This window comes from Homo sapiens, chromosome 7 (assembly GCF_000001405.40).
Source record: "Homo sapiens chromosome 7, GRCh38.p14 Primary Assembly".
In the NCBI taxonomy this organism is placed as follows: domain Eukaryota; kingdom Metazoa; phylum Chordata; class Mammalia; order Primates; family Hominidae; genus Homo; species Homo sapiens.
This window is the reverse complement of record NC_000007.14, coordinates 43,862,725-44,377,181: the sequence shown is the minus strand read 5'-3', so window position 1 is coordinate 44,377,181 and position 514,457 is coordinate 43,862,725. Positions and strand designations below refer to the sequence as shown.

The 514,457-nt window shown below is 51.0% G+C and overlaps 14 protein-coding genes, 5 long non-coding RNA genes, 3 other non-coding genes and 4 pseudogenes across 111 annotated transcripts, besides 77 other annotated features; 13 read left to right on the top strand and 13 right to left on the bottom strand.

Moving 5' to 3' along the window:
- Positions 26,970-27,470: an enhancer, noted in NCBI's record as "H3K4me1 hESC enhancer chr7:44389311-44389811 (GRCh37/hg19 assembly coordinates)". NCBI's record gives its function as "activates a minimal SCP1, AML or CMV promoter by ChIP-STARR-seq in naive H9 embryonic stem cells {active_cell/tissue: H9 hESC(naive)}" and the evidence as "EXISTENCE:reporter gene assay evidence [ECO:0000049][PMID:30033119]".
- Positions 38,274-38,343: an enhancer, noted in NCBI's record as "active region_25939". NCBI's record gives its function as "activates an Ori minimal core promoter by ATAC-STARR-seq in GM12878 lymphoblastoid cells {active_cell/tissue: GM12878}" and the evidence as "EXISTENCE:reporter gene assay evidence [ECO:0000049][PMID:35858748]".
- CAMK2B (calcium/calmodulin dependent protein kinase II beta) lies at positions 51,169-160,028 on the top strand. Of its 35 annotated transcripts, none has more exons than XM_011515559.3 (25): positions 51,169-51,247; positions 92,957-93,051; positions 114,118-114,177; positions 118,256-118,310; positions 122,575-122,640; positions 129,990-130,062; positions 133,655-133,757; positions 133,849-133,932; positions 134,528-134,622; positions 134,842-134,964; positions 135,399-135,482; positions 136,433-136,475; positions 137,519-137,593; positions 142,506-142,543; positions 142,721-142,792; positions 144,316-144,360; positions 146,128-146,176; positions 147,681-147,794; positions 148,258-148,386; positions 150,538-150,666; positions 151,291-151,419; positions 156,281-156,356; positions 156,472-156,566; positions 156,888-157,122; positions 157,660-160,028. In XM_011515559.3, the coding sequence occupies exons 6-24, from the start codon at positions 130,036-130,038 to the stop codon at positions 157,118-157,120; spliced, it is 1,743 nt and encodes a 580-aa protein (XP_011513861.1). In that variant the 5' UTR covers positions 51,169-51,247; positions 92,957-93,051; positions 114,118-114,177; positions 118,256-118,310; positions 122,575-122,640; positions 129,990-130,035; the 3' UTR covers positions 157,121-157,122; positions 157,660-160,028. The 35 variants fall into 35 exon arrangements, with proteins under 35 accessions (XP_011513861.1, XP_011513849.1, XP_011513854.1 ...); XM_011515547.2 differs by lacking the exon at positions 51,169-51,247 and adding an exon at positions 51,588-51,825; XM_011515552.2 differs by lacking the exons at positions 51,169-51,247; positions 137,519-137,593 and adding an exon at positions 51,588-51,825.
- LOC124901621 (uncharacterized) lies at positions 54,627-55,913 on the bottom strand. Of its 2 annotated transcripts, none has more exons than XR_007060297.1 (2): positions 55,795-55,913; positions 54,627-55,574 (listed from the first exon to the last, which is right to left on the bottom strand). It is a non-coding gene; the product is annotated as an uncharacterized LOC124901621 (long non-coding RNA). The 2 variants fall into 2 exon arrangements; XR_007060298.1 differs by having other exon boundaries at positions 54,627-55,465.
- Positions 67,091-67,692: an enhancer, noted in NCBI's record as "H3K27ac-H3K4me1 hESC enhancer chr7:44349089-44349690 (GRCh37/hg19 assembly coordinates)". NCBI's record gives its function as "activates a minimal SCP1, AML or CMV promoter by ChIP-STARR-seq in primed H9 embryonic stem cells {active_cell/tissue: H9 hESC(primed)}" and the evidence as "EXISTENCE:reporter gene assay evidence [ECO:0000049][PMID:30033119]".
- Positions 67,693-68,296: an enhancer, noted in NCBI's record as "H3K27ac-H3K4me1 hESC enhancer chr7:44348485-44349088 (GRCh37/hg19 assembly coordinates)". NCBI's record gives its function as "activates a minimal SCP1, AML or CMV promoter by ChIP-STARR-seq in naive H9 embryonic stem cells {active_cell/tissue: H9 hESC(naive)}" and the evidence as "EXISTENCE:reporter gene assay evidence [ECO:0000049][PMID:30033119]".
- Positions 70,892-70,941: an enhancer, noted in NCBI's record as "active region_25938". NCBI's record gives its function as "activates an Ori minimal core promoter by ATAC-STARR-seq in GM12878 lymphoblastoid cells {active_cell/tissue: GM12878}" and the evidence as "EXISTENCE:reporter gene assay evidence [ECO:0000049][PMID:35858748]".
- Positions 82,462-82,962: an enhancer, noted in NCBI's record as "H3K4me1 hESC enhancer chr7:44333819-44334319 (GRCh37/hg19 assembly coordinates)". NCBI's record gives its function as "activates a minimal SCP1, AML or CMV promoter by ChIP-STARR-seq in naive H9 embryonic stem cells {active_cell/tissue: H9 hESC(naive)}" and the evidence as "EXISTENCE:reporter gene assay evidence [ECO:0000049][PMID:30033119]".
- Positions 86,735-87,236: an enhancer, noted in NCBI's record as "H3K4me1 hESC enhancer chr7:44329545-44330046 (GRCh37/hg19 assembly coordinates)". NCBI's record gives its function as "activates a minimal SCP1, AML or CMV promoter by ChIP-STARR-seq in naive H9 embryonic stem cells {active_cell/tissue: H9 hESC(naive)}" and the evidence as "EXISTENCE:reporter gene assay evidence [ECO:0000049][PMID:30033119]".
- Positions 87,933-88,575: an enhancer, noted in NCBI's record as "H3K4me1 hESC enhancer chr7:44328206-44328848 (GRCh37/hg19 assembly coordinates)". NCBI's record gives its function as "activates a minimal SCP1, AML or CMV promoter by ChIP-STARR-seq in primed H9 embryonic stem cells {active_cell/tissue: H9 hESC(primed)}" and the evidence as "EXISTENCE:reporter gene assay evidence [ECO:0000049][PMID:30033119]".
- Positions 93,096-93,878: an enhancer, noted in NCBI's record as "H3K4me1 hESC enhancer chr7:44322903-44323685 (GRCh37/hg19 assembly coordinates)". NCBI's record gives its function as "activates a minimal SCP1, AML or CMV promoter by ChIP-STARR-seq in naive H9 embryonic stem cells {active_cell/tissue: H9 hESC(naive)}" and the evidence as "EXISTENCE:reporter gene assay evidence [ECO:0000049][PMID:30033119]".
- Positions 104,615-105,115: an enhancer, noted in NCBI's record as "H3K4me1 hESC enhancer chr7:44311666-44312166 (GRCh37/hg19 assembly coordinates)". NCBI's record gives its function as "activates a minimal SCP1, AML or CMV promoter by ChIP-STARR-seq in naive H9 embryonic stem cells {active_cell/tissue: H9 hESC(naive)}" and the evidence as "EXISTENCE:reporter gene assay evidence [ECO:0000049][PMID:30033119]".
- Positions 108,573-109,072: an enhancer, noted in NCBI's record as "H3K4me1 hESC enhancer chr7:44307709-44308208 (GRCh37/hg19 assembly coordinates)". NCBI's record gives its function as "activates a minimal SCP1, AML or CMV promoter by ChIP-STARR-seq in naive H9 embryonic stem cells {active_cell/tissue: H9 hESC(naive)}" and the evidence as "EXISTENCE:reporter gene assay evidence [ECO:0000049][PMID:30033119]".
- Positions 109,073-109,574: an enhancer, noted in NCBI's record as "H3K4me1 hESC enhancer chr7:44307207-44307708 (GRCh37/hg19 assembly coordinates)". NCBI's record gives its function as "activates a minimal SCP1, AML or CMV promoter by ChIP-STARR-seq in naive H9 embryonic stem cells {active_cell/tissue: H9 hESC(naive)}" and the evidence as "EXISTENCE:reporter gene assay evidence [ECO:0000049][PMID:30033119]".
- Positions 112,461-113,292: an enhancer, noted in NCBI's record as "H3K4me1 hESC enhancer chr7:44303489-44304320 (GRCh37/hg19 assembly coordinates)". NCBI's record gives its function as "activates a minimal SCP1, AML or CMV promoter by ChIP-STARR-seq in primed H9 embryonic stem cells {active_cell/tissue: H9 hESC(primed)}" and the evidence as "EXISTENCE:reporter gene assay evidence [ECO:0000049][PMID:30033119]".
- Positions 113,293-114,124: an enhancer, noted in NCBI's record as "H3K4me1 hESC enhancer chr7:44302657-44303488 (GRCh37/hg19 assembly coordinates)". NCBI's record gives its function as "activates a minimal SCP1, AML or CMV promoter by ChIP-STARR-seq in primed H9 embryonic stem cells {active_cell/tissue: H9 hESC(primed)}" and the evidence as "EXISTENCE:reporter gene assay evidence [ECO:0000049][PMID:30033119]".
- Positions 114,523-115,022: an enhancer, noted in NCBI's record as "H3K4me1 hESC enhancer chr7:44301759-44302258 (GRCh37/hg19 assembly coordinates)". NCBI's record gives its function as "activates a minimal SCP1, AML or CMV promoter by ChIP-STARR-seq in primed H9 embryonic stem cells {active_cell/tissue: H9 hESC(primed)}" and the evidence as "EXISTENCE:reporter gene assay evidence [ECO:0000049][PMID:30033119]".
- Positions 118,377-118,426: an enhancer, noted in NCBI's record as "active region_25937". NCBI's record gives its function as "activates an Ori minimal core promoter by ATAC-STARR-seq in GM12878 lymphoblastoid cells {active_cell/tissue: GM12878}" and the evidence as "EXISTENCE:reporter gene assay evidence [ECO:0000049][PMID:35858748]".
- Positions 119,307-119,386: an enhancer, noted in NCBI's record as "active region_25936". NCBI's record gives its function as "activates an Ori minimal core promoter by ATAC-STARR-seq in GM12878 lymphoblastoid cells {active_cell/tissue: GM12878}" and the evidence as "EXISTENCE:reporter gene assay evidence [ECO:0000049][PMID:35858748]".
- Positions 126,934-127,452: an enhancer, noted in NCBI's record as "H3K4me1 hESC enhancer chr7:44289329-44289847 (GRCh37/hg19 assembly coordinates)". NCBI's record gives its function as "activates a minimal SCP1, AML or CMV promoter by ChIP-STARR-seq in naive H9 embryonic stem cells {active_cell/tissue: H9 hESC(naive)}" and the evidence as "EXISTENCE:reporter gene assay evidence [ECO:0000049][PMID:30033119]".
- Positions 135,756-135,855: an enhancer, noted in NCBI's record as "active region_25935". NCBI's record gives its function as "activates an Ori minimal core promoter by ATAC-STARR-seq in GM12878 lymphoblastoid cells {active_cell/tissue: GM12878}" and the evidence as "EXISTENCE:reporter gene assay evidence [ECO:0000049][PMID:35858748]".
- Positions 135,876-135,945: an enhancer, noted in NCBI's record as "active region_25934". NCBI's record gives its function as "activates an Ori minimal core promoter by ATAC-STARR-seq in GM12878 lymphoblastoid cells {active_cell/tissue: GM12878}" and the evidence as "EXISTENCE:reporter gene assay evidence [ECO:0000049][PMID:35858748]".
- Positions 136,106-136,305: an enhancer, noted in NCBI's record as "active region_25933". NCBI's record gives its function as "activates an Ori minimal core promoter by ATAC-STARR-seq in GM12878 lymphoblastoid cells {active_cell/tissue: GM12878}" and the evidence as "EXISTENCE:reporter gene assay evidence [ECO:0000049][PMID:35858748]".
- Positions 140,573-141,456: an enhancer, noted in NCBI's record as "H3K4me1 hESC enhancer chr7:44275325-44276208 (GRCh37/hg19 assembly coordinates)". NCBI's record gives its function as "activates a minimal SCP1, AML or CMV promoter by ChIP-STARR-seq in naive H9 embryonic stem cells {active_cell/tissue: H9 hESC(naive)}" and the evidence as "EXISTENCE:reporter gene assay evidence [ECO:0000049][PMID:30033119]".
- Positions 155,061-155,624: an enhancer, noted in NCBI's record as "H3K4me1 hESC enhancer chr7:44261157-44261720 (GRCh37/hg19 assembly coordinates)". NCBI's record gives its function as "activates a minimal SCP1, AML or CMV promoter by ChIP-STARR-seq in naive H9 embryonic stem cells {active_cell/tissue: H9 hESC(naive)}" and the evidence as "EXISTENCE:reporter gene assay evidence [ECO:0000049][PMID:30033119]".
- Positions 155,625-156,189: an enhancer, noted in NCBI's record as "H3K4me1 hESC enhancer chr7:44260592-44261156 (GRCh37/hg19 assembly coordinates)". NCBI's record gives its function as "activates a minimal SCP1, AML or CMV promoter by ChIP-STARR-seq in naive H9 embryonic stem cells {active_cell/tissue: H9 hESC(naive)}" and the evidence as "EXISTENCE:reporter gene assay evidence [ECO:0000049][PMID:30033119]".
- Positions 158,570-158,882: a silencer, noted in NCBI's record as "fragment chr7:44257899-44258211 (GRCh37/hg19 assembly coordinates)". NCBI's record gives its function as "represses an EF-1alpha promoter that drives an FKBP-Casp9 reporter gene in an ReSE screen in HepG2 liver carcinoma cells {active_cell/tissue: HepG2}" and the evidence as "EXISTENCE:reporter gene assay evidence [ECO:0000049][PMID:32094911]".
- Positions 158,570-159,168: a biological region, named in NCBI's record as "H3K27ac-H3K4me1 hESC enhancer GRCh37_chr7:44257613-44258158".
- Positions 158,623-159,168: an enhancer, noted in NCBI's record as "H3K27ac-H3K4me1 hESC enhancer chr7:44257613-44258158 (GRCh37/hg19 assembly coordinates)". NCBI's record gives its function as "activates a minimal SCP1, AML or CMV promoter by ChIP-STARR-seq in naive H9 embryonic stem cells {active_cell/tissue: H9 hESC(naive)}" and the evidence as "EXISTENCE:reporter gene assay evidence [ECO:0000049][PMID:30033119]".
- Positions 159,169-159,716: an enhancer, noted in NCBI's record as "H3K27ac-H3K4me1 hESC enhancer chr7:44257065-44257612 (GRCh37/hg19 assembly coordinates)". NCBI's record gives its function as "activates a minimal SCP1, AML or CMV promoter by ChIP-STARR-seq in naive H9 embryonic stem cells {active_cell/tissue: H9 hESC(naive)}" and the evidence as "EXISTENCE:reporter gene assay evidence [ECO:0000049][PMID:30033119]".
- Positions 162,126-163,041: an enhancer, noted in NCBI's record as "H3K27ac-H3K4me1 hESC enhancer chr7:44253740-44254655 (GRCh37/hg19 assembly coordinates)". NCBI's record gives its function as "activates a minimal SCP1, AML or CMV promoter by ChIP-STARR-seq in naive H9 embryonic stem cells {active_cell/tissue: H9 hESC(naive)}" and the evidence as "EXISTENCE:reporter gene assay evidence [ECO:0000049][PMID:30033119]".
- On the bottom strand, positions 162,888-176,204 carry YKT6 (YKT6 vesicular SNARE protein). 4 transcript variants are annotated; one of them, NM_001410874.1, is made up of 8 exons: positions 175,943-176,204; positions 172,532-172,614; positions 170,697-170,797; positions 169,690-169,794; positions 168,984-169,049; positions 166,058-166,159; positions 165,578-165,628; positions 162,888-164,935 (listed from the first exon to the last, which is right to left on the bottom strand). In NM_001410874.1, the coding sequence occupies exons 1-7, from the start codon at positions 176,044-176,046 to the stop codon at positions 165,614-165,616; spliced, it is 576 nt and encodes a 191-aa protein (NP_001397803.1). In that variant the 5' UTR covers positions 176,047-176,204; the 3' UTR covers positions 162,888-164,935; positions 165,578-165,613. The 4 variants fall into 4 exon arrangements, with proteins under 4 accessions (NP_001397803.1, NP_006546.1, NP_001350607.1 ...); NM_006555.4 differs by lacking the exon at positions 165,578-165,628; XM_054328423.1 differs by lacking the exon at positions 162,888-164,935 and having other exon boundaries at positions 165,574-165,628.
- Positions 176,028-176,097: a silencer, noted in NCBI's record as "silent region_18143". NCBI's record gives its function as "represses an Ori minimal core promoter by ATAC-STARR-seq in GM12878 lymphoblastoid cells {active_cell/tissue: GM12878}" and the evidence as "EXISTENCE:reporter gene assay evidence [ECO:0000049][PMID:35858748]".
- Positions 187,743-233,969, top strand: GCK (glucokinase). 8 transcript variants are annotated; one of them, NM_001354800.1, is made up of 11 exons: positions 187,743-188,273; positions 223,719-223,881; positions 224,757-224,911; positions 226,107-226,226; positions 227,118-227,213; positions 227,323-227,422; positions 229,349-229,532; positions 230,564-230,719; positions 231,452-231,685; positions 231,902-232,017; positions 232,946-233,969. In NM_001354800.1, coding segments are annotated over exons 1-11 (1,371 nt in total). In that variant the 5' UTR covers positions 187,743-188,228; the 3' UTR covers positions 232,948-233,969. The 8 variants fall into 8 exon arrangements, with proteins under 8 accessions (NP_001341729.1, NP_000153.1, NP_277043.1 ...); NM_033508.3 differs by lacking the exons at positions 187,743-188,273; positions 232,946-233,969 and adding exons at positions 217,900-218,109; positions 218,986-219,109 and having other exon boundaries at positions 231,902-232,907; NM_000162.5 differs by lacking the exon at positions 232,946-233,969 and having other exon boundaries at positions 231,902-232,907.
- Positions 192,145-192,680: an enhancer, noted in NCBI's record as "H3K4me1 hESC enhancer chr7:44224101-44224636 (GRCh37/hg19 assembly coordinates)". NCBI's record gives its function as "activates a minimal SCP1, AML or CMV promoter by ChIP-STARR-seq in naive H9 embryonic stem cells {active_cell/tissue: H9 hESC(naive)}" and the evidence as "EXISTENCE:reporter gene assay evidence [ECO:0000049][PMID:30033119]".
- Positions 192,681-193,218: an enhancer, noted in NCBI's record as "H3K4me1 hESC enhancer chr7:44223563-44224100 (GRCh37/hg19 assembly coordinates)". NCBI's record gives its function as "activates a minimal SCP1, AML or CMV promoter by ChIP-STARR-seq in naive H9 embryonic stem cells {active_cell/tissue: H9 hESC(naive)}" and the evidence as "EXISTENCE:reporter gene assay evidence [ECO:0000049][PMID:30033119]".
- Positions 193,029-204,807, bottom strand: LOC105375257 (uncharacterized). 2 transcript variants are annotated; one of them, XR_927221.3, is made up of 3 exons: positions 204,727-204,807; positions 193,722-193,880; positions 193,029-193,198 (listed from the first exon to the last, which is right to left on the bottom strand). It is a non-coding gene; the product is annotated as an uncharacterized LOC105375257 (long non-coding RNA). The 2 variants fall into 2 exon arrangements; XR_927222.3 differs by lacking the exon at positions 204,727-204,807 and adding an exon at positions 195,033-195,791.
- LOC105375258 (uncharacterized) lies at positions 227,246-229,531 on the bottom strand. The gene is made up of 3 exons (XR_927223.3): positions 229,434-229,531; positions 227,891-228,011; positions 227,246-227,493 (listed from the first exon to the last, which is right to left on the bottom strand). It is a non-coding gene; the product is annotated as an uncharacterized LOC105375258 (long non-coding RNA).
- On the top strand, positions 235,850-238,318 carry MYL7 (myosin light chain 7). Of its 6 annotated transcripts, none has more exons than NM_021223.3 (7): positions 235,850-235,879; positions 236,108-236,221; positions 236,395-236,470; positions 236,755-236,859; positions 237,322-237,400; positions 237,613-237,661; positions 238,160-238,318. In NM_021223.3, the coding sequence occupies exons 1-7, from the start codon at positions 235,877-235,879 to the stop codon at positions 238,259-238,261; spliced, it is 528 nt and encodes a 175-aa protein (NP_067046.1). In that variant the 5' UTR covers positions 235,850-235,876; the 3' UTR covers positions 238,262-238,318. The 6 variants fall into 6 exon arrangements, with proteins under 6 accessions (NP_067046.1, XP_011513766.1, XP_024302619.1 ...); XM_011515464.3 differs by having other exon boundaries at positions 237,613-237,760; XM_024446851.2 differs by having other exon boundaries at positions 236,326-236,470.
- Positions 236,196-237,038: an enhancer, noted in NCBI's record as "H3K4me1 hESC enhancer chr7:44179743-44180585 (GRCh37/hg19 assembly coordinates)". NCBI's record gives its function as "activates a minimal SCP1, AML or CMV promoter by ChIP-STARR-seq in primed H9 embryonic stem cells {active_cell/tissue: H9 hESC(primed)}" and the evidence as "EXISTENCE:reporter gene assay evidence [ECO:0000049][PMID:30033119]".
- Positions 238,196-238,696: an enhancer, noted in NCBI's record as "H3K4me1 hESC enhancer chr7:44178085-44178585 (GRCh37/hg19 assembly coordinates)". NCBI's record gives its function as "activates a minimal SCP1, AML or CMV promoter by ChIP-STARR-seq in primed H9 embryonic stem cells {active_cell/tissue: H9 hESC(primed)}" and the evidence as "EXISTENCE:reporter gene assay evidence [ECO:0000049][PMID:30033119]".
- Positions 251,309-251,430, top strand: RNA5SP230 (RNA, 5S ribosomal pseudogene 230; annotated as a pseudogene).
- Positions 252,548-253,452: an enhancer, noted in NCBI's record as "H3K27ac-H3K4me1 hESC enhancer chr7:44163329-44164233 (GRCh37/hg19 assembly coordinates)". NCBI's record gives its function as "activates a minimal SCP1, AML or CMV promoter by ChIP-STARR-seq in naive H9 embryonic stem cells {active_cell/tissue: H9 hESC(naive)}" and the evidence as "EXISTENCE:reporter gene assay evidence [ECO:0000049][PMID:30033119]".
- Positions 252,548-253,948: a biological region, named in NCBI's record as "H3K27ac-H3K4me1 hESC enhancer GRCh37_chr7:44163329-44164233".
- POLD2 (DNA polymerase delta 2, accessory subunit) lies at positions 252,857-262,502 on the top strand. Of its 9 annotated transcripts, NM_001256879.2 has the most exons (12): positions 253,634-254,003; positions 254,723-254,900; positions 254,987-255,348; positions 259,118-259,239; positions 259,440-259,563; positions 259,935-260,049; positions 260,167-260,365; positions 260,672-260,752; positions 260,910-261,067; positions 261,289-261,416; positions 261,786-261,887; positions 262,237-262,502. In NM_001256879.2, the coding sequence occupies exons 3-12, from the start codon at positions 255,129-255,131 to the stop codon at positions 262,395-262,397; spliced, it is 1,410 nt and encodes a 469-aa protein (NP_001243808.1). In that variant the 5' UTR covers positions 253,634-254,003; positions 254,723-254,900; positions 254,987-255,128; the 3' UTR covers positions 262,398-262,502. The 9 variants fall into 9 exon arrangements, with proteins under 9 accessions (XP_047276456.1, XP_047276453.1, NP_001243808.1 ...); XM_047420500.1 differs by lacking the exons at positions 253,634-254,003; positions 254,723-254,900 and adding an exon at positions 252,857-252,872 and having other exon boundaries at positions 255,073-255,348; XM_047420497.1 differs by lacking the exons at positions 253,634-254,003; positions 254,723-254,900 and adding an exon at positions 252,953-253,569 and having other exon boundaries at positions 255,073-255,348.
- Positions 252,969-253,028: an enhancer, noted in NCBI's record as "active region_25932". NCBI's record gives its function as "activates an Ori minimal core promoter by ATAC-STARR-seq in GM12878 lymphoblastoid cells {active_cell/tissue: GM12878}" and the evidence as "EXISTENCE:reporter gene assay evidence [ECO:0000049][PMID:35858748]".
- Positions 253,239-253,948: a silencer, noted in NCBI's record as "silent region_18142". NCBI's record gives its function as "represses an Ori minimal core promoter by ATAC-STARR-seq in GM12878 lymphoblastoid cells {active_cell/tissue: GM12878}" and the evidence as "EXISTENCE:reporter gene assay evidence [ECO:0000049][PMID:35858748]".
- AEBP1 (AE binding protein 1) lies at positions 262,622-272,837 on the bottom strand. Of its 2 annotated transcripts, NM_001129.5 has the most exons (21): positions 272,264-272,837; positions 270,295-270,636; positions 269,672-269,743; positions 269,482-269,553; positions 269,251-269,373; positions 269,098-269,175; positions 268,206-268,283; positions 267,998-268,075; positions 267,841-267,894; positions 267,058-267,167; positions 266,836-266,975; positions 266,373-266,457; positions 266,125-266,269; positions 265,943-266,028; positions 265,552-265,675; positions 265,132-265,328; positions 264,861-265,040; positions 264,273-264,624; positions 264,052-264,191; positions 263,831-263,930; positions 262,622-263,588 (listed from the first exon to the last, which is right to left on the bottom strand). In NM_001129.5, exons 1-21 carry the CDS (start codon positions 272,514-272,516, stop codon positions 262,921-262,923), a joined length of 3,477 nt encoding a protein of 1,158 aa, NP_001120.3. In that variant the 5' UTR covers positions 272,517-272,837; the 3' UTR covers positions 262,622-262,920. The 2 variants fall into 2 exon arrangements, with proteins under 2 accessions (NP_001120.3, XP_011513464.1); XM_011515162.2 differs by lacking the exon at positions 268,206-268,283.
- On the bottom strand, positions 266,270-266,333 carry MIR4649 (microRNA 4649). Its single transcript, NR_039792.2, has one exon. It is a non-coding gene; the product is annotated as a microRNA 4649 (primary transcript).
- Positions 275,383-275,882: an enhancer, noted in NCBI's record as "H3K4me1 hESC enhancer chr7:44140899-44141398 (GRCh37/hg19 assembly coordinates)". NCBI's record gives its function as "activates a minimal SCP1, AML or CMV promoter by ChIP-STARR-seq in naive H9 embryonic stem cells {active_cell/tissue: H9 hESC(naive)}" and the evidence as "EXISTENCE:reporter gene assay evidence [ECO:0000049][PMID:30033119]".
- Positions 275,883-276,384: an enhancer, noted in NCBI's record as "H3K4me1 hESC enhancer chr7:44140397-44140898 (GRCh37/hg19 assembly coordinates)". NCBI's record gives its function as "activates a minimal SCP1, AML or CMV promoter by ChIP-STARR-seq in naive and primed H9 embryonic stem cells {active_cell/tissue: H9 hESC(naive and primed)}" and the evidence as "EXISTENCE:reporter gene assay evidence [ECO:0000049][PMID:30033119]".
- Positions 279,473-279,552: an enhancer, noted in NCBI's record as "active region_25931". NCBI's record gives its function as "activates an Ori minimal core promoter by ATAC-STARR-seq in GM12878 lymphoblastoid cells {active_cell/tissue: GM12878}" and the evidence as "EXISTENCE:reporter gene assay evidence [ECO:0000049][PMID:35858748]".
- Positions 279,753-280,042: an enhancer, noted in NCBI's record as "active region_25930". NCBI's record gives its function as "activates an Ori minimal core promoter by ATAC-STARR-seq in GM12878 lymphoblastoid cells {active_cell/tissue: GM12878}" and the evidence as "EXISTENCE:reporter gene assay evidence [ECO:0000049][PMID:35858748]".
- Positions 294,087-294,666: a silencer, noted in NCBI's record as "silent region_18141". NCBI's record gives its function as "represses an Ori minimal core promoter by ATAC-STARR-seq in GM12878 lymphoblastoid cells {active_cell/tissue: GM12878}" and the evidence as "EXISTENCE:reporter gene assay evidence [ECO:0000049][PMID:35858748]".
- Positions 294,087-294,878: a biological region, named in NCBI's record as "H3K27ac hESC enhancer GRCh37_chr7:44121903-44122403".
- Positions 294,378-294,878: an enhancer, noted in NCBI's record as "H3K27ac hESC enhancer chr7:44121903-44122403 (GRCh37/hg19 assembly coordinates)". NCBI's record gives its function as "activates a minimal SCP1, AML or CMV promoter by ChIP-STARR-seq in primed H9 embryonic stem cells {active_cell/tissue: H9 hESC(primed)}" and the evidence as "EXISTENCE:reporter gene assay evidence [ECO:0000049][PMID:30033119]".
- Positions 294,652-305,120, top strand: POLM (DNA polymerase mu). Of its 7 annotated transcripts, none has more exons than NR_104299.2 (11): positions 294,652-294,931; positions 296,266-296,449; positions 297,223-297,321; positions 297,441-297,611; positions 298,371-298,426; positions 300,553-300,673; positions 302,652-302,784; positions 302,962-303,051; positions 303,157-303,399; positions 303,474-303,557; positions 303,805-305,120. NR_104299.2 is itself a non-coding variant. In NM_013284.4 (11 exons), exons 1-11 carry the CDS (start codon positions 294,744-294,746, stop codon positions 303,889-303,891), a joined length of 1,485 nt encoding a protein of 494 aa, NP_037416.1. In that variant the 5' UTR covers positions 294,652-294,743; the 3' UTR covers positions 303,892-305,120. The 7 variants fall into 7 exon arrangements, 4 of the variants coding, with proteins under 4 accessions (NP_037416.1, NP_001349612.1, NP_001271260.1 ...); NR_156112.2 differs by having other exon boundaries at positions 298,371-298,442; positions 303,752-305,120; NM_013284.4 differs by having other exon boundaries at positions 298,371-298,442; positions 302,949-303,051.
- Positions 296,718-297,625: an enhancer, noted in NCBI's record as "H3K4me1 hESC enhancer chr7:44119156-44120063 (GRCh37/hg19 assembly coordinates)". NCBI's record gives its function as "activates a minimal SCP1, AML or CMV promoter by ChIP-STARR-seq in naive H9 embryonic stem cells {active_cell/tissue: H9 hESC(naive)}" and the evidence as "EXISTENCE:reporter gene assay evidence [ECO:0000049][PMID:30033119]".
- Positions 302,744-302,813: an enhancer, noted in NCBI's record as "active region_25929". NCBI's record gives its function as "activates an Ori minimal core promoter by ATAC-STARR-seq in GM12878 lymphoblastoid cells {active_cell/tissue: GM12878}" and the evidence as "EXISTENCE:reporter gene assay evidence [ECO:0000049][PMID:35858748]".
- Positions 302,884-303,083: an enhancer, noted in NCBI's record as "active region_25928". NCBI's record gives its function as "activates an Ori minimal core promoter by ATAC-STARR-seq in GM12878 lymphoblastoid cells {active_cell/tissue: GM12878}" and the evidence as "EXISTENCE:reporter gene assay evidence [ECO:0000049][PMID:35858748]".
- MIR6838 (microRNA 6838) lies at positions 303,749-303,804 on the top strand. The gene has a single exon (NR_106897.1). It is a non-coding gene; the product is annotated as a microRNA 6838 (primary transcript).
- Positions 307,726-332,480, bottom strand: DBNL (drebrin like). Of its 6 annotated transcripts, none has more exons than NM_001122956.2 (13): positions 332,362-332,480; positions 326,902-326,957; positions 325,240-325,352; positions 324,241-324,315; positions 320,279-320,425; positions 319,323-319,400; positions 318,902-319,053; positions 318,702-318,753; positions 318,199-318,304; positions 317,733-317,828; positions 317,524-317,639; positions 317,029-317,134; positions 307,726-316,405 (listed from the first exon to the last, which is right to left on the bottom strand). In NM_001122956.2, the coding sequence occupies exons 1-13, from the start codon at positions 332,442-332,444 to the stop codon at positions 316,266-316,268; spliced, it is 1,320 nt and encodes a 439-aa protein (NP_001116428.1). In that variant the 5' UTR covers positions 332,445-332,480; the 3' UTR covers positions 307,726-316,265. The 6 variants fall into 6 exon arrangements, with proteins under 6 accessions (NP_001116428.1, NP_054782.2, NP_001349652.1 ...); NM_014063.7 differs by having other exon boundaries at positions 318,199-318,280; NM_001362723.2 differs by having other exon boundaries at positions 318,702-318,750.
- Positions 308,929-308,998: an enhancer, noted in NCBI's record as "active region_25927". NCBI's record gives its function as "activates an Ori minimal core promoter by ATAC-STARR-seq in GM12878 lymphoblastoid cells {active_cell/tissue: GM12878}" and the evidence as "EXISTENCE:reporter gene assay evidence [ECO:0000049][PMID:35858748]".
- Positions 310,599-310,668: a silencer, noted in NCBI's record as "silent region_18140". NCBI's record gives its function as "represses an Ori minimal core promoter by ATAC-STARR-seq in GM12878 lymphoblastoid cells {active_cell/tissue: GM12878}" and the evidence as "EXISTENCE:reporter gene assay evidence [ECO:0000049][PMID:35858748]".
- On the top strand, positions 311,615-314,455 carry PGAM2 (phosphoglycerate mutase 2). Its single transcript, NM_000290.4, has 3 exons — positions 311,615-312,066; positions 312,170-312,350; positions 314,252-314,455. Exons 1-3 carry the CDS (start codon positions 311,653-311,655, stop codon positions 314,416-314,418), a joined length of 762 nt encoding a protein of 253 aa, NP_000281.2. The 5' UTR covers positions 311,615-311,652; the 3' UTR covers positions 314,419-314,455.
- Positions 311,849-311,918: an enhancer, noted in NCBI's record as "active region_25926". NCBI's record gives its function as "activates an Ori minimal core promoter by ATAC-STARR-seq in GM12878 lymphoblastoid cells {active_cell/tissue: GM12878}" and the evidence as "EXISTENCE:reporter gene assay evidence [ECO:0000049][PMID:35858748]".
- Positions 311,979-312,028: an enhancer, noted in NCBI's record as "active region_25925". NCBI's record gives its function as "activates an Ori minimal core promoter by ATAC-STARR-seq in GM12878 lymphoblastoid cells {active_cell/tissue: GM12878}" and the evidence as "EXISTENCE:reporter gene assay evidence [ECO:0000049][PMID:35858748]".
- Positions 312,219-312,278: an enhancer, noted in NCBI's record as "active region_25924". NCBI's record gives its function as "activates an Ori minimal core promoter by ATAC-STARR-seq in GM12878 lymphoblastoid cells {active_cell/tissue: GM12878}" and the evidence as "EXISTENCE:reporter gene assay evidence [ECO:0000049][PMID:35858748]".
- Positions 312,923-313,032: an enhancer, noted in NCBI's record as "active region_25923". NCBI's record gives its function as "activates an Ori minimal core promoter by ATAC-STARR-seq in GM12878 lymphoblastoid cells {active_cell/tissue: GM12878}" and the evidence as "EXISTENCE:reporter gene assay evidence [ECO:0000049][PMID:35858748]".
- Positions 316,556-317,132: an enhancer, noted in NCBI's record as "H3K4me1 hESC enhancer chr7:44099649-44100225 (GRCh37/hg19 assembly coordinates)". NCBI's record gives its function as "activates a minimal SCP1, AML or CMV promoter by ChIP-STARR-seq in primed H9 embryonic stem cells {active_cell/tissue: H9 hESC(primed)}" and the evidence as "EXISTENCE:reporter gene assay evidence [ECO:0000049][PMID:30033119]".
- Positions 317,133-317,708: an enhancer, noted in NCBI's record as "H3K4me1 hESC enhancer chr7:44099073-44099648 (GRCh37/hg19 assembly coordinates)". NCBI's record gives its function as "activates a minimal SCP1, AML or CMV promoter by ChIP-STARR-seq in primed H9 embryonic stem cells {active_cell/tissue: H9 hESC(primed)}" and the evidence as "EXISTENCE:reporter gene assay evidence [ECO:0000049][PMID:30033119]".
- Positions 317,133-317,811: a biological region, named in NCBI's record as "H3K4me1 hESC enhancer GRCh37_chr7:44099073-44099648".
- Positions 317,652-317,811: an enhancer, noted in NCBI's record as "active region_25922". NCBI's record gives its function as "activates an Ori minimal core promoter by ATAC-STARR-seq in GM12878 lymphoblastoid cells {active_cell/tissue: GM12878}" and the evidence as "EXISTENCE:reporter gene assay evidence [ECO:0000049][PMID:35858748]".
- On the bottom strand, positions 325,353-325,416 carry MIR6837 (microRNA 6837). The gene has a single exon (NR_106896.1). It is a non-coding gene; the product is annotated as a microRNA 6837 (primary transcript).
- Positions 331,782-332,282: an enhancer, noted in NCBI's record as "H3K27ac hESC enhancer chr7:44084499-44084999 (GRCh37/hg19 assembly coordinates)". NCBI's record gives its function as "activates a minimal SCP1, AML or CMV promoter by ChIP-STARR-seq in naive H9 embryonic stem cells {active_cell/tissue: H9 hESC(naive)}" and the evidence as "EXISTENCE:reporter gene assay evidence [ECO:0000049][PMID:30033119]".
- Positions 331,782-332,440: a biological region, named in NCBI's record as "H3K27ac hESC enhancer GRCh37_chr7:44084499-44084999".
- Positions 332,221-332,440: a silencer, noted in NCBI's record as "silent region_18139". NCBI's record gives its function as "represses an Ori minimal core promoter by ATAC-STARR-seq in GM12878 lymphoblastoid cells {active_cell/tissue: GM12878}" and the evidence as "EXISTENCE:reporter gene assay evidence [ECO:0000049][PMID:35858748]".
- On the bottom strand, positions 332,886-338,133 carry LINC00957 (long intergenic non-protein coding RNA 957). 3 transcript variants are annotated; one of them, NR_072981.1, is made up of 3 exons: positions 337,899-338,133; positions 336,820-337,288; positions 332,886-332,929 (listed from the first exon to the last, which is right to left on the bottom strand). It is a non-coding gene; the product is annotated as a long intergenic non-protein coding RNA 957 (long non-coding RNA). The 3 variants fall into 3 exon arrangements; NR_072982.1 differs by having other exon boundaries at positions 338,033-338,133; NR_015401.2 differs by lacking the exon at positions 332,886-332,929 and adding an exon at positions 334,699-334,967 and having other exon boundaries at positions 336,080-337,288.
- Positions 336,558-336,667: a silencer, noted in NCBI's record as "silent region_18138". NCBI's record gives its function as "represses an Ori minimal core promoter by ATAC-STARR-seq in GM12878 lymphoblastoid cells {active_cell/tissue: GM12878}" and the evidence as "EXISTENCE:reporter gene assay evidence [ECO:0000049][PMID:35858748]".
- On the top strand, positions 336,559-348,295 carry RASA4CP (RAS p21 protein activator 4C, pseudogene; annotated as a pseudogene). Its single transcript, NR_024116.2, has 9 exons — positions 336,559-336,603; positions 336,813-336,950; positions 337,519-337,663; positions 338,206-338,375; positions 340,373-340,510; positions 342,871-343,006; positions 346,281-346,401; positions 347,551-347,615; positions 347,727-348,295. The product of NR_024116.2 is annotated as an RAS p21 protein activator 4C, pseudogene (transcript).
- Positions 336,758-336,847: a silencer, noted in NCBI's record as "silent region_18137". NCBI's record gives its function as "represses an Ori minimal core promoter by ATAC-STARR-seq in GM12878 lymphoblastoid cells {active_cell/tissue: GM12878}" and the evidence as "EXISTENCE:reporter gene assay evidence [ECO:0000049][PMID:35858748]".
- Positions 340,299-340,798: an enhancer, noted in NCBI's record as "H3K4me1 hESC enhancer chr7:44075983-44076482 (GRCh37/hg19 assembly coordinates)". NCBI's record gives its function as "activates a minimal SCP1, AML or CMV promoter by ChIP-STARR-seq in naive H9 embryonic stem cells {active_cell/tissue: H9 hESC(naive)}" and the evidence as "EXISTENCE:reporter gene assay evidence [ECO:0000049][PMID:30033119]".
- Positions 345,926-346,115: a silencer, noted in NCBI's record as "fragment chr7:44070666-44070855 (GRCh37/hg19 assembly coordinates)". NCBI's record gives its function as "represses an EF-1alpha promoter that drives an FKBP-Casp9 reporter gene in an ReSE screen in K562 erythroleukemia cells {active_cell/tissue: K562}" and the evidence as "EXISTENCE:reporter gene assay evidence [ECO:0000049][PMID:32094911]".
- Positions 356,678-356,972: a silencer, noted in NCBI's record as "tiled region #7454; HepG2 Repressive non-DNase unmatched - State 8:EnhW, and K562 Repressive DNase unmatched - State 12:CtcfO". NCBI's record gives its function as "represses a minimal TATA promoter and a strong SV40 promoter by Sharpr-MPRA in HepG2 and K562 cells {active_cell/tissue: HepG2 | K562}" and the evidence as "EXISTENCE:reporter gene assay evidence [ECO:0000049][PMID:27701403]".
- On the top strand, positions 357,988-436,287 carry POLR2J4 (RNA polymerase II subunit J4 (pseudogene); annotated as a pseudogene). Its single transcript, NR_003655.3, has 16 exons — positions 357,988-358,121; positions 360,659-360,748; positions 362,399-362,576; positions 363,503-363,589; positions 388,935-389,096; positions 389,294-389,504; positions 390,505-390,581; positions 403,859-403,972; positions 404,491-404,552; positions 407,321-407,450; positions 410,787-410,918; positions 411,221-411,315; positions 415,092-415,209; positions 423,986-424,661; positions 430,858-431,048; positions 432,234-436,287. The product of NR_003655.3 is annotated as an RNA polymerase II subunit J4 (pseudogene) (transcript).
- On the bottom strand, positions 367,058-379,285 carry SPDYE1 (speedy/RINGO cell cycle regulator family member E1). Of its 5 annotated transcripts, none has more exons than NM_001378423.2 (9): positions 379,223-379,285; positions 377,073-377,654; positions 375,898-376,116; positions 374,365-374,592; positions 373,271-373,329; positions 371,955-372,040; positions 369,596-369,914; positions 369,369-369,473; positions 367,058-368,515 (listed from the first exon to the last, which is right to left on the bottom strand). In NM_001378423.2, exons 2-8 carry the CDS (start codon positions 377,230-377,232, stop codon positions 369,414-369,416), a joined length of 1,131 nt encoding a protein of 376 aa, NP_001365352.1. In that variant the 5' UTR covers positions 377,233-377,654; positions 379,223-379,285; the 3' UTR covers positions 367,058-368,515; positions 369,369-369,413. The 5 variants fall into 5 exon arrangements, with proteins under 5 accessions (NP_001365352.1, XP_016867504.1, XP_016867505.1 ...); XM_017012015.2 differs by lacking the exon at positions 379,223-379,285 and adding an exon at positions 378,726-378,759; XM_017012016.3 differs by lacking the exon at positions 377,073-377,654.
- Positions 391,170-391,219: a silencer, noted in NCBI's record as "silent region_18136". NCBI's record gives its function as "represses an Ori minimal core promoter by ATAC-STARR-seq in GM12878 lymphoblastoid cells {active_cell/tissue: GM12878}" and the evidence as "EXISTENCE:reporter gene assay evidence [ECO:0000049][PMID:35858748]".
- Positions 405,785-406,302: an enhancer, noted in NCBI's record as "H3K27ac-H3K4me1 hESC enhancer chr7:44010479-44010996 (GRCh37/hg19 assembly coordinates)". NCBI's record gives its function as "activates a minimal SCP1, AML or CMV promoter by ChIP-STARR-seq in primed H9 embryonic stem cells {active_cell/tissue: H9 hESC(primed)}" and the evidence as "EXISTENCE:reporter gene assay evidence [ECO:0000049][PMID:30033119]".
- Positions 421,046-450,746, bottom strand: UBE2D4 (ubiquitin conjugating enzyme E2 D4). 7 transcript variants are annotated; one of them, XM_006715734.4, is made up of 8 exons: positions 450,626-450,746; positions 438,688-438,751; positions 434,325-434,356; positions 434,151-434,228; positions 428,445-428,550; positions 426,490-426,583; positions 424,491-424,532; positions 421,046-424,077 (listed from the first exon to the last, which is right to left on the bottom strand). In XM_006715734.4, exons 1-8 carry the CDS (start codon positions 450,647-450,649, stop codon positions 424,002-424,004), a joined length of 516 nt encoding a protein of 171 aa, XP_006715797.1. In that variant the 5' UTR covers positions 450,650-450,746; the 3' UTR covers positions 421,046-424,001. The 7 variants fall into 7 exon arrangements, with proteins under 7 accessions (XP_006715797.1, XP_047276417.1, XP_047276418.1 ...); XM_047420461.1 differs by having other exon boundaries at positions 421,046-421,357; XM_047420462.1 differs by having other exon boundaries at positions 421,046-421,354.
- Positions 422,384-422,433: a silencer, noted in NCBI's record as "silent region_18135". NCBI's record gives its function as "represses an Ori minimal core promoter by ATAC-STARR-seq in GM12878 lymphoblastoid cells {active_cell/tissue: GM12878}" and the evidence as "EXISTENCE:reporter gene assay evidence [ECO:0000049][PMID:35858748]".
- Positions 422,474-422,543: a silencer, noted in NCBI's record as "silent region_18134". NCBI's record gives its function as "represses an Ori minimal core promoter by ATAC-STARR-seq in GM12878 lymphoblastoid cells {active_cell/tissue: GM12878}" and the evidence as "EXISTENCE:reporter gene assay evidence [ECO:0000049][PMID:35858748]".
- Positions 450,313-450,852: a silencer, noted in NCBI's record as "silent region_18133". NCBI's record gives its function as "represses an Ori minimal core promoter by ATAC-STARR-seq in GM12878 lymphoblastoid cells {active_cell/tissue: GM12878}" and the evidence as "EXISTENCE:reporter gene assay evidence [ECO:0000049][PMID:35858748]".
- URGCP (upregulator of cell proliferation) lies at positions 450,456-501,269 on the top strand. Of its 5 annotated transcripts, NM_001290076.2 has the most exons (7): positions 450,456-451,050; positions 466,330-466,451; positions 489,366-489,392; positions 489,697-489,767; positions 495,225-495,275; positions 495,485-495,523; positions 497,922-501,269. In NM_001290076.2, exons 5-7 carry the CDS (start codon positions 495,242-495,244, stop codon positions 500,513-500,515), a joined length of 2,667 nt encoding a protein of 888 aa, NP_001277005.1. In that variant the 5' UTR covers positions 450,456-451,050; positions 466,330-466,451; positions 489,366-489,392; positions 489,697-489,767; positions 495,225-495,241; the 3' UTR covers positions 500,516-501,269. The 5 variants fall into 5 exon arrangements, with proteins under 5 accessions (NP_001277005.1, NP_001071132.1, NP_001277004.1 ...); NM_001077664.3 differs by lacking the exon at positions 466,330-466,451; NM_001290075.2 differs by lacking the exons at positions 450,456-451,050; positions 466,330-466,451 and adding an exon at positions 470,586-470,620 and having other exon boundaries at positions 489,371-489,392.
- On the bottom strand, positions 456,927-458,540 carry TUBG1P (tubulin gamma 1 pseudogene; annotated as a pseudogene).
- Positions 470,161-470,320: a silencer, noted in NCBI's record as "silent region_18132". NCBI's record gives its function as "represses an Ori minimal core promoter by ATAC-STARR-seq in GM12878 lymphoblastoid cells {active_cell/tissue: GM12878}" and the evidence as "EXISTENCE:reporter gene assay evidence [ECO:0000049][PMID:35858748]".
- Positions 470,381-470,810: a silencer, noted in NCBI's record as "silent region_18131". NCBI's record gives its function as "represses an Ori minimal core promoter by ATAC-STARR-seq in GM12878 lymphoblastoid cells {active_cell/tissue: GM12878}" and the evidence as "EXISTENCE:reporter gene assay evidence [ECO:0000049][PMID:35858748]".
- On the top strand, positions 470,586-510,624 carry URGCP-MRPS24 (URGCP-MRPS24 readthrough). Its single transcript, NM_001204871.2, has 7 exons — positions 470,586-470,620; positions 489,697-489,767; positions 495,225-495,275; positions 495,485-495,523; positions 507,806-507,874; positions 508,108-508,219; positions 510,200-510,624. Exons 1-6 carry the CDS (start codon positions 470,607-470,609, stop codon positions 508,194-508,196), a joined length of 333 nt encoding a protein of 110 aa, NP_001191800.1. The 5' UTR covers positions 470,586-470,606; the 3' UTR covers positions 508,197-508,219; positions 510,200-510,624.
- Positions 505,091-505,266: a silencer, noted in NCBI's record as "fragment chr7:43911515-43911690 (GRCh37/hg19 assembly coordinates)". NCBI's record gives its function as "represses an EF-1alpha promoter that drives an FKBP-Casp9 reporter gene in an ReSE screen in HepG2 liver carcinoma cells {active_cell/tissue: HepG2}" and the evidence as "EXISTENCE:reporter gene assay evidence [ECO:0000049][PMID:32094911]".
- Positions 505,540-507,536, bottom strand: LOC124901620 (uncharacterized). The gene is made up of 2 exons (XR_007060296.1): positions 506,348-507,536; positions 505,540-506,234 (listed from the first exon to the last, which is right to left on the bottom strand). It is a non-coding gene; the product is annotated as an uncharacterized LOC124901620 (long non-coding RNA).
- Positions 507,184-507,303: an enhancer, noted in NCBI's record as "active region_25921". NCBI's record gives its function as "activates an Ori minimal core promoter by ATAC-STARR-seq in GM12878 lymphoblastoid cells {active_cell/tissue: GM12878}" and the evidence as "EXISTENCE:reporter gene assay evidence [ECO:0000049][PMID:35858748]".
- Positions 507,534-507,593: a silencer, noted in NCBI's record as "silent region_18130". NCBI's record gives its function as "represses an Ori minimal core promoter by ATAC-STARR-seq in GM12878 lymphoblastoid cells {active_cell/tissue: GM12878}" and the evidence as "EXISTENCE:reporter gene assay evidence [ECO:0000049][PMID:35858748]".
- Positions 507,665-510,624, top strand: MRPS24 (mitochondrial ribosomal protein S24). The gene is made up of 4 exons (NM_032014.3): positions 507,665-507,725; positions 507,806-507,874; positions 508,108-508,219; positions 510,200-510,624. The coding sequence occupies exons 1-4, from the start codon at positions 507,687-507,689 to the stop codon at positions 510,481-510,483; spliced, it is 504 nt and encodes a 167-aa protein (NP_114403.1). The 5' UTR covers positions 507,665-507,686; the 3' UTR covers positions 510,484-510,624.
- Positions 507,894-507,953: a silencer, noted in NCBI's record as "silent region_18129". NCBI's record gives its function as "represses an Ori minimal core promoter by ATAC-STARR-seq in GM12878 lymphoblastoid cells {active_cell/tissue: GM12878}" and the evidence as "EXISTENCE:reporter gene assay evidence [ECO:0000049][PMID:35858748]".
- Positions 510,625-514,457: the final 3,833 nt, after the last annotated feature.

Genomic DNA, 514,457 nt, shown 5'->3' with positions numbered 1-514,457 from the left:
ATCAGAGACAGGGAGGAAGAGGGACACTCAGAGAGGGACCCAGGAGGGACAAGGAGGGAGAGGGACACTCAGGGACACAGGAGGCACAAGGAGGGAGAGGGACTTAGAGATGGACACAGGAGGGACAGGGAGGGAGGGAGACACAGAGATGGACACGGGAGGGACAGGGAGGGAGGGACACAGAGGGACGTGGAAGGGACAGGGAGGGAGAGGGACACTCAGATGGACACAGGAGGGAAAGGGAGGGAGAGGGACACTCAGATGGGACAGGGAGGGAGAGGGACACTGAGGGGACAGGGAGGGAGAGGGACACTCAGATGAGGGGACAGGGAGGGAGAGGGACACTCAGAGGTGAACATGGGAGGGTCAGGGAGGGAGAGGGACACTCAGAGATGGACATGGGAGGGTCGGGGGGAGAGGGACACTCAGAGATGGACACAGGAGGGAAAGGGAGGGAGAGGGACTCAGGGTCTTAGAGATGGACACTGGAGGGACAGGGAGGGAGAGAGACTGACAGGTGCACTCGGAAAGGACATGGAGGAAGTGTACTTTGGGTGCTCAAGGCAGGCCTGCAGGGTTTCAGGGTCCTCTCTGTGTTCAAGATAAATATTCCCGTTTCTAAAGGTTAGTCATTTTTGTGTCTTGGAGAAAAAAAAAGAGCCCTAACTTAAGGCCACCGTCATGTCTGCTTTGCAGGGTTTGCTGATTCCCTGGGAATGTCACCTGCCGCTGGCACTGGAGCATGTAGCAGTGGGTTTAGTCTTCAGAGGTGGTCTCACGTTGGGGTTCCAGTGGAAGCCACCAACACCTGAGTAGATCAGAGGTGCAATTTCCCATCTTCCCCTCCCCAACAGGATCAGAACCCCTCGGGGGGGGGTTGGGGGTGGAGGCTTTGGGGGTGAGTTTGAGAAGCACTGCCCTGAACAATGCCTGAGGTGCATCCTACCCATACCCCACATGACAGCTGAGGAAACCAAGGCAGGTGGAAGGTGCCAGAACCTGAAGGTGAGCATCTCCGCAGCGCCATGTCTGACTTTTGGTTAGCGATGGGTTAGGCATTACAGAAATGTGGGCTGATGGCCCCACACATGAAAGAGGAGGCAACACCACCCACTCTCTGCGGGAAGACGCGGCCATAGGTTCACCCCAGGACACAGAGCCCTGCTGAGCGGGTAGGCAGGACAGCGTGGAGCCCATGCGATCTACACCAGGGCGGCTGGTGTGGGAGAGTCCCCGCTCCCTCAGAACAGGAGGACAAGAAGAGCTTCCTGCGGATGCACAAGCTGTTGTGATTTGGGAATTTCAGCATTAGAGACCGTGGGTTCCAGGACTAGGGTAAGGAAGGAAAAAGAGAAAAAGGACCCCCAGCCATTGGGGTTCAGTTCAAGGAGCTGTCCATCCTCCTGCCAAGAGGTGGGGTGCAGGGGTCCCTGGGGGTGTGATCAGAGACCCCCTGCCCCTGGCTTGGGAGGGCCCCCTCATGTCACTCCTCACCCCATCCCACCTCGCTCCACCTGCCATGAAGCCCTCCCAGGCCCCCACCCTTCCTTCGGGCTCAGAGCCTGGGTTCAGCTTTCCGAGAGGGACACCTGTCCAGAGGGCACCACCCAGTGGTGGGCACAGTAGTGCAGGCTCCAGACCCCAGGCCTGGTCAACAGGTCACTGTTGTTGCCAAACACAAGCCTGTGGACTTAGAGGTGGTGATGGACACTGTGTTGAACCTCTGCTAAGTGGAAGGCAGGCAGTGTGTCTGGTGGCCGGGAGGCATCGGGGCAGAAAGTGGACGGCCGCCTCTGCTTCAGCCTGGATCTACCTGCCACAGGCAGCCACTCCCGTGTTCAGGACCTTTGTGAGCAACACAGGCCACTGACACCCCACATTTCCCGTGTAGTGACAAAAGATAAAGGACTCTGCCATCATGACTCAGGGAGGACTGGGCTCTGGTGGACTCCACAGGGCCCGGGGAGCAGGCTGGGCTTAGTTTGGGTCCCTGGGAGGGTCCCCTCAGAGGGGAGAGGGCCCTGGAGACATGGATGAGAAAGGAGAGTGGGGACCCTGGGGGCTAGATCTTAAAGGCCATGGTCTGCTGTTTGGAGTTTATCCCAAATGTCTGAAGGCAGAAGAGAGAAGCAGGGCAGGAGCCAGACCCCAAGGGAGGGCACTGGGAGATAGGGATACCACAACCCTACTTGGCCCTTGAGAGTGGGGCCACCCTCAGTCCCACCACTGCAGCTCTGTGCAGACCCAGGCCACCTCTCCCCTCCCCTGACCCTAACCCCCTTCTCCCCTGCTCCTCTTCCATCTTCTTCCTTTTCTCCTTTTCATAGGCAGGTGGCTTGGCTCACCACGTGTGATCCCCAAGGATCCCCAGGCAGTATCTCGTGCTCCACACGTGAAGGCAGGTGCCAGAGGCAAGGTGGAGGCCTGGGCACAGCTGTATATGGGGTGGCAGGCCCCACAAAAGTACCCCTTGGCCACTAGATAAAGGGGCTGTGACCCCAGGAGCTAAGAAGTTCCTTACGACCTGTTCTCAAAGGGGTGCGTGTGATCCTTGCCATCCCCCGCTCATCTCGCCCAGCCCTCACTGTCACCTCCACACTGAGCAAGGTGGAGCACAGCTGGGGTCTCCCTGACTGCTTGCCCAGAGCCAAGGCTACCACAGGAAGTTTAGGGAGGGGGCCTGGTCTCCCTATGCTTCAGTTTCTTCAGCTGCAAAATGACCAACATTGAGTGGGAAGAACCCCAGCATTGAGCATCCAAAGGCACTGGCAGGCTTCCTGGGGGTCCCACCGCATGAGGGCATCAGCACCCTCGAGAGCACCACCTGTCTCTGGCCTCCAGTGAATGGCCTCCTGCCACCTGGGGCCTGCAGACCGGAGGTGAGCGACTGAACCCAGGATCACCTGCCCTCAACCCCCACCCCTCGACCACCCCCTGAGCCCACTGCTCTGCTGAATGATCACACTCTCCCTTTCCCCCACACAATGCAGCATACAGACCTGGACACACGTCAATGGCCCCTCCTTCAGGACCCCTGCTACCCATGGGCAAGACCCGGCCTGGCCCTAACCCAACCCCTGTCCTCCCCTACCCTTTCTGATCCCCTGCCCTACCCATCGTCACTGTTTACTACACTGCCCTCACCTGAGGAGGGGTGTTGGGAAACCCCCACACACTTTAAATTATTTTAAGTGTAATAAAATATACATAACATAAAATGTATCCTTTTAACAATTTCAAGTGTGCAAGCTCTGTGGCATTAAGTACATTCACATGGTTATGCAACCATCACCACCATCCAGCTCCAGAACTTTTTCATCTTCCCAAACTGAAACTCCATAGCCATTACAATTTTGAGTTGTTGCTGGCATTGAAAAAAACAAGAGATTTTATATAAAGATCTGGTTTCTGAGCTCTTTTGAAAAAGTAAAGAGTCCAGGCAGTGCTGGGTGGGATCCTTCTAGGGACAGCCTCAGCTGTAGCAGGTAGGCAGGGCTGAGCACCACAGTCCTCACCACTCCCCACTTCATACCACAGCTCCCCCGCATAGGGACATTCAGGGCAGAGGGGACCCACTGCCCTAGAGGCAGTATCCCCTGGCAGATTGGTTGTCAGCCTGGTCAGCCTGGCTGCAACACTGCACTGGGAGGAACTGGAGACCGAGCAAGGGATGCTACCAGGGTCCAGAGGGAGAATGGAGTCAGACTGCCTTGGCAGAGGGAACAGCCCAGGTAGAATTCACAAGCAGGTATGTGCATAGGGCCTTGAATGGCAAACTAAGGGGTGTGGATAGGTTTGTGGTCAGTTGAAGGTGTGGAGAGCCCTCACAGGGGAGGGCAGGTCTTGGATTTAGCACCATGGCAGAGCAAGGGGCTGGGTCAGAGGCAGAGATAGGAGATGCATTAGTAGGGAGGGCGGCCTGGGCGCTTCTCACCTTTAGCTGCTTTCTCTCATAACCCTCTTGTCCACCCAGAAAGGCTGAAGGGATGCCAGGACGAAGGAACTGTCTGAGGCCTGACTTCACAGGCCACCCAAGTTATCTTCCGCACATGAACAAACATAATCCTAGATGGATTTCTTGGATTAATTTTTAACTTCTTATTTCTCAGAAGAAATTTTAATATATAAAGTACATTTTGATGTACAAACATCATAAAAGATGAAAGAATACTGTCACACAATACTGTCCTTTTAGCAAAATGGGATGGTCCAGGATCTTGTGAAATATTGTGTGATGAAGTCCTTCATGCTGAGTGATTCACTGAATGAGAATGTCATATTTCATTTTTGAAATTAGAAATATATTGTTCATCATTAATTCTTGAGTTCAAGAAAATTTATCTGGGATGTTATCATTTGAAGACTCATTCTAAGATTTCCCTTGTACTTTCATTTTCATCATTATCATTAGAGAGTGCTGCTGTCTTTCTATGTCATCTTCTGAATTGCCTAATAATAGTGAATGTCATTCTCTGCAAATTTTCTAATCTTTGCTGATATAGGCAGCAAATGAAAAATTCTGAATCCTTAACTGTATTCAATGAAAGCTAAATGTGGCTATCAACAGTCTTCGTTTGTGTCTTCTCCTCCTCTTTGTCTTCCTCCTTCTTTTATGACTACAGAAGTTAAACTTTTTAAATCCACATAGAACATAATAATAATGTACCTAGAAAATACTAACAAATCTACCCAGTGATAATATATATATAACATAAAAACATAAAATTTACCATTACAAGCTCTGTGGCATTAAATACATCACGTGGTTGTGTAACCATAACCACCACCATCCAGCTCCAGAACTTTTTCATCTTCCCAAACTGAAACTCCATATTCATTAAAATTTTACTACTACATTAATAAGTGAATTTAGTAAGTTTGAAGAATACAAGATCAATGTACAAAATCAATTGCATTTCTGTATACTAGCAACAAACAAGTAGAAAATAAAAATTTAAATGCCATTTACCATAGCATCAAAAGTGAAAAGTACTCAGGAATTAATTTAACCAAGCATGTATAGGACCTGTATACTAAAAACCACAAAAAATACCTACTTAAGGAAATTAAATAAGACTTTTTAAAAATGGAGAGATATATTTGTGAATTGGAAGACAATATTGTTAAGCTGTCAATTCTCTCCAAATTGATATATAGATTCAATGTAATCCCAATAAAATTCTCAGCAGGGTTTTTTCCCCCTTTGATGGGAGACTTTTTTTTTTTTTTTTTAGACGGAGTCTCACTCTGTTGCCCAGGCTGGAGTGCAGTGGTGCAATCTTGGCTCACTGCAAGCTCCACCTCCCAGGTTCATGCCATTCTCCTGCCTCAGCCTCCCGCGTAGCTGGGACTACAGGAGTCCACCACCACACCTGGATAATTTTTTTGTATTTTTTACTGGAGACTGGGTTTCACCGTGTTAGCCAGGATGGTCTTGATCTCCTGACCCCATGATCCTCCCGCCTTGGCCTCCCAAAGTGCTGGGATTACAGGCGTGAACCACCGCGCCCGGCCATGGGAGACTTTTTATTACAGATTCAATCTCACTGCTCATAATTGGTTTATTCAGGTTTTCTATTTCATCTTGGGTCAATATCAGTAGGTTGTATGTGTCCAGGAATTTATCCATTTCTGCTAGGTTTTCTAATTTGTTGGCATGCAGCTGTTTGTAATAGTCTCTGATGATCCTTTGTATTTCTGTGGTATCAGTTGCAATGTCTCTTTTTTATTTCTAATTTTATTTATTTGGGTCCTTTTTTTCCTTTGATTTGTCTAGCTAATGGTTTGCCAATTTTGTTTATCTTTTCAAAAAACAAATTTTTATTTTGTTGATCTTTTATTTTTCTTAGTCTCCATTTCAGTGATTTCTGCTCTGACATTTATTGTTTCTTTTCTTGGACTAATTTGGGGTTTGGTTTGTTCTTGCTTTTCTAGTTCCTTGAGATGCATCAATAGGTTGTTTTTTGAAATCTTTCTACTTTTTTGATGTAGACATTTATTGTATAAGCTTGCCTCTTAATACTGCTTTTGCTGTGTCCCACAGGTTTTGGTATGTTGTATTTCTATTTTCATTTGTTTCAAGAACATTTTTAATTTCATTCTTAATTTCTTCATTGATCCATTGGTCATTCAGGAGCCTGTTGTTTAATTTCCATGTATTTGTACAATTTTGAAACTTCCTATTATTATTGATTTCTAGTTTTATTTTATAGTGGTCAGAAGAGATACTTGATATAATTTCAGTTCTTTTAAAATGGTTGAGACTTGTTTTGTGACCTAACATGTAGTCTGTCGTGAAGACTGTTCCATGTGCTGATGAAAAGAATGCATATTCTGCAACAGTTGGAATAAATGTTCTGTAAGTGTGAGGTTCATTTGGTCTAAAGTGCAGTTTAAATCCAGTGTTTGTTGATTTTCTGTCTAGATGATCTGTCCAGTGCTGACAGTAGGGTGTTGAAATCCCCAACTATTATTATATTGGAATATATCTCTCCCTTTAGATCTAATATTTGCTTTATATATCTGGGTGTTCTGGTGTTGAGTGTGTATATACTTAACAATTGTTATATCTTCTTGCTGAATTGATCCCTTAATCATTATATAGTGACCTTCTTTGTCACTTTTTACAGTTTTTGACTCAAAGTCTGTTTAATCTGATACAAGTATAGCTATTCCTGCTCACATTAGGTTTCCATTTGCATAGAATGTTTGTTTTTTTTCTTTCATCCCTTCACTTTCAGTCTATTTATGTCTTTACAGATGAAGTGAGTTTCTTGTTGGCAACATATAATTGACTCACTTAAAAAACCTATTCATCCGGTCTATATCTTTTAAGTAGGAAATTTAATTGTTTACATTCAAGGTTTATTATTGATAGGAGAGGACTTCTATCATTTTGTTAGTTGTTTTGTGGTTGTTTTGCATATCCTTTGTTCCTTTATTTTTTCTCTTAACTCTGTTTCATTGTGGTTTGGTGGTTTTCTGTAGTGGTAAGGTTTGATTTTTTTGTCTTTCTCCTTTGTATATCTGCTCTACCAATGAGTTTTATACTTTTGCATGTTTTCATGATAGTAGTTATTGCCTTTTTACATCCAGATGTAGAACTCCTGAGCATTTCTTGCAAGGCTGGTTTACTGGTGAATTCTTTGTTTTTACTTATCTGGGAAATACTTTATTTCTCCCTCATTTCTAAAGGGTAGCTTTTCTGGGTTAATATTCCTGGCTGGCAATTTTTTTTACTTTCAGCACTTTGAATATAACATTTTATTCTCTCCTGGCCTCTAAGTTTTCTGCAGAGAAATCACCTATTTATCTAATGGGGATTCCTCTATATGTGACTTGGTGCTTTTCTTTTACTGTTTTTAGAATTCTCTCTTTGTCTTTGACTCTTGACAGTTTGACTATAATATCCCTTGAGAAGTATCTTTTTGGGTTCAATCTATTTGGGAATATTTGAGCTTCCTGGATCTGGATGTTCATATCTCCCCCAGAATTGAGAAATTCTCAACTATTATTTCATTAATTAGGTTTTCTATACCTTTTCCCTTCTCTTCTCCTTCTGAAATTTCCATAATATAAATATGTGTTTGCTTAATGGTATTCCATAAGTCTTACAGGCTTTCTTCATTCTTATTTCTTTATTGTCCCCCTCTGACTGGGGACTTTCAAATGACCTGTCTTTAAGTTCAGTGATTCTTTCTTCTGCTTGATCAAGTCTGCTGTTGAAGCTCTCTACTGTATTTTGAATTTCATTCACTGAATTCTTTAGTTGTAGGGTTTCCATTTGGTTCTTTTTTTTTATGATTTCTATCTCTTTGTTGAATTTCTCATTCATATTGTAAATTGGTTTCCTCATTTTGTTGAATTGTCTATCTATATTTTCTTGTATTTTGTTGAGTTTCCTTAAGATCATTATTTTGAATTTGGCAATTAATTGATTTCTTTTTTATTGGGGTCTGTAGCTAGAGAGTTATTATGTACCTTTGGCGGTGTCATATTTCCTTGCTTTTTCATGTTTCTTGTGCTCCTGCACTGATGTTTGTGCATCTGTTAGGACAATAGCCACTTCCAAACTTTGTAGAGTGACTCATAGAGAAAGACTTTCACTTGCATTTGGGTTTTAGTGGGCTTGCTGGAGAGGGTGTGGTGACTCTGCTTCCAGATAGATGCAGTGATATAGTTTTCTTTGTTGAATGAAGTCTTCTTCAGCTTCATTCAATGCCAGCAGTAACTATGGACACTTCAGTGACCTAGGCTGTAGAAGTTTGTGGCAGCAGTGTAGGATGTTAATGTCCTCAGTGTCAAGGGCTTTTGAGGTCCTCCTATTCTCATTTTTTCCCCACAGTGGGGGGACCTGTCTGAGGGGTTCTCCTTTGCCATCAGGTCTGACACAGCCTACAAGCAGCTACAGTGGTGCTGATTCCAACTGCAGGTGCTCAGAGTGGCCATGGGGCTGGGATCCTAGGCTCAGCATCTGTGAACCTACTGCAGCACCTGTGCCTTGTGGTATGTGGCAGGGTTTGGTGTAGGTTGCCCACAGAGCCAATATCTGTGACTCTGTGGCAACCCCTAGCTGCTTGGGCCCAGGGGCTGGTTTATAGCTGTGATTCTACCCCTGGGGACAAAGCATAGCACTGGCCTGACTCCTGGGAAGAAGGGCTGCTTTGCAGATTTGAGCCTGAGGAGCAGAATATGGCTGCAATTCAGGAACCTGGGCCAATAGAGCTCATTGGCAACTCAGGTCCCAAAGGATGAGGCATCGTGTAGTGGTGACTCTAGACCCTGGGATGGTGGGGCTTAGCAGTATCCTAGATTCTGTGACCCCAGAATGCCAGAGCACAGCTGTCATTTGGGCCTTGGGGTGGTGGGGGACAGGAAACAAAACAGCAGTGACTCCACTCCCCAGGGAGAGGGGTGTCTCAGCAGCTCAAACTCTAGGGGGCTAGTCCAGCTCCAGGGAAGTACTTGAGTATTATGGCCTGTGGGGGGTGCGAGTGTCTCAGTTCAGCCACTGCTCTGTTTCTCTGGGACCCGGGGTACTACATAAGCTCAGCCCTGGGATGTACAACTGCTCAGCTTAGCCAGGGCACTGATTGCCCAGGGGATGGTATGCTAGTTCAGCTCAGGCCTGGGGGATATGACTATTCTGGGAGGACCAGGCACCATTTCCTGGGATGCAGGGTGCTGCTTCAACTTAGGCACCAGGAAGGTGTGATTGCTCTGAATGGCCAAGATACTGTTTTTCCAGGAGAGAGGGTAGTGCTTCAGCTCTGGCCTGGGGTAGGGAGGGGTAGGTAGAGTAGCTCCACCCTTGATCCCATGGGAAAGAGTATAACAGCTGTTTGCAGCTCAGCTTGTGGATGTTGGGCTACTAGACTGGGGTAGTTCAGTGATGACTTAGCTTCAGGGATGAAGAGGAGTTGTGGCTACTCACCCGCCGAGTAAGACACTCTAGCTGTAGTTGCAATTCCAAGATGGTGTAGCACAGTAGCTACACAGGCCACAGGGGGCGAGGCACAGTGTCAGCGTCTCCTCTGGAGGGAGCATAGGTATGTGGACTGGAGGCAGCTCCCTCAGCTGGGCTTAGTCCTTGTAAAGACTGCAGGGCACCCTACTGATGAGGTCTGTATGTGTTCGAGGTGTTGGTGGGGGTTGCTGGGATCCTCTTGCTTACCTTCTTGCTGTAGGAAGAAGTTCCTCCTGGTTCCCAGATGATCCTGGTTTGGGGATGGGGTAAGGCCCAGCATTTCTTCCTTTCTTTATTTGACTATTCCAAGTTTCTGTGCTCACCAGGGTTTCTGTTACTTCTCTGATGCACTCCAGTGCTCTCCCTGTTTTTTGTTTGTTTGATTGTTTTGTTTCATTAAAATGTTGCTATTCTGGCTTTCTTTGTGAAGGGGACAAGTGCTAGGAACTTCCAGTTGGCCATCCTGCTGATGTCACCATGTATTTTGCACTTGATCTTAGCCAAAAGGCCGAGAAGCAATCGTCACCACTTATTTTGAAACAATTATAGAGTCACCGGAAGTTGTGAAGAAATACTTCATGCACCCTTCACTCAGACTACCCCAATGGAAACATTTTATGAAGCCACAGCACAGCATCAAAACCAGAAGATTGACATCAGTACCATTTACAGAGCTTATTCTGATTCCACCAATTCTACATGCACTTGTGTGTGCGCATGTGTGCTTATAGCTGTATGCAATTTCATCACATGTAATTTTATAAAACTGCTACCACAATCAAGATACAGAACTATTTGGTAGCCAAAAGGTTCCCTCGTGCTGCCTCTTTATAGGCACGGCCCCTCATGCCCAACCCCTGGAAACCACTAATCTGATCTCCTTGGCTATAATTACATTGTTTCATGAATGTTATATAAATGGAATTATGCAATGTTTATCTTTTTGAGATTGGCTTTTTCATTCACCATAATTTCCTTGAGGTCCATTCAAGATGCTGTGTATATCATAGTTTCTTTTAATTTTTGAATAATATGCCATAGTACATGGATGAACCACAATTTGTTTAATGGCCTACCCATTGAAGGACATTTGAGTAGTTTCCAATTTTTGTCTATTACAAATAAAACTGCTGTGAATATTCATATATAGAGTTTTAAAATTGAACATAAAATTTCATTTCTTTAGGATAAATACCCAGGAGTGCAATTACTGGGTCATATGTTTAAGTATATGTTTAACTTTATAGAAAATTGTCAAACTTTTTCAGAGTGCCTCTGCCATTTTACATTCCAACCAGCAATATGTGAGCTCCAGTTTCTCTGCATCCTTGCTCACATTTGGTATTGTGATAGGCAGAAAAATGGCTCCCACAAAAGTCCACATCCTAATCCTCCAGACCTATGAAATAAGTTATGCAAGGGAGAATTTTGGTTGCAGATGGAATTAAGAGTGCTAATTAGTTGACCTTAAGAAAATATTATTCTGGATTATCTAGGTAGACCCAATATAATCACAATAATCCTTTAAATGTGGAAGAAGGAGGCAAAAGAGTGATGTGAAGTGAAAAAGACTCAACCAAGCAGCCATTGCTGGCTTTGAAGGATGATAGCCACAAGCCTCATTAAACTCATTTTGGACTTCTGACCTCCAGAACTGTAAGATAATACATCTGTGGTGTTTTAAGCCACGAAATTTGTGGTGATTTACTACAGTAACACTATGAAACTATTATAGGTACTGTCAGTATTTTTTATTTTGACTGTTCTAACAGGTGTGCGGTGATATCTTATTGTGTGATTTAATTTGCATTTTACCAATGGCTAACGATGCTGAGCATCTTGTCATGTGCTTTTTGCCATATGTATATTTTCCTTGATGAAATGTTGTGTCAAGTCTTTTGGCCATTAAATATCAAGTTTTGAGCATTCTTTATATATTTTAGATAAAAGTCCTTTGCTGGATATGTGATTTACAAATATTTTCTCCTGGTCTATAATTAGTTTGTTCATCCTTTTAACATAGTCTTTTCAGAGCAATAGCTTTTAATGTTGGTGAGGTCCAGTATATCAAATTTTCTTTTTATTCATCAAGCTTTGGTGTCAAGTCTAAAAATACCTTTGATTAGTCCTAGATCTCACAGTTTTCCTCCTATTTTTCTAGAAGTTTTATAGCTTATGTTTTACATTAAGTCTATGATCCATTTTGAGTTAATTTTTTGTATAAGGTGTGAGGTTTATTTATTTATTTATTTATTTGGCTTATGAATGTCCAGTTGTTCCAGGAGCATTTGTTGAAAAGGCTGTCATTTCTCCTCTAAACCACTTTTGCTCCTTCATCAAATATTATTTTATTATTTATTTAATTATTAATCAAATGTTTGTGTAGGTCTATTTCTGGGATCTCTGTTCTATTTCATTAATCTATGTGTCTGCTCCTCTACCAATACCACACTGTCTTTATTACCGTCGCTATATGGTAAGCCCTGACATCATGAATTTTCTTCTTTTTCATACGTTTTGGCTATTCTAGTGTCTTTCCCTTTCCATATAAATTTTAAAATAAGCTTGTCTATGTCTACAAAAAAATCTTGCTGAGATTTGGGTAAGAATTGCATTAAACCAGCTAGGCATGGTGGCTCACGGCTGTAATCACAGCACTTTGGAAGGCTGAGGCAGGAGGATTGTTTGTGGCCAGGAGTCTGAGACCATCCTGGGCAACATGGTAAAACCTTGTCTCTACAAAAAAATACAAAAAATTAGCCGGGCATAGTGGCAAGAGCCTGTAGTCCCAGCTACTCAGGAGGCTGAGGTGGGAGGATTACTTGAGCCCAGAAGGTCGAGGTCGCAGTGAGCCATGGTCGTGCCACTGCACTCCAGCCTGGGGGTGACAGAGCAAGACCCTATCTCAAAAAAAAAAAAAAAAAAAAAAAGAATTGCATTAAACCTGTAGATCAATTAGGAAGAATTTTCATCTGTACTATATTGAGTCTTCCAATCTACAACCATGGTGTATTAGATCTTTTTTGATTTGGTTCATCAGCATTCTATAATATAATTTTATTACATAGATTCAGTACAGGTTTTGTTAGATTTATACCTAAGTATTTCATGTTCTTTGGGTCAATTGTATATGTTTATATGTTTTAAATATATATTTCCTCTTGTTCATTGTCACTTTATATAAGTGAAATAGACTTGTGTGTTGATTTTGTATCCTGTGACCTTACTAAACTCATTAGCTCTAGTAATTTTTTTTTTTTAGGTTCCTCAGGATTTTATTTTCTATGTAGTTAATCATGTCACCTGCAAATAGCACAGTTTTATGTTTTCCTTTCTACTCTTGACACTGTTTATATATTTTTATTTTCTGATTGCAGTGGCTAGAACTTCCATTACTATGTTGAAAAAGAGTGGTCAGAGCAGATTCCCTTCACTTGTTCCAGAACTTAGAGGGAAAGCACTCAGTCTGTCCCCATTAGGTATAATGCTTATAGTAGGTTTTTGATAGATGCTCTTTGTGACACTGAGGAAATTAATCTCTCTTCCTAGTGTGCTGAGAGTTGTTTTTTTGTTTATTTGTTTTTGTTTTGTTTTGTTTTGAGATGGAGTCTCGTTCTGTCGCCAGGCTGGAGTGCAGTGGCGCGATCTCGGCTCACTGCAGCCTCCACCTCTCGGGTTCAAGCAATTCTCTTGCCTCAGCCTCCCAAATAGCTGGGACTACAGGCGTGTTCCAGCTAATTTTTGTATTTTTAGTAGAGACAGGGTTTCACCATGTTGGCAAGGATGGTCTTGATCTCTTGACTTCGTGATCCACCCACCTTGGTCTCCCAAAGTGTTGGGATTACAGGCGTGAGCCACTGCGCCAGGCCCGAGTTTTTTGTTTTGTATTGTTTTGTTTTGTTTTAATCATGAATAGATGCTGAATTTTGTCAAGTGTTTGTTCTGGATCAGTTTATATGATCATATGATTTTCTTCTTTTGTCTGTTGACATGGTGGATTACAATGATTGATTGACTGATTTTTTTGAGACGGAGTCTCGCTCTGTCACCCAAGCTGGGGTGCAGTGGTGCGATCTCGGCTCACTGCAACCTCTGCCTCCCAGGTTCAAGCGATTCTCCTGCCTAAGCTTCCTGAGTATCTGGGACTACCGGCACTCTGCCACGCCCGGTTAATTTTTTGTATTTTTAGTAGAGATGGGGTTTCACCATGTTAGCCAGGATGGTCTAGATCTCCTGACCTCGTGATCTGCCCACCTTGGCCTCCCAAAGTGCTGGGGTTACAGGTGTGAGTCACCACACCCAGCCCGATTTATTTTTAAATAGTGAACTAGCCTTGCTTACCTGGAAGAAATCCCATTTAGTCTACACATTGTTGTATTCAATTTGTTAGTATTTTGTTGAAGTTTTTTTTGTGTCAAAGTCCATGAGAGATTGTATAATTTCCTTTTTTTATGTTCTTTTTCTTTTGGGACAAGGTCTCACTTTGTTACCCAGACTGGAGTGCAGTGGTGCAAACATGGCTCACTGCAGCCTTGACCTCCTAGGCTCAAGTGATCCTCCCACCTCAGCGCCCCAAAGTAGCTGGGACTACAGGCACACACCACCACACCTAGCTAATTTTTGTATTTTTTGTAGAGACAGGGTTTTGCCATGTTGCCCAGGCTGGTCTTGAACTCCTGGTCTCAATCTGCCTGCCTCAACCTCCCAAAGTGCTGGGATTACAGGCATGAGTTACCATGCCCAGCCTGTGCTATCTTTTTTTTTCTTTTTGGTTTGATATCAGGGTAATCCTGGCCTCATCTGTTCTGATAGCCCCTGTTTCACTCCTGATACTGGTAATTTGTGTCTTCTCTCTTTTTATCTTCATCAGTCTTGCTCTAGGTTTATAAATTTTGTTGATTTTTTGAAGAATTTGTTTTTTTTTGTTTTATTAATTTTCCTTATAGTTTTCCTGTTTTCAATTTCATTGATTTCTGTTCTTATCATTTGTAGTTCCTTCTTTCTGTTTGCTTGGGGTTTATTTTGTTCTTCTTTTTCTAGTTTTTTGAGGCAGCAACTGAGATTATTGATTTGAGACCTTTCTTCTTTTCTAATGAAGTGCAGTGCTATGAATTTCCCTGTCAATACTGTTCTAACTGTGTCAAACAAATATGGATTTTTTCCATTCAGCACTAAGTATCTTTTAATTTTCTTTGGGATTTTCTCTTTGACCCATGGATTATCAGAAGTGTATTTTTAACTTCCAAGCAAGTGTTTGGAGGTTTTCCTGTTGTTTTTCTCTTATTGATTTCTATTTTAATTCTATTATTGTCAGAGTGCATACTATATGTGATTTCAGTTCTTTAAATTTAAGGTTTGTTTTATAATCCAGGATATGGTCTATCTTAGTGAGTGTCAAGGGACACTTAAAAAGAATATGTATTCTGCTCTTGTTAGGTGGAGAAAGTGTTCTATAAATATTAATTAGATCCTGTTGGTTAATGATGTTGTTTAGTTCTTCTGTATCCTTGTTCATTCTTTATTTATTAGTTTTATCAACTGCTGAGAGTGGAGTTCTTGAAGTCCCCAACTATAATTGTTGTTATGGTTTGCATGTTTGTGTCCCCTCCAAAATTTATGTTGGAGCTTAAACCCCAATGTGATAATATTAAGAAGAAGGGCCTTTGGGAGGTGATTGCATTATGGGGCAAATCCCTCATGAATGGAATTAGCAACTTTATAAAAGGGCCAGAGGAAACTAGATAGGCCCTTTTTGTCCTACTGCCCTTTGCCATGTGAGAACATGGCATTTGCCCCTTCTGCCATATGAGAATGCAAAAAGACACCCCTCACCAGACACCTGATGCCAGTGCTTGGATCTTGGACTTCCCAGCCTTTAGAACTGTAATAAATAGATTTCTTTTATTTATAAATTACCCAGAATGAGTTTTTATTATACCAGCACAAATGGACTAAGACAATTGTGGATTTGCTTATTTCTCCTTTCAGCTCTACTAGTTTTAATTTATGTATTTTGAAGCTCTATTATTTGGTGCATATACATATACATTTAGTATTGCTATACCTTCTTGGTGGATTGATCTTGTTATCATTAAATAACATCTATTTACCTGGTGGCCAAGATGGCTGACTAGAAGCAGCTAGTATGTGCTGCTCTTATGGAGAGGAATGGAAGGGACAAGTAAATACAACACCTTCAACTGAAACATCCAGGTACATGCATTGGGACTAATCAAGGAAACAACTCAACCCATGGATAATGGAGAAAAGCAATGCAGGATAATGGCCCACCGGGGAGTGATATGGAGTTGGGGGAACCTCCCCAACCTAGGGAAGCATTTAGTGAATATGCAACCCTGGGAACCCACACTTCTGCCATGGATCCTTCCATGGAGTCAAGGAGATCCCCTCATAAACTCACTCCACCAGGGCCTTCAGTCTGACACACAGAGCTACATGGAGTTTCAACAGAGCAGCCACTCAGGCACATGCAGAGACCCCGGAACCTTAGATACCTGGATTTTCTGGGCTCCCCGGCAAAAGCAGCTGCAACTCCAGCAAAATGGGAGGCTAGACCCCCATACATATCCCTAGGAAAGGGGCTGAATCCCGGAGGCTGAGCAGTGACAGTCTGCAGGCTCCCTTTCCATGGCACCTCACAGGATAAGACCCACTGGCTTAGAACTCCAGCCAGCCACCTGTAGCAGTGTTACACCTCCCTAAGATGGAGCTCCCAGGGGGAGGGGCAGGCCGCCATATTTGCTGTTTGGCCAACTTAGCCATTCCAGCCTTCAGACTTTGGAAGGTCCAAGGCAACTGTGGGCTAAATCAGATCCCCAGCATAGCACCGTAGCTCTATGAAAACATGCCAGACTGCTTTTTTAAAGCAGGTCCCTGATCCCATCCTCACTGGATGGGAACTCCCAAGTGGGGTCTCCAGCTATCCCCACCAGTGTCCCTTGGCTATCAGAGATTTCCAACCTCCCTGAGATGGAGTTCCCAGAGGGAGGGGCAGGTCTTCGTCTTTGCTGTTTGGGTGACTTAGCCGTTCTGCCCTTTGGGCTTTGGAGAGTGCAAGGTGACTGGGGGCTGGAGTGGATTCCCAGCACAGCACAGCTGCTGTATGAAAACATGGCCAGACTGCTTTTTAAGGCTGGTTTTTGATCCCATTCCTCCTCACTGGGTGGATTTCCCAACCAGGGTCTCCAGCCACCTCCTACAGGTGCGTTTGGGCTGGCAACAAGTCCGTACCTCTCTGAAACAGAGCTCCCAGAGGGAGGGGCAGGCTGCCATCTTTGCTGTTTCACAGCCTTCACTGTTGATACCTCCAGGTGCTGGAAAATCTGAGGTACCTAGGGACTGGAGCAGACCCCCAGCATATTGCAGCAGCCCTATGGAAAAGTGGCCAGACTGTTAGGTGGATGCTTGTTCCCACAGCTCCTCACTGGGTGGATCCTCAAGACCTGGGCCTCTAGCCACCTGCTGCTGGGGCTATCAAACCAGTGGAAGCTTTGCAACTTCCTGGACAGAGACCCTATGGGCAACTGAAAGCCTCTCTGCCACTGCCTCTGTAGTAGAACTGCCCTTGCCACCCTCAAACTAATGAAAGAGTAAAGACCATAAGTGCTTTATCCACACCTCTAACAAGGTACAGTTGACCCAAGAAGAGGAGGCCAGTCTGTCTCCCATGGGTTCCACCTCCCCATCCCCACTCATCACCAGACCAGGAACCCCCAGCTTGGGACCATAGCACAGACCCTCCATCCTGGGATGATTGCACTGAATGACTGCTGACTTACATCTCTCTGGGGCGGAGCCCCCAGGAAACAAGCAAAAGACTGTTGGCCACAACCACTACTAAGATCCCTTCCTCTGCTGCCTCCAAGGTGGGGGAGGAACATAAATCCTGAGATTGCCCCAGAACTGCAGCAGGCAGCCCAGGAGTGCCAAGCCATGATCCAGCACTCAGAGGGGAGAGGAACCCATGCTTTCAGAGCATTGAAACTGTGAGGAAACAGGGGAGCCACACAACCCAGCAAGTGTCTACCAACTGACCAATACACCAAAGCACCACCTACTGGATCACTCCAAAGCTTCAACACCAAAAATACCTCGCTAACATACCTCTTGTGAAACCAAGAACAAGAAGTCAGCTTCAAATAAAGACCCTGCACAAAGCCTTGGCCCTGTGAAAACATCCAGAAAAGAAGTTTATTGACTACTCAATCTACACTGCAGCTAAAGGAACACCCACATGCAGAGATGAGAAAGAACCAATGCAAGAACTGTGGTAACTCAAATGGCCAAAGTGTCATATGTCCTCCAAACAACCGCACCAGGTCTCCAACATGAGTTCTTAGCCAGGCTGAGCTGGCTGAAATGGCAGAAATAGAATTCAGAATATGGCTAGGAATGAAGATCATTGAGATTCAGGAGAACAGCAAAACCCAATCCAAGGAAACTAATAATCACAATAAAATGATACAGGAGCTGAAGGATGAAACAGCTAGTATAAAAAGAATGTAACAGATCTGACAGAGCTGAAAAAACACAATACAAGAATTTCACAATGCAACCCAAGTATTAATAGCAGAATAGACCAAGCTGAGGAGAGAATCTCAGAATTCAAAGAATAGCTGTCTGAAATAAGATAGACAAAAATAAAGGAAAAGGAATGAAGAGGAATGAACAAAACCTCCAAAAAGTATGGGATTATGTAAAGAGGCCAAATCTATGAATCACTGGCATCCCTGAAAGGGAGGGGGAGAAAGCAAACAACTTGGAAAACATATTTCAAGATATCACCCATGACAATGTCCCCAACCTTGATTGAAATGTCAAGAGTCAAATGCAGGAAATACAGGGAACTTGCAAGATTCTACACAAGAACATCATCCCAAGATACATAATCATCAGATTTTCCAAGGTCAAAATGAAAGAAAGAATGCTAAGGGCAGCTAGAGGGAAGGGGCAGGTCACCTACAAATGGAACCCCATCAGGCTAACAGTGGACCTCTTAGCTGAATCCCTACAAGCCAGAAGAGATTGGGGGCCTATATTCAACATTCTTAAAGAAAAATATCTTCAACCAAGAATTTTATATCCTGCCAAACTAAGCTTCCTAAGCAAACGGGAAATGAGATTCTTTCAGATAAGCAAATGTTTAAGGGATTCATTACCAGCAGACCTGCTTTATAAGAGAACTTGAAAGGAGCACCATATATAGAATGGAAAGACCACTACCAGCCAATACAAAAACACACTTAAATACACAGACTGGTGACGGTATAAAGCAACCACACAAACAAGCCAGCATAACAGCAAGCTAATAACACAATGACAGGATCAAATCCACACATATCAATACTAATCTTAAATGTAAATAGACTAAATGCCTCAATTCTCTTAAAAGGCACAGAGTGGCAAGCTGGATAAAAAAGCAAGACTCAATGGTATGCTGTCTTCAAGAGGCCTATACCACACGTAATGACTCCCATAGGCTCAAAATAAAGGGATGGAGTAAATTCTACCAAGCACATGGAAAACAGAAAAAAGCAGGGGTTGCAATCCTAATTTCAGACAAAACAGACTAAACTAACAAAGATCAAAAAAGACAAAGAAGGGCATTACATAATGATAAAGGGTTCAATTCATTAAGAAGACCTAACTATCCTAAATATATATGCACCCAACATAGGAGCACATGGATTCATGAAGCAAATTCTTAGAGACCTCTAGAGACATAGACTCCCATACAATAATAGTGGGAGACTTCAACACTCCACTGACAGTATTAGAACATCCTAAATGTATATGCACCCAACATAGGAGCACATAGAGTCATGAAGCAAATTCTTAGAGACCTCCAGAGACATAGACTCCCACACAATAATAGTGGGAGACTTTAACACTCCACTGACAGTAGTAGACACATCATCGAGGCAGAAAATTAACAAAGATATTCAGGACCTGAACTTAACATTGGACCAAATGGATCTGACAGACCTCTACAGAACTCTACACACACACAAACACACCACACCACAACAGGGCCAGGTGTGGTGGCTCACACCTGTAATCCCAGCACTTTGGGAGGCCAAGGCGGGTGGATCATGAGGTCAGGAGTTCAAGACCAGCCTGGCCAAGATGGCAAAACCCCGTCTCTACTAAAAATACTAAAATTAGCCGGGCGTGGTGTGGGTGCCTGTAATCTCAGCTACTTGGGAGGATGAGGCAGAGAATTGCTTGAACCCAGGAGGTGGAAGTTGCAGTGAGCTGAGATCACACCACTGCACTCCACCCTGGGTGACAGAGTGAGACTCCATCTCAAAAAACAAAACAAAACACACACACAACAGGATAGACATTCTCATTTCTACATGACACGTACTCTAAAATTAACCACATAATTGGACATAAAACAATCCTCAGCAAATGCAAAATAACTGAAATCATACCAAACACACCCTCAGACCACAGCACAATAAAAATAGAAGTCAAGACTAAGAAAATCTCTCAAAACCATGCAATTACATGATTACATGGAAATTAAACAATATGCTCCTGAATGAGTTTTGGGTATATAATGAAATTAAGGCAGAAATAAAGAAGTTCTTTGAAACTAATGAGAACAAAGATACAACATCCCAGAATCTCTGGGACACAGCTAACGCAGTGTTAAGAGGGAAATTTGTAGCACTAAATGCCCACATCCAAAAGTTAGAAAGATCTCAAATTAACAACCTAATATCACAACTGAAAGAATTAGAGAAGCAAAAACAAATCAACCCCAAAGCTAGCAGAAGACAAGAAATAACCAAAATCAGAGCTGAACTGAAGAAAATTGAGACACGAAAGCCATTCAAAGAGCAAAGAATCCAGGAGTTGGTTTTTCAAAAAATTAATAAGATAGGCCACTGCTAGACTAATGAAGAAAGGAAAAGAGAGCAGATCCAAATAAACACAATTAGAAATGATGAAGGGGATGTTACCACTGACCCTACAGAAATAAAAACCTTCAGAAACTACTATGAACACCTCTATGCACACAAACCAGAAAACCTAGAAGAGATAAATAAATTCCTAGACACATACACCCTCCCAAGACTGAACCAGGAAGAAGTTGATTCCCTGAACAGACCAATAACAAACTCTGAAATTGAATCAGTAATAAATAGCCTACCAACCAAAACCATCCCAAGACCAGATGAATTCACAGCTGAATTCTACCAGATGTACAAAGAAGGAAGAGTTGGTACCACTCCTACTGAAACTATTCCAAAAAATTGAGAGGGAGGGACTTCTCCCCAACTCATTCTATAAGACCAGCATCATCCTGATACCAAAATCTGGCAGAGACACAACAAAAAAAGAAAACTTCAGGCCAATATCCTTGATGAATATTGATGCAAAAGTCTTCAACAAAACACTTGGAAACCAGCCGGGCGCAGTGCCTCATGCCTGTAATCCCGGCACTTTGGAAGGCCAAGGTGGTCAGATCACCTGAGGTCAGGAGTTTGAGACCAGCCTGGCCAACATGGCAAAACCACCTCTCTACTAAAAATACAAAAATTAGCCAGGCGTGGTGGTGGGCACCTGTAATCCCAGCTACTCAGGAGGCTGAGGCAGGAGAATCACTTGAACCCGGGAGGTGGAGGTGGCAGTGAGCCAATATCGCGCCACTGTACTCCAGCCTGGGCAACAGAGCGAGATTCCGCCTCAAAAACAAAACAAAACAAAAAAACACTTGGAAACAAAATGCAGCAGCATGTCAAAAAGCTAATCTACCACAATCAAGTAGGCTTCTTTCCCAGGATGCAAGGTTGATTCAACATACACAAATCAATAAGTGTCATTCATCACATAAACAGCACTAAAGACAAAAACCACATGATTATCTCAATAGATGCAGAAAAGGCTTTTGATAAAATTCAACATCCATTCATGTTAAAAACTCTCAATAAACTAGGTATTGAAGGAACATACTTCAAAATAATAAGAACCATTTATGAGAAACCCACAGCCAACATCATACTGAATGGGCAAAAGCTGGAAGCATTCCCCTTGAAAACCGGCATAAGAGGATGCCCTCTCTCACCACTTCTATTCAACATAGTGTTGGAAGTCCTAGACAGAGTAATCAGGCAAGAGAAAGAAAGGCATCTATATAGGAAGAGAGGAAGTCAAACTATTCCTGTTTACAGATGACATGATTCTGTATCTAGAATGTGCTGCTGGATTTGGTTTGCAAGTATTTCTTTATCTAGAAAACCCCACAGTCTCAGCCCTAAAGCTCCTTCAGCTGATAAACAACCTTAGCAAAGTTTCAGTATACAAAATCAACATACAAAAATCACTAGCATTCCTATACACCAATAACAGCCAAGACAAGAGCCAAATCAGGAAGGCAACCCCATTCACAATTGCCACAAAAAGAATAAAATACCTAGGAATACAGCTGATTGGGGAGGTGAAAGATCTCTGCAATGAGAATTACAAAACACTACTCAAAGAAATCAGAGGAGATACAAACAAATGGAAAAACATCCCATGCTCATGGATAGGAAGAATCAATATAATTAAAATGGCCATACTGCCCAAAGCACTTTACAGACTCAATGCTATCTCTGTCAAACTACCAATGACATTCTTCACAGAACTAGAAAAAAAGTATTTTAGAATTCATATGGAGCCCAAAAAGAGCCTGAATAGCCAAGGCAATCTTAAGCGAAAAGAAAAAATCTGGAGACATTACTTTACCCAACTTCAAACTATACTACAGATTACTGTAACCAAAAAAGCACGGTACTGGTACAAAAACAGGTGCATAGACCAATGGATCAGAATAGAGAGCCCAGTAATAAGGCTGCACATCTAAAACCATCTGATCTTCGACAAAGCTGACAAAAACAAGCAATGGGGAAAAGACTCCTAATTCAATAAATGGTGCTGGGATAACTGGCTAGCCATATGCAAAAGATTGAAACTGGACCCCTTCCTTACACCATAGACAAAATTCAACTCAAGATGGATTAAAGACATAAATGTAAAACTCAAAACTATGAAAACCCTTGAAGACAACCTAGGCAATATCATCCTGGATATAGGAACAGGAAAAGCTTTCATGAGAAAGACAACAAAAACAATTGCAATGAAAACAAAAATTGACAAATGGGATCTAATTAAACTTAAGAGCTTCTGCAAAGCAAAGGTAATTATCAACAGAATAAACAGACAGAATGGGAGAAAATATTTGCAAACTATGCATCTGACAATGGTCTAATAACCAGCATCTGTAAGGAACATAAACAAATTTACAAGAGAAGAAAACCCCATACAAAGTGGGCAAAGGACACAAACAGACACTTTTCAAAAGAAGGAATAGATGCAGCCAATAATCATATGGAAAAAGCTCAATATTACTGATGATTAGCCAAATGCAAACCAAAACCACAACGAGATACCATCTCACACCAGACAGAATGGCTATCATAAAAACAAACAAACAAACAACAACAACAACAACAAAACCTGATGCTGGTGAGGTTGTGGAGAAAAGGGAACAGTTGAACACTGTTAGTGGGAGTGTAAATTAGTTCAACCATTGTGGAAAGCAGTGTGGTGATTCTTCAAAGAGATAAAAGCAGAACTACCATTTGACCCAGCAATTCCATTACTGGGTATATGCCCAGAAGAAAAGGAATCATTCTACCATAAATATACATGCATGCAAATGTTCACTGCAGCACTATTCATAATAGCAAAGACGTGGAATCAACCTAAATGCCCATCAATGACAGATTGGATAAAGGAAATGTGGCACATATATGCCATGGAATACTATGCAGCCATAAAAAAGAATCAGCTCATGTCTTTTGCAGGAACATGGCTGGAATTGGAGGCTATTATCCTTAGCAAAATAATGCAGGAACAGAAAACCAAATACTATGTATTCTCACTTATAAGTAGGAGCTGAATGATGAGAACTCGTGAACACAAAGAAGGGAACAAAAGACACTGGGGTCTACTTGACCCCAGGGAGGGTGGGAGGAGGGAGAGGAGCAGAAAAAGATAACTATTGGGTACGTGAGGGATGAAATAATCTCTACAACAAACCCCCATGACTTGAGTTTACCTACATAATAAACCTTCACAGGTACCCCAACCTAAAAGTTTTTTTAAAAAAACCCATCTTTGTCCCTAGTAATTTTATTTGCCATGAAGAAATTTCTACTTTCTTTCATGTTAATATAATTATTCCATCTATATTAATAAAACTTTTTAAATTGTATTTTTGATTAACAGTTTTTCAATATACTTTTTTCATTCTTTTATTAATACTTTCAGTGTATCTATTTTAAAGTAAGTTTTTGGTAGATGGCATATAGTTAGGTCATTTTTTAAAATCCATTCTGCCAATCTCTTTTAATCAGTGCATTTGACAATACACATTTAAAATAATTACTGATATGTTAGGCATTTATACTGTCATTTCAGTATTTGTTTTCTGTTTATTCCCTTTGCTTCTCAATCCTCTGTTTCTTTTTTCTCACCTTTCTGTAGATTTCTTGAATCTTTTCAAATTTTTAATTTAAATTTATTTGTAATTTTTTGGTACATTGCTTTGTATATTTTTCTTAGCAGTTGCTCTGGGTATTATTATCGTATACATATACAACTTGTCACAGTCTGCTGGTGTCAAGATTTTCTCACTTTGAGTACTGCAGAAACCTTACTTTCATTAAGGTTCCTTTATCCTTTCACATTTATTTTTTACTTTTTATTTTTTAGAGACAGAGTCTCACTCTGTTGCCCTGGCTGGAGTCAATCACAGCTCATTGTAACTTCAAACTCCTGGGCTCAAATGATCCTCCTGCCTCAGCTGCCTGAGTAGCTAGGACTACAGATGTGTGCAACCACACCCAGCTAATTTTTTAATTTTTATTTTTGTAGAGAGGAGGTCTCACTATGTTGTCCGTGCTGGTCTTGAACTCGTGGCCTCAAGTGATCCTCCTACCTCAGCCTCCCAAGGCACTAGGATTACAGGCAGAAGCCACTATACCTGGCCTATCATCTCAAAATTAGAAATATAATTATCTTAAGTATTTTCCATACATTGAGGAACCACATCAGATGGTACTAGAATTTTTGCTTTAGCCATAAAATATTAAAGAAATTGATAAAGTAAAGAATAGTCTATTATATTTACCTTTATTTTTATCCTTTTCATTGTTTACCTTTCTTTGATGAAAATTCTAGCCGCCTTCTATTATACTTTCCTTTCTGTTTGGAGAGCTTCCTTTAGCCTTCTCACCACCCCTCACAATGACCAGAACCTTTTTTTTTTTTTTTTGGAGACAGAGTCTCAGTCTGTCAACGAGGCAGTGGTGTGATCTCGGCTCACTGCAACTTCTGCCTCTCGGGTTCAAGCGATTCTCCTGCCTTAGCCTTCTGAGTAGCTGGGAGTACAGGCATGCACTGTCTAACTTTTGTATTTTTAGTAGAGACAGGGTTTTGCCATGTTGGTCAGTCTGGTCTTGAACTCCTGACCTCAAGTGATCCGCCTGCCCCGGCCTTCCAAAGTGCTGGGATTACAGGCATGAGCCACTCCACCTGGTCCCTTTAGCCATTCTTTAAGGACAGTTCAGCTAGCAACAAATTCAGTTAGTTTTTCATCAGGGAATGTCTTTATTTCCCCTGAATTCCTACAGGATAATTTCACTGGATATGGAGTTTGCTGTTGACAGGTTTTTTCTTTCAGCACATTGTGCCACTCACTTCTGACTGCGGTGGTTTCAGGGGAGAAATCTACTGTCATTTGACATAGTGTTTCTCTGTTAGTTATGTATCATTTTTCTATCTGCTTTTAAGATTTTTTTCCTTTGTCTTTAGTTTTCAGAAGTTTAATCATTATGTATCTTGGTGTAGATCAATTTGGGTTTTTCCTATTTGGGATATTCTCACCTTCTTAAATCTATAGATTTATATCTTTTATTAATATTGGGATGTTTTCAGACATTATTTCCTTGATTATTTTTTCAGCCCCACATTTCTTCTTCCCTCCTTCTGGGACTATGCTGATATGAATGTTGGATCTTCTGTTTTGTCTCATAGATCCCTGAGACTCTGTTTTTGTTTTTTTGGTTGTTTGTTTGTTTGTTTGTTTTTTTGAAACAGAGTCTTGCTCTGTCATCCAAGCTGGGGTGCAGTGGCATGATCTTGGCCCACTGCCACCTCTGCCTCCCAGGTTCAAGTGATTCTCCTGCTTCAGCCACCTGAGTTGCTAGGATTACAGGCATGTGCCACTATGCCTAGCTATATTTTATGTTTTTAGTAGAGATGGGATTTCGCCATGTTGGCCAGGCTGGTCTCAAACTCCTGGCCTCAAATGATCCACCCTACCTTGGCCTCCCAAAGTGTTGGGATTACAGGCGTAAGCCACCATGCCTGGTCAATTCTGTTTATTTTTTTCCAGTATGTTTTCTCTCTGTTGTTCAGAATTAATAAATCCTATTGATCTGTCTTCAAGTTTACTATTCTATTCTCTATCATCTCCATTCTACTATTGAATCCATTTAGCAAAGTTTTGAATTTGGCTAGTTTATTTTGAGTTCTATAATTGTCATTTGTTTATTAAAAATGAACTTGTAAATTGTAAAACTTCCTTTTTGAGATTTTCTATTTCTACATTTGTTTCAAGAGAATTTGTAATTGCTTGTTGAAACATTTTTATGATGACTGCTTTAAAATTCTTGTCAGATAATTCCAACATCTGATTCATCTTGGCATCGGCATCACTTGGTTGTTTTTCTCATTCAAATTGTGGTTTTCTTGGTTCTTGGTGTGAGGAGTAATTTTAGATTATATCCTGGACATTTTGGTTATATTAGAAGACTCTTACTGCTATTTAGGTCTTCTATTTTAGCAGGCAGTCACCCTTTTTAGATTTAGCATCTAGGTCTGGCCTACTTCTGTGGGTTGTAGTTCCAATGACAGTTTAGTTTTCATAGCCCTTGCAATACTATTCTGGTGGTTGTGCCTGTGAGGGTGGAAGATGCTTCCACTGGGGCCTGGGGCTTCTTGTGGCACTTGGTGGAGGGCAGGAGACACAGGCTCCACTGATACTGCCCTGTGGATGAATTGACCCTCACTTCAGTGTCCTGCTTGTGGAGCACAGAACCCTAGCACTGCCTCCCTTCCCTTTCCCCAGTCCTTTGGCCAGAGAGGACAGCTCTGTTTATTTGTTTTGTCAATGCCTCTTGGAAGTTCATGTTACAGGGCTCTCTGTGCCCATTATGGGGAATGTGGGAGATAAAAAGCCCAAGAGCCTACCATCATGTTGTTTTCAAGTCCCAAGGCTTCTAGCTAGTCTGCCACCTTCTTTCCAGCTTTCTTGGTCCCTTTGTAGTGTCTGTTGAATTATGTCCATGGAGGGAGGATGTGGGAAAAGTGAGTCTGTACCGTCTTGTTCTGGAACTGGAAGTCCACTTCTGGGAGATTTTACCATCATAATATTTTCTCTATAAAACCAGGCAACATCACGGCCCCTAAGATGGCAGTTTTGTTCATTGGTAGTCCACACAAAAGGTAGCAGGACTTTAGGCTACCAGAAGGTTCTCTGGTCATTGTGAGGGGTGGGGAGAAGGCAAGCAAAGAAGAGCTGGGAGGTGGAAAGAGAAACTGGAGATAACGTGAAGGAGTGGTCCAGAGGACCACATGTCTATCAAGAGCCCACTGTGTGCTTATGGGGAATAGGGAGCCCTGGCCTCACAGATCCCTCTGTCTGGTGGGCACAAAGTGCCAGGGGCTGTTGCAGCACAGCATGGAAAGTGCAAAGGCTCTCAGGTGTTGGGGACAGAGGGATGAGGAAAAGAAAACAGGATGCGGCAAGGAGAGGAGGAAAGGCTGAGTCGGGCCTCTGAGCTCCAGAATCTCATGGTTCCTATCGGACCTGGGGGCTGACGTTCCCCTCTGGAAGCTCTCAGGCCCCACACCCTCCCCCCATGGATCTGAGACCCCTGCAAGCAAGAAAGGAAGGCAGAGCCAGGCATGGGGCCAGGAGCAGCTGAGGGGGCAGGGTCCCCAGGTGGCACAGGAGGGAGTAGCGCTCCTTGTGGTAGCAGGAGGCGGCCACTCTTCTCAGCTGTTCCCATCCCAGGGATAAAAATACCAGCTTGCAAAATCAGCTGCTAATCTTGTTGCTAGGTAGAGTTCAGCTCCTGAATTGCCATTTTGTGCTAAGTTTGGCTGAACAGCTTTTCTTGGGAATCAAAGACTCTCTGCCTGCAGGCTCTGGGTCCCTGGAGGAAGCCCAGGGAGGCAGGCATTCTACTCATTGCCTTATTGGGTGAGGTGGGGGTAGCCTGGTTATTATTCCCCACCCCACCCCACCCTTCCGCCAGCCAGCCATAAAAAAACAGGCAGGCACATGTCCCGCCTGAACTGTAGAGGGGCAGGTGTGGCCCCATGGAGAAGGCCTGTGTCCCAGACTGGCCAAGCGGCCTTTGACTCTCTGGGAAAGCCATGGCAGAGGTCCACACTTCACAGAGACTCAGTGCAGACACAGCAAATGAGGTTGGGAGCTTCCTTCTGGGGAGGGACCAGGAACTGGCTGAGGTGGGCTGGGGCAGGGTGACATGGTGAACACCCTTATGTCTCTGGGGACTGCATACCCCAAGGAGTTGTGTGAGGAACCCGAGAGGGATGGGGAGGCACTGTTCTTGGGGTCAGGTCCTTAGGGGCCTTGCTGACATGGCCACAGATAGGGGCATGTTAATGACTATAATTAAAACCCCGAAGCAGGTCTGCAGCCAGTGATGGTAGCCAAATCCAGGCAAAGAGCTGCAAGTGCCTGAGATGAGGGGATGCAGGGCTTGTGGCTAGGAGGGGCTGTACGTGCTTGAGCAACCTCCTGGGGGGTCATCATCCTTTTCCTTTGTGATTTTGCAGACCTCAGGAGTCCTGCACTTTGCTCCCTTGGCCCACCCTGGTGGGGAAGCAGAAAGTCAGAGAGGTTTTGGGGCCTTGGGACCTTGGGAGAGGCCTGAGCTTTCCAGCAGCGGCCATACCAGGTCCACACAACAGTGGCATCAGTCAGACTTCCCCCAGCTTTCAGCTCCAACCCAGGGCCTCATTCACACCAAGGAGTCAGGGTGCCCCCTGGGGACCCATACGCAGATCTGCCAGCCACAATCTCCACCAGGGTCTGCTGTCTCCTCCTTTCTGGACCTTGTTATCAATGTCCCATGCCCAGGAAAGCCAACAAGATCCCCTCACCACTGCCCCCTAACTGCCTGCCAGAGAATGCTGACACCCCTGCCCCAAGCTCTTCCACCCTCCAAGTGCAGGAACATGGTAGGTTCCCTGCAGTTTTTGACATCCCAAAGCCATGCTGTTCTCTACAGAGAGAGAACTTCCAATCCTTCCACCCTTCTAATACCCCCACCACCCCGTCCATGAAGAGGCCTCTTGCAACCAGCCAATGAGATTTGGGCTCCTGAGGAGCTGTCCATGTGTCCAAATGTTCATATCCCAGTAGAAACTTAAGGTGAGCCCATCAGCAAATGGGCCCCATGCCCAGTGCTAGTCTGGTCCAACCACAGGGGAGTCCAGAGCAGGAAGTCACCTCAAGACAGCAGCTCCCCCTGTGCCAGGGGACAAGCTGAGTGCCACCACTCCCACCCTGGAGGAGACACCAGGGAGGCCCCAGGCCAAATGTTGGTTCCTCACCCAGGATTTGTTGAGCTGCCAGTGCTCCTGCCTTTTCATCAGGGCTTCCATCTACTCTCAAGAGAAGTGGGTGTAGGAAGCTGCCATCTATGACTTATTTCCCTCTTGTGATTGCTTTGCCAGGATAAAAAGCTGGCAGCAACATCTGAACCTGGGCTGAAATTGGGGAAAAGTTCATGAAAGAAGACTCTTTATTATCTAAATCTTGGCACTGGGGAGGAGAAGGAATCCTGAGCCTGGGCTACTTGTTTAATTTAGAACATGATCCTGGCAGTGCAGGGGTCTGGCCCACAGCCATGGGAAGGTCCTTTTCCTAGAAGCAGGAGGTGAGGCTGCAAGGCCTGTCCCCCATTATAGAGCCTCCAGCTATTCTTTTTGTTTGTTTCAATAGCTTTATTGAGGTGTAATTCACATAGCATAAAATTCACCTTTTTAAAGTGTACAATTTCAGCGGTTTTGGTATATTCACACAGTTATGCAGCCATCACTCTATCTAAGTTTAGGACATTTTTATCACCCCCGAAGGAAAGCTCATACCCATTAGCAGTCACTCCTCATTCCTGCTACACACCCCCAAGCCTAGTCAACCACTAATATACTTCCTGTCTTTATAAATTTGCCTATTTCATGGAACAAAGTTGGACTCCTACCTCATACCATATACAAAAATTAACTCAAAAATGGATCAAAAACTTAAACATAAGAGCTAAAATAACAAAACTCTTAGAGGAAAACATAGGGGTAAATCTTCATGATTTTGGATTTGATGATGGCTTCTTAGATATGACACCAAAGCACAAACAACAAAAGAAAAAATAAATGGACTTTATTAAAGTTAAAAACTTCAGTGCATCAAAAGACATTATCAAGAAAGTGAAAATACCACCTACAGAGTAGAAGAAAATATTTATAAATCATATATCTAAGAAAGGTTATCCAGAATACAGAAGGGGACTCCTACAACTCAACAACAAAAAGACAAACAATCCAATCAAAATATGGGCAAAGGACTCGAATAGACATTTCTCTAAAGTAGATATACAAATTTCCAATAAGCACATAAAAATATACTTTGTATCATTAGTTAATAGGAAGTGCAAAAACCACAATGAGATACACCTCACACATAGTAGAATGGCTGTACTTAGGAAAGAAAAGAATGTAAGTATTGAGGAGGCCATGGAGAAACTGGAGACCTCATACGTCACTGCTGGGAATGTAAAATGGCGCAGCTGCTATGGAAAACAGTTTGGTGGTTCCTCAGAGGTTAAACATAGAATTACCACTCCTAGGTATATCCCCCAAAGAATTGAAAACAGGATTCAAACATATACTCGTATGCCATTGTTCACTGCAGCATTATTTGCAATAGCCAAAAGTAGGAAAGAACCCCAATGTTAACCAGCTGATTGAGGAATAAACAAAATGTGATATTTACACAGACAATGGAATATCATTCAGTCTTAACAAGGCACAAAGTTCTGATACATGCTACAATATGGATGAACCTTGAAAACATTGTGCTAAGAGAAATAAGCCAGACACAAAAGGACAAATAATGTCTGATTCCACTTACCTGAAATATCTAGAATAGGCCAGTTCATAGAAACAGAAAGAAAGGGGAGTTATTACTTAATGGCTATAGATTATAGGAGATTATAGGGGAGTTATTACTTAATGGCTATAGAATCTCTGGGGTAATGAAGAAGTTTTGGAAATAGTTGGTGGTGATGATTGCACAACATTGTGTGAATGTACTTAATGCCGCTGAATTGTACACTTAAAATTTGTTAAAATCACAAATCGTGTTTTTTATATATATATACACACACACACTTCTCTGTATGTATACACACACACATATGTATACACAATTTTTTTAAAAGTCAAAATTTTTTCTATGCATTTTGCCTCCAGGGGATAAAAAGATTGATTGGACAAGTTAATTAGCCTCTTTAAGCCTCAGTTTCCACATCTGTAAAATGGGAATAGATATAGTACCTAGCCTTGCTGTAAAAGCTTGCTGTAAAAATCAAATGACATAATATATGTAGTCACATAGCACAAAGTCTGGCACATAGTAAGAGCTCAATATGGGGGAGCTGTCATAATTATTTTCATGTGTTCACTTTACTCTGTCTAGAAACACATTCAATTTGGTGCCATCTATAAAATTACCCTTCCTCGAGTTTCCATTTCCAGCTATAATGGAGTATTTGGAGCAGATCACTGACCCCACTGAGAACAACTAGAAAATCCAGATTAAAAAAACTGGTTTGAAGGCACTGGACAACTGCAGATAACCAGGGCTTAAGGAACCAAGTTTCCAAATAGAAGAGAATTGGAGAGAGATGAGCTGATATTCTGCACATCATTTACCCCTCCAGGTGATGACCAGTTCTTAGAGAGGCTAGGAATCTGAGCATAGGACTATTACTTTAAGAGGCAGAGAAGCCAGCAGATCTTTCAGCAATTTCATGGAGAAGAGAATAAAAAATTAATTATAGAGCTGACAGGATAGCCAGCACCCAAGAGGCCAGGAGCCCCAAACTCAGAGGTTTCCCTTGAAGCATTTGCCCATGTATTAAATACACATGGTGAGGAGCTAATAAGAAAGCCAGTGAAAAGATGAAGTTTTTCTATGATCTCATGGTTATGAAGAGACAAAAATGGGAGTTCAGGACCCTAGCTGGGGTCTCAGGAGGGCAACACCCTAGGGGTGGGCATGAAGCAAAGAGAGAATGAGATGTAAAAGGACTGCAATCCTGCCTCATGCTGCTTTGGATGAAGGTAGTCTGCTCACACTGTAGCTGCCCCAAGGATAAGGTGAATGGTCTCTGGAGGAAGTTAATGGAATCCAGAGCTTCTATAAATTGTTGCACACTATGTCCAACATTCAATTAAAAAGTAATAAGCATACCAAGAAAAAAAAAGGGCAAAATTCCCAGGTGATACAGATATTAGAGGTATCAGACACAGACTTTAAAACAGCTATTAATATTTTAGAGAAAACAGGTAACAAGATAGACAATTTCACTAAAGAAAAAATATATAAATCTCAGAGTTGAAAACACAGTAGCTGATATTTAGAATACAACAGATGTAAGAATGGATGGAATACAACAGGAGACAGGACTAATGGAAGTAGACTGGTAGGATTAGTAGAAGTAGAAGAGGATTAGTAGAAGACAGGACAACAGAAAATATCAAGACTGATACACAAAGAATTTTTAAAAGATGAAAAAATAGAGAAAAGAGTATAAGAGATATGTGGAACATGTTGAAAAGTTCTAATATATGTACAACTGAAGACCCAGAAGGAGAAAAGAAAGGTGATGGAGCAGAAGCAATATTAGAGTATGATCATTTTAGAAACAAATTAATGCCTTCAACCCACAAACTCAAGATACTCAGTAACCCCAAGCAGGATAAATACAAAGGCAATCTTAAATGTTAAAAGAAGCCAGAGGAAAATAGGGTAACCACAGGAGTAACAATCAGACTGATGACAGATTTTTCAAAACAAATTACTGGAGTCAGAAGGAAAGAAATAACATTTTTAAACTGCTGGAAAAAATCACTGCCAACCTGGAATTCTACAGAATTCTATAGCCAAAATATTCTTCAAAAATAAAGGTAAAATGAAGATTTTTTAGGGAAAAAAATGTTTTAATGTGTACAGGGAGTTCTTCTGGAATCTTGTCATCAAGGGTAACCACTGAAATAATAATAAAATGATGTCAATAGTAAGTAATAACATAATAGTAAATAAATGCATAACTAATAGAATGATAGGTATGGAGAATGGAATAATAAAAAATGTTTAATCCAAAGAAAGGCAAAAAAGAGGAAAAGGAATATAAAACAGGTGGGACAAAGAAAAAAATTCACATAGTAGGTATAAACTAAAATATATCAGGAAATACATTTACATGTAAATGGACTAAACACCCCAAGTAAAAGACTAAGATAGACTGAATGAAAACAAAATAAAACCAAAAAAAATTAAACTATATGTTGCTACAAGAGACACATCTTAAGTATAAGGATGCAGAAAAGTTGAAGGTAAAGGAATGAAAAAATATAACCATGTGTATGTTGTGGGGCCACTTTCTGACTTGATGATTCACTGGAAGGACTCACTGGCCTCACAAGAGCTGTTATACTCATGATCGCACAGTTTTTCTTTTTTTTTTTTTTTTTGAGGCGGAGTCTCACTCTGTCGCCCAGGCTGGAGTGCAGTGGCGCGATCTCGGATCACTGCAACCTCCGCCTCCCGGGTTCAAGCACTTCTTCTGCCTCAGCCTCCCAAGTAGCTGGGACTACAGGCATGTGCCACTACGCCTGGCTAATTTTTGTATTTTTAGCAGAGACAGAGTTTCACTATATTGGCCAGGCTGGTCTCGAACTCCTGTCTTTGTGATCTGCCCATCTGGGCCTCTCACAGTGCTGAGATTACAGGCATGAGCCACTGCACCTGGCCCACACAGTTTCTTAAAGCAGGAGGTTACAGATTAAAATCACCTAATGGAAAAGGCACATGAGCAAAGTCCAGGGGAAAGTGAGCACAAGCATCCAAATGTCCCCTCCTAGTGAAGCTGCTTGGAGTATGCTTAATTCTCCCAGCAACTATGTGCAATCACATACTAAGTACTGCCAATCGAGGAGGCTCATTTGAGCCTCGATGTCCAGAGTTTTTACGGAGTGTCAGTCACATAGGCAGGAATTGTCTGCATGACTGACCTTAGCTACTCAGCCCCTAAGAGGCCAAAGTGATACAGCATAGCCCAGGACCTCAGACACACATCACAAAAGCCACATTGTTAGCATAAGCTATCTGGTTTTACTGGTTTATAGGACTGCCACAACAAAATGCCAGAGACTGAGGGGCTTAAACAACAGGAATTTATTTTCTCACAGTTCTGGAGGCTGGAAGTCCAAGACCCAAGTGTCAGCAGGGTTGGTTCCTCCTGAGGCCTCTCTCTTGGGTTGCAGGTGGCCGTCTTCTTGCTTTGTCTGCATGTGGTCTTTGCTCTTTGTGTCTGTGTGTCCTACTCTCCTCTCTTAGAAAGGACATCTGTCAGATTGGATTAAGGCTCACCCTAGGGCCTCATTTAACTTAATTACCATTTTTTTTTTTTTTTTGAGATGGAGTCTTGCTCTGTCTCCCAGGCTGGAGTTTAATGGGGCAATCTTGGCTCATTGCAACCTCCACCTCTCAGGTTCAAGCAATTCTCCTGCCTCAGCTTCCAGAGTAGCTGGGATTACAGGTGCCCGCCACCACACCCAGCTAATTTTTGTATTTTTAGTAGAGATGGGGTTTCACCTGTTGGTCAGGCTTGTCTCGAACTCTTGATCTCAGGTGATCCACCTGCCTCGGCCTCCCAAAGTGCCGGGGTTACAGGCATGATTAATTATCTCTTTAATGGCCCTATCCCCACATACAGTCACATTCTAAGGTGCTGGGAGTTAGGGTTTCAACCTATGAGTTTTGGGGGAACAAAATTCAGTCCATAACACTGACTTAATGGATACAGCATGGCCCAAGGTCTCAGGCAAACAAAAACAAGCTTTCAAGCAGGATATTCCAAGGGTTGCCTCTCTGGAACCTACCAAGGGGAAGTCCATTCTTGGCATGTGCAGGCCCTGGACCAACCAAGCCTGATGAGTTAACCTTTTTCTGCACACCATGAAAGCACTAATCAAAAGAAAGTTAATGCAGCTGTACTATCACTAAATGAAATAGACATTAAGAAAATAGGACAACTGTAGAGGAGGGGGAACATAAAGTGATAAGGTGGACTCACCAAAAATATACAATGTAAAAATCTATATGAACTGCACATAACTTCATATTATATAAAGTAAAAACTGACAATGCTAAAAGGAGAAGGAAAAATTGGCAATCACAGTGGAAGACTTTAACCCTCCTCTTATAATAAATAAGAGAACAGCAGACAAAAAACTCAGCAAGTAGAATACCTGCCTAACGTGATGAACAAACTTGACATATTTGACAGCTGTAGAATGCCATACCCAATCATGACAGCGCACGCACGCTTTTCTGATGCATATGGAACATTACAAGAATTGATCATATGGTTGAGCCATAAGTTTCAACACATTTTCAAAAGATTAGAATTATTCAGATCATGTCCTAGGAATAGAAGGGAGCTTTCTTATTCTGTTAAAAAAGTATCTATAAAAAACCTTCTTAATGATGAAATATTTAAAACCTTCCCCCTGAGATTTGGCATGAGCTGAGGATACCCACAATACTACTCGACATTGTCCTGGAGGGCCCAGCAACCACAAAAGGCAAGGCGAGCAGACCTAAAGGGAGGAGAGGAAGAAAGAAAAGTCATTATTTACAGATGACATCATTGTGTGCATCAACTATGCAAAAGAATTTCAGGCAACTTCTTAGAATTAATATGCAAAATTGGCAAGGTTGTTGGCTATAATGTTGCTGTGGATGGAATTGTGTCCTCCCAAAATTCCTGTGTTGAAGCCTTAACCCCCAGTGTGATTCAGTTTGGAGTGGGGCCTTTAGGAAGTAATTGAGGTTAAACGAGGTCATATGGGTGCCATCCTAATCTGATAGGATTGGTGGCCTTCTAAGAAGAGGAAGAAAGATCTCTCTGTCCCCATACACAGACAATGGGTAGCCAGATGACAGCCCTCTGCAAGCCAGGAAGAGGGCCCTCACCAGAACCCAACCATGCAGGCACACTGATCCTGAACTTCCAGCCTCCAGAACTGTGGGAACACTAATCTCTGCTGTTTAAGCCACCCTGTCTGTGGTATTTTGTTATGGTAGCCTGAGCTGACTAGTACAAATGTCGATATTTTTAAAATTGTGCTTATATGTATCAGCAACAAACAATAAAAAAAGATATAAAAATTACCATTTATTAGCTGGGCATGGTGGCTCATGCCTATAATCCCAGCACTTTGGGAGGCCGAGGTGGGTGGAACACCTGAGGTCAGGAGTTTGAAACCAGCCTGGCCAACATGGTGAAATCCCGTCTCTACTAAAAATACAAAAATTAGCCAGGCATGGTGGTGGGCACCTGTAATCCCAGCTACTTGGGAGGCTGAGGCAGGAGAATCGCTTGAATCCGGGAGGCAGAGGTTGCAGTGAGCCGAGATCGCGCCACTGCACTTCAGCCTGGGCGACAGAACGAGACTCTATCTCAAAAAAAAAAAAAAATCATTTATAATAGTGTTCAAAACCAACAAATACCTAGTAGTAAATCTAACAAAAGACATGCAAAACGTTTACACAGGAAATTATTTACTGAGATAAGTACATCTAAATAAGTGGAAGGATATATCCCATATTTGTGGATTGCAAGATGCAATATTAAATAATTTTGATTCTCTGGAATCTGAGCTATAGTTTTAGTGCACACACACCCCACCCCCAAATCCTAGAAGCGTTTTGATGGTGTGTGTATGTGCACGCGCTTGTGTGCGTGTGTGTGTGTGTGTGTGTAAATGACATACTGATTCTAAAATCTACTTGAAATTGCAAAGAACCAAGAATAGGTAAGATAAATTTGAAGAAGGAGAAGGAAGAGGAGGTAGAGGAGGAGGAAGAGGACAAGGATGAGAAGGGGAGGAGGAGCAACATCAAAGCTGGAGGACTTATACTACCATGCATCTAGACTCACTGTAAAACTACAGGAATCATCCAGTGTGATCTTGGTCAAGTACAGACAAATAGAATAACGGAATGAATCAGAGTCCAGAAACACTTTATCATATAATGGGAAAATAATTTTTTATAAAATTATTCCCGGGTGAATTGAATATATATATGGAAAGAAAATCTTGATGTCTACTTTACAACACAAACACCCCCACTTAATTCATAAGGATTGTAGAACTAAATCTAAGGAACAGACAATAAAGCTGTAGGAAAATAAACCATAGGTGATCATCTTTATGACCTTGGAAGTAGATAGTAATTTCTTAAGTGGGATATAAAAAGCACAAATGCCATTGAGCAAAAAAACTGATAAATTTGCTCACATTGAAATTAAGAACTTATATTTCTCAAAAGACATCATTAATAATGTGAAACAGGGTGAAAAGACAAGCCAGAGTGGGAAAAGATATTTGCAGTGAATGTATCTGACAAAGGACTCCTATCCAGAATATATAAAGAGCTTCCACAGGTTGGGTGTGGTGGCTTATGCCTGTAATCTAGCACTTTGAGTGGCTGAGGTGGGAGGATCGCTTGAACCCAGGAGCTTGAGACCAGCCTGGGCCATAGGGTAAGACCTCGTCTCTACAAAAAAAAAAAAAAAAAAAAAATTAACCAGGAGTGGTGGTGCACACCTGTAGTCCCAGCTACTTGGGAGGCTGAGATGGGAGCATTGCTTGAGCCCAGGAGGTCGAGGCTGTAGTGAATTGTGACGGCACCACTGCACCCTAGCCTGAGTGACAGAGTGAGACCCTGTCTCAAGAAAAAGATGAAAGAAAGAAGAAAGAAAGAAAAAGAAAGAAAGAGAAAAGAAAGGAAGGAAGGAAAGAACTTCTACAAATCAATAAGGAAAAGACAATCCAATAGAAAAATATGTTAAAAACATGAACTACATTGTACAAAAAGGGATATCCAAATGGTCCAAAAACCCATGAAAAGGCACTCATCCTTAAGAGCACCTCATGAGTCTTCAGGGAAATGAAAATTAAAAACCACAATGTAATATGCCCCCCCACCCCTGACCACACTCACTATAATGACCAAAAATCTTACAATACCAGTTGTCATCTGCAAGACTATGGAGCAACCAGAACTCTCGTGTTGTGCTGTGGGAATGTAAGTCAACACACTTTGAAATCCTGTGGCAGTGTCCATTAAAAGCGAGCACCCACATACCCAGTGACCCAGAAATTCCATGCCTAGATATTTGCTGAACAGAAATGGATGCTTAAGTTCACCAGGACATGAACAAAGATGTTCGTCATAGCATTATTCGTAACAGCTCAGAACTGAAAACCACCCTGGTGTTCATTATCGGTAGAATGGGGATTTACATAATAAATGTATAAATATATGTAAATAAATTCACATGATTTAGACTAGACACATGATTTAGACTAGACGAAAAAGTTGCTATTGCTACATACAGAAACATATTTGAATATCACAAACATAACATTTGGGGGTTTTCCCAGACACAAAAGAGGAACTACTTTATAATTCTACGTATTTAAACCTCAAAACCAGGGTATACTAGTCTATGTTGGCAGAGGTTGAGATAGTAGCTACCACTATGGGAGGGGAGAGGACATAAGGTATGCAGATATTGTTCCTTTTCTTAATTGAAGTGCTGAGTGAAGGTGGAAATTTACTGAATGTTTACTTGTAATCTGTGTGCTTTTCTATTTACATTCCACCTCATTAAGAAACCATTATGGAAGTCATCTTCCTTCTGTACCCTTGCTCCATTCTGTTGCCCTCTTCCTTCTTCATGCCCTTACAGAGCTGCTGCTTTTTTGTTTGTTTTATTTTGAAGTAATCTTAAATTTACAGAAAAGTTGCAAAATAGTAAAAAGAGCTCCTATATACTATTCAACCAAATTCCCCAGTTGTTAATACTTTACTACATTTGACTTATCAGTCTTTCTCTCTATATATATACTAATGTATTTTTTTCCTGAATCATTTAATAACAAGTTGTAGATGTGATTCTTCGTCATCCCGTTAAGCCCTTGTGCAAAACAAGGGTCCTTTCCTATATGAACACAGTACAACTGTCAAAATCAGGAAATTGATCTTTATCTGATATTACCATTGAATCCACAGATCCATTCAAAGTTTGCTTATGACATTACTGCCTTAATAATTTCATCAACTATGCAGAGGCAATGCTGTGTTCTTCCTACAGCATTTATATCGGGGGCTCACAATGCTGACTTGTCCCACTCTTCTATCGCATGGTTAAGATGGTGTCTGCTGGATCTCTCCATGTAGCGCTCCTTAGTCCTTCCTGTAGATCTCAGTTTCCATCTGGTATTATTTTCCTTGCCCTGGAGGATGTCCATAGCTTTGACTGTATTACAGGTCTTCTGTCAATGAATTCTCAGTCTTGTCTAAATGTCTTCATTTCAACCTTGTTTTAAAAGGGTATTTTTGCTAGATGAGTATCTTTTTGGTTGAAGCTTTTTTCCTTTCAGCACTTTCATGATGCCATTCAATTGTTTCTGCCTCCATTGTTCCTGGTGAGAAGTTGGTAATGATTCTTATACTTGTTTCCCTGTAAGTAATGTTATACCTCCCAGCAAACCCAGCTGCTTTCAGAATTTTCTTAGGTTTTCAGAACTGTGTGTCTGAGTGTTGTTATTTTTTCTGTTTATCCTGATTTGAGTTTATTGAGACTACTGGATATGTAAATTGATGTTTTTCATCAAATTTGGGATGTTTTGGCCATTATTTCTTCACATATTTGTTCTGCCCCAATTTTACTACACCTTTTCCTTTGAGACTCTGATTACGTATGTGTTAGATTATGTGATACTATTCCACAAGGTTCGCAGGCTCTATTCACTTTCCTTCAGCCTTTTTTCCTTGTGATCTTCAGATAATGTTTATTGATCTGTCTTCATGTTTATCGACTCTTCTACTATCTCCAATCTGCTATTAAGCCTTCCAGTGAATTTTTCATTTCAATTATTATACTTTTTAGTTTTAAAATTTGTATCCAGATACCATTTTGGGGCTGAGTTTTCCTATATACTCACTGATTAAGACTATATCTTACTTTAATTATTTGGACATATTTATAATCGCCACATTACAGTCTGCTAAGCCCAACATCTGGGTCATTTTAGATTAAGTTACTGTTCTATAGTCTGCTTTATTCTTGCCTGGGCATCACATTTTCCTATTTCCTTATATACCTGGCAATTTTTTTTAAAAATTGAATACTAGATTTTGTGGCTAATATATTGTGAAACTCAAAATTGTGTTAACTTCCTCTGAAGAATGTTGATTATTGTTTTAGTAGGCAATTTAATTATTGGCAGATGACTTTGAACTTCCTTACTTAGGGTTCATGTTTTGTTACTGCAGATGCACGGAACATCCAAAATGTTTCCTAAGCCTCTCTAATTTGGCATGACTCAGTTCTTCCCTTTGTATGTGCAGCTTAGTTGTCAGTCAAGGACTTGCAGAGCTCCTGTGTGGGGTTCTGGGACCCCTGCGTGCACAGCTCCCTCTTCTCCAATGCTTGGCTCCACGCATGCCCACTGCTCCCGCTGCTCCACCTCTTCAGCTCCACATGACCCCCGTGCCCTGCCCAGACTCCGGTGCCGTGTGCCACAGTCAGAAAACTCTGTCGGGGAGCACGGAGCAATCACGGGGCTCACCTCCTAAGCGTCCCTTCCCACAGGGATCTGAGTCTTGCACTCCCTGAAAACAGCTGCCTCACGTACTTTGTCCAGATTCATGGTTATTTTTGGTGGGAGGGCTAGTCTGGTAAAACAGCTAGAAGTGGAAGTCACAAGTGATTTTGGCTGGAGAAGGTGATGCTTGTTTCCACATCCAATTTGTCCATGCCCTCCTTGACCTACTGCAACCCAGCCTCTGGCGTTTCTCTGCCTGGAGACTTCTCGACCCAGCTTCCATGACACTCTTCTCTCCTGGATTTGCCCCCGCCCCTTTACTTGCTCTTTCTTTGTCTCCTTAATCACCCCTTCCTCAAACCATCTCCTTGATGCCGCCTCCCTCAGAGACCCCTTATGAGCCCTTTTCTCTCCTCCTGTGACACTCACTAGACTGCAACTCAATCCTTCCTTCTATTGATCATTCTCCCGCCTGTGCCTTCAATTCTTCTCTTTATCTTGGCCTCTAGGCCATATTTTCACTGATACTGCAGGTAGTGGATATTTAGGAGGCCCTTAAACACTACACTCCCTAATTGGAATTTAATATCTGTACCCCATACCTGTTCCTCCTTTTCGTTTTCCCTTTATCCTGCCATTATAGAAAAATAGGAGAGATCCATGCAGCCCCAGCCCCTCCACACTCACTTCTCACTTGCAGTAGGCCACCAAGTCCTGATTCTGAAATATTATTCCAAATGGATGTCCTCTAGCCCCCCGCCAATACATGATAGCTCCTGTTAGCACTGTTAGCATGGATAGTGGCTACAAAGCTGAGGTTGCTACATATGGAGTTTCCAGGGTGTGGTAAAACAGTAGTTAGGCCTGGCCCCCTAGCAATTTCTCTCTGGGGTCAGGGGGAAGTGTTGGGGAGGGGGAAGTTGAGGAGGGGTTTAGAAGATCCCTGGGAGCTTGTGGAGGGGACCCGGACCTACCCAATTCCTGCAGAGGCCCACAGTCCTGGTAGGAGGCTCTGAGGGAGAGCCACTGGGTAGAAACCTAAGTAGGTGGGAGGCAGGAGCTGTCCATTGCCCTCCAGGCCCCAGGGGCTGTGCTAGCATGAGGGGCACCCCAGCCTGGAGGTTGAGTAGCCTGGAGGTTGAGTAGGTTGAGTAGCCCATTATCAGGGCTACTTCAGGCTCTACCTGAGTCTGCTGGCTGTCATGCAGCTGGCCCCTGTGAGGGTCTGGGCCCACTGGCCAGCCTGCTGAGACGCCAGCCGAAGTCCTCCCTCCAGGTGTGTGGCAGATGCCCCGGCCAGGCCAGAGACTGAGGGGCATTCAGAGAGGGGTCACAGAAAAAAAAGAACAAGGCCACAGCCCAACCTGGCTGTGTTCACCTGAAGGGCACCACGTGCCCATACACTTCATGGGCCATTTATTCTTTCCTCCCTGGGAGTCCCCTTTTGTGACCATTCTGTATCAGAGTCCCTAAGTCTCAGTGGCCTGCCAGGCTGGGGATGTGGAGGTGGGACATGGGGGCAGGGACTGGGAAAGGGGGCAGGAGGGCTGTGTTCATTGTGCCAAGCTTCTGTGGAGGCTACAGAGGAGGGCCAAGTGCAGGCAGGAGCCCAGCAGGGCAAACGTGCCCCCGGACTGAGGCCCTGGCAGGAGCCCGGCCAGGCTGGGGCCACTCCACGCTGGGGGCCTCAGGCTCTACCACCGTCCCCTCCTCCATCCACTGGCTTTGCCAGGGTTACCAGGACTCCAGGACCAAGGGAGCGTCCAGCAACCGAGGGATGAGTGTCAGAGTGGGAGACCCTGAACTCCAGGCAGCGGGGGTCATCTCCAAGAAAGGGCCCCAAGGGCGGCGCCTGCTTCAGAGTCAACCGAGGGGAATCCCTGAAGGACAAGAGGGAGTGCGTACGACACTCTCCAGGGGGAGAAAATGCAGCTTTAAGATGTGCTGCCTCCCACTCCATTCTACCCACACCAGTATTTCTGGTGGGGGAGGCAGTGGAACTCAGAGTGTAGGAGTCGTCTCTCTGGGAGGAAGGCCCCATGAGCTGCAAGCGCTGTTTGCATCATCTTGACCCCTGTGCAATTAGAACAAGTGGTTTATTGCCGCCCCCAGGCCTGGCCAGGACCTGGGGTAGGGGGAGGCATGCTGGCATAGAGCCGGTGATAGCAGACCTTGGATGCCAGCGGCCTCCTACCTCCTTCCCTACTGCTGTTTGTCTTCAGGCAAGTTACTTAACCATTCAGGGCCCCAGTGTCCTCATTTGCAAAGTGCTGCTGGTAATAACGTGTCTGGCATACAGGAAGCACTCAAGAAATGCTGGCTCTGACTGTAATCGCCCTGGCTATTTTCTGCTTGCTGTTGCCTGACACCTGTAAGTATGTCCATGCGTGTAGCTTTCCATAATTACGGTGGCTGTGTACAAACTGCATTATATTTGGCGTCCCCCACGCAGGAGGCTCTGTATCCACGGAGCTTCCTCCCTTCCCACTTGTCACGTGGCCCCACATCTCCATCCACTCGCTCCGTTGTTTCTGCCAGGCCAGTCCCCTGCGGGGGGCAATTTGGGTTGTTTCCAGTTTTCTTGGTTATAAATAGCACTGCTGTGCATATCTTTATTACAAATTCCTTCTTTCCTCTGAAACCCTGAATAACTGAGCCCACAGGGCATCCAGTACCCAGCGCAGGCTGTCTTACAAAACCCACAGCACTTCCTGGCCTGCTCCATTGGCATTGCATTGGGTCCTGCAGATGGGCCCCAGGGAGGGGAGAAATCAGGGTGGCCCTCGTTCTCCATTGCTCAGAGCTGCGGGGCAGCCTCAGCACTGGCCCTTCTTGAACCTGCACGGATGCTTGACATCATCTAAGTTCACAGACATGGTAAAAAACTAAGCAAAAACGAAAGAGAGAAACACCCCACCAGTGTTTCTGAACTTGCTGTGCCCTTAAATGTAAAAAGATCTCCTTGGTATCTGGGGCTGAGAGAGGCTGGGGCCCTGGCTGGCTGCAGAGCAGGCCCTGGCAGTGGAGAGGCCCAGCCTCATTTTCTTGTCAGGGTTTCCCCCTTGCCTTTTTTGTTGTTGTTGTTGAGACAGAGTCTCATTCTGTCACCCAGGCTACAGTGCAGTGGCATGATCTCAGCTTACTGCAACCTCCATCTCCCAGATTCAAATGATTCTCCTGCCTCAGCCTCCCGAGTAGCTGGGATTACAGGCTCCTACCACCATGCCCGACTAATTTTTGTATTTTTAGTAGAGATGGGGTTTCACCATGTTGGCCAGGCTGGCCTCGGACACCTGACCTCAGGCAATCCACCCACCTTGGCCTCCCAAACTGCTGGGGTTACAGGCATAAGCCACCACACCCAGTCTTTTTTTTTTTTTTAAAGTAGTACAAATATAGTAAGTGGATATGTTCTTTTTCTTTTCTTTTCTCCTGAGACAGAGTCTGGCTCTGTTGCCCAGACTGGGATACAGTGGTGCCATCACAGCTCACTGATGCAGCTTCAACTTCCTGGGCTCAATGCTCCCCACTCAGCCTCCCAAAGTGCTGGGATTACAGGTGTGAGCCACTGTGCCTGGCTGTGAATACATTCTTATTGTTCAAGGTTCACCACAGTTTTTACATATATTCTGTGATTTTTTACTGTTTTGGGGGTCAATATGAGTAATTCACATTTCCCCAGAAAAACCCCATTTCAACTACATTTTCTTTCCCTTCCTTCCTTCCTTTCTTTTCTTTTTTTTTTTTTCAGAGTCTCACTCTGTTGCCCAGGCTGGAGTGCAATGGCATGATCTTGGATCATTGCAACCTCCGCCCACCGGGTTCAGGCAGTTCTCCTGCCTCAGCCTCCCAAGTAGCTGGGACTACAGGCGCTTGCCACTATGCCCAGCTAATTTTTGTATTTTTAGTAGAGATGGGGGTTTCACCAGGTTGGCCAGGCTGGTCTCGAACTCCTGACCTCTGGTGATCCACCTGCCTTGGCCTCCCAAAGTGCTGGGATTACAAGCGTGAGCCACCGTGCCTGTCCCATTTTCTACTTATTAGCAAGATGTTGTGCAGAAAATTCTTTTATAATTCTTTCTCTCTCTCTCTCTTTCTCTCTCTCTCTCTCTTTCTTTCTGAGATGGAGTCTCACTCTTGTCGCCCAGGCTGCAGTGCAGTGGCGCGATCTCGGCTTACTGCAACCTCTGCCTCCCAGGTTCCAGTGATTCTTCTGCCTCAGACTCCTGAGTAACTGGGATTACAGGCGCTCGCCACCACGCCCAGCTAATTTTTGTACTTTTAGTAGAGACGGGGTTTCGCCATGTTGGCCAGGCTGGTCTCGAACTCCTGACCTTGGGTGATCCACCGGCCTCAGCCTCCCAAAGTGCTGGGATTACAGGCGTGAGCCACTGCGCCCAGCCAATCTTTATTTCTTTATTTTATGTTGCCTCTTTTATACCTATTTTTTGGCTTATTTTTTGTTGCTAGCCAGACTTGTCAGGTTTGTCTATTTTACTCTTTAATTTTTTTTCCCAAAGATCTAGCGTTTGTATTACTGATTAGTTGTGGTAATGATTGTTTTTCTTTCATTAATTTCTGTTTGGCATTATCACGCTCATCCTTTCACCTTTCTTGGGGTTGTTTTGCTATTCATGTCTAGCTTCTTGAGTGGTAAGCCTTAGTTTATTTTCAGTCTTGCCTGCTGTCTGATAAGGGCACGATGGCCTGTGACATCTCCTCTGATGGCTTTGGCCAGGCTTGTAACACAGAGATCACGCCACTGCATTCCAGCCTGCGCATGTTTGTTTCTAAGTTTCATTTCTGTAGTCTCCACATTCTGTCATGTAAATTTCCTGCTGAGCGGATTTATTTGGCTTTCCTTTAGTTATTTCTTTTTACTTTTATTGCAGTGATTCCTGCTTTTGTAGAATTTTTTTTTTCAATTTCCTTTGTCTCCTAGTACTTTGTCTCCTAGTACTTGTCTCCTAGTACTAGGCTCTTCCATGTGACTGAAAAAAGTATATTCTCCATATGGCATATGAACATACATTTCATGTCATTTTAAAGTTGAGGTATACTTTACATACATAATTACACGGAACTTACATGTAAATTACCTTTACATAAAACACACTGATTTTAAGGGTACAGTTTTTTCCAGGTTTTTGACAAATATATACCCTTGTGTAGCCACAGAAAATATACAGAACATTTTAATATCCCAGAAAATTCCCTTCAGCTCCTCCAAGTCAATCCCAGCACCACCCCAACCCTCTGCCGAGACAGCCACTTTTCTGATTTCTAGAACCATTGATTAGTTCTAGAATGTGTAGAATGGAATTATGTGGTGTGTATTCTTTGTGTCTGGCTTCTTTGGTTCAGCCTCATGTCTGAGCGATTCATTCATGTTGTTGAGTGTACTAGTAGTTATTCTTTTTAATTTATTTACACCAATTTGTTTACCTGCATTCCTGTTTATGGACATTAATACATTGCTTCCAGTTTCACCTACTGTGAATAAAGCTACTATAAATGCTCTTGTACAAGTTTGTTTCTTTGTTTTTCTTTTCCTTTTTTTTTTGAGACAGAGTCTCGCTCTGTCACCCAGGCTGGAGTGCAGTGGTGCAATCTTGGTTCACTGCAACCTCTGCCTCCCAGGTTCAAGCAATTCTCATGCCTCAGCCTCCTGGGTAGCTGGGATTACAGGTGTGCACCACCATGCCAGGCTAATTTTTTAATTTTTAGTTGAGACGGGGTTTCAATATGTTGGCCAGGTTGGTCTCGAACACCTGACCTCAGGCGATCTGCCCGCCTCAGCCTCCCAAAGTGTTGAGATTACAGGCATGAGCCACTGCACCCGGCCTCTCTTTTTCTTTTCCTGACATATGTTTTTACTTTTTTGGGGTAAAAGCCTAAGACGAATTGCCAGGTCATAGGGAAGGTATTTGTTTAGCTTTATAATAAACTGTCAAACAGTTCTCCAAAGTGGCTGTCCTGTATTTATGCACATTCTCTTTTATAGTGTTTTGCATCTGTCAACAATAATAATCCTAACAGCAATTAGATATTAGCTCCTATCACAAGGCAGAACCCAGAAACAGCTGCCTTGTGCTCCCTGGACTTTGGTTCCTTAGCAGCGAGGGCTGGAGAATGAGCGAGGCACTGCATGGACGAGGCGGCAAAAGCCACATTTTCCCCAGCATCCTTCTCCACTTCTTCAGTCATAGACACCCCACAACCCAGCCTCCCTTGCAGCCAAATGAAAGCACGTGATTCAGCTGTCAGCGGGGTCATGTGGCAGAAAGTTGACCAGTGCCCACCATTCCCCCTCCCTTTCTCTATCCTGCTGCTGGGAACATGGATATGACAGCTAAATCTCCATGTCAGAGCTCCAGGAAGAGGGCCAGCGCCAGATGCAGGAGCAGAAAGCTGGAGGCAGCTTGGTTCCTGAGGGCTTTGCGACCACCCCAGGTGCCACCCCTGATGCTTAGGGGAATGGCTGCCTTGTGTTAGCCCTGGCTGGTGCACACAGGCCTGTGTCCATGCTGGGAACTCCAGGCTGGTAGCCAGGCTTTCTGCTTTAGCACAGCCTTTGTGCCTGCAGTTGGAAGCTACACAGGGTGGGATGGAAGGGGCCTGAGTGCAGAGTCTTCTGACACATGCTAGGAGGCCATTTCCACGATGACAAATCCCTGGTGTCCACTACAGGGAAGGAGGATCTGGGAGCCACTTATGGGCCATCTGGGACCTGCTCCTATCAGCCTAACTACTCCTAGCTGCTAGATATACCTGCGTTGGGGGCCTGCCTGGGCTGGGACAGTGCCTGGACTTCTGGGGCCTAGGGCCTGAGGCAACTCCAGGAGGATGGAGGTGACACCAATGAGGACAGCTAAGGTGGGGTCAGTCAGGAAGGGTCCACCTCGCCTGGTAGCCAGAGAGTGCCAGGGGTGCTCCAGGGAGCCCCAGCCAGCAGAGGGGGGGGTGGCCCAGAGCCTCAGCCTGGCAGCAGACTTAGCAGGGGTTGCTCTCACTTCCCTCCCTTTGCCCAAGGGCACAGTATCTCCGGGACAGGTGCTGGTGTCCAACTTATGCTTGGATGCTTGGTGAGAAGGGAGGAAGTCTAGGGGGTTCTCACCCTATGTTCTCGGGCCAAGCCTCTGAGCCAAGCCTGTGGATGCTGCTCCCGGCCCAGGGCCATAATGGTTAGTTGGCTTTATCACTTTGCTTGTTAGTCATCAAGGTGGTTCCAAATCCCTTGGAGGACTCAGGTGACATCTGCCAATAAGCCACTGACAAAATGCCCTTGCTGGGTCTGACTGCTTCACCCTCTTCCCCACCGTCTTCATTCCCTAAACACACCAGCTAGTGCCTGCCACAGGGCCTTTGCATGGCAGCCTCTTCTGCCAACACCCTGCCCTTTGGCTCTCAAGGGTAGCCTCTCTGTTTCATTCAGACTTCAGCTTAGACATCACCTCCTCAGAAAGCTCTTCCATGGACTTCCACTCTGAAGTTGCCACCCTGTCACTCTCTAGCACACCACTTTGTTTTAAATCTACATACAACATGAGTACTAGATGCATTCTTGTTTGCTTGTTATCAAGCTCTGCAAAGGCAGAATCCTTTTCTATCTCATTCCCTGATGTGACTGAGTGCCTGGACAGAGCTGGGCACACAGTAACTGCACAAAGAAGGCTGGTGGACACCCCTAAGCAGGACACAGTGGTTAAAGGAACCAGCCACAAAGTCAGGCAGATCCAGATGCCAATACTAAACTAGCTGTCTGACCTGAGGCCAGTTAGAGTCTGTGTCTCAATTTCCTCATTTGTAAAAGGGAGGCAATGATAATGCTATGAAGTTTATTCAAAATGGTGGATGTTGGACTTTTAGAATGGTTTAGGGCAGGTGATGAGTGAATTGTAAATTGTAGCTATGGCCTTCATCATCACCATCACCATCACCACCATCATCATTGTCACCAACACCATCATTATCACCACCACCATCACCATCCCCACCACCACCACCATCAGCAGCACCACCATCACCACCACCATGACCATCACCATCATTGTCACCAACACCATCATTATCATTATTACCACCACCACCAGCACCACCATTACCATCATTATCATTATCACCACCACCACCACCATCATTACCATCATTATCGTAACCATCACCACCATAGCCACTCCATGTGCTTGCCACTGTGTCCTGTATGGGCTGCCATGTCAAGGGCCAGATGATGGGAGATGGATGGACTAGGGTCTTCCTGCTCTGGGAACCACAGCCTGCTCTCCCTGGTGGATGGCTGGGCCTGAGAGAGGAGGTGCAGTGACACCCTTCCACATGACAGCAGTCCCTGGAGGTGAGGGGGACAGGGGAGGCGTGGCTTTCTTTGGGATAATGAACCCCATGTGCAGCACTTTTGGCTCTGCAGATGTGATGCTTGTTGCCATGGTGACCGTCCTAACAATAACCTCCCAGAACTGATATTCCCCACACCCTCCCCAGCTGCCACCTGGGAGGGAGAGCCCTCCTCGCTTACGAAAGCAAGCTTGAAAGGACAAGGTGGGAGGCAGAGATGACACGGGGGTTGGGGTGGAAGTGGGCCCTTCCTGAAGGCAGGGGTGGGAAGAGGGGGAAGTCTGGGCCTCTCTGACCAGAGCCAAAGCCAGATGAGAGGGCTTCTGGAATCTGGGACCAGAGAGTCATGGCTGGAAGTCTTTCTCCCTTCTACCCATTTTCCTATGATAGGGAGAAGCCGTCTGGGTCTGAGGGTGGGGACTGGGCTGTTTTTTGAGTGTTAGTGTGGGGTCAAGCTGTCTGGGTAGGGACAGTCTGGCTGCCTCTGATAGCCCAGCCCTTCCCCACTGTCTGGTGCCCAATCATGCCAACCTTCCTGCGCTCGCCAGGGTAGCTCTGCTTCATACCTCTAATATTTCAGCTCGGAGGAGGGACTGCCTGGGGGTCCCAGGTGCTAACAGGTACAAAAGGCGGGAAGAAGTATAGGATACAATGAATCTCAAATTGCATCTCTTAGTGACCCCACATTCTTGTGTAACCCTGGTCCTGGGCAGCTTCTCAACTTTTGAAAGGTGACCTCGGCCGGGTGCAGTGGCTCATGCCTGTAATCCTAGCACTTTGGGAGGCCGAGGTGGGTGGATCACCTGAGGTCAGGAGTTTGAGACCAGCCTGGCCCACATAGCTGGGGCTGTGAGCCACTGTGAGCTTGTTACAGGCGTGAGCCACCGTGCTTGGCTTGTTATTTGTATTCTGTTGTGTGGCCCTACCTCGTCTTTCCAGAGCTCAGAAAGGGAAAATATGGATGCATCCAGCAGGTGCTGGAAGAAACTCCTGTGGGGTTAAACACAACGCCAAGAACAAACCTCAGACTTGGCCTCCAGTCCTTTCTCGAGCCCATGCCAGTCTGTCTGTTAGGATGGCCCAGGATTCTCTGAGTCCAAGTCTGACATAGACGGGGTCTCCCTTCCTGCTATGGTCCTGCTGAAGTCAAGGCCAGGATCCCTCTGCTTCCTCAGCTGGGGACTTCCCCAGGTGGCCCAGCATTTGCCTTTGGCCTGAGAATTTCTCGTCCTCTAGTGTCTTCTGGGTGCAGGTGGGTCGATGGCAGGGACTTGTTGCCGTGTGGTCTACTAATTGCCCAGCAGTCCCATGCCAAATGCATCCTGGCCCAGAAGGGCCCTGGCTGCCAGCACTCAGAATGCCTTTATCCCCTCCCTTATCCACATGACATTTATTGTGGCTTCTGGGGCTTGCCCTGGGCTGGCCACGAGGTGAGAGGGATGAGCAGGATAGGCCCAGAATTGGTCCTTGGGGAGCAGTAAGGAAGTCATATCAGGGCAGCAGCGTGACCCAAATCCAGAGCTGGCTGCTGGAAACCCCCTCCTCAGAGCCTGCCCAGGATGGACCCCGTCAGAGAAGAGTGTGGGGATGCTGGAGCCCAGTGGTCTAAAGTCCCGGTTCTGGACAGCAGCCCTGGTGCCAGGCCTCAGGGAAGGCTGTTTTGTGGGAAACCGGGTCGCCCTGCCTCCTGCCTGCCTCCCTGCACTCTCCTCCTCCTTGGCTGCTTTCAGGAGGGGGTTGGGGTGTGTGGGCCCTCCTCCTCCAGGCAAAAGCAGGGGGCAGGCAGGTGGACCGTGCTGGAAAAGGAGAGAATGTGCACCTTTACCTGATCAGGGTGGCTGTGAGCTCTCAGGCCCCCCAAATTGCTGGTGGAGCAGCCCCTGTTCCCCTGGCTCAGGGTCCGTTGGTCTGGACTCCGAATGTTGCCTCCTGGGACCTCCATTCCAGACAACCCAGCAACCAGTCTTTGGAGAAGTGAGGGGGAAGGGAGGGGCTGGGGCCAAGGGGAGGGGGCAGGCCCCACCCTTTCACTTTCTCATGCTAGTGACCCAGTGTGTACACTGCCTTCTGGGCGGTTCCTCCTGGCCAGGCAGCCTTTGGGGCATGTGTGGCTGATGGAGACTGGGCAGAAGGGATCTGGCAGCATCTCTTCCTGAGGGTGTGAGGAATGAGTCCTGTGGAGGGCAGCACATGAGCCCTCTACCTCCATGTGGGCCCCAGTCCCCTCCTGCTGTCAGGCTAGGTGGGCCTTCGAGAGAGAGAGAGGAGGCTGCGTTCATTATGTGCACTCTTCTGTGTTATGTGAGAGCGAGGGGTCGGCAGCAGCAAGTGGCCTGCGTGCGCGAGGTGCGGGCGTGGTGCGGGTAGAGGATGAAGGCGTCAGTACAGGGCGCGGGTGTGTGTGTGGGGTGCGGGGGCGGGCGGGGGCGGGCGCGCGTGTGAGTGCAGGTGCAGGTGCAGGTGCGTTGCGGGTGCGGGGCAAGGGTGTGTGTGCAGGGCGCGTGTGCAGATGCAGGGCGCCGGTGCCCTGCGGGTGCGGGTGCAGGAGCAGCGTGTGCAGGGCGCGGGGAAGGCGCGTGCAGGGGGCGGCGGGCGGGGCGGGCGCGGCGGCGGCGGCGGTGACAGCGGCGCCCGCGCCTCCCCGCGCGTAGGTGTGCGGCGCGCTCCTGGCGAGGACGGAGCGAGCAGATCTCGCGTGCGCTCGCCGCCCGGCGCAGCCCAGCCCGGCCCCCGCCTGGCGCCGCGAGCCGAGGTGTCTCCCGCGCCCGCGCCCGTGTCGCCGCCGTGCCCGCGAGCGGGAGCCGGAGTCGCCGCCGCCCGAGCGCAGCCGAGCGCACGCCGAGCCCGTCCGCCGCCGCCATGGCCACCACGGTGACCTGCACCCGCTTCACCGACGAGTACCAGCTCTACGAGGATATTGGCAAGTAAGAGCAGCGGCGCGCGCGGGCTGGGCCGGGGACCCCAGAGGGCCGGGACCTCCGGGACCCTCCGCGCCGCCGGCTCCAGGCGCACTGCGGGCCCGCGCGCCGCCGGCTTCTCTGGGCTCCGGGCCCAAGCGCACGGCCCCGCGCGGCCCCGACCCGCGAGCCCCCGGCCCCGGGCCTGGCTGCCTGACCTCAGCGCGCGCGGCCCTGCCCAGCTCTGCCCAGCGCGGCTGCCGGGCCGGGGCTCCGGGCTCGCGACTTGGCGCGGCGGGGGCGGCAGCAGGTGTCCCCGGAGCGCCCGGCAGACGTGACGCATTTGGCGGCGGGGAGGTCAGAGAGGAGGGGCGCGCGGGGGTGGCCCCCGGGCCTGGAGCGCCGGGAGGGGTCGGCTGCGGCCCCAGAGGGTCGTCCCCGACGCGGGTGCGCTGTCCCCACCCCCACCCGAGCGGCAGGCGGCGGGGGTGGCGGGACCTGCTTGCGCCTGCTCCTGCGCGTGGCCCCATCCGCGCTGGGGGTGCCGGCGTGGGAGAGCCTCTGCTGTAGGTCCCCTGGGGAATCTGGGTTCTGGAGGATTTTCCCCCAGATTCTTCTGGAAACAGGAATTTGGAGGTGTGGGGAGGACGAGGTCAGGGAGCCTGGATCAGGTCATGGGGATAGCGGGGAGAGACTAAGAGCCTGACTGGATTGCAAATTTCAGGGTCATCGAGGTGGATGGGGGCTGGATTTTGGACTGTTGGCGGGGGCGCCCTAAAGGGGAAGGGGCTTTGAAGGTTTGTTTGAAGTGGGACCTCACGGGGAACAGGTGCTGTGGCTCCCGTTCTCTCCTTGGCAGTATGAGCAGTGTAGGGCGAAGGTCTGGTTCGTGGTCCCCGGACCCGGCTTTGCCCCTGGGGTGAGATGGGGAGCGCCTCAGGGGCCTCCTGTCTGGCCTGGGGTCTCCCGTTCTGAGAATCAAGGTGGCTGCACCTGGCATCCCTAGGGCTAGCTTCAGAACTCCTGAATCTCCAGCCTGACTGGGCCAGAGCCCCATCCTCCTGCGTCCTCCCCCATCCTCCTCCGTCCCTTCAGTGCAGGCGGTGGGGGCGCTGGCGGTGCTGGCGAGATTTCCTCTTACACATCCAGCAACAGATCCTTTTTTTCCTTTACTAAATAAGTGTCTGGTGAAACCTTGTGGTGGGTGAGGGACGCTGATCATTGATAATTGTGGAGTGCGGAGCTGGAGGAGTGTGGGGGTGTGTTCATTCCCCACTTCTCCCTGCACGTGTGGAGAGAATTCTGGTAGGGGTTAGGGATGTGGAGCCCAGCCCTGCAAGAAGCCCATGCTGGATGGGTGGGGTGGGGGGCCAGGCTGGCTGGGGGACCCTTCCTTGGGTGGATCTGGAGAGCACCACAGGGCTGAGACCTCGAGGGAGAGGGCGAGCCCAGCCCCCTTCATGCGGATCCCTGAGTGGGTGGCTGGCTCCCCGGTCTTCACCCCTCAGATGCACCGATCTACCCCCGTCTGTCCTCTTGGCCTCCAGAGGTGTCCTGGCCACTGGAGGGGCAGGTGGGTGGCAGTTAATGTGCCTGGTTCTCTGAGGAAGAGAGCAACAGTGGGAAGTCAGTCTTTCCTCAGGAGCCTTCTTGTTGTCTTTTCTGCTTGCGCTCAGAAGCACAGAGGCCCTCACAGCAGGTGTCCCTGGTCTTCTCCAAAGAAGCCACTTTCAAGACCTCCCCATGTGCACCCAGTGTCCTCAGACTGCAGCTCACTCTGGCTGTTCCTTCTTCCCTTTGCTGCGAGCCTCCCTGCGTCCAGCGGCAGTGTCCGGGTGGCCAGCTCCCCGCTGAGCCTCCGATTCCAGCGCAGCTGGATGTCCTGGCCAGTGCCACCCACACTGGGGAATGGAGGTCTTTGGGGCTGCCTGGGGAAGGTTGAGAGAGGTGGCTCCAGAGGTGGAGACCAGGTGGGGCTAAGACTGCTGGGCTTCTCTGTCAAGCCAGAGAATGAGCTGCTGCTGGAAAGGAGCGAGTGTGGCCTCCTGAGCGAAAGCACTGGGAGCCATGCATTGCGAGGTGAGGAGTGGGGCCTGGCATCGAGGGGAGCCCCATGACCTGGGACAAGAGGAGATGCCCAAGCCAGGAGCAGGCAGCTCAGCCTAGTGCACCTTTGTGGAGCCCTGCTAGGCGCCGGGTCCCTGGCGACGCCAAGGGCCTACCACTGCCCTGCTGTGGCGGCTCTTGGGTAGGGAAGGGACCGATTCCTCGGGGGTGCAGCCGTGCCATAGAGGTGGGCCAGGGAGCTGGGAGGGCAGAGCAGGGCACCTAAGGGGGATGTCTGAGGCCAGGGCTCAGTTGTGGGCACTCAGCCCATTTGCAGCGCTGGGGTCCCTTGGTTGTTATGCTGGCTGGTTGTTGACAGTGCCTGCCCAGGGCACAGTTGGTGTTGCTTCCTGGCCCCAGGTGGACATGTCCAAGTTTATTTAAAGCTGCAGCCACTGGCACCCAGTCAGGTGGCGCTGAGCTCCCTGCCCAAAGGAAGGGCTTGGCCTCAGGCCCACAGCTGCTCATGTGTGACGAGGCCACTGGCCTTTCCCCTCCCTTGCCCCATCCTTTTCTGCTGTCTCTGCTCCCGAATCTTCCCCAGAGGCCTGGGCAGCAGGGTCAGCCAGCCAAGAGGGGCCGCTTTCTGGGGCCCTGCCCTGCCCAGCTCTATAGGGAGTGTGTGCCCTTCCCTGCTCAGCCTGGCAGGGCTCACAGACACTAGCCTGGTGGCCCATGTGGGAGCAGGTACAGAGCAAGGCAAGGAAGCCCTCAGCCCGGCATGGCCCAGCCAACAGTGCAGTTTTTATTTTTTTTATATTGGATAAACTTTAAAAATCCAGAAAAATCCCAGAAATAATAAAATGAACACAGTATCTCTTCTACACAGAATTGAAAATGGTTACTCTTTTGTCATTTTGGCTTTAAGTCCTTTTTTAAAAAAATTATAAGAAGTATTACAAAGAAATATTAAGTAACCCATTTCCTTCCAACTACTGCTTTTGTATTTTTCCTCCCAGGCTCTTTCGGGTACATTTACACATGGATATAAGTATCCATAACTAATATATAGGATTGTTTTGTGTGGGTGTTTTTCTTAACTTTACATAAAAAACCTGGAACTTGTACTTTTCACTCAACAGTCTTGTTGACACCTGTGCTCGTCGATGTGTTTGATCGCAGGCTGCTGCGTGGCGACCTGTAGTGTGAACACTGTCCTGCGTGCCCCCATCCCAATGGAAATCTAGGTTGTCTCCTGTGTTCCATTGTCACTCAGCACACTGTGGCCAGCACCGTCACGGCCCGGGCCCTGAATGCGTCTGGGGCGCAGGTGTGAGAGTTTCTTTAGGGTGTGTCCCTGGCAGTGGGGCTGCCGAGGAGGGTCCTCGAGTCTTCTGTCTTTGCAGGTGCCGCCACTCTCCCTGCAGTGTCCACTCACACAGCAGCGTTGGGGCCGCCCCTTTCCCTGGGTGCTGCCATTCCTCAGGTTGGCAGGTTGTCAGTGTTGATGGGTTGTCAGTGTCGACCGTTTGTTGGGTAGGAAGAGGTCTCACATTTTGTATTCAGCCTCGTGAATCTTCCATTTTTGGGGAGTTGTCTCTTTTCAAACATGGAGATCTCCCTAGAAGAAAGCATCTCCCACGAGGTTTTGGATTTCATTTCAGGGGTTCATGGGCCCCTCCTTTTTTGGCGGAGATGGCAGCTAGGGCTGGGCCATGTTGTAACAACACCTAATGTGTACATTACTTTAAATGTTTGGTTTTATTTGATTCCAATTGTCCAGAAAGGCCCTTCTCCCCAGCCCCATTTTACAGACAAAGAACCGAAGTTCAGGAAAGATTGGCAACTTGCCCAAGCCCAGGCAGCAAGAATGGCCCCTGAGCTCCAGTCTAGGGCATCTCCCACCCCTCCCATCTCTCCCACTAAACCTGAGATAGGCCCAAAACTGACCTTGATATGTCCTTGACTCCATCCAGTGGTACCCCAGTCGCCAGCAAGCGACTATATCCTGGGGTGTGTGTGGCCTGACCGCTCGCGGGGGCATCACTGTCAGCTGGCGGATGCCTTCTGCCGAGAGGCACACTGTGAACAAGCGAATGGCCTGTTAGGTAGTTAATAGATAAACTTAGGAAATTCAGAGCGAATCAATTTTTGAGTCTCCAAGCTCTGAGCCGGTTGCCAGGGAAGAGAGGAATGGAGGAGGAGGGATCATCGTATTTGCTTTCTCTCTCCCCAGAGCACACCAGGCACTCCCTGCCTCGGGGGCCTTGGCCAAGCTGCCTCTCTTCCCCTGACCCCTCACAGCTCACTCCCTTGGGCTGCTCAGCAGGCTCTCCCAGATGCCCCCTGCCCTGGCTCTCCTTTTGCCTCCCCACTGCTCCCTGCCCCTCCCCCTAGCTTGTCTTCTCCCTGGCACTTTGCCCCATCTGATGTGCTGGACAGCTTACCCACAGAGAGGCGGAGGTCCGGCTCCCTGCCATGGTTGTGTCCCCAGTGCCTGGCCCGAGGTGGGGAAGGGGTGAGTTGGGTGGGCCTCTGCCTTCCGGCCTGGCTCCCAGGAGGCCAGCAAGAGTCCTCCTGGTCTTGATTCCTTAATGTAGGGTAGTTTAAAAAGAAGTCGCACATGCTGAGATTGCTGGCAAGATGTGCATTAAGGTGATGCTAGTTTAGTTACTATTTAATGGTATTTTTATACCATAACCTACTTTGCTGAGAGCTAAGAATATATCTGCATGCTTGCTACCAGGACTTTTCTTTTCTGGTAACAGTTGCTAGCGCTTAAATGGTGCTTATTATATTAACGCGCTAGATCTGTGAAGTAGGTACTGTAATCATCCCAAGTTTACAGGAGAGGTAGCTGAGGCACAGAGAAGCCCCATTCCCCAGGAAAGGTCACACAGGGTCAGGATTTGAATCCACATTCTGCTCCTCTCAGAAGCTCATTACCCTACTCTATTCTGTGCTTTAAAAATGCTGTGACTCCACTGGCTGACTCATGGCCAGCTTGTGGTCTACTCTGACCTGAGGCTTTTGGGCACCTGTCCTTGGCCGGCTGCTCACCATGATGTATTTGTGCTTTTCCAAACCAAGGGCCCCCTACCTCTAGGTTCCCCTTTGTGAAGATGTTACTTCGTTTCGTCATCAAAGACAACCAACACTCTGACTCCATATGACACCAGCAAGACTAGAAATTTTTATTTTATTAATTAAATTACCAGGGCAATATGATCTTGTAAAACACACACAGACACATACACACACACACCAAGTAATACAGAAGTACGTGCCGTAAAATGTGACTCCTTTACACTCAAGTTCCCTCACTCTCCAGAGGTACCTGGCCTCTTAATTTTAATGTCAGTATGAGGATATGTGTGTGTGTACATATATACACATCTACATATATAGCAGATATAGATGATTTCAAAACACAGATGGAATCACCATATATGTGATTCTGCAATCTGTTTGCCCAACACTTTCATGACGACCCCCCGTGTCAGTAAGTCTTTTCTTCAGCTAAGTGCCTTCCAATTCTTAGCAGAGAAATGTGTGCATACGCGTTGGCCACATTTTTTAAACCAAAAATTGGGACCCATCCTCTAGCAAGTGTGATGGGATATATAATAGGATGCTATATTTGAAATCAGGGCCTGAAAGGTCATTAGGAGGGCCCAACTGTTGTGAAGGAAAGCTGTGTTCTCAGCACGACCAGCTGCAGGGGCTGGGCCTGTGGAGGTGGGTGCAAGTGGACTCCTGCCGCGGTCAAAGGCCACAGGACTAAGGATGTCTCAGGTCTCACTTGAAAGAACTGAAGGACCTATTCCCATCTTTCCATCCCCCTTTTCTAGGAATCCCGAAGAGCAGAGGGGAGAGATATGCAATGTTTAGGTTTTGTATCTTCTACTTAAAAATTCTAACAGGGATGTTTCCCTCATTTTTGCTCCATTGGCCTTTAAAGAGTCTATATTGAGCCACCCTAGAATTTAACAGTAATTTACTAGAAGAGACCAGGTGGAGATAAGTGTGCAATGTCTGTCCCTGGGAAGACCACTCCCATTTCCCTGTGTTCCGTGATGCCACCTCCCTCATCCAGGCAAGAGATGTGGCCTTTCTGGAGATTTTAAATATATTTTCAAAAAATTTAATTCTCTCTCTCTTCCCCCACAAAAATTGAATCTGATTTGATTATTTTTAAAGCATCTTTTACAGCTGCAAGTCACTTTGTTAGTGTAGAAACATAAAAATGCATTATGTATCAACTTGGTTTTTAAAAAATTATCATATTGGCATATTACACAGATATGTATATTTTATTCATAGAAAAACTTGAATTTATTTAAAATGAAAACATCCTTTTATGTTAGAGAAAGGTGGTGTTGCTAGCTGCCAAACTTTTGGGTGGCTTTTGTCTCCTGGGTTAGAGGGTCACTTGTTGAGGGCTCAGTTCCTGGTGGACATAGTTCTTTTTGTATTGACATAATTATCCAAAAATAACTTAAGTTATGATTCTTTGTTAAGCCAGACAGAAGCTTTTGTTGAATTCTAGAACAGATTGGCAACAACCAGGCAAAGATTTAAGAAGATTTTATGGGAGGAAGCATAATGGCACACTTGTACAGGGTGGAATTTGGGACCCACAGTCCTTGTTTCCTCACTTTGTGAGCAGCAAGAGAAGCCTGGAGGGCAGGAGCTGCTGTCGCCCTTACAATGAAGTACTGCAGGTGTTATGCCTTTTGCTGTAATGCCCTCTGGGTGTCAAGCACATCCCAGTGAGTGCCGTTTCCAGCAAGGAGCTGAGGAGCCTTGATTCTGTCACCCAACACACCCTGAATTCAAGTGCTGAGAACAGTGCCTGGCACACAGTAGGTGCTCCACAGTGACTCAGCAATGGTCTGGGTCACTCAGGCCTTGCACCTGGGACTGCTTCCCAGAGCAGTGGCACACCCACCCTGTAAAAGATGAGGGCCTTATAAGAGGTATTGGGTGGCTCTGCAGGTAGGTCTTGCGGGTATTCTGATGTCCAGTCTGGGTAGACAGTCTTGTCACCCGGTGAAATGCAGTAGCAGGGCTGTCAGCACTTATATGTCTGTCATGGAGCTTGACTCCAAGAGGCTTGCAGCTTTCAGCTAATTTCTTAATGAGGTTGTTCACATGACTTCTTGTTTGTTGAGGTGCTGCCTGATTCTCAGCGTCTGTGAGTTTGATCCAGGCCATTAGTTAGGGGCTTTCTGGGCAAAGGGTAGGAGTCTGGTTAGGAGCAGGCCCTCCCAAAGAAGATGACCATGTGGTGGTTCTCAACCCCAACCACACATGGGAAGCCCCTGAGGAGTGTTCAGGCCCCATCGCATTTAGCCAGACACTAGGGAAATGGGGTATCAGCAGTTTTTAAAAGCTCCCAGGTGATTCCAATGGGCACTGCATACCTAGACTCTGCAGAGGAGTCTGCACCTGAGGCCAGACACTCGCCTAAGCCCACACTCCTTCATATAACCCTTGGTTCTTTCAGAGCCCACCTAGGCATGAATTTGAAGTTTACCTTCATTTTCTCTACATTCACAATGACATTACTACCCCACCGCCCACCCCATCCAAGTTGTCGAGAGCTGCATTGTCCAGAAGAGATAAAATGTGATACAAAGTTGAGCCATATGTGTGATTAAAAATTTTCTAGTACGTAAAGAAAAAAAAGAAACAGGTGAAAGGAACTTTAAAAATATATTTATTTAACTTTATATCCAAAATATCATTCAGAGGCCTGGTGCGGTGGCTCGTGCCTGTAATCCCAGCACTTTGGGAGGCCAAGGTGGGTGGATCACTTGAGCCCAGGAGTTAGAGACCGTGGGCAACATGGCAAAACCCCATCTGTACAAAAATTAAAAAATCATTTCAACATGTAATCAAAACAGAAATTATTAAGCTATTTTGCATTCCTTTTTGTACTACGTCTTGAAATCTGGTGTGTATTTTACCCTTACGGCACATCTCAGTTTGGACCAGGTTCTTATGACTACATGGTGACAGTGACCACAGTATTGGACAACACAGGGCCAGAGCTTCAAAATCACCATGCTTTTTTTTTTTTTTTTCATTTTTCCTGGTTTCTTTTAAGGATAATAGTTACAGTCATAGCTGTCTTAGTCTGTTCCAGATTTCTTTTGCTCTCCTGAAGACTTATTCATTTATTCAGCAAGTCTGGTTGCCTGTACTTACCATGTGCCATAGGTGCTTGGGAAACAGTAGTGAACAAAGCAGTCAAGGATGCCTGCCCTTAGGGAGCTTATATACTGCTGGATAGAGGCAGGCAATAAACATAAATACTAAAAAAATTATATGATAGGGTAGAAGGTGATTAATACCTCTGAGAATAATTAAGAAGACTCAGGAGTGCTAGTTAGGAGGAAGGTTATTATTATAAAAAGGATGGTAAAGCCAAGAAAAAAGAAGACTCCAATTGCTAAAATCAGGAATGACACAGGGGACCTTACTGCCAACCTTACAGAAAAAAAATTATAAGGAAATAACTATGAATAATTATGTGCCCTCAAGTTAGATAACCTGGATGAAATGGACAAATACTTAGAAAGACACAAACTACTGAATCTGGCTCAAGAAGAAATAGAAAATCTGAATAGACCTATAACAAGTAGAGACTGACTTAGTAATTTAAAATTTTCCCACAAAGGAAAGCTTAGGCTCAGATAATTTCACTGGTAAATCCTACCAAACATTTAAAGAAGAATTAATACCAGTCTTTTACAAGCTCCCCCAAAAAGTAGAAGAGGAGGAAATTCTTTCCAATTCATTCTGTGAAGCCAGCAATACCCTAATACCAAAACCAAAGATATCACAAAACTACAGACTGTTATCACTTATGAATGCAGATGAAGCATCCTCAACAAAACACTAGCAAAATAAATCTAGCAACATATAAAAAGGATTATTTATACATTATGAACAAGTAGGATGTATCCCAAGAATGAAAGGTTCATTCAGCATACAAAAATCAATCTATATAATACACCACGTTGATAGAACAAACATTGAAACTATATGAACCATTTCAATAGATGCAGAAAAAGCATTTAAAAAAAAACCAATACCATTTCATGATAAAAACTCAACAAATGACAAGTAGAAAGGAACTTCCTTAACTTGATAAAATACATTTGTGAAAAATCTGCAGCTAACCTCATATTTAATGGTGGAAAACTGAATGTATCTGCTCTTTCCATTTCTAGGCAGCACGGTATAGGAGATTCTAGCCAGGGCAATTAGGCAAGAAAAAGAGATAGAAGGCTCCCAGATTGGAAATAAATAGTTATAGCTACCTCTCTTTTCAGATTACATGCTTTCGTATATAGAAAATCCTAAGGAATCCATTTAAAAAACTATTAGAACTAAAAAATGAATTTAGCAAAGTTGCAAGATGTAAGACCAATATACAAAAATCCATTGTATTTCAATGGACTAGAAGTTCAAAATAACAAAATTAGGAAAAACAATTTACAATAGCATCTAAAAAATAAAACACTTAATACTAAATTTAATAAAAGAAGTACAAGACTTGTACATTGAAAACCACAAACCACTGTTGAGAGAAATTAAAGAAGACCTAAATTAATGGAAAGACATCCCATGTTCATGGATTGGAATATTTAATATTGTTAAATAGTAGTATACTCCAAATTGACCTACATTTTTGCTATGAAAATTCCAGCTGCGTTTTTTGCAAAAATTGACAACCTGGCCCTAAAATTCACATAGGAATGCAAGAGACCCAAAATAGCTAAAACAATCTTGAAAAAGGAGAACAAAGTCAGAGGACTCACGGGTTCTGATTTCAAAACTAACTACACAGTTACAGCAATCAAGACAGTGTGGTGTTGACATAAGGATAAATACATAGATCAGTGAAATAGGATTGAGAGTGTAGAATAAATCCATACATCTATGTTCAGTTGATTTTTTACAAGGGTGCCAAGACAATTCCAGTGGAGAAGAATAACGGTCCATTCAACAAATGGACAATTGAGTATCCACATGCAGAAGAATGAAGTTGGAGCTGTACTTGACACCATATACAAAAATTATTTCAAAATAAATAATAGATCTAAATGTAGGAGCTAAAATCACAGAATTCTTAGAAGAAAACATAAGAGTAAATCTTTGCAACTTTGTATTAGGCAATGGTTTTTTAGATATGACACCACAAGCATAAACAACGAAAGAAAAATAGTTTTGCTGTTGGGCTTCATTAACAGTGAAAACTTTTGTATTCAAAGGACACCATTGAGAAAGTGGAATAGAATAGTCCATAGAATGGGAGAAAATATTTGCAAACCATCTGTCTGGTAAGGAATTTGTATTCAGAATACTTTAAGAACTTTTACTACCTAACAGTAAGAAGAAACAACCTAATTAAAAAATGGGCAAAGGACTTAGACATTTCTCTAAAATAGGTAACAAATAGCCCACAGCACATGAAAAGATTTTGGCATCATTATGGAAATGCAATTCAAAACCATCATGCGATGCCATTTCACTCTTACTAGGATGGCTACTGTCGAAAAGACAGATAATAGCAAGTGTTGGTGAGGGTGTGAAGTTGGAATGCTCATTCATTGCTGGTGAGGATGTAAAATGGCACAGCTACTATGAAAAATACTTTGGTGGGTCTTCAAAATGTTCTATTCTTAGGTATATGCCCAAGAGCTATGAAAACATATGTCCACACAAAAACTGGTTCATAGCAGCATTATCCATAATAGCCAAAAAGTAGAAACAGCCCAGATGTCCACCAGCTGATTGAATGCGTGAGAAAAATGTGTTATAGTCATACAGTGGAATATTATTCAGGCATAAAAAGGAATGAAATGCTAATAAGCACCGACACATGCTGAAATGTGGACGAACGTTCAAAACGTCATGCTCAGTGCAAGAAGCCAGTCGCAAAAGGCCATGTGTTGTTTAATCCCCTTTTTATGAAATGTCCAGAAAAGGCAAACCTGTAGGACAAAAACTGGAGCGAGAATGGATGGAAAGAGGATGGGCAGTGACTGCTAATGCGTAGAAGTTTGGTTCTGAAGTGATGAAAATGTTATAAACTTAGATTGTGGTAATGGATATACAACTCTCAATATATTTGTTGAGATATATTTATCTGAATTATATACTCTAAATGGGTGAATTGTTTGGTATATGAATTAAATCTCAATAAAGATGTCAAAGAAATAAAACCTACTCAGAAAATAAAAGCTCTCACATCTGGATCTCGACGTTCACATTGCTGAGAAGTGAGCTTAGAAATTAAAGTGACTGCCAATGCCTGGCTCAGGGTGGGCGGCCTCCCCTAATCTTCAGGACCCCAGCAGAAATGCGGCTTTGGCCAGGCCACCTTCTTTGAACCAGCCTCTGCTGCGAAGTGTCTTCGCAAACAAAAAACTGTGAGAAGAAGCCTTGTCACTGGAGCATCTGACTGGTGCCGGATGACAGCATCTCTAAACTTAGCCAGCCCTCTGGGCCTGTGCCTGATGTGAGCTCAGGCCAGAGGCACTGGGGAGGGCCAGGTTCCCACTGGCCCAGGAAGATCCAGGAACCTGTGAGCCCTCACATAAGCTGGGCCTGGGGCGGGTTCTGACCTGGAGTTCAGGGACACATGACACATTGGGTGACCCTTTCCAGAGACCAGCACAGGGGAAGATGCCGTCTGTACCACCTTACTTTCAGGGCTGTGTGACTGAGGGTTCCGCTGTGACTAGGAACCCAGTAGGTGCCCTGGCTTCCAAACTTTGCCCCCATAGCCTCACCCCACGTCTGGGCCTCACCTCACGTTCTGGGACTCTATTTTGCTTGTTTCCTGAGTGGCCCTTGGGACTGTCACATCAGAAACTCCAGGCCAGGCCTTTGTAGCAAGGCTGGGGCTGTAGCTTCCCATTACTGCAGTGTGAGGTGGGCCTCAGGGGTGCCCTCCGCCTGTGCCCTTTTTCCTTCCTCAGAGAAAGCCTGGGCCCCTAAAGTCCTTGTCAGGGCCTCATAGCAGCAGGACGACTTCCATTGCAGTGTGGGACTTCTGAGGCACAATGTGTGTGCCCTGAAAGGCAGCCCAAGGATCAGGGGAATGGGACGGAGCGAGGGAGTGCTGGCCTGTCACTCAGGACCCCAGCTAGGCAGCGGGAGGTGGGTGGAGGCTGGGCTGGGTGCTGGGATGCCAGGAGCCCATCAGGGGTGATGGGCCCAGTGGCTAGTGAGAAAGTGGTGGTCACAAGGCCGCTGCTGAGGAAGCGCACCAGCCCCGAGGGTCCTGCTGTCTCCCTGGAAATTAATGTGGCTGAGCCTGTACTCCTCCTTCGACAGAGCTGGGGACCCAGCTGTCCTGGGCCCACTGCCTACCACCACCCCATCCCCATCCTTTCATCATAACAGCCCCAGGGACTGACGGAGAACACCCCTCCCAGTCAAAAACCCTGAGAAAAGCAGTGATTTTGATGCTTTTCACAACTCCTCTGCATGCCTGAGGCCAGGTTCATTTTATTCTTACATTTTTATTCTCTGATTGACATTCACAAATTCTTATCTTGACCAATTGTCCACATGACATCCAACCCAGGACAGCCTGTCTTGCGGGAGGTGTTACTCTTTCTCTGTCTCCTCTGTCTCTCTGTTTCTCTCCCTCTCTTTTTCTCACTTCATGTTTCCACTTTTCCTCCCTCTTTTGCTTCCTGGTCTTTTCTAGGCTCTTCCTGGTGTGGTGACGATGGCCACTGGGCACCCCCCTCACTTTATGGGGCAGCCCCTCCCGGGAAGGACCTGGGGCTGTTTCTTTCTCCAGCCTCATCATCCTCCCCTCCTTCCCTCCCTCTTCCTCCCTCTCCTTTCTCCTTTCACTTAAAGGATCCTGTCTTTTGGGTGGCCCTCCTTCTCCTGCCCTCCCAGGTACTCGGTGGCTTGTCCCTAGCTCTGAAGGCCGTTCTGGGGCTTTGCAGCCCCTGAGAGTGTCACAGGCACTTCTGGGTCTCTGCCCCACCCTCCCACCACCACCCTCTCGCCACTGACACCTGGCTGAACTATTTCCCCCAGTGTGGGCTGAGGATGCTGGAATAGAGTTGTCATTTTAAATTCCACTCACCTCCACTTTCTGGCACCAAGGATGGAGGCTCTGGAGTGTGGATGGACCAGAGCACAGCCTCCCTGTGACTCCAGTGCTGTTTCTGTGGCCTCACTGCCCTGGGGTAAATGTGGGGCTCTTCCCAGCCTTGGTCACCCATGGGGGCATCACCAGCAGGAAGCACACACTGGGGCTCAGTTTCCCCCTCTGGGCTGTGGGGACAGAGATGTGGCGAGGAAAGTCTCCAGCAGGCGTGACTCCGTGGTGAGGATGGGCCTGTGCCTCATTTGGGCCCCGTTGTATGACCCTGGGCAGGAGAAGGGTCACCTCTTGGAGCGTCGTGAGGGTCAGTCCACGGTGCAGGGAGCCAGCCACGCAGTCACCCTTCCCTGCCCAGAGTGGGGGTAGGGCAGAGTCAGTCACACACCCCTTCCCCTTGTCCTGTCTGCAGGTGGGAGCAGAGACCCAGGCCTGAAGGCCTCTGGTTTCCCACTGTTGTCCCTGAGGCCCAGAGCTGGGGCGGTGGGGGTCCTGTGTGAAGGATGACACAGCTCAGAACCGCAGAGCCAGGCTGTGGTGCTCGCAGGGGCAGGACAGCCCCTCTGGGTACCCGGGGCTGGGGCTGGGAGAGCCCTGAGAGGGGTTGCAAGCACCCGGGGCCAGCCTCAGGGGCACATGCTGGGGCACAACAATCTTACCTGCCACCCCTCACAGCCACACATTGCTTTTAGTTTATGGTTTACTGTCTGGAATCCTTAGGGATTCTTTTCTCTGAGTTTTTCTTGTTTGTTACTAGAGGTTAAGAATTTGATTTGCCACATGGTGATAAAGGAGTTCTTCTTAAAACCAGATTTTGGCTGAGTGCGGTGGCTCACGCCTGTAATCCCAGCACTTTGGGAGGCCGAGATGGGCGGATCACTTGAAGTCAGGAGTTCGAGACCAGCCTGGCCAACATGGTGAAACCCCATGTCTACTAAAAATACAAAAATGTGCCAGGCGTGGTGGCATGTGCCTGTAATCCCAGCTACTCAGGAGGTTGAGGCAGGAGAATCGCTTGAACCAGGGGGTTGCAGAGGTTGCAGTGAGCCGAGATCACGCCATTGCACTCCAGCCTGGGCAATAGAATGAGACTGTCTCAAAAAAGTAAAAAAATAATAAAAATAAAAACCAGATTTTAAAGACAGCATTGCAAGTACCAGTTTCTGTCATTATTTCTTAATGATTCCTCAGAGATAACGGCTACATACCATACCAGGTATTTTATTAAGGTAAAACATACATAACAGAAAAATTTGCTGTCTTAACCGTTTTTAAGTGTACAGTTCAGTGGCAGTACGTGTATTTACATTGTTGTGCAACTGTTACCATCATCCATCTCCAGAACGTTTTTGTCTTCCCTAAGTGAAACTGTCCCCATTAAATACCGACTCCCCATTCCCTTCCCTCACCCTGGCACCCACCATTCTGCTGTCTGCCTCTATGAATTTGACAACTTTAGGGACCCCATATAAGTGGAATCAGACAGTGTTTGTCCTTGTTTCAATGAGCATAATGTCTTCAAGTTTCACCCATGTTGTAGCCTGTGTCAGCATTTCCTTCCTTTTTAAGGCTGAATAATATTCCATTGTGTGCATTTTGCTCATCTATTGACAGACGCAGGTTGCTCCTGCCTCTTGGCTGTTGTGAATAATGCTGCTATGAATGCGGGTGTACAAAGGACATTTTTAAAGGACATGATACATGGCCCCCTCCCACCGCGCATGACATAGCCACTGGGTTGTGTGGCCTTGGGCTGCCACGTAACTCTCTGGGTTTCAGCCTCCCCACTTACGAACCAGGAGGGTTGGGTCAAATGACTCTCTCCAGTCCCTTCCGGCCCCAGGAAGTGGTTCTGTGGAAGCCCCATTTCTTTCTTCTGAGACTTGCCCCAAAGCTCATCTCTCCCACATGCAGGTGACCCACAGTCTGATTACGTGGACATTTCTAAGCTTCCAAAATCCTTTTGCATTCCTTGAGAATAAAACTTTCGAAGGATGAAATCTGATTGATCTGAAACCAAACAAAAACCCGAGTACTTTAATTGATGCGCAGCTTGCAGGAAAAAAGCAGCAAGCGGGCACAAAGCGTATCCTAACTCCCAAAGCGCCCCCGCCCCCGCCCGGTCTCGGCCACCGTGCGGTTCCGCGCGTGGCTTGGTGAGCCTGGGGTCCCTGGCGGTGGCGCCCACGGCTCAGCCGGCGGAAAGGCTCTTCCCGCGTGTCCTTCGCGAGCCGCGCGGCCTCGGCCTGGTTCTGGCTGCTCAGGCGCGGTGACTACCCGCGGGCCGCCGCTCCAGGAGGGGCGTGACCGGCTCTTAAGCGCCGCCTTTGAAGGTCGCTGCAAGGCTGCGCGGACGGACGCCGAGTGCGGCCCCTACGGTGCTGGCGTCGGAATCTCTCTCGTCCCCAGTTTCTTCCGATGGGCTGGTGTCTCTGGCTTTTGGATCCACTCAGGTCCCACTGCTAGGGTGAGGGACTGACTGGTCCCCCGCGGGCGCTCCTGCCCGGGCGAGGAGGCTGTGTCCTTTCCACAGCTGGGACGCCGCGGGCGCAGAGTCCCGACCCCACCGCACTCCAGCCCACACCCGCACCCTGGGGTCAGAGGACTCCTCGGATGGGGACCGCTTCTGCCTGTCCTTCCCGAGGGCCCTCCCCATGCCCTGTGCTTAGGGGCGCGACGGAGCTGGGGACCTGATGTGGTCCAGGGCAGCCCCTGGACGTGCAGGAGGGAGATGGGGGCGCAGCAAGGGTGGGCCCCGGGGCTGGAGGCGCAGCCCAGCCCTCCTGCTCCTGCTGGCTCAGAGCTCGGGTACTCGGGCCGTCCTGAGAGCTCAGTGGCCTTAAACCCTCCGTCTGTGTCCCTTCTCCCGTCAGGCCAGGAGCGCAGATGGCCTGGGCCCCAGGTGGGTGGGCTGACCCCTGCCCCAGAGCCCGGCTTCAGCTGGGCAGCTGTGAACTGCCCCTTGTCCCAGCCCCCTGCAGGGAGGAGCACCAGCCTGGCTGTGGTGAGACCACTCTCTCCTCTCTGGGGCCTGGCCTGGTGCCCGCCCACTCCTCTGGGACAGTGCACAGCACAGTCGCAGTGGTTTGTGGAATCCGCGTTGGTGGTAGGAGCCTACTAGGCCAGGCGGGCAGTGCTGGGCAGGGCTCTGGGGTCCGTTTCAGCCTAGCCAGACCTGAGGACACAACCCCCCTGACAGGGCTAAGCCAAGCCAGGCTGGTCACCGCAGCTCAGTTCCCTCAGTGCCTTTGCTGGACCCTTCTGGGCCTTCCGGCTGGCAGGCAGTAAAGGGCAGGCTGGCCATGGACAGAGGCCCCGGGGAGGGATGGTCTGCTCAGCCCCTGGTCTCTTGTGAGGAGAGACGAGGGGCTCGCACACCGCCTGATGTGCAAGGCCTGCTGCTGGGCAAAGTGCCTTCTCTGTGCCTCATGGCCAGTCTTGGGGCTAGTGGTCTGCATTCCCTGAGTAGGACGGGGCCTTGCCCTCCGGACAAGGTGGGATATGGGGGGCCCGCACCTCCCTCTCTCTGTAATGTCACTCCTGCCTTCATCTTCCCAAAGTAGACACGTTGGTGGAACCTTGTCCTGCCCTCCGGGTGTCCCTGTGGATCCAGCTCAGAGAGGGCAGCAGTGTGGTTCTGAAGGGGATGACCAAGGAAGTGGGGGGATGCACAGGAGGAGGGCCAGCAGCTCCCAATCAGGGAAGGCAAGCTGTGAGGAGAGGAGGGGGACATGGGATGCGAGCCGGGGGCAGGGGGATGGGGACCCAGGAGCAGGACACCATGCTGGGCGCCACCACACACAGGCATGGGGCAGGCCCTGTCTCTCTTCCCCCAGCCACCTGGGCCTTCCTATCTGGCATCCTGGCTCCACCTACCATGGGCACTTCTTTCATCCCACAGCTCAGCTTGTCCCTGGAATTTCTCAGGTGAGAGTCAGGATGGCAGCTCCGGCAATTAGCCATCTGCACATCTGGATTTTAGGGGCAAAGAGGAGAAGAGACGTGCCTTGTGCTTAAAGTGTTCACATTCCTGTTAGGGAACAGAACAAGAACGTGCCTGCCCCATGCCTCCTGGGCACATCCCGTGTGGGTGAGGCCACAGCAGGCCCTCCCAGCATTTGGGCTACATGAGGTGAATGGGTGGTTTCCCTCATATGGAAAGAGCTCCTATAGGTCAAAAAGGCCTGGAATCCCAGCGCTTTGGGAGGCCCAGGTGGGAGGATCACTTAGGCTAGGAGATCAAGGCTGCAGTGAGCTGCAGTCACACCACTGCACTCCAGCCTGGGTGACAGAATGAGGCCCCCCAGTTAAAAAAAAATGGCCAAAACCCCAGTTGAAGTACGGATGACAGCAGCAACAGCTCACAGAAAAATAAATGAAAGCTTTCAGTGGGTAAAAACAGGAAAACAAATTCAACAAGGGTCAGCTCTCAGCGTTCCCCTCAGAGTTCCCACAGGCTCCTTCCAGGTGGCCCTAGGCTAATGGGCCACCTCCACCAGACTCTGGCTAAGCGCATCTCATGAGGCCAGGACCAAGGCCCTAGGACACAGGCACCGTAGCCTTGTCCCAGGGAGTAGGTTGGCCCCTGATGTGCGTGACAGCCTCTCCATGTGGGCAGGGGAGGAATTCCAAAGATGCAGTGAGCCCTGGCAGACCATTCCCAGTGCCAGGGGCCAGATGGCGCCAATGACACAGGAGGCCCCAGGCTGAGCCTCCTGAAACCCTCCTCTTCACACACCCTCCCCTGCTCACACCCTCCTCCCCCTGATCACACCCTCCTCCTTCTGCTTACCCCCTCTTCTCCCTGCTCACACCCTCCTCCCCCTGCTGACAACTTCCTCCCCCTGCTGACAACTTCCTCCCCCTTCTCACACCCTCCTCCGCCTGCTCACACCCTCTTCCCTCTGCTCACACCCTCCTCCCCTTGCTCACACCCTCTTCCCTCTGCTCACACCCTCCTCCCCTTGCTCATACCCTCCTCCTGTTCACACCCTCCTCTCTCTGCTCACACCCTCCTCCCTCTGCTCACACCCTCCTCCCTCTGCTCACACCCTCCTCCCCCTGCTCACACCCTCCTCCTGCTCACACCCTCCATCCCCTGCTCAGACCCTCCTCCCCCTGCTCAGACCCTCCTCCCCCTGCTCACCGCCTCCTCTCCCTGCTCACACCCTCTTCTTCCTGCTCACACCCTCCTCCTCCTGCTCACACCCTCCTCCCCTTTCTCACATCCTCCTCCCCCTACTCACCCCCTTCTCTTCCTGCTCACACCCTCTTCCCCCTGCTCACACCGTCTTCCTGCTCACACCCTCCTCCTCCTGCTCACACCTTCCTTCCCCTGCTCACACCCTCCTCATTCTACTCACACTCTCCTACCCCTGCCCTTACCCTCCTCCCCTGCCCACACCCTCCTCCCCTGCTCGCATCCTCCTCCCCCTGCCCACACCCTCCTCCTCCTGCCCACACCCTCCTCCTGCTCACTGGTTTCAGCATGGCCAGATTGAGTGACAGTTCTCCAGCAACCCCTGTGCATTATCTGCATAATCCACCACATGCTTCAAGGCTGGGTCCAGGGCTAAGAGACAGGCTGGACCTCTCCACCCTAGAGGCTAGGCCTGACCTGCAGGCCTCCCCTAGTCTGTTGGAAGAGCATGGGCACAGTGGGCTACAGGTGTTCCTGGGTGGTCCTCCCTCCTGTCTTCATCTCTGTATTTATTTTGCTCTTTGCTTAATGCAGACCTCCCCACTGGGGTCATGGCCATTGTTCTGGGGCACAGCTCCTGTGGGGTTGCTAAAGGAAGACATTTGTTGCTGAAGATTTCTGGAGGATATGGTTCACCTGAGAGAACGGAGAAGTGAAAGAGAAAGATGGATGCTGATACAGAATGAGCAGAAGTCCCAGACCCTCCCTGGAAGGGGGAACTTCCCACCGAGGCTGCACAGGACAGGCTGGATTTACGGGGATCCCAGCCCAGCCCACCGTGGCTTTCAGAACCCCCAGTCAGACTGGCTCCCCTGTGAGCCCTCTCCTCAGGAAGAGTGCTCACCCCCTCTCCTCTCTCACTCCCATGGGGAGCATGTAATTTCAGCCCCTAGGTGGTTTCTGGCCTGTCAGGTTCTCCTCCCTCCTGACCCTCAACCCCCCTCCCTCTGGGTATTTGGGGTATGTAGAGGGAGGCCACATCATCCCCCCTTGCAGTCCCCTCTCAAGTGGTGCCTGGTCAATGTTTAACAGAGGGGTGGGGTCCCTGGTGGGTGGTGTTTGCCCATTTCTGTGGTATGAAGATGCCCACCGTGGCCAATGTCAAGCTAACAACATGACATCAGCTGGCTCGCAAGAATCCAGAAAATGTGAAAGTCTGTTCTCTAGCTGGAAGAGCTGTCTCTGACACCCACTGCCTCTGCCTTGGCCCAGCCAGCGTGACCGAGTGATGGAGTGAGCCAAGACGGCACCCAAGGCCTCTCGCCCCTGTCTTGGTCCTGCTGCCAACTCCCGGCCCTGCTTCTTCCCACTCTCAGGGCTCTACTTGGCTCAAGTCCTGTGATTCATTTTCCTCTTGCTCCCACCTCCCCCACCTCACAGGGGTGCCCCGTCCATCTCCCCAGGAGACTGTTTTTGAGCCAGTGCAGGGCACCTCAGGGGACCTGTGCAGGGCGGCAAGAGGTTGATTGGGGGGCTTGGGGATTTTTTGTTTCATTTTGTTTTGTTTTTGAGACTGGGGCTTGCTCTGCCACCCAGTCTGGGGTGCAGAGGTGCATCATAACTCACTGTAACCTTGAACTCCTGGGCTCAAGCAATCCTCCCACCTTGGCCTCCCAAAGTGCTGGGATTATAGGCATGAGCCACTGTGCCTGGCTAGGGGAGAGGGGTCTGGTTTGATCCCACCTCCACATCCATGCTGCCATGGTCTCAGCAGAGCATTCAGTGCCTGTCCCTTCCTGTGACATGGGGAGCATAGCCCCATCTTTCACTGTGGCCTGAGAGCCCTGAAGGGAACCCTTATACACTGAGAGGGCCATGCGTAGGTGGGTATTACAGTCAGGATGTCTCCCGGGGTGATGACAGCTCCAGGGGAAGACTTTAGAGTCCCTGAAACACCTTTTCCTAATGTTGTTCAGGGCCTCAGGTCACAGTGAAGTTTTAAATTTCACTATATGGCAAATATATAGGCATTTTCCTTGTGATACATGCTTTTCTGCCTATGGTTTTAAAAAGTCCTTCTCTATCCTGGTGTTTTAAAGATACAATTTTTTTCTCTTTACAATGAAAAAGAAATTAATGGGCTTCATTTTTAGAGCAGTTTTGTCTGTATGGAAAAATTGGATTGAAAGTATAAAGTTCCCATATTCCCCTTCACCATTCCCCACCCCTGTTGTTAACATCTGGCATTAGTTTGGCATATTTGTTACAATGATGGACCAATATTAATATATTATTAACTAAAGCCCATAGCTTACATTAGGGTTTGCTCTTGCTGTTGTAGATTATATGAGCTTGGACAAATGTAGAATGACATGTATCTGTCATTACAGTGTCACACAGAGTAGTTTCACCTGCCCCAGAATTTCTCTGTGCTCCACCTATTTGTCTCTCCCTCCACCCAACCCCTGCCAGTCACTGGTCTTTTGACTCTCTTCTGCCTTTTCCAGCATGTCATACCATTGGACTCACACAGTATGTGGCCTTCTCAGACTGGCTTCTTTTATTCAGCAGTGGCCACTTAAGTTTCCTCCTTAAGTGGGAGGAGGAACCTGTCTTTGTGTAGCTTGATAGTTCATTTCTTTTTAGCTGAATAATATTCCATTGTCTGGATGTACCACAGTTTGTTCATTTGCTTGCTGAAGGACATCTTGGTTCCTTCCAAGTTTTCACAGTCATGAATAAAGGTGCAATAAACATCCGTTTGCGGGTATTTTGTGGACATAAGTTTTCAATGTATTTGGGAGATACCAAGAAGTGTGATTGCTGGAGTGTAAGGTAAAGAATATTTTTAGTTTTGCAAGAAACTACCATACTCTCTTCCAAAGCAGGTGTACCATTTTGCATTCCTACCAACAATGAATGAGAATTCCTGTTGCTCCACATTCTTACCATCATTTGGTGGTGTCAGAATTCTAGATTTTGGCCATTCTAATAGGTGTATAGTGATAGCTCTTTTTTGTCTTATTTGCAATTCCCTAATGACTTACGATGTCGAGCATATTTTCATATGCTTATTTTCCATCCATATATCTTCTTCGGTGAGGTATCTGTTCAGATCTTTTGCCCATTTTTAAACTGGTTGTTTCTATATTGTTGAATTTTAAGGGTTCATTGTATATTTTGAAAACCAGTCTTATCAGATAGGTGTTTTGTAGATATTTTCTCCAAGTCTGTGGTTGTTTCCCTTTTAATTCTCATAAGTGTCTTCCACAGAACAGAACTTTTTACTTTTAATTAAGTCCAATTCATCAATTTTTTCTTTCATGAATTGTGCTTTTGGCACTGTATCTAAGAAATCATCACCAAACCCAAAGTCATCCAGATTTTCTATGTTATTTTTTAGAAGTTTTAAAGTTTTGCATTTTACATTTAGGTCTATGACCCATTTTAAGTTAATCATTATGAAAGGTGTAAGATCTGTGTCTAGATTCATTTTTTTCATCTGAATATCCAGTTGTTCTGGCACCATTGTTGAAAAGGCTATCCTTTCTCTATCTGGTATTCACAAACCTCAGACTTTGCTCTTCTCCTTCAATATTGTGTTGGTTATTGTATTATGTATCTTTTGACTCTCCATATAAACTTTAGAATCAGTTTGTTGATATACACAAAATAACTTGCCGGTATTTGATTGTGAGTGCATTGAATGTGTAAATTAATTTGGGAAAAACTGACATTGGACAATATTGCATCTTCCTATTAATGAACATGGGATGCCTCTGCATTTATTTAGTTCTTCTTTGATATTTTTTCATCAGAGTTTTGTAAATGTCCTCATATAGATCTTGTACATATTTTGTTAGATTTATACCTAAGTATTTCACTTTGGGGGATGAAATGTAAATGGTATTGTGTTTTAAAATTCCAATTCCAATCATTCATTGCTGATATGTAAGAAAACAATTGACTTTTATATATTAACCTGGTATCCTGCAACCTTGCTATAATCATTTATTAGTTCCAGGAATTTTTTTGTTGATTCTTTGGGGTTTTCTATATAGGCATATCATTTATGAACAAAGACAGTTTTATTTCTTCCTTTCCAATAAGTGTATCTTTTATTTCCTTTTCTTGCCTTATTATGTTAGCTAGGACTTCCAGTAAGATGTCGAATAGCAGTGGTGAAAGGGAACATACTTGCTTTGTTCCTGATCTTAGTGGAAAGTATCCAGTTTCTCACCATGAAGTATGGTGTAAACTGTAGGTCTTTTCTAGATTTTTTAAAAATCAAATTTAGGAAGCTCCACTGTATTCATAGTTTGCTGAGAGTTTTTAATCATGAAACAGTGTTGGATTTTTGTCAGATTCTTTTTTTGCATGTATTGATATAGTTGTGTGATTTTTCCTCTTTACCTTGTTGACGCATTGGATTATAATAATTAATTTTTGAATATTGAACAAGACTTGCATACCTGGGATAAATCCCGCATGATCATGATATATAATTCTTTTTATACATTGTTGGATTCAATTTGGTAATATTTTGTTGAGAATTTTTGCATCTGTGTTCATGTGAGATTTTGGTCTGTATATTTCTTTTCTTTAAATAATGTCCTTGTCTGGTTTTAGTATTAGGGTAATGCTAGCCTCATAGAATGAGTTAGGAAGTATTCTTGCTGCTTCTATTTTCTAAAAGAGATTTTAGAGAATTGATATGATTTCTTCTTTACATGTTTGGTAGAATTCACCAATGAACCAATCTGGGCCTGGTGCTTTCTGTTTTGGAAAATTATTATTCATTCAATTTCTTTTAGAGATACAGTCCTGTTTATATTACATTATCTATATTTCATTGTGTGAGTTTTAGAGGATTGTGTCTTTCAAGGAGTTGGTTCATATTATCTAGGCTATCAAATTTATGGCCATAGAGTTTTTCATAGTATTTCTTTATTAGTCTTTTAATATCCGTGGGATCTGTATTGGTGGCCCCACTTTTATTTCTGGTATTAGTAATTTGCCTCTTTTCTCTTTTTTCCTTAGTTAACCTGATTAGCAGTTTTCCAATTTTATTGATCTTCTCAAAGAACTAGCTGTTGGCTTTGTTGATTTTCTGTATCAGTTTCTTGTTTGCACAATTCATTGATTTACACTCTAGTTTTTATTCTTTTTTTCTGCTTACTTTGGATTTAATTTGCTTTTCTTTTTCTAGTTTCTTAAGGTGGAAGCTTAAATTACTGATTTTAGATTTCTATTTTCTTCTTTTCTTTTTTTTTTCTGAGATGGAGTCTTGCTCTGTCACCAGGCTGGAGTGCAGTGGCGCGATCTCGGCTTACTGCAACCTCCGACTTCCTGGTTCAAGTGATTCTCCTGCCTCAGTCTCCCAAGTAGCTGAGATTACAGGCATGCGCCACCATGCCCGGCTAGATTTTGTATTTTTGGTAGAGACAGGGTTTCACCATGTTGGCCAGGCTGGTCTCAAACTCCTGACCTCAGGTGATCCGCTCACCTCGGCCTCCCAAAGTGCTGGTATTACAGGCGTGAGCCACTGTGCCCGGCCTCTTCTTTTCAAAATGTAGGCACTTGATGCTATAAATTTTCCTCTAAAGATTACTTTTGGCCAGGTGCAATGGCTGACACCTGTAATCCCAGTGCTTTGGGAGGACAGGGTGGGAGAACCACTTGAGGACAGGAGTTCAAGACTGACCTGGGAAACATAGCAAGATCCTGTTTCTAAAAACAAACAAACAAACAAAAAACATCACAGGGCATGGTGGTGCATGCCTGTAGTCTTTTCTACTCAAGAGGCTGAGGCGGGAGGATCATTTGAGCCTAGGAGTTCAAGGCTGCGGTGGGCTATGATTGTGTCACTGCACTCCAGCCTGCATGACAGAGTGAGACCTTGTCCCTAAAAAATAAATAAATAATAAAGACTGCCTTTGCTGCATTCCATAAATTTTGATAAGTTGTATTTTCATTTAGTTCAAAATATTTTAAAATTTCCCTTGACATTTTTTCTTTTGTCTGTGTGTCATTTAGAAGTGTGGTGTTTCCATGTATTTTGGGCTTTTCCAGCTATCTTTCTGTTATTGATTTCTAATTTAATTCCATTGCAGTCTGAGAGCGTACTTTATATGATTACTGTATTTTAAATGTATCAGGGTGTTTTTATGGCCCAAAATGTGGTCTGTCTTGGTGATTGTTCCATGTGAGCTTGAGAAGAAAATGTATTCTGCCGTTGTTGGATGAAGTAGTCTATAGATGTCTGTTAGAGCCAGTTGATTGATGAAGCTGTTGAGTTCAATCATGTCCTTACTGATTTTCTGCCTGCTGCATCTGTCCATTTCTGGTAGAGTTGTGTTGAAGTCACCAACAATGATAGTGGAGTCATCTTTTTATCCTTACAGTTCCATCAGTTTTTGCTTCACATATTTTGATGCTCTGTGTTAGGTATGTACATGTTTAGGACTGCATGTCATCTTAGAAAACTGACCCTTTTATTATTATGTAATGCTCTTCTTTATTCCTGATAATTTCCCTGGTTGTAAAATCTGTTTTGTTTTTTTTTTTCTGATATCAATATAGTTACTCCTGGGTGGGTGCAGTGGCTCCCACATGTAATCACAGCACTTCAGGAGGCCCAGGTGGGAGAATCACTTGAGCCTAGGAGTTCAAGACCAGCTTGGGCACCATAGCAACACCGTGTCTCTACTATATATAGCTGGGCATGGTGGCTTACACCTGTAATTCCAGCACCTTAGGAGGCTGAAGTGGGAGGAATGCTTGAATCTAGGAGTTTGAGACCAGCCTAGGGAGCATACCAAGACCCCATCTCTACAAAAAATTAAAAAAATTAGCCAGCCATGGTGGCACATGCCTGTAGTCCCATCTACTTGGGAGACTGAGCCTGGAATGTAGAGGCTGCAGTGAGCCATGATTGTGCTACTGCATTCCAGCCTGGGTGACAGAGTGAGTCCCTGTCTGAACAACTACATACACACACACACACACACACACACACACACACACACACAGACACATACACATATACATACATATATACATATAGTTACTCCAGCTTTATTTTAATTATTGTTAGCATGGTACATCTTTCTCCATCCATTTACTTTTTTAAATTATGGTAAAACAAAATTATATGTAACATATAATTTGCCATTAAAGAATCCATTCTTTATCCATGAAAGAAATAATCATGGCTAACATTTATTGAGCATTTTACTATGCACTAGACTATGCATTGTTTTTTGACTTTTCCAAAAGCTCTAAGAGATACTATTATCATCTCCATTTACAGATGAGGAGTTTTCTCAGGATCACACAATTAATAAATAGTAGAGTCCAGAAATGGACAAAGAATGGTCAATTGCAAATTATTGATCCTAAAATGATTGTTTTCTCTAATTAATGTAGACAGTTCACTTATATGTATTTTGATTTGGCTAATCAAAATTATTCTTTTTATTTATTTTTAATTTTTAAATTGTGTCATATATACATAAAAATTTTACTATTTTAACCATTTCTAAGGATACAATTCAGTAACATTATGTATATTCACATTGTTGTGCTACCATCACCACCATCATTGTCCGAAATTTTTTCATCTTCCCCAACTGAAACTCTGTACCCACTAAAAACTGACTTCCCCTTCTCTCCTTATTCCAGCAACCTCTGTTCTACTTTCTCTCTATGAATTTGTCTATTCTAGGTATCCCATATAAGGGGAATCATGTGGTATTTGTGTCTTTTGTGACTGGCTTATTTCACTTAGCGTAATGTCCTCAAGATATGTCTATGTTGTAGACATGATTTCCTTCCTTTTCAAGGCTGAATAATATTCATTGTATATATAGACCACACTTTATTTATCCATTCTTCTGTCAATGGCCATTTGAGTTGCTTCTACTTTTGACTATTGTGAATAATGCTGCTATGAATATTGTATACAAGTATCTGTTTGAGTCCCTGCTTTACATTTTTTTTGGATCCACCTTGGAGTGGAATTGCTGGATCATATGGTAATTCTATGTTTAACTTTCTGAGGAGCTGCCAAACTGTTTTTCACAGTGGCTGCAACATTTTACATTCCCACCAGCAATGCACAAGGGTTCCAAGTCCTCTACACCCTCACCAACACTTGTTATTTTCAGGCTTTTTTCAATTAAAAAAAATTTATAATAGTCATCTTAATGGATGTGAAGTGGTATCTCATTATGGTTTTGATTTGATTTCTCTCATGGCTAGTGATGTTGAACATATTTTCAACATCTCTTGTTTTCCATTTGCATATCTTCTTTGGAGAAATGTCTATTCAAGTTCTTTGCTCATTTTTTGAATTGGCTTGTTTGTTTCTTTGTTATTGACGTTTAGTAGTTCTCCTATATTTATCCGTCATCAGATAGGTGAATTGCAAATATTTTATCCAATTCTGTGGGTTGTCTTTTCATTCTCTTGATAGTGTCCTTTGATGCACAAAAATTTTGTATTTTGGTAAGCCCAATTAATTTTTTCTTTTGTTGCCTGCACTTTTGGTGTCATATCCAAGAAATCATTGCCAAATCCAATGTTATGAAGATTTCCACCTATGTTTTCTTCTAAGTGTTTTGTAATTTTAGCCTTAAATTTAGGTCTTTGATTCATTTTGAGTTATTGTTTGTATGTTGTGTAAGATAAGGATCCAACTTCATTGTTTTGCATGTGGGTATCCCAGTTTCCCCAGCACCACTTGTTGAAAAGACTGTCCTTTCTTCATTGAATAACCCTTGACACGTTTGTTGAAAATCAATATATGGGAGAATTTATTTCTGGGCACTCTATTTTATTCCATTAGTCTCTGTGTCTGTCCTTATGCCGGTGTCAGACCATTTTGATTATTGTTTTGTATTGGGTTTTTTGTTTTGTTTTGTTTTTGAGATGGAGTCTCACTCTGTCACCCCGGCTGGAATGCAGTGGCATGATCTCAGCTCACTGCAACCTCCACCTTCCGGGTTCAAGTGATTCTCCTGCCTCAGCCTCCTGAGTAGCTGGGATTACAGGTGTGCACCACCAAGCCTGGCTAATTTTTGTATTTTTAATAGAGACAGGGTTTGGCCATGTTGGCCAGGCTGGTCTTGAACTCCTGACCTCAAGTGACCCACCCTCCATGGCCTCCCAAAGTGCTGGGATTACAGACGTGAGGCACTGCATCCGGCCAGTTTTATATTAAATTTTGAAATCAGGAAATGTGAGTCCCCCAACTTTGTTTTTCTTTTTCAAGATTATTTTGACCATTTTTTTGTCCCTGGAGATTCCATATCAATTTTAAGATGGTTTTTTTTTCCCTGCAAAAAAGCCATTGGAATTTTGATAGGGATTTCACTTGAATCTGTAGATAACTTTGAGTAGTATCCATGCCTTTACTCTTCACTTATTTGTGTCTTCATGTTTAAATAGGTTTCTTGTAGATGACATATAGTTTGGTCTTGTTTTTTGATCCAATAAGATAATCTCTGTCTTTTAATTTGTGTATATAGAGCCATTGACATTTAAAGTGATTATTGATATAGTTGGATTGATAGCTACCATATTTGTTTCTGTTTTTTATTTTTCCCTATTTTCTTTGTTTCTTTTTCTGTCTTCCACTCTTTTTCTGCTTTCTGTGGTTTAATTGAGCATTTTATATAATTCCATTTTCTCTCCTTTCTTGCTTCTCTTAGCATTCCTCCTCCTCTTCCACTTCTTCTTCTTTTCCCTCTCTTTCTCTTTCTCTTCTGTGGTTGTCCTAGAGTTTGCCATATACCTATATACATTTACAACTAACCCAAGCCCACTCTCAAATAACACTACACCATTTCGCATGTAGTGAAGTAATGCAAATACCTTATAGGTTATAGCAGAGTATTTCTAATTCCTCTCTCCTATCCCTGATAATGTTGCTTTCTTTCACTTATCCATAAGTGATAATTACCCAAAACACTGTTAGTATCATTATTTTGAACAAATTGTTATCTATTAGATCAATGAATAATTAGAAAAAAGATTTCATATTACCTTCACTTATTTCTTCTCTAAGTCTCTTCCTTTCTTTATGTAGATCCAAGTTTCTGAACTATGTCATTTTCCTTCTTTCTGAATAATTTCTTTTAACATTTCTTATAAGGCAGGTATGCTGGTGACCAATTGCCTCAATTTTTGTTTGAGAACATCTTTGTTTCTTATTTTTGATGGATAATTTCTCTGGATACAGAATTCTAGGTTGGTGGTTCATTTCTTCCAACACTTTAGATATTTTACTCCACTCTCCTCTTGTGAGCTTGAGAAGTCTGATGTAATGCTTTTTTGCCCCTTGACAGGTGAAGTGTTTTTTGCTTCTGGGTTATTTCAAGATTTTCTCTTTGATTTTCTGCAGTTTGAATGTGATACGACCCGATATACACTTTGGGGTATTTCTTCTGCTTGGAATTCTCTGAGCATCCTGGATTTGTGGTTTGGTGCCTGGCTTCAATTTTGGAAAGACTCAGTCAACATTACTTCAAATATTTCTTCTGCTTTTCCCCTTTCTTCTCCTTCTGATATTTCCATTACATGTGTTTATATCTTTTGTAATTTTTCTATAGTTCTTGGATTATTTTGTTTTGTCTTTTTCATTCTTTTTTGTCTTTGCATTTTAGTTTTAGAAGTTCCTATTGATATGTTTTCAAACTCACTGGTTGGTTTTTTAGCTGTGTCTAGTCTGCATCAAAGACATTCTTTATTTCTGTTACAGCATTTTTGATTTCTAGCATTGTAACTTCCATCTCTTTACTTACATCACCCGCCTGTTCTTGTATGTTGTCCACTTCTCCCATTAGAGCCTTTAGCATGGGAATTACAGTTGTTTTAAATTTCCAGTTTGATAGTTCCCAAAAGCCATGCCATATCTGAGTCTGGTTCTGGTGCATGCTCTGTATCTTCAGACTATTTTTTTCTGCCTTTTTATATGCCTTGTAGTTTTTTTATTGAAAGCTGGACATGATGTACCGGGTAAAAGCGATGTGGTGAACTGGCCTTCAGTAATGTGACAGCAGGATGTTGAGGGAGAGGAAGCATTCTGTACTCCTATAATTAGGCCTCAGTATTTTAGCGAGCCTGTGCCTGCCCCTGTGCTGTGACCTTCACAAGTGCTTCTCAGTCTCTCTCTTCCATCCGCTTATGTACTACATACAGGATGGCTGGAGGGGGCTGGAGTTGGGTATTTTCCTTCCCCAAGGTAGGTTTGGCTCTGATAAAGCCCCAGCAGGTTGGGCTGTAGTAAGATAATTTCTCCTGAGGGCAGGGTTTTAAGAAGAACAGAACGCCGTGGCATATTTCAAAATGAATATTTTTCTCCTCCCCCTGCCAGAAGCCCTGGGGAGTTTTCCTCCAGTCTTCGCTGTGAGAATCTGGTAGGGCTCCTGGAGGTAGAACTTACAAAAGTGTGGGTGCACGCTGCTAAGGCTAGGCACCCTGGAATTCTTAATTCTCAGACTTGTCCACACTGAGCATCTGGCAATTCGGCAATTACAGTTTAGGTTTCCCTACCCCAGCACTGGTTCCATGGAGGTTTCTGCTCTGGTAAGTTGTGATTCTGCACACTTGATTTTAACCAAAGGCTGAGAAGTGATGGCAAGTTGTAATTCTCTCTATCTGCCAATTTTGGAGGCAGAAGTTTTCCTGCAACCTCAGTTCTCTGATGGATCTAAGAAGAGTTGTTGATTTTCAGTTTGTTTAGCTTTTTGTCTGTAAGGACAGGAGTGATGACTTCCAAGCTTCTCACATGCTAGACCAATGTTTTAAGCTTTGCTTTTTACATTTTGTAGGTTTTTCTTTTCACATTTTAGGTATTTTTAAAAAATCTACCCAGAAGTTATTTTTCAGTGTGATTTGAGGTAGGCACCTGTTATTCTAACACATCAACCCTGTGTAATATGTATCATCAAATCCATTTTGCAGACCAGCGCTAAGTTATAAGTCCAGAATTCACCCCAGGTCTTCCTGATTCAAACCTCCCATCTTTCTAATCTCTACTTGGCTTTTCTGAGTCCAGAATTGTGGGCCTTGATTGTCTTCCCTTGACTTTCCACATCCCAGGTGGGACAGAAAGTGCAGTGCCTGCTGGGAAGGATACACCATCAGCATCTGCCAATCCCCATGTGTATCTGACTCAGCTGTTTGCTGGGACCCAGCTGACCTTTTGTTGGGAGGGGTGGGTGCACTGCTTTAGTGTCCTGGGAGGGTTCTGTTTGATCTTAGAGAGGCCAGCACCCCCATAGAATTGCCATACAAACATACACCAGCCTATATATGGCCAAGCCATGGCCAGGGCACCAAAGTGGTGAAGGGTGCTGGCCTGGGTGCACTTTGGGGAGATGAGGAGCAGAGGGCCAGGAGATGGGACTTGTACAAATCAGGAGGGACTGATCCAGGGCCAGGAGGTAGCCTGTTGACTCATAGATCTTTCTAAATCACAAATAGAGATCTCATAATAAGCATCTGCAGTCTCCTTCTGGTGCTCAGTGCAGACATTGCCAATCAATCACAGGGCACATGCAGCCAAGCCCCAGCACTCCCACCATCCCTGGGCAAGCACTGCCCAGTGCCTTCTGCATGCCTGTTCTGGGCTGGTCGCTGGGACAGAGAGGGAGCAATCAGTGCCTGGGGACCAACTGTCTGTTCCGTAGCCCTTTTGCTACCTGTGTGTGCCACCTCTGAGGCCACCCATCAGCAGCATGCATCCCAGGATGCCTGTGTCCTTGTCCTGCCTCCTGTTGCACCCCTTCCGTTGGTCCTGTGATACACAGACAGGGGCATCTGATGTGGTCCCTTGGGGTTGGGGACTTTGGCGAGGGCAGGGAGGACCCAAGAAGAGAGGCAGAGACTGGGGTTTTCCTTCCTTGGAGGGGGGTCAGCCAGGTGTGTGGGATGCTGGGCGGGAAGAGGGAGAAGTAGCTTTCCTGGGGATGTGTGGTGCCTTGGGAGCCAGTCGGACCCCACCCGACCTCAGATTGCTGCCCACTGCCTTGCTGCCGTTGGCATTCTTGCCTTGAGCTCTCCGGCATGACCCAGAGGGTCCCGGCTGTAGCAGTTCCTGGCAGTGGGTCTGGGCAGTGTGAGATGTGAGGTCCCTGAGGCTGAAATTGAACACGGTGTCACAGAAACATGTCAAAAATCACACTGTTCTCCTATCCTATACAGCTGGGTTCCTCAACCCTCAGGCCACGGACCAGTACTATTAGGAACTGGGCTACACAGCAGGAGACGAGCCATGGGCAAGCCAGCATTACAGCCTGAGCTCCGCCTCCTGTCAGATCAGCGGAGGTGTCAGATTCTCATAGGAGCACGAACCCTATTGTGAACTGTGCAAGCGAGGGATCTAGGTTGCGCGCTCCTTAAGATAATCTAACTAATGCCTGATAATCTTAGGTGAAACAGTTTCATTCTGTTCAAACTATTTTCCCCTAGCCCTTGCCCCAGTCTGTGGAAAAATTGCCTTCCATAAAACCAGTCCCTGGTGCCAAAAAGGCTGGGGACCACTGCTATACAGGATTGTCAACATATGGGAGGAAAACCTGTACAAACTCGATCTGGCTGTCTAGAAGTGACGACGACCACGTTAACCCATGTGAAAATGTGGAAGCGCTCCCATGCATCACCATTCACCTGTGAACCTCACCAGGGCATATGGGGGAATTTGTCATGAGCTTATTTGGTTAAGAAATGGCCTGTGCTCTGCTCATAGCATTGTCAAAAATGTGAAGAAAATGGTATCTCTGAATATACTTTCCTGGCTTGACCAGAGGATGAGCCGGCGCTCAGTATCTGGGAGGAAATTTAGCAGAACGGTGACTGGGGACCTGGCAGGTTTGAGACTTTGATGCACTGAAGCGAGTGGCTTCCTGCACAGGTGGGTGGGAAGGGCGCTGCCCCTGGGAGAGGGGCTCTGATGGGAGGGGCACGTGGTCCCCAGGAGACCAAAGGGGGCAGCCACACCACTCTGCTGAGAGGGGCAGAAAGCAGAGGGTGCTCTGCTGGGTTTTCTCGTTCTGAGATGCACCCACAAAGACCCCAGGGCAGTGGCTGCTGCTGTGGGCTGGAGCCGTCAAGTTTGGGTGTATCCTTGGATGAGCTTGTGGACATCAGGTGGATGGACAGGAGAGGTTTCTGCCTGGCTCTTGCCAAGTGTTTCTTTGTTAATGTGTTCATTTCATCAGAAGCATCTCTTGTGGCTTCAGTGGATCACACAGGGTTTCAGAAAGGGGCCAGTGTTGAGTCCTAAGAATAGAAGTCCCTTCTCCTTACACTCCTGGCCCTCCAGAGCCTTTTTGAATAAAGATTTCTATGGTCAAATAGGTTAAGAAAAGGATGCACCTCATACTCCCTTCTTGGAGGTTCACAGTACAGATGATCCCATTCAAGGCCCTGAGAAGTCCTGCAGTTAAAGAAAGGAAGGAAGGAAACACTGTCTAACCTACTGGTTCCCAAACTTCTTTTCTCACAGAACCCCTTTTGCACCTATCATCTGTTAACGTCCTATGAAGCTTATGTTTGAGGAGTGTGATTTGGGAAGTGTTTGCCTGCTGCAGCTGCACACAGTGGCAGATTCCACCAGGCAGACCTGGACTCAGCATACATCCTGGGCTGAACTGCATCCCCCAGAATTCATGTATGTGGAAGCCCAGTCCTCAAAATGTGACTGTATTTGGAAACAGGATAGTAGCAGATGTAATTAGTCAAGTTAGGATGAGGTCATATTGGAGATATGACTGTCGTTCTTGTAAAACGGGTGTTCTTGGACACAGAGACACAAGCAGAGAGAATGCCATGTAACTGTGAAGGCAGAGATTGGGGTGATGCATCTAGAAGCCAACTAGCACCAAGGATTGCAGGCAGCACCGGAATCCAGGAGAGAGGTATGGAACAGATTCTCCCTCCCAGCCCTAGGAAGGAACCAGCCCTAATCTCTGCCTTCTGGCCACCAGAACTGTAAGAAAATAAATATCTGTTGTTTAAACCGCTTGGTTGGTGGTACTTTGTTTCAGCAGCCCGAGCAGGCTCATAAAGCATGGATAAGTTAAGACTTTAGCTCTTGTTGGGCTCCGAAGCTCAGGTTAGGGAGCCCTTGGGCCAAAGCAGGAAAGAGCTTTGGGAACTCTCTCTAGGGTTGTATGAGCCACCCAGATTCCAAGTTTGGAAGAATGGTTTTCCATTGCTGCTGACGTGAATTGTGCTTTTGGAAGTGAACGCAATGAAATGACTGAAACAGTCATGGCAGGCCATTTTCGAGAAGGGAAGTTGGAGACCTCCTAAACGCTTGCTAATGGAGGAAGCACCCAGCTATCAGTGGTGCGTCAACTTGAGGGAATGTTCTTTCCTATAAGTGAGTATATGATCTCAGTCAAAATGTGGGGTTCGTGTGTGAAGTGATGTTAAATACAAAAGTCAAACACAAAACAGGAACTCCCGTGCTGATAAGGCACATGCTTGGATGCCGGCCCAGGCTGTGGCCGAGTTTGGGTGCTCACGAGGAGAAGTGAGTGTGTCCAGCTGCTTGTCTCCAGTAGGGTCACCTCAGACCTAGTTTTTAGAACCCAGGATGCCTGGGCCCTGGGCAGGAGTGGACGACACAGCCCTGGGAGCTCGGCTTGCACCTACCTGGGGGACGTCTTGCCAGTGGGGCGGTAGGATGGCCACCCGCCTCCCTGTGGGATGTTACTCTGGGCCTGGGGACTCCAGCTCCTGCCTGGCGGGGCACCTGCTTGTCCGAAACTCCTCAGGAGCCCAAACACTCTCCCCCCTTGGCGGAACCCCAACACTCTCCCCACTTGGCGGAACCCCAGGGCCAGAGAGGCTGGGGAGGAGTAAATACCAAGCAGGCATCCACAGGACAGTATCCATGAGCAAAGAAGTATGCAACTGTCAGATCACACTGTTGAGGCTTCATTAACAGCGCGGGGGACATAGTGAGAGGAGAAAGTGGAAAGTGGCAACAAGAGCCCCCTAATTGTGTAAGAAGACACCTCCTCATGGTGCAGAGCTGCACACTTGCACACATCCAAACATCAATGGGCCCTACTGACCGTGTTGTGGGTTATGGAGGCAACGTCAACGCATTCTGTAGACCCTCTTGTTTACTCCATAGCAAACATTGTAAACGTAACAATAATACAAACATACATTCCATCTACTGTGAACGTGAGTTTTGTTTTTGTATTATCATAAGCAGAAAAATACACAAAAGAAAAAACCCACAACAACCTCAGCACTCTGTTCATATAAAAGTTACTGTTTCCACCAAATTGCTTAGGTCAAGATTAGAATATAAAAGACCTCCCCCTCTGGCACTCCCAAGAGCTCATTTTAATCAAAGTTGGGAACTGTGTTTTTAAGCCAACACACAAATAAATACCAATTTGGTTTAGTTTCACCCACACAAGAAAAACACAAAGGTCCGCATGAGGTCAGCGGACTTGTGCCTGCTGGGGTGTCCCCAGCCCCTAGCCCAGGCCTCCTCATGGAGCCCACCTGGGGCCAGCCAGGCAAGAAAGGACGTAGGTGGCCTGAGGCTGGTTTCAGAACAACCCTTTATTAATTTACAGCAGGAAATAAAGCTGTCGGCCTGAGAGTGCTTCTGTGGCCGGCCCAGACTCTTCCAGAAGGACCTGCTCTGGAGGACCTGAGCGGGGAGGGGGCTGTGCTTGCTACTAGGGAGACAGCGCCTGGCCCGCGTGGGGAGCGTCAGACGCAAAAACTGGATGGGAAATTTCGATTTACAAAACAGGTCAGCCAGGCTTGGATCTTTTGCTTTTACTCAGGGCTCCTCAGCTTCTTTCTAAAATTCTAAAATTTAAGAACTTCCTGGAATTGCGTGTGGCCTTGCTGTGGATTGAAGGGGTCCCATGGCCCTTGGCTGTCACTGTTGTTGGGAATCTGAGGGGGCGTTTCCAGCCTATTCTGCAACATCTGAGTGAGGAGAGTGCACATGTGTGTGTGCGCATGCCTGTGAACTGCAACCGACCGGTGAGGCTCAGGACTGATGCAGGCAGCCCTGGCTGGGGTGGCACAGGCCCCAGCACTTGGGGAGGAAACTGGATGGTGTGGACATGGGCTGCGGGAGGCAGAGAGAGGAACAGGGAGAGAAGCTGCTGCCTCTGAAATTTCCACTAAGGGAACGGAATCCAAGCGTTGAGTGGGCCGACTCAGAGGCCGCTTTGATCCTGCGTGGCCCAGCGCTGCCCTGCGGGAGCTCAGCAGCCTGTCATGGGGATCACATGCACGATCACTCCAGGCGCCTGGGTCCCTGCCTATGCTGTCCTGGGAGCAGAATCACACTGCCGGCTCTTTCTGGATGCCGGATACTGTGTTGTGGCTGGTACCTGTGTCACCTCATTCTGTGTAGGGGGACAATCACTGCCCCCTTACTGATGGAAGTCACCAGCCCTTGTGAGGTGGCTGGGGAGGGCACCTGAGCAAGGTCTGCGTGACCACACGGGATAGGCTGTGGGGACGCAGGGTCCGACCTTCCCTCCCTGGTGTCGTTACCAAGTGTCTTAACTGGCACCCCAAGAGCCGGTAATCTTGGTAACCCCCAGTCTTCACCAGTGAAGGTGAGGCATGAGAGGGCCCTAGAGGGGCTGTTGTGTGGTCCTGCTGGGGGCAAGGCGAAATTTCCTTCCTGCTCTCTGGGCCCTCCCACAAACTCCAGCCATGCTGCTCAGGGACACACCTCCTCCCAGCTCTCCGGGGAGAGGTGCGGGCAGCTGGCGAGGGCCGCAGTGCGACCAGCATGACTTAGTGGAGAGTGGGGCAGGCCACAGAGCCACCTGCGGTGGGGAGCTCCGTGGGGGTTGGTGGGAGCCACGGATAGTCAGCAACTGGTGGCCGGTTGCAAGTGGGGACTGGAGGGAAGAGGCAGGCACGAGGGTTGGGGGGGCAGCTCAGAGCTGGGAAAGCCTGGGCCTGCACCAGCAGTCTGTTGTGGAGCCAGAGGAGCCATAGACTGGATGCGAGGAGGAGACAGAGGCGGATGGGGCATCCTGCAGACAATGACGCTTCCTGCTGCCTCTGCCTGTGAAGCCCCGAGAGCCCACAGGATGCCTGTGAAACACCGACTGCCCTGGGTGGCTGCAGTCAGGGGAGGTACACTCAGCACCTCTCCTCGCAGGTGGCCTTCACCCCATTATCGCGCGAGAAGCCTGAGCCCCCCTGCAATGAAGGAGGTGCCCGAGCAGGTGCAGTCGTAGAAACAGGCCATGTAGTTCCGGGCCTCCATTCCCACCCAGAACTAATTCTTCCCCTTCTCTCTCAGGACAGGTTTCCCTGGTACTGTTGATCCCACTGTAAATGAGACAGGGTTCAGAGCCTTCCACAAAGCAAGGACTCAAAGAGTATTTTCTTGTTTTAATTAGCTTTATTTGATTTTAAAAGCCCCATAATATGCTTGGTGCCCGGGGGCCTCATGATCTGAACAGGTTATTCAAAATCGCTTTCAGCCTGGCTCAGTAGCATTCGTCCCATGCAGGCCATCATGCGGGCAACCTTGATGTCTAGATGCAATTCGCAGCCCACAGGAACAGCGACCTGGGATCCCGTAGGAGCACCTCTTCCGGCTTTTTCCTGCCTTTGCCCCAACCCGCTGTGCCCTTACAGCTGCCTGGGATGGTCCACACCCTAGAGGCAGGCGTGTGATCAGCCTATGCACCTGCAGTGTCATCCAAGGCATTCTTTGCTGAGCCCAAGGACCATGCTGCCGCCTGCTAGGCCCGCCCGTGCTTCCAGATAAGAAGACCGGGCTTCGAGCCTCTGTGCGCTGGTGGAGAGGCGGGGAGCCTAAGCCCCAGGCCTTATTTACTTGGGGTACCCCCTGGCTCTGACCAGGGCCTTGTGGCCTCAGTGTAGCACAGACCCATCTACCCACAGGCCCTGGAAGCCTTGGTGGGTCTCCCCTCCTGCTGGGACACTCTAGGGGCCGCTCTTCCTGTACTGCTGGGCTGGACAAGCCCTGAGGCCCAGCAACTCCATGCTCCACAGCCCACTGTGTTGCTTGTAGGTCAGTTCTGGCTCCTATATCACAGCCCAGGCACTGTGCCTGATACCTAGGTCCAGAGTATAGGGCACTCTGCCCATAGAGAGCCATTGGAAGGGGGAGTGGCAAAAGTGAACAGGTAGATAATTAAGTAAACTAACCTAAGGAACGTGGGAGGTGCAATATCTAAAGACCAAGCTGACTTTCTGTGTGAGCTGGGAAAGCGGGGAGCTGTTTGCATTGGATCTTGAAGGACGCATAGGAGTTTGCCCTTGGCAGCAGGGACAGGCTTATGATACAGATCCAGGCTCTTTGTCGGTGTTGTCTCTCAATGTTTATAAACACTGGCGGGCAAGCACTGAGTCGCAAGGGAGTATGGTGATGGTGCTGGCTTCTTTGCTCTTGGAGAAGTCAGAGATGTTGGGCCCCCAGCCATGGCCTGCATGGCTCATGCTAAACATGTTTGTGGCCACTTCTCAAGAGGGCTGACACTTCCAAGGGGGCTTCCCGTGACAGATTGCCGTCTGGCAAGTGGCAGAACCACCAGGAAGGGGAGGAGACAGAGGTGGATCTGCAGCTGCCAGCCCAAGTTCCCCGGGGAGATGGCAGGATGGGTGCGGGTGGACAGCCATTATGGGGAGGAGCACCTTTCAGGGTGCTCTTTAGGGGAAGTGGTGGGTAAAGCGGGCAAATAACTGGGGTGGGAGACTTAAGCATACATTCCTTAAGTCCCCCAGAGGAGAGAGGAGAGGGAGAAAATTGGGGGGCGGCGATGACATTGGGACTCAGAGAAGGTTTGGGGCTTCAGTGAGGGACAGAAGGCGTGGGAGAGGCAGAGCCCAGGAGCGGGGCGCAGGGAGCAGTGGTGTCCTTGGGAGCCAGCCCTCCTGCGCCTTCCCCCAGCTGGCCACCTTCTCCCTCTGGGGGCATCCAAGTCGCTGGGAAAGGGGACCCTGTCTTCTATTCTTGAGGGTGCCCTCCACCCTACCTGCAGGCCTGTGTCCAAGAGCAGGGCCTTCTTCACCCCCGGGCCCTGCACCCCTGGTCCCTGCACCCCTGGTCCCTTCCTGCTGAGTGTCTGCTGGGTGCCTGGCACTGTGCCTGCCACATCCTATGTCACTACAGCTGTGCGGCCTGGTGCTCCCACTCCACACTCATCCCGAGGCCCCCAGCCATGCCTTCCTCCTTCCTCAGCGGCGCTGCCTGGCCTTGGCCCCCTGGCTCTGGCAGTCTTACCTGTGTTCCCTGCCCCCGCCTTCCCCGATTGCTGACTGCTCCGACCTAGGCTGATGGTGCAGGGGCGGCTCTGGAGCCTTCTGCAGAGGAGAAAGGGGCTGCCTGACCCAGGGAGGGGAGAGGGATCAACTGGAGGAAGCCCTTGTCCCACCCACCTGCGGTCAGGCTCTTGGTGATATGGTGCATGGATGTCGTGTGCTGAGGAACAGCTGTGGCTTGCCGCCCTCTGCTCCGGTACCTGTCTGAGTCTGGCCAGCAGCTGGGAGCCTGCTGTGCTGGTGGGAAGCTGCGCTTGGGTCTCCTCCCTGCTCCGGGGACGGGCTCGACACAGCGGTGCCATACGGGCATCATCAGCTTGGCATAGATGTGCAGTCTGTTGAACTTCCTACTGAGGGTCAACCCTGCAGTGTGTGGTTGCGTTCTGGCGCACGGAGGCCCAGACTCCCTGCTCCCTTCAGGGCCTGGTCCAGAACACTCAGTGGAGGCCTGCCACGTCAGCCCTGTGGCCGCTGAGCCCTCTAGGGGTCAGAGCGTGACAGATGGTAGCTCAGGACTGGTTTCGGGAAGCTCTTACCTCTCCTGAGCAAGAAGTCCGGCAAACAGCCACACAGTGGCCCCGGAAGGCTCTTCTGCTCAGTCATATGGATGGGGAAACTGAGGCTCAGAGAGCTGTGTCACCCCGTCTAACCAGGATTGAAGCCAGACCAGGCAAAAAGCCCATGGTCTTTGCCCTCACCTCAGTCTCCCAAGTTAATGTCATATGTTAAAAATAATAATCCTTTCTTTATATTTTTCTTTAAAAACATTATGAGAACGTAACTGATGCACATGGTGAAAAAATCAAGCAGAGCAAGAGAATGCGGAGTGAACAGTGAACACCTCACCGTGCCCCCCCGCCGCGCCCCCCCGCCGCGCCCCCCACGCCGTGTCCCCCCCACACCGCGCCCCCTCCGCCGCGCCTCCCCCCCGCCGCATCTCCCACCGCTGGGTCTCCCCCCACATCTCCTGAGGCAGCCCCTGTCCCTGTTCACTGGTTGACTTTAAAAAGCGAAGACGCAGCTCAGTGGCCGCCCAAGCACAGTGACTGCTCTTGAGACCTGAGTCGTTAAGAAAATGTTCAATTAGATTTAGTGTAATTATTTATCTTTCCAAGGAATTGAACAGTACTCTTTTACAAAGATTTATCTCCACAAAGGACTGTAGATAAAACGGTGTTCGTATGTAAGACGCTCCTCTTCCACCACGCAGAGCCCTTGGCCTGGACTCCCATGTGGGTTTCTCAGGCTGTCCAGGCCGAAGAAGCTTTCTGGGAGGGGAGGCTGTTCCTGTAGGGGGGAGGCTGGGCACTTTGCAGGTGCAAACACAGGAGGGCCCTGCGTGCTCGGGTTTGCACGGGTGGGTGCCCACCTGGTGGTGGGCTTCCTCCAAGCCCCCCTTTCTCCCAGCCCCAGCCTGAGAGCATCCGCTGGCCCTTTTGTCTGGACTCAGACCCTTCATGTGACATTTCTTGACCAGGCCCCTTGCCTCACGTGTGCTGTTCTTAGAAAATGATCTGAAATCAAATTAAATCAACCGTGGTGACTAGTCAGATTCTGCGGGGCCTCCTGGTGGGCACCGGCCCCCTCCCCTCCTGCCTCATAGACTCTGTGGCTCCCATTGGGTGGCACTGACTCCCTCAGGGCGCCCTGAAGCCAGGGCAGGAGCTCCTCTGCAGGCCAGGCTTTGTGGGGTACGTTCATGGCCTCTTCTCGATGGCCTCAGCAGCCTTAACCCGATTCCTTCCTTGTGTCTCTTGGGCTCTGGACTGTGGTTGATGCTGGTCAGCTCCCTCTGTCCCCCGTCCCTCCTCCCCTCTCCCTACCCCCAGGCTGTCAGTTTGTGAATGTCCCTTCGCCCTTACTCTGGGCCTCCATGGCCTCTGCGTTGACACCTGGACAGTGGAGGCTCTCAGGACCCTCTCCTCCAGCTTTTCAGTTTAAGGATGTGATGTTTCTCTCTCCCTACAAAACCTTCCATGAGTCCCCATGTCTGACTGCACAAATCCCAATATAACTGCCCTCTGGAGCTGGGCCTTCCAGACAAGGCCAGCTTTATTTGCCTCTGGGGAAGACTCAGCAGGGCCTCATGGACGTGGTACAGAGCCCCCGAGGATGCCTGCTGAGAGGCCTGTGGACATGGACTCTTGGTCCAGCCGACCCACAAGGATACAGGCCTGTAGGTCACACAGGAGCTGAACGGGGCCCCTCCGCCACCCTCCCGAGGGCCTGACTGATCCTTCTTCTCTGCACAGCCCCCCAGGGCGTGCCATCTGCCAGGGCTCTGCCAGCCGTCGGGAAGCCGGCCTCTGTTCTGCTGGTGTTGAGTGGGGCCAGCTGAGAGTGGCTTGTGAGGGGCACCCACTTCCTCACAGTTTCTGACTCACAGCCATCTGCCCGAGGCCGGGCCGGTGGCTGAATGCTTAATGGGGAGTGTTTATGGGGAGATTAATCGGCTCTCTCTCTTTCTCCTTGTCTGTCTCTGTCTCTGTCTCTCGCTCCCCCATTTTCCTCCCCAGGGGGGCTTTCTCTGTGGTCCGACGCTGTGTCAAGCTCTGCACCGGCCATGAGTATGCAGCCAAGATCATCAACACCAAGAAGCTGTCAGCCAGAGGTAGGGCATGGGGAGTGTCCTGCGCAGCTGCTGTCAGGCTGGGGCAGGGGCTTTGGAGGCCGTGCCCTGTGGACTGGGCAGCAGGCCCCTCCCAGTCTTGGCCAGCACTTGGCCCACCCTGCCTGTGGCTCCATGCACAGATGCAGTGGGGTTCCTGGAGTGGAGGCTGTGGCAGAGGGAGGCACAGGAGTGTTGGGGACTTGAGGGCACCTCTGGCCTGGTGGGGCCCAGGCTGGTGGGGGTGCCAAGGGACCCTCAGACCCTTGGATGCACCTTTGTGCTCTGGTTAGGTTGTTCTCAGGGCCCACTTTCACCTCCCCATCCCGTGTATGGGGGTCTCTGCCCCCAGAGCTGGAGGGGAAGAGGTTCAAGGTGGCCAGGCCGCCATGGTGGTTGGGTGGTGTCATCTGCCCTGAGAGCCGTGGGCCAGATGAGAGCTCAGTGACAAAGTTTCAGGTGACCGGGCAGTGCTGCGGTTGGCCATCTGCCTTCTGACAGCAGAGTCCTGGCGTCATGGCCTACTGGGAGGTGACCTGGCAGTTTCCTAACTAACAGAGCCCAAGTCTTCTACATAGTGGCAGGGCACTCCGCCTGTCCTGGGAGGGCTTCTCAGACGTGCAGGGTGTGTGCGAGGAAGGGCCTTGAGTGGTGCTGGCCCCAAGTGGCCCTCAGCATGTGGATATGCCCCATCACGGGCCTCCAGAGCCCTGCTGGCAATGATCAGCTCTGGGCACTGCAGGCAGTGATGGAGCAGACAGGCTCCTGCCCTCACGGGGTCTCCCTGCCCTCACGGGGTCTCCCTGCCCTTGTGGGGTCTCCCTGTCCTTGTGCTGTCCTTGTCCTGTGGGGCAGGTCGAGGACAAACAAAACCCAAAATCAGCACACAGCAAATCTGATGATGATGGGCAGAGGCCTCCCGGGGCAGCTGCTGTGGTTGGAGCACAGATCTGAGGAGGTGGTGGGGAGGGACTATGGCAGGGGTCCTGCTGGAGCCCCAAGGTGGGGTGTGCCAGAGCGCCAGGTGGGGCTGTGGAGGTGGGTGCAGGAAGGGTGGGCTGCCTCACTGAGGTGGCAGCCCCATGTCACTGCCCCGTATGGTGGGGTTCCATGGAGGAGGGGCTGGCCGGATGATGCCCTGGTAGAGGGAGCCAAGCGAAGCCCCTGTCTGCCTCTCTGAGCCCCTCCCCTCCCAGGGCACCACCAGCAGCCTTGATTAGCATCCAGGCACAAATCTGAGCTAATTGGGAGCTGGAGAGGCCCTGACCCATCTGGCCAGGCTGCCAGATGCTGAGGGCCTAATGTGGGCAGAGACGGGCCTCCTCTGGGTTGGTGGGAGAGCTGCCTACTGTCTGTGGCCTGCAGTTTACAGTGATCCAGCCACCTGTGGGGGCGGGCCTGTGCCATTTGTGGAGCGATGTGTCGGCGTTGTTTGAGCGACTGCTGTGTATTAGGCCATCAGTGTTTCCCCTTCTTGGGAGCATTCCCTGACACCAGGCTGTGGGGAGGTCCTTTAGGCTGCAGTGGGACCTGCTCCTGTCCCAGCCCTTGTCTGCCTCCTCGTCACTGAGCCACGAAGGGGCTTGGCGGTGCCCAGGGCTGGGTCAGTCCCCATGTGTGTGTCCCAGCCCACGAGGGGCCATGGGAGGGTGACACTGCAGAGGGTTCAGCAGGGACACTGAGGAGTGGGCTGGGGCAGCTCCAGAGGCATGCGCTCCCAACCATTCTCCACACATTGCGGGGGCCTGGGTGTCCCTTCTGCCCTGTGACTGCACAGCTGGAAGTGGGCCGCCTGCTGGTCAGCTCTTTTGGCCCCCTGGGGCCCAGCCCGTGGTGGGGTGGGTGGGCCAGGCTGTGTTCCAGGACCTAGGGCAGTCAGCTTGTTTTTTCTTGATCAAGACAGAGAACTGGTCATAAGTGGGCGGTGCTCAGTTGTGCCTGTGGCCAGTTCCTGTGGGTCTCTGGGTGACATCCCTGAGGCCTGGACACTCCCTGCCTGTCACAGGGTGCCATGGAGAGGAGGTCTATGTGTGCGTGAGCGTACCTGTGCATGTTCACACACGTGTCTACGTGCACATGCATGTGTAGGTGCATGTGTGGAGCATGGTAGAGCCTCTGGAATGGGACTGTCTGGCCCTCCGGCAGTTAGGCTGGGACCAGCCCAGGATGAGCTGGGAGAATGAGAGGTCCTTCTGGTTCCTGCTTGGGAAGATGCTTCAGGTTCCCAAGGGGCCTGGAGTGAGGCAGGTGGGGGTCCTGGAGGTGGCCCCTGGCCGGGAGAGCAGTGGGCAGAGCTGAAGGCCACTTGCTCCAAGGGTCAGCTTCGATGAGCTCTGGGGTGTTTGGACAAGCAGGTGGGAGGAGGAGGGAGTGGCCTCTGTAACCAGGATTTCAGTCCAGACTCAGGAGGGATGTCCAGTAAGGCTCCAGAGACTGAGCCGTGTGGTTGAGAGCCTGAGTGTGTCATTATGGGTGTGACCAAGGGTGATTGGGGTGCTGGGGGGCAGATGTCGCCGGGAGCAGAGGGCAGGAAGCTGCTGATGCCGAGAGGCCTGGCCAGGGTCCTGGGGTGTCTGCTGAGTGCACAGACCCTGAGTGGGCTGCCATACCGGGACCACAGGATCCGAGCTGCCTCTGCTGTCCTGCAAAGCTGTGCCGCTGGGAGTCGTGGGTCAGTGTGGTCATCTGCGGTGGCCAGATTTTCTCCGTGACCACCCAGGGACTGCTGCTGGCTTGAGCCCAGGCACGGGGATGATCAAGTGTGGGCCACAGCCTGCTGTCCTCCTGGCCCCAGGGAGCAGCTCATATGTCCCGTGGCTGCCCCATCATGGATGAAGACCCACAAGTGTCTGGTGGCCCCGCTGGACCCTGAGTCCTGGCACTGCCCAGTGCAGCCTTTCTCTAGCAGGCTTGAAACTGAGACCTGAAGAGATGCCAGGCCCAGCTCAGGTCCCACGGCCACCCTGCGATGACAGCAGTCATGTTAAAGCCAGCGCCTCCCGCGTGGTTGCTGTGTGCACGGCTTGGTGAGCCCAGGAGGCTTCTGTGTTCCCTGACGTTCTGTGGCTGGCACTGGTGGAGGCACTAGAGTGAAATGTTCTGGGGGTGGGGGGAGTATCACCCAGCACAAAGGTGGGGTCCCTAAGCCAGGAAGAGCAGGAACCTCAAACACTTCATGTTGGAGCCTTCCAGGCACCCCCTTCCCCTCATCCCTCTCCTGGTTTTATGCTCATCCCTGCCTCGTTTCTCTGTTGTTTTGCCACATGGGCGTTTCACCTGCTTGTGTCTGAGCCTGAAAGTGGAGTTGCGCTGCCGCTGTGACCTGTCTTGTGCTCGGGTGATGTTCTGGGGTGTGTCTGTGGGATGGATCCCTTCCCACTGCTGTGTGATGTTCTGTTGAACGAAGGCTGCTACTTTTCTGGCTGTAGCTAATTCCTGATGACGTTGGCAGAGCCACTGAGACCCCACACTCAGGAGAAGCTCCGTGACATGTGTCAGTGAATTGAGTTTGGCAAAAATGTTGCTTGCTGGTCAACTTGGTGTTTTAAAAGCCTGTGCAAATTTATTAGCTTAGGAAACCAGAATCCATAGCTGGCTGTCTCCCTCCTGCTTTTCCATCTGTCCGTGAAGGTCAGCAGCCACCCCCACCCACCTCGGGCCCTTCCTTATCAGGGGCCTCCAAAGCCTTGTCCACCTAGACCCACAGCTCTGACATGCACTTCCCAGGGCCATACGTGTGAGGTAGCACCACCTCGTGCCCTGTGGCCTGGTGACATATGTGTGTAGTGTGGCCCCTCTCTCCACAGATTGAGACCCGTGGGGCCTTCCCTCCCTCCTGGATACCAGGCCCACACCTGTGGGCCCATGCAGGGCAGCACAGTGCTGCCAGCCTCTCCTTTGGGATCACTTTGTCTCTGCCTGCTTCTCCTCGGCCAGGGACCATGGGGCATGTCAGACCCAGGGCTTCCTGGCCCCTCTGCACATTCTGTCTCGTTCCTCAATTGTGCGAGACCTCGGGAGGAGGAGAGAGGAACCCCTTTAGACACACCCTAGACATAGACTCTCACTCATGTAACAGGTTTACACGGAGGACACAGAGATGAGCAGATACACCCTGAAACCAGCAGCTACGACGCTGTGTGCTGGGTGGGGCCTGGGAGAGGCAGTCCTGAGGCAGTCCTAAAAGTGGAGTTGCGCTGCCACTGACCTGTCTTGTGCTCGTTCACTCCAAAAGTTGTGTTGCATGGGCGTTGAGGGATGAGTAGGAGTTTGTTAGGGTCAAGCAGAAAACTACCCGAGTATGTTTTTGTGGAATTACATAGCTCCTCTAAATTAACCTCACAACCCCTATTTATATTCTCAAAGTGCTCTATGAGTCAGAAGGATTTAGGGTAGTGGGAATCTGAGTGAGAGGATGGCTGCGCCCTGGAGACCCTGCTGACCACACAAGCTGCAGAGCTGAGCTGCTTTGTGTTGCCCTGTGGCTCATCACAGGCCTTGCTCCCAGGTGCTTGTGCCTCTCAAGCTGTATGCCTAGCCTGTTTACTCATTCGATGCAAGCTGGGTAGGGTGGTGGGAGGAAGGGGTAGCCAGCCAGGGGGCTGCCTGGCATTCTCAGCAGCCAGCTCCCTGCTGTGACCTTCCCGCAGGATGCCTCTCTGGGCAGGGGCAGGGATACCCAGCCGTGTGTGGCTCCAGAGGGCAGGCCGACCCCTTTCTGCTTTGCCTCGAGTTGTACACAGGCCCTCCGCCCAGGGCTGCACAGCCTCACCCTGCCATTTTCTTGGGCATTTTTTTCCTATTTAACTTTTTATGGTGGAAAATTTCAAACACTCCCAAATACAGAGAAAATGATAGAACGAACCCAGCTTCAACAGTTATCAATTCTTAGCCAGTCTTGTTCCATCTGGGCCCCAGACCCTGGGATGTTTACCATTCAGTGCATAAATATCTCAGCATGCATCCCTAGCAGAAAAGGGTTCCAAAAACAGCCACAGGAGCTTTATCATTCTGAAAAATGGACAGTAATTCCTTGATACCATCTCATATGCAGCCTGTGTTTGTGTTTCTAATGATTCAGAGGTTTCCTCAGAATTGAACCTTTGGGTCACACGGCCCTGCACAATTGGGTTGTCTGCCCTTGGTGCTTGAGTCCTGCTCCTGGGTAGCATCCCTGAGGTGTGCAGTTCACACCCCGGGGGCCCCGCTGTAGCCACACAGCATAGATCACAGTGGAGCCTCAGAACTCTTGATGAGGGAGCTGGCCCTACCACCCCGGCTTTGAGGGAACCTCATCCCCTTGGAGTTGAAATCTGGGTCTCCAGAAAATGACCCAGACAGAGCTGGCCTTGCCCAGATGCTGTGGGTGTTGCTTTGGTGTCCCCTCTCCTGCCCCCAGCCTGCCTCTTGGGGTGGGCGGTGACAGCGCTGGACGGTCTGCTGAGACCGTAGAGGAAGGATGCTTGGCACTTCCTCCTGGCCCTCTTCTGCAGGCAGAATCCTGCACTCACCACCCATCTCAGTCTGGGTGCTCTGTCCTGTGGCCTCTGCTGCCCTGGGCTGCCTCCCCCATGCGGGGACCTGAGGTTCCCCAACCCTCCCAGGCCCTTTGGGCTTTCCTAGCTGAGGAGGAATGGGGGAGGTGAGGGATGGGGTCTTGGATGGAGCCCCAGAGCTTCACTGTGGGACACGCACCTCCAGGTGAATGTCCTGCTTCAACCCTGACTGCCCAGCTGTCTGACCGTGGCCAGGTTACTCAGTCATCCTAGACCTCAGTTTCCCCAGCTGTAAAGTATCTACCTCACAGGGATGTTGCAAAGCTCTGAGACCATCCCTCTCCACATCGCTGCCTCCCTTCCTGGCCAGACCCTCTGCGTCCTGCTGCGGAGGACCCCTCGTGAATACCCAGTAGCTTTCTGGTGTCGTCTGGCCCACCCAACCTGCAGGCCCCAGGGCCCCCTCCTCCATGAAGCTGTCCTGGATCGTCCCACGGGCAGCCTGCCACCCTGCCTGGAACTCCCCAGGCCCCATGGCAGGCGCCCCTGGCTGTTTCTCAACTGACCATGTGCTCCTTGAGGGCAGATGCAGCTGGTTCATCTGATGGCCTCCTGGCTCCCAGCCCAGAGCCTGTGAAAACGTGGGAGAGCATAACACCCTTCCTAACCAGGGGCTGGGCCCAGGCTCTGCCTGGGTGTCTGGCTCTCTCCTTCCCATCGTGGTGGGGCAGGGGCTTCCCCAAAATGGCCTTCCCCACTGCTATTCAGGGAGGTAGAGGATGGAGAGGGGACCCAGAGAGCAATGGCCTTCCCCCCTGCTATTCAGGGAGGTGGGGGATGGAGAGGGGACCCAGAGAGCAATGGCCTTCCCCCCTGCTATTCAGGGAGGTGGGGGATGGGGAGGGGACCCAGAGAGCAAGGGTTGGTGGGGGAGAAGGATTCTGGGCCCTTGGGCCTTGTGGGGGAGGCTCCAGCAGCCTCCCCGGCTGCATTTCACCCCTGATTTGGGTCTAGCGCCAGTGGAGGGGCCTCGCTCACTCCTTGAGAGTCACTAGGAGTGCTGTGTCCCCACACTCACTCATGTCCGGGCCCGAGCAGGGCGGCCTTGGTCCTTCAAGGCTCCTGGTGATGAGAAGCGGCTGGTAGCATGCAGCTCCAGGAAGGAGGATGCCACTCCAGAAACACTCAGGCCCCCACTTACCGAAATACTCGGCCACGCGGACACTGCAGAACTGCACCAGCTGGTGCCAAAGCTGTAACAGTTCGATTTTTTAATATTTAATACTTAATTAAATGGAGGATTGTGAGACATTCAAAGTTGGTGAATGTACTGAATAATGAGAGATTATTAAACTACTGTTAACAAAAGCAGTTAGAGGAAATTAATTGACGGGGGTAAAGAGATCATTAGGCACACAAGTCTTAAAACATGTCTTGTTGTTATCTACCCCCTACCCCAACCCCCCGCCCGCTTGCCCAGCCCCTGCTGCTCATTGTCCACAATGAACGGCTGTTCTTTTGGGGACAGTTTTGTTGTGCCTTGTTGGACGCCCTGTGTAGAGGGAAGCGTGCGTAGGAAGCAGTGCAGCGGGGTGACCCTGGTTAGCGGCCCATGCTGTGGAGAGCCTGGTGCAGGGTCCGTGCCCTGGAATGGCCCTTCAGCTCAGGGTGGAGCTCCTGGCATCATCGACGCTGTCTCATGTCCTCCCACCCTCTGAGCTGAGCGTGGGCTCCCCTTTCACATGGGGGGAAAGCTGAGTCCCGAAGAAGCTGAGAGGTGGACGGGGTCCCCTAGCTGGTGGTTAGCAGAGCCGGGATGTGGAGGACTCTAGATTTCACCCAGCTGAGGCAGGCCGAGGGTTCGGCCAGCGTGGGGCTCCCAGGTGGGGCTGACCTCACAAGTGGGGCTCACCTCCCAGGCCCGAGGCTCACCCCACAGAGAGATCAGTATCACCACTGTCCTCTTCCTGCCTGCAGGCCCATGCGCAGCTCACCCCAGCTCCCTTTCTGGGGCACCTGGTCTCCCCAGGGACCCTTCTGTCTTGGGGGGACACTCCCTGCCCAAAGGCATGATGGACAGGGACCATCTTGAGGTCTCTGATCATTGGGGCTGGGGCTGAGCCCGCACCCCAGGGAAGCCTGCACGCCCCCCCTTTCCCCAGCCAGAAGCCTGCCTGCCTGGGACCCCTTTGTGCAGTGGGTGGCGGGGGGGTGCTGCCTCCGGGGCTTTCCTACTGCAGCCGGTACTGCAGTTTTCTTGTGGCTCCCGCGCAATCCACAGCCAGAAAACGACCCCTGCTCAGGGGGATAATGAGTGCCTGGTCGGCAGAATCCGCGGAACTGGGTTAATAGAGGACAAGGCGCCGCATTGCAGGGACAGCTGAGCATGCGCCTGTGGCAGCAGCACCCCTCCCAGCCCAGGGACCCTCCCCTCCCAGCCTGGAGACCCGCCCCTTTCCCTCCTCCCCGGCTCAGGGGCCCTGCCCTCCTCTCTTCTCCCCTCCCCCTGCCCCTCTTTCCCCTCTGGCTTCTCTCCCCACCTCCTCCCTGCTGGGAGACCTCCTCTGCTTCCCTACCCTAACCTCCCTGGGTGGCTTCCAGCCTGAGGGAACAGCTTTAGAGCTTGGACCCCCACCGAACTCTTGGCCCACTCTGCCTTTAAGTTTGCTCTCTAGGGATTTGGAGGGTGGCCAGGAATTGGGGGAATCCCTGGGAAACGCCCCCTCCCCTGCCCCAGGGTCAGCCTTCAACAGGATGGGGATGGTCCCTGAATTGGGATTATGGGGAAGGGACCCTGCATCCAGGTACAGAAGGAGTTAGGGGAGCTGGGAGGCAGGCCTTCTGGGGGCTCAGTGGGGGCACCGCATGCCTGCCCCTCCCAGGGGGAGGGCCACCTAGGAGCAATGAAGGAACGAGGCTAGGCTGCTGGATTTAGCAGTTAAGTATGATTTACAATCAAAAGATGTAAAATAAGCACTGTGTGTCCCAAATTGCGTGGGACACACTTACTTAAACTAAAAATTATTTGTTGTGTATCTGAAATTGAGACAAACTTATACCGAAAACAAATTTTGTCCTTTGTCATTTAACTGGGCACCCTGTGTTTTATCTGGCAATGCTCAGCCAGACTGTTAAGAGACAGGACTTTGTCATTACTTTGGAAACTGAATTGGTTTAATCGAAGGCTTCTAGAAAGCGGCCCTGAAGAGGACCAGGAGAACAGGGAGCCGGGCTGCGCGGAGGGTGCTGGCCCTTGCTGGCCCCATCTGTCAGGTGGAGAAAGGGTGGGCAGCATCATGACCTCCTGCTCTCTGGTTCTGGGTGTGGCCCTGTGTAGACACCGAGTCCCAAAACCTGCCGGTCAGGGTCCAATGCCAGGTTCCTGAGCCTCCATGACCCCTGGGGAAGACAAATGCATCCTGAACTGGATGCAGGAGCAGGGCCCACCCTGTTGGCATTTGGAGGGGGTGAGGGAGGAACCCCTGAGCCAGGGAAGGGAGGGAGGGGAGGGGAGGAGTTGTCACGGAGGACCCCTTTGCGTCCTTCCGCATTTCCAGCCACTCATCTTGCAGGGTCAGGGGCTTGTCAGTGGCAGAAAAGGCTCCCGGCAGAGGGGAGACCTGGGAGCTGGGTTCTGGCCCCTAAAGACCATCGCCTCCCTGCCTCACTCCTCTTTTCTGTAAAATAGATGGAGGGTTGCCCTCCATGCTGCCTGGCTTTTCTAGCACTGACAGTTCCCACATCTGGTGGGATCCTTACTTCCAGGCTCTGCCGGTTCCAGGAGGTGAGTGAGGATTGGGGAGATGGCTGAACCCACAGCCTGTGGGCCCAAGGTTTGAAGACCTGGTTCTGCCAGTGTGGGCACAGCCCCCTCCCCTGGTCCTTCCTGCTCACCGCCCCTTGCTCCCTCCAGGCCACCCGCCAGCAGACTGTAGGCCCAGCAAGGGCAGGCCTCCTGCTTTGCACATAGTACCTCCTTAATAAACAGAGTTGAACAGGTGGGAGGAGAAGAGTGTTTTGAAGATTCCACTTAAGGACTGAGCTGGTTGGGGAGTGGTAGTGACCACCGATGGAAGGAGAAGGGGATTCGGAGTGCCCAGGTGCCCGGGACGACTTGGGCAGGAGCGGGGAAGCCCGAAAGGTGCGGGTTTGAGGCCTGGGTGGGAACCGAGCTTGGGAATGGCAGAGCTTTGGTCTCTGTTGTGCTGGTCTGGCTGCTGATGGGAAAGTCTGGAGAGCTGGAGATCCAGGGCAAAGCTCGAGGGGGAACAGCTGCAGGGAGCCCTGGAAGGTCCTGGGGGCCCTGGTTGTGTGTCTCCCCTGTGGGCAGCCACGGTCCTCTGTCCCCAGGGCCAGAAGCTGCAGTCCTGTGACAGGTCTGCACAGCGGCTCTGAGGTCACGATGTTTCCATTGTCTGCATGTCACCTGGGGGAGCCCCGACTCCAGCTCGGTGTGGAGTGATTAGCCTACAGAAGGTCATGGAGGGTTTATTGAGGTTATTGGGGGTTAGAAGAGCCCCGTGGGTGAATGTGAGGGCCTCAGCCTCTCCTGCTGGGGAGGGCGGATGTGTGCAGATGCTCTCATCCGGAGGTGGTAGGGGGCATTCTGGAAAGGGCCTGATAGCAGTGTGCGGGACTGCTGGCCACTTGCTTCTGTTGCACAGTCCTCTCTGTTCTTTCTCCTCAATACCTTAAAAAATGTGGCAGTGCTTGCCCCGGACTGTGCTCCCTGGCCTCGGGCTGTGCTCCCTGGCCTTGGGCCTCGGGCTGGGTTGGGTCCCCAGGCATCTGCTCAGGGATGAGTGGGAACCTCCGGGCAGCTGTCCACTCTCTGAAAAGGACAAAAAGGACATGGACAGAGTTGGGGGCAGAGGATGAGGCTGGACATAAGGCCACAGTGGTCAAGAGTGCAGCCCTGGAGTCTGGGCCTTATTTTTGAGAGTAGGACCCTGACAGGGTGGGTCCTGCACCCCCAGGGGCTGGCCTGAGCCAGTGTCCCGGCTGTCTCCGGAGGAAGCCAAGCTGGTGTCTATGGAGAGATGGGCTTTGGTGGGACGTGTATGTGTCGGGGGTGGGGGGACCCCAGGTGGAGGACCCATCGCACCAGGGCTGGGAGGGATGGCCTAGCAAGCCCCTCCTGTCACTGTGCCTGCCCTGTGGGGGGCCACCGTTGTTTTCCTAGACTGGAGAGTCTAGGCACCTTGGTTTAAATCTCCTCCTACTCACCCGATTTGTGAGCACGGGAGTCCTGTCCTGGGGTTACGGGGATGACTGAACACAAGACACCCAGCACTGGATGGATGAGTGGATGACATTTTATTGTCACATATACTCAGAGCCCAGAGAGGAGGATACTGCACTCAGGACACAGTGAACAGGCAGGGGCTGGGGAGGCAGGCTTTGGAGTAACAACGAGGTGAGGTGGCCCCTGGTTCCCACCAGAGGCAGTTTCGGCTGGTTTGAATAATTCCATGGGTTGGCAGAGAGCTGCATCTCACTACTCAGGCATAAGCAGGAGCTGTGCCCAGTCCTTGTGGGGAGGACGCTTGCCTGGGTGGGTACTTAGCCACAGCAGCAGAGTCCGGTGGGGGACATGAAGCTAGGCTGTTCAGGGCCTTCCTGGTTTCACTGGGTGTCAAGGTAGCACGTAATGTTGTTGGCTTTAACTTTAGGCCTTAAACCATAGCCCTGCACAAAATGCCACAGCATGGCAGTGACAGGGAAGGAATTCCAAGCCACACCTCCGTTTCAAAGCTGAGCTGCACCCCGCAAGCTGGAGGATGGTTCTGATCCTGAAAAGGGCACTGGGAATGGGGCCCCAGCTGAAAGGCCAAGTGGACCCCATGGAGGGAAGATGCTGTGGACCCCCCAGTGTGTAGCCTGGAAGTGGCCCTACTGCAGCCACTGGCCTGGCCTGGGCTCCCAGAATGGCTATGTTCATCCCCATATGGCTGGCAAATAGTGACGAGGCCCTCGGCTCCAGCTCCGTCATGCATGTTCATGCAGAGGGGCAGGGTGCTGCCGACATGGTTGCCAGGGTCCCTGGGAGCCCTGACCTTGAGGCAGCAGGCAGCTGCAGGATGTGTCCACAGGTGCTTCTTGCGGGTGGTGGAGCTGCTGGCGGGTTAATTGCTGGTTGTCGTGTTGCCTTTTAAAAACAAAACATGCACAGAAAGCCACAGCAAGAGCCGCCCTCTTGCATCTTCATCACAGGGCTCAGCCTCCCGGGGCTGCCCAGGCCTGACTGGATCACTTGGGACCCCAAGAGGTGCTGGGTGCCCAGGAGGAGAGGGGTGTCTGCCTCCACCGCCTACCCCCTTCGACACCACCTCACCTTTTCTGGTAGACTTGTGCTGCCCTCAGAGGATCCTGACCTGGCCCCCAGACCTTGGGCCGGGGTTATTCCTGCCTCAGACCTACCACTGGGCTCCCCAAGTCCTCGCTGCCCACCCCCCCAATTCCCCGCCCCAGATCTCCAGAGGGAGAGCAGGCTTGTCCAGCCCACTATGGCAGCATCTGAAGGGCTCCGAGAAGTCCCGCCGGAAAGAAAATGAAGAGGGGGCTGCTCCCGAGGCTCCAAGTGGGGCCTCCTGTGACGGGGTCCAGCTCCACTTCTACCCAGTCTCCTTGCTCCCATGCCCCCATCTGAAAGCTGGGGTGACGCAGCAACAGCCCTGTTTCATGGGTGCCATGAGCAGCTCACAGGCCTGCCCAGAGCCAGTCCTCAGCACACAGAAGTCACTACCCTGAAGGGACTCATAGGGTCATTCTCAAGGAGCAGTTTTCCTTTTAGGAGGAATGGCCGGGACCTGCCCATGGCCTCCTTTCAGCCCCTAAACCGGCCTGCACCCTGAGACTGGATGGGCAGTCCCTGCCGCATGGCCCAAGCTGACTTTGGGGTCAGGACTGGTTCTACTTCACATTTACCAGCCAGGGAGGAGAGTCAGAGGAGAGGGGCTGCTGGAAGCCACTCCTTCGTCCCCACCCAGCTGCCCAATCTGGTCTCAAATAAATCCAAGGTCAGTGCTACCAAGGGACTTGCTGGCAGCCCAGGTTGGCAAGTGCTGGCCCCAAGATGTGAGCTGGCCTCTGCCTGCCCCACCCCACAGCCAATGCCCACTTTTCTGTCACCAGAGTCTGTAGGAGCCAGCCAGGTCATGGCCAAACAGAATTAAAGACCAGACCCCACTGGCCTGGTGTCAAGGCCCAGGATGTCCTATCAGGTTCTGGCCGAGCTGCTCAGTGCCACACAGGGCTGCGCTTGGCTCCCAAGTACTCTGTCACTAGTGTGCGAGCGCAGTCAAGTTTAGCCTTGAAGTGAATTGGGACGCTTGAGTTAAGTGTGTTGGTACCAGGCAGGGTGCAGAGTGTGCCTGGCTGGTGTTTGATGTGGATGTTGGCGAGCTGTTTAAGAGTCTAGAGGGCCAGATGGTGGCTCATGCCTGTAATCCCAGCACTTTGGGAGGCTGAGGTGGGCGGATCAACTGAGGTCAGGAGTTCAAGACCAGCCTGGCCGACATGGTGAAACCCTGTCTCTACTAAAAATACAAAAATTAGCCAGGTGTGATGGCGCATACCTGTAATCCCAGCTACTGGAGAGGCTGACATGGGAGAATCACTTGAACCCGGGAGGTGGAGTTTGCAGTGAACCAAGATCATGCCCCTGTACTCTAGCCTGGGTGACAGAGAGAGACTCCATCAAAAAAAAGAAAAGAAAAGAAAAAGTCTAGAAAGTTCTCTCATGCCTGTGATGGTGCAGGTCGCTGAGACAGGTGTGCAGGTCACCTGGGGCTGATGGGTCTTGCCAATGTACTGACAGTGCAGGGAGGGGCTGCTGACCCCACCAAGGTCCAGAGTATTGGACAGATGTGTGCCCAGCTCTGTGGGGATGGGGGGTGGCTTTGGGGGCCCCTCTGTGCTGTGGCCCTCAAAGTGTCCTCTGGACAGGAACAGCGCTACTTGACAGGGCATCTCCTGAATCCATTTCATGGGAGGAAACTGAGGCCCCCGAGTGGGATTTGGATGCAGCCAGTTTCCTGGCCCAGGCCTTGGTGGCGTGCCACATCCCATAGCAGGCCCCTGCGTAGGGCCTGAGTTCTGGAGCATGGCGCTGACATCACAGCACCTTCAGCCAGACAGCCTCAGGCTTGGGTCAGAGCCCTGAGTCTGGTGTCCTTGCCACCCTAGTCCAGCGCACAGGTGGACCACCTGTCTTGATGTTGGTCTGTGGATTAGCCTGGAGGAGCAGAGCCCCAGGTAGCCCCAGCCCTGAGGAACCAGACGCTGGCACAGTACACAGCTTCTGGCCCATCCCTCCCCAGCCACTGCTTCCAGGCCAGGGCAGCTGGAGCAGAGCCCTTCTGCCATGTGCACCATCCCAGTGCCCTCCCCAGCTGGGCTGTGTGGTGGACAAGCAGAAGGGATTGTCCTTGAGGATCTCCTCCCAGGCATGAGGAAATGGGTGGAGAGCGCTGGTGCTAGTGGGGGGCCCCCAGTGATGGGCCCATGGGGGGTCTGGCAACCTCCCTCGGGGTGAGGCAGAGCTGCCTGGAATGGGGGGGGGGTACGTTCTTGAGCACCCACCCTGTGTCAGGCCCGTGTGGATTTCCACACACGATTCCATTTTCAGTCCAGCACAGTCCTGGGGCCAGATACCATTATTACAGCCATCTTCCAGATGAGGCCCAGGGAAGTGCCATCCCTTGTCCCAGGCCACGTGGTGGGCAGGACTCATGGCACCTAGGGAGCCCCACCCCTCAGCCCTCAGACCCTGGTGGCAGTGGTCCCAGGTGGCCCCAGCTGCATCCCCCAGCCAGCACAGAGCTTACCCGTTGGGCCTCCTCTCGGTCTCTGGGTCTGACAACTCCAGAGGCCCTTGGGCGAGAGGGGGAGGCAGCCCCTCCTGACACAGGTGGGCCTTGTGCCTCCCCCTCCTGCCCCTCCGCCGCCCCCGCCCAGTGCCCTGCAGTGTCCTCCTGGAGGTGCCAGCTCTGCTGTTTCTCCTGGTGGCTGGCGGGGGGCCCGGTGCCCACCCACGCCCTCCTGTTCCCCTTATCCCTGGTTCCTCTCACTCACCACCCCCCACCCCCTGCTGTGAGTCACCCACTGCCAGGGAGGAGGAGGGGCTGGGAGGGTGGAGGATGGCATAGGGGGCCTGGGTGGGCAGAGAAGCCTCTGCCAGCTCCATCCCGGACCCCTTCTTGGCTCTGGAGAAAGAAAGAGGAAATTATGGGAGCGAACATCAACGATTTACCAAACCATGTAACCTTAACTTGTCCTGTAAGACCCTCCTTCCCCCGCGGGGGGCACTGGTCGCACCATGGCCTCTGGGTGCTGTCCACTTGGGACACGAGGGGTCCCCGGAGCCATGCACAAGTGCGCCTTTGGGATGTTGAAGGCTACCCTGCCCCCACCAGGCCCCCAGCCTTGCCCTTTCAGCCCTGGCAGCTTTGAGCTCCTCTCTGTGCCTCAGTTTCCTCATCTTTGCCCTGTGCCTCACCCTGCAGATGCAGCAGGGTTGGTGTGAATGTCCTTCCCGTCAGCTCCATCTCTTCCATCGCCCTCAGCTGGCTTCTCTTTGTTCTTAGCTCAGGGGACCCTACAGCTCCCATGCTGATGAGGGTGGCGTGGCAGGAGGGGAGGAGCTCCCTCCACACCAGGAGAGGTTTGCAGTCTCTCCCCCACCACTCCTGGTCTTTCCGGGCATTTTTGGAATGAAATAGGTTAATGCCTGTAATGTGCCCAGAACAGACGGTGCCTGGCATGTGGCAGGTGCTCCAGGATGGGTCACGTGGCTGTGCCCATGTCCCGGTCCTGTCTCTTCCTGCACTTGGCTGTGGGCACCTTGAGGTGGCCCCTGCCCTGTCACCTTCATGGTGGTGGGTGCCAGCTGCCAACCCACCAGCACAGTAACAGCTTGGAGGAGCCCCCACTCCCCTACCCCATCCCTCAGAGCTCCATGCCAAGGCTTCGGGGGTCCTGTGGATCTGGGAATGGCTGCTGGTGGAGGACCTGTGGTCCCTGCTCCTGAGAGGCTGGACATCTAGGCAAGCATAACCCGACCTTGTCTTTCCCCATGAGCATGAGTGGTTTGCTTTGTTTGGGCCTCTGCAGGCAGGTAACCCAGACCAGCTGGGCTCTCAGTGTTTTGGAGAAGGCTGTGGGGTGAGGGAGGAGGGGAACCTTGTCACCTGGGCCCTTGAGCCCCTCCTGGTACTGGCGTGGCGTTGTCTCCCCTTCCTCTGTGATGTCGGCCTTGCTGCCCCCACAGCCAGCATCTGCAGGCTGTAAATATCAGATTCTGCATTGAGCAGAGGCTGCAGCCACCAGGCAGGCACCACCCACCAGCTCAGAGAGCAGCAGGGAAGGCAGACCAAATGGCATATCACAGAGAGCCCCTGCGCTTCAGCGAGAGGCCTTGGCTTTGGGTCCCAGCCCAGCAGCCTGCCCTGCGCAGTCCAGGGCGTCTTCGGCGTCCTGGGATGTGTGCGGGAGCGGGTGAGAAGCCTGCTGTAAGATGAGCTCAGCGTGGCTGTGCAGGGCTCGGCTGGGGGTGCTTCTCTTCCCTGTCTTTCAGTGGCCCCCAGCCTGCCTGTGCCTCAGCACTTGGCCCTACCTGTTGTGCGGACCTCGGGGGACACCCAGGTGCAGGTTTGGCAGGATGAATGGCCGGCAGGCCAGGGCTCTGTGCAGAGATTGTAGCCAAATCACCTAGAAAAGCTCCCAGGGCTCGGCATTCCCCGAGGGCTGGAATCTGAGGATGTCGCACTATCATTAGAATTAAGCAGGCAGGCGGATAATTGCAGGCTCCGGTTTAGCCTGATCTTTTTGAGGGCAATTGTTTATGGGGTTTTTTGTTGTTGTTGTTTTGGGGGTTTTTTGATAAATGCTTTTATGGGGGTATAAATGAATGCTGTATTTGATCTGTGGGATGTTTCTCTGGTAGAAGAAATAAATAGCAATGCTTTTGCCAGCGTCTCTCTTAGCCACCCCCTTGGGGAGCAGGTGTGTAAATGTGTACACACGTGTGCGCATGTGTAGAATTGCATCCACACTGAATGGGCCAGTCACCTTCTGGCTTAAATACAGGCCCACACACATACGCCCTTGCCTCCGTTTAGGGTGCAGATTTGCAAGATGCCCAAGCATTTAGGAGCTGGTTGAACTCATGAGTTCCCTCTCCAAGCTTCACATCAGAGCGGGTGTGAGAACCAAGTCTTTTTCCAGCATGAGTAGGCAAACTCCTACTCATCCTCTAAAACCCCACTGAAGCATCACCTCTTGAGTCTCCACAGGCAGAATCAGGGCCTGAGAGCACTCTGCTCATCACTCTGCTGTAACAAGGGGCACAGGCACTGCTGTCATTGGCTTTTTGTGCCCCAGGGACTGTCTGCCCTGGAACCCCAAGACCTTGGCCAGGGGTCTTGGGGTGGGAGAAGAAGAGGGAGGGCAAGAGGGCAGAGGGGTCTCCTCTTGATGGGGTGAGGTCCCCTGGAGGTCGGGAGGGGCTCAGCCTGCGTCCTCACTCCCCAGCTCCTGCCTTCTGTCCCACGGTCTATTTCAGAGGTTGTTCTTAGACTCCTTTAGGAAAACTCAGCATCACAGGGAACTGCAGTTCCCGGAGCCAGTGTGCACGTAGAGGTGCCGTGAGCCTGAGCCTGAGCCTGACATTGGCCGACGGGGAGAGGGGATTCAGCACCTTCTGAGGAGTTGACCAGGCACCGGCTGTTGGATGGGGTGGGTTCTTGGGGTTTCTTTGTCATTGGATTCACAACCTGCAGAGGTGTGGCACCTCTTCTGTGACTTCTGTGACACTGCCTGGCCCTGACAAGGACATCACCGTAGTGGGCATAGCCAGGGCTGGCCACTCAGGAGGCCTCTTGGGACCTCCTTCAGGAAGGGGTGCCCCGCGGGGGTCCTGGGGGCATTGATGGGGCCCTGGGCAGGTAGGGAGCCGCTGTTGGCAGACTTCCGGCTGTGTTCTCGCCACAGGCCTGCTGGCCTCGGGACCTGCTCAGTGGCCACTGCTCTGGTCTCCTGAGTTCAGCAGGTTCCCTGGGGACCAGAACCCCCCAGAATGAGGCTGGCAGGGAGGGATGAGCAAGATATGGTTGCTCCACTGTCTGGGGCAGGGAATAAGACCGAGCTGGAGGTTCCTCCAGATTCCGCTGTACTGTTTAGGGCCAGGGCACATTTCTTATGCACTGGATTGGGTTCAATTTAACTTACTTAACCTTGTCCATGACAAGGGGTTTACGGTGTTAATGTGGAAGCCAAGAATAATGTCCCTGGTTTTGTGGAAAGAAAATCATAGTATGTCCACAGAGTTAGGAAGCTGGATTCTGGCCTGCCCTGAGATGGGGCTGTCTGAGCCAGGTGGAGAGAGAACGCCTCTTCCTTGTGCCCCCTCCTTCTTGTGGCTTCTCAGTCCTATCCAGAGTCACATTATATCTGCTTAGATTTATTTTTTGCCCGAATTTTTAAAATTTAAGAGCAAATGCTACCATAGCAGATTTTATGAAACATCCTTGTCATATTGAATCAGTAGCTTGGTCACTGGAGACAGGATCAAAATCTTTTTTAAAAACAATGCTTTGCTAAATTATGGAAGTAACGCATGATCACTGTCAAAACTGGGGGAGGGGAAGTTAACGAATAAAACAACATTAGCCATAATCCTGCCACCGAGAGTGAAGCACTCGATACGACGTGTGTGTTTGTGTGTTACCAGCTTAGATCTTGTGTCATGGTTTATGGTTTCCAAGCGGCTCTCTGAGCTCTAACTTACTGCAGCTGCTGGGAGGAGGTGGTCGAGGTGCTGTTGTGGGTGTTACAGAAAGAGGACCAGTCAGCAACCTGTATGGCCACCATGAGTGGACACCTGGTGCCAGGACTGGACAGCCAGGTGCCCTTTCTTTACCCCACACAAATAATTATCTCCCTAAACACATGCTCAGGAATAGGTATCATTTTTGGGCTGGGGCTCAGCTCTTGGCGATGTTTCAGTAATGAAACACAGGCATATAAATTATCTGTGTCCCAGGAGAATGCGTTCATAATTGCATCTTTCTCCTGATTTGGATTTATGATTTTATTGATTTAACTCTAATCAGGCAATTTTTCAAAAGGAAACTACGTGCCCTGGTTCCACCGCATCTCCCTCCTAGGTCCTCCTTTCCCTCAGCCTGGCTCTGGCCCACACGTCCCGTGGCGATGTGTGGTCCTGGGCTTGGATCCTGTCCTGGGGAAAGATTAGCCATCAACTTTATTGGGACAAGTTGGAAAGGTGGAACGTGGATTGTAGCTTAGAGACATGAGTGTCATATCTGCATTCGATTTACTGAATCTGGGACCTGCACTGAGATTATGGAAGGGACACCCTCTCCTTATGAGACGCACCTGAGTGCTGCCTGGTGTTACACACGCGTCAGAAGAAGCGAGTGTGTTATATGGAAGCAGGGGCGGGGCAGGGAGATTGTACAGAAGTGCTGTACACGATTGCTCTGTACTGTTGTTGCAGTTTTTCTCTAAGTCTGAAAAATGTTCACAATCAGTTTAAGAAAGATACTAGGAAAGAAAACAATAACCCCGTGAACTCACCGTCCTGCACCCTGAGAGCCTCCCTCCTCCCACCCCAGAGGGATGGGGGTCAGGGGTGTTGCAAGAGTTGGTGCCCTGCTTTCCACTGGAGCCAGGCCTTGTGCATGGACCCCTCCCCTCCCCAGGTATGTCCAGTGTTGCTGGGTTTTGAGCTCCATGCAGATAGGGAAACGGAGCCCACACCATGTGTATTCTATTGTGACTATGTTTGATTTTTCCATTCTGATGCTGACAGACACTTGGGCTGGTTCCAGTTCCGCCATCACAAATCCCTGAGGCTCCTGGCACCTCAGCTCCCACTTCAGTGGGAGGGGAGAGGGGAGGGAGGGGGAGCAGGGACTGGAGTATTCTGGAAGACCGTGCAGTGCTTGCTGAGTTGGGTGTGCAGGTGGGAGAGGGAGCAGGTATGCCCTGGGCTTCCAGCAAAACAGCGGGATGGGGTCTGACTCCCTCCATGCCACCTGGAGGCTCTGCCAGATCCCTCTGAATCCCTCTCGTGGGATGCCAGGCGGCTGGGCTTGAAGCAGATGGCAGCCAGGTGGCCAGGGCAGGGAGACGAATGCCTGTCCTGGGAGGGGGGAGCCAGGGGATGCCGCTCCCAGAGACCTTCCCATCTGTAGGCGTGGCTTTCTCACTCAAGACATATGCGTGTTTGCAGGCATATCCTGTACCCCCAGGCTGCCACCACCACACCTGCTCCAGGGGAATTAACCCCAGACATGACTCAGCCAGTCCTCCCTTCCTGCAGGTGGACAAGTTTCTGCCAAGCACGGGGATCAGAGGTTTTAATGCTTCCCAAGGATGATTGTGAAGTTGCAGCCTCATTCTTTCCCTGCTCCTGGGTGCTACTGGGCATTCCTGGCGAAGGAGGCATCCCCGAGGTCTTGTCTTGTGTATTAATTATGTGCCCCCAGGCCCTGCTCACCTTTCCCATGGTGGGACTCAGCACTGGGCAGGTAGAGGGGGCTCCAGACACTGATGCCCCCTCCCCAGTCACGTCCTGAACTCTGAAATGCACTGGCCTTTCCTCGCAGCTCCCCACATGCGGCTGTGCCCACCGACTGCCTAGTTTCGACCTTTGTGTAAATAAGAGCACACTGTGGGTCCTCCTTTGCTGCTCGTTCCCTCCACACTATTCGGATGTGGGTGCTACCCGCACGTGGGGGTTGGCAGAGGGCTTTGATGCATTGCAGTATGGGACCCTGTGTGACTGCAGCGCATGGAGTCCTCCCTCTGTCAGTGGAAGTGTGGGGTTTTGGGTTTTGCTATTACAATCTCCATCAGTTTTTAAAAGCCTCCTGCCTCTATTTGAAATGTAAAATTTCTGGCAGATAAGTTGCTCCATCCTTTGGGGGCCAGTGGAGGGGCCACCCAAGGGGCACCAGTCACCTCCACGCCTCCGGTGTCCGGGGATCTGGGCCCCGCACCTTGTGGGGTGGGAGGAGAGCGGCCAGGGCAGGAGGGGCCACCTCCTGCTTCACCACCAGTTTACTCCTATCTCCCAGGCGAGGCCTCTCTGAGGCTTTCCCCTCCTCCTCCTGCCAGCCGGGCTCTGGGGCACACCCTCAACCCCCTCCCGGCCCCATTCTGACAGCCCCTCCCCTGCCTCGGAAGAACAAATTTGGCTTCAGCCAAAAGCTCCAAAGAGTATGGAATTAGGACAAATAAGTGGAGGACTAAATCAGTGCACCGCTGACTTAGAATCATCCAGGGAAACTTTTAGCCCCGAGTTAGCAGCGCTCACTACCCGAATGGGCCTCTCCACCCATCCCAAACACAAGCCGGCTGGTCCCTGCCCCAGCCTTGCCACCAGTGGCCCAGGGGGTGCCACGAAGGGTGTTCCCTTGGTGGGGGCACAACCACTCCTCTCGTCAGAGGCCCTGGCACACCCTTGTGGGCCTCTCCTGACATGGACGATCCCTGGGCCACCAGTTGCTGGCGCAGGAGGTGACGCCTTGTTTTTCCTGTCCCCCAGATCACCAGAAGCTGGAGAGAGAGGCTCGGATCTGCCGCCTTCTGAAGCATTCCAACATCGGTGAGCAGCCTGGGGTAGGGAGCGGGGATGGGTCCCCACCTTCTCCCGGACAGCAGCCCATTCCGGTTTCTCTATCAGACTTTCAAAGAGATGCAGAAAGACTTCCTTTTCTTCTCTGTTGAAATATCCCACCAGAAGCCCCTGAGGACGCCCCCTCTTCTCCCCTGACCTTGAGGACTTTGTCGTATGTGACATGATTCCCGGGGGTGCTCAGAGCCGGGGCAGCCCCAAGGTGGGGCTCTGGGTGCCCAGCTCCACCCGACTGGACAGGTCCCTTTCCCATCCCACTCTGTCCTTTGGGTCTTGTCGGTGGCATTGGTGCAGAGGAAGGTAAAGGACACATTCCTCACAGAGCCCTCTGCTGAGCCAGTGCCCAGCATGTGACCCCCATAACTCTGAGCCGCCATTCTGCTGAGAACACACAGGGGCCCCAACATTCTGTGGCCTCAAGAAAAGCCACAAGATGGCCCAATTACAAGGAAAAGAAAGACTGACCAAAGACCCCAGCACATGCTGTTCTCGGGCTGAGAGCCCCTGACTGTTTTCTTGCGCTGGCCCAGGGCTTCTGGAACTACAGTCTGGGGTCAGGTGACCCTGGCCCAGAGTCAGCTGCTCCACAGGGGTATCTGGAGCCTGGAGCCCAGGCCTTGCCTTTGTCGGGGAGCAGCCAGGAAACGCCCTAGGGACGGCAGCCGCTCTTGGCCTCGGAGGCACCTGGGGAGCTGTCAGGTGGATTTGGGGCCCTTTCCTCCAAAGCTCTGATTCACTTATGCCAGGAGGAGCCCAGGCATGCTTGTTCCAAAGGAACAGCTGGGGACCGGGAGCCTGTTTAGGAGCCTGGGGCATCCACACACTCACCTGGGCCTGGCTCCGAAGGTCGCTGAACCCTCATCACCTGGTTTAGGGGGCTGGAACCACCTCGCCTCATCTGATGCTTCACCAATGAGCTGGGCAGAGGGGCAGGTGCCCCATTGGACCCAGCAGGACCCCAGCATGGAAAGCGGCAGCCCCAACTCCAGGGCCCGGGGCCAGGCTGCAGCCCCAGGTGGGCTCTCAGGGGCCTGCTACTGCAGCTTAGCCCCTGACGAGATTTGCCGCTGCCCACCAACCCACTGCATCCAGACTGGACTCTTCACCCTGGTTCCTCTTAGTAACCCAGGACTTTATTTGTTTGCCACCTCTGTATGCTGCCCACAGTGTTATTTGCTTACTGTTTTTATTTAAATAGATTTCCTGACAATTCACTTTTTTACTTAGCCCTGTCTGTGAATTTGCCGTCTGATGTGCCAGTTAGGTTTTCTTTTAAACCATTAAATAAGTATATAACTATTTTTAAAAAGTTAAAAATGTTTTTTTTTAAAGTGTCCACATGCATACGGCCCAGACTCCCCACACAGACCCCCAGTGCTCCATCTGGCCTGAGCAACCTGCTTCCTGCCGAGGAGGTGGGATTTCCCCCACCAGCTGCCACCCCGGAGCCCATCTGCCTCTGCCCCACCCCACCAGGCCTGCATGGGGAGGTGGGTGCCTGAGGGCAGGGGCAGCCCCCACCATGAGATCAGCCCTGCAGCGCCCCCAGGGAGCAGTGAGGTACCTTCATAGATGACAGGGCCTCCCTTGGAGCTGCCCATGGGGGTTCTGCGGGGGGCATCTCCTCCATGGCCCCTGGGACCACCTCTGCTCTGAGTGTGTGATTTTCATGAAGCATGTCCCAGGTGGGGCAGCTCAGAGGGGCCAGCCTGCTGGGCCCCCAACTGGGCTTATTGGGCAGCCCCCACTGGAAAGGAGTGGGGAGGGGTGAGCTTTTTAACTCCAGAGATTTCACAGGCAAGTCCTAGAAGCAGGACGTTGGTGGGCCTCCCATGTCTTAGGGACGCAGAGGCCAGCCTGGGTAGAATGGGAGCCTAGGAGTGAAGAGAGGGTCCAGGGGACCTAGTGAGAGGGCATCCTTGCTCTTGGGACAGAAGCCAGCCAGAGAGGGGTGAGAGGGAAAGGGGACATTGGTTTCAGATGAGTGCCTTAGCTGGTGGAGTCCCTGCTTGGCAGAGGCCAGCGTCGGCTCACAGACAGCCCCGGTGGGTAAGAGTTGCCCTCCGCCCAGGGTGCTGACCCAGGACATGGTCTGGGGAATACCTTGCTCTTTGAGAATGGGGCTTGGTGGGGGCAGAGAGGAGAAGGCTGGGCTGCTGGGCCTGAGGCAGAGAAGTGGAGCAGGTCTTTCTGCACTGGGCTTGAAAAAACCCCAGGACTCTTAAGTGGGCCCCAGACCCTGGTGCTGAGTGTTGGTCACCTGGGATTCTTCACACTCAGGTGATGATGGTGACAGTGATGGTCACAGAACTGTGGTTTACCTAGTGCTCACTGTCTCAGAGCACCACAAAGGTTACATAATTGATCTTCACGGCCACCCTGTGAAGAGGTGCTATTTATCCTATTTCATAGAGGGGCAGATTGAGGCTTAGATGGGCTGAGCAACCTGCCCCAGGTCACACAGCCAGTGCAAGTGGCAGGGGCTGGGCTTGCCCTATATTTTCTGATTCTGTGGAGGCTTCTGGGGCCTGGCCTGCCCTTGGTGGAGGGCATTTTGCCTGAGGTTTAGGAGCTAAGGAGGGCCATTGGTATGGGGCTGCTGGAGTCCAGGAATCTGCAAGGTGAGGCCTAGGCCCCAGAAGCCACATGGAGTTCCTGGATGTAAGGACGCTATCAGGCTGGGCCCCTGGGAGAACCAGAGCCAGAGGAGGGAGGGCACTGGCAGCCAGTTAGAAACTGGGACAGCGCCGGAGCATGCAAGGAAGGGGGGCTGCTTGTGCCTGAGGCCCAGGGACCTGCGAACCTAGGAGAAGGTGGCTACGTCTTACTGTCTTACCCATTCAGCGTCTGTGGCCCAGTCTCAAGTGGTAGAGGAGAGCCACACCTCAGAGGTTCATCTCTCCAAGACTTGAGGACTGGAGGGAATAAGGCTGGTGCAGTGCAGGCCCTCAAGCCAGACTGCCCGCTGAGTCCACAGCCCTATTCTGCCTTTTGTGAGCTGTGTGACTATCAGCTGCTTACCTAACCTCCCTGTGCTTCAGCTTCCTCATCTGTAACTTCTCGGGGTGGTTGGGAAGGTTAAATGAAATAACACACACAAAGTGCTTAGAACAGCCCTAGCGTGTTGGCTGTCGTCGTCCTCGTTGTTCTAGCAATCATCAGAACCGGCACGTGGGAGAGTGTCCAAAATGAGTCATTCCTAGAAAATATTTGCTGCTTAGTACAGGGCACATCTCCAGCTCAAGGAAAAGCAGGCCTTGAGGTTGCTTGCTTTGTGCTGAAATCACTCACTGTTCCCTCGCCTCTTCATCCGCTTGTTCATTCATCACATCCTGACCAGCTCCTGCCCTGCGCCAGGCAGAGTTCCAGGGCCAGGCACGCTTCACATAGATTGTCATGGGAAGTTGTGCAAGGAGGAAGGAGGGAATGATGGTGGTCCATCCTGCTGACCATGCCAGCTCTGGAATTGGAGCTCAGGGCCCAAAATTTTGGATGATGTTGCATCAGGCAGGGACCCTGCCACCAGCCTGTGCTGGCAGGACACAGCGGAGACACAGAGCCTGAAGGCAGAAGGCAGCCCTGGGAAGACCCAGGGTGAATAATGAGTGGTTTTTGTCCCAGCTTCTCCTCATGTGGAGCTGCACGGCAGCTCCTTTCTGGGGTTTGGAGGTGTGAGCTCCTCCTGTTGATCTCCGTGGTGTTTGGGAGCAGCTGAGGCCCAGGCTGGGACCAAAAGGACCTGGTCTCTCTCTGGCAGAAGGAGACAGGTGACCAGACTGGCAGCGGAGGGTGAGGCACTGGCAGCTGAGGGCAGTGGCACTGCCCTGAGGCCCTGTGGGTGCTCGCTGGGTGGCCAGCTGGCCCGCAGGGCCCAAAGCACTCTGCTCAGCCCTGCCCTCTGGCCTGCCCACCCGGGCCCTACCCAGCCCGATCCTCTGGGCAGCCCTAGGGCTTACACCGCTGGTGGTGTGCCTGGACAGGTACGGAGGCAGGCAGGAGGTGTGTCCTGGGCTATTGCCAGCCCCTCATGGCTTCTCTGTCCCCACAGTGCGTCTCCACGACAGCATCTCCGAGGAGGGCTTCCACTACCTGGTCTTCGATCTGTAAGTTCCAGAGCTGGGGACTCTCGCTGCACTCACTCCCAGCCTTGGCTCAGGGTGGGATCTGCAGCCTCCCCAGCCCCAGGGAATAGTCCCTACCCGTGGGCTGGCCACTCCCTTGAGTGTGCTTCTGCTGCTGGTCCCCTTGCTCCAAGCTGTGCCCAGCCTAGCTTCCCTCGCCTCCCCTCATTTGCTTTGCACTAGGGTTACTGAGGCCCACAGAGGCAGGGCTGACATCCTGGACTCCCCCTCTCCTCCACACAGAACAGGGCACACTGGAGGCAGCGGGTGGGTGGACCCCAGAGGAATAGTCAGTCAGCAGCTGCATTCACCTTCCTTTCCTTGGTGCCCTCATCCCAGCTGGACTGGGGCACCACTGGCTGGCGTGAGTGCACATGTGTGTGTTTATGAGTGTGGCTGTGAAATGTGAGCACGTGCACCTGTATGTATGTGTGTGGGTGTTTGCACGTGGGGGCGCGTGAGCACATGAAATCAGGGTCCATATGGGTGGGGATGTGCATACATGTGCATGTGTATTGTGTGAATGTATGAGTGAGCGTGTGGAGGTGTGTGCATGTGGGTACGCTGGCACAAGTGTATGCATGCACGTTTGCATGTGTGTGCATGCATGTGTATGTGTGTGTTTGCATGAATGTGCATGTGTGAGTGTTTCATGAGTGCGTGTGCAGTAGCTCAGTGAGAAGGTGTCTGGGGCCGCTGCCGCCTCTCACTTCCTGCCGGATTTAGAAGCAGTGATCTCATCTCCCTCACTTTTGACAGTTCCTGCTAAGCAGCGCTATATTTAGCTGTCTGTGAGTCAGTGCTGTTCCAGGACCCTGACCTGGGCAAGGGCCCATAGGCCTTAGCCTGCCCCTGTGGCCTCCAGGCGGCCACACAGCCAGAGAAGCCCAGCCTTGGTGCTATTGCCATGGTTACCCCAGGCCCTCCCCATGGCTGCTGTGAGCGTGCAGGCCGAGCAGAGACAGGACACGCCTGCGTGGGGGCTGCCCTCTCAGCTCCTCCTTCCTCAAGTGACAGACGTCAGGCCATGGCACATGTAGGCCTGAGGAGGCCTCTGTCCATGTGAGGTTCTCTGGCCTAGAGAAGCTGAGACTGTCCCTGCAGGGGCTTGGCCACCTCTCAGGTTCCCCTGCATGTTCCACAAGACACCAACTCAAATCACCAGCCAGGTGACTGGGGCTGACCCAGGACACAGTTGCCACTGCCTGGCTGAGGCTGTGTCCTGAAACGTCTGTCCTGTGGCCCTGGGGAGCTGGCAGGCTTGCTGCCACACCTGTGTGCCCCAGCACACCTCCACCAGCCTCTTTTCCCAGGAAATGGAGACTGTGGGGTGGGGGGTGGTCCGATCCAGGGCCCTTGGTGGCCAACAGATGGCTGCATGTGTTACAGGAGCCGAGGAGGAGAAAGGGTGGTGTGTTCGTGCATGTGTGTGTGCCCATTTGAGAGACTCTCATGTCTCCCGCCTTGCCAAGCACATGCCAGGCAGGTGTCATTGGAGGCCCTGAGGCAGGCTGGGAAGAGGAGATTGGCTGGCGAGTCAGGAAGGACCCTCCATGTCTTCCCCACCAACCTCCATGGCCCCTGTGCCTCAGCCAGCCTCCAGGCCAGCAGAGGGCCGGGACAGCAGTTTCTGGAGTTGGCTGGCATTGCCCTCAGGAGGCCCTGAGGCCCCATAGTAGTTTGGGAACTCTGTGGATTCTGGGGGATTGACAGATATCCCCACTCCCCTTGCTTGGGAATGTCACAGGGCTTGAGAACCAGGCCTGGGAGTAGAGGGTCTCACACACACCTGCACGCCCAGAGGACAGAAGCTCCCATAGGCGCCATGGCTGAAGCCAAGAATCAGCCATGTGTCCCCCACAGCCTAAGGAAAGGGGGCCATGGAGTCATATGTGTGCCTTCCCGGACTGTGTCCCTCCTGGGCCAGCACTGAGTTTCCCAAACTCCCCACAGCAACCAACGTGGGTGGAGGAGCAAACTCCCTTCCCTGAAACTGAACCACTAGATGGCCCTGGCCAGGGAGTCCCAGGTGCCCACCAGCCCAAACTACAGCTTCCTGAGCACACAGAGCACACCAGAGGGCCTGCATCAGCCCTAGTGAGGCACCCCTTGGAGCGACTCTGGGCTGCAGCCCTGGCTCAAGACCGTAAGGCCTTTTAGCCACTGTTCTGTGCCTGGACTCGGCGTCTGCAGAGCCTAATCTGTGTTCAGTGTGTGCCAAGACCTAAACAGTTATAGCACAACACTGGGGCATGCCAGGCCCTTGCCTGGGCTAGATGTGGGTTTTGATCCTCCTGCCCAATGCACATGTATACACAAGCACACATATGTACAAACATGCACACATGTGTGCGCATGAACAAACTGCTCTACAAGTGCACAAGGGCACACACAGGCACACAGTTGTACACACATGCACACAGGCACACATGCAAAACAATATACATGAACATGAGTGCACGCATGGGCACACATAGGTACAGACACACAGACACACATGCACATGTGCTCACATGCACAAGCCAGTATACATGTACACAAGGGCACACACAGGCATCCACACATGTGAACACGTGCACACACACACCCTCACACGGACAGGCCAAGCTCAGGAGCCCGGCCAGATGACCCTGGGAAGGGCCCCGTCAACACTGTTTTGTTTCCTTGTGGTCGGTGTGGTGGTTGATTGGCTGTAGAAATGTGCTGGCCCATGAGGAGTGAGAGGAGAGGCAGGCAGAGGAGTGAGCGAGGGTGAGCAGAGCTCCAGGTCACATGCCAGGTGCTGGTCGGGGACACAGAACAGCAGAACCAGTCAGGCAACAGAGGCAGAGCCCCTGCCCCCAGCCCCAGCCTGGACAGAAAAATGGGGAAAGGAAAGGGAACACCCAGTCCTTTAATGCCCTGCTAGGTGCCAGGGACTTGGGTGTCTTCCCAGTGCATTTCACCCTCACATTGCTCGAAGGATTTTGAGGGGATTCAATGGGATCATCAGGGCATGCGTTTAGCTGGAGCAGGGGTGAGCCGACATTCAACACATGCTCACTTTTCTTTTTCTCCAGTGCTGAGAGAGCACCCACATGTGCCAAGGTCACATGTTCAACAGATCCACTCCCTGGGTCTTCCCTGCCATGGACCAGCCCAGCCCCAAGTGCTGGGCCCAAAAATGAGGAAGACCTAAGCCCTACATTCCAGAACCAATGGGGAAAACTGCCAGGCAGATAGAGAAGCCACAGCACCTGGGCAGTGCAGTGGAGCAGGCGGGGGGATGGGGAAGAGGGTGCGGAGGCAGAGGAGGGGCTTGGACCCCACAGGCCTGCCCCACACATAGGGTCACAGGAAGTGGTGTGGGAGCAGTGACCCTAACCTTCTCAGGGGTGACAGCTTCTAGGGGAGTCTACCAGCAGACTCAAGCAGGCTAAGTGTGTGAGGGGCTTGGGCAGACCTGCAGAGGGCTCCGTCCTACTCCCCTGCCGTGCATCCAGCCCCTCCACCTTTTTGTTCCATGCCCACATTACCCGGCTCCCAGAGGCCCTTCAGATTGTGGCTTCTGCTCACAGGGTCTATCCTGACCATAGGGCCCAATGACTACTCACTGGGTGGAGACACAGGGCAGGAGAGTGGGCAGAGACCTCCCTTCTGCCTGTCATCTCTGTTCTCTTCCTAGAGATGGGACCTCGAACACCTCAAGACCCTGCGCCACCAAGGAGACCAGATTTAGGCACCGTGTCTTTAGGCTCTGATCCTGTGCGAGGGCCACCACTCTGGCCCTAAGTGGGGGTGGGAGAGTATTGAGGAGGGGAAACCAGATCTTCTCAGACTTGGAATTTGAGTCACAAGGCCTGGGTGTAACAATGCAGACCCTGAGACAAAGCTCCTGTGCTGCCCACTCTGGGCAAGTCACCAAATCTTTGAAATTTGTTTTCTCATCCATAAAAATGGAGTATAATCGTGGCCAAAGTCACAGAGTGGTTGTGAGGACTGAAATGTTAAATGTCATTATAGATAAGTAAGCACTAGTAAGCTGTCAGTCCCAAGTGATGGTAATACGGTGGAGGTGGTGGTGCTGGTGATGGTGGTAGTTGGTGGTGGTGATGATTGTGATGATGCTGGTGATGGATGGTGACATTAGTGATGATGGGAGTGATGGTGATGATAGTGGTGATGGTGGTGGTGGTAGTAATGGAGGTGACAGTGCAGTGTGACAGGGGTCTCCAGAATCTGTGACCCCTTCATGCTTCTCCCATAGGGTCACTGGTGGGGAGCTCTTTGAAGACATTGTGGCGAGAGAGTACTACAGCGAGGCTGATGCCAGGTGGGTGCAGAGCCCTCACGCTGTCCTGTCCCTCTTCCTTTATACCCTCACCATCCCTCCTTCACCCACTCCTGCTGCTCTTTCTAACCCACGTCTGGTGCTGAGCATCCCTGCTCACCCACACCCCAGAGCGATGGGCATGAAGCCAAAGGAAACTTGTAACCTCAGCGCAGAGCCAAGAGGCCACCTCCCCTCCACGCCCAAGGCCAGGTTCAGAGGGCTTGGCCCTGGGTCTGTGGGCCTCCCAGTGTGAGGATGGAATGGAGGAACTTGGGCTCTATCCAGGTGGGGCTTCCCGTGGACCCTCAGGCAGCCCTTCCCACAAGGCTGACCCTCCCCGGGGGGATGAAGAGGGACAGATGGTCTCAGAGATGACTGTTTGTGGCCCGGCTGCTGGAGACCAGATTGAGGGATGGCAGATGTCAGCTGGGGAGGTGACAGGGCCCTGTCCCTGGAAGCATAGGCCACTGGTAGCCTGCTGTGGCCCAGGCCAGATGCCACCCTGACACCTGACAAGGATGTCTCTCGTAACAGTACATCTCACCTCAGGGACAGCTGACAGCATTACTCCCTGCCCACTGGGCTCTGCCCACCCTGCTCTGCCACAGAGATGTGTATTTAAAAAAAAAAAAAAAAAAAACTGAGGCCAGGCATGGTAGCTCACACCTGTAATCCTAACATTTTGGGAGGCCAAGACAGGAGGATTGCTTGAGGCTAGGAGTTTGAGACTAGCCTGGGCAATATAATGAGACCCCCTCTCTACCAAAAACTTAAAAAAAAGTAGCCAGGCATGGTGGCACACATGCACATCAGCCACTTGGGAAGCTGAGATGGGAGGATGGTTTGAGCCCAGGAGTTCAAAGTTGCAGTGAGCCGAGATTGTGCCACTGCACTCCAGCCTGGGTGACAGAGCAAGACCCTGTCTCCAAAAAATAAATACATAAATAAGGCTAACGGAGGACCTCGCTAGGTGGTGAAATTGTGGATGATTTTAAATTTGTATCTTTGTCTATTTAAAAACTCTTTTTAGGCCGTGCGTGGTGGCTCACACGTGTAATTCCAACACTTTGGGAGGCCGAGGTGGGCGGATCACCTGAGGTCGGGAGTTCCAGGCCAACCTGACCAACATGGAGAAACCCCGTCTCTACTAAAAATACAAAATTAGCCGGGCGTGGTGGCGCATGCCTGTAATCCCAGCTACTCGGGAGGCTGAGGCAGGAGAATTGCTTGAACCCAGGAGGCGGAGTTTGCAGTGAGCTGAGATTGCGCCATTGCACTCCAGCCTGGGTGGGCAACAAGAGCAAAACTCTGTCTCAAAAAAAAAAACCAAAAAAAAAAAACTCTTTTTAAAATGAGTATGTATTACTTTTCTGATCCAGAAAAATGAATTTTTTTTTAAGTAGCAGAAGTAGTTTGATGTGACTTGCCTCTGCACCAGTAGGAAACTGCCCATCGTGACATGGCCCGCATCCCTGATGGGCAGTGTGAGCAGCTCTGGTGCCACTGGGCCTCCCCTAGAGCTGGGCAGGGAGAGGGACAAAGCTGGTGAGTCTCTTGGCCCCAGACTTCTGTGGGGTTCGGGACACTGGCTTCTTTTCTAAGGATCCTTGAGGAGGGAATTTGTAGTTTGCAGAACAGCCTGGAGAGGCCTGTGCCCTTGGAGTGGAGGAAGACGAGGTTTTCCTTTATATTCTACTTAGAAGACAAGTAGAAAGTGGAACGGAGCCCTGTCCCCCTGCTCTGAGCTTCTGGGGTGAGATATGTCACAGAGCCTGCTGCTGCCTGCCTGCTGGCCAGGTGGACTCGAGGGTCCCTGGTGGCCCATCCAGACACCTGCTGGGGCAGGTGGGATCCTGGGATGGGTGGAGTGCCCTGAGGGGTGGACAGATGCTGGGCAAGGGTGGGGGCATGTGGCCTCCTAGAGCCTCCCATCAGCAGATCGGATCCCACAGCTAGGGTTCAGGAGTGCCTTAGACCACAGCCCCACCCTCCCCCACCCCCACCCCCTGCCCGTGCCCCATCACAGGCCCCTCACTCCCACCCTCCTGCTCACCTGCTGCCTCCAGCCCTCTCCCCTGCCCCTCTGTGCTGCACCCTCTCCTATGCTCCCTCTGCCTCCTTATTGATGTCCTGCAGCCCCCCAGAGCCCCCTCTGCTCCTGTGGATCCCTCTTGGCCCCCTGTGTGGTTTAGGAGTCTTTGTGTTCATCAGGTTTGGGGAAGGAGACACAACCTGTTATCCCCCACTCTGGGGGTCAGCTTGAGAGTCAGCCTGCCCAGAATGCTGCACCCCTCACCGCCCCAGGTGGAGGCTGGAATGGGGCAACTCCAGCCATGGGGGTGAAGGGTCACATGTGGCTTCCTCATCACACCAGGCCAGTTCCCTCCAGAGCGCCAACCCCTCCGCCCAATCCACAGGCGCGGCCTTGACTTCTTGCTCAGCATCTCCCTCCTCAGTCTGAGTCTCGGATGGACACACAGCACCCCACACACACCCACAGCCCCTCCCCGTGGCGGGCCCTGGGGTGCCTGGCCTGGCAGCAGGAGTCCCATCTGCTTGAACCCCAGATTTTCTGCTGTGGGCCGGGGGACCGCAGAGCTGGCCTGGCGAGGTCTGGAGCAGCCTCAGGGTAGGCTCGGGAGGGGAGAAGTGAGGGATTTCTAGGGTCCTCAGGAAATGCTCGGGCTGTTCAGGTTCCAGAAACCTTTGCCAGAGCAAACTGTAGTGTTCCCGGCTCTGACCCAGGTCTCCCCATCTCCTCTCACAGGACTCCCGATGCGGAGGGCACCCCTGGTGTATGGGGTCCTTGGAACCAGCCAGAAGAGATGTTCTCTTAGAAACTCCACTGCCTCCATTGAGGGTTTGGAGCTCAAATGGAGGGCATTCCATAGCCAGACTGTGGGGAGCGAGGGGGCACACGGCCTGTGTGCTGTAGAGGGTGCCAGGATCCGGGCAGTGATTTTGGAGGCTGAGTGGGAGAGGGGACATGGAGAGGGAAGGAGCCTCCTGGAGAGCCCCTCCTGGGTTGGCCCTGCTGGTGCGACAGCCTCAGCATGGGGCCCCTCCTCGGGCTTCAGCAGCCTTGGGCTCCTTTCTTTCTGGGTGAGCCTCGTGCCCTGCCTGGGGCCACGGTGGCTTTGCTCTCTGTGCGTGAGCTTCAGCCTTCAAGCAGTGGAGCTCGGTGGAGAGTCTGACAGAGGCACCCGTGGGCCCCTACCCAACAAGCATAGCCACAAACTCAGGGCAGGACTATAGCAAAGGAGGGAGCTTGACTTACCCCCAGGCAGAGCCCCATGTCTGAACAGTCAGGGTTGTGCTGAGACAGAGGTAAAGGACAGGCGCGGGACAGGATGGGCCGAGGCCTCCTGGCCAGACCCAGGCAGGGAGGTGCTTTCCGAACCACACAGACGCAGCCAGGGCAAGTGTACTAATGCCCTGCCTGGTACCTGCCAAGGGCCAGGAGCTGCTGCCGTGGAGCAGCTCACAGATTTCTGGATGAGCCCCATCTAAGGAACAAGAAGAAACAGGACAGTCATTGCTTTTCTGAACTCATTTCTAACCAACAAAGCTGGAAATTCCTCTTAGGAGGAAGCAGGGTCTTATTTTGGAGTTGATGGGGAAACTGAAGGGTGTCCATGTCTTCTTCAAACAGGGAAAGCAAAGTACAAAACATTTAGAACCCATTTTTAAAAAAACCTTAAAAAGCAATGTGGTGGCCAGGCACGGTGGCTCACGCCTGTAATCCCAGCACTCTGGGAGGCCGAGGCGGGCGGATCACAAGGTCAGGAGATCGAAAACATCTTGGCCAACATGGTGAAACCCCGTCTCTATTAAAAATATAAAAATTAGCCTGGTGTGGTGGCGCATGCCTGTAATCCCAGCTACTCTGGAGGTTGAGGCAGGAGAATCGCTTGAACCCGGGAGGCGGAGGTTGCAGTGAGCCGAGTTCGCGCCACTGCACTCCAGCCTGGGTGACAGAGCGAGACTCCATCTCAAAAAAAAAAAAAAAAAAAAGCAATGTCACTACTGAAAGATGGCTGAAGGGACCTGGTGCAATGCTGACTGTCTGCGGAGGGGGAGGACATCAGAGCCCAGGCTGAGAATAACGTCCCAAATGCTGCTTGGGAACAATTCTAATCACAAAAGTGACATCTTAAACTGTTCAAAACATGAAAAAACAAAAACAAACCTAGAGGGGATCGGCCCTTCCTAGAGAAGACATCGATGTTAACAGAAAGTGACGGCAGACAAGATGGTGTGACTGTGAGTCTCACATCCTCCAAGGCCGTGGTCTCAGATTGCACCAGGACAAGGGCAATATGAGGACAGGTCCCTAAAGTGCAGGGGACTGCCCTGAATGGGCTGTCCCAGGCCAGGTGGTTGTCCCATCCCACCTACCCTGCTGGGTGCAGCCTGGCCCAGCGTTGTCTTGGGGACCCCTGGCTTGCTCAGCCAACTCAATCCTGAGCATGCGTTTGCAGGGCCTGGAGGCTGCGTGACAATGGATGGGGCGGACTTGATCTCAGCAACACGTGCCAAGTCCCCGTCATACCCTTAAGGACACCATGGAGAGGTGCAGAACCAATGCTGTCCCCATAGTCCCCGTCTCTGGCATTGGTTTGGGAGGGGAGGGGAGCCTCCTCAGCAGGGGAGGCTGAGGAGGACTGGGCGAGCCAACTGTGGAGTCAGGGGGTGATGACAGCTGGGGAGGAAGGAGGATACAGGGCGTGGCCAGAGCTGCGGCCAGGACTCAGTAAGTCTGAGGCTGAAAGAAGGTCGATGAGGAAGGTTCAACTCTCGCCCTCAGCAGTAGTCTGTGAGGTGCATGCGGTGCAGGCCGAGTCCCTGTTGGTGTCCCGGGAGGTGGCACTTCCTGGTGACCACAAGCTCTGCACATATCACTCCACCTGGAGAGTGCCCAAGGGCAGAGGAAAGTCCAGCCCTCAGGGAGGTGATGGACCACAGGGATGGGCTGGGGGAAAGTGCACACAGTTGGACAGGAGGAGCCCAAGATCTATGCCCTTCCCAGGACAAACCAGGGCCAAGACTGACCACAGGATCTGGTCAGCACTGCTACCGTCCACACCACGCAGCAGTGCATGAAGGAGCTGGCTGGCCCTTGGGAGGGCCCCTGGGAGGGCCACACTGAGCTCACTCTGCATCTGGACCCATCTGGATGGCTGTGGATATCTGACCCCACAGCCTCACCCCCGACTTCCCAGGCTTCCCGTCTTGCAGGGAGGCTGAGTCTGCCCACCAGAGGGAAGCCCCCACCCCAGCCAGCCAGCCAGCCATGCTTAGGCTCACAGGCCTTGGCAGGACACAGTTGGCCATTCAAAGGAACAGATGCTGGGCCCCTTCAGGAACAAGGAGGAGGGGCTGGTCCAGGCAGATGAGGGCAGCATGGGAAGTAGATGCTCCTCATAGTGGCTTGTCATGGGCTGACTTCAGGGACACAGCCCTCTACAGGAGTTGCAGGAGCAGAAGAGAGGCCAGGAAGTCTCTAGATGTAGGCCAGGGAGAAGGGAGGATGTTTCAACAAATGGGCAGGACACCCCAGGGCACATGGGGAGGAGGGAAGGCAGGACACCCCAGGGCATATGGAGCAAGGAGATAGGATTGTGGCTCCCACTCTTGGTGACATTGAAGTGACACCACCAAGGGGCTGTCTCCCATGAGTTTGGGCCTGGCTTCTTCTGACCCCACACACCTCAGGAGTCCATCACCCATTAGGACTCTGAGGGCTGGATTTCTTCAGGAGGAAACTCAGATTCACTTTTTAATGCAATGGCTGACGCTGTACAGATGGGACCAAGACGGGTGGGAGCTATTTGAGGAAGAAGGCTGACCTCTCGTGTCTTCTCTGAATTTGCTGTTAGGAAAACAAAGCCCACTCATCTTGCTGACCCTGGTCACCCTCCTGTCCCCAAGGATCTGGCTGGGATAGAAGGGTCTTGAGGGGGTCTTCCTGTCCCTCCCTTGACCGTGCCCAGTGGGGCGGTGACTGAGACCCCAGGCAGGTGGGCATCGGCAGCCTGTGGCAAATGCCTCCAGGCCCAGCAGGGCAGCCTCGGAGGTGGTGGCTGCTATCACCCTGCATTGTGGAGCTGTCCCTGGGGAAGGGCTTGTGTTGGGCTCCAGGGGCACCTGGGCAGAAGCAGATTCAAGCCACGGGCTCTCGGTGTGTGCAGGGGCTCCGTGGCCCTGGGTCTGATGTGCTCTAGGACAGGTGTCAGGGAGGTGGCCTGAGAGCAGCTTGGACCTCTCCTCCCAGCCAGTCATGGCCTGGAAGGGCCCTGGACTTCTGCCAACAGCCCTCCCTGACTATGAGAGGAAGGGTTGAAGGGGAAGCTCCGTGTGCTCAGTGCTGTGCACACACAGCCCCCTGCCCAGCCCCTCAGATCCCTGGGAGCTGAACTAGATGCCCCTAGTGCTGCTGGAACTGAGCCACCCAACACGGCAGCCACCAGCCAATGTGGCAGCTTGGGTTTCACTTTTTATTTTTTTCTTTTTGAGATGGACTCTCCCTCTGTCACCCAGGCTGGAGTGCAGTGGTGCCATCTTGGCTCACTGCAACCTCCACCTCCTGGGTTCAAGCAATTCTCCCTTCCTTAGCCTCCTGAGTAGCTGGGATTACAGCCGCCCACCACCACACCCAGCTAATTTTTGTATTTTTAGTAGAGACGGGGTTTCGCCATGTTGGCCAGGCTGGTCTTGAACTCCTGACCTCAGGTGATCCGCCCACCTTGGCCTCCCAAAGTGCTGGGATTACAGGTATGAACCACCGCGCCCAGGCAGGTTTCACTTTTTATTAAAATGAAATAACATGTGCCCGAGCACATTATTTCTGCTCCAGCACAGAGCAGGGTCCTGGTGCCTGGGGCTTTCTCACACACCAGGGCAGCCCCCTGCCCCCACCCCCAGCCGCCTTGACCCTTCCCTGCCTTGGTTTTCTAGCCCGCTCGCCCGGCCTGCTCACCTCAGCCTGCCTTACAGGGTACAGACTCAGCCTGGCCTCCCTCCTGAGGGTGCCCAGCTTAGGGTCAAGCTTGGCCAACAGGAGCCTGGGGACAGGGGTGTTTCCTTTGAAAGTCACTTCTGTGTGCCTAGCCATGCCCTCTGAACAGATATGGGCCCAGAGGGGAAGGCAGGGCCAGGGCCAGAGTTGCTGGCCTTGGAGGTGAGGAAGAAGCCCCAGAGGCCCCTCCTGGCCAGCATCTCCTCTCACCTTGACTTGCTTTGTCCCCCTGGTCCCCCCAGGCCACACAGCACCATTGCCCCTGCCCCCAGTGCCTCCTCTTGCTGCTCCCCAGGGCCACTCGCACTAACCCACCTGCTGTTTGCCACAGTCACTGTATCCAGCAGATCCTGGAGGCCGTTCTCCATTGTCACCAAATGGGGGTCGTCCACAGAGACCTCAAGGTGAGTCCCCACCCCACTCTGTGCCAGGTGTCTGTTGTCTGTACCTGCATGCTGTGTACAAGGAAGTGTGAGGGGCTGGACAGTGTGTGGCACTGTGGAGCTTGGAGGGGTGAGGTGTATGTGTGTGTGTGTCCTTGTGTGCATGCATGGAGGAGTGTGTGCATGCATGTGCATGTGTATGTGTGTGCATGTCCTGTGTGGATGGTGTGCATATGTGCGTGCATGTGTGGAGGCATGTGTGCATGCTTATGTGTGTGCACCTGTATGTAAATGTGCATGTGTCATGTGCATAGAAGTATGTGTGTGCATGTGCATACGTGTGTACATGGAGGTTCGTGTGTACATATGTGCATGCCTGGGTGGAGGCATTGTGTGAGTGTGTGTGCACATGTGTGTATACATGCTTGTGTGTGCATCTTGCACCTGTGCAGGGATGTGCATGTATGTGCACACTTAGAGGTGTGAGTGCATATGTCTGCATGAGTGGTGGCGTGTCTGTGTGCCTGTGTGCATGTGTGTATACATATGGCATGTGTGCATGCACGTGTGTGGGGACTGTGCATGCATGAGTATGCAAGTGTGTACAAGTGTGTACATGTGTGGGCATGTTCATGCGCATGCATATGTGAATGTGTACATGTGGGTACATGTGTGCGTGTATGCATGTGTGTGTGTGTCTGTGTGGGCATGTGTGTACATGTGCATGTGTGTGCACTTGTGTGTTGGAGGGGTGTCTGCACATGGCCCTCCCTACCCCTCCGGACCTCCAGGGCTGGGAGGGGTTAGTCTTCAGAAATCAGCCTATTACACCGCACTCCAGCCTGGGCAATAGAGAAATCAGCTAGTAACAAATGTCCACTCAGGGTCTAACTGTGAGCCCCCACCAAGACTCCACTGTGGCAGATGAGGACACAGGTGACAGGGCTGACGCCGCTGGGAGCAGAGTGGTGAGAGCAGGACTCGCCAGGGTCTGCCAAGTCCTCCCAGCCCTTTCCTCAAGTCTCTGCTGCCCCCAGCTCAGGTCTGGGCAAAGCAGTTCTAGGCTGTGTTCGGAAGAAGGTTGGTCACCCCCCAGGGCACAGGGTGGCCTCTCAGAAGCTTAGCTGTCTCTCTGCTCCTTCCTCTCTCCCTTCCTTCCTCCCTTTCCTTCCTTCCAATCTCCTTTCCTCCTTCTTCAACCCCACCTTCCCCAAGGCTTGGTTCAGCCTGCTGCTTCTCTGTAGACAGGCAAGCAGTGCAGACCCTGGGGCCATCACCCTGATGGCATTTTTAAGACCAACCTCCCCATTGGTTTTCATGCTGAATGGGGGTCACACCTTTCCTTAGGCCATCGATGATCTTTGTGCTGCTCTGGGGAGAGTGTCACACCAAGAGCAGATCCGGGACCCTCTCCTATACCCTTTACACGCCACCGTACCCCCTGTTCCCTCTCATCTCTGCATCCCAAGCATGTCCTGCTTTGTCTCACCTGAGTCAGCCTCACTCAGGCGCCTCTGGGAGGAGGGGGCCCCCAGGTGCTCCCCTCGGGGCCACGTGGGTTGGTGCTAGGACTCAGTGGCTCTCCTGTGAGGGGCCACAGACATTGTGTTACCAGACCCCATGATTTATCTGGTTAACTCTGGAGCCAAGGCATAGAAGTAGAGGTCAGTGGTACCTCCTCCCCAATTTGGGGGACAAACAGAATTCTTGCTGTCTCAACCTCCTGTTGAGGGGGACAGGATGTCCTTTTCTCCTGGACAGAAATCCACCATCTTGATCGTGACAGCCCAGGAAGCAGCAGAGTAGTGGGGTTGCTCTCACCCCACTGGGGAGGGTGGTAGAGAGCAGAGGGCAGTTGATGTCATCCCAGGGAACTGCAAAAGAGCCAGGGTGGGGGCATCACTGGGTGGCCTAGCAGGGGTGGGCACAGCCTGAGAGCTACCCTGGAGCCTCCAGGCCTTCTTGCCCAGTGCTTCCTACGGTCCATGTTCACTTAACGCTCCTTCTCTTCGGAAGAACTGCTGGTCTGTTTCCTCTGGGGAGGGGGGACATGCAGCAAGTCTGCTCTGGGCTGGGTGGAGAAATGCAGCCCCTGACCCCTCCTCTGTCCAACTTCTCCATGTAGCTGCACGGGGAGCTTGGGGCCTCCACCCACTCACGTTGGCAAAATCACCATGTCCAGTGGCCTGTGGATTGGTGCTCGGTGGACACGGATGCGTGTGCCCCAGCAGGCTGGGACCCCCAAGGTGACGAGGAGGTGGAGGTGGGGGACAGAAGCCCCCAATGCTGCCTTGTCAAGGGGGCACACGGCCTCATCCCGCCTGCTCAGTAGGGCGTGGCTGGAGCTTTCGAGGAAGCTCTGGGTTTCTGCTGAGGGGCGCTCACAGCTCGGGGCTGTGGCAGTCTTTCCACATGGGGATAGCATATGTCATTCATTCTGGGGGTCACTTTTTCACATTTCAAGATCTCTGAGGTTTACAACCAGTGTTAAAAGTGGGTGGAGTGGTCTGTTTTGTCTCTTTGGGCGGCTCATCAAGCGGCAGTGTGATCCCGAGGGTAGTGCATCAGATGGAAGCAGTGCCAGGACAGCGGGGTACTCACCAGGGCAAAGGGGTGGCCTGGGAGGCTGGCCAAGGGACCCGAGGGCCCCAGGGAGCCCCCTGCTGGTCAGGGACAAGGAAGGCCTGCAGCCAAGAGACCCCACCGCTGGGAGATGGTGAGGCTGATGGGTAGGCCAGAGCCCGATGGGGTTTGAAAGCTGGGACAGGAAGGTCCCATGGGATGCAGTGGCCCTGGGACCCCCTCAGGCCCTCAGTGCCAAGTGCCCCCAGGCCTCCTTGGCCGCTGCTGCAAGATAGGGAGCAGATGTCCTTCTGGCTTGAGCAAGGGCACTGCTCTCTGTGTCAGGGCCTGAGTAACCCCCCAACCTGTGGATACCCAGCGGGCAGGGGGTCATTGCAGGGGCCTCCTTCCTGCCCCATGTAGTGGGGATGACCAGAGCCAGGGGGACTTGGTGGGTGGATGTCCTGGGCTGCCCCTAGTGCTGAGGGCCCTGGGCGTTTCTCCTTGCCCTTTGGGGGTCACCATCTCAGCAGGAAATACCTGAACTTCCCCTCAAGCAGCCCCCAACATCCCAGGTCTCTGAGGAGTGAGAAACAGGGAGGGAAGGGAGGGCCATTGCAGCCTCTCAGCCAGTGGGAGTCCGAGGGCCATGGGAGCCCCCAGCCACTGCACAGTCTGCCCCAGGGCTGTGGGGAACATTTAGTTTGCTTGTAAGGATGAGCTTGAGGTTTTGGTCCAACTAGCCCCCAGGTCGCCCTTCCAGGTTATGGGGATCCAAGCTCAGGCTGAGAGCCAAGTTTCCTCTGAAAGGCCAGAGCTGCTGTGTCTCTGTCCCCAGGGGCAGAGGGGCTGTGGGGTTGCAGGCTCAGCGTCTGGGACTCTGGGGTGAAGGCTCAGCCATGCCCTGCAGACACCATGGGGCAGGGCTCAGACCTGTGCACCTGTCTCTTGCAAACCACTGTTTTCTCTGTTTTGTAACCCCCCACCCAACCCCACATAACACCTCTGGGTTTAAACAACATGCACCCTTGTGCCGGTCACCTCCCTGCAGCCGGAGAACCTGCTTCTGGCCAGCAAGTGCAAAGGGGCTGCAGTGAAGCTGGCAGACTTCGGCCTAGCTATCGAGGTGCAGGGGGACCAGCAGGCATGGTTTGGTGAGTGCCAGGGGCAGGGTGTGTTGGCTGGCAGTTGGCAGGGCAGGAGGTGATGCTGACAGCCCCTTGTGGCCTCTTCCCCTCTCTCTAGGTTTCGCTGGCACACCAGGCTACCTGTCCCCTGAGGTCCTTCGCAAAGAGGCGTATGGCAAGCCTGTGGACATCTGGGCATGTGGTGAGGCCTGGCCTGAGTTGGTGCGGGGCAGGGCCTCGGGTGTTTCAGGACTTCCCACCTACATCCTGGAGTGTGCAGTGGCCAGCACGTCTTGCTCTCATCTGGGTTTATCTGTGTCAGACCTGCCCTTGAGCTGCCCTGGCAGGGGTCTGCCCACACAGCCAAGAGCCCCCTTTCCACCCAGATTAGAATTGCTCACATGAACCTGGCGCACCCCAGTGCTCGCCTGCGCTCAGCAGAGGTCTGGTCCAGAAGTGTGGTGGGTGGATGGGAGTGGAGAAGAGAGGTCAGGGGCTGTTGGGCCATGGGCAGGGCCACCTCCTTGGGTAGGGGTCTCCTCCCACAGAGGTGGGGAGCAGCAGAGGGGCTTGACATCACCCTCATCCCTGTGATAGTGTGGGTGTGGGGCAGAGGTCAGGGGGCCGGCTGTGCCCTTCTACCCCAGTGTCTGCTGCACAGGTGGGGGCAAAGGAATGCTGAGGACCCCAATGCCCTCCCAGGGCCACAGGAGCTAGGCAGTGAGGGTGCAGGGCATGGGCTTCATGGACGGTGGCACCCTGCAAGTGGCTGCGGTGCTCACAGGCCCCATCCGCAGGGGTGATCCTGTACATCCTGCTCGTGGGCTACCCACCCTTCTGGGACGAGGACCAGCACAAGCTGTACCAGCAGATCAAGGCTGGTGCCTATGACGTGAGTGCACCAGCCCCTCTCTGATGAGCTCCCTTCCTCCAGGTGTGGCCGGGTGAGGGCAGCGTGGGAAGAGGCTAGGAGTGGGGTGAAGCCACCTGTGGCCAGGTCCTGGGTCCTGCTCTCCCAGATTCGTGGCTGGAGATGAAGCCCCTTGGAGAATTCTTGCCCCTGCCTGAGAGGGAGCTTCAGGCCCGGCCGGGGCGCTGTTTCCTTCTGCAGTTCCCGTCCCCTGAGTGGGACACCGTCACTCCTGAAGCCAAAAACCTCATCAACCAGATGCTGACCATCAACCCTGCCAAGCGCATCACAGCCCATGAGGCCCTGAAGCACCCGTGGGTCTGCGTGAGTCGCCCTTGGTGCCCATGGTGGGGAGGGGGCTCCTGGTGGAGATGGCCTCAGACCACTCCCCTGGCAAGGACCCCAAGAGGGTCCTGTTCCTGACATCCAAGAGCTCCCTTGGGTCCCCTGGGTGCTCCTTGTGGCCTCTGGCTTGGGACATACCAGCACGTTTGTGAGGCCTGGGGCTTGGAAGGCATTAGAGGGTAGAGGTGATCCCTTCCTCCCAACTGCAGTCCTGTCTGTGAGGGGCAGAGTGGACGAGGCAAGGGAGAGACGAGTCTTGAAGTCCCAGGCGGGTGGGGACAGACAACCCTTGCCGCAATGGTGGCCGGTGGCTCTTGGCAAGTGGGGACCCCAGGGTGCCACAAGCCTTGCCACCCTGGCCTCTCCCCTGTGCCTCGGGCTCGGCTGCCATATGACCACCCATTTCCCCACAGCAACGCTCCACGGTAGCATCCATGATGCACAGACAGGAGACTGTGGAGTGTCTGAAAAAGTTCAATGCCAGGAGAAAGCTCAAGGTGAGGCCCTGGCCCCTAGTCCCAGGCACGGCCATGCTTCTCTGTGTCCCTCTGGGCTGGAGCAGGGGGGCCTTGGGGGGTCTGGGCAGACCTAGGGGTTACTGCTGCCCCCAAGACTGACTGTTAGCAAGTCCCAGACTGGATGCATCAGGTGAACTCAGGCCAGCTTGGGAATGAGTCCAGAGGGGCCCTGGGCCAGGTGTGGCTCCTCCTAGTTGTCTGTGCCACCTCCTAGCAGCCCTTGGAGGAGCTGTCCTGAAGCGCTCGCTGTGGGCTCCTCACCCGGGCTCTGCAGGCAGCACTCACCCTCTGGCAGTCACACTGTTTAGTACAAGCAAGTCCGAAGCTTCCGGCTCAGACAGGTTTGGTAAGGAGAGCAGAGCCACACACACTGGTCTTGGGTGGGCTGGGGGAGTTCTGGGAGGGAGGTGGGTCCCAGTAGGGTATCCAACCTGCCTGCTTTGGTCAGGGCTGGCTCCGGTGACCGCACACTGGCAGTCCCTCTACTTGTGGGTTCCGGGATGGGGACTTGTTGCCTGACTGCCCTCTGCTGGTCTCTGAGCAGTTCTCCCCGGAAGCCCCAGGACTGTTGCCCTGTCTGAGCCTGTCAGGAAAAGAAGGGGCTGTCAGGGAGCTGGACCCCAGAGGAGCTGCCGTGGTGACCAGCTGTTCTGGTGACCCCTGAGGCTTGAGGGGTCTTGAAGCAGCTAGAAGCTGTAGTTGGTCAACAGGTTTAGGCCCAGGGTGTGTGTAGTTCTGGAAATAGGTGATCTGTCTCAGTGCGGCTGCTGGCTTCCTGGAGCTCTTGCCTCTCTGGAAGGCTGAGGTCATGTCAGCCTCATGACAATGAGGCTGAGCATCTGGGCAGGAGGACAGGGGTCTTATCCTGGCCAGAAGCCAGCAGGGAACACTGATGGGATAGCCCCGGTTTTATCTGTGTCTCTCCCCAGGGAGCCATCCTCACCACCATGCTGGCCACACGGAATTTCTCAGGTGAGCCTTTCTTCTCCAGGGAGACAGGCGCTGCCCCCTCCCTGCTGGCCCACGCAGGAGAGCGCCTCCTTCCTCACCAGCCTCTCCACTCCTCCTCTGCGGCAGGCCTGCCCTCGGCGTCTGCCCTCAGCTCTGAGACCCACTGCCCACCTGGCCCCGCTGGGCTCCCACCTTGGGTGATACCACAGGGTCCAGCCCCCCGAGGCCATCACCTTCGTGCTGGGTCTGTGTCCCTCCACCCCCTGAACACGAGCGTCTGTGCTGCCCCACTGGGGCTCACAGCATCGTGTGTGTCTGTCCAGGCGTTTGTCGGGCATCTATGTGGCCTCCTTGTCATTTTGAGTGCTCTGAACATTGTGTTTTGTGCGGGAGGTGGGCAGAAGGGATGCGGGGTGATGCGGGAGGCTCGGGGGCCTCCTTCCAAGTTCTGGATGAGCTGCAGCCTCCTGTCCCGGCTGCTCAGGGTGGGTGGTTGGGAAGCAAGTTCTCTTGGCAGGGGGGTGGGGTCTGTTATAGACCCCTGAGGCCCAGGGCGCTGGCAGACCCATCGGGCATGATGTTAGCCCCGGAGTGGAGCCGGCAGCCCAGGTCTGGACAAGCTGTACCTGTGGCTTCTCCGTCGTCCGACACTCCGTGTGCGAGCGTCTGTGATCCGTCTCTCTCGTTGTCCGTTTGCATCTGGTGCCCCCCACCCGCCATCCTGTTACTTTTGCTGTGATGCTGTAATGCCGGGAACGCGTGCACACGGTCACACCAACACTAATAGGACTGTCCTGTCTGCTGTGTGCTCACCACACCCTTTGGGCATGAGAAGCCCCCACTGGGGTTTTCTAAGGAGAAAGGAGGCAAATGCTTTTCCGTGTCAATCAGTCCAATCTTGTTTTCACTCTCTTGAGCAAAGGATTCTGGAACCATCTGTCACCTAAACTTTAACTCTAATCTTCTTCTGCTTCCTTTGTCTCTTTTCTTCCCTTACCTCGCCCACCCCTCGTCTGTGTCCGCCCACCCCTCCCTTCCCCTCGTCTCTAACCCGGTGCTAACAGTGGGCAGACAGACCACCGCTCCGGCCACAATGTCCACCGCGGCCTCCGGCACCACCATGGGGCTGGTGGAACAAGGTAGATGTGTCTCGACCAGCGTCCCGCCCGCTCCCGCCCGTCCCTCCTGCCAGCATGCAGCCCCCTGCTGCACGCAGCCGCTGGCCGGGCTCCAGAGCCGCCCCAGAGGCCGCCAGGCCCCCGGGAGCCCCTGCTCCCGTGTGGTCACATCCCAGCAGAGCCCACCACAAGGGCAGGGAGGCAGCCCCCAAGGCTCCTCGCCTGTAAGAGGAGGGGCTGGGCTAGGTGGCCCCTGGGCTACACCAAGCCCTTCTGGTCCTGGCCCCCGAGGTCTGGGGGTCCGGAGACCCCCATTAAGAATGGCCTGGGCCCACAGGGAGCCACTGGGCCTGCTGCTGGGGGGTCTGAATCCTGAAAGGAGAGCCTTGAGGAGCAGAGCCAGAGAGGCAGAGGCCCTTGGGGCAGACACACACCCTGCCCCTCTGGGGCCGCATGGAGACGGTGGTCTGTGCTGCTGAGTCCTACACATGCATGTCTGCCCTGAGCATCCCCCCAGGACAAGCCGCTCTGGAGTGGGTGAGGGTTTTATGCACCCTGAGGAGACTTTCAAGGCTTCCTCTTGGGTTGTTTCTGCAAAGTCCTCCTCCCCTGGCCTCAAACCCTGTGAGGGAAAAGGCCGGCACTGGCCACCTGCTCCTCTGGGCTGTGCGGGGCCAGAGCCAGAGGCCCAAGTTGGCTTCTGCCCACCTGCTGGCTTGTGACCATGGGCAGACCCCATGAGGGCTAGGCGACCCCAAGACCTCCTTGCAGCTCCAGCCTGAGCTGAAGGCTGGTGAGAGCTTAGGGCAGGCCAAGCTGACAACGCCTGGCCACAGAACACAGAGGGCTACAGGGGTGACCCCAGATCCTCCCTGGGCTGAGCTGCTGAGTTCCCTGTCGGTGCCTCCAACGTGGGCTGGGGACCCGGCAGAGGTTCCAGGGTGCTGGAGACTGCCTTCCCCAGGCCTCCTCATGACCCACAGGGTGAGCAGCCTGGCCTTCCCAGCCAGAGAACCCTCCTTCTGGGGAGGCCCAGGGCGTCCTCGGGGAGGGCAGTCTATTCTCCTCCCATGAGCCCAGTGGACGTGTCTAGCAGGCAGCACCCCGGGAGAGCCCTCCCACGTCTTCTCCATTTGACAGGCCTTTCCAGAGCGCAGGCGGGAGGGGGCTGTGATTAGAAAAGAGTGAGGCTAGTGGCTTCTGGGGAGGCACTGCTGCCCAGGGGACAGTGCTGAGAGACAGCTGCCTCTACGCTGCCCTGTGCCCGGGGCTCCCGCTGCAATGCCCGCCTGTCTGCAAGTGAACGTGGGGCGACGGTGCATGAGGCCCTGCATGTGTGGCTCCACCCTGGGCGCCGAGAGCAGCTCTGTCCTGGAGGGTGGTCAGTGCATGTGGACAGAGCCCAGCATGGCTGTCCTGGGTGACCAGCTAAGGGGACAAGGCAGAGGCAGGGCTGAGAGGACCACCCATCCTGCTAGGTCAGCCCAGCTCAGCCATATCACACGGCAGTGAGCATGGAGCTCAGTTCTCTGCCAATGGCAGCTGAGTCTAGTACCATCCAGTCAGAGTCTGGTACCAGCCCATGTGGCATAGCCCCCTCGGCCCGCAGAGAGACCCCGTCTGTCGAGTGTGCTTCAGTTTGGCCTCTGTGGTCTCTCCTGCATTGATCAGGTGTAAGGGCATAGGAGACCCAGTGTCCGGCCAGCTGCAGGGTGGCAGCAGTTGCCCCGGCCTGGAGACCCGGGAATGGGCAGTGCCTTCCCAGGATGGAGGGCAGAGGGTCTCTCCTTGTCCCACAGAGGCCTGCAGAACCCCCAACCCAGGTGTCTGAGATGCCTGTGACTGCTCCGCCTACCCTGGGCTCCTGCGGCACCTAACGCATGCTTTGAACTTGAGACACAGAAAGGAAGTTCCCGTGCCCTTGAATGCTAGTGTAGATGGGCATCGACAGGACTCTGGCCACGGTGAATCTGGAGTTAGTCCCAGGCAGAGATGTGAAATGAGCAGCCCCCCAAAAAATGGTTGGCCGGGAGCCATGCACTCAGGAGGGCCGGGCCCATGCACCCCACACTGCGCCCAAGGCGTGCACAAGCGATTGTTTTAAAAGCGGGTTCACAAGGAAGGATGTTTGGGAACTGACTGAGACAACAGGGACGTCTGCTGCAGGGCTTCCCAGAGCTCTGATGGCAGCGTCGGCCTGAGTCCTTCGAGGAGGGCTGGTTTGTACGTGGCATTTGCTGCCCACTGGACTGTGAACTTCTGTCTTTTTATTTCCCACTGCTGCTGTGGTACATCTCCAGTAGCATAGTTTGGAAATGCAGGTTTTGATAGACTCAAGGATCTAAATAGAACCCTCTTAGTACCAAGGACTGTCCGGGGTCTCTGCCAGCCCCGCCGATGGGCCTAACTGTGGTGCCTCCTTTCCTGTGAGAATCTTCTGAGGACATGCCCGGGGAAAGAGCTCAGTTCTGCTGCTGCCTAGGGTGCCATGCTGGCCCCGGTTCCAATGCAGAGCCTGGCTGGAAGTACCGCTGGGTTGGCGGAGGCTACGTGCCTGACTGTCCCCTCGGGGGTGGGGTGGAACTAGCCTTCTGAAACCGCCTGCTTCAGTTGGCCACAGCTTTTTGAAATGTGTGTTTCTGGAAGGGACTGGGTCCCTTCCTTGCCTGTTCAGCTCCCCACGACAAATGTCCTCAAGGCGAGGCTGGATGCTTCCTTCCTCAGGCTCCTAGGAGGAGCCCGTCCCCCAGCTGTGTCGGGCAGCTGGTCACCAGCAAGGACAGGATCCCTCAGCTGCAGCCTCAGGCTGGCTGGCACTGGGCGGGTGTTTCTGGGATGAGTTGTGTGTACTGGAGATGGGAGGGGAGCTGAGAGGGTGGGATGCACAGACAGGAGAGGGGACTGTGGGGGTCCTGGAACCCTGAGTTCCAAGTCTTCAGGACTCTCCCTCCATAGCAAGTTACAGGGAAGCAGATTTGAGCCACAGGGAAGCAGATTTGAGCTGCAGCGAGGGGGAGGGTTTTCAGTCTGTGCTATAGGGAAGTGGGCAGTCGGCATTTCTGGTCCTGGGAACTCACTGGGCAGGGCTGCCTTGGGACATCAGGGAGGTGGCGCTGTGCTCAGCTTCACCAGGAGGGGCCTTAGGCCTGGGGACGGAGAGTGATGCCTGAGGCCCCTCTACTTCTCCATGGATCCTGGGAGGGACTCCTGGGCTGGATACAAAATTGTTGAGAGTTAAGAGATCTGTGAGGAAGGGGAGGCTGGGAATAGAAAGTGTGTGCCCACTGCACATGGGGTCCGCAGGGCCACGTGCAGCCACTGCGCAGGCACAACCCCAGTCCCCACAGAGCCCAGGAGGGGCCAGAGCCATGGAGGAGGCAGCACTGGGCATTTGGACAGGGAGGGGGTGGTCAGCAGGCAGCAGGCCCAGGCCTGTCTATGCCCTGCGGGGTGCAGCCTCCTGATCTCCACGGCAACCTGGAGCACCCAGCGTCAGAACCACCGGGAGGGCTTATGGAACAGATGTCCAGCCCTGCAGAAGTTCTGGCTCAGGAGGGCGGGGTGGGCCTGGGAATTTGCATTTCTGACTGTACAGGGCGATTCTGCTGCTGCTGCTGCTGCTGGGGTTGGGGGAGGATCCCATTTGAGAAGCGCTGCAGTCCTAGGTTGAAACGTGCCTGTCTGTCCCCACCCAGGCCTGCATGGGCAGCACGGGATCCCCAGGCAGGAGGACCCAATTTCATGGCCTGGCCAGCCAGGGTCCTGGAGCCAGGCGGTGGGGGAGGGATGGGGGATTGCTGTGCCACCTTCCTTCCCGGCTTGGCCCGGGGGCAAGCATCCTCACACTTCCCATGTCGTCATCCCCTTGGCTCCAGCCTGGCTGCCTCTCTAACCCTGCTGTACCGGCTGGCCGCATGGCCCTGGCTCTTTTTGGTGAGCGTGGTCCAGGACTGGTGACCTGTGAGTCCTGGGCCCGCAGTCTTGCGCCCCTGCCCGAACCAACACAAATCTTGTTTTCTCTCTCTCTCTTCCTTCCTCACTCCCTCCCCTTCTCACCTTTCCTTTTCTGTAAGGTAAGCTGACTTCCTCTTTTGGTTTTTTATTTATTTTTATTTTTTAGTTCTGTAATTAAAATCCTAACAGCCATGGAGGGTGTGGGCACCGGGGGCTGGGGCCAGGCCCCTCTGACCTCTGAGGGGGAATGCTGGGTGAGGCAGGGGCCCCGCTGCTGGGACCAAGTATCCTCAGGGGCTTGTGGGCAGAAAGGCCTGTGCTGGCCCCAGTCAGTGCACAGAAGCGGCCCCAAGGCCAGGGCTGCTGGGCAGCTCGGAATGAGGGCGAGCAGGGCTGCCCTTGGTGCCTGAGCCAAGGAGCCAATGGGACAGACCTCTGAGGCCTGGGTGCCAAGGTATGAGGTCTGAGAGCAGGGTGAGCGCCTGGGCTGGGACAAGGCCCTCTGAGTGGGCGGCCAGCTGCAGCCCACCCACCCCTACCCCAGGAAGGCAGGGCCCGGGAGGGCATGACCTCTGGGGTGCTGGCTCAGCTGCCCCCACCCCAACCTGACACAGCTAGTCCTGAGTTCCCATCAGGGAGGAAGCAGCATCCTGCCTTCCTCTAGGAAGAGCTTGCATGTGGCCCAGAAGCCAAGGGGGCTCCCCAGCACCCACGGGCATCTCTGGGTCTGGTCAGAGGAGAAATCTGGATGCTTGCAGGAGCCCCAGGGTCATGGAGGAGGCTGGAGACAGGGCTGTCCTGGGGTGATGGGATGGCCCCCCCACCTGCTCAGAGCCAGCCTGGGTGCTGGAACCACACTTGCCTCAGGACCCTGGGCTTGCTCCTGGGGAAAGAGTGGGGTCAGGCAAAGGGGTGGGGTTGCGCTGCAGCGAGACCCAGGCCCATCACTCACCATACCTTCTTCCTCCCCATGCAGCAGCCAAGAGTTTACTCAACAAGAAAGCAGATGGAGTCAAGGTGAGGCTCCAGCCGGGCCCTGTGGTGCCGGGGAGCCCAGAGCCTGCAGCTTCACCCCCACGCCCTGGGGCTCCTGCTCTGGAGTCCCCCTCCCCCCATGCCCTGAGAGACACGGGACAGGGAATGGCGAGTGAGGGGCTTCTCCCACCTAAGAGTTCCTCTTCCCTCTCTCCACAGCCCCAGACGAATAGCACCAAAAACAGTGCAGCCGCCACCAGCCCCAAAGGGACGCTTCCTCCTGCCGCCCTGGTACTGAGCTCCTCAAATTCTGCCTCTCAGCCCCTCCTACGCCCCTGGCTGTGTGATTGCCGCTGGTCAGAGGGGGCCGGGTGAAGGTGGGGTCTGGCCCCGCCTGGCCTGTCTGACAGCACTCGCATGGCCCCCGCCCCTCATCCCTCACCGGTGGTGAAGTGGAGAGAAGAGGCCACTGTTGTGGGGGGCTCCAATTCAGACAGGTTTAGGACTGCTCTGGGGAGCCCCTGGCTGAGACCCACAGATGTTGGGGTGCAGGGGAGAGGCCCAGCCTCCCACCCATGTTGACTTGTGGATGTCTCTCCAGGAGTGTTCAGGAAGTCAGTGAGGCAGAAGATACCCTCTCCCCACCAGGACCCCACCCTCAGCTCCTCCACCATCCTCAACAGGCCGACCCACAGACCACTCCGAAGGTCTGGCTTGGTGGGGCTGGGCCAGGATCTGCAGGGGGAACAGCCCATAGTGGCACATTCCACGGCCCATGGGGAGACGGGGCCACGGTGGTGCAGTAGAGAGGTGTCTAAGCCAGTGGCAGCCAAGGGGAGGGCTTGCCGTCACCTCTGTGTTCCCTCAGTGCTGCTCTGTGGCTGCCTGAGAGGCAGGGCTTAGGGGCTCCCTGCCGGGGAGGGGAGGGGTCCCCACCATGCTCCGCTCCAACTGCGCCCCTCAGTGCCCCTTGCCCTGGGGGCTCCTACAGGTGAACCCTATAGCAGTACTCCCAAGGATGTAAAGTTGTGGCTGGTGGGTGCCGGCCTTCCTGCTGGGGCGCTGTGCTGTGTCCCCTCAGCTGTCCTAAGAGCTTTGGGGCTTGCTGGCCCGTAGGTCCCCATATTTGCTGGAAGCAGGCTTGGTGTCCCCTGAGAACCCCAGGCCAGGCTTCGGGAGCCAGCCCCAGACCGCCCACGGGAATACTGGGTTTGCCAAATGGCCACCTTGAGACCCAGGAGAGGAGAGCGGTCCTGGGAGGGGCGAGCTGCTCAGAGCAGCCAGGCCGTGGCTGGAGGGTGGCCTGGTGCAGCCTACCTAGGGCCTTCCAGTGGCCAGGGCAGCCCACGTGCCAGCCTCACAGCCAGCCCCATCTCGGACCCTGTCCATCCCATGTGCCACCGCCACCCCCATGACATCTTCAAACCTGTGCCCCCCACCACGCTGGGGCACAGGTTCAGGCAGTAAAGGGTAGGGAGAACCCCTCAAGACCGAGCCTGGCTTCTCTGGCTCCCACACACATTGTGCAGCTTGTCGGGGCCCCACACGGTCCATCTCCCACCCTGGACAGCAGCACCTCCGCCAGCCTGGACAGAGCTCCTGTCCATTCCATCCCTGCCGGCTGACCCAGGCTCCTCCCCCAGCTGCTCCACGCCGCCTCCATCCCTGTCCCCCACTCTGCTCTGCACTTCTTTCTCGCAGGCTCTGGCCACCCACACCTCCTCTGTCTCCCTGTTCCCCTCCTGGTGGTCTCCGCTTCCTCCTCTTCTCACTTTCCCTCTCTTTCCTTCCTCTGTGTCTTCCTTCTTCTGTAGGAGCCTCAAACCACCGTCATCCATAACCCAGTGGACGGGATTAAGGTACTGCCCCACTTTCCTCCTCCCGCTTTCCCCAGGCAGGAGGCTCCAGGCCAGGAGAGAGGTCTGGGGCAGCATTTGTGCCAGAGTGGAGGGCAGATGTCCCATGCCCTGGCCGCCCCTCCCCGCAGTACGGTAGGGCCCCAGTCCGTCTTCGTGGGCAACAACAGGACAGACTGGCTCAGGCCCCAGGCGCGCCCCTGGAGGTGCTTGGCACAGTTGCGCCCGGTCCCCATGTGGCCGACACTCTCAGACCAGGGCTCTGCGTGTCCCACCTACGGCAGGCAGTAGGGCTTCCTGAGGTCTGGAGCAGGGCCTGCATCTCAGGAGCTGCATCCTTGGCCCTCCTGGCTGTCCTCCACCCCACCTCCCTCACGTGGCCCCCAGTGCTTCCTGCTGAGCAGACCCTCCCTCCTCTGCTCCCCTCTCTGCTCTGGCCATCAGCTCCCATCACATTGGCATCATCACTCTGGGGCCAGGGAAGGGGCTGGCTCTCTGGGGTGGTGGGAGGGATGGGGCCAGCAGCCAAGCCATTTCCAGGACTTCCAAAACAGCGCCACTACACCCAACACGGCCCTCCAGCCCAGCTCCCACCTAGGCCTGGGCTCCTTACAGAGCCCCAGAGTGCCTCTGTGGGGACCCCCCACTTCCTTCTGGCCAGTGCCACCACCCAGCCCATCATCAGAAGACATCTTTCTCCATGGCAGGGACCAGGGGGTCCAAGGGGCACCCATGGTGCTAGGCACCAGGGCCTGGGCATTCTTCCCATCTGGCAGCTGGGGATGGGTGCCCCTGGGACCCGTGTGTGTCTGGGGTGGGTCATGCTCTCTGCAGGACTCCTAAACAACCTTCTGGGCTGTGGTGAACTCTGAGCCTGCACCTAAAGACCTGTAGTTCTGGTCTAGGGCCTCCAAGCAGTGTCCAGGCAGTGTCCAGACCAGGGGGCGGTCCCCCAGGGACCTTGTAAGATGTTTCCTCTGAGGAGCAGAGCAGGCCTCCTGGGGACCTGGGGGATGGTCTTTTGAAGGGCAGCAGCCCTGGAGCAGGGTGGGAGAGTCTGGGGCCACCTCTGCCCTCTAAGGCCACCTGAGAGGTGAGGCCGGGGCCTGACTGGACGTCCAGTCCCAGAGGGGCAGGTGCCCTGAGGGAATGTGGGCGACAGGAATGCTCTGCCTGGGGCCAGGCCAAGGTTCCTGGAGCCCTGTGCGGATCTGCAGAGCTCCTGGGAACGCCTCACCCTGTATTTTGGATGACACCGGCTGCTGCTTCATTGGAACCAGCCAGTCCCATTGTGTTTTACGTCTTGGAATTTCAAAAAGCCCATTTTCCTCTCTTGTTAAAGAGTCAGCTGAGCATACCAGTCTCTCTGCCAGGCTCATCTTGCTGGGAGAAGTGGAGCCCTCATGTGTTGGGGATGCAGGGTGGCCACAGCACTAGGGTGGCAGGGCCGGCCTCGGACTCCGTGCCAGCCTGTGCTGGCTGCCGTGAGAATGCACCCTGGTGAGGGGCGCCCTCCCAGGGACCAGCACAGAACTGGGTGTCTTCTCCGGTCACTGCCGCATGAGGTCCACAGAGCTGGGGCCCTGCAGCCGCCAGAGGGCATGTCCCCTGAGCCCCTGGCCTTTAAGCCCCGTGGAAGCAGCCGAGGCAGAGATCAGCTTCAGAGCCTGGGCTGGTCCTGACACAGGCCCAGCCCTGTCCACCTGCCCTCAGCCACGTCCCACCTATCCTTGGCCGCATCCTGACCCGCTGCCTCCCGTGTTTCCTCAGGAGTCTTCTGACAGTGCCAATACCACCATAGAGGATGAAGACGCTAAAGGTACCTGCACTTGAGTCCTTGCCCCCCCAGCGGCCTTGGCATTGCTGGGTTGCTCTTTGAGGTGGGTGGGACTTGGGCAGGGTCAACTCTCCTGCGACGCCTAGTTTATGCATGTGTTGAGGGGCTCAGGGACCCTGTAGCTGTAATCCTGCTCCAAGCCTGGGTGTCAGGCCTGCCCAGAGCGGAGAAGCATGGCAGAGATGACCGACAGCTGGGCAGTCTCGGTCACCGCATCCAAGTGAGGAAGCCACGGCTTTGCATGGAGGCAGGTTCTCCACACCAGGACCCTCACGGGGAAACAGGCCCATGGGTAGAATTTGTTCCAAGATGCTGTCCTTGTCTTAAAGCTCCTTAAGCTTGCGTTTCTGTCCAGCATGCACTTGCCAAGTGGCCGGGCAGCTGGGTGAGTGTTTCCGTGTTTGCCTTTGCTTAGCCAGGAGTGTCCTGCTGCGGTGGGTTTCTGCACCACAGATTCCAGGGCCCCCTCCCTTGCTCACCCAGGCCAATGTCTTGTGTGTTCCCCAAGAGGCCCCCAGGGCACCAGGCACTGGGGCATGCTCCATGGATTCTGCCGCCTCCAGACCACCCACATGGGGCCTCCTGACCCTCATCGCTCACACGGTCACCTAATAAGCCTTATGCTGTTCTCAGGGCTACCCTGGTGCCCAAAAAGGGTCAGCCACTCTGCCAGTTTAGGGGAGAAAACTTCTCACCTGTCCAAAGCATAGCCTTGCTCCTGCCCGGCCTACCCAGCTATGACACTGTCCCTGAGCAGAGATGAGCACAGGACTTTGGGCCCTGGATGCCGGAGAGTGGGTGTTTGTGTGATTCCCCTGCAGTCTGGAACAGGCCCCAAAGGCAACAGCATGAAGGCTGTCCAGAGGTTCTCCATCACCCTCAGCCGAGTGGGGTGCTGAGCAGTGAGGGAGGGGACCTGGGAGGGGGGCCCAGCCTGGATCCTGCAGGGGAGAAGAGAAGACAGCCAGAAGCCAGCAGCTGTGGCTCAGATCTGAGCCCGAGCAGCCTCTCGAGGTGGAGGCAGACACCCCCCACCCCACCCCGTGCAGAAAGAAGCCTTGCCAGCCTGCCCTGAGGCTGGTACAGAGTCCAGGCAGGCTCAGTGGCCATCATGCCCCTACGATGACTGTCACTCCCTCTCCGTGCGCCTGGCCTCTGCTGGCTCTGGCCAGGGGTGGTCACAGCACTAGGGTGGCAGGGTGGCCTCTGACTCTGCGCCAGCCTGCACTGGCCTGTGCTGCCCTGGCCTCTGCTGGCTCTGGCTCTGGCACCGGTCCCGTGTTGGCTCCTTCAGCCTTCACATACCTGCTGCGGCCACCACAGGCCCAGGACCCCCACAGGTGGCCACCCCACCTCCACCCCAGGAGCCCCAGGTATCCAGCTGTCACCCCCTCCCTCCCTCCTGGCCTCCCCCTGTCCTTCTCCAGTTGCCTTCTTTTCCTGCGGGCGCACCACCCACCTGCCTGCCTCACCTGTTCCGCCTCAGCCCCCAGGGTCCCCGACATCCTGAGCTCAGTGAGGAGGGGCTCGGGAGCCCCAGAAGCCGAGGGGCCCCTGCCCTGCCCATCTCCGGCTCCCTTTAGCCCCCTGCCAGCCCCATGTAAGTAGCCTGGGTCCTGCTGCTGTGGGGGTCATGTTGGAGGGCTGGCAACCCCCTAGAGGGGCCACTCCAGAGCCGAGGGCAGGCTGAGCGTGGACCCTGGCTCCAGCCTCATCACCCCACAATCCCTCACTGGGGCTTTCCAGGGTGGCCCCAGCCCATCGAGCCCCACCTCTTTGTGAGGAGGGCCCTGGACCACTTTCCTGCTCAAGGCCACTGGGCAGGATGGGAGGCCCTGGAGGCTCGGGCCTCAATTCCAGTCTTCAGGGTCGGTGCAGGCCTCACTCCACCTCAGCTTGCGGGCGGGGGGGCTCCCTGCTATTGAGGCAGGCTCTGATTCAGGGCCTGATCCCAGGGCCCAAGGGGTCTAGAACACGGGACCCCTCCCACTGGCCTCCTCCGCCTTGCCGCCGCCTCGTGTGTCTGTCTGCCTCATGTTCACGTCTCATCTGTTCCACCCCAGCCCCCAGGATCTCTGACATCCTGAACTCTGTGAGAAGGGGTTCAGGAACCCCAGAAGCCGAGGGCCCCCTCTCAGCGGGGCCCCCGCCCTGCCTGTCTCCGGCTCTCCTAGGCCCCCTGTCCTCCCCGTGTAAGTAGTGGCCCCCAGGCCTGCCGCCTCTGCTGCCGGACAGCTCCCTGCGAATGGCCGGCGCTCAGCAGCTTCCCACCTGCATGCACGGCCCAGCTACCCTGCCCCGGCGCCGCAGCCTGGAGTCCTGCCCTGGCGGGGCTTCCTGTGGGCTCCCATGCTAACCAGCAGGGCAGCTCCTGGCTTCTCCCTAAGGGGCCCAGACCCCTCCACGGCTCCTGCTCCCACTGCCACTCCCCGCTCGCTGTCCAGCCCCAGGCCCCTCTCCAAAATGTCTGTCCCAGCCCTGGGCAGCCCTGGCCCCTCCGAGGCCCCCCATGCCCCTAGGCCCTCTCTGCTGATCACTGTCCCAGCCCCACAGACTTCACACCCACCCAGGGGCCCTGCCCATGGTGCCCAGGAGCTGCACTCAGGGCCACCCTGGTTCCTGATGTGGCCCCAACCCCTGAGCACCCTCCCTCAGTCTAGGAGGCTGAGGAAGGTGCCAAAACTGGAACCCCGACCAGGGTCTCTGGAGCTCACCAACAAGGGGATAGTACGGAGAATCATAAGCCTGGCCTCTGCTGACCTGGGCTGTCCTCATGGGGCCAGGCCAGGCCTCCTCTGTAACGCCCGTGACTCCCTCCTCTCCCTGTAACCCCGTCCAGCGTTCCTCAAGGGCCACTTACCTGACAGCTTCTTGCTGGCCAGCAGCCTCTCCCTGGAGGGTGCCCTCTGCCCCCAGCAGCTTCAGCCCACGCCACCCGACAGCCAGAGCATCTGCCCTTCACTCCTGCAGCCTCCTCTCCACGCACCACGCTGTCCGCAGCAGCACCCTCTGTCCCCCTGTCTCCCTCCGTCCCCCCATATCCCCCTCGGTCAGCCTACAACCTCTCCACGTCCCCCTAAGTCCACGCTCTATCCCTACATCCCCCTCTGTCCCCCAAATTCCCCTCTTTCCCTCATTTCCATTTTCCTCCCCAAACTCTGCTCTGCCCCTCACATTCTCCCTCTGTCCCCCACACCCTCCTCTGTCCCCCAGACTCTCCCTCTGTCCCCCACACCCTCCTCTGTCCCCCATATACCCCTCTGTCCCCCACACCCACCTTGGTCCCTTCACGCCCTTTTCTGTCCCCCACACCCCCTCTGTTCCCTACACTCTCCCTCTGTCCTCCAGACCCTCCTCTGTCCCCCACACTCCCTCTGTCCCCCACACCCCCTGTCCCCCACACTCTCCCTCTGCCCCCCAGACCCTCCTCTGTCCCCTACACTCCCTCTGTCCCCCATATCCCCCTCTGTCCCCCACACCCTCCTCTGTCCTCCACCCCCTGCCCCCCATACCCCCTTCTGTCCCCCACACTTCCTCTGTCTTCCACACCCCCTCCTGTCCCCCACACCCCCTCTGTCCCCCAGACTCTCCCTCTGTCCCCCACACTCCGTCTGTCCCCCACACCTCCTGTCTTCCACACCCCCTTCTGTCCCCCACACCCCCTCTGTCCCCCATACTCTCCTCTGTCCCCCACCTCCCCCTCTGTTCCCCACACCGCCTTCTGTCCCCCACACCCCCTCTGTCTTCCACTTCCCCTCTGTCCCCCACATCCCCCTCTGTCCCCTGCACCCTCCTCTGTCCCCTGCACCCTCCTCTGTCCCCTGCACCTCTCTCTGTCCCCCACATCCCCCTCTGTCCTCCACACTCCCTCTGTCCCCCACATCCACCTTGGTCCCCTCACGCACCCCCATCCCCCATGACCCCTTCTGTCCCCCACACCCCCTCTGTCTTCCACACCCCCCTCTGTCCCCCACACCCACCTTGGTCCCCTCATGCCCCCCATCCCCTACACCCCCACTTTGTCCCCCCACATGCCCCTCTGTCCCCCACGTTCCCTTCTGTCTCCCACGTCTCCTCCATTTCCCGTTTCCCTCTCTGTCCCCCAAGCTCCCCTCCATCCCCCACATCCCCTTCTTTCCCCTATATCCCCTCTGTCGGCCCAGGTCCACCATCTTCCCCCCACACCCCCCCATTCTCCCTTCCTCCCCTCTGTCCCCTTGTGCCCCATCCCCCACATCTGCCTCTGTGCCCCTCAATCTCTGGCTTGGCTGTCTGCCCATGGTTTCTCTCCTGCGTGCCCCCCGTGCCTGCCTTGTGTTCACGTCTCGTCTGTTCCGCCCCAGCCCCCAGGATCTCTGACATCCTGAACTCTGTGAGGAGGGGCTCAGGGACCCCAGAAGCCGAGGGCCCCTCGCCAGTGGGGCCCCCGCCCTGCCCATCTCCGACTATCCCTGGCCCCCTGCCCACCCCATGTAAGTAGCACCTTGAGTGGCCGTGGCAGCGGCTGCCCGGAGGGGCTCGGGGCGTGCGAGCCTGGCAGTGGTGCTCTGGGAAGGGCCATTCTTGCGGAGGAGGGCGGGGCACAGGATCCCTCTGCTGGGTCCCAGGGAATTGCTTTGAAGCACATGAAGGTGCCACTGGGTCTCAGAAAATGGAGGTTATGGTTATGAAGTGTGTATGACATATGTGTATAGGAAGAGCGTCCGAAAGAGCAGGTTTGTTGCCGACCCCAGCATTCGCAACCCTGAGGTCCACAGCTTTCTCCTGATGGGAGGGGAATGGGTGGCAAAGGGTCTGCGCGTGTGGCAAGGGCTAGCACGCCAGGAGCTGCTGGCTTGGGTCAAGGTGGACCTGCTGGGCCGGGACAGAAAAGTGTCAGTCCCGGCCTGAGACGCTCTAGCATTAGAGCTGTCCAAGTCCAGACAGCAGGGAGCAGGTGGGGATCGGGAGGCGCGGATCTGGGGGGCAGCTGGGGCCAGGCTGAAACAGAGCGGGCGGGACAGGAAGCACAGGCTGGGCAGCCTCCCCGGCCAGGGAGGAGCCAGGCTGGGCCACCTCCCGGTCTGTCTGCCGACTACCCGCAGTATCACTTACAGGGATGGATGACATCCCAGGGCTGCTGCCACCCCCACCTGTGGGGAGACACCAGACTGGGGGTGGTGTGGAGATACTCTTAGAGAAGAGGCTGCTGGGCCACGGGCTCGGCATGGCAGGGCAGTGGCTAGGTAAGTACTTGAGGGACAGGTGGGGTCTGCTTGCCACCGTCCCCTCTGCAGGCTGGGCCTGGGGGCTGCTGCAGGCGGCCAGGGCAGAAGGGTGTGGGGAGAGTGAACCCACAGGAGCAGCGGCTCGAGGAGGGGGATGCAGGCTGCAGGCTCAAAGGGGCACTGGATCCACCCTGGGTGCCCGAGAGAGCAGGGGGCAGCCCCTGGAGGGGTACTCACCCCCAGAGCTTCTGTGGTCGGCTGAGGACCCCCAGCAGGGGTTGACTGAGGGGATCAGAGGCAAGCAGCTGAGGGGAGAGGCCAGGTTCTTGATGCTGATAGGGTCGGGGTGCCTGGGCGACCAGAACTCAAGGAGGGAGGCATGGGGAGGGGCCGCCGTGCAGCTGGGGTGGGTGCACCGCAGAGCCTCTGGGAGTGGTCAGAACCCCCGACACCTGCCACTTCTACAGCAGCTCATCTGATTTTAAGGGGCTTGCTGCCCTTGCAGAAGTGGAGGGGTGTGCCCAAAGGAGCCTGCCTGGAAGGTCACCCCATCAGGTTGGCATGACCCCAGCCCAGGACTGCAGCCTGCCCTCAAGGTCTGTGCAGTATCTGGGGTGAGTCCTCTGAGGACAGGGCCCAGGGTGGGTGTGGAGTGGCCAGCTCGGGGCTCGGTGTCCAGGCTCACCTTCAGGGGCCACAGCACAGACCTGCCCTTCCAGAGTCTTCCCTGAGCTTGGCTGGGGAGGAGGGGGCTGCAGGAAGGAGCTGTGAGCAGGGCAGGATGGAGATTCGTGTGGCCCTCCTGGGAGGGGCTGGGCAGGGCTGGGAAAGGGGTGGGTGAGATGTTCCGGAACTCAGGGAAAGGAAGAGTCTGGGTACTGCCCTGGGGGCACCTGGGCCCAGGTGGCAGGTGGCCAGCTTTCTGCCTCCTTTCCACCTCCTTTCTCCAGAAGGCACCCACCAGCTGTGTAAATAGGGCAGGTGCCCACGGCCCGCCTCAGGCCCCGTCTCCTCCCCACCCACGCTCTCTAATCGCGGATTATACACAATCCAGCCTGATCCCTGGGCAGCTGCCCTCCCTCCCGCAGCCACCTCTGGCTCTGAGAGATGGGCTTGGGGCCAGCCTGGGGTCCCAGGAGTCCAGGCCAGGATGAGAACCTGCTCTGACCCCACCTGGACGCATTAGGCCTGCCTGGACCTGTTGCCTCACCCCAAGAGAGCCACAGGCAATGCAAAGGCTCCTGTTCATGTCAGGGCACCTGGAAGGCCTGACTTGCAGAGGCTCTTGGCTCGTGCAGACCCCTCCAAGCCCAGGCCCTGCCCACCACCTCCCCTTTGTCTCTGGAACTGCCAGGACAGCTTGTCCTCAGCCAGCAGGTTTCCCGACCCGGGCACCTCTTCATGTTGGGCCCCCCTCCTTTCCCTCCATCAGGGATCATGCCCTTCTTCAGGGGCCTGGATATCAAGGACACAAAAGCTCCCATGTGCTATGTGGGGAGGCAGAGTGGGGGCTGGGTTGAGCTGGGGTCTGGGCAGCGCCATTCCGCAGGGCAGGGGCAGCCTAGGCTTCCCATCTGTGGAATGGGTGGGTGGGTCTCACAACGGACCTGCTTCCCGTACTTCAGCACGGTTACCACTCTTGATTGGAACTCTGACCATGCATCTCCTCTTCTGTTTACTTCACGCTTTCTCTTCCCATCAACTCCCATTTTAATTACAATTTGTTTAAAAGCACTGCATATTACTTCATTAAACAGAAGATTAGTTTCACTTACCATTAGTGTAAGGTGACTATAGAACCAAAGCAGACTGGAAACCAAATGACATAATGTCATTCTCTTCTCCATTCCAGCTGCCTGCTGCTGTGCGCCTGAGAACCCCTGTGGAGTGGGAGGGGCAGCTGTCTCTGTACATTAGAAAGGGAGGTTAACTAAGTGACAGGAGGTGTTTGGGACATGTGGACACCAGACTTCTCTCTTGATGCAAGGAGGGCAGAGCCAGGCAGCCTAGTGGGGGCTGGCTTGGGGGCTGCTGGAAGGACTGGCTACAGGTGGAAGAGAGGTCAGACCTGAAGCTTGGGGCCACCTCCAGGAAAGGACAGGTGAAAGTGGAGGCATGAGGCAGGGGAGAGGCAGGTGCCAGGCAGAGGGTGGAGAGGAGGCAGGAACATAGCAGCTGGGGCGGGGGCGGGCCTCAAGTGTCATATGCTACTTTCCTGGGGCCCAGGGGCAAGGACAGGAACAGCCACAGCATGTGTTGGGACAGAGCCCTGTGCCTTCCTAGAGCTGGGCAGGTGGAATGGGGCAGGAATGGGACTCGTGGTGGCTGCAGCAGGAACTGGAGGGGAAGGGGCTTCTGGATCCTGCAGCCTACCTTCCTAGAGGCCAGCTTTCCGGGGTCCACCAGGTGGGTGGGAACTGGGCTTGTGTAGCAAGACTGCCCTGAGGACCATCCATGACATGGTCTAGATGAAAGTTAGGAAAGAAAGGGAGACAAGCTGGCAGCAGAAGTACAGCTGGGTCAGGAGCAAGGGCCTTTCCAGATAGGGACAACCCAAGAGTGCACATGTGCCCACGCCACACAACACAGGCACACACGACACGTGCACGCTCATAGGCACTGCACACACACATGCACAGGTGCTCATGCATATGTATGAGCTTCATCTACACACATTCACATGCCGTCCTGCTTATGTGCATGTTTCCATACATGCACATGAATGCACAATCACGTGTACACACATGCATGTGATCACATACATGAACATGTGTGCACCCCACTCCTCAGGTGCCATCGGGCTCCTCCTGCTGTCACTGTGCAGCAGGGGACATGAGGCCCCAGAGCAGACAGGTGCAGCACAGGCGTTCCCAGGCAGTGCCCCACACACATGCATGAGCACACCCGGGCATGTGGCGCCTCCTTTGTGGACTCAGTCACCTGCCAGGTGGGCTCCCTGGTGGTGTGAGCTCCCAGAGGTCTGGCGAGAGAGATAAAGGCAACCCCACCACCAGGCGTGCTGAGAATTCCCTCTTCTGGCTGGGCACAGTGGCTCATACCTGTAATCCCAGCACTTTGGGAGGCCGAGGTGGGCAGATCACTTGAGGTTAGGAGTTTGAGACCAGCCTGGCCAATATGGTGAAACCTCATCTCCACTAAAAATATACACACACAAAAATTAGCTGGGTGTGGTGGTGTGCACCTGTAGTTCCAGCTACTCGGGAGGCTGAGGCAGGAGAATCGCTTGAACCTGGGAGTCAGAGACTGCAGTGAGCCGAGATCATGTCACTGCACTCCAGCCCGGGTGACAGAGTGAGACTCCATCTAAAAAAAAAAAAGAATTCCCTCCTCTGGGAATTTAGACCACAGACAGGTTGCATGTATGTGGCCGTTGGAGGCAGCACTCACAGCAAAGAGTGGAAACGTCACCACAGGGCCTGCCTTCTGGTGAAAATGGTGTCCTGCAGGGCGGGCAGCTGTTTGAGGGCAGGTGTCCCAGGTGCGGCCTGCAGCAGCCTGAGGGTCACAGAGCGCAGTGCTGGGAGTGCAGAGACTTCCCCCACAGGGAGAGTTCCCAGGAACCTGCTTCCGGTGCACTTCTGGGGGTTTGAGTTTTTTCCACGGACGAATTACTTTGAGAAACCACTGTTACTCGTGTGTATAGGTGAGCGTGCGTGTGCATGTGTGTTCTGTGTGTGAGTGTGCATGTATGTGCGTGCCTGCGTATATATCCTCGCAGATACGGCTAGGGACCTCACTCAGGACAGTAGTTCTGCCTGAGGAGAGTGAATGCGGCAAGATTGAGGAGAACACAGGCATCTTCAAACTACATGTGCGGTGCTTTATTTCTTTAAAAATGCGTCTAAAGCAAATAGGAAAATGTTAAGATTTGAATCCGTAGAGTGTGGGTTCTATTATTCTCTCCACATCTTCCATACGTTTAAAATCTTTTGCAATGAAAATAAGCTGTAGTTAAAGCAGCAATGCAGGCTGCCAGTGAGCGCCCCGGAGGCCAGTGAGGACCAGCATGGCTGGGTGGCCTGTTGGAATCCAAGGGGGGCGGGCAGGAGCTGCAGGCAGGCGCCCGGGAGTAGCCCGGGCATGGGGGTGCGGGGCAACAGGGATGTCTGCAGGGGTAGCATGTGGGCCCCGGACTGCAAGCAGGTGGAGCCAGCCGGATGCGGCTCCTATGAGAAAAGCGGGGAACAAGAGACCACGCTCGTTCTTCCTGCTGCGGGGACAGCCCTGGTCATCGCTCCGGGGAACCCTGCAGCCTGCGCCGCACGTGGCCGCCCCCTGCTGCTTCCTCCTCCCCGGCCTCCGGGTGGCCTTGCTGACGGCTCCTTCTCTGAGGCAGGTCTCTGCCTTCTCGCCTGGTGCCTGCACTCAGTAGCCCCCTCACCAGAGCTGCTGGGTGAAGGAAGCACTAAGAACCCAAGGCTCGGGAGGAGAGTGGGGCCGGGAAGCTGCAGGGAAGCGCAGGGCCAGGCCTGGTGGGCCCAGGGGCTGGCTCACGGGAGGGCAGGAGGGAGACTGTGGCGGACAGCACGTGGGGCCAGGAGGTGACCTCCAAGTGGATTGTGGGTGGGTTTTTTGTCCTCTTTCTGCATTTTCCAGGCATTTTGTAATGTGGATAGAATATTTCTGTTCTTCAAAAATACTTTAGTTAAGAAAAATAAGATGGAAGCTGTTGCACTTGAAAATGAGGAAGCCACTGGTGATGCAGGGGGGGCGGCGGAGAGGACCTCTTCTGCAAATAGCGGCAGGAACACGGCATGGATGCAGCTCGCGCTCCCCCAGGCCCTCCCCTGGGCTGTGTGGAGGGGTCCGGGGGGAATGGGCCAGCGCCCAGTGGTCACCTGGCCATGTCTCCCCACAGCCCGGAAGCAGGAGATCATTAAGACCACGGAGCAGCTCATCGAGGCCGTCAACAACGGTGACTTTGAGGCCTACGCGTGAGTCCCTGGGGCTGGGGGGGGGCTGTGCAGGACAAGGATGTGGGACCCTTGGGGGGGCCTGCTCAGAGTCAGGGGTCCACGGGGCCCCTCCTCACTTGGATTTGGCCCCCAGGAAAATCTGTGACCCAGGGCTGACCTCGTTTGAGCCTGAAGCACTGGGCAACCTGGTTGAAGGGATGGACTTCCACAGATTCTACTTCGAGAACCGTGAGTGAGGAAGCCCGGGTGGGCATGAGGGGGCGGTGCCCCCAGGAGAGCCTCTCGGCCCCTCCCAGGGACAGCATGGTGGCTGCCTATGGAAGCCCTGTCCCCTCTGTGCCCAGGGTTGGCCAGCCACCTCTCCCCCGCCAGAGGCCATACCCAGCCCCCAGAATCCCACTCTTGGAGGGGCCCATGCTGCTCCCAGGAGAGCCGAGCCTCCCCAATAAGGGGAGTTGAGAGAGGGAAAGGATTAGGCTGGTGGGGTGGAAGACGGGCACCAGGGCAGTCATGGTAACCCGAGACCCCCGCCCCGCCTGCTGTCCACAGTGCTGGCCAAGAACAGCAAGCCGATCCACACGACCATCCTGAACCCACACGTGCACGTCATTGGAGAGGATGCCGCCTGCATCGCTTACATCCGGCTCACGCAGTACATTGACGGGCAGGGCCGGCCCCGCACCAGCCAGTCTGAGGAGACCCGCGTGTGGCACCGCCGCGACGGCAAGTGGCAGAACGTGCACTTCCACTGCTCGGGCGCGCCTGTGGCCCCGCTGCAGTGAAGGTGAGTGTTCTGTGCTAAGTGACAGCTGGGGCAGAGGGGTGGCGGTGGTGTGAGTGGCTGCAGCCTGGGGAGGCGATGGGGAGCGGTGGGGCCTGTGCAGAGCCATGCCTGGGAAGTCCCTGAGCTTTCCTGGTGAGGCCACAGGAATGATGTCAAATTAGGGACCACGGCAGGCTGGGTGTGGCAGGCCTCCCCAGAGGACTGGGGAGCTGGTGAGGGCCTGAGCAGTCCACACTGGCCAGAGCTGGGTGGGTTGCAGGTGGATGGGCCCCGGGCAGCACAGTCCTGGGCACCATGCCCTGTTTGTGAGGACTGTTAGAGCCCCAGATGGGCGTTCCCCAGGTGGTGGGTGCAGCGGGCCCAGAGCCCAGTTTTACAGGGATAGTAGTAATTGGGTTGGGCACCTTGAACCTCTCTCCCGAGTGGGCCCTTTTCTGGACTTTAACCCTCTCTGCAGTGCCGCATGGCAGACAGCAGAGCCTGGGGGTGGATGGGAGAGGGGGCTGCTGAGGAGCTGACCCACCCGCCCCATTTCAGAGCTGCGCCCTGGTTTCGCCGGACAGAGTTGGTGTTTGGAGCCCGACTGCCCTCGGGCACACGGCCTGCCTGTCGCATGTTTGTGTCTGCCTCGTTCCCTCCCCTGGTGCCTGTGTCTGCAGAAAAACAAGACCAGATGTGATTTGTTAAAAAAAAACAAAAAAAAAAAAAAAAAAAACAAGATGACGACGACAACCACAAAAAAAATTGACATCAGATGAAATGAAAAAAAAAAAAAACAAAAAAAACTAAAGGAAGGAAAAAGCTGTAAAAATCACTGGCATTCGTGGGGCCACTCCCCACCCAAGCTCCACGTGTGTCCGTCTGTGCTCCTGGCCTCTGGGGGACCAGCTGGGACATGAACTTGTCTGCCAGGCCCCCGTCGCGTGCTGAACGGTGTTAGTTTGTAGGTAACGCACACACCCCACACCTAAGGTGTCTGCATCCTCCTGCCAACGCATGGGCTCCACGTGGTGTGCTCGCTGGCTGTCGTGACTGTCAGCTGTCTCTTGGGAGGGGCTGTGGGGGCCCGCTGGGCTGCCTCCTTTCCCGCTAGTTGTGCCTGAGAGTTGCTGTTGTTCCTGCTTTCCCTTCCCTTCCTTTCATCCCCTGAAGGGCTAGGTGTGGGTTTTCCGTGCCCGGTATCCCCACACACCCAGCACGGACAACCCTTCGGCAGAGCCCAGGCCGGCCCCTCACCCCCTGGAGTATTGAAACTGGAGTCCCGTCCCCAAGGCCTTCAGAGATGCCCCTACACACCCAGGGCTCCAGCTCTGGTCCTTCTGGGGGAGTAAAGTGCAAAGAGGGGCACAGCTTAGTTTTGGGCCTCTCGCCGAGCAAGAGACAGCACTGCTGGCTACAGCTCCAACACAGCCAGCTGTGGCAAGAGGACTCTGCCTGGGCTGGCCCCCCTCCTGTGTGAGGTGTCTGTCCCTTCTCTGCTGGCCAGCAGCAGATGCACTGGCAGCTCCCAACCCTGTTTCCGCCCCTCGGCCCTCCCCCAGCCTGTTCGGCTTCTCTGCAGCCCGCAAGGGGGAGCAGACTTTTGACAAAGGACTGCGGGCCTCGCTCAAGTCCCTGAGCCCCCAGCTGAAGCTGGGAGGGGAGGCCAGGCTTTGTGTCTGGGCATATTCGTCTGCTGATGGGGTTTGGGGAAGCCTGGGGCTTGGGGTTTGGTCGGGTGGTGCAGCTAGTGGCAGAGCGGGATCAGAGGTGGTGGCTGCCCAGCTTCTGGGCTGAGACAAGGGTCTGTGCAGGGGTTTACTGAAGTGGGAGTGCCTTTGGAATCTGGGCCGGGAGCAGAAGGGAGCAAAAGCTACAGTGGGAGCCAGCCTAGGGCACATGGGAGGCGTGAGGGCAGTGCTGCCCGTGCAGTGTCAGGTGTGCCAGTGCCTTGGCGGGCTGCAGTGCGTGTGAGGGCACCTTCTAGGTGGGCCAGGGATGCAGCTATGGAGATAAGGCGGGCTGGGGACAGAAACAGGTGGGCACAGGGCCCAGGACACCAGCGGATGGAGGGCAGGGTCTAGCCCTGTGCTCCTGAGCGTCGGCTGCCTGGGTTCGAGGCGGTGGGTCCCCGGCCCCTTGTGATGGTGTGTACCATGGGGGAGCTCGGGGACAGGGCAAGCCCGAGCATGGTGGGGCTGCAGGGTGGGTCTGAAGCCAGGTTGGGTGGGGGTGGTCACAAGCCCTGACTGCAGAGGGTCAGGGGCTCCTGCCCCAGTGCCTGCCCACTTTCAATTCACATTGTTTTCAACAAGGATTTTCTTTATCTTCCCCTACAAATCAAGCCAAGGGAGGGGCACAGAATGGGGAACAGGACACAGGATCCTAAACTCCAAGGGGACTGTCCACCGATGAACACTCAGAGTGGACACCATCTTCCGTCCACGCTGTGCCCAGGACAGCTGTCCCCATCCATGAACACAGGGTAAACATCTGCCGGGCTCCGCACCAGTGGCTCCCTGGGCCATGGGACAGCGGCAGGGCTCACCACGGACAGCACGTGGCCCAGCAGCCGGCCACCCTGGCGTCCTGGGGCCTCCTCCCCTCCTCTCCCTCTCACCTTGTCACCTCCACGGAGCTGCCTGTCTGGGATAATTTGGGGATTTTTTTTCTGGGGGATAATTCTTTTGCATGACCCCTAAAGAGCAAGCCACACCGGTCTGCTAGCTAGGTGTCCGCGGTGTGGTGGTGGCGGCCGCTGGCCAGCGCTGCAAGGGGTCGGCTGCCCACGGTGCTGGCTGGCCTCCCCTCCTCTCTCTTTTTGCTGAGTTTCATTGTCTTTTCTTTCTGAGCCTTGTAAGTGTACAAAAATTATTCTTATTTTGTTCTGTCTCGGGAAACTGCAAATAAAAGAAAAACAGGACAAACTGCTTCAAGTGCAGCTGGGTGCTTTAGCTGGAATCCTGCCGACCTCCTGCGCCAAAATACAGACTCAAGCCCGGTCCCTGGCCAAGACCCTACTTGGGCCCCTCCTCCAATGAAAGGTAGTGCTATGGGAGCCCTGAGCTGGCCCTGACAGTCCTGAGCCCCTCTAGGGTGAACGGCTCACCCCAGGTAGGGCACTAGTCATAGATCATAGCTCTACCAGCTGTCTCCACCTCTTCCTCTGGTCCTCTGAAGTCTTCTGGGCCCAGCGCTGTCCACCCTGAATGCTGGAACTGAAACTGGATCCCAGCCCCCAACACCCCTGACCTCTCCATTCACCCCCGGTGGCCGCTAAGGATGTGGCCAGGGCAGCCTCTGGGCAGGAAGGAGCCCCAGGACCAAGACCTCTGGCTGTCCTGCTGTTTCCTTCCGCCCCTGCTACATGTATTGGCTATTCTGGATGCTGAGGACACACAGTGACCACAGAGCCGGGCTCCACCCCAGTGGATTATGCAGACAGATGGCACGCAGGCCTGTGTGGACATCAGCCTCGGGCACCAGACATAGGCAAGGCGCAAGGTGATACAGTAGGCAGCCACCATGGGGGCCAGGAGGCTCCAGCAGAGGCCACACAACCAGCCCAGAATCCAGGACAGAGAGCTGGAATGGAGACAGGGAAGCCAGATACCAGGCCAGACTGGCCAGGTGCTACAGGCCTGTGGGCCAGGCCAGGCTTGGGGACTTCGTCCTGGGTGTGAAGGAGACAGGCACCCCTGAGGCCTTCCCTCTGCATCTCCAGCCCAAGCTAAGCGCAAACTCTTAGGTTGGAGTAAGGAGTAACCCCCTGCCAAGTTTCTCCTGTCCTCAGGCTCCACCCACCACCTATGCTGCCTGGCCCCATGGGGCACACGCTCAGGCCCAGCCTGGGAAAGCAACTGCACCTGCCTGTGCTATGCTGGCCCTTCTCAGCCTCAATGCCCTCCTCCCTCCCCGACGCACCCTCGTGGCCCCCGCTGGGCCCCCTGATGCACCCTCATGTCTCCATGGCAACCTGCTCAGAGTGTGGCCCTGCCCTTGGCTCCCCTCCACACCTGTGTCCCAGGCAGTGCCACGGCACTTTCCTAAACAGAAGGATGGGCTTCAAAACAGTCCCAGACACTAAACACACCTGCATTTTGGGTCCAAGTAACTTCTGACAAGACGAGTGCCCCTACACACTCTCAGTCCTATCCACTATGGGCAAGGAGCCTGAAGGATCCCCCAGAACTGGCTAAAGCCCTCAGTCTCCTCCTCCACCCTGAGCACCTTCACGCGGCAGAGTGGCCCTGGATGTCAGCTTCTTGCTCCCCATGGTCTGCACCTGGACAGGTGCTCTCAGGTGTGTGGGTGGGCAGGTGGCAGGTCCCAAGAGCCAGGTGCAAAGAATCTAGGCCAGTGCCCACGAGTGCTGCAGTGTCTGTCCCCAGCATGGTATCTAGGGCTCCACTTGCCTATCAGCTGTAATCGGAGGAGGCTTTCCAGGCCAGGCCTCCCCCAGGAAGGCTGCAGGCACTGCGGATCGTGCGCCCTCACATGCATTATTCCTGAGGCCCTTCTGCAGATGCCATCAGGGCAGCAACTCTGATGAGGTATTAGGGCACAGCACACAGGGCTAAGCCACCCTGTACTGGGCCAAGCGCTACAGGCAAAAAGGACACCACCGACGGGCATTTCATTCATCGCTTTTATTTTTATATATTTTTGAGAGGGAGCCTCACTCTGTCGCCCAGGCTGGAGTGCAGTGGCGCGATCTTGGCTCACTGCAACTTCTCCCTCCTGGGTTCAAGTGATTCTCCTGCCTCAGCCTCCCGAGTAGCTGAGATTACAGGTGCCCGCCACCATGCCCAGCTAACTTTTGTATTTTAGTAGACATGGGGTTTCACCATGTTGGTCAGGCTGGTCTCGAACTCCCGACCTCAAATGATCTGCCTACCTCAGCCTCCCAAAGTGCTGGGATTACAGGCATGAGCCACTGCACCCGGCCCATTCATCACTTTTAAATAGCACCCTCTGAACAAAGCTCCCTGGGCCACATGACCCTAAGGGTTACCCCATCCCACCCCAACCCAGGTCTGGCAGGTCCTCAGAACAGGAAAAGCTGAGCACTGCCCAAGGCTGCTTGCTGGGCCAGTCAGAGAGGTCTCTGCCTTCCAGGATCAGAAGTACAGGCTGAAAGCAGCCTTGGGCCCGCCTCCCTGGGAGGCTACAGAGGCTTCAGAGGGTTCCCTGAACTCAAAACCAGATGTGAGACTTGAATTTGACTTACCCCTGGTTCACCTCCCAACCAAAGCAGGGGTCAGCTTTGGCTCCTCCAGGAACCAGGAAGCTTCCAGGTACCCTGTGGAGCCCCCTCTGCTCCTGAAAAGTTGCCACCTGTGCTTGGTGGGATGCCAGGTGGTCTCAGATTGACCCTGGGGTCAGCGGTGAGGGACAGGAAGCCTACAGCGGGATCAGGATGGGGATGGGGCCTCCTGTCCCATGGCTCTGCAGCTATGAGGCAGCTTTCCTAGGGTGGGTCTCCTGGCTGCAGCTAAGACCAGGCAACAGGATTCAGCAATGACAGGGCTTCTTCTACTCCAGGGCTCCCTCACCTGGTTAACAGCAAAAAAGAAAATACAGTTCCTGCTAGCAAGGTCTATAGAAAGGAGGTGAAGGAGTCAGGCCTGCAGCTACCTCTCCTGGACAGGAGCTGGTCAGGATAACTTGGACCCTTGCATGCGGCAGGCCCACAGGCACACAGCATGAGGCCACTCTCTCCCCCGGGGGAAGGGCTTGGTGAAGAAAGGATTCCCCTGAAGCACAAAGAAAGCACAGGACCACTGTGAAATTTCAAGACAACTTTATCCAGACAGGCGCCTCTCAAATAGAACACAGGGAAGTTAGGCAGCAGTTACTAAAATACAGTCTCGCCAAATGATTTACAACAGAACACAACAGGAGCAGGGGATCTGTGGGTGGGGCTGGGCTGGGCCCTCTATCTCACAGGGCCTGAGTCAAGCCAGCCCGCCCTGCAAGGCAGGGGCTGACCTGCAAGCGGAGATCTCACTTCCTCTTACCCCAAATTCATACCTCCATTTTCCCCGCCCCCATCTCTCCCCAGGGTCCTCAAGTGGGAAAGGGAGAGGTAGCATCCCTCGGATCCAGGCCCACTCCACTCCGTCTCCGGCACCAGTGGGCAGGCTGAGTCTGGGCCTCAAGGGGCCCTGGGCTTAGGGTATCTATGGCAGTAGGAAAATGACATGGACAGGCTCTTCAGGGGTAGGCTAAAGTCCTCTGGCCAGCAGTACCCAGAGAAAATGGGCAGCAGCAGGTAAACCAGCCAGGAGGTGGAGTCCTCTGAACCCACAGCAGACCCCACCCTCCTGCCCAGCCCCTGCCCACATTGGGGGTCAGGACCACTGAGACTCTGGTCAGGACAGTGGGTGCTCTCAGCAGTGTGGCAAGCTCAGAGCAGAGCTCCCAAGGACCATACCACACTGGTTCAAAACCCATAGGTGACACCATCCCAGCAGAAGCTTCCATGGGTGCTGGATCCCAGGGCTGCATCCTGAGCACAGGTGGGCAGACTGGAACATAACACTAGGACCCAAGGGATCCAGAACATTTTAGGCCCATCTCCTGGGCTGCTCCAGCCTGTTGCCATGACTTGGGCAGTGAGTGGGCCTCCTGCCAGGTGGCAGGGCACAGCTTAGACCAAACCCTTGGCCTCCCCCCTCTGCAGCTACCTCTGACCAAGAAGGAACTAGCAAGCCTATGCTGGCAAGACCATAGGTGGGGTGCTGGGAATCCTCGGGGCCGGCTGGCACCCACTCCTGGTGCTCAAGGGAGAGACCCACTTGTTCAGATGCATAGGCCTCAGGCGGTTCAAGGCAGTCTTAGAGCCACAGAGTCAAATAAAAATCAATTTTGAGAGACCACAGCACCTGCTGCTTTGATCGTGATGTTCAAGGCAAGTTGCAAGTCAAGGCAAGTGTCCCAGAGGCCCTGGGCAGCTGAGTGCACCTGTGTTTGATCTTCCCCTGATGATGGACACTCCCAGCTGACCATCCAAACACCAGGAAAACATCCCCCTTTCCTGGGCTCAGTTCCTAGTCTACTTGCTGGTACGAACCCAACCCACACACTCCCCGCCCACAATGCAGCTCCTTCCAAATCCTCCCACAAGCCACCTTTGTGGGACTTGGAAGCTGCTTAGGATGGGCCCTGCCCTCTGCGGGAAGCCAATCCTAGCAGAAAGGTAAGCTAAACAACAGTCTCAGAATCTGAGACCCAGTGACTGTTCCCCCCGCCCCAGGCCTTGGGCCTGAAGTGGGGGCCTGCCTGTGGCCTCTGTGGTGGGCTCACTCCCACCCCCAACAGTGGCCCCAGGAGAGGCTTTCCCAAGAGTCTTCAAACTCCACCCACCCCAGCCCTAGCATCAGGGACTCCCCACCCCCCACTGGAGTGTTAATATCATTAATGTACAAATAAGATCCAAAGATATACCAAAGATCGAGAAACAGCTGGCTCCGACCTCCCTCCCACAGAGCCTTCCCAGGGTTAGCTGAAAAAGAGCCCTTTGGCATCTACAGAAGCCAGTCGGAGTTTATGGTTTCATTTGCCCAAAAATACACCTTTGGGGACCTCAAATTCTTTCCAAGAATCACTACCACACATATGAATTTGAACATTCGCCACCCTTCCACCATCCATTTCTCGCAGGAACTTCAAAATAAAAATGGCCAGTCTGCCCCCACTCTGGCTCCTCGTCTATGGCTGTCTCTTCTTTTCCAGGGGCTGCAGTTCTGATGTGAATGATGGTGCCATTCCAGCATTGGGCCTCTGGCAGGCTGCATCACATGATGGCACAGCATGAGTTTTGTTTCCGGGCCTTGGAAAAAAACAAAGAGGAGCTGAGAAGGAGGACTGACGAAGTAAGGGAAGCCCCAATCCTGGCAGGCGTGGCAGAGGGAGCTCCACAGGACACAGCCAGGCAGAGAAACTAGCACTAGAACAGGGTGGGGGTGGAGGCCTTGAGGGAAGCTGTCCACAAGCAATTCCCATCACCAAGCACAAGGCGGGCCCCGGCTTCCAAAACTAGTCTGGGATCCTTTTTCCTTTCTTTTCTCACACCCCATTAATGCTATCAAAAAGTGAGTAAAATTCCTACAGTTAGGCCAGGTACAAACAAAGGACCAATAATACAAATGGGATTGGCAGAATATCTTAACTTTGCCCCACTCCTGTCTTCACACAATGCTATCTGACCACCACGGTGGTGTTTCTTCCTAGAAGATGGTCCTGAGGACAACAGATGTGGTTCCCACTTGGGATGTGGTTTGTGGGGACCACTGTTGCCACCTTCTCTCTTGCTTTCTGGTCACAGACTATCTTCCTAATCCCACCTAGCCATCTCCCTCCAATGTGCACATGAAAGCAAATGTGTGTGGACAGACCAAGTAAATTTGTCCCTATGACTATCCAACCATGGGCCAACAGTGCCATCTCCACATAGGAAGACATGAGCACTGACCTGAGAGAAAGCGGCAGTCAGCAGCACCCATCCTTGTCAATTAAATATTTTCTGTCAAAGGGAAATTAAAAGCTTAAGAACCTCTTCAGGAAGGCTGAATTGCTTGCATCTTAAAGACTTATGTCTACTCAGCAGAAAGAGGAATAAGATTCAACAGTAAATCTCTGGTGATCAGAACTTGAACCAGCCTTCCTGGACTGGGAGTAGGAGTTCAGAAATCAGCCAGAGCAGCAGAGGGCAGAGCAGAGGCAGGAGTGGAACAAGGCCTCGGCCCGCATCGACTCCAACGGCGCCCAAGTGAACTGCCTCCAACCACCTGGGCCTGAGGCGCTCACCTTAGGCTCTTGCCGCACAAGGAATCATCCACCATGATTCAACAGTCTAAGAAAGACCCGTTCATAGTGGAGAGTGCCAGAAGCAGCAAGCTGCGACTGCTCTCTAGAGAGAACACCCAGGAGGCAGCAGGTGCTGGGTACTCACAGTTTTATAGAAGGCTTTAGACTGTGTTCCCAGCACCTCGGATTTGGACACCAAGTCATCTAGCTTCTCACCTCGCTCTAACAGAGACTCCATGGTGTTGTGCTGGACAAAAAAGAAAAGAGAATCCAGCTCTGTTCAGTACGTGCCCTGACATGAGCCCCTCATATTTCAGTCATGGGGGAAAGTGCCTTACCTGGGTTCCTCTCCAACACACACAAACTTCACCTCTAGGTGTCGAGACTCGGTCCAAGAATAGTTACTGTCCAAGTGGATGGAACAGAACCTGGTGACATTCCCGTGAAATCTAGAAGATCTAACTGGGATGTAGCAGACTTCCCAAAAAGCTGTCCCCAGCACAGGCTTAGATAACCAGCACTCCAGGAAAACTCATATATATATATACACACACATTTATATATACATTTGTGTGTGTGTGTGTGTGTGCACGCACATGTGCGTGTGCATGGAGCTTTGGAAAAAAGAGTAGCTGGGCACTATATGATTGTACTGGGTTGGAGAGTGACCCACACCGCACCCCCCAACCCCAACCGCATCCCAGAAATTAACATCCCCAGAATCTCTGAATGTGACCATATTTAGAAATAGGGTCTTGGCAGATGTAACTAGTTAGGAAGAGGTAATACTGGATTAGGGTGGCATCTAATTCCATGACTGATGTCCTGGTAAGAAACGGAAACACACACACAGAAGGTCACGTGACGGCAGAGGCAGAGCCTGAAGTGATGCACCTCTAATCCAAGGAATGCCAAGGATGGCCAGCAGCCACCAGAGGCTGGAGAGAGGCCTGGGACAGACACTCAGAGCCCCAAAAGACACCAGCCAGGCCCACAGAGCTATCTGTTAAAAGCAAATATTTGAGGGTTTCTGTTGACAGCAGCCACAGGAAACAAAAGGCGGTGGGAAATGGCTATTGAGCACTTGATGTGAGGCAAGTCCAAACTGAGCAGCGCTCTGAGTACAGACACACCAGATTTCAGATGCAAACTCACACATGCTTCATTAGTAAGTTTTATACTGAAAAAAAAACAAGTTTTATACCGATTACATGTTGGAAAAATTGTATTTGGATATACTGCGTTAAGTAAAATATATAATTAAATTAAATTCTACCTATTTTCCTTTTATCATTTTAAAATATGGCTCCTAGAAAATTCTAAGTTACACACATGCCCCAAATATATACCAGACAGCACTATGACAGAACATGTCCTGCCTTCTAAATGGGCTATGTCCTAAATGTCATCACTACAAACTCTGACTTAGGAAATGAAAACACTGACCCCATGGGAAGGGGTCTAGAGATGGAGACCTCACAAGAGCCAGCAGCTCTGCTGCCAGGGCCCTCAGGAAGCAGCAGCTCGCTTCTCTCCTCAGATGGCCACTGCTGCAGCAGCTAGATGCACACATGAAGCGCCATAGAACAAGGAGCCAGCAAGAATGTCCTTCATCCCTACACACAGCTGAGCGACTCAAATTTTTAACACAGAAAGTTAACTGATTCAGATATGCACACCAATCATCTAGATTTTACAACTGCAGCTAGATGAGGCTGGGTGAATAGGACTCATCCACTCCCCACCGTGGGGAGAGGAGAAACAGCGGGTGTCCCAGGTGTCATGGTACTCAGACTAGGACTTGAGCAACAGAAAGAGATGGCTTGAGGAGAAAACGGAGAAATGCCACCTAGGTGGTAAGAAAGCTCACAAGGTTTCAAAAGACACAGATACCATGAGACTTTCACATCTATCGTTCATTCCAAAGCCACGTTATTTGGAGTGCAGTCAGCACACCTGTGTTTGAAGCCCCTGGGATGCTTTTTATAAAATGCAGGTTCCCAGGCTCCATCGCAGGCCAACAACTCCAACCCCAGGAGACGCTGATGTACACACTAAAGCTATGCCTGTGTAAATGGTAAAGCTTTGTATGTGGGTTTCAATCCACTCCAGGTATCTATCAACTGCTGAGCATGGTATAAACTAGGCACTGTATCATGAGCAGGATGGAAAGATGTCCCAGTGCTCATACGCTGGTCAGGGAGACATGTAAACAAGCAGTGACAAAACTGTGACATCTGGTCAGAAAGGCCCAACCTTCAGGCGCCTGTGTGTGAGCTGGGCAAGAAAGGGTATAAGAGAGAACAGGGCCCAGTCAGGAGACTGTGAGTTAGTTTGCACTTTATCCTGGGGCGGATCTGAGAGCTGCTGAAGGGTTCTAAGTTGTGCAGATCAATGACTACTCTCTGGTGGACAGACTGGAGGTGAGCAGGAGGCAAGGGGACCACTTAGAGGCAAAGGCTGTAAGAGAAAAACCTGAGAAAAACAGATAGCTGCTTACATTCCACTTGTATGCAAAAATTTAAAAAAAAAGAGTTGAAGCAACAGTTACAAATCAGGAGATTTCAGCTCAAAATGCAGGGTTCTGGCTCTTTTCAAAGGGGCCTATGTGACAACCCTGGGCCCATATTCCAGAAGCTGCCCTGTGGTCAGTGCACGGTGCTTCAATCTGTTCACCTTCAATGCAAACGCTGCAAGGGGAGGCACCTGTGGGGTGTGGAGGCACCCGAAACCCTAACAAAGGCACCAGGGTGGGAATCCAGGTCTTCAGAAGCCAAACCCTAGGAACCCAGTAAATGGTCAGACAGGCAGTAGCCATGAGGAAGGGAGACTTGAGGGTTCCACTGGTTCCCAGCTTGGTCCCCTAGAAACAATGGGTGCCATTAACCAAGAGAAGGGTATAGGAAAGACAGTCTGATGCCCGGGGTGGGGGAAGGGGTGGGCAATCCCACTTGCTGGAGAGTGCCGTGGTTACTATTATATTAAAACGAGGATGGATCTGTGCATGCCTGGCCAGTGGAAATCGCACCCCCGCCTCAGTTCTTGGGCTTGCTCTCCATCTTCCTGCTTACCAGAATGATTTTGGTCTCATCTAGTTCGGCCTGCACTTTAGTCATGGGATCAGCTTCTCGTGGGTTCTAGGAAAGAGTGAAAAATAATAAAGTCAGGACTGGAGTGGCTACCTGCAAACAAAACCTAAAACTGAGGAAGCTGGACAAACTTTCACAGGTTAAAAACCACAGCCTGGGCCGGGCACAGTGGCTCACGCCTGTAATCCCAGCATTTTGGGAGGATGAGGCGGGTGGATCACCAGAGATCAAGAGTTCGAGACCAGCCTGACCAACATGGTGAAACCGTCTCTACTAAAAATACAAAAATTAGCCAGGCGTGGTGGCACATGCCTGTAATCCCAGCTACTCGGGAGGCTGAGGCAGGAGAATCGCTTGAACCCAGGAGGTGCAGGTTGAGTGAGCCGAGATTGCGCCACTGCACTCCAGCCTGGGAAACAGAGTGAGACTCCAACTCAAAAAACAAAAAACAAAAAAAAAAACCCACAGCCTGTTTAACATGTAACAGAAACCCAAAGCCTGCCTAGAGCTTGGGTTCCCCGGTCTGAACGTAGATTCTCTGTTTTCCAAACAGTAAGGCTTGAGAGAGGACACCAGCATCAGAAGCTGTCAGAAGTAATTAGACCAGAACTATCAGGGCAGTTGGCTTTTTCAGTTTCACATGGATTCTGGGCCACATGGTGTCTGCTGAAGCTTCCTTTAACCCTACCTGGTATCTACTGAGGTGACCATCCAGGGCTGGGTAATGGATTGTAGCAGGGGATCCTACTGGCCAGTCTATCCTGTCGACTTGCTTGGAGAATTCATCTAGTACCTGCAAGACAAAGGAGACTCAACAAGCCTCCCACTGTGCACTCACCAGTGGTCTCAATGACAGGGCTTCACCCCTGAGCACCTCACCCTGAATGAGGCTCCTTGGCCTTCACAGCCCAGGAAGGAGGAATGAGGGGGACATATAATGGCAACAGAGAAAATCTAGGCTAAAGTTCTTTCCAAATTTTTATCATTAAAACATATCCTAAATATTCTGAGAATCAAAAGTATGCCCAGCCCGAGATGAACCTCACTTGGGGAGTAATAAAGGTATTTGAATTTTAAACTACAGATTTCCAGAAAAAAGGGGCACTGGTCCTCTAATTTTCCAAAGCAATTTTTTAAAAAAGAGAATTAGGTCCCCTAGATTTAAGAAACCACCAGATTCCATGTGTTTGGAGGTATTTTGGTGCTCTGGGGTATAGGATGAAGCCTCTGACTTCAAAGAGTTAATATTAGTAATTAGCACCGTACGCAAAAAAATTTAAAGAATGCTTAGGTGCTAAGCTCTGTGGTGCAACTGACTGACATCAAGGTAGAGGGATGCAGCAACTGCAGGAGGCAATGGGGAGAGTGAAGGCATTCAAGAGGGAGACTCCTTGAGCAGAAGCACAGGGGGCGAGAACACAAGGCACAGCTGTCTCCGAGGGTCCCATCCCAGAGAATAGATGCTATGACTCAGTGGCCTAGACCCAGCTCACATGAGGGACAGCACCGGGGAGGAAACCCATACAGGGATGCCAAATTGTCTCTTGGGTTGCAGGGAAGGGGGCTGAAAAATGTGTTGACTTTGGACACATCATTTCATCCCTTATGTCTCAGGGACTGCCATCAACCCCTGTCCCAGTCCATAAATGTGCCCATTCATCATCCAAGTCCAGGAGAGGCAAATAAAAAACTCACCTTCTCCAGCAAGGTAAAGGCCACCCGGGATGGGTATTCATTGTCAGCAATGACCACACCTGCAAGACTATCATTCCGGACGTAGACGTGGCACAGATAGTCTAAGGAGACAAGAGATCAGACACATGGATGCTGACATGAGGGCTTCAGACTTCTTTTAATCCCCCCAAATCAAAGCATCCAATGTTAGGCCAAATGAAGCCACTCGGAAGCTCAATAGCTCTGGGCAAGTCTTGTGGAGAGGCTTAGCAGCACAGCCCAATGGGCCACACACAGGAGCTTGGCCCAACGCCTGCTTTAGGACCAGTAAATACCCAGAGGCCCAGTATGCAAAGCCAGGGCTTAAAGAAACAGCCAGTGGTGCAGAAAACACACCCTTGACAACATGGCCCCAGGAGCATTTCCAAGTGTATTCCTTAAGCTCGGGTCAGGCCAAGCTATATCTTAGGGATCTGGAGCCCTTGGGGCTCTGTGCTGCTCCCAAACTTAGGGAACCCTGGACAAGCCAAGAGGCCTCTGCTTTCTTAAAAAATCTTTTCAGAGCAGCCAAAAGACAGGAAATTACCCCCCAGGGCCTCAGTCTTCCATATTATAGCAACCTGCTGGGTTTGCTCCACTCTGGTGGGTGACTGGGAGTAGGGGGGTTAGTCTAGAAAAAGATTAGCTACTGCCAGCTAAGGCCTCCAGAGCACTGTGCTAAAATCCTCATATGATTGAAAGGTACAGTTGTACAGGTCTTCCGCAAAATATTCACAATCCACAGGATTGTTCATTTCCATCACTTTGAAAGGATTCAGAGTTGATACAGCTAACCATATCCCCAAGGAAAGAGAAATGTAAGGATTACAGCTTACAAATAAGAACCTTCTTGTCCTTAAGGATCTGACCCAGAAGATTCCAATGCTAAACAACAGAAAAACAAATAAAAGAGGAGGGAATGATGGTGAGCCCCTGAAATCAGAAAAGAGCAGAGATAAATGAGAACAAGAATGAGGAGGAGGAAGAGGACAGGGGGTTGTCACCAATGCTCTCCAGATTTTGTATACCATCCCCAATTAAGATTCAAACATGGGGTCAAAGTGCATACCCTCCAAAGAAACTGAGAACCTGGTCAGTGGAGGAATTGTCTTTAAGTAATAAACGTGGGAAGGGCAGGCACAGTTTGAAGAACAGAGCAAGAACACTGAAATATTTGTGATGCGATTTCACTTCTATGATGTTAATAGCACAGAGATCCCACATAAAGTGTATATAGTCAATCCTGCCTGTATCATAACTGACATTTATATCATCAATTCAGTAACTCTATGTCACGTGACTTGAGGTTAGCATAAGTGTGAGATGATCTTTGTCCCTACCTGATGAAACTCATGTAACTCTTTCCTGATCTGTCTGTATAACATACACATCTAAATAAATGCCTAAACCTGAATTATCAGAAAGAAAAAATAGTTTTTTCAGATTCCTGATCAAAAAATCTACGATGCACAGAATACATATAGTACCTCAACAGTGCTAGCTGGAAATCCTTTTTTGAGGGGTCTGCAACTCTGAAGAGGATAGGGAAGAATACGATATGAAGGCTGCTTACTGCTCCAAAAGAGTCAGACCCTAATCTTAAATGAGTCTAAGTTTGAGGGCAATTTTATCTGGGAAGCTCAGACTTCAACAGTGGGCACAGAATTCTGCATAAATAGGAAAAGGAAGAGGTGGGAAAGAGAGAACAAGCTAGAGGAGGAGTAGGGTCCCAGTAGAAAGGAGAAAGCTGGGTGCTATGTGAGGTGAGGCATGGCAGCCAGGCCAGCACACGCACAGAAGTTGGAGGGTCTTCTTACCTTGTTCTTTGACAGAAGCTCTAGTGCCTTTCGATGAGCGCTCCACAATCAGTTGACTCGTGAAGGTCATGAATTCCTGAACGCTAAGAAACACAAAATGTATTTATTGCCTACTTCTTATCACCTTGTCCCCAACACAGTGGAAAGTGACCTCTGGGCTTATACATTAAGTAGACATTGCTTCTTGGTTTCATTCCTTTCCCTCCCATCCCTAGTAACAAACACTCTATAAATGAGCACAAATACTGATAATTATGAATTATCATCACCATGAAAGCTCCATCTGTTTGCTACCTGGCTCACCAAAACAGGTGAATTTTCTGGGGGGTTTTTCCACAGGATACAGTCAATTTTACATTTTGGTGAATGCATAATTTGGAATGCAATGGAAAAACAAGAGGCAGGTCCTGCTCTCAAGGTCCCAATAACTTCCAAGAAGCAGGACATTTATAAGAACTGCACTAGAAGAATAGTGTGCAAAAACTGTCAGGCAGAAATGCACAACCATTTATGGCTGTGTCCACATGACAGACCCTCGCAATGCCACATACACCCATAGTGAGTGCTGGCTCAGGTCTGCTGGGGCTCGTCCACAGAACGAGCGCAAGACACTCTGGATGGAACAAAAGGAAAACTGCTCATCCAAGACAAAGAAGTGGGAAATGGCTCATACAAAGGGTGAAAGGGAGAAGGTCCATCATGGGCTCAACAGAGAGATCTATCCAGAACAGAACAGTCACAGGAGATGGTACAGCCAGAGGAAGAGGTGCTGACAAGGAGCCTCCAACTGAGGATGTGATATAAAGGGCAACCAGGGCCATCAAAGCAGGGTGCTCAAATGGGAGTCTGCAGCAGGCTCCAGCAGAGCCATATAGGTAACTGAAGGCCTGACTCTGGGCCTGTGTGCTGTGCCTCCACATTAAAAAAATCAAGATTTGTGCAACAGTTAAACGAGGTAATACGTGTAAAGCACTTGGAACAATGCCTGCACACACAGTATTACTTGTTAATATCTTGAGGGACTGAAGTGATCAAAATAACCCCTCAGAAAAGAAGACCTCAAACAAGGAAGGCTTTGCAGTAAACCTAGAGACAGCATTTGAGACACGGCTATAAAGAGACAAAGGAAGAACTGCATTGTGACAGCATGTATACAAAGACCAAAAAAGCTGGGAAACTACTTTTTCAACTTTGGAATCGGGTAATTATAGGGCACAAAGGACGTAAGTAAAGCGGTCTTATAAGAAAACAAGCTCAGGCCGGACGTGGTGGCTCAAGCCTGTAATCCTAGCACTTTGGGAGGCCAAGGCAGGCGGATCACTTGAGCTCAGGAGTTCGAGACCAGCCTGGCTAACATGGTAAAACCCCATCTCTACTAAAAATACAAAAATTAGCCGGGTGTGGTGGTGCGCGCCTGTAATCCCAGCTACTTGGGAGGCTGAGGCAGGAGAATCACTTGAACCCAGGAGGCGGAGGTTGCAGTGAGCTGACACTGTGCCACTGCACTCCAGCCTGGGTGACAGAGCAAGACTCCATCTAAAATAAAATAAATAAATAAATAAATCAGCTGGGACATGTGTTGTTTTAAGACATATTAGTAGAGATGTCCCTTTAGTGTTGCAGCTGTTAGTCATTGGAAACTAGTGTGGGCATCCCAAGCAGGTGAGGTATAAGTCCTACAAGTGAAATCTCTGAGAATCTTAAGTACTAATGGGAAGGAAAAAGGAAAAAGAATCAGAGCCAAGTTGGCACCAAAAGTTCCATCTGAGAAAAGCAACAACACAGAGCAGTGAATGTAGGCCATGGTAAAGACTGCAAAGACCAAGAACCCCAAGAAGGAGCTAAAAGATAATGCAGCAATTCCGCTTCTGGGTAAATACCAAAAAAATGCGAGCAGGGTCTTGAAGAGATATTTGTACATCCATGTTCATAGCAGTATCATTCACAATGGCTGAAATGTGGAAGCAACCCAGGTGTCCACTGACAGATGAACAGATAAGCAAAATGTGGTGAATAATACAATGGATTATTCAGCCTTAAAAAGGAAAGAAATTCTGATATATGCAACAAGATGCATGAGCCTTGAGGACATTATGCTACATGAAATAAGCCAGACACACAAAAACTATATGATTCCATTTATCTAAGGTCGCCAGAAAAGTCAAAATCACAGAGACAAATTAGAATGGCAGTTGCCATGGGCTGGGGGAGAAGGGAATGTGTTTAATAGACACGAATTTGATAAAAAGGAGTTCTGGAGACGATTGACAGTGATGGCTGCACAACACTATCAATCTATTTCATATCAATGCACTCACTACACGCTTAAAGATAGTGAAGATAAATTTTGTGTACCATTTTACCACAATTAAAAATATTTTTTTAAAAGAACTCAAAGAAGCAGAAAGTTTCAACAAAATAACATTTTTTTTTTTTTACATCCAGCAAGTCCTTGGCAAAGAACTCTCATCAAGAACCAGCTGCACTGAAGCAGGGAAAACAGAATCCAAACGGCAGATTCCATCAGATTTTGAGACAAGATGACCATAGATACCGACCATGTAGGGTCCTCCTTCTTTCGTGCCTGAGTCACCCCAATCCCTCCCACGAATGGTCTGGAAGTGTCTGTGTTACTTCTAACACGTTCCAGCAATTAAAGCGCCCCAGAAACAAGTAAAAGCCTGTAAGCCCTACAGATCCCATGCTTCATTTGCATCTTCCGTGTGGAATCCTTTTGTACCACTAGTGTCCAACTAAAAAGCGTTAAACCTGGCTTTCAGTTCTAGCTGGTTGTGATATAACCTCTTGGTACCTCAGTGACTTCACCCATTAAAAACAAACAAAAAAAAGTATATCACTATCTCTCATACAGAATTGTTGGGAAGCCCCGCAAGAAAATCAAAATATGGCTCTCAAGATGCGGCACCCAAGCTCCCAGAGTCAGAATCACTGGGTGGGAAGTGTTGGTCTAAAATATAAATACCGAGGCCTCAATCTACTAATTCAGAACATCTTGGCATGAAGCTTGGAAATCTGCACTACTTCACAGTCTCCTTAAAATTTTTACACGACAGAAATTTGAAAAACACTGAGTAGAGAACTATATTCTAGAATGGTATAAGCTCTTAAAGAGCTAATGTTGGTTCCTCAAAGGTAGAGTCCACGGCCAGATTCCATTATAGGAGACCAAGCCCGGACAGCAGACCCCGGGCCCTCCCCACCCCGCCCCGCCTCTGACTCGGACACCAGCCTTCTCAGACCCCGGGCACTCGGCCACCCCGCCCTGCCCCTACCCTTGGCCTCCTCCACCCTCCCCTCATCCCTCCGCCGACCCCAGGCCCACTCCGACTCGGACCCCCACCCCAGTCCTCTCCGCCCGACCGCCACGGCCCACCAGCCTGTGCCGCTCACCTGGATCTCTGGAAAAAGCTGAAGGAAGACACATCGTATGCGGCTTTGAGCAGCACCACCTTGGCCTCGCCTTTGTAGAGGACGCTGAGGCTGTACAGCTTCATGGCTCCGCGCCCTCAGGCCGCCCGCCTGCCCAGCTGCGGGACCCGTTCTCAGGGAGCAGCGCGGCCGCCGCCCCTCGGGACCGCCGCCGCCTACCGGCCTCTCAGCAGCCGGCTGCTGACGGGGCCACCGCCGGCTTCCTCCTCCTGGCTCGCAATCCACTTCCGGATCCGGTCAGCCTGGTTGAGGGTTCTCATACTCCGGATGCAGAAATGTGAGCCCGGAAGTACAATGCAGCGAGGGGCGGGATGCCACGCCTCGCGTAAGCTTGGCCCCTCCCTGCTCGCCAGGTGGAGTCGGGCGCGCGGCGGGATACCGTACTGTCTTGTGCTGGGTGGTGCTGGGCCTCCCACAGCGGCCTGAACCCTTCTTTTTTTTTTTTTTCTTTTCTTTCTTTTTTTAAAGTAAGCATTTTTTTTATTATTATACTTTAAGTTTTAGGGTACATGTGCACAACGTGCAGGTTTGTTACATATGTATACATGTGCCATGTTGGTGTGCTGCACCCATTAACTCGTCATTTAGCATTAAGTATATCTCCTAATGCTATCCCTCCCCCCTCCCCCCACCCCACAACAGTCCCCGGTGTGTGATGTTCGCCTTCCTGTGTCCATGTGTTCTTATTGTTCAATTCCCACCTATGAGTGAGAACATGCGGTGTTTGGTTTTTTGTCCTTGCAATAGTTTGCTGAGAATGATGGTTTCCAGCTTCATCCATGTCCCTACAAAGGACATGAACTCATCATTTTTTATGGCTGCATAGTATTCCATGGTGTATATGTGCCACATTTTAGGAGGAGCTTGTACCATTCCTTCTGAAACTATTCCAATCAAAAGAAAAAGAGAGAATCCTCCCTAACTCATTTTATGAGGCCAGCATCATCCTGATACCAAAGGGTGGCAGAGAGAGACACAACAAAAAAAGAATTTTAGACCAATATCCTTGATGAACATTGAAGCAAAAATCCTCAGTAAAATACTGGCAAACCGAATCCAGCAACACATCAAAAAGCTTATCCACCATGATCAAGTGGGCTTCATCCCTGGGATGCAAGGCTGGTTCAACATACGAAAATCAGTAAACGTAATCCAGCATATAAACAGAACCAAAGACAAAAACCACATGATTATCTCAATAGATGCAGAAAAGGCCTTTGACAAAATTCAACAACCCTCATGCTAAAAACTCTCAATAAATTAGGTATTGATGGGACGTATCTCAAAATAATAAGAGCTATCTATGACAAACCCACAGCCAATATCATACTGAATGGACAAAAACTGGAAGCATTCCCTTTGAAAACTGGCACAAGACTGGGATGCCCTCTCTCACCACTCCTTTTCAACATAGTGTTGGAAGTTCTGGCCAGGGCAATCAGGTAGGAGAAGGAAATAAAGGGTATTCAATTAAGAAAAGAGGAAGTCAAATTGTCCCTGTTTGCAGATGACATGATTGTATATCTAGAAAACCCCATCGTCTCAGCCCAAAATCTCCTTAAGCTGATAAGCAACTTCAGCAAAGTCTCAGGATACAAAATCAATGTGCAAAAATCACAAGCAGTCTTATACACCAATAACAGACAGAGAGCCAAATCATGAGTGAACTCCCATTCACAATTGCTTCAAAGAGAATAAAATACCTAGGAATCCAACTTACAAGGGATGTGAAGGACCTCTTCAAGGAGAACTACAAACGACTGCTCAATGAAATAAAAGAGGATACAAACAAATGGAAGAACATTCCATGCTCATGGGTAGGAAGAATCAGTATCGTGAAAATGGCCATACTGCCCAAGGTAATTTATAGATTCAATGCCATCCCTATCAAGCTACCAATGACTTTCTTCACAGAATTGGAAAAAACTAAAGTTCATATGGAACCAAAAAAGAGCCCGCATTGCCAAGTCAATCCTAAGCCAAAAGAACAAAGCTGGAGGCATCACACTACCTGACTTCTAACTATACTACAAGGCTACAGTAACCAAAACAGCATGCTACTGGTACCAAAACAGAGATATAGAGCAATGGAACAGAACAGAGCCCTCAGAAATAATGCCGCATATCTACAAGCATCTGATCTTTGACAAACCTGACAAAAACAAGCAATGGGGAAAGGATTCCCTATTTAATAAATGGTGCTGGGAAAACTGGCTAGCCATATGTAGAAAGCTGAAACTGGATCCCTTCCTTACACCTTATACAAAAATTAATTCAAGATGGATTAAAGACTTACATGTTAGACCTAAAACCATAAAAACCCTAGAAGAAAACCTAGGCAATACCATTCAGGACATAGGCATGGGCAAGGACTTCATGTCTAAAACACCAAAAGCAATGGCAACAAAAGCCAAAATTGACAAATGGGATCTAATTAAACTAAAGAGCTTCTGCACAGCAAAAGAAACTACCATCAGAGTGAACAGGCAACCTACAGAATGGGAGAAAATTTTTGCAACCTACTCATCTGACAAAGGGCTAATATCCAGAATCTACAATGAACTCAAACAAATTTACAAGAAAAAAACAAACAACCCCATCAACAAATGGGCGAAGGATATGAACAGACACTTCTCAAAAGAAGACATTTATGTAGCCAAAAAACACATGAAAAAATGCTCATCATCACTGGCCATCAGAGAAATGCAAATCAAAACCACAATGAGATACCATCTCACACCAGTTAGAATGGTGATCATTAAAAAGTCAGGAAACAACAGGTGCTGGAGAGGATGTGGAGAAATAGGAACACTTTTACACTGTTCGTGGGACTGTAAACTAGTTCAACCATTGTGGAAGTCAGTGTGGCGATTCCTCAGGGATCTAGAACTGGAAATACCATTTGACCCAGCCATCCCATTACTAGGTATATACCCAAAGGATTATAAATCATGCTGCTATAAGGACACATGCACACGTATGTTTATTGTGGCACTGTTCACAATAGCAAAGACTTGGAACCAACCCAAATGAACCCTTCTTTTTGCTTGCGTTGTTGAAAGAAGGCAAGTCTATGGATAGGAATGAGTGAGGCACAGCTCCCTGAGGATGCCATATCTTGCCCGTTTCTTGTGTATTAAGTGACATCACGTGTTACCAAACTAAACCGGCTGCATTTGCCTGCGCACAACATAAAACCAAACACCCAAGCATTGGATTTTTGTAGCAAGAAAGATGTATTGCCAAGCAGCCTTGCAAGGGGACAGAAGACGGGCTCAAATCTGTCTCCCAATACTTGCTTCGCAGCAGTAGATTTAAGGGAGAGATTTTGGAAGTGGAGTTTCGGGCTGGACGGTGATTGGCTGAAACGAAGAAGTGTTTAGAAAATCTCTTGGTCATGAGCTGTTGCTTCTTCATGCTGCTTCAAGGGTCACATGCAGATTCAGGAGGTGGTATAAAACAAGCTGTGGGAATTTGGGCTGTGACATCAAAGGGCCGCTCCTCGGGCTAGTAAGTCTATTTTGCACAGGCTCCAGTCAGCCATATTGGTTCCAACCTGTTCCAGCAAGTTGTATAAGCAGAGGGGATTATAGCAAACTGTTTCCTTATCGGCTGCCCTGCAAGACAAGCTCAAGATTTCTGTTAGTTACCAGTTTCTTTAACCCTGTCGGGCACAGTTTCACATGTAATCAGAAAGGAACTTGCAAGACACATACAACTGAAAGAAACTTGGTCTTTGGAAGTTGTCAGTAAGGTCACAAAGTTGTGATGCTAGAAGCAGCCGTATCTGAGATTATGGGAAAGAGATGATATATTGGAAAAACAACAGCATCACTTTAAACATTACTCTAAATCAAGGTTTCTCAACCTTGGCACTATTGACATTTTGGGTTAGATAGTTCTTTCTTGTTGGGAGACTGCCCTGTACATTGTGTAGGCAGCATCTCAGGCCTTTGTAGAAATGTCAGTACCAACCCACCCCCTCCCCACTGCACAATCAAAAACGTCAAAATGTCCTTTGGGAGCAGTAGTTTTGAGAAACATTGCTTTGCAGATATATATGTTTGTTTGTTTGTTTTGCTTTGTGACAGGGTCTTACTCTGTTGCCCAGGCAGAAGTGCAATGGTGTGATCCCACTCACTGCAACCTCTGCCTCCCAGGTTCAAGCGATTCTCATGCCTCAGCCTCCCGAGTAGCTGGGATTACAGGAATGCATCCATACACGCGGCTAATTTTTGTATTTTTAATAGAGATGGGATTTCACCATGTTGGCCAGGCTGGTCTGAAACTCCTGGCCTCATGTGATCCACCCACCTCGACCTCCCAAATTGCTGGGATTACAAGCTTAAGCCACTGCGCCCAGCTGAGAAACATTGCTTTAAATAATCTGTGGTGAAAGGAAGTTCCCACCACCTGCCCACTCACTCAGTACCTCTGTCACCAACCCTCTTCCCTGGGTGTTTCCAAGTACAGAGGGTGGAAAGGGCTTTTCCACATTTCCCCTGTTTTGGTAGTAAACATTAGGAACAGCCATTGGCCGTGGCTAGGCTCAGCCACCCACAGATATGGACACAGTAGTCTGACAAGCTGGGTTGCTGGGTGCTATCAGTCCAGGCTCAACTGCTTGCACTGACACCATTTCCCTATAGGAGGCAGGTGAGAGCCATTTCTGAGGAAAGTCTCTGGAGCCCCTCTTCCTTCCACTGAAAGTTGTGCAAAAAGATCAGGAAGACAGCGCTTGGATGGAATAAATTTCAGTGTATCCACTTGACACATTATAGTGGCTGTCCCAAAGTTTACCTTATGCCAAGTACTTTCCATGTGCCACATCATTTAATCCTCACAAAAACAGGGGAAAATATTATTGCCACCCTACAGACATAGAGACTGAGATTCAATTTAAGGAGATGGTTGGTAAGGGACAGAGTTGGGGTTCAGATGTCAACAGTGAAATGCTTAACAAACTGTCATGCAGCCCACTCCTGGCAACTCTTCCTGCTCCTCTCTGGCCTCACTCAGCCTCTACTGTTCCAGGAAGCCTCATTCATAGTCATGTGGTTGCAGACTTCCCAAGCTCACTGTGTTACCAAAAAGCAAGACCTGCCTTCTGCTGCATCGCCCCAGCTGTCACCCAACTTGGATTCAGTCCCAGCACTGACACATCACAAAATCACAAAAGTGAGCAAACCATTACCTCCCTGAGTCTCCTTTTGTTTTTATCTATAAAACTAGAAAAATATTCTTTCCATAGGAATGTTGTTGGAAATAATAAAACATTATATTACAAGCTCTAGTCATTGTTGATGTTTAACAGGTAACAGTGATAATTATTTGTCTTCTCATTAATGAAGAAAAGGATTATTAATCATAGAGGGTGGAAGGCATCTATGGGAAGTAGAGATTTGAAGATAGGCTAAAACCCAAGTAAGGCCTCTAGATTAGATAATAGTATTGTATCTATTTTAATTTCCTGCTTTCCATCACTGTGCCATGGTTATATAAGAGAAGTCTTTGTTTATAGGAAATATACACAAGAATTTAGAAGTAAAGGGACATTGTGTCTGCAACTTACTCTTACAGGGTGTGTGTGTGTGTGTGTGTGTGTGTGTGTGAGAGAGAGAGAGAGACAGAGAGAGAGAGAGACAGAGAGAAAGAGAATGATAAAGCAAATACAGGAATCAGGATGAAGCGTATCTGTTTGTTTGTTTTGCTTTGTGACAGGGTCTTGCTCTGTTGCCCAGGCAGGAGTGCAATGGTGTGATCCCGCTCACTGCAACCTCTGCCTCCCAGGTTCAAGCGATTCTCATGCTTGTATTGTTCTTGCACCTGTTCTGCAAGTACAACATTGTGGGAATGGAAAATGCAGGAAATGGGCAGTAAGGCTATGAACGAAGCCCGCACAGGAGTGTGGGTAGCAGAGTTCTCTAGTCCAGGCTCCCACCTGAGGTGCTGGGACCTAGAAGAAAAGCCTCTCTGCAGACAGAACTGGAGTTAACGCTGTCCACGATAAATGGCCCAGGCCCTGTTAAGTTTGCCCCATTGAGCAAAACAAGTACCCACCCGCCTTTGCAGCCTTGCCTAGCTCACATAAGGTGCCAGCCCTTGCTGTACAGCAGAACCTTTGGGGAGCTGGACAAAAGCCTATCAAGGAGCATACCCCCAGGAAGCCCAGTCCAGGTGGGGAGCCCAGCCACACAATGGCCCTTGCCCCCACACCTCCTCATTCAGTCAGCTAAGGCCATGGCAGCTGAGCTGCCTCCACAGCTCATATAGGAAAAGGGTGTGGAAAGGGGCCACCAATGTGGTCAGGCCTCCATGGCCTGAGTAGGTCACCAAGCCTCAGGTGCACAGACTTGATGTCATCAATCAGGGTCTGTCAGCACACCTAGCCCTCAGGAACACTGCTCCCCACTGCAACCCCACACCAAGGCATCCTGGGCTCCCTCTGGGTTCTCCAGGCCCCAGGGAAGACAGACAGAGTCTGCCACCAAAGGTTTGAGCTCTGCCACTGGCTACGAAGCAATAGGGGATGTCAGAGCAAGGGAGGAACAGGACAGGAGTATACGTGGGCAGGAAGGGATTACAGCCAAGGAAGACAGGAGGCAGGTGCCCTGATTTTGAGGCTGTGCCCCAGCAGGGGCTTCCCAGAAGCTGTATTTGTCCTAAGACACCCCTCTGCAGCTGAGGGGCTAGAGATGGATATGTAGCTGTGTTAGGCCATTCTTGCATTGCTATAAAGAAATACCTGAGACCAGGTAATTTATAAAGAAAAGAGGTTTCATTGGTTCACAGTTCTGCTGGCTTTGCAAGAGGCATGGTGCTGGCATCTGCTCAGCCTTTGAGGAGGCCTCAGGAAACTTACAGTCATGGCGGAAGGCAAAGGGGAAGCAGGCACATCACACAGTGGAAGCAGGAGTGAGAGAGAGAGAGGCACTGGGAGGTGCCACACTTTTAAACAACCAGATCTCGTGTGAACTCAGAGCAAGAGCTGACTCATCACCAAGGGGATGGCCCAAGCCATTCATGAGGGATCCACCCCCATGACTCAGACACCTCCCACCAGGCCCCACCTCCAATATTGGGGATTACAATTCAGATGAGATTTGGTGGGGACACATATCCAAACCATATCAGTTATCAGTAGCCATACTGGATGAATGCCAGGAACTTAGAATTAGGACACATGGTCATTTAGGCAAGTGGCTTGTCCTGTCAATGGTACCCTGATAGTCGTGGGGTTGCCCCGTACAAAAAGCGAGAGGAAGTCTACAGAGCTGTCAAAGAGGGGCAGGTGGAAAGGCCTGCAGAGGAGTCCCCTGCTCCACAACCAGGCGTGCACCTCCCACATCCTCGGGGCTGTAGGCCCCACATGAGAGCAGAAAGAAGGATGCAGAGGAAGGCCAAGAACACAAGGTGTGCCCTTGGAAAGGCTGGGCACACCAAACACAACCTAATAAACAACAGCAATGAGCACACAGGGAAAGTACTCACAGGGAAACCATCATGAACTAGAGGCTGATCCCACACCCTGCCACATGGGGCCCCAGGCCCCAGCCTATCAACCAGTGGTCCTTATTGCCACAGCGATTGGTCTTTGGATAGGCACCTGATGCAAGCTTCAGCCAATCAACAGGCCACTCAGCTGGCCATCAGTAGGCCATCCAATCAGAGCAAAGCCCAGGACTTTCTTCGACTCTTAAGAAAAGAGAAGCAAAGTAACTGGCACAGATTGGAGAGGATCAAGGAACCCCGAGCTGGATACATACAAACTTTGGGTTAACATGGATGATTAAATACATATGTTTATGTGAACCACCTCCCAAATATGCTCCACTATAATGACACAAGACAAAGGGCAGGGGGAGACCAATTGCAAGGTGGCGCAAATGAGAGATGCTACCAAGGGTGGCGGGGGAGAGAGGGGAGCAGTTGTCAAGTTAGGAGGCAACAGGCTGAGGGACAGGGACCAGCAGACGGGGAGGGAGGGGCTGAAGCAGAAGTGTCCAGTGTCTGGAGGGATGGGGCCAGAAAGGCAAGGGGCATCCTGAAGAAGCTATACCTGGGGAGGGCAGCTCTCTCCCCACCTGCTCCCCAATTCATCAGCCAGGAATGCCCCATCCACCCCACCCCAGGGAGGAGGACAGAGGACTTTCGTTTGGGAGCATTGAATGGTTCAGAGATTCTGCAACTCTGCGGTCCCCAACTAAACTGCTCATTGTTTCAAGCAGTCCCTGTTGGGTAAATGTCCCCCATTGTAACCGGACTCGGATTCCACCGCTTGAAAGCCAAATACAAGAGGAGAGGTTTGGTGGGAGGAAAAGTGGTTTTAACTAGAGCCAGCAAACCAAGAAGATGGTGAATTGTTGTTTTAAAGCATTCAATTATCTCAAATTTTAAAATTTATCATAGGATTCTGAAAGGAAAACTTGGTATGGGACATACGTGGGAGCAGTGCAGGGTACAGGGTCTATGTGTCTTGATCCAATGGCTGTCTTGAGTATCACCTATCCTGAGGTCTGGTTGGTGTTATCTTTCCTTCGGCCAGATGGTGGTGGGTGAATTGTTTCGACTCCCCCTAAGTTGGAGGATTCCGCAGGGGTTCCGTGTCTGGTTTTTGTTTCAAGATTAGCCCCTGGAATTCCCAAATAAGCATAGAGTTAGATAAGCGGGCATGGTGCAAAGGAGTGTCTAGTGGGAAAGGGAGAGAAGCAGAGTTTCAAAGTACATTTCAAGGTTACATTTTAAGACTAAAGAAAAAGCCTTAAAATGCATTTTTAAAGCTGATTTAATGCTTGGCTACACTAGGCTGTGGCCAGTGTGCAGTGTGGCTGCTCTTGGATCAGGTGATGTTTCATCAGCTGTGTCCAGGGAGGGCAGGGCCATGTGGCAGAACCTGGGACCTCTGTGTGAGGGACTACCTTGGCCCCTGTCCTTAGCAGGAAGCTATGGTAAGGAACCCTTAGGGAGACATTAAATTGGGGAGACCGTCCCTGCCAATCCTTTAACCTCCCCAGCCTCAGCGACCTCAGTTGGAAAGTGGTGGTAATAATACTACCACTGACCAGGTGTGGTGGCCAGACATTCCACACTTTGGCTTCAGCCGCTCCCTCCCCACTCTACTGTAATCCCAGCACTTTGGGAGGAAGAGGTAGGCGGAACCTGAGGTCTGGAGTTGAGACCAGCCTGGTCAACATGGTGAAACCCCATATCTACTAAAAAGAAAGTACAAAAAATTAGCCAGGTGCAGTGGCACACGTGTGTGGTCCCAGCTACTCGTGGGTCTGAGGCATGAAAATTGTTTGAGCCTGGGAGGCAGAGGTTCCATTGAGTGGAGATCGAGCCACTGCACTCCAGCCTGGGTGATAGAACGAGATTCTGTCTCAAAAAAATAAAAATAAAATAATAATAATAATACCACTGCCTGCCACACTAAGATTGTCTGATTAGATGACAGAATGAATGCAAAAGTACTTTGTGAATCATAAATGTTTTCATCAATATTAGTTATAATGACAATTGCTCCTTCTCCTAATAAATGTATTGCCTTTCTTTAGGAATAAATATAACAAGAAATGTGTAAGATATATATGAGAAAAATAATAAAATTCACCTGAAGGACATAAAAGAAGACCAAAATAAATGAAACAACACATACTTCTAGATGAGAAAACTCAATATTATAAAGAGGTTAGTTCTCTAAAATGAATCCCTAAACCCACAAAGTCAATGTATTTCCAATGAAATTGTCAACAGCATTATTTTCCGAAGTGGGATGAGTAGTGCTAAGATTTATAAGAAAGCCAACATTCCAGAGCAGTGGGGAAGGGATTGCTTCACCACCAAATAGCCATATTAGAGATTCCCTTGCACCATACCCAAACCACCATCTCCCAGGACCCGGGAGAGCAGAAAAGAGGAATGAGAAGAAAGGCGAGGATGTGAGGTGTGCCCTCATAATGGCGGTGCACGCAGCACAAGCAATTGCAGAAAGACTAAAGTACTGAACAAATAGAAAACTTGGAAAAATATTAGAAGGAAATGTGGGAGAACATTTTTGCAATTTGGGGATTGGAAACGGTTTTCTTAACAAGATATAAAAACCCCAAAACAAGAAAACAAAGGTTGAAATTCATAAAAACTAGATACTTCTGTATGATGAAAGACACGATTAATCAAGTTGTTAAGTTTAGCAATAGACTAGGGGAGATATCATAGTATATTTAACAGACAAAGGATTAATAGATACTACAGATGAAATATAAAATAGTTTCTCCAAGTCCATAGGCAGAAGATAATCCAATAGCAACATAGTTAAGTAATGTAAACAAATCATCCTTAGAAGAAGAAATGCAATCACCAAGAAACACATGAAAAGGTGTCCAGCATTTTGCAATTCAAGCAACAATGAGGTGACAGATCGGCAAAAAACTCATAAAGATTTATCATCTGAAGGATTGGCCAAGATAAAGCCAAACTTCTCGTGTTGGCAGAAGAAACTGGTGAAGCCATGTGAAGAGGCCACGTGGTCCTGCCTACCAAGATGTAAAATGTGTACAGCATTTGAACTAGCAATTCAGCCTCCAGGAGCCATCCAGAAGAAACACTGACACACACTTAGACTCCGGTGAAATTCAAGGACTTCTGCCACAGCCTGCTTCGTAATAGTGAAAATCTGAAACTGCCTCAATGACCGTCAATAGGAAGTTGATTTTAAAGTGTTACAGCACATCTGTCTGGAGAGATCGCACTGGCCACTCCTCCTCACCCCCTCTGCTGGACCTCTGAGCGTAGGTGGCCTGGAGCTGGGTCCTGAGCCCTCTTTGGTCTATACCGACACTACCCAATATGGTAGCCACCAGTCACGCTGGACACTTGAAAAGTGGCCGATCCTGACTGAGAAGGGCCACGAGTGGGAAAAACACACCAGACCTCAGTGACTTAGGCAGAAGTATGTTTTGTTCCAGACTATTGACTGAGCCCGCAGCTGAGTTGGCTCCAGCACCCTGGCCCCCTGCTCCATCCACTCACTGGGACTCCCCACTGCACAGGGCAACCTCTCCAGGGGCACTTGGGCTGCGAAGGGGAGAGTGGGTGGCATCCCAGGCTGAAGCTTCCTGAGCAGGGCCAGAGGAGGAGCCAGTCCCTGTGGGCCTCTGTTCTGACAGTGTCAACCTCAGCCAGGCTTGTGTGGGCCAGGTGTACTGTTCTGGTTCAGATTTCAAGGAGATAGTCAGGGCAGGCCGCGCCAAAGCCCTCCGATGGGCTCCCCTACTGCCTGGCAGACCTGTCCAGCTTTGGACTCTGGCCCTGCGACCTGGAAGTCAGGCTGCCAAGAGGTCCAGGCAGTGGCCTCCACTGTGGAGGGTCTCTGGAGAGTTTACAGCCCTAGATAGGGGGGTTAGGGATGTGAGATGGTCCCAGGGGCCTGCTCCTGAGCCACGCCAAGCTGCCTGCTCCCTTTCCTCTGCTTCCAGACTCACGGGATCCTCTGCTCATCAGAACAGGAGTGTGGGAGACCCTGAGACACTGCCCCAGGATCTGAACAGGTGGCAAAGGCTTAACAGGCTAGCGGTCACTGTAGTGACAAGGCGATTGAGTGGTCACCATGGTGATGGGGATGGAGGCTCTTTGCCACCAGTCCCAGTTTTATGCATGGCAGCTCTAATGACAGGATGGTCAGCCCTGCTGAGGCCACTCCTGGTCACCATGACAACCACAGGCCCTCTCAGGAGCACAGTAAGCCCTGGCAGGAGAATCCCCCACTCCACACCTGGCTGGAGCAGGAAATGCCGAGCGGCGCCTGAGCCCCAGGGAAGCAGGCTAGGATGTGAGAGACACAGTCACCTGCAGCCTAATTACTCAAAAGCTGTCCCCAGGTCACAGAAGGGAGAGGACATTTCCCACTGAATCTGTCTGAAGGACACTAAGCCCCACAGCTCAACACAACCAGGAGAGAAAGCGCTGAGGACGCCACCCAAGCGCCCAGCAATGGCCCTGCCTGGAGAACATCCAGGCTCAGTGAGGAAGGGTCCAGAAGGGAATGCTTGCCGACTCGTTGGAGAACAATGAAAAGGAGGAAACTGTGACTGAACCTCAAACCCCAAACCAGCCCGAGGAGAACCACATTCTCCCAGGGACCCAGGGCGGGCCGTGACCCCTGCGGCGGAGAAGCCTTGGATATTTCCACTTCAGAAGCCTACTGGGGAAGGCTGAGGGGTCCCAGCTCCCCACGCTGGCTGCTGTGCAGATGCTGGACGACAGAGCCAGGATGGAGGCCGCCAAGAAGGAGAAGGTATCTCGCCCTCCATTGGGCATTCTGGGAGTGTTTGCTTGCCTGTCCCCAACATTCCATGGTTTGTTTGAGCCTCAGAATCTGATTTTATGCACAGGCTCTTTGAGAAGGGTCTTGCCAGGGGTGCCTTCTGGGGCAGGAAGGCCCCTACTGCCTGGCAGACCCATCCAGCTTTGGACTCTGGTCCTGCGACCCGGAAGTCAGGCTGCCAAGAGGTCCAGGCAGTGGCCTCCACTGGGGAGGGGCTCTGGAGAGTTTAGAGCCCTAGATGTGGGGGTTAGGGACATGAGGTCTTGTGGACAAAGCCCACTACCTGATTTTGAGACAACACTCACTAGACATGGTGACAAGTCAAAGATGCCTTGCCTCCTACCAGGAATCACTTCGCAGGGAGCCCGAGGGCTGCTGTGGCCTGCTGAGGAGTGCAGGGCAGTTACTTTTTCCAAAAACAAAGAGAAATCCAGGCATGCTCTGAGCCAGCCCTGAGCCCAGCAGTGAGCAAGGAGAGAGCTGGAGACAGGGGACTTTGCTGTGAAACACTGGGGGGAATGTGCCTGCATCACCCCAGCTGGGGGCCCAGGCAGAGTGGGGGAGAAGGGGTAAGTGGGCAGAGCCAGTCACTTTGGGCATGCTTCCCTCTCGCCTCTGTGTGAAATGACCAGGTCAGCATAAACCCCGGGCTGGCTGTGCTTCTGGCAGAGCTAATGATGTTAGGAGGAAAACAACCAACCCAAGTGAGAGGGTGCGCAGCCAGACAGCTGGACCGGCCGAGGCCCCAACCAAGTCCCAGATCTGCCTGTCACTGGTGCTATGGCAGCAATTTGGATGAGAAATCCTGCCCAAAGGGCCCCTTCAGGCCACCCGGGGAGAAGGAAGCGGCTGTCTTTGGCATGACCAGAAAGATGGCTCGGAGCTAGGGAGAGGTGGACATGTGGGCTGTGGAGATCTGGCACTTTCCCCAAACAAGGAGAGAAAGCATAGTGTGCCTATGTGTGAATGTGCTATGTGTGCATGTTTGTGCCTGTGCATACCTGCATGTGTACATGCATGTGCACATATGTGTGCACAGGGAATCACTTTAATAAAGGCCACAGCAGAGCTGTCCCTGAGCCCCTTGCATTCACAGTGGCATGTGAGTGAACCACCTTCTTAGGCTGGGCATCCAGTCTCAGACTCTGGGGCTGCCCATGCCCCATCCTTTATCTGCTCCACGTGTGAGGGGTTGCTGGTCCTGACCAGGGCCAGCTGTGAACCCCAGAATCCTGGGAAGTCACTGACATTCTTGTCAGGGCCAAGAGTGGAGCAAGGCAATGCCTCGGGCACAAACTTTAAGGGGTCACCAGAAACATCAATCATCAAGATATATGCTATTTTAAATAATCAAAATGAATGCAAAAAAAATTTATGATGGACAACATACCAAATTCTAAACAAAGGCAGGATGAGTATCACTGGCTTCTGCACTTTTCTCCACCCAGTCTACCCCTCTTCTAGTGCCTGGATCGCAGGGTGCCAAGGCCTGGATGAGGGAAGCGTGGAGCTGCAATGGCCACTCCTGTCTGCCTGTTCTGGCTGCACAGAGGACTCAGTCCTTGTCTTGGGGGAACCTATCTTGGTTTTAGGGTCATCCTAAGGATCTGATGTTTTCCAAGTGAGCTGGCTGTCCAGGCCCACCCAGGTTCAGTCCAGTCCTGTGTCTCTGGGAAGTGCTGCCCCTACCCCAAGCCAGTGTTTGACCTTGGAGCAATGAGCAATGCCCTCCTTCCACTTTCAAAGTTGTCCCCAAGACGTCAGCTGTGGTTGTCTCTGTGCAGACACCGAGGAGGAACTGTCTTCTTTCTCCTTTTGGTTGCTTTGGAGGAAAGTAAAGTGTTGCTGGTTTCCCTCTTTCTACTTCTTTGATTGAGAGCAGCCGTCTTGCCGGTACCAACCTTCCAGATCTTACCTGTGGTTGCAGGAGCCTGTGGCCTCAGTCCTGTGCCCAGTGACTTCTCCATGTGGATGTCAGCTCCTTAGGGGCAAGCCTGATTCCACTGACACTACTCCCACCCCTCATAAGCCCCTTCTTACCAGCTGCAGTTGCCTGGTACCCCACCATCGCTGACTCATTCCTTTGGCATCAAGGTTCATCCCTTACTGGGCCACCACTTCTGGGTGGCCTGAAATAGGGCCCTGGGCATCCCTCTTGGGGACCTTTTGGTCTATATTTTCACTCTCACCTCACTAAGGACAGATGAGTAAATCTGGTTAACTTTGCCTGATAGATTTGGTGACCTTTTTTCAGGAAGGAGCCTGGAAAGATGAGATTCAGGTGTATTGGTCAGCTTAGACTGCCATAAGAGAATACCATCCACTGATGGCTTAGAAACAACAGAAATCTATTTCTCACTATTCTAGAGGCTGGACGTCCAAGATCAGATGCCAGCATGGTCAGGTTGCAGGGAGGGCTCTCTTCCTGACTTGCAGACCGCCACCTTCTTGCTGTGTCCTCACATCGTGGAGAGAGAGTGAAAACAAGCTCTCTGGTGTCTCTTCTTATAAGAATGCTAATCCTATGATGGGGGCTCCCCCTCCTTACCTCATCTAAACCTAATTATCTCCCAAAGGTCTCATCTCCAGATACCATCACACTGGGGTTAGGGCTTTGACATATGAATCTGGGGGGACACAATTCAATCTGTAACACCAGGAGGGCATGCCGGGAGGAACTGACCTTCCTCCCTCCAGCTGCCCTGGACACCTTTGCCCCATTGAAGGAGCAGGCTCAGAAGTGGAATGAGGATGGAATAAGGTGCACTCCATCATGCTTACCCACATCCCTGGCAGGAATTGTCCTGGGCCCCAGCAGGAGAGATGCCCCCCCATACTGCCATGGCACCTGCTCTGAGACAGGTGTGCAGAGTGCAAAGCTCCAGGTGGCCCCCAAGCAGGTGTGCTGGGAGGAGGGGCCCGTGTGGGAGGAGCAGGCAGCGCCAAGGCCTAGCGGAGCAGTGACAGGTCCCTGACTTCAGGGAATGGGCACGCTGTGGGCAGGCAGCTGGTGTGGGGGTGAGGGCTGGGGCTGCATCTGTGGGACCAGGGCTGGGCCATCCATCATATGCCGTGTCACAACCCCAGTGCCCCTGCTGTAGCCAGGACAGGAGGCTGGGCCAGGCTGGGAGGTGACAAGAGTGGGGGCTGTCCCCAGGAGAAGCACTCTGCTGCCTGTGCCCAGGCCTCTGGGGATGAGGACCCCTCAGAAGGAGTAGCTATGTCTAGGAAGCCCCAGGGCAGGAGCAAGCCAAAGGGGACATCATTAGTGAGATCCAGGGGATCAGTGGGCCACAGAAGCCCCAGCGTGAGCCCCTCTGACTGATGCAGCTAGGCCCACACCTGCACCTGCCCACAGCAAGACCCCCAGGAGGAGAGGGGACAGATGGAGAGAGGCACAAAGTGCCCCTGGCCTCTGCCTTGAAGCCACCCCAAGGCAAGAGAGATTTGAGCCCCTGTTTAGTGACCTCCAGGGGAACATTCTGGCCCATCTGATGTGGGAAGCCCCTTGTGGAGTCTGTCATTCCTCAGCTGAGCCAGGCCTTTGGAGGCAGCCCAGGCATGTCCCCTGTGTGCTCCTATCCCTGTGTTGGGACACCTGGCCCAGCCCCTCCTTCTGCCTTTCTCTTCCCTTCCCTTCTCAGGAGTGGACACTTCCTCCTTTAGCCCCCTCACAGCTGTGTGAACTTCTCTGTATCTCTCTCTTTCTGTCTCTTTCTCCCCCTCTCTCTCTGTCTCATTGTCTCTCTGTGTGTCTGTCTGTAGTATTCTCTCTCTGTCTCTGTCACTCTGTCTCTCTCTCTCTCTGTGTCTACCTTTCTGTATTTCGCTTTGTTTCTTTTTCTCTGTGTGTGTGTGTGTGTATCTGTTTTTCTCACTCTCTCTCTGTGTCTATCTTTCTGTATTTCGCTTTGTTTCTTTTTCTGTGTGTGTGTGTGTGTATATCTGTTTTTCTCACTCTCTCAATCTCTCTCTCTCTTTCTGTCTCTCTTTTGCTGGCCTGAGCAAAGAGGGAGCCCCATCCTGATGCTACATAACCGTGAACCAGCACAGACAGAATTGTAGGAAAGTCCTGCAAGTAGAAGGATAGAAGGATGAGGGAAGAAACGCCATGTGAGTCATGACAGATCCCTTTCCAGGAGCCACTGACTCACCCTGCCTCCTGCCCTCCCACTGTGACACTATTACTCACAGACAGGCCCGGATTAAACCTATGTTCCAGGTGCCCTGTGGTTCCCACAGTGTGGCTCCCTGGGTCTGGCCTCAGGCTCCACAGGTGCCCAGCCCTGCCAAAGTCTCCAGAGCAGCTGTCCAGCTGGGGAGCTGCGGGGCCCCTTCACAGAGCGCATGGGAAGAAGTTCCATCCTACACATTACATCGAGAGGGACGTGCCTGAGAAGGGGAGCTGGAGCCCGTGCAGCCCCCTGCTTGCGTGCAGAACATAGTGTACCCTGAGCATGCCATGAAAAACACAAACGCACAAAGTTGTAAAGAAAAAAGAAATGACAGGTGGCTGTAAAATCAGTTATAGCCCACGAGAGGCCCACTAATGAGTGGTGATTTCAGCTGATTACAAAGAAATGATGGTGTTTCTGTAATGAACTAAACATGCACTCGTGCGTGCACACACGCGCACGTATAGTCACATAACTGACCAGCCCTATGCATCACTTGTTAATTACTTAGTAACTGTAACAATAATAGTTTCCAATAAGTGAGCCTTAGTCTCTGCGCAAGGGTCAGTTTATTGAGCACACGGGGGCCTTGCAGTGGGGGCAGGTGATCTGCTCCTGGGAGCCGCCAGCCTCTCCTCTCCTGCTCTTCATCTTCCTCCGTGGTGGGAAATTGTCTCACTGCTTCTACACCTGAGGCTGAACATCTCCCTTTATTTCAGTCTGAAACACATGTAAAAATATACTGGAATGAATTAAGGTTGCAATTATTGATATCAGGCAGTGAGTACATCAGGGTTTATTATACTATCTCCTTTACTTACTTCGAAGTTCTCTATTACCAAAAAATTAAAAACTATAAAAGAAAGAAAAAGGAAATGAGGCTAGATTCAACACAGATTACTCTTACCAAACCCTTCGTAGTCCCAGGAGTCCCCTAACACAAGCACTTGTGACCTGGAGTGATATTCACAGCATTCCTTACCTGGCAATACCTGAGTATTAGCCCCCCCAGTGGGATCTTTGTTGTAGACAACCAGCAACTATCAGCCCAGCCAATAAACAAGTAGGAAAGGGGAGTGCTGGAGAGGCCAAGAAGTGGGATTTTCCATGCTCCTGGGCTGTGATCCAGAGGGCACGGCTGTGAGGCTGATCTCAATGAACACTCTGTCTTGGAAGTACAGGGATCCTCTGCTACCTGAAAACGTTCTGAGTATTCACTTTCATGGATTGCAAAGTCATTTACCCAAAATTCACTCTCCAAATGAAAAGTGAGTATGATGAATCAGTATTCAAGTTCCACCTGGGTCCTGGGAGAGGGCATGGACATCATATCCCAGCTGTTCCGACAGGAGGACCCAATCTGAGTCTCACTGCCTGCCTGCATCGTTTGTCTGCTGCCAGCCTGCACAGTAGGAAGGGAAAACATGATTTGTATCTGTTTTAGGTCAGGTTCCCAAGAAGTAGAGCCTGAGATTGGAATTCTTGGAAAATGGTGTTTGCGGGAGCGCTGTCAGCAGAAGCTATAAGGAAGTTGGGGGGACAGAAAACGAGAGGTAAGAAGCCAGTCAAAAAGGCAGGTCCAGCTTAAGTCCGCCTCAGTCTGGTTCCACAAGGGCTCTGATGCATGAAGAATATCACAGGGTTGTCCCTCCTGGGAGAGGGGCCAGCCTATTGTACCTGTATCAAAGCCACCAGCTGAGGGCCAGTGGGGAGGGAAGATCTTCCAGGCATTTCCAGGAAACTCTCAGGAGAAGGGTGTAGCTGTGAGCAGTCTGCAGCTGCTGCTCACTGCGGCTAAAGGCTGGGTGTGCAGGCCAGTCAGCCAGTGAGGTGCCAACAGCAGGCACTACAGTCCACCCCTTGACTGCTCAGACCTACTGCTTTCCACTTTAAGCTCTCTCCATCCAGGCACAGCTTCAGGGAAAACTTACAATTGGAGAAACAGAGGGATGAACTACAATGCCCACTTCTGCATGTGATTGTAAGACTGTCACTGATACTCACCATCATGCCCCATCCCCACCATCCATTCTAGTGTCCCCTTCCCCTTGGCTAACACTGCTGGTCTAGGTGACTTCCCTAGAGCAGGAGCCAAACCCTTATCCCTGAGGCATCTGAATCCTGGATTCCTTTATCAGGCTATTGTTGTTGTAAGTTGTCCATTCCCAATTACAACTGGACATGAGACTACCAAGAAACACCCTGGCAAATCATCTGAGTGCAAGCCATATTCTTCCTGCTCCATTATGTAGCGGTAGTCCTACCTCCTAATGACAAGGGTAAATTGCCACATTTTGCTCCTTGTGCCAGGATGGTAATACCTTTCTCTACCTGCTTGGCTACTGGCACAAGGAAGCACAGCATGACCAGGAGGCAATTGTAGCTGTACATTTAGTGAATGTGTTAATGTATCACCTGGTGGAAGGACCCCCTCTGAGAACCAGGACTTCTAGACCCACAAAACCTAAAGTTGTGAATGGCGGAAGCACAAATTTCCCAAGTGGATCATGGAGAGTGATGAAGAGTTCTTGGTTCCCAAACCCACATATTTTACCTTTCAGGAACATGGCCTCATCCCATAGCCATTAGAGTGCATATTGCATTCTGGAGGAGACTGGGCCCTCCTCATGGGTGTCATCTTCAAGATGACAGCTCCACTGTGCCTCCAAGAGGATGCTCCACCACCCTATCTGTGATTCCTTGGTTAGCAGGACAGGCTGCTGCACTGAGGGTAGGAAAGGCAAGTCCATTGATGGCTGGAATACATGTCAATCCAAGTCAAGAGAAAATGCCGCCCTTTCCAGGTTGGAAGGGGCCCGATTTAGCCAACTTGTCACCCAGTAGTGGCTGGTTGGTCTCCTCCAGGAGCAGTGTTATACCAGGAATTCAGCACCAGTCGCTATTGCTGGCAGTTCTTACATTCAACAGCAGCAAAACTAGGTCAGCCTTGATGAGAGGGAATGTATGCTTCTGGGCACAGGCATGGCTTCCTTCTCTGACTCCATGACTATCTATTTCTGAGTGCATGGTGGCCGACATTCAGCTGCCTGCCCATCCTATCCACTTGGTTATTATTGCCTCTTCCACAAGAAGTGGTTTCTGGCTGTCATTAATGTCTCATACTTTGTGCCCACTCACACAGGTTTAGCTCTACAACTTTTCCCCATGCCACCACTTTTCCACAATCTTCTAATGTTGCTCCTTCCAAGCTACTGAAGAACGAGCTAAGCTATTCACCAATGTCCATGAGTCTATATTTACCTTAGGCCACATCTCTCTCCACACAAAGTGAATAAGCAGGTGCACCCTCCAAAACTCTACTAAGAGGATTTCTTCTCCCCAGTGTCTTTCAGGGCCACCTTGAGTGGGGCTGAAGTACAGCAGAAGTCCATTTCCAGCTTGCATCAACATTCCAAACTAACCTATCCATGATCAATGCATAGATGGGTTTTTCCCTCCTCCAGCAGCTAGACAAAAGACACCCCCCACCAGGAGGCCATATTTGCATGTGGGTGAAAGAGAGGCACAGGGGCCAATATTCGTGCAACAGTGGTAGATGGCAGGTGGGTCTGGGCCACCTGTCCCTGCAGCTTATCTGTGCCATCTGGACCTGCTCAAGCCTGATTCCAGATATACCATTTCCATCTTATGATGGATGGCTTATGACCTAGTGGGTCTGACAGCACCAAACTCATAATGGGCAGTTATGGCCACATGGTCACTTAATGTCCTATGGTCAGACACTCTGCTGAGTGGCATGCCAGGAAATGCTTTACAAGTGGTGTTTGGTTCTCTGCTGCAGATGGCATGACCTTGGTCCGGAGCCCTAGGGGTTTGGACAGTGACTCCTGTTGGGGCCTAATCTCACATTCCATGCAGAGTATCATCAGATTTGCCAATCACATAGCCTAAGGGTCAGGACTGATCCAACCAGTTTTTGCAGAGATCAAACTGGAGAATGAAAGGTTGATATGATGTGACCATCATATCACGTTTTTCTCTCTTGAAAAGTATGCAGATGTCTGAAAGAGACAAGTGCCCCAGGAGAAAATGCATGCCTTCCTCAGGATCGGCCCCCACCTCCCCTCCTGGCCACAAGGAGGGTCAAATCTCAGCATGGCCCAACTTGGACCTGTCAAGGAAGAAGAAAAAAATTGTATGCCAAAGGAACTCAGTCTTTGGCTAACAAGTACTAGACATCCTTTAAGTCTTTGAGAATGGTAATAATTTCTGCCATCCCTCCAGATTTGTGTTTTTCTGTTTTGGCTGGGTGGGAATGCAGCATTTTCACTTTGCCTTTGTTATTACAAATGTTGCTTATTCTATAAATCAAGGAACCATTGTAAGGGCTCTTCTGATGGTTAAGTATATCCATTCCAATGATTTATTCGGGATCCAAGGAAATGATTTCTGGGTGAATACACAGAACTAGTGGATCCAATTTGAGACATACCTGGGCCAGAACTATATTTGTCGTCTTACCCCAATAAGCCTGCACTCTACTAGGACAGCCATGACAGCACTTTGGGACCCTAGATATAAGTGTGAATTGCTGGCTGGGCATGGTGGCTCACGCCTGTAATCCCAGCATTTTGGGAGGCTGAGGCAGGTAGATCACCTGAGGTCAGGAGTTGAAGACCAGCCTGGCCAACACGGTGAAACCCCATCTCTACTAAAAAATACAAAAATTAGCTGGGCGTGGTGGTGGGTGCCTGTAATCCCAGCTACTCGGGAGGCTGAGGCAGGGAGAATTGCTTGAACCCAGGAGGCGGAGGTTGCAGTGAGCCAAAATCACACCACTGCACTCCAGCCTGGGTGACAGAGCGAGATTCCATCTCAAAAAAAGAAAAAAAAAAGTGTGAATTGCTATGAAATCACTATCAAAAGATCTGAGTGTTACCCTTACTCAGTGTGGTCGAATATAAATAGCCATAGGTTCCTGTTATACACACTTGCTGTGGTGCTACAGAGTCTTTCCTCATGGGAACCCAGTCCCTCTTTCAGTCAATGGGTTCTGGTTCGAGAACTGGCTGAGGTTTGGAAACTGTGCCTTTCCATCATAACTTTCCACTGGGGTGACTGACCTTGGCCTTCTGTTCATCCTTTCTAGCCCCTAAGAATCCAACACTCTATTAGCCTTCTCCTTAGACCCCTATAAGCTAATCCCTTCTAGTTGTTAGTCTGACCTTGGTGCCCAATATGATAATTATTCCCACTTTGCTTCTGATATGCTTCTAAGTGCTGCCCCTGGTCTCTGCCCTTAAGTGATCTATCATCCCCACTGCCATTAGGGGGAGAAGCTCTGAAAAAGAGTTGTCTCCCATCAACTCTGGTCTACAAAGGACAGCCCTACTGAGCCTCAGCCATGTGCCCGACACCAGCAGATTCTTTACAGCCTGGGAAGCAGAGTGTCTTCCCTGCCTTTCCAGGGAACATAGCCAGCTTACAGGCTTTTTGATCTTATAGAGTAGGTCAGTTATATTTTGCCCCATTTCTTTTATCCTTTTGATCACTTCCTCTTGGCCCACCATGTAAACTCAAGCATCCCTGCTTCATTTAATCGAGCTGTTGCTTTTTCTAAGCTACCAAGAGCAACCCCAGCAATATATCAGAGCCCTCTCTTGGGACCCTTGCTAGGGTGTTAAATCCTGCATCATAGGAGAATGCCCCCACATCAGCAAAGTCCCCTTATCCTCTTGATATCCCACCTGCCCCAGTCCAGCACCTTCAGGATCTGGTCTCAATCACAGGATCCAGCACCTTTGGGACTGTTGCAAGCATAAGATCCAGCACTTTTGGGATCTAGTCTCCCACTTCCTGCTAGTACTTGTTAGCCAAAGACTGAGTTCCTTTGGCATACAATTTTTTTCTTCTTCCTTGACAGGTCCAAGTTGGGCCATGCTGAGATTTGACCCTCCTTGTGGCCAGGAGGGGAGGTAGGGGCCGATCCTGAGGAAGGCACTCATTTTCTCCTGGGGCACTTGTCTCTTTCAGACATCTGCATACTTTTCAAGAGAGAAAAGGCCTCCTTCTCACAGCAAGACTACTTCTGTAGATGCAGGTGGCTCGTGGGAATCTGGCAATTCAAAATTCTCAAGTGTACTCACTAGCACATTAGAAAACCAGTAGTACACATCTCTTTCCAAATCTTCATTCAGTGACACTATGTCAGTAGCTGGAAATGGGCCATGGTGGGTGTATTTAAACCATGAAAATCAGAAAATGCTACAAACCAGGGCATCCCGCATCTCTAGACAGCAGATTGTTGGCCATTTCCCAGCATACCATTGTGTATACTCCTTCCCATCAGGGCCGTGGCTTGCCTTGGTGGAGGACTCAGCCCTTGCTGAAGTTCTGCTACTGCTCTTACAATTGAGTCCTATGCCTGGTCTCCAGCTCTGCCTGCCTCACTACAGGAGACAAGCATCTCTTTGAACACTGCCGAGAAGACCCTCTGGCTCTCAGGCTTGGCTTTAAATCGATAGACCTGAGCCTGCCATTTTCTCTTTTCCATGCATCACTCCACTGATCCACAGGTCTCAGTGGCATAGTCCTTCGGGTTAGCATCTCCCCCACACCCTCGGTGCCAGAGACACTGAGTAAGAAAGTACCTCCCTGTCTACCCCCATCCCCGCTCCCCACAGGCAGGGCCTTGGCGATCCACTGCTGCAATGTGCCAGAGACTGTCAGTACTCCTACCACCAGTGAGGTGGCAACCAGCTGGGAAGTGATCCAACTCCAGAGTCCCGCCCTCATAGGCTGATTTCTAGGACCACCCCTGGTATACTGTGTTAGGTTCTTGAAGCAGAGCCTGAGATAAGGATTCTGGCACCTGTGATTGAGTGGGAGGGTGCTCTCAGGATGAGATGGGGTAGAAATAGGCAAAGGTACAGATTCAGCAGCAGTTGAGCCTCAGTCTGACCCAGCAGGGAGCTCTCAAATGTGAATGACATCACAGAGTTGTCCCTCTGAGGCAGGGGCCAGCCTTTGTGCTCCTACATGAGTCAGTCACTGGCTGGAGGCCCCTGGGGAAAGGCTAGGGCTGCCAGCTTTAGCAAATAAAAAATTAGGGCACTCAGTTAAATTGAATTTCAGATAAACAACAAATTATTTTTTAGTATATGTCCCAAATTGTGCATAACATAATGTGTTTTCTCCGCCAGCCCTGGGAAGGGCGTAACTTCCCAGGTATTTCTAGGTGAAGTAACTTTGTAGATCAGGAGTAAGTCCCAGGAAAGAAGTCCAGCTCTTCTCTTCAGCCCTGGGCAGCTGGGGGTAGGCACAGGGGCCCAGCAGGCACCCATAGCATCTCCTACAGCATCTGAAATGAACAGGGTCATCACGTACTACATACAAATGTACCCACTGCTGAGTTCTTCAGGGATTATATCATTAGGTACTTGGTATTTTAAATACATTACATTATGCAGAAGTCCTTTGTGGATTGCTATATTTGGAGAGTTTTGTGATATTGGGGGGATTAGATGGAGTTTTCAGATGGGCATCATACGGTTTTTCATTTAAAACCCTAGAGTATTGTAATCCTAGGGAGTGATCCTGCGATTAGTAAATTAGCTCTCCAATAGATTTTCAATGTGGTTGCAAAGGACATGCATGTGGTTCACCCTCCCAGGAAATCCAGAAGGGCAGCATTGGCCTGAGTGGCCTGAGTTTGGCTGGTTGGGCTGGTAATGCTGGACAAAGACAATGGGTGGAATGGTTTGCTTCCCTCAGTCCTTTCAGACACAGCCCAGCCCACCACGTCAAGCCAGTGGGTGCATCTGCAACCAATCCCCATGAGAACTGCAGCCTCTCAGAGGTGGGCAAGTTGGCCCGGGTGGGTCAGGAGGATCAGATGTTGAGGAAATCTTTGGATTGGAGGCAGGCAGAGCAGGGAAGCATCGGGTGATTCTATGACAGACCCAGGGCTCCAAGCTGCAGTTCAGGAGGGGCACTGGCACGGCCTCTGCTCAACTCCCCCTTGAGTGACATCAGGTGAAGTGCCGACAACACAGAAGGCAGCAAATGCTGCCAGTCAGGTCTGCTTCCCAGGACAGCCAGTTGCTAACCCTTCTCCAGCACAGCACTGGATTTTGGTCACCTGGCTGGGAGCTCCACCTCCCCAGCTGCTGCCTCACCTGCTTTTCCAAACCCCACCCTGTAAACGGTAACTACATTTTGTGCCCACTACGCCTCGTTTCCATCTCTTTGGAGCACCTCTCACGTGGAGCTGAACAGAACGACCTGTTAAGCCCACCGTGTCTGTTAGGGTTGTCTAGGCTGTATCAGATACCCAACTAAAACTGGATTCACCAACAGGTATTGTCAAAGCACATAAGAAAGAGTCCAGAGGCAGGCAGCTCTCAGCCTGGTGTCAGGCTCTGGGTCAGCTTTCCAGATTCTCTTAACCTTCCCCACATCTGCCAGATGCCGCCACAGGCACAGGAGGTACAAACAAACCCAAAAATGTTCTGGAAACAAGAAGGGAAGGGGATCCCCACCATATCTCCCCAGAGGCCTTCCTTCTCACATCTCACTGTACTGAAGCCAGCTCTAGCAGAAGACAGCAGGGTGAATTTGTCCAGGGTATTCAGCCCCCAGTGCTGGGTCCATTACTACTTGACCCCTGAATAAAACAGAGGTTCCATGAGCAAGAAGGAAGGGGAACTGGATGTTAGAGGGCAAGAATGTATCCATCCCACCCCTAGGAGCACGCATGGACAACTGCCCCATTTTTGCTCCTATTGCAGCCCAGGGGCTAGCCCAGAGACCTTGCCAGTGCTGAGTCACAAGATGCTGGGAAAGTGAGACCAGAGCCTGGTCTTGGGGAACAGCTCAAGGCCGCATTGGTCTGCAGGTCATAGAGCAGCTGCTGAGCAGTGAGAGCCCACGATGGGCCAGGCCCTGGGTCTTGGAGACCTGAATGAGATAGACTGGGTTCCTGTTCTCCTGGGCATTGCCTCTTAGAGGGCAAAGACAATTAACAATAAACAAATAGAACATGAAGTGTTTTCCGATAGTGACTGATATACTTTGGATATTTGTCCTCTCCAAATCTCATGTTGAAATGTAATTCCTTATGTTGGAGGTGGGGCCTGGAAGGAGGTGTCTGGGTCATGGGGGCAGATCCCTCATGAATGGTTTAGTGCCATCCCCTTGGTGATGAGTGAGTTCACGTGAGAGCTGGTTGTTTGAAAGAGCCTGGCCCCCTCTCATTCTCCTGCTCCCACTCTTGCATGAGACACCTGCTCCCCCTTCTCCTTCTGCCATGATTTTAAGATTCCAGGGACTTCACAAGAAGCAAATGCTAACGCCATGCTTCTTGTTCTGTCTGCAAAACTGTAAGCCAATTAAACCTCTTTTCTTTGTAATTTATCCAGTCTTGGGTATTTCTTTATAACAGCACAAGAACAGCCTAATACAGTGATGCTCTCCAAGTGACCTTTGGGCTGAGACCTGAAGAAGAAGGGGAAGCAGTTAGGTCTGATAGCTCATGCCTGTAATCCCAGCTCTTTAGGAGGCTGAAGTGGGAGGACTGCTTGAGCCTAGGAGTTGAAGACCAGCTTGGAAAACATAGCAAGACCCTGGCTCTACAAAAATATTTTTTAATTGGCCAGGTGTGGTGGTGCACACCTGTAGTCCCACCTACTTGGAAGGCTGAGGCAGGAGCATCTCTTGAGCCCAGGAGGTTGAGACTGCAGTGAGTCATGTTCACACCACTGCACTCCAGCTTGGGTGACAGAGCAAGACCTGTCTCGAAAAAGAAGAAAGAAGAAAGTAGGAAGAAGAAGAAGAAGAAGAAGAAGAAGAAGAAGAAGAAGAAGAAGAAGAAGAAGAAGAAGAAGAAGAGGAAGAGGAACAAGAACAAGAAGAAGAACAAGAAGAACAAGAAGAAGAACAAGGAGAACAAGAAGAAGAATAAGAAGAAGAAGGAGAAGAAGAAGAAGGAGAGGAAGAAGAAGAAGAGGAAGAGGAGGAAGAGGAGGAGGAGGAAGATGAGGAGGAGGAAGCAGAAGCAGAAGAAAAAGAAAGAAAAGAAAGAAAGAGAAAGAAAGAAAAGGGAAGGAGGGAAGGAAGGAAGGAAGGAAAAAGGGAAGGAAAGGGAAGGAGAGGGAGAGGGAGAAGGAAGAACAAAGAAGAAAGAAGGAGAAGCAGAGGCTTGTGCTGGATAGCCTTGCTTTTGCCAATGACCTTGCTGATTTTCAGGGGGTCCTGGTGTCTTAGTCCATTTGTGTTGCTGTAAAGGCATACCTGAGGCTGGATAATTTACAGAGAAAAGAGGTTTATTTGGCTGAGAGTTCTGCAGGCTCTACAAGAAGCATGGCACCAATGCCTACTTCTGATGAGGGCCTCAGTCTGCTTCCACTCATGGCAGAAGGTGAAGCAGAGCCTGCATGTGCAGATATCACATGGTGAGAGAGGAAGCACGAGGGGGCAGGGAGGTGCCAGCCTCTTCCTAATAGTAAGCTGTCTTGAGAACTAATAGAGTAAGAAATAACTCACACCCTGCCCCCAAGGAAGGGCATTAATCTATTCATGAAGTATCTGCCCCCATGACCCAAACATCTCCCATTAGGCCCCCCACCTCCAACATTGAGGATCAAATTTCAACATGAGGTTCCGGTGGGCAAACATCCAGCTATAATACTGGGCAATGCTGACCAGACTCTTCCCCTCTCAGGCCCAGAGCTCCTTGGCCCTGTAACAACAGAAAATTGCGTTTGAGTGTCAAGATTTTTCCTTTAGTCCCCATGCAGCTCCTTAGAATGAGGTGGCATCTTCTCCCTTTTCATAGGTGAAGAAACAGAAGCTCTGGAGGAACGAATCATTCATCCAAGGTCAGGTAGCTAGTAAGCGTCCCACCAGCTCCCCAGATCTCCTGTTTCCTGTCCCAAGTCCCACTGAGTGAGCTGGAACAATGGCTTCACTGGCACCTGCCGGGAATGGTGGCAGGTGCCTATAATCCCAGCTACTCGGGAGGCTGAGGCATGAGAATCACTTGAACCCGGGAGGCAGAGGTTGCAGCGAGCCAAGATCACACCACTGCACTCCAGCCTGGATAACAAACGGAGATTCCATTTAAAAAAATTAACATATAATATACATACAGTAACATTCACTTTTTAAGTGTACAGTTTGATGAGTTTTATCAAATGTATATGGTTATATAACCACCATCACCATTAAGGCAGAATCTTCCCATCACTCAAATAATTCCCTCAGCCCCACCTCTTGCTGTCAATCACTTCTCCCACCCTAGCCACTGGAAATCATTCATCTGTTTTCTGTCCCCTTGGTTTTGCCTTTTCTAGAATGTTCTATACATGAGACCACTGAGAATATAGTCTTCTGTGTCTGGCTTCTTTCACTTAACATAATGCCTAGCTCAGCAGTGTGTCAATCCTCCCTCCCTTGCCATTGCTGAGCAGTGAGTATTCCACTGTATGGCTGTGCTACGGTGTGTTCATCCATTTATTCATTCACCAGCTAATGGGCATTTGGATTGTTTCCAGGCTTTGGCTATGATGAGTGAAGCTGCTGTGAATGTTCAAGTACAAGTCTTTGTGTAGACAGGGGTTTTCAATTGGCGGGATAAATACCTAGGAGTAGTATCGTGTGGTTAAGCGTACGTTTAAACTTAGAAAAACTGTCAAACTGTTTTCCAATGTGGCCTGTACCATGTTGCATTTCCATCAGCAGTGTTTGAGAATTCCAATTGCTCCACATCCTCCTCCCGACACTTGGTTTCACCCATCTTTTAAATATTAGCCACTCTGGTGACTGTGTAGTGATATGTCAGTGTGGTTGTAATTTGCATTTCTATGATTGACTAATAATAATGTTGCAGATATTTCTGTATGCTTAGTGGGCATTTTTGGTGAGTTTTTAAAAATTGGGTTGTTGTCACCGTCTTATTGAGTTGGAAGAATTCTTTATATGTTCTGGATGTTTATTCATGTGTGTGTCTGCTAAGAGGTGAGACTGGTTCTACCCTGGTCCTAACAAGCACCCTGGGCCTGCATCCCTTTTTGTGTCTGTGAGCTGGGTCTGCAGCCCTCTCCTCCCACTACCTACTGCCCAGCAGTACCCCTCACCCATCACTGTGGCTCCTGCAATGACATCTCAGCCTGTCTCTCCCTCCCTCCAGCTAGCCAGAGGCAGGATGGCTCAGTGACACAGGGTGGGCCCTGAAGACAGAGTGCCAGGGTTTGGACCTTGTATTAGCAAGAGTCACAAGGGAAACTTACTTTATCTCTCCATAGCTCTGTTGTGAGGATCCAATAAATTAATCCATAGAAGAGCTTAGGACAGCACCTGGCACAAAGTATACATGAGCTATTATGATGTTATTCTTCCAACCCATTGTTTCTGTGTTGTCATAAACATGAATGCAGGACTCAGTGTCCCAGCTCTGTGTCCCTCGCATACATTCCCTAACAGCCCACAGGTCTTGCCTGTCACCGCCTCATTCAATAAGTGATGACTCTGCCTCTTCCTTGGCTGGGGCCTTGCATTGGACATTTCTGTATCCATATTTGTTTTTTAAAAACTAGCTGTTGGCCGGGCGCGGTGGCTCACATCTCTAATCCCAGCACTTGGGAGGCAGAGACAGGTGGATCATGAGGTCAGGAGTTCAAGGCCAGCCTGGCCAACATGGTGAAACCCCATCTGTACAAAAAATACGAAAATTAGCTGGGCGTGGTGGCATGCACCTGTAATCCCAGCTACTTGGGAGGCTGAAGCAGGAGAATCGCTTGAACCTGGGAGGCAGAGGTTGTAGTGAGCCAATATAGCGCCACTGCACTCCAGCCTGGGCAACACAGCAAAACTCCATCTCAAAAAAAAAAAAAACAAAAAACAACCTAGCTGGACTTGACACTCTTGTTAGAGGAAGATTTTTCCACATCTGTTAACTTTTCTTCTATTGTTATCCATCTGTGCAGGTTTTTCTGTCCTCCTGAGTCATTTTGATAATTTATATTATATTTTGAAAATCATCCATTTCCTATAGTTGTTTATTAGTGTCTTCTCTGTTATATTTGATCAGATTACCAAATCTTGCTCATTGATTGCCCATTTATTTTATTGTGTTTATTTTTTTGAGACAGGGTCTCACTCGACAGCCCAGGCTGAAGTGCAGTGGTGCAATCATGGCTCACTGCAGCCTTGACCTCCTGGGCTCAAGCAATTCTCCCACCTCAGCCTCCTGAGTAGCTGGGACCTCAGGCACACGCCACCACAGCTGGCTAATATTTTATTTATTTATTTATTTATTTATTTTTGTAGAGATGGGGTCTCACTATGTTGCCCAGGCTGGTTTCAAACTCCTTGGTTCAAGTGATCCTCCTGCCTCAGCTTCCCAAAGTACTGGGATTACAGGAGTGAGCCACCATGCCCAGCCCCTATTTACTTTATAGTAAGTGCCTTCATGGGCATAAATGTTCCTCTGAGACAGCTTTGGCTATTAGCCATACTTTTAATATTTTGTACATTCATGGTTATTCATTTATAAATGGTCTGTAATGCAATGCAGATTTCCCCTTTGGCCCAAATGCCATTTACAGCAGCACTTTTCTCTTTCTGAGCAGACAGAATATTTTGGTTTCCCCTCTGTTGTTTATTTCTCGTCTGCCTCGCCTCATTTGCTAGGTGTTCCCTTGGTGTGCCTTAAGTATGAGCCACTCAAATATTTGTGTTTCTCTAAACACCCCTGACACTGTCCTGCTGGTTTCTCTATCTGGAATATCCTTCCCTTCTTGGCCAGTTCCCCCTAGTGCATCAAAGAAATCCTGCTCTTTTGCCTTCAGAAAACAAAACAAAACGAAACCTATCAGTCTCCTTATGTCCCCAAAGACATAGCTTTGCTGGTATCTGGTTGTATTGAGCTGTTCATTTGTCTCTTCTGCTAGATGGTAAGCTCCTTGGAAACTAAAAACTAATCACTTTTCTAACTTCAGACTGAGCACAAATTAGGTTCTCAAGAAACATTGAATAATGAGTGATCCGGTATCCCCTTCCAACATATTTTTGGTCATTGATACCATCATTCTGAGTAGTTACTAGGGAACACTTCACTGCAGTAACCAATACAGCAAAACGTGAAATACAGTTACATAGTAGAATTGTATTTCTTGCCCATATAATAGTCAAGTGCAGTTCTTCATCAGCTGGGAGGTTCTCCTCCACACAGTCATTTAGGAATCCAGGGAACATAGCAGAGGTTGCTAGCTCTAGACCCAAACCCATGTCCTCTTTGTCCACAGTGAGGACAATGCCAGCAACAGCTGGCCAGCTGTTCTGTAGTTCTCAGCCTCCCTCGCAGTGAGATGTCTCCATGCAATTTCAGTGGAGCAACATATACCATTTCCATTTCCAGGTGTAGGCTCCTAAGAAGAGGGTGGCTTCTTCATGTTCTTTCTCACCTTTCCGTAGGCTAGCTGCAGATAATGATGAGGCTTTAGGGAGTGGGTGGAGCCATAAAGTAGAAGCCTGGATTCCTAAATGACGGTGTGAAGTGTTCCCTAATTTCACGTAATTGTTTCTTAATTTCCTGTTTGGGTTATTTGTTGCTAAGGTATAAAAAAACCCTGATTTTTGTGTGTTGATATTTGTGTGCTGCAACTTTGCTGAATTAGCTTATTAGCTCAATTTGATCTCAGATATTAGCTCAAATATTTTGGGAGATTATTTATGGTTATCTACATAAGATCATGTCATCTGAAATAAAGATAGTTCTATTTCCTTCTTTCTATCTTAGTCCATTTGGGCTGCTGTAACAAAATGCCATAAATTGGAGGCTGAGAAGTCCAAGATCAAGGCCCAAGCTAATTCACTGTCTGATGAAGGCCTGCTTTCTGGTTCATACATGGCACCTTCTAGCTGTGTCCTCACATGGTGGAAAAGGCAAGGTAGCTCTCTGGGATTCCTTTTTGTTTGTTTGTTTGTTTTGTTGTTTTTGTTTGATTTTTTGAGACAGAGTCTCACTCTGTCACCAGGCTGGAGTGCAGTGGCACAATCTCGGCTCATTGCAACCTCTGACTCCCTGGTTCAAACGATTCTCCTGCCTCAGCCTCCTGAGTAGCTGGGATTACAGGTACCCATCACCATGTCCAGCTACTTTTTGTATTTTTAGTAGAGACAGGGTTTCACCATGTTGGCCAGGATGGTCTCGATCTCTTGACCTCGTGATCTGCCCACCTTGGCCTCCCAAAGTGCTGGGATTACAGGCATGAGCCACCGTGCCTGTCCTCCGGTATTCTTTTTATAAGGGCTCTTTTTCTTTTTATGTGGGCTCTACCCTCATGACCTAGCACCTTCTAAGGCCCCACCTCTTAATATCATCACACAGCAGATTTAATATATGAATTTTGAGGGGACACATTCTTTCCATAGCACTTTCCAGTATGGATACCTTTTATTTATTTTTCTTCCCTAATTGCTTTGGTTAGAAATGTCTTCCCTAATTGCTCCACTACTATGTTGAAAAGAAGTGGCAAAAGTGGGTATTCTTGTCTTGCTCCTCTCTTAGGAAGAAAGTTTAAGTCTTTTGCCATTAAATATGACGTTAGCTATGGGGTTTTCATATATGACATTTATCATGTTGAGGAAATTTTCTTCTTGTTTCAATGATGACAGGGTGTTGAGTTTTGTCAGATGCTTTTTCTGCATCAATCAATATGACCATGTAGTTTCTTTGTTTTATTCCATTATTGTAGTACATTACATTAATTTTTGCATGTTGAACTATTCTTGTGTTCCTGGGATAAATTTCACTTGGTTATGGTGTATAATCCATAACCATAACCTGAAGATATGCTGAAGAGGCTAAGTGCCATGGCTCATGCCTGTAATTCCAACACTTTGGGAGGCTGGTGTGGGAGGATCACCTGAAATCAGGAGTTTTAGAAGAGCCTGGGCAAGTAAACAAGATCCCATCTCTACAAAAAATTGAAAATTACCGCTGGGCATGGTGGCTCACGCCTGTAATCCCAGCACTTTGGGTGGCCGAGGCAGGCAGATCACCTGAGGTCGGGAGTTCTAGACCAGCCTGACCAACATAGAAAAACCCCGTCTCTACTGAAAATACAGAATTAGCCAGGCGTGGTGGCACATGCCTGTAATCCCAGCTACTCAGGAGGCTGAGGCAGGAAAATCACTTGAACCTGGGAGACGGAGGTTGCAGCGAGCCAAGATCATGCCATTGCACTCCAGCCTGGGCAACAAGAGCAAATCTCCGTCTCAAAAAAAAAAAAAAGAAAAGAAAGAAAGAAAGAAAAGAAAAGAAAGAAAATTAGCTTGATGTGGTGGTTGTGCACCTTTAGTCCTAGCTACTCAGGAGGCTGAGGCAGGAGGATTGTTTGAGCCCAGGAGGTTGAGGCTGCAGTGAGCCATGATTGCACCACTGCACTCCAGCCTGAGCAACAAAGTAAGACCTCATCACTAAAAACAAATTTTTTAATACTGAAGAATTTTATTTGCTGGTATTTTGTTGAGGATTTTGCATCTATATTCACAAGAAATATTACTCTGTAGTTTTTCTTCTTGTAGTATCTTTGTCTGGTTTCAGTATCAAGGCAATGCTGGCCTCATGAGATCAATCAGGAAGTGTTACTTCCTCTTTTATTTTTTGGAAGAATTTGAGAGAATTGGTGTTAATTCTTCTTTAAATGGTTGGTAGAATTACCAGTGTAGACATCTGGTCCTGGGATTTTCTTTGTTGGGAGGTTTTTTAGTACTAATTCCATTTCCTTACTTGTTATTAGTCTAATGAGATTTTCTGTTTCTTCTTGAGCTAGTTGTAGTAGCTCATGTGTGGAATTTTTCTATTTCATCTAAGTTATCCAAGTTTACCTAAGTTAAAGTTCCATTTTATCTAACTTGGGTAAGCCAACAAACAATACTAAATTGTTCATAGTATTCTCTCATAGTCCTTTTTTTCTCTAAAGTCAGTAATAACGTTCACTCTTTCATTTTTTCATTCCTGATTTTAATAATCTGAGTTCTTTCTCTCCCCCTCCCTGCAATTGAGAGTCATTTAAAAGTGTCTTGATTAAATTTTATATATCTGTGAGTTTTCCAGTTTTCCCTCTGTTATTCTCTTCTAGTTTTATTTCATGTGATCCAAAAAGATACTTTATATGATTTCAATTTTTTTACATTTACTAAGACTTGTTTTGTGACTAAAATATCCTTGAGAATTTCCATGCACATTTGAGAAAAATGCACATTCTGCTGTTGTTGGACAGAGTGTTCTGTATATGTCTGTTAGGTCTAATTGGTTTAGAGTATTGTTCTAGTCCTCTCTTTCCTTATTGATCTTCTGTCTAGTTGTTTAATCCATTATTCAAAGTAGTGGCCGGGCACGGTGGCTCACACCTGTAATCCCAGCACTTTGGGAGGCCGAGGAGGGTGGATCACAATGTCAGGAGGTTGAGACCAGCCTGGCCAACATGGTGAAACTCCGTCTCTACTGAAAATACAAAAAATTTGCTGGACATGGTGGCACACGCCTGTAATCCCAGCTACTCAGGAGGCCAAGGCAGGAGAATCACTTGAACCCAGGAGGCAGAAGTTGCAGTGAGCTGAGATCGCACCATTGCACTGCAGCCTGGGCAACAGAGCAAGACTCTGTCTCGAGAAACAACAAAAACAAAAACAAAAAACAAAGTAGTGTACTAAAGTCTCCAACTACTATTGTAGAACTCTATTTCTCCCTTCAATGTTGCAAAATTTTGTTTCATGTATTTTGGTGTTCTGTTCTTTATAATTTTTATATCTTCTTAATGGATGAAAACTTTTATCAACATATAATGTTCTTTGTCTCTTGAGACTTTTTTTTTTAACTTAAAATCTATTTGGGCTGATAATACAGCCACCACAACTCTCATATTGGTTGTTATTTTCATAGAATATCTTCTTCCATCCTTCTACTTTAAAATTCTTCTATCTTTATATCTAAAGTGAGCCTCTTGTAGATAGCATATAGGTGGATAATGTTCTCTTTATTCACTCTGCCAATATCTGCCTTTTAACTGGAGTTTAATCTATTTATATATAAAATAATTACTGATTAGGAAGGACTTACTTCTACCACTCAGCTATTTTTTTTCTGTGTGTCTTATACATTTTTAAGTTTCTCAATTCCTCCATTACTGGATTTTTTTTTTTACTTCTTGATTTTGTGTCTGTGTTGTTACATTTTGATTATTTTCTCCTTTTGATAGCGGCAGGAGGCAGCCAAATGCCTGGCAGATAGAAGCTTGTCCCCCATGAAACCCCACCTTCAAGCCAAAAAATAGCCTGAAGGCTGAAAGACCGGACTGCTGGTCCCAGATGAAACCCATGATCCAGAGTGAGAACTTCCATTCCTGTTTGCCTGCCCTCTAAATAATCCCTTTTAACCAATCGAATGTTGCCTTTTCCAATACTACCTATGGCCTGCCCCTCCCCCATTCTGAGCCCATAAAAGCCCTGGAATCAGCCACATTGGGGGCACTTTGCCAACTTCAGGTAGGGGGACCACCTCTGTATCCCTTCTCTGCTGAAAGCTGTTTTCATCACTCAATGAAACTCTCACCTTGCTCCCTCTTTGATTGTCAGCGTATCCTCATTTTTCTTGGGTGTGGTACAAGAACTCGGGAACCAGTGCACAAGCCAGACTTGGTCTGGGCAGCACGGGTTAGTGGGCCATCTCCCACAGCAGGTAGCATGGCCAAGTGAGGCCTGGGCAGGGCATCACCAAGGTCCCTGGCTTGCAAAGTGACCAAGGAAAAAATCCTGTGTCACTTTCCTTTTCTCATATTTTTTAGTTATTTTCCTAATGATTGCCTTGAGGATGGCAATTAACATCTTACACTTATAAGAAGCTAGTTTGAATAATAGTTCCAATAGTACATGAACACTCTACTCCTATATATCTCCATCCTTCTTCCTTTATATTGTTATTCCCACAAATTATGTTTTTATACATTATATCCTCACTAACATAAACTTATTATTATTTTCTGCATTTGCCTTTTAAATCATACAGGAAAACAAGAATCACAAAGAAAAACTACATTAATATTTGCTGTTATATTTACCTATATAGTGACATTTAACAGTGTATTTTTATGTCTTCAGATGTCTTTGAATTACTACTTAGTGTCTTTTCATTTTAGCCTCAATGTTTCCCTTTAGCATTTCCTATAGGGCAGGCCTGCCGGTAATTAATTCCCTTTGGTTTTCTTTATCTGAAATGTCTAATTTCTTTTTTATTCTTGAAGAATAGTTTTGCTGGCTATAAGATTCTTAGTTAATAGTTTTTTTCCCAGCACTTCAATTATTATTAAAGTGTTATTATTATTATTATTATTATTTTGAGATGGAGTCTCCCTCTGTCACTCAGGCTGGAGTGCAGTGGCGCAATCTCTGCTCACTGCAACCTCCGCCTCCCAGGTTCAAGCAATTCTCCTGCCTCAGCCTCCCGAGTTAGCTGGGATTACAGGTGCCCGCCACCATGCCCAGCTAATTTTTGTATTTTTAGTAGAGACGGGGTTTCACCATGTTGGTCAGGCTGATCTTGAACTCCTGACCTCAAGTGATACACCCACCTTGGCCTCCCAAAGTGCTGGGATTAGAGGCATGAGCCACCATGCCTGGTCTAAAGTGTAATTATTATTACAGCTGCCATTTGGCCTCCTTGGTTTCTAATGAGAAATCATCTGTTAAACTTATTGCAAATCCTTGGTATGTATGCTATGTGTCATTTCTCTCTTGCTGCTTCCAAGATTCTCTCTCTGTCTTTGTCTTTTGACAATTTGACTATAATGTGTTTCAGTGTGAATTTCTTAGAGTTTATCCCACTTGGATTTCATTGAGCTTCTTGGATGTGTACGTTTGTCTTTCACCAAATCTGGGAAATTATTTCACCATTTCTCAAATATCTTTTTCTTCCCCTTTCCATCTCTCTTCTTCTGGAGCTCCCGTATACTTAGTTGGCATGACTGATGGTATCCTACTGGTCCCTCAGGTTCTGTTCATTTTTCTTCTTTCTTTTTTTCTGCTCTGCAGACTGGATAACTTCAATCGCCTTTTCTTCAAGTTCAATGATTATTTCTTCTGCCTGCTCAAATTGGCCATTTAACCCCTCCAGTGACTTTTTCATTTCAGTATTGTACTTTTCAGATCCAGAATTTCTATTTGGTTCCTCTTTAATAAATTCTTTTTATTGTCATTCCCCATCTGTTCATACATTGCTCTCCCAATTTCCTGTAGTTCTTTGTCCATGGTTTTCTTTAGTTAATTAAGCATATTTAAGACAGTTGACTTAATGTCTTTGACTAGTAATTCCAATGTCTAAAATTCCTTATGGATAGCTTCTTTTAAATTATTTTTGTCCTGTTAGAGAGTCATATCTTCCTCTTTATTTGCTTTGTAATACTTTGTTGAAAACTTAACATTTTGAGTAGTAAAATGTGGTAATTCTGAAGCCAGATTCTCCCCCTCCTTTGAGATTGGTTTTGTTGTTTGTTGAGGGCTGCAGTTGTCCATTTGTATAGTGACTTTTCCAAACGATTTTTGCAAAGTATGTATTCTCTCTTGTGTCTGGTCACTGACGTTTCTGTTCTGGTGCCTCTGCAGTCAGCCTATGACCTGGAAGAGCATTCCTTAAATGCATAGATTTTTTTAAAACCCAAGAAACAAAAAACCTAGCATGTATGTACCTTTTTAAAAATCTTCTGATAGATGCCACCTGGAAGGCTGCTGCTGCCTGAAGGGGCAGAAACAAAGGCAAGCTCTACTCTGAGCCCTCAGGGAACCACCAGATAAACAAAAGAAATTTGATTCTCCAAATTTCTGGAAGACAAGGTCCTTTCTGCCCACTCCTGCTCCAGCCAGCTGCTCTAGGAACACAATTACTGTCCACATGGCCACAGGAATGTTGAAGAATGCAGGATGGTAGCTGGTTTGCCCACACCACTCACTTATGAGCCATCAGCATGCCTCTCCCTTCATCGAGCACTCCCATGGTTGCTGTAAGTGTCCAATCAGGTTCCAGAATTCTGAAAGAGTTGACTCTTACAGGATTTTTTTCTTTTCTAACTTGCTGGTTGTTTAGATAGAGGAACCAATTCCTGAAGTTTCCTACGTTGCCAGCTTCATGAGGATCATTCCCTAGTAACTCTTTTCAGACAAAAAGCTTCATTGATTTACTGTAGGACTAGCATCAAAGAGTCTATGCCACCTAGTCTGTCTCCTTAAAACACAGAAATAATCAGTATGCATTGGGGTAGGAGTTTGGCATTAGATCTGCCGTAAATCAAGAGCTGGGGACAGCCCATGTCTTAAACTCTGACCCAAGGGCTAAAATATCCTTTGGTAGCAACAACAGCTACAAACTATTGAACAACTTGTATGTGCCAAGAGCCTTACCTGCATTATCCCATTGAATCCTCTCAACAGCCCTGTGAGGTAGTAGAATTGTTGCCTGCCCCTTACTGAGGCCTAGAAACATTAAGGAATTTGCCCGAGGCCCTAGAGCCAGTGAGTGGCAAAGCCAGTCTCCAGACTCAGGCTGGAGATCCTACAGTTCTGTGTTACCCCAGTGTTATCCTGCCTCTCAGCACAGAGTCTTGGATGATTCTCCTAACCCCTCCCTAGGCAATGCACAGGGCTGCTCCCTGCACCCTTACTCATGCTCTGCTCTTCAACCCCAACAGTGCTGGCCTTAGGCTTTATCCCTGACACCCAGCCCCAGGCTCCATTCCATCTGTTGACAGAGGCAAACACTGGGGCAAAACTGACCTCTGTGGATACCACTGTGTCCACCTCCACCAGCTTCAGCTGAAGCCTCTGAACATCTCCAGCATGGAAGAAGCCCCAAAGGATATTTCCTGTCCCCCAGCATATGCTTGACCCTGAAGCCCTCCCCATCTAGTCAAGAAGACCAAACTGTTAACAATCCTGGAGTCAGAGTGACCCATGGGTGAATCTTAGCCAAGTCACTCATAGCTGTTGCATCCTAGTAAATCCCTTAACTCCCATAGGCTTCAGTTTCCCTGCATATAAAATGACAGCCTTCAGCTCATCGGCCAGTTTCAATCCATCTAAAGGGTCTAGCACATCCCCTGGCATGTGGAAGCCACAGGGCACACACTAGTTGTGGTCATTTGATCCTGGCATGCTCTGCTGTCTCTCGGCTCTCCCCTTGCCTCTTTCCCTGATGTCCTGGCCATCAGCCACTGCCTAACACCCTCCCACTCACCAGGCCCTTAGCCTGCCCCTTAGCACAAGAGCACAGCCGGTCTCAAGTCTACCCTGCTGTAAGCAAACACTTGCAACATCATGCTGACCTCCAGGCCCTGTTGCATCAGCGTGCCCACACTTGGTGCCCAGCTGGTACTGAGGGTATCAGGGAACAGGCCAGTGGTGGAAGGGCGGACACTTTGGGTTCCCTGGTTTCCTGGCTCCCAATATCTTTCCCAATGGCATATGGGGTCTAGCAGCTTGGCTCATTTAACTGTGAACCTCTACCCTTTAGAATCTGGGCCTCCAGGCTTGCTTCTGTGCAAAATGGCAGATAAGGCTCAACCTTTCTTTTTTTAACTTCATTGTTAAATATTACTCCATTAATACCCATTTACTGCAGAAAAGGTAGGAAATACAGATAAGCAAAAAGGAAAATAAATTAAAATCCTCATACCACCATCATCAAGATAATTACTGTCACCATTTTGGTATATTTCCTCCCAATACATATATTATCTATATCGTATATACGACAAAAATGGATCATACTATGTTTCCTGTTCTTCCCCTGTGTTAGTCATCTATTGCTGTATAACAAACTGCCTCAAAACTTAGTGGCTTCACCTTTCCGTGTATTATGATGACAAGAATGTGGTATGACACTGTCTTATATCTGGATCATATGCTAAAAGATAGAAAATGGTTTCTAAACTTATTTGTTCTGTAATAACAAAATTTTATTTCATAAAGTGTTTTTAAAAAAAACCATAGTAGCTTGAAACAACAAACCTTTGTTATCTCACACAGTTTCTGTAGGTCAAGAATTCAGAAGCAGCTTAGCTGGGTGGTCTGGCTTGGTGTCTCTCCTGAGGTCAGGGTTTTGGCTGGGGCTGCATCACCTGAAGGCTTGACTGGGGCCAGAGGAGCTGCTTCCAAAGTGGTCCACTCACATGGCTGGCAAGTTGGAGTTGCGTATTGGCAAGAGACTTCGCTTCTTCTCAATGGATCTTCCCAGAGTTCTTGTAGGCAACCTCATAGCATAGCAGTTGGCTTCCCCCAGAGGGAACAGTCCAGGAGAGAACAAGGCAGAAACCACAGGGTCTTTTCTGGCTTAGGCTCCAAAGTCATACTCCACCATTTCTGCATTATCATATTAGTTACACAGGCTAGACCTATTCTGCATGGAAGAGACTATACCATGGGGTGAATACCAGAAGCAGGGCTAATTGAAGGCCAGCTTCAAGGGCGGCTACACATTCCCTTTCAACAGTATGTCATGAACATCTTTCCATGCCAATAGAGCAGATGAATCTTACCATTTTTAATGACTACATGTAAGTGTAGCATAATTTATTTAACCAACCTCCTGTAGTTGGGTATGTGGGTTGTGTCTCGTTTTTTGATAGTAGAATTAATCATCTTGAATATCCATCACCAAACTTGTCATATTATTTTCTTTTGATGAATGAAAAAGAAAATCAAGTCATGTCTGTCAATCAGAACCCTGAGCAACTAAGAAATGGGGGTACCACTGGGACATAGAGCAAGGTCCCTTCTGATTCTGCTCTTGTCTTTCTCTCCCCATGAAATGGGGAGTTCACTATCTACTGAGACATCCTAGCCCACAGCTGCACAGTTCTGTCTTTTTAGAAAGCTCTAAGCAGAAACAATGTTCATCCATCCTCCTCGGGACAGCCCTTGAGCTACTGAAGACTCTAAGCATGTCCTGGTCATCCTCCATGAGCCATCATCTCTGAGGCCCTCCCCTTCTTGGCCCCTCTTCTCTGGACAGGTTCTGGACAGTCTTGCCCTTCCAAAATTCCTGGAAAGCAGGAACTGTTCCTGCTACAATGACTCTCAACTCCAGTGCAGTACAGACTGTTGGTGTCACCCCTTATCCTGAAGAAGAGGCACTGAGACAGGACAAGGGTGGGTGCCCAGGAGGGCTGGCATGAGTCATGAGAATCTGGTCCCGGAGAATTAGACGGTGTGGGGAAGTAGGGGTGTTGGGCCGCTTTCTGGCCTCATGGATGCCAATGAATATCAGCAGGTGGCTCCCAGAAAGGAACTCTAGGGGATGCCTGTTGCTCTAAATAGAGGCTAGAGAGGGCACTGGCAGTTCAGTCAACCAAGAAAGGGGGCCCACTTGCCTCAGCTTCAGGCTTTGTACACATCCTCAGCCTTTCTTGAGAACTGAATTTAGATTCTCCTCCCCTGTGCTGTGTGCTTGGCCCAGAAGAAGGGCAAGTCTCGCTGGGTGGCTGCTTCTTGGCCTGGCTGAACCAGAAGGCCCCAGTGCCACTCCAAACCTGGGTGTGAGCCCTGCCCCCATGAGCAAACAGTAGCTCAGAGCTGGGGGCTGTGGGGGTCAGTGGCCTGTCACATGAGATCTGATGAGGCCATCTCTGCTCTATATTGGGAAAGGGATCAATTGTATCAAGGGCTTTCTTGGGAGTGATCACTCTGGCCATTGGCGAGAGACCTGGCATTCTGACAAGGCACCCTCCATACCCTGACCCACTTGCCAGCTCCAGCTAATTTTAGCAGGCTTTGGCAGGTGCCAGCAAGTACATAGCATGTGGATGTCACTCCCAGGTGAGCCCAAGGAGAGGCCTGGGCCAGAGCCTGGAAGTCATGGTCTATGCCCATGGAGGCACCCAAAGCAAGCCTGAGGCCTGGACTTTGCAGTCACAAAATTAAGAATGATACCCCTGTTTTTTGTTTGTTTTTGATCAGTTGGCCACCTTCCTCCACCACCCCTTCCCCAAGTTCCATACAGACCCCTGGATTGTATGAAATGCAAATCGAACCTCTCTGCAGATGAAAATCCACTGGGGATCCCCTTGCCTCCAAGAGCAAGTCCAGACCTGCACCAGCGCGGGCCAGGCCCCCTTAGGACCCCCTCCCTGTCCAAGGGCATTTCAGTAAGTGTTCTGTGGCCAAGGCAGCCTGGTGACTTTCTGCCCGCACAAGGCTGAGGAATGGAAGATGGGTAGGCTGGCTCTGCACACCCCCTCCTGCTGGGCAGCAATCCCTACCCCATGTTCACAGAGTGTGGCCGGCTGCCCCATGGCTCTGTCCCCGTGGCCCTGTCAACTGTTACCCACATGGCCTACCCTCCCTTTCTGCCCTGCCTCTGACCCCATGGCAGGGGGCAGAGTATTTGAGCAGCCGCCAGGCTGAGCCCTTTCAGTGCAGAAGCCCTGGGCTGCCAGCCTCAGGCAGCTCTCCATCCAAGCAGCCGTTGCTGCCACAGGCGGGCCTTACGCTCCAAGGCTACAGCATGTGCTAGGCCTCAGCAGGCAGGAGCATCTCTGCCTCCCAAAGCATCTACCTCTTAGCCCCTCGGAGAGATGGCGATGGATGTCACAAGGAGCCAGGCCCAGACAGCCTTGACTCTGGTAAGGGTCACACCAAAGTTAGGGACTTTGCACTGGGAGAGCAGCACCCAGGGCAGGGCCCTTGGTTTTGCAGATTACCAAAACTAAGGCTGGGGGCAGGGAAGGCGAGCAGGCTTGGGGCACCTTGGAAGGAGGCACATGGGCCTTGGGGGTCCTGGCTAGGGCAGCTGTGCCTGCCACTGGCCCTCTGCCCACCACCCCTCCTCACTGTGGCTATCCAGTGTCCAGCCTCTCGAGGGGTTCTAGGGTACTTATTCCTGGAGCTAACGGTGACCCAGGACACCAGTGTCCGGGGCCTGGCCTGGGGCTTTTATGGGGGGAGCTGGCTGGCTGCCCAGGGCTGTCTGGCTCTCTGGGGGCTCTGCATGGCATTTCCAGGGGTTGGTGGATCAGGGATTCTGTCCCTCAGGAGAATGTGGGCACTAGCCCAAGGCCACTCACTTCTGTGTACATAGCCACCTGAGGGCCCAGGAATGGAGGGGGCCAGGCTACAGCTGGACATCTGGCACTCGGATGGGCTCTGGAGCCCCCAGGCCTGCAGCATCTGCCCAGGGACTGCCCTGGCCCTTGGCCATTTCCTCAGGGACCCACAGCTCCACCAGCCGGCCCCTCCCAGTGCTGGAATAGACAGTTCCTCAGTCCACATCTGCCAAAGGCGGCACTAGAAGGCATCCTGCCTTTTTTACTGCGTTCTGGAGGTGGGGTCACAAAGCACTGCTCACTGCATAAAAGGGACAGCATCCTGCCCCTGGCAGCCCTGCCTGACCAGCTCCGCCTCTCCCACTGCTATCCAACCTGTACACCCTGGTGACCATGTCCAGGCCAGTGGCCTTAAGGACTGTCTCTGTACTGATGGCTCCACATCTACCTCTCCAGCCAGACTCTCCTCTGAACTCGGGCCTCACATGGCCAACTGCTACTTGGAACAAATCGCCCCTTGGCTGGCAGATGTGTTAACATGCCCAGACCAAGATCCCAACTCCCACAACCCAACTCCCAGGTCAGATGGAACCTCTTCTTCCCAGGCCCTTCTGTTCCTCTCCTCAGCCCCTCCCACCTCCCTTCAGAATAAGTCTAGACTCTTATCGCTTTCACCAAGCCTGCGCCCAGCATCCCTGCACAGGGATTGTTAGGACAGCCTGACGCCCTGCTTCCACCCTGCCCCAAGATGCCCCTGCTCTGCAGCCCGGCGCCTCCAGGCTTCTCACCTCCTGCTGCTCACAGCTCAGCCTCACTCCCTCCCTCCCCGCCTCTGCTCCAGCCTCAGTGCAGGTCCCCTGCTCCCATCTTCTGGCAGCAGCTGCCCGACCTGGTCCCTCTTCATCTGTCCCCATTCCTTCACCCCCCAGCCTGTCCCCAACTTGACTGAGGTTCTTTCCTGCAGATCCCCGCCCTTGAGAGGGGTTGGTCCCACTGTCAACTCTGCTTCTGTGCCCTGTGCCGCACCTGGCATTCAGTGAGCATCTGCTGAAGAGATGAGGGTCAGATGCCCTGCAGGGAGTGTGGGGGCGTCCTCAGGCAAGAAAAGTTGTACGTTTGGCTGTGGGCCCTGATTATGTGTCCTGTGACCTCTTGGGTGAGGTCAGCAAGAGAAACCTCTGCAAGCTGGCTGGGGCTGCCTCCCAGAGGCTGCCAGGGGGAGGGACAGGCTCTGTCTGTGCTCTTCTTCCGAGGCTACACCTGGGGCGCCAGGCTCTCAGGGCTCCCCAGGTACCACCACATTTCCTACACTGCTTGGGAAAGCCCTGTAAGTTTGCACAGACACCCAGCATGAGGCTCGCCAGAGAGATACTTGTAGCTGGGGTCTGGGCACCAGGAACAGCTTGGTGCTGGGCCTGAAGTCGGGCAGGATGCAGCCTGGCCAGGTGAGAGGAAAGCTTGGAGCCAGTGCCTGGGTTCAAACTCCTCTGTGGCCTATGGTTCTGTGGGCTTGGGGAAGGGTTTGTACCTCTGTGTCCAGTTTCCTCACTTATAAAAAAAGGAGATAATAAAAGTACCCATGTCCCAGGGTGGCTGTAGCAATAATAGGGAGGGGTGCCCAGAGCAGGTCTGGCACACAGGAAGTGTGCATCAGCCTCAGTCCCTGCCATTGGGCTTGTCCTGGGAGTCTGTGAAGCCAACCTCTGCTCCACAATGTGACCCCCAGGCTTGTGAGACCAAGCTGGGTCAGAGCTTCCTCCTCTGGGGTTGCACCAGGAGGGGAACTTCTGCAGGCCCAGATGCACCCTGAGGAAAGGGCTTGTTCCCACCAAGAACAAGGCTCACCTTTGGAGGATGCTCCCCACATGAGAGGTGAACCCCCAGGTCTACTGGTGACTGCAGCCTCGGAAGCTGACAGCATCTATCCTCCAACCCATGCCCACTGGGAAGTGTGTGAGGGGTCCTCATAGGCCCTGCGGTGTGGACAATGCAGAGACCCTGTAGCATCTGGCTAGGGCGGGGCCCAGATAAGAGCCCTGTGCCAGGAGAGCCTGGCCGGTTCTGCCACTGTGGGGAGACAGGCTCCCCCACCCCATGTCCCCTGCTTCCCTGCAGCCCACAGAGAATACAGACCTACTTTTACAGAAATCCAGATTTTTGTGTAAAAGTGTCTCTATTTTAAGTAGATTTTAAGTGGTGGCAGCAAATTTAAGCTTTTGAGAATATTATACAGAACAAATCAGATTCACAGGCCAGATGCAACTTTATTTACAGAAATGGGATCAGGTCCTACCTCAGGTCCCATCTCACGTTTTCACTTATGCCTATACGTCTCCTTCACGGGAAAGGCCACAAGAGGCCCTGCGGTAAGTGTCCCGGTGTTGATTTAAAGTCCCCAACAGTGAATATGAGGGTCCTCACTGTTGCAGCAAGAGGATACCCCCCTGTGTATCTTGGAAATGCCTGCAGCCCTCTTGCTGCAGAACAGATTCTTAGGAGAGAAACTGTCAGATCAAAGTTAAACTTAGAGAAACTCCAAATTGCCCTCTGAACAGACGGTATCAGTTTGACATCATCCAATACCGGGATTCCTCGGGGAGAACTTTCTGGCCTAGAAGGCAGTAGAGCCAGGACTTCACCCAGTCAGTGGCAGGGCCACACGTGGGCCTTGATACAGAGGGGGAAGACTTGAGCCTCCTCGACACCCTACAGGGCCCAGCCTCCCAACATGTGATAAGAGAAACAACAGCCAACTTGTACCTAGCTCTCCTTATTCTCCAAGGGCTGGGCCAGTTCTCCCCACAGCCCTGCAAGGGAGGATCACTCAAGGGCCCCAACTGTCTGACAATACAGCCACACTCTGATCAGCCACCTGGGCATAGGCTCCATGCCATTGTCCTCCGCCAAGACCTCAGACTGAAATGTTGGCTCCTCCCATGAAGAACCTGGGGCCAAAGGACCAGAGTCCAGGTCCGTGGCTGCCAGGATGGGCCACTTGGAGAGAGGCACAAGGGTGGTGCCAGGCAGGTGTGAGGGCTGGACCTTTGCAAGAGCAGCATCACTTTTGTTGAGAGCCCACAGGTATCTTATAATTGGGTCCTAGGACTTCCTGCCAGTAGCCATTGTGTGCATGGATTTGGGTGCTGGCCTCACCATGGTGTGCTGGCTGCCCATGCCTGCAATAATGACTTCTGTAAGCCTTTCTTCATCTGCAAGATGGGTGCTGCTGGCACCTCCTCCCCGGTGCTGTGGTGACAGGGCATAGTGTGTGAGGCTGCTATGTGAAGCACCTAATGCAGGGCCTGGCATATGGAGGAATTCAGCAAATGACAGATGCCTTCACAGTTAGTTCCTGGCATCCTCTACATTGGTGGGTGTAGGAAAGAAAGACAGAGGAGGCAAAAGTTGTAGCTGTGGGGCATTGAGGACAGCCTGGATTGTTCCACAGAGCCCTGAGGACATCTCCAGGGGTGTGCTCTGCAGGGGCAGCTGGATTGGAGGGTTAGGGGTCGGGGAGGGCGTGCACTCCCACCCATGCTCACAGCCTCGGAACAGTGCCTGCTCAGCCAACATGGGTGTTTGATTCTGTGTCTTTTGTCACAGACTTTATCAGCCCCATCCCTTTCTGACCTTGCCTCAGTTTAAATTTTACATGTGGGGCCTCATTAAGAGACATGGTTCTTAACTAAAGATCTGTATCCATTAGGAATGCTTTGGGCTGCAGGAAGACAAACACCTGACTCACTGTGGCATAAGTGGTTTGCGTCTGCTCCCATAAGCTGCACGTGGAGGGTGGATCTGGCATTACTCTCTCTTCCCTACATTTGCAGTATGCTAACAGCTTTAACCTCCAGCCTTGTTTCTTCATGGTTGCAGGGTGGCTATCACAGCGCTGGCCATCACATCCTTACACAGCTGTGTTTACAAATTTAGGGGGACATTGAAGCTCCTCCCCTGCTAAAATCAGGCTTCCCTTCACCTGTCATTGGCCAGAACTGGGTGAAATGCCCAACTCTAGACCGATCATCAGTAAGAGGAGTATAGAATTGCTGTGCCCACCTTAGATTAATCATGGCGCAATGTGCTCCCCATACCAACAAAATCTGAGTTCTAGAAACTGAGGAAGAAGAGGAAAATGGCCGTCTTGCCTCCTGGCTGGGATTCAGAGCATCTCCAACCCTCTGAGCTTATGTGTAAGACTGTGGGCAAAAGTGTGTGAGTTTTTGTGGAATGGATCCACGGCTTTTATCAGAGCATCTTTCCTTTTTCTTTTTGATTCAAGATGAAAATATTCTTATGATTATTTTTCTCACCACTGCCCAGAGATAACCAGCACATTAACATGGCCTTTTCTCCATGAATAGCACTAGGGTGCCCAGTGGACAGACACATAGCTGTCCACACACCAGCTTGCTGGGGATGCATAGGCAGAGTCACATCTGCACTCACGGCCTGTCCTCACACTGCCATGTGGAGAGCCAGCAGCCACACCATGGGCCGTCCATGCTCACGGGAGTGGCAGTATCAGATCTGAGCTTCGTGTGCCCAGGCGTCTCTCACATCAGTGCATAGGGACCCTCTTTGTTCTGTGGCCCAGTGTGCCCATGCCACAGATGGCTTCAGTCAGCAGACACCTCCTTCTAGACACTCACACTCACTCCTGGCTGGCCCTTAGCACACCTGTGCAGACAGGCCCATTTATTTTCTTGTGTAAATCCCAAGTAGGAGGACTGGGTCTCTCTGACAGCAATGCCAGCTGCCTGGCACCCTCCAGACAGGTGGCTCAAGCCCCACCTCGCCAGCTCTCCCAGTTAGCCCCTCCTTTCCCTGGCTCTGACCTGAGGGACGAAGCAGGGTGCTACAGGACGCTGTGCCACAGGGATATCGTCAGGGACAGAAGCTACTCTGCCCTCTGCTGCTCACCCCTCCAACACGCTGTGGGCTGCATTTGTTGAGTGGCTGGTACCAGACTCTGCTCTTCTGACTTTCCAGCTGGTTTTACCTGTAGTAAAGTTTGAGAAGATGGGTCATCCTGACCCCGGGGTCAGAAGACAGAAGGAGGCCCATGGCGTGTGGGGGAGATGCCCCGTGAGGCCCTCGGTGTGCAGATGCCTGGTGACAGCCCCACCCTGAGGTCCCCAGCCTACCCCCTCCCCAGCCCGACTGCTCCCATCCCCCTCCCTGTGCAGGTAGAGCAGATCCTGGCAGAGTTCCAGCTGCAGGAGGAGGACCTGAAGAAGGTGATGAGACGGATGCAGAAGGAGATGGACCGCGGCCTGAGGCTGGAGACCCATGAAGAGGCCAGTGTGAAGATGCTGCCCACCTACGTGCGCTCCACCCCAGAAGGCTCAGGTACCACATGGTAACCGGCTCCTCATCCAGAAGCAGCTGTGGGCTCAGCCCTAGCTGGGAGAAGCACCCCAGGCACTCCCAGACTCACAGCCAGCCCGAGACAGAATCTCCTGGGGAGCAATGAAGTCCTCGACTTGGGCCAGTTCTCACCCTTGGCTCCTCTGGTCCGGCCCTGGGGCACTCGGGCTCACCCTGGAGCTGGCAAACCTCAGGAAAACTGGCGTTTTAAATCTCACTCCTGGCCAGGTGCAGTGGCTCACCCCTGTAACTTCAACACTTTGGGAGGCCAAAGCAGGCGGATCTCTTGAGGCCAGGAGTTTGAGACCAGCCTGCCCAACATGGTGAAACCCCGTCTCTACTAAAAATACAAAAATTATCCAGGCATGGTGGCACATTCCTGTAGTTCCAGCTACTCGGGAGGCTGAGGCATAAGAATTGCTTGAACCCGGGAGGCCGAGGTTGCAGTGAGCCAAAATCGCGCCACTGCACTCCAGCCTGGGGTGACAGGGTGAGACACCATCTCAAAAAAAAAAAAAAAAAAAGACCTCACTGCTCCCCATGGGCACTTAGGGAACTCTCCCAGCCCAGTTCTGCAGCTGGGCCATTGCACTAGATCCTCAGTTGGTCCCTGGGCTCTCGGTGACTGTCCAGGGCAGGAGTTTCCCATTGACTTTTCCCTGGTTGACCTTTGACCCCTTCCACAGTTGACACTGGTGTCCCCAGGTGTCTGGTGGCCCCTTGTCCAGCTCCCTTAGTCCCTTGTGCCTTCCCTCCTCCTCTTTGTAATATCCGGGCTCAGTCACCTGGGGCCCACCCAGCCCAAGGCCAGCCTGTGGGTGTCCCTGAGGCTGACACACTTCTCTCTGTGCCTTTAGAAGTCGGGGACTTCCTCTCCCTGGACCTGGGTGGCACTAACTTCAGGGTGATGCTGGTGAAGGTGGGAGAAGGTGAGGAGGGGCAGTGGAGCGTGAAGACCAAACACCAGATGTACTCCATCCCCGAGGACGCCATGACCGGCACTGCTGAGATGGTGAGCAGCGCAGGGGCCGGGGCAGGGGGCCAAGGCCATGCAGGATCTCAGGGCCCAGCTAGTCCTGACGGGAGGTGCCACCTGTCTACCAGGGGTGGGGAGAGCGGGGGCTGGAGGACCACCCAGCCTCAGAGGCAGCTGGAGGCCTGGGTGAACAGGACTGGCCAACATGTCCCCAAGTCCCACAGTCACCATCTGGCCAGCATTGAGAGGGGAACGGGCTGAGGAAGAGTTAGTGGCAAGAGGAACCCCAGCCAGTCACACCTTGTCCAGTTTACCAGAGGAAAAACCAATGTGTAAGAACAGAAATGTGACCCGGCAGCCAGTGCACTGCCCCCCTCTCCAAAGGCCACCCCTCACCCTCCACCAGCATGCACAGAAAGTGGGGTGACAGCAATCACAATGTCTACCCAGGCAGCAAGGACCCCTGACCATGGGGAGGACTGGGGTGCAGGGAACATAGAAGCAGAATGAGGCCTAGGGGGAGTTGGGCAAGGCCAGAGCCCTAGCTGCAGCCAAGCACATGGCCAAGGCCAGCTCCTGGAAGGGCAGGGCTCCGAGGCAGGAGGCAGGAGGCTGCCCGTGGCTACCCGTCCTCACACCCCTGCAGCTTGCTAGTCTGTCTGTGGGCTGGGTGTGAATCAAGGCAGTGGGATGGTGTGGGGACCTCCCTGGCCCCAGCAGCCAGTGAGGAGCCTGGTCAGTCAGCAGAGCATTCAGCAGTATCCAGTTCCATGGAGAGGCCCGTGTGAGGGGAGTCGGGGCTGGTCTTCAGTAAGGATGGGTGGCCAGGGCCCCTAGAAGTAGAAAAGGAGACTCCGGGTGCTGGAGACAGAAATCAAGGATGTGCCTCCATGTGGAGCCTCAGGAATAGCTGGCCAGGCCTGAGGCTGAACCTCACAAGGTTCAGCTGGGAGGGCTAGGCTGACAGAGCACAGCCGGGCCAGGGACCAGCCTGCCCTGTGTTGCCTTGTCCCGAGGGCCACTGTCAGCAGGTCTCTGGCATGGGGGAGGCTTAGGGCCTGAGCCCAACAAGCAGCAGCGGAAGAGGAGAGGGAAACTGTGGACAGGCCTGGCATTCAGTGGCCAGGTGTTGCAGTGTCCCTGAGGAATAGCTTGGCTTGAGGCCGTGGGGAGGGCTGCCGGCCAGCGCACCCCCCCATGCCAGATGGTCACCATGGCGTGCATCTTCCAGCTCTTCGACTACATCTCTGAGTGCATCTCCGACTTCCTGGACAAGCATCAGATGAAACACAAGAAGCTGCCCCTGGGCTTCACCTTCTCCTTTCCTGTGAGGCACGAAGACATCGATAAGGTGGGCCGGGTGGAGGGGCAGAAGGCAGATGAGGGGAGGCACAGGCACCCCAGAGGAACTCTGCCTTCAAATGTAGCCCCCATACCATGTGCTCAGAAGGGAGATCTGGATTCAAATTGTGGCCATGTCACCTGCCACCTCTAATGCTGTGGAAAAGAAGCATCACATTAGCTAATTCTGGCTGTGCGCCTTGTGAGGCACCAGCTATGATCACCCCACTCCAGTGGAAAGAGCAGCTGGCAGTAGGGTGGGGCTCAAACTCAGGCAGCCGGGCTCTGGGTCACCTGCAGGCCACGGTCATGTCACACTGCCTCTAGCTGAGTCAGAAATGTGAAGGAACTGAGATTCTACCCTTCCTGCAAGCTAGCAAAGTGGCCTGCCAGTTACATCTGTGCATGCACACACACACACAGTTATATATGCACACACATAAAACACGAGACCTTTGGGTCAGGGAGAAAGCCAGATCCTCACTCACGGCAGAAGCAGCAGCCAAAGCAACATCTCATGTGGTTTTCCAAGCCCCAGTCCCTACAGAGACAGAGAGGGCCAGGTGGCACCTGTGCATGCAGCGGGGTACCTTGCAGGAGGGAAATCCTGATTTTACACAAAGCTGCTCCCCCCACGCCCTGCCTTGACTCTGGGATGACGTCTCAGAGCTGTGCAGTACAACATTCTTAAATTGGCTGGGACTCAGCCCTGCAGAAATATGATATCTTCAAGGAGAATCGTTCCCAAAACCTCTCAAAGCTATGGGGCTGCTCTGAGCCTGTTTCCTCAGCTGTAAAGTAGGGTGCATACTTTTATGGCCCTGTGCAGGAGGTAGTGACAGGCCCTAGCACCCTGCCTCCAGTATATGTTAGCAGCCACGAGGCCTATCTCTCCCCACAGGGCATCCTTCTCAACTGGACCAAGGGCTTCAAGGCCTCAGGAGCAGAAGGGAACAATGTCGTGGGGCTTCTGCGAGACGCTATCAAACGGAGAGGGGTGAGGGGGCACCTGTACCTGCCGGGGGGGCTGCCCTGGGCCACCCACCCCAGCACTGCCTGCCTTTCTCCTTGGCTTCCAGCACTGCAGCTTCTGTGCTTCTTGGCAGGACTTTGAAATGGATGTGGTGGCAATGGTGAATGACACGGTGGCCACGATGATCTCCTGCTACTACGAAGACCATCAGTGCGAGGTCGGCATGATCGTGGGTAAGGGCTCCTTGCACCCCTGCCCCTTCCAGACTGCTGAGGCTCCCTGTGTACAACAGGCTTCAAGGGCCCTGTGGGGTGAGGACCAAACTACTTAACAACCGGTGATGTCAGAGCAGAGCCTGGTGCTACAGCCTGGGTGGTCTTGGGGTATCAAGATGGAAGCACCGTGTACAGTAGGAAGCATTTCAACGCCATGATGCCACATTCCTGCATCAGATGGTATGCCAGCTGCATATCCACCTCACCCATCAGGATTATAATTAAAACACTTATCTGGTAAATTGACCAACTGGACAGATTGGTCCAAGTGGAAGAGGATAAGCAAAAGTGGTACCATCTCCACCCGAATGGTCTTTCCACGGGCCTGCCCCTGCCCCTGCCCCCACCCAAAGTGAAGGCAGGTACCAGGAAAGGGAGCAGCAGTCCGCCCCTCCCAGCAGAGGGGTCTTCCACACCAACTCGGACCTTTCTCAGAAGTTCCGGAGGTCATTATAACCAGCCTTCACTGAGGAGCAATCCAATCAGATCAGTTATCTGCTGTGCGCACAGCCGTGTGGTTCTATACTTCTCTTACTTCCATTTTCACCTTTCAGAAGGAACGTTGTCTTTAAATCCAGCATCTAAACGTGAGCCCCAGCCATCCCTGGCTGTGATCCCCCCAGCCCTTTCCACCCTATCCTCTGGAACTGCCTGGGGCTCCCCAAGACACTTCCACATGAATTCCCACCAAGCCAAGCTGCAGCTGCTGGGCCCAGGCATAACCCCTCCTGGGGCAGAGGTGGCAAGGAGTGACCCACCACTCACATCTGCCCCACATCCACTCTTGACTCTGCTCAGTGTTTAAAAACATGTTTATAACAATTACCAAGATCTGAAAATTAGGAGAATTCACATCAAAGTCTGGATTTCTGTTTGTTCATAAAAAACTAGAAGGCAGCCAGGCAAGGTGGCTCACGCCAGTAATCCCAACACTTTGGGAGGCTAAGGCAGGCGGGTCACTTGAGGTCAGGATTTGAAGACTAGCTGGCCAACAAGGTGTAACCTCGTCTCTACTAAAAATACAAAAATTAGCTGGGTGTGATGGCGCATGCCTGTAATCCCAGGTACTCAGGAGACTGAGGCAGGAGAATTGCTTAAACCCTGGAGGCAGAGGTTGCAGTGAGCCAAGATCACGCCACTGCACTCCAGCCTGGGTGATGGAGTGAGTGAGACTCTGTCTCCAAATAAATAAATAAATAAATAAAAACTGGAAGTCTAAGCATCACTGAGCCCTGATTCCTATGTGGCAGCTCGACTGACCAGCATTTGAGTTGCTGTCCCTGACAGCTTTGGGGGTGTGCAGCCCACACAGTCATGCTAGCTTGAGGCTCTGCTGTCAGCAGTTTGAAACTCTTAATAACTTGTGAACAAAAGACTCCATGTTGTCACTCTGCACAGGGGCCAGCAAATTACAAAATTCCATATCCGGAATTGTCTACAGGAGCCTCTGGGCTGCTCCCAAGGGCCCACACCATGCCTTACTCACTTTGGGTTGCCATCCAAACATGTCTCATGACAAAGAAGCTCAAACATGTGCATGGACAGTGCCAGAAAACAAGGGTCGTACATAGACAAAATAAAATGATAACGTCCCACAACCATTTCTTTGATACACACTGTTTCTCTCAGTCCTCCCAACCACCTAGGTAACAGGCAGGGAAGGTGTTACTGTTGCCTGTTAGGAAAGAGGACAGCCCTGAAAGCTGTCCCTGGCCACTGAAGCAACCCAGGTCTTCCAGCCCCAGGGAGAGCCGCCTTTCCATTGTTCCAGACAAAGCAGAGACAGGCATGGGGGAGCGGGAGAGGGACTCCTGTGGGCAGGAACCAGGCCCTACTCCGGGGCAGTGCAGCTCTCGCTGACAGTCCCCCCGACCTCCACCCCAGGCACGGGCTGCAATGCCTGCTACATGGAGGAGATGCAGAATGTGGAGCTGGTGGAGGGGGACGAGGGCCGCATGTGCGTCAATACCGAGTGGGGCGCCTTCGGGGACTCCGGCGAGCTGGACGAGTTCCTGCTGGAGTATGACCGCCTGGTGGACGAGAGCTCTGCAAACCCCGGTCAGCAGCTGTAAGGATGCCCCCCTCCCCCACAACCCAGGCCCTGGGCCGCTCTGGTGCAGCGGCAGATGGGAGCCGGGCCATTGCAGATAATGGGCTTGTTTTTAAACAACTCTGGGGAAAAGCAAACTGACAATCCGTTCGTAAGCTCCATCCCTTCTGCTCAGTCATGACCTGCCCCTGTGAGAGATGAAGGGTTAGTCCCAGTTGTGATGTGATAAGCCCAGACCTCTTTCCTTCCGACAGGTGATCGTGCATGCAGAGGAGGCTCTGAGACGCCCCCAGCAAGGTTCCTGGGTTTAACCCAACATTCCCCAAAGTATGTATTTGGCCACATTCACAGAAAGAATATTAGTCTTTTGTGGAATGCTGCGGGTTGACAGTCACAGCTTGGAAACCAACCCACAGAGAGCTCATCATTAATCATGGCTATCACTTGTTTACCACCTACTGTGCCAGGCCTATGCTAATTACTTTATTAGCGTCCTCTCTGCCGCTCGCAGGCCTCTATTATTATAGGTCAGTAGTATTCGATTTATTTAAATTAAATACGGAAGGTCATAGATTAAGCAAGAAAGTGCCAGCAACATGGTGCGTGCCTCTGACTGGGCACTAACCCTCCAAGTCTTAGTTTTCCCAACCATAACTGGCCAATGAACAGCAGCTCTGGATGCAGCTAAAGGAAGACTGAAGCTGTAGGTCCCGTGCTCGGCGCAGGGCCCCCTGCAAGGAAGGTTTCGGAGGGACTGGATGGGGTCTTTGAACTATCTGTCTTTCCCTTTACTGCAGTGGGCCCAGGGGCAGGCCAAAGTTGCTCCCGTGATTGACTTGAACGTGCACGTTCCTAATCCCTGACATTTCTAAAGCTCTGGCTCATTAACGAGGGAAAGACGTGAACCAGCTGGGGGAGTGGGGATCGCAGTGCCCCACGTGGCCGCCTCGTGACCTCAGTGGGGAGCAGTGGGGCCGGCTCCCGGCTTCCACCTGCATGAGGGGCCCTCCCTCGTGCCTGCTGATGTAATGGACCTGCCCTATGTCCAGGTATGAGAAGCTCATAGGTGGCAAGTACATGGGCGAGCTGGTGCGGCTTGTGCTGCTCAGGCTCGTGGACGAAAACCTGCTCTTCCACGGGGAGGCCTCCGAGCAGCTGCGCACACGCGGAGCCTTCGAGACGCGCTTCGTGTCGCAGGTGGAGAGGTGTGCGGAGGAGGAGGGTGGGTGCAAAGGGCAGGGGCTGGGGACGCCCGGGCACTGCAGACTTGGTCTCAGGGCGACGCTGAGTCCCAGGCCCGGGGCGCAGGGATGGGAAACTAGGGCCTGGGGCGGGATTCCGGGCGTGGGCGGGGCCCGGGGCGGGGCACAGGGGGCGGGGGAGTGGGCGGGGCCCGAGGCCGGGCGCTGGAGGCGAGGGCGGGGCAGGGACGGGTCCAAGGGCAGGAGGCTGGGACAGGACGGGGATGCAAAGGGAGGGGCGGGGCCCGAGACGGGGAGGAGGGGGAGGGCCCAAGGGGAGGAGGCGGGGTCCGGACGGGGATGCCAAGAGCAGGGATGGGAGCGAGCCTGCGTCCGGGCACTGGTCCCCATCCGTGAGTCCCCTCGGTGCTCCCTGCCCGCCGTGGCCATCCTCTCACATCACTCACAACCCCAAGGCGCGGCATGGTTGACACCCCCACGTTAGGACGGAGACCCTGGGCTTAGTTAGAGGGGGCAGTACTAACCAGTCCCTGGCGGAAACGCTTTGGCTGGGTGAGGTGAGCGGGATCGCCCCCATTTCTCCAGAGAGGGGTCCCGGCTCAGCGAGGGAAAGAGGCCGCCGCTGGGGGGACGGCTGGCCGGGGCCCCTCCCTGGAGAACGAGAGGCCGCCGCTGGAGGGGGATGGACTGTCGGAGCGACACTCAGCGACCGCCCTACCTCCTCCCGCCCCGCAGCGACACGGGCGACCGCAAGCAGATCTACAACATCCTGAGCACGCTGGGGCTGCGACCCTCGACCACCGACTGCGACATCGTGCGCCGCGCCTGCGAGAGCGTGTCTACGCGCGCTGCGCACATGTGCTCGGCGGGGCTGGCGGGCGTCATCAACCGCATGCGCGAGAGCCGCAGCGAGGACGTAATGCGCATCACTGTGGGCGTGGATGGCTCCGTGTACAAGCTGCACCCCAGGTGAGCCCGCCCCGCTCTCTCCCTGGTAAAGTGGGGCCCAAAAAGCGCGCGCTCCAAGGTTCCTTGCGGTTCCCAAGCTCCAAGATTTCGTAGTCCTCTTCTCGTCCCCCTTGGCCTAGATTTGGGGGAAGGGTCGACTGCGTGCAGGGCGCCCGGTAATGAATGTGGAGGATGAGGTGGGAGGAGGGACGGCAGCCCTGCTTCTCTTCTGCCCAGCTTCAAGGAGCGGTTCCATGCCAGCGTGCGCAGGCTGACGCCCAGCTGCGAGATCACCTTCATCGAGTCGGAGGAGGGCAGTGGCCGGGGCGCGGCCCTGGTCTCGGCGGTGGCCTGTAAGAAGGCCTGTATGCTGGGCCAGTGAGAGCAGTGGCCGCAAGCGCAGGGAGGATGCCACAGCCCCACAGCACCCAGGCTCCATGGGGAAGTGCTCCCCACACGTGCTCGCAGCCTGGCGGGGCAGGAGGCCTGGCCTTGTCAGGACCCAGGCCGCCTGCCATACCGCTGGGGAACAGAGCGGGCCTCTTCCCTCAGTTTTTCGGTGGGACAGCCCCAGGGCCCTAACGGGGGTGCGGCAGGAGCAGGAACAGAGACTCTGGAAGCCCCCCACCTTTCTCGCTGGAATCAATTTCCCAGAAGGGAGTTGCTCACTCAGGACTTTGATGCATTTCCACACTGTCAGAGCTGTTGGCCTCGCCTGGGCCCAGGCTCTGGGAAGGGGTGCCCTCTGGATCCTGCTGTGGCCTCACTTCCCTGGGAACTCATCCTGTGTGGGGAGGCAGCTCCAACAGCTTGACCAGACCTAGACCTGGGCCAAAAGGGCAGCCAGGGGCTGCTCATCACCCAGTCCTGGCCATTTTCTTGCCTGAGGCTCAAGAGGCCCAGGGAGCAATGGGAGGGGGCTCCATGGAGGAGGTGTCCCAAGCTTTGAATACCCCCAGAGACCTTTTCTCTCCCATACCATCACTGAGTGGCTTGTGATTCTGGGATGGACCCTCGCAGCAGGTGCAAGAGACAGAGCCCCCAAGCCTCTGCCCCAAGGGGCCCACAAAGGGGAGAAGGGCCAGCCCTACATCTTCAGCTCCCATAGCGCTGGCTCAGGAAGAAACCCCAAGCAGCATTCAGCACACCCCAAGGGACAACCCCATCATATGACATGCCACCCTCTCCATGCCCAACCTAAGATTGTGTGGGTTTTTTAATTAAAAATGTTAAAAGTTTTAAACATGGCCTGTCCACTGTTCTTTGACTTCTGTGCATTAGGACTGTGGGGACAATCTATAAAGAGTCTGCGTCACATGCATGAAGACACTTCAGTATCTCGGCAATGCCCTCCAGACAGCTCCTCCAGCCATCTGTGCCAAGGGGAGTGTGAGGAGTGACAGACCAGGCTGTAGGAACAGGAATGGGGTGTCATGGGGGATGGCAGAGCAGTGGACAGTACACTGCCTGGCCCGGGCCCCTGCTTGCCTGCCCATGGAATGTGTGCAGAGGGAGTGCCAGGCCAGGTGCTGCTCTGGAGAAGTGGGGGAATGAGGCTGGTCCTGCTGCAGGTCAGTCTCAGCACCGTCCTGTCCAGTCAGAGTCACTTAGGTTTGCCAGTGAGTAGGGGCCCAGATACATGTTGGATTTCTAAGGTCCCTCCAGATGCTCCTGTCAGTGGAACGCCTATTTAGAGTTAGCCAAGCGTAGGCATAATGCCATCTTTCTGCAGCATAAAATACAGTGACATAGAAACATATTTGTGTGATTTTCATGCATTCCTTTTTTGATGAGAGATATTACCCAGCTAATTAGGAACAACTGTTTTGTTTCCTTCAGATCATAACCCAAAGTTGTGATTTTGAAAAGTCATGTCCCCCTTCAGATTTCTTGTTTTCTGCTACTTCTCATGTGGAATTGCTTTGGCTCTTCTTAGTTCTCTTGAGTCTAAATTATTCCTTATAAGTTGGTGCAAGCATCTGATTATTTTGTTATCATTACTGTTATGCTCAAGCATTCACAGAGTGGAACACATTTTAATATCAATTGCTTTCTATTTCTCCTTTATATTACAGTTCAGGACATTGTATTAATTATTAAAATTCTATTCGTAGGTAGGTTATATGACTGAATTGAAATAGATAAAATGAATTTCTTTTCTAGATAACAAAGGAGGTGTCATAAAACACTTGTTATGGGCCAGTGTGATGGCTCATGCCTATAATCTCAGTGCTTTGAGAGGCTGAGGTGGAGGATTGCTTGAGGCCAGGAATTTGAGACCAGCCTGGGGCAACATAGCAAGACCCCATCTCTTAAAAAAAAAAGGGTGGGGCGGGGGGGCACTGCTGGGCGCGGTGGCTCATGCCTGTAATCCCAGCACTTTGGGAAGCCAAAGCAGGTGGATCAAAAGGTCAGGAGTTCGAGATCAGCCTGGCCAACATGGTGAAACCCCAACTCTACTAAAAATACAAAAATTAGCCGGGCATGATGGCGGGTGCTTATAATCCCAGCTACTCAGGAGGCTGAGGCAGAAGAATTGCTTGAACCCAGGAGGCGGAGGTTGCAGTGAGCAGAGATTGCACCACTGCACTCCAGCCTGGGCAACAGAGCGAAACTCTGTCTCAAAAATGAATTAATTAATTAAAAAAAGAAAAAAAAAACACTGGGCAGGGTGGTGTGCACCTGTAGTCCCAACTACTCCAGAGGCTGAGGCAGGAAGGAGCACTTGAGCCCAGGAGGTTGTCTGCAGTGAGCTCTACTCATGCCACTGCACTCCAGCCTGGGTGACAGAGCTCAGTGGCTTACACCTGTAATCCTAGCACTTTGGGAGGCTGAAGCAGGCAGATCACCTAAGATCAGGAGTTCGAGACCGGCTGGCCAACATGATAAAACCCCGTCTTTACTAAAAATAAAATAAAATAAAAAATATATATAAAAATTAGCTGGGTGTGGTGGCACATGCCTATAATCCCAGCTGCTTGGGAGGCTGAGGAACAAGAATGGCTTGAACCCGGGAGGCAGAGGTGGCAGTGAGCTGAGATCGCGCCACTGCACTCCAGCCTGTGCGAGAGTGAGACTCTGTCTCAAAAAAAAAAAAGGGAATTTAAGAAATTTAAAAGAAAACTCTTGTTATATAAAAAGGGTATTGGGTCTGACAGATAAGAGCTCCTGCACTCTACCAGCCAGCTACTGACAGACATAGGTCTGGCTCCAGTGGAGGGGCAGCAGCCAGTGAGCCCAGCCTGGGGTGGCCCACTCCTGCTGCCTCCAGGATGTCCCCTGTTTCCCCAGCCCCTCTGCTGTGCCCTCGGCCCCAGAAGCTGGCGAGACTGCTTCTCTGGAACAGCATCACGCAGGCCTGCCCATCGGCCCACTGTGCACCAGGCCTTCTGGGGATACAGATGTCAACCAGGTGGGGTGCTCAGGAGGGGCACAGAAGCCAGGAATGACAAACACATCAGCCACCAGGCAAATGGGAAATGTGCCCCAGAAGCTCCCTGCTGAGGATGTTAGGGAGAGCATTCTGAAGTAGTGTGGTTGAGATGAGGCTTGAGGAAGGCAAGGCTCCAAACAGCAGGGCAGACTGGGAGCAAGGTAGACTGCATGGGAGGGCAGCTGATGGAGCTCCTTAACCCTCTGGAATTGCCCCAAAGCCAAGCAAAGTGTTCTTCTTGGGGTCACAGCTAGCTCAGGGATGCCTTCTGCCCCTTGGTCAGAGGGGCAAAAGGTCAGAGCCTAGGGTCACCAAAACCTCTGGGAAGCCCCGGGGGTCTCAGGCCACAGACCATCCTCAGAACTACACACTGCCCTCCCATGCCTGGCGGGGGCCCTGGACTGGCCCTCACCAGCTGTCTTCTTGCACTGGCCAGGGTTCTGGCTGGACTGGCAAGGAGGGGTGGTCAGATACAGGAGTAACTGGATCCCTTCATCAGGACCTAGGGTGGTGAGAGCTTTGAGCCTGCTCTGCTCCAGGCAGACATTGTGTCTGGCCCTGCCAGGATGGATAGACAGCAGGATGTTACACGTTGAGGACATGAAGGTCATCAGGAATGTGGCTGGAATCTGTTAGGCCTCCCCCAGCCCAGGCGGGGGCTGCCAAGTTTGGGCCTATCCTCTGTTCCTCTCCTTATTTGGACCTTCAGGTGATAAGGCTGAGACATAAAGGAGGCTGGGCCCTGCCACCACGACAGCAGCCACACCTCTGCAGAGAGAATGGTGAGTGCCTGCTGGGGAAGAAAGGCTAGCGGTCTCCCAGGTGCTGGCCTTTGGGCTGGGGGAGCAGAGTTTTCTGTGCTTGTGTTGGGTTGAGGGTGGTCCCCAGGGAGAGGAAGAGGATCCTGGCCCTGGCTCTCCTGGGAATGCTCTGGGACTGTGCATGATGGGTGGGGTGGGGAGACTCTGAGGAGTTGGGGAGAGGACCCCTCCCTACTCACAGTGTTGCAGGCCAGCAGGAAGGCGGGGACCCGGGGCAAGGTGGCAGCCACCAAGCAGGCCCAACGTGGTTCTTCCAACGTCTTTTCCATGTTTGAACAAGCCCAGATACAGGAGTTCAAAGAAGTGAGTGCCCACTCCCAGTAGCCTCAGATCCCATCCTGGCCCCCCCACCCCACCCCACATACATACCCCCCTTCTACCCTGACCTTGCCTCTCACACCACCCAGGTCTCTCCCCCACCTCCCACCTTCCCTAGAGCTGGGGGCTGCTCCCACCTGAAGGCCCCCATCCCACAGGCCTTCAGCTGTATCGACCAGAATCGTGATGGCATCATCTGCAAGGCAGACCTGAGGGAGACCTACTCCCAGCTGGGTGCGTGCACCCACCTCCCACCCTGCGCACTGGGGTCCCTACTCTGAGCTGCTGGGCGGGTGGGAGTGGCTGGGGGGACAGGACTCTGCTCCCCTGCTTCCCCTCCTCCCCGTCTCCTCACACTGCCCTTCCCCCCTTGTCACGCCTTGCTTCCACTTCACCTTCCCGACCCACAGCTGCCTCTGCCCCTCCAGCCCCTGTGGCCAGGATGGAGGGAGGGCGGCCTGGGCCTTCTGGGGGACACCCAGGGTCCCTGTGTGCACCTCATGCCCCACCCCCACCAGGGAAGGTGAGTGTCCCAGAGGAGGAGCTGGACGCCATGCTGCAAGAGGGCAAGGGCCCCATCAACTTCACCGTCTTCCTCACGCTCTTTGGGGAGAAGCTCAATGGTGAGCCTGGGACAGAGCTGGGCACCCTTGGCCAGGCAGGGAGCCTGCACCCTGCCTGAACCCCACCTGAACCCTGCCTGAACCCCACCTGAACCTTACATGAACCCCACCTGAACCCTAACTGAACCCCACCTGGACCCACCTGGACTCTTCCTGGCCATGACCCATTCCAAGCACATCCTCTGCCCCAGAATCCCATGTGCACTGGTCACCCCAGTGCTGACTTGGAGCCAGGAAATGTGCCTTCAGCCCCCACCCCCAAATTCCAGTCTCCCAGCCAAGCTGCCCGCCTCAGGAGGATGACCATTCCCAGCCCCACTGATCCCCGAGAAACATTTTATGTTAGGGAATACCCCCACCTCTTCTGGGATGTGGGAGGCTCCTCATGCAGCCCAGTTCCTCCTGCGGGGGACCTGGGATGCTGGAGACATGGATGCTCACCTGGCTGCCTCGGCCTTCCAGGGACAGACCCCGAGGAAGCCATCCTGAGTGCCTTCCGCATGTTTGACCCCAGCGGCAAAGGGGTGGTGAACAAGGATGAGTAAGTATGGGCCCAGCCAGATGAGGAGCACCGTGGTGGAAGCAGAGAGCGGGGTGAGGCCCCTAGTGAGGGGGGCTGCCTGTGCTTCGGGGCCTTACACTGCTCTTTGGGGTGCAGCCAACCCTTCCCTGCGCCATGGGAGCCTCCGTACCCACCTTCCCTGTGCAGTCACTCCCCCGCAGTCTCCTGCTCAGACCCTCCTCACCCCCCAGGTTCAAGCAGCTTCTCCTGACCCAGGCAGACAAGTTCTCTCCAGCTGAGGTGAGGCTGCCCAGCCCCTTCAATACTCATCCCCAGCACCTTCTCTGGGCCTTCACCCATGACCCAGAGCCCAGTACCAGTGAGGCAGTTGCTGGAAGGGTGAGCCGAGGGCCCTTCTGGAGGAGGTGCCATCTCTGTTGAGACCTAGAGGGTAAAGATGTGGAGTCAGAAAAGAGGGCAGGGTGCGCCAGGCAGGGAGACTGTGCACAGACCTGGGGGGAAGTGGATAGGGAGAGGTTTCGTACACTCGGGGTGGGCCTGTGCCTGTGGCTGGAGGGGCGTCCTTTGCCTCTTGGCCCACATTTGCACTGACTCCTCACTCTGCCCAGAGTCAGCCAAGAGAAAAACATTAACCCAGAGTCTGGGGTCTAGGGTTGAAAAGCTAAGGCAAAAAGCACAGATGCAGGGGGCAGACAGAAAGGCCACAGGACTCAGGTGAGGTCTCTGCCGGGCTGGGCCAGGAGCCAGGGGACTGCCACTCACCAGTGTCCCCTGCAGGTGGAGCAGATGTTCGCCCTGACACCCATGGACCTGGCGGGGAACATCGACTACAAGTCACTGTGCTACATCATCACCCATGGAGACGAGAAAGAGGAATGAGGGGCAGGGCCAGGCCCACGGGGGGGCACCTCAATAAACTCTGTTGCAAAATTGGAATTGCTGTGGTGTCTTGTCTGTGACAGATGGGTTGGGGACCAGCCAAGGGGGATCCCAGGGTCTCAGTGCGCACATCACCATGATCATGGCCACCATCTACCTCCTGGGAGCTGGCCCCTCGCCAGCTCACCTTGATTCACTCCCATGATGCCAAGTGAAGTGTGAACTATGATCATGCCTAGTTTACAGATGAGGACACTGAGGCCCAGAAAGTGTGAGCATCTTACCAAGGCCAGCCCTCTAGAAGAGGAGATGGTGGGATTTACACCACCTCCACCAAGCCCAGGAATGAGCCACAAAGTGGGCACTGCCCAGCTACTTGGGGCTGTGCAGAGAAGAGGCTGCTTGCTGGGCACTCAGCAAACTCTGCCCAACAGCCCAGCGGGTGGGCAGCAGCCCTGGGACCCCCACACCCAACCACACAGCCTCCCCTGGCCCACTGCTCGCACCCCATCTCAATACACTGGCTTGGGTGCCTCCCTGCATGGGCCCTTTGTGAAAGGCAGAGAGGTACCCATTTGAAACACAACCAGCTTCTCATTGCAAATACAGGCAAGGCACTAAGACATGAGGAACATGGACACCAAAGCAGGGGCCAGGTAACATGCAAATTTCTAGAGGAAATGCCCAGAACCTGGCATCATGCCTCCTGAGCCCCTCATGCGCCGTGAGGGGTAAGAGGGTCAGACAGCTGGAGTGTAGGGAGACGACTTCTCAGGAGAGAATAGTTAGTGCTCCCGTCACCCTTCATCTGAGAACCCAAGAGCTAGAGGAGAAAGTGATCCTCATGAGTACCAGAGGAGCAGCAGGGGACATCCAAAGCACCAGAGAGAGAAACAGAGACAGAGAGACAGGCAGTGACAGCTCAAACCTCAGCCAGATCCAGAGCATACAAAGTCTCCTGCCTACAGGACAGCCCAGTAAGAGCTCTCAGCTTGCCTCCTTCCCTCCCCACAAGCCCTGCTGCAATCCCTGTACCTGGGGGTCAGTGGGAAGGAGGTGAGCGAGAAAGGAGGGGCACCCCTTCCTGAAGGCCCCAAGAGGAAAGGCGTTTTCACCCAGACAGGTGTTCAGTTTTGATTTTATCTGGCGCCTGGCAATTTAATTACTAAATTGAAACTTGAGACTTTCTGGAATTATGGCATTTTCTGTTGCTTAGAGAGATTACAAAAGTCACGAACTGCCTGAGTTTCCATCCTGAAAGCAGGCCACCAGCCCACTCCACTGACCATGCTGGAACAGTGGATGAACAAAATCAAGTACCATTAGGATTCTACCACATGAGTCTGCTTGTTCAACAAGCTGATTTCATAAAGTAAGGGATCATGTTATAATCCAAGCTCTACAGGGGTAAATTGTGAAAGACTAAAATGAACCAAAAAGATCATAGGTGTCCAGTTATCTGATTTGATGGGGTGTCTGAACCTTTTGTTATCTTTGAGCTGTTTCAAAACTCTCTAAATTATTATTATTATTTTTGAGACAGAGTCTCTCTCTGTCACCCAGGCTGGAGTGCAGTGGCATGATCTCAGCTCACTGCAACCTCCACCTCCCAGGTTCAAGTGATTCTCATGCCTCACCCTCCCAAGTAGCTAGTATTACAGATGGGCACACCTTGCCTGGCTAATTTTTGTATTTTTAATAGAGACGTGGTTTCACCATGTTAGCCAGGCTGGTCTCGAACTCCTGACCTCCGTTGATCCACCTGCCTCTGCCTCCCAAAGTGCTGGGATTACAGGGGTGAGCCACCGTGCCCTGCCACAACTCTAAATTATAACTAATAGCAAGGCAATGGTTCTTCTCTATTAACGTGCAAATAAATGTTGTCCAGTGGAAGCACAACTGATTTTTCCCTTCTCTGTGGAAGAAGCCAATTTTGCATCTATTAAGCAAATTCATCTGGGCATTCCTAACCGTCTACACATGCACCGGCTCTTTGAATTCTTCTCTGAACCAGGCCCAGGAATAAGCCACAAGATGAGCACTGCCCAGCTCCTTGGGCTGTCACATCTTATTGATTCCCACATGAATTCACAAGTAAATAAAATATTTGGCGGTTGTTCACTTAGTATGCAAGTCAATATTTTGCTTTAAAAATATTATCCTTTCACACTCCTGATATAGTTGTCTGATAAGGTTAGTCCTTCCCACACCAAAACTGCCTGTATTAGTGTTGTTTGGAATAAACTGAGGGTAGAATGTATATGGTGTGTGTATGTGGTGTGTGTGTTTGTGTGTGTGTGTGTGTGAGAGAGAGAGAGAGACAAAAGAGAGAGACAGAAGGATAGAGAGAAACAGATGGGCACAGACCCAGGACATGAGTTCAGCCTACACTGACCAATATGACAGCCACTGGCCACTTGAAATGTGGTGTGAGTTGGGATATGCCAAAAGTGTAAAATGCACACAATATTTTGAAGATTTCATACAAAAAAGAATGCAAACATCTCATTAATAACTTTTATATAGATCACATGTTGAAATGATAATGTTTTGGATATTAGATTATTACTAAAATTAATTTCACCTATTTCTTTTCACTTTTTAAATGTGGCTACTAGAATATTTAGAATTCCATAAGTGGCTTGCATTTCTGGCTTTCACTCCTGTTGGAAAGCACTGAGTTAGACTGTGTAGTACGTCTATTTAAGACTGCAGTTTCCAGGCCGAACACCGTGGCTCACGCCTATAATCCCAGCACTTTGGGAGGCCGAGGCGGGCAGATCACCTGAGGTCAGGAGTTTGAGATAAGCCTGGCTAACGTGGTGAAACCCTGTCTCTACTAAAAATACAGAAATTAGCCAGGTGTGGTAGTGCATGCCTGTAGTCCCAGCTACTAGGGAGGCTGAGGCAGGAGAATCTCTTGAACCCAGAAGGGGAGGTTGCAGTGAGCCAAGATCAAGCCACTGCACTCCAGCCTAGATGACAGAGCAAGACTCCATCTCAAAAAAAAAAAAGTAGAATAAAAATAAATAAATAAATAAAGACTGCAGTTTCTGGGAGACTCTGAGGCAGGCATTAGCCTTCTCTGCAGAGAGTACTTGCAGCAGGGAGCAGCAGTTTTGATGTCCTCAAAAGGAGCCAATTTCATTTGGGTAGGGTTGCCTCTGAGTATTCTAGCAGTACAGACAGAAAGGAGAGAAGGCTGTTTCCAGAAAGCAGAGATCATACGAATTACTTGTGAGACCAAACTTGTTCCTCAGGTGAAGCTCAGGCATCCCTTATGTGGAGTGTCTAACAGTCTACACCTGAGGATGTTGGACATAAGGGGGTGTGAGGTGGGCATGGCTGGGGAGAGCTCTGGGAGGGGGAAAACCAGCTCCATGTTGTCCACCCACTGAAAGGAAAGCTCCCTCTGGGGGAGGTAGATGCCCCCTGGCCAGGCCTGCAGGGCCCTGCTCACTGTGAGCCCTGTGTGGTCCTGGCCTGGGTCCCACCAGCCATTGCCAGGCAACAGCTCCCAGTTGGAAAACAGAGCAAGGCTCCCTCTTAGAAAAAAAAAAAAGAAAGAAAGAAAAGAAAAGAAATACAACAGGTAACTAAGCATGACGGCTCACGCCTGAAATCCCAGCTACTTGGGAGGCCAAGGCAGAGGATTGCTTGAGACTGGGAGGTTGAGGCAGCAGTGAGCCAGGATTCTGCAATTGCACTCCAGCCTGGGTGACAAAGTGAGACCCTAGTAAAAAAAAAAAAAATAGAGACAGAGAAAGAAAGACATGCAACAGGGCCAGGCGCAGTGACTCATACCTGTGATCCCAACACTTTGGGAGGCAGAGAAGGGAGGATTGCTTAAGACCAGGAGTGCAAGACCAACCTGGGCAACATGGCAAAAACCCATCTCTTCAAAAAATAAAAAAATTAGCCTGTTGTGGTGGTGCGCACCTATAGTCCCAGATATTCAGGGAGCTTGAACCAGGTCCAGGCTGCAGTAAGCCATGATCGTGCCACTGCACTCCAGCCTGGGTGACAGAGCGAGACCTTGTGAGAAAGAAAAGAAAGAAGGGAAGGAAGGAAGGAGGGAAGGAGGGAAGGAGGGAGGAAGGGAGGAAGGAAGAATATAGGACCCAAAGGCCTAAATGCCCCTACTGTGCCCCAGTTCTGCGTGACTCAGGACCAGCCTCCTCCACACTCCCACCACCACAACCCTGCACCCTACTTGTTCCTGGGGGCCCCAAGGGGAGCCTCACCAGAAGCCTCCTCATAAACCCACTGCCCCTTACCTTTCCTGTCTTTCTAGAAGCCTCAGAAGCCTTGCCACTCTAAGGACACCTCCATCTGAGCCAAGGCGCTCGCTCCAGATGTCCCAGAGCTCCTGGTCCTGGGTGTCCCTGCCACACAACCCCCCATGGAGCCCTGCTCTGGCTCAAGCCCCCTGACTGTGCATGAGCAGGCCTGTTGCCCTCACTGGGACTGTCCAGAGCCTTCCCATCTCTCTGGAGGGACTTCCATCAGTTTCTGCCCCTTCTCCTCTGCCAAGAACTCACGTTCAGTCTGATAGCAGAAGAATCATCTGGCACCCTCCTGAATGGAACCCAGAGTACCTCCTTTGTGGACCGGTCTCTGGATTTTCCCCACTCTCTCCCTTCAGCCATGCTGATGGCAGAGAAGGTAAGAACTTCCAGCCCACTTCTCTGGCGAGGGGAACTTGTCATCTGGGTCTGCAGAGAAGGTTCCACCTTATGCTCATAGTACATTATCTTTACTATGTACTAGGATATCACATTTAAAAGGACAAAAAAGGCCAGGCAGTGGCTCATGCTTGTAATCCTAGCACTTTGGGAGGCTGAGGCAGGTGGATTACCTGAGGCCAGGAGTTCAAGACCAGCCTGACCAACATGGCGAAACCCCATCTCTATTAAAAATACAAAAATTAGCTGGGTGTCGTGGCATGTGCCTACAATCCCAACTACTTGGGAGGCTGAAGCAAGAGAATCACTTGAACCCAGGAGGCAGAGGATGCAGTGAGCTGAGATCGTGCCACTGCACACCAGCCTGGGCGACAAACCGAGACTCCATCTCAAAAAATAATAATAATAAAATACAACAAAATAAAAGAACAAAAAAAAAGAAATGTAAAATACTTGAAGGGGCTTGTATAACATTAATAGGATTGACAGTATCTGCTTTCCAGGCTGAAGTGATTCATTCATTATTCTAGACGTCTTTAGTCCTTTGCAATTTGTGGTAATTAGGCTTTTCTTTTTAACATTAAAAATATACAAAAATAAAAGGCAAAAAAAGCATCATCCCATTAGTCTGACCTTCCCCTCCTCCATCCCTGCCCCAACACCCTGAAGACCCTGGATGCAAACAAAGGCCCGAGGGAGCCTCTTCCCTCGCAGTGCAGGCCTCACCTGGGGCTCAGAGTCAGAATCTGCATTTTATTCCCTAGGACAACCTCTAGTCAGGGCAGAGGCCGGCTGTGCTGCCCAAGTGCCCTAACCCTAGCTTTGAGGCACCAGAAGGGCAAATGCAAATTAAAAATGAGAATAAGTTTATTCTCCTTGGTGAAAAAAAAAAAAAAAGACTTTCCCCTCTCCTTTTTCTTTAGAAAATCTATCATTGCAAGTTCCTTCCTGGACTTTTTTTATGTAGATCTGTTCAAAAGCTAAATAAGCCTCTTTCAAGTTTCACATCCCAGGAATGTCTCCTTAAGGACCTAGGAGCCACCATTTGAAGTGTAATCACCAAGGGAGATACATCCTTATCTCCCAGTTTCCGTGGGCAAAGGGGAGCCTAACTTTAGCCCGGTGCCTAGCTCAAGTTGCAAACACACTTCCAGTCTTAAAGGAATGAATTTATTTTTTTTCCTTTAGGCAAACCCAGGTAGCCACCACAGTTACCTGGGGATTCACAGAGAACTGTGTGTGACCACTGGTGCTGTCAAGTCCTCTTACCTGAGCACCTGTGACGTTTCCCTTGAGAACGTGTACGGGATGGGTTGCACCTGGTTATATACAAGCGTGAGACTTCTTTCTGCCTTTGTAATTTATTAGCAGATTATCTGTGATGAGCATCGCAATCTGTTTAATGCCTATTCAATAATTAAATTTTTCTTTCTCTTCTTTTGTGGAAAGGTTTTCTGCATTGGCAGGAGATTTTTGTTTTCGATTATGTCCCCAACATGCCTGATGTTCCACCCCTCAAGAGCCTCAGCCTTGCCCAGGGAGGGCATGGGGGTGAGTGGCCTCTCCCACAGAGAGTGCTGGCCAAGTTGGCCCAGGTGCGCAGCAAGGGCTGCTGCCCAAAGGCTCCCTCCTGGTTGGCATGGGTCGGGACCCTGTTGTGTTGTGTTTTCGCTCTTTTTCGTAGAGTTCAAGGGGGTCCTGCTATGTTGTCCAGACTGGTCTTGAACTGACCTCAAGGGATCCTCTCGTCTCAGCCTCCCAAAGTGCTGGGATTACTGTGCCCAGCTTTGTGTTGTATTTTCTGATCTTATCCTGCAACCTCTTGAGCCCCCAACCTGGGCCCCAGTTCCTGCTGTGCCCCAGCCTGCCAGCCCTCTCTCTCTGCATATTCTTTCTTTAGCTGAGTTAACACCACTGATAAGGTTAAAGACAGGCTCTTAAATTTCTGCCCTGGCATGAGAAATATGTGACCCACATGCTTCTCCAGCTTAGCTGTCCAGTGTAACTGTCAGGGACTGATGGGCGCGTGCTGGCCCACAGCCCACCTCAGTCCTGACCCTCCCTGACAGGCTGAGAGAGGCCCCAGCCTGAACCTGGACTCCCCCATGTTCTGATATTCCTGCACAAGAGTGCAGAGGCCTGGTTAAGCTGGAGAAACATAAGGAATAGGTAGGTCTGCACACACTCACCTCTTCCTTTGCAGTGAACCTTCTAGAATCTTCTAGATGGAAAAGCTGGGGGTGTGGAGGTGTAGGGATAGGACAGCTGGGGGAGGCCTTGGCCAAGGTCAAGGAGTAGGCCCAGTCTCCCTCTCTGTGTGCCTGTCTGGGACTCGGTTTCCTGTCTGTGAAGCAGGGCTGGACGGGATATTGACAGCACCTGATGGTCATTGAGCTCCTCTGCCCCAGGCACTCAGCTGCTGGGCACAGTGCACACGTGGCAGTCCGGTGCCCTCTCACGCTCCGTGATGACTGAGTCTGTAGTTACACCCCTGGCCTCAGAATAAAGACTACACTTTCTGCCTCCCTCACTGGCAGGTATGACTAGGTGTGGTGGCAGTTTTCTCCTTAAGAGACAGATGTTTGTGCCTCCCTCCAACCCGCTGGCTAACACCTAGCTGGCACACAGCCTCCTGGGGCTATGAAGATGAGGGCCACAGCCACAGGGTGGGGGAGCCGTGAGCTGGGTCTGGCTGCGTCTCTGACATATGGGGGCATCACACATCACCTCTACCTCCCATCGAATGCTACACGAAGAGAACAAACTCCACCTGATGGAAGCTGCTGTTGTTTGAAGTCTTTCATGCTCACAACAGAACCTAACCCCAACCAATACAGTATGAGTATTGGCCCCACGTGGTTAAGCAAGCTGTCCAAGGTTACACACAGCTGGGAGGTGGTGGAGCTGGGTTTGAGCCTGTTATTGACCTTTGTGCAGACAGACCTCAGAGCAGAGCACAAGGCAGCAAGGCTGTGGGTCTGGGGCTCCCTCTCCAGGAGAATCAACTGGCTGCACACAGCCTGGAGAGCCCATGGGCAACCTGAGTCCTTGCACCTGGAAGTTTCTGTGTCCCACACATATCCAGGAGCTTAAAATGAAGATGTCTGAATTACCCAACCTCTTGATAGCACCAACCCAACCTTCCCAGCCTCCTCTTCTGAGGTCAGCCCAGAGCAAGCCCCTTGCAAAGCTGATTTAACTCAGAACCACTGGGCATACCCACAGGGCAGTGACCCTGCAGCCCTCGATCAAATGTGCAGATGGACTTGGGGGTGGGCTGGTACCCCAGATGGCCTCATTCTCCCAGGGTTGCAGAGCCCCTGAAAGCCACAGCCCTGTGTGCACACCACTGGGGAGTCATCACAGGATACTTCAAGAATTCAGTGCCAGGCAAGGTGGCTCATGGCTGTAATCCCAGCACTTCGGGAGGCTGAAGCGGGCAGATCACCTGAGGTCAGGAGCTAGAGACCACCCTGGTCAACATAGGGAAACCCCATCTCTACTAAAAATACAAAAATTATCTGGGCGTGGTGGCGGGTGCCTGTAATCCCAGCTACTCAGGAGGCTGAGACCGGAAAATCGCTTGAGCCTGGGAGGCAGAGGTTGCAGTGAGCTGAGATTGCACTGCTGCACTCCAGCTTGGGGGACAGAGTAAGACTCCATCTCAGAAAAAAGAGTTCTGTGTATCATTTAATGTGGAGATCCTCCCATCACGAGGATGAGGCTGTTTCTCTACTCCCCAGATCTGGGCTGGCCTGTGGTTTGTTGACCTCAGCCTTGTAGTTCTCACTTTCCTGGAACCTGAATGCCACCACGCGACATCCATAAGACAAAGCCCAGGATAAAAGATCACTTGGAGAGACAGGCCTGGCCTGGCACCACCCCGGCTGAGGCTGGACCCCTGGGAAGGAGACTCTGATGGACCTCCAGACCCAGTCAAATGACCACTTCCAAGGTCAGGCAAGAAGGGACAAAGAGCCACTGGCTCAGCCCACAGCATCTGAGAAATAAGAAACCGCTGCATTTTTTGAGCCAGTAAGATTTGACAGGTTTGTTTTGCAGCAATAGATGAGTGGTACCTCATCTTAGCCCATGTTCTGATGAAGACAAACAGTAGCATTGACAAAGTTTTAAGAAAAGTTAACCAAAAACTGGGATTCCTTTCTTCATTTTGACCCTTTGTTACAAGAAACAGAGGCCCACCCCACCAGACTCACTGTTCACTGGTCCCTGAGTGCCTGTGAGTCTCAGTGGGAGTTACCTTGAGACCAGCCCTTCTGAGTGGAGGGTGCTGGGTGCTGAGGTCAAGTCGAGCTCAGTCCAGGCTAAAAGGAGAGCAGCTCTGGCCAGGCTGTCAGGGCTGTGGCCTCCCCAAGAACCTCCTACCCTGGCCCCTCCAGGCTTTGCTGCTATGGTTGTGTGAGGGGAGTTGCTGTCCCAGCATTCTGGCCCCCTTGCCCCCAGCCCCTCCCTGACCTCCACGGGCTTCAGGCCTCAGTCCAGAGTCACCTCCTCTAGGAAGCCATCCCCCAGTGCAAGTCTGGGCAACATTCCTCCTTGCCTGGCCCACCTGCTCACTCTCATGCTATGGCTTTCTGTAAGCAAACACAAAGATAGGAACAACTCTGTCCCTGGCACAGAGCAGATGCTCTGGCAATATCTCATGAGTGAATGAAGGCACATGACAAACCTCCAGACCTGTGGAGACTGAAGGCTGAGAGCCTTTATAGATGCTGTGGGGCCGAGGAGTTTGCCAACTACAGCAGGTCATGCCCAGAGGTTTCTCTCTGGGTAGCAAGGTGTGTCTCCCACCAAAGGCCATTGGCATGGGGCCCGCCCTGCTGACCCGAGGCAGTGCACAGCAGAGGCCAGATGCAGTGAGAAGGAGCCTCTCCTTGGCCTGCTGTCTGCTGCCATGCCTGTGGGGGCGTGGACACAAGTGTGTGGCATAGAAGGTGGTGTGGCAGGTGAGAGGTTGGGGGTGTGTATGTAGCAGGTGTCTGTGTGTGTATGTGCATGTGGGGGTGTGTGTGCATGCATGTGTGTGTGTGCATATGCACGTGTGTGCATATGCATGTGTGTGCATGGAGAGAGAAGACCTCCTCTTTCTGGCCCCTCTCCTAGCTGCCCCCCTCCCTCCTGCTGCCAACACACTGTCAACCCTTCACTGTCTTTTTCCTTGGGACTCGTTGATCTGTCTCTACCATCCCAGGTGTCTGGAGCAGCCTCTAACCTTCCATCTGCCAAGGTACTTCAGCCCCACCCCTCCCAGCTGTGGAATGTCCCCTAGGATGTGCCACTGACACAAAGAGCCACACAGCTCCAAAATAGAATATTATCTAACCCACTGCTCCCTTTGCTGTCAGCAACACCTCCACCATGCTTCTCCCAGGACCCCCCTTGAACTCTCTGCTTCCTCCCTGAGGCCAAAGGAAAGACAGGAAAGGGGCCACCTTCCTGTCCTTGGGTCCCACAGAGATGTATCCTTGTAATGAAACCTACTTTATGCTTGAGTTGTATCCAGTTAGTTTCTGTGGCTTGCAATCAAGACCCACACCCACCTCAACCCAGGCTCTAGAGAGTAGACCCTTGTTTTTGCCTGGCTTGGGTCGACCTGGCACCTGCCAGGGTCCCAGCCTCTGAGTCAGCCCACCTTGCCCTCATCGGTGCCACCTCCAGGCGGCTGTACATAGACTCTGGCTTCTGCCCTGGCCTGGCCTCTGGGAACTGCAGCTGTCTGCTTCCATCCTATGTGGATGGTGCCTGAAAGTGAATAGGGATCAGTTACCAGCCCAGTATCTGTCCCCTTCTCAATAGCACTGATTCCTATGGGGAACTGCTTTTCTTGGACTATGTATGGGTTTGGTGGGAGGGTAGTTCCTGTAACCAACCCTACAGGGTGTAGGAACCTAGACTCTCAGCAACATAACAGGCAGCAGGCTCCCAAGCTAAGTCTGGCCAGCTGGGCCACCTCTCCCAGATTCTGTTTCATGAGAGCATCATCCAAGAGCAGTGGGAACACTGGGGACGGTCCAGCCTAGGACTGGTATGCAGATCAGAGAATCCCAGATAGAAGGTGATTGCTGTTCTTCCAGTTTCTTGGCCCTCCAGAGCAACCATACTTCCCATCTGCCCCAAAACCTGATCCTCCAAACTCCCACCATTTCTGTGCATCCCCAATATCTAATAGATCAACTGCCTTTCATTTACATTTGTCACAACCAAATGATACACCTGCCCTTCACCCACTACTGAACTGCAGCTGGGTTAGTCCAAATTCAGGGCCCACGTGTCATTTCAAGCCTGTCTTGAATAATGTACACCTTCCTGCAATGTGAGGATGGCCACCACCTTGGTCTTATACCCACGGGTGTCCTGAGCTACATTTCTCATAATCAAAAATAAACTCAACACATCACTCCAGCCTGAGCAACAGAGCAAGACACTAGCTCTAAAAATAAAAAATAAAAACAAACAAATGAAAAACCCAGCAAACTTGGGGAAAGAGGAAGCACCTGATTTCCAGAGTTTCCACATCATGAGATGCAAATGTCCAGTTTTCAACAACAACAACAACAACAAAAAAAAAATCACAAGGCATACAAAGAAATAGGAGACTAAGACCCACTCAAAGGAAAAGAATAAATAAGCAGAAGCCATACCAGAGGAAAACCAGATGGCTGACTTACTAGACAAATACTTTAAAACAACTGTCTTAAAGATGCTTGAAGAGCTAAAGGAAAATGTGAACAAAGTCAAGAAAGTGATGGAACAAATGGAAATTCCAATAAAGTGATAGAAAACTTTTTGGAGTTTTTTTTCTTGGTAGCAAAAAATTATGAAGCTGAAGAATACAATAAATTCCCTAGAGGGCTTCAAAGGCAGATGTAAGCAAACTTGGCCAGGTGCAGTGGCTCATGCTCATAATCCAGCACTTTGGAAGGCTGAGGCAGGAGGATTGCTTGAGCCCAGGAGTTTGAAACCAGCCTGGGCAACATAGAAAAACCCTATCTTTAAAAAAACTTATATAAAATTTAAAAATTATAAAATTTATTTAAAAAATCAGCAATTTGAAGACTGGACAGGGAAATTATCAAATTTGAGGAACAGAAAGGAAAAAGATGGAAGAAAAATAAACAGAGCCTAAGAGACCTGCGGGACACCATCAAGCAGACTAATACCCATTGTGGAAATTCCAGAAAGAAAAGAGAGTGAAGGACCAGAGAGATTATTAGGAGAAATAATGGCTGAAAATGTCTCAAATTTGATGAATGACATGAATATGAACATTCAAAAATCTCGACAAACTCCAAGTAGGAAAAACTCAAAGATACTCATACTGAGATTCATCATAATCAAACTGCTGAAAGCCAAAGACAAGGAGACAATATCAAAAGCTGCAAGAGAGAAGTGACTCATCACATACAAGGGATCTTCAAAAAGATTATCAGATATCTTGGCTGGGCACGGTGGCTCACACCTGTAATCTTAGCACTTTGGGAGGCCGAGGCAGGTGGATCACTTGAGGTCAGGAGTTTGAGACCAGCCTGGCCAACATGGCAAAAACCCATCTCCATTAAAAATACAAAGATTGGTGAGGCATGGTGGTGCATGCCTGTAATCCCAGCTACTCGGGAGGCTGAAGCAGGAGAATCACTTGAACCTGGGAGGCGGAGGGTGCACCAAGCCAAGATCGTGCCACCACTGCACTCCAGCCTGGGTGACAGAGTGTGACCTTGTTTCAAAAAAAAAAGAAAAAGAAAAAGAAAAAAAAGATCATCAGCTATCTCATCAGAAACCTCAGAGGCCAAAAGGCAGTAGATTGATATATTCAAAGTGCTAAAAGAAAAAAATAAATCTGTCAGCTGAGAATCCTGTATCTGTATCTCACTTAACCATTATTTTAAAATAAGGGAAAATGAAGACATTCCCAGATAAACACAAGCTGAGGGAGTTCATTATCACTAGATCTGCCCTGCAAAGAAAGCCAAAGAAAGCCTTTCAGGATGAAATGAAAGGATACTAGACAGTGACTCAAAGCTGAATAAAGAGGCCAGGCATAGTGGCTCACACCTGTAATCTCAGCACTTTGGGAGGCTGAGATGGGCGGATCACCTGAGGAGTTGGAGACCAGCCTGGCTAATATGGTGGAACCCCATCTCTACGAAAAATACAAAAATTAGCCAGGTGTGGTGGCACATGCCTGTAATCCCAGCTACTTGGGAGGCTGAGGCAAGAGAATCACCTGAACCCAGGAGGCGGAGGTTGCAGTGAGCCGAGATTGTGCCACCGCACTCCAGCCTGGGTGACAGAGTGATACCCTGTCTCAAAAAAAAAAGCCGAATAAACGAATAAAGATCTCATCTATGGCCGTACCACCCTGAATGTGTCCAATCTCAGAAGCTAAGCAGAGTTGGGCCTGGTTAGTACTTGGAGGGGAGAAATAACGGTCTATGCTAAAGGAAAATTCAGGTGCAATTAAAGTAAAATTAATTATATAAAAGAGAATACATTAAAAGCTAGTATTATTGTAACTTTGGTTTGTAATTCCACCAAGTGGAATTTGTTCCTGAAATGCTAGAATGGTTCAACATAAAAATCAATAAATGTAATAGACCACATTAACAGAAAAAAAACCCACACGGTCATCTCAATTGATGTCAAAAAAGTATTTGACAAAATTCAACACTCTTTTGAAAGAAGAAAAAGCTCAACAAACTAAGAATAGGAGGAAACTACCTCAAATAATAAAATCCATAGGCCAAATCCCCAAACTCACAGCTAGCAACATATTTAATGCTAAAGACTGAAAGCTTCCCCTTTAAGATCCGGAATAAGACAAAGATGCCCACTTTCACCACTTCTACTCAACATAGTATGGGAAGTTCTAGCCAGAGTAATCAGGTAAGAAAAAAGAAATAAAAAGCATCTGAATTGGAAAGGAAAAAGTAAAATTATTTGTTTGCCCAATACATGTACAATGTTTCAGGTGAAGGCTCAGAACAGTACAACCTTACCAGCAAGAGTCCTGCTGTCTCTGTGTGAATCCCAGCTATTACTCACTAGCTACATGATCTCTCTTGCCCTCCCTGCCTCAATTTCCTCATGTGTAAAGTGGGAGAAAAATAATAGTTCATGCTTCAAAGGTTTTTTGTTTGTTTGCTTGCTTTGAGACAGCGTCTGGCTCTGTCGCTCAGGCTGAAGTGCAGTGGTGCAATCTTAGGTCACTGCAACCTCAGCCTCCTGGGCTTAAGCGATCCTCCCACCTCGGCCTCCCAAAGTGTTGGGATACAGGCGTGAACCACTGTGTCTGACCCAAAGGATTATTTGAGGAGCAGATGAATTAATGTGTCATAACCTCAAAGCAGTTGCAAAGGCGTTTAATAATTAAAATATCACATTTTAAATTAAAATATAAGGCTGGGCGTGGTGGCTCATGCCTGTAATCCCAGCACTTTGGGAGGCTGAGGTGGGAGGATCACTTGAGCCCAGGAGTTCCACACTAGCCTGGGCACCATTGGGAGACCCTGTCTCTACACACACACGCACACACACACACACACACACAAACTTAAAGTAGCCAGGCGTGGTGCTGCGCGCCTGTTGTCCCAGCTACTCGGGAGGCTGAGGCGGGAGAATCACTGGAGCCTGGGAGTTCGAGGCTGCAGTGAGCCGAGATCGCACCACTGCACTCCAGCCTGGGCCACAGAGCAAGACGCTGCCTCAAACAAACAAACAAAAACAAAAATTAAAATATTAAGTAATAATTAACGAGTGTTAATATCCACTCGTTGTGGAGACAAGACCTGGACTTAGGAAACAGGCCCAGGGAAGTAGCAGAACAGTAGCGCTAGAGGACGCCTGGGAGAATCAGCGCGCGGCGGGAAGAGCCCGGGAAGCTTAGTGGGGAAGCGTCTCTTGATGGGGTGAGGAATTCTATAAATTAGTGGAGATGGAAAAAAAAAAAAAAAAGTATTCCCAAAGTGGGAGACAGCACTCAGAAAGACGTGGTGGTAAGAACGAGTATGAGTAACGGGGACAACGAGGACACTGGAGATTGGGGAGTGTTGGGCTGGAAGCTGGTGTGCAGCTGTGGGCAAGCTAGGGAGGACCCCGAAACCGCCAATGCGTTTCCCGGACGCAGACGCTGGCAGGACGGGAGGAACCCCGAGACCCCGCGCCATCCCTTCAGGAAGAGTTACTTCTCCCCGGCCAAGTTAGTGGGCCTTGGGCCTTCTTTCTGTTGGGATCCTCCTCGCGTGTCGCCATCGCTACAAGTGGGCAGCTCTGCGGGGAAAGCTGGGACGCTGGGGGCTTCACCAAGGAGGCTGGCGGCCGACCACTGGGAGGTCTGGCGGGGTGACGACCACTGGGAGGTTTGGGCAGGGCCTGACGGGGTGACGCGGTCAGCCCACTGGAGGCCGACACCCCCCGTCAGCCCAACCCCTGCACGCGCGGCCGCCAACCAAAGACCCGCGGCGCCGGCCTGCGAGCCCCCGCCCCGCGTTGCCCAGGAAACCGAGGGTGTGGCTCCGCGTTCTCTGGGCGTCCCAGGGACTGGGCGCACAGTGGTCGGCGGGATGAGGCGCCTGGTGACGGACGGGGCGAGGAGGGCAGCGATTGGTGAGATTAGGCGATGGGCGGGGAAGCCGCGCGGGGATTAGCGAGTTGCGGCGATGGGCGGGGCAGGCGCGCGGGGATTGGCGGGATGCGGCGCGCCGCGCGGTGAGTGGGGTCCAGGGAAACGGGGTCAGCTGGGGGTGGCAGTTCCAGGCCGCGAGGCCGGGCTCCTGGGTCGGTGGGCTGGTGTCTTGGCGGACGTCCCGCAGCTGCCGCGTGGATCCGAGCCGGGGCACCCGCCGTGACTGGGACAGCCCCCAGGGCGCTCTCGGCCCCATCCCGAGTAGCGCGGCCTGGCTGCTGCCGCCATCAAGCACGTTCGAGCCAAAAGCTCCTAACGAGTCACTCGTTAGACACGTGTGCGGAGCCTGTGTCCCAGGCCAGTGCTGTCCCGTGGAGATAGATTGCAAGCCGCTAGGGAATTTTTTAACTTTCTAGTAGGTGTACGAAAAAAGTAAAACGAAACAAATCAATTGGAGTAAATCCATAAATATATTCAAACTATTATTTCAATTGTATGTGAAAAAATTATTGGGATATTCTTTGTACTATTCTTAGAAATCCATTGTGTGTCCAACCCAAACATCACAGTTGGACTCACCACATCTCCTGTACTTCGTAGCCCTAGGTGGCTAGTGGCATAAGACACAAAAATCTCAGCTCTCCTGGAGCTTATGGTCTAGTTGGAGCAGGCAGACAATACATTTAAAATATACAGTTTGTTAGAAGGTAAATGTTGTAAACAACAATAACAGTTGAAGTACTGGGGAGAGTTGCAGTTGTAAATCAGATGGGCAGGGCACAAGGTAACATTTGAGTAAAGATGTAAGAACTTGAAGGAGATGGGCAAGTGAGCTCTATAAGTATACGGGAGAGGGGCAAGCAAGAGTTCAGAGGCCCCTTGCTGTGGGGAGGGATCCAAGGTGGAGGAGTGGGAACCAGGAGGGGAGAGGACCAGTGGAGCAGATCTCATAGGCAGTTGTAAGGACTTGGGGCCTTATTCAATGAAATGAGGACACTTTGGAGAGTTTTGAACAGAGCAGTGACTGATTTATGTTTTGGTTTTGGTTTAGTTCTATTATTATTTAATAATAGGCTTATTATTTCACAGAAGTTTTATTTAATAAGGCAGACCTCTTGTCTGGAAATGAGACAGGTGCCGGAGAGCTGGATGGAGGCAGATCGGGAATTCCATTTGGGGCAAACTGAACTTGATTGAGACCCTGGTAGTTGTCCAGATGGAACAGGACACCTGAGTCTAGGGTTCGGGAAGAACTCCAGATGGGACAAACACTCCTAGCTTTCCTTTTCTCTTTTTGGATGACCGCTACAGGGTGAGACATCGGTATCCAGGCACGATAAATTTCCAAGTGGACACAATGTCTGGTGTCAACTACAGCTGTTCTCCTTCTTTTCCCAGTATCCTTTGGGTGCAGTGAGACACCAGGAGAGCTGCTGCTTTGGGGGATGGACAGGGGCAGCAGGAATGCCTTTGTGTTTTCGCAGTGAACCTCCTTGGCCTGGGCGAAGCTGTGTGGACCAAGCAAGTCAGGAGTGTGGCCATGTTTTCTGAGCAGGCTGCCCAGAGGGCCCACACTCTACTGTCCCCACCATCAGCCAACAATGCCACCTTTGCCCGGGTGCCAGTGGCAACCTACACCAACTCCTCACAACCCTTCCGGCTAGGAGAGCGCAGCTTTAGCCGGCAGTATGCCCACATTTATGCCACCCGCCTCATCCAAATGAGACCCTTCCTGGAGAACCGGGCCCAGCAGCACTGGGGTAAGTGAGAGTTTGGGAAGGTGCTTCCCCCACAGCATCCCTGAACTTAGAAGTGTTCTGCAAGAGAATGGGAACAGTTTATCTAATTGATCCCACTTCCTGTTACCTTGGGAAAATTAACCTCTTTTTCCCTCAGTTTCTTCTTAAGATAGTAACAAGGATTAAATTAAGTAATTTGTGGGTTTGGAGTTAGTTTTAGTTCAGAGGCTGGTTGGAGATGAGGACTTAGTTCTGGCGGTGATGGCGATTACTTCACTGGCAGAGGAAAATGGTTTTCCTATCTTCAGTGCAGATTATTCAGGTATTTGCCTGTGCTGTAGCCAGAGAGCCCCTCAGTGTGGCAAGCCTGGCGCCAGGCACCAGGAGCCAAGACTGGTGAGGATGCACTCTCTGGTCTCGAGGGGACCCCCTCTGTTCACTCATGTCTGTTTGCCTCTCCTCCTGGCCCCCATATTTGCTGGCCATGAATTTTCCTGTCCCTTGGGCCCTCTGTCTTTCCTAATAAAGTGGCCTGCCCAACACAACCCTTGTTCTTTGCCCCCATTTCTTCCCTGGTGATCTCTCCTGCAGTTGGATTACTCTTGGTGGTGAAGCAGGGACCCCCATCTCCCCCTTTGAGTTTATTTGAGTTTTAGGTGCTGCTGCATTCCCCCATTCCTACCACTTACATAAGAGTGGCTTTCCAGGTAATTTTCAAATCCATCTCCTATTATATTTTTAAACTGAGGATTTAGTAGGTGAGACCAGGTCTTACTCATTTTTACTGTCCTTGGCACCAGGCAAAATGGATCTCAGCCCTAGTTGCACATTGGAATCCCCTGGGGAGCTTTGAGAAGCCCATCTCATCCCATGCCAAGCCAAGATCAATTCTCGTTATAGGCAGGCAGGAGAACCCTGGGCCTAGAAATCTAGCTAGAACCTCAAATTCATTAGGGATATGTATTAGTCCATTTTCACATTGCTATAAAAAACTACCTGAGATAGGGTAATTTATAAAGAAAAGAGGTTTAATTGACTCACAGTTCCTCATGGCTGGGGAGGCCTCAGGAAACTTAACAATCATGGCAGAAGGTGAAGGGAAAGCAAGGCTCTTTTACATGATAGCAGGAGAGAGAGAGCAAGGGGAACTGCCAACCATTTTTAAACCATCAGATCGCATGATGGCTTGATCTCACTCACCATCACAAGAACAGCATGGGGGAAATCCACCCCCACAATCCAGTCACCTCCCACCAGGTCCCTCCGTCAACACCGTGTGGATTATAATTCCAGATGAGATGTGGGTGGGGACACAGAGCCAAATCATATCAGGATGTTTTCTGTTTTGTTTACCTGAGACAAAGTGCTGTTCACCTCTCCTCTCCCACATAATCAGGGGCTCCCTCCTGCGGCTCCGGTAGCTTTTCCTCACTTTCCTTTCAGCCCTCGGGACACCTTCCTTGGCTCCTTTCAGAGCTCAGTTACTACTTGGGCCCAATGTCAATGCCACCTTCTAGATTCTTTCCGGCAGCACCTCCTCTGGTCGCACATTTCTCTTCCAGTTATTGGAGCTGTCAAAAAAGCTCCCCAGTGATGGACGATAGCGATTTCACTGTGCTCACAGACTGGTCAGGAAACCAAACAGCTGCCACAGTGAATGTGTTGATAGCAGCGGGGCAGCAGTAGCACTCGCTCACAGGCCTGGTGGTTGGTGCTGGCCCCCACCCTGAATACCTACATGTGGCTTCTCCATGTGGCCTGTGCATCCTCACTGAAGCTCAGCCTGTCTCTCCAAATTGGTCTTTCCACTCACCTGTTCCCCAAACCTGCCCAGACCTTCCTGCTGTAGGCTTTTCCCTTCACTTGGCACACTCTTTCCCTTGTCTTCCCATGGCCCCATCTAAGCCCCACTGTCAGCTGAAGTGTTATATTCTTTGAGGGGCCACCTGAAGCCACCTTGCAATGAGGGCCTCCGTTTTCTACCTCAGCTCACCATTTGTTCACAGCACTTGTCACTGTGGCGAGTTACTTGTCTATGGCCTGTTGTCGTTCTCCTGCCTAGACCCAGTGGGCTGAGTGGGGGCAAGTGTTGGCTTTTATGTCCAGTTTTGATCTTGGTGCCAGCACATTGCCTGGGTGGAAGCATGTCCTACTATCGGTTACAGGGATGTCATTCTGCCCAGTGCTCAGGGGCATACACTTGGATCCCAGTTGTGTGCCCTTGGACACATTGCTTAACCTCTCTGTGCATCAGTTGGGTGATAATATCTACTCCTGGCACATTTTCAGCGTTGGCTGAGTTACATGTACAGTGCTTAGGCCACCTGGGGGAGAGTAAGAGTGGGATACGTGAGGATGTGGAGTCTGTTGCATTTCTGTCTGCTGCTGGCATCCTTCTTGTCTTGTTTTGAGTTGCTCGCCTCTGTCTGCTCCCTAGGGCGTAGATTTGAGGAATATTCCTGGTTCTTCCCAGGCAGCAGGGGCTCAGGCTGTGCTGGAGTCAGCTAGGCTAAGGGGCTGGTCTGGCATCCGCGTTGTCCTGTCACCTCCTTGGTGTTTTCTCCAGGCCTGGATCTGTGCTGTGTGGGCACCTGTATTCCTCCCTCCTGCCCTCACTGATTCTCCATACCTTTCTTCTCGAGAGTGCCAAGCCCCTCCCATGTGTTCTTGTTCATACCTAGGATCCCGGGAAGGGGCTGGGGAAGACGGTGCCCAGGTGCCCTGGGTAAACAAAGCCACCTGACTCCACGGGAATGGAATGGGTGGAGGGGATCTGAGGTCTGCATTTTGAGTATCTCTGGTCTCAGAGGATGAAGCATTTGGTGGGGGTTGGGGGTGGGGGGTAGGGTGGAAGAATCTAAAGTCTTAAAAGAAAATGGCAGTTATTTGTGGGACAGGGCTGTGTTGAGACTTGGCATGCTTCTTTTTAAGAGTCAGTGTTGTAATTTAGGTATAAGTGAAGCAGTACTTTGTATTAGTTTCCTGTAGGCGCTGTAACAAAGCACCACAAACTGGTTGACTTAAAACAACAGACATGGCCGGGCACGGTGGCTCACGACTGTAATCCCAGCACTTTGGGAGGCCGAGGCGGGCAGATCACAAGGTCAAGAGATTGAGACCATCCTGGCTAACACGGTGAAACCCTGTCTCTACTAAAAATACAAAAAAAAAAAAATTAGCTGGGCGTGGTGGCACACGCCTGTAGTCCCAGCTACTCGGGAGGCTGAGGCAGGAGAATGGCGTGAACCCGGGAGGCGGAGCTTGCAGTGAGCTGAGATCGCGCCACTGCACTCCAGCCTGGATGACAGCGAGACTCCGCCTCAAAACAAAAACAAAAACAGAAACAACAATAACAGAAAAACACAGACATTTACTCTCTGGCAGTTCTGGAGGCCAGAAGTTGAAATCCAGATGTCAGCAGGATTGGCTCCTTCTGAAGGCCCGAGGGGAGGGTCCTTCCTGGCCTCCTCCCTGGTGTTCCTGGGCTTGTGGCCGCATCACTCCGCTCTGCCCGTCTTCACACTCCCTCTTGTCTGTGTGTCTGTCTCTCTGTTCTCATGAGGACACTTGGCATCCAGGGCCCAACCACACCCAGAGTCCCTGGTCTCCTGTGGCTGACTCACTTTTTACTGTCACCGTGAAGTCCAGGGGGTCCTTGTACTTGATGTTCTCTCCTGGCAAGGCCAGGGCCCTGTGATTGGCCTCTCATGGAGTGCTGGGCAGGGCCTCCATGGCCTCTGTCGGGCGGGGGGGCTACTTCATCTCTGAGTCTGTACCCCTCGTGTCCCAGGCAGTGGAGTGGGAGTGAAGAAGCTGTGTGAACTGCAGCCTGAGGAGAAGTGCTGTGTGGTGGGCACTCTGTTCAAGGCCATGCCGCTGCAGCCCTCCATCCTGCGGGAGGTCAGCGAGGAGGTGAGGCAGGGTGCTACACAGTGGGGCCGCCAGGCAGACCTGGCCTCCCACTAGAACACCTCCCTGGAGGTGGGGTTGTGGGGAAGCAGGTTCAGAGACAATGGACTCCAGAGGGGTGGGGGCTGCGGTGCCAGCTCACTAACACCAGAGCTTTGGTGGGCTCTGGCCCCAAGATTATACCTCCTGTCTCTGCATTCCAGCACAACCTGCTCCCCCAGCCTCCTCGGAGTAAATACATACACCCAGATGACGAGCTGGTCTTGGAAGATGAACTGCAGCGTATCAAACTAAAAGGCACCATTGACGTGTCAAAGCTGGTTACGGGTAGGGAGCCCAATGAGAGGATGTGGGTGATGCAGGTGAAGAGCCCAGCGGTGGTGTGTTAGGGATGGTGTGAGTGGGGAGCCTGGGGGGAGTGGGGGGGTGTGGCCTGGGCACACGTGTGTTCTTGAGGAGGTAGGTGAGGCTCCAGGCGGTCGGAGGCCATCAGATTGGGTGAGACCTGGCTGGGAGATGGGTCTCCCCACCTCCATCCAAGGGCAGTGACTCCAGGAAGCAGGCATGCATCCTGGAGTCCTAGGTGAGAATTCACCAATGTGGTTGTGGAGAACTGGCTTGTTTTGCCCGTTGGGGTGACTGGAAGGAGTGGTAGCACCTGGGGCTCCCTGCTCAGGCCTGATGCCACTGCTCCCCAGGGACTGTCCTGGCTGTGTTTGGCTCCGTGAGAGACGACGGGAAGTTTCTGGTGGAGGACTATTGCTTTGCTGACCTTGCTCCCCAGAAGCCCGCACCCCCACTTGACACAGATAGGTGAGCAGCAGTTCTCGGGAGCTGGAACCAGCTCATGGTCAGTGGAATCTTTGAGTTGCACCTAGGAGGGGCTGCCTCCCTTCTCGGCACCCTGGAGGACCCCACCTTCTCCCGCAGGTTTGTGCTACTGGTGTCCGGCCTGGGCCTGGGTGGCGGTGGAGGCGAGAGCCTGCTGGGCACCCAGCTGCTGGTGGATGTGGTGACGGGGCAGCTTGGGGACGAAGGGGAGCAGTGCAGCGCCGCCCACGTCTCCCGGGTTATCCTCGCTGGCAACCTCCTCAGCCACAGCACCCAGAGCAGGGATTCTATCAATAAGGTATGGAGCCCACCTGGCTGCATTCAGCCCCAGCCCAGGAGCCTGCAAGCCTGTAAGACCCTCCTTCCCCAGGGCGAGTAGGGTACCCTGTGAGGTCTCGCAGGTCGGTGGGAAGCGCCCTGCAGTGACTCTGGGGCCTCCTGCAATGGGGCTCCTCATGCCCAGGCCCTCGCTGAGGATGGTGGGAGGCTTGAAGGGAGTGAGGGTCTATGGGACAACAACTGCATCTTCCAGCTGGTGGGGCTCTACTCTCCTCTGAGCCTGGGACTCGCCTGGGCCTGATGGCCTTCTGGGCTTCTATTCCAGGCCAAATACCTCACCAAGAAAACCCAGGCAGCCAGCGTGGAGGCTGTTAAGATGCTGGATGAGATCCTCCTGCAGCTGAGCGTGAGCGAGCTGGGGGCTGGAGGGGTGATGGGGATTGCAGTCTTCAAAGCTGCCACTGGGCAACAGAAGGCAGGCAGGAGGGCAGGGGGAGTGGCCGGAGTTGGTGTAGGGGGCTCCTTCGGGGCCCTGTGAGCTCTCCCTGCCCTGTGCCTTCCAGGCCTCAGTGCCCGTGGACGTGATGCCAGGCGAGTTTGATCCCACCAATTACACGCTCCCCCAGCAGCCCCTCCACCCCTGCATGTTCCCGCTGGCCACTGCCTACTCCACGCTCCAGCTGGTCACCAACCCCTACCAGGCCACCATTGATGGAGTCAGGTAGCTGGCACAGCCACACTTCAGTCTGACCCAGCCTTTTGCCTCAGGAGGCACAAAGAAGGGAGGGGAGGGAGGGCCCAGGAAGGTGGCAGGGCTGCAGAGGCCCACCTAGCATCTGTTCCTTCTCTCTGGGGCATCCCCACAAGAGCGCCAGATGAGCTCTGGGCTGACCACTATGGGTGGCACCCAAAGCCAAGAGTCAGCTGAGCTTTGCCTTGCAGATTTTTGGGGACATCAGGACAGAACGTGAGTGACATTTTCCGATACAGCAGCATGGAGGATCACTTGGAGATCCTGGAGTGGACCCTGCGGGTCCGTCACATCAGCCCCACAGCCCCTGACACTCTAGGTAACAGGCTCAGCCATACAGGGTGGGAGCAGAGGGCCAGGAGGCCTGGCAGGACCCTGAAGTGCACAGGGTCCCCCTGTGGGTTTGCACTTGCCAGCATTGCTGAGAACTGTCTGAGGAGAAGTTCAGAGGCTTGGCACCTGCTCTGGAAGCTACTCTGGAATCTTAATTCTAAGGCCAATGGCTGCCCACCCCAACGGGCAGCAACAGCAGGGCCAAGGTCTTGTGACAATGTCTGGAGGTGCCCCTATTGTCACACTGGGGGTCTCCTACTGGCCTGCAATGGGAGGAGGGGCTGCAGCCCCACATCCTGTGCAGAGTGCTAGTGCTGAGGCGGAACCCTCCTCAGAGCTGCCCCTTCTCCTCCAGGTTGTTACCCCTTCTACAAAACTGACCCGTTCATCTTCCCAGAGTGCCCGCATGTCTACTTTTGTGGCAACACCCCCAGCTTTGGCTCCAAAATCATCCGAGGTAATTTTTGTCTTCTGGGGGCCCAGGCTGATTTGCTGATTTGCTCTCACCTGGGGACAAGGTTCACAGAGAAGAAAACCTGCATTGTGGAGTCCCCCTGGCCCTTGTGGGATGGACAGCTGAGGTCTTCTGCACAGCTGCCATTTCACTGTGGGAGCCAAGCTGCCTCGCCAGCTGGGCAGGGACTGGAACGGCTCCCAGCCTGTGTGCCTCTCAAGGCTAATCTCTGGTCTCCTATTGTCACTGCCCCACTGTGTGCCAATGGGGACTCCTGTTTATTTCTGGCAGCTTCTCTTTGAGGCAGGACTTACTTGGAACCTACAGTGGGTCCTATGTGACTTCTTTGCAGGTCCTGAGGACCAGACAGTGCTGTTGGTGACTGTCCCTGACTTCAGTGCCACGCAGACCGCCTGCCTTGTGAACCTGCGCAGCCTGGCCTGCCAGCCCATCAGCTTCTCGGGCTTCGGGGCAGAGGACGATGACCTGGGAGGCCTGGGGCTGGGCCCCTGACTCAAAAAAGTGGTTTTGACCAGAGAGGCCCAGATGGAGGCTGTTCATTCCCTGCAGTGTCGGCATTGTAAATAAAGCCTGAGCACTTGCTGATGCGAGCCTTGAGCCCTGGGCACTCTGGCTATGGGACTCCTGCAGGGGTGCCCACAGTGACCATAGCCCATGCACCCACCAGCCGGTCTCCCTCCTCCCCATCCCTGACACCTCAGAATGTGAGCAGTCCGTGCCATGAGCTTGTTTTATTGGAGTGACCTTGGCTCCCTCCCTCTGCCCCTACTCCAACACTGCAGCAACCCCATCTCTTACGAGACTGGCAGGTGGAGCAGGAGCCTCTACACAGCCTCTGGCTCTTAGGTCCCAGTCATGTTTGCACCCCCTCAAAGGGGCAGGACCAGCCCTTCCTTTCAGTGTCCATACCAGGGGCCTTCCATGTGCTGATGGGTGATGTGACTGTGGTCAGCAGGCTTGGGAAGTGCTGCTGCTGTAGCTTGAGTTGGGCTGGGGTCTTGGTAGGACGCTGATCTCAGAAGTCCCCAAAGTTCACTGTGTAGGTCTCTACTGTTGTGAAGGGGAATGCCTGGCCAGTGGCTATCTCCTCCTCTTTCTCCTCCTCCTCCTCTTCCTCAAACTCGGGTTCCAGCTGGGTCTCAAACTCAGGCTCCAACTGGGTCTCAAACTCGGGCTCCACCTTGGTCCCAAACTCGGGCTCCACCTCGGTCCCAAACTCTGTCACCACCTCTGTGTAGGTCTCAGTCTCCGACTCCTCCCAGCCAGCGGTGGTTGGCGGTATGAGGCCCCAGGGCTCTATGGTAGTGCTCAGGGTGGTGGCAGGGGCAGGGGGCAGCGTGGGAGGCACAGTGTGGGGGCCTAGGGTGGTGGTGGCGTTGAGGCGCCGCAGCCGCATCTGTGCCCGAAGCCGCAGGCGGTGTTGTAGGCGTCGCTGCTGCAGGCGTCGCTGTTGGGGGGTCATAGGGCGCGATGGGTCTATGTGTGGGATAGGCCGGTTCCCGTTCATGGCCATGATCTCCCGGATGCGCTTCCAGTTGGAGCGAGCCAGGATGAAGTTGCACTGAGTGGCCCCGATGTCATAGTCAACATTGCAGGTCTTGGCGCTCGGGGTGTAGCCCTCCGCGTGGGCTGTCACGCGGTACTCACCCGGGTTCAAGATTCGCCAGTAATCACCACCACTGGCTGCGGAGGGAGAACGATCCGGCTGCCCCAGAGCGCCCCTCCCAGGCCCCCACCCTCCCACTCAGTCCTGCCCCCAGCCCCGCCCTCCCCCTCTGAGTTCCCGCCCCCAGCACCGCCCTCCCTCTCTGAATTTCGCCCCCAGGCTCCCCAGACTCTACCTGCTCGCTGAGTTCCTCAAGCCCCCACCCTCTCTGGCGGGTCCTCCCTCAGAAAGATGGGGTAAAGGTGTGCACACTAGGTACCTGTCTTCACGCCGTGATTAATGCCACTCACAGAGATGGTGGCGTTGGCAATGGGGATGCCTTGCTCGTCCGTCACCACCCCCTTAATGCCGCGGTGCACCTAGGGAAGCAGGTGAGGGCTGCTGGTCCTCAGGAAGGTCCAATGTGGTCCGCTGCTCCCTCCCGCCCATCCAGGAGCCTGTGCAGCCTCCTCTCCCCAGGCATTGCCCTAGCCACCCCACCTGCTCCATGAAGGTGAGCAGCGCCTCCTTGTTGTTCTCCCACTCGCGGGGCAGCTCACTCTCATGAGGGAACTTGTCACAGCCCAGGTAGAAGGAGAGCTCCAGGCAGTTGGTATGCAGGTAACTGAAGTCATTGATAGCTGGCCGGGGACAGATACAGACCCAAAGTCAGCCCCTCTCCGGACCAGGCCCCGCCCACAGCCCCTCCCAGGCTGACTCACTCCCGGTCCGGGGGTTCCACTTGGCCCCGTTGACGATGCCCATGCCGCCGGTGTAGTCCTGGGCTTGGCAGCCTCCGCGGTAGGGCTCGGTCAAGGTGAGGTGTGCGGAGGCGAAGGAGATGGCAAGCCACCGGAAGATGGCGTGGTCTGGAGTCTCCTGGGCCTCGGAGACCTCGTCCTCATCCTCCCCCCGGGCTGCTGCCATGGCTGCGGCCAGCAGCTGCTCCTGGGTAGGCGTGCGGGCCATATCGTAGGGGTAGGATACTAGCCGCTCGCCGCCGTTCAGATTTGCTCCCAGCACGAAGGGGTTCTTCTCCATCCAGGCAATGATGGCCCGGACCTCCGTGGATACCTGGAGTGGCCAGCACGTGTGAGGCCAGGGCTGCAGCTCCGGCCACTATCCCCAACCTAGCCCGATCACCCTCCATGAAGCTTCACACCAGTACTCGCACGATCCCCTGTCCCCCAACCCCCAGAGCCTCAGCGTCTGGAGTTCAGGCACCGTCAGCCCCACCCCCAAGCCCAGAACACCAGGACCCCAGGGTCCAGCTGCTCCCTCCTGCCCTTTCAGCCAGGCTGTAGCCTCACCGTGGCATCTGGCGAAAGGTAGCGTTCAGGGATGGGCAAGTTATTGTTGGGGACCCGGTAGGGGACCCATTTCCTCTCCTCAGCTCCCCAGAGCACAGAGTTGAGATCCGGGAAATCTTCAAAGATGTCAAAGCCCTCCTCAGTCCACAGTCCCAGCGCCCAGTTCCCAAACTCTGAGCCCTGTGGGGAGCCAGCAGGGTAGGCATCGGCTACCCACACCCCCACAACCCCCAGCTGCCTGGACCCTGGCCAGCCTCACCCTTCAACCCACCATCTGCGCTGCCACCTCGTAGCCATCAGGGTTCAGTGAGGGCACCAGGTGGATGCGTGTGTCCTGCACCAGGCTGCGCACACGTGGGTTCCCATCGCGGTACTCTCGGCACAGGTACTGCATGAGCAGCAGCAACAGCTCTCGGCCCAGCACCTCGTTGCCATGGATCCCAGCAGTGTAGCGGAACTCGGGCTCCCCTGCAAGGGCGGGAGCCTCAGTGAGCACTCAGTCTCCCGAGGCCCAGGGCAGCTGAGGAAGGACCCAGACCCACCTCATACCCGAGGGTCTGGGGGACAGCTGGGGCTCCTAGGGCCCTGTAAGACAAGCCAGAATCCCCAGAGAGGCTCCGGAACAGGCGGGAGGCAGTGAGCTCTGCACATCAGCAGCAGAGGCCAGCTGCTGGCCCCCACAGACCCTCACCCAGTTCATGCTCCCCAGGGTTGTCTGAGATCTCCATGGCATAGATCTTGAGGCCTCGTGAGCTCTTGCCCAGGCTGTAAGTGCGGGTGATGGTGGGGCACTCCTCGTTCACCACCTTCATGAGCTGGGGCAGAGGGGGAGGACGTGGAATCAATCATGCAATCCGTCCCCCGCTGACCATGCCCCTTCCACTTCCAGGGCCTGCTCTATGGCGAGGGACGGGCATGACCCCTTCACGCAGCCCCCAGGTACTGGCCTCCTTCCTAAGGTGAGGGACAGCCAGCATCCCTGGAACCAGTAGGGACTGGGCCCAGTGACAGAAGCACCAGGCACACACTCCCGTCAGCCACAGACAGGTCCCACCCCCAGCCCCAGGATATATGCTCCCAACCTGGCGCATGTCCTTGTAGCTGTGGTGCCGGAAATCCAGGTCATCGGTGGCCACCACCTCATTCTGTGCGTAGTAGCTGTAGACAGCTGCAAGGGAGGCGGGGTTGTCTTTAGCTGGGTGCCGGCTGGCCCACCCTAGCACCCCACCTCCACTCAGAGCCCCTGCCAGCCCTCCACACTCACGGGCCACAGAGCACCCCAGCACCTCCAGGCGCATGCACAGGCTGCCATTCCAGGTGAGTGGGTAGATGCGGATGAAACGAGCCACCACCGGCTCTGGGAGCTCACTCAGCACGGGTGTGTCCTTGTCCACGTTCCCATGAAAGGTCTGGGGAGAGGCAGGCCTCAGAGCAGTACTGCCAGCCCCTCTGAGAGCCCACCCCTCGCCCAGACAATGGGAGCAGAGCCAAGAGCCTGGGCATGGTGCCCACCATTTCCTCATAGCCGTTGGTGTACATCACCCATGTCTGGCTGTCATTGCTGAAGCCCACGAAGAAGGTGGTCACAAAATCGTCACTGTGGAGTGGACAGTGGTCAGAGCAAGGGTCTTCCCCCTCCCAGGCCCTCAGGTGGCCTGAGCCTCCCTCTTCCGAGCCCCAAGAATTTAAGAGCTAGCAGGGTGGTGCTGCACGGCCCAGGTGTTGAGCCTGGGTCCTATGCCCGTCACATAGCCATGGGCAGGTGATCTGTCCCTAAACTCATGTGCTATCAGGACACAGGGGCTGACTGACCAGGCTGAGGAGTGGGGATGGGCAGGGTGAGTCCCTCACTGATCTTTTTGGCCTTCTTTGGCTGGGCCAAAGAAGGGCCCACTGGAATCTCCTTAATGGGACACAGAGCCATGCCTATGTAGCCACTCCCCTCTGCCAACTATCCATGAGCCTGGCCACGCACTGGATGCTGGAGTCTCTGCCCTGGGTGATGACGCCTGTGAACCGGGTAGTCCTCCTGGTGTCCACCTCTATCCACTGGGTCCTGGCATCGTCCTCGGCACACCACGCACCATCATAGTAGTCGTCCTCAGTGGCACCGGTCTGTCCAGGGGGCAGGGGAGGCTGAGCATGGGCGGAGGAGTCCCTTATCCCAGTTGGGAGATGGGCCCATCCCAATGCCCACCTGCATGTTGAGCCGGCCGCGCTGTGCCCCCAGGCCGTGGCGCAGCATGGAGGAGGCTCGGATCTGGTTGTCCTCAATACGGTGTGACTCCATCCCAATGGGGGGACACTCTGAGGACGCGTACCCCAGAATGGTGGCTCACTAGCTCCATCCTTCCCTCCACCAAACCCAGAACCAAGGAGCCCAGAGCCCACTCCCGGCACATCGGGGGCACAGTCAGAGGGCAGCTCTGGTCAGCTGGTGGCTCCCTGGTGCCCTGCACCAGCCCACCTGGAATCGACTCAAAGCCAGGCCAGGAGCTGTTTCCAATCCCAGCCTGTGCTTCCCCTCCCTGGGCCTCAGCTGCCCCATCTGGAGAACGGGCTGACCATGCCCAGCTCTCAGGGGACACACGTGAAATCACAGGTAGAGCTCCCCCAGGGCGCAGCCACAGATGTCATCCAGATGGGGACCGTCTGCACAATGGCCCTGCAGGGATACCTGTGAAGGTACCTGAGGTCCTCACTCCCCACCAAGGCCCCAGGTCCTCCCCCTACCACGCCCAGCCACTAGGGGCCCTGGGGAGCTGCCACCCTCCTGAAGCAGGCCAGCCTGGGGTCCAGGGCTGGGGCAGCCAAGCGAGGCTATCCTGGGCTCCCGGGGCCCCTCCCTTCTGGGTCCCAAGAATCTGAGTAGGAAAGGGTTCCGGGGACCTGGGTCCTGTTTGTGACATTGGGCCAGTCACTTGTCCCAGCACCCCCATCCTGTGGCCCCCACCCTCACCCCCTTGTGCCCCCCACTTACTGACTTTCTCCGTAGGCGTCCACTCCTCCTCCAACTCCTCGCCCTTTCGGGGCTCTAGGGACAATGAAGGGAGGACATGGCACCAAGGGCCCGGGAGGCAATCAGGAGTCCAGATGCTGCCCCACAGGGACCCAGGCCCCAAGCCCCAGCCACACACCTTTGTGGTCCTTGCCCTTCTCCACTGCCCACTTGTCGGTCTCCTCCTTGGGGCTGCTGTCCTCCTTTTTGGGTTTCTCTGGAAGGTGCAAGGTAGGAGGGGCCAGTCAGCCTGGCTCTGGGCTTTGAGGACCATGTGGGGTGGATCAGGCAGGCCCCAGGTGGCCTTCAGGGCAGGCCTGGTGTGGGAAGTCCTTGGTCCCACTCACTCAGCTCCTCCTTCTCTTCGTCTGTCTGGCGCTCAGCATCGGGCTTCTGGGGCGGAGGAGGCCCAAAGTAATAGTCCACTATGGGGAGGGAGAGCCAGCTGAGGCTGCCCTGACCCTGCTGCGGGGCCTCAGCTCCTGGGTCCACAGGAGCTCAGCAGGACAGGACCGCGCCAGAGGGGAGGAGGACGGGAGATGGGGGACAGCTGAGTTGGGAGAGGGTCTTGCAGGAGTCAGGAGCAGCCCGAGCTCAGGGGCAGCTGAGCAAGACCCTGCTGAAGTCACCAGCCCGGCCTTCCAGGAGCATCTGGCCTGGGGAAAGGACTCGAGGCCCAGGGCATGGGAAAGGCCTGGAGGGACAACTGGCACCTGTGCCTGGGGTTGCGGGCTGGGGGGTGAGATGGGGAGACATTGGAGGCACTGATGGGGACCTGGGGGCAGGGAAATGGCGATGCACGGGCTGCCACCCAGGAGGAAAGGGAACCTGAGGGCTCCAGGGACGCAGGGGCATGAGCAACAGGGAGGCAAAAGCCCTCGGGCTCCCTGAAGAGAGTGGGGCAGTGGCCACGAGCCAGCGGGAAGCCAGTTAGAGCACAGGACTGGGAGGGCTGGAACCCACATGGGTGACAGGGCAGAGTGTGTGCCTAGGGACACCCCTGTGGGGGTCACAGCCAAGCAGGAACCAGGGAAGCGGCCAAGGAAAGACCAGCCTGAGGGCAGAGGAGACAGGGCAGTGGCTGGGGTGGGCACGCAGGGACAGCAGGGACAGCGAGGTAACCACGGGCACAGGTGGGGTTGCAAGGTGGGTGAGTTGCCCCAGCTGGCTCCTGACCACACCCCAGCCCCGACCCCCACCTGCCTATGTCCCTCAGACTCTGGGGTGCTGGGTACTCACTGTCATCGTAGTTGGGGATCACGTAACCATCACCATAGTCAGGGGGCAGCGGGGGCAGCAGAGGCTTCACAGGAGGCTCTGGGGAGGCGGGGAGGTTAGGAGGGGGCCAGAGCGCCGTGGCCATGGCACCTCCTCTCCTGCCCCCCATCCTACCAATCCTCTCCTCCGGGGCTGGGGCCGGGGCCTTCTCCTCAGGGGGCTCTGGCCAGACCCGCTCGGGCCTCCTCCTTCTGCTTGGGGGTGGCCTGGGTTGCTTCTGGCGCCGAATGTACTCAACTGAGGGGGAGGCTGGCTCAGAGTGGGGCCCAAGGCTGGGATGGGCCCATTGGCACATCCCCCAGGCCAGGGGTCCGACCCAGGTGGGGCTGGCAGGACCCTACTCACAGTCCTCATAGTCCTCCCTCTCGATCTGGTCATTGTAGTCCAGTGTGGGTTGCTCGGTCTCCTCCTCCGGCTCTGAGGGGAAAGCGCTGGTAGCTGCCTGACAACCCCACCCAGGCCTACTCTGGGGAAGCCCTCAGTCCAACCAGCCAGGGCAGCTGGCCCCAAGGCCAGGCGGATGACGGCCACTCACCAGGCTGGTGCTCCCGTGCCTCCACATGGGTCTCCTCTCCTGGATTCTGCCAGTTATTTGAGAGGGGCGCCCCTGCAACACAGGAGTTCCAGAAGCAGGTGGGCGGGAGGCCTGCTCTGACCACCTTGGGAGCCTCAGGCCACCAGCCACCCATAGAGCCCACACAGAGCCTGTGGACACCCTCCTGAGGCCGAGCTCACTCCAAGGAGGCCTGAGCTCCTCTGGCCTTCAGCATCCTGCTGGCATCTCATGGGGCCAGAGAGCTGGGCCCACCTTCTGGGGAACCTACTGTGCTGCTGGAGGCCCTACCACAAAGCTGTCCCCAGCGGGAGAAGGCAGGAGGGAACTCCATGGGCTCAGAGCCCAGGGACATCTGGGCAGGGGCCTGAGGGACAGAGGTCCCACCCAAAAGGCTGCCAAGCCCTCTCCCTACCCAAAAGAGGCTACAGCACTGAGGGAGCCCACCAATCAAATTGTGAAATTTATAGCAAAAGTGAGGTTCCCATCCAGTGGGGAGCTGAAGGTCTATAGGAAGCAGGGCCCCAGAAACCTGCCTCCCACTCCCTGCCTCCACCCGAGCAGGCAGTCAGAGCCCCATCACCCCAGAGGAGCCCGGCACAAACCTCCCTCCTGGGGTAGCTCCTCGGGGCCAGGGCTGGGGGGTGGGGGCAGTGGCCACTCCAGGGTTTCTGAGGGAGCCAGAATGGGGGGCCTCTTCCCTGACGGGGGCTTCTTGGTGGCCTTGGGTGGCTTCTCTTTGGGCTTCTTGGTGGCCTTGGGTGGCTTCTCCTTGGGCTTCTTGGTGGCCTTAGGTGGCTTCTCCTTGGGCTTCTTGGTGGCCTTGGGTGGCTTCTCCTTCCCCTTCTTGGGCGGCCTGGGGGACCCCTCCAAGGACTCCTTGGGCACCTTGGGGCCTTTGTCTTTCTTGCCTTTCTTCCCTTTGTCTTTGGTCTTTTCCGGAGGCACTGTCCAAGATGCAGACTCGTGTCAAATGAACAGAGCCAGCTCTGTGCCCCCATGAGGCCCCTCTCTAGATGCCCAGAACCTGGGCACAGGGACTCTTGTCAGTTCCCAGTGCGGATCAGCAAACTGAGAGGTTAAGTCATTTGCCCAAGTGGCAAACTGGGATCCGGACCCAGATTTTCTGTCTGCAAGTCTGGGGCTGTGACCACCAATCTCAACCTCTCTAAAGACTGAGCGTAGGGTTCCCAGTTCCCAGGGGGAGGCCCTCATCCCCCCACCTGCCAAAACCTCAATAGGGGTTCCTTACTATCCACTCCTCCACTATTCTGTTCTGGGCACAGAAGGGGCAGAGAGGTGACTGAGCCATCCAGGCCTGGAGGAGCATCTGGTCATCCCTGCCAACTGCCATACAAAGGAAGGGACATGGGCCCAAGACCTTCCCCTGGTCTCCTACGGGGCAAGAAAAGCTTCAAAGAAAAGGGACACTTGGTTGAGTATTGAAGCCCAAAGAAGAGGAAGTGGTCTCCTTTCGAGAAGTAAGGGGTTTGGAATTGATTGGAAGGATAGGGAGTCCTGGGGGGTTCAGGGATCACACAGAGGACAGAAAAGACAGGTAGGGAGCTTGTGGCTGCACACTCATTTCAGAGTCTGGGAGAGGGAGCAGGGACTGGTTGTGAGGATTCCCCATGGGAATCCTCCCAGGACCCTAAGCAGGAGCTGCAAGTGCTGTTGAGAACCTGATGAGAGGTGGGGAGCATGAGGGAAGTTTGGCAGAAACACAGGAAAGCTACCAAATGCAGACAGCCAGGGGACGCAGGGCTGCTAGAGCGGTGCCCCAGAGCCAGGAGAGCAAGCCTGGAAGGAGAGCCAGAGGCAGGAGGGGCACAGGCAGCCCAGGGTGTGGGAAGCAGCCAGGAAAGATCTAGAGCTGGGGTGGCAGGGGAGGGGCTGCTGACATCAGGAATGTTGGATGGTGCCTTGGAATCTCCTGGGAGACAGGGATCACAAGACCCTCTGCCACCTTCCAGAGGGCCACGATGAAAACAGCTAAGATTTACTGACAACTGATTATGCAAGAGGCCGTGGGTTAAATGCTTCAGTGATGCATCACCTCATCTAATTTCCTGTACTAATGTAGGACCACCCATTGCTCACCACCACCTGAAGCCCTGTGCTCACCACCACCTGAAACTCTCTCACCTACGTGAGACCTCCTGGAGTAGGAGGGCAAAGGCAGGAGGGAGGGACGACGTGAAGCTGTGCCACCAACAGGGAGAGTGGTCCCATTAGTATGGCAGGGGGTGACACAGCACAGTCCCCTGTGGCTCAAGCCTAGTACCTGTCGCGTACTGGAGGAATGGGGATAAGCGACCCGTACAACCACAGCACCAACCCTAGAGCCACCGGCCCCCAAAAGCGGCCCTGCCGCCCGGGTGCTGGATGTGCCTCCACGCCAGCGCTGACCTCGGCCTAGCACAGGGTCCCTCCAGGCATCTGGGCTCGCGTGCGCATTAGTAAGCCAGCCATTCCTCCCCTAGCAGACTGGGGAGTGGCCAGACCCTACCGAATCCCCCTGTTCCCACCTGAGATGCCAGCCCCCCACACCCCCGCCCTGCCCTGGGCTCTTACCTTCTGCGGCCGTCCCTGGCCGCTTCCCTGGCTTGCCCCCCGCCTGGGCTTTTCGGACCCGCGGGGTGGGCTCGGGAGGCGGCGGGGCCTCCACGTCGTCCTCCCGGGGCTCAGGTTCTAGCTCTGACAGGAAGCCCTCGAGGAACTCCTCGATCTCGTCGTCGGTCAGCACCGTCTGCGGGCGCCCTCCAGGGCACAGGGCCAGCAACGCCAGGAGGCAGCTGAGCAGGGGCGCCCCGCGCACGGCCGCCATGGCCGCGGCACGCGCGGGGGGCTCCGGGGAGGGCGCGGGGGGTCAGGGGCTCTGGGTCTCTGGGAAAGGGCGGAGAGGGGATCGAGACGGGTGAGGGAATCCAGGAAGGGGCGGGAGAGAGGATGGGGTGAGCGAGGGAATCCGGGAAAGGGAGGGAGAGTGGATTAGGGTGGGCGAGGGGACCCGGGAAGGGGTGCTGGGGGGCTCCGAAGCCAGAGGGGCTCAGGGGTGGTCGGGGCGCTCCGAGGTCCTGGCGGCTAATAGGCGCTCCGGCCCCGCGTGGCGCACTCCCGCGCGGATAGCCGTCTCCAAAGCGCTGGCGGGGCCCGGGGCGGGGGCGCCGGGGCTTCCGGAGCCGGCTCCCCACCCCCGGGGAGGAGGAGGAGGAAGAGAAGGAGGAGCCGAGAGTGGACGGAGGGGCTGCGGGGGGGCGGGGGGCGGGGGGCGGGGGGCTAGGGGCGGGGCAGGCGGGCGGGCGCTGGCGGCGAGCGTCCCAAGCCCGGAGACTTGCGCCTAGGACAGAGGGGCAGGGGGCGGGGCGACTGGGAAGACAGAGGGCCTGAGGGAAGGAAAGGTGGTGGGGAGGGCCTGGGGTGCGGGTCTGAGGGGGCCGACATCCCTCCTCCTTCTGCCCTAGGCACCCCCCTTAAGGCGGGACCCCGAGTCCACCGGGGCTCTGAGCCCTCCGCGGGTGACCAGGAACCCTGGACGGAAAGCCGTGGTGTCAGGCCTCTGAGACCTCTCTCAATTCGGAGGGCCACAGAAAGGCCACCCCATCCTTCCCAGGCTCTGGAGCCTCTGCCCATGGGCCCTGCTGCATCCCAGCGTCAATTCATTCAGTCATCCTACCAACCTCTTCAGGTCGGTGTGGGGCCGGGCCCCGTGCTGGGCCCCAGGGAGGGACAGCACAGTGGGAACTCACTTTCCAGCCAGGAGGCAGGTGCAAAACTGCCCTCAGAGTGGCCAGCTGCCCCGCTGGGGGTAGGAGTCCCATGTAAGGGCATGCCATCCCTCCCCTCCGGGTCCCAACGTGGACAAATAGCCATTTATCACCTTCTTCTTACCAGAACTCATTTTTTAAAAAGTGTCTACCATACCTCCAGCTGCCACATGGACCCAGAGGGCCCAGAGGACCCAGAAGGCAGGTGGATTGAGTGTCAACTGATCCCAGGATCCATCAGGGATGTGCACCTTGGTGCCTGGTGTTTGCCATAAGGCTTCTCCAGGGCAAATGTTGGCTGCCCTACAACGGCCATCAACAGGCAGAGTGGTCCCATTAGTATGGCAGGGCGTGACACAGCACAGTCCCCCGTGACTCAAGCCTAGTCCCTGTCTCATACTGGAGGAATGGGGAGCTAAGGACAGAGCTCCGAGGACATTCCCCCTTAAAGGAATGAGGACACAAGAGAAAGCTCACAGGTAGTCCATGGGCCAAGTGCAGAGGCAGACAGCCCTAAGCCACGATTGTCTGCGGGGTTTGGCCCCAGTGAAGTAGTCAGGTAGGGAAGCCTAGGAGCCCCTGGGATGATTGACAGGGCAGAGTTTGGACCTGGGGTCAAAAGGAAAGAGGAAAAGTGGGTCAGGAAGCACCTGGGTCCCCAGAGCAGCCCCGAGTGAGTTGGAGCAGGCAGCAGCCGGGGAGGCCACAGTGGAGGCTGCTGGGCCTGGGATACATGCCACCCCCTGGGAGCAGGACCACAAGGAGGCCTTGCCTCCTCTCACACCTGGTCCTGCCAAGACCCTGCCTTTGCTTTCTCACTGCATCTCCTTGAAAAAGCAGTGGGACTGTGTCAGGTTCTGGCTCTACCTCCCAGGCACCACATCTCGGCAGGTAGCCTCAGTGCCGTCCACCTGTGTCCCTGTTCTCCTTGTCGTTCATACAGGATCATGCATGTGCTGTGCCTAGCACACATTCTTGGCACTCACACTGCTGCCTTTTAGCTCTCATCATTTGCCCTCAGAGATCAACCTGAGCTGTGCCCACTGGGGCGCTCAGAGCAGACCCTGAGCCCCAACACCCAGGCTCCCTGTGCACCTGAGCCTGCCTCTGCCTGCCACGTGCCCCCAGGCCAGTCCTGGTGGCAGCAAGGATCCGCAAGCTCTCCCCTTTCCTCATCCTCTGCAAAGCTCTGAATCATCTTTCTCAAAACTTGTTCTGGGAATTTGCTCCGTTGCCCCAGTTGAGCATGTCAAGCCCGGCGGCCCAAGGCTGGGGTGAAGCAGCGTGGCACGTCACTTCCCTGGGAACAACTCACACATGGATTGGATTTGGGTCCAACATCCTCTGCCAGGGAAAATAGAAGCCATAAGAAAACAAAAAAGGAACAGAAGGAGGCTTTTCTTCAGTCACAGCGAGTCACCAACAAAAACATGTGCAAAAGCTCTCATGGAGAGCTGGGCCACAAGGAGGGCCATGATGTTGGGGGCCCTCTGACACCAAGGGTGTGGGCAGGTGGATGGGAGGCAGCTGCCCTCCATGCCAGGCTGATGTGCCTCCCTTTGGGTGGTGGGGCTGGGACTCCCACTCCACTTGAAGACCTGCACCAAAAAGTCCTTTAGCCCTGTGCCCAGGCTCTGCCACGGGGCCGGTGAGGGGACTTCTCCCCTCTGCTGCCAGAGTGAAGCCAGTCAGGGGGATGGGAGGCTTGTAGCCAAGAGCACCTAGTGGCTTTCAGGGTCCCTTACCCCTGCCACTTAGCAGGGTCTGCACCTGCATCCAAGTGTTCTCCTGGGCTACAGTGGGGGGCTGGTAGACACTCTGGTGATCCACTTTCAGCTTCCCACATGGATGTGGCAGGGACTGCTTTGGCATTTCCCTACCCCAAGGGACAGCCACTGCGGCAGGACTGGGCTGGGGAGGGTGGGGCCTGCGCTGGGGAGGGTGCCCCCTGTCCCTTGCTGCTGCTGGAATGGGAAGGAGAGTTGTTGAGAGAGCCAGAACTGTCCAAGGGTGGAAGCTGGCGAAACTGACCTGCAGGGAACAGGGAGACAGGGAGCATGGCCCAGTGAGTAGGTCCTATGTAGCTCTGAGGCCATCAACCCTGCCATGAGGGCTGAGACCCCAAGAGAGAAGTTGAGGTTGGGTCAGGGGCCTGTTAGTGCCAGCTGAGGAGGGGGACAGGCCAGCCTCCTCCCACTGGGACCCAAGCTATAGCTCCTGAGCCTCCAGAGCTGCCTGGTGCCTCAACCTGGTCAGAGGTGGAAACTCACCTGCCAGCAGGCCCAGTGTGCCTGAGTTCTGACTGTGGGGATCTGCAGGGCACAGAAGGATAAGAGGTCATCAGGGCCTGGGGACAGGCAGGAGTGGCAGGGTCTGGGAGGCTGGGAGCAGACCCTCCCAACCTGCCCCATGGCCTCTGTGGCCCCCAGGACCCCCATGGCAGCAGCTCAGACACGGGTTGTGCCTCAGAAGGAAGTGAAGCTGTGTGTACCGAGATGGCCCAGCAAACCCTTTGTATGTAAACTTCCGCCACAGCCCAGCTGTCCAGCACCAGCATGTGTATCTGGGGGAGGGGGATAAATAGAAGGTCTGGGAGGCCTGGGATCTGGCCAGCAGGCTACTGGGATCACAGATGCCAGCCCCTCCATATCTCCCCTTGAGTCCTGGATCTGCCTCCTGGGACCAAAGGGGAAAGGACCAGGCTAGGCTCCTTCCTTTTTGTTCTTCCCTCTTGGGGGAGGCTCCTAGAAACTCCCCCTTCTCTGCCGCCCAAGTGCCTGGATATTACCAGTGGGGTTAGCCTGTTTGGGCCCACAAGATGGGATGGCTCCCAGAGCCATGGGACCTGAGGTCTCCCAGACAGTGTCTAGCCACCCTCACAACTGGCAGAACAATTTCCTTGGTTTTCAACAACTTGAAAAACATATGTGATTTTCCACAGTCCGGTGCTTCTCAGGCCTGGCTGCTGAGTGAGCAGAGTTCATGCTGAATTCCTTCCACTCACCACAGGGCAGACAGCAAGCCCAGCTGTGGGGACTCGGTTGGGGTGGGGGTCACCACAGCAAGGCGCGGGGAGTGGGGAGGGGGGCAGGCTTCCAGCACTGATGAGTAATTCTGCTGCCCGAAGATCTGGGAAGAGGGCATGTGACAACTTAGTGCAACAATCTGCCCAGTGTTAGGTCAGAAGGAAGGAGAGGTCGTTCAAAATGGAGTCTGGTGGAAAAAATAATGTTTGGCCCCACCTCATACCTCCCTCAAAATTAACTCCAGATTAATGAGGTAGATGTTAGAAGAGGAACCAGGGAAGGACTACAAGAAAATATGGAGTCTTTATTTACATTGTGAGGTTTTCTTTAGGTTTTGTTTGTTTTTGTTTTTGATATGGAGTCTCACTCTGTCACCCAGGCTGGAGTGCAGTGGTGCGATCCCGGCTAACTGCAACCTCCGCCTCCCAGGTTCAAGAGATTCTCCTGCCTCAGCCTCCCAAGTATCTGGGGATTACAGGCACATGCCACCATGCCCGGCTTTTTTTTTTTTTTTTTTTTTTTTGTATTTTTAGTAGAGATGGGGTTTCACCATGTTGACCAGGCAGATCTCAAACTCCTGACCTCAAGTGATCCACCCGCCTCAGCCTCCCAAAGTGCTGGGCGCCCGGCATGTGTGCCCAGCCTATATTGACATTCTTGATGGAGAAGTCTCTTAAGGAAGGACAGAGAAGTTTGGTTGCATAAAAGTTTTTACCTTCTGTACATCAAAATATACTGAAAATGAAAATAAAGAGCAAACAAAATACTGAGAAAGAATGCAGTGCTTAGAGAGCGAACATTCCTGGCCTCCTGTAGTTTTAGGAAGCAGCTGTGGCCTCAGACCCATCTGCTGTGAACCTCTACTCCATATTTATTGCACTTTCTGTCTGTGAGCGTCGGTTTCTCTCCTCTATAACAATAGGATAATAATGACACTACCATGCCTTGCAAAAATGCTACAAGGGTTCACTGAGATAAATCTGGAGAGTCATGCCTGAAAAATAGTAAGTCGTTGATAAAGGGAAGCTGCTATTAATAAATAAAGCTTTTTCTTTTTTTTTTTTTTGAGATGGAATCTCACTCTGGCGCCTAGGCTGGAGTGCAGTGATGCAATCTTGGCTCACTGCAACCTCCGCCTCCTGTGTTCAAGCAATCCTCCTACTTCAGCATCCTCAGTAGCTGGGACTACAGGTGCGCACCACCATGCCCGGCTAGTTTTTTACATTTTTAAAGCTATTAATAGGCCAGCCACAGTGGCTCATGCCTATAATCCCAGCACTTTGGGAAGCTGAGGCAGGTGGATCACCTGGGGTCAGGAGTTCAAGACCAGCCTGGCCAACATGGTGAAACCCCGCCTCTACGAAAAATACAAAAATTAGCCATGTGTGGTGGCACATGCCTGTAATCCCAGCTACTCGGGAGGCTGAGGCAGGAGAATCACTTGAACCTGGGAGGCAGAGGTTGCAGTGAGCCGAAATCATGCCATTGCACTCCAGCCTGGGCAACAAAGCAAGACTCTGTCTCAAAATAAATAAATAAATAATAAAGCTATTAATAATTTTACTTTGTTTCCACTTTTAAAAGTGAGCTGAGAGAAATAAATAGGTGATTCACAAAAGAAGATACATAAGTGGCCAATAAATAGATACAAAAATGTTTAGCTTCATTAAAAGTTATAAAAATGTAAATAAAATATACTGAGTACAACTTTTTCTATATCCGTTTCTCAAAGATTAAAAACCTTCCAGTGTAGGTGTTACTGGGAGATCACCCTCTGAAAGCAACTAGTGGCAAGGAGCTCCACACCATTCAGGCATCTCATTCAAGGTCACATGGCTGCAAAGAAGAGAAGCCCATCAAAGCAGCTGAGCCCCAGTAAGGCATCCCACCATGCATTCGTAGAAAAACCAACGGAACAATGACTAAAATAAGATAGAAATTTATTTCTTGCCAGGTGTAGTGGCTCATGTCTGTAATCCCAGCGCTTTGGGAGGCCAAGATGGGAGAATTGCTTGAGCCCAGGAGTTTGAGACCAGCCTGGGCAACATAGTGAGACTCTGTCACTACAAAAAAATTAAAAGTTAGCTGGGCATGGTGGCACACGCTTGTAGTCCTAGCTACTCAGAAGGCTGAGGCAGGAGGATCACCCGAGCCCAAGAGTTCAAGGCTGCAGTGAGCTATGATTGCAACACTCCACTCCATCCTAGACAACAGAGCAAGATCCTGTCTCTATTGTAGACAACAGAGCAAGACCCTGTCTCTAAAAATAATAATATTTTAAAGGAAATGTATTTCTTGCTCATATAAACAAAATCCAAAGGTAAGCATCTGGCTTTCCATTTTGTTGCTTACCTAGCCTCAATGTATGACTTCTATCTTGTGATACAAAATATTCACTTGAGATCCAGCCATCATTGCATCATCCTGGCCAGCAGAAAGGAGGAAAGGGAATAGTAGAACACAATCTATTCCTTTAAAAACACTTTCTAGGGCTGGGCATGGTTGCTCATGCCTGTAATCCCAGCATTTTGGGAGGCCAAGGCAGGCAGATCACTTGAGGTTAGGATTTTGAGACCAGCCTGGCCAACATGGTGAAACCCTGTCTCCACTAAAAATATAAAAATTCGCCAGGCATGGTGGCAGACGCCTGTAATCCCAGCTACTGGGGAGGCTGAGTAAGGCAGGAGAATCACTTGTTTTTATGTCTGGTAATAGTACTAAAGTATAGGAAGGTGTAAAAAAACAATCAGTGTCTGGTAAAGAGAGATGTAAAAGCTGGAAAGCAGGAAAATACAAGAATAAAAAACCAATCATGGATCATGGCATCAGCAGTATCGTGGCCAGTTTCTGTGTGAGGTATTCACGTTATTGCCTGTTTGTCTGTGGGCCCCATCAGAAGCCCAGCCAAGGAAAAGGAGAGGTGGGCAGCCAGCTGCTTGAGAGGAAGGGGCTCCCAGCAGGCACCCACACCCAGCACCCCAGCTCCTGCCATTAGAGGGAGTACCAGAATGCTCCCAAGGCCACTGTGGACCCAGAGTTTTTTGTGCTATAAAAATGTGTACCTGCCCAGTGTCTATCTCTGACCTCATCTTTAACTGCCAAGCTTCTCAAAGGAGATGTTCACATTCAAAGTTTCCACTTCCTCAGTCCCAGGCAGCTGTTTCTGCACCTGGCACTCTGACTAGGGCCCCAGGGATCACCCAAGACCAACGGGCCTTGCCAGCCACTGCAGCTCCCTTTGTGACCTCCTCCCCCTGCCAAGGTTAGGGTTAGGGTTAGAATTAGGGTTAGGGTTGCTCACACTTCCAGGCTGGCTTCTCTTCCTCCTCCCCCGCTTCCCTGGTGGGGATCCCAGGGGTGGCACCTCTCTCTTCTCACTCTTCCTTCTCTCCCTGGGAGCTGGATGAACCCCTGCTGCAGAGATCCCCACCTGCCAATGATTCCGACATCTCCACCTCTAGCCTGGACCGTGTGTAGCTGCCCTGTCGCCACAAGCATCCGCAGGCCTCCCACACACCTGGGGGTTTCGTTTCTCTTCACACCTCCAGTTCACCACCCACAGGCCACCCCTGAGGGCCTGGAGGGCTCCCTGTGTTCCTCAAGGAGGAAATCCCACCCTCTGTGTGGCCCCTAAGACCCTGCACCCTCTCCACCTTCCCCTCCTCCCTCCAGCCCTGGGGTGAGCCTGGAACCCCGAGGCTCTTACACCTCACTTCTGGGCCTTAGCAATGCTCGTTCCTTCTCACTCCGTAACATGGCTGACCCTCGCCCACAGCAGGCCTGCCCCCCTGCCCCTTCTTTAAAATCACCCACTCATAGTCCTACAGGAAAACACCTTCCCAAAGGGTGAGGAAGTCAGACTCAGTTACTGTGTCCATAAGGTTGGAGCTCACTATCTAGGACCTAAAAAGAACTTGCATTCTGGGAGATCACCGTTCCCTGTGCATCCAAGATAGGCCCTCAGCCCTCCTGGGAGGATATGGCCGTGGCCTGGGGACAGGGAAGAGGGCCATCTCCTGGTAGAAGCACTTCCTAAGGTCAACAAGCATCCAGTGCATGCATTGACCATGAGGATGCCTTGCTCAAGCAGCAAACATTCAGAGATGTGTGCAGGGAGCAGGTGCATCCCTGGAGGGCAGGCACAGACTGCACAAGGAGGGGCACACTGTGGGGGCTGGGGCCGGGCACGTGTGAGGCCTGGGAAGGTGAGCAGGGCCTTAGAGGCCACCTTGAGCTTGGGTTCCAACTTGTGGGCAGAGGGAGGAGTGGAGTGGCCTGCGCTGAGAAGAGGGTGGGACCAACTGGGGCCGATGCTGGGGCAGAGCCCACAAGACCTGGACCCCGGAGCTGAGGAAGAAGCCAGTGAGGCGTCTGGTTGGGAATGGGTGGGTGGGGATCCAAGAGAGGCCCAAAGAAGAGCAGTCACAGGAGTGAGGCGAGGTGGACCTGTTTGGGGCCTGCCTGCAACAGTTTGTCACACATTCCCCGAAACTCTGATGGGGGTGGGGTTGTGACCCCAGCCCATCCAAGTTTGATGGAAGAATCAGAGGTGAGGCAGTGCCCCCCACTTTTTCCTATCCCCACCCCTTGAGGGGCCACTGTGCCCTACCCTTATCACTCCCCATCCTCAAATGAGTTTGTGCTATTGGGACCTGCAGGGTCACAGGCACATATACCCTGTGCGCCTGCGTGGCTGCAGGTGCCCAGCACTGGGCTGGACGCCTGGTCATGCTGCTGACTTCCCTGCAGGGTCTGAATCCTGGCTGTGACCTGCCAGAGTAGGCTCTGCCAGGAGCAAAGCATTTTCCCCACTGTGGGATTCAAGCCTCACTTCTGCCTGCCTCCACTGATGGCCACACTGAGCTGCACCCCTCCAAGCTGGTGGGACCTTGGGCTCAGAATTCCCACCTAGCAGAAGCCCCTCTGTGGCCCATGCTGCTCATGGCCACTGACTGTGGGTCTGTTGACTCCTCTTCCTTTTTAAAAATTCTTTGTAGAAAAATAAGAAAACACAGGCAAAATAACAAAAACCATTATGATAAGTTCCATTAAACTCCACTGTCCCACCTCCCAGAGAGAACAATCACAGTTTGTTACATAACCTTCCAGACATTGTTTTGGAGGCACATAGACCTGGAGAAGCCTGATGGAAGCAGCCTGGGTTCACACCCCAACACTGCTGTTCACCAGCTGTGCAACCTTGGGCAAGTTGCTTGCCCCTTCTGTGTCTCCATCTCCTCCTCAGCAAGATGGGGACATCAGTGTCATCCCCTGACATGAGAGTCCTGGGCATCAAAGAGTTGACATGTGTCAAGTGCTTAGAATAGTCTGGCAGAGAGCACGGAGCAAGTCTTGGCCTCATGCATTTGCTTAAAAAACACTTTATTATGGAAAATTTCAAATATGCAAAAGCAAAAAGATGACATCCTGAGCTGCTTGCCCTGTCACCCACTCCTGCAGTTCAACTCTCAGCCCATCTTGTGTTATCTGTGTTCCACCCTTGCCTCCTCTCCAAGATAAGTTTGAAGCAAATCCCAGACATCATATGATTTCACCAGGAAATACTTTGTTGTGCATTTCTCAAAAGAGGCCTCTGTCCCTACCCGCCTCCCCTTCCCTCTCTCCCTCTCTCTTCTCTCTTAACCTACTATCACTTGTGCAAATCTCAACCATAATTCCTTAATATCCAATATCCAGAGTGCACATTTCCTTTATTGCTTCACACATTTTATTTTTTACAGTTTGTTTGTTTGTTTGAATTAGGATCCAAGAAAGGCCCAGGTGCTGTGATTGATCCATCTCTTAAATCTGTTTTAGCCTACAGGCTCTGTCTCAATCTCTCTCTCTCTCTCTCTCTCTCTCTCTCGTTCTGGCAACTTATTTATTGAAACTAGACTGTTTGTCCTTTGGAGTTTCCCGTGGTCTGGATTTTGCTGATTGCATTCTGTGCTAAATATTTTAAACTTAAATGAAATGATTATATTTTGTGTGTGTGTGTGAACTCAGTCCAAGAACTCAGAATGCCAGAAATGCAACTTACTTTTTCCTTGAGTGGTTTCATTTCCATTTTGAGCACCCCGTTCCACCACAATCATGTGGGGTTCCTTCTTCCCTTTTCCCAGGTCTTCCAGAGCACCAGGAAGGGAGATCGGGGTTGGGGCTGGAGCATCTGGTCCTGGAGGTCACCTGCATACTCAGGCACCTGGCCAGTCATCCAGATCTGACTGCAGAGCCACCATTAGTAACCAAAAGATGCCCAGGTGGTACAGAGGGTCCAATTTGGCATCTGTCAGTTCACTCTGAGTTTGCACATCCACCCTTTGCAGGAGCCTCATTATTTTTATTTTACAAATAAGGAAATTGGGGTTTGGGTTGGTGAGGTGACTTGAATAACAGATGACAGAAGCCAAGCAGCACATTCAAGAAGCTAGAAGATTGGCTGGGCGCGGTGGCTCACGCCTGTAATCCCAGCACTTTGGGAAGCTGAGGTGGGCGGATCACCTGAGGTCGGGAGTTCGAGACCAGGCTGACCAACATGGAGAAACCCCATCTCTACTAAAAATATAAAATTAGCCGGGCGTGGCAGCACATGCCTGTAACCCCAGCTACTTGGGAGGCTGAGGCAGGAGAATTGCTTGAACCCGGGAGGCGGAGGTTGCGATGAGCCGAGATCACGCCATTGCGCTCCAGCCTGGGTGGGCAACAAGAGCGAAACTCCGTCTCAAGAAAAAAAGAGAAAAAGAGGTTAGAAGGAGTGCCATGCTCCTAAGGACACCTCAAGGGCAGGAGGCTCCTTCCAGCCCCCATCTAACAGCAGAACTGTCTGGTCAAGCCTCCAGGGACCAGTCACTTCTCAGTCCTTGTCTTAGGTGACCCATCAAACATCTGATACAGTTGCTTACACCTTCCTCTTTAGAAGCCTTTCCACTTGGTCTGTAAGACTCCAACCTGACCCAGGTTTCCCCCCGCCCCTCTCAGTCTCCATCCTCTAAATTTCTGGGAGGCCCTGGGCTCAGTTCTTGCACATCCTCTGCAGGGCACCCCTCCTTTGGTGACCTCCTTGCCCCTGACAATCCCCTGTTTATAGCTGCAGTCCACACCACTCCCGTGGCGCTGGCCTCTTCTGTCAAATTGGATCCTGTGTTAGTCTGTTTTGCACTCCAATAAGGGAATATCTGAGGCTGGGTAATTTATAAAGAAAAGAGGTTTATTTGGCTCATGGTTCCACAGGCTGTACAGGAAGCAAGGAGCCAGTATCTGCTTCTGATGAGGCCTCAGGAAGCTTCCACTCGTGGCAGAAGGCAAAGGGGGAGCAGGCACATTACATGGCTAGACAGGAAGCAAGAGAGAGAGGAGGAAGTTCCAGGCTCTTAAACAAACAGATCTGTTTAGAGTGAGAGCTCATTACCCCAATGGGGAGGGCACTTCATGAGGATCCACCCCCATGACCCACACACCTCTCACCAGGCCCCACTTCCAACACTGGGGATCACATTTCAACATGAGACCTGAAGGGGACAAACATGCAAACCAGGTCGGATCCTCAACGTCTTCCCTTGATTTCTAGAGAGGTCTCGGGGTCACCTGTTTAGAGCCACACTCCTAAGCCTCCACAAAGGTGGCCCCATCTCAGAATGTGGTAACTCCAGCCTTTCCCCTGCCAGAGTCAATCCTCGCCTCTTTCTCTCTCACAGTCAGAAGCCAGCATTCCTTACCTGGTCTCATCACCGTCCACACTCACCTGAGTCAGTGCAGTAGCCTCTTAGAGGGGCTTCCCTGCCCTGGCCCTGGCCCCTACTGTTAAAGCTGATTGGGGGCTGGGCTCATGCCTGTAATCCCAGCACTTTGGGAGGCCAAGATAGGCAGATTGCTTGAGCCTGGGCACCATGGTGAAACCCCGTCTCTACAAAAAATACAAAAATTAGCTGGGTGTGGTGGCACATGCCTGTAGTCCTAGCTGTATGAGAGACTGAGGTGGGAAGATCACTTGAGCCCAGGAGTTCGAGGCTGCAGTGAGCTGAGATTGCACCACTGCACTCCAACCTGGGTGAAAAAGCCAGACCCTGTCTCAAAAATCAAAAACAAAAACTGAGTGGAATAACACCTGCCTCTGCTCAGAGCCTCCCCATCACAGTCCTTTCAGTGGCTTGTGGGGCACCCCAAGATCTGGCCCCACTTTTCAGCTGCTCAGGCTCCTTGTTCTTCCTTAAACCTGCCAGGCCCAGCCTTGGTCACTGAGGATGTTCTTTCCTTCCTCCATGAAGTCACTGCTCAAATGTCATCTTCTTGGTGAGCCCTGGGCACTCCCTCCCCTTGCCTGACTTTGGATCTACCCATGCACTTGGCCGTTCTCACCACTGTTTCAGTGATCCATGGCTGTGTAACAAACCTCCCCAAAATGGAATGGCTTCAAACAGCAGTGAGAGAGCATTCCTCACGATTCTGTGAATTGGCTGCTCCACACGGTGTCAGCTGGGGTCTCCCATGCAATGATGGTCAGCAGGGAGCTGGACTCAGTGCTGGCTGTCACCTGGGCACCTCGGTCCTCTGTCCACGTGGCCTCTCAGCACCCACAGACCAGACCAGCTTTTTCACATGGCAGTAGCTTCCAAGAGGCAAAAGTGGAAGCTGCAAGCCCTTGCAAGGTTAAGCCCACAAGTGCCAAGATGTCATTTCTGCTATATTCTGTTGGCCAAAGCAAGTCCCAGAGCCAGCCCAGAATCAAGGGGAGGCCTAACCCCATCTCTTGCTGGGGGAAGCATCAAAGTCACTCTGCGGAAGGGTCACAGATGGAAGGGACTCCTGCAGCCATGTTTGCTATAACCAACCATACCCAGCATAGGCCATGTCCTCCCTAGGGAATTGTCTGTCCTGCCCCACAGGAATGTCATGAGGCAGGGGTTTCTGTATGTCTTATCTGCTATACCTCCTGCACTTAGAAGAAAGCCAGGCACACAACACACCTTTTTGTTTGTTTGTTTGTTCTTGAGACAAAGTCCCACTCTGTCGCCCAGGCTGGAGTGCAGTGGTGTGAACTCGGCTCACTGCAACTCCGCCTCCCGGGCTCAAGCAATTCTCGTGCCTGAGCCTCCCGAGTAGCTGGGATTACAGATATGTACCACTACACCTGGCTAATTTTTGTATTTTTAGTAGAGATGGGGTTTTGCCATGTTGGCCAGGCTGGTCTCAAACTCCTGGCCTCATGTGATCAGCCCCCTTTGGCCTCCCAAAGTGCTGGGATTACAGGGGTGAGCCACCGCGCCTCAACACACTTCTGTTGGGTGAATGGTTAGGAGGATGGCTCTGTGGTCAAATATCCACTGTTGAAATCACATTTCTGCCTCTTATGCGTGTGACTACTTTGGCAACATTATTTTAGCTCAAAATCTCAGTTTCCCTATCTGTAAGATAGAAAAAAATGACAGTAGTGCCAATTCCATATAATTGGAAAAAGAACAAAAATACAGCATAAAAAATAATTAGCACAGTCCTTGGCCTATTTCTCGCCCTCCATAAATGTTAGCAGCTGTCACTTCCCATCCCTGTCTTCTACCCCAACTTCCGGTCTGGGTTCCACCCCTGACTAGGACTTTGGAGACTCCCTCCATGGCCATACTCCTGGCTTCCAACCCTCCTTCCTCCTTGACCTTCCATGTACCAGGCAGCACGTCCAGCCTCTCAGGACTCTCCATCCCAAGAAACAGCATCCATGACAGCCTTGGGGCTTCCAGCAACTTTCTAGCCCAGGGCTTCTCCTTGGTGCTAATAAATGGAACTCCCCATGTTTGGATCTATTTTATTTCAAGAATGACAGTGGCAAATGGGAAAATACTAAATAAATGACATTGGGTCTGTTTATCCAGGAATGTAATGACATTATAGTCTTCCCTTAACTTAAATGAAATAATTCATGATGGAAACAGTGGACAATTTTGTCACCTTGTGGTAGAGTTGAGGTCAGCAAACATCCCTCTTCTCATAAGCCTTCTTAGCCCCCTGGACCCTTCACCATTGCCAGCCATACCTGAACTGCTGGTTGAGCCTGGGCTGGTTAAACAGATGAACCCAAACAGCCTTCATTTTAAGGACACTTCGCTCCTCCATAAGGAATTCTGCAGCCAAATCCCCTGGCAGGGAGCTGGGAATTCTTCTCTGGACCTCTGGCCCAGTCTTCCCACTCCGAGTCCTGTCCCAGGCTTCCAACTACCCTCTCCCCACCACCCCCGCCACCACCGGTTCTTATATGGAACCCATCCAGCAAGCGGCAATGCACACACTCCTTAAAAGGCAGTAATGGTTTCTCAAAAATAAAGCGTCTCTTTTTGTTATATAACCAGCCAGGTCCCAGGCAAGCCACTAGTGCATCTACTGTCAAAAATACGAATCCCACAGCTCTGATGGATCTACACAAATAAAGAAAGGCTGGCCACTTGCCCCAGGTCACAGAGTCCAGAATTGATCCCTGGCAAAGTGGGACTCAGGCCAGCGGGTTAAAGGGTGGCCCCCCAAATTCATTTCCACCCAGAATGTCAGAATGTGACCTTATTTGGTGTAAGGGTCTTTTCAGGTGTAATTAAGATAAGAATATTGGCCAGGCACGGTGGCTCATGCCTGTAATCCCAGCACTTTGGGAGGCTGAGGTGGGTGGATCACGAGGTCAGGAGTTCAAGACCAGCCTAACCAATATGGTGAAACCCTATCTCTACTAAAAATACAAAAATTAGCCGGGCGTGGTGGCATGTGCCTGTAGTCCCAGCTACTTGGGAGGCTGAGGCAGGAGAATTGCCTGAACATGGGAGGCAGAGGTTGCAGTGAGCCAAGATCATGCTGCTGCTCTCCAGCCTGGGTGACAGAGTGAGACTCCATCTCAAAAAAAAAAAAAAAAAAAAAGAAAGAAAAGGAAAAAAAAAATAAGAATCTTGAGATGAGATCATCCTGAGTTGGGATGGTCTTTCAGGCAAGGTGGCTCATGCTTGTAATCCCAGCACTTTGGGAGGCCAAAGTGGGAGAATCACTTGAAGCCAGGAGTTTGAGACCAGCCTGGGCAACATAGTGAGACATCATCTCCACAAAAAATACAAAAATTAGCCAGGCATGGTGGCACACGCTTGTAGTCCTAGTTACTCAGGAGGCTGAGGCTGGAGATCACTTGAGCACAGGAGTATGAGGTTGCAGTGAGCTATGATTGTGCCACTGCACTCCAGCCTGGATGACAAAAAAAGAAAAAAAAAAAAGCCTAAATCCAATGACTAGTGTCTTAGTGTCTTTATAAGAAAAGGAGAAGACAGCCAGGCATGGTGACTCATGCCTGTAATCCCAGCACTTTGGGAGGCTGAGGCGGGTGGATCACTTGAACCCGGAAGTTCGAGACCAGCCTGGCCAACGTGGTGAAAATCTGTCTCTACTAAAAATACAAAAATTAGCCTGGCATGGTGGCAGGCAACTGTAATCCCAGCTACTGGTTGGGGCTGAGGCAGGAGAATCACTTGAGCCTGGGAGGCAGAGGTTGCAGTGAGCCGAGATGGCACCACTGTAATCTAGCCTGGGTGACACAGCGAGACTCCATCTCAAAAAAAAAAAAAAAAAAAAAAAGAGAGAGAGAAGGAGAAGACAGACACAGAGCAGGCCCAGAGGGAAGGAGGCCATTGCAGGCGGGGCAGAGGGTGGAGTGATGCTGCCACAAGCCAAGGAGCACCAGGAGCATCAGCAGCTTGAAGAGGCGAGGAGGGATCCCCCCTAGAGCCTTCAAGGAAGGGTGGCCCTGCTGATAGCTGGAGTTTTGGCTGTAGTTTCCAGAACTGGGAGAGAATAAATTTCTGTTGTTTTTACCCACCTAGTTTGTGATAATTTGTTATAGCGGTCATGGGATACAAATATACCAGGTTACTCTTAGCCACAGCAATGTGCAGGAATAGATCAGAGAAGGCCCAGGGCCAGCACTGCTGGGGCCAACAGCCCTCAGGAGCTCAGGGCCAGCAGCATCAGCAGTTTGGCCACACACTCTCCCAAATGCTGCTGGCAAGCAGCCCACGGGAGGGAGGAAACCAGGGCAGCAGGGGCAGGCCCCCAAGCAGGGCCACGTCCTGGTCCCCGCAGGCCTCTGGACAGAACGCACACGGGTGGAAACAGCACCAAAGGGAGCTTGGAGAGAGGTGTGCCACAGCGGGGGCGAGGTGGGGAGGGGGGTGCAAAGGTCGTGGGCACTGAGGTATCTCCCCGAGGGACGTCTAGAGCTGAAAGTGGGAACAGGAAACAGCAAGATGAGATTCATCTTGGAAAAATGCAAACTCAATCTGGGCAAAAATAATCGAAAACATAAGTAAGGGATGGGCAGGAATAGTCATGGCTCGGTGGGAGCAGGGAGGGAGGTTGCAGCCTCAGGGCAGCGGAAAGGGCCCAGCCTGGCCGGAAGGTGTCCCGCCACGAGGGTGGCTGGGCAGCCTCCTGACTTTCTGGGAGGCAGTGTCAGAGGAGGGAGCAGGAGGCTGAGGACTTGGACTTCTGGGAATCCCTAAGCCAAGTTTATTGGAACAGCTCACCCAAAACAGAGGGCTGAGGTCTCTACTTCCTGACAGCAGCCTGTGGTACCCACCCACCCAGGCCAGGGCCCTGCCCACTGCTGCCCAGGCCTGCCTTCACCCTCCCCTCTCTCACAGCATTCCCTGGGCCTGTGCTCCTAGGGGAGGCCATGGAGCAGGCTGAGCAGGCACCGTGGACATCTCCAGAGAGAACTCCGGACTCAGAGCCAGGAGGGGAGGCCGGGTGTGTGTCTTGGCTCTGCCGCTCAGACAGAGGCTCCTCGTCCACAAAATGAGAACAAAAACTTATGTTCCTTCCCTCCCTGCCTGCTTCCAAGCAATCCATGCCCTCTGCAGAAATTTTAGAAAGTACAAACAAAATGAAAAATGTTCAAATCACCCACAATTCTACTAACCACTGCAACCATTTGCTTAGCTTTGTTGCACCTCTATTTTCCATGTATGACATATATATGTGTGTTTTTACAAAAACAGCCTCACATTATACATACAGCTGTCTGCTTTCATCAGGTAACCGTGTCAAATCTTCTCATGCCACTGAATATGGCCATAAAGCACCATTTTTTTGTTGCTGTTGTTGTTGTTGTTGTTGTTTTGAGATGGAATCTCGCTCTGTCACCCAGGCTGGAGTGCAATGGCGCGATCTCGGCTCATTGCAAGCTCCGCCTCCCGGGTTCAAGCAATCTCCTGCCTCAGCCTCTCGAGTAGCTGGGATTACAGGCACCCATCATCATGGCCGGCTAATTTTTGTATTTTTAGTAGAGATACGGGTTCTCCATGTTGGCCAGGCTGGTCTTGAACTCATGACCTCACCTGATCTGCCACCCCGGCCTCCCAAAGTACTGGGATTATAGGCGTGAGCCACTGCGCCCAGCCAGCACCAGTTTTTAAAAGTCAGGCTGAGTGCGGTATAGTTGCCATACTGTAAAATTCACCCTTTTCAGTTCATAATTCTATGAATTTGACAAACACAGTCTTGTAACCTGTAACTCCCACCACAGTCAAGATAGAGGACATTCCATCACCCCCAAATGCCTTCAAACTCTTTGTAGTCGACCCCAGCTCCCAGCCTTGCCCATCACTGGTCTGTTTTCTATCCTATAGTTTTGCCTTTTCCGAGTTGTCATATAAATGGGATCAGAGCATATGTGTCTCCTGCCACTTAGCATGAGGCACTGAAGACTCACCCAAGCTGCTGCATTACCGGTTCCCTTCATCTCAATGTTCCTTAGCATTCCATGGGATGCACACACCAGTGTGTGAAGCTGTTCCCTGGGTCAAGAACATCTGGAGTGTTTACAGTTTTGGGTGATTAAGAGTAAAACTTCACAGAATCATTTTTAATGGCTGCATAATATTCCACAGTATGAACACAGCAACATTTATTCCACCAGCTCTTGGTCACTGGATATTCAGGTGGTTCTCAGCTCTCACTTTTACACGCGTAAGCTTCTTGTCAGGGTCTCCATCTCCCTGAAGGGTCCCCTCCCTCTAGAGCAGTGAATCTCAACCTTGGCCACACATCAGTCACTGGGGAACTTTAAAAATGCCAATGTCGGCCGGGTTTGGTGGCTCATGCCAGTAATCCCAGCGCTTTGGGAGACTCAGGTGGGAGGACTGCTTGAGGCCAGGAGTTTGAGACTAGCCTGGACAACATAGTGAGAGCCCCCATCTCTACAAAAAATAACTTAAAAAAATTAGCCAGGCGTGGGGGCACATGCCTGTAGTCCCAGCCACTCAGGAATCTGAGGTAGAAGTACCACTTGAGCACAAGAGCCAAGAGTGATTGTGCCACTGCACTCCAGCCTCGGTGACAGAGTGAGACCTTGTCTCTAAAAAATTAATAATAATAAATAAAATGCCAATGCCCAAGCCATATCCAGACCAATTAAACTGGATTATTTGGGGAGGGGCCTGGGCCTAAGTATTATTTGGAGCTCTTAGGTGTACCCTGCTCCACTGTACTCTGGAGAGGGGATGGTCTGGACCTGTGGGGGGTGGCCACTGCTGCCCCTGTGGCAGTCCCTCTCCCTCCCCAGACCCACTCCTCACTGCCTTCCCACAGTGACCACCACAGACAAGTACAGGGAAACCAGGCCCATTGAAGATGGAAACTCAAAGACAATTTCCAATGTGCAGGAGATAATCTAACCATCTCCTTTCAGTGGGATCTTTTCCATAGCTCAAGGGCCACCCTCTGGGAAGGGCAACTCCTTCCAAGTGCCTCTTGGACACACCCAAGTCCTAACCTGCCCTCGCGACTATGCCTCTTGTTTAAGCTGCAAAAGCTACCTCCAGTCCTGGGGATATTCTTGGCCCTAGTATGGCTCCCCACTGCGCCCCACCCCCATCTTCCAGTGGGACACCCTCCCTCACCCCTCCTCCAGCAGGTATACCTCCCACATCCTCAAGCAGGGACCCCCTCCCCAACCATCCTCCAGCAGGGACACCCCCTCACCATGTTCTCCAGTGGGGGCACTGTTGCAGCAGAGAAAGTTTTGTAATTGCAGGGCCAGACAAGCAAGGAGGATGAAAGATAATTCTCAAAACCACCTCCCCCAGAATTCAGAGGCTAGTGTTTTTAAGGGTGCTTCAGCAAGCAGGGGACTAGGGAGCTGAGACAACTGATTGGCAGTGGATGAAATCACAGAGGTATCAAAACTATCTTCAAGCAGCTGAGTCAGTTTCTTGGTGTGGGTCACAGGTCCAGGTAGTGTCTCTTGGTCTGCTAAAATTCTAAATCTAGAAAATATCTCAAAGTTCTTTAGGTTTCATAATAGTGATTTTTTTTTTTTTTTTTTGAGACGGAGTCTTGCTCTGTCTCCCAGGCTGGAGTGCAGTGGCATGATCTCAGCTCACTGCAAACTCCACCTCCCAGCTTCAAGCAATTCTCCTGCCTCAGCCTCCTGAGTAGCTGGGATTACAGGCATGTGTCACCACTCCCAGCTAATTTTTTTGTATTTTTAGGGAGATAGAGTTTCACCATGTTGGCCAGGCTGGTCTCGAACTCCTGACCTCCAGTGATCCACCCGCCTTGGCCTCCGAAAGTGCTGGAATTACAGGTGTGAGCCACTGTGCCCGGCCTCTATATGAGCAGCTGGAGAAGTTAGAAATCTTGAGATTTCCGGCTATGTGACTCCAGGGCAGTAAGCATTATAGAAAAGCAAGCCAAGTGAGAAACGGCAGGTCGCTGTTTATGCCCATTCTTTAGCAAAGTTCAGGCCCCACCACAATTCTAACCTTGTCTTATGAATGTGGTTTCAATCTCCAAACAAGGAGGGGGTCAGTTTTTCTTGCCTTTAACTATGAACTAAATTCCTCTCATAGTTATGTTGGCCTCTGCACTACAAGAAGAAGAAGAAAAAAAAAGAAATAAGAAAACCAATTTAGTCTGTGAGGTTAGATGCAAGAGGGAGGCAGTCATGTTAGATTTCTCTCATGACTTACAATTCTGCAAAGGTGGTTTCACCTCCACGGCAGGCCACCTCTCCCTGGGTATAGGGCACATCTTCGTCCTGCAGAGCAGGCAAGTCCCTCTCTCTCCCCACCTCCTCACCCCTTCTTGCCCCCACTGGCCAATCTTCATGAATCCTTCAGCCCCATGTTGTCCTAGCAGACACTTTGCAGCAACCACTCAGAGGGCCTGGCTGATTTCTAAGCTAGGCAGTTTCTTCCACTGTCATTTGGATGAGATTCCTTGCACAAACATTTTTGCACAGTTGCCCAGTGTTTTAAGTATTCAGGTCTCATAGTCTTAAAAACTGCCTCTGCCTTCCCAGGAGAGAACAAGGGCTCCAAGGGGAGCCCAGGTGCTCTGGCCAGACAGAGGACATTAAAAGGAACAGAAATGGTTTTAGACAGCTAGAGGGATCTGCTCAGGGGATATTTGGGCAGAGCCTCCTCCTTGAGAAGGGTAGGAGCCAGATCCACAGACGAAGACCCTTAGAGCCTGCCCATCCCTGCTGGCACAAGGGGAGGATGGGGAGAGAGGGACCATACGCAGGCCTCCTGGCTTCTGTATGTGGGTCCTGAGGCCCAGGAAGCTCTACAGCCCTGAAGAGGTAGATGAATTAGGAGGCTGGGAGATGGTGTAGGAGGTCAAGAGGATGCCTGGGCTGAGCCATCTCCCCCACTCCCCTCAGCCCTGTGCTCTGAGTGCAGAGATGGGGAAGAGCCAGCCCACTAAAGATGTCAGAGAGGAGCCAAAGAAAAAGGATAGGTGCTCAAGGAGTCTGGGGCTCAAGACTGAGGACGATGGGGCAGTGATGAGGAGAGGCATGTGGAAGGGGGTTGCATCTGATCTGGTGTCCCATCAGTTAGGCTGAGCAGTGCCACACTACCGTAACAGAGGTTACAAATGGAGTATATCTAAATAAGATAGACAGAAGACTTGATATTATCAAGACATCAGATTTCCCCAGCTTGATCTATAGATTCAATGCAATCCCAATCTTGGGAAAGGAATTGCTGGATCAATGTGTATTATTTTGTTTTCATTTTGTTGGATGTGGTTGCCACATTGGCTTCCACAGTCCTTCCTATGGATTGCCAATTACCTCGCACCTTCAACATGTGTGGTCAATTTTTTTGAATGTTTGATAAACCCACAACTGAAGATATTCTCATTTAGGTATTCTGTAACGACTGGACAGGTTGGGCACTCTGGTCATAAATTTATTGACCAGGATTTCTTCTAAGAATCATCTACGTGAGTTTTTTTGCTAATTTTTCTATTAAATTATTGTCTTTTTATCTATGGACAATTTGATAAGATTATCATGAGATAATCTTAATTCCAAAATATCTCACACTTTATCCCAGTTTATCTTCTGACTCTAATTTTTAATCAGATTTAAAATTTGTCTGTAGTCCAGTTTATCATTCTTTTCCTTTAGTGTTTCCAAGTTTATTGTGATATTTAGATCATAAAAACATTCACCGACTTTTTTCCAGTACGTTGTTGGTTTCCTTTTTAGATGGAAATGTTTGACCCATCTGGAATTTATTTTGGTGTTAAGGAATGAGGAAGGGCACCAACTTCTATTTTTCCAAATGGCCTGCCAGTTGTCCTAATGCCATTCGACTGAAAAATCTTCCCGCGTGTTTGAAGCGACCGCCCCACCAGCGCATTGGAAACCCGCGTGTCGGTCCTGCGCCCGCCGGCTTCCGTGTGACAGTCCCGAGCGCAGAGGGATCGGGCACAGCCCGCACGCGTCCGCCCCGAGCCGCCGGCTCAACCCTAGACCCAGCCCCGGCGCCAAGGACACAGCCCACCCCGCTCCGCCCGGGCCTAGGTCCCAGTTCACCCTCCCTAGCCGGGGACGCCCCCTTGACCCCGCCTCCTCCACCCCCTCCAACACCCTCCCCGCCCCGCTCCAGCCCAGCCTCTCCTCCCGGAGGCCAATGGGGCCGAACAGCGCTTTCCGAGACATTAATTTAAATAAAAGGCGGGTCCTCTGCCGTTATTTGCATGGAGGCGGGTCTTCCGGAGCGGCCGGGACACCCAATCCTGTAGGAGCCCGGACCCTCCCCAGCGCTCCGACTGGCCCAAGTAGCGAGCCCCACGGAGAGGCCTCATTTGCATAGGGCGGGGCCACGTCCTCTTCCAGCCGGCGGCCGCCCGCCCGCCCACCCGCTTCCGTCAGCCTCACTGGGGCTTCCTTCCGTCTCGCTCGGAGTTTCCCTCTGCGTTCGCTCCGCGCTGCTGGAGGCTGTCGTCCCAATGCTCCCCAAACGGCGGCGAGCGCGGGTCGGGTCCCCTAGCGGCGATGCCGCTTCCTCCACGCCGCCCTCGACGCGCTTCCCGGGAGTCGCCATCTACCTGGTCGAGCCTCGCATGGGTCGCAGCCGCCGGGCCTTCCTCACAGGCCTGGCGCGCTCCAAAGGCTTCCGCGTCCTTGACGCCTGCAGGTGCGGGGCGGCGCGGCGCGGCGAGGGCTTCCATGGCACTTCTGGTTTTGGATTCTAAGTTTGCAGTGGCACTTCGTGGTCTTGTGACCTTTCCCTGAGCCTCCATCTCCTCTTCTGTAAAGGGTGCTATTAATTAGGGCGAGGCGTGTTTTAAAGGATCACTGCGAGAATCAAAACCAGAGGTCAGGGGTAATTAATAAGCAGTAGGCCGGGCGCGGTGGCTCACGCCTGTAATCCCAGCACTTTGGGAGGCCGAGGCGGGCAGATCACGAGGTCAGGAGATCGAGACCATCCTGGCTAACACGGTGAAACCCCGTCTCTACTAAAAATACAAAAAATTAACCGGAGGTGGTGGCGGGCACCTGTAGTCCCAGCTACTCGGGAGGCTGAGGCAGGAGAATGGCATGAACCTGGGAGGCGGAGCTTGCAGTGAGCCGAGATCGCGCCACTGCACTCCAGCCTGGGCGACAGAGTGAGACTCTGTCTCAAAAAAAAAAAAAAAAAAAGTCGTATTTGCTAACAGCCCTTCTGCCTGGGCTATGTCCCACCTGTGAGCGAGACTGACTTCTCAAGAGGCCCGGAGCCCGCAGGCTCCTCTGTCCTCAGGCCTGAGTAAATAACACGACTGAGAAGCTCTTGTAGGAAGGGAACCAAGAGAAGAAAAAATGGCGGCTACAGAGACAACACCCAGAGTAAGGGAGCTGGGGGTGCCCCCTAGTTTGGAGGTTGAGAGAGCAAACGAACCTGGGGCTAGTATTCCCCCACAGTTGTGTTTGATTTTTTAACATTACCAGGGATCAGTAGTGCGCCAGACCCACTCAGGAGAGGATGATAGCAGCTTAGAGTGTACAAGGCACTATCTTTGTACAACAACCCCACAGGGTGGATATGTTATCTCTGCTTTACAGAAGAGGAAATCAAAGTATAGACACGTGGCTTGCCCAAGAGCCAAACAAGTATGTGGCAGGCAGAGCTGGGGTTCAGACCCAAACAGGCTCCTCCATCTCTGCTGAAACCCTTGCTCTTAGATGAAGACCACCTGGTCCTGACCCTAAGGAATTCCTTTCTTTGAGGTGAAGAGGGAGGGAGAGAGCACAAGACTGGGCTGTGCTTGTGAACATAGCCAGGGCAGAGAACTACGGTTCTGAGGGCTGAGTGGTGGAGGTGTTCATCTACCAGGAGGAGGGGCTGGGAAGGCTTTCTGGAGGAGGTGACGTTTGCAGGATGAATGGTCACTTACCATGCAGAAGGGACGGCAAGAGTGAAGGCTTGGAGCCAACCAGGACGGGCTCTGGGCCTCACCCTCCTCCTTCTCTCCCAACTCCCTCCACCAGCTCCGAAGCGACACATGTTGTGATGGAAGAGACCTCAGCAGAGGAGGCCGTCAGCTGGCAGGAGCGCAGGATGGCAGCTGCTCCCCCGGGTTGCACCCCCCCAGCTCTGCTGGACATAAGCTGGTTAACAGAGAGCCTGGGAGCTGGGCAGCCTGTACCTGTGGAGTGCCGGCACCGCCTGGAGGTGAGCTGGGTGGAAGACTAAAGTGGGGGCTACAGTGAAAGCCCCAGTGTAGGCCATTGCTCAGCTGGGACAGGTGACATGGCAGCAATGCCTCAATGTCCTTCAGAGGAGGTGGGCAGTGAAGACTCTACCCAGATCACCAGGGGCCCCCTATAAACCAGTAGAGGAACCACAGAAGGGGCTGAGGGGGCCAGGCCATCTCAGCTTCTGTTCTCACCACTGATGCAAATTCTGGGGTCTGCTTATTTTTACCTTCTTCAGGCCTTTCTTCCTCACCAAGTAGATGACACAGCAACTCCGAGCGGGATGACCCATGGGTTAGCAGGAGCCTGTCCTCTGGATGCTATAAGGCTCCCGGCCTCTGACAGGTGTGGGCTTGGGGCCAGGTTGCCTGCCTTCAAATCCTGGCCCAGCCTGTGAGCCATGGTTGTGGGGCAAGCCCCTAGCCTCCAAGGCCTCAGCATCCCCAGCCCGCTTGGTTGTGAGGATTGGGGTGATGGAGTACATGCATCATGTGCAGCAGCAGGAGAAGTGCCCACAGGGCTGGCAGATGTGATTGCTGCTACCCTGGCATGAGGAGCCCCATGCACAGCCTGTTCTGCAGGGCGGTGCCTCCCTCAGCCTCATGCCGCTGGTGTTTTGTTGCCCACCTCTGTCCCATGAGCTCCAGAGGGCCCGAGTTGGACACCCCAGGAGAAACAAAGCCTGAGTACGGCCTGGCTCTCCTGCCAGCCCTGCAGCCTCACAGTGACCTGTTTATTGCCCATCCCCAGGTGGCTGGGCCAAGGAAGGGGCCTCTGAGCCCAGCATGGATGCCTGCCTATGCCTGCCAGCGCCCTACGCCCCTCACACACCACAACACTGGCCTCTCCGTAAGCCGCTTCTATGAGCCTTGGCCAGCCCTGGGGGTTGGGGACAAGGGTACAGATGGGTGGTAGGTGGGGGATTGGAGCTGCCCACCCTGCCCCTTACCTAGGGCCCCTCCCTGCAGGAGGCTCTGGAGATACTGGCCGAGGCAGCAGGCTTTGAAGGCAGTGAGGGCCGCCTCCTCACCTTCTGCAGAGCAGCCTCGGTGCTCAAGGCCCTTCCCAGCCCTGTCACAACCCTGAGCCAGCTGCAGGGGCTTCCCCACTTTGGAGAACACTCCTCTAGGGTTGTCCAGGTAGGTGCTTACCATCCTAGCAGGGTGAGTGGGTGGGTGGGGAGGCCTTGGGGCCTGGTGAGACAGCAGAGGGTGCTGTGGGGGTGGGTGAGGACAGACAGTCGTGGGTGCTGACACTGCTCCAAGGCCTCAACAAGCCACCCTCTGCGCTCAGATTCCTCCTGTGCACACTAGCCATTTACTCCTGGGTGGCCTAGAGGACCCAGTGAATGGCGCTGTGAGGGGCCTGGCAGGGCTAGGGGTGACACTGTTGTCATTGTCATTAGTCCCAAACTGCCCTCCACAGTGGAATGAAAGAGAGCACCCTGAGTGTGAGCATCTCTTTTCAGTGCCCCAGTGTGTTTAGTTGTCCTTTAGTGCACTTTCATTGCAAGAATACACAGTGACAGAAGATGCTTTTAAATGAAGTAGTATTGAGTTCACATGTTCTGAAAAGCAATTGTTTATGTATCTTGGGACTTATTTGACTGAGAGATGATCCACGTTACCTGGCATCTCAGCTGCTGTAACTCCAGGCCCGAAGGAGCTTTGAGGCTGGAGCCCTGACCTCCCAGCTGTGTGGCAGCAACTTTGGTCACCTCCCTGGGCACAGTCTCCATTTCCAGGTCCTACTGGACCCTGACCTCACAAAGTTGTCTCTGCCGGGTGTTGGAGGGGACTGCCTCAGTCCTTGGGCCCCCAGCCCTGACCCTAACTCCCCGCCCTTCTCTTTCTTCCCACGCCCTCAGGCTTAGAGTTCTGCTTTGTTCCCTCCCCCAGGAGCTGCTGGAGCATGGAGTGTGTGAGGAGGTGGAGAGAGTTCGGCGCTCAGAGAGGTACCAGACCATGAAGGTGCGCAGGGCAGGGCTCGGACCTACCCCAGGAATGTCCTGCCCTGGGAATGACAACACAGTCCACACCATGCACGGGGAGGCAAACAGGGGCAGCTGACCCAGCCCAGGGGTCAGAGAAGGTCTTGCCGAGGAAGTGGCAGCTAAGCTGATACCTGATATGCACAAGGCAGCCAAGTGGAGACAGGCAAGGAAGAAGCTTGTTTTGAGGACAGAATTTTCTAGATCACTCAGCACCATCTGGCTTTTGGGGCTTTTTGTTTTATTTTGTTTTTGAGACAGGGTCTCGCTCTGTCGCCCAGGCTGGAGTACAGTGGTGCGATCACAGCTCACGGCAGCCTTGACTTCCTGGGCTCAAACCATCCTCCCACCTCAGTCTCTGGAGTAGCTGGGACTACAGGCATGTGCCACCACACCAGGTTAATTTTTAAATCTTTCTCGTAAAGATGGGGTCTTGGTAATGTTGCCTAAGCTGGTCTCAAACCCCTATGCTCAAATGATTCTCCTGCCTTGGTCCCCAAAATGCTGGGATTATAGGCATGAGCCACTTCGCTCTGCCTTGACTGTTTTTGATGGAATATTCTCAAGTAGATTACATGCTGTGGCATCTTAAACAGAGCACTGTGAACCAAATGTACCCTTGGGTGCTGCCACTGAGCATGCTGGGCTTGCCCTTGCCCGCCTTCTGCAGGACCTTATGTGTTATTTTCTCAGTGTTGTCAGCCTGCCTGTTTCCATGGCCACCTTCCCTCTGTTTCTGCTCACTCCTGGTCTGATAGGGAAATGCCGTCTGAGTTCTTTTGGATGCCTCGGGTGTGCCTGCTTTGACACCCTTCTGCCAACTGGCTTTGTGGCTGGAGGTGTCACAGCGGTGGCCACATGGATAACTGTCAGTGAAGTGTGGCTTCCTGGGTGGATGGGGCCTTGGGAGGTCACACAGAATGTTGTCAGGATTGACAGGGAGGGCTTCGAAGAGGAGAGACTTGAGCAGTGTGTGCAGGGCAAATGGGCTCAAATATGCAGGGAAGGGGGCAAGGGGCACTGGCAGGGACAGGGGACCAGATGAGTGGGGCCACCGTGGTGAGTGTGGGAGTGAGGGGCCTGAAGATGATGAAATCCCCTTGAAGTGGTGTGAGGTTAGTGAGTACTTTCACTGTCAGCCTCAGCCCCAGCCCTGAAGGCATCTAGGCTGGCAGAAAATTACATTAGTAATGAGAAGTTTATTAACAATATAATTGGGTTAATCTCATCATTTTTAGTCAGGATTCTTTGGGTTGCAAGTGACAGTGACCCACCCCACACCGTTGGTTCACAAAATAAAGGAAAGGAGGGCCAGCAGAGCCCAGGATGGGGAGGGCTGTGGCCGGTCTGCAGGACAACTGGGCTCAGCGACCTGGGTATCACCAGGCCACTCCTCCTCCCCTCTGCCCCTCTGCACGGTGGCTTCGCCCTCTCTTGCGACGCACCAGCTTCTTCCATCGGTTGGAAATGTGGCCACAAAAGGTGCTCGGCTGCCACAGGCTACAGCTTCTGCCACTGTGTGGGCCTGCCCTCAGTCTCAGATCCAGAATTCCTAGGGAGGGACTCTAGTGGCTGACCTGAAGCAGGTGACTTGCTTGGGCTGGGGCCCACCCTCTGTGGGAAGATATGTGAGCACCCCAGCCAGCCCTGCCAACTCTGCTCCTAAATCCACCCTTTTGATTGTTAACTCCTCATTGTTTTTTGCTGTTGGCTAAGGAGGAGAACCACAGAAATTTGTTCCACCTTCTGTTAGGTGGGAGAGGCATGGTTTTTCCAGTGACTTAGGAGCCCCTCGTGCTGATGTGTTAGGGTGACTGTTTTGATTATGTTGGAATCACAGGCTAGAGCTGTGTAAGTCCCTTTCATAGAGGAGAGGAGAGGGGTGTGCGTGGGTTTGTTCCCAGAGACGGCAGGCTGGGTAGTCAGGCTCCAGGTTTGAATCCTTGCCCTGTGGTCTACGGCAGGTTGCGAGTGGGGACGGCGCCTGCCTGGTGCATGGTGCTCCATGGGCCACACCGTCCCGGAGCGGGTGATCATCCGAGTCTAGCCATGAGAGCTCTGCCCAACCGGGCTACGCTCCTTCCCCACAGCTCTTCACCCAGATCTTCGGGGTCGGTGTGAAGACTGCTGACCGGTGGTACCGGGAAGGACTGCGAACCTTAGATGACCTCCGAGAGCAGCCCCAGAAACTAACCCAACAGCAGAAAGCGGGTGAGCCCTCCAGAGAGGCTGGGCCCTGGGCTTCCCTAAACTGCACCCTGGATCCCTCAGCATCAACTCCCTAGAGGGAAGGGAGCAGTCTGGTGCAGAGGGTTTGGTGGCAGCTTTGTGTGGTGGGCTTCCTGGGGTCTCCACCCAGTGCAGTCAGGATCTATCAAAGCCTTTTCTCAGTGGACGATGCTGACCACAGCAACTTCCATGATATGCCAGGGGCTTGTGTCTGCCTACTGGTTAGACTTTGACCAGTGACCAGGGACAGCCTGGGCCTTGGGCACACTGCCCAGTGTGGTGCTTGGTACATGGAGGCCTGCAGAGGTGGCACTGAGCAGCAGAAAGAACATCAGCTTTCAAGTTTGTTAGGCCTGGGTTTGAGTCTTATCTACCATTTGCCAGGTAGGTGACCATTGCCCAAGAAATAACCTCTCTGAGTCTGTTACATTTTCTGTAAAATGGAGAAGGAAGGCTGGGCATGGTGACTCACACCTGTAATCCCAGCACTTTGGGAGGTCAAGGTGGGTAGATCGCTTGAGCTCAGCAGTTCAAGACCAGTCTGGGCAACAGGGTGAAACCCTGTCTCTACGAGAAATACAAGAGTTAGCCAGGCGTGATGGTGGATGCCCGTAGTACCAGCTACTCATGAGGCCGAGGTACAAGGATCGCTCGAGCCCGGGAGGTCAAGCCTTGAGGCCAAGGTGGAAGTTGCAATGAGCTGAGATTGAGCCACTGCACTCCAGCCTGAGTGACAGAGCAAGACCCTATCTCAAAAAAAAAAAAAAAAAAAGGTGGGAAGGAATGAATTCGTAGGCTCCCCTGTGAGAGCCGGCAAGTGGCAGGTGTTGAGCAGATACTCTGTTCTCTCTGCATGGCCTGCCTGGCTACTCTGGCCACACCATCTGGGACCTCCCTTGGGTTGAGGGCTCTGCTGAAGCAATCCCCACAGCCCAGCAGGCACTGCCAGCTCCACTGCCTCTTCGCACATCTTCCCCCGGGCCACTGCCCAGTTCAGCTGACAGGAGGTGAGACCCGCAGAGCTGGTTCCTCTTGATCGCCTCTCCCCATGGCAAGAGTAGTCAGGAATGGTTAGCAGCGTTTACTGAGAGCTCACTGTGCCAGGTGCTGCTGTTCCTCACATTTAAACCTCTCCTTAGCTGGGTGCCATGACTCACATCTTTATGTAGTCCCAGCACTTTGAGAGGCCGAGGCGGGTGGATCACCTGAGGTTAGGAGTTCAAGACCAGCCTGGCCAACGTGGCGAAACCCTGTCTCTACTAAAAATAAAAAATTAGCTGGGTGTGGTGGCAGACACCCGTAATCTCAGCTACTCGGGAGGCTGAGGCAGGAGAATCACTTGAACCTGGGAGGTGGAGGTTGCAGTAAGCTCAGATTGCGCCACTGCCCTCCAACCTGGGCAACAAGAGCGAGACTCCATCTCAAATAAATAAATAAACCTCTCCTTAACTGCGTGTGGGAGGCTGATAGGTGAGGAAACAGAAGTAGGCCAGAGTGAGGTGTTCGTCATGGCAAAGCCATCTTCCATCCTTTTACCACCTCTTGGTCCCACTTTATGCATAAGGAAAAACAGCCATCAAAAGAGATAGCCTGTGGCATGACTGTATCAACATCAGTATCCTTATATTTGGTTGCAAAATTATAGTTTTGTAAGGGGTTAACCTTTTGGGGGAGCTGGGTAAAAGGCACATGGGATCTCCCTCTGTGCTATTTCTTTTAACTGCGAGTGAATCTACAACTGTCTCAAAATAAAAGTTTAAAATTTAAAGGGGGAGAGAAGATAGTGTCAGGCTTAGATTGGGATCTCACTCTGCTCCCTGCCCTAGCCTCACCTTCCTCGGAGGCCTCTCCTGGTCCTGCAATGACGGGGCCCCAGGTTGATCACCTCATGCTGGTGAGGGATGGGGGCTCGGTGTGGTGGGCAGGCTGGGTGAGTCAGGAGGGCCGGTGTTGCCCCCAGGGCTCCAGCACCACCAGGACCTGAGCACCCCAGTCCTGCGGTCCGATGTAGATGCCCTGCAGCAGGTGGTGGAGGAAGCTGTGGGGCAGGCCCTGCCTGGGGCCACCGTCACGCTGACCGGCGGCTTCCGCAGGTAAGAAGGCCCGACGTGCCCCTCTGGCTTGGCTTCAGACCCCTCCCCAGTGAAGGGACCTGAGTCGGGGACCCTGAAGCGGGCCCACTCGTTGGAAGGGATGTGGCCTGGGGCTGGAGTGAGCAGGCCGTGTCCCTGAGTCAGAGTCAGACTGACGCCCTCAGGGGGAAGTTGCAGGGCCATGACGTGGACTTCCTCATCACCCACCCCAAGGAGGGTCAGGAGGCGGGGCTGCTGCCTAGAGTGATGTGCCGCCTGCAGGACCAGGTGAGGGCCTCCCTGCTCCCCAAGAGCCACCGCTGGCCAATGCCACTGCCTCCTGCTCTCTCCACACCACCGGATGGTCTCAGCCACGCCCGCCTCTCCCCACAGGGCCTCATCCTGTACCACCAGCACCAGCACAGCTGCTGTGAGTCCCCTACCCGCCTGGCCCAACAGAGCCACATGGACGCTTTTGAGAGAAGTTTCTGCATTTTCCGCCTACCACAACCTCCAGGGGCTGCTGTGGGGGGATCCACGAGGCCCTGCCCATCCTGGAAGGCCGTGAGAGTGGACTTGGTAGTTGCACCCGTCAGCCAGTTCCCTTTCGCCCTGCTCGGTTGGACTGGCTCCAAGGTAGGCAGTGTGCCGCTGGGCCGCCTGGGGGTGGGGCTGGGCCAGCCCTGCTGAGGACAATCCCTTCCCTACAGCTTTTCCAGCGGGAGCTGCGCCGCTTCAGCCGGAAGGAGAAGGGCCTGTGGCTGAACAGCCATGGGCTGTTTGACCCGGAGCAGGTACATTGTTGGGGACTGGGGACAGCAAACAGCACCCATAGTCCGCTCCCTGACCCACAATCTGAAATGGCCCCAGACCCCTCCAGCCTGAAACCCATAGGACCCGAATCTGGGTCTCCACACACAGTTCCTGGCCCTCAAGAGCACACCCCACCTCGGCGCTGGGCTCTTCCCCACCCTCAGTCTTCCTGCAGGGAAGCAGCAGTGGCAAGACTCCTAGGTCACGGAAGTCCTGCTTCTGTTGCAGAAGACATTTTTCCAAGCGGCTTCAGAGGAAGACATCTTCAGACACCTGGGCCTTGAGTACCTTCCTCCAGAGCAGAGAAACGCCTGAGCCTGCCTGTGTCCCCCACTTCCACTCAGGAAATTGGGCTGCCCCCAACCTGGCCACTGAATGTCTCCAGGCAGATATGCTGCCCCCTGACCCCCACCTTCACCCCTCCCCGCCAAGGCCTGGCTCTTCCGGAGGTCAATTGTGCCTGCAGGATCAGTTGAGCCCCTGCTGGTGTGCTGCAGGGTGTGATGAGGTGGGAGCCCTCAGTGCCAGCCTCATCACTGTGTGACCCTGGGTCTGCTCTTAGCCTCCCCATGGCTCACGTTCCTGCCCTGGATGGGATGTGAGTGGGGCCCACATCGTGGAGCTGTGGTGGGGCCTGCAGTCATGAATGGCAAGTGGTCCCTGATGTGCAGTGTCTCATTAGTTGCACTGCAGTTAACTGTGGCTCCTGCAGGGCACCCTGCCCAGAATGCCCAGAAGAGAACCATGCATACCTGCACTGCATTTGAGAGCCATGAGCTGGAGGCTGTGGTTCGTGCCAGCAAGGAGCCTACTGTCTGGTGTGCTGTAGGCATCTGGAGAGGGAGAGGGCCTGGGTAGGAGCTGGGAGGAAGATAATTTTCAACTATGGGGCTTCAGTACTGCAGCGCCCCGAGCCAGGCTCTGTGCTTCTGCCTTTAAGGCCTGTTCTCAGCACAATGTCTCAAAAATAGGTCATATCCTGCCACTCCCGTCGCAGAGCCCTTTAATGGTTCCAAACCCTAAGTCCACACATAGCCCCTGGCTCTGGCATCTCTCCAGCCCCACTGGCCCCGAGCTGCTTGACTCACCGGCTTCCTATTTGATGCACCCAGGCCCCCTTGTGGCCAACTCCCTCCCCTTCTCACTGAGGCAGAAGCACTGAGGTGGGCTGGACATGGGTGCCCTCCACGTCCCTCATATCCCCAGGCACACTCTGGCCTCAGGTTTTGCCCTGGCCATGTCATCTACCTGGAGTGGGCCCTCCCCTTCTTCAGGCCTTGAATCAAAAGCCACTTTGTTAGGCGAGGATTTCCCAGACCACTCATCACATTAAAAAATATTTTGAAAACATGCAGTAAAGTTGACTCTTGGGGTGCAGTTTTTGCACACGTAGGGCACACCAGGTCCATCCCCAGAACACTTCCCATGCTGTCCTATTGTGGTCATGTGCTTCTCCACCCCCACCCACTTAGCGGTGCTACATCCCTATAGTTTTGCTTTCTCTAGAATGTCATGTAAATAGAACCAAACTATATTTAACCTTTGGACTGGCCTCTCCCCACAGCCTAATGCCTTTGACGTTCCTGCAGGTTGCTGGGTATGTTGAGTTTGTAATTTGTTCCATGCCATGGGTGTTCTACAGTTTATCCATTCAGGTGTTGAATGTCTGGGTTGTGGCCGGATGCCGTGGCTCATGCCTGTAATCCTAGCACTTTGGGAGGCTGAGACGGGTGGATCACTTGAGGCCAGGAGTTTGAGACCAGCCTGGCCACCATGGCGAAACCCCATCTCTACAAAAAATACAAAAATTTGCTGGGCATGTTGGCTCATACCTGTATTCCCAGCTACACGGGAGGCTGAGGCATAAGAATTGCTTGAACCTGGGATGCCAAGGTTGCAGTGAGCTGAGATTGTGCCACTGCACTCCAGCCTGGGCGACAGAGCAAGAGTCTGCCTAAAAAGAAAAAAAGTCTGGGTTGTTTCCAGGGTTTGGAGATGATGAATCGTACTGCTACAGACATGCATGTACAGGTTTTCGTGTAACACATGGGTCTTCATTTCTCTTGGGTAAATAGGCACAGGATTACTGGGTCATTTGGTAAGTATATGTTTATTTCATAAGAGCCAAGTTGTTGTCCCGAGTGCGTCTGTCATTTTGCAGTCCACCAGCGTTGTGAGCACCCCTGTAAGTTAAACACCACAGTAGGCAGTTGCTCTGTATCCCTGTCAGCACTTGATAGTTGCAGTATTTGTTAACTTTAGCTTTTCTAGTAGTAGGTACATAACAGTAGCTCACTGTGGTTTTATTTTCATTTCCCTAATGCCTGATAACGTTGAACATCTGTTCACTGGCTTCTATGTCCTCACTGGTGAAGTGGCTGTTCAAGTCTCATTTTTAAAAATGGAATTGTTGGCCAGGCATGGTGACTCACACCTGTAATCCCAGCACTTTGGGATGCCAAGGTGGGTGGATCACCTGAGGTCAGGAGTTCGAGACCAGCCTGGCCAACATGGCAAAACCCAAAGTGCTAGGATTACAGGCATGAGCCACCATGCCCATCTGTTACTGTTCAATCTTGAGAGTTCTTTATGTGCCACTATGGTGACTGGTAAATATTTTTTCCCAGTGTGTAGACTATCTTTCTTCTTTTAGCACTGTTTTTTTCATAGTAAATGTATTTAATTTTTGTGAAGTCCAGTTTATCAATTTATTCAGTTTACCAGTTTTTTTCTTATGTTTTTGGAGTCCTATCTCTGACCCCAAATCACAAAGATTTTCTTTGCTTTCTTTTATAGTTTGTTTCTTTGTTTTCCCCAGAAACAGGGTCTTGCTCTGTCACCCAGGCTGGAGTGCAGTAGTATGATCATAGCTCACTGCAGTCTCAAACTCCTGTGCTCAAGCAATCCTCCTGCCTCAGCCTCCCAAGTAGCTAGGACTACAGGCACAAGCCACCAAGCCCAGCTAATTTTTTTTTTTTGAGACGGAGTCTCGCTCTGTCGCCCAGGCTGGAGTGCAGTGGTGCGATCTCGGCTCACTGCAAGCTCTGCCTCCCGGGTTCACACCATTCTCCTGCCTCAGCCTCCCGAGTAGCTGGGACTGCAGGCACCCACCACCACGCCCGGCTAATTTTTTATATTTTTAGTAGAGACGGGGTTTCACCGTGTTAGCCAGGATGGTCTGGATCTCCTGACCTCGTGATCTGCCCACCTCGGCCTTCCAAAGTGCTGGGATTACAGGTGTGAGCCACAGTGCCCGGCCTTGAGTTAATTTTTATATAAGTGTAAAGTGGGGATTCATTGTTTTGCACGTGGAAATCCAGTTGTCCCAGCACCATTTGTTAAAGATACTATTCTTTACTCATTGAATTATTTTGGCACCCTTGTCAAAAATCAATTAACCATTGTGTGAAGGATTTTTCCCTGGACTCTCAATTTTTGCATATGTACTCATAAGAGGTTGGTCTGTAGTTTCCTTAGGTTGTTTGTCTGGGTTTGGTATCAGGGTAATACTGCCCTCAGAGAATGAGTTGTTACCTTTTACTTCAACCTACTTGTATCCTGTTATATTTAATGTGAGTTACTTAAAGACAGCATATAATTAGGTTTTTATAATCCAAACTGATAATATGTCGAATTGGCGTGATGAGGCCATTTATGTTTAATGCAACTATTGAAATGTTTGGCTTTAGATCTACCATTATGTTGTTTTCTGTTTGTTCCCTGTTTTCCATTGCTGTTTCTTCTTTCCTTTTTTCCTTCCCTCCTATCTCTCCTTCTCCCTATACACACACACACACACCCCCAACACACACACATAGTGGTTGTTCTAGGGGTTCTAATACACATAGTTTTTTTGTGTTTTTTTTTTTTTTTTTTTTGGAGATGGAGTTTCGCTCTTGTCGCTCAGGTTGGAGTGCAATGGCACAATCTGGCTCACTGCAACCTCCGCCTCCCGATTTCAAACAATTCTCCTGCCTCAGCCTCCCGAGTAGCTGGGATTACAGGCATGCACCACCACACCTGGCTAATTTTGTATTTTTAATAGAGACAGGGTTTTGCCATGTTGGTCAGGCTAGTCCCGAACTCCTGACTTTAGGTGATCCACCCACCTTGGCCTCCCAAAATGCTGGGATTACAGGCATGAGCCACCCTGCCCGGCCAAATACACATACTCTTACAGTCAATTTAGATTAATGTTTTGCCATTTCAAGTAGCATGTAGAAACCTCACTACCATCTAGGTCCCTTCACCCTTCTCCCCTCATGTTCTAGTTGTCTTACATCTGTATACACTGAAGCCTCCATCAGACAGTATCATGACTTAATTCAACCATCACATAACTCTTAAAGAAGTAAAGAATAGTTTCATATTTATGTGGACTTTTGCCATTTATGATGTTCTTCCTGCATTCCCAAAGTTTTGAATTGCCCCCAGTAATCTCTTCTGTCTGAAGAACTTGGTTTAACATTTTTTTAAAGCAGATTCTTTGGTTATGAATTTCCTCAGCTTGCCTTCATTTGAGAATGTCTTTATTTCATTCTTTTATTCCAGTAAAATAGAAATTTTTACTGGATATAGAATTCTTGGGTGACAGTTATTTCAAAACTAAAAATGTTCCACTTCTTTCTGGCCTCTATAGTTTCTGGTGAAGATCCAGTCTTTCAAAGAATTGTTCACCTGAATGAAATGTATCGTTTTTCTCTGGCTGATCTTATTTTTCTTGGTCTTTAGTTTTCAGAAGTTTCTTTATGATGTGTCTAAGCTTGGACTTTTGTTGTTAATTTATCCAGTTGTGTGGTTCACTGAGCTTCTTGGTTTGTAAGTTTATATCTTTTTCCAAACTATCATCTAATTTATGGACTCCATGCTTTGTCATTTCCATTCTGTTTAAGAATATTCACCAATACTTTCTGAAGGCTGGTTATAAATAGCTGCTTTGAAGTCTGTATCTGATCATTCCAATAGTTGAATCATCTCAGGATGGGCATGTATTGATCATCTTCTTTTCTCCCATGTTAAGATTTTCCTGGTTTTCATACACTGGGTTATTTTGGATAACCTGGATATTTTAAATATTATGTTGAGACTCTGGACCTTGTTTAAATCCTAAGCAGAATGTTGACTGTTTAAAGTGTTTGCACTACTAGTCATATTAGTCCTGTATCTACACCGGTCAGTCTGGGACCTGCAATGTGCATCTAGGGTCAGCCCTGTGCGCAGCTTGGCAGCAAGCCAATGACTTCACATATCACTTTATCGGATCACTCACTTCATCTCTCCCTTCTCTGTACTCTCCCTGAAACACAACAGCTCCCTGCAACATCCCTACCAAGACCTCCAGCCACAAATCTGGGGCTCTTTCCCTACCTACCCTGCTGCATACTCCCTGAAACTGCATCCAGGGCCCAGCGCAGGGGGGCAGAAAGGAGCTGCAGAAGGTGGTTGCCCCATGCTTTTGGGGCCATGGCTCCTCTAGACAGAGGGTAGCGTTACCCTCTCAGGTTTCAAGTGCGTACCCAGCTCACACTACCGTCACTGTGCCACCACTGCCACCTCCATGTTACTGCCCAGGAGCTGGGGTAGAGAAGAAAAGAAAAATTGGAGGGATTCCCCCAACTCACTGACTTCGAGGGGCTTCACATCCCACTCCTCTGATTCTTCCTGGAGCTCTTTCTGTTGGTGCACTTGAGGTTTCAAGCCGCCTGTGTGTCCAGGCTAGGCAATACTTGTTACCTCACCACTTCTCTGCGGAACTTTGAATCTGATCTCCTTTTCTTATCTGTCTACTGACAGCTGCTCCTGCATCTGTCCAGGATTGGTGGCTGTCAGTGGGAGAGACATGGGAAGATGCTCCCTCCACCTTCCTGGGACCACCTTGTTGACTCAGCAGCCTTCCTCGCCGCCCACCATGCTATGCCTTCCTGGATGGAGGCCCTGAGGGTGGCTTTTGGTTTTCCTACCCCTGTACCCCTCCAAGAAAGCTCTGGCACACTGCAGAGGCCAGCAACTACTTGTCAAATGAATCAAAGGAAAGTCAAGCCGGAGCCAAGGGTCAGAAGCAGGGGCTTGCTTCCCCGAAGTCCAGCCCTTCTTTGGGCTCCCCTTTCCTTTTTGACACCTCCTGCTTGGTTGGCAGTGAGGTCTCCCAGGTCTGGGGGATCCTTGCCACTGCTTCTGCACCCAGCCCTGGCTAAGCGGCCTTGTTCTCATCAAAGCTGCCGAGACCTGCAGGGTACTCAGCTTCTACTTCCACTCCTACACAGCTGCAAGTGACTTGAAAATATGACCATGCTTCAAAGTCTCCAGTGATTCCCACTGTGTTGGGACACAAAGCCCACCTCTCTGCCATGTGCCCCTGATGGTCGCTGCCCCAGCTTGTTTGCTTTCTGTAGGGCTTGGGTCTTTGCCAACCCCTCTACCTGAATTGCTCTCCCTGTAGGACTCATCATAGCTGAGGCCTTTGCACTCCGCTCTTTCCACTCACATGTCACCTCAGGGCTGTCCCCGGCCTCTCCTTTCCCATCTCTCCCAGTACATTATGGTCCTTCCTTCCTAGCATCTGGTGCTATCTACGGTAGGCATGTTTAGCTGCTGGTACGATCCCTCCTCCACTGAAATATGGGCTTCATGTCTGGCCCCTGTGGGACTGCCAGAGCCTGGTCCTCAGTCATGTTTAGTTGGGCTAGTGAATCAACTCTTGGTCAAAGGGACAAAAGCAGATGAGGAGATGTGGCTTCAATCAGGATCAGTGTGGAACAGTGAGACCTGCGCATGGCACTGCTAGGAGGGATGGGTTCCACCTGCCAGCCTTGGGGGTCCTGGCAGCCGACAGGACTTTGCCCACTGGGACTTGTCTGCCAACCTTTGGGTACAGAGCCTTAGCTTCACAGGCCCCAAGCCAGGAGCCCCTCCCCAGGTAGGCCAGCAGGGATGGAGGGAGGCCTGTCGAGGGTTTCTTGCACACTCAGATCCAAGTCTCAGAGTGGTGGTCCCTCTGCTGGCCTCTCACCTACCCGCTCCTGTTATCAGAAGTGTCGCAGGTGACAGTGTGGTCACTGGGGTGGGAGGAAATGGGAGGCCCTGGATGGGGCCCATGCCCAAGGGTCTGGCCATGGCCCCTTCATTAGGGCCCCAATTGTGACTTTATTGCTCATAGTCTCTTCCCTGCCTTGGTGGCTCTCATCCCCCAAACCTGAATGCAGAAGTCTTGGTCCTAGACTCAACTCCGTGCCACCCTTCAGCCTACGTTGTGGGTTCCTGCTAAGCTGAGCATTTACCTAACAATCAAGACTTCTGACAGTCCTCAGTCCTGCCCCCAAACCCCCTTGGATTTCTCTTTTTCAAGGTGGTTTCGGCTAGGAGAGTGAGCGTGGCTTGGGTGAGGGCAGATAGGGTGGGAGCATGGGGCATGTATGGATGAGACCTTGACAAAGGGACCCCGGAGGAAAGACAGGGGCCCTTTCCCCCTTTGTCCTGGAAACCCGGCTCAGCCCCAGCCCTTGCCCATTCTGCTGCTGCTGCCTGGTACCTTCCACAAGGCCAGACTCCTCTCCACAAAGCTGTGGTCTGCACCAGCTCCTCTGGCTCTCCTCCTCTGCCTGCTGAGGGCCGCCTCCTAGCCTGGCTGCCAATCACAGGAGAAAGGGGTTGGGATTTTGTTTGTGCCTCTGTCTGAGCAGAGAATGGCTGATAGGCCACTGAGCGTTGCCCTGGAGAGCCCCTCTGTCCCTGCTATCCCCATCTCCCCTGGCCCAGACTTCTGCCCTTCACGCCCATCCCTGACCAGCAGCCCCACTCAGTCTGGGCTCTGGGTGCCAGCTGGTTATAGACATGCCACCTGAACCCAGGCCAGGAGCTGGTGGATGCGTGGGGCTATTTTAAGCACAGCCTCTTGGCCTGCACACTCCCCTGGCCCCCAGCCCCCAGCAGCTCAGCTACTGGTCACCTGCCACCGCCTGGAATGCTGATTGGCAGTTGGCTGGGGTGGGTGGGGGCTGGGAAGACACTATTATAAAGCTGGGAGTGTTGGGAAGCAGCCGTCCCCGTCCAGAGTCCTCTGTGGTCCCTGCTGCCACCATGGCCACTCACCGCCTCGTGATGGTCCGGCACGGCGAGAGCACATGGAACCAGGAGAACCGTTTCTGTGGCTGGTTCGATGCAGAGCTGAGTGAAAAGGGGACCGAGGAGGCCAAGCGGGGAGCCAAGGCCATCAAGGATGCCAAGATGGAGTTTGACATCTGCTACACGTCAGTGCTGAAGCGGGCCATCCGCACCCTCTGGGCCATCCTGGACGGCACGGACCAGATGTGGCTGCCTGTGGTGCGCACTTGGCGCCTCAATGAGCGGCATTACGGGGGCCTCACAGGCCTCAACAAGGCAGAAACGGCCGCCAAGCACGGGGAGGAGCAGGTGAAGATCTGGAGGCGCTCCTTCGACATCCCGCCGCCCCCGATGGACGAGAAGCACCCCTACTACAACTCCATTAGCAAGGTGGGCTGCCTTTGCTGGGAAGGCCTCTGGGAAGCTGCAGAGTGGGGAGTCGGGTGGGGGCCCACTGGCTTGGGAGGGAAAGCAGCGTGCCTGTGTCCCCCAGGAGCGTCGGTACGCAGGCCTGAAGCCCGGGGAACTCCCCACCTGCGAGAGCCTCAAGGACACCATTGCCCGGGCCCTGCCCTTCTGGAACGAGGAGATTGTTCCCCAGATCAAGGCCGGCAAGCGAGTGCTCATTGCAGCCCACGGGAACAGCCTGCGGGGCATTGTCAAGCACCTGGAAGGTGAGGCCACCTTCAGGAGCCTGGGCAGGGTGGGTGGGCAGCAGCCCCAGCTGGCTTCTCATCTCAGCAAAGTCTCTCGCCCATGGACCAGGCTTTCTAGGCGTGGGGCTCCACATCATTCACTGAAAAAGGAGGGCTGAGAAGCCATTTTTTAGTTTTGTGAAATTTTCCCCATTTCTGTGTAACTGGGACACACTCCACAGGGGCTGACTGCACTCGAAGCTCGCTGTGTCCCGAGGTGGGGCAGGCTCCAAAGGTGGCATCTGCCAAGGGACACCCAGCTAGGAAACGGAAGGGCTGGGCTTAGAGCATCTGGCTCCAAATCCCAACTTACTGTGGGGCCCTGGACAAGCCACCTCCATCTCTGGGCCTCTCCCTTTTCCGGGGTGGTGGGGAGCTCCCCCTGGTACTGAATTCCTCTTGATGTAGGCTTGGACCCCTCGCAGGGCCCTCCCCCATCAGGTCCTCAGAATCCCTGCATGAGCTTCACCACCTATCTCCCTCTGGAGCCCCTCTCTGGGCAAAGGAAAGACCAATCAAAAGAGGGGTGCAGGACTATGGAGTGGCCAGACTCTGGGCTTGCAGCTGGGCTCCCACTGAAGAGCAAGGGCTGACAAATGGGCCCGGGATGCATGGGCGCAGTAAGGCCTCGCCCAGAGTGACTGGCACCTCCGCTCCGCCTCCCACCTTAGTATTCTGACACAAGGGCAGTCTAAATTAGCATCTGAATGACCTTAAAGCTTGTTGAGTCCTGGAAAGGCTAGAAGGGTGTGCCCCAGACCTCCTGCTCCTAGGGCCGTTGGGCAGTTGGCCAGAGCACCCAGACCGGCAGGCCCCGGAGACCCAGCCAGCCCCAAGCCTGCCCGCTCCAAACACGGACACCTGGCACCTGGCACTGGGGCCAGGCAGAGGGAAGGACCACCTGCCTCCTCTCCCTTCCGGAGACTTCATGCAGCCCCATGACCCTCCCACAGCCTGGTTTGGGGAAAGGGGACGCACTTTTGGTGGTGAATATGAGGGATTTCACTCTGACTCCCCAGAGAACATTTTCTTAAACCCTCCTGCACGGAGCAGGGGTGGAGTGGCGCGAACATCAAAGGTCGAGCTGCTATTCCCAGCTCAGGGGCTGCAGGAGGCAGGCAGGGTCAGGTTTCGACCAGGCTCGGCCTCCCTGTCCCTCCTCCAGCTCCATTCCGCACTTGCTCCTCTGTTCAGGATGTCTAGAATTTAGAGCACTTTAGAAACCAAAGGGTGCTGGGCACGGTGGCTCACTCCTGTAATCCCAGCACTTTGGGAGGCTGAGGCAGGCAGATCACCTGAGGTCAGGAGTTTGAGACCAGCCTGACCAACATGGTAAAACCCGTTTCTACTAAAAATACAAAATTAGCCGGGTGTGGTGGCGCTCACCTGTAATCCCAGCTACTTGGGAGGCTGAGGCAGAATCACTTCAACCCAGGAGATGGAGGTTGCAGTGAGCCAAGATCGTGCCACTGCACTCCAGCCTGGGCAAGAGGAGTAAAACTCCATCTCAAAAAAAAGAAAAAGAAAAAGAAAAGAAAAAAAAAAAACAAAGGGTGAGTGTCCCTTCCTGACCCTCAACTTCAGTCTGGCTGGAGTCACACTGGGCTGAGGGAACTATGGACAGCACCACCACAGATCACAGCCACTTGGGTGGGGCTGAAGTCCCCATTTTTTTCACCACTGGGCTATTTCTGTAGGCTGCTTGGTCTAACTCAGTTACTCCTTGACCTTTGGCAACATTTCTGTGGCCTCGTTCTCAGGGCTGGGAAGGAATTGGTGCCAGGGGAACTGGCTCTGTGGACCATAAAGGTCACATAGTGTCTGCTGTGTAAACAGGCTGGGGACAGAGGGGCTAAGGACACCTATTCCTTCCGGCATAGGGATGTCAGACCAGGCGATCATGGAGCTGAACCTGCCCACGGGGATCCCCATTGTGTATGAGCTGAACAAGGAGCTGAAGCCCACCAAGCCCATGCAGTTCCTGGGTGATGAGGAAACGGTGCGGAAGGCCATGGAGGCTGTGGCTGCCCAGGGCAAGGCCAAGTGAGGGGTGGGCTTGGGCAATAAAGGCACCTCCCCCAACAGCCTGGAGTCCAGCGCAGCCGTGCATGCCAGGCTCACACCGCCATCAGCTGTGGGGACTCCAGAACCAGGGGTGCAGCCACCCACCCTCCCCCACTCCATACGTGTGTCACCAGGGGCAGGAGCCTAGTACCCACACCTAGTCATCAGGACACTGAGCCAGGGCTGCAACCACTCCATGAGTTTGCAGTCAGGACAAGCCTGTGGTGACCCTGAAGCTTCAGAGCCACTTAGTAACCATGCTCCAGAATTGGCGTGCTTGGGGCCAGTTAGAAGAGGCCAAGTGACCCAGCTCTCCCCATGGGGAGCAAGGACCACAGCCCAGGACACGGCTTCCTGGACAGCTTCCTGCAGAGGGCAGGTGGTCCTCTGCTGTCCTTGCAACCCCCGGGTGGCACTTTGAGCCCTGCCTCTTGGGTTGGGACAGGCAAGCCCACAGGGGGCCTCAAAGCTGGCAACAGCCCAAACCTGGGTCTTCCATGGGAGTGGAGGGGAAGTTCCCTCTTCATGGGAGAGGCACCAGGAAGCCCTGGCGAAAAGGGGAGAGGCCTGAGCACAGGAAGGCCAGGAGCAAGGTTGGGCTCCATGCAGCCTTCACCCCAGGCACTAGCAGGTAACACCTTGAGTCAACCGCCTAGCAGTCTGCCTAGCAGCTCTGGGGCACAGGAGGGACCTAATTCCCCGGATGCTCAGTGGGTGCCAGGTACCTGACGCCACACAGTGGGCCATCCCATGTAGGCAGAGGCTCCCTGAAGCTGGGAGCAGGGCAGCCCTTGGCCTCTCCTAGAGGAACTGGAACGCAGGAAGGCTCCAACTTCAGTCCCATCTTAACATTTAGCCTCTTCCTGGTGGCTGATCATCATCAGCCACAGTCTCAGGGTGAGGGTGCTCACCCCAGACACGGAGCAGAGGCAGACACTGGGCAGGTGGTGGGGTGCTATTCCCACATGGGAGCATTCAGGCTACAGCAGGACAGGTGAGAGCTGCGAGCCTGTGTAGACCAAACTGGGAATTCGTGGTCCAAAAGCATATTTGTTCTTCAGAGACACGGATGAGCTGGGACAGAAAATAGGGGAAGACAACAGGCCAAGGCCACTCTGTGTTACTTTTCCTGAAGTCAGAATCAGTTGAGGCACACACTGGGGCCTGCAGGCATCGAGTGAGCCGCGTGGAGGAACATGTTGTGTCTGCCGTTTTTGAATACCCAGGGTGGGAGCTTGGCCATCTGCATCCCCACTTCCCATAGCCCAGGCAGAGGGACAGAGAAATGGAGTGGGGAGCACAGAGCAGGCTCCAACAAGACAAATTCCCTGCTGCCAAACCACCATGATCCACTCTGACTTTGGTCACAAACTCTGCTAAAAACAATTCTCTACGTTCACTGTTCCCAAGGGTCATTCTAAACAGTGGTGGCCACCACCCCTTAGAAGCAAGAGAAAAAGAAAAAAGGCAAATAAATGCAGAAGGCAGCCAGAGCCTCCCAGATGCCCCTGCTCAGGACCCTTCCCCGCAGCTTGGCAGTGGCCACTCAGGGCTTGGCCACAGGCAGGGCTTGGCTCAGTATCCTGTCAGGGGCAAGAGCCAAGCTGTCTGGGAGGGTCGGGGGATGCAGGAAGGATGTGTGGGAATCACCAGGCCATTGCTGCATTTGGGGTGACAGGCTGAGTCTGCCAAGCCGGAGGGAGCCCTGAGGCCTCATCCTCACTGGGGGTCCTATTCCTGGAAGAGTGCTGAATGTCAACTCCCAGGCCTCCTCTTCCAGCAATAAGGAAGCCATGTCTGAGAGGGGAAGGGCAAGATGTGCCCTCAGCCTCACTCAATGAGCTCCACGTAGTTGGCAGGGAACATGCCAAAATGGCCATCCGGCCCATAGCCACGCCACCAGCCTTCGTCGATCACCTCGATGCCCGTGATGAGGTTCTCGGGGTCAAAGGAGATCTCTGTGTCGTCGGCTGCAAAGAGGATGAGCCCAGATGCATATCAGGGGCTCCCTCCCACATCCCACCTGCTCGGGCAGCCCACGGCAGCCCCACACTGCTGCAGCACACCTCGCTGCAGCTCTGGTTCCTCCTCAGAAATATCCCTGCCACCCTGCTAAGCCTTGGCCAACACTGCACCCTGTCCCAATGCGGCTCCAGTGACCACACCCCCAGGGCATACCCTCCTACAGAGCATTCCCAAAAAAGGCTAGAGTAGACACCAGCCTGCTCCGTAGGGGGCCTCCACCCCATTCTCCAAGGCCTCCACCCAGGGACGCCTGGTGAACCAGCATCCAGGCCTGGCCCACCTCCCTGCTCAGAGTCCATGTTCTGTGACAAGGGTGGCAACTGGGATTCACATCAGCGGCCAGCAAATAGCTAATGAGGAACATGTAGGGAGGCCTGGGCTGTGCAGAACACTCTAGTGCCACAGTCACCCCCACTCCAGAGGTGCTTCTACCCCTAAACGCACCGCCCACCCTCCTGTCTTCTCTTCCTGATACCCCCTGGTGCCATCTTCCCATAAAACCCCAGACCCTCTTGTCTCCTAACCTCAGGACCCTGTGGTCTGTGCCAGCCAGGCCAGGGCACCTTACCTGCCTGGTAGTCGTACAGGGCACGGGCACAGAGCCCTTGCCCACTGAGCCCCTGGCCCTGAATGTGGTGGTCAATGTGCTCAGAGCCAGCACCTTGCTGCTGCACCTGCCCAGGGATGACAAAGGTGTTACCCCAGACTCAGCCCTTACACACAATCGCTGCTCTGCCCCACATGGCTCAGGTCAAGCTGGGAGTACGCAGAGGGCAAGCAGTCTACAGGCTCGGGGGCTGGGCTGCTGCTGTCCCCGCCCTACCAGAGTACAGAAGCCACAGGACAGTGCATAAATCCCTCAGCCATAGGCTGCAAGGTCCTCTTCCCACCCAGCACCTCCTATAGAGTGGGGCGTGCCCTGACAATTTATAACACAGGGCTGCTCCAAAAATGCATGTGCTTTAAAACCTGTTGCATGCCCCCAGAAAACTCAGGCGGCCCGTGATAAGTGTTCCTGAGTATGCAGCCCCTTCCTGGCCCCAGCCCCAGTGTAGGAACCCACCAGTGGGGGCTGCTCGTAGAAGGTCTCCTGCTCTGGAGGTTCCTCATACACAGCCTCCTCTTCTGCCTGCACCAGACATGGAGGAGTGCTGGGCGCCGGCTCCTCAGCAGGGAGATCTGCACCAGGGAACACAGCAGGTTCTCACTCCCACACATCCCCCTTCTCCACTGCTGTCCCCCAGGGTCCCCATGGGGTGACAAGCGCCTTGCCTGCCCTGGGCCTTGAGATGGCAGCAGCTGGCTCTCTGCCAAAGTGGGTCTCTGGTTGGGTGAGCTGCTTCTGCAGGAAGGGGCTCCTCAGCTTGCCTGCAAACCCGGGTAAATATATACATCACTTCAGAAACACCACCACACACCCACGCACCCCACAGCACCCTCCACCCTGGTGTGCTCGAGGCAGTCTCATGGGGCTTGCTCTTGCTAGTGCAGGAACAGAGGCCCCAGGGCCATGTGCTATGTGGTGACGTGGTAGACAGCGCAGCCCAATATCTTTTGGAGGCCAAACTGGTGACCAGTGTGGTCACTGATGAGGTCAATGGCCCCAGGTGTCCCTTCTCCTCACTCACTCACCCGTCACCGATATATCTGTCACTAGCCTTGGGGGAGCCCACATAGGACCCCAGGCTCCCCCTCAGCCTGCTGCTGCCTCATGGCCAGGCCCAAAGGGAGAGCTCACCAGGCTGAGGACTGGAGATGGAGGTGGTGGACATGGCCCTCTCCTTCTGCTTGAAAATCTCCCTCGGGTGCACGGCAGACTCCTGGAGGGAAGCACATGTTGACCCCTGCAGTGGGCAAAACCTTCACCACCTCTCCCCAGATCACAGCCCCTCCAGCTGTCGGCCCAGTAGCCCCTCAAAGGTGAGTGTGGGGCCAGGAGGCAAAACATGTTCTCAGGAGAGAAGTCATTTAAAAATAAAAAGTAACGTTAAAAAAGGAAGTAAAACACAGAAGCCAAGGGGCTCCCAGGGCCTCCCCCAGGACCAGGTGTGGTCCAAGCCCGACGCTTCCGCCTTTGGCTTTCCTCTCTACTGCCACCTCTTGAGGTGCCCAGATTCCAACCTGCCCCAGCTGACTGCAGGGCAGCCTCTGCCCAGGTCTGGGCTGGGCCCTCAATCCGAGATCAGGGACTTCTGCGTGTGGCCAGGACAGGTCCAAACAAGTAGAGCACCCCCATCTTACCTGCTCATTTCGGTTCCTTGAAACCACTTCTTGCTGCTGCTCCCACGTCCTGCTGGGAAGGGCCGGGTGGGGCACAGCTGAGGCACAGTCACAGCTTCTCATGCCACACCCCTTAGTCCTCCTCGCCTCCATGGGATGGAGCAGGTGCCCAGCAATGCCTCAGGGTGGGTCCCCCAGGCCAGCCTCCACCTCTGGCTCACCTCTGGGGGCTGGCCTCGCCACCCTGCTCCTGATAGCGCTGCTCCCGGCGTGCAGCCTCACGCAGCTCACGCTCCCGGCGCTCCTGCTCCAGCTGCCGCTGTGCCTCCTCGGCCCGCCGCTTTTCCTCCAGCCGACGGTTCTCCTCCTCCTTCTGCAGGGAGAGCCACTGCCCGCTCAGCCCTATGCTGCCACTTCAGCCTAATCCCCTGCCCAGGACTGAGTTTTAGGCACATGGCCAAAGACGGGCACCAGAGCCAGTCGATCATTAGCCTTGTGGCTTAACTTACCCGAGCCTCAGTGTGACCATCTGTAATGGGCACCAAGGAGAGTGGATGCTGCATGAGCTCACTTGTGAGGAAAGATGAGCCACAGCAAGCAGAACACTCCCACGTGCCCAGCATGCCCCGGGGCAGCACTCACCTCTGCTTTGGCCCAGAAGCTGTCTTTACCAACCCTTTTAATCTCAGACACGGCATTGGTCTTCTGGTACACAGAGCCCTGTAGGGGACAGCACTCATTAGAGACCTGGACCCAGGTGGAAGGCCAGGCCCACAGGCACCAAAGGAGAGAATACGCTAAACTTGCGACAGCACAGGTGAGTGCTGCTAGGACTGGACCCAGCAGAGGCAGCAGAGCACTGCCCAGTGACCCTCAAGGAGACACACACCAAGATGACCTGAAAGAAGCCCAGGACACTGCCCCAAGGGGGATGCTCAATCCCAGACAACACTAGAGGGGTCTCTGGTGGTCTCTCGCCCTCATGGATGGGGGCCAGGGCAAGAAAGGCCCCCATACCCCACCTGCAGACTCCTAGACATTGGGCAGTTCTGAGGCAGGCCTCTGACCAGGGGCACTCAGACAGCTGACTACCACAAGAGCATCCAAGGAATCACGTCCAACCACACGCATGCGGACGCAGCTCCCAGCCATCAGCTCCACACAGCACTGGGGCCACAGGCCCACAGGTATCTCCCGTGACTCCAAGGGGCCTGCTCTGGTTTCAGGCTCCGCCTTGATGCCTCCTTTAGTTCCTCCACGGTGGCTACCTCCAGGGGCAGCCCAAGATGTTCCAGTGCCATGACCTTGAGGGCAGCCAGACTATCATAGCCATGCATGCTGCAGAGCCTCCACTCTGACCACACAGGCTGGGCTCCAGAGGAAGGCTCCAGAACAGCTAGTCCAACCCCTAGGCAAGGTCAGAGGGCTATTCCTGCTCATCTGGTCAGTGGGCAATCACCACAGCTCAGGGGTTACCATCTGCAGAAACTAAGCAGGCATGGGCCCAGCCAGCCCGGGTGCTGGGAAGTGCATATTCCTGGCCCCCTGCCTCAGGCCCTGAGCAACAAAAGGGCTGGCGATGGGCAAGCAGCACTCACCACTGGGGCCTGGGGTCCCACGTCCTGGAAGCGGCCACTCTCCTTGTGAAAGCTGTAGTTGGCACCTGAAGCCTTGGCCACCTTCTCCATGATGCACTCAGGCTCCACATCCTCCTCGGCCCGTGCGTTGATGGTCACATGGGCCCCCTGCAGCAGGAGCAGCACTTGAAAGAAGGGCTTTGCAAGCCCAGGAGATGGGCCAAACTCCTGTCAGTCCATACAGCACGGGCCACTACTATACCACACAGGACTGGAATCAGGAAACTAGAAGGCACCTGTCTGGCTGCTGAAAACTGAGGCACGAGTTCCCCTCAAGGGCTCAAACAAACCAACTTGGAGCAAACCCCTCATTCTTGTCCCAGTTCACGTGAGACCCTTGACCTCCACTGTGCTATCCAGTGGTTCCTTCTGTAGCTGTTCCCTGCTGTGTATCAATAGACAGCCCAGGCATAATTTGCATCAAAGGCCTTCCTTCTAATCAATGAAAACTAATTTTAAATGCCATCTGGAAGCCACAAAAGACCCTGAATAGCTAAAGCAATCTGAAGCAAAAAGTACAAAGCTGGAGGCTTCATGCTACCTGATTTCAAATTAAACTACAAAACTACAGTAAGCAAAACAGCATGGTACAGGCATAAACACAGACACAACAATGGAAACTAACAGAGCACTCACACACACAGCCAACTCATTTTTAACAAAGGTGACAGGAACATACACTGGGGAAAGGACGGTCTCCTTCATAAACAGGGCTAGGAAAATTGGATATCCATATGCAGAAGAATGAAACTAAATCTTCATCTTTTACCATATTAAAAAAAAACTCAAAATGGGTTAAAAAGACTTAAATGTAAGACCTGAAACTATGAAACTACTCAAAGAAAACACTGGGTAGATGCCCCTGGACATTGATCTGGGCAAAGATTTTTTTTGGGTTAAGACCTCAAAAGCCCAGGCAACAAAAGCAAAAATCAACCAATTGGACTACATCAAGCTAAAAGGCTTCTGCACAGCAAATGAAACAATCAACAAAGTAAACAGACAACCTACAGAATGGGAGAAAATATCTTCAAACTATCCATCTGACAAGGAATTAGTGACCAGAATATATAAGGAACTCAAACAACTCAGTAGCAAAAAAATAATAATCTGATTTTAAAATGGGCAAAAGACCTTAACAGATATTTCTCGAAAGATGATATACGCATGGCTAACTACATACAAAAAAATGCTCAACATCACTAACCATCATCAGGGAAATGCAAACCAAAACCATAACGGGCTATCATCTCACCACAGTTAGAATGGCTATTATAAAAAACATAAAAAATAAATGCTAGCAAGGATGTGGAGAAAGGGAAATTCTTATACACTGTTGGTAGGAATGTAAAGTAGTACAGCCATTATAAAAACAGTATGGTTTTTTGGGTTTTTTTCTGAGACAGAGTCTTACTCTGTTGCCCAGGCTGGAGTGCAGTGGACAATCTCGGCTCACTGCAACCTCCACCTCCCAGGTTCAAGAGATTCTCTGCCTCAGCTTCCTGAGTAGCTGGGATTACAGGTGCCCGCCACCACACCTGGCTAATTGTTGTATTTTTTTAGTAGAGACGGGGTTTCACCATGTTGGCCAGGCTGGTCTTGAACTCCTGACCTCAGGTAATCTGTTCACCTTGGCCTCCCAAACTGCTGGGATTACAGGCGTGAGCCATCGCGCCTAGACAACAGTATGGTTTTTAAAACAGTATTTTAGTCCTACTAAAAGCAGAACTACCATATGATCTAGCAATCCAGCTGCTGGGGATATATCCAACTCTGAAGTTCAGCGCTATTAACAATAGCCAAGATACGGAATCAACCAAAACGTCCATCAATGGATGAAAGGGTAAAGAAAATTTAGTATATAAACATGAGGGAATATTATTCAGCCATAAAACAGAATGGCATCCTGTCATTTGCAGCAACATGGATGGAACTGGAGGTCATGATGTTAAGGGAAATAAGCCAGGCACAGAAGACAAGTATTGCATGTTCTCACTCATGTGGGAGCTAAAAAAGTGGGTATCATGGAGGGAGAGAGTAGAATGCTGGTTACCAGGGGTTGGGAAGGGCATGGGGGAGAGAAAATGAAGAGAAGTTGCTTAACAGGTACAAAAGTACAGTTAAATAGAAGGAATAAATTCTAGTATTCAATAGTACAGAAGGGAAATTATAGTTAACAATAATTTTGTGTATTTCAAATTAGCTAGAAGAGAAAAATTGTAATGTTCCCAACACAAAGAAAAGATAAATGTTTGAGGTGATGAACATGCTAATTACCCTGATTCATCGTATACATTGTATACAGGTATCAAAATATGACATGTATGCAAAAAATATGTACAACTATTATATATCAATTTATAAAAACTCTGGGCCAGGTGCGGTGGCTCTCGCCTGTAATCCCAGCACTTTGGGAAGCTGAAGAGGGCAGATCACTTGAGCTCAGGGATTCCAGACCAGCCTGGCCAACACAGGGAAACACCATCTCTACTAAAAATAGAAAACTTAGCCGGGCATGGTGGCAGGCACCTGTAATCCCAACTACTCAGGAGGCTGAGGCAGGAAAATCACTTGAACCTGGGAGGCAGAGGTTGCAGTGAGCCGAGATCGTGCCACTGCGTTCCAGCCTGGGTGACAGAGTGAGACTGTCTCAAAACAAACAAACAAACAAAAAACAAAACAATTAAAAAAAACTCTGATAAAAGAATGCCATGCATGTTTTCTACAAAAAGTAAGCCAATGATTTCTTCATAAGAAGCCAGACCCATGACGTCATTCACTGTTGCTATACAGGTTGAGCATCCCTTACCTAAAATTCCAAAATCTGAACTGCTCCAATGAACATTTCCTTTAAGCATTATGTCAGCACTCAAAAAATCTCAGATTCTGGGCTGGGCGTGGTGGTTCACGCCTGTAATCCTAGCACTTTGGGAGGCCAAGGCGGGCAAATCACGAGGTCAGGAGATCGAGACCATCCTGGCTAACACAGTGAAACCCCGTCTCTACTAAAAATACAAAAAATTAGCTGGGCGTGGTGGCGGGTGCCTGCAGTCCCAGCTAATCGGGAGGCTGAGGCAGAAGAATGGTGTGAACCCGGGAGGCGGAGCTTGCAGTGAGCCAAGATCACGCCACTGCACTCCAGCCTGGGCAACGGAGCGAGACTCAGTCTCAAAAAAAAAAAAAAAAAATTCAGATTCTGGAGAATTTCGGATTTTGGATGCTGAACTGAAAACATTCCCAAATCTGAAAAAATCCAAAACATTTCTGGTCCTAAGCATTTCAGATAAAGGATACTCAAACCTGTATATCGATAAGCTGGGAATTCTCTTATCAGCTCCTAGATGGAAACTGAGGTATAGCTGAAGAAATGTTGGCAGAACGAGAAATCAAAATTCTGAGTCTCCTTTGCCAGAGAAATGCAAAAAGTTACCTGACAAGTGACCAACAAATGCTTTTGTTACAAATAGTTTTTAAAATTTAAAAAGGTTCTATTATAGGACTGACATAACTCCATGTAGAGGGGGCTGGAAAGGAATGCATCAAAAGGGCACATGCGTGCTAAGATGGTGGGCACTCTCCCCTTCCTCCAAATCCTGACGGTATTACTAAACTGTTTAGAGGGATCATAAAACAAAACAGAACCAGGGCCCACCCTTCTCACGGCACCAGCTCCAGCATAGTCCTTTATCCTGCCCCACTGAGGCAGGCCTGTAGGTGGCCCTGGCAACATCCTGACCTCCCATGCACTCACTGACCGAGAGTGAAGCAGCCTCTGGTCATGCCCTCAAAGGCAGGCAGAGAGCATTAGCTATGAGCACACTCCCAACTCCAGTTCTGATTCCCACTTGCTCGCACCCAGGAACCTGCGAGACCTCAAGCCTGTGAGGCCTGTTCCCAGTGAAGCGGGCCTCACCTGGCCTTACCTTCAGGAAGCTGGCCATGGTGCTGACGTGGCTGGCACAGGCTCCCTTCCGCACATCGTTCACGCCCTCGCCTGTCTGCAACACAAGGATGCCCAGGTTGACCCAGGCCTCCCCCAAAGCCACTTCCCTTCCCTGGGGACCCAACATCTACCCTGTGTCCCAGAAAAGAGAAAACTGCAACCCCCAAAGCAGAACCTATTCTTCTGACTGCATCACATGGGTGAGGTAAGTTCCCATGCCTCCAAGGGGCTCATGGATTCTCCCTGGGCAGGATGGCTACCGGCTTTCGCTGTGGGGGCATTTCATGAATTTTCTTTTTTTTTTTTTTTTTGGAGATGGAGTCTTGCTCTGTGGCCCAGGCTGGAGTACAGTGGCGCAATCTTGGCTCACTGCAACTTCTGCCTCCTGGGTTCAAGCAATTCTCTTGCCTCAGCCTCCTGAGTAGCTGGGACTACAGGTGCACGCTGCCATGCCCAGCTAATTTTTTGTATTTTAGTAGAGATGGGGTTTCACCATGTTGCCCAGGCTGGTCTCAAACTCCTGAGCTCAGGCAGTCCACCCACCTCGGCCTCCCAAAGTTCTAGGATGACAGGTGTGAGCCACCCCACCCAGCCTTCAAGAGTTTTCTTGATCCCCACCAAGGGATCAAGGAGGCCCTGTCCCTGTACTCCCAGGCTCCTAAACACTCCCTCAGGCTCTCTACTCCATCAGAACAACCACCCTCAAGAGCACGGAGCAAGGACTCCCTGTGACTGCTTTTAATCCATTTTGCAGGAAGAACTCTAGGCTTGGAAGGTGAATTCTGCATAGCAAAGCCACAGTTATTCTTTGGGCCACAATGAATCTGTCAACTATTCTGCTCATTCACCAGCTCAGAGCTGTTCTATTGATCTACTAAGTCATGCCAGTAAAACACTTTGTTCCTGAAGTCAAGTCAAAACAGGAAAGAAGACAATGGGGTTTCCTGGGTCACACCTAGATGAAACAGGCTCCACATACCCAGTTGATGAGGACAAATTTGGGCAGTCCAGAGTTGGGGTCCTTCACTCTGCAGAAGGCGTACATCACCTTCCCGCTGTTGAGCTCCTCCACCATCTCCTCCAGGCCACCCTCTGCAGCAGAGTCACAGTGAAGGTCAGGGGTGGCCCTGACATTCCCTGCTGGCCCTGGTCCCACCATGAAGGGAGGCCGAGCTGCTTCTAAACCAGGGCTTCTCACCTCTACCTGTATCAGAATCTTTCTAGGGGTATGTTTAAAATCAGAGTCCTGGGCACCACCCTCACTAAACTGATTGATGAGAGCTGGGTGGGACCTAGAAGTCTGCGATTCTGACAAGTACCTCAGGTAATTTTTTTTACCCACACTCGTTTAAAAACCACTTCTCTAAACCCAGAGGTAATTCTGGAAATAAAAACAGGGTCATTTCCACGGCAAACCAGCCACCAGACTTCCAAATGGAGGATGGCTACGTCAAAATTTTATTGTTGCCACAACGTTGCAAAAGGGCCCGGAATAGCAGGGCCTGTAGAGTCACCACTGCCTGCACCTGTGTCTGCTCAAGTTCCAGGGCCACCCAGACGGCCAGACCAGATTGAACATCCTGCAGTGGCGTAACTGGCTCAGTCCTCAGACTCCAGAAGAGAGGGTGATGGGGACAGGGGGAGCACAGGAGTGGGCAGCTCTAAACAATTCTCCCTGACACTGAGGCTTAGCCCTCACAAACTTTTCCAGGTTATAAGGAGGAAGAGCTGATCAGGTATTTCATCTACAGGGCTCCGTATGAGTGGAGGCAGTCATGAGCCCCACTCTGGGGACAGCAAATTGTTGCATTTGTGGCAGAGCCCTGTCCTGTGCCACTGGGGATGACAGGAAACTCTCAAGTTGTTGATCTCTGCAACTCCCAGTCACCTGCCACACCACATGTCTACTGTTCAATGGCAATCCTTCTAGAAAGGGGACACCTCCCAGAAAGATTGTGAAAGGAAGGGGCTTTCTACCAACAACAGACATCAAACCGTGGAGAACCACTCCGAGTGTTCATTGAACAATGAAGCCATGTCCAGCTCAGGACAGAGGGAGGGGTCAGGCAACTTCTGGAGGAGGAGCAGTCACGGGTGTCAGCTGAGGGGCCCACAGGTCACACTCTGACGAAGCCTACCCTGACAACCTCTGCTCTGTGCTGGCCAAGAGCCTGTCCTTCCTGTAGAGACCTCCAGAGCCTCCCCCGTGACTATCTGCAGTGATACTGCCTCTCCCAGTGAGGATGGGGCCCCTGCAAGCACTCGGCACAAGACCAGGGCAGGACAAAGGGAGAAGAAGATATGTCTGTGGACTTTCTTTCCACCAGCACCAGTTCTGGGACTGGTGAGCTTCCCACCGCAGCTCCCAACGCAGGCTGCCCACAAGCTGGAGAGGCCTGTTTCCCTCTCAGCTCTCCCCAAGTAGACAAAGAGAAAGCACTCCCCTGCACCCAGAGGGAAGGAGAACCAAGGAGGAATGTTTTCACTTACACATATCTGAAACCTAAGGCCTGCCAGAAGTGGCCAGTGAGCACTGGAAGCCCCATGTGGCTCAGTGGACCAAGACAGCTGAGTGCGCTGACCCCTCGTCGTCACCCTCCTACCTCCTGGTGTCCCTGAGTCCATTTGGAGTCATACTCACCCCCTGTGCCAGCCACGCGGATGTCATTGCTGTTGCCTTCATAGGTAAAGAGAGCCCTGAAACGAAACACAAGTGAGCTCTGTAGCCAGCACCTTGGGTTCCATCTCTCCTCACCGTATCCACCATGACTTTCCACTACATCCCAAAGAGCTTGGGCTGACAGTAACACTGTGGGTGGGCACAGGCCCGTTCTCACTTTGCTCTGACCCACTAGGCAGGTTCTCAGTAGGCAACTGTGCAGCCTTCTCAGCTCTGCAGCTGGGAGGACACTGGCCTGACTTACCATGGGGTGGGGGTTGTGAGGGACAAAGCCATGGAGATGGGAGCACACATCTACTATGAGGAAAACATGAGCTGTGGAGTTTCCCAATGACTGCTATACATTCATGTGTCAAATACTCACCTGGCCACTAGGTATATGGATTTGAAGAGACAAAACATATCTACATATTCCTGAACCCAGAGCACCCAAAAGGAGAAGCAAGTCGGAGAAATACACACACTGGGCCCCTTGGAAGGCTGCCCACCACTCCTGTGCACGTCTGCCCTGGCTCCAGTGAAGCCTGGTGGGTAGGGCAGCAGGTCCTTCCAGGCTTGAGACTCTTTGGTAAACACAGACTACCACAGGTTGTGTTTATCAGAAACCACAAAGGAATGACACGACATGAAATCACACAGTTAAAGCCATGAACCTGCCAAGCCCCTCACGGACAGGTACCCATGAGCAAGTTTTCTATCTAGCAGAGCCTTATCTCTCCATGGGTGACATGGGGCCATGGCTTTCTTTTCCTGAAAGATTAATTATTCATAAGAACTTTGGGCTGGGCGCAGTGGCTCACGCCTGTAATCCCAGCACTCTGGGAGGCCGAGGCGGGCAGATGTGGATCACGAGGTCAGGAGATCGAGACCATTCTGGCTAACACGGTGAAATCCCATCTCTACTAAAAATACAAAAAATCAGCTGGGCGTGGCAGCAGGCACCTGTAGTCCCAGCTACTCAGGAGGTTGAGGCAGGAGAATGGCATGAACCCGGGAGGCGGGGCTTGCAGTGAGCCAAGATCGCGCCACTGCACTCCAGCCTGGGCAACAGAGTGAGACTCCATCTCAAAAAAAAGAACAGAACTCTGGGCCAGGTGGGTGGCTCGTGTCTGTAATCCCAGGACTTTGGGAGGCTGAGGCAGGAGGGTCGCTTGAGCCCAGGAGTTTGAGACCAGCCTGGGCAACATGGTGGGACCCTGTCTCTACCAAAAATACAAAAATCAGCCAGGCGTGGTGGCATATGCCCGTAGTCCCAACTACTCGGGAGGCTGAGGTGGGAGGATTGCTTAAGCCTGGGAGGTCGAGGCTACAGTGAGCCATGATGATGCCATTGTACTCCAGCCCAAACAACAGAGTGAAACCCCAACTCTTAAAAACAAAAACAAAAACAAAACTCTGGTAAAGATTCATTCTGGCTTGCTAATAGCATGAACCTTGCAGCAACTGAACATCCCCAGCAGGGCTGCTGGACATGGGCTGGAGGCACTGACCCACTGGACTATAAGTCAAAGGCAAAACCCAGTCCAGTGTGTGTCATCTCCCCAGGCTCTAAAGCACAGGCCTGCTGAGGCAGGCCAGACAGAAGCTCCAGGGATAAACAGTCGGACAGGAACCAAATCAGCTTCAACTTGGCTTCCCCAGGGCTTTGCCAGTGCCACTGGGCAGAGATACTTATGCCTCAGAAAAATGGAAGAAATTAGACCCAGGCCCAGTGGATCTGGTTGGTAGGGAGGAGACAGGCCTCCGGGAAAAGGCACTCCTTACCAGGAGGGGAGACAGAATACAGGAGAGAAACACTGAATGAGAAACACTCAGAGAAAAGGAACTAGAGAAAAGAACACAGAAAAACAAGAGAAAGATTTGGGAGGTGGCACACTGCCAGCATGAGCTGGGGGGAACTCCCTGGAGGAAAGAAGCCCATTCCTCTTGATGGCCACAAAGCCCTGGCTCCCAGAAGATAGCAAGCTGGCACAAGCAGCAGGTAACAGAAGATGGCAGCTCAACCCAGCTCTTGCAAGAAGGGACTCAACCAGCTGCGATGGCTCATGCCGGTAATCCCAGCACTTTGGGAGGCCAAGGCGGGTGGATCACCTGAGGTTAGGAGTTTGAGACCAGCCTGGCCAACATGGGAAACCCCGTCTCTACTAAAAATACAAAATTAGCTGGGTGTGGTGGTGGGTGCCTGTAATCCCAGCTACTTGGGACGCTGAGGCAGGAAAATCACTTGAACCTGGGAGGCAGAGGTTGCAGTGAGCCAAGATCGTGCCACTTCACTCCAGCCTGGGCGACAGAGCAAGACTCTTGTCTCAAAAAAAAAAAAAAAAAAAAAAAGGGACTCAGCAGCTAATATAATAAGAGCCAAGCTCAATGCCTGCCACCTATCCCTCTGACTTGATCCCTCTCTACCCCAGGCCACCTTTAAGAATGTTCCCAGCGCAGAGGCTCATTCCCAGTTCAGAGGCCTTTTGAAAGAAGGGCGAAGGAAGTTTCAAATCAACATGAAAAAACATGGTGCACTGGCCTCTGAACAGCAAGGCATATGGAGTGTCAAGCATCTTATAATTCAATAGTGCCTTTGAAAATAAGTACTGAGAGCCTACTGCTTATTAGTTACAGGAATGCAGCTATGAACAATCCCTAAAAGGTCCTGCCCATGGAACTTACTTTCTAACGGAAGAAAAAACACACACCTAACACTAACGTACTATTAGAGAGTGAAGCAGGTGCTGAAGGTGACACATGAACCAGGTGAGAACAAACCATGCCAAGATACGGAGTAAGCAGGGGCGGGAGACAGATCCAAGATGGAGAGCTGATGTCATGGTTGCTCCCCACTCTATCTGCCCTCCCCAATGCCAGCACTGTGTGTGTGAAACCTCTTATGACCCACCAAACTAGAGACCACCTCTTCTTCCTCTGATATCTCTACCACTTTTTCTGTATGACTTGGTCCATCCTTCATCTAAGCATCTGCCACATGTAACAACCGTGCCTCAAGCACCGAGGACAGAGACAGAGCCCACCCCACCCCTTCTAGTAAGAGATAAAGGTGACAAGAAAATCCATAAGGATTTCCAGCATATTTTGTGTCTGGCATGTGTCTGAAGGAAGTCAAACAGAAAGATGGGAAAAAGTGCCTACAAACAAGGAGCTAGGAATCAAGGAAGGCCTCTCTGAGAAGGCAACCTCGGGGCCAAGAAGTGAAGGCTGGGGAGCCACCTGGGACGATGTGGAAAAAGTGTGCTCCATGCAGAGGAAGCAGCAGAGCAAGGACTCTGAAGAGGAACCAGCTTGTAAGTTTGAGGAAGAGAAAGACGGCCAGAGTGGTGACAAACAGGTGTGGCCACAGTGTGGTAAATGAAAGGGGTGGTAGGTTCTGGGTCATGCAGGGCATCAGCAGGGCAAGGAGTCTAGGCTTTATTCAACATGCAACAGGAAGCCACTGTAGAGTTACAGACACGGAAGTGACATGGTCCAGATATTTTTCCGCAGTGTGCAGGAATCTGCCACATAGTATCTGCTGAGTAACTACCTTAATGGCTGTGACGATGAGGGTGGAGGTCAGTGGGTTATGCTGCTGAGTGACACAACCTGTAGTGCTGCAGGAGCCTGGAGGTAGGGAGGGAGCATAGCATGGCTGTCTGGGCAGATGAGTCCAGTGAGATGGGTGGGTTCTGACTTCATGAGGGGAAAGAGGAGGCTCCACAACCCTCATGAGGGACAGAGAGTAGATGGGGTGGGTAAGCACCGGGCCAGGAGTGGTAGCAGACAGCTCTCGTAAGCAGCCCAAGGAAAGGCTAGGAACATAGGAGGTCTGAAGAGGGAAGCCCAAACTGCCAGGTGGGCTGGGAGGCATCATCCCAAACCAGTGATGGTTCCTGAGAAGACTGATGATGAAGAGAGACCTGGAAGGGAGATAGATGAGGAGTGCCAGGAAGCTCCTAGGTAAGTCTGCCAGGGTAAACAGAGTGATCAAGAGCATGTTAAGAAGCAAAATCTTTAATTTGGCAGGGCTGAAGAGGGGCAAAGATTCTTCTGGGTTCTAAAGCCAAGTGGTATGATGTGGACATGAAAATGGGGCACTCATTGCAGAGATACTTTTGACTGGGTTTGAAGTAACAGGAGAGGTCTAAGAGAAACACGAACAGGAATAGGAGAGAGGCAAAACAGAGGGCTGACATCTAGAAACTCTCCTGAGAAAAATAACACTGACTGACGTGGGTAAATCTGAGGGATTATAAAGCAGGCAGAAAACCCCACCAAGGAAATGACGAGATATCCTTCTTTAGATGCCTCCAAAACAGAAGATGTGCTGTTTGGCATAAGTGCCATCCAGGGCACTCAGACCTGACAGGAGAGTCTACAGAGACCCCATAGAACCAAGCAACTGGTGTTCTAAAGCTCTTCCCCTAATGGCCCAGGGCTGAGGAAAAAGCAAAGCCATAACATCCTCAGGGTCACAATAGTACACTGCATAAAAGCCGCTCTGTGCTGGGCACTACGGAGAGCAGAGGAGATGAGAAAGCACTTACACAAGTGGAGATGGCCCCCACACAAGGGGAAGACAGTTGGGAGGGCCTCAGTGCTGACCACAGTGTGGCCCCACCACGACTCAGACTCCAAGGCCCAGTTTCTATTCCCCAAAGTTGGTCACCTTAGCCCACCATACTCAGCATATTTCTCAGAACTGGGATTTCTCAAAACTGGTCAGTAAAAACAATTTAAGCAAAGAGGAAAGTGAGGATATCTTGGGTGGTAGAGGGAAAATGGGACCTTTTCCCAAATAGATAGCGAGCATCCTACTTTCGTACATCTTCCCATGGCTCAGGCACAAGAAAGAGTACACTTTTTGGAGAAACGAAAGTTCTGAAGTCCACGTTCACAGACAGCCAAGAACCCAGATCCCTGAGCTCCTCGTCTGAAGCCCCCAGGGCAGGGCTCACATTCACAGCCCGGCTGCCAGGCCGCTCTCAAATGCCCATCCCCGAACACAGCGTTTGCAAAAAAACCGGGCGTGGCTTCCGCCTTCTCAGAGAGGGCTGTGCAGGAACCCCTTCTCCAGGGAAGTCCCAGGACTGGAAAGAAGAACCTGGCGAAGCTAGCAAGCACGACCAGGCCGAGGATCCAACATGGAAGCCCGCGAAGCCCACAGTGGGTGGCGAGCGACAGGGGGAGGGGCGGGGACTCACTGGGTCCCCCCAAGCCGGGTTTAACCTGTCCACGATCGGCGGGGCAAGGGGTCACGAGGGTGAGACAGCACTCCTGCTGCGGTGTGGAGGGGCAGACAGGTAAGCCCCAGGCCACCTGCCTGGGCACCGCTCCGCGCTCGCGCTCCCGCTCCCCCCGAGTCCCCCGCTCGCCCCAGACAGACCCACCCCTGAGGCAGCCCCTGGCCCGACCCTGGCCCGTCTCGCCGCCCACCAGTCGGTCGGGGACTTCTCGGTGACCACCCGCACGTAGGCCTCTTGCAGCGCTGGCCCGTTCCGGCTCAGGTTCGCCGCCATGGCCCGCCCCGCAGTCTCCGCGCCGCTGCTGTAGCTTCCGGGCCGGGCCGGGCCGCCCCTTTGACAGCCGACAAGCCTCGCCTCCGACAACCGGAAACCCCGCCCCACGGCAGGAAGCGGAAATGGTAGGGGCCAGCCGCACCCGCGGGTCCTAGCGAGCTGTCCGGCCAGCTGGTCTAGCATGCAGGTCCCGCGAATGCCGAAGGACAAGCGGGAGAAGGGAGGACCCGGCCTTCTGTTTGTCCTCAGGGAGGGATCCTGGGGCGCAGACTAGCCCGTCTTCTGGTCCCACCCAAACGGCAGCTCGACTTGGAAGCCTGGCCGCAGGGACCCAGTCCAGCCCCCGCTAGCTGCTCTCACAGCACCGTGCTTATTCTTTTCTAAATCTTGTTATGTCGATGCGCTTATTTGAACGATCTTGGGTTCACTGCAGTCTCCCTCCAGACGAGGTCTTCAGCCTGTTTGTGGACCCTCAACAGTTTGATCTGTGAAAGAAACATGCATAAATGTATGAATACACGAATAAATGAGTGCTAAGTGACGATCACACCGCTACAAACCTAACTGAAAGTGACTGTGCTTTCTCACTCTCACCTGAGTTTTTCCCTCTGCAGTTTGGTCGAGGCCAGGATAGTGGAGGCATGAAGAGAACCTGTCTTGTGCTTCACCTGCACATCTGGCTGGTCGCCCCTAGAAGGTGTCAGTAATTCCTCAATCTGCTCCCCTCCTCCTGGGAGCACCAGTTTTTCCATCCACAAATCTGCATACACTTGACTGAACTAGCTTCTTATCTGTATGATAGAGAAACATGCCAAAGCGCAAGGCAGCTCACGGCTTATTTCCTCCCATGGAGAATAACTCCCCTGCCTCCTTAAAATATAAATCCTGCCGGGCACGGTGGCTCACGCCTGTAATCCCAGCACTTTGGGAGGCCGAGGTGGACGAATCAAGGGGTCACGAGATCGACACCATCCTGGCTAATACGATGAAACCCCGTCTCTACTAAAACAAAAAATTAGCCAGGCGTGGCGGCGTGCGCCTGTAGTCCCAGCTACTCGGGAGGCTGAGGCAGGAGAATGGCGTGAACCAGGGAGGCAGAGCTTGCACTGAGCCGACATAGCGCCACTGCACTCCAGCCTGGGCTACAGGGCGGGACTCTGTCTCAAAAAAAGTATAGTATATATATACATATATACACACACATAGTATATATATGTGTATATATATACACACACACATAGTGTATATGTATATATACTATGTGTGTATATATGTATACATATATGTATATATATGCATATGTATAGGTATACATATATGTATATATGCATAGGTATAGGTATACATATATGTATATATATGCATAGATATAGGTATACATATATGTATATATATGCATAGGTATAGGTATACATATATGTATATATATGCATAGGTATAGGTATACATATATATGTATATATATGCATAGGTATAGGTATACATATATGTATATATATGCATAGGTATAGGTATACATATATGTATATATATGCATAGGTATAGGTATACATATATGTATATATATGCATAGGTATAGGTATACATATATGTATATATGCATATGTATATATGCATATGTATATATGTGCATATGTATATGTATATGTGCATATGTATATATGCATATGTATATGTATATATGCATATGTATATATATGCATATGTATATGTATACATATATTATATATGCATATGTATATGTATATATGCACATGTATATATATACACATATGTATATATATGCATATGTGTATATATATACATATAGTATATATATGTATATATCCACAATCCCTTAAGTCCAGATGTGCTTTGGAATTCAATCTAAGATTTCAGAAAAGTTATACCATGTATGTCCTGGGTAAGCCCTTATCACAGGATCTGGACAGGAACTGGTAATCAGACATGTTCATGCTTTTGCTGTGATATGTGTGAATAATCAGCTAAGTGTGTGATATGTGTGAATAATCAGCTAAGTGGAATATAAGACGACTCTAAATATCCTCATGACAATTAAGGTCAGTTTTTGCTACCAAATGAACTACCAAAATCTTAAGGTGTTTGAGTCTGGATGGTGCAGATAAGGGCTTGTGAACCTAATTTGGACAAAAACATGGTTCATTTGTTATGCCCATTTTTCTTTCTGTTCACATGATTGTTGCTTGTTGTCTTGTTTGTTTTGTGCTGCTATAACAAAGTACCACAGACTATGTAATTTACATAGAACAGAAATTTATTTTCTCACAGTTCTGGAGGCTGGGAAGTCCAAGGTCATGGCACTAGTATCTGATGAGGGGCTTCTTGCTGCATCATAACATGGTGAAAGGCAAAGAGGATGAGAGAAAGACAAAAAGGGGCCAGACTCATTCTTTTTTTTTTTTTTTTTTTTGAGATGGAATCTCACTCTGTAGCCAGGCTGGAGTGCAGTGACCACGAACTCGGCTCACTGAAACCTCTGCCTCCCAAGTTCAAGTAATTCTCCTGCCTCAGCCTCCTGAGTAGCTGGGACTACAGGCACGTGCCACCATGCCCAGATAATTTTTGTATTTTTAGTAGAGATAGGGTTTCACCATGTTGGCCAGGATGGTCTCGATCTCTTGACCTCGTGATCTGCCCACCTTGGCCTCCCAAAGTACTGGGATTACAGGTGTGAGCCACCCTGCCCGGCCCCAAACTCAGTCTTTTCTAATGAACCTGAGGCAGGAGAATAGGGGCTGGAAGCAGGCAACAGAACGCCAATGCACACTAACCTCCTAGAACCAAATCAAAAGGAAAACGCCTACTTATGACCAAGTAACAAAAGACCAACACCCTGTTCCGGAGCAACTCTCTGGCCTCAAAGTCCATGGAGTCTTTTCTGAAGGTGAGGTTGCATGCTATATTGTCCTCATCTTGCAAATGACAACACTGAGCTTCAGAGAGAGCGACAGAGGGGGCTGGGACTTCGACTCCAGTGTTCTATCTCCATATTGAGAGCCCTTTAAGGTTAAGAATGTGGCTGGGCATAGTGGCTCATGCCTGTAATTCCAGCACTTTGGGAGGCTGAGGCGGGCGGATCACTTAAGGTCAGGAGTTCGAGACCAGCCTGGCCAACATGGCGAAACCCCATCTCTACTAAAAATACAAAAATTAGCCTGGCATGGTGGTGGGCACCTGTGATCCCAGCTACTGGGGAGGCTGAGGCAGGAGACTCACTTGAACCAGAAGCCAGAGATTGTAGTGAGCTCACGCCACTGCACTCTAGCCTGGGCCCCGTGCTAGACTCCGTGCCCCGCACCCCCCCCCCCCAAAAGAATGTGTGTGTGATTAAAATTTAAGTTAGAGACAGTCTCACTATGTTGCCCAGGCTGGTCTCAAACTCCTGGCCTCAAGTGATCCTCCTGCCTCGGCCTCCCAAAGTGCTAGGATTACAAGGGCTAAGAATTCTAGTCATTCATTCACTCACTCATTCATTCATTCATGAATAAACAGTTTGCCCTGCTTGTGTACCTGTCCCCCTCCTGGGCGGATACGGCAGGCAAACGGTGCAAGGGCGGCTGCCGGGAGAAGGTGGGCAGCTGGAGTGGGACTGGGGGAGACAGGATCAATGTGACCTGCGGTGGTCCCCAGGTGGCCGGGATGCAGTACCTGCACGGCGTCCTGGGCCCCATCATCAACAAGGTGTTTGAGGAGAAGTACGTGGAGCTGGACCCCAGCAAAGTGGAAGTTAAGGATGTAGGGTGAGGCCGGGGGTAACTCCGGGGGGGTGCGGGGCGCAGCGGCAGCGGGTTGGGATCAGGCCCTGTCAGCATGTGTGTTTGTGCTTCTGCCCACCCGTGTATTGTCCCCTGTGTCCGTGTCCCGGCTGCTGTGAGAGCCACTGTTCCTGTCGTGGCCCTGGCGCTGACCGTGACCTCCTCTGCCAACCCGCCCCGTTCCACGCAGGTGTTCCGGGCTGCACCGCCCGCAGACCGAGGCCGAGGTGCTGGAGCAGAGCGCGCAGACGCTGCGCGCCCACCTGGGGGCCCTGCTGAGCGCGCTCAGCCGCTCGGTTCCCGCGTGCCCCGCCGTGGTGCGCGCCACCTTCCGCCAGCTCTTCCGGCGCGTGCGCGAGCGCTTCCCCGGCGCCCAGCACGAGGTGCGCCCTCCACCCGCTGGGCTAGGCTGGGCCGGGTTGGACTGGGCTGGGGCGAGGGGCGGGCGAAGAGCGGTGGGGAACCAGGGAGCGCTGGGGAGGACCAGGGAGGCTGTGTCCCGGCGAGGGTCAGGGACGGAGCCTAAGGGGAGGGGGCTGCCAGGAGCCCTGGTCTGGGGGACTCCAGCCCGCGCTCTTCCGCACCCCTCCAGAATGTACCGTTCATCGCCGTCACCAGCTTCCTGTGCCTGCGCTTCTTCTCTCCCGCCATCATGTCGCCCAAGCTCTTCCACCTGCGGGAGCGCCACGCGGACGCCCGCACCAGCCGCACCCTGCTCCTGTTGGCCAAGGTGCGGGCCTTGCGGCCACGGGCGGGATGCACAGCTGGGTGTCCTACCGGGGCCCTGGCCTGGACTGCAGAGTGTTCCCTACCGGCTCCGGCGAGGCCACTGGCACGCCCACGTAGGCACTGCACTTCACAGTTTGCAAAGCCTTCCTGTGGCCACCTTGTCCGAGTTCCATCTCATGGATAAGGGAACAGGCCTGCGAGGGGTCGGGGGTTGCCAAGGCCGCCCATCCTGTCGGTGGTGAATCGCGGGACCTTCCAACCCAGGTCTGCTTACTCTCAGGCTGCACCTATGTGCCCGGCACCGGGGTGGGGTATCCAGTGCAGCAGCGTCAGTTAAACCTACAGAGGAAGGCCCAAGTGGTCTCAGTTATCATAAGGCATCAAACTTCATGATCCTCTCCTCCCTGATCCCTAGTGGGGCTGGAGGGGGCCCGTGGGCATGGCCTCTGTCGCCTCTGCCTCCATCGCTACAGCTGAGTAGCAAAGACTTGGGGAGGGGGGGTGGGAGGGGGTGCAGTGGCTAGGCCCCTAACCTAGCAGAACCTGGTCCTTCCTGCTGTCACCTCCAGGCAGTCCAGAACGTGGGCAACATGGACACGCCGGCTTCCAGGGCCAAGGAGGCTTGGATGGAGCCGCTGCAGCCCACCGTGCGCCAGGGCGTGGCGCAGCTGAAGGACTTCATCACCAAGCTCGTGGACATCGAGGAGAAGGACGGTGAGCGCCGCCCTGCACAGACCCGCCCACAGCCTACTGCTGACGTTTGCTCCGCCCTTGAGCCCCACGGCCCCACCCACCGCTGTTTGTTCCTCTCGTGGCCCCACCCACCGCCTGCTGTTGACATTTGCCAGGCCCCCAGGCCATAGACCCACGCACCACTGTTTGTGCTTCCTGTGACCCTGCCCACTGCCTGCTGTTGACGTTTGCCCCACCCCTAGACCCATGGCCTCACCTCCCATCATCTGTGCCTGTTGACATTTGCTCCATCCTTGAGCTCCATAGCCCCGCCGCCACCTGCTACTGACGCGTGTCCCGCCTCCAAGCCCATGGCCCTGCCTTCCTCAGTCCACCTGTCACCCCGCTCACCACCAGCTGTTGATGTTTGCTCCGCCCTTGAGCCCCATGACTACGTCCACTGCCTGCTGTTCAGATTTGCTCAGCCCTTGAGCCCCATGGCCCCGCCCACTGCTCCGCCCCCCCCCCCCAGTCCCGCCCTCATTCCCTGGGCTCTCTATTCCCCTCCCTCCCTGGCCTGGCAGAGCTGGACCTGCAGCGGACGCTGAGTTTGCAGGCGCCACCTGTGAAGGAGGGGCCACTCTTCATCCACAGGACCAAGGGCAAGGGCCCCCTCATGTCCTCCTCCTTCAAGAAGCTCTACTTCTCCCTCACTACCGAGGCCCTCAGCTTCGCGAAGACGCCCAGCTCCAAGGTGGGTAAGGAGGGAGGCCGGCAAGTGGGGCTCTGAGAGGCCGGCAAGTGGGGCACCTTAGAGGCACCTGTCCCCTTCCTTGGAGCCCACTTGAGGTACCCCCGGGGTCAGAGAAGAAAGCCAGGTGTGTGGCATCTGTACTGCTTGTCAGAACCTAGGAGGGCCGGGCACGGTGGCTCACGCCTGTAATCCCAGGACTTTGGGAGGCCAAGGCGGGTGGATCACTTGAGGTTAGGAGTTTGAGACCAGCCTGGCCAACATGGAGAAACCCCGTCTCTACTAAAAATACAAAAAATCAGCCGGGTGTGGTGGTGGGTGCCTGTAGTCCCAGCTACTCGGGAGCCTGAGGCACGGGAATCGCTTGAACCCGGGAGGCAGAAGTTGCAGTGAGCCGAGATCGTGCCACTGCACTCCAACCTGGGCAACAGAGCAAGACTCCGTCTCAAAAAAAAAAATGAATATGGAGGAAGTTGATCCGACCTTACCAGGTTGTTGAGGATTAAATGAGATGATCTCCCTAAGGGTCCTGACCCAGGGCCTGGCAGGTAGTACTATTTAGGCAAATGGTATTATTAAAGATAGTACATCACCTGGGCTGCTAGATGAGTAGGAGGCTAGGGCAAACAGGGGAGGCTTCCTGGAACGGGCAGGAATATAGAAGCATGGAATCTTGGTGTGGGAGGGGATCTCAAAGATCACCTTGTACAGCCCTCTCTGAGTCATGGGTCACCTCTCCTGCAAGCTCTCTTCTCCCAGGAAGGGCTGAGGACATACTTCCTCCATGGACCTGGTGACTGCTTGCTGTACACCTGCCCCTAGTCATGCAGGCTATGGGGATGATCTTCCAGGAGTACCCAGCCTAGCCCTGGGCAGGTGAGAGCAGGCTAGGAGTAGGTGAAGGAGCTCATCACCCACCCTGTTCTCAACCAGCTCAGGGGTCCCACCAGATGAGGGGCCCGCCCCTTCCGACCAAAGACCCCTCAGATGATGATAATTATTTTTTGAGACAGGGTCTTGCTCTGTCACCCAGACTGTAGTGCAGTGGTGCGATCATAGCTGACTGCAGCCTCAAACTCCTGGGCTCAAGCAATCTTCCTGCCTCAGCCTCCTGAGTAGCTGGGACTACAGGCACGTGCCACCAAGCCCAGCTAATTTTCTTTAACATTTTTTTTTTGCAGAGATGGGGTCTTGCTATGCTGCCCAGGCTGTTCTCAAACTCCTGGCCTCAGGCAATCCTCCTGCCCCAGCCTCCCAAAGCACTCAGATGATTATTATACATCTTCCTTGCCAGGGTTGAAAGATTTGACTACATGGGCATTATTTAATTCTGGTCCCATTTTTTTTTTTTTTTTTGAGATGGAGTTTCACTTTTGTTGCCCCGGCCAGAGTGCAATGGTGCGATCTTGGCTCACCGCAACCTCCGCCTCCCGGGTTCAAGCGATTCTCCTGCCTCAGCCTCCCAAGTAGCTGGGATTACAGGCATGCACCACCATGCCCGGCTAATTTTGTATTTTTAGTAGACACGGAGTTTCTCCATGTTTGTCAGGCTGGTCTCGAACTCCCAACCTCAGGTGATCCGCCTTCCTCGGCCTCCCAAAATGCTGGGATTACATGTGTGAGCCACTGCGCCCGGTCAGGATATGACTGTTAGAGCTTGGGACTACAAAAGCAAGTTGGAAAATTAATAAATGCAAAGTCACAAAGCCTTGGCCACGGCTGGATTGACTTTGTAGCCCAGGGAATGCTGGCTGTCCAGACACTACCCCAAAGCTCACACCTCCGAGGCCTTCTGGGAGTGCCCCCCAGAGAGGCCAGGTCCTCCTCTCCCAGTTGCTGGGCACTTGGTCACCATCAGTCTGTGCTCTGCCCTGGCTGAGGTCACTCTGGGTCTCCCACGCCTACCCCTGGTGCTGCAGAAGGGGAGACTGAGGCCCAGAGATGGGGAATGGAATGCCCCTGGCTAGGTCCCTGAGCCTCCTCCTCCCTGACTGCCCCAGAAAAGCGCCCTCATCAAGTTAGCCAACATCCGGGCAGCAGAAAAGGTTGAGGAAAAGAACTTTGGCAGCTCGCACGTCATGCAGGTCATCTACACGGACGACGCCGGCAGGCCCCAGACTGCCTACCTGCAGTGCAAGGTGCGGGGAGGGGAGCGGGTGCTGTGGGAGTGGCCTGAACACTGTGGGAGTGGCTTGGGTGCTGTGGGAGTGGCCTGGGTACTGTGGGAGTGGCATGAGCCCTGTGGGAGTGGCCTGAGCTCTATGGGAGTGGCCTGGGTGCTGTGGGAGTGCCCTGGATGCTATGGGAATGCCCTGGGTGCTGTGGGAATGGCCTGGGTGCTATGGGAGTGGCCTGAGCTCTGTGGGAGTGGCCTGGGTGCTGTGGGAGGGGCCTGAGTGGACTGGATGAGAAAAGAGTTGATTGAGCCTCTCGCCCCGCTACCAGCTACATCAGGCACCGCAGGGTGTGTCTAATCTGGGAGGTGTCAGGGACAGGTGTGTGTGTGTTGTCCAGGGGCCTGAGCCCCCAGGAGGCCATGGCCCATGTCTTTCCCTGGGCATCCATGTGTAGGTCTGTGTGTGGGCCAGTGCACAGACAGGTGCATCCCCGTGATGTGAAATTTGCACGTTGCACCCGTTTGTTGGAAACTATTTCCAGATAACTGAGATGGGGGCCAGGCACGCTGGTTCACGCGGATAATCCCAGCATTCTAGCCGGGGCAACAGAGCAAGACCCTTTCTCTAAAAAAGAAAGTCTGAGCTGGCACCTGTGTGGTTCTGTGTCTGTATCAATGCCTAATAATCAAACATTATGCTCTGTGTGGCTCTGGGTGCATGTTCTCAAGTAACCTTCTCATCTGTTCCTTCATTAACTCATTCATTCATTTATTTAAAAAATACTTACTGAGCACCTCCTAGGTTCCAGGCATGATTCTAGGTGAGGGGATACAGTGACAGATGAGGCAGAGTCCTGCCCTCATGGAGCTGATATCCCAGGGAGAAGATGGGCCAATAAATACATGTTTCAAATGTCGGCTCATGCCTGTAGTCCCAGTACTTTGGGAGGCTGAGGTGGGAGGATCACTGGAGGCCAGGAGTTTGAGAACAGCCTGGCCAATGTAGCAAGACCCCATCTCTACAAAAAAAAAAGTAGCCAGCCATGATGGCATGCACCTGTGATTCCAGCTACTTGGGAGGCTGAGGCAGGAAGATAGCCTGAACCCAGGAGTTGGAGGCTGCAGTGAACTATGATCACACCACTGCACTCCAGCCTGGGCTACAGAGTGAGACCCTGTCTCTTAAAAAAAAAAAAAAAAGCAAATTGTGATAGTGACTTGAAGGGAACCAGAAGGGACTAAGGGAGCAAGGGAGGGAAGAGAGTGGGGTATAGCAGGGAGCGGTCTGTCCTATTAAGAGTGGTCAGGGAGAATACAAAAATTAGCTGGGCGTGGTGGCGTGTGCCTGTAGTCCCAGCTACTTGGGGGGCTGAGGCAGGAGAATCACTTGAACCTGAGAGGTGGAGGTTGCAGTGAGCTGAGATCGAGCCACTGCACTCCAGCCTGGTGACAGAGCAAGACTCCATCTCAAAATAAATAAATTAATTAATTAGTAAATTAATTAAAGAGTGGTCAGGGAGGACCTCTGATGGGTGGCATTCGAGCAGGGACCTTGTAGGAGGGTGACCCAGATGTGTATCTAGGGCAGGGACATGTGGGACAAGTAGGAAGCCTGCAGCTGGAGGGGGGTTGGTTTCTTCCAGGCTTGACCGTCCTGGCCTGTGGGGAGGAAGTCACAGACCTGTCCCTCTGTGCCCTTCCCTCTAGGAGTTCCCTTTTGTGTCAGGGTCCAGAGCCACTGGGAAAAGTAGTGATATCAGGGCCACCAAATATATTTGGCGGGTTCTGGAATACCTACGAGCGTGGCCAAGGGGCCAGCGGCGGCTGAAATCCAGCCCACACCAGCCTCCTGGGCTCCTACCATCCCGGTGCCTTCCGTGGGGACAAGTGGAGCTGTTGCCACCAAAAAGACAAGACAGGTGGGAGAGGAGAGGATGAAGTCTTGCTGTGTTGCCCAGGCTGGTCTTGAATTCCTGGGCTCAAGCGATCTTCCCACCTCGGCCCCCTATAATCCCAGCTGTAGTCCCAGCACTTTGGGAGGCTGGGGTGGGAAGATCACTGGAGGCCAGGAGTTTGAGAACAGCCTGGCCAATGTAGCAAGACCCCATCTCTAAAAAAAAGAAATTAGCCAGCCATGATGGCATTATAGGAGTGAGCCACTGGGATTATAGGAGTGAGCCACTGCACCTGCTCTCCAGGCCATGCGCCCGGGCATGGGTCATGTTCCACTGGAGGAAGGGCAGCTTCTCCTAATTCACTCAAAGCTGCTGGGTTGGTATGGTGGGGAACATGGTGTCTGGCATGGTACAGGAGCTCCGGGTTAGGAGGGCTTCCTGGAGGAGGTGACGTCTGAACAGGCCTCCCCCTCTGTGTCCCCTGCAGTGTGTGAATGAGCTTAACCAGTGGCTGTCTGTGCTGCGGAAGGTGAGCATCAACAACACCGGACTGCTGGGCTCCTACCACCCTGGCATCTTCTGTGGGGACAAGTGGAGCTGCTGCCACCAAAAAGAGAAGACAGGTGGGAGAGGAGGCCTGGGTCCCGGGCTCTGCATCCGTCCACTGCGAGATCGGGCCTCTGGCTGAACGATGGGACCGTGAGCCCTGCTGTGCACCTGCAGGGACATAACCCAAGGAATGCTGGCCCCTCCAGGAGCTCTGGGCAGAAAGGGTCCCGTGGACCAGGTGGTTTGGGAAATGCCACGTGATGTGTGTGAAGCACATGAGTGAATTCGCTGAAGGCTCTAAGGAGGCCCGAAAACACGTTAGAATCCCATTTCTTTTTATTTCTTCTTCTTTTTTTTTTTTCAGACACAGATTTTCACTCTGTCCCCCAGACTGGAGTGCAATGGCACGATCTCAGCTCACTGCAATCTCCACCTCCCAGGGTCAAGCAATTCTCCTGCCTCAACCTCCCCAGTAGCTGGGATTACCGGCACTCGCCACCAAGCCTAGCTAATTTTTTTGTATTTTGACTAGAGATGGGGTTTCACCATGTTAGTCAAGCTGCTCTTGTTTTTTTTTGTTGTTGTTGTTGTTGTTGTTTGATACCAAGTCTCGCTCTATCATCCAGGCTGGAGTGCAGTGGTGCAATCTCGGCTCACTGCAATCTCTGTTTCCCAGGCTCAAGTGATTCTCCTGCCTCAGCCTCCCAAGTACTACAGGCGCAAGCCACTGCACCCAGCTAAGTTTTGTATTTTCAGTAAAGACGGGGTTTTACCATGTTGGCCAGGCTGGTCTTGAACTCCCGACCTCGTGATCTGCCCTCCTCGGCCTCCCAAAGTGCTGGGATTACAGGTGTGAGCCACCACGCCCGGCCTAGAATTCCATTTCTAACGTGGTTTAACCCAGCACTTCCCAAACTCTTTTGACAGGGAACCCTTCTCTTCCCCAAGGAGCTTCTTACAGAACAGGTGTTCTCAGGAACACATTCGAGGAGCCCCCTGCTAATGAGAGCCAGAGAGCCCCTGGGTTCGCACACTCCAATGCTGGCCATCTGAATCCGGAGCTGTGGGTGGGAGGGGACCCTGAGCCTTGGGCACTAGAGGGATGGCATAGAGGAGCTTCTAGAAGGACGCCATACTGTGTAGTACTCTAGGTTCTAGCACCTGTGGTTCTTGAGCACTTGAAATGTGGCTTGAGTTGCTGAGGGGTTTTTTTTGTTTAATTTTTTAAAACAGGGTCTTGCTCTGTTGCCCAGGCTGGAGTGTAGTGGCACGATCATAGCTCACTGCAGCCTCCAACTCCTGGGCTCAAGCAATCCTCCTGCCTCAGCCTCTGAGTAGGCTGGCACTACCGGCATGCATCACCACACCTGGCTCATTTAAAAAAAATTTTTTTAGAGGTGGGATCTTGCTATGTTGTTCAGGCTGGTCTTGAATTCCCAGGCTCAAGCAATCCTCCTGCCTCGGCCTCCCAAAGTGCTGAGATTGTAGGAGTGAGCCACCACATCTGGCCTGAGTTTCACATTTTTAAAAATGTTGTTTTGGCCGGGTGTGGTGGCTCACGCCTGTAATCCTAGCACTTTGGGAGGCCAAGGTAGGCGGATTGCCTGAGCTCAGGAGTTAGAGACAAGCCTAGGCAACATGGTGAAACTCCATCTCTGCTAAAATACAAAAAAAAAATTAGCCAGGCATGGCGGCGTGGGCCTGTAGTCCCAGCCACTCAGGAGGCTGAGGCAGGAGAACTGCTTGAACCTGGGAGGCAGAGGTTGCAGTAAGCCAAGATGGTGCCACTGCACTCCAGCCTGGCGACAGAGCGAGACTCCATCTCAAAAAAAAAAAAAAAAAAACAAAAACAGAAAAGAAACAAAAAACGTTGTTTTAATTTTAATTAACTCAAATAGCTTCATGTGGCTAGCTGCCGCCCTGTAGAACAGCACAATTCTAGAACTTTCGAGACCTTCTCCCTGTTATCCACACTTACTTTACAGAGGAGACTCAGCACTTCGAGTCCCCTGTCCTTCAGGCCAGGCCAAACCTTGGTCCCCAGAGCCCAGTGTGGCAGAGGCCATCGAAAACTGACCCACGCACTCTAGCCCAGCCCTGGATTTACAGCCAAGCACTGTATAGGGATGGGTGACTCTTTTGTTTTTGTTTTTGTTTTGAGTTGGGTCTCTCACTCTCTCACCCAGGCTGGAGTGCAGTGGCATAATCATAGCTCACTGTAGCCTTGACCTCCTGGGCTCAAGCCATCCTCCTGCCTCAGCCTCCTGCAGAACTGGGACTACAGGCACATGCCACCACACTCAGCTATTTTCTGTTTTATTTTTTTGTAGAGTCAGGGTCTCACTATGTTGCCCAGACTGGTCTTGAACTCCTGGCCTCAAGCTATCTTCCTGCCTCAGCCTCCCAAAGTGCTGGGATTACAGGTGTGAGCCACTGTGCCTGGCCTCTTGGTGACTCTTTGCAAGGGCATTGCTGGCTGGCTGATATGGCCTGCAGCCTCTGCCTGTAACCATCAGAGCGATACTCTCATTATCGGCAAGGTGGGACCCACCCTGGCCCAAGAGACAGGGCCTGTTATTCCACTGTATGGAGGAGAAGCTGAGGCTTAGGGAAGGCAGATGACTTGGCAAGGTCATAAAGACAGCAAGCTGCAGGACCAGCTCATTCTAAGGCATGAACCCCCTGTGGCCCACCTCACCATGATGTTAACGTTTCAGCCTGCTCCCTTCCAGGCAGACAGTTGTCCAGAAAGTTACCCGGCTCCCTGGCTGTGCGCGGTGGCTCACGCCTGTAACTCAGCACTTTGGGAGGCCGAGACGGGCAAATCACGAGGTCAGGAGATCGAGACCACCCTGGCTAACACAGTGAAACCCCGTCTCTACTAAAAATATAAAAAATTAGCTGGGCGTGGTGGCGGGCATCTGCAGTCCCAGCTACTCAGGAGTCTGAAACAGGAGAATGGCGTGAACCTGGGAGGCAGAGCTCGCAGTGAGCCAAGATCGTGCCACTGCACTGCAGCCTGCGCGACAGAGCGAGACTCCGTCTCAAAAAAAACCAAAAGTTACCCAGCAACCCGAGTCATATCCTGATGATATCCATGCTCCTCAGTCACGCATCCCGTGGTGCAGGGGCTGACCCCAAGAGGAGCTGCTGCCCCCAGAGGGTGGGGAGCCGAGGCAGGGCCTGGGTCAGACTTACCAGGCTATGCTCCCAGCCCAGCCCTCACCAGGGACCCCCGAGTGCATCTCTCTCCTCTCCAGGCCTCTGTTTCTCCATCTGTGCAACCACAGTGTTGGACATGGTAGTCCCAAGTGTCTGCTTGTAACTTTGCCCTCTCTGTGCCCCCAGGTCAGGGCTGCGATAAGACCCGGTCACGGGTGACCCTGCAGGAGTGGAATGACCCTCTTGACCATGACCTTGAGGCCCAGCTCATCTACCGGCACCTGCTGGGCGTGGAGGCCATGCTGTGGTGAGTCCCACCCAGGAGAGCCTGTGCAGCCTGGGGAACGTGCCAGGCTTGGGGCTGCTCCATGGTGGCTGGTCACCTCTCTTGTAATTGGCCACATCTGGGGAGGGCACCAGGAGTACCTCTCTGCAGCACGAGGCCAGCTCAGGTTAGGACAGAGGCCCCAAGGGTCAGGGCCATGCCTGCTTCATGCCATGTGCTGACTGAGCCCACCTTGCAACCTGCCCAGCTGTTCCCCTGGGCCCTTGGAGTACAGGCACAGCCTCAGCCAATTCCCTGAGTTCCTTGGCCATCTTGCTTCGTCCAGTGGTTCTCAGCCTTGGCAGAAGCTTAGAAAAAACAGGATGCTTTTAAAGATCAGCTTTAAAAAACAGGATGCCAAGGCCCCATCACTCAGGGTCTCTGGAGATGTGGCTGGTGCCAGGATACTTCAAGGTGATCCAGTGCTTCCCATGCGCTCAGCTTCCCCTGAGCCAACTGGAGCTGGAGCTCATTCATCTGTCACACCCCTACACTCTGCAAGGAGGAAGGGTGTGGTCCTCCCCATTCCTCATCGACTCTTCCAGGGTTTATCTCTGCCCTCAAAGCCCACAAAGGTGGGGTGCGGTGACTCATGCCTGTTATCCCAGCTCTTTGGGAGGTGGAGGCAGGCAGATTGTTGGAGATCAGGAGTTTGAAACCAGCCTGGCCAACATGGCGAAACCTCTTCTCTACTAAAAATACAAAAATTAACTGATGTGGTGGAGGGCGCCTGTAATCCCAGCTACTCAGGAGGCTGAGGCAGGAGAATTGCTTGAACCCAGGAGGTGGAAGTTGCAGTGAGCTTAGATTGCGCCACTGCACTCCAGCCTGGACCGCAGAACAAGACTCTGTCTCAAAAACAAAACAAAACAAATGCAAAGGGCCTTCTGGTCAACCCACAGTCGGATGGGGAGGAGGAGGAGACACGGGGAGGGAGAAGGTGGAAGGTGCCCTGGTGGGCCTTGGCCCAGCCTCTTCATAGACTGAAAGAGTCAGCCCTGCCATCACCCCCAGAGCCACCTCTAGCCCAGGAGGCCCATGCTGGGCCACCCCCAGCCTTCCCACAAGGACACCAGAAGGTCTGGCAGGGAGAGTGGAGGCTACTGGCCCTCACTCTGACCTCCCCCACAGGGAGAGGCACCGGGAGCTGAGCGGGGGTGCAGAGGCAGGCACGGTGCCCACGAGCCCTGGCAAAGGTAGGTCTTGCCCACCTGGGACTTGCTCGTGGCCCGAGCCCCCTCCAGAGATGCACGGGTGGGGTCCTCGGGCTCACTCCCAGGGGCCCTCACGGCTGCCTCTGCCCACAGTCCCCGAGGACTCATTGGCCCGGCTGCTCCGGGTGCTGCAGGACCTCCGCGAGGCCCATAGCTCCAGCCCGGCCGGCTCCCCACCCTCAGAGCCCAACTGCCTCCTGGAGCTGCAGACGTGAGGCCCGCCCTACGCTCCCTTGCTGAGTCCCCTGCCAAGCGCTCGGAGCCCCTCCAGGACACTCTGCACCCCCTCACCCCGGTCCTCCTCATTAGGGTGCAGGGCCTAGGTCTCTTCCAAGTGGGGGAGGGGGGAGAGTCAGGAATAAGGGGATCCCCAGAAGTGCAGAGCTGAGCAGGCTTGGGCCTGTCATGGCTGGCCTGAAGTGTCCCCAGCTCCCTACAGCCGCTGTAGCCATCACTGCCTCTCCAGGGACCCTCCTCTCCTGCCTAGGACAGACCCAGCCAGAACCACTGCTAGGATGGGCCACACCCAGGGGTCTGGCCTCCAGGGACCTAGAGAATGGGAGGGAGAACGGGGCCCCAGGAGACCCGGCCGCCACCCCACCCGCTACCCTTGGGTGCCACAGGGCTGTGCTGTTGCCAACAGTAAACCTGCTGTTACTGTCCAGGCTCTGGGGTCTTGTGATGAGGGTCTGGGGAGAAAGTGGGCCCGGGGGGACCCCGGAGGCTGTCGGTGGATGTGCCGATGATGGGGCTGACAGTATGGGCTCTGGGCATCCCTGTTCCCCCCTCTTTCTTCCCCCCACTCTTCTGGGGTCGGGGGTTCCTTTCCCTTCCCAGTTGCTGTCCCTGGGTCCCCTCTTTCATGTCCCACAGGCCACAGAGCCCAGTGTGTCCAACCAGCTGTTCTCTCCTCAAAGCAGCCCCCAAGCAAGTCCCTTCTCTAGGGTGTCCCTGAGGACAGCACAGATGCGGGACTCAGAGACCCCATTCCTCTTCACGCAGCCCTTACCCCAAGCCCTCTAGCTGTGTGGCTGGCAGTGTTGGCCACGTAGGGGCTCCCATCCCCCCACCATTGTGTCACATAGGCTGCCAGGCTCAGCTCCCAGCTGCGTCCACAGTGACCTGGATCAGGGTGGGGACAAGGACTGGACCCTCCTTCTCCAGAAGGCCTTCAGCTCTTGCCTTGCCATGCAGTCACCTCCTTCCCCCTCTGACCCCAGATCCCAAAGGTGCACCGTTGCCCCAGCCCCTTTCTGGCCCCATGGGGTTTCTCTGATGCCTTCATCATAGAGGCCCGGGGCTGGTCCGATGGTTGGCAAAACTTGACTCCGGCCCAGTCCCCACTCTTGGGGACTTAGAACCCCTGGTGTCCTGGGATCTGGCCTGCCTTTCTTTGGTCAGTCCCTGTGGTCCCCCACCAGCTCCCCCTCCCATAGGGCTGCCCACCAAGCCCTGCCCCCAGCCCAAGAGGAGCCCCCACTGCCTGCGGGGCAGTGATGTCTGGCCACCGGCTCACACCAATGACTTGGTCCTGGGGTGGCAGAAGCAGCAGGTGACAGGAGCAGGGCCCCTGTCCCTCTCTTCTGGCCCTGTGGTACCCAGGCCACACGTTGTGCCCGCTCTTAGGGCTGACCGGCTGCAGGGACCACCAGCCGCTGCTACTGTGGGCCGCCCCGGGGCAGGGTGGGCAGGGCTTTTGTGGGTTATGAGGACACAGAAGTCCCTGAGGCCCCCAGACCTGGCACAGCCAACCTCCTTCCTCCCCCGGTTGCCCCCAACTCTAAAGCCTCCTCCCTCCCAGTGTCCACTGGCTCCAGGCTCCTCACAACAGCAGCTCATAGACACAGGGCGTCTCCAGGTGTCCCAGCCCTCCAGATGTTTCTAGCTCTCCAGATGGGCGCTGTTTTCACGTCTGCCTGCATCCATTCATTCCTTCATTCCTCACCTTTATCCTGTTATCTCTATTTTTTTAAGCTACCAGGAAGGAAAGGGAAGAAGAGATCACGAAACTGGGACCCCCAGAAGGGAGGAGTGGGCTTTGAACTTAGACATCTACCTCAGAGCTCAAATAGGTTGTTTAAAATCACATTCAATTTTCAGATGAAGGGGAACTTTATAGTTTTTTTTGTTTGTTTGTTTTTTTGAGACAGAGTCTCACTCTGTTGCCCAGGCTGGAGTGCAAATGGCTTGATCTTGGTTCACTGCAACCTCTGCCTCCCAGGTTCAAGCAATTCTCTTGCCTCAGCCTCCCGAGTAGCTGGGACTACAGGCGTGTGCCACCACGCCCAGCTAATTCTTGTATTTTTAGTAGAGACGGAGTTTCTCCATGTTGGCCAGACTGGTCTCGAACTCCTGACCTCAGGTGATCTGACCGCCTTGGCTTCCGAAAGTGCTGAGATTACAGTTGCGAGCCACTGTGCATGGCCAGAACTTTATAATAATTAAAAGAGACTTGAAGCTGGGTGTGACGGTGCACACCTCTAGTCCCAGCTACTCGGGAGGCCAAGGCAGAAGGATCACCTTGAGGCCAGGAGTTTAAGGCCAGCCTGGGCAACATAGCAAAACCTAGTCCCTAAAATTAAAAAAAAAAAAAAAAAAAGGAAAATAAAGGAGACTTGAAATTTTTGAACTAAATAGTGGTGATGGCTATACATTGTGAATGTAATTAACACCACTGAGTTAAACACTTAAAATGGTTAAAATGGCAAATTGTATGTTATACCTATTTTACTACAATAAAAAGTATAAAAAAGAGGCAAGATATTTAGGTGACTTACAGCAACCAATTGCAACAAAACAAAATGTTAAGAAATGATCTTTTTATGAGGCAATTGGAAATTTGAACACTGATCAACTATAGGATGATTGGAATTATTAATTTTGTAAAGGTGTGATAAGATACTGCACTTGGCTGGGCACAGTGGCACATGCCTGTAATCCCAGCTACTTGGCAGGCTGAGGTGGGAGAATCGCTTGAGCTCAGGAGTTCGAGACCAGCCTGGGCAATGTGGCGAAATCCCCGTCTTTACAAAAACAAACAAACAAACAAAAAAGATATTGCAGTTGTGTTGTAAGCGTCCTTATCTTTCAGAGCTACATAGTGGAATGTTTATGGAATATTTAGGATAAATGATATACGCATTTGGGATTTGCTGCAAAATGACCCAGAGTCAGGGGTCAGGGGGAGAGGTAGAGATGAGACAAGAGGTAGAGGGGAGAGGTAGAGGTAGCCACGAGCTGATAATTACAGACAAGAGATGCGGAGTATGTGGGGGCTCATTATCCTGCATAGTCTATCTTTGTATATCTTTGAACTTTTCAAGAATAAAAAAGCTTAAAAAGTATACATGGCCTGGTCCTACCAGAGACTCACCCAATGCCAGCCTCCAGCCAGGGAGAGCCAAGTTTGCATTTTCACACGCATCTCACACTCCTCTGCACTCTCAACTTGGAGAGCTCCAAACAGGGAAACCCCAAGCCTTGCTGGCTTCTGCCAACCCCCTGAACAGAAGCATGGGTCCCCCTGATCACCACCTCACCACCCTCATCCTGATCTCACTGTACACAGCAAACCCCAGTGTAATTAACAAGACTGAGGATACCTGTAATCCCAGCACTTTGGGAGGCTGAGGCCGGCAGATCACCTGAGTTCAGGAGTTCGAGACCAGCCTGGCAAACCATGGCCAACATGGCGAAGCCCAGTCTCTACTAAAAACACAGAAATTAGCCAGGTGCGGTGGTGCGCAGCTGTAACCCCTACTACTTGGGAGAATCGGATTGAACCCAGGAGGCGGAGGTTGCAGTGAACTGAGATCGCACCACTGCACTCCAGCCTGGGTGACAGAGTGATTCTCCATCTCAAAAAAAAAAAAAAAAAAAAAAAACCAAGACCGAGGAGAGGAGGGGCAGAGTCTTCCAGAACATCTTTTTTTTTTTTTTTTTTTTTTTTTGAGACAGAGTCTTACTGTGCTGCCCAGGCTGGAGTGGAGTGGAGTGATCATAACTCACTGCGGCCTCCAACTCCTGAAAAGTGATCCTCCTCCCTCAGCCTTCTGAGTAGCTGGGACTACAGGTGTGCACCATCATGCCCAGCTAATTTTTTGTACTTTTGGTAGAGACAGGGTCTCACCATGTTGTCCAGGTTGGTCTCCAACTCCTGGGCTCAAGCCATCCTCCCACTTCAGCCTCCCAGAGTGCTGGGATTACAGGACCACCGCACCCAGCCACAAACACATTCTCAATGCTCATCCAAGCAAGCTCTGAGCCTCCCCTCTTTGTCCTTAGCCTAGGACAGCCCCCAGTGTCCCAGGGCTCAGACATGACCCCTGACCTGGCTGCCCAGCTAGGTTCTGGGGCAGGGCCAGTGGGGCATCTTGTATACCTTGGCTCTTCCAGGAATAGTAGGGAAAGGCAAAGAGGGCTGGGCACAGTGGCTCATGCCTGTAATCCCAGTACTTTGGGAGGCCAAGGTGGGTGGATCACCTGAGGTCAGGAGTTAGAGACCAGCCTGGTCAACATGGTGAAACCCTGTCTCTACTAAAAATACAAAAATTAGCTGGGCATGGTGGCAGGTGCCTGTAATAACTACTTGAGAGGCTGAGGCAGGAGAATTGCTTGAATTCAGGAGGTGGAGGTTGCAGTGAGCCGAGATCGGGCCACTCCACTCCAGCCTGGGTGACAGAGAGACGCTGTCTCAAAAAAAAAAAAAAAAAAAAAAAAAAAAAAAAAAAAAGGTCAAGGGGAAATTAAGATTCAAGGGGCCTGCCCTCTCCCTCTTCCCTATGGCTTTTGGGGCCATACCAACCTTTTCTCCTGGCTGTGGCCTTGGTGGATACCATTTCCCCCATAGGCAGCCCACCAGCCCGACCCCTTAGAGCTTCATAGCCTGCTGTGCTCTGCCGTCCTATGGGCTCCTAAGCCTTTTTGCTGGATTGGGTCCCTCCCCTCCCTTCCTGGCCCAAGGCCCTGGGTCCAGGGACAGCTGAGCCTGATGCAGCCCCTACCCCACCCCAAATCACCAGCACCTGGTTCTCTGGCTACTTCCTTAGGGGTACACAAAAATCCTCATGCCTGTTGGATCTCCTTGGGTTCAAGGACCTACTCTCTAGGAAGTATGGCCTCCAGGGTCTCCTGAGCCTAAATGCAGGCAGTGAAAGGGAAGGAGCCGTGGACTTATTAGGGCTACAAGTGGAAACCTGGATCTTGAGTGCACACACACAGCCACCCTTCTGGCAGCATCCACCATGCCTCTCCTCCCCTCCCCAGATCCTGACCACTGCAGCTGGAAGGGAAGTTAACATCAGTGCATGCCTGGCACTGCCCCCTGGTTCTCCTCTCAGGCCCTGAGCAGAGCTGCCCATAGCCCATCATGCCACATTGTTTCTGGAGGCCACCTGGAAAAGCGAGAGGAGCAGGAGAGGATATACCTTCCATCTGTCCCACAAGTCTATACCACCCCCTCCCAGAGACTTCAAGCCCTGGCATTCAACTGGGTCCTGGGGCAGGTTCCCAGATTTTTGTTTGTTTGTTTGTTTTTGTTTTTGTTTTTGTTTGAGATGGAATCTGGTTCTGTCGCCCAGGCTGGAGGGCAGTGGTGTGATCTCAACTCACTGCAACCTCCACCTCCCAGGTTGAGGCGATTCTCCTGCCTCAGCCTCCTGAGTAGCTGGGATTTACAGGCACACGCCACCACTCCCAGCTAATATTTTGTCTTTTTTTTTTTTGGTAGAGATGGGGTTTCATGGAGTTTCACCATATTGGCCATGCTGGTCTTGAACTCCTGACCTCAGATGATCCTTCTGCCTTAGCCTCCCAAAGTGCTGAGATTACAGGTGTAAGCCACCGCACGTGGCCTATTTTTTTTTTTTTTTGAGACAGAGTCTCCCTCTGTTACCCAGGCTGGAGGATAGTGGAACATTCTCGGCTCACTGCAACCTCTGCTTCCAAGTTCAAGTGATTATCCCACCTCAGCCTCCCGAATAACTGGAATTACAGGTGCCCATCACCACGCCTGACTAATTTTTGTATTTTTAGTAGAGATGGGGTTTCACCATGTTGGCCAGGCTGGTTTTGAACTCCTGAACTCAAGTGATCCGCCCACCTCATCCTCACAAAGTGCTGGGATTACAGGCATGAGCCACCATGCCCAGTCCCAGATGTCTTGAGGATCTGATTGGACCCCCAGGCAGATATCTGCAGCCCAGGGGGCTGGTGTTCACCACAGGGCAGGGCAGGCACCCTGGGAAGGCTTGAGTGGACCCAGCTCACCCAGTACCTGTTTCTCTCAACCTCTTAGGAAATCTGAACAGGTATGCAGCAACCACCTCCGGACAAGCCCTTTTCAAAGTATAATTTTCAAACATGTAAAAAAGATGACTCATATATATCATGAACACATATCAAAGATCTACTACGCACCAATTCAGAAAAAGAGTGGGAACTCTGATTCATGGATCATTCTGAGAAGCTGGGTACATGTATTTCATGTATTTGTAAGCATTCTTTTGTTTCGTTTTGTTTTGTTTTTGAGACGGGGTCTCGCTCTGCCACCCAGGCTGGAATGCAGTGGTGCAGTCATAGCTCACTGTAGCCTCTTCCTCCTGGGCTCAAGCAATCCTATTGCTTCAGCCTCCCAAGTAAATGGAACTACAGGCACACACTACTATGCCCTGCTGATTTTTTAAATTTTTAGTAGAGACAAGATCTTGCTATATTGCCCAGGCTAGTTTCAAACTCCTGGGCTCAGGCAATCCTCCCTCAGCCTCCCTAAGTGCTGGGACTACAGATGTGAGCCACTGTGCCTGGCCTGTAAACACTTTAAGAGAAGAATGCTAGAATAAGATTGTGATATTACATACGAAAGTGGTTAATTAATGAAGTTTTCTTTTCTTTTTTTTTTTTTTGTTTTTTGTTTTTTTTTTGAGACGGAGGCTCATTCTGTCGTCCAGGCTGGAGTACAGTGGTGCGATCTTGGCTCACTGCAACTTCTGCCTCCCGGGTTCAAGCAATTCTCCTGCCTCAGCCTCCCGAGTAGCTGGGATTACAGGTGCTCACTGCCATGCCCAGCTAATTTTTGTATTTTTAGTAGAGATGGGGTTTCACCTTGTTGGCCAGGATGGTCTCCATCTCCTGACCTCGTGATCCGCCCACCTCGGCCTCCCAAAGTGCTGAGATTACAGGTGTGAGCCACTGCGCCCGGCCATGAAGTTTTCTTTTCTACGGGATAGAAACCCACAAGCTAATAAGTAACTTCAGTGTCTGGGCTGTAACCAAACAATAAATAGCAAAGTCAACACAGGCACAATCCCCAAGATTAGGATCAGCAAACGTTTTCTGTAAAGGACCAGACATGCAGCTCTCAGTCACAACCACCATGCCATGTAGCATGAAAGCAACCACAGCCAATGTGTAACAAATTAGCATGGTATGTGTGGCCAGGGGCAGGGCTCATGCCTATAATCCCAGCACTTTGAGAGGCCAAGGCGAGAAGATTGCTTGAGGTCAGGAGTTCGAGACCAGCCTAGGCAATAAAGTTGGACCCCATCGCTACAAAAAGTAAAAAGAAAAAAACTAGCAGGGCGCCATGGTGCCTGCCTGTGGTCCCAGGTACTGGGGAGGCTGAGGCAGGAGGACTGCTTGAGCCCGGGAGCTTGAAGCTGCAGTGAGCTATGATCTCGCCACTGCACTCCAGCCTAGACAACAGAGCCGAGATCATGCCACTGCACTCCAGCCTGGGCGACAGAGCGAGATGCTATCTCAAAAAAAAAAAAAAAGTGATAAGGGTAATAATTCCCTGAGGATATAACCTCCACACTTCTGGGTCACCCTGGAAAAGCTTGGGTCAAGGATGCTACCCTTGGCTAGGAACAGTGGCTCACGCCTGTAATCCCAGTACTTTGGGAGGCTGAGTGCAGTGGCGCAATCTCAGCTCACTGCAACCTCCGCCTCCCGGGTTCAAGCGATTCTCCTGCCTCTGCCTCCCAAGTAGCTGGGATTACAGGTGCCCACCACCACGCCCGACTAATTTTTTGTATTTTTAGTAGAGATGAGGTTTCACCATGTTGGCCAGGCTGGTCTCGAACTCCTTACCTCAAGTGATCTGCCTGCCTCAGCCTCTCAAAGTGCCAAAGTGCTAGGATTACAGGCGTGAGTCACCGCACCCAGCCTACCCATATCACTTTCTGTTCCTCAGCAGTTAAAGAGGTGCCCACCCACTTCGCCTGGAAAGTCAGATTCTGTGTGGGGCTGTTGCAGAATGAGATTTCCTCCTGCCAGGGTGCAAGAACTCAAGTAGGAAATGGGCCTTCCCAGAAGGGGTAGATGCTCCAGATTTCCTCAGCACTGTAGCTGCTGCCCAGCCTTGGAGAAACAGCTGCCAAACTGTTAGGGCTCTGGTAGCTCCCCTGAGACCCCAGTCCCTGTTGCTTCAAACAGCTTAAGGAGGGCCTTTATGCTAAACTGTAGTCTGCAAAACAACCAAACCAAAAAGGGTAAGATACACTTATCCACCTGTAGGGTCCAGCCCCACAGGGTCGGTGGGTTTCTCTCCGTGTGCAGAGACGAGAGAGTGCAGAAATGAAGACACAAGACAAAGAGATAAAAGACAGCTGGGCTGGGGGGACCACTACCACCAAGATGCAGAGACCGGTAGTGGCCCTGAATGCCAGGCTGCGCTGATATTTATTGGATACAAGACAAAGGGGCAGGATAAGGAGTGAACCATCTCCAATGATAGGTAAGGCCACATGGGTCACGTTTCCACTGGACAGGGTGCCCTTCCCTGCCTGGCAGCCAAGGCAGAGAGAGAGAGGAGAAAGAGAGAGAGAGACAGCTTACACCATTATTTCTGCTTATCAGAGACTTTTAGTACTTTCACTAATTTGCTACTGCTATCTAGAAGGCAGAGCCAGGTGTACAGGATGGAACATGAAGGTGGACTAGGAGCGTGACCACTGAAGCACAGCATCACAGGGAGACGGTTAGGCCTCCGGGTAACTGTGGGCGGGCCTGTGGAGGAGCAGAGTCTTCTCTAAACTCCCCCGGGGAAAGGGAGACTCCCTTTCCCGGTCTGCTAAGTAGCGGGTGTTTTTCCTTGACACTAACGCTACCGCTAGACCACGGTCGGCTTGGCAACAGGTGTCTTCCCAGATGCTGGCGTTACTGCTAGACCAAGGAGCCCTCTGGTGGCCCTGTCCGGGCATAACAGAAAGCTCGCACTCTTTGTCTTCTGGTCACTCCTCACTGTCCCCTCAGCTCCCATCTCTGTATGGCCTGGTTTTTCCTAGGTTATGATTGTAGAGCGAGGATTATTATAATATTGGAATAAAGAATAATTACTACAAACTAATGATTAATGATTCATATATAATCATATCTAAGATCTATATCTAGTATAACTATTCTTATTTTATATATTTTATTATACTGGAACAGCTCATGCCCTCGGTCTCTTGCCTCGGCACCTGGGTGGCTTGCTGCCCACATCCACCAACTGCACTTTGGGAGGCTGAGGCTGGAGGACTGCTGGAGGCCAGGAGTTCAATACCAGCCTGGGCAACATACGGAGGCCACCCCCCCACAACCATCTCCAAAAAAAAAAAAAAAATAGCTAGGTGTGATGGCACATGCCTGCAGTCCTAACTATCGGGAGGCTGAGGCAGGAGGATCTCTGGAGCCCAGGAGTTGGAGGCTGCATGATGGCGCCACTGTACTTCAGCCTGGGCGACAGAGGGAGACACTGTCTCTAAATAATAATAATAATATATAAAAAGATATACGTAACCCTACGGGCTCCCCTCTCACTGCTGTATACACCTGCCTCCTTCTGCATCCCTCACCCAATTGTCCCTCCCGGCTAACAAGCCAGCTGCACCCCCCAGGCAGAGGTCCTGCAGCAGTCGGTATAGGCAGCCTGGGCAGGGGGCTTATCATAGATCTGCCTCTAGCCACGAGATCTTCTGCTCCCCCTACGGCTGCTAGCGGCAGCTGTCCACTACCCCTTAGCTTTATTCTCTCTATTCAGGGGCCTCCTGCTGCGCACTCCAAGGGGGTGCACGTTTCCAAAGAGAGATCAAGGGACATGGGGAAAGGAGAAAGGTACAGCTTGAGGTTCCCGCTCAGCCAGGACTAGGAGGCCTCTGTAGGGGCAGAACAGCCCTCCCGGCGCTCTGAGCATGCGCCGAAAAGCGCCCACGGGGGAAAGCCAAGCCGGGGTGCGGGTGGGGGCGGTGCGCTCGCCACTGACGCATGCACAGAGGCACTGGCCTCTCTCGGGGTTTTCTCGCGCCTGCGCAAGATCCTCCAGCCCGAAAGGGGGCGATGAGCCGATCCTTGCGCGGGTTTGCCCCGCCGGAGTAATCCGGAAGAGGCCTCTTATTAGGGCTCTGGTGGCGGCGGCGGCAGACACTTGGGGTCTGGACGCAACGGAGGCGGGAGCGTGAACGCCCCTCCAGCCTTCGAGTCGTTCTTGCTCTTCGAGGGCGAGAAGAAGTAAGTGACGCCGGCTGCGGCGGGCCGAGGTGCGCGGGCCTGCGGCTGTCGCATTCTGGGGTGTCTCCTGCCCATCTCTTGCCCCTGGAGGGAAACAGCTTTTGCTTGATCGTCCGCTCGGCCTGTGTCAGCCAAATTTAAGGCCGTTCCGCGAGGCAGTCGCGAGTGTGTCCATTTTGCAGATGAGGACACTGAGGCTTGGAGGCGAGCAAGTTGCCCCGGACACAGGAAGTGGCGGCGCTTGTATTCGAACCCAGAGTGTCTGGTTCTCCATAGCCCTTTTCCTCTGGGATCTGGCAGCTTCCTCTTTTGTCTCTCGCCCTCCACCTCCATCCTTCATCCCCTCCGATCTGTCAGCGGCCTGCGTAAAAGCCGCAGTGGCTCCTCGCTGCCTGCGGGTTGAAGGAGTCCAGGGGAGAGAGCTTGGGCTCACTCTGTATCTGTGGGCGAGTGGCTTGATATGTCGGAGCCCTGTTTCCTCATCTGGAAAATGAGTTTATTACTGTACTTAAACGTGGGATTCAGGCCGGGTGCGGTGGCTGACACCTGTAATCCCAGCACTTTGGGAGCCCGAGGCGGGCGGATCACCTGAGGTCGGGAGTTCAAGACCAGCCTGACCAACATGGAGAAACCCTGTCTCTACTAAAAATACAAAATTAGCCGGGCGTGGTGGCAGATGCCTGTAATCCCAGCTACTCAGAAGGCTGAGGCAGGAGAATCACTTAAACCTGGGAAGTGGAGGTTGAGGTGAGCGGAGATCACGCCATTGCACTCCAGCCTGAGCAACGGGAGCGAAACTCCGTTTCAAAAAACAAAAAAAGGGATCTGGCCAGGTGCGCTGGTTCACGCTTTTAATCCCGGCACTTTGGGAGGCTCAGGTGGGAGGATTGCTTGAGCACAGGAGTTCCAGGCTGCAGTGAGCTTTGATCGCATCACTGCACTCCAGCCTGGGCGACTGAGCGCAATCCTGTCTCAAAATAAAAAGAATTGGATGAGGTAATTTGTGTAAAACTCTTGGTCCAAAGCTCAGCACCTGGAAAACCTCATAACCATTGGCTCTTATTGTTCCCAGGTTGGCATGCAGAGGTCTTGGTCTGGCCCTTGCCAGCCACTTCGGCCTCCTTTAGAGCAGACTCTCAACTGGGGACCATTTGGTCCACAAGGGACATGTGGCAATAACTGAGAACATTATTGGTTGTCAAAGGGGGTTATGACTGGAATCTACTGGATAGAGGTCAGGGATGCTGCTGATGTCCTACAATGTCCACAAGACAGCACCCCACAGGAAAGAATGATGCACCCTAAAATGTGTGTGGTGTCAGCCTGGAGAAACCACCTTAGAAAAAAGGATATTCAACTTGATACCTCTCACCTGTGTGAGATTTTACTGTCAGCATAGTTGCCCTCAAATTGAGTGTGCATTAGAATCACCTGAAGGGCTTCTTAAACCATAGATCCCTGCGCCCCACCTCCAGAGTTCTGGGTCCAGTAAGTGGGAGGTGGGAGACTCTAACAAGTTCCCAGGGGATTCTGATGCTGCTTATCTGGGAACTGCACTCTGAAAACCCCTTGTCTTGGAAAATCCAATGGAAGTTTCCTGTCTTTGTCCATCTAAGCGTTCACTAAAATCATAGTAAATGCCAGAGCATGACTTGTTTTGGGGAATGGATGGAAGGACTGCACACTCCAGCCAGGGGGATGGTTGCTTTCGGAACTCACAGGGTCAGGACCAGCCTCACCGTGTAACTTCAGGGCCTCTCTTCTTCACCTTTTGGTTGCTTCATTATGTTGGCATAAGAAAAAAGGAACAGGCCAGGCATGATGACGTGTGCCTGTGGTCCCAGCTACTCAGGAGGCTAAGGCGGGAGGATCACTTTAGCCGAGGAGTTGGAGGCTTCAGTGGGCTATGATCACACCACTGCACTCCAGCCTGGGCAGCAGGAGAGATCATTTGAGGCGAGGAGTTCAGGACCAGCGAGGACAACAAGGCAAAACCCCATCTCTACCGGAAAAAAAAAAGGAGGAATTCAGAAAAGGCCAAGGTTCCATAGACCTGGGGTAGCAGGAAGTAGGGGACCGGGTTGGCGAGGCCTTTATGGGATGAAGAGATTGAGAAAGGCCTTCAGGAAGAGGCAGAGCTTATTTTTCCTTTTTATTTTTATATTTTTGATACAGAGTTCCACTCTGTTGCCCAGGCTGGAGTGCAGTGGCATGATCTCGGCTCACTGCAACTCCACCTCCCAGGTTCAAGTGATTCTCCTGCCTCAGTCTCCCAAGTAGCTAGGACTACAGGCATGGATCACCACACTCAGCTAATTTTTTTTTTTCTTTGTATTTTTAGTACAGACAGGGTTTTGCCATGTTGGGCAGGCTGGTCTTGAACTTCTGACCTCAGGTCATCCATCCACCTCAGCCTCCCAAAGTGTTGGGATTACAGGCACGAGCCACCACACCTGGCCGGGAGGAGACAGGGTTTAGACTCAGGGTGGGAGGAGGGGAGCCCCTGCTCCTCATCTGTGGCCTCTGTGTCTTCCTAGGATCACCATTAACAAGGACACCAAGGTACCCAATGCCTGTTTATTCACCATCAACAAAGAAGACCACACACTGGGAAACATCATTAAATCGTAAGTTTCCCGTCACAGGCTCTCAGGGGCTGTGTTTAATGGGCCCCTCTGGGCAAAGCACAAGTTCCAAGTCTTCCTCAGTCTCTCTGAGCTACAGGAAGTCCTTCTGGGGGCTTGCTCTGGGCATTTTATAACCTTGGTACCTTTTTATCAAAATGACACCGACCTCCATGTCTTCACATAAGCCACGCTTCTGTAGTGGCTTATTCTGTAGATGAACACGTGCATTTACATTCACTGTTTTTTTGTTTGTTTGTTTTTGAGATGGAATTTTCTCTCTTTGTTGCCCAGGCTGGAGTGCAATGGCACGATCTTGCTCACTGCAACCTCCGCCTCCCGGGTTCAAGTGATTCTCCTGCTTCAGCCTTCCTAGTAGCTGGGACTACAGGCCCACGCCACGATGCCCGGCTAATTTTTGTGTTTTTAGTAGAGACGGGGATTCACTGTGTTGGCCAGGCTGGTCTCGAACTCCTGACCTCAGGTGATCCACCTGCCGGCTTCCCAAAGTGCTGGGATTACAGACGTGAGCTACTGTGCCCGGCCTTACATTCACCATTAAGTGCACATTCTGTAAATGAACGAGCAGCAGATTCCAGCACAGTAGGCCTGTGTGTTATTCATGCTGAGGGACATTGAAAAGCAGTCAAGATTAGCTCCCCTCATGCCACCCGTTTGTGACCTCAGTGCCACCTGGGCCTCTAAGATGTATGTGGCAGAGACTAGAACTTCTATTTAACAAGAGAAAGAAGTAGGAGTTCTGTGGCTATCCAGTGCCCCTAATGGGCGCCCTGCATTGGTTGGTGGGTGTTTGTTTATACCAGTGAGGTCCTAGCCAGGTGGTTGGTCAGGGATGTGTCTGCCATTCTGGCCTAGGGACTTGTCATTTTACTGTAGACTTGGCTCTTCCCTCTGGTGCCACCAGCGAAGCCAGGCTTTTCCCCGTCTGTGAGTGGGGTCTGCCCAGTCTCCTGGTGTGGTCAGGCACGGGGATGGAGGACTCCTGCCCGGAGCCCAGCCAGTGGGGCACCCAAGCTCTCCTGGGGCCCTGCTGCTCCCCTGCTCTTGAGCTCAGTGTTGCCACCTATGCACGGGTCCCCCTTGTGGTGCTCACACCACTCTGAGCCGCTCTAGAGGAGACCCCTGCATGCCCAGGGCACAGTACACGACGCAGCCCCATGGCACAAGGCCCAGTGTGCGTGGCCAGCCGCTGGCGGCTGTGCTGCTCGGAGGGCAGAGTTCCATTTGCATTCCACTCACTGCCGGGAGCTGGCCCTCCTCTCCTGCTGCCTTTATTTGCTGCGTGGAGGCTCTTTGTGGGCTTTTTGGGTCTGAGTCACTGAACACTGGCTGGACATTCACTGCCTGGGAGATCTCTTTGCCAGCACTGCGGTGCCCGGTGGGAAGAGGTTGCTGGAATCTGTTTCCAGCTCGGGTCCTTCAACCTCATGGATGCAGGGTGTGTGTGTGTGGCGGGGGTAGGGTGTCCCCACATGAGGTATCTTCCTAAAAGTGTTACTTTCCTTGAAGACTTTTGGGAAAAAAAGTTGGGGGGGATTTTTGGCTAGAAAGTCTGTTCTTCTGCTCTGATCTGGCTGCTACCCAGCTTGGGCATGAGGCTAGACCCTCACACTGTCTGTCCCTGGACCTCAGACAGTGTGACCTAAAGGACCCGCAAGTGCTATTTGCTGGCTACAAAGTCCCCCACCCCTTGGAGCACAAGATCATCATCCGAGTGCAGACCACGCCGGACTACAGCCCCCAGGAAGCCTTTACCAACGCCATCACCGACCTCATCAGTGAGCTGTCCCTGCTGGAGGAGCGCTTCCGGGTGAGGGCGGGGCCTGGAGGGGCAGACGGGGTGGGCTGGACACTGGCCCGTGTGCCCAGGCCTGGGACAGCCCTGGCCTGTTTCTTCGGAGGTCCTGGGGGAGAGGCGGCGGTGATGGAAGAGCAGGGACTTCCACCACAGGCTCCAGGACATGTGGACTGAGGGGCTGTGGAGTCTGGGCCTGTGGCTCCCGTCTGCCCCATGGGACTTCTGTAGTGCTGCAGGGTCCCTCGGGTGCTGTGGGCCAGATCAGGGCGGGGACCTACTGTCCTTTGGGGGTGCTCTTCTATGTCCCTTGTCGGTGATTGGCAAGGCCTGGTCCTTCCAGGCCTCTGGGAGGCAGCTCACACCAGGGTGGCCCACACCTGTTCCTGGCAGGGCGCCTGGGAATCTAGAACAGTTTAGAGGGGAAAGAGCCACAGCAAAGAAAAGCCGAGGCAGGGTGATCACGAGGTCAGGAGTTCAAGACCAGCCTAGCAAACATGGTGAAGCCCTGTCTCTACTAAAAATACAAAAATTAGCTAGGCATGGTGTCATGTGCTGTAGTCCCAGCTACTCAGGAGGCTGAGGCAGGAGAATCGCTTGAACCCGGGAGGCGGAGGTTGCGGTGAGCCGAGATTGTGCCACTGCACTCCAGCCTAGGTAACAGAGCAGGACTCCATCTCAGTCAATCAATCAATCAATCAATCTCAGCGGTTGAACTACCCTTGACATGGTTCAGCTCTGTATCCACACCCAAATCTCATGTCAAATTGTAATTCCCAGTGTTGTGGGAGGGACCTGGTGGGAGGTGATTGGCTCATGGGGGCCGACTTCCCCCTTGCTGTTCTCGTGATATTGAGTGAGCGCTTGTGGGATCTGGTTGTTTAAAAGCTTGCAGCCCTCCCACTTCACTCTCTCTGTCTCTCCTGCTCCAACATGGCCAGACGTGCCTGCTTCCCCTTCGCCTTCTGCCGTGATTGTCAGTTTCCTGAGGCCTCCCCAGCCACGCTTTCTGTACAGCCTGCAGAACTGTGAGTCAATTAAACCTCTTTTCTTCATAAATTACCCAGTTTCTCATAATTCTTTATAGCAGTGTGAAAACAGACTAATGGACCCTTCTGGTTGAAGGAATGCAGCCATTCTGCTTGTTTGACTATGTCCTTTCTGTTCATCTCTATTTCCTGGGAGGTGTTTATCCAAGTGCAATAGGAGGTATTGGTGACCGCACAGTCCCCTCAGTGTTCTGCTAGTAAATAGTTGAAGGTTGATCCTTGATCTCCTGCGTTTTCAGTCTGGCATGGAAAAGCCCCCGTGCAACTGGTAAAGATATCAATAAGCACCAGGAGGTATCTAAATCCACCAGGAGCCATAGGCATCACGTTGACGTCCATTTACCAGTCTTCCCTGGCAAGATTCTTCTGAATTGTGCTGCCTTGGCCAAAAGAGGTATGGGAGGGGCTGGGCGCAGTGGCTTGTGCCTGTAATCCCAACATTTTGGGAAACCAATTCAGGTGGATCATTAGAGGTCAGGGGTTCAAGACCATCCTGGCCAACATGGTGACATCCCATCTCTACTAAAAATACAATAAGTTAGCTGGGTTTGGTGTTGGGTGCCTGTAATCCCAGCTACTCGAGAGGCTGAGGCAGGATAATCGCTTGAACCTGGGAGGAGGAGGTGGCAGTGAGCTGAGATCGTGCCATTGCACTCCAGCGTGGGCAACAAGAGTGAAACGTCGTCTCAAAAAAAAAAAGTCCGGGCGTGATGGCTCACACCTGTAATCCCAGCACTTTGGGAGGCCAAGACGGGTGGATCACGAGGTCAGGAGTTCAAGACCAGCCTGGCCTAGATGGTGAAACCCTGTCTCTACTAAAAATACAAATATTAGCTGGGCATGGTGGCATGCACCTGTAATCTCAACTACTCAGAGGTCTGATGCAGGAGAATTGCTAAAACCCAGGAGGGAGAGGTTACATTGAGCCGAGATTGCACCACTGCACTCTAGCCTGGGCGACAGAGCAAGACTCCATCTCGAAAGAAAGAAAGAGAAAGGAAATTCCCCAGGGAAGTACCTTGGCTGATTTCATAAACAGGTACTGAAGGAAGCAGAGGCATGTGGAGGACTTCCCCAGCTCATGCAGCTATTTGGGCCGTGGCGTCTGAAATTTATTATTTCAGAGTCACCCCTTTGATGACCTTAGCAGTGGACTGCAGTCATCTGTTTAGGCCTCTCCATGGCCCACGTCAATGCCGCTATTTCTGTTTGTTGCACATTTGATTTCCTTGTTGTTGGCATTTAGAAGGCCCCCTGTTTCCCAGATCACACCACGGGCATGGACCACAGAGATTGCATCTTGTGAGTCTGTAGAAATGGTCAAGGCCTTGTCCTCTCTTAGGTCCAGAGCTCAGGTTAATGCAGATTTTCCCGGCCGTCTGTGCTGAAGTCCCTGTGGGGAGGCTCCTGGCTGGTTTCCTGTAGGTAGACAGCTACACGTCCTGCCCTTCATTGGCTTCTTTTCATGAAGCTCCTGCCATCTACAAAACATGTCTCCCTTCTTGAATCACATCTCTGTTATTGAAACTCTAGAAGTCGACCGGGCATGGTGGCTATGCCTATAATCCCAGCATTTTGGGATGCCAAGGCGGGTGGATCACCTGAGGTCAGGAGTTCAAGACCAGCCTGGCCAACATGGCGAAACCCCGTCTCTAATACAAATACAAAAATTACCCAAGCATGGTGGCCACTGTACTCCAGCCTGGGCGACAGAGCAAGACTCCGTCTCAAAAAAAAAAAAAAAAGAAAAAAAGAGAAAGAAAGTATCATGCTTTTCTGCATTCTGTGAATTGTTTTAGTGAGTTATCGAACTTGAGGGCATGGTGGGAACCTCCAAATTTGCAGCCAGTTGGTGAGAAGTACATGTGGTCTGAGGACACCCAAGCCTGCAGGTGTGTCTAAAGCGAGGGCAGCCTAGTGGGGGCTGGTGGCCTTAACCTGTGGCATTTGAGGTAACATCAGGGAGTTGACATCAGAATTGCATCACATAGGCTGGGCGCGGTGGCTCACGCCTGTAATCCTAGCACTTTGGGAGGCCAAGGTGGGCAGATCATGAGGTCAGGAGATCGAGACCATCCTGGCTAACACAGTGAAACCCCGTCTCTACTAAAAATACAAAAAATTAGCCAGGCATGGTGGTGGGCGCCTGTAGTCCCAGCTACTCGGGAGGCTGAGGCAGGAGAATGGCGTGAACCCAGGAGGCGGAGCTTGCATTGAGCCAAGATCACGCCACCGCACTCCAGCCTGGGTGACAGAGCGAGACTCCATCCCCAAAAAAAAAAAAAAAAAAGACAACAGAATTGTGTCACAGGCCAGATGCAGTGGCTCATGCTTATAATCCCAGCAATTTGAAAGGCAAGGTAAGAGGATCGCTTGAGCTTGAGTCTGAGGCCGCAGTGAGCTATGACCACACCACTGTACCCCAGTCTGGGTGACAGCACAAGACCCCAACTCCAAAAAGAAAAAAGAAAAATCACAAAGAATTGCATGGCAGAGTGCCTTTCACAGCTTTAACTGCTGCAGGAACTTTCTTTTTTTTTTTTTTTTTTTTGAGAGGGGGTGAGGAGACACAATCTCTGCTAGTGATTCTCCTGCCTCAGCCTCCCAAATAGCTGGGATTATAGGCGTGCACCACCACGCCTGCCTAATTTTTGTATTTTTAGTAGAGACAGGGTTTCACCATGTTGGCCAGGCTGTTCTCAAACTCCTGCTGAGATCATGGGCGTGAGCCACCACGCCCGGCCACCTTTAGAGTTTTCTTACCACCTGGTTTTCCTCTCTCAATATCTTTCTCTCATTTCCTGCCTTAAAACTCTAGCTTGGCATCTGGGCGCAGTAGCTCATGCCTGTAATCCCAGCACTTTGGGAGGCCGAGGTGGGTGGATCACTTGAAGTCAGGAGTTCGAGACCAGCCTGGCCAACATGGTGAAACCTTGTCTCTACTATTTTTACAAAAGTTAGTCGGACGTACAGACGGGTGCCTGTAGTCCCAGCTGCTTGGGAGGCTGAGGCAGGAGAATTTGTTTGAACCCAGAGGTGAAAGTTGCAGGGAGCCGAGGTTGTGCCACTGCACTGCAGCCTGGGAGACAGAGCAAGACTCTGTCTCCAAAACAAACAAACAAACAAAAAAACCCTGTAGCTTGGGATCAGCCTTCTCTTCTATTGTTTTTCTTTAAAAAATAAAAATTAAAAATAGATGTAGATGCTATGTTGCTGAGGCTGGCCTCAAACTCCTGGCCTCAGGTGATCCTCCCGCCATGACCTCCAAAACTGCAGGGATTGTAGGTGTGAGCACTGCACCCAGCCTTATGTTTTTTTCTACATAAAAAACGGCACAGGATTATCTTTCAGAGCTAATAAATATGTTCAAATAACCACAACCCCATTAAGGAAAAATATCACTGGGCAGCAAATAATCAATCCAGACCAATATGATCACAATTGCTGTGAAGGTGAGAAAAGTTCATTTTTATTACGTTTCCCCAAGAGACACACTCTATTGTTCTCTTGAAAACACACAGCTCATGTCCTCCTTTAGAACACACATCCTCTTTAAAGTAACATACAAACATGCCAAATCAAGGTAAAAAATTACATCTGAATTCTCACATTTCAAACATAGATGAAATATCAAATAAAAATTTATTTTTACAAGAATTTAGGGGAACTACTACATAGCTATAAATGTAATATATATGTTAACTAAGTATCATAGATAAAAACCATGCTCCCTTCAGCAGCACGTGTAATAATAGATACAAAGATTGAAAGGTAAAAGATTTAGGATGAAAAGAATCCTCTCTTAAAAAGGAAAACAAAATTATATGTATGTGTATATAACAGTTATAATACCATCACACAGCTTTATAGAAACAGCATCTATTCAAAAATACCAGTATTTCCAAAATATTTAAAATAATATTTAAAGTAATAATAACATTTAAATAAATAAATATATTTAATAAATATTTAAATAAATAAAATAATATTTAAATAATTCTATACCCATGTTTTTCAAAATAAACCAATAAAATAGTATATATTAGACGTGTTAGTATATATATCTGACACATGTTAAAAATCACAACTGAATTCTCACAATTCAGTCACAAACCTAAACAGCAAATAAAAATTTCTATCGTCAGAATTTAGGGGAACTACCAATAGCTATAAATAGAAGAGATTATTATGGAAGTATCATAGATAAAAAGAGTGCTCGCTTCAGGAGCACATATAATAATACAGAAACAAATTTAAAGATGATAAAATATTTAGGATAAAAAGAATTGTCTCAAAAATGAAAAGAAAATTATCTTTATGTATATATAACAACTATAACTCTCATCAAAAAACTACAGGAACAGCATGTTTTCAAAAGTACAACAATTTCCAAACTATTTGAAATAAATCTATGAATAATTCAATGGCCAACATTTTCCAAACAAACCAATAAAATGCAGAGTGTGCATGAAGCTATCTGTTACAATCTGTGGCACTGATATTTCACAAAAGAATTCTGTGCCAATCTGAGCCCCTGCATTGTGCCTTCAAATGCTCCTGGACTGTGGCAACCAAGTCCGTAAGAAACAGGACCTCCAGGTTCCGCCCCAGGGAGGTTGGAATTCAGCAATATAAAAAGGGTGGTGGTGCCCCAGGAAAGGGTGGAACTGGAAACACTCCTGGTTTCTTACTTTTCTCCAAGGACTCCTAGAAGGACCCCATCCCCCTCCCCCCACCCCTGCTCCTAGGAGGACAACGTGATCACTGTATTCAGCTCCATCAAGAATGGTCCAGGTTCTTCTAGATGATCTGCACAAATGGTTCCTCTCCTCCTTCCTGGTGTCTGCCATTAGCATTGGAATAAAGTTCCTGCTGAAAATCCACATCTCCCCTGGGTCCGGTGTTCTGGAAGGGAGAGAGACAATGTCACACTTCAAGGAGGCAGCTCTCTAGACAGGAAGGTTATTCACATCCCATGTCAAGTCTAGAGTTCAGAGCAATTGAGAAATGCAATTTTATCTGCTGCCTTTCATTCTATACCCTGCTTCTGAACCATCGTGTTCAACTGTGAAACTCACACTTTGGTGACCATGACTCCAAAACTCACTTAATACACCCAAGGTCAGCCCCAGTGATCTGCTTCATAGCAAGGACTTTGGGTGGGTCTGCCCAGGGAGTAGGGCACCCTCAGAGAATGTGGCTTTGGACTTCATCACAGCTGAGGCCTTTTGTGTCACTTAAGATCTAAACTTGTAACCATGCTAGATGTGTTTCTAATGTGACAACATCACGAACCACAAGTCCAGAAGCCTAATCCTTAATCCTACCTCCTCATGATGAAGTCTCATGCTCTGTGCTCAACGTGGTTAGCTGCACAAGATGTAAACCAAAGCTTCACTGAACCCTCGACCCAAATCGGTAACTCAAGTGCGTCAATCATAATGAACCTCCCCAAACTCAGTATTTATGATTATTTTTGAGGCAGGGTCTCACTCTGTCGCCCAGACTGGAGTGCAGTGGCAGGATCAGGGCTCCGTGCAGCCCCGACCTTCCAGGCTCCAGCAATCCTCCCGCCTCGGCCTCCTGAGTAGTTGGGAGTAGAGATGCGTCCCACATTGCCTGGCTAATTTTTGTATTTTTGTGGAGAGGGGATCTCGCCACGTTGCCCAGGCTTGAAGCCGGATCAAGCAATTGGGTTCTTCGGATTTCCGAAATAGACCCCAATATTCTGCCTTTACCCCGGAGGATGCAGATGTACCTTCTCTCAGGCCGATGACCTCAGGCCTCCACGGTCCCTGGAGCTCTAGGAAAGGCGAGCGCGATCTCGCGCCCACACCCAGTGCTCTGGGTCATAAGCCTGGATCTGGAAAAACAAACGCCCTTTGAGAAGACGGGGACTCGCCAGGATACCCCTCTCTCCCCTCATCCAGCCTCCAGCCCACCCAATTCCTCCCCACCTCCTCCACCTCCCCAGGCCCCACTCACCTCCTCCAACTCCTCTGGGGAAACCCAAGCCCTGCAGCTCATGGAACAGAAGAAGTGGAACCGACGTTTCTGGAACAGGACTATCTGAGAGCGGTTCTTCCTGGCCCTCGGGTTCATGCAACGGCGTAACTGGAACCGACGCTTACGGACCAAGGGTATGTGAGAGCGGTTCTTCCTGGCCCTCGGGTTCATGGAACGGTATAACTGGAACCGACGCTTACGGAGCAAGGGTATGCGAGAGCGGTTCTTCCCATACAGGAAGTGGAAGATGTTTTGTTTGGAGTCCTCGTCGTCCTCCTCCATGTCATTGGCCAGGTAGCTGAGGACAGGAATCAGGTTGCTGCTCAGGGGCACCACCAGGAGAGACCTCCGGCTGAGGTCAGCTTCCCAGAGAGGAAGGTAAGGGACCGTTCCTAGCTCAGGACTGGCACCCACCCTGCAGAGAGCCATGCCTTCCTCAGGAGGGCTCTGCTGGACAGAGACCTGATCAAGAGCGTCTCCCACTCCTTCAGGATGGAGACAAAAACCCAACTGGTGGCCAAGAGTGGTGGCTTACGCCTGGAATCCCAGCACATTGGGAGGCCAAAGCAGGAGGATCACTTGAGGCCAGGAGTTTGAGACGAGCCTGGGCAACATAGCAAGACCCTCGTCTCTATTAAAAATATAAGAAATATGCCAGACACGGTGGCTCATGCCTGTAATCCCAGCACTTTAGAAGGCTGAAGCAGGTGGATCGCTTGAGACCAGGAGTTGGAGACCAGCCTGGTCAACACGGAGAAACCCCATCTCTACTAAAAATACAAAAATCAGCCTGGTGCGATGGCACACCTGTTAGGCCTAGCTACTCAGGAGGCTGAAGCATAAGAATTGTGTGAACCCAGGAGGCGGAGGTTGCAGTGAGTTGAGATTGGGCCACTCCATTCCAGCCTGAGAGGCGGAGCAAGACTCTGTCTCAATAAACAAACAAACAAACAAACTGTCCAGGTGTGGTGGCACAGCCCTGTAGTCGGAGCTAATAAAGAAGCTGAGGTGGGAGGATCGCTTGAGCCCAGGATATGGAGGCTGCGGTGAGCTATGATCTCACCACTGCACTCCAGCTTGGGGGACAGGGCAAGTCTGTCTCAAAAAAATAAAAGAAATTGAATACATTGATATTTTGCCAGGACCCTGCCTTCTACAGGCATCTAGTCTAATGGGACTGGGAGTAATCAAGGCAGATGACCTAATCCCAGTGTCCAGGATGTAACTAGAGAGCTACGGGCATGCAGAAGTTGGAAGATGAGGGAAGGCATCACAGAGGCTGTGGGGTGAACTGACTTCAAGGAATGGGTCCTTCCCTTCAGAGCCACATGTATGCGGGACACCCAGACAGAAAACACAAACACAAAGTCGAGTGGAGGGCATTTGGAAGGAGCAGTGAAGCCGAGCCAGGAAATACCAAGATGGCGAGCCAGTGTGCTTGTAGAGATTGTAGAGAGGGTAGAATTGATACTGTGGACCCTGGCCTCGATAGAGAAAGGCATCAGCTAAGGAAGTTGTTCAGGTGGGCAGTGAGGTTGTCGTGCTTTGGAAAGATGTTCAGGCTGCACTAGGAAGCCCCCTGGCTTGGGGAGAGACTCCAGGAGACCCCAGCGGGGAGCATTTGACAGTGGATTCGAGTGATGCGAGGGGGACCTGAACTGTGGCCTCTGTCATGGGAACCCAGAGGAGGTCGATGGCGTTTGTGGTTGATGTGGGAAGGAGAGAGAGAGAAGAACCAGAAACGTCTGCTTGCTGGAGGAAGTGGCATGTCCGCTCCTCCACTCCTTTTCTTTTCCCCTTAGGAGTGGTTTATGGTTCCTTTTGTTTTATTCTTTTATTTGTACACTGGCATTGGAGTTTGTTTTTTTGGCTTTTTTTTTTTTTTTTTGAGAAAAAGTCTCACTCTGTCACCCAGGCTGGAGTGCAGTGGCTCGACCTTAGCTTACTGCAACCTCCACCTCCTGGGTTCAAAGAGTTCTCTTGCCTCAGCCTCCCGAGTAGCTGGGATTACAGATGCACACCACCACGCCCAGCTAATTTTTCTATTTTTGGTAGAGACGGGGTTTGGCCATGTTGGCCAGGCTGGTCTCGAACTGCTGACCTCAGGTGATCCGCCTGCCTCGGCCTCCCAAAGTGCTGGGATTACAGGCGTATTCCACTGTGCCCAGCCTGAGTTTCTGTTTAGAAACAACAGTCTATGATAGTATAATCCTCTCTTTTTTGTACACAGAGTAAAGAGGACAAATAGGTGAAAGAATAAATGAAAGGCTGGAATCCCACTTCCCCCGCTGTCCCAGGGCATTGGATATTGACGGATAGGAGGCAGCAAACCACTCACAGAGCCAGGAAGAAATGAAGGCGTTGGTATTGCCAGGAGGGGAAGCCGGCTCGGCTGAAATACGCTATGACCATAGCAAGGAGATACTGATGGAGAGAAAGGAACACAGAGAGGGAGAGGTCACATCTTGGAAGAGGAAGATTGTGGAGAGGGGGAATGAGGGTCTGGGGAGGGGCTGCCCATCAGAGAAGGGACCTCAGTGTTGGGGTGACTGTACTCATTTGGAAATTGCGGGATGGAGGGGTATTCGAAGGTCGGATGCAAATCCGAGAAGCCAGAGGAAGGGTTTTGGGTGATGCTCCCAGGATGGTGGGCTCCGATGGGATCTTTGGAGGGGGTGTGTCTAGGTTGGCTGGTGTCAGGAGGGTCTTTTGTGTGCCAGGCAGAGAACTGTCCCGAAGAGCTGAGAGTAGAGGGGCCAGGAGCTTCAGGGCTGCGGCCAGACTGTGGCCCAGAGCTCAGATCCCAAAGGACCCATAGGAGAGGCAGGGGCCACTCATTCACTCTGCAAGAGACCAGCAGAATCCTGAGGGAGATGCTGACAAATCATAAAAAGACCAAGAATAGCCGGGAGTGGCGGCTCAAGCCTGTGATCCCAGTACTTTTTGAGAGGTGGAGACAGGAGGATCATGTGAGCCCAACAGTTCGAGAACAACCTGGGCAACATAGTGAGACCCTGTTTCCACAAACATTTCAAAAATTAGTTGAGCATGGTGGCATGTGCCTAGTCCCAGCTCCTCAGGAGGCTGAGGAAAGAAGATTGCTTGAGCCCAGGAATTAGAGGCTGCAATGAGCTATGATCATGCCACTGCACTCCATCCTGGGGAGCAGAGCTAGATTCTGTCTCACAAAAAAAAAATTTGTGGGTGCCAAGACTCAAGACCATGGGAGCTGGTCGGGCACAGTGGCTGACGTCTATAATCTCAGCACTTTGGGAGGCCAAGGTGGGTGGATTGCCTGAGGTCAGGTGTTCAGGACCAACCTGGCCAACATGGCAAAACCCCGTTTCTACTAAAAACACAAAAATTAGCCAGGCGTGGTGGTTCATGTCTGTAATCCCAGCTGCTTGGAGGCTGAGGCAGGAGAATCGCTTGAACCCAGGAGGCATCGGCTGCAGTGAGTGAAGATCGAGACACTGCCCTCCAGCCTGGGCAACAGAGCAAGACTCTGTCTCACACACACAAAAAAAAAAAAAAAAAAAAGACTGTAGGAGCATCTGGTGGGAGGTGGTGGAGGGAGAACTGTGGGTTTGGAAGCTGCGCCCTCCCCCCAGCCATGCGTTGGAACAGGAACAGTTACATGGAGAACAACCTTACCTTGTCCGACACCCTCAGATCTTTGTCCCAGGCCAGGAATCTTTTAATGACAGGATCCTCTGTGATTAGAGAGCAGATGTCAGTGTGAGAAGCAGGACAGGGTTTCCGTGGGAGCAGCAGGGCAGCGAGGAGAAGTGTGCCTCCCGGGGGGAAGTCTCAGGATTGTGGCCGCGGGTGAGGTGGATGGGAGAGGGGAGAATGACTTTCACTGGGCAAGGGAGAGAGGCTCCTGCTCTGAGACTCCCCTGAGAAGAGGCCGAAGGAGGCCCTGGGTGTGAGAATCTACAGGATGTAGAGCTGGGAATCAGCCAGGACCCCCTCCAGCAGACACGGAGGGACCACTGCAGAGTCATAAAGGAATTCCCATCATTTCCTCATGAGACAGTCACACATCAGGGTGTGACCATGGCCTTGGTATCCCCCACTATGGATGGAGACACTTAGGTTTAGAAAAGTCAGTAAGAGACATTAAGTTTCAGAGGGCACAGCTGAAACCACTTTCTTTGTTTATTGATTTTGTTTTTCTTTATTTGATTTTTATTTTTATTTATTTATTAATTTATTTTGAGACAGAGTCTTGCTCTGTGGGCCAGGCTGGAATGCAGTGGCCTGATCTTGGCTCACTGCAACCTCTGCCTCCCGGGTTTAAGCGATTCTCCTGTCTCAGCCTCCCGAGTAGCTGGGATTACATGCATGAGCTACTGTGCCCAGCCTTGGTTTTTCTTTTGAGACAGGGTTTTGCTCTGTCACCCAGGCTGGAGTGCAGTGGTGTAGTCATAGCTCACTGCAGCCTCAAAGTCCTGAGTTCAAGCAATCCTCTTGCCTCAGCCTCCCAACGTGCTGGGATCTCAGGCGGGAGCCACTGCGCCTGGCCCGAAACCAAGCTTTCTTATCCCAAGCGCTGACCTTTATCAAGTTGACCTAATCCTTTATCATCTCCTAAGTGTCCCTCATGAGTGATCACTTCACATTCCTCCCACATGGAGAGCTCACCCACTGGGGCCTATTTTTCCCATTGGAAAAGTGTGGTTATTGGAAGTTTCCTGTTTTTGGAAAGAACAGGATTGGAGGTGCTCTCTGGGGTGTCCTCCTACCAAGCAGCCTGTTGAAGGCCTCGTGGTGCTCAGGGAGCACGAGCGACACTCGCCGTCGCTTCAGCTTCATCTTGAGGCCACACAGCATCTCCGCCACCCAGATCTCCTCAGGCTCAGGGGCGAGCACCTTCCGTGGCTCCTCCTCCGACTCCTCAGATTTGTCCCACCACTCCATCTTCCTTTTCCAGCAAAAGGACCTATGCGGGGGGCTGGGATCTACCCCAGGGGCTGAGTAAAGAAACCAGGCCACGGTGTAATGCTTCTGCAGTTGATCACACTAGAGCCCGACCCAAAACCCCAAACCACTCTCCATCCTCCCCAGCCTCGCAGACTGCTGGCTTCTCCAAGCCATCTTTCCTTCTGTCTGTCTCCTCTGCTGAGCTCCATGTGCCGCTCCTTCTCCTCCCCATTCTCCCGTTTCTCTGTCCTCAGAACACTTCCTCATATCCTTCCCTGGTCCCTGGCTCTCTGAGTCCCTTTTTTTTTTTTTTTTTTTTTGTTGTTGTTGTTGAGAAACAGTCTTGCTTTGTGGCCTAGGCTGGAGTGTAGTGGTGCGATCTTGGCTCACTGCAACCTCTGCCTCCTGGGTTCCAGTGATTCTCCTGCCTAAGCCTCCCAAGTAGCTGGGATTACAGGTGCCCACCAGAACGCCCAGCTCATTTTTGTGCTTCTAGAAGAGACAGGGTTTCACCATGTTGGCCAGGCTGGTCTCCAACTCCTGGCCTCAAGTGATCTGCCTGCCTGGCCTCCCAAAGTGCTGGGATTACAGGTGTGAGCCACTGAACCCTGCCTCAGTACCTCCATTCTTCCCACACACCCTCCTCACGTGCTCCTTCCTGACTTCTGGGCCCGCCCTTCCTTCTTTTTTTTTTTTTTTTGAGACAGCGTCTCACTCTCTCACCCAGAATGGAATGCAGTGGCACTATCTTGGCTCAAAACAACCTCTTCCACCTGGGTTCAAGCGATTATCCTGTCTCAGCCTCCCGAGTAGCTGGGATAACAGGCATGCCTGGCTAATTTTTGTATCGTTAGTATAAATGACGTTTCGCTATATTGGTCTGGTTGGTCTCGAACAACTGACCTCAAGTGATCCACCCATCTCAGCCTCCCAAAGTAATGGGATTACAGGCATGAGCTACCACACCCGGCCTTCGTTTTTCTTTTGACACAGGGTTTTGCTCTGTCACCCAGGCTGGAGTGCAGTGGTGCAGTCATAGCTCACTGCAGCCTCAAAGTCCTGAGTTCAAGCAGTCCTCTTGCCTCAGCCTCCCAACGTGCTAGGATCTCAGGCGTGAGCCACTGCACCTAGCCCGAAACCAAGCTTTCTCATCCCAAGCGCCAACCTTTATCAAGTCTAGCCTAGTCCTCTATTGTCTCCTAAGTGTCCCTCATGAGTGATCACTTCTGAGTCCTCCTGCGTGGAGATCTCACCCACTGGGGGCGTATCTTTCCCATTGGAAAAGTGTGGTTATTGGAAGTTTCCTCTTTTTAGAAAGAACAGGATTGGAGGTGCTCTCTGGGGTGTCCTCCTACCAAGCTGACTGTTGAAGTCCTTGTGGTGCTCAAGGAGGATGGGTGACACTCGCTGTTGCTTCAGCTTCATCTTGAGCCCACACAGCGTCTCCACTACCCAGGTCTCCTCAGGCTCAGGGGCGAGCTCCTTCTCCGGCTCCTCCTCAGATTCATCTGACCACTCCCTCTTCCTTTTCCAGCCAAGGGACCTACATGGGGGGCTGGGATCTACCCCAGGGGCTGAGTAAAGAAACCAGGCCACTGTGTAATGCTTCTGCATCTGATCACCTTAGACCCCGACCCAAAACCCCAAACCACTCTCCATCCTCCCCAGACTCGCAGACTGCTGACTTCTCTAAGCCATCTTTCTGATTTTCTCCTCTGCTCAACCCCATGTGCCGCTCCTTCCCCTCCCCATTCTTCTCTCTCTCTGTCCTCCGAACGCTGCTTCATGTCCTTCCCTGGTCCCTGGCTCTCTGAGTCCCTCCTTTTTTGTTTTGTTTTGTTTTGTTTTGACACAGAATCTTGCTTTGTCACCCAGGTTGGAGTGTAGTGGTGCAATCTCAGCTCACTGCAACATCCATCTCCTGGATTCCATTTATTCTTCTGCCTCAGCCTCTCAGGTGGCTGGGATTACAGGTGCCTGCCATAATGCCCAGCTCAATTTTGTACTTTTAGTAGAGACAGGGTTTCACCATGTTGGCCAGGCTGGTCTCAAACTCCTGGCCTCAAGTGATCCGCCTGCCTTGGCCTCCCAAAGTTCTGGGGTTACAGGTGTGAGCCACCGCACCCAGCCTGAATTTCTCCATTCTTCCCACACACCCTCCTCAGGTTCTCCTTCCTGACCGCTGACCCTTCTTTTCTTTTCTTTTCTTTTTTTTTTTTTTGGAGTGCAGTAGCGTGATCTCAGCTCACTGCAACCTCTTCCTCCCAGTCTCAAGTGATTCTCCTGTCTCAGCCTCCTGAGTAGCTGGGATTACAGGTGTGCACCACTACCACTTGGCTAATTTTTATACTTTTAGTAGAGATGGGGTTTCACCATATTGGCCAGGCTGGCCTTGAACTCCTGACCTCAGATGATCCGCCCGCCTCGGCCTCCCAAAGTGCTGGGGTTACAGGCGTGAGCCACCGCACCCGGCCCCCTTCCTTCGTCTTAGTCAATCCTATCCCACCTCTTCTTCCACCAGTCCCCTCACCTGATGGTCCCAACACTTCATCATCCACCACCTCCTGGAGGGGGTACCCCGAGGTGCTCCGCTGGGGACTCTGCTCATTCTGGCGGTGCGGTTGACGGCTGGTCGTGATCTTTCCCGTAATCTGTCCCCTCTTACGGAACCTAGTCTCCGTTCTGTCCATGGCCTTCTTCTGGACACTGCTAGGATCCAGAAGAGTATGTTATCAATTCTCAAGCCTAGGAGAAGTCAGGAGTGGAGAACAGCTCTGAGAAGATACTGTTGTCCAACTGATCTCCAGGCACCACGGAGTCCGGTCCCTCCAATCAGGAAGGTCGGAATCTCTGATGTCATCGTTCATGCCAACCTGGCAACCAGTTTGAAAAAAAAACACATGTAACTGCCAGGCTGATCTCTTGTCCTGGAGATCCTGGGTGAATGGTATCTCCTGCCACTGTCCCAACCTCAGACCATTGTCCAAAAGCATCTTCAGGGACTCCACATCCCTCTGTTCCCTGTCCCAGCAGAGGCTGTGTCCTCTCCACTCAAAGCCTGAAGCATGTTGGGGTCTCTTCGTCTCTGTACGTGCCCATTTCAGAGTCCAGTCTGGTGGGAGAGGGAACAGAGTGGGAAAGAAAACTAGGGTAAGCAGAAACGATGAAACCTTATAAGAGTGAGATTATCATGTACAAGAGTGAGATTATCATGTACAAGAGTGAGATTATCATGTACAAGAGATCCCAGGAATACTGACTTGATGAAAAAGTCACATCAGAGCACTCAGTTTGGCAGAGCTTTTCTGCTGAATGTTTACTCACATTCACTGTCCAAGATTCTGTACTGGGGGTACATACGTCCTCTGCCCTAAGGCAATTTTGAGTCCAAGAGACATTTTGAGGCCTAAAAATCATAGGAAACTGCCCCTGAGCTCACACATATTTCCAATGGAGCTCACACATATTTCCAATGGTGTCCCCAATTTCAGGGAATCCATGGATTACCTAAGCCAGCCCCTCCAGTTCGGCTAAGAAACTCTAGTCTATATATCAAGTTTTGTATCATATGTATTGCTCTGAACTCAGAAATTTCCCTTCCATTTATGGATTCTATGAATAAAATATCACATGTACAAAAAGACTAAGTCGAAAAATTTCAGCTGTGCACAGTGGCTCATGCTTGTAATCCCAGCACTTTGGGTGGCCAAGGGAGGAAGATTGCCTGAGGCCAGCAGTTCAAGACCAGTATAGGCAACATAGCAAGAGCCCATCTCTAAAAAAACAAAACCAAACCAAATTAGCCAGGTGTGGTGGCTGGCACCTGTGTTCCAACTACTTGGGAGACTCATGTGACAGGAAGATCACTTGAGCCCAGGAGTTAGAAGCTGCAGTGAGCCATGATCTTGCCACTGCACTCCAGTCTGGGCAACACAGCAAGATACTGTGTCAAAAAATTTTTTTTTGATAAAAAATAAAAGAGTTACATGACATTCAGAGACCATCCAAAAAACCTGCGGGTTCCCGGCTGGGCTCAGTGGCTCATGCCTGTAATCCCAGCACTTTGGGAGGCCAAAGTGGGTGGATCACTTGAGGTCAGGAGTTTGAGACCAGCCTGGACAACATGGTGAAACCCCATCTCTACTAAAAATACAAAAAATTAGCCAGGCATGGTGGTGGATACCTGTAATCGCAGCTACTCAGGAGAGGGCGCTGGAGAATCACTTGAACTCATGGTGCGCAGGTTGCAGGGAGCCAAGATCGCACCATTGTGCTCCAGCCTGGGCAACAAGAGCAAAACTCCATCTCAAAAAAAATAAAGAACCTGCGAGTGAGTTCCCACACGTTTTCCTGATGGGCTGCTGCTTTCCTAGGAGTCTCTCGCTCATAGAAAAGGCACAAACTGAAAGAGGAAGCAGATCCCATTGCTGTGGAAGTCCCATTGTTAGGAAGCTCTGCTTTTCTGGAGTTCAAATTCGCATTCATGACGCTTTAAACCGTCAGAGCTGGGTGGGTCCTCCTACAACAAAATCGTTTGCTCTCTCTCTCCTAGTTAACAGGCTTTCAAATATTAGAAGATCAATGTTCTGACCCCATTAAAATTTCTCTTTTGTGGAATGAAAAGCTCTGATTTAACCCATCTTCAAGCCTGGTTTGATGGAGGAATAGGGGCTGAGTCACCTGCATTTCCCCTCCCTGCACAAAGTCCTGGGCCCAGATCTGGGGTCTGTCTCTGCTGAGGGTGGGGTGAACCAGGAAGCACCTCCCTCTACATCTCCTTGATGAATGGGTATAATGGTTGCCATGGAACTGGGGCTTGTTTGATGACCTGGGGCTGGGTGGGCCTCTGAGAGCCTTTATAGCTGATTGCCTTTTGGGAGAGGGCAGGTGGGAGCCCCACCCTGTCTTATGAGTCACCCCAAAGGTGCATGGGCAGGCAGGTGCTGGGGAATCGGCTACTCCCCAGAGCTTGGCGTGGCCATCCCTGTGGCCCCTCTGGGAGTCTGGAGCCCATTCCCTCACACTGGTACTCTCTGCAGCTGGGGACATCTGCACTAGGAAGACAGGACACGGCATGGAAGCTGGCCTCTGCCCAGAAGCCATGACATTCTGGTCACCAGCCTGATGCTATAAAACGAGTGTCACGGCCGGGCATGGTGGCTCACACCTGTAATCCCAGCACTTTAGGAGGCCAAGGCGGGTGGATCATGAGGTCTGGAGTTCGAGACCAGCCTGGCCAACATGGCGAAATCCCGTCTCTACTAAAAATAAGAACATTAGCCAGGTGTGGTGGCACATACCTGTAGTCCCAGCTCCTCTGGAGGCTGAGGCAGGAGAATCACTTAAACCCAGGAGGCGGAGATTGCAGTGAGCCGAGACCACGGCATTGGACTCCAGGCTGGGCAACAGAGCACGACTCCGTCTCAAAAACAAAAAAAAACGAGTGTCACCTGGGGCTACTTGGCCAGACACAGAGAGCAAGGAGACATCCCTATTATCTGTCAAAAATAATTGTTGGGGCTGAGCACAGTGGCTCATGCCTGTAATCTCAGCACTTTGGGAGGTCGGAGCAGGAGGACTTGAGGCCTAGAGTTTGAGACCAGCCTGGGCAACATAGCGAGCACCCCATCTCCAGAAAAAATTTAAAAATTGGCTGGGCGCAGTGGCTCATGCCTGTAATCCCAGCACTTTGGGAGGCCGAGGGGGATGGGTCATTTGAGGTCAGGAGTTTGAGACCAGCCTGGCCAACATGGTGAAACCCCATCTCTACTAAAAATACAAAAATTAGCCGGGCATGGTGGTGGGCACCTGTAATCCTAGCTACTTGGGAGGCTGAGGCAGGAGAATCGCTTGAACCCAGGAGGCGGAGGTTGTAGTGAGCTAGGATCATGCCATTGTACTCCAGCCTGGACAGCAAAGCTAGACTCCATCTCAAAAAAAAAAAAAAGTAAAAAATTTAAAAATTAGATGGGCATGGTGACATGTGCCTGTAATCCAGGTACTAAGGAAGCTGAGGTAGGAGGATGACTTGAGTCTAGGAGTTCGAGGCTGCAGTGAGCTCTGATCGCACCACTGCACTCCAGCCTGAGTGACACAGCAAGACCCTGCTTCAAAAAAAAAAAAAAAAAAAAATTACTGGACACAATTATTGTGCCAGACCCCTAGGTTAACAGTGAGGATTCAGTGGGAGAACTAAACAGATAAACAGATCCAGTCCCCACCCTCAGAGAGTTACAGTTTAATGGGAAAAAGACATTCACCAAAGAAGGACACAGCCCACTAGTGAGTTACACTCGAGAGGGATCATTTACAGAACAAAGCAGACTATAAAAATACAGCGATTGGCTGGGCGCAGTGGCTCACGCCTGTAATCCCAGCACTTTGGGAGGCAGAGGCGGGCAGATGACTTGAGGTCAGGAGTTCTCAACCAGCCTGGCCAAAATGGTGAAACCCCATCTCTACTAAAAACACAAAAATTAGCCAGGCGTGGTGGTGGGCACCTGTAATCCCAGCTAGTTGGGAGGCTGAGGCAGGAGAATGAATCGTTTGAACCCAGGAGGTGGAGGTTGCAGTGAGCTGAGACCGCACCATTGCACTCTAGCCTGGGCAACAAGAGCAAAACTCCGTCTCAAAATAAATACATACATACATACATGCATACATACATACATACATACGGGGATTAAAATAGTCTAGTAGTGACACCTGAACAGAGAGATTGATCCAAGAAATGAAACAGAAATTCCGGAAGTTGACCTGAATACACACACACACACACACACACACACACACACACACACGAAGGCGTGAAAGACTCCATGACCCTCAAGGTATAAGATGCATTTTTTTTTTTTTTTTGAGACAGGGTCTCACTCTGTCACCCAGACTGGGTGCAGTGGTGTACTATCCCAGCTCAGCTCTACCCTCCATCCCCCCAACCTCCCCCAACCACCCTGAGCTCAAGCAATTCTCATGCCTCAACCCTCAGCCTCATGAGTAACTGGGACTACAGGCGTGCACCACCATGCGCAGCTAATTTTTTGTATTTTTAGTAGAGATGGGTCTAACCATATTGCCCAGGCTGGTCTCGAACTCCTGAGCTCAAGCGATCCTCTTGCTTCAGCCTCCCAAAGTGCTGGCATTACAGCTGTGAGCCACCGCACCTGGCCGCATTCTTCTAAATCACAGTACATCTGGCTCCCAGTGCCCAGGCTCTCAGGGCAGAAGGTCCAGTGTGATCACTTTGCATGGCCTCTCTCCCCTCCTGAGCTTGTGCCAGGGCCCCAGGGCTGACCTGGAGAAGGAAAATGGCAGAGGGTGAAGATGGGGTGTCTGGTTTGGGGACCATCCTGGCCCCCCTTGTCACTGTTGACATCTCTTCTGCACAGTGGCATTGCTGGGAGGTGCTTACTGTGCCTATTCAAGGGGCTGGCAGCCGCAGCCTCACTGCAGATCAGGGACTTGGCTTCCCAGTTGACCACAGGTCCAAGAACCTGCAGGGTCCAGCCTCCCCCCCATCCCCAGTCTTCCCCACCCTGGCCCGGCCCTCCAGGTGCAGAAACATGCAGGCCCCTCTCCAGGACTGTGGGAGGAGCGTGTCCCTCAGACTGGCCTGTGTCCTGGCTCCTCTTACCACCTCTTCCACAGGTTGTCACCTGCAGCTGCCCCAGGATAAAGGCAAGGCCAGAGAGGACTCCTGAACTCCTGTGTGCCTGGGGTGGCAGGGGCAAACATAGCCAACTGGTGGCCTGAGCGGGGCCATGGTGAGGACACCCTTGGTGGCTTGTCCCACATCAAGCTGGGAGGTGACACTGAGGATGCATTAGTCTGCAGCGTATGATAAAAACGGCATTTCAGGCCAGGCGCGGTGGCTCATGCCTGTCACCCCAGCACCTTGGGAGGCCAAGGTGAGCAGATCATATGAGGTCAGGACTTTGAGACCAGCCTGGCCAACATGGTGAAAACTCATCTCTACTAAAAAAACAAAAATTATGTGGGTTGGTGGTGTGCGCCTGTAATCCCAGCTACTTGGGAGGCTGAGGCAGGAGAATCACTTAAACCTGGGAGGCAGAGGCTGCAACGAGCCGAAATTGCACCACTGCACTCCAGGCTGACTCCGTCTCAAAAAAAAAAAAAAAAAAAAAGGCATTTCAGTTCAAATAGGGAAAGGATACATCTTTCTTTCTTTTCTCTTTCTTTCTTTCTTTCTTTCTTTCTTTCTCTTTCTTTCTTTCTTTCTTTCTTTCTTTCTTTTTCTTTCCTCCCTTCCTTCCTTCCTTTCTCTCTCTCTCTCTTTCTCTCGTTCTCTCTTTCTTTTTGAGATGGAGTTTCACTCTCGCTGCCCAGGCTGGAGTACAATGGCGTGATCTCGGCTTATTATTATTCTCCATGTTGGTCAGGCTGGTCTTGAACTCCCAACCTCAGGTGATCCGCCTGCGTTGGCCTCCCAAAGTGCTGGTGTGAGCCACTGCACCCGGCTTAGGATGCATTTTTCAATATTTTAGTGTTTGAATAACGGGCTAACTTGAGAAAAAAATAATTTGAATCACACATCACACCAAAAATAAATTCTAGGTGGATTTTAACACTTTCAAAAATTATTATTATTATTAGTTTAGAGACAGGGTCTCACTCCGTCGCTCAGGCTGGAGTGGAGTGGTATGATCATGGTTCACTGCAACCTTAAACTCCTGGCCTCATATGATCCTCCAGCCTCAGCCTCTCAAAGGACTGGAACTACAAACATGCACCACCACGCCCAGCCTAGGTGGGTTTTTAAAATCCATTCAAGGGCGGGTGCAGTGGCTCACACCTGTAATCCCAGCATTTTGGGAAGCCAAGGTGGGAGGATCACTTGAGCCCAGGAGTTCGAGACCGGCCTGGGCAACATAGTGAGACTACATCTCTACAAAAAATTTAAAAATGAGCCAGGCATGGTGGTGCACACCTGTAGTCTCTGCTATTCAGGAGGCTGAGGCGGGATCATTGTTTGAGCCCAGGAGACAGATTGCAGTGAGCTATGATGGCACCACTGCATGGCAGCCTGGGTGACAAAGGGAGATTCAGTCTCAAAAAAAAAAAAAAAAGGTGACAGGCTGGGTGCAGTGGCTCACACCTGTAATCCCAGCACTTTGGGAGGCCGAGACAGGTGGATCACCTGAAGTCAGGAGTTTGAGACCAGCCTGGCCAACATGGTGAAACCCTGTCTCTACTAAAAATACAAAAGTTAGCCAGGCGTGGTGGCATGTGCCCGTAATCTCAGCTACCTGGGAGGTTGAGACAGGAGAATCACTGGAACCCCAGAGGCGGAAGCTGCAGTGAGCCGAGATTGTGCCACTGCACTCCAGCCTGGGTGACAGACCGAGACTCCATCTCAAATTAATTAATTAAATTTAAAAAAAAAGGCAAAGAGGGAGTCCTGCCTGGGTACAGGAGACCTGGGGTTGGGTCCCAGCCCTGCCGCTGACCTGCCCTGGGACTGCAGGAAGTTTCTTTCCCTGCCGGGCCCCAGGTTTCTTCTCATCCGTATAATGAGATTAGTCATAACACCTGCCCTGCCCATCTCTGGGGACCCAAGGAGAGGATGAGTCGATGAGCAAGAACGTGTTTTCAAAAAGGGGAAACAAGCTCTTCCCACATTCTGATGTCTGCTTTCAACTGCCTTTTGAAAGGGAGTGAGAGAGGGAAAAATTGTATTATACAGGCCGGACATGGTGGCTCACACCTGGAATGCCAGAACTTCAGGAGGCTGAGGTGGGAGGATCACTTGAGCCCAGGAATTTGAGACCAGCCTGGGCAACACAGTAAGACTCTTTCTAGAAAAAGTTAAAAAATTAGCTGGGCAGCCGGACACAGTGGCTCACGCCTGTAATTTCAGCACTTTGGGAGGCCGAGGCAGGCAGATCGCATGAGGTCAGGGGTTCAAGACCAGCCTGGCCAACATGGCGAACCCCGTCTCTACCAAAAATACAAAAATTAACCAGGAGTGGTAGTGCACGCCAGTAATCCCAGCTACGCAGCAGGCTGAGGCAGGAGAATCACTTGAACCCAGGAGGTGGAGGTTGCAGTGAGCCGAGATCATGCCATTGCACTCCATCCTGAACGACAGAGTGAGACTCTGTCTCAAAACAAACAAACAAACAAACAAAAAATTAGCTGGACATGGTGCCTTATACCTGCAGTCTCAGCTACTAGGGAGGCTGAAGTGGGAGGATCACTTGATCCTGGGAGGTCAAGGCTGCAGTGAGCTATGATCACACCACTGCACTCCAGCCTGGGCAACAGAGTGAGACCTGTCTCAAAAAATAATAATAATATAATAAATAAAAGAGACCCCAGAGAGCTTCCTTGACCCTTCCACCATATGAGGACACAGCTAGAAGGCACTCTCTACGAACCAAAAACAGACACCAACTCTTCCTAGGTTTTGTTTTTGTTCTTTTTTTTTTTTTTTAAGATGGAGTCTTACTTTGTCACCCAGGCTGGAGTGCAGTGGTGTGATCTCGGCTCACTACGGCCTCCCCATCCTGGGTCCAAGCGATTCTTGTGCCTCAACCTCCCGAGTAGCTGGAATTACAGGCGCGTGCCACCACGACTGGCTAATTTTGTATCTTTAGTAGAGACGGGGTTTTTCCACATTGGTCAGGCTGGTCTCAAACTTCTGACCTCAGATGATCCGCCCACCTTGGCCACCCAAAGTGCTGGGATTACAGGTGTGAACCACTGCGCCCGGCCAGAAGTTTTTCTTGTGAGTTGAGGTGAACATCTGAATCCCCTCGGGGAACTGAGGTATGTCCCCTTCAGGGAATGGCCCCTCTTCATCCAAAAATGGGGCCCACAGGTGATAATCTGTTGGGTTTCCCAGAATGAAGACATCTGGCATAATTAGAGCGTGAGGGTCAGGCTGACGGGGGCTAGTACCCCGATCCAGGGGAGAGGTGGTCACAGGTCTCGCTCCACCTGCCCTGAGCCCCATCTCATCTTTTTTTTTTTGAGGGGGAGTTTCACTCATGTTGCCCAGGCTGGAATGCAGTGATGTGATCTCGGCTCATTGCAACCTCTGCCTCCTGGGTTCAAGTGGTTCTCCTGCCTCAGCCTCCTGCGTAGCTGGAGTTACAAGAACAAGCCACCACGTCCAGCTAATTTTGTATTTTTAGTAGAGATGGGGTTTCGCCGTGTTGGCCAGGCTGGTCTCGAACTCCTGACCTCAGGTGATCCACCCACCTCGGCCTCTCAAAATGCTGGGATTACAGGCGTGAGCCACCATGCCTGGACTTCCATCTGGTAATTTTCTGTCTTGAGGAGGAACTACCCTGCCCTGGCAGAGGCTGGGGATGAAGGAGGAAGAGAGAGCCGGTCCCCTGGATAAAGAGGTGAGGGGGTGTGAAGTCTGGGAGCCCCCCTCCCAGGGCCAGGCTACAGGGGGACAGCAGGGCTATACCAGGAGTGCCACAGAGCTTGCATTTGGGTGTGATCTAATCCCCAGTCCTGCCCTGACCTCCTGGGTGCTCTTAGCCAAGCCCTCTTCCCTGTGTGTGCTAGAAAGTAAGGGTCACTCCCTTCCACACAAGGGAGTGAATTGAGGGTGGGGATCTGAGCTCTCTGAGCAACAAAGCTGGACACAGGCCAAATTGCCAATCCTGAGTCCCTCTGTCATGTGGACCTGGGAAGCTTGTCCTCATCCTCCATCCTTCCCCAGGGTGGGGCCTGAGAATCTGAGAACCTTGAGCCTGGGAGGTCAAGGCTGCAGTGAGCTATGATCGCACCACTGCACTCCAGCCTGGGCAACAGAGTGAGACCCTGCCTCAAAAAAAAAAAATAATAATAATAATAAATAAAAGAGACTCCAGGGAGTTTGCTTGACCGGCACTCCCTACGAACCAAAAACAGACACCAACTCCTCCTAGGTTGGTTTTTTTTTTTTTTTTTTTTTTTTTGAGGCAGGGTCCCACTCTGTCATCCAGGCTGGAGTGCAGTGGTGCCGTCTTGGCTCACTGCAGCCTCAACCTCCCAGGCTCGAGTGATCCTCCCACCTCAGGTCCTAAAGGAAGAGTCGCTACATTGGGGACTGTTTGGACAAGGAGATCCACGGGGTAGACTTGGCGGGATTGTCCCTGGGGCAGCCTGGATCCTGAGGCTGCCCCCCCTCCTTCCTCAGCCCCTCCCTGGTCAGGCGCTCCTGGTGGGTGGGGTTGGGGGGTAGTCCAGGCTTGTTCCTGCAACTGTATGTTCTCTTCAGACCCCTCCCTGGCGATGCCAGATTCACTGGGCTGGCAGATTCTGCCCCCAAACCTGTCCAACCAGTTGTTTGAGAGGAGGGGGTATCTGGGAGGGGCAGCAGGAGATGCCAGGAACAGCTTCCCCTAGCGCAGCACAGACTACAGACGGGGGAGCCTCTGGGGCTGCAGACACTGCAGACGGACGGACAGACAGATGGACAACAGCTGGAGGCTTGGCCCCAGCCATAGGGCTCTCTGCGGGACAGTCCCAGCTGCTAGTGTTGCTGTTGCTGCTACTGACCCGTGTCCAGCCTGGGACAGACGTGGGTGAGTAAGGGTGGGGATTGGCACAGGGGTACCCGCTGCATCTCAGGCTGCAGGACAAACCCAAGACCTTACTTGGTTTCCAAATTCTCACACATGGCTCCTGCCTCCTTCCTTTCCCTGAGGAGAGGTTTCCAGATGTCCAGGACAATGCATGTCCCCAGGAAGCTCTGGCAAGCCCAGCCTGGGCAACATAACAAGACCCCTTTTTTTAAAAAGATTTTTTTTTTTTAAGATTTTTGTTTTTAATTAGCTGGGTGTGGTGGAGTGCACCTGTAATCCCAGCTACTTGGGAGACTGAGGCGGGAGGATGGCTTGAGCCCATGCAGTGAACTATGAATGCGCCACTGCACTCCAGCCTGGGCCAAACAGCAAGACCCTGTCTCAAAAAAGAAAAGAAAAACTGGACAGGCTGAGAGATACAGTCCTACAATCTCTGCCCCCAACCCCAATCTCTGACTGCTCCGCTTCTCTTTCTTTTTCTTTTTTTTCTTTCTTTCTTTTTTTTTTTTTTCGAGACAGAGTCTCCCACTGTCGCCCAGGCTGGAGTACAGTGGCGCGATCTCGGCTCACCACAACCTCCGCCTCTCGGGTTCAAGCAATTCTCTTGCCTCAGCCTCCTGAGTAGCTGAGATTACAGCCGTGCGCCACTATGTCTGGCTAATTTTTGTATTTTTAGTAGAAACAGGGTTTCACCATATTGGCCAGTCTGGTCTCGAACTCCTGACCTCGTGATATGCCCGCCTTAGTCTCCCAAAGTGCTGGGATTACAGACGTGAGCCACCGCGCCCGGCCTCCACTTCTCTTTCTAAACATTAAGTGCCTCCTGCACGCAGAGTGCCCTGGGCTTCAGAGATAGGACTGAGAGCTCTAAGAAAGGAATCGTGACAATCCTTCCCCAAGGAAGACTCTAGCCTGAACCTTTGGAGTTGAGTTGAATTCAACGTAAATGAATCAAGTTGAACTGAACTGAACTGAACAGGGGCAGCTGCTGGAGACTCGCATAGAAACCCACTCCATCGTTCTGCTTCTCCTGGACCAGTATTTGGGGTTGGGGAGGTCTGAGCTCTCCAACCAGCAAGGCTGGACACAGGCCAAGTTGCCAATCCTGAGTCCCCTTTGGGGTACAGACCTGGGAAGCTTGTCCTCGTCCCCCACCCTTCCCCAGAGAGATGAGGTGGGAGTCTGAGAGGGGGACCTGGTCCTGAAGGCGAAGATGCCTTGGGGCCATGTTGGGAGGTGGCAGAGAACCAGACAGGTTGAAGAGGACGTTCTAGACTCACTCGGAACCAAGCTCTGGCTTCAGAGCCCCCGGACCCTCTGGGCAGTCTGTGTCCCAGCCTGGGGTCTCAGCCAAGGGGACCTTCCTGTGCCATCCCCCCGACCCCTGCCAAGCCACGCATCCTCTCATCAAGCAAAACAACCTAGACCATATGGGTGGAGCTGGAGGGACTTAAGTTGGAGGTCACTAGGCATGTCAGGAACAGAGTTCAGCCTAGGGTCAGGCTGTCCCCAAATTCCAGTTCCATCCCAACATGGCCCGGCCCGGGAGAACTGTGCCTACCGCCAGGGTGGGACCTCCCATGCCACCATTGTCCTAGACCTCCCACAGTGCCCACCCCCAGTAGGCTCCTAAGAGAGGGGCCAGGGGCTGGACTCAGGCCTCCCATCCATGCCCATGGGGCATAGAGTTGCCGGGAAAGCTTCCTGGTTCATACCGGACCTGACCTCCCAGGAAGTGCCCGTAACTTGGGGCTCCCATGTTAAGTCTGGATCTGGGCGGGGGGAGACCAGAGCTGTTGGGGCTTGGTTGCCCCATTTGGCCTCTCCTCTCTGCCCTCCCCTTCCAGCTGCCCCAGAGCACATCAGCTATGTGCCCCAGCTCTCAAACGACACCCTGGCGGGGAGGCTCACCCTGTCCACCTTCACGCTGGAGCAGCCTCTAGGCCAGTTCAGCAGCCACAACATCTCTGACTTGGATACCATCTGGCTGGTGGTGGCCCTCAGCAACGGTGGGTGCTGCTGGGGCCAGGCCTCGGTTTTCCCTATGTGAAATGGGCCTGTGGGCCTAAGGGCAGTAGCGGGTGTGTTGCAGGGAGATGCAGGGAGCAGGTGCTGCAGGGGATGGGGCTGGGGAGGGCTGTCAGGCTTGGTAAGGTGAGGGTGGGATCCTGTTGTGTGACCTGTCTGACCATGGTGCCACCCTTAGCCACCCAGAGCTTCACGGCCCCACGGACAAACCAGGACATCCCTGCTCCTGCCAACTTCTCCCAGAGGGGCTACTATCTCACACTGAGGGCCAACCGGGTGCTGTACCAGGCCAGAGGCCAGCTCCATGTCCTCCGTGTTGGCAATGATACCCACTGCCAACCAACAAAAATTGGCTGCAACCATCCCCTACCAGGACCGAGCCCCTACAGGTGAGCGGCTCTGCCAGGCCCTGGCTCCTGCCCGCATGCACCCAAGCCGGAGCCTGGGGCAGCTCCTACGAGGCTCACCAGGGCCCCAGCAGGATGCCTGGGTCCCCTGCTCCTGCTTGGCCAAAGGGAAGAGGAAGCAGCAGGCAGGGGCTGGGGAGGCCTTCATGAATTACATGAATTATCCTTCTTTTTTTTTTTTTTTCCTTTTCTTCTTCTTCGTCGTCTTCTTCTTCTTCTTTTTTTTTTTTTTTTTGAGATGGAGTCTTGCTCTGTGACCCAGGCTGGAGTAGAGTGGTGTGATCTCGGCTCACTGCAACCTGTGCCTCCTGGGTTCAAGCGATTCTCCAGCCTCAGCCTAACGAGTAGCTGGAATTACAGGCATCTGACACCACACCCGACTAATTTTTGTATTTTTAGTAGAGACAGGGTTTCGCCATGTTGGCCAGGTACCTGCCACCATGCCTGGCTAATTTTTGTAATTTTAGTAGAGATGAGGTTTCACCATGTTGGCCAGGCGGGTCTCAACTCCTGGCTTCAAGTGATCTGCCCACCTTGGCCTCCCAAAGTGCTGGGATTACAGACGTGAGCCACCATGCCTGGCCTATCCTGCTTTTCTTGAGCAGAAGGTTCCCCACCTCAAGCCCCAGTCCCCACAGGCCATGTGGACCACTCAGGTGGCGTCTCTCCATCCAGACAGGGTCTCCCCTCACTAAATGCTTGATTCACGCATGTTCAGTTCTGAGAGATCTAATACTCACCCCCTACCTTTCCCAAATGAGGACACAGAAGCCCAGAGAGGGGGAGGGACGTCACACCACTGGAAATGTCACACCTAGATTTGAACCCATTCTGTTGGGCTCTTTCGCCCCAGCCTCCGGCCCCCTCCCCGGGCTGCTCTCGCCAGGGCCTGGGACTCCAGGGGACAGACTTGCAGGCACCAAGTCTGATGGTTTCAGGACTCCGGGGGACCCCCATGGCCAATGCTGGGTCTCCCATTCAGGGTGAAGTTCCTGGTGATGAATGACAAAGGACCCGTGGCTGAAACAAAGTGGTCCAGCAACACTCGCCTGCAGCAAGGTAGGGGCCAGAGGCTCCGGTCAAACAGTAGGGGCAGGGGGCTGGGGCCTGGGGGTCCTGAGGACTGAGGATGGGCTGGGGGAACAGGTCAGCTCACCACTCAGTCAGAGGCAGCCAACCATCTTGCAATCTGCAGGCGCCCCTCCCCCAGCCACCCCCTTCCCCCAGGCCTGGGTGGTGGTAGGGGAGGCAGGGCGGTGATTGGTCTGGATTCTGCCCAAGGGCCCCTTCCGGTCAGGTAAAATTTCTTTTCCTGCCCGCCTATGCGGCCCCCATCACTGCCCTCAGCCCAGGCACTTCGGGCTGTCCCTGGCCCCCAGAGCCCGGGCACCGTGGTCATCATCGCCATCCTGTCTATCCTCCTGGCCGTCGTCCTCACGGTCCTCCTGGCTGTGCTCATATACAGCTGGTGAGTGGACCGGGCTGAGACCGCCCATGCCTCTTGGGAGGGGCGGGGCCCTTGGGCATTAACCCCTCCCTCTCTAGTTCCTCCCCGCCCGCCCCTGCCCACCTTCCAAGCGGGTACTGTGCACCCCCTGGTGGCAGCATCTGGGATTGCAAGTGGTTGCCGCCTGCGGACACCCCAGTCGGGGAGGCGCCCAAGGAGGAGGTGAATTGCTTTCACACCAAGCTCTGAGCATTGCCTCAAGACGCCATACAGGCCGGGTGCAGTGGCTCACGCCTGTAATCCCAGCACTTTGGGAGGCTGAGGCCCGCAGATCACCTGAGGTCAGGAGTTCAAGACCGGCCTGGCCAACATAGTGAAACCCCAGCTCTACTAAAAATACAAAAAATTAGCTGGGTGTGGTGGCACGTGCTTGTAATCCCAGCTACTCAGGAGGCTGAGGAAGGAGAACGGCTTGAACCTGGGAGGTGGAGGTTGCAGTGAGCTGAGATTGCATCACTGCACTCCAACCTGGGTGACAGAGTGAGACTCCATTTAAAAAAAAAAAGGGGGGGGTGTCAGGGTTTCATACAGAGCTCAGGTGCCTGAGCCTGGGGCACAGAGAGTGTCCACAAGGCTTCCTAGAGAAAAGGGGAGACCTAGCCCTGGTGGGATTTGGGGAGGAGGGGGAGAGGGAGTGATAAAAAGGGGGTGGGGAGGTGTGGGGGCAGGAGGGGCAGGAGGAGCAGGAGGGGTGCATGCAGCCAGGCCAGGCAAGGGGCCCCAGGTGCCTAGCTGAGGAACTGGGCTGTATCCTGCAGCCTATGGGAGCCGGGAGTGGGTTTTGATCAGGGGAGACAGGCAGATAATGTTTGAGCGGGGTCCTGAGGTGTGGAGGGTGGAGGGGGAGAGTGATGGGGAGCAGGAGCAATGAGCTGGATTTGTGAGGTTTGAAGGAATCGCCTCAGTCCCTTTGGTTAATTCTGCCCGGCCAGTGGAGTCTCAGTTTCCCCTGTGCGATGGGTCAGAGCATGCTAGCCAATGGCTGTGGGATCTCGGCCAGAGCCTTTCTTCAGCATCCATCATCTCTCCCTCTCTCCTCCCCTCCCAAGCTTCAACAGCTGCAGGAGCACTTCCCTATCAGGCCCAGAGGAGACAGGGAGTGTGAGAAGATACACCACGCACCTCGCGTTCAGCACTCTGGCCGAGGGGGATTCCTGAGGGGTACCAGAGGGGCCCACGTGTCCCTACACCTCCTCCCTGGCCCAGGCTGCAGAGCCTGGGCTGGGACACGCCCTGAAGCTTCTGGACCCTGAGAGAGATTGTTTCTTTTCTTTACTTTTTTTTTTTTTTTTTTTTTTTTTGAGACGGAGTCTCACTCTGTCGCCAGGCTGGCGCGATCTTGGCTCACTGCAACACGGGTTCAAGCGATTTTCCTGCTTCAGCCTCCTGAGTAGCTGGGACTACAGGCACACGCCGCCATGCCCAGCTCATTTTTGTATTTTTAGTAGAGATGGGGTTTCACCATGTTGGCCAGGATGGCCTCCATCTCTTGACCTTGTGATCTGCCTGACTCGGCCTCCCGAAGTGCTGGGATTACAGGCGTGAGCCATCAAGTCTGGCGAGAGAGATTGTTTCTAGATGAGGGTGGGGGCGGGTGTCCTTAGCCCAAAGCTTGTGCCAGTCTCTATCAGAAATAAATGCCCCCAACACCTCCCTGCCTGCCTCTGACATCATACACCTGGGTAGTCTTTCTGCACCACTGCCCCTGGCTCCTCCTCCTGAGGAGGTCCCCAAGGGCGTGTAGGACCAGGGCAAGGCTCAGGATCCTAGAGAAATTGTCACCTGGGGCAGGACAGGTCTCTCTGCCAGCCTTACTGTCCCTATCTGTAAAATGAGGATGGTAACCCTGAACCCACAAGGCCACAGTAAGGCTAAACCAAGGTGAACATGCCTTGGGAACTGTGAAGACTGTGGACCCAAAGCCGGTTGCGGTGGCTCAGGCCTGTAATCCCAGCACTTTGGGAGGCTGAGGCAGGAGGATCACTTGAGCCCAGGAGTTCGAGACCAGCCTGGGCAACATGGTGAAACCCTATCTCTACAAAAATGACAAAAAATTAGCTGGGCTTGTTGGCAGACTGTGGACCTGAGATAGGTGCTCCTCTTGTCCTGCCCAGACAGCCTCCTGGTAACCAAAGGCCACGGGGCAGCATGGCTGGCACTTGCTATCTTTCCACCCAAGCATCCTCCCTGTGGCCCCTCTCCCCAGCCTGCCCCCTGTTGGCTGGAGGACTTCAAGCCCTCTGCCTCCACTTCCTCCAATCCTTTCCTAGAGTACACGAAAGGCAAAAGGTGCAGTTTCTTTTTTTTTTTTTTTTTTGAAATGGAGTTTCACCTTATAGCCCAGGCTGGAGTGCAGTGGCACCATCATAGCTCACTGCAGTCTCTAATTCCTGGGCTCCAGTGATCCTCCCACCTCAGCCTCCTGAGAGTAGCTGGGACTACAGGCACATGACACCACGTCTGGCTAATTTTTAATTTTTTTGTAGACATGGAATCTTACTCTGTTGCCCAGGCTGGAAAGAACAGTGGTGTGATCATAGCTCATTGCAGCCTCAAACTCCTGGGTGCAAGCGATCCTCCCGCCTCAGCCTCCTGAGTAGCTTGGACTGTAGGTACATGGCACCATGTCTGGCTAATTTTTTAAATTTCTTTAGAGACGGGGTCTCACTATGTTGCCCAGGCTGGTCTCGAACTCCTGGTCTCAAGTGATCCTCCTGCTGGGATTACAGGCGTGAGCCACTGTGCCCAGCTCATGCAACACTTATCATCAGGATTCCCACTCAGTGCTCGGACCCCAGGGGCCAGAGATGCCCGTGGCAAGGTTCTGCCCTCAAGGTGCCCACTGCTTTAGGGGGAGGACAGTGATACTACCACATACGAGAGAAGGAGAGGACACAACTGTCAGGGAGATGGACTGTTTGAGCTTCAGAGGCAGCATCTTGGGGAGGGGTGGCTTTGAAGAAGGAGCAGGACACTTGGGCCAGGTGGACCTTGGAAGGGTGCCAGGCAGGAGGAGCAATGTGTTGCTGATGGGCAGGTAGGGGAGGGTGAGGGATGGAGAGGAGACCGGAAGACACCCTGTGCCATGTGGAGGGGCCCCGCCCTCTGGGGCAAGAGGTCAGGGAGGAGGGCGCTGGCTGGGTTCCCAGGCGCCTGCCCCTGAGAGGCGCAAATGGCCCTAATGGGGTTATTAGGTGGAGCAGATGCATCCGGCTCCTGCTGTGGAGGAAATGCTCAAATGATCTTGAAGCTACCAGGCTGGGAGAGGCAGGCAGGGGATGGGGCAGACAGGCTGCCAACCTCTGTGAGATAAGCCCTGGCCTCTCCAGAACCTTTTCAGAACAGCTTTGAGCCCCAACCCTGGGGCTGAGTGACCCAAGACAGATCACTCACACTCTCTGGGCCTCAGTTTCCCCTTACATAAAAAGCAATGGTTAGGCCAGGTGCAGATGGCTCACACCTCTAATCCTAGTGCTTTGGGAGGCCGAGGTGGGAGGATTGCTTGAGACCAAGAGTTCAAGTCCAGCCTGGGCAACATAGCAACACCCCATCTCTACAAAATATAAATACAAAAATTAAGGCTGGGCATGGTGGTTAAGGCCAGGCGTGGTGGCTCACACTTGGAATCCCAGCATTTTGGGAGGCAGAAGCAGGAGGATCACCTGAGGTCAGGAGTTTGAGACCAACCTGGCCAACATGGTGAAACCCCGTCTCTACACAAAATACAAAAATTAGCCAGCCATGGTGGTGCATGCCTGTAATCCCTGCTACTGTGGAGGTTGAGGCAGGAGAATCACTTGAACCCAGGTGAAGGAGGTTTCAGTGAGCCCAGATCATGCCACTGCACTCCAGCCTGGGTGACAGGGAACAAGACTGTCTCAAAACAAAACAAAAGAAAAATTAGCCAGACATGGTAGTGTGAACCTGCAGTCCCAGCTACTATGGAGGCTGAGGTGGGAGGATCGCTTGAGCCCAGGAGTTGGAGGCTGCAGTGAGCTATGATGGCACCCCTGGACGCCAGCCTCTGTGACAGAGCAAGACCCTGTCTCTAAAATGAAACATTTTTAAAAGGGAAGGTGAACTGGGTGAACTCTAAGACCCTGCATTTCACAAACCCTTGCCCACACCCTGTATGCGTCGGGCCCTGGCAGGAAACAGAGGGTACGCTGTCTCACAGGGCAATTGAGAGCGTTTACAAAGGTGTGGGCAGCATTAGGGGAATGGACCAGAGAGGGTGACCTGGGACTTGGCTGTAATGGGGCCCTAAGCACTCCTGGATCTGATTGCTGATGGGAGGGAGGGAGTGATGTTTCCTGGATCAGCAGGCAGTAGCCATGGGTGAGGGGCCCCGCAGGAGCAGGGGCTGTAGGTGAAAGGATGAAGCCACCAGAGGGAACTGGGCTCTGTCTTCCCGCCCCCTGATCTCATGCCAGTGTCTCCACTGGCCACACCTCACGAGAAGCAAGAGAGTGTGGGGTCTCAGTGGTGCAGTCCCTGGAGGCCAATCTGCTGGGTCAGAGCAGGACAGAGAAAGCGAAATGGACATACAGAGGCACACGCCACTTTCATGCTGATCCAGTGGAATTAGATCCTTCCTGTTCTTTCTTTTCTTTCTTTCTTTTTTTTTTTTTTTTCCTTTTTTAGAGATGGGGTCTCACTCTGTTGCCCAGGGTGGGGTATGGTGGCGTCTTCATAGCTCACTGTAGCACTGAACTCCTGGGCTCAGGCGATCCTCCCACCTTGGCCTCCCAAAGTGCTGGGATTTCAGGCACTACAGGCACCTAGCTAACTTTCTTTCTTTCTTTTTTTTTTTTTTGGGTAGAGGCAGGGTCTCCGTCACCCAGGCTTGAGTGCAGTGGCACGATCATAGCTCACTGCAGCCTTGAACCCCTGGGTTCAAGCAATCCTCCCACCTCAGCCTCCCAAGTAGCTGGGATTATAGGATGTGCCACCACCCAGCTAATTTTTTTATTTTTTGTAGAGATGGGGTCTCGCCATGTTGCCCAGGCTAGTTTGGAACTCCTGAGCTCAAGAGATGCTCCCACCTTGGCCTCCCAAAGTGCTGAAATTACAAGCATAAGCCACCATGCCTGGCCTCCCTTCCTGGCCTTCTGGTCTCCAGACTGGAGAGAGGGCCACAAAGTCCTGCCCAGACAGAGGGCTGCTAAGGCTGGGGTGGGGCTGGGGGTGTGCAGAAGGGACTCTGCAGGGGCTGACCTCTGAGTCTCAGGGGACAGGGCAAATTTTTTTTTTTTTTTTTTTTTGAGATGGAGTCTTGCTCTGTCGCCCAGGCTGGAGTACAATGGCACGATCTCGGCTCACTGCAATCTCCGCCTCCTGGGTTCAAGTGATTCTCATCTCTCAGCCTCCCGAGTAGCTGGGATTACAGGAGTGCACCACCATGCCCAGCTAATTTTTGTATTTTTAGTAGAGATTGGGCGGGGTGGGGGGTGGGGTGCAGGTTTCACCGTGTGGCCCAAGCTGGTCTCAAACTCCTGACCTCAAGTGATCCTTCCGCTTCAGCCTCCCCAGGTGCTGGGATTACAGGCATGAGCCACCGCACCCAGCGGGGACAGGACAATTTTGCCAGCTGGAGAAGGGGTGGCCCCCAAATGTCCCCTTCACCACCCTCCTGCCTCTTCCTTCAGAACACTTTTTCCCTGAAGCCCTCCTGGGTAGCCCCCTACCCACATGCCTCAGCATTGGGATGTGGGGAGTGTGGGGGTCCCCCTTGCTCCTCAGCCCCATTTGGAGTAATGTCCTGTGCAGCTGAGCTCACAACTCCTCCTCCACCTGTCCCTCCACCCGGTGTCACTGGCAATTGCTCACTTCCTGGGCCTGCACCCACTCAGCTCCCCTATCCCTGGGCACCAGCCTCAGCCAGCTCCCATGTGGACTAATGACCCTTGTCCCTCCCCTCAGCTGCCTCTCTTTTTTCTTTTTTTTTGTTTTTGAGACAGAGTCTGGCTCTGTCACCCAGGCTGGAGTGCAGTGGCGCGATCTTGACTCATTGCAACCTCCACCTCCTGGGTTCAAGCGATTCTCGTGCCTCACCCTCCTGAATAGCTGGGATTACAGGCACCCGCCACCATGCCCGGCTGATTTTTGTATTTTGGTAGAGACGGGGTTTCACCATGTTGGCCAGGCTGGTCTCAAACTCCCGACCTCAGGTGATCCGCCCGCCTCAGCCTCCCAAAGTGCTGGGATTACAGGCATGAGGCAGCTCGCCCGGCAACCCTCAGCTGCCTCTCATATGTCCTTGGCCCCCTGGCCATCTCTGACCAGACATCCAGGAGGCCCCTCCTGCCAATATGCTTCCCCGACAGCTGAGCCCAAAGCTGCCTCCAGCCCTGCACCTTGTCTTGGTTCCCTGGGTGCTCCCTTTCCCAGGCTGAAGCCTGGACAGCCCCAGGCAACCTCTCTCCCTGGCCACAGTACCACCCGGCCACATGCCACACTGCTTTCTACAGCAGACACCGCCTGGCCACAAAGACTTAAGCCACTTCCTTGGGTCCTGCTCAGTGCTGAGCCCAGAGCCCAATCTCGGACTGGGAGAGAGCCCAGTACATGGCCAGTGGGATTCTCCCGATGAAAATCCCAGCCATGCGAGGCTGGCTTCTCCAGGTTCTCTGGGGCCTGTGAGTCCAGGGCTGGCTGGAGGGAAAGCCCCTGGCCCCTTAAAGCCACTGATCATGTTCCCAGAGAGGGATCCTGAGAATCCCCTGGGAGAGAAAATGTCGGAGCCCCAGTCCTGGCCCCCCCTTGACCGGCTTGGGCCTCAGCCTCCTCATCCATGAAAAGAATGGACAAGAGGGGTCTGGGTGCGGTGGCTCACGCCTGTAATCCCAGCACTTTGGGAGGCCGAGGCAGGTGGATCACGAGGTCAGGAGTTCAAGACCAGCCTGGTCAACATGGCAAAACCCTGTCTCTACTAAAAATACAAAAATTAGCCGGGTATGGTGGTGCACGCCTGTAGTTCCAGCTATTTAGGAGGCTGAGGCAGTAGGATCACTGGAACCTGAGAGGCAGAAGTTGCAGTGAGCTGAGATTGTGCCACGGCACTCCAGCCTGGGCAATAGAGCCAGACTCCATCTTAAAAAAAAAAAAAAAAGGAGGGACAAGAGGCACCAGAAGCTCCTGTCCAGGTCTGGGCCTCCCTTGGGTCACTCAGTTCTCCCCCATTCATTCATTCATTCATTCACTCACTCACTCACTCACTCACTCACTCATTCCCACACTCTGCAGCCACTGACTTCAGCTAGCCATGCTGGATGCTAAGACATAGAGTCCCGGCCATCAAGGCCAGTCCATCTCAGTGGCATCTAGACATGCACAGAGATGACCAGGGAGCCCTTGAGGGACAGAGAGGCACACCCTGCCTCCTGATCCCATCTGGGGGCTGCATGAAGGAGGGGCACAGGTGTGGCCTTGAAGGCTGGGTAAGGGGCTGGGAGGGCTTTAGGGGCATTCCAGGGGGCAGGCACAGAGCTGGAGGCTCTGCCAGGCACACCCACAGGAGAGCAATGGCTGGAGGGTGACATGGACTGCAGGGTGTGGCCGCGGCAGCCCAGCTCTTAAGGGGACAGCCTGGGAAAACAGACTTAGGGACAATGATCTTGAGCCATGAAATGATGTCCAATGCCCCTTGTGCCACCTGACATCAGCCTGATTAATGAACAAACAGAAGAGGAAGCAGGGGACCTGTGTGTCCCTCTCTCTGCTTTTCTGTCTTTCTCCGTGCCCCCTCTCTTATGTCTCTCACGCTGTCTCTTGTCCTTGTTTTTAACTCTGACACGCCGTGGGAACTCGGCTCACTTCCTAGGGGGAAGCTGTCTGGACTGGCCCAGAGATGGGCACCACCATTTCCCAATAAACACAAGATAAAATCAGAGAGCTGGCGTCAGTTCCACGGCTGGACTCAGTGGGGAAAAGGGCAAAAAGCAGCAGAAATAAGAGCAGGGAAAGAACGGGCTGGGTGCGATGGGTCCCATCTGTAATCCCAGCGCTTTGGGAGGCCTAGGTGGGAGGATCGCTTGAGCCCAGAAGTTCAAGACCAGCCTGGGCAACATACGGAGACCCCCATCTCTTAAAAAGTTTTAAAAATTAGCTGGGCATGGTAGTGTGCATCTGTGGTCCCAGCTACTCAGGAGGCCGAGGTGTGAGGATCGCTTGAGCCCAGGAGGTCGAGGCTGCAGTGAGCTATGATTGCATCACTGCACTCCAGCCCGGGCACAGAGCAAGACCCTGAGACCTTGTCAGAAAGAAATAAAGAGAGAAAGAGAGAGGAGAGGGAGAGGGAGAAAGAAAGGGAGAGAGAGAGAGAGAGAAAGATGAAAGAAAGAAAAAGAAAGCAAAGAAAGAAGGAAGGAAAGAAAGAGGAAAGAGGAAGGAAGGAAGGAGAGGGGAAGGAAGGAAGGAGAGGGGAAGGAAGGAAGGAGGGGAAGGAAGGAGAGAGGAAGGAAGGAGAGGGGAAGGAAGGAGGGGAAGGAAGGAGAGAGAAAGGAAGGAAGGAAGGAGGGAAGGGAAGGAAAGGGGAGGGGAGGAGAAGGAGAAAAGAAAGAAAGGAAAAAGAGCAAGTGGATATCAGGGGACAGAAACCATTCGCAGCCCATCCCTCAGCAGATGCAGAGGGAGTCAGCCTGGAACCCCCACCCCTGCTGGCTGTGCCCCACGGCTGTCTCCACACCCCAGCCCTTCCTCCAGACACCCAGCCGTCCACTGCAGCAGGAGCACAGGTGCCCCAAGGGGACCACTGTTGGAAACCAGGCAGCCCTCCACTCACCCACACAGTGTGTCTCTGCACCCCCTCTTTGACATGGGAGCCGGGGCGCTCTTGGAAATAAGGGTTTACCTGAGGGGTCTGAAGACTTGGGCAGTGGGGGGCTGTGAAGCCTCGGGGAGGGAATCAGCTTGTCCAAGAGTCTGGGGCAGCGAGTGGGCGGGGGCTACCCGGTCTGACCCCATCAAAGTAACCTTCCTGGGGGATATTTCCATTGCAGGGTCACAAAAAGGCAAGGGCTATGGTTCGAGAGAGGGGTCTCTCTGGGGTCCCAGCCACCCTGCTGTGGGGGCCCTTCCCAAGCAGGACACTCCAGGCAAAGGGGATGGCTTCCCCTTGCTCCCAGGACCCATAGGTGAGGTCCTGGCTGAAATGCAGACTGTCCCCAGATGCCCCTGGGGACTTGTAGGGATTTGGGGGATTCAGTGTTGCAGGAGCTGGAACCCCTGCTTGCTGGACGGGTTTGAGCTGTGCTGTCGGGCCCAAGGCTCCTGGGTCTCCAGGATGGTGCATGAGGGCTCACACCAGCTGCTCCCTGCCACCCTTCCCCCACCTCCCACCCCTTCTCCTGGAGCCCCAGTCCTCTGGTCCTCCAAGCTCAGCTTCAAATGCTTCCATCACTTCTGTCTCTTCTACCTTGAGTGGTTTGTCAACCTCCAAATCACACGGAGTTCAAGAATATCTCAAATATCGACCAGGTGCGGTGTCTCACACCTGTAATGCCAGCGCTTTGGGAGGCCGAGGCGGGTAGATCACCTGAGGTCAGGAGTTCGAGACCAGCCTGGCCAACTTGGTGAAACTCTGTCTCTACTAAAAATACAAAAATTAGCCGGGCGTGGTGGTGGGTGCCTGTAATCCCATCTACTTGGGAGGCTGAGGCAGGAGAATCTCTTGAACCAGAGAGGTGGAGATTGCAGTGAGCCAAGATTGTGCCACTGCACTCCAGCCTGGGCAACAGAGTGAGACTCTGTCTCAACAACAACAACAAAAAGAATATCTCGAATACAAAAATTAGCTGGCTGTGGTAGTTTACACCTGTAATCCCAGCTACTCAGGAGGCTGAGGCAGTAGAATCTCTTGAGCCTGGGTGACAGAGCAAGACGTCATCTCGAAAAAAAAAAAAAAGAGTATATCGAATACAAAGGAATATCTTGAATACAAAAATTAGCTGGGCATGGTGGCACACGCCTGTAATCCTAGCTACTCAAGAGGTTGAGACAGGAGAATCGCTTGAATCCAGGTGTTGGAGGTTGCACTGAGCTGAGATTGCGCCACTGCACTCCAGCCTGGGTGACAAAGCGAGACTGTGTCTCAAAAAATAAAAAAATACAAAATTAAAAGAAAGATTATCTCCTGGCCACCCATGGTGCAGGCTGTAATCTGTCTCTGCTGGGGTGAAGGGACGGAGGGAGACAGGTGAGAAATGAGAACACAGACCTGGAGACTCAGACCACCCATGCCAGCTACCCAGGTCACTTCAGCCCAGCCCAGGGAGCCCCTGCCCAGCACAAGCCTCATGCACAGTAGCAGTGTTAAGATGGGCCCTTGGGCCGGGTGCAGTGGCTCACACCTGTAATCCCAGCACTTTGGGAAGCTGAGGTGGGTGGATCACTTGAGGTCAGGAGTTCGAGACCAGCCTGGCCAACATGGCGAAACCCTCGTCTCTACTAAATATACAAAAATTAACTGGGCGTGGTGGTGAGTGCCTGTAATCCCAGCTATTCGGGAGCCTGAGGCAGGGGAATTGCTTGAACTCGGGAGGCGGAGGTTGCAGTGAGCTGAGATCGCACCACTGTACGACAGAGCAAGACTCCATCTCAAAAAAACAATAAAAAGAATTGCTGGAGGAGGGAAGTGAGGGGCGGCTGGCGGGGGACTGCTGGGCTGGTGCAGAGGGAGTCAAGGATCCCTAAGAGAGAGGCAGGGGTGTTCAGCTCTCCCACCTCTGCTGGATGAACTTGCAGAGCCTCCTTGGTGACTGAGCTGGTGCAGAGACTCTGCTCAGGACAACACCCTTGCCTGGGACCCCCACATCTCTGGCCCCAGCAGCAGCCCTTGGGGGGGTCCCTTTATCTTCCTCCACTCCTACCCAGGCTTCCTCAGCAGGAGATGAGGCAGGATATTTCCACTCCCTTTCTGGAAGGTTCAGAATGTTAATGAGAGCTAAGCACGTAAGTCCATTTAGGGGGATGAACTTCTGGGAAGAGAGGAACCTGGGTCTGGGCTGACGGCCAAGGGCGGGCTGGGTGACGGTCCCTCTGATCACGGAGCCTGTCCACCCGCTGCCCAGGGCCCTGCCTCGACCCCTCTGACCAGCCACTGAGCCCCAGAGGGATCTCCATGAATGTCAGAGACATTGACTGGAGGCCTTATCTCCAGTGGGAGACCCCTTCTCTTCCCACCGTGGGCCGGTTCCAGCCTGGGCTGTCCAGGAAGTGACCTCTCAGGGCCTGGGAAGGGTGTGGCCAATGGTTCTTGGTTGTACTCAACTCATCTGCCTTGGGTCTAAGGCTGGGGTGAATGGAAGGGCCCACCTGGACCCTGGAGGGACACCAGGCTCGTACTAAGATCCCAAAAAGTGAAAAGCTTTCCTCAGGCCCAAGCAGAGAAACTGGACCTTGAAGCTACATCTCTGGACTTAGTCCTCAAAGTAGGAGACATTTGCCTCTAAGCTGTTCTCTCCTACCCCACCTTTCTGTGAGCCGCCGGTTCCCTGTTGTTCACATCAAGCTGTGTGCTGGGCACTGGGTGCAGGAATAGCTTGACCACAGTCTCTATCCTGGGGGTAAAGGGGTGGCCAGCCCACAGAGGGATGGACTGCAAACAGACAGTCCCAAAGTGCCATGAGAGAAGCTCTCAGGGCCTGGGCGTGATGGTTCATGCCTGGAATCCCAGCACTTTGGGAGGCCGAGGTGGGTGGATCAGTTGAGGTCAGGAGTTCGAGACCAGCCTGGCCAATAAGGTGAAACTCCATCTCTACTAAAAATAAATAAATAAATAAATAAATAAATAAATAATACAAAAATTAGCCGGGCATGGTGGCACGCACCTGTAAACCCAGCTACTTGGGAGGCTGAGGCAGGAGAATCACTTGAACCCCAGAGGCAGAGGCTGAAGTGAGCCAAGATTGCGTCACTGCATTCCAGCCTGGGTGACAGAGCGAGACTCCATCTCAAAAAAAAAAAGAAAAAAAAAAGAGAGAGAGAGACAGAGAGAGGCTCTCAGCCTGCAGGAAAGGGCTCTCTCCTTGTTGGCCAACCCAGTGGGCCCTTTAGCTGTGACGGGTGTGCCCTGGGCCCACCAGGACAGGAGCAAGGTCAGGAGGGCTGCTCTGCTCTGCAAAACAGAGGCTGATGGATCTGAAGTTTCTGTTACTGGGAGAATAAAGGGAGGTGAAGGAGACACGTGGTAGGTCCCCTGGGAAGGTGGTGGGAACGCGTGTGAAATGCTCGGAGAGGCACAGTAAGAACCGGCCTGTTTAGAATCCAGTGTTCTACGCCTGCCCCAGGCCCCAGCAATTCTGCTTCTAGACATCTCCCCATGAGAAATGAGCACTGAGCCTCCCAAACATGTCTTTTGGGAGGCCAAGGGGAGCGGATCACTTGAGGTCAGGAGTTCGAGAGCAGCCTGGCCAACAGGGTGAAACCCTGTCTCTACTAAAATGACAAAATTAGCTGGGCGTGGTGGCAGGCGTCTGTAATCCCAGCTACTCAGGAAGCTGAGGCAGGGAGAATTGCTTGAACCTGGGAGGCAGAGGTTGCAGTGAGCTGAGATGACGCCACTGCACTCTAGCCTGGGCGACAGAGCGAGACTCCGTCTCAAAAAAATAAAATAAAATAAATAACAGCCAGAGAGAGGCAGCCCTGTGCCCCATCCAGAGCAGAGAGGAATGTCAGGGGGTAGTGATTGGTGGTGAACAGTAGGGTCTGGCACAGGGAAAACACATCAGTGGCAGAGCCAGTTGTTATAGGGGTAGGGGGAGATACAAGGAAGGTCCAAGCCCAGGGCCTGGGGGTGGCCTGGGCACATGCTGAGGGTTCTCTCCTGCAGGACAGCCACAGTGTGGAAGACCCTGTGCCCCTTCTGGGGTGAGGAGTACCAAGTGCACCTGCCGCCCACCTTCCACGCTGTGGCTTTCTACGTCATGGATGAGGATGCCCTCAGGTGAGTGCCCCCCTCTCCAGCTGGGACCCAGACCTGGCCATCTGATTGCTCCCTGGCCCATTTCACCACCAGGACTCCTGGGTCCTTTTTGGCATCCTCTTTGCAGCCTGGAGGGAGGCAGAGCCTGGGGGCCTGGGAGGGCGAAAGGCTTGAGCATGTGGGTGTGCACATGCGTGGCTCCATGGTGCATGCACCACATACACACGTGTGTGTGCAGGCATGCGGGCACAAGTGTGCATGGACTACACGTGTGCGTGCAGGTGTGAGCTGTGAGATGGGCACCCAGAGAGTGTGAGCTTGGCATGTGTGGGCATGTGAGAAACCTATCACATCCCCCTAGAGGGTCCAGAACCCACAGCCTACAGAAGGGCCACAGGTCCAGCTCTGTTGGGTTACTCTGGAAATGACATCGGTGTCCACCACCCTGCTCCCCCCGGGGGGGCCCTGAACTTGGTGGGAGGTCCCAGAGGGCAGATACTGAAGCCCTGCCCAGCTCTGCCTCCATCTCCCTCCTCTAGCCGGGACGACGTTATCGGAAAGGTCTGCCTTACAAGGGACACCATAGCTTCTCACCCTAAGGGTAAGTTCTCCCTTCCCTCCCGCACTGGTCTGCCCAGTCCCTGGCCTCCCTCCCACTCAGAGACCTCCCCTCTAGGCTCCGTCTGGTCTCCTGCTCAGGGAAAGCCATTTCTACTCTCCCCAGAAGCCGGGGCCACGTTCTGTACTCCTGGCCTCTGTTCTGCAGCATGTTCCCAAGCCTGGTTGTTACTGCCTCTTCCCTAGGGTGAAGAGGGGCTGCTATGGGTGGAATCTGAGGCCTCTGCTGGCAGAAGAAGGGGCCTCCTTACACTCTATTGCTGAAGCATAGGGACCCCTTCTCCAAATCAGGCCAGCTCCTTCTGTAACCCATGGGGTCTCCTCCATCTGGGCCCTAGTACTACTGTGTCCTAAGTCTGAAGGGTTGGCCTAGAGCCAGTCCAGGCTGGAGATCCCTTTCAATTATTTCTGGGATGCAGACATTGTTTTGTGTTATTGTTTTTACAATTTTTATATAGTTTTTTAAAAAAAGAAAAGGCCGGGCACGGTGGCTCACACCTGTAATCCCAGCACTTTGGGAGGCCGAGACGGGTGGATCACGAGGTCAGGAGATCGAGACCATCCTGGCTAACATGGTGAAACCCCGTCTCTACTAAAAATACAAAAAAATTAGCTGGGCTTGGTGGCAGGCACCTGTAGTCCTAGCTACTTGGCAGGCTGAAGCAGGAGAATGGCGTGAACCCGGGAGGCAGAGCTTGCAGTAAGCCGAGATCGCGCCACTGCACTCCAGCCTCAGCAACGGAGCAAGACTACACCTCAAAAATAAATAAATAAATGAATAAAAAATAAAAATAAAAAATAAAATAGAGGCCGGGTGCAGTGGCTCACACCTATAATCCCAGCACTTTGGGAGGCCGAGGCAGGTGGATCACCTGAGGTCAGGAGTTCAAGACCAGCCTGGCCAACATGGCAAAACTCTGTCTCTACTAAAAATACAAAAAATTAGCTGGACGTGGTGGTGGGCACCTGTAATCCCAGCTACTCAGGCGGCTGTGGCAGGAGAATCGCTTGAATCCAGGAGGCGGAGGTTGCAGTGAGTCAAAATCACGCCATTGCACTCCAACCTGGATGACAGAGCAAGCTCCATCTCCAAAAGAAAAACAAAGATGGAGGCCGGGCATGGTGGCTCACACCTGTAATCCCAGTGGCAATTCACTTGAGATTAGGAGTTCAAGACCAGCCTCGTCAACATGGTGAAACCCTGTCTCTACTAAAAATATAAAAATTACCTGGGCATGGTGGCACTCACCTGTAATCCCAGCTACTAGGGAGGCTGAGACAGGAAAATCTCTTGAACCTGGGAGGCAGAGGTTGCAGTGAGCCAAGATTGCGCCATTGCACTCCAGCCTAGGTGACAGAGCAAGACTCTGTCTCAAAAAAAAAAAAAAAAATGGAGATGGGGGGTCTCACTCTGTTGCCCAGGCTGGTCTTGAACTCCTGGCTTTGACAGATCCTCCCGCCTTGGCCTCCCCAAGGTGCTAGGATTACAGGTGTGAACCACCATGCTCTGCCAGACATGATTTTGAGGGTTCAGCCCTGTGCCAGCCTCACTGTGTGTGACCTTGGGCAGCTCTTGCCTTCTCTGGGCTTCTCTGAGGGTTCAAACCAGTTCTTGGATGCTATGGGCTCTGCCATCAGAGCCTTTGTGTCCCGCTTACTGGCTTGCCCCCACACACACCTGCTCCTGTCTGTGACGCTGGGCCAGGGATGGGGGCAGGGCGGAGGCAGGTTCTGCTGACTCATGGGGCTTCTTGGCCCCTGCCAGGCCAAAGGCCTTTCCCACCTGCAGCCTTAGCCAGCGTCTCTGGGGTCTAGTGGCCCCAGTGAGGCTATTCCTCCGGGTGCCTTGTAGCTTCCCCATCCAGGCCTCAGACCCTCCTCCCAGCAGCCCTAGGGGAGGGCCACTCTCTTCCTGTTTTAAGATGGGGAATCTGGCTGGGTACAGCGGCCCACACTTATAATCCCAGCACCTTAGGAGGCTGAGGTGGGAGGATGGCTTGAGGTCAGGAGTTTGAGACCAGCCTGAGCAACATAGCAAGACTCCATCTTTTTTTTTTTTTTGAGATGGGGTCTTGCTCTGTCACCCAGTCTGGAGTGCAATGGCGCAATCTTGTAGCTTCTCCATCTGGGCCTCAGACCCTCCTCCCAGCAGCCCTAGGGGAGGGCCACTCTCTTCCCGTTTTAAGATGGGGAATCTGGCTGGGTACAGCGGCCCACGCTCATAATCCCAGCACCTTGGGAGGCTGAGGTGGGAGGATTGCTTGAGGTCAGGAGTTTGAGACCAGCCTGAGCAACATAGCAAGACTCCATCTTTTTTTTTTTTTTTTTTTTTTTTTTTTTGAGATGGGGTCTTGCTCTGTCACCCAGTCTGGAGTGCAATGGTGCGATCTGAGTTCAAGTAATTCTCCTGCCTCAGCCTCCTGAGGAGCTGGGATTACAGGCATGCGCCACCACACCTGGCTCACAGGGTGAGACCCTGTCTCTAAAAACAACAACGACAAAAATGACACAATAGTGAGGGCACAGGCCCCAGGTCACTGACTTAGATTCTAATCCCAGCTCTTCCAACTGCTGTTTCTTCACCTGCTGAGCCTCAGTTTCCCCATCTGTCATTGGGGATACCAGCCCCTGCTTCACGGGTGCCTAGGGGATTCCCAGGAGATTATGGAGGTGCCTCAAGGTGCCTGGTAGGGCTGAGGGTGGAGGGTATGGGGGTTCAGGGCCGTGTCCCTGGCTGAGCTGACCCCACAGGTTTCAGCGGGTGGGCCCACCTGACGGAGGTTGACCCTGATGAGGAGGTGCAGGGCGAGATCCACCTGCGGCTGGAAGTGCGCCCAGGGGCCCGGGCCTGCCAGCTACGCTGCTCTGTGCTGGAGGCCAGGTGAGACTCAGGGGCCTGGGGGCGGGCAGTGGGTCCCCTGCAACTAGAGAAACCCAATGAGGAAGCTGAGCCCCCCCTCGCCCCACCTCTACCTCCTGGTCCCAGAGCTGGCCACCTCCCATCAAAGCCTGCTCTCAAGAGAGGGTCTCGCCAGGCACAGTGTCTCACACCTGTAATCCCAGCACTTTAGGAGGCCGAGGCAGGTGGTTCACCTGAGGCCAGGAGTTCAAGACCAGCCTGACCACCATGGTGAGACCCTGTCTCTACTAAAAATACAACAATTAGCCGGGCATGGTGGCAGGCGCCTGTAATCTCAGCTACTCAGGAGGCTGAGGCAGGAGTCTTGAACCCAGGAGGCAGAGGTTGCAGTGAGCCGAGATGGCGCCACTGCACTCCAGCCTGGGTGACAAGCGAGACTGCATCTCAAAAAAAAAAAAAAAAAAGAAAGAAAAAAGAGAGGGTCTGGGGAGGTTTTCTGGACTTGAAGATGCTTCTTGGGTGATTTCCACTCAAGGGGATATGTCCCTTAAGGGACAGTCTAATGTTCTCATGGAGGAACTGGAGCCATCACAGAGGAGTGGAGTAGGGGGTACGGGTGAGGAGACCCCGAACTCTGATCACACAGCCTCAGTCCCCCAGTGCTAAGGCCGGCTTCCTTATGTTTAACGCCAGTGTGAACTTGGCCTGGTGGGAGTGTGTGTAAGTGGGTCCCTCGTGGGGCTGGGGGGGTGAAAAGAGTTGCTGAAAATCTCCCGATGGGCAAATTGAGGGTTCCCCCAAGGAGGGACAGTGGTTTGGATGGTTCCATGGGCCTGAGTCACCTGTGACAGGGCCACCCCCCAACCCCCAGGGTATTTTTAGCTGCAGGCTGCACTCCCGTCTGGGCCTGGGTCTGAGTCACACTCTGTCCGTGAGAAGCGTCTTCCCTTCCAGCTCCAAACCCACCTCCCCAAGTTGCTCCCTGCCTGTGAGGCAGGAGGGTGGCCCCCAGCCAGGCAGCCCTATGGAGCCAGTGTTCCCCCCACCCTTGAGGGGTCAGCCTGTCTAAGAGGAAGACTTCCCTTGGGCAGAGGGGTGTGGGTCGGATGATGCCCATGTTGCTCACTCTGGCTTCCCGGGAGTTATTTTCTGTCCTGGGAAAATAGAAATGGATGGAAAATGTCTGGGCTTGGGCCGAGCCTCAGCCACGCCCCCACACTCGCTCACTCTCTGGCCCTGCCATTCATTCCCCCCCGCCCCACCCCAACTCACCTGCTTCTTCCATCCTTATCCTTTCTGGGCACCAGGCTGTCTGGGGGACAGGCATGCACACGTGTGCACCCGCTCACACACGTGGCCGGGCTCTGGGACCTCGGGGCCACTTCTCCCAGGCACCCATCGTCACCCACGGAGATGGGAGGCATGGAAGCATGTCTCCCTGGCCCTCCCCTCTCTCCAGGAATCTCCCCTCTCCCATCCTCTGGGGCCACAGTGGTTGGCCTTCTAGTGAGTCCTAGCAGGGGAGAGGAATGTCCAGGCCTCTCTCAGAGTGAGGGGACTTGTCCCCCGTTGTCCTCGGCAATGAGACTCCTGCTGCAATTCCAAGTCAGCCTAAGAAGGTCCATTTGCTGCAGAGGAAGAAAGAACATTTCCTCCTTATTTTTTCTGGGGAGATTCTCAATATTTCAGTAAAACCTTGGGGTTTTTTTGTTTTTTGTTTTTGAGACAATCTCGCTCCATCATCCAGGCTGGAGTGCAGTGGCCCGATCTCAGCTCACTGCAACCTCCACCTTCTGGGTTCAAGCAATTCTCCTGCCTCAGCCTCCCTAGTAGCTGGGATTACAGGTGTGCACCACCACGCCTGGCTAATTTTTTGTAGTTTTAGTAGAGACGAGACTTCACTATGTTGGCTAGGCTGGTCTCAAACTCCTGACCTCAGGTGATCTGCCTGCCTCGGCCTCCCAAAGTACTGGGATTACAGGCGTGAGCCACTGCACCCGGGCTGTTTTTTTTTTTGGTGTTTTTTTTTTTTTTGAGGCAGTCTGGCTCTGTCGCCCAGGCTGGAGTGCAGTGGCGTTTTCTTGGCTCACTGCAACCTCTGCCTCCCCAGGTTCAAGCAATTCTCCTGCCTCAGCCTCCTTCCCAAAGTGCTGGGATTATAGGAATGAGCCGCTGCACCCAGCCTCAATGTTGGGGGGTTTTATTAGACAGTCTTGAGGGGGAAGAAAGGCAGGTATGAGAGGCTTAAAATATCGAAGATGAGTGGGCTTTGGTGTTCTTCCACAAAGAGTTCTAAGTAGGGGATACTGGCAGGGTGCAGCGGCTCACTCCAGTAATCCCAGTGCTTTGGGAAGCAGAGGTGGGAGGATCTCTTGAGGCCCGGATTTCGAGACCAGCCTGGGCAACAGCAAGATCCAGTCTCTACAAAAAAATTTAAAAATTAGCCAGGTGTGGTGGGGCACACCTATAGTGCCAACTACTTGGGAGGCTGACGTGGGAGGATTGCTTGAGCCCAGGAGGTGGAGGCTGCAGTGAGCTATGATTGCATCACTGTACTCCAGCCTGAGCAACAGAGCAAGACCCTGTTTAAAAAAAAAAAGAAAAGAATAAAAGGGCCAGGCGCGGTGGCTCACGCCTGTAATCCCAGCACTTTGGGAGGCCAAGGCAGGCGGATCACCTGAGGTCAGGAGTTTGAGGGCAGCCTGGCCAACCTGGTGAAACCCTGTCTCTACTAAAAATACGAAAATTAGCTGGGCGTAGCGGCAGGCCCCTGAAATCCCAGCTACTTGGGAGGCTGAGGCAGGAGAATCACTTGAACCCAGAAGGCGGAGGTTGCAGTGAGCTGAGATCGTGCCACTGCACTCCAGCCTGGGCGACAGAGCAAGACTGTTTCAAAAACAAAACAAAACAAACAAAACAAAAACATATGTGTGCAGGTATCTTTTTTGTATAATGACTTCTCCTCTGGGTAGATATCCAGTAGTGGGATTGCTGAATCAAATGGTAGTTCTACTTTTAGTTAGTTAAGGAATCTCCGCTGTTTTCCATAGTGGTTGTACTAGTTCACATTCCCACCAGCAGTGTAGAGGTATTCCCTGTTCACCACATCCTCATAGTCAGTACTGTTCTGCTGTGTGGCCTCGGATACATCTTTTCCCCACCCTGGGCCTCAGTTCTCCCCATCTGAGAAATGGGTGGGAGCTTGGACAGGACATTTTAACCTCTGCTGTGGCAGAACCTCCAAGGCGAGGAGGCTGTGGGGAACCCAGGGGAGGTGTCTAGGGCAGCTCTGCCTTTTGCCCAGCCTGGGGAGTCCAGTGGCATCAGCCTAACCCCCTCCCACCCTCCTCTGGGCAGATCATGAAGAAGTCATGCTACCCACGCTGGAATGAGACGTTTGAATTTGAGCTGCAGGAGGGGGCCGTGGAGGCGCTGTGCGTGGAGGCCTGGGACTGGGACCTTGTCAGCCGAAACGACTTCCTGGGCAAAGTGAGCACCACCGCCCCGCCCCCCCTCCTCCCCCGGCAGGCTGCACCTGCTGTCCCCCAGCACCTGGCTCCATTGCAGCCATCCCATCCTCAGGGACCTCCTTCTGGCTTCCCCAAAGAGGGACACTCAGGAAGCCTGGGACTACCCCCCCACCTCCACCGTCTGCCAGAACCAGCAACTTCCCCCCACCACCACTGGCACTCAGGGACCCTTGGAAGAGGCCCCTCCCCACTAAGAACAGTAGTTGGCAAGGAGGAGACCTAAGTCTCCCAGCTCCAGGAAAACTGCCACTATGTCCCCAGGTGGTGATCGATGTCCAGAGACTGCGGGTGGCGCAGCAGGAGGAGGGCTGGTTCCGGCTGCAGCCCGACCAGTCCAAGAGCCGGCAGCATGACGAGTAAGTGCATGGAGCTGGGCAGCCGGCCTCAAGGGGTGGGGTGGGGGCTGACATTTGGGAATTGGCTACAGGCAGGCAGGGCAGGGGGGCTGCTCAGGGGTGAGAGGTCAGGAGACACAGCTCCAGGGTCCCCTCAGCCCCTGCCCACCTAGCCAGCATCCTTCTCATCCCGGCTGGGCTCCACCTCCCCTTTATTTATTATTTATTTATTTATTTATTTATTTATTTATTTATTTATTTATTTATTTTGAGATGGAGTCTCACTCTGTCCCCAGGCTGGAGTGCAATGGCGTGATCTCGACTCACTGCAGGCTCTGCCTCCCAGGTTCACGCCATTCTCCTGCCTCAGCCTCCCAAGTAGCTGGGACTACAGGCACCCGCCACTGCGCCTGGCTAATGTTTTGCATTTTTAGTAGAGACAGGGTTTCACCATGTTAGCCAGGATGGTCTCGATCTCCTGACCTGGTGATCCACCTGCCTCGGCCTCCCCAAGTACTGGGATTACAGGCATGAGCCACCGCGCCCGGCCCCTCCCCTTTATTTTTCCCCACAGTTCTGCATTCAGCTCAGCTCTGTCTTCTGTCTTTTTTTTTTTTTTTTTTTTTTTTTTGAGATGGAGTCTTGCTCTGTCACCCAGGCTGGAGTGCAGCGGCACAATCTTGGCTCACTGCAACCTCCACCTCCTGGGTTCCAGTGATCCTCCTGCCTCAACCTCCTGATTAGTTGGGATTACAACTGTGTGCCACCATGCTCGGCTAATTTTTGTATTTTTAGTAGAGACAGGGTTTCACCATGTTGGCCAAGTTGGTCTCGAACACCTGACCTCAAGTGATCCACCCGCCTCAGCCTGCCAAAGTGCTAGGATTACAGGCATGGGCCACCAAACCCGGCCAGGTCTGTCTTCTTAGCTCACAGGTTGTACAGGTCTCCTGCTTTCTGCCTCTGGAAGTTTCTGAAACAAGTACTCAGACATTTTCCCTTTGAAAATTTCCCTGCAGACCTCAGACCAGGGTTCAAGTCTCCAAGGTCAGTGTCCCTGAGCCATAGCTCCAACTCCCTATGCCAGATTCTCCAGGAATAGGGTTGTGAGATAAGATAGGACACCGTTGGCCAGGAGCGGTGGCTCATGCCTGTAATCCCAGCTCTTTGGGAGGCCAAGGTGGGAGGATCACTTGGGGCAAGGAGTTTGAGACCAGCCTGGGCAAGAAAGTGAGACTCTGTCTCTACAAAGAAATAAAAATTAGGCCAGGCTCGGTGGCTCACGCCTGTAATCCCAGCACTTTGGGAGGTCGAGGTGGGCGGATCACCTGAGGTCAGGAGTTTGAGACCAGCCTGGCCAGATGGCGGGCGCCTGTAATCCCAGCTACTCGGGAGGCTGAGGCAGGCAGAATTGCTTGAACCCCGGAGGCAGAGGTTGTAGTGAGCCAAGATTGCGCCATTGCACTCTAGCCTGGGTGACAAAGCTAGACTCTGTCTCAAAAAAAAAAAAAAAGAACACCCAGTTAAAACTTAATTTCAGATAAACAGTGAATAATTTTTTTTTTTTTTTTTTTTTGAGCAGCATCTCACTCTGTCACCTAGGCTGGATGGAGTGCAGTGGCATGGTCTTGGCTCACTGCAACCTCTGCCTCCCAGGTTCAAGCAATTCTCATGCCTCAGCCTCCCGAGTAGCTGGGATTACAGGCATGCACCTGTACCACCAGTGCAGTGGTGATCATAGCTCACTGTAGACTCCACCTCCTGGGTGCAAGCAATCCTCCCACCTCAACGTTCCGGGTAGCTAGGACCACCTCACCTGGCTAATTTTTTGTAGTTTTAGTAGAGATGGGGTTTCACCGTGATGGCCGGGCTTGATGTTGAACTCCTGACCTGTGCCCGGCTGTGAATACTTTTTTAGTATAAGAATAACCGCTGGGCGTGGTGACTCACACCTGTAATCCCAACACTTTGGGAGTTTGAGGCGGGTGGATCACTTGAGGTCAAGAGTTCGAGACCAGCCTGGCCAACATGGTGAAACACCGTCTCTACTAAAAGTACAAAAAATGGTGGTGGGCACCTGTAATCCAAGCTACTTGGGAGGCTGAAGCAGGATAATTGCTTGAACCCAGGAGATGGAGGTTGCAGTGAGCCGAGATCCCACCACTGCACTCCAGCCTCTGTGACAAGAGCGAAACTCCGTCTCAAGAAAACAGCTGGGTGCGGTGGCTCATGCCTGTAATCTCAGCACTTTGGGTGGCCGAGGCGGGTGGATCATGAGATCAGGAGTTCAAGACCAGCCTGGCCAACATGGTGAGGCTCTACTAAAAATACAAAAATTACCCGGATGTGGTGGCGGGCACCTCTAATCTCAGCTACTTGGGAGGCTGAGGATGGAGAATTGCTTGAATCTGGGAGGTGGAGGCTGCAGTGAGCCGAGATCGTGCCACTGCACTCCAGCCTGGGTGACAGAGCAGGACTCCATCTCAGCAAAAAAAATAAATAAATAAAGAAGAAGAATGACCATGCACTATTTGAGACATACCTATACTAAAAATATTCAAATTTAGGCCGGGTATGGTGGCGCATGCCTATAATCTCAGCACTTTGGGAGGCCAAGGCAGGAGGATCACTTGAGCCCAGGAGTTCAAGACCAGCCTGGGCAACATAGCAAGACCCCATCTCTAAAAAAAAAAAATAAGTAAATAAAATATTCACATTTAACTGGGTGTCTTGGGTCGTTTTGCTAAATCTGGCAGCCTGTCTAGGAAGCCCTCTGGCTTGTTTGCTGTGGCCCACAGCCCTCAATGGTTCAGCTTTGTGTCTCTGTGGAAGGCCCCAGACCCCCACTCCCCCAGTTCCCATCCTTAACAGGGTAGGAGCAGGTGGACGGCTGTGTGTCCAGCACAAGGTGTTTCCATAGAACCAGCCAAGGCCCATCTTGCCATCTTATTTTTTATTTATTTATTTTTTTTGAGACAGAGTCAGGCTGGAGTGCAGTGGTGCAATCCTGGCTCACTGCAACCTCTGCTTCCTGGGTTGAAGCGCTTCTCCTGCCTCAGTCTCCCGAGTAGCTGCGATTACAGGCACCTGCCACAATGCCTGGCTAATTTATATATATATATTTTAATAGAGATGGGGTTTTGCCGTGTCAGCCAGGCTGGTCTTGAACTCATGACCTCAAGTGATCTGCCTGCCTTGGCCTCCCAAAGTTCTGGGATTACAGGCATGAGCCACTGCGCCAGGCCCAGGGGCCCATCTTAACACTGCTCTGTGCATGAGGCTCGTGCTGAGCACGGGCAGTGGGAGCCTTAGAGGCTCCCACTTGGTCCACACCCTCCTCTGTTCTGAACTTCCCTATCAGAACAGGGAAGCTGGGAAGCTCAATCTAATGTGGCAAGTTGCTGAACTGGCTCGGGTCTCAGTTTCCCTATTAGGTTGTTATGAGGGTTGGGGATTTGCTTCTGCTGTAAAGTGTACCCATGATGGTGCCATTATCTGGGAGTTGATAGATTCAAGGCTGGCAGCTCCACATACCCAAGCTTGGAGGTGGCAGGGAGCCACACCTCGAAGACAGATAGAGGTGCCTTGAGTGCAGAGACAGGAAGGGCTTTCCAAAAACAGAAAATAAATAGCCCGGGCAGAGCCTGGGAGGCAGAGCTGTGCAGGGCACCCGGATGGAGGGCATGAGCAGAGAGATGGGAGGCTGGCCCCAAGGGAAAAAACTGGAGGCCATGGGAGCGGTGTGGTCCAGGGTGGCCTGAGTCCCTGGTGGAGAGGTCACAGGCTGCCCATTCCAGGGGCAACCTGGGCTCCTTGCAGCTGGAGGTGCGGCTGCGGGACGAGACGGTGCTGCCCTCCAGCTACTACCAGCCACTGGTGCACCTGCTGTGCCACGAGGTCAAGCTGGGCATGCAGGTGAGGGGACCTGGGCAGGGTGGGAGGGTCCAGTGGCAGTAGGCCTGTGCGCCTGTCCTTCCAAACCCATTCTGCAGAGCAGAAACCTGAGGTCTGGGGATGTGAGGAGCTGGCCAGTGTCCAGGGCCCCATCCCCAGCCACCCCTTGGGAAAATGTCCTCTTTCCCTGGGATGCTCTGAGGTCCTCAGAGGGAAAGGTTCGGGATCCCCCGTGCCTCTCCCTGCAGGGCCCAGGGCAGCTGATCCCACTCATCGAGGAGACAACCAGCACCGAGTGTCGCCAGGACGTGGCCACGAACCTGCTCAAGCTCTTCCTGGGGCAGGGGCTGGCCAAGGACTTCCTGGACCTGCTCTTCCAGCTGGAGCTGAGTCGCACCAGTGAGGCCTGGGAAGGAGCTGGGCCCAGAACGCTGGGAGGTGTTTGGGGGTGGGTGGGCTCCTCCTGTAGGAGGCAGATGGGGTCAGACAGGAGGGAGGCAAGGAACAGAGCCAAGGGCAGAGGTGGGACAGTGGGCTGGGAGGTGGCGAGGAGGCCCTTTATTGAGGGGCCAGCTTAGATCCCCCAGCCCCAAGGTCCTCTGTCCTCCCCCTCCCCCAAAAGCTTTGTCCCAGCCCCCTACCCACTGGGACCTCTGTTTGTAGTCAGAGTTTGTTTGGCTACTTCCTTTGCAACCCCCACCCCCAACCTTTTTCTGCATGGTAGATGAAAAATTGAAAGTACCTCTGATTGGTCCCTTTCCACAACCAATGAGGCTGGTCATGGGCCAAGTCTTCATTTGCATAGGAGTATAACTTTGTAACTTCACTTCAGCCTTTTCCCAATCAATCAGAGATTTGCATAGGGTGTAACTTTGAAACTTGCTTCAGCCTCTGATAGGTCCCCTCCCTCAACCAATCAGACTGATTGTGGGCACTACTTCATTTACAAGGGTGTACATCAAGTAACCAATGGGAAACCTCTAGAGGATATTTAACCCCCAAAAAATTCGGTAACCAGGCTCTTGAACCACTTGCTCAAGCCACTCCCACCCTGTGAAGTGTACCTTCATTTTCAATAAATCTCTGCTTTTGTTGCCTCATTCTTTCCTTGCTTTCTTTGTGCATTTTGTCCAATTCTTTGTTCATGACACCAAGAACCTGGACACCCTTCTCGGGTAACAAACCCACTTCTAAAATAATGGCATTAATCCATTCATGAGAGCCTCAGCACCTCCCACCTCCCACCACTCAACACCATCACACTGGAGATCAAGCCTCTAAGATATGAACTTTGGTGGACACATTTGAACCACTGCCTTGTCTTACAGGCAGAAGCTCTGACATTTCTGAGAGGAAAACAGTTACTTCATCCTGACCTGGAGAAGTCTCAAGTTGTGGCAAAATATCTCTTCTCCTTAGCAGTCCAGTCTGCAGTCTTCACCCCTCCTTTGAATTCGTCCTGGATCTTCTTTTCAATCTTTTCTCTTTTCCACAGTGCAGGTCTCCCTACTTCTCTACTTTGACTTCACTACTGTTTACATTAGAAAAAGTGAATTTACATAAATAGAGGCTCTCCAGATCTCCTAATTTTCAGTCTTTTCCCCCCTTACTTCAGTAACATCTCTGCTTGTTTTTCCTTCAGACCAGACCCTCAGGTGACTTTCTGCCCCCTCATCCCTCTGCCCCCAGTCTCCATATTCTAGAGGAGTTTGGCCATCAGTCTTATGGTACTTATACCGTCTTCTCTTTGGTGAACATACCTTTTTTTCTCTTCTTTGTCTGGGAATACTCCTATTTAATCACCTTCTAGTTGTCAGGTTCCTTCACCCGTTTGGCCACCAGTCCCAGGTGGAAGCCCTAGGAGGTCTGGGAGCACTTTTCAAATTTTAGTCTACCTGAGGAGAAGCTACCCTTACCTGAAACCAGGTTGTGCAGGCCAAAGAAGCAGGTCTCTGTGTTCTGGAATTAGATCAGCTCAGTGAGGTGACCAAGCTCCATGTAGAGAAGACTATAAGGAGGAGTCTCTAGTGGTGAGAAGTTTGAGGGAGCATGATACTGCTTCCTGTTGCAGTGTATGGAAACCTGTTTCAGCTTGATAGGCCAGGGAAAGCCTTAGAGGAGGTAACTAACCCTGGAGCAGAGACTGGGTTCTGAGGTAGGAGCCAGCTTAATTGGTCTGAGAAGTGGGACACAGGGAGAAGGAGAGGCCAAGGGAAGGGCTTTGGGTTTTATTCTATGTGTAATGGAAACCCTGATGGGTTTTAAAGAGGAGAGGATGTGGCCTGCCCTATGTAGACCCCCTCGCCCTTATCCCTCTCATGCTCCCATTTTTCTTGTTTAAGTTTCCTGTTGGCTGTCCTGTAACCACTCAATGGGTTCTTCTTTCCTGTTGCTCAGATACAGCTGATCTATCAAGATCAGAGAAAGAGTATAATACACATAGAGCCAGCTAAATGGGAGACTAGAGTTTTATTATTACTCAAATCAGCCTCCCCGAAAATTTGGAGGCTAAGATTTTTAAAGAATAGTTTGGCAGGCAGGGGGCTAGGGAATGGGTGCTGCTAATTGGTTTGGGGTGCAGTCATAGGGCTGTGGAAAATGGTCTTCATGTGCTGTCTGCTTCTGGGTGGGGCCACAGGAGTCTAACTGGGGCCATCCAGTTATCAGAGATGCAAAAGCCTGAAAAGACATCTCAAAAGGCCAATCTTAGGTTCCACAATAGTGATGTTATTTACAGGAGTTATTGGGGGAAGTTGTAAATCTTGTGACCTTTGGAATAATGGCAGTAATCATTTAACTACAAATTCAGGCCCCTCTCATCCTTCTAACCTGGTGGCCTTTCATTAGTGTTACAGAGGCAGTTTAGGTTTGTGTGTTTTTTTTGTTTTTTGTTTTTTTGAGATGGAGTTTTGCTCTGGTTGCCCAGGCTGGAGTGCAATGGCACAATCTTGGCTCACTGCAGCCTCCGCCTTCTGGGTTCAAGTGATTCTCCTGCCTCAGCCTCCTGAGTAGCTGGGATTACAGGCATGCGCCACCACACCTGGCTAATTTTGTATTTTTAGTAGAGATGGGGTTTCTCTATGTTGATCAGCTGGTCTCGAACTCCTGAACTCGTGATCCGCCTGCCTCGACCTTCCAAAGTGCTGGGATTACAGGCGTGAGCCACCGCGCCCGGCACTAATTTTTTTTTTTTTTTTTTTTTTGAGACAGAGTCTCATTCTGTCACCCAGGCTGGAGTGCAGTGGCACAATTTTGGCTCTGCCCCCCCAGGTTCAAGCGATTCTCCTACCTCAGCCTCCCGAGTAGCTGGGATTACAGGCGCACGCCACCACACCCAGCTAATTTTTGTATCTTTTTCGTTTTTTTGTTTTTTGTTTTTTTTTTGAGCCAGAGTCTTGCTCTGTTGCCCAGGCTGGAGTGCAGCGGTGCAATCTTGGCTCACTGCAACCTCCGCCTCCCAGATTCAAGAGAGTCTCCTGCCTCAGCCTCCCGAGTAGCTAGGACTACAGGCACACACCACCACACCCAGCTAATTTTTTGTATTTTTAGTAGAGATGGGGTTTCAGTGTGTTGCCCAGGCTGGTGTCGAACACCTGAGCTCAGGTGATCCGCCCACCGTGGCCTCCCAAAGTGGTGGGATGACAGGTGTGAGCCACCATGCCTGGCCCGTTAATTTTTGTATTTTTAGTAGAGATGGGGGTGTTGCTATGTTGGCCAGGCTGGTCTTGAACTCATGACCTCAAGTGATCTGCCCTCCTTGGCCTCCTGAAGTGCTGGGATTACAGGTGTGAGCCACCTCACTCAGCCTCTTCTTAATTTCTTCACTGTCCCCTTGATCTTTCAGGATGGTGTTGTTTAATTTTCATGTATTTGTACAGTTTCCAGAGTTCCTTGTGTTACTTACTTCTAGTGCTTTTTGTTTTTTTAATTTAGAAAGAACAGAAATTTGTTTCTCACAGTTCTGGAGGCTGCAACATACTGCTTTTTATTCCATTGTGGTCTAATAAGATACTTGATAGGATTTTGATTCTTAAATATTTGTTGAGATTTATTTTGTGGCCTAACATATGGGCTATCCTGGAGAATGTTCCATGTGCTGATGAGAATATGTATTCTGCAGCTGTTGAATGAAATAGTCTGTAAATGTCTCTTAGATTCATTGGTCTATAGCGTATTTTAAGTCTCATGCCTCTATGTTGATTTTCTAGACCATAATCTGTCCAATGCTGAAAGTAGGTGCTGAAGTCCCCAACTTATTGTACTGGGGTCTATCTCTCTCTTTATCTCTAGTAATATTTATTTTATATATCTGGGTGCTCCAGTGTTGAGTGCATATATATTTACAATTGTTATATCCTCTAGCTGAATTGATCCCTTTATCATTATATAATGACCTTTTCTCTTTTTGTTTTTTGACTGACTTAAAGTCTATTTTGTCTGATATAAGTATAGCTAGTCCTGCATGCTTTTAGTTTACATTTGAGTGGAATATCTTTTTTCATCCCATCACTTAGTCTGTATGCATCTTTTTAGTGAGTTCCTTATAGGCAGCATATAGCTGGATCTTGTTTTTGTTAAATTCATTTTACAAAATTTATTTTAGAGACAAGGTCTTGTTTTGTCACACAGGTTGTAGTGCAGTGGCAATCATAACTCAGCTGCAGCCTTCAACTCCTGAACTCAAACAACCCTCATGTCTTAGCCTCCCGAGTAGCTGGGACTACAGGCACATGCCACGAGGCCCAGCTTTTTTTTTTTTTTTTTAGAGCTAGTGGTCTTGCTCTGTTGCCCAGGCTGGTATTGAACTCAAGCGACATCCTCCTGCCTCAGCTTCCCAAAGCATGGGGATTACAGTTGTGAGTCACCATGCCTCGCCTGGATCTTGTTTTTCTAACCCACTCAGCAAGGGTATTATGTGTGTGTATATATATATTTTTTTAATTGTATTTTTTTGGAGATAGAGTCTCACTCTGTCACCCAAGCTGGAGTGCAGTGGCATGATCTTGGCTCACTGCAACCTCCACCTCCCGGGTTCAAGTGATTCTCCTGCCTCAGCCTCCTGAGTAGCTGAGATTACAGGCATGTGGCACCATGCCCGGCTAAACAAGGCTATATATTTTAATTGGGAAGTTTGAACTCTTTACATTCAAGGTTGTTATTGATGAGTGAGGACTTATTCCTGTCATTTTGTTAATTGGTTTCTGATGTTTTATATGTCCTTTGTTACTTTCTTCCTCTTGAAAAATTTTTTTCCTTTCCTTTTTTTAATAAGAGACAGGGTCTCACTATGTTGCCTTGGCTGGTCTCAAACTCTTGACCTTAGGCAGTTCTCCCACCTCAGCCTTCCAAAGGGCTGGGATTACAGGGATGAGCCACCATGCCTGATCCCTTTCTTATCTTTTGCGATTTGGTGGTTTTCTGTGATGATAATGCTTGATTTGTTTCTCATTCGTGTATCTAGTCTATCAGTGACTTTTATACTTTCACATGGTTTCTGTCTATAATTCCCTTTTCCTCCTACCATATCTTGCATACCGTAAGTGCTAATCAATGCTCTGATGCCACTTAACATAACTGGAAAGTGACTGTGATGATTGGCTAGCAGCAAGTCTTTCTCAGAAGACCAGCCTTTTGAGCCATTGTGGGTGGGCTGGGGGACAGCAGGGTTGAAAGACCGGCTATAAGTGGCAGCTCTGCTGTTGCCCTCCAACGTGGAGCCCAGCTGCGCACCTGCCTTCAAGGGGAGCTCTGATGCAGGCAGCTGGATGCCTGCAAGCACACCTGTCTGGGGCAAGGGAGAAGATAAGAAGGACAGGAAGGAAGTAGATGTATTTTTAAGGAAATCATTGACTTCTGATAGGGTGTTTTGCAGATTTTTTATAGCTTTTGTTTTTGTTTTTTTTTAGAAAGTTTCTCTGTCATCAGGCAAAGACCAGGGTGGGAACAGGAAAACTAGAAAACTGGTCAAGGGAGAACAAGTCCCTTTTCCTCTCACCAGTGAACAGCAGGTGAGGAAACAGACTCTGGGAGGAACGCTGTTCAGGATGGCTTGCTGCCTGCATGGCATGAGGCTGCTGTCTTGTGGGTGCTGGCAGCCACAATCTCCATTTTTCTGAAGACCACCATTTATGGCTAGATCCAGTAGAGGTCCAGAACTTTCCCAACACTGCTGGAGAGGAAGTGTTTCACAGTCAGAGGAGAGAGCCATGGGGAATGGAAGCAGGGGAAGAAGGGGTGGGGAGGGGAGGAGAGATGAGTGGCTCTATGCTAATCTTAGGGTTCCTTCTCTGCCCTTTTGGGTACCAGAGACAGACCCTAGGAAAGGAATTCTGCAGACAGTCTTGGAAGCACCTTCTCTGGCACTTAAGGCTTTTTCCCGAATTTCAGAGACAGAAACATACCCATCCTTGAGCAACTGCAGTGAGGCAGTGTGGAATTCTAGGGTGTTGATAGCTGTGAGCTACCAGGCCTGTTGGACATTTGCATTCTGGCATTTTAATTCCTTGTCCTAAGATTTTGACTCTTTGCCATGTTCTTGGAACTCCTGGATCTTTCTGGAGTCTGATAGCGGATCAAAATCTCAGCTCCATTCAGCAAACACAGACGCTTCTGGGGGAGAGCTAATGGTCATTTTTTCATCATGGATCAATTGTTCAAGATCAAGCACCTTTCTGATCACTCTTGTCCACAGAGAAAAAAACACATTACTCCACAGTTGGCTTCTCAGATTTGATGTCTAGTTGTCAACCTGAGACCTTCCTTGGAAGCATGGCTTCTGCACAAGTGGGTTACATTGACTGTACCACAGTGGCTCTTAAAACAAGGTTTTTGACCTAAGGAGCCTGTTCTCCAGGCTGACCTGAACCCCTCAAAGACATGGCAAGCAGGTGACATTTCTGCCCAGGGGATTTGCTGAGAGATCTGGAAGGTACAAAGCCACCTTAGGCTTCAATGGGTGAGTGAATTTTTACCACAAACCCCAAAGGGCTGATTTGACTTTCTCTATTATGTATATCCAACAGAGAGAGCAGGCTTGGGGAAATTTTGTCTGGACTCAGAAAATTCATCAGTTTCTTGGGAATCATCAGCTACTACACTTGAAAGACCAGAGTATGGTTATTCCCCAACACCAAGTTGGGCCTTAATTTTCCCATCTGACCTGTCTCTAACATGTGAATCAGTCCCACCTTCCCTGACCACATGAGTGAAGTGTTTCTGTGATGCTTGGCTGTAGATGCAGTGTGACAACTGCCTGAAGCACATGATCTCAGGCACCAGATGGCACTGCTGCTCAGTAGAGCCATATGCTAACAGCCTTCCTAGAGGACACTGGTAACAGCATTCTCCCCAACTATTAAGCTTTATTGTTTTGTTTAAGCAAAGACCAAAGAAGCAACGAAGATACAAGAATTAAAACAGCAATCCTTGCTGGGCACGGGGGCTCACGCCTGTAATCCCAGCACTTTGGGAGGCCAATGTGGGCGGGTCACTTGAGGCCAGGAGTTCAAGAACAGCCTGGCCAACATGGTGAAACACCGTCTCCACTAAAAATACAAAAATTAGCCCAGCATGGTGGCACATGCCTGTAATTCCGGCTACTTGGGAGGCTGAGGCAGGAGAATTGCTTGAACCTGGGAGGCAGAGGTTGCAGTGAGCCAAGATCGCACCACTGCACTCCAGCCTGGGAGACAGAGCAAGGCTCTGTGTTAAAAAAAAAAAAAAAAAAAAAAAAAAAAGGCAATCCTCAACATGGTGAGATGCAGCCACACCCAAAGAACCCCAAAAGGGGCCTTATGGTAGCAGGAGGATCCTAAATGTGGACCCTCACAAAGGGAATGCAGCCCAAGTTAAAAGTGCTTCTTCCTTTGTTAAGGAAGTGATTATGTGAATAACCTCAGTATTCTCAGTGGGAAAATATCTGGCAATAAATTTGTAGCCACAACTTGGAAGTTTCTGGAAGAAATCAACCTCCCACAGCCACCTTTGGCTGACTGCTTATGTTAGGTCTGTAGACTTCCTTTCAATCAGCCGGCAAAAGCCCCATCTGGCCACTTGGTCACAGTTTTACTGCTTCTTCACCTTTTGTTCCTATTCACCTACACATCACTTCCTGGAAGTGGACCAGCTTTATAACCAACCTAGAAAGATCAGGTTGAATTTGGCTTTAGAGATCTGAAGCTCCTCAATTTTCTTCCCTCTGTGGAAGTTTTATTAGAATAATCTCTTCCCTTTGTTGTCCTCTTCCTAACTAACCTAATCTCAAGGCTCAAAGCTTTAAAGGCAAATCTTAAAATGTGCTGCATCAGAAAGCCAAGGCAGAAAGCCGATCACCTAACAGGCTATTGTAATTTAAGGCTTCAAATAACTGTTAATAGTGTGTATCTTCTGTTTTGCCTAAAAGAAAGAGGCTGAAATGTCAATTATCATTTAGAGTTGTGAGTGAATTGCATTTTTATTTACGTTTAAGAGTCTCTCTCCCTCCTTGTGTTCTAGTCTGTGAATGGCTCACACTTGGACTTAGTGTAGGCTCCTATGGGAGGAGCGGGCGGTAGTGAGAATCTTCATCAAATGGAGTAACATGACCCAAATCTCTAGAGGTTTCATAATTTTGCTCTTGCTTCTAAAAACATAATCATCTCTTATGGGGTGTTATGTGCTTTGTATCCTGAAATTTTCCACTTGCTGCTTCTTGGTGTGAGGCGAGAAATGCCACCACGTGGCACTGCAGGAGGAGACTGGTGGAAGCCACAGGGCTAGGCCTTCACTTCCCAGTGACACTGTTCCCAATTCCCTCCAGGATAAGCTGAGACTCCTCAGGATGTGGTTCTGCAGCAGATGAGGTGCGAACAAAGCCTGCTCTGCCCTGGGCACCCAGGATGGCACTGAGTTCTAAAAGGCAAAGGGTATGTGGTGAGGGGCCAGGCTGAGGCCCTGGTGTGGTACCATCATGGGCAGCAGCACCATTTGAGGCCGGGTAGGAGAGACGTGCAGGGCCTGGCCCCCCAAGAGACCAGCAGACAAACTGAGGCGGCAGAGAGAGAGATTCCAGTGTCACCAGGAAGACTGCAGATCATAACAACAATGGTTGCTGATTTGGCATCAAAGAGGTGGCACTGTCAAAGCCGTAATTGCTGAAAATGGCACCAACATGCTGCAGCTGGAGAGAGTGGGTGACCAACATTTGTTTGAAGAACAGATGATGCTCTTTGAATGGCTCAGCCAACAGCCCAAAGTTTTAAGGGAAGACCTCTCTGCCAGCTTCTCTTGGACAGTGTCTCATGTAAAACCTCCAAGGCACTTACATAGCATATTTTTGTGTCCACTCTCTTGCTAGTCTGTTGTACCTGGAATAAAAAAGCAGAGGAAGTGACACCCTCACTTGAAATGGTCACTTCCCTTCAATGTGCTGCAGAGAACAGGACTGATGTGGGGAATGCTGCTGCTGCTGCTTGTCAAACATCTACGGCTGATGGGTGAGTGGAATAAAGGCTTTCCCTGGAGCAGGAGCACATCAGACATGGCTGTAAACCCCCAGCTGGGTGAACCCCTCATGTGTAAACCCCAAACTGTTGATTCTCCATAACTATCTGCTGTGGAAGATTTAATAATGCAACAGACTTCCTCCCTTTCTTTCTCCTGTCCTACAATATGGATGCAGGGAGGACAGAGAAGAGACACACAAAGGTCAGTTTGTACTAGTTACAGGCCGTCCAGCACACAAACTCCAGAACAAGGGCTTGGGAATCTGCCTACCGGGGTGTGCATCAGTACAGTCCTCAGCAGCTGTTCCGCCCCTCTGTGTCCTGGCTTTTTTGATTGCTTGCCATGGGGAAAGTATCTGCCTTGTGTGCTTGTGGGGAAACTAGAGAAGTCTGTATGTAAAGCACATGGAGCAGGCCAGGCATCCATTGAAGACTATGCAGGTGTGTGCACTTACTCTCATCATTGTAATGACACTTGATGCTATGAGACTATAAATTAGAGAGATTTATAGTTACAAGAGGCACTGAAAAAAAATCACTTTTGGTATGTCTAAAATATCTTGTAAAAAGTGTTAAAATAAACAAACCCAGTCAATTAAAAATTTTGACTGTTATTGAGAAAACTCCAATGAGGGAAATAATAAGATCTATAAAGGTCTTAAGAAAAATATAATTTGAAAAAAACATGTGGCTGAGTGTGGTGGCTCACGCCTATAATCCCAGCACTTTGGGTGGCCTAGGTGGGCAGATTGCTCGAGTCCAGGAGTTTAAGACCAGCCTGGGCAACATGGCAAAACCCTGTCTCTACAAAAAATTAGCCAGGTGTGGTGGGACACGCCTGTAGTCCCAGCTACTCAGGAGGCTGAGGCAGGAGGATAGGTTGAGCCTGGAAGATCGAGGCTGCAGTAAGCTGTGATCACACCACTGCACTTCAGACTGGGCAACAGAATGAGACCTTGTCTCAAAAAAAAAAGGGAAAAACATACTCTATTCTAATCTCTTCAGACAGAAAAGAAGTAATGAGTAATGAACTGAAGAATGCACTCACTGAAGATGTCTTTTAAAAGGGCTAGCAATACCTTCCCTGAAGGTCCACAACTGAGATTCACACCACTCACTGGACTGCGGCCCCTGCCACACCTGGGCCTCTTTCACAGTGCTGTCAGCACTGAGAGACTAACACTTGGCGATGACTCCTTGTGCCTGCCCCACCAACTACAGACACCCTCATGCTACAGTGCATGTGGTTGTGCCTGGCCTAGGGGGTCGGAATTTTACAATTCTGGGTCTGTTAATTGGTGTTTAAACAGAGAGCTGGCAATGAAGGTCTAACACACTGCTGACTTCTGAGCTGAGCCAGCGAACTGACCACAGCAGTGTTTCCCACCTTGACTGCCCTCAGCCTCACCTTCGGTATAGCCAAGCAGACATCCCCTTGTCTTAGGCTATAAACCCTAGAATTTAAATCAGAATTTTTCTTGTTGTCAGATTCTTCTGAGTCTGTTCTTGGCTGACCACTGATTTTGCTGGTCTTGAGGGCAGGGCTTGGCAATGTTTTCATATACAGTAGCAGCAGCTAATGAGTTATCCAGGAGGGGAACTGCTTTTATCTCCTTTTCCCTCCTTAGACTCAAAGGACATGTTAGTGAGAGAGCCAGGAGTCCAAGCCCAGGGCACACCCTCTGTGCACATGGCTCAGCATGGGCAGGAAGATGTCTGTGGGAACCTGCAGCCTAGAAGCACCAGCTCAGAGCACAGGTACTGCATGGAGCTGCCTGGGGCAGCCATGGTGCAAAGGCAACCCAAAGAGGACACGTACTTCTCTCTGTCGGCCTTGTAGGTGTGTGCTATCTCTGGCACCAGGGGGTCATCGGGGTTGGGGTCGCAGAGCAGCGAGCAGATGGACAAGAGAACTGGGAAGAAAAGAAAAGGTTGGTCAGCTGTAGCCACGAAGCTGCTGGGTCACCCCTGGGTAAACTTCCCTGAACTTGCACTCTGTATTTTGACCAAGCAGTTGTCTTCCCTTCAACAGCCCAATCTAAATTGCTTGATGCACCACTTGCCCCGTCCCATGTATCAGCCGAGGTGGTCCTCACTGTGTGGCCTGAGGCATGCTGTGCTAGGATACTTCCCTCCTGGGTGCATCCTGGTTCTCATTCCCCTTCTCCACTGAAGCACCCCATCTTAGTCTCCAACTGCCCTCCCATCCTTGTCTGTACCCTACATCATGAACCTCTGGCATTTAGTCCTAGGAGTCCTGTTTACTGTTAAGGAAACAAGAATTCAGAGCATTCAAGTAACTTGTCCAAGGTCACAGACTTGGAACACCCAATAAATGGATTAAAATGAGATTCTGGACCAGGTGCGGTGGCTCTTGCCTGTAATCCCAGCACTTTGGGAGGCCGAGGCAGGCAGATCACCTGAGGTCGGGAGTTCAAGACCAGCCTGACCAACATGGAGAAACCCTGTCTCTACTAAAAAAATACAAAATTAGCCAGGCATAGTGGTGCATGCTTGTAATCCCAGCTACTCAGGAGGCTGAGGCAGGAGAATCTCTTGAACCTGGGAGGTGGAGGTTGCAGTGAGCCGAGATCGCGCCATTGCACTCCACCCTGGGCAACAAGAGCAAAACTCGATCTCAAAAAAAAAATAAAGAAATTCTGAACCAGGTCCTTCTAACTGCAAAGCAGATGCATCCTCCTCTGTGCCAGCACCGTCTCTAAGATGTGCACTCAATGTGGCTCTCAGCAACCCTAGGGGAAGGGAATCACCCACTAGGGCTGTGGTGAGGAGCAGAAGGAATTGTGGTGCCTGGATTCTTGGGGTCCCAGAGAGAAATGCACACTTTCATTCCTGGCTTTGCTTTCGACTCACCATATGATTCCAAACAAACTGGATTCAGTGAGTCCATCAAAGTTCTGACCACAGGTCCCCACACATAAAGCTACAAATGACAGGGGCAGGTTTGCCTTTCTTAAGATACTTGGCTGGGCACAGTGGCTCACGCCTATAATCCCAGTGCTTTGGGAGGCCACAATGGGAGGACTGCTTGAGGCCAGGAGTTTGAGAATGGCCTGGGCAACAAAGTGAGACCCTGTCTCCTCTACAGAAAAATTTAAAATTTAGGCCAGGCTCTGTTTCTCTTGGGTTGATTTTTCACCATCCTCCCACGCTCCACCTGCCAGGATACTGCACCATCTACATTCAGGTCTCTCGTGCATACATAGCCCATGCACAGCCCATCTTAATTCAGAAGGAATATCTGCATTTCTAAGCTCAGTTTAGACTGGTTTCTTCAACTTCAACCAAAGACATGTGCTCAACATCATTTATTTTGGGAAGGGAGGATTTCTCCACCAACTTCGAGGCCCCCGGAGGCATGCCCTGTATCTTCCTTCAGGGCTGACTCACAGTCCGTTTTGTGCTTATTAGATGAATAAATGAGGGAACAGAGAAGGTAATGTAATATTTGCCTTTCTTATTTTTGGATAAAAAAATATAAGTAGAATCAGTATTTTCTTCTTGCACCCATGTGACAGTCTTGAGCACACCAGGGCAATTGACTGCTGAGAAGCGCCAGGGAGCGGGGCACAAAGTTCTGCTGGTGCTGCCTCGTAGGCGTGTAAGGATATCCACTTAAGGGCACAGCAGTGGACAGGGCTATGTGACCTGGGAAAGGTGACTTCTTTCTCTGAGCTTCCATTTCCACTCAGTCAGTGCTGGGGTAAAAACATGTGTAAAAGAGCACACAGAGCATGCCATCAGCATCTCTACCTTTTGACACAGTCAACGCTGGAGACCACTGAGACCGCAGGATATCAAGGCAGATGCTGCCATTGCTGTTGATATTAGGGTGATAAATTTTGGTTGTGAAAGCAACCTGCAAAGACAAGAGATCCCCAATCAGACAAACCACAGGGACGTGTGGGAAATGAACCAAGTAAAGCAGAAGCAGCTGCTGCTGGGCAGTACCTGGAGTGTGCTGCATACCTGGCCCCACAGTGCAGGCTAAGCCAGACCCCCACTCCCAAACTCTAATGGGATATGGGAGTGAGTGATCACCCAGAAGTTCCCTGACCCATTCCCTGCTGGATTCTCATTCTGAACATAGGGGGATTGATACCATCTCCCTGAAAGCAGTATGCTCTGAGGAATAACAAGGGTGGTGGAAAGGACTCAAAAGCCCAGGAAGTTTTATGCAAAAAGCAGTGATGTTTTGTTGATGTATCAGCAGAAAAGCTCAGGCCCAAAGACTTCATGACTAAAACACCAAAAGCAATGGCAACGAAAGCCAAAATAGACAAATGGGATCTAACTAAACTAAAGAGCTTCTGCACAGCAAAAGAAACTATCATCAGAGTGAACAGGCAACCGACAGAATGGGAGAAAAATTTTGCAATCTACCCATCTGACAAAGGGCTAATATCCAGAATCTACAAAGAACTTAAACATATTTGTAAGAAAAAATCAAACAACCCTATCAAAAAGTGGGCAAAGGATATGAACAGACACTTCTCAAAAGAAGACATTTATGCAGCCAACAGACACATAAAAAATGCTCATCATCACTGGTCATCAGAGAAATGCAAATCAAAACCACAATGAGATACTATCTCACAGCAGTTAGAATGGCGATCATTAAAAATCAGGAAACAACAGATGCTGGAGAGGATGTGGAGAAATAGGAATGCTTTTACACTGGTGGTGGGAGTGTAAATTAGTTCAACCATTGTGGAAGACAGTGTGGTGATTCCTCAAGGTATTCCTCTAGTACTAGAAATGCCATTTGATTCAGTAGTGATCCCATTACTGGGTACATACCCAAAGGATTATAAATCATGCTACTATAAAGACACATGCACATGTATGTTTATTGCGGCACTATTCACAATAGCAAAGACTTGGAACCAACCCAAATGTCCATCAATGATACATTGGATTAAGAAAATGTGGCATATATACACCATGGAATACTATGCAGCCATAAAAAAGGATAAGTTCACATCCTTTGCAGAGACATGGATGAAACTGGAAACCATCATTCTCAGCAAACTATCACAAGGACAGAAAACCAAACACTGGGCCAGGCATGGTGGCTCACACCTGTAATCCCAGCACTTTGGGAGGCTGAGACAGGCGGATCACCTGAGGTCAGCAGTTCGAGACCAGCCTCAACATGGAGAAACCCCATCTCTATTAAAAATACAAAATTAGCCGGGCATGGTGGTGCAGGCCTGTAATCCCAGCTACTCGGGAGGCTGAGGCAGGAGAATTGCTTGAACCTGGGAGGTGGATGTTGCGGTGAGCCGAGATCACGCCATTGCACTCCATCCTGGGCAACAAGAGCGAAACTCTGTCTCAAAAAAAAAAAAAGAAAACCAAACACTGCATGTTCTCACTCATAGATGGGAATTGAACAATGAGAACACAGGGACACAGGGCGGGGAACATCACATACCAGGGCCTGTCGGGGGGTGGGGGCTGAGGCAGGGATAGCATTAGGAGAAATACGTAATGTAAATGATGAGTTGATGGGTGCAGCAAACCAACATGGCACATGTATACCTATGTAACAAACCTGCACGTTGTGCACATGTACCCTAGAACTTAAAGTATAATAATAAAAAAAAAAGAAAAAGAGAAGCTCAGGCCGTGGACCCTCTGCCAGGCCACAAACCCTCCCCACCTTTCTACTTCACCCTTTCTAAGACCCCCCCTTCTCAGAATTTAGCCCTAAAATACCCTTGTGCACTTCAAATATGTAAGGATAACCACTGTAACAAAAGATGTAAAACCTAAATGTCTTCAGATTGATTACTGGTTAAATTAATGTTATATATAAGCAACAGAATATTACACCTGTTTAAAAAGAATGAGGTGAATTTTTAAAACATGAATGTGATCATATGGAACAATTTCCAAGATATATTGCTATGGGAAAAGCAAGATGCAGATTCACGGAAAGGTCTGTTCCATTCATGGGAAAAACAAGGAAGCACAAACAAGTGCTTATCCAGGTTGAGATTACTCTTGGAAGAGAAATGAAAAGACAAGTAGGACTCAATGCCTTATGGAAAAAAAAGGCGGGGGGGCCAGGCGTGGCTAGAGAGACAAAGTTTAAAGAAGGTCCTATTTTCTACTGTATACTGTCCTACATTTGACTTTTTTTTTCTTTTTTAAACCACAGCCACACATTACTTCTTCAAATGACCTTGGACCTCAGAGCCTTCACTATAAGTAGGTACATGGTACCTCTCCCAGGGATGTTGTGGGACCCATGAAGAGTCCGCTGTCTGTGATGTGCAAGGTGCTCTGAGTCAGGTGCAGCTTGTACTGCTATAGGAGCCTAAGAATCTGCCTCACCTACACTCCCTCTGGGTGAGCAGTGACCCCAACGCAGGGGCTGGGGCAAAGGAACATAGGATTTTGCCGGCCGGGCACAGTGGTCACACCTGTAATCCCAGCACTTTGGGAGGTTGAGGTGGGTGGATCACAAGGTCAGGAGTTCGAGACCAGCCTGGCCAATATGGTGAAACCTCGTCTCTACTAAAAATACAAAAAAATTAGCCGGGCATGTGGCACATGCCTGTAATCCCAGCTACTTGGGAGGCTGAGGCAGGAGAATTGCTTGAATCCAGGAGGCAGAGGTTGCAGTGAGCCGAGATCACGCCACTGCACTCCAGCCTGGGTGACAGAGCGAGATTCCGTCTCAAAAAAAAAAAAAAAAAAAAAAAAGGGATTTTGCCTCCTCCGCTAGCTTTGAGAACTCACTGGTACTTCTTAGTCTAGATGGAGGATGCACAAACATCCTTTATATCATTATCTACAATTTTTTGCATGTTTGATATAGTTTTTAATAGTTTTTTTTAAACTTACTTTCGAATATGAGAAGAGAGTTGTGTGCATGTGAGCTTGAACATCTGTAATTTTTCCCAGGAAGGGTCAAACTTCAAAATCATCGCAGACATTAAGTATCTGCCTCAATATCTCCAATAAAGATCATGCAATCTTGCCAGATTCCTCCTATTGTCAGAAAATTTGTGCCAAAACATAAATCGTTGCTCCTGTTCCCCTGTGGAAGGAGATTTTTAAAAGACAGAAGCACTTTCTTCTCTCATAGAGTGTCACTGTCACCTTTCAGCTCACATCTCTCCTTGTTAAAATAATCCCAACTCACCCACAGAGCTTACTTCTTAGTTTTTTAATAATAACCACTGTTGGCTGGGCACGGTGGCTCACGCCTGTAATCCCAGCACTTTGAGAGGCCGTGGTGGGCGGATCACCTGAGGTCAGGAGTTTGAGACCAGCCTGCCCAACATGGCAAAACCCCATCTTTACTAAAAATACAAAAAATTAGCCGGCGTGGTGGCGGGTGCCTGTAATCTCAGCTACTTAGGAGGCTGAGGCAGAAGAATCGCTTGAACCCGAGAGGCGGAGGTTGCAGTGAGCTGAGATTGTGCCACTGCACTCCATCCTGGGAGACAAGAGTGAAACCGTGTCTCAAAAATAATAATAATAATTAAAAAATAATAATAATAATCACTGTTTCTCCTTTGTCCTTAGGCAATTAGGTATGCTGAAAATGCCCAACAGACATTCAGGACTACATTGGTATCTGTTTAAGGAAAATCCTCAGCTGCTCACACAGTAATGAAAGAGACAAGCTAGAAAATTACTACTTGATAAGACTCTGCCACAGTCTCTCCAGAGGGGAAGGGAGAAGGGGTGGATCACAGCACCATGAAGCATGCTTATGATTTTTCAACCAAACTCCCTTGAACAGCAGTTGTACTCCAATGTGGTGAAGCTATTTTAGCATCTGTCATTGTCCTGCTCAGCACACTCCACTCCCTTGCTAAAAGCTTAAAAGGTCTCTGGGATCCTAAGCATATTTAACAAAGATTTAAAATGCTCAGGCACCAGGTAGCCTCTGGTGGCGATGTCTGGACAGAGCTGCAGCTGGTGAGCACAGAAGGGGCTTCTTCACATTGACTCAGATAAACAACATGCAAAACAGCAGCTAAGCCTCTGACTCAAATTGAGGCATCAAGGCCAAGTCAAGGTAGTAAGACATAGCAATATCACAACCCCTCAGCTAAGGGGTCTGATGCAGATGCAGGACTTTCGAGTAAGTCTTGACAAAATGCACAACCTGGCCAAGCGTGGTGGCTCACACTTGGAATCCCAGCACTTTGGGAGGCGGAGGTGGGTGGATCACCTAAGGCCAGGAGTTCGAGACCAGCTTGGCCAACATTGTGAAACCCTGTCTCTACTAAAAATAACACAAAAATTAGCCACATGTGGTGGCGAGTGCCTGTAGTCCCAGCTACTCAGGAGGCTGAAGCAGGAGAATCACTTGAACCCCAGCCTTTTCTCCACAAGGCAGCAGAGTGATTGTGTCGGTGTGGCGATCCCCACAACGGCGTGCAGACCCTACTCCTGGGGCCATCCGTACCCCTCTGGCCTCCTTCCCAACTCCTCACAGGCTCACTCCCCTGGGGCAGTTTCCTGGGGACCTGTCCGCCCTCTTGCTGAGCTCCTGCAGTTCCCCTTTCTCAGGGCAATCTCTCCACCACCCTGGCTCCTGCTGCCAACCACTGCTTGTGCTCCTTCCCAGTGCTGAGTAGCTCACATGCTAAATGCCCTGTCTCCTCCACAGGACTATGAGCCTCAGGGCAGGCTCGGCCACCCATGCAGAGCCCAGGTGAGAAGGAGTACGAGGTCCAAGGGTCCAGGGAGTGAGACGACCTGCGGTGCACAAGACATGCTAGGGCAGGGTGGTCGAGGCAGCTCCCTGGGCTTCTCCTTCCCTTTGGTGGCACTGCTCTCTAAAGCTCCACTGATGGGATGGTGTGTGCATGAAGGGCAAAGGAGGCTTGCTATTCTTTTAACTTAATAAAGAAAAGTGAAGGTGTGACTCACCAGTCCTAAACCAGGGTGTGTCCACCTTGGCACTATTGACACTTGGGGCTGATCATTATCTGTCATGGGAAGGGTGGCTCTCCTGTGCACTGCAGGGAATCCCTGGAATACCCTGGCCTTTGCCGACTAGATACCAGTAGTACTCCCTCACCACGGTTTTGATAACCCAAAATATCCTAAGATGTTGCTCAAATGTCCCTGGGGCAGTAGCAAAATCACCCCGGCTGAGAACCCCTGTCCTAACTCTAAGGGACTGCAGAGAAGGGAGCCAGAGCCTGGAGACATGACCAGACTCAGCTACAGTCACAAGGAGAAGCATTCAAACTGTGGCCTCAGTAAGGCCAGCACCAGCTCACCCCACTGACCCTTGATCACAACAGGTGCTAATTCCCAAAGTCCAGTAATTAAAGTCCTGGGAAACTCTCACCACAGGGTGGAGCAGTGGGCCCTCAGAGAAACCCCACGTACAGCTCTTTTTACCTATACCTGACTTGAAGGGCCCCTTGTCACATGCTGTCCTTCATCCAAACATCAGGGGAGTTGGGAGAGGGACCTCACCTTTGGGGGCTTGAACGGGTAATCTGTAGGAAAGTGGATGGTCAGGAAGAAAACACCTCCTTGGTAAGGACTGTCATTCTGGAAGGATGAGACACAGAAAGAGATCAGTGCATGTGCTAAGCCCAAAGTGCAAGAAGCAAAACTGGAGTGGTGCGCTCAGCAGCTACTACCTACCGGGCCCATGATGGTGGCCTGCCAGTGGAACACTACAAAACAAAAGAGAGACGGGCATGTAAGAGACCCCCCAAGAAACATGTCATTCTACTGAAAACGCACTGCTAAATTACAGCGCACTGTCTACACAAGATGCACTCACTTCTGACACCAACTGCAAGACTGGGGTTCCCCAAACCACCCAAGATGCAATAACTGCCTAGGACTCCCAGAGCTCACTGAAAGTGGTTGTGCTTAAGATTGCTGGTTATCACAGGGAAACAACATAGGTTAACATCAGGAGGGTCCAAACGCAGAGTTTCTATTCTTCTCTCTCCGTGGAGTCAGGATGTGTTACTCTCCTGGCATTGCTGTATGGCAACACACACAGAACACCCAATCAGGAATGCTCACTGGAGCCTCCGTATTCAGAATTCTCATTGGAGCTCCACCCTGAGAGCATGACTGACTTATTTGAATGCCCATAGGACTGATCTCAGGCTCCAGTCTCCAGCTCCTCCAGGCATGATCCAAGCCCCCACCTTATTTTATTTTTTAGTTTTTTGAGATGGTCTCACTCTGCCACCCAGGCTGGTGGGCAGTGGCATGATTATAGCTCACTGCAGTCTCAAACTCCTGGGCTCAAGCTATCCTTCTGCCTCAACCTCCTGAGGAGCTGGGACAACAGGTGTGTGCCACCACATCTGGCTAATTTTTTTACTTTTATTTTTTCATTTTTGTAGAGATGGGGTCTTGCTATGTTGCCCGGGCTAGGCTCTCACCTGAAATCACATGGCTGGTCTACTTGGTATGGCCATTCCTCACCCTAAATCACATTGTTGGTGTGCATTAAAGCTTCCAGCCAAACAAAGACATTCCTATCAGGTATGGTATCTTACAGATCGCCCCCTACGTGTTAAGGATGAAGGCCAGATCTTTTGGGGACAAGATTAAATTCTTTTTGTTGTTATTGTTTTGTAGAGATGGGGTTTTACCATGTTGCCCAGGCTGGGCTCAAGAAATCTGCTAGCCTCAGCCTCCCAAAGTGCTGGGATTACAGGCGTGAGACACTGTGCTTAGCCAAGATTAAATTCTTTACTACACAAATGCCAGTAACTACAATTCAGTCAGTTCTTTGCACAGAATTAAGCCTTGGCTAGGCTTCAGCCATTTTCCTTATTGCTCTTTATAAACCCTTCTATTCCTTGGTTCTTCTCCTGATTCATTGTGAAGCCCTCTTCAAAGAGTGTCTCTCAGGAGCCAACTGCCCGTGGCCCTGGAGCCTCAAGGGTGCTGCCTTCATCTGAGTCCTCTCCTGCCCAACCCCTGGGCAGTGCCCTGTGCTCTAGGCACTCAGTAACAAGGTCACGATGAGCCCCTCTCATGCTTCCCTTCCAGGTCACCACCATTTGGTGAGAGTTTAGAGCCCCCTCTTGCTGCACATCACACCCTCTCCAGCATCTCAGGTGACTTTCACTGCTCTACCCATTCCCAGAAAAGCTCCTGTGTATCAGCAAGGCTAGCCCAGTATGGCCCAAACACTCACATTCAAGGCTCCCAAGTCATACAAATGGTCCCAGGGATATTGACTCTAGGGCCTTGGTGGAAAATGCCTACTCACCCACAGGAGTGGGTTGCTGGGATCATCTGAAGGGCCTGTTATTACCAAGAGAATTCTGTCTCATATGGATTCATAGTAGATATGGAATTAGCCCAGAGTTTCAGACCTGGTCCTGTCCTGGGTTTCCTGTCACCTGTTTAAGTACCCCACAGGCTCTACACAACAGGAGGCCTAGGAAAGCACCAAGGTTTGGGGTGGGAGCACAAGTGCAGGGACTAAAGCAGAAGTTTCCCAAGCCCCTAGAGGTGTTCAAAAGTAGTCAAGGTGGCCCATGAGCCCTTTTCAATATTTCAAAGAAATGGTGCTGAAAAGAACACCTTTACCTGTAATAAGCCTGCCTGAGTTAATAAAAATATCACTTTTTTTTGCTTTTGACTGTTTTTATTCCAATTCATGCTAATCGTTAGTTGAAAGTAGACATATTTTGCCTAACATTAATGTGAATGGAATTCTTTATTAAATAAAAGTGTTTTGATAATATATTTCAGAACGGAAGGTTAGAATCCTCTGGTCTTGTTCACTTTAACCCTGAGGGCTGCTGGGACACTAAGCAGTGCTTGAGAGCAGAGTCAGAAGAGAAGGCCCCAAAAGCAAGAGGACGAGAAAGGATATACAGGAGGGATGCTGGAAATGGCTGTGAGCCCATGAGGCGGGTGTGAAATGGCCCCAAAGGCTAGCTTCCAGTGCTGTCTGAACCTCATCCACTGAGGTCTGACTGTGGTGGCTAGCCTTGATGCTAGCCTCTCTTAGCACTGGGCTCTGGTGCAAGGTAAATTTGAGCTGAGCTGAGCATCAAGGAGCTGCCTCTAGACAGGTAAGGCTAAACAAGAACTAGTTCAAGCTTACAGCGACCCCAGTTTAATCTGATATTATCTTAAGTGACAGGTAAGAGGGGAAGCATGCTATGGAGACCTGGGGTGCTTGTGAGGACGACATGAGGTAAACACTGATTAGTGGGGAGCAGAGTGATGAGCAGGTACCAGGAGACAGTGGAGCAGAGTCATTCTTGTTTCTTACACTCTGCATAGGCAGCTGGGAAACATTTCTGCTCTGCTCCAGAAATGAGATTTAAACTCCCACATAAAGCCTTTAGAGTCCTCCATTTTCAGTGGCTCCATCTGCCTACCGCTGGCTCCTCTAAGCTCAGTCCCCTCCCAGGACATGCAGGCACACATATGATGCCATGCCCTCCTTTTTTCCAGCTTTGTGAAATTTCTTTTTATTGTAGTTAAAAATATATAATAAAATATGCAATTTAAACAACTTTAAAGTGTACAATTCTGTGGCATGAAATGCCTTCACAATGCTGTAGAACCATACCCCCATCCATTTCTAAAGCTTTCCATCACCCCCAACAAATTCTGTATCCATGAAACAATATTTCTCCTATTTCCACCCCCCATCAGCCTCAGGTAATCTCTCATCTACCGTCTGTCTCTATGAATTTGCCTAGTCTAGATATTTCATGTAAGTGGAATCATATATTCATTCTTTTCTTTCCGGCTTATTTCACTTGGGATGTTTTCATGTTGTAATGTGTATCAGAACCATATTTTGTTTATCTGTCATCCACTGATGGGCACTTGGGTTGTTACCAGCTTCTGAAAATCATGAGTAATGGTGCCGTGAACATTGGCATACACATTCTGTCTCACTCTGTTTTTGATTCTTTGGTATATGTACCTCTGACACCACTCTCCTTGAACACATAGTATCTCCCCTCCCCACCTATTTTCCTATGGCTGCAGTTACTGAAGCCTCACAGGGAAGGATTGGTGTCCCAGAGCCCAAGAAGCCCACAAAGTGGAGGCAAGGTGAGTGGGCAGAGGACAGACCTGGAAACCCTAGTGCTGGGCAGCTCAGCCTCGGCCAGCACCTGTGAGGGACAGCAGAGGCCTGGAACAGGCAGTGCTGCTTCTCCCTCTCTCTCCCAAGAAGCTGCCCAGAGCTGCTGCTTCAGTCTCCGCCAGGGAAGAGTGGAAGTGGGAGAAAATAATAGGGACTGCCCTTCCCCTTGGCAGAGGCAAGTGGCCACTGCCCTACCCTGCCCTGCCCCTCCTCCACTGTCCTGCTCTGCTCCCAGGAGCTGCAGCAGCACCAGGTCCTCTAGACCAACTCCAACAATATTTACACCAGCACCCAAGTTTGACTTGGCCAAGGGCACTTTCCAGCAGCTGATGTGACTCCTCAGGCCAAGCTGGCTTTCTCATGCGCCAGAAGAGGGAAGCGGTGACTATGGGACATGAGAGGCAGTGCAGGTTCTACTTTGAGTATAAGCTGACCAGCCAAGCTGCTGTGAACTCATGGCCTAGACCTCAAATGAAAAGCCATTCAAGAGAAAATGAAGGGAAAAGCATTGATTGGTTTTCTTAAATACTGCTTGGCTGATAATTTGGTTGTTTGGTTTTGTTTGTGTTTGTTTGTTTTTCAGACAGAGTCTGTTGCCCAGGCTGGAGTGCAGTGGCACGATCTTGGCTCACTGCAACCTCTGCCTCCTGGGTTCAAGCGATTCTCCTGCCTCAGCCTCCCAAGTAGCTGGGATTACAGGCATGTGCCAGCATGCCCGGCTAATTTTTGTACTTTTAGTAGAGACGGGGTTTCGCCATGTTAGCCAGGCTAGTTTCAAACTCCTGACCTCAGGTGATCCACCCACCTTGGCTTCCCAAAGTGTTGGGATTACAGGCGTGAGCCACCGCACCTGGCCTAAGTTGGGGGGTCTTAATTAAAATGCTCCTACAACTTGAAGCCCCCCAAAATACTTACAGTCATCACCGACAGGTCCTGCAGAACACTGGGCAGGAGGATCCCTCTGCAAGTCGGTTAATTCCTAGAACATGAGAGAGTGGGTCAGAGCTGCTGTATGCTGGGGATGCTGCCTCTACATACCAATCTTGGTAGCTGGAAGGAATTCTCCTGGTGGGAGGAGGCTCCTAGGCCTCAGGAGGGGGTTAGAGACATGGTGGGTCATAGGACTCTACTCCCTGCTACAAAGATACCAGAGAAGTAGGTATGATCATTTCCATTTTATACATTAGGAAATTGAATTGTAAAGTGATGAAGTTACCTACTCAAGGTACAGAGCTGGAAGAGGGCAGGGCAAGAAGTCAGTCACATGTAGCTCTGCCTTACCCCCAAGCCTAGCCTCCTACCTCCTCAGGTAGAGGACATCCCCAGGCCCCCAGGTGCTGAAGATATGGAAGAAAAGCAGCCCAGGAGAGAGTTCTGGGAGAAGGATAGGTGCCAGGTTTTACTGCTAGGCTAATGAATTAATGCATGGAAGCAGCACCAAGGAAGTGCTAATCTCTCTACTTTACCTCCCCAACCACCATCCCAATCACCCTAGTCACCACTGGTTATGTGGCAAGTCCTAGGGCTCTGAATGTGGAGACTGGCACGTGAGCCAAAGTTTAACACTGCACCAGTGGGGATCAGGGATTATACCACGACTAGATTCCCTTTATGGGACACCAACCCTGAACTAAGCCAAACACTGTCCTATCTACACAAACTCTCCTGATTTCACCATATGTCTCTGGACATGCTGATCATTTCAGTAACCACATCTCTGGCCATCCTGCATTTATCCCCTTCACTTCAAATTTAATCAGCCAAGATGGAAGTATTAACATCACAGAAGCCAGCAAATGCTACAAATCAGGGCCATGTTTTCTCCCCGAGGGTTGATCTTTAAACATCTACCAGTATACCACTGGCCAATTCTCGATTAGTATCTAATATATCTGAACCCATTTCCTCATAAGTAAAATGAATTATACTTGGCAAGCACTCAGGAAGCAGCATTAGGAGTGGCCAAAAGAGAATTTAACTTGGGGAACAAGTGAGGTCATACAAGGGGACCAAGGACAGGCTCAGAAATGCAAGAGCTACAGAAATCTCTGTGGAACAGTTCCTTTTAGCTTACCTCTCTGCTATGTGCCCCTCAGCACCTCCACTATCACTGTGCAGGAGAATTGTTTATATTCATTGCTACACTGCATGGATAAATTAGCCCTATGACAGAACTGCTAAGGCAAATCCTGAAGAGGTTATATGAACAGCCAGGGGCAGGAAAAGCCAGCAGTACAGACCAATTCCCCTCCACCTCACAAGGTTTTCCCACACCTCTATGCTTTTGCACTGCCTATATGCAGAATCCATGTTCCCCCTTTAGAGGTGTGATGAACAGTTACACCAGCACTTAATGATCCCTGAAAGGCCACGTGTGGATCCCTATTGTTAGACTCCAACCAGCACCCAGGAGTTTCGAATACTAACTGGCATTTCAAGGAAGAATGGTGTGACTTGAAAGAAACTAGTCCACTCACACATCGAATTCCTGTGCTCACCTCAGGGTTAGAAGACTCAGGTCTGAATCCAAGCTCCGTCACTGAGGAAATCACTTTCACCTCTTTGGGCCTCAGTGTAATTACCTGTTAAGTTGTAATCATACTTGCCTGCCAACTTGCCGGTACTATTGTGTGGCTACAAATTTTGCATGTAAGTTTTTAATGTATATAATGTAAGCAAGAGCACCCAGTAAATATCAAGATAATAGTGGTATAGAGAATGCTACAATTAGTATTATAAAAAGGGAGAGGAATAAGTAGAATATATATATTTCTAGAAGAATACTTCGACACTGGTTGCCCACCCAGGAGGGGAACTGGATGGCTAGGGACAGTCTTGGGTGGGAGACTTTTCCCTGTATATCCTGTGCACATTTTGAACCATGGGAATTTATTACCAAATCATTAAATATATAAATATTTTATTAATTGTAAAGGATTAAGTAGATTAAGTTTATATAGTAATTACTATTACAAGTAACAATGATAAAAGTGAGAAGTTCCGAAAAAGAGAAAGTAAGTTAAAGTATTGAATAGTAGTAGAGAAGAGTTAAGCAAACCATGGTACACACTCAGTTATTCCTTTACGGTGTTTCGTCAACTCCAAGACTCCATCCTTTATAAGACACAATTTTACTTTACATACAATTAGGAAAAAAAAAACATGCTGGCAAATAAACTAACACAAATGCTTTCTTTGCACATAAACTTTAATTGTATTTAAAAATTACTTTTATCAGGCTGTGTACAGTGGTTCATGCCGGTAATCCCAGCACTTTGGGAGGCCGAGGTAGGCAGATCGCCTGATGTCAGGAGTTCGAGACCAGTTTGGCCAACATGGTGAAACCCTGTCTCTACTACAAATACAAAACTTAGCTGGGCTTGGTGGCATGTGCCTATAACCAGCTACTCAGGAGGCTGAGGCACAAGAATCGCTTTAGAGGGTGATGCCATGGGCAGGGCAGAGCATCTGGGGTCTTTTGGGAGCCTCCAATCCCCAACAGTTTCGCAGAACACTGATATCTATGGACTCTAAAATGGGCTTCATTTAAAGAAACCCACAGACCATTAATGGACAAAAACATGAATCTATATGTATTGTGACATTCCAGTCCTGGCACTGTGGGAGAGCATCAAGTACCACGTTTTTGAAGACCATGGCCTATCATCATTATGCGTTCAAGATCTGAGTTTGAATAACCTCATCAAGACTTAGATCTTCTTCAAAAGCTTCAAGTCTCATCTGCATTAAAGCTCTCCATTGAACCCTCTCACAAAAGTGCAAACTTAAAGGGACTAAAATCCGTTAACACATTCCATTTTATATCCCTTCTTCTGACTTCTCTTCAATTTCCTTGGCCTCTGGGGCCCTTTATATTGCTTATGTTCCTTTAGGGCCAAAGTGACAGTGCTTTCCAAAAAAAAAAATATGTATTCTGTGGCCATAAGTTTACAGAGAAGCATAAATTTAGCATGATGAATTTAGAATTAGGTCTTTTATGGTATTCTGTAAAAAGTTGAATTAATAATAAGAAAATGAGGATGAAGCAGTAAAAATATTTTGGGTTAGAATATACTCTCCAAAGCTATGTGGTTTAGAGAAAAGGGCCCCCAACCTAAAAGTTAATAGTTCTTATTCTGTCTCTGCCTTTTACTAGGTAACTGAGAAAGTCACTTAACCTCTCTGAACCTTAACTTCATTATCTATAAAGCGTAACTGATATTTTCCCCTCCCTACCTCACAGGGTTGTTGTGAGGAACAAGTGAAACAATGTACATAAAAAGACATATAAAATGTATAATACAGACAAAGGGTCCTGTTACGTAGTTGGAAGTCATTCCCTCAGATCTTGGGCCTAGGAAGATAGGTGATTTAAGCTCACTGAAAGCATGTACCATGTCCAGGCTGAATACATGGTAACAAGGCTATGTTACATTTTTTTTTTCCCTGAGTTGAGTACCTAAAATACCACATGGGCTAATTCTAAGAAGGAGCACCACTATATATTTCCCTAAAATTATAGCTTAGCATTGTTAATGCTCTAGAGCAGTTATGCATTGTAACATATTAGTGATTTGTGAAAGATTTTTACTAAAACGTGACCAGCATTTTTCTTTAAATGAAAGAATGTAGAATATTTCACAATGCATCCCATGTGATGAGAAAAAATATTTTTTTTAGTTATATGTACATATGCATGTGTGTGAATGTGTGTGTGTACTTGGTCATTAAATAAAATGTACTTTTTCTTCTTGTGGGAAAAAAAAAAAAGAATTGCTTTAGCCCGGGAGGTGGAGGTTGCAGTGAGCCAAGACTGCGCCTGTGTGACAGAGTGAGATTCTGTTTCAAAAAATTAAAAAATTAAAATTACTTTTATCAAAAGAATTATTTTAGGCTTAAACATAGCTTTGTGTGTTTCTTGTTAAGTATCATTCATGAATACAAAAAAAAAAAAAAGGAAAAACAAGTGAAATAAATAAACTGGTTTGTTCAGGTATTCCTAAAGTTTCTTCCCATTCAGAGCCCAACACTGAGTCATTGATGTCTACACAATATCATCCTCTGTGTCTTCCAAAACAATGGTAATGTGGCAATTCTTAGAGTCCTCTACTACTCTTCCTGGAGTTTTCTTTCAAGCCATGAATACTTATTCTGCAAAGGCCCATGATACACAATCTATTTGCACGTATTCCAGAAAAAAAAAAATGACCCAGTCTCACCAACTTGAGGGTAGGTGGTACCTTCCTTTCTGTGGCTATGAAGAATTTGGTTGCTTGACATGGAATTAGGAAATTCCAGTCCTTCCTCCAACAACAAATATTTGCTCCCTTATTATGAAATTTACTCGTCGTTGTCCTGTTTCTGTGCCTGTGTTCACAAAAGCTTTTCTTTTCAGTGCTAAATCACACTATCTTTTTGAAAATATTTTTAAAACAATTAAACTCAACAAATATAGTACCAGCAATGCACTTACCTCATAATGAACTGCCATGATGGTTTACTCATACAGATAGTGACATCTAAGTGAAGGTAACCTGGCTGACAGCTATTGTAAGAAGCATCCCAATTTCAGAGACGTGAACATTTGAAAAAATATTCATCTTGAAGTAGATGAATATGGTATTATCTTATTTCCAAGTTCTCTTTATTTTTTATTTTTATTTTTAGAGACAGGGTCTCACTGTGTTGCCCAGACTGGAGTACACTGGCACCATCTCGGCTCACTGCAACCTCTGCCTACTGGGTTCAAGCAATTCTGGTGTCTCACCCTCCAGAGTAGCTGGGACTGATTACAGGAACGCACCACCATGCCCAGCTAATTTTTGTATTTGTAGTAGAGATGAGTTTCACCATGTTGGCCAGGCTGGTCTCAAACTCCTGACCTCAAGCGATCCTCCTGCCTCAGCCTCCCAAAGTGCTGGGATTACAGGCCTGAGCCACCACGCCCAGCCCCAAGTTTCTTTAAAGAACAATTACTACCTTTATAATCAGAAGTTAACTAAACTTTTTTTTGAGAAACTAAACCAAGTATTATGCAGCCACTGAAAATTAGTTTTTAAAGACTACAGAATAACAGGAGAAAATGTCATGATACAACATTAGAGGAAAAGGGCAAGAAAAAAGCAGAGTATAAAATTTGATGCACTACATGACAACAATCTGAAACACATACACATCAAAGGCACTGAAAAGAAATCCACAAAAATGTTAACTACAATTACATGAATAGGTAGAATATATATATATATACACCCACACATATATATGTACGTATATGTATATACACACATATAAGTATATATGTTATATATATACACACATACATATGTGTATATATATGTGTGTATATATGTTATATATATACACACATACATATGTGTATATATATGTGTGTGTATATATATATATATATATATATATATATACTTTAACATTTGTTGCCCCCAGGAGGGGAACTGGATGGCACACATTCCAGCAAGAAAAAGTGACCCCACTTTAGATGACTAGAGATGAGTTTTTTAAAAACTGAATTTTGGGGGCATTTTCCAAATTTTCTTTAATTTTCTTTTTTTCTATTATTATTTTTTTATTATGTATTTTATTTTTATTATTTTTTTGAGACAGGATTTCGCTCTGTCACCCAGGTTGGAGTGCCGTGGCGCCATCTTGGTTCACTGCAACCTCCATCTCCTGGGTTCAAGCGATTCTTATGCCTCAGCCTCCCGAGTAGCTGAGATTACAGGCACCTACTAATATGCCCGGCTAATGTTTGTATATTTAGGAGAGACAGGGTTTTGCCATGTTGGCCAGGCTTGTCTCAAACTCCTGGCCTCAAGTGATCCATCCACCTCGGCCTCCCAAAGTGCTGAGATTACAGGCGTGAGCCACCCTGCTTAGCCAGGTATTTTCCAAATTTTCTTTAAAGTACATGTATTGCAAAATATATGTGTTAAATATGTATTGATATAGTTTGGATCTGTGTTCCCACACAAAACTCTTGTCAAATTGTAATCTCCAACGTTGAGGGTGGGGCCTGGTGGGAAGTGATTGGTTTAGTACAATCCACTTGGTATTATCCTCTTCTCACAAGATCTGGTTGTTTCAAAGTATGTCATGGGCCAGGCACAGTGGCTCACTTTGTGCCTGTAATCCCAGCACTTTGGGAGGCCAAGGCGGGTGGATCACGAGGTCAGGAGATCGAGACCATCCTGGCTAACATGGTGAAACCCCGTCTCTCCTAAAAATACAAAAAATTAGCTGGGTGTGGTGGCAGGCGCCTGTAGTCCCAGCTACTCAGGGAGGTTGAGGCTGGAGAATGGTGTGAACCTGGGAGGCAGAGCTTGCAGTGAGCCGAGATCGTGCCACTGCACTCCAGCCTGGGCGACAGAGCAAGACTCTGTCTCAAAAAAAAAAGTGTGTCATGGCCAGGCACAGTGGCTCATGCCTGTAATCCCAGCACTTTGGGAGGCCCAAGTGGGTGGATCGCTTGAGCTCAGGAGTTCAAGACCAGCCTGGCAACATGGCAAAACCCCGTCTCTACTAAAAATACAAAAAAAAGTAGCCAGGCATGGTGGCACACACTACTCCAGAGGCTGACACAGGAGAATCAGTTGAACCAGAGAGACGGAGGCTGCAGTGATCAGAAATTGCACCACTGCACTCCAGCCTGGGTGACAGAGACCCTGTCTCAAAAATAAATAAATAAATAAATAAAAGTGTGGAGCACCTCCCCTTGTTCTCTCTCTTGCTCCTGTTCTGGCCATGTGACATGCCTGCTCTGCCACCCCCCCCGCCCCCCCACCCCGGTTTGCCTTCCACAGTGAGTGTGAGTTTCCCCTCCTCTGAAGCAGAGCAGACACTAGTGCCATACTTCCTGTACAGCCTGCGGAACTGTGAGCCAATTAAAACTCTTCTTCCTAAATTACCTCATCTCAGGTTTTCTGTTTTGTTTGTTTGTTTGTTTTTTAAGATACGGTCTTACTCTGTCACCCAGGTTGGAGTGCAGTGGCACGATATCGGCTCACTGCAACCTCCACCTCTGTCTGGCTCAAGCGATCCTTCCACCTCAGCCACCTGAGTAGCTGGGACCATAGGCACATGCCAAGAACCATGCCTGTCTAATTTTTTCTATTTTTGGTAGAGCTGGGGTTTTGCCATGTTGCCCAGGCTGGTCTTGAACTCCTGAGCTCAGGCCATCCACCTGCCTTAGCCTCCCAAAGTGCTAGGATTACAGGCATGGGCCACCTCATCCAGCCTTCAGGTATTTCTTTTTTTCTTTTTTTTTTTTTTGAGACAGAGTCTCACTCTATCACCCAGGCTGGAGTGTAGTGGCATGATCGCTCACTGAAACCTCTGCCTCCCGGGTTCAAGCAAGTCTCCTGCCTCAGCCTTCCAAGTAGCCAGGATTACAGGCACATGCCACCATACCCAGCTAATTTTTGTATTTTTAGTGGATATGGGGTTTCACCATGTTGACCAGGACCTAACCTCAGATGATCTGCCCGCCTCAGCCTCCCAAAATGCTGGGATTACAGACATGAGCCACTGTGCCTGGCCAGGTATTTCCTAACAGCAATGCAAGAATGGACTAATACACGTATCAAAGAGAAAAAAAACCATTAAAAAATTGAAATGCTGCCACATATAACCCTGTCCTGGTTGAGAACAGTGGCTCACACCTGTAATCCCAGCACTTTAGGAGGCTGAGGTGGGAGGATTACATGAGCCTAGGAGTTTGAGACCAGCCTGGGCAACATGGTGAAATCCACTCTCTACAAAAAATTTTAAATTAGCCAGATGTGGTGGCAGGCACCTGTAATCCCAGCTACTGGGAAAGCTAAGTGGGAGGACTGCTTGAGCCCAGGAGGTCAAGGCTGCAGTGAGCTATGATTGAGCCACTGCACTACAGCCTAGGTAACAGAGCAAGACCCTGTCTCAAAAAACTAACTAACTAACTAACTAACTAAAAAGTGCATCTAAAAATATTCAATTTGAAACATTCATTTGAAAACATTTTTTTAAAGGGTTGAAGTTGGTTAGAAAGGGCTGTGGATTGGAAACTAAGGGGGCAGCTAGTAGACACCACACACCTGGCTCAGGCTTGCATACTGCTGGCTACCTGCTCAGCACCCATCCGCCTTCCTCCTTTCTGAAGGACTGCTGTTCAGTTCTGGTCAACTCACTGTCAGCTCCAGGTCTAAGAGTAACCAGACTCCTTGCCACTCATTGGTTTCGGAATGAGCATGAGACATAATTCATAACAAGGCAAAGGGAAAAAAAGATCTGCTGGGCTTTCTGAGAATATTCTTATCAGTTCTTCTGGAAGCAGTTGTCTCTATTACTCCCAGATGTCCAGCAGGCTGTGTGTTCCAGAGCCATTCAGCCCAGAGTGACACAGGAACAGACCAGGAGAGGGGGACTGAGTTGCTCCCAAAGTCCTGCCACAGGACCTCCAATTCCATGCACAAGGGCAGCTCAGCCTCTGTCACTTGCAGCCAAGACATCCTAACTAGTGGTGGCCCAATGGTGCCATCTCACCACGGCAGGCTTGACACACTTTTAAAGTTGTATTTCCTACAATTCTGTTGTTTTTCCCCAGGAATTGCTACAGAATTTGCAGGGCCTTGTGAATGTGAAAATGTAGGGTCTCAAGTTCGATAATTATTAAGAATTTCCTGATAGTGACAGCAGAGCATAAAACCAAAGGCAGAGCCCATCCAAGCCTGGGGCCCTGTGAGAGTGAATGCGTCACACACACATGAAGCCAGCCCTGACCTTGATTCTTGTTTTGCTTTTGTTTTAAGACAGGGTCTCACTCTGGTTGCCCAGGCTGGAGTGCAGTGGTGAGGCTCACTGCAGCCTTGACCTCCTGGGCTCAGGTGATTCTCCCACCTTAGCCTCCTAAGTAGCTGGGATTACAGGTGTGTGTCACCACGCTTGGCTAATTTTTTTTTTAATTTTTATTTACTTTTTTTTTTTTTTTTTAAGACAGAGTCTCGCTCTGTCACCCAGGCTGGAGTGCAGTGGCACAATCTCAGCTCACTGCAACCTCCACTCCTGGGTTCAAGCAATTCTCCTGCCTCAGCCTCCCAAGTAGCTGGGATTACAGGCATGCACCACCATGCCCAGCTAATTTTTTTGTATTTTTATTACAGAAGAGGTTTCAGTAAGTTGGCCAGGCTGGTCTCAAACTCCTGACCTTAAATGATACACCCGCCTTGGCCTCCCAAAATGCTGTGATTACAGGCATGAGCCACCTCACCCGGCCATTTTTTTATTTTTAGTAGAGATGGAATTTTGCTGTGTTGCCCAGTTGGTCTCCAACTCCTGGACTCAAGCAATCCACCTGCCTCGGCCTCCCAGAGTGCTGGGATATAGGCATGAGCCACTGTACCCAGCCTGTCCTTGATTCTTATCAAGGAAAAGTTCTCCCTGGCCTTATGATTTCAATTACCTTGGATCTATAGTTGACATTTCATGCTCAAGGCCCAAACTTGTTTTTCCAAACGCTCCCTTTTATAAATCTTATCAGCCTACACATTTGAATATGTAGGCTCAAACCTTTATTCCTTAATCTCTCCTACCCTCCTCCCTGCCTTCAAAACTTCTGATTCCCCATCCTAGACACTGACACCACCATCCACTAAGTGACCCATTTTGTACACCTCCTTGTTTCACTTTCACCACATCCTCTCCTCGAGTCCTGTCAATTCCACTTCTGCAATGTGGTCCAGGCACTGCTCTGGCCTAGCATCCATTCCATGGTCATTAATTTGGACAAAGCCTCTACTGAACCTTCACAACAGCCTCTAGTCTCCCTCTGTCCCACTTCCGGCCACACTGCTGCCAGAAAGATCTTTTTAGAACACAGATCTCAGCATGTCATTCACCTGCTTCAAAGTCCTAGGATGACAGATGACCCCTTTCAGAGAATAACTCATCAGAATTATCTCTCTTTTGGACAGCTATTTATTTAAAAAAAAAAAAAAGAGTCATACTCTCAGAGATCCTGTAATTCCACCTCTGGCAATCAAACCCAGTAATGTGAATTAAGGAAAAGGCTCATTGTACAATGATGGTTGATCTGGTTTGGATATTTGTCCCCCCCAAATCTCATGCTGAAATGTGATCGCCAGTGTTGGAGGTGGGGCCTAGTGGGAGGTATCTGGGTCGTGGGGGCGGATTCCTCATGAATGGCTTGGTGGCCCCCCCACAATAATAAGTGAGTGCTCACTCTATTAGTTCATGTGAGATCTGGGTGTTTAAAAGAGGTGGCATCTCTCTTGCTCCCTCTCTTACCAGGTGACACGCCTGCTTCTCCTTTGCTTTCTGCCATGATTGTAAGCTTCCTGAGGCCTCACCAGAAGCAGATGCTGGCACCATGCTTCTTGTACAGCCTGCAGAACCGAGAGCCAAATAAACCTCTTTTCTTTATTAATTACCCAGCCTCAGATATTCCTTTATAGCAACACAAAACAGACTAATACACAGTTCGTAACAGCAAATACTTAGTGAAGAATTTTGAACAATAACAGCAGCTAACTCGTATTGAGTGTTTGGTATACAGCAAGCATGTGCTAAACACATTTCATAGCATTTAATTCTCAAAACAACTCTGTAAACATGTAGGACTGGGAGGCTAGGAATGATAAAGTGCCTTGCCCAAGGTCCCACTATAAGTGACCTCACATTCTCTAACCCAGGTCTGTCTGACACCCAAGTCCATACTTTTACCTACTACAGGTAATGACTAAATAAGTTACTAGTCATGTACTTGTGGAAAGTTAATGTTAAAAATTAGTTATAGGACTGGGCATGGTGTCTCACGTTGTAATCCCGCCACTTTAGGAGGCAGAGGCAAGAGGACCGCTTAAGCCCAGGAGTATGAGACCAGCCTGGGCAACATATCGAGACACTGTCTCTACAAAAAATAAACAATTGGCTGGCATGGTGGCATGTAGTCCCAGCTACCCAGGAAGCTGAGGAGGGAGGATCACTTGAACCTAGAAGGTTGAGGCTGCAGTGAGCCATGATTGTGCCACTGTACTCCAGCCTGGGCGATACTCCAGCCTGGGCGACAGAGCAAGACCTCAAAAAAAAAAAAAAAAAAAGTTATAAATACTACTTCACAACATGCTTACATTTACTATTATGTGAATAAGTGGAATACAAAATGCAGTATAATTGTTTTAAATATAGAAAAAAAACTGAAGGTAGGTATGCTAAAATGTTAACAAATAGTAAAGTGATAGAATTAGAAATACTTCTTTCTTCTACTGTTGTGCGTTTTCCAAATTCTAGTGAATGCATTAAACCCTCATGGACTCCCTCTTACCTGCAGGATAAAAACCAGTTACTTCAGCACTGCTCCTAAGGACCACCCAAGTCCACACCATCTGCCCTTCAGCTTCCCCGCTACCCTGTCAGTCCTCCAAGCCTCGTAGTCTCCCCGTTGCAGGGAAAGCCTTTTCCCCTTTTCCCCACCTGCCGAGTTCCTACTCATCCCTTAGGACCCAGCTTCTTCCTGGATACCCTTCTGGATACCCACCCAGCCCTTCTGGATACCCTACAGGGGGAACCCGCTGTCCAGAAGCCTGCAGGTGGCCCCACGGCGCCCCGCCCGCATGACGCAGCCCTCGTGGCCACGGCCCGGCCCCGCCCCGCGCTCGCGCAATCCCTTTCTCAGGCTGCGTTCGCTTTTCAGGCTGCGCGGGAGGCTGTTCTGCCTCCTTCCCAGGCAGGTGTATCCGCGACTCGCGGAGCCTCCGTCACCTTTCACTTCACGGCAGCGGCGCCCCGCCCACACCTCGACGCTTCGGACACCCAAAGAGTTGGAGGGTGGGAAAGTGCGTACCTTCTGGATCCGCTTTAGCGCCATCCTACCCCGCTGCCGGGGACCCGGGCGGCCCGGCCGGGGCTGCCTGAGGCGGCCCGCTGCCGGCTCAGCCGCCACCAAGCTGCACGCCGGGAGCCGCAGCCTGCGCTTGCGCGCGCGGGGCACTGTGGGGCCGTCGTCGCCGCGTGCCGAGCGTCCTGGCGCGGCCGAGGGGAAGCAGCGGGGCTGCCCGGGTTACGCTGGCCACCCGCACCTGGTCCTGTGGCTTCGACCACTAGTCAGCAAGGCCCCGGAGAGGCCAGCGAAGAGGAGGGGCTCGTTGGCTTTACGGAGACGCGCGGAGCACCCTCAAGGTGCCACACGCTCGCCTGCTCCCTGTTCCTACATCCTGGGCGTCTTCCCAGGCTGTCATATAACTCCTGAGAATAGTGGTTCTTAACTCTGTAAGTATATATACCCTCGTACGCCTTATGGCTGGATGCGTTACAGCCATTTCCATGTAGATGTCTGTGCATACGTTCACACGCAAAACTCTCCGCAGTTTTGGAGATCTCCGTGTTCAGTCGTACCTCACGTGATCTTGCACTGCCAACATTGAGAACCCTGGCCTTAGACTATGCATCTCCCAAACTTAATTATCTGTCTCCTTCCTATTTTCCCAAGACTTGGCAGGCGTCTAGGTCAGAGTTGTTCAAACTGAGGGTTATGAACTAGTGTGTCACGAAATCAATTTAATAGGTTGCAACCAACATTTTTTTGAAAAAAAAAAAAAAAAAGCCAGACGAGGTGGCTCACGCCTATAATCCCAGCACTTTGGGAGGCCGAGGCAGGCGGATCACTTGAGGTCAGGAGTTCGAGACCAGCCTGGCCAACATGCTGAAACTCCGTCTCTACTAAAAATACAGAAATTAGCTGGGCGTAGTGACGTATGCCTGTAATCCCAGCTACTTGAGAGGCTGAGGCACGAGAATCACTTGAACCCAGGAGGCAGAGGTTGCAGTGAGCTGAGATCACACTGTTGCACTCCAGCCTGGGTGACAGAGCGAGACTCTGTCTCAAAAATAATAAAAAATAAAAATAAAAAAACAGAATAAAATATCAGTGCATTTCACATAGTAAAGGTAAGAATTGTGGAAGTTTTGTTGGTGTGTGTATGTAGATGATATTTAATCTTCAGACTGAGACATGTTTGAGCATGAAAGTGGCTGTTAATATAATTACTCTGGGACCAACGCTGTAATCTAGAATTGTCTCCAGCCAGCCAAGACACATGGTCACCTCTATGTTTGTACTCAGTCAGCATATAAAATGTATTATAGACATTTCAATAGTTGCCCAGCTTTGTCCCTGGCTTTCACGCTCCCATTCCCCCAATCTGTCCTCCACACAACTTCATGAACTGTCTGAAATATAAAGCTTACCACACTGCATCCTTACCCAGAACTCTTCAAGGAAGCCCCGTGGCCTACAGCATCACATTCACTGTCATCCAGGGGCCTTCAAAATCCAGGATCCTCGGCCGGGCACAGTTACTCATGCCTGTAATCCCAGCACTTTGGGAGGTTGAGGTGGGTGGATCCCTTAGTCCAGGAGTTCTAGACCATCCTGGGCAACATGGTGAAACCCCGTCTCTACAAAAAATACAAAACTTAGCTGGGCATGGTGGTGTGCACCTGTAGTCCCAGCTACTTGGGAGGCTTACTTGAGCCCAGGAGATCAAAGTTGCAGTGAGTTGTGATGGCACCACTGCACTCCAGGCTGGGAGACAAAGCAAGACCCTGTCTCAAAAAAACAAAAACTCAAAGTATCCTCCAGCTTTACCTTCTCCTTCCTACCTCCAGCCCACCTGACTATCAAGTGTTTCCATCACCACAGCATCTACATTCCTTGACTAGAGCATTCACCTTCCAAAGCCAGCTCAAGCATCACCCATTGAACAGCCCAAGTCAAGCACTTCCCCTTGGTGTCAAACATTGACAACAGAAATTTTTGTTAGTCCATGGGCCATCCATCCTCCTACATTATTGACATGGCCTTCCCTCCCCATAAAACAAGTGATTCTAGATTTTATAAATGTTGATATATTTGTGTAAGAATATATAAATGGTTATTTATGTGCTAATAATGTATATGGTGGTTTTGAAGTCTCAAATCTCAAAAATATTACTTTTGGATGGTAGGTTTACTAATGTGTTAATCTCTAAAATTTCTACAGAGAATTTGCATCATTTGTATAATTCAGGAAAAAAACATATAATAGAAAATGAAAAATTCTGTTTCTATTCCCTGTTGGTAGTTTAGTGCATAGTTTTCTAAACTTTTTAGCATGCTTATATGTAATGTTTCATTTTTAACATTGAAATAATTTTAGATGTACAGAAATGTTGCAAGAATAATACACAATTGGTCAGGTGCAGTGGCTTATGCCTGTAATCGCAGCACTTTGGGAGGTCAAGGCAGGTGGATTGCTTGAGGCCAGGAGTTTGAGCTCAGCCTGGCCAACATGGTGAGACCCCATCTCTACAAAAAATACAAAATTTAGCCAGGTGTGGTGGCATGCACCTGTAGTCCCAGCTACTTGGGAGGCTCAGGCTCAATAATTGTTTGAACCCAGGAGGCAGAGATTGCAGTGAGCTGAGATTGCACCACTGCCCTTCAACCTGGGCAACAGCGAGACTGTGTCTCAAAAAAAAAATAATAATAATACACAAAAGATTTTTAAATGGATAAATTTGACTACATGAAAGTTTAAAACTTTTGTGCTTCAAGCAATACCAACTAGAAAACAAAAAGACAACACACAGAATGCGAGAAAATGTTTGAAATAATAATATCTCAGTACAGTCTAAGATGCAGAGTATATTAAGAACATTTAGAACTCAATAAAAAAGACAAATAACCCAATTAAAAACTGGGCAAAAGATGTGAATAGAAATTTCTTCAAAGAAGATACTCAACTGGACAATAAGCACATTTTAAAAAAATCAGGCTGGGTGTGGTGGCTCAGGCCTGTAATCTCAACACTTTGGGAAGCTGAGGTTGGAGGATTGCTCGAGGCCAGGAGTTTGAGACCAGATTGGGCAACATAGCGAACCCCTGATTCTACAGAAAAATTTAAAAGTTAGCTGGATGTGGTGGTGTGCATCTGAGGGCACAGCTATTCGGGAGGTTGAGGTATGATTATTGCTTGATTCCAGGAATTTGAGGCTGCAGGGAGCTATGATTGAGCCACTGTACTCCAGCCCAGGAGACAGAGCAAGACCCTGTCTCTTTGGGAAAAAAAAAAAAAAAAAGGCTGGGCACAGTGGCTCACACCTGTAATTCCAGCACTTTGGGAGGCCAAAGAGGGCAGATCATGAGGTCAGGAGTTTGAGACCAACCTGGCCAATATGGTGAAACCCCATCTCTACTAAAAATACAAAAATCAGCTTGGCATGGTGGTGCATGCCTGTAATCTCAGCCAGTTGGGAGGCTGAAGCAGGAGAATCGCTTGAACCTGGGAGACAGAGGTTGCAATGAGCCGAGATTGTACCACTGCACTCCAGCAGCCTGGGCAACAGAGCGAGACTCCTTCTAAAAGAAAGAAAGAAAGTAAGAGAGAGAGAGAGGAGAAAGAGAGAGAAAGAGAGAAGGAAAGAAAGAAAGAAAGACGGAAAGAAAGAGAAAGAAAGAAAGAAAGAGAAAGAAAAAAAAATGCCTGGTGTGGTGGCTTACATCTATAATCCCAGCAGTTTGGGTGACTGTGGTGGGAGGATCACCCAATCCAGGAGTTCAGGACCAGCTTGGGCAACATGGCAAGACCCCATCTCTACAAGAAAAAAAATTTTTTTTCTTCACCAAAAGCAGATACTTGAAAAAATTTTAAGAATTAGTAGAGCATGGTGGCGCATGCCTGTAGTCCCAGCTATGATTGCTTGGGCCTAGGAGGTTGAGGTTGCTGTGAGCCCCATTCACGCTACTGCATTCCAGCCTGGGAAACAGAGCAAGACCCTGTCTCAAGAAAATAATAATCATGAGTTATAAGGGACATGCAAATCAAAGCCATAATGAGATACCACTTCACACCCTCTAGGATGGCTGTAATTAAAGGGACAGACAACAAGTGTTGACAAAGATGTGGAGAAGTTGGAACCCTCACACATTCTGGTGCGACTATAAAATGGTGCAGTCATTTTTGGAAAAGAGTTTAGCAGTTCCTCAGAAAGTTAAGTGATACCAAGTATGGTGGCTCACACCTGTAATCCTAGCACTTTGGGAGGCCAAGGCAGGTGGATCACCTGAGGTCAGGAGTTCGAGACCAGCCTGGCCAACATGGTGAAACCCTGTCTCTACTAAAAATACAAAAATTATCCAAGTGTGATGGTGCACACCTGTAATCCCAGGTATTCGGGAGGCTGAGGCAGAATCGCTTGAACCTGGGAGGTGGAGGTTGCCAGGAGCCAAGATCGCGCCACTGCACTCCAGCCTGGGTGACAGTGCGAGACCCACTCTCAAACAAACAAACAAAAACGGAAATTAGCTGGGCATGGTGGCCTGCACCTGTAATCCCAGCTACTTAGGAATCGAAGGCAGGAGAATAGCTTGAACCTGGGAGGTAGAGGTTGCAGTGAGCCAAGATCGTGCCACTGCATTCCAACCTGGGCGACAGAGCGAGACTCCCATCTCAAAAAAAAAAAGAAAAAGAAAACCTCGTGCTTGTATTTCAATGCTCAATTATTTACAGAAAAACATAATACCCTTTTGAATTTAGTGTTCACACACAGAATTTCTTTTGCAAGAAACCTTCCACAACTTGTTTAAACCTTTAGCTTTATCTTATCTAATTTAAAATAATCCTTTAACCCTAGACAAAAATTTCCATGTCCATTCCTTCTTAGAACATTTTACTGAGATTATATGATTAATGATTATTTGCTAAGATTAAGAGCCTTACCGAGTCCCTTGCCAAGTCCTGGGCCTTGCCAAGTTGTAAAGTAGGCAAGTTGAACAGTTCTCAAAGTCCAAAGAAGAAGTTTATAACTGTAAAACATTTAGCAAACCTAATATCTGTCCCGTATAATTTAGACCACCTGTTCACATTTGCATTTTACCAGTAATCTTTAAGACTGTTTTTATTTCTCAAGGATTAAAGTCACATGAACTAAAAGGTATTACAGCTTTTATTTTCCCTTCAAAAATATCTGATCAAAGCACTTATTTTCCTTTAGGCCAGTTAATTAGACCTCTCTCTTTTTTTCTTTTTTTTTTTTGAGACGGAGTCTCGCTATTTCGCCCAGGCTGGAGTGCAGTGGCGTGATCTCAGCTCACTGCAAGCTCTGCCTCCTGGGTTCATGCCATTCTCCTGCCTCAGCCTCCTGAGTAGCTGGGACTACAGGTGCCCACCACCACGCCCGGCTAATTTTTTTGTATATTTAATAGAGACAGGGTTTCACCGTGTTAGCCAGATGGTCTCGATCTCCTGACCTCGTGATCCGCCCGCCTCGGTTTTGCAAAGTGCTGGGATTACAGGTGTGGGCCACCGTGCCCGGCCTAGAGCTCTCTTTTTTACAGACATCACACACAACACATATAACTGCACAGACAAACAGCAGCAGATCCAGTAGTTACAAGATTTTCTGTTCACCAATCTCCTAATTGGACTATTGGCCTCGAGTGGGGCCCTTTAAGAGCAGGGCTAGGAAAGCATGCAGTTTTCAGGGCCCAATACATGGGGATAGCTGGAAGACAAAAACAGATTTTGAGGGGGACCTATCTGCTTTTAATTGCTGGGTTTTCATGAGAAAAACAGAGGTTTTTCCCAAAATGGCATGCATGGCACCTTTTCTGTTCTTCTCAAGGAGTCCCAGGCCATCAGAAATTATTTTAGGGCCTCGTGCATGCATTAAGGGTAGCAAGACAAAATGGAGAAAAGGAATTCAGTCAACTGAGAAAAAAATCTTTTTCCAGAAAAACAAGATCCAAAAAGAGAAAAACATAAAGGTTTTAAAAATATCCACTTTTTTTGTTGTTTTTGAGACAGAGTCTCGCTCTGTTGCCCAGGCCGTTGTGCAATGGTGCGATCTTGGCTCACTGCAACCTCCGCCTCCCAGGTTCAAGCAATTCACCTGCCTCAGCCTACTGAGTAGCTAGGACTACAGGCAAGTGCCACCACACCCAGCTAATTTTTTTTGTATTTTTAGAAGAGACAGGGTTTCACCATGTTGGCCAGGCTAGTCTTGAACTCATGACTTCAGGTGATCTGCCCACCTTAGCCTCCCAAAGCGCTGGGATTGCCAGTGTGTCACTGCACTCCCCTCAGATATCCACTTTTTAAAAAAAATTTATTTATATCCACTGCTTTATTAAAGATAAATAGTCTCATAAGAGGAGAAGTAATGTGTTCGCAGACTAACAGAAAATGCATGTATATGAGAAAGAGATGTGTGAGGTCCCTGATCTGTGCTCTAAGTGAGTGGTCAGTCAGGCAGGGCCTTGGTCAACCAGTAAGGCAGATGAGGGTCCCTGTCCTAGGGGACTCACTGCTCCTGGGTGCCCCAGGAGATGTAGTCTGGCCATGTGGCCATGTGGTACTCATCCATGAGCTGCTGCACAATCTCCCTAGATGTGTTGTGTCCATCTCATCAAAGTTGTCCTTGAACATGTCCTCCTTGCGGAACGGCTCCAGGAAGGCCTCCCACTTCCGCAGCTTGTCATATTGGCGACAGGTTCTCTAGAAGAGTGAGGAGATGCTGGTGTGGTTGGCCATCATGCGCCCACTGACCCGGTGGGCCAAGGGCAGGTAAGGAGACTTCCTCGACAGGGCCACCTGGATGCTGGTGGGGCCCAACAGGATGAAGTTGGCCAACTTCCATTCCCGGATCCTCTGCAGGCTCTTGTGGACCTGGGTGGGGTCCACCTCTCCCTGGATGGTGTTGAGGATGGTGATGTAGGAGTGGTTGGTCTGGCGGTCTCGGCCTGTGGATACCATCACGTTCTTGGGCTGCAGCAGCCACCTCATGACATCCAGGACCATGGTCTTCCTCACGCTGGCCACTGATTGGTCCATAGTCAGCTGGGTGTAGCCAGTCATGAGAAAGTGGAGCCATGGGGTGGGAATGAGTGAGGCGATGAGGCCTATGAGGTCATTGTCCATGTAGCTGGGGTAGCGCAGGGTGATGGTGCTGGCCGAGATGATGGTGGACACCAGCTGGTTGGTCTGAGAGAAGGATGGGTTCTGGATGTGCAGGATCTGGTCTGTGGCAATCTGGTTCAGGGCTGTGTTGTGCAGCACCACCACACAGTCTGCGTTCTGCATCAGCCTCTTGAGTGTGAGGAGTGAATTATAAAGCTGGACCACCACGTTGCTCATCTTGTCCTGGTTGGGAAACACTGAGTATGTCTGCACCAGCTTCTTAGGATACCTGTCATTCAGCCATTCTAAGAGGTAGGAGCCCAGGCCAGAGCCTGTCCCCCCAGCAATGAACTGACACAGCACAAAGCCATCTAGATTGTCACTACCATCTGCCTCCTGGTCTGTGATGTTAAAAATGTCCTCATGGATCTTCTCCCTCTGGGAGAATCTGCTGGCCCAGTTGTTGCCAGCTCTTCCCCCATGCTCCGACAGGTAGATGTTCTCTGGGTTGTAGAGCTTGGCACAGGGGGAGTTGAGGATGGAGTGGATCACCTGGGGCTCCAGGTCCAGCAGCACAGCCCGGGGGATGTAGTGCTCATCGTCTGCCTGGTAGAAAAAGATGTCCTTGTGGTCAGTGCCCTCAGTAGCGAACTCCTCCATGGTGCCCTTGGGGCTGATACCATGCTCAGTGCACAGCTGTTTCCAGAACTCGAACCCAATCTGATTGCTGCACTGGCCCAATTGTGGGTGATGATTTCTCTTGGTATCGCTCCTCAGGCACCAGAGTTGCAGCCGCTCCCACCCGCAACGCTGCCGCGTGCCAGCCCCCCAGATATCCACTTTTAATTAAGCTGAGCGCTCTTTAAGAAAATCCTATTTTGGGGTCTGGGTGTGGTGACTCATGTCTGTAATCCTAGCACTTTGGGAGGCCGAAGTGGGCGGATCACTTGAGGTCAGGAGTTCAAGACCAGCCTGGCCAACATGGTGAAACCCCATCTCTACTAAAAATACAAAAATTAGCTGGAAATCACTTGAACCCAGGAGGCGGAGGTTGCAGTGAGGCAAGATCATGCCACTGCACTGTAGCCTGGGCAACACAGCAAGACTCCATCTAAAAAAGAAAAGAAAGGAAAGGGAAAGGAGAAGGGAAAGGAAAGGGAAAGGAAATCCTTTTTTTCTTTCTTTTTTTTTTTTTTTTTTTGAGGTCTATTGCCCAGGCTGGAGTGCAGCAGTGTGATCTCCACTCACTGAAACCTCTGCTTTTTGGGTTCAAGTGATTCTCCTGCATCAGCCTCCTGAGTAGCTGGGATTACAGGCACCCACCACCATGCCCAACTAATTTTTGTATTTTTAGTAGAGACAGGGTTTCGCCATGTTGCCCAGGATGGTCTAGAACTCCTGACCTCAAGTGATCCACTTGCCTCAGCCTCCCAAAGTGCTGGGATTACAGGCGTGAACCACTATGCCCAGCTGTGTTTTTTGTTTTGTTTTGTTTTGTTTTTTGAGACGGTCTTGCTCTGTCACCCAGGCTGGAATACAGGGCACAATCATGGCTCACTGCAGCCTCAACCTCCTGGATTCAAGCAACCCTCCCTCCTCAGCTTCCTGGGTAGCTGGGACTACATGCCACCATGCCCAGCCAATTTTTTATTTTTTATAGAGACAGGGTCTCACTATGTTGCTGGAATATAGGCATGAGCCACCACACCTGGCCAAGAAAATCCTTTTAAATCCTTTATTACCCAACATTAGCCATGCCAAGCAGCCAATATTTCTGGCTTCTGAACATTACCAAAGGTAACCTCCCAGGTGTTCAGAGAAAGGAAAATTTAAGGTGGTTCATGAAGGGGAAGAGAATCAACAAATGATAAAGGTCACAAAGATATCAAGCCAGAAAGGACTCATTCCCTAAGCCAGGATTGAACCCGGGCTGCCACTGTAAAATGGCAGAAGCTAAAACAAAGCACTGCCATGTGGTTACAGGTCACGCTTCCAAGGACGTAAAACCAGATGGAGGCCTGCAGCAAAGTTTGCCACTGGCCAGTTTGCTGGGCTTGCTTCAACAGCAGGCCTATGGAGTCCTAGACCCACATCCCATCCCAAGGTACCCCTCTTTCTGACAGAACTATACGGAGAGACATGCAGAGCACACCAGCTTGGCTACAGCTTAAGACCAACCTCACAAATCCTTTTTTATTAATTAAAACTTTACAGATAATATAAACAGTGATCCTTATCATTCCCTTTCTGGTTTGTTTAGGGAGACAGAGGTCAAAATCCTGACTGGTTAAAACAAAAAACAAAAAAACTCCTACCCTTTTGCTGACATGTCAGGCTTCTGAGTTCCCTCCCTGCTGAGCTCAATCCCAAGCCAACCAGTTTAAGGTTTAGGAAATTAACTTCTCCCAGTTTGGAGGATACATCCCAGGAGAGCATCCCACAGCATGGGGACACAATCACCCATCTGTAAAGAGAGGACAGAGGAGGAGAAAGGAATAAGAAGGCATTTATTTAAAGGAGCCCCAGGACTCAGGATGCATTTGAAAGATGTATGCCTACTCATCTAGAAAGAGGGGAGCAAGGCGTCCCTGGTTCCCTTCTCTTCCTAGCAAATACCCGAGGTACATGAGGGAGAGAAAGCAAGGCGTCCCTCTTTCTTTTGTCCTTGTATCCCTGAGTCCCGGCAACCATGACAGGATGCCTCCCATGGGTGTCAAAGTGGCTTTCACCCATGTTATGTGGGGGGGGGGGGTGGGTAGGGAGTGGGATTATCTGCTCTTACCCATATATGCCTTATCTTCTCTGTTGTCAATAGCCTTTGCATTCCCTAGACCTCATTTATGCCATGGATACTAGCATGACCTTTATCCATGAAATGAGGCTTGGCTTAATCCGCAGAAATTAGTCATGCTTACCTGTGCTGTACCTTTTCACTTCTGTTGTCGTCTGCCTCTGGATCCCTCAGATCCAGTTTTCTTTCCTAGGGCTTCGATCCAAAGCTTGGAATTGAGTTTGGGTCAAAATAACTGCCTCAGGATGTTGCATGGACTCCTTACCAAGCTGAATGCTAAGGTCAAGCTGTGGAATTGAGTCCTTCTCCAACAAGGGAGAGAAAAGGGGTGTCTTCTGAGTTGGGATCCTGGCTGAGTAAAACATCTTCTAAAAGGAAAAAAGCCTGTAGCGTAGAGAAGCCCCCTCTACTTGCAGGGCCATGTTATTGGGTTGGTGCAAAAACAGTCACAGTCCTCGCCGTTCTAAGTAATAGCAAAAACTGCAACTACTTTTGCACCAACCTATTCCTGGCCTGGTGGAGAAAAGGAAAAGAAAAACAGCGTAAATGCAGGGCTTTGTTAACTGCTGACAGGATGGAGAAAAGAAAAAGATGCCCGGAGAACAAACCTTTTATTCTTATGCAAATGAGTTTCTCCAACAGGGAGAGAAACTTTTTTTTTTTAAGATGGAGTTTCACTGTTGTTGCCCAGGCTGCAGTGCAGTGGCACAATCTTGGCTCACTCCAGCCTCCACCTCCCAGGTTCAAGTGATTCTCCTGCCTCAGCCTCCCGAGTAGCTGAGATTACAGGTGCATGCCACCATGCCCGGCTAATTTTTGTATTTTTAGTAGAGACGGGGTTTCACCATGTTGGCCAGGCTAGTCTCAAACTCCTGACCTCAGGTGATCTGCCCGCCTCAGCCTCCCAAAGTGCTGGGATTACAGGCATGAGCCATTGCGCCTGGCCAAGAAACTTTTAATTGCTGTTTCTACCCTGGGGTTTGGACTGAGCTGGACCCCTCAGCAGGAGGAGGGGAAGACTCCATGGTATGTGGTGTGGAACACTGGACAGACAGCTGCATGGGGCCCTTGGGCCATGAGCCCCAGCCCCAGCTGGGAGGGGCAGGGAGCCACCACTTGCCTGTCCGTCCCATGCATGCATCTGCAGCCATTGAGGTGGGGGTGGAATACCCCCAATATTGTAAAAGATAAGTGCCATTACAGTCCTGCAAACAGAAGGAAAATGCCATAGAAAAGGCTGAGTTGGACCAAGGCTGACATTCCCAGTCCCTGAGAGCAATGGGGTGAGGGGGTGCAGTTTCCTCTATCCTCAGAAGAAGGCTGAGGACAAGAAAGCTCAAAAAGGAAAGGGAAACAGATTTTTTTGGTGTGCATTTTACTCATCCCTCCTCATGTCCCTGTATGGGCCACCAAAATGATGCAGGATTTTTTGCTCCTTAGCTCCACTAAATCTGGGTTCTTGTCTCACAACTAGGAAAAATTAGGCACACAGACACCTGTGAAAGGTGAGGAGAGCAGAATTTATTAAAAGAAAGCTCTCATCTCAGCAAAAAAGAGAGGGTCCTGCCAACAGGCTCCCACCTCACAGATTGAATACCAGGCCAACACACATGAGCTGAAGAGGCCAGGCTCCTCTCCCAGCATAAGGGGTGAATTCCTGGTGGCTCCACCCCCATTCTTCAGTGCGCATGCGGGCCGTTAGTCTGAGCCACTCCACATTGATTTCCCTTACTGCATTTGTGTTAAGGGACAGAATTTTTCACCATGGGCATGTTTAGGGAAGTACCCTGTGCACCATGACCTGTGCGGCATATGGCTGTCTCCTATCTCTATCAGTAGTATCAGTAAAGAGATAGAAAACCTACAAAGAAACCGAAAAATAATTCTGGAGCTGAAAAGTATAATAACAAATAAAAAATGCACTGGAGGGATTCAAAGCAAATTTGAACAGAGAAAAGAATCTGTGAACTTGGAGATAGAACAATGGAAATTACCAAATCTGAGGAACAAAACCATCTGGGGATGCAGTCCAGTAGGTCTCAGCCTTATTTTACTCAGCCTCTATTCAAGATGGAGTTGCTGTGATTCAAATGCCTCTAACACAAGTGAGATGAACTCAGAGAGGAGATCCACACTGACACATAATTAAACTCTTATTTTTTATTTTTTTGAGACACTCTCATCCTGCCACCCAGGCTGGAGTACAGTGGTATGATCTTGGCTCACTGCAACCTCCATCTCCCAGGCTCAAGAGATGCTCTCACCTCAGGCACCCAAGTAGTTAGGACTACAGACATGCATTAGCATACCCGGCTAAATTTTTTTTGAGGGTGGTTAGAGATGCGGTTTTACCATGTTTCCCAGGCTGATCTCAAGCTCCTGGGCTCAAGCAATCCACCCCACCTCAGCCTCCCAAAGTGCTGGGATTACAGGTGTGAGCCACCACACCCAGCCATAATTAAACTTTCAAAAGCCACCCTGGCAAAACCCGTCTCTACAAAACATACAAAAATTAGCCAGGTGTGGTGGCAAGCACCTGTAGTACCAGCTACTTAGGGAGCTGAGGCCAAAGGATTGCTTGAGCCCAAGAAATCAGCTTGAGCTAATATCACGCCACTGCACTCCAGCCTGAGTGACAGAGCAAGATAGTCTCTATAAAAAAACAAATAAAATAGGCCAGGTGCAGTGGCTCACACCTATAATACCAGGACTTTGGTAGGCCAAGGCAGGTGGATCACTTGAGGGTAGGAGTTCAAGACCAGCCTGGCCAACATGGTAAAAACCTGTTTCTACTAAAAATACAAAAATTAGCTGGGCGTGGTGATGTGCACCTGTAGTCCCAGCTACTTGGAAGGCTGAGGCAGGAGAATCACTTGAACTAGGGAGGCGGAGGTTGCAGTGAGCCAAGATCATGCCACTGCACTCCAGCCTGGGCAACAGAGCGAGATTCCATCTCAAAAATAAATAAATAAATGAAATAAAATAAAACTTTCGAAAGCCAAAAACAGAGAATCTTGAAAGTGTGAAGAGAGAAGTGATTCATCATATTTAAGGGCTCTTTAATAAGATTATCAGCAGATTTCTCATGAGAAACTTTTAAGGCTAGCAGGCAGTGGGGTGATATATTTAAAGTGCTTAAAGAAAATAACTGTCAGGGCCAGGTGCGGTGGTTCACGCCTATAATCCCAGCACTTTGGGAGGCCGAGGCAGGCAGATCACAAGGTCAGGAGATGAAGACCATCCTGGCTAACACGGTGAAACCCCGTCTCTACTAAAAATAAAAAATAAAAAAAAAAAATAGCCGGGAGTGGTGGCAGGCGCCTGTAGTCCCAGCTACTCAGGAGGCTGAGGCAGGAGAATGGTGTGAACCCAGGAGGCGGAGCTTGCAGTGAGCCGAGTTCGCGCCACTGCACTCCAGCCTGGACCACAGAGCGAGACTCCGTCTCAAAAAACAAACAAACAAAAAAAACTGTCAACCAAGAATCTTATATCTGGCAAATTGTCCTTCAAAAGTATGGGAGAGGCTGGGCGGGATGGCTCATACCTGTAATCCCAGCACTTAGGGAGGCCAAGGTGGGTGGATCACTTGAGGTCAGGAGTTGGAGACCAGTCTGGCCAACATGGTGAAACCCTGTCTCTACTAAAAATATAAAAATTAGCTGGGCATGGTGGCGCATGGCTGTAATCCCAGCTACATGGGAGGCTGAGGCAGGAGAATCTCTTGAACCCGGGAGGTGGAGGTTGCAGTGAGCTGAGATCATGCCACTACATTCCAGCCTGGGCAACAGAGTGAGACTCTGTCTCAAAAAGAAAAAAAAAAATTGAAGGAGAAATTAAGACATTCACAGAAAAACAAAAGCTGAGGGAATTCATTACCAATAGACTGGTCCTGCAAGAAATGCTGAAGGGAGTCATACAAATTGCTACAAAATATTAAAGAATAAATACATAAAAGGAAAGACATCCTATGTTGATGGGTTGAATTGGAAGACAATATTGTTAAGATGTCACTATTACCCCAAGTGATCTGCAGATACAATGTAATCCCTATCAAAATCTCGATGGTTTTGCAGAAATAGAAAAACCCATCCTAAAGTTCATATGGAATCTGAAGGGATCCTGAACAGCCAAAACAGTTTTAAAAAGAACAAAGCTGGAGGACTTACACTTCCTGATTTTGGAGTCTTGCTCTGTTGCCTAGGCTGGAATGCAGTGGTGCAATCTCAGCTCACTGCAACCTCCATCTCCTGGGTTCAAGCGATTCTCCTGCCTTAGCCTCCCGAGTAGCTGGGACTACAGGCGTGCGCCACCACGCCTGGCTAATTTTTTGTATTTTTAGTAGAGACAGGGTTTCACCATGTTGGCCAGGCTGGTCTGGAACTCTTGACCTCAGGTAATCCAACAGCCTCAGCCTCCCAAAGTGCTGGGATTACAGGCATGAGCAACCACGCCCGGCCCATATTACTTTAATTTTTATTATTTCCCTCCTTTTGCTAGCTTTGGATATAGTTTGCTCTTCATTTTCTTTTTCTTTAAGGTATAGAGCTAAGTTATTGAGTTGAGATCTTTCTTTGTTTTAAATATAGGCATTAAAGTATAAATTGCCCTCTTAGAACTGACTGCACTGCATCCCATAAGTTTTGGTATATTTTATTTTTTTTCAAGGTATTTTCTAATTTCCTGTGTTTTTTTTCTTTTGGTCCATTGGTTGCTTAAGGGTGTTCTTTAATTTCCACACATTTGTCAATTTTCTAGTTTTCTTCCTGTTGTGAGGTCTAGTTTCTAGTTTCATTCCATTATGATCAAAAAAGATACTTTATATGATTTTATTATTTTATGATGTATTAAGGCTTGTTTTGTGACCTAACATATGGTCTATCTTGGAGAGTGTTCCATGTGCATTTGAGAAGAACATGTATTTTGCTGTTGTTCAGTAGTGCTGTGCATATGTCTGTTAGGTCCTATTTATTTATTTGAGACAGAGTTTCACTCTTGTTGCCCAGGATGGAGTGCAATGATGAGATCTTGGCTAACTACAACCTCCACCTCCCAGGTTCAAGCAATTTTCCTGCCTCAGCCTCCTAAGTAGCTGGGATTACAGACATCCACCGCCACGCCTGGCTAATTTTTTGTATTTTTAGTAGAGACGGGGTTTCACCATGTTGGCCAGGCTGGTCTTGAACTCCTGACCTCAGGTGATCCACCCTCCTCAGCCTCCCAAAGTGCTGGGATTACAGGCGTGAGCCACCGCGCCTGGCCCTATTTATTTATTTGAGATGGAGTCTCGCTCTGTCACCCAGGCTGGAATCGGTGGCATGATCTCAGCTCTCTGCAACCTCCACCTCCTGGGTTCACACAATACTCCTGCCTCAGCTTCCCGAGTAGCTGGGATTATAGGTGTGCGCCACCACACCCAGCTAATTTTTGTATTTTTAGTAGAGAGGAGGTTTCACCATGTTGGCCCTACTGGTCTCGAACTCCTGACCTCAAGTGATCCACCTGCCTTGGCTTCACAAAGTGCTGGGATTACAGGTGTGAGCTACCGTGACTGGCTGGTCCAGTTTATTTATAGTGCTGTTCAGGCTGTCTATTTTCTTATGGTTCTCCTGTCTGATTGTACTATTATTGAAAGTGGGGTATTGAAGTTTCCAACTTTTATTGTAGAAGTCTGTATTTTTTCTCTTTAATTCTGTCAATGTTAGCTTCATATTTTTTGGGGATCTTTTGTTTGGTGCATACATGTTTATCATTGTTATGTCTTCTTAGTGAATTGACTCTTATCAATATGTAATGTTCTTTTTATTTATTTATTTTTATGAGAAAGAGTCTTGCTGTGTCACCCAGGCTGGAGTGCAGTGGTGAAATCTTGGCTCACTGTGGCTTCAGCCTCCCAGGCTCAAGAGATCCTACCATCTCAGCCTCCTGAGTAGCTGGGACTACAGGTATGCATTACCACACCTGGCTAATTGTGTTTATTATTTGTAAAGACAAGGTCTTACTATGTTTCCCAGGCTGATCTCAAACTCCTGGGCTCAAGTGATCCTCCCACCTCAGCCTCTAAAAGTGCTGGGATTAAAGGTGTGAGCCACCATGTCAGGACTTTTTGAAAAAAAATTTTAGTGTAAATTTTTAATAAAAAGATGGGACCAGGCATGGTGGCTCACATCTGTAATACCAGCACTATGGGAGGCTGAGGCAGGTTATTGCTTCAGCCCAGAAGTTTGAGACCAGCCTGGACAACATGGGGAAATCCTGTCTCTACAAAAAAAAAAAAAAAAAAAAAAAAAAAATTAGCCAGACATGGTGGCACATGCCTGTAGTCCCAGCTACTTAGGAGTTTGAGATGGGAGAATCACTTTGAGCTGGGAAGTTGAGGCTGCAGTGGGCCATGACTGCATCACTGCACTTCAGCCTGGGCAACAGAGTGAGACCGTGTCTCATAAATAAATGAATAAACAAATAAATAGATCAGTTCTCACCATGTTGCCCAGGCTGGTCTTGAACTCCTGGCCTCAAGTGATCTTTCTGCCTTGGCCTCCCAAAGTGCTGAGATTATAGGTGTGAGCCACAATGCCCAGCCTACAATTTTCTTATATGTCTCTTGTAACAGGGTGTCTTTTATTTTTTTTGAGATAGAGTTTGGCTCTTGTTGCCCAGGCTGGAGTGCAATGGCACGATCTTGGCTCACCACAACCTCTGCCTCCCGGGTTCAAGCAATTCTCCTGCCTCAGCTTCCCGAGTAGTTGGGATTACAGGCATGTGCCACCACGCCCGGCTAATTTTGTATTTTTAGTAGAGAACAGGGTTTCTCCATGTTGGCCAGGCTGGTCTTGAACTCCTGGCCTCAAGTGATCCACCCATCTCAGCCTCCCAAAGTGCTGGGATTACAGGCGTGAGGCACAGCACTGGCCAATTTTATTTATTATTATTATTTTTTAAATTATTTTTTATTTTTATTTTTGAGATAGTCTGTCACCCAGGCTAGAGTGCAGTGGCTGCAGTCACTGCAGCCTCCACCTCCTGGGTTCAAGCAATTCTCCTGCCTCAGCCTCCTTAGTAGCTGGGACTACAGGCACACGCCACCACACCCAGCTAATTTTTGTATTTTTAGTAGAGATGGAGTTTCACCATGTTGGCCAGGCTGTCTCAAACTTCTGACCTCAAGTGATCCACCCGCCTCGGCCTCCCAAAGTGCTGGGATTACAGGCATGAGCCACCGTACCTGGCCTAAAATACTGGTTTTTAACCTATGAAGTTGGCAATGATTTTGAAAAATTGTAAAAGTTACACAGTGTTTTGGAAAACTAGGACTATCAGGTGATTGTGCTGGGAAGGCAATCTGTATATATGTGTGTATATGTTGTGTATGTGTATATTTGTGTGTCTGTATATATGTGTGTAGGTATATGTATACATATGTGTGTATGTGTATTATGTATTTAAGTATATGTATATTAGTGTGTTTGTGTATGTGTGTAGGTATACACATACACATACACAGAGTATATATGTTTCAGAAGAGCCTTAAAATACTGATATCCTATTGATCTAGAAATTCAACTCTTCAAAATTTGGCATAAGGAAATAATCATTGATGTTTATGGGATGTTTTGGCTATAAGGATATTTATTACTCACATTCCTTATAATAATGAAATACTGGTAGCAATATTTATGTCCAACAGTAGGGGTTGGTTAAACATGATGGTCTAACCATATAGTGGGATGCTAAAATTCATGTTAAGTGTACGGGCCACGGGAAAGTTTCTCCTTGCCCTCTGAAGATTTACTGAAAAATCAACTCACAAAAAGCAGATTAATTGAAGAAAAGGCATACAAATTTTATGAATGTGTGCACAGGGAGAATTACAGAATGATTTCCCACCACCCAACAAGGTTCAGAAGCTTGTAGACCATCTTGGCAAAACAACTTACAGGAGGGGAGAAAGAGGAATTCTTTCAAGGGGCAATAAAGGATTACTAGGGAGAAGGAATGGATCAGGGCACAGAGATTAACTTGTACGCTATCCTATGAAAGGGTCTTTTCAGGTGTGGTTACATTCTTGGTCTTACAGGGAGGGCAAGAAAAACAGTTGTTCTCCTTGGAGGGTCTGGACTTTAAGCAGATAAAGACATTTTCTGTTTTGGGAGAAACCAGTGGGGAGGGAGATCAGAGAGACCTTGAGACTTCTTCAGTTCAGCTTGTTAAAGTGCCATATTTTGGGGTTATTGGTTTCTGAACCAGATTTTATGTCAGTAAACATGTATTCCTTATGTTTAAAAGAATGCTTATTTAGGCCAGGCATGGTGGCTCACGCCTGTAACCCCAGCACTTTGGGAGGCTGAGGCAGGCAGATCACCTGAGGTTGGGAGTTTGAGACCAGCCTGACCAACATGGGGAAACCCTGTCTCTACTAAAAATAGAAGAATTAGCCAGGTGTGGTAGTGGGCGCCTGTAGTCCCAGCTACTGGGAGGCTGAGGCAGAATTGCTTGAACCCGGGAAGTGGAGGTTGCAGTGAGCCAAGATCTCGCCATTGCACTCTGGCCTGGGTGACAGGGCAAGACCCTGTCTCAAACAAACAAAGAAAAAATTCTTTTAGTTTGATCTCCTTCATTTCATTACTCCCTTGAATCAGGCATTTAGGATTTAGGATTTCCCATTCCTCAAACTCTTCCTAACTCTGGTCCTCCTGGATTTGTCCTTATTTTGGGTGTCACAAGTTCGCGTGGCTTTACCTATCAGCTCCCATTTACAGAGCATTAATTATCTTCTGAACTCAAGGTAGCAGTTATGAATTTCTTTACCGAAGAGGACAAGGAGGCTCAGAAACATTGACTGGATTCTCCCAGGAGGAAAAGAGACCATGCATCACGCAATGTTTACTAACATTTAAAAATAGTTACAAATGTTTACAAATATTAATTCATTTAATCTTCACAGAGAGGAAGGGACTTATTTTTAGCCTTATTTTTCAAATAAGGAACTGTGGCCCTGGAAAGGTTCTATCTTGCAGGGGCTCCTGGGGCTGGTAATTGGTGGAGCCCAGATTCCAACACAGGTATTCTGGCTTCAGAGCTAAGGTTTTAATCACTGCTTTGCTGTCTTGTATTCTTAATAGTAGTAAACATTTTTAAATAGTGGTTGTTAATGATATTTTACTTTTAACTTTAATTTTATTTTTAAAAATGAAACGGGCGGGGCGGGCAGGGGGTCATCTCAATATGTTGCCCAGGCTGATCTCAAACTCCTGGGCTCAATCGATCCTCCTGCCTCGGCCTCCCAAAGTGGTGGGATTACAGACGTGAGCCACTGCGTTCGGCCAGTGATATTTAATATAATACTAAAAATGTTATCAACAATGGTTTACATTGTCCAGAGCTTTTTATTAAGCATTTTCACTTAGATCATTTTTGGAAACTCATTTTGCAGAGAGAAGAACTGAAGCTGAAAAATCTACCTGCCTAAGGACTCATAACTTGTAAGAATAGTTGTGAAACCTCACTGGAGGAACTGCAGATTCATTATTTTTCTTAATAACACACTATAAAGAATAATAAAAGTGCTTCGCATTGCCTAGAGCTTCACAAGGCCACTTTATACACATTTTACAATGGGTACCGTCTCAGAGAGGCCAGCAACTCGTCCAACACAGCACTGCAAGTAAGAAGTAGGAAAGTTATTGTTTTGCTTAATAATAAGGCCTTACGCTTCAGGGCTAAAGAAAAGCCTTTTCTTACAGAAATTAAACTCCAATTACAGAAAGGTGTGAAGTTCAGTAAGGCCCTGGGGCAGGTTATCCTACAGCTTTTGGCACCGCAGGCACCGCCCGGCGAGTTCCGGCCTCCAGGCACCTGGGCAGGTGGGCGTTGGGCGGGCTGCGGGCTGACCTGGGCCGCCCCGCCCCCACCCCGCCCCAGCTGTCCCCGGGCTGCTCCGAGAGGACCCCGGGCCCACCTTACCCCACCTCACCCCACCTCCACCCCTGGAGCGCGTCCCGGAGCGGGCGGGCGGCCGGCGGGCCAGGCCCCTCCCCGGCGCCGAGCCGCGGCCGCGCGGAGGAAGCGAAGGAGGCGGGAGCGGAGACCTCGCTGCGCTCATGGCGTCGCCCGGGTGAGTGCCGCCTCGCAGGCCCTGCGCCCCCGCGGCTGCCGGCAGGAACGGGAGCGGGACCCGGAGCGGCTCTGGCCTGCGGGCTCTGGTCTGGGATGCGGCCCGGACCCGGCCAGGGGCGCCCCCGCCCGCCAGGCCCACCAGGCCCACGGCCCGCTCGCGCCGACCTTGGGCGGACCGGCCGCGCGGGCGTGGGGGGCGGGCGGGGGCGCCGGCGGAGGACAGCGGTCCCCCGGGATGCGGGGGTCCGGGTACGCGGGCCTAGGGGATCCGGGGAGGGCGCGAGGCCCGGAGGTGCCCGGGGCGCGGCGGGAGCGAGGGCCCGGCGAGCGGCTGGGGAACCGGGGTGCGGGTCCTCGCCGCGGCCCGGGGCAACCCGCGGAGGCCTGGAAATGCTTCGCTCCGGCGCCTGGTATCGATGTTCCTGGGTTTTAAACTTGCTCGCGTTGGGAGTGGACGCTTGTTTGCCGCGTCGTTGAGACGTACCCAGAATGTCAGGATCCGGGCAGATGCAGACCCTTTGCTGACAGCCGGAGAGCCGCTCCGGGATCTCCTTGGTCGGGGCCATTGCCTACCGGCCTGCCTTGGGGTGGCTGCGCTTATTTTGATATTACCTCTTTTCAACTTTTTTGATTTAAATGTTATTCCTTTTAGGAAATGATGGCGACACATATAGTTTGTAATTTTTGAGAAAAAATTCTCACTTGGCAAACTAAAACCTCAGTAATTCATTATTTTTTTGTTTTTTGTTTTGATAATTTTACTAGTACTGAAATTTGGGAATGACAGTCCAACACTTTCATTTTACAAAGAAAGAAATTAGGCTCAAGGTCATCGCTTTAGTTGTTAAAATTCTTCTTTGACTGTTACCCATCATTCAGAGGGTCTTGGATCTAGTGGCTGTGATAGCCATTCAGAACAGTTCCCAAAGAGCTTTACAGGTGTGTGTTCAGTGGTAGGGGTGGGGAGGGGACGGTGCTAAGGGGCCGGGATCATGGATTTCGTGCCTCCTCCAGATGAGGCCTGAGCCATGCCCTGGGGTGATTTGGCTCAGTACAGTGGGCCTGAATGAAGCAAGCTGAATTTGAACCCCGCCTGCTGTCTTTCTAGGCTTTGGGGCAGTGGTCATTTCCGGGACCAGGCCTTTTCATTGCCAGCTGACTACCCAGCACTTTGAGCTCATGAATAGAGTAAGCAGGGAACCATCCCTGGGAAGGCCAGGCTGATTGACCTAGGGGTTCAAGGTCCTGCAGCATTCCTTTCCCCCTTGTCAGGAAAGGGTGGGCAGAGCCTCCTGGAGGCAATGTTGAGGGTGGCTGAACCTGTGTGGGGCTGCCCTGAACGAAGCTTTAAAAAAAAAAAAAATAGTGGTGCATTTGGTGCCCAAGTACACTACTTTGTAGACATGGGTCAGAGGTGGACTTAATGCTTCACTGGTGTTTCTGTGAGCCAGTAGGGCTTAAACTGTGTCCCTGTAGTTGGTGACATTTGGTATTTGCGGTTGTGATTATTTGTGTGACCCCCATGAGTCTGCAGTTTGTAATCTATAATTTTCTGCGGGATATCCATTGCAAAAGCTGAGGTCTCAAAACCTTTAGTATACAAGTCATGCACCACAAAATGACAGCGGAGGACCACGTTATATGACAGTGGTCCCATGCACAAATACTTATCATTGTGTTAGTTGCCTACAGTATTCATACTGTAACATGCTGTACAGGTTTGTAGCCTAAGAGCAACAGGCTGTACCATATTGCCTAGGTGCATAGTACACCTTACGATGTAGGTTTGTGTAAGTTTGCCCTATGATGCTCACACAAGGACCAAATTGCCAAATGACACATTTCTCAGAATGTATCCCTGTTGTTAAGTGACTCATGACTGTTGCTTTATTTCATTTTGTGGGGTAAGCTATGCACATATTATGTACACTGGCAGACATAGCTCCTAAGTGTCCACTTCTACAGGCTTCCCTGGTAGATCAGAGTCTAGCTAGGAAGACAGTGCTTTCTGAGACCCTCAGGGCTATCTCAGTCAGCCAGCTAGCAAACATTTAAGCTACTGCACTAGGTATCTTAGGGAGCAAGTCCACAGATAAAGGGCAGGGATGGGAAGGGACTGGTGATCTGGACTGGGCTAGTCATAGAGGAGTCTCCAAATTGATGTTTTTATTAAGTGACAATCTCCATGAGTTGGGAAGGAAAGAAGAAACGCTGACCATTTTTGAGGACCTTATGAATATGCCAGGCATTGTGCTAAATAAAGGAAATGGCAATCAAAGGATATGAAGGCATCAAAGGAAAAGATGTGTTTGAGAAATGCCCCATGGCCCAGTGTGTTTGGAGCTAAGTGGAGACAAGTTCAGAGGATGAGACTGGGACCAGATGATGGGACCTGGTCCCGTTTGTGGACTCACTGCCCACCACTCGCTGAAGGTAAATGAAACTATTTGCATTGGTGGAGCTCTCAGAGAATCAATGTGACAGCAGTATAGAGACGGCAGAGAGGGCAGAAGACAGGGAGCAGCTCATGCTGCCATCTCCCCTCTTTCGAACAGGCCTCACTCAACAGCTCATCTCTTGTCTTTGCCCCTTGCTTGGCTGTCTCACAACTGCCCAGATCTTCCTTGTCTGCCAGCTCCTCTGCCTGCTCTTTCACTGTTGGGGTTTCCTTGGGCTCTATAATCCATCTCCGCTAGTCCCAACACATGTTCTCTGCATGGTCACATCTGTTTTAGTGGCTTTAACTGTTGTCTGAATCAGAGGTTCTTAACTTAGGCTCCATGATTCATGGATGGGCTTCTGGGGGTCCCTTTGTTCTCTGAAATTGTATGCAGCATTGGGAGTAGTGTGTAATTTTCCTGGGCACAAGGTCTGTAGCTTTCAACAGATTTTCAAAGGGGCTCTTATCCTTAACAATGTTACAACTATTCATCCTAAATTTCCAGATTTTCATTTCCAACTACACTAGATACAGCTCCTCAAGTTTCTTTAACCTGGGTTAGCTGTGTGAAGTCTATATTTTTCAGATTGTTACTGATGGATAATTTGAAAAACAATAAATAAAGATCAAGTATAATTGGCTTTACATAGACCACCGATCTTAAAATCTTAAAAAGATTTTAAATAGTCACTTATTCTTATCAGAGTGACAGCTTTACAGAAACAACTAGCATCCCTCCTCCCTCCCATCTGAGTTTGGGGGGGTACCCTGACAGATGTTTTCCTTTGCATTTACATACTAAGTTTGTTCCTTGCTCTGTTTTTACATAAATGCTATCATACTGTTCTGCAGCTTGCTTATTTGCCCAACAATATGCCTTGAAATTCTTTCCATGCCAGAACAAGGAACAGATCCACATACATTTGTTTTTTGTTTTTGATTTACCTACATTTTTTTTCTCTCTTTCTCTTTCTCTCTCTCTCTTTTTTTTTTTTTTAATAGCAGTGGGGGTCTCATTATGTTGCCTATGTTGATCTTGAACTCCTGGGCTCAAGCCATCCTCCTGTCTCGGCCTCCCAAATTGCTGGAATTATAAGCACATTACACAGTGCCCAGTCTACCTACATTTTGACAGACATATAATATTCCATGGCATGGTTACATTATTCAGTTAAGAATGTTCCCGGTTTTCTCTAAGATAATGCTGCCCATCTGTGTCTCACTCTGGACATGTAGAGTACCTGCAAAGACTTGGACTGCTTGAGCAGAGGGCCTGCTTTTGTTTTTTGTTCTTCCTGCCTGTTGTAACTTGATGCTGCCAAATGATCCTCTTAAATGATTGTACCACCTTCCCTGCCACCACCAGATTTTAAGGATTCTCTGTACCTCCCAACACATGATGACATCATACATGAAAAGTTTTGCCTGCCTGATGGAATAATTGAGTCAAGAAATAGGATGCTAATGGCATCTTCGCTTACCCGGTCTTTAAAGATAGAAACTTCATCCCTGACCTCTGTATTCCCTTAGAAAGATTCCGCTTTTTTCTTTGATCCAGTGGGTAACAGCAAGTGAGTAAGTTGATCTCCATAAGTAACTCTCACTCCTCAGCGCTTTGTTTCAGAAAATATGGTCCCTTTCTGGCCAGGAGAAATGGAGTAAGACCTGCCCTAGAAGGGAGGAGCTCGGACACAGAATGGGTGGAAGGACCTGTGGGGTCCGAGTGGGGCTGTGGAGAATGCTTAGCTATATAGAGGTGGGACTCATGGTAGTGGATGAGGTGACTGAGTGATTGAAACCCAGGAATGTGTGGCTAATTGGGGTAGAGGAGAAGCCATCACTGGACGACAAACCCAAGGCCAGTTGTTCCTCTGTGGACTGAGTCCTTGCCTGAGGAAGGAGGGCACACGCACCTTGGCACCTGCCCCTCTTCTTCCCCCCTCCTCCTCCCTCTCCACCATCTTCTCCTCCCCCTTCCCTTCCCCTCCTCCTCCCTCTCCTCCTCCCTTCTCTGTTCTGTCTCCGTTCCTCCCCTCCACTCCTTTTCTTTCCTCTCGCCTGCTCCTCTCTCCTCCCCAGTGACCTCCTCAGGTCCTTTCCCCAGCCCACTGTTCCTTTAAACATTCAGCTGGAGACCTCATCCACCCTCCTGGCTGCTCCTCTCAGGAACATCTCGGCTCCTGGGAATTCTCAAGGACTCATCTACCTTGGAAGCTGAAAGCACCCCCATTAACATCCATTGGCTGTCAAAAGTACCTGACTTGACTTTTAACCTTTTGTCTTTGCTGTCCAGGAAGATTCTCTCCCACCACTGTCATTTTATGGGAAGGGAAAGGCTCAGCTTTCCCACTGGAGGCCCGGCCTGGTCTGAATGGGCCAGGCCACAGCCCTAGAGCTCACAGGCCCTCTACACTGGGTGAAAGATGGGTCCTCTGGCCACACTGGGGGAAGGGGAAAGGGGGCCCCGTAAACCACACTGAGAAGGAAGCATTAAGAACTCAAGATGTATCTTTGCTCTTGGGAGAAGTCCAGCAGGACCCTTATCTTGCTCAGTAGCTGCTGTGACTTCTGCAGAAGGGACCTAGCTTTGCCAGCAGGACTGAGACTTTGTATTGGCTCTCTGCTCACGGATGTGGGATTGCCCAAAAAGCCAGCAGCCACCCAGAGTGTTCCCTACGCTGGACGTACGGGAGAACTAGCAGGGATAGAAAAGGCCAGAAGTGTCCCTGGTTCTTTAGGACAGCTCTCCAAACTTCACTCACCTGCCCATGGGTGGCAGAGTGCACCAGGACTTCATGGGATGCAACAGCCATGCCGTTGACCTCTCCATGGGGATGGACTGAAGAGCCCACCCCAGCTCAGGGGAGAGCCTCTCATCCGGAACCACGAGTGACAGGGACTTTCCAGTCCTAGGGAATGTTCTTTTAAATTTAGATCCTGCCCACCCCCAACAAGTGTGCTGTCAGGCCCTATTCTAAATGCTGTTGCGTATATTAAGTTATTTAATCTTCACAGCAACCTATTCAATAAGGACTGTTATTTCTAGTATAGAGAGGAGGGCTCCTAGGCCTGGCTAAGCAGTTTAAGATAAAATGCAAAATGACCCAATTCAGGATGATTATAGTTGGTTTAAATTTGGTTGCTGAGGCACAAACAAAAGTGTTGGATTCTGTAGTTTTTGTTGTGATTACAGAACACATGCAGTATCTTCCAGAACCCTTTGATAAAGCTGAAGTAAGGATGGGCTCACATGGCCCACGTGAGTAAGAAGCTGTGTTGACAGAGTGGACGATACCTTCAATTATGGCTTAACAAAAAATGCCTGAAAATGGAATAACTTAGAAGGAACTCTTCCTTTAAAGGATTTAATGGCAGGTGCAGTGGCTTACGCCTGTAATCCCAGCACTTTGGGAGCCTGAGGCAGAAGATGGCTTGAGCCCAGGAGTTTGAGGCAGCGGTGAGCCATAATCATACCACTGCACTTAAGCCTGGGCAACACAATGAGACCCTGTCTCCTGTCTTTAAAAAAAAGAGACAGAGACCTACCTGTATGCTAGGAGCATCCTTCTCACTGTAGGTCAGATGTGGTGGTTCTGTTTTAAATTTGCTGAATTGTGACTTTTTTTCTTTTTCTTTTTTTTTTTTTTTTTGTTTTGGTTTTTTTTGAGGCAGGGTCTCACTCTGTCGCCCAGGCTGGAGTGCAGTGGTGTGATCTCAGCTCACTTCAACCTCCACCTCCTGGGTTCAAGCGATTCTCCTGCCTCAGCCTCCTGAGTAGCTGGGATTACAGGCGTGCACCACCATGCCTGGCTAATTTTTGTATTTTTAGTAGAGATGGGGTTTCACAATGTTGCCCAGGTTGGTCTCGAACCGCTGACCTTAAGCGATCCGCCTGCCTTGGCCTCCCCAAGGTGCTGGAATTACAGGCATGAGCCACCGCGCCCGGCTGACTTTTTTTTTTCTTTCTTTCTTTTTGAGACAGAGTTTTGCTGAGTCTCCCAGGCTGGAGTGCAATGGCAACAACATGGCTCGCTGCAGCCTCAATCTGCTGTGCTCAGGTATTCCTCCTGCCTCAGCCTCCTGAGTAGCTGGGACTACAGGCGCATGCCACCACACCTGGCTATTGTGGATTTTAAGAAATTTTTTTTGTAGAGACAGGGTCTTACTATGTTGCCCAGGTTGTTCTTGAACTCTTGGGCTCCAGAGAGCCTCCCACCTCAGCCTCCCAAAGTGCTGAGATTATAGGCGTGAGCCACCACACTTAGCCTATTGTGACTTTTTAGGGTCTCTAATACTTTCTTTTAGGGCACTAAAAACTTAATCTTAGATCCAGTTGGTATTCATTTGGGTGAATGAAGTGGTAGGGACCTACCTTAATTTTTTTTCCAGGTTTTTGTGATTGAATAAGTTCCAGATACTCAAAGCGACCTAGATCAGTGATGAAATTTTTGACTGCATTTGGACCTATTTCTGGGATCTCCTTTTACTGATTTCTCTGTATATTCATGAGCAACCTTAAATTATTTTAGACTATTTAATTATTATGTTCTATTTTCTGGAAAGTTTTGTCCTTCACTGTTCTTTTTCAAAATTTTCCTGATTGTTATTTCATAAATATTTTTTCACAGAATCAACTGGTTTTGAACCTCAATTTACTTATAGGTTAATTTAGAGAGAATTGACTTTTAAAATTATATTAAAGGCCAGGCATGGTAGCTCATGCTTATAATCCTGGCATTTTGGGGGGCTGAGGCAGATGGATCACATGATCCCAGGATTTGAGACTGGCCTGGGCAACATAGTGAGATCTCATCTCTTAAAAAAAAAAAAAAAAATTAAGCCTTTCTGCCTAAGATAGAATACTCCTTTAAACATTTTTTATTATATATATAAATATAAATATTTATATTTGTATTATAATAAGGCATATATTATAAATATATATTTATATAAAAATTTTTATATAAATATATATATACACTTTTTGAGATGGAGCCTCACTCTGTTGCCCAGGCTGGAGTGCAGTGGTGTAGTCTTGGCTCACTGCAACCTCCGCCTCCCGGGATCAAGCGATTGTCCTGCCTCAGCCTCCCGAGTAGCTGGGATTACAGGCATGCGCCACCACGCCTGGCTAATTTTCGTACTTTTAGTGGAAACAGTTTCACCATGTTGGCCAGGCTAGTCTCGAACTCCTGACTTCAGGTAATCTGCCTGCCTTGGCCTCCCAAGAGCTGGGATTACAGGCATGAGCCACCACACCCAGCCTTTTTTTTTTTTAACTCTTTCCTCTCTGAAAATCCAGAAATAGATTTCTTTTAAATTAAAATAAATTTATTTATTTATTTATTTATTTATTTATTTATTTATTTATTTTTGAGACAGGGTCTTCTTGCTCTGTCACCCAGGCTGCTGTGTACTGCAGCCTCAAACTCCTGGGCTCAAGCGATCCACCTCAGCCTCCTGAATAACTGGACTTAAGGCACATGCTCCTGGACCCAGTTAATTTTTAAATTTTCTGTAGAGTGGGGTTTCACTGTGTTGCTCAGGCTGGTCTTGAACTTCTGGCTTGGAACTCCTGACCTCAAGTGATACTCTCACCTTGGCCTCCCAAAGTCCTGGGATTATTGGCATGAGCCACTGTGCCCAGCCCTTTTCAGTTCTTCAAGTCTTAATCAGATTCAGTATTTTAAAATTCTTCTCAAATAGGTGTTGCACATTTGTAACATATTATTTTTCTTGTTGCTACTACAAATCGGAGCTCTCTCCTTCCATTGTTTCTAACCTATTTGTATAATAGGAAGGCAGTTACTGATTTTAACTTTGTATGTCCCCGGCTTACTGAATTCTCTCATTGTTTATGATAGTTTTCAGGTTGATCTCTTGGGTTTTCCAGGTCTACCTGCACCATCATTTCTTTGCATTATGGAGAAAATGCAAGTTGATTCTGTCTTTGTTGTGAGTACACTGTGGTGTCAGGTGGAGGTTGTAGAGCATGTATCTTTAGGGAAGTTGCCGACAGTGGTCTCTCCTATACGCGTTGAAGGATTGCCTTTATTAGCTCTCCAAACCCCTTCCAGCTCACGTGCTGGCTTAGCATATCCAAGGGTAGGGGTCTCGGGCCAGTCTGTCAGTGCCAATTTGCTCACGATTCCCTCAAGTCTTGCTTTACCCACAGACCTCCCTATCTGAGACAGGAGCAACTGATTGAACCTGGAAAACTTGAACTTATTTTGGCTTGTGTCTGTAGACACTTTGTGCAGTCTGTTGCAGTCCTTCACAGATGCTTTTGAGAGTCCAGCCACATGCCATTGCTGCTGGTACTATTGCCCAGGTCTGAGCCTTTGTTGTTGTTTTCCTGAATATAAGGCTAGATAATGGAGCGTTTGTGATCCCTTGTCTATTCTCAGCCTGGCAGCCGGTAACATAGACAGGCCTGTCACCCTGCACCCAGGGCCCTTTCATGGCTACCCCATCCTCTAGAATAAGAACAGCCAGAACCTTTTTTTAAAAAATCTTTTTTATTTTTATTTTTTTTCTCTTCCTCTTCCTCCCCAAAGCCTTAGTCTTTTGTGGCCTGTAAAGTTCAGTCGTCTCTAGCTTCTCCTGCTGCCTTCTCCTACTCACTGATCACTCTCTTGCTCAAGCCACTCGGGCCTCCCTGTTGGTCCCTGGGTACGTTAGGGCCTTTGCCCCGGCTATGCCTGCGGCAGTCTTCCCCTGGTAGTCATATAGCTCCTGCCTTCACCTCCTTCCAAACCAGTACTAACACGGCCCTTTCTCCAGCCAACCTGCTCTGCGCTCCCCACCACCATTCTCAGCACACCTGACCTTGGCCTGTGCCTTGTTTTCTCTGTAGCACTTAACATCTTCTAGCATAGCCTTTTAAATTTTTATTTATTTATTTATTTATTTATTTTGAGACAGAGTCTCATTCTGTTGCCCAGGTTGGAGTTCAGTGACAGGATCACGGCTCACTGCAGCCTCAACCTCCTGTGCTCAAGTGATCCTCCCACCTCAGCCTCCCCAGTAGCTGGGGCTACAAGTCCTACACTTCTTAAATATAGGGGATATTGTTGATTACCAATATCCCCTTGCCTTGTTGAACTGTAAACCAAGAGCAGAACCTTTGTGTCCTCATTAATGTATCCTAAATTCCTAGAAAGGTTCCTAGCAATAAATATGTGGATAAATCCAAGAGAACAATAAATATGTGGATAAATCTACAATAAATAATAAATAATAATAAGTCCACAATAAATATGTAGATAAATCCAAGAGAACTTTGCTTAAGATGTATGTAAGTCCCTTTGGATCCTTGTAGCACATCTGAGGCATGTGTGTCAGGGATGATCAGCCTCATTTTATAGGTTAGTATATGTGTGTTTGTAGTGTTTTTTGTTTGTTTACTGTTTGTGCAGTGAGTGTTCCCCTCTCTCTCCAACTTAATGGTAATGTAAGCTGTTGGAGAATTAAGGCTGTGTTTTAAAGCTCTATTTTCCATTGTATGGGGAAACTTACACAGTACTAACTTTTTTATCTTCTAGTTCTTTGACACTAAGTATGTAATAAATTGTAGTTAACCATATTCACCCTACAGAATTACAGAGCACCAGATCCCATTCTCCTACCTAACTGTAATTTTGTATCTTTTTTTTTTTTTTTTTTGAGACAGAGTCTCTCTCTGTCGCCCAGGCTGGATTGTCGTGGCGCAATCTTGGCTCACTGCAATCTCCGCCTCCCGAGTCAAGCAATTCTCCTACCTCAGCCTCCTAAGTAGCTGGGATTACAGGCGTGTGCCACCACGCCCAGCTAATTTTTGTATTTTTAGCAGAGACAGGGTTTCACCACGTTGGTCAGGCTGGTCTCAAGCTCCTGACCACGTGAGCCACCGCACCTGGTGTAATTTTGTATCTTAACCAACCTCTCCCTATCCTCCCCTCTCCCATGCATTCCAGTCTCTAATAACCACAATTCTACTCTATACTTCCATTCACTCAATTTTTTTCTTAGCTCCCACCTGTGAATGAGAACATGCAATATTTGTCTTTTTGTTCCTGACTTAAGGTTCTCCAGGCTCATCTGTGTTGCCACACAGGATATGATTCCATTCTTTTTTATGGCTAAATAGTATTCCTATACATGTATACCACATGTTCTTTATCAGTTTGTATGTTGATAGACAGTTACATTGATTCCCTATCTTGGCTATTGTGAATAGTGCTATATTAAACATGGGTGCACATATTCCTTTGACACACACATTTCCTTTCTTTTGGACAAATAGTAGTGGGATTGCTGAATCACATGCTAGTTTTATTTTTAGTTTTTGAGAAACCTCCATAAAGGTTTTCCATAAAGGCTGTACTAACTTACATTCCCACAGTGTATAAGAATTTCCTTTACTCCACATCCTTACCAGCATTGGTTTTTGTTTGTTTGTTTTTTGAGACAGAGTCTCACCGTGTCATCCAGGCTGGAGCGCAGTGCCATGATCTCACCTCACTGCAACCTCTGCCTCCTGGGTTCAAGTGATTCTCATGCCTCAGCCTCCTGAGTAGCTGGGACTACAGGTGTGTGCCACCACATCCAGCTAATTTTTATATTTTTATAGAGACAGGGTTTTGCCATGCTGGCAAGGCTGGTCTTGAACTCCTGGACTCAAACAATCCATCCACCTTGGCCTCCAGAAGTACTGAGATTATAGGTGTGAGCCACTGAGCCTGGCCTGGTTTTTTGATAATAGCCACTCTAACTGGGATATCATATCTTTTTTTATGATTTTGATTTGCATTTCCTTGATGATTAGGGATGTTGAGCATTTTTTCGTTTATTTCTTGGCCATATATATGTCTTTTGAGAGATGCCTGTTTGATCCTTTGCCTACTTTTCAGTCAAATTATTATTTTTTTTTTGCTATTGAGTTGAGTTCCTTGTATACTCTAGATATCAGTTCTTATTGGATGAATAATGTACAAATATTTTCCCCCATTCTACAGGTTGTGTCTTCACTCTGTTGGCTGTTTCGTTTGCTGTGCAGAAGCCTTTTAGTTTGACATAGTCCCTTTGTCTATGTTTTTTTTGTTTAAATTTGAGACAGAGTCTTTCTCTGTCACCCAGGCTGGAGTGCAGTGGTGTGATCACAGCTTACTCAGCTTCAACCTCCCGGCCTCAAGCAATTTCCCCACCTCAGCCTCTCAAGTAGCTGGGACCACAGGCGTGAGCCACCATGGTTGGCTGATTTTTCCAATTTTTTGTAGAGATGAAGTCTCCTTCTGTTGCCTAGGCTTGTTCTCAAACTCCTAGCTCAAGCGATCCTCCTGCCTCAGCCTTCCAAAGTGCCATAATTACATTCATGAGCCACCAAGCCTGGCCTCAAGAGTTCTCATTATTGATTTCTAGTTTTATTCCCTTGTGATCTAAGAAGACACTTGATATGATTTTGATTTTTAAGAAATTTTTTGGCCAGGCACAGTGGCTCACGCCTGTAATTACAGCACTTTGGGAGACCGAGACAGGTAGATTGCTTGAGTCCAGGAGTTTGACATCAGCCGGGCAACATAGCAAAACCCCATCTCTAAAAAAAATAAAAAATAATAATAATTAGCTGGGCATGGTGGCATGCACCTGTAGTTAGTTTCAGCTACTTGGGAGGCTGAGGTGGGAGGATTGCTTGAGCCCTGGTGGTGGAGGTTACAGTGAGCTCAGATGGTACTACTGCACATCAGCCTGGGCAACAGAACGAGAGTGTCTCAAAAAATTAAATTAAAATTTAAAAAATTTGTTGATTTATTTTGTGCCACTACATGGATCTATCCTGGAGAGTGTTCTGTGTGCTGGTGAGAAGAATGTATATTTTGAAGCTTTTGGATAAAATGTTCTGTAAATGTCTGGGTCTATTTGGTCTATAGTGCAGTTAAGTCTGATGTTGCTTTGTTGATTTTCTGCCTAGGTGATTTGCGGTGCTGAAAATGGGTATTGAATTCTCCAACTATTATCGTATTGGCATTTATCTCTTTAGCTCTAATATTTGTTTTATATATCTGGGTGCTACAGTATTAGATGCATATATATTTACAATTGTTATATCCTCTTGCTGAATTGATCCCTTTATCATTATATAATGACCTTCTTTGTCTTTGTTTTTTCATGTAAAGTCTATTTTGTCTAAGTATAGCTACTCCTGCATACTTTTGGTTTCCATTTGCATGGAATATTTTTTTTTCGTCCCTTTACTTTCTTTTCTTTTTGTGTGAGATGGAGTCTCACTGTCACCCAGGCTGGAGTGCAGTGGTGCGATCTCAGCTTAGTGCAACCTCCGTCTCCCGGGTTCAAGCAATTCTCCTGCCTCGGCCTCCCAAGTAGCTGGGATTACAGGCATGTGCCATCACACCCGTCTAATTTTTGTATTTTTAGTAGAGATGGGGTTTCACCATGTTGGCCAGGCTGGTCTTGAACTCCTGACCTCAAGTGATCCTCCCACCTTGGCCTCCCAAAGTGCTGGGATTATAGGCGTGAGCCACTGCACCCAGCCTTTTTGTCCTTTTACTTTCAGTCTGTATGTCTCTTTATAGGTGAAGTGAGTTTCTTGTAGACAACATAGAGTTGGGTCTCATTTTAATCCATTTAGTTGGAGCACAATGGTACAGTCACTGCCTACTGTAGCCTGGATGTCCCAGGCTAAAGCAATCCTCCTACCTCAGCCTCCTGAGTAGCTGGGACTACAGGTGCATGCACCATGCCCAGCTAATTTTTTCATTTTATTTTACTTTAAAAAAATACATATTTTTTTTGAGACAGAATCATTCTCTATCTCCTAGGCTCAAGTGGAACAGTGCAGTCATGGTTCACTGCAGCCTTGACCTTCCAGGGCTCAGGTGATCCTCTCACCTCAGCCTCCTGAGTAGCTGGGACTACAGCCTGCCACCACACCTGGCTTTTTTATTATTATTATTTTTGGAGAGATGACATCTTGCTATGTTGTCCAGGCCACTCTCAAACTCCTGGAATAAAGGGATCCTCCCACATTGGCCTCCCAAAGTGCTGGGATTATAGATAGGTGTGAACCATCATACCCAGCTTTATTTTATTTTTTTGTAGAGATAGGGGTCTCGTTCACTTGCCCAGGCTGGAATGTCCGGTTTTACTTTCCTGTTTTTTCTTGGTGGCAGATACCATTTGTTTGCTTTCAGATATAACATTCCCCTAAGCACTTCTTGTAGGCCGAGTCTAGTGGTGATGCATTCCCTCAGTTTTTACTTGTCTGGGAAACACTTTATTTCTCCTTTTCTTCTTCAGGGAGTTTTAATTTTTCTTAAACATGTGGTCACTCTCTAGAGGTGGGACACCCCCACCCCATTTTTGGCTTAGATCTTCTCGTGTGTTGACTTGTGTCCCCCTAGAAGGAGTGTTGAAGTCCTAACCCACAGTACCTGTGATTGTGATCTTTTTTGGAGATAGGGTGTGATTTCTAAAAAATTATATGTGATTAGTTAAAATGAGTTCACAGTGGATTAGGGTGGGTTCACATATAATAAGACTGATATTCTTACAAGAAGTGGAGAAGAGACCCAGAGGGGAGAAAGCCATGTGAAGACAGAGGTGGAAGCTGGTGTAGCTGTCAAGCCACACATACACTGTATTAGTTTCCTGTGGTTCCTGTCAAAGGTACCACAAACTGGTGAGTTAAAAAAAAAAAAATTGGGGCTGTTCGCGGTGGCTCATGCCTGTAATCCCAGTACTTTGGGAGGCCGAGGTGGGCAGATCATGAGGTCAGGTGGCTGAGGCAGGAGAATCACTTGAACCTGGGAGGCAGAGGTTGCAGTGAGCCGAGATTGCACCACTGCACTCCAGCCTAGGCAACAGAGTGAGACTCCGTCTCAAAAAAAAAAAAAAAAAAAAAATTGGCTGGGCGCAGTGGCTCACACCTGTATTCCCCACACTTTGGGAAGCCAAGGCAGGAGGATTGCATCAGCCCAGGAGTTTGAGACCAGCCTGGGCTACATAGCGAAACCCTGTCTCTATAAAAAATACAAAAAATAGGCTGGGCAATAGTGGCTCATACCTGTAATCCCAGCACTTTGGGAGGCCAAGGCAGGCCTGATCATGAGGTCAGGAGTTTGAGACCAGCCTGGCCAACATGGTGAAACCGCATCTCTACTAAAAATACAAAAATTAGCTGGGCATGGTGGCACATGGCTGTAATCTCAGCTACTCAGGAGGCTGAGGCAGGAGAATTGCTTGAACCTGGGGGCGTAGGTTACAGTGAGCCGAGATGGCGTCACTGCACTCCAGCCTGGGAGACAGAGCAAGACTGTCTCGGGGGGAAAAAAATACAAAAAGTAGCCAGGTGTGGTAGCGCATGCTGTAATCCCAGCTACTTGGATGGCTGAGGCATAAGAATCACAAGTATGAAATTGCGTTGCAAGAAAGCAGTGGGCAAGTCAGAAAGAAGGGAGCTGACTGTGAGGAGACAAAGGCTTGCTGTGGATTTTATAGGATGGTGTTCGTGCTGTTTTCTGGAGAGAGCTATGTGCAGTACTGATAATGCCAAGGTTGCAGTGAGCTAATTTGCATTTTTCTATCAGCCGAGGGTCTGATGATAGCTGGGCGCAGGAAGATTGTGACTTATTTACGCAGGAGGATTATGTGTCCTGGACCATGAAGAAAGGCAGACTTACAGCTTATGTGCTTTCTCTTTGCTTTTCCTTGGTCCCACCAGCCTGACTCCTTTTCCCTAATTAGGACTCCACATTTAAAAATATATTGTTGATTATAATACAGTGAGTAATTGTACCTGTATTTGTCTGGTGCTCACCTTGTTCAGAATTGTTTTCCTATGCCATCTTGTTTTATGGGCACCATCCAGCAGAGGAACCAGTTTTGTTGCTAGAAATTAGTGATTGATCTGGAGCAAAACTTGGGTTCTGCCCACGAGGTTTGCCCTATCTATTCTAGGCATGGATGGACTGTCCAGGGAGTGCCATATTCTGAGGTAGGTCAGCAGAAAAACAAAGGTGTGACTTCCCCTAGTCGGTAATTACTTATGTGCTGAACACCCAGGTCTGCTAAATCAGAATCTCCAGGTTTTAGCAGAAAAGCTCCTAAGATAATTCTGCTGGGCAGTTAGAAAAAAAAGAAGGAAATGAAAAAGGAAAAGTGAGAAGACAAGGAAAGTTAACCCTGCATTGTCTTCTGTGGCTAGATGGTCAGCAAGACAGATGGCCTCCAGAATGAGCAATGGGCCATCAGCAGACCTGCCGGAAGTAGGGTTCAGCCACATGCCATTTATGGCATGGCTGCCCTGGTGTTGGTCAGGGGCTTGATTCTTTCTGCCAGACAACAAACCAGCCCGTCCACTGGCTAACTTAGTGAGAAGGAGCTGTGGACACCCTGGACCCTGAGGGTGGCGATCAGGTCACCCCTGCCCTGGAGAGATGTCTATGTGGGGAAGTGCCCAGAGGAGGGAAGGTGAGCAGCTGCTGCAGGTGGCCCCTAGGCAGTGTCTGACACCACACCCTGGGGGCTTAAGGACCTTGGCTATTTCCTGTGTTCTGACTGTATTCTGAATACCAAGAGAATATTTACCTTTTAAAAATTGCTTCCATGGCTGGGCGCGGTGGTTCACGTCTGTAATCCCAGCACTTTGGGAGGCTGAGGCGGGTGGATCACGAGGTCAGGAGATCGAGACCATCCTGGCTAACATGGTGAAACCCCGTCTCTACTAAAAAATACAAAAAAATTAGCCGGGCGTGGTCGTGGGCGCCTGTAGTCCCAGCTACTCGGGAGGCTGAAGCAGGAGAATGGCGTGAACCCAGGAGGCAGAGCTTGCAGTGAGTCGAGATCACGCCACTGCACTCCAGCCTGGGCAACAGAGCGAGACTCTGTCTCAAAAAAAAAAAAAAAAAAAGTTTCCAGTGGCCGGGCGTGGTGGCTCACACCTGTAATCCCAGCACTTTGGGAGGCTGAGGTGGGTGGATCACTTGAGGTCAGGAGTTCAAGACCAGCCTGACCAATATGGTGAAACCCTGTCTCTATTAAAAATACAAAAATTAGCCAGGCGTGGTGGCGCATGCCTGTAATCCCAGCTACTTGGGAGGCTGAGGCAGGAGAATTGCATGAACCCAGGAGACGGAGGTTGCAGTGAGCCAAGATCACACCACTGCACTCCAACCTGGGTGACAAAGCAAGACTCCATCTCAAAAAAAAAAAAAAATTGCTTCCAGTAATAAAAGTAGAATGTTTTTCAGCATTGTGAAGGATATGGGGAAAGGGTCATGATTATAAGTTAATAGTGAAGTAGGGTGTGTACAGTAAATATGCTAATTAAGGGCCAGGGTGGGCCCCAGAAGAAGATGAAACTAAACAGCCATTAGTCATCAGGGAGCAAATTGGGGCGTGCGAAAGCACTACTCTTCTATCTGTTAACAGAATGGGCTAGAGCAATGGGAGTAGATTAAGAGGAGGAGAGGACAGATTAACATAGGGTATAATTTTCAAACATATGACAGGAAAGCATTTTTATGATACTTTCTTGTATTTTACATGTGTCTTATTTTTGGAATCAGAAAAACATATATGGTGATATTAGTAATTTTCAAAAACTGCACTGCAGAGAGCTCCCTTGCCCCTGAGTAGGGCCGTTGGAAGTGCTGTTCTCTGCCGTCTTGGTCCGACTCCGCCTGATACACAGACAGGAAACTTAGCAAGGCTTAGAAGTGGGCTGGAGCCCGAGTTGACAGATTGGCTGGTGTTATAATTTTTAAAATTACTGGCTATAGGGTACAGTGGCTCATTATTTTTTGTTGAGATGAGGTTTTGCCATGTTGCCCAGGCTAGTCTTGAACTCCTGGGCTCAAGTGATCCCCTTGCTTTGGCCTCCCAGATGCTGGAATTACAGGCATGAGTCACTGCACCCTGCTCTAAAATGATACTATTCTGACTGCAGCATCCCCCTCCACATTTCATGTTCTGATGTGAGCAAGAGAGCCTTCTCTTTCTGCCCATGTATTTATTATCCATGTGGACTCACTAATTGCTGGTTTTCAATGGTTTTAAATCAGTTACTGTGTTTATGTTTGTGCTCACATTGTCCTAGATTTGACCAGTGAGAGTTCCTCAGGCTGGCTCCTGTGCCCATCATGTTTTCGAGCATTTCCTTACTTTCTGAAATAAGATGCTCAGGCTCCTCCTGTTCTTTCCTTGCCCCAGCCATCATTCAGGATCTCCAAGGAGTCCGTTTCTTTTAGCGTGGAAGGTATTAAAGGGTGCTAGGCATGCCCATTGCCACAACAGTGTCTTTGCTTCTTGGCCCTTTCCGTGGACAGTTAGGAAATAGATGCATGTGTACACTCGTATACACACAGAGATATGTGTGCACACCTACATCTACACACTTAAACACATATGCACATAAGCATGCATATAGAAATCACAGTTCACACGAGTGCCTCCAGTTCCATTGCGCCTCTGCAAGTTCTGCTGTAACTCTCCATTCTATGTTTGTATGTCCTTTCTTCAGCAGTTAGTTAGCACCCTGGCTCCTGGCAGAATCAATACATTTACTCATTTGCTCACTCTATGATACATCTAAAATAGTTTAGTCTTTTTTTTTTTTTTTTTGAGATGGAGTTTTGTTCTTGTCACCCAGGCTGGAGTGCAGTGGTGCGATCTCGGCTCACTGCAACTCTGCCTCCTGTGTTCAAGTGATTCTCCTGCCTTAGCCTCCGAAGTAGCTGGGATTACAGGCGCCTGCCACCACGCCTGGCTAATTTTTATATTTTTAGTAGAGACAGGGTTTCACCATGTTGGCCAGGCCAGTCTCGAACTCCTGACCTCAAGTAATCCGCCCGCCTCAGCCTTCCAAAGTGCTGGAATTGCAGGCGTGAGCCACCACACCAGGCCTAAAATAGTTTATTCTTAATTAGACTGCACTTATCATAGCTATTTAAAATAATTCAGGATCACCCCTTCCAGACCACAGTGTTAACTTCAGATGAACATCCTTCTAGAGTTCTGTATATATACCTATAGATAAACATACACAATTTTATTAAATTGTAATCATACTGTGCATACTTTTCTGTAGCCTGACTTTCCCCCGACTAATTAATATAACAGCTTTCCCTAATATCTCATCCAGCATCTTTTTGTCCACAAAAGAAATCCATAGCGTATTTTTTAATGGCTGCAGAATTTGACCATAATTCCGTTATTGCACTTTGATTTTAAAAGGCATCAGTTTTTCGCTATTATATATAAAGCTGGCATCAACATCTTTGTAACTAAATCTTAATTATTTCCTTAGGATAGAAGTGGAATTACTGGGCAAAGGGTATGTATATTTTTCTGTCTTTCTGAATGACTGTATTTGTGCTCTGGCCAGCAGTTTTGGAGAGTGCTGGTTTTCTAGACCAGTGTTTCTCAACTGTGGGTGCATATCAGAATCATTGAGGGCACTTTTAAAAGCAGTGATACCCAGGACCAGCTCCCAGAGATTCTGGTTTCATGGATCTGGGGTGTGACCCAGGGTTTATAGTTTTTAAAAGCTCTCCAAGAGATTTTATATGCGGCCAGTTTGATAGGTGAAAGTGGTATTCCATTTTTTTAATTATAATTTTCTTCTGAAATTGTTTCAGGCATTCAGATTTGGGAGAAGTAGCCCCAGAAATAAAAGCATCAGAGAGACGAACAGCTGTGGCCATTGCAGGTAAAGTTGGATGAATTGGATGTGGGCCCACTCTGGAGCTGAAGTACTTCTCCTGTCCCCTTGGGATTCTGGGTTCCAGCCCCTCCTGGACTTGGGATTGTGCATCTCAAAAATAAATAAGTTTAAGGCTTTTATTTTTCCTTTTACAAGAAGATTCCATCTAAGGGTCTTTTAAGCATTCCTCATATATTCAAAATAGTGTTTTTTGTTTGTTTTTTTTATGGGCAACACTTTATTCTAGAAAATGGAGTAAGTGTTCCCAGGATTCAGTTAAACAGGTGATTATGACACAATTTAACAGAAACACATTACCCCAATTTTAGCATAACTGCCATTGTAGGTCATAGTTAAGGTGACTGTATAGTTTATCTTCTAAAGTGGGCACTTCTGAGAGTGAAAGGGATGTAATGTTGGGAAAACAGGTATAAATTGGGATTGTCCCAGAGCACACTGGGGCTTGTAGTCTTCCTGGTTATGGTCCATACAGGCTGGTTTTTCTTTCTCTGAGGATTTGGGGGTGGGGCTGTAACGCCACCCTTTGTAAATTCACCTTTAAGGTATGGTGGCCACACTCCAGATATCTTTAGCTCTCTTACTAACTCATTTTGTTTTATATTTTCTTTTCTTTTATTATTTTATTTGATATTTTATTTTATTTTTTGAGACCAAGTTTCGCCTTTATTGCCCAGGCTGGAATGCAGTGGCGCGATCTCAGCTCACTGCAGCTTCCACCTCCTGGGTTCAAGTGATTCTGCTGCCTCAGCCTCCCAAGTAGCTGAGATTACAGGCATGCGCCACCATGCACGGCTAATTTTTTGTATTTTTAGTAGAGATGAGTTTCACCATGTTGGCCAGGCTGGTCTCGAACTCCTGACCTCAGGTGATCCACCCGCCTCAGCCTCCCAAAGTGTTGGGATTACAGGCGTGAGCCACCGTGCCCAGCCAGTAACTCATTTTAGATATATCTTTCATAAATTAGGTTCTTCTTAAAATGAATGTGCTAAAAAAATAAACTATGTTTTAACTGCCAAAAAAAAAAGTGTTCTATTGGATATTAATAGAGTTATGCAAAAACAAAAATCCACAAAAATATGCAAATAAGTTTTGGTTAATAAAGTTTTATTTTAGGCTGGATACAGTGGCTCACACCTGTAATCCCAGTACTTTGGGAGGCCAAGGCAAGAGGTTCGCTTGAACCCAGGAGTTTGAGACCAACCTGCGCAACATAGTGAGACACCGTCTCTATGGAAAAAATCACTATTTTATTCATTCAAACAAATATTTTTTGAGTACTTACCATGCACTAACATTGTTGTAAGCATTGCGATATTGTAAACAATAGTAAATGAAAAGGCTCAAAGCCCTTCATGGAACTTAAATTCTGGAAGGTAGGCACCATGGGGATTATTGGCCAGTTGGTCAAGGCTTGTAGCAGAATTGGGATCAGGCAGTAATTGCCCAAAGCCCTTTAGTTTCTCCACATCTAGAATTATGCTATTCAACACAGTAGCCACTAGGCACATTGTTTAAAATTAAACAGAATTAAAACTTCACCTCCTAAATACTCTAGCTGTATTTGCTCAGCAGCCTGCATGGTGAGTGGCTGCAGCTTGGACATTGCAGATGGAGAACTTCAGCTTGGGAGGTTCCCTTGGGGAGTGTTGTTCTAGACAAATGAGAAAGAAAGCATGGGGATGGGGCGAGGAGAGGGAATGGCCTTATTGGATGCTTATTGTGAGCTAGGTTGTCTTAATTACTTTTAACTATGACCTCTAAGATACTTATCAATCCCTGTTTCATTTGAGGAAACCAAGGCACAGAGACACCCTGGTTCTTCCCCGAACTTTGATCTCTGTGTCTCTCTCTACTGAATAAACCTCCAGTGGTTATTCTTTATAGTTGTTCTTCATGAGTTATGTGAGTTCCTCTTGAGCATATGCTTCATTTTAAAGACTTAAAGCAAGGTTTTAAGCCTATAGGATTAAAAACAAGTTGTATTAAAGTATACTATACAGGCCAGGTGCAGTGGCTCATGCCTGTTATCCCAGCACTTTGGGAGGCCGAGATAGGCAGATCACTTGAGGCCAGGAGTTTGAGACTAGCCTGACCAATGTGATGAAACCCCGTCTCTACTAAAAATACAAAAATTAGCTGGGAGGGATGGTGGGCGCCTGTAGTCTTAGCTACTCGGGAGGTTGAGGCAGGAGAATCGCTCGAACCTGGGAGGTGGAGGTTTCTGTGAGCCGGGATCATACCACTGCACTCCAGCCTGGGCGACAGAGCAAGACTGTCTTTAAAAAAAAAAAAAAAAATTATACTATACATTCAGAAAAGTACTCCAATTAATAGCTTGAGAAATATTCACAAACATGAACTTACCTATGTAAGCCAGAAACCAGATCGAGAAGCTGAAGAAAACCCATGCCCCCAAAGGTCCCTTCCAGTTACTTCACCTCTCATCTGTCATTATCTGGACTTCTAAAAGGATAGATTAGCTTTGCCTGGTTTATACTTTATGTAGTCACACGATATAATTTATTTATCTTACTCAACTCTGAAGATTCTACTTCATAGCTCATTCTATTTTTGTCTCACTCCATCACTCAAGCCGGAGTACAGTGGTGGCCATCATAGCTCACTGCAGCCTTGACCTCCTGGCCTCAAGGGATTCTCCTGTCTCAGCCTCCCAAGTAGCTAGGACTACAGGTGTGAGCCACTGCACCCGACTAATTTTTTAAAAAACTTTTTGTAGAGACAGGGGTCTTGCTATTGTGCCCAGGCTGGTCTTGAACTCCTGAACTCAAGTGATCCTCCTGCGTTTTCCTCCCAAATTGCTGTGGTTACAGATATGAACCACCCCACCTGGCTTGAAAATGGTTTTAATGGCCTTACTTGGAGTTCTCCAACAATGGGCTCATAACAGTTATTCCTGGGCTCACCATGGTGGTAGGGCCTGGCCTATCCTCTGTCCCTGTGTTCCGTGTGAGCCCAGTACTCCCAGAGTCAGAGCTTATCTCATCCTTAGGTCACTTCCTGCCCAATGTGAAGTATAGTGGAGACGTTGGCTCATGGAGCTGAGCCCTCAGTGGCCCCCCATGTTTGCTGTTTTGTGTCTTTGCCTGGAGCCCTGCTGCTTCCTCTTCCACCTGCCCCACAATCTGCTGATGGCTGCAGAACATCAGGCTCTCTCCGAACCCTAGTCAGTGGTTTCCTTAGTTTGGTAACCCTCAGTCTTTGGCTACTTTGTGCATCCTTGACCTCATCCACCTATTAAATCCACATCAGAGCTATTTCCCACCCCTAACCAAGCAAGGCCCTATTTTCTCTGGGTCTGGAGGTTACTCCTGACTCCAGCTTAAAACTACTCTCAGAACCACCCTAACCCTATCTCTGGCATCTTTAGACTTTCCCATTCTTTTCTCTAACCATTTTCTCTCCTCACAGGGCATTTTGGGTTCCTTGGAAAATTTGTTCTGATGGCTTTTCCTCACTTGAATAATGTAATCTTTGGACTGCTTGGCATTGTGGTTGATGTGTGTGGATCTTGTGCCTTCTCTGATCTTCTCATGCTTCCTGGACCCCATTTTCTTTTTCTCTTTCCTGCTTTTCACATGTCCATCTCCCAGAGATATCATCAAAGAAGACGGTTTGAAATGTTAGGTTTATCTACCTGATTACATGGAAATCATGAGAAAACATAAATCTGAAAATATCCGAATCTTGATTCATAAGCTCTTAAAAATATAAATTTTGGGGCCGGGCAAGGTGGCTCACGCCTGTAATCCCAACGCTCTGTGAGGCCAAGGCAGGTGGATCACAAGGTCAGGAGATCGAGACCATCCTGGCTAACACGGTGAAACCCTGTCTCTACTAAAAATACAAAAAAATTAGCTGGGTGTGGTGGCGGGCGCCTGTAGTCCCACCTACTCAGGAGGCTGAGGCAGGAGAATGGCATGAATCCGGGAGGCAGAGCTTGCACTGAGCTGAGATCGCGCCACTGCGCTCCAGTCTGGGCAACACAGCAAGACTCCATCTCAAAAAAAAAAAAAAAATATATATATATATATATATATATATGTATATATATATATATTTATATATATAAATTTTGGAACCTAGGTGTTACTTTTTCTTGGATCAAAGTCAAAATAGTCAAAACATGCACTGAGAAGTCTTGCTCCCTCCTTCCTAAGCCTCCTGTTCGCTCCTTTATATTGTGTGCTTGCAAGCAAATCTAGAGTTTTAGGTCTTTGTTCATACATAAATATCTGACTAGCACTACATTAAACACATTTTGTAATTAAGATGTTAATGTTGATGGACATTTCATGATGTTTGGAGACTTTGGACAAATAACAGTTCACTTGTAAGTCACAACTCTTCCCCACTGTCTCTCCCCCCGCACCTCACCTCTGTGTATTTGTGCTCTGATGTACATTTCAATTTTAAGTGATTACAAAAATTCCTTATGCTGGAATAAAAATAACATTGACAGGTGCTGAATTTTTAAATAGTCAAGGAATTTCTGTCAACTTACATTTTAAATAGTTTCTAAAATCAAAGGTTAATCTATGTAAGTTTTATGGTTATTCATGTTTTATTTTCCCAAAGTTTAGAAAATTCTATAAAGATATATCCTAGAGCAAATCTGTGTCTTGTGTGTAGCTATTACTACCTTGTGATGTATTTTTTGCTGGCAAAACATTACATTTACATAGGAAAAACTGAAACCAATAATAGCACTAAAACATCAGCCACCATATTGTCACTTGACGTTTTTTGTTGTTGTTTGGTGTTTTTTTTTTTTGAGACAGGGTCTTGCTCTGATGCCCACGCTGGAATGCAGTGGTGCAATCACAGCTCACTGCAGCCTTGACCTCCCAGGCTCAAGTAATCCTCCTGCCTCAGCTGGGACCACAGGCTCGTGGCATCATGCCCAGCTAATTTTTGTTTGTTCGTTTGTTTTTGAGATAGCCTCACTCTGTCGCCCAGGCTGGAGTGCAGTGGCATGATCTCAGCTCACTGCAACCCCCGCCTCCTGGGTTCAAGCAATTATTTTGTCTCAGCCTCCCAAGTAATTCCAAGCTGGAATTACAGGCATGCGCCACCACGCCCAGCTAATTTTTGTATTTTTAGTAGAGATGGTTTTTCGCCATGTTGGCCAGGCTGGCTGGTCTCAAATTCCTGACCTCAAGTGATTTTCCTGCCTTGGGCTCCCAAAGTGCTGAGATTACAGGCATGAGCCACCATGCCTGGCCTAATTTTTTAAAAAAAGTCTTTGTAGACACAGGGTCTTGCTTTGTTGCCCAGGCTGGTCTCAAACTCCTGGACTCAAGCACTCCTCTTGTTCAGCCTCCTAAAGTGCTGGGGTTACAGGCATGAGCACTTGAAATTTTTGACAGAAAGGTTCTAACTTGCTGATGAAACTAAATGTATTTGGTTTCTTTTTTCTTCTAGATTTGGAATGGAGAGAAATGGAAGGAGATGATTGCGAGTTCCGTTATGGAGGTAGAAACTACAGGATTTGGCAACAGATTGGACTGGGGAGAGGGGGAGTGGGTAAAGTGACAGATAACCGGGATTTTATATTTAGAACAATTGGGAGAAGTTGCCATCTTGGTGAGAAAGAAGGGTTCTAGGTTTAGCTTCAATTAATTTGTGTCAGCCAAGGGTGCATTATTTGATTGACACTTCATTTTCCATTGCTTTTTCCATAGATGGTACAAATGAGGCTCAGGACAATGATTTTCCAACAGGTAAGCATTTTCTCTGCCTTTTCTCTCTGTTCTATGAAAGGGGGTTATCATCTAGGCCAGCAGTTCCCACACCTGACTGTATCAAATCACCTGGGGAGGCAGAGCACTCAGGTTTAGGATGCCCTACTTCATTAACCCTTTATACATTGTTAACCATATTGCTAAAAAAAAAAAAAAAAAAAAACCCTGGGAAGCTTGCTAACCACATAGAGTAACCAGGCCCCCCCTCCACCACCCAACATACTCACTGCCTTTAATAAGTTAGCATGTTTGGAGGTGAAACCCAGAGATGTTTCATTTTTTAACAAGTTCCTGAAGTGATTGATTCTAATGTACAGCCCGGTTTGGAAACGATTTATCTGGTCCAACGCCTTCATTTGCAGATCAGGATACTGGGCCCAGAGCTTCCAAACAACCTGCCAAGGGCCACACACTGGGCAGAAGTGTTTTCTTTGTCTTTTTCCCATTGCCTTTTACTACCATGCTACTTAAAAAATAAAAAGTTATTCCATGTCTGGACAAGAAAAACAATGTTCCTAGTTTCATTCAGGCAAAGCTAGGAAACCTGAGTAACACCTGTTTTGGCACAATGTGACTCTTCCCATATAGTACTTTTGTTTTTGTAACAAGTTCATAGGTCCCCTAATGTTCTGTGGGGCAGTCCTGTGGCCACAATGCCTGTGGAACTCTCTGAGCAGAGTGTCCAGCACTGTGAGTCCTGCTGGTCGTATGGAAAGTGGTCTTGAATCCATCACTTGACCTTCTTGGGAAACAGGCAGAGGGCTGGGTCACCCAGTGTTTCCTTTCATGGTTTATCTAAGCATCAAAGCAGTATCATACACGTTGCTTCCTCTCTCGAGAAAGGAACTGGAAAAAAGGCTGCAGGGCAGTGGAATTTGTATTTACTTCATGCATTAACATTTAAAGTGACTCAGCACGGTGCCTCACATCCAGCACTTTGGGAGGCTGAGGCAGGCAGATCATTTGAGCCAGAGAGTTCAAGACCAGCCTGAGCAATATGGCAAAATCCCGTCTCTACAAAACATACAAAAACTAGCCAAGTGTCTTGTGCACCTGTAGTCCCAGCTCCTCAGAAGCTGAGATGAGTGGATCTCTTGAGCCTAGGAGATCAAGGCTGCAATAAGCTGTGATCACACCACTGCCTTCCAGCCTGGGTGACAGAGTGAGACACTGCCTCAAACAACAACAAATTTTAAGACAACTAATTAATATGCAGCATGAACATTAGTAAGGTGCTGGGCCAAGACCTGGATGGTGAATGGAATCTTCAGAGGTAGCAATACTGTTTCAAGCATCTAGCTTATAAGATCTTATATTGTATAGGGTGATATTTGAGTATCTGCGCAAGTAAGTGCTCACTTACTAACAGTCTGCACTGAATATTTTAATACATTTAAAATTTAAAACTGCATTAAAGCCAGGCACCATGGCTCACACCTGTAATCCCAGCACTTTGAGAGGGCTAGACAGGTGGATTGCTTGAGTCTGGGTTCGAGACCAGCCTGGGCAACATGGCAAAAACCCATCTCTACAAAAAAATACAAGGATGAGCTGGGTGTGGTGGCACACACCAGTAGTTCCAGCTACTTGGGAGGCAGAGGTGGGAGGATCTCTTGAGCCCAGGAGGTTGAGGCTACAGTGAACTGAAATCATGCCACTGCACTACAGCCTGGGTAACAGAGTAAGACCCTGTCTAAAAAAAAAAGAAAGGGGAGAGGAAAAAAGAAAGAAAAAAAAGAAAACCTGCATTATTGATTTCAGGTTTGCAAAATGGTTGTTTAGCTATAATTGCTGACTCTTTATGCTTAGTGATTTCTTTCTAGTTCCTTTAAAATATTCTCTTATTTCTAGAGAGAAAAAAAACACAAAAAAACATTAACTAGAAAGCCAGAGAGTGATTCAGTGATTATGACTCCTGTGGGAACTTCCCGGTGACTCTGAGTAGCCCACGGAAGCAACACAGTGGGGAGGTGAGGCCTGCATTCAGCTTGTAGGAGTCATGTGCTGCTCACTGTAGCCAATTAATTTTGAGCTCAGTGTTAGATCTTACAGGTTTCTAGAAAGACCAGAAATATGGCTTTTGCAAGAACTCTTCCAGTTGTTAAATGTAGCTTATTTATTTCTGTTCTTTCTTTTGTTTAATGTCACATATATCTGTGGTTAGGTTGGTACCTATTGTACCTTGATGTCCGGGTTCCAGCCCTGCCTTGATCTCAGGTCAGCCTTGAGCACACCCTGAGCCTCCTGTGCCTGCACTCTGCTCTCTGAAGGGGGTCGTCACTCTCCCCATCCTGCTGGGCTCTCCTTCACCAGCTCTTCCCTGGCCCCTAGCTCAGAAACACAGGGTGAGCACTTATGTCTTCATTTCTTTCCACAGTGGAGAGAAGCAGGCTTCAAGAAATGCTGTCACTTTTGGGCCTAGAGACGTACCAGGTCCAGAAACTCAGCCTCCAGGACTCTCTGCAGATCAGTTTTGACAGTATGAAGAACTGGGCCCCTCAGGTTCCCAAAGACTTGCCCTGGAATTTCCTCAGGAAGTTGCAGGCCCTCAATGCTGATGCCAGGAATACCACTATGGTGCTGGACGTGCTCCCAGACGCCAGGCCTGTGGAGAAGGAGAGCCAGATGGAAGAGGAGATCATCTACTGGGACCCAGCTGATGACCTTGCTGCCGACATTTATTCCTTTTCTGAGCTGCCCACCCCTGATACGCCAGTGAACCCCTTAGACCTTCTCTGTGCCCTGCTGCTCTCCTCAGACAGTTTCCTGCAACAAGAAATAGCGTTGAAAATGGCCCTCTGCCAGTTTGCACTCCCACTCGTGTTGCCTGACTCGGAGAACCACTACCATACATTTCTGCTGTGGGCCATGCGGGGCATTGTGAGGACATGGTGGTCCCAGCCCCCAAGGGGCATGGGGAGCTTCCGGGAAGACAGCGTGGTCTTGTCCAGGGCGCCCGCCTTCGCCTTCGTGCGCATGGACGTCAGTAGCAACTCCAAGTCCCAGCTTCTCAACGCCGTCCTCAGCCCGGGCCACAGGCAGTGGGACTGCTTCTGGCATCGGGACCTCAACTTGGGCACCAATGCCCGGGAGATTTCGGATGGGTTGGTAGAAATTTCCTGGTTTTTTCCCAGCGGAAGGGAGGACTTGGACATTTTCCCAGAACCTGTGGCCTTTCTGAACCTGAGAGGTGACATCGGGTCTCACTGGCTGCAGTTTAAGCTCTTGACAGAAATCTCCTCCGCTGTGTTTATATTGACTGACAATATCAGTAAGAAGGAATACAAATTGCTGTACTCCATGAAGGAGTCAACCACAAAATACTACTTCATCCTGAGTCCCTACCGTGGGAAGCGCAACACAAACCTGAGATTTCTGAATAAGTTAATTCCTGTGCTGAAAATAGACCACTCACATGTCCTGGTAAAGGTCAGCAGCACTGACAGCGACAGCTTCGTGAAGAGGATCCGGGCCATCGTTGGGAATGTGCTGCGGGCACCCTGCAGGCGGGTATCTGTGGAGGACATGGCGCACGCAGCCCGCAAACTGGGCCTAAAGGTCGACGAGGACTGTGAGGAGTGTCAGAAAGCGAAAGACCGGATGGAGAGGATTACCAGGAAAATCAAAGACTCGGATGCCTACAGAAGGGACGAGCTGAGGCTGCAGGGGGACCCCTGGAGAAAGGCAGCCCAAGTGGAGAAGGAGTTCTGCCAGCTCCAGTGGGCCGTGGACCCCCCTGAGAAGCACAGGGCTGAGCTGAGGCGGCGGCTGCTAGAACTTCGAATGCAGCAGAACGGCCATGATCCCTCCTCGGGGGTGCAGGAGTTCATCTCGGGGATCAGCAGCCCCTCCTTGAGTGAGAAGCAGTACTTCCTGAGGTGGATGGAGTGGGGCCTGGCACGGGTGGCCCAGCCGCGACTGAGACAGCCTCCGGAGACGCTTCTCACCCTGAGACCAAAGCATGGGGGCACCACAGACGTGGGGGAGCCGCTCTGGCCTGAGCCCCTAGGGGTGGAACACTTCTTGCGGGAGATGGGACAGTTTTATGAGGCTGAGAGCTGTCTTGTGGAGGCAGGGAGGCTGCCGGCAGGCCAGAGGCGTTTTGCCCACTTCCCAGGCTTGGCCTCGGAGCTGCTGCTGACAGGGCTGCCTCTGGAGCTAATCGATGGGAGCACGCTGAGCATGCCCGTCCGCTGGGTCACAGGGCTCCTGAAGGAGCTGCACGTCCGACTGGAGAGACGGTCAAGGCTGGTGGTTCTGTCAACCGTCGGGGTGCCAGGCACGGGCAAGTCCACACTCCTCAACACCATGTTTGGGCTGCGGTTTGCCACAGGGAAGAGCTGCGGTCCTCGAGGGGCCTTCATGCAGCTCATCACAGTGGCTGAGGGCTTCAGCCAGGACCTGGGCTGTGACCACATCCTGGTGATAGACTCCGGGGGCTTGATAGGTGGGGCCTTGACGTCAGCTGGGGACAGATTTGAGCTGGAGGCTTCCTTGGCCACTCTGCTCATGGGACTGAGCAATGTCACCGTGATCAGTCTAGCTGAAACCAAGGACATTCCAGCAGCTATTCTGCATGCATTTCTGAGGTTAGAAAAAACGGGGCACATGCCCAACTACCAGTTTGTATACCAGAACCTTCATGATGTATCTGTTCCCGGCCCTAGGCCCAGAGACAAGAGACAGCTCCTGGATCCACCTGGTGACCTGAGCAGGGCTGCAGCCCAGATGGAGAAACAGGGCGACGGCTTCCGGGCACTGGCAGGCCTGGCCTTCTGCGACCCTGAGAAGCAGCACATCTGGCACATCCCAGGCCTGTGGCACGGAGCACCTCCCATGGCCGCAGTGAGCTTGGCCTACAGTGAAGCCATATTTGAATTGAAGAGATGCCTACTCGAAAACATCAGGAACGGCTTGTCGAACCAAAACAAAAACATCCAGCAGCTCATTGAGCTGGTGAGACGGCTGTGAGTGTGCAGAGAAACCCAGTTCAGGTGTAGGAGGCTGCTGTGGGCAGCCCTGTCTGATGGGGCACCCGTGTGGGGCTGTGCTCTGGTGCCTGAGAATGGCTGGTGCCCAATCGACATGAGAAGACGAGGAAAAGACAGGGTTTGGAGTCTCCTCAACAGTGTTAAAAGAGGAAGTGACCTCACAGACCAGCTCAGAGATGTTACCAAGAATATCACAGCCCCCAGGGTAGGGAGACAAGCAGCAGTTTGTTCTGTCTCAGCTCCTGTCAAGGATCCTGCGGGGTGGGCCCTCTGTATAGCTGCTCTCTGTCACTGGCCCCTGGAGTGGGAGCAGCGTCCTTAGTCACTGCAGGCCCAGGCGGGCAGGTGGTCCCAGGACAGAGGTGGGGAAGTTGTCCTGAGGAAGCAGAAGTAGGCCTTGCTCCCGCCCAACCCAAGGGCCTCCAGTGGACCAGCATTCAAGATGTGAGTGCCCGTGGTGTGCAAGGCACTCCCATGGCACCGTATTTATTGACTGATCTGTGAAGGCTTCCCTGACCCCTGCCCAGGAAGAGTTCACTGGTCGCTCTGTTGTGCCCCACAGCACTTTGTTATACCTCTGCCACACACTTCACGCAGCGCGTTGTAACTCATGTGTTTACATGTCTGTCCCCCCAGACTGTGAGCTCCTTGAGGGCAGGGACTGTACATTCTCCAGCTCTGTGTCCCCAGGGCCTGGCACATTGTAGACGCTTAATAAATGTCTGTTAAATGAATGAGTGCACAAGTGATGGTAATGGGCAGGTTCTGCCTCTCTGTGCCTTAATTCTCCTGTTTCTCAAAGAGGATAGCAGCATCTGTCTGAGGAGGGTGTACGGTACAGGCAGTATCTGGAATGGTAGATAGCACAGAGATGCACCACTTAAAAAAGCCATCCTGTTCCCTCTCTTTAAGGCAGGAGCCATTCTTCAGGCTGTTACTGGGGATTAAAACTAAATACCTTCACAGTAACTCTGAGGTCTTTCCACTGTCACCCCATTTCACAGTTGAGGAAAAGGAAGCCTAGAGCAGGTAATCCCCTGCCCCAGAGCTTACACCTGGATGGGCAGAGCTGGAGCGGATGAAGGGTGGTGCTGTCACGCCCAGCCCTGCATCTCTTCCTCTCATCCTCTCCAGACTCCCATGGCTTCTGGGCTCACCCCTGGGCAGCCATGTCAGTGCCAGCGCCTCCTCTTACATCCTCCCCGACCTCATCCACAGCCCACTTGCCACCATTCGAACCAGAGGCTTGGCCAAGGACTTGGTAGTTCTGCCCTGTCAGTTTTCCCGCTGGAGTCCTTGCCTGTGCTGGCCCTTCCCAGAGGCCAGTGTCACCTCACTGGGCCTCAGAACCCCACCTGAGCCCTTTCACCAGCTCTAGGAAGCTCTGCTTGATCCTCTGGGCCTTGCTTAGACCTTGGAGCCTCTTTCTCTTTGTGTTTCTTGACTTCAGAGAAACCAGGCCCTTCCCCAAGAGCTCCTACCATGTTTCTTGTCCTCCTTTCACTAGACACAGCAAGGGAGCCTTTAGCTCTCGGGAGCTCACCAGCCTTCTAGACTGGAATCCTTTCTTGAACAAAAGGCTTCCTGGTCCCTCTTCTGGAGATGCCTGGCAGGCTGCCTGCTGTGGATTTCTGGATTCCCCAGATGCTCCACCTGCTGCTCCCGGGACATCCAAACTGTTGCCTCCTGCGTTCCAGGAGCCTGGTTCTCTGCAAACCTGGTCTCTTAGTAATAAGTTTAGGAAAACCTTTCCCTTTTTCATTTTCCTGCTCTGTTGCCTGGGCTGGAATGCAGTGGCGCGATCTCACTGCAACCTCCACCTCCTGGGTTCCAGTGATTCTCAGCCTCCCAAGTAGCTGGGACTACAGGCGCCCACCATCACAAAAATACAAATAATTTTTGTATTTTTAGTACAGACAGGGTTTCACCACGTTGGCCAGGCTGGTCTCACACTTCTGGCCTCAAGTGATCCACCTGCCTCAGCCTCCCAAAGTGCTGGGATTACAGGAGTGAGCCACCGTACCCAGCCTCCTCCCACCCTTTTTGAAGGGTTGATGTTTCAAGTCTGTGAACTGTGGATGGGCCTTGCCTTTAGCCCTCCAGTCAGTGCTGCTCTTAGGATTCCAATGAACACAACACCCAGGACTTGCCTTTCATATCTGGAGCTCAAAATGCTCACCTTCAGGTCTGAGAAGCCCCAGAATTTGCCATGGGGCTACTGGACGGTCATGTCCTTGGAGCCAAGCTTAGTAGAGAGAGAGCCACCCAGAAAGGTGGACAGGGCGGCAGGCTGCTCACCAGAGCATGGCCGTGTGCTCACAAGGGGTCCTGTTTGATGAAAGTGTCAAACCAAGCAAGTACCATCTTGGAGGAAATGGGCCTGAAGAGTGCTTGGGACAAGGAACAAGCGTGTCTTCGCCTCTCTTGTGAGATGAGGTGTAGCTTGCTTCAGCACATTGGATGTCCGGCCTGGTTTTGAACCTCAGCCTTACTTCCTACTAATTATATGACCCTTTAGCAAAGTTACTTGGCTTCTCCAAGCCTTAGTTCCCCCTACTAGCGCCTGTGTAGGAATGGAAGGTGCTTATACAGTGCCTGCCCTGTGGTGGAAAAGCCAGTCTGTGCATGAGGTAAGTGAGGCACCCATCTCTGTGTCTACACCATTCTGCACACCCATGAGGTTTGTGGAGAGGAAACTGCCTTCTGCATCAGCCTCAAACATTTTAACATGTCAGATCAGGATTCATCTTTTAATCAATCAATGGTACCTTAAGATAATTTGCAGCCAGTTTTCCTTCTTAATGGTATGTAAAACAGCATCTTCTCATCGATACTATCTTAATTTACTGAAACAGCACCTAGCAGAACTGGTGGTGGTCTGCAGTTTATACAATATAAACCTGATCTGGTAACTACCCCAACTCCTCAGGTGTGGTGTATTAGCCCAGTAAAAGGGAAAATCCTCTTTCTGAGTCACTAATAAAATAATTTGGCCATAAACCTATCCTGATTTCTTCTAAGACTCCAACAAAATTTCACCAGAGTGCAGCTTTATGAGCACTGATGAGTCAGGGCTGTACAAGAGCCAAGATGACCTTGGTCCTGGTCTCCTGTCATTTCGTCAACCACACCCTCGCCCCGCCACATACACACTTTGGAGGCCATGGTTTCTTCCATGCTGCTGTCTGCCTGGGGGCCCCTTCTGCCTGTCTCTGGCCCTGGTTGACTGGCGGGCACATCTCTCAGAACAGCCTCTGGTGCCAGTCGCACCTCCATTTGTGCCCACCCAAGGGTTCAGAGGCCTTTCTGTGCCCTTCTTGGTCCTTAGCACATTTTCATTGTCTCCTCATCTGAGCCCATTATATCTAGATCTAGCAGTTTCTGGGAGCCAGGGAGTGGCAGTCTCAGGGGCTGGAGCTCATGAGCCCATCCCTCGGTCTTCTCTTTCTTGAGTCCGCACCCCCTCTATCCTAAGCACCAGTTTGGCTTCTTCAGGTTCTGACTTTTAGCCCAGGGTTCTGGTGTGGCACTGGGCATTTCTAATTGCCCATAGCTCTGATAACAGGGGAGTGGATTCCTTGGGACCGCAAAGCTGATGTCAGTAATTATAGCTGGGGACCTCACCCACCAAACCCAGCCCTTGTGCCTCACCAGAAGGAGAACAGAGGTGGGGGGATGGAGCAGGAGCTCACAGGGAAAACGGCTGAGCTGTCTTGGCAATCTGGTTTGACACGCCTCTCTGCTTTACTCATAGGGTTTCAGTTGTTTGACCTATTTCTCAGAATAGAGCTGAGAGCCTCTGGGATTTTTCCTAGTGAACGAGTTATTAGGAAAAAAAGAATCACAAGGAATAATGTAAAAACCATAGGTTTACAAAGTGTAAAGTGTCAGCAGTTCTGAGTTAGGATAAGTCAGCTGTAAAGAGAACCACCATGAGTGGAGTGATATCGGCTCACCCTGCAGCCAACAGGAAGGGAGATGTCACCCCACCGCCCCCAGGCTGGATTCTGAAACTCTTCAGGCTCTGGAAGTACAAGGGGGCTGACAGCTCCCTTTTACACAGTGTCTCTCCATGGCCCAGCCAGTGCTGTATCCCCTGAGCACTCTGGGTGAGCCCATGGTGGCTGTGCTGCACCCAACTGGACAGATCATCTCAAAGAAGTCCTGACCTCCCAGCAGACCCCTCCTCCCTTCTTCTGCCCTTGTGACCAAGAGTGGTGGGCGTGGACTATGGCTATGTTCCTTAGAGAGCTGCCATAATCTTCCAGGGGCATCCAACAGCACTCTCCCCGAAAGGGGGCTCTGCAAATACACATTTTGGGAGTCTCCCAAATAAACTGAGTGAGTTCAGGACACTGGTTCTCAGCCCCGACTGCAAATTGAAATCATCTAAGGGGCATTTTAAAAGTGTGAGTGCCTGCCCTCTCCCCACAGAGGTGGTGTGGAACCCAGGGGGCTCTGTCATGCAATTGCAAATCACTGCTTTGAGAGCATAGGAGCAACTTCTGGTTCTTGGTTATTATGTACAGAACAAAGGCTCATGTCAGAGAAAAAGCAGTTTTACATCCCTGTCTCTGCATTAGGCTCCAGGAAGGGTGCAGATGGGTCTTTCACATGGGGTCATATGCTCCTGGCCTTTCCATGTCCAGGCAGTCCTTGAGGGCCACTTGGGAGCTGTCTGCAGCAAGCCACAGAAACCCAGGCCATTCCCTGATCCTAACATGGTCTGAACCCTCACCCCCAGGAAGTGATACTGAAAGAGCACATGCTTTGGAGCAAAAAGGCCTGCTACCATTTACTACTTCTGTAACCTCAGGTGAGTCTGTGAGCCTCCATCTTCTGCTCTGTGAAGCCTGGAAATACTGCCTCCTTTATGGAATTAATAGGAGAAGGAAAGTGCATCAAAACAACAACAAATGGAAGTTACAGAAAAATAAAACATCCCCAGTCAGATTTTTCTGCTGATTATTTAAAACAATATAACATTCATACTGATGTATAAAAGTCATTTTAAGTAATTTTAATCATGTAAAGACCGACACGTCCCCTTTCCCCCAATCACAGTATAAACAAAGCTAATAAAGGATAGATAACAAGATATTTGAACCCCAGAAATGTCTGCCACTGAAATGGCCATTGTGATGCTTGGAAAGATCTAGATCGGTTTGGAATTCCAGAGAGAGATCTCAGGCATAAGGGAGAATGGCTTGAATAGAGGAAAGCATAAATTTGATCATTTGATTGCCTACTGCTTTATGGGCTAAACTTGATTCCCAACCACAGCCTTCGTGGTGTGGCCCCTGCCCACCTTGGGCCCCAATAGGTGTTGTGCCATTGCCACCTCTGCCTCTGATCAGCCCAAGGATCTTGTTTCCCTTTCTCCTTCCCCTTTCCTCTGATTAGGGTGGTGTTGCTATGAGTTCTCACAGAACCCTCAATAGCTGGCTCATCTCCCTAACGGGATATGTGGCTATCAGGGACTCGTTAAAAACAACAACAAAACCCACAACTGCTCTCTCCCTCTGCCAGGCACATCATACTGTACTTCTCACAACCACCATTATTGTCCCCAGTTTACAGATGAGAGAAACCGAGGCTCAGAAGGTTCAGTCACTTGTCCAAATTACACAGCCAGGAAGCATTGGGTCCACGATTTGGACTCAGGCAATTCAGATGCCACATCCCATGTTCCTCACCACCTTGGAGCAAATTAATGAAACTTAACAATTATAAAATTATTGAACATTATGAAAACTTTAAAAAATAATTGTCAGTTGAAAAGGATTTCTTAGGAAATGTTGAAAGTTCTTACATTTGCAAAGTATGCATTGGAGGGCACCTCATCCCTGTTCTGTCCCTTTATTCAATATGCATAACAGTTGGGGGCCGCAGTTCCTAAAAAGTAAGAATAAAACATTTCTGGTGAAGTGGACATGGAAGACCTTGTCCTTTTATTACGGGTTTTTTGAGAACCCACCTTCATGTAATCAGAGGAATCTTGGTCATGGGAAATGGGCTGGACTGAAGTCAAGAGACTTGTGTCTTGGTCCCTCTTTCCCTCTTCTCAGTGTGGTCATGGGCAACTCATTTCCACCGTTCTTCCATTTCCCCTTCCCATGGATCATAATCCAGTCCTCCCCCTGACAGGAAACCGCAGCAGTATGCAAGTACTGTACCATTAAGGGGAATGATGTAGACCCAGAACGGCCAAAACATTGGCAATTTCACATCACTCAACCAAACACAACCCATCATTGATTAAATATTCTCTTGATCCTAATAGCTCTATAAGGTAGTACTATTATTAAGGCCCATTTTATAGATAATAGAACTGAGTCTTAACTGTACAAAGATTGTTATACATGGGTCTGACTCCAGAGCCCGTGTTTTTTCCATGACCGTGGTGACTTCTAAAATAAAATATCCCGCGTTGCTATTTTTCCGTTTGACATTAATAATTACTGGATACCAATAATAGTGGCGACGCACTGGTTTCAGCATTACAGGCCCTGCGATATTCTCACGAATCTCCTTGCCCTCCGGCCCCTTCCCCGTACTTAAAATTTTCCTTCCTCAGGGGCCAGTCACCACTGTGGTCACATGTGGCAAACCCATTCTTGCATAACTGCGTAAGTCATCCTTGAAGAATTGGGTGACGTTTTAACCAAAATATGTTTCTTCTTTATTTGTGGATAAAAGTCTGGAGGGTTTTTCTGTTTTGTTTTTCTACGAATATTATTTGGAGGCATAACTAGGACCTGGGGAAACGCTTGGCTCCTCTTCGAGCCCCGAGGGTGCAGGTTGGGCAGGGCGGGCTCCGGTGGGCCGCACACCCATCACCCGTACTAGCGTGAGGTTGTCGAAGAGAAAATCTCACGTTTCGCATCCTCAAATTTCCGGATCTGAAACCCTATGCAAGCAGCAACCGCGGGAGAGCGAACAGCGGCGGGATGAGCATTCACAAGGCTGAGCATTCACAGGGCTGCGGGGAAGGCGGGAGTAACAGCTAGCAGCATACCGCGGCCCCGCCCCGCAGAGGCCCTGCCCCGCCCCCGCCAGAGTACAGAGTACGAGCTCCGACTTGGTCTCGTCCGCGGTCGTCCCCACCCCTCAGCGCGCTGTGGTACGTCCCGCGCTCCGCTTGGCCCAAGATGGCGGCCTCCGTGTGCAGCGGGTTGCTGGGGCCACGGGTGAGTGGGGCGACTCGGCAGGTCCCTGCGAGTCGGAGGTGGGGTCCCTAGTTTCCGCCTCACGCGCCCTCCCTCCACAGGTGCTGTCCTGGAGCCGAGAGCTGCCTTGCGCTTGGCGCGCCCTGCACACCTCCCCGGTCTGCGCCAAGGTGAGCACCGCCGGGGCAGGGGCCTGGGGGCCTGGGGGCCGGGGGGCCGGGGGCCGGGGAAGCCGTGCGGGCTGAAGGGGGCGTGTCGCTGGGGTCCGAGGCGGGGCTAGGGTCGGGGCTTAGGGATCAGGGGATTGGGGCCGGGGAACAGTGCCAGCTGACTGGGGGGACATGGCGCGAAGTAGGGGTCTGGATCGGGGATCTCGTGGAGTCACGGCCCCTTTTGCTCCTAGAACCGGGCGGCCCGAGTACGCGTAAGCAAGGGGGACAAGCCGGTGACCTACGAGGAGGCACACGCGCCGCACTACATCGCCCACCGTAAAGGCTGGCTGTCGCTGCACACAGGTGAGCGGACCCCAGGCCTCCAAAAGGAGCACTCAATCCGACTGTCATGTAAACAAAATGAACACGTGTCACAGGTTTTCTTTAACTCAGGAAATAATGCTAGGGTCAGAAATCTATGAAACCAACTCAAGGGAGACATAAAAAAGCAGAGATATATATAGATCAGGATGTTGAAACAAATTTGAAGATGGATGCAAAACTGACTTTTTCCATGGCAGGCAGGGACTCAATTGATCCTCCACTGAACAGAAATTATTTGCATGTCTACAGACAAGAATTATTTTGCATTCCTGTCAGTTATCTGTAATTTACAGAGCTGTAAAATAGCTCAGAGTCAAGGAAAGGAGTGAAACCGTTGCAGAATCTGATAACCCTGAACAGTGTGCTCTAAGGAATGCAGTTTTCCACTAAAGCACAAATTTTTCTCTGTAAATATATACAGACAACCCTCGTTATTCATGAATTCCATATTTTCAGATTCTTCTACTGACTAAAATTTATTTGTAAGCCCCAAATCAACACTCTGGGCACTCTCAAGGTCACTCTGAGATGTGGGTGGAGCTGCCACCCCAGGTGCATGTCCCGAGCTGAGGTCGACAAGGCTCTGCCTAGTTTCAGCTCTCGTACTGTAAAAGGTGTCCTTTTTATGGTCTAGAATCTTTTTTTTTTAATTTGCATTTTCGTGCTTTTTGTTAGTGATTTTGCTGTTTAAAATGGCCTTGCAATGCTGAAGTGCTATCTAGTGTTCCTAAGCGGGAGAAGGCTGTGACGTGCCTTAGGGAGAACATACATGTATTAGAGAATCTTTCTTCAGTCATGAGTTGCTCTTGGCCCTGAATTCAATGTTAGTGAATCTACCATATATATTAAACAAGGTGTCTTTAAACAGAAACACAAAGGAAACTAGGTTATGTATTGATTTGTTAACAAAAATACGGTGCCCAGAGGCTGAAAGGAATCTAACCCTGTATTTCACCTAGGAGCAATGGTTCAGTATTCACTAAGTCAGTGTTGGCAGTGACTTTATAGAATATAACTATTGTGAACAATTGATAACCAACTGTGCTTTGTTTAGTACAGGGGTTCTTGGATGTTTGAGATGCATCTAGAGAACTTACTTAAAATACAGATGCTTGCCTGGCACGGTGGCTCACGCCTGTAATCCCAGCACTTTGGGAGGCCGAGGAGGGTGGATCCTGAGGTCAGGAGTTCAATACCAACCTGGCCAAGATGGTGAAACCCCATCTCTACTAAAAATACAAAAAAATTAGCTGGGCGTAGTGGCGGGCGCCTGCAATCCCAGCTATTCAGGAGGCTGAGGCAGAGAATTGTTTGAACCCAAGAGGCGGAGGTTGCAGTGAGCCGAGATCACGCCACTGCACTCCAGCCTGGACGACAGAGTGAGACTCCATCTCAAAAAAAAAAAAAAAAAAAAAAAAAAAGAGAGAGAGATGCTTGTCTCCCACTCTTTCAGGTTCTGGTCTGAGGTTTGGATGTAGGTGTGCAGACTCTTAGTGGACATTGTAAGGGCTGCAGGGGATCCACAGTTCACACTGAGGAACCCACTGGTGGAAGCCCTGGGCCTAGCTCATGTCCCTAATCTCAAAAATAGCTGGTAGCCTCATCTTTCTGGCCCATGGGATGACCAGTGTTTTTATAAGGCAGCCAAGAAAGCAGGAAAGGGGCTAGATGTGGTGGCATCATCTTGAGTTTTGTACCCTGACTCAGGCCTCCATCTTCCTTTTTGTAAAATAAGGATAATGATAATACCTACTAAACTGAATTGGCTTGGGAATTAATGACATAACATACTTTGAACTTTAAAGTGTTATTTTTCTTATTCCATTAGCAGAAGAAAAGAGAAGAGGCTGGGGGTGAAGGGTGGGATTGTGCTCAGCGCTTTTGGATGTTGACTCTGGAGTTATGGCAGGGCCCTGGGGCAATGAGGCTGATTCTTCTATTATGCCCTTCCCTCTTCAGGTAACCTGGATGGAGAGGACCATGCCGCAGAGCGAACGGTGGAGGATGTTTTCCTTCGCAAGTTCATGTGGGGTACCTTCCCAGGCTGCCTGGCTGACCAGCTGGTTTTAAAGCGCCGGGGTAACCAGTTGGAGATCTGTGCCGTGGTCCTGAGGCAGTTGTCTCCACACAAGTACTACTTCCTCGTGGGCTACAGTGAAACTTTGCTGTCCTACTTTTACAAATGTCCTGTGCGACTCCACCTCCAAACTGTGCCCTCAAAGGTTGTGTATAAGTACCTCTAGAACAATCCCCTTTTTTCCATCAAGCTGTAGCCTGCAGAGAATGGAAACGTGGGAAAGGAATGGTATGTGGGGGAAATGCATCCCCTCAGAGGACTGAGGCATAGTCTCTCATCTGCTATTGAATAAAGACCTTCTATCTTGTCTTGCCTCTCTGTTTTTACTCTTGGATGAGGGAACTAGAGTAGCGTTTCTTTGACGATGCTCCAGGGTTTGCAGGAAGGCTGACGCCAGTTGTTTGAAGTTTAATTCATAGCTACAGTTTGGTGAGTACCTGTGCCAATCAATCACTCTGTCAAGCACTTTGCCTAAAAGTTCTTTGTTTTTTCTCAAGATGGAAAGACCCATTCAGTGTTAGTTTTTAAGAATCAAAACAGGCTGGGCACGGTGGCTCACGCCTGTAATCCCAGCACTTTGGGAGGCCGAGATGGGCAGATCACGAGGTTAGGAGATTGAGACCATCCTGGCTAACAAGGTGAAACCCCGTCTCTATTAAAAATACAAAAAATTAGCTGGGCATGGTGGCGGGCGTCTGTAGTCCCAGCTATTCGGGAGGCTGAGGCAGGAGAATGGTGCGAACTCGAGAGGCGGAGCTTGCAGTGAGCTGAGATCGCGCCACTGCACTCCAGCCTGGGTGACAGAGCAAGACTCCATCTCAAAAAAAAAAAAACAATATGAACATATATCAAATTGACCATGAAGCTTTCTTATAATTCCACTCCAGAGAGAACTACTGTGAACAGCTTTTATATTTTATTCCCAGATGTACTTTTTTCAAGGAATACTTTTATGCACACTCATCGATACTAAACTCTTATCGAGTGCCTCCTCCGGCCCAAGCACTCTTCTAACTGCCTGGGACCCATTAGTGAGCAAAACATTTCATTCCAAGATCACTGTCTTTGTGACACTCACATCCTAGTGAAAGGGCAGGGAGCGTGAGGCAGCATTAAATGGTCCAAGCACGTGAAGGAGGAAGACATGCAGATAAATGGAGGAAGAGCATTTCAGAAAGTTGCATTCACAACAGCCAGCACCTGGTGCTAGGAAGTAGGGCAGAGGTTGCTGATCCTGACCTTGACTCTCATCTTGATCATGTCTCTGATATCTTTAACCTGACCCTGAGCCTCAGCCCAACACACCCTTACCCTGAACTTGATAATGGCCCTGACTCTAACCGTGACCCTGTTGCTGACCTTTACCCTGACCTTGACACACAGGCTGACCTTCACCCTCACTCTCACCTAGACCCTTCCTGGTCATGTGTCTCACTCTGAGTCTGACTCTGACCTTGACTCTGATGGTCACTTTGAACTTCACTCTGAACCTGACCCTGACTCAGAACATACTAACACTACCCTGACTGTTACCATGACCGTGTTAGTCCATTTTCACGCTGCTGATAAAGACATACCTGAGACTGAGGTTTAATGGACTTAGAGTTCCACATGGCTGGGGAGGCCTCATAATCATGGTGGAAGGCAAAAGGCATGTCTTACATAGCAGCAGGCAAGAGAGAATAATAACCAAGCCAAAGAGTTTTCCCCTTATAAAACCATCAGCTCTCATGTGACTTACTCACTACCACGAGAACAGTATGGGGGAAACTGCCCCCATGATTCAGTTATCTCCCACTGGGTCCCTCCCACAACGTGGGAATTATGGGAGCTACAATTCAAGATGAGATTTGGGTGGGGACACAGCCAAACCATATTCTGTTGGGAATAGGCCCCCAAATCTGGCCATAAACTGGCCCCCAAACTGGCCATAAACAAAATCTCTGCAGCACCGTGACATGCTCATGATGGCTATGACACCCACACTGAAGGTTGTAGGTTTACTGGAATGAGGACGAGGAACACCTGGCCCACGCAGGGCGGAAAACCGCTTAAGGCATTCCTAAGCCACAAATAATAGCATGAGCGATCTGTGCCTTAGGGACATGTTCCTGCTGGAGATAACCAGCCAGAGCCCATCCCTTTGTTTCCCATTTTATTTAATCTATAATCTATAGAAACAATGCTTATCACTGGCTTGCTGTCAATAAATACTTTTTATTTATTGTGGGTAAAACTCTGTTCCTGGCTATCAGCTCTGAAGGCTGCCAGTCCCCTGATTTCCCACTCCACACTCTATATTTCTGTGTGTGTGTCTTTAATTCCTCTAATGCCGCTGAGTTAGGGTCTCCATGACCGAGCTGGTCTCAGCAAGTGGTGCCCATGTGTGGGGCTCGAAACCCGTGTTGGAGGGTCGCTGGAGCGACGGTTGGAGAACGTGGAACTAAGCTGGAGGACACTCGAATACTCTTAAGCAATCCCTGTGATGAGTAAGAAGGGGAGCTCAGAAGCATCAGGGTAACAATGGGACAGGTGTGGGCTCTGGTTCATTCCACCTTGGAACCTTTTCACACTGATGATGAAGAGGAAGTAGAGTACAATGAAGTAACAGAAGAGGTGACAGAGCAGGTTTGTTTGCCAGCTAAAGTTAAAGTGGCAAAGGAGGAAGAGGTTCATCCCTACCCTTCTCCACCCCCTCATAATTTTGAAGAAAAAGAGTGGCCTGACCCTCCAGATCTTTCTTTTCCAGAGGACACTGGGTGAAAAGTAGTTGCCCCAGTGACTGTTCAAACAGCACCTCGAGCGACCGCTCTCAGTTCTATTCAGGCAGGAATTCAGCAAGCTAGACAAGAGGGTGATATAGATGCTTGGAAGTTCCCTGTTAGAATACACCCACCTAATCAACAGGGAAATATTACACCTATGTTTGAGTCTTTTCCTTTTAAATTACTCAAAGAGTTTAAACAAGCTATCAATCAGTATGAACCAGGTCTATGCCCGAAGTGTAAAAAAGGGAAGCATTGGGCCAATCAGCGTCATTCTAAATTTGAGAAGGATGGAAATGTGATTTCGGGAAATGCCATGAGGGGCCCATCCCGAGACCCATTGCAAACCGGGGCATTTCCGGCTCAGGCCATCCCTTCACCCATGTACAATGTCTGTCCCCCGCCACAGCTGGTAGTGCCGTGGTAGATTTATGCTGCACAAAATCTGTCAGTCTTCTGCCTGGGGAACCCCTGCAAAAAGTTCCAACAGGGGTCTGTGGACCCTTGCCAGCGGGGATGATAGGATTACTTCTAGGTAGATCTAGTTTAAATATAAAAGGAGTGCAAGTACATACAGGAGTCATTGATTCAGATTACAATGGAGAAATTCAAATTGTTATATCTACTTCTGTTCCCTGGAAAGCAGAGCCAGGAGAGTGCATAGCACAGCTCCTGATTGTGCCGTATGTGAAAATGGGGAAAAGTAAAATTAAACAAACAGGAGGATTTGGAAGCAAAAATAAACAAGGCAAAGCAGCTTATTGGGTGAATCAAATTGTGATAAACGTCCTACCTGTGGAATAACTATTCAGGGAAAGAAATTTAAAGGTTTGGTAGATACAGGAGTGGACATTTCCATCATTTCTCTACAGCACTGGCCATCCGCATGGTCAATTCAACCCGCTCAATTTAATATAGTTGGAGTTGGTAAAGCCCCTGAAGTATATCAAAATAGTTATATTTTGCATTGTGAAGGGCCCGATGGACAACCTGGGACTATTCAACCAATTATAACTTCTGCACCTATAAATTTATGGGGGAGAGATTTATTACAACAATGGGGAGCACAAGTTCTAATTCCAGAGCAATTATACAGCCCTCAAAGTCAACATATGATGCATGAAATGGGGTATGTCCCTGGTATGGGACTAGGAAAAAATTTGCAAGGTTTGAAGGAACTGCTTCAAGTGGAAAGACAAAGTTCCTGCCAAGGTTTGGGATAAGATTTTTGATGGAGGCCATTGTTAAGCCTCCAGAACCTATACCTTAAAAATGGTTAACAAATAAGCCAATTTGGATAGAACAATGGCCACTAAGTAAAGAGAAACTGGAGGCTTTAGAGGACTTAGTTAATGAACAATTGGAAAAAGGACAC

Excerpts from the sequence above, each read along its gene's own strand:
- CAMK2B (XM_011515547.2), top strand. The coding sequence starts at position 51,761 with ATGGCCACCACGGTGACCTGCACCCGCTTCACCGACGAGTACCAGCTC. Across the intron at positions 148,387-150,537 it reads AGGCCCCCTGTCCTCCCCGT|CCCCCAGGATCTCTGACATC; the intron begins GTAAGTAGTGGC and ends GTTCCGCCCCAG. Across the intron at positions 156,357-156,471 it reads GGTGACTTTGAGGCCTACGC|GAAAATCTGTGACCCAGGGC; the intron begins GTGAGTCCCTGG and ends TTTGGCCCCCAG.
- YKT6 (NM_006555.4), bottom strand. The coding sequence starts at position 176,046 with ATGAAGCTGTACAGCCTCAGCGTCCTCTACAAAGGCGAGGCCAAGGTG. Across the intron at positions 170,798-172,531 it reads AGCTTCTGTCAAAGAACAAG|ACTATCTGTGCCACGTCTAC; the intron begins GTAAGAAGACCC and ends TTGTCTCCTTAG. Across the intron at positions 166,160-168,983 it reads ATGAGACCAAAATCATTCTG|CACAACACCATGGAGTCTCT; the intron begins GTAAGCAGGAAG and ends TTTTTTGTCCAG.
- GCK (NM_033507.3), top strand. The coding sequence starts at position 218,062 with ATGGCGATGGATGTCACAAGGAGCCAGGCCCAGACAGCCTTGACTCTG. Across the intron at positions 218,110-223,718 it reads CCCAGACAGCCTTGACTCTG|GTAGAGCAGATCCTGGCAGA; the intron begins GTAAGGGTCACA and ends CTCCCTGTGCAG. Across the intron at positions 229,533-230,563 it reads GCAAACCCCGGTCAGCAGCT|GTATGAGAAGCTCATAGGTG; the intron begins GTAAGGATGCCC and ends CCCTATGTCCAG.
- MYL7 (XM_011515463.3), top strand. Across the intron at positions 236,222-236,325 it reads AGATACAGGAGTTCAAAGAA|GTCTCTCCCCCACCTCCCAC; the intron begins GTGAGTGCCCAC and ends CACACCACCCAG. Across the intron at positions 237,401-237,612 it reads GGGGTGGTGAACAAGGATGA|GTTCAAGCAGCTTCTCCTGA; the intron begins GTAAGTATGGGC and ends CTCACCCCCCAG.
- POLD2 (XM_047420497.1), top strand. The coding sequence starts at position 252,972 with ATGAGTAACGGGGACAACGAGGACACTGGAGATTGGGGAGTGTTGGGC. Across the intron at positions 259,240-259,439 it reads TGCGGGAGGTCAGCGAGGAG|CACAACCTGCTCCCCCAGCC; the intron begins GTGAGGCAGGGT and ends TCTGCATTCCAG. Across the intron at positions 259,564-259,934 it reads CGTGTCAAAGCTGGTTACGG|GGACTGTCCTGGCTGTGTTT; the intron begins GTAGGGAGCCCA and ends ACTGCTCCCCAG.
- AEBP1 (NM_001129.5), bottom strand. The coding sequence starts at position 272,516 with ATGGCGGCCGTGCGCGGGGCGCCCCTGCTCAGCTGCCTCCTGGCGTTG. Across the intron at positions 269,374-269,481 it reads GAGGGAGGACTATGAGGACT|TTGAGTACATTCGGCGCCAG; the intron begins GTGAGTAGGGTC and ends CCTCCCCCTCAG. Across the intron at positions 268,284-269,097 it reads GATCCCCAACTACGATGACA|TGGACTATTACTTTGGGCCT; the intron begins GTGAGTACCCAG and ends CCCTCCCCATAG.
- POLM (NM_001362683.2), top strand. The coding sequence starts at position 294,744 with ATGCTCCCCAAACGGCGGCGAGCGCGGGTCGGGTCCCCTAGCGGCGAT. Across the intron at positions 296,450-297,222 it reads AGTGCCGGCACCGCCTGGAG|GTGGCTGGGCCAAGGAAGGG; the intron begins GTGAGCTGGGTG and ends GCCCATCCCCAG. Across the intron at positions 300,674-302,651 it reads AACCCAACAGCAGAAAGCGG|GGCTCCAGCACCACCAGGAC; the intron begins GTGAGCCCTCCA and ends TGTTGCCCCCAG.
- PGAM2 (NM_000290.4), top strand. The coding sequence starts at position 311,653 with ATGGCCACTCACCGCCTCGTGATGGTCCGGCACGGCGAGAGCACATGG. Across the intron at positions 312,067-312,169 it reads ACTACAACTCCATTAGCAAG|GAGCGTCGGTACGCAGGCCT; the intron begins GTGGGCTGCCTT and ends TGTGTCCCCCAG. Across the intron at positions 312,351-314,251 it reads CATTGTCAAGCACCTGGAAG|GGATGTCAGACCAGGCGATC; the intron begins GTGAGGCCACCT and ends CTTCCGGCATAG.
- DBNL (NM_001122956.2), bottom strand. The coding sequence starts at position 332,444 with ATGGCGGCGAACCTGAGCCGGAACGGGCCAGCGCTGCAAGAGGCCTAC. Across the intron at positions 320,426-324,240 it reads CCATGGCCAGCTTCCTGAAG|GGGGCCCATGTGACCATCAA; the intron begins GTAAGGCCAGGT and ends CTCCTGCTGCAG. Across the intron at positions 317,829-318,198 it reads CATCTCCAGTCCTCAGCCTG|GCAAGCTGAGGAGCCCCTTC; the intron begins GTGAGCTCTCCC and ends CCGGGTTTGCAG.
- SPDYE1 (NM_001378423.2), bottom strand. The coding sequence starts at position 377,232 with ATGGACAGAACGGAGACTAGGTTCCGTAAGAGGGGACAGATTACGGGA. Across the intron at positions 369,915-371,954 it reads CTTCATTTCTTCCTGGCTCT|CTACCTGGCCAATGACATGG; the intron begins GTGAGTGGTTTG and ends TCCTGTCCTCAG. Across the intron at positions 369,474-369,595 it reads CCCCAGAGGAGTTGGAGGAG|ATCCAGGCTTATGACCCAGA; the intron begins GTGAGTGGGGCC and ends TTGTTTTTCCAG.
- UBE2D4 (XM_024446795.2), bottom strand. The coding sequence starts at position 450,167 with ATGGTGTGGACTTGGGTGGTCCTTAGGAGCAGTGCTGAAGTAACTGGT. Across the intron at positions 434,357-438,687 it reads AGGACCTGTCGGTGATGACT|TGTTCCACTGGCAGGCCACC; the intron begins GTAAGTATTTTG and ends TTTGTTTTGTAG. Across the intron at positions 434,229-434,324 it reads AGGCCACCATCATGGGCCCG|AATGACAGTCCTTACCAAGG; the intron begins GTAGGTAGTAGC and ends TCATCCTTCCAG.
- URGCP (NM_001077663.3), top strand. Across the intron at positions 489,393-489,696 it reads GTGGAATTACTGGGCAAAGG|GCATTCAGATTTGGGAGAAG; the intron begins GTATGTATATTT and ends AAATTGTTTCAG. Across the intron at positions 495,524-497,921 it reads GGACAATGATTTTCCAACAG|TGGAGAGAAGCAGGCTTCAA; the intron begins GTAAGCATTTTC and ends TTCTTTCCACAG.
- URGCP-MRPS24 (NM_001204871.2), top strand. Across the intron at positions 495,276-495,484 it reads TTGCGAGTTCCGTTATGGAG|ATGGTACAAATGAGGCTCAG; the intron begins GTAGAAACTACA and ends CTTTTTCCATAG. Across the intron at positions 495,524-507,805 it reads GGACAATGATTTTCCAACAG|GTGCTGTCCTGGAGCCGAGA; the intron begins GTAAGCATTTTC and ends CTCCCTCCACAG.
- MRPS24 (NM_032014.3), top strand. The coding sequence starts at position 507,687 with ATGGCGGCCTCCGTGTGCAGCGGGTTGCTGGGGCCACGG. Across the intron at positions 507,726-507,805 it reads GCGGGTTGCTGGGGCCACGG|GTGCTGTCCTGGAGCCGAGA; the intron begins GTGAGTGGGGCG and ends CTCCCTCCACAG. Across the intron at positions 508,220-510,199 it reads CTGGCTGTCGCTGCACACAG|GTAACCTGGATGGAGAGGAC; the intron begins GTGAGCGGACCC and ends TTCCCTCTTCAG.